At 41.2% G+C, this 576,716-nt stretch overlaps 7 protein-coding genes across 12 annotated transcripts in view; 3 read left to right on the top strand and 4 right to left on the bottom strand.

Annotated features, from left to right (window-relative positions):
- The window catches only part of COG6 (component of oligomeric golgi complex 6), a 54,589-nt gene extending 50,103 nt beyond the window's left edge, over positions 1–4,486 (bottom strand). Inside the window, exons 1-3 of the mRNA XM_065862761.2 lie at positions 4,310–4,486; positions 3,570–3,713; positions 3,143–3,214 (exon numbers count right to left, since the gene is read on the bottom strand). Coding sequence (XP_065718833.1) covers positions 3,143–3,214; positions 3,570–3,713; positions 4,310–4,432 — 339 coding nt within the window. The 5' untranslated portion in view covers positions 4,433–4,486. The remainder of the gene's footprint in view (positions 1–3,142; positions 3,215–3,569; positions 3,714–4,309) is intronic.
- A 17,449-nt stretch (positions 4,487–21,935) lies between these two features.
- On the top strand, positions 21,936–167,444 carry LHFPL6 (LHFPL tetraspan subfamily member 6). Its single transcript, XM_065829267.2, has 4 exons — positions 21,936–22,668; positions 25,116–25,675; positions 151,718–151,816; positions 166,368–167,444. The coding sequence occupies exons 2-4, from the start codon at positions 25,291–25,293 to the stop codon at positions 166,484–166,486; spliced, it is 603 nt and encodes a 200-aa protein (XP_065685339.1). The 5' UTR covers positions 21,936–22,668; positions 25,116–25,290; the 3' UTR covers positions 166,487–167,444.
- Positions 167,445–289,849: 122,405 nt separating this feature from the next.
- Positions 289,850–299,215, bottom strand: NHLRC3 (NHL repeat containing 3). Its single transcript, XM_065829314.2, has 7 exons — positions 298,916–299,215; positions 297,797–297,949; positions 296,896–297,043; positions 296,146–296,346; positions 294,871–294,962; positions 294,110–294,222; positions 289,850–292,540 (listed from the first exon to the last, which is right to left on the bottom strand). Exons 1-7 carry the CDS (start codon positions 299,198–299,200, stop codon positions 292,312–292,314), a joined length of 1,221 nt encoding a protein of 406 aa, XP_065685386.2. The 5' UTR covers positions 299,201–299,215; the 3' UTR covers positions 289,850–292,311.
- A 128-nt stretch (positions 299,216–299,343) lies between these two features.
- PROSER1 (proline and serine rich 1) lies at positions 299,344–321,915 on the top strand. Of its 6 annotated transcripts, none has more exons than XM_065829277.2 (13): positions 299,344–299,977; positions 303,120–303,185; positions 303,977–304,045; positions 304,470–304,564; positions 306,409–306,502; positions 307,012–307,122; positions 307,822–307,905; positions 308,818–308,896; positions 310,920–311,015; positions 311,137–311,181; positions 313,432–315,190; positions 315,857–316,004; positions 320,647–321,914. In XM_065829277.2, the coding sequence occupies exons 1-13, from the start codon at positions 299,933–299,935 to the stop codon at positions 320,776–320,778; spliced, it is 2,823 nt and encodes a 940-aa protein (XP_065685349.1). In that variant the 5' UTR covers positions 299,344–299,932; the 3' UTR covers positions 320,779–321,914. The 6 variants fall into 6 exon arrangements, with proteins under 6 accessions (XP_065685349.1, XP_071661227.1, XP_065685375.1 ...); XM_071805126.1 differs by lacking the exon at positions 320,647–321,914 and adding an exon at positions 320,101–320,399; XM_065829303.2 differs by lacking the exon at positions 320,647–321,914 and adding an exon at positions 320,074–320,399.
- Positions 321,916–323,420: 1,505 nt separating this feature from the next.
- Positions 323,421–333,495, top strand: STOML3 (stomatin like 3). Its single transcript, XM_065854467.2, has 7 exons — positions 323,421–323,679; positions 327,093–327,196; positions 328,013–328,085; positions 329,312–329,394; positions 330,999–331,202; positions 332,211–332,345; positions 332,488–333,495. Exons 1-7 carry the CDS (start codon positions 323,628–323,630, stop codon positions 332,686–332,688), a joined length of 852 nt encoding a protein of 283 aa, XP_065710539.1. The 5' UTR covers positions 323,421–323,627; the 3' UTR covers positions 332,689–333,495.
- Positions 333,496–339,351: 5,856 nt separating this feature from the next.
- LOC136106776 (complement C4-A-like) lies at positions 339,352–398,889 on the bottom strand. Its single transcript, XM_065847386.2, has 42 exons — positions 398,323–398,889; positions 387,853–387,935; positions 384,973–385,165; positions 383,780–383,963; positions 382,958–383,028; positions 382,557–382,642; positions 381,216–381,298; positions 379,989–380,076; positions 375,893–375,998; positions 375,585–375,708; positions 373,162–373,277; positions 372,264–372,431; positions 371,325–371,522; positions 368,807–368,998; positions 367,658–367,807; positions 367,126–367,252; positions 366,686–366,757; positions 365,471–365,671; positions 364,428–364,539; positions 364,130–364,200; positions 363,236–363,375; positions 361,960–362,172; positions 360,802–360,853; positions 360,189–360,269; positions 358,943–359,146; positions 357,397–357,472; positions 356,654–356,810; positions 354,539–354,634; positions 354,051–354,219; positions 352,876–353,042; positions 352,269–352,427; positions 351,647–351,706; positions 351,114–351,207; positions 350,268–350,436; positions 348,534–348,621; positions 347,825–347,899; positions 346,666–346,774; positions 345,674–345,763; positions 345,234–345,326; positions 344,382–344,465; positions 340,846–340,978; positions 339,352–339,685 (listed from the first exon to the last, which is right to left on the bottom strand). Exons 2-42 carry the CDS (start codon positions 387,915–387,917, stop codon positions 339,547–339,549), a joined length of 5,055 nt encoding a protein of 1,684 aa, XP_065703458.2. The 5' UTR covers positions 387,918–387,935; positions 398,323–398,889; the 3' UTR covers positions 339,352–339,546.
- A 4,208-nt stretch (positions 398,890–403,097) lies between these two features.
- Positions 403,098–537,102, bottom strand: FREM2 (FRAS1 related extracellular matrix 2). The gene is made up of 24 exons (XM_065829327.2): positions 531,796–537,102; positions 525,919–526,008; positions 463,997–464,143; positions 461,487–461,717; positions 458,640–458,765; positions 457,464–457,715; positions 442,254–442,403; positions 440,118–440,327; positions 439,673–439,870; positions 437,568–437,732; positions 437,307–437,489; positions 434,709–434,839; positions 433,686–433,844; positions 432,502–432,805; positions 429,768–429,899; positions 428,816–429,147; positions 418,878–419,070; positions 416,524–416,628; positions 415,231–415,358; positions 415,011–415,145; positions 410,134–410,260; positions 408,490–408,677; positions 407,424–407,570; positions 403,098–406,884 (listed from the first exon to the last, which is right to left on the bottom strand). Exons 1-24 carry the CDS (start codon positions 537,056–537,058, stop codon positions 406,378–406,380), a joined length of 9,603 nt encoding a protein of 3,200 aa, XP_065685399.2. The 5' UTR covers positions 537,059–537,102; the 3' UTR covers positions 403,098–406,377.
- Between the last annotated feature and the right edge of the window lie 39,614 nt (positions 537,103–576,716).

Below are 576,716 nucleotides of genomic sequence, written 5' to 3'. Positions count from 1 at the left end.
TACAAGCAGTTTAAAGAGTGTACTCTTTATAACAAAAGACCTTCTTGAAATAAGGATTCACTAACCCTCATTGTTTTCAGGCATGAAAAAATTAATATCCTTATCCACACATAACTTCACCTTCATATGCATTTATATTCACACACAATTTGTATTTAATACAAAAGCATTATTAGAAATATTAGAAATAGTTCTGATCATTTTGTTTGTCCACCAACTGTAAACTGTCAGTTGTTATAAAATTACAAATGAAACAAGTTCCTTTGGATGTTGAACTGCCCAGTACCAGTGTTCATCGAGCCATTTCAGACAACACAAATACAGCTGAGTTGGTCTTGGCAAGTTCAGTTCTACAGTCCAAGCAGCTCAGAGGGTTGTTAAGGACCAAGCTCAATACACTTAAGAAGTACATCACAGCCCTAAATGTTCAGTGATGACAACACAAGGGAACCCATGCAGAAACAACTCCGCTACAGAGAGCAGCTGCATGACTAAAGGGATTCCTGCAAGTGAAATTAAAGAGTTCTGAAACTTTCCCTCAGCAAGAAGATATAAGACATCCGTAACTGTTGGTTTCCCATTTCCCACTGGACACCAGTGATCACTTAGGCAGAAAAAGATTTAACAACAAGAACAAAAAATCCCGAAATCAAAATGCATTCAATATGGAATAATATTGCAAGTGAAGAGGTGGAAACAGCTATAAAGATATCCTGCGTGAATAATATCAAGACTCTAATAGGTCTTACTTGTGGTGTTCGCCAAACTGAAGATGTCAGCCTTGAAACTTGTGAGAGGTTTAATGCAAGTACATGCGCACACTGATTCATGTCAGCCTTTCCACCTGCCACACCACACTGGTCACAATGGAAAAGCAGTCACAGGACAGGAACAAGTCCAGAGGTGAAAGAAGGACTGCAACTGCTCAGGTACTACAGTCAACAGAGAGAGCCAGAGCTGTTCCACAAATATAGACAGCTGGCACCACTGAGGAGCCAACTGCTGAATTTTATAAAGGTAACTATTATAGACTAGCCTGCAAATTTAATAAAAACTCTACAGAATTCACTGAATATCTTGTAATTCCAAAATAGTTTAAAATATCTTTATGCTTTTTATATCTTATAGAAATAATACTATTTAGATTTTGTAATGTATTTGCATTTTAAGCTTCTTTTTATAATATTTTCAATGTTTCAGTCTGACAAAAAAAGACTATTACAACAAAAGACTAGACCTGAAGAATTCAGTATGGAAATCTACCAATTTTTTCCCCTCCCTTTCTTCAGAATTGCAGATTTTAATAAACCAAAAAGACAGAAGAAGTTTTCTTCCTTTCCAGTACTTTCTGGACAGAGGTATTAATTTCCAAGAAGAATGTTGACAGCAGGACAGCAGAAAGGAAGGAAAAGCAGTTTTTCTGGATCTAGCTAGATACATCAGGAAGCCAGTTTTTATTTACATGCATATAAATACATGTCAGATACTGTTATTATTGTATGTATGTCATGTAAGAGTTCACATCTAAGCAAAATACGGTAACTGGCAGAAAAGAATTAGACATGTCAGAAAAATCACAAAGTTGATATCCAATGTTTCCTGCAGATCCAAAAATAGAAACATTTTTCTCTTCCTCCCCACCTCAATATACTAATTAAAACTTTCATTATCCTTCAAGCTCACTTTATTCCATTCCAGCAGTTGCCTTCCCTTCCAGTCATTTCATTTATCAAGTCACTGTCCTGAAATCAGATCTGACAGTATCTGGTTATTTGGATTGGACAATATTTTAAAATTTAAAAAAAAAAAAAGGTAAAAAAGCTTTTTGGCTTATCAATATATAGATATATAGTCCCTTTCATACCTTGTGTTTGTTCTACTCTCTTAATGTACTGCTCTCTTAGCACACTTTTCTGCCTTACATGCTACAGATCCTCCTCTTGACATCTGTTTGCTCTACTTATTTCATTTTTGTCTTTGTATTCAGCTTGAGCACATACTTGCACATTTTCATGTCCTTTCACAGATAAAATACCACGGTATTTGAAAACTGAGTGCTTGTTCATGGGCTTATTAACTTACTTTACATTCATACAGACAAAGAAAACATGAGTTGAATTGATACAAGTTATGAGTCCTACAGTACTCTAGAGGAAACCTCCTGTGGTAGTCAGAACAAAACCACCTCCTGATTTTAATAGAAAAAGAAATCACTGTAGGGTGGCTCTACCCTGAACCAAAAAAAAAAAAAAAAAGACAGATGATAGTTACACTTCAAGATCTAAAGACAGGAAGAGCAAAAATCTGCATGGACACTTTACTCATTTCCACATCTAAGAGTTTAATCAAACAGTTCCTGAACTGACTAGGGAATACATCCACATTATCAGTGTTCAAAGAGATCTGAGACCTCTGATGTACATTCCATTGCCTTCCAAAACTGAAAAGTAAGTACTGCAGTGGGCTGCACTGTACTCTCACACTTTTTGGAACAAGTTCATCAAACTACAAGCATTCTGATGGGAATTACATACAATGACAATGAAACGTCTTCATCTAAGTAGGGGGACATCTAACGTCCCCGCACAAACATTAGGTGGGTAAAAAGCAACTGTTTTCAATGATTTTTTAGTGAGAGATTCTCATTCACATTCTATAACTTATATGTTATATTCAGAACAGATTTAGCCTGACAAAACATCTACACTTCAGCATCCATAAACCTTTTAAACTCATCGCTGTACTGAATACTGAACTCCTCCACTAAAACCAAGCCAGATGTCGTAACACATTATAAAACACAACTTTTTTTTATATAAATGCAATTAACCCTTTAATTTCATACACATCTAATCCAATAAAATATTTTCTCTCCACTCACATACAAACAGAAATCGCATTGCTATTCTCAAAATAAGTATATTACTGCATTCTGAACTGCAATTTGGAAGAAATTAAAATTACTTCCTCAATGTATTTTCTAAAAAAGAAATATATTAATACCCTAAAGTAAAAGAATACACATACTACGAAACATCTTAGTGCCGCTGTTAATCCTCCAAAATATTTATTTATCCTTTTAAAAGAAAGTAGCTGCACCCCAAAAGGAAAAATATACAAAGCACTTTCATTTATATATTACCTTCAAACGACTGGACATATCTTCACAGCAGCTGCTCATCGCTTGCACATCTTCGTTTATACTCTCAAGCTCCTAAATAAGTTCCAATAACAGTAATTGAATTTTCAATCAGAAACACTATGCCTAGGCCCAGTTTCATCCCACCAAAATGAGATGCCCAAGTTAGAAGGAACACAATTGCTCCAGGCTCCCTGTTTATCAATGGAGAGAATGCACCTCTAATGGTCAACATTCATCTGGGATCTTTTTCTGTTTGAAACATCACTTCTCTCTGCGCCAAAGGAAACAAACAACGAAACAACTACACTGTAAAAGTATACTTGTCCTGGAAAGTCAAAATCTCTCTTAATCCTTTTTTCTTCATTTAAACTTCAAATTACATAGCAGTACTCTTGCAAGATAGCTAGTCACGCTGTAAAATTACTACCTCTTTGACTTGCTTGAATATGTGGACAAATTCTTCATTTATGGCTAAGCTTCGTCGTTCTATGTCTCCACGCAAGTTTCTTCGGGTGCGCAAACTGTTTTCGACAAAAAAGGTCGAGAGAGCCTTGAGTGCTTCCAGCATTTCCTAGAAAATAAAAACGAACTTGACACAGATGCAAAGAAGCAGGTCACAGTCTGTAACCACCCCAAGTTCATAGTCTTATAAAACAAACTAGTAGATGGCTTTAGAGAAAAAACTACTTAAACACACTCCAAATCAGTTGGCAAATAAATAATTGCTGAGTCTTTCTTCTTCTCATATAACACACAACTTTGTGTACTATTTTAGAACAGCTTTAATCAGTAGGATTACATTTGGTTAAAGCATGATACATTCACAGCTATAAAACATTTAAATCGGAAAAAGTTTGACAAGCGCCCTCCGAGCTGAGCAATACAAACCTCCCTGCGATGTGAAGGGATAGCACAGGTGCGTGGCATGTCCCCGCAGAGGCAAAATCGAATTTTATTCCTAATAAACGCCGCAAACGTCAGCTTGCGGCTCCGCAGCGGAACTGAGGCTGCGCCTGGGCTCGCTGCCCGACCCCGGAGCCTATCGGGGCTCGCAGTCCCTGACGGCTCATCCGGCTCCGCCGCCGCAGGCCGCTCCCCACCAGGCAGGCCCCGGCCTCAAGCCCCGGCCCGGCCCCCGCCTCCCCCCTCGGCCGCCGCCCGCTCCACCTTGTCGTTGTCCAGGCGAGTCTCCAGGATCTTGTTGAGCTTGCGGGACAGGGGGTTGCTGCCGGGGGCAGCCGGGAGCCCCGGAGCCGGGGCAGCGGCCGGCGGCGCGGCGGTATCGGCCATGACTGCGGCCCTCCCCGGCTTCCCGCTCCCGGCGTGGCATTGGCTGACCGGCCCCGGCGGAAACGCGATCCCGAGGCTTTGGTTCCGGCCCGGCCCGGCCCGGCCTGCAGACCTGGGCGTTTGGTTACTGCTGGAGGTGGAACTCAGGGGAGTATTTGAAAAGAAAGATTTGGGGTTGATGGTGAGAAACACGGTTCACTTCCTTAAACCGGATAGCTGTGTTTAATTCGCGAAATAAATGCTTTGGTTCTGAGCATAATGAAAAAGGAAAAATAAATGGACTCTTCGTTATATAAACTAAATGGCAAAGATGTATCCACTCATTATTTTGCATTAGTAGGTTCTGGCATGCCAGTATTTTCAGTTAAATTCTAGTGGGAGCTGGTAGTATGTGAGTTAAGGCCTTACACGGCCCCTGGCTGTGCGCACCAGCAGTGCCATCTCTGCTGAGAGCAGTGGCCTCTGGAGGTGGCACTGGGCAGAAGGCCACATGTAGTGGCATCTTAGTGGCATCCAATAGCAGCAGACCCTCCAGAACCTGTCAGTCTGAGCCTGGTGTTAGTTGCACCATCAGGAGTGCTGGTGCCATACAGATTGTTCTTTTCTGTCAGCATAGTGTGACTGAGGCAAAGGAACATGGGTTTTGTTTCCCTTTCTTTAAATCAGAGACAGAAGACATAGGCAGTCTCCTTCACTTACCGAGGTAAGTAAGTATCAGCAAAACTGTGTCGAAATGCAGAGGGTATCTTGTTCTGGCTGCAGATTGACTGACATGGAGGTTTTACCCCCGAGGCCTCTCAGAGCAGCAGAGCTGCCTCTGCCGCTGGGCCATGGAGATGCAGCCTGTGGTTCGGGCCATGGTGGAACCCGTGTCCCCACTGCAGGAGCGGTGGCCTTCGCTCCCCTGGACAGCCCAGCTGGCCTGCATAGGGGCCTGCGGCGGTGGCGCTTTGGAGGGATTGGGTCAGACATCCTCAGGAGCCCGTCTGTGCACCCTGCTCTCATACTGCAGCTCTGACACGTCCTGTGTCAAGTGCTGAGGTGCCATAGAGGGATTTCTGTGAGCTTTTCCAGAGGATGAAAGGCAGGTACACAGGTGAAGGTAAGATACCATGGAAAGGAAAAGACTATGATACCAAAAAGACTCCTTAACACTGTTTTGAAAGTGTTAAAAAGCAGGCACTTTTATTGCATTGCGCTGGATGCTCAGAGGATCGTTCCTCTAATCGAGCACGCACGTGATTCACATTTCTTGGTATTTATTACATATACCTATTGGGTATTTATTTGTTTCTACCACTTAGTTAATACATTAAACATAAATTATTTACATAACCCAGCCCTTTGCCGAAAGTCCATCTTTGGTATTTGAGAATCTTCATCAGGGGTCTCTAGTAGTCCCTGGTGGTCTTCGCAGCCTGGTGACCCCCTGGTGTCAGCTTCTTGACCAAATTTCTTGAGCATGCATATTGTCATTTTGTGCTACTGCTCAGCAAAAGTCACGTGGCTCTTTCTTCATTTAGTGAAACATTCTGCTTTCCCAGCTTACAAGCCAAGAACATCCCGCTTTGCCTCATGTCCAGTCTCTATAGAGCTATTGTTTCTCTGTTAGGTTTCTGTTACATTATGCCTGGTCTTGCTACATTAGGCCTAGGGTTTTCTAAAATATTTTTGTTCCTCTTATCACTATATACAACACACAGCTGTTATTTAAGAAGACAAGGGTCCTGCCATGGTGTTAGCTCTGAAAACAGTAGTGCCTTGTGTATGCAACTGTCTGCTTCCATTCGTCTGATGGTGTGTAGATCAAAAAGCAAAGATTCCAGTGGTACCATAACTCCTCAGGGGTCTGAGGACTTCACATTGCTCTTCCTGAAAAGAACTGCAAGCAAATTGAGTAGCCTTTGCCTTTATGCCTAAGGTGGAGCAATAAACTTCTGAATCTTTTCATCCACTTTTGTTTTTTCTTTTAGTTTGAGTCATTTATCTCAAGAAAAAATTATATAATCAGAGTCTCCCTCTTGAAATTATAGCATAAGGACAGTGATAGCATATTTTTCTATTTAATTTTAGTTTTGTTTGCTTCCTCATATGGATCTTCTAGATCAGGGGTGTCAAACTCATTTTCACTGGGCCCACATCAGCCTCTCAGTTGCCTTCAAAGGGCTGAATGTAATTTTAGGACTGTATAAATGTAATTTTAGGACTGTATCTGAACAGCCTGTGTAGGGCCTTGTTTCCACTCTTGGCTAATCAGCGAGCAGGTTTTCAATTATTTTCAGATACCTTGCTTCCCGTCTTAGTTTCTGTTCCTCCACTCTGTTTCACTGATGTTATCTCCTAAATGCCCTTTACTTCTGAGTAAGCTTCCAGGAGCCAGTATCTCCCTGCTCCATGTCAGAAGAGATAAAACAGCATGCAGTCATCACAGGTGTGAGCAATTAGTATCTAAGCATGTCAAGAAGATCCTATTATTGGAAAGATCCCCTCCCAACTATAGTCATATGTTGTTAGCAGTTTGAACAATGTTTCAAATGCTGGTAACCTGTTGGGTGAGTTGAAAGAGTGAAGACACACCCTAAAGTCAGAAAGACTTGAACATCTCAAGCACGCGTGTCAGGTAAGTCAAGATCATTGCCAAGTCTGATCCAGCAAGTTATACCACAAACATACAAGGAGCCACAAAGATTTTCCTCTGTCAGTTGGTACATGCATTTTGTTTTGAACGATCCAGTTCTGCTTTCAGATGCTCCTTGTTGGGTGTGCATTTTTCCAAGAATGTGTTTCATGAGCCAGAATGCTTCTAGCTAACAAAACATATTGGGCTGGCAGGAAATTATAGGATTTTTATCTGTGCATGTGTTCTCCTGAGAAGCTGCAAAGAATTAATCAAGGGGGCACGTTTTATCTCCCACGACTGGAAGATTTGTGTGAGGGCACGAAGGCTTACCTTTTGTTCTTTTATGAATATTAGATGTAGCTACAATAAAAAATCCTCTCTTTTCCAATGTGGATAATATTTGCAGGCCAGATTTTTTCTCAGAACAGATTTTTTTTAAACAAAAATGCAAATGTCATCATGTAATGAGGTCACCATCACTCAGCTGCTGTGCAACAAAGGTGGGTTTGATATGACATTCTTACCAGTTTGCTTGTCCGCCAACAAATGCTCCGTTAAGTCAACTGAATGTACACCACGGGATAGCACAACTGGGAGTTTGTGATCTGTAACTGCCAGAAGAGACTTTGATTTCGGATATCAGTTTCTATGTATCAATGGAGGACAGTTTGTGTAGTGTGTGTAATTTACCCAAGCATAAGTTGCCTTACCAAAGCTAGATAGGGGACCAAACTGCAGGTGTAAGAAAAGAAATGTCTGGTACATGGTGTTTGCTGTTGATTTTCTTACCTCAGTTCCTTATTATGTTGGGGTTTGTTTTATTTTTTTTCTGCAGAAATAGACAACAAAACAACTGTTATCACCATGCAGCTGGTAAAAATGTTCCCAAAACACTCACTTGGTGCACTACAGACAGGACTACAGTTTAGCCTGCAGAGCAAGGAGTGTGGTCTATGGAATGCCACCTGCTGTCTACAAAACCTGAGGTAATAATGACATTGTACTTTCAAATGCTTGGAGGTACATGTTCTTTTTGAAGGCAAAGACAAAAAGCTTTCCAGTATTCATGTGAATCTGTTCCTCAAAAGGCTAGGTAGGGATAAAACTCGAGTGAATTAATAAGTTGACTGGGGTCAAAGAAATGACTGGAGCTAGTATTTCCCTTCTCTGTGACAAACGAGGAGTGATAGAGCAGAACATAATGGGAATGCCTTCTTAAATACAGACAAAATGGAATACCCCTTGCTATGGGTGTCATCACAGGCAAATGAGGGTGAGAAAAGGAATATTTTTGTGATGGAGAATAAGAAAATATAAAAATACGTTGAAAAAAAATAATAATAGAAGGAGAGGGAGGAAGAGAGGAAGGTAGGAAGGAATAACACAGGGCTTACTTCAGTTTGATGCCCAGAGGACACAGGAGCAAGAAAGATTATGAAGTCAGGGAGGTGAAAGATCATATAACAAATGCCCCAAATTAGTTGTATTTTCTTATATTGTAATAGGTTAAAAGAAGTTGACAATGCTACTGTTGCACACAGTTTGTAGGCGCCGATGCTTTCCGATGCAGCGAAGAAGAGCATCTGCAGGGAGCTGGCTACAGTATCTTGCTGCTCAGCTACCCCATCCCTGTGAAAGCGAGAACGGACCTTTTTGTTGTAGCCCCTATAGAAGTTCAAATGGCTGGAACTCAGCTCTACCAGGCTCTCCCCTGCACACACCAGAAATCCATCACTACCTATGTTCTTTGCCATCAAATTATTCATCAGCTTTCTCCAGCATTTTAATGTCATTTTGTGCTGTGGTTGGGCTAGAAAATCCAGCTGGTAAGCAGGAGCACAGGAAAATGTTCTGTGTTTTCAAGTCAGTTAGAACTGGGGTTTTTTGATGGTTGCTTTTCCAATAGGTTAATATTGTATATACTTTTCACCAGACCAAATCAGCCCATTCCTTGAGCTAACAATTTTTTGAAAGCTCAGAGTTGACCCCCTTCTGCAAATTAAGGTATGACTCCATGAGTGATTTGTCCAAAGTCACCCTGACAGCAACCTATAGTCATGTAGTGAAATCTGTCTGTGTCCCTTGAAGCTCCAGAAGAATGTACAGTTCCAAAGTTTTCGCTTAGCTTCTGCTAGCTCACCGGAGGATTTATTGTCATGCCTGACAGTCAGCAGTAGTGGGTATAATATATGTGATGCTGAATCAGCCATCTGTTTGAGGGGCTGTAAAACCCCTGTTTGTTATAACTCACTGAAAAGATAACACTAGCAGTACAGCATGCACCTCAATGCATACCAAACCCATGAAATCTTTCTGTTCATCTCCTGTTATTAAAAAAAAAAAAAAAAAAAAAAAAAAAGCAACCATTGATTCAAGCAACTGTGTCAGCAAAACTAATAGGATTTGGTATGAATATATTTGGCTCTAGAATTCTACAGAATACAGGAGTTCCCTAAAGAAGTGGTCATATAAACTACATGGTCACATCCCCAGCAAGGTCAATAGCATCAGTCATGGTGCTGCCACTCACTACTGTGAGGGCCCAAATTTCACCTAAAAAAGAAGAAACACTTAGGTGGTGGAGCCAGGAGAACTAGTATCTGCTTGTGTCTGAGTAGCTGCATCACCTTAGTAAGCCTGTGTCTCTGTGGCTGAGGTATAAGGCTTGTCTTCCTTTGCATATGCCAGCTGGAGTGCCAATGACATATGTAATAGAGGAGATTATTGTAAGCATGATAACAATATAGCAACAGAGGGGAATATTTTTGCCAAAAGTAGAAGTAGGACATGAATAACACATGATATCATGCTAACGGTGTATGCCAGACCTGCTATCCTTCCTCTTCAAGCAATGACAGCCTATGTCCTGCTGGCAAGAAATCTCTGAAATGTGCTCTGTTTTACAGATGCAATAAAAGTAACTTGGACAACTGAACAAAAATTACAACTATTTGCCATCAGTCAAAGAAACTTTACCCTTCACCATGTCCTGATCTCAGCTGAGATCACTATCGAAGAAAATCTAGATAACGATACCTAAATTACTGGGCACTGCCTTCACATCCATCGATCAACACAAGGCAATCTATGGGACCATGACATGGCCATGACATGGATCATTAAAAGTCAAAGGTACATCTGAAAAATCATGGGAATGATGGCATTAGAAAAAGTGCCTTTTGAGTAAGTACATCAGCAGCACAAGTTTTAACACAGACCGTAACTGCTGCTAACTTGGCCGAGTTCCTTTTTTCAGCAGCTCCTCCAACTGCTGTATTTTAGTCCAGACTTGTGGGTCAAATATCCAAGTCTTACAGATCTCAGTTGAACCTCTTAGTTTTTTCTTCCCTTCACTTTTCTGGTCTGCTCCCTGTGAACAAACTGTTCATTGCAATCCCTTGATGGAAATCCAGATCACAACCTCAGTCCTCCATAGCTAGTGATGAACTGTGGCAGAGTAGTATGACTGACTTCTCTCAGCTCCAGCTCATTTCTTTACCGTAGTCACTATTCAAAGTACAGTCCTTAGTAACCGCTATACTGGATCTGGTACCTATTCCTTGGGATGCAGTTGCATAAGATGATAGATTTCTTACCTTGCTAACCCAGGAAATCCTGCACAAATGTTCATATTGGCAGAGGAGGGACAAGAGTATATGACCAAGGGACAGAGTATATGGGCAGGGACACCTACAGGATAGAACTTCCTTTTTAAATTATGGCTAACAATTTTTTCAGGCAAAAGTCAATCTAGAACCATGAGGGAACAAGGAACTCTTGAGGGGACAAGCAGTGGTGTGGCATGGGGGCAAAAGTTAGGCAACTTCACCACAAAAGCCATCATCTTGTGAAATTGCACCTTAGCGGTAGTACTAGTGCAAGTTACATAAAAATATTGATAAACATGGCAATTTTTATAGTAGCATTACACCATCAACCTAATTTTACAGGTAAGAGTGTCGTAAACAAGTTTTCTTAGTGCTCATAATGATTTTGTTTGGGTGGATTTCATGGAACTTTATTGCTATAACAGGAAAAACAAAAGTTTCCAACATGCCAGGAGAAGTTACACTCTCTGACTTCTGTCAGGAGGGTAAAAAAGTAACTTCTCAGCAACTTCAGTATGGAGCTACCTGGTATATTTGGATTTGATTCCCTCCATAAAGTTGACTCAGAAATGTCCTCCAGGCTTGCCTCAACCATTCATCTTTGTGTGTCAGCTTATTCAGCCCTTCCAAAGCCTTGGCAGGATGCCATCACCCTCAGAGATGCTGGAGAGCTGCAGTGGATAAAAATAACTTATTACTTAACACCTGACACTGGTCGTGGTCACCACAGATGAGTTGCAAACAATTTCTCTGCAGAGATCTGCTCACCTCCATAAGAAAAATGTTAAAGCCTACAGTTTCTTGCTAAAATTCTGGGGACAGACTTTTTAGTAGGGCCTGTTGCAACAGGACAATGAGTAATGGTTTTAAACTACAAGATGGGAGATTCAGGCTAGACACGAGGAAGAAACTTTTTACAATGAGGGTGGTGAAACACTGGCACAGGTTGCCCGGAGAGGTGGTTGGATGCTGCATCCCTGGAGACATTCAAGGCCATACTGGATGGGCCTCTGAGCAACCTGATGTCATGGAAGCTGTCACTGCTCATTGCAAGGGGTTGGACTAGGTGAGCTTCAAAGGTCCCTTCCCACCCAAACTATTCTATGATTCTATGATGATCCTATGATTCTATGAAAATTCTCTGCCATCCCTTTCAGGTGGTCATTACTGCCTTTCTGGCATTCTTACAGCGCTGGCATTCCCATGACTGATGCACTGGGTGCAAACAGCTGTGTCCCTGGGTGTATGGGAATATAGTGGAAGATTTGGCGAGGAGGTTAGTTAAATGTGAATACACTCAAGTGACTTGCACCTGTCTGTAGAAAAACCACATACATCACACCAATTGTTTTACTGACCTTGTGTGCTTGATGAGTAGAACCTCTGTGTTAGATAACATAGGCCTGTGAGCAACTCTAGGCACCTTATCACTATGTCTGAGATTCCTGCTTTGTTGTGAGAAAGAGCGGGAGGCTGCGACTGCCTGAAGCCTTGAAATGCAGGCGAGCTCAGCAGGCCCAGTGATGTTCCAGCAGGGGTGAACTGACCAATGCCTGCATCCCTGCTTGTGTCATCTCTGCCTGGGAGCTTAGGTGTGACTTCAGAGATCCCCAGGTAGAGAGGTAACTAAAATAAAACTTGCTCTTTGCAATGCATTCATGGCCTCTGGCTCTTCTTGCGATGTGCCTGCGTATGTGTACACACTGGGGGATGGCAAAGATTGTAAGAAGCAATGTTGTTTCTAAACTTCAGTGTTCCCGGTGCATATTTATCCCATGGCAATCTGAAATAGTGAGGCTGGAGTGACTCCGGGCTGCCCTGCCAAGAATGGGCAGAGTGGTGTAACTTACCCTGTCCCCGTCCCCACTGGGTGGCTGCAGGACAGCAGGCAGGAGCTCAGTGATGGGCTGTGTGCTTTGAAATACTGAGACAAAACAGCTCAGCCTTGCCACCCTGCCTGGGTGATGCAACTGTCAGATGGCTGGATGGTACCAATGTCACTCTGTGATTACACTGGAAGGAAAAAAGTGTTGTGCATTTTGCTGCTCAGATGAGGGTTTTGCCAACACAGGAGTTCTGTGTCAGCATCTACTGCAGCCGAGTAGGTTGGTTGGGCTGGTGTACAGCAAGGCATCAACAGCTTTGTTAAGCACTCACATTCCCTGGCGGGAACTCAAGGAGCACTTCCAGCAACCTCCAATTACAGTATTAATTACAAGAGACTATCAGGTTCCCCAGAACAGGCCCCAAGCTTCCTTTTGCATGCAAACTAGCAACAACTGTCTTGTCCATGCAGGTAGACCTCTCTTCAGAATATCATCAACCTGTTTATACATCACCCATCACTATCAACTTCCCTTAAACAATGACACCTTAAAACAATGACGCCTTAAAACATTGTTCTACATGCACAGCACATTCCTTTCAAAAAGGAAACGTCATGTTGAGCAAACTGCCAATCTGGAGGTTTTGAAAGGATATTTTAATTTTGATAATTAGTGGCTTATTTCAACTTCTGTCTCATACATGGCCTTTTATGTGACAAAGCCCAGAGTCCTAATAATATAGGCACATTAACACCTTAAAGAGAAGCATCAGGTTCCTTAACCCGATTGCAGATTGCAGTATCAACTGGCAGAAATTAGCAGATTGTCTTCAAGCAATATTTGTGCCTCACTGCAGAAAGCTTATGGCAAGAAATGTCCATGCTGGGATGGAGCTAGGGTTTCCTTTTACTCGTCAAAAAGCAGATTATTTTGTTGCTTTACTGGTGATGTGATTGCTGATCCACTGCTGATTTAGGGAATGCTGAATATTAAGTGGCCCAAATCTCTTCTCACTCTCTTCAACTTGGATGCCTGAAGACTTGAAGACAAAATTAAATACTTATGGTGGGATACATCTCACCGGTCTTCTACCATCCTTAAGTCAGAGGTGAAGTCCATAGATAACCATCCTATAATATCAGGAGTGAAAGAAAGGCACTTTCAGAAGGCAATTCCTGTTAAGATTCCTACCCGGTCTTCTCCACTGGCTGCATAGAACACTTGTGTGATGGACCATTGACTAGACAATTTTTTTTACCCCTGTTCGTCTGACTGTGGCTTTTGACTTCTCTGCAGATAATACTAAGAGAATGCACCACCTTCAGTGCTGCAGAAATGAAATACTCTGTTTGAATGTTGCTATAAGCCCAGGCTCTCCTTATACTTGTAGGTAAGAGGGTAAAAACCCCCAGGATGTTGGGCTTTACAATTAAATACATAAACTGTCTTATTTTCACAGTAAAATGATCCACTTGGTGCCTGTAGGCATGCGACATATCATCCAGAGGCATTTCATTTTGGGTGAATTATCATGGACTTGCCAGTTGCAAAGGCAGAACTGCCCAAGGGCTAGTTCAATTTTTGCACCTGAAACAGAAAAAAACTTTTATATTTTCATTCATAAATCAATGGTGCAGTCTAGTTCATACCTGCTTCTTCTGTTTTGTCTTCTCCTGTGCCTCCTTTCTTTATTCATTCTGTCTACCCCATCTCCATCTTCCCATGCAAATCCATCTCTCAGAGATATGTGTTTCACTCTATGAGAGATATGCCTACTTGGGATGCATTACTCAACTTCTCAGATATCAATATTAATCCAATTTTCTTTCAGCATGATGAGATTTGGACACAATTTCTATTATCAGTAGCGGAGATATTATGCCAGCACACCACCATGGGGATATCTGCTTCTGAATGATTCATTTAAATGAATAGTTGTTTTACTAGAGACTTGAATGTGAGCAGGAATACGTGTGTTGAGCTCCATTCTCCAAAGCACTGGGCACTGGCCTGAAGATGTGCTTAAGTGCTTGGTGACTTGTGGCCAGAGTTTCTGTATTTTATAAGGCTGAGCCAAAGTTCCTTTCTTTTTTTCAGTCACTGAAGTTAACAGAAGCAGCATTCATGGATGGGTATTGCACTGTAAATTAACTTCAGCTGAAGAAACAAGGTGGTTGCAAAGAAAGAGTAAAGACAACTCTCACTGCACCTATCAGAGAGGAAGGAAGTGTTGCCTTCCTGAATTTGGAGAAAGAGAGTAAGAATTAATTCCTTCCTCATCACTGCCTCAGCCCCATTAGGCCTTATTTTCCTCCAGATGGTTAAAGGCCCAAGTGATGGGCAGTTCTTTAATATTCACCACAGAGTCCTCTAATTAGATAAACGTGGAAGTGGCTTAGCAAATATCTGCCTTCTCTAAGGACAGCTTGTGGTGTATATTTGAGTGAAGGATTTTATTTTATTTTATTTTTAGAAAAAAAGAGTCCTCAGTTTAACGGGTAATTTCCCTGGAAAATGGTAAACTACAAATTAAATAGCAAAAAGCAATTAATTATTGAAATTATAATATCCTTGTAAAGGTTAAGAGGTAATATAAATGAAGTTCCCGTGAGCACATTAATGGAATTACTATCTTCCCCCTTATAAGTGGCAGCTGTAACGACCTTGCTAATTAGCTTTTTCATCAGGAAAGGAATATTGAAATATGGAGTTAGATTGCAGAAGAATGATCTATAACTAGGTTATTTTGCTACAACACAATATATAGAGAGAACCCTTTTACATGCAGTTAAGAGCTCTTCTTACACCTTTTGGTGGGAACAGGAAACTATGCATTTGAATGACATGGGAAGAACAACTTGTAACTTGGAAGGATAACATAGGCCAAAGCCAAAGATTAACATAGAAACAGAGACCAAGATAGACCTCTCTTCAGCTTGCTGCAGCTTCCCTGTGAGCACAAGGCATGGCCAGAACATGATGAACCTGCTGTGGCTGAATAGGTGCCTGTCGTCCCTCCCCATGCCCAGTACCAGGCAGGTAACCTGCGCTCTGCAGTGATGCAGAATGAATCTGGATCTCAGGTGCTCCTTGTGCAGTACTTTTAATACGTGGAGGTATAGTTATATATGTATAGCACATAAATGCATACACATACGGGTACATGAATGCTATGTATGTGGCAGATTTTCTATTCAAAAGTATTTTAGAAAGATTTACAAAAACGAGCTTGGTTCTTCCTCTGCTGAGAACATCCCCAATGTTTCAGAAGCTGACACACTGAAAAGAGGGTACTTTTTGGGTTTCAGCTCACAGATTTGGTGATATATTTTTTTTTCTGTGAATGTAGCCATGTGAGATTTCAGAGGTGCCAGCTTCCCAAAGTGCCTGAGATCTGTATGAACCTCAGGGTATGATGGGGAGGAAATGAACTTCCGCTTGTAAAATGAATTGCCCTTTGTCCCCAAGAAGAGGATTTTCAGCTTTCCTTTCTAAAACCCTGAGGAATCATTAGCCTCATCCTCGGGAATGTGATCTAATATGGTGACCTAGATGCAAATGATCACTAGAGCTCAGGGGGAGAGGCAGCTCAGCTCCAGTTCTGCAGCAAAAGGCCTGGGGGGAGGAAGACAACGGTGCCTTGCATCCCATTCACAGACACACAGTTTATGCAACCTGTGCCACTGAAGTCACCGTTGCATGTTCTTCAAATGCACCTCATGAACCTGAAGATAGTGGCACAGCATGGTTACAAGTCACACAGATTTTGTGGAGAACAGAAACACAGGATGACTATGAGTCAGCACTGTGTCCTTGTGGCCAGGAAGGCCAATGGCATCCTGGGGTGTATTAGAAGGGGGTTGGGTAGTAGGTAAAGAGATGTTCTCCTTCCCCTCTACTCTGCCCTGGTGAGACCACATCTGGAATATTGTGTCCAGTTCTGGGCCCCTCAGTTCAAGAAGGACAGGGAACTGCTGGAGAGAGTCCAGCGCAGGGCAACAAAGATGATCAAGGGAGTGGAGCATCTCCCTTATGAGGAAAGGCTGAGGGAGCTGGGTCTCTTTAGTTTGGAGAAGAGAAGATTGAGGGGTGACCTCATTTATATTTACAAATATATAAAGGGTGAGTGTCACGAGGATGGAGCCAGGCTCTTCTCGGTGACAACCAACAATAAGACAAGGGGTAATGGGTACCAACTGGAACACAGGAGTGTTGGAACGATAAAGGACTCAGCACTCCGATTCAATGTGAATCACGCAAAAGCCATTTATTACAGAAACGTGTCTCCTTATATACGCAACTATTCTCTAATCACGAATCCACGCTCCAAGCATGGATTCGCTAAATGAGTATCACGGGCAGTCCACACGCTGGAGCCCCACCGATGATAGGTCCGACGACTCACGCCATGCTGAGGCCCTGTTGATGAAGAAACGCCCCTCTTTCTCACAGCAGATTCTGTTCTCAGCTTCTCGAAGTGGCCTTGAGATTCCTTTGGGCCTGACTAATTCAACAACATATCTCCTTCTAACGAAACCCCTTCACACAGGAGGTTCCACTTAAATATGAGAAGAAACTTCTTCTCAGTGAGGGTGACAGAGCACTGGAACAGGCTGCCCAGGGAGTTTGTGGAGTCTCCTTCTCTGGAGACATTCAAAACCCACCTGGACACCTTCCTGTGTAACCTCATCTGGGTGTTCCTGCTCCGACAGGGGGATTGGACTAGATGATCTTTCAAGGTCCCTTCCAACCCCTAACATTCTGTGATTCTGTGAAATACGCTGTGGTCTCTGCCCTCACTTTCCATGCACACGCTCTTCTCCATCCACAGCCCGCATCCCACGCTGTTCTCCATCCACAGCCCGCATCAAACCCTTCGCGGGGGCAAGGACTAAGCCAGGGCCGTCTCCACAGTACCCTGGGCCGTGTGAAGCCTCCCTGTGCTCGCAGCCCGGCCTGTCCCCGCTCCCGGTCGCCCAGCGAGTGTCACTGTCGAGCAGCGCAGCGCAGGCTCCGCCGCCGGGGCTGCCCCGGCACCAGCGCCGTCCTGGCCGGGCCGTTGCAATGGGACTCGCAGCTGAAAGCAGATGCCGAATTGCGGCTTTACATGGAAAAGAAAAACCTTCTTGCGGTTGCATGCGGCATTAAACATCTCCAAACATGCATGTCACAAAGTGCAGGAGAACACTGTGGCGACACCTGTGCTTTGTACATTCCCTGCATCTTTACCGGGATCTAGGAATGATGGAAAGAATTTCCCCTGGTAAATAAGAAGCTATGATTAAATTATTGGTATTGGGTCTATACGGACAGAAAACAAACTGCTGGGAGCTGAGCATTTCTTACTGGGATATTGCTCCATCATCATCCAGACATTCCTTATTTTTCTAAGTCTGCTTTGGAACCATGGAAATTTAGGATTGAAATAATCTACATGTGTTTCCTAAACTTGTGCGGGACTAAGTAAATTAATTCCCTGTCGAAGGAGGACAATGGGTCTGGGACCTGTCATCCCAGACCTCTGTCACCTTGGCGGTGTTTGCGAGGGCAGAGCAGGCATTCATTCCTTCCTTCAGCCGCGCGGCTGGTGCAGAACAAACCTCTCTGGCCTCTCCCACAGCCACCAGGCTTGTCAGCAACAGGACACAAAAGAGATAATCAGTAGCTTGATTTGCTGTAGCTACTATTTTAGAGCCTTGCAAAATGTGGACCACCTGGTGGCCTTTATGTAATAGATGATAAGTAATAACTTTATAAAGATGAAACAACATAAGGAGGGTTTACGGTAAATAAAAAGGATGCTTCCCTTTTTTTATTTTTCATTGACATGTTATTTGTATGTGCCCAGAAATTAAAAGACAGATGTTAGCAACAATAGCATTATATCCAGAATCCTTCAAAAATATGTTAAGTTCTGCTCATGAAAAATGAGTAATAGCAATGTGTAAAATCTGCCACCGTGAGAACCACCATAAAAATAAATACTAATCATAATACAATATCGGAGTGTGACTGGAGAGAGATTGTTTTGTTTAGAGCTAAGTTTTTAGGCTAGGATTTGGTTCAGATATGATAGTTCAAAATCTGCGGAATCTAGTTCCACCCACATTTGAAAATGTGCAATGTGTTTTACCTGGAAGAGACACCATACAGATATATTAGGTTCTAGTGACTTGAATTTCCTTTCTTACCTTCCTCTGAGGAATCTGCAGGTGTTAGACTTGGGGTTCTCTTTTTTATGCTTGTTCAGTTGATTTTTTTTTCTCGCTGCTTTGGATTGCACACATTTTCAGGCAAATCTATTAATTATCGGATGATTTCCCTAACACTACTTGTCTGTTTGGTTTTTAGCGACTGTATTTGAATAATTGGGTTGACTTTCTGTTGCTCCCAGTACATAGCCTCAAGTCTATTGTTGTGCCTACACCTTTCTTTTTCATTTAAAATCAAGTATAGACATGACCTGAAGATCCAGTTTTGTAAGATGCTCGGAACCATGCTGGCGTGATCACTCTCCTGCAGACCACACAAAAGAAAACCAGATGGTGGCCTGCAAGATAAAAACATCTTGTTTCTTTTTCTTGTCAAAGGCTGAAGAATGAGATGGAGGTTCACTGGCTGCTTCATTTTCCTCAGGGTTCAGGAACATATGTGCTCCCCTATGGCATCTTATATGACAGTGGTTTGTCTCACAGGATATGCTGTAATGGAAGAATCTGTGGCTGAGCCTGTGATGTGTATATCAGCCAGAACTGATTTAGGTACAGCGACAGGATCTTCTCTCTTTATTCTGCTGTGCTGATTAGCTCCATCAAGTCTGTAGGGCCCCAGCTGTAACAGCAACTTAGTTAATGGACCAGGGAGAAGAGAAACAGTAAAATCTATAAGCATATTTTCCCATCTCCCTGCTAAGGTGGTTTTCTGACAGTGTATTTGTGGGCGTTTGATCCAGTCTGACTTCCAGTGGTTCCAGCAGTGGGGAATCCACAGCTCAGGTTCCCTCAACCAACTCTGAAGCTTTCTCAAAAGTGAATTCTCTCAAATTTCAAAACACTAGAACCAATTTTAAAACCAGCTGCTATTTCAGTATAGACAAGGCCCTGAGGACCAGGGCTTTTGTTATCGCTCTGCTCTGAGGAGATCTCTCTGCTTTAGTGGTTACAAGAGAGACTGTGGATCCTGAAGCACCATATAATAACTCCCATTTTCTTTCAGACAAGTTAGACATGGACTGAAATGTTTCAGCTAACTTTCCCAGTAAAAATTCTGTAAGCACAATGTTCCCTGAAAGGGGCAGCAAATGTTGATACAGTTGAAGCATGTTAAGTTGTAAACATTAGAGAAAAATAGAATAAGAATTTGGATGTTAACTTATACAAACAATGTGTTTAATTTGTCTCTAATCAAAATGAAACTCCTTCTCTGACAGAAAATGGATTGTGAAACAAAGCTGATTTCCCTACAAGTGACTAAGTCATGCAACCAGCTTGTGGGGGCATTCAGAGACAGTTGGCAAGATAAGATGCTTCAGGAGAGATGCAGAATTCAGCACACAGTTTCCATGAGGGAATGCAGAATGGCAGCAGCTCAGGGAGTGAATGTAAAGGCCATATAAGGGAAGTAAATGAACTGCTGTAGAGATGCCATTAGTAAGGCAAACACTGACTTGGGGACCTTGGCATATACCATGGAAGATACAAATTACATGAATAAATGCATCCTTGTTTTCTTCTCCCTAGGTTTACAAAGCCAGTTTTAACTGAGGAACTGTTTACATGTGTGAAACAGAAGTTTTTCCACAGTCATTTTAATGCCAAGAACTTTCTACCTGTTTCTAATCCCAGTACTTGCCTAATTTTGACACCTTTATTACTGTTTCATTAAAACTGAGGCCCCTGGCTAAGGAAAGAACATTAGCCTGGGTCTTTAGACAATTGTGGATTTAGCAACAACACTCAATTATTCTCTCTCTTTACACCCAGAGCACAGTTCAAATGTCACAATGTTAGCTTAGTATCCCTGTCATTTCAGGTGTTGGTAAAATGAACAGCAGGAGGTAAAACACCTGACTGAGCCAAGTGAAGTCAGGAGAGCGGTAAAAGAAGCGTGTCTACTCTCATCGAGAAGTGCATAGCACTTGCAGATGTGGAGACTGGAGAGCTGGTGCACTCCCAGGTGCACTCTGCAGGCAGAGGCTTGGCACCAGCAGAAAGCTGGTTTGAGAGGAGGGTGCTGGGATGGCATGCTGCGGGGCAGGCTCCAGCTCTCAGCCTTGGGAAAGTCACACCAGCTCCCTTTGCGTGAGCCACCTCCTGAGCACATCCACATTCATGTTCTGGTGTGGATCAAGCTCATGCCTTTGGACTGAATTTCCAGATCATCCTCACTTACCACGTTTTGGTTTACCCAGCAGTGGTGAGGACACAAAGTGGATGCAGGTGGCACGAAAGCAGAAGACAGGTGCCAGAAGTGCACCTGATGCGTTCTGAGTGTTCATGAGGACCTCAGTCTACAGACCCAGGCTGGAATTGAGCTGAAAAAAACCCTGTGGAAATGTGTGAATGTCATTCAGGTCCTCAGCACCAACTAATCAGACCAGATTGGTCCACATTATTTGCTAATATAGATGTATACTAGTTGGATGTATCCCAGAGGTAGTCAGGGGGCCATGGCTGTTTTGGGGTTATGCCTTCATTGTCTGCCTTGTGAAGCACAGTATTGCATACCTTCTAGCACTCAGCCTATCTTTAACTGCCTTCTTTTATTTAAAACAGTTTTCCTTAAAGAATACACTTGAAATGCTAGGATGGAAAACTTGTTCTTCCAATCCATTTTTATCCCTTGAGAAAACACGCATTTTCAGTAGTGTTCTGATTTTAAGACTTTGCATTATGTGGAAAAAATTGAAAGTGTTATTTTAAAAAATCCAATAAAATGGCTTTGTAATTTAATTCTGAACATGATTGTTGTTACTATTAAATGGTGTAAACATGGGCTGAGTGCAATAAACCTCACTTCCATTTAGCATTAATAATATTAATGATCAGTACTTAAATCACCTGCTATGTTCCAGGACTGTAAAAGAAACACTACCAAAGAGATTTTGCGTGTCCGGTGCTGACATAATTTAAACCTGGCATAAAATCGTCTTCTGTCTGAAGGAATTTATTCAAGCTGCAGGGTGGAGAGGAAAAAGCAGAATAGAAAATTTCTCTCCCAGAGGGTCTGTGTGCACCATCTCTCCTTGCCCACAGAAGGCAACCCCTCCCCAAAACTTTCTCACTTGAGACACTCTGGGAAAGGGCTGGAGCTCCTGTCTCTCCGCTTGACCTAACCCAGCCGGGATGAGCTGCTTGGTACTCCGGTCACATTTACTCTCGCTGTAGACCGGCTCCCTAACTGTTACGATCAAAATGCTGGATCAGCAGCTCGCATACAGACACGCACACACAGACTTCTTATGGCACGCACAACATCAGATTAGCCCATATTTTCCCATGTAAGGGCTCCAGCCTTCCCCCTTTTCTTCTAACACTCCTTCCCCGCCGGCTTTTTCCTCCTTTTCTTTCCTCTCATCTCCTTTCCTGCCCTTTCTTCCCCGGCTCCAACGCCCCACACACCCCGCGGGCAGCCGCAGGGCTCCCCACCGCCCCCCGGACCGACCAGCCGCGGCAAGGCTCAGTGAACCGGCACTCACCGCTCCCGCCCACGGGAACCGAGACCCACTGTCCCAGCCCCGGGAGGGCTCGGGGAATCACGACCCACCCACTGCTCCGACCCCTTGGAACCGGGACCCCCGCCCCGGGAGGGCTCGGGGAGGCGCTCCCCTCCCCCCGTCCGCCGCCTCCCGGCCCCCCGGCCCCGACCGCGGCCCCGCAACTGCGCCGTCCGCGGCGAGTCCCGCCCGGGGAGGCGGCGGCGGGGGAAGGGGGAGGAGAGGCGGCGGAGTGCATTGCCTCCCGAGGAATCAAACGGGGAGAGAGAGGAACGTGCGGAGGAAGGAAGGGAAGGACGAGCCGGGCTGGGGAGGGTCTCTGTCCCGGTCCCGCCCGCCTCGGAGGGCCCGCGTCGCCTCCGCGCCGGGACCACGAGAAGAGTCGCTTGGGGCGGCCGCCACCCGCCGGCTCTGCGCCCATGTGCTCCCTGCAGTCACCGCGGGCATATCCCGCGCCCGGCGTATCCGTAAGTAGCCCTTCGCTTCCCCGGCAGTCTGCCCACACCCATCCCAGCACCTCCGAACCCATCCTGCTCCTCCCGGGCCCCCGCCCTCCTGCACTCCGTGCGCAGCTGTATCCCTTGACCCTCTTGGACCCCCTGCACTCCCTTCCTCTCTGGGACCCCTACCCTCCGGCACTCCCTGTACGCTGCATCCCCTACACGACTCCGGATCCCCCAGCCCTCAGAACCTACTTCCCCTCCCAGACCCTTACCCACCTTGCACGGCCACATACTCTGCCTCGGACGTTCTTCCCTTCCCGGATTCCCTTCCCCGCCTCGACACCCCCTGCCCGGCCGCGTCCCTTGTCCGTTCCACTGGACCCACCAGACTCCCTTCCCCTCGCGGATCCCCAGCCTTCTTATCCCCTTGCCTTCCCGCATCCTTTCCCTCCCGAATCTCTCTGCCACCACGGACCGCTTTTCTTTGCCGGTCTCCTTGTCCTCCCGGCTCTCCGTCCTCCTGGCCCTCCGGATCCCCTGCCCTCCCGGCCTCTGCTTCTCCAGTTCTTCCCTGACCGCATCTCCCTTTCTCTCTCGGACTCCCTACCCCTCTCAGCCTGCTCCTCCCGGACCCCCTGTCCTCCCAACCGCTGCCCCTCCTGGACCCCCTGCACCCCAGCCCGCCCCTCCCCGGTCCCCCTCGCAGTCTCCCGGCCCCGCGGGCGCGGCGCCCTCTCGCCCCGCAGCCTTCCCCTCGCATCACCCCGGCGAGTTTTGGTTCCTGGCCGCCGCCTTCCCTCCGGGGTGTCCGGATCTCTCTGCCGCCCCCTCCTACCCCCGGAGGGCAGGGAGCGGGGTTTCGGGGCCGGAGGGCGAGTTTGCCTCCCCGGTTGTGGGCTGGCAGTCTTCGGGGAGGCAAAGCTGCTGCCCCGTCGGAGTTGGCGGATTTGCAGGGTCTTGCCCCTGGGAACCTCCATGTTGTTCCCTATTTCCAGCCGTACCTCCTTCCCCGAATCTGGGAACGATCTTCCACAAGTGCTGTGACCCACTTTGCCTTAGACGTTTGGTGCCAAGCCAAGACACAGGCAAGATCCTTCTCCAGAAGATGCCTCTGGAGGGATGCGGGCACCCTGTGCCCCTCTCCTAAGTTTTTGTCCCCAGGGGTTTGGTGTTTTGCATGTTGAAAAGCATTTCTTGGATAGGCTACGAGTAGATAGGTATATACTTCTTGAGAAGCAGCATGGGCCTTTTTTAACATTGTGGAAGACACTTATTTTTCTTAGTGTTTTAAAAGTAAACAAAACTTCTGTGTAGTGCACATGCTTAATTTCACTTACAGACTCTTTCTCAACATCCCCTCCTTGTACTGAAGTAGTATTAATTTTACTGCCTGTACATAAATTGAATTCACTGATTAGTGTCTAATCATGCTTAGGGAAAAAAAAAAAAAAAGCCCCTGTAAATAGCTATCAGAATTAATTTGGCAGCAACTGTGAGAAATGATAATAAATTTACAAATGCAGTTGGAGTAATGATCCAACATGGATTTAACAAGAAATATACCCCCCAACCTCTGGAAAACAGCAGGCAGGTTTCTGTGACACTCAAAAGCACTTAGTTGTGCATTTAATGAGCTTAGAGGCTGGGAGTTGTCTGAGAAGGATGCAGAGGGGTTAAGGCTCCTGGATTTGAACAGGGAAGAGGCAAAGACAGAAAGGAGCTGGGCTGAGTGCGAGCAAGGATATTAAGAGAGACCCCTATGTTTTAATAATGTGCTGCTTTTGGTTGATTGGGGGTGAATCTGAAAGAAGTGGCAATGTCTTCACCTAACAGGAGCTCAGCTGGAGCTGGGATTGCTGGTGATTCTGGACATCAAGTGATAAAGGGCTCCTTGTACAAAGGGATGCCAATGACTTAAGGGAGTGCTGGAAAAAATGACACCTTGTAACATTTCTCTTGGGGGTGTGTTAATGAGGCTTACTTCTACCACAGGGGTCTGATCTTGAGAAGCCTGAGGCACTGCAAGCACTTTTACATTGAAACTACAGGGCCATGTATAACGTGAAGTAAATTCCCCAGGTGTAGCAGGGGGAAGACCTGACTAGATACGGATAAACGAGACCTTGCCTTTTTTCTCTATCAGTACGGGAAAGATCAAAATGTACGGTGGAGAAAAGTGCGTAGGCAAGTACACGGGGAACCCCTGAAGGTGGCTGCAGAGTGTTCCTGGATGTGCACAACAGCCTGTGCTGGCCAGGCTGCCTCCCGCTGCCCTCCCGCCATCCCTGGCAGCTGGGGTTGCTGGCAGTGGTTCTAGCGGCTGCTTGCAAGGATGGGACAGAAAAGTGAGATGTCCTCATGAAAAGTGTGGTAGAAAGGAAAAACACTCTGGCAGATAAACATTTTTTTCTAATATAAGCATTACTGAACTTATCATCTTCTCCTTTTTTTATGTGTTCTTATTTAATTAGGGACCTTTGTCTTCATGATGGGAGGAAACATTCCGCTGGCTGTTAGGATTCAAGCTTCTCCCCGCGTGAGGATTTGTCAAGGCTGAGAGACTCCGGATTATCCATAAACCTCCTCTAAAATACACAGCTGCTTTTCTATCTCCTCATCGTGAGGGGTCTTGGAGCAGATACAAAAATGGCCTCCAGCCTCACCTGTGCTGGCGTGGTCTGGGCCTTCCTCTCCTTCCTCTGTGCTGCTGCCTCCTGCGTGGGCTTCTTCATGCCCTACTGGCTTTTGGGGTCTCAGCTGGAGAAGTCGGTTTCGTTTGGCACTTTCCGAAGGTGTTCCTACCCAGTGCGGGATGAGAGTCGCCAGATGACCGTGATGGTGGAGCAGTGTGGCCGCTATGCCTCCTTCCAGGCCATCCCAAGTGCTGAGTGGAGGATCTGCACGGTGGTGACGGGCCTGGGCTGTGGGCTGCTCCTCTTGGTGGCCCTGACGGCACTCATGGGCTGCTGCGTGTCTGAGCTCATCTCCAGGACCGTGGGCAGGGTGGCAGGAGGCATCCAGTTCCTGGGGGGTAAGTGCTTGTGTGGGGAGGGGATGGGGGAATCTTCAGGCTGTAGGTTTACTTGTGTGGAGACACTCCTGGTACTTTGAGAAGTAGAGGGGGTATGTCAAACTTTCTGCTAGTGAGGGAGATCACTTGGCTTTCTTGATGATTGAGCTGGTTTTCTGGATGTCTTAATGTGCAGAGCCACCTGTGATCATTCTCTTGCATTTAGTCCCCGATCGATTGCTGTGCAACCTTTGGGAGCTCCATTCAAAGCTGACATCTGTGGGCCAGCATCTTTGCACCAGTTTTGTGGGCTGTAGTTTCCAGTGGAGCTCAGCTAGGATGGAGATACCTGGAGAAGCATGGGGGCTGCAGAACCCCATGGAGCACTGTGGTTTTGCAGAGGAGAGGCTGTGTTATGCGGAAACAACGTCTCTTCTTTCTCCTTCCTACTCCCATCACTAGCACAGTTCCCTCCACCTCTGCTCTCTGCAGCTGTGTGGATCTGGCAACAAGTCCATGGCCCAAGTTTGAAGTGAGGGTTATTTATCCCTGGTGGAGGTGGCCCACAATCTCCCAGGGGAAGCCCCGCTGCGCTGTCTGACCCGTGCTGTCCGCTGATGGTGCCGTGGGTTTGTTGAGTCTATGGGCTAGACAGCATGTGGGCTAATTACCTCCCATCCTTTTTTTAGCTTGTAATTGTATGGAGTATTTGTAACTGTGGAGTATTTGAAGGGTGTGAGACAATAAACAGGATCCTCAAGCGTGTTTTTTATAGGGCAGTTTTCCCAGTAAATCATCACTCTCTTGTCATCGGTGACATGTGGCTCAGTGGCACTCACTTTCGCCTGGTTCAAGCGCTCCACTGCCTGTGCATGCTTGGCCCTGTAAGGGGACATATTTCCCTGGGCTTTGGGTGCTGGGGCAGCGCAGGCACCAGTGTCTGAGGTCCCCTGCAGTGTCTGGTCCCAGCCAGGCATGCCAGCTCACGCTGCAGAGGAGCAGGCTGCAGTGGGACCCCCACCTCTCTCCCCTCCAAACAGAAACTTGCCTCGCAAGGACAGTCTGGATGCATCCCGAGTCTGCAGCCCTAAGGAAGCACAAGACAAAACCTCAAATGCTGTCCAGCTTGAGGTGGACAACTGAGGCAAGGAAAGGGCCCTGTGCCAACCCCCTAGACAGGCGATGCTGGTGTAGCTCCCTCCTGGCCACGGGGAGCCCTGGCTCCAGCTTTTTGAATAGTTTCTGCACTTCACAGCAAACCAACCCTGTCGTTTCACCCTCCCCTCAGCTTTGTGACCCACAGGCATTCATTCCTGTGTTTAATCTGGCTGACAATTTGAAAGTGCAGCAGCTGCTGGAGAGTTAACTCTGTTGGGAGCTGCTGCTTCTTGAAGCCTGCTCCGTTACACAGTTCCTGCCTGGCAGCCAGGAGGTGAAGGGGATTTTTGGTTCGGTGACACTCTGCAAGCCTGCTCGGTCTGGTTATTTTCACTTAGACCCATCACAGGCTTGTGCTTTAACCAGCCCGCTCTTCCCAACTGCTGGCTCTGCTCATCTGGTTTTAATTTGTGTTTGGCCCCTTTCTCGTGGCTGTGCTCCCCTGCCTGCCTGTGGAGCGGGGCTGCCCGTGCCTGTGTCTGCCTACAGCCACCCCAGCAAACGCAGCTGCTCCAGCAGTGGCAGGCTGGCTGGGGGACGCAGAAGGAACCCCACTTCCCTGTGACACTGGTGTGGGCTCGAGGTGTGCACCCTTCTCCGAGGCAGGATGGTAGCTCCCGTGCAAGGGAGTGAGAGGTCCCTTGAGACCACTCCTGGAGCTTGTCCCAGCTGACCAGGGAGCATCCCATCCCATGTGGAAGGGTGAGAGCAGGTAGTGCTTGTCCTCAGTAGGTGACAATTCAAAGAAATGTGAACTTGTGATATGTAGGTGACAATTCAAAGAAATGTGAACTTGTGATATGAAACGAAAATTGCCAACAACTTTGCTTACAGTTCAGAAATTAGTTACACAGCATGTCTAATTTTCCCCTCTACTGGCTTTTATGGTTGTCTCTCATTTCACTCAGTGCTACTGGAAGTGTGTAAGAAATGAACAAAGTGAAAACCCACCGTTTCTTAACCTGCTTAAAACCCAACCGTGGGGACATGAGGGAGAGACAAAGTGGTGAAAGCCAATAATTTAAATGAACTGAAGGGACATATTAGGGTAAAGATCAGATCCTTACCTCCTTAATCAGATCCTTCACTGCTATAAATCAATACAGTTTAATTGTTTAAATGACATGGCTACAGTTATTCAGATGTCTAACTTACGCACTATAATTATTAGGTTGTTTTATGTCAAGATAGCCACAAGCTGTTCACTTTATTTACTGACTGGGAATGCCAGCTCTTTGTTCCCTGTATTACAGTTGTAGGTTTTGTTATATGCCACAATGCGTGATTTGAATATGACTCAGTGGTAGTTCAGTGATTGCCATTTTAATAGGCCTCCACTTGGAGATCTAACCAAATAAAACCCTCTCAAGTCAGTGGGTTTTTATTTATTTATTTTTTAATAATTAATATTATTGGGTAAAGAACCCCTTCCTATCTTTACATGAAGAAAAAGCCCATTGAGTGATGCTATTAATTAATTCTCCATGTTAGGGTAAGGAGCTGGCTAGGTCATTTCACTGTCTTTTTGTCTGAACCATGTGCACTAACACCCTTCTGTGGCCCCTGCTCCAGTTGTGGAGAATTAGTTGTTGGAATAAACCATATTTCTCTTGAAGTTAGAAACCAGCATAAAGACATGGTCAGTGTAGCTAGTTTATGGCTTTAGTGGTGTTCCATTGGTCTAGGATGCAAGTAATTTTCTCAGCATGATTTAAAAACATGGACTTGATGAGGAACTGAGCCAGTTGACAATGGAGTATTATGGGAGGCTCAGGAGTGGGTGAGACGTACAGGCCCCTGAAGCTGTGGTGAGCCAAAGCACTAAGGTTGCTAAAACTAACTTACTGAAACACTGGAAGTGTTTTTACTGCTCTGAAGAGGTGGCAGAGAGATTTGCTTACTAGAGGTGGTAAGCAAACAGCCTCATCCTCTTCTTCTAGCAGTGCGAAGGAGGAGTAACTCCAAGTAGGTCAGTGGAATAACACCTGTATAAAAGTAGCGCAGCTTGCACTACCTGAACCGTGCCAAGGTTTTACAGCTGGGATTTCCCCAAGTTGTATGTGGCAACTCAGGAGTGAATTATTCATGAGTGCTTACACCATAAATCATCTCTTCTCATAAAAATTGAATGGCAGAACCTGCAAAAAACTGCAGATCCATGCAGTGTCAGAAGGGCTCTTTACATATGGGTTGATCTTATGTACTTAGTCTATATTTGCTGTTTCAGATAATCCTGGCTACAGAGCATACATGCATTTTAAGATGACTCTGAGATGGTACATATTGAGTTTCTGCTACTAGTGGGAAGACTGCAATGTAGACTTTTCCTCCCATTTACAGTTATGGGAACTGCTTCCTTTCCCATGCATGATCATGTGGCAGCTCTGTAGCCTTTTTAGCAATAGCTTACATGAAAAACAATGCTATTTTTAGCCTTTCCTAGGGCAGTTTGGTAGTGGGTGACAAGAAGTAGCCAACAGCCCAAGGCCAGCCATTTCTGCACTGTCTGTCAGTGGTCTGCAGTCCATGGCCAGCAAACTGCTGCTGCAGTGTCTCAGAACATGCTTCATGGATATTTCTGTCGGATGGCTTCGAAGAACTGACAACTGAGGTGAAAGTTATGCTGTCTGTAACCTCTTGAGGGCACAGTTATGTAGATGGATACAGCCTTCACTGATAACAGTAAGGGTAGTGCTTCCAGCTGGTTTTCTTTGACTGTTTGGAAGACTGAGGTATATATAATGTAGCTAGAACAGATTGCCAGAATTTATCTTTGACTGTAACGATTGAGGGCATGACAGCAGGAAGTGAAGTTTAACAAATCTATGGCAAATTTGGATCTGTAATTATTGATTTTCTTTCCATTGTGCCATGGCAAGTCAATTCCACTTAAATGGGGAGACTAGAAATTTGCAGATAGGCAGCTCAGATATGACATACTGATTTAGTGAATAGTTTCATTCTGTGAATGCAGAACAATGATTTTAAGAACATAGCAATAATTTTGAGAACATAATGAACTTAAAGGTTAGCCAGTTTTACGAGAGGCAGCGGATCAAAAGACACAAGTATTGCAAGGATGGTCAATTTAAAGAGCGTTATGCTGGCAAGGTGAAGCTTTTCATTAAAATGGGCAGTGTACAGGAATTATAGATGAAATCTTCACTAACTCAGAGCTCCCTTTGGCTGGGTAGGACCACTAAGCCAAGCTCAGAGGAATATGAGTCCAAGGGAGCACAGCATGAAGCAACCTGCTGACTTAGACATCTCTCTGAATCTGATGCTTTGGTCCTGATTCAAAGTGCTTTGTGAGAAGTCAACCCTCTCCATGGTTATGGGACAGCCATGTGGTTTGTGCTGCCATCTTTAGTTCTGACAGTGCATTGATTGTACTCAATAAATGCACAATATTGCTGCTCCCTTCAGTAAAGGAGCAAAATTTTCATCAATGCCTTCTCTTTCTCTCCTTATTTCTCTGTCTTGTTTTCCTTGTGTCTCATGGGAATGCTAAAACTCCCGAAACTATGGTCCTTGAATGGCTGGTTAGAAAATCTGGAGAACTCTTGAACTGGGGGGAGGCGTGTGTGTGTGATGAAAGGAGCATTTGATTATTTGATAAAAAAATCTCAGATCCTAACAACTTCTGATTTTGTCTCAGAAAAAAACAAAGCAAAGCAAAACAAAAAATTGTCCTTCTGGAAAAAAAAGGTCACAGCACCACACAAAATTTCTGCAGAATCCTTTGCTATGTGTCTGATGCCAATAGTGGCCATAATAGTTTCCATCACCTGTAGACTGGTCAGGACAAGTGTTTTCTGGGTGTGCAGGTCAGAAGTATGAGGAGTGTTCCATCAAGATGAGGAGAACATTGAGTGTAGGGTGATGGCTCTGTGTTGCCTATAAGGAAATCTCAGAGAAGCCTTTGAGATTTTGGGTTGGAGATCCATAAGGGAGACAGGTGCAAAGGAGATCTGCAAGTTGCCAGCATATTAATGGCTGATGCTGACTTTTCAGGTAAGATGATCAATGCCTAAATTGCAGGTGACAGAGAAGGAAAAAGCACTAAAGTCATAGCACTGTGGGACCATGAAGAGCTGTCCTTCAAAGAAAATGCTTGGGGAAACAGCTAAAGAAGTAAGAGGAGCTCTTGGAAGAGCTGTAGTCACTGAACCTAAGGGAAAGTCATGGTTCAGGACACATGGCTGGCAGTCAAAGGCAACCCATGGGTCAAGGACTATGAAGGCAGTCACAGTTCTGAGATTGGCTGAGAAGAAGTCATTAGGGGCTTTGGTGAGGATAGTTCCAGTTGACTACCGGAACTTGAAACTCTTGGGAAAGGTTTGTGTGGAGCTGGAGGAAAAGAACTGCAGATAGTGACCAATAAATGTTATTTTGTCTGACAGCTGAAGTGAGACTCTCTGCTTTCTGCCTGGAAGACTAAGGTCAGGATAATTTTCTGCCTATAGGGAGAAAATGTAGCTGAGAAGAGCCTTGGTGGGGACAGGGAAGATCTGAGATGCTCCAGAGACTTCCAGAGAGGAGATATTTACCCCAGACTGTGGCAGCTCTGAGCCTATGTTGTCCGTTTCCACCATCTATACATATTCTTCCCTCCTCCTCCTGAAATTTACACCTGAAAAAACCCAGGCAGAAAAACATGCAAAAATAACCTTTTAGTTCTCTCATGCTCTTTAGCTAAAATATTTTTCAGAAGTGTAACTTTTGGGGAGAGGCTAGGGAGGGGCATCTCCTTCTGTCCAACACCAAGCTCTCTTCACTGGCAACTTGGCTGCTCAGGGATGTTTTGCTACATCTTCCACTCTGTTTCCTCCTACCAGATGTAAAGCTTCAGTGACTTTGCTGTGCTTATGTGGATACGTGACAGGTCAATCCTCAAACAAAGACAAGCTGTGTGTTAGGTATTAATCCAGTGTATACATGCAGATATAAGGGGCATGAGTGGAACAGATGCCTCACCATGAGGTAACAGAGGAAGAGCAAAGAGGGAACACGGCAGTGTTAAATGTTGCTAGCGAGTGATTACATGCCATGCTGCAGGCTCGTAGAATAAGCAGTAATAAGGTCAGCAGAGAACACTCTGACTATTTAGTCTGAAGTCTGCTGTAGCATGGGTCATAGGACAGCCTCCATATCATTTTGTTTTAAACAAGAGTATATCTCTGAGGAAAACAAAACAAAACAACCCAAAAAACAAACCAGCTTTCAATCTGAATTTAATTACTTCCAGAAAAGCAGGGTCTTCATAAGTTATTCCAGTGGTGAATTACTCTGACTGCTTTTCTTCCAGATCATTAATGCAAATGTTTAAAAGTGTAGCACCAAGAATATATCATTGCAAAATTACATTTTTTGAGGATTTTTTTAAGATCCAGCAGTTAGCTCACTTTTAGTCCATTTCAGCTGTGCTATGTTGTGGTTTCTTTACCAGAACAACCTGTATAGAAGTAGCTTCATAGCTGGTATGCTTTACACCAGTTATATCTCTCCACTTTTCTATAGGCATCCACCAAAATATTAAGTGTGGCATATAGTTTTGCATCTTCATCCCTTTTTGGCCGGACATTGACATGCTGAACTAGACCCTATGACTGCTAGTGATGTCCACTATCTGCTTCCCAGCATTATGAGGTGACTTCTCTTACTGTGGTACAGCACAAAGTGCTTGGATTTGACTTTGGAGTCTGGATGAGTAAGACAGGGAAGGGTTATTGTTTGTGAAGTCATTTAAAACAAGGGAATTTAGACAGTGATATTATCTTAACAGATTTTGTAGCATACGTTTTATTGAAGATTAGCCATGTCTCTCTCTGCTATATTCAGATAGGAGTTAAAATATAAGACAAATTCAGGACTGAAGCCAAACCAATGCAATATTTGTCCCCTGTTGCTCTCAGTTTATAAATAACATTATTTAGCTTCCTATTCTCTTAATCAAATGTAACTTGTATTGCTTGAATCTTACCTTTATGCATGGACCAGCAAGTCAGACTGGAGTGGAATCAAAGTTTGCAGGTACTTACCTGAAATAGGTAAAAAAAAGTGCAGACTTAGATTTTCTGTATTCTTAATATAGGTTCCCATTTCCCATGGTTGCCTTCATCTTGCTCACAGAAGTTCCCACTCCAGCTCTGCTAAAGGCAGCTGCCCTGACAGATATCATAGAATCATAGAGCAGTTTGGGTGTGAAGGCACCTTCAAAGCTCATCTAGTCCACTCCCCCTGCAATAAGCAGGGACATCTTCAACTAGATCGGGTTGCTCAGAGCCCGGTCCAGCCTGACCTTGAATGTCTCCAGGGATGGGGCATCTACCACCCCTCTGGGCAACCTGGGCCAGAGTTTTAACATCCTCATTGTAAAAAAATTCTGTAACAGCACAGCTGTTTGTGCGATTGTTCCCTAAGGAGTCCCACTAAAGGAGACTTGAGTTAGCAAAGGTTTACTATTTAAGCTAACACCAACCATTTTAACAAAGCAGGTCAGCAAGGAAGAATCAGTAATAAATGTTACTGGTCATGCCATGCAGAATCAGTAGCTCTGAGGAGACCTCCCCCTGCCAGCAAGGTCACGAGCGATGCAGAGCAAGCAGAGAGTTGTAACACTGTTGGAACAGTGGAGATGCAACTTGGAGAAGACAAATGATGCTGAGAGGAGCCTTCATACCTAGCTGTCTTTGTTTTTTTCTTTTTGTCTTCAGCCACTTCAGATATCTTGATTCTTTTGGTGTTTCAAAATCTTACTGAAAATCTGGAGCCCTTATGGGCTCCAAATTTTTGTGTATGCTTTGAAGTCAGTGACACTTAGTACAAATGACATCAATATTTCTGTCTAGAGATAAGATTATTTGATTGTGACATTAGCCTAAAATGGGTGTGGTACTGGGGCTGAGTTTCTTCTTGAAGAGCTACCCCAGTGAATTAGCATGTTTATACTGATTTGTGCTTTGAAACACACATTTAGTTGTTTGTTGTGTGTATTGTTTTGTTTTTCCAATTATGTTTACTTATAATTTTTTACTAAAAACAGTGAGAAAAAATCCATGCAGAGTTTCTGCCTGGAGCAAATTCTGCAAGTTAGATTTTAGGTGCTTTGAAAGCACTTTTAAGATAGAAATGCTGATGTATTAGAAAAAATATGCTAAAATATGGGAAGAATCTTTTTACTTCTCTTTGTTTTCCTATCAATGTTGAATATAAAAGTGATGTTTTGAATATTGCTGCTGCTGTGTGGGGTTTAAGCAGAATTTTGCATTAACAGAATTTTTGATCTAAGGAAGTCCTGGAGCGCTGTTTTATTTAGCTGTAGCATGAAGTTCAGACTTCTTGCCTTTTTTCACCCTCTTTTCTTAGAAAGGAACAATGATGATCAGCACTTTTGTAGTGCTTTTCATTTCTAAAGGCTTTGCTTGCATAACCTAATGAAACTTCAGAAAACATGAGGCAGGGGAGCAAATAATCTATTTTGTTGGTGTAGAGTCAAAGTAAATGCAGAGTTACATCACTTAAGATCCTCTGCATTTGTATTGTTTAGAACAGAATCTGGGTTGGAGTTAGCAATTTTGTTTCTGCATTGAAAGATCTGACTTGTTTTGCTTCCTGAGCTCCATGAGATATTTGAATATTGCTGGGAACTTCATTTAGGCATCAAAATGTTTCAAGATTTTCCAGTACGGATGAGATCATATGCCCTACAGACAGGACAGGATTGTTCTCAATGGTGTATTTTCCAGGATTTTGTCCAGTCTGGAATTAAATGTCTATGTGTTTTTTTTTTTCTCTTTCTCCCTCAGGAAACTCAGGTTACTTGGCATTCCAGTTGGAATTTTTTCACAATATTCAACCTGCATTTTCCTTTCCTTGCTCACATCGTTTCACCTCCCCAACACGTTTTTACCTTCCAAGCTCTTCAACTTTAGCTTTATGAAGTACAAGACGCCAGTTTTCAATCTCCTTCATCATTTCAGTGAAGTCAGGTGTAGGTCTTGAAGGCAACCAATGTGTTGTTTCCATGCAGTGAGCAGTTAGGAAGAAGCATGGTGTAATTAAGAAACATGGGAGGTATTGTGCAATCCAGACTCCACCCACAGCCTCATGCCTTGCGGTTGCCATCGTCTTGGCTGCTCAAGGGTTTCCTTTGACTCTTTGCAATACCTTTTTTGACCTCAGCAATGTTAAGCTTTTTATATTGCCCAAGTGCAAGGTGCTAAGTAGCATTCAGACCATATCGAGATGGTCTTAAGTCACAGAGGACCAAGAAGGACATCCTGTCCTTCATCTTAGGATGAATCTGCCACCACAAGACATCACAGGTCAGAGGGGCAATATTGCATTTGACAGATCCCTTCTACTAGCTGTCCTGTATCTTCTCAGGCATGACAAACTGGGCATGGTCAGTGCACACTGACAATTCTGGTGATAAGGCTGATTCACTAGGCTTGATTAGATCTCATTTACATTGTTTGTTCCACTGTCAGTCCCCTGATGTCACAGGTACATCTGAGAACAGAGGCGGAATTTTTTTCCCTTCAGACTGGCTTTTCCTTAGAGCCTGACCTGCTGAAATCAACAGCCATATTCCTCCATGGGGCCCAGGAGAGGGCAGGATCTGCTGCTCAGTGTCATCACCACTCATTGATGCCAGTGGGGTTGGAGGAGGTTGTTGCCGTATACCACTGCAGAGACCTTCATGGAATGCCAGATCCTACCTAATTCCCCAGGTATGGCATATTAATTGCAGCAGGACTAATGCCCTACACCAAAGCTCTTCCTTGAGAGGTTTGCTGTACCATGAGCTGAGTCCGCCTCTTCCTGCGTGGGCCTTATAAAACCCAGTCTTTCATGAGAACTGACTATTTTTTAATTGATTTGCAGGTAAAATTCTGTACTGGCCTAACAGGCTTTTAAGTAAGCTTGGCAGTAGTTTGTAGGAATATAAAGAAAATGTTAATGAAAGAAAATCTAAACAATTACCTATTAGAAATCATTGTTATTTTTATCTTGTAACATGATCCAAAAGGCTCCAGAGAGAATGAAGCAAAAAATGTAGAGTTCTGATAAACACCCTATCTTTTCTGTAGTAATGTAAAGGTTTGACTCTTTCCTTTGCAATCTGACAGTTCAGTTGTTTTGCATTGTCTCCCAATAAAGATGTCTTTCTAATATAGAGCACTGTTGATTTGAGAAGAATGGTTTTCTAATAAATGTGAAGGGATATGGAGTTTGTCCCTTGCATTGAGGAGAAAGAATTCGAGATAAAGCCATGAATGATCAATCTAGAATAACAAAAGCTGCTTCTGATACACCGCGCTCTGTGAAAGGATATGAAACCTGCTAACATAGTGGAGTGTAAGAAATAGCCTTACGGCTTGTGAGGAGTGCGCTGTGCTGCCTGACTTCTTCACAAGTTCAGGCTTTTGTCTGGGTCTGCAGCCAACTGAAAGCCTATTTATTAATATTTTCTTTCTTCTTTCCTTTTTTTTTTCTTGTAAATCAGAATGAACCTGAATTTCAGAGCATCACAAGAAATTCAGGTCAGGCACAATACAGCCAAATGCCAGTTACTGGGAAGGGTTACCTGGAGATACTAAAAAGTACTTAGTTTTGGGAATCCATAGAAACTGGAGTAGAGTGATGTTGAGGGACCTTTGTGAGTATATGTGTGAGAAGAAATTTCTTTGTACTGCTCTGACTCAGCCCAGGTGCTTCTGCATGACTATGAGCTTTAAATATAGTTTGGAGATTAGTACATCTGCCTGGCAAATTCATACAAACATCCTCAGTTGTACAGTGTTGCTTCTGTTATGGTTGCTGTTATAACATAATAAATTCTGGAAATCCATCCTGCAAATTGCTGGAGGAAGAGAGACAGAGACATTTACTTCTGCAGAGAAGTCCCAATAGAAACAAAGTCAGATCAGGAAATTGGGGGTGCTTTGAGTTTACCGCATTTTTGATATGCTAAATACTGATGCTGACTAATTTCTTATGTGCCTTGCAGAGGAATAGGTAAAAGGAGACCCCTAAATGTTGGCTTAGTAACAAATGACAAATGTATTACTTACATGGGTAGAGTTTCTGCTTCAGGTACACTGCACCCCTCCAAAAGCTCTTTTACTTCAGCTGCATCCTCAGGAAAGTACGAGCGGTGGTGGAAGCAGCAGGAGGAGGGGGTTAGGGCCGGCAAAGCTGGCCGAGGAGAGCAGGGCGCTGCATGGGGAAGGAAGCAGGCGGAGGGGGACAGGAGGAGGCTGCAAGGGGAGAGGAGCTTCACCCCTTTTTACAGCTCCTTTTCCCTTACCTGCATACATATGTATCCTCTGCTTTTGCTGGCTCACAGAGGGTCTTTCAGATATCGTATGGGTTACAGGCAGGAAAATACAAAACTTCAGACTTCTGTGCTGTAGTGTAGTTTAGCTTTCAAGGAGTTCTGTTGGTTTTCAAGTCCTTTTTTTTCTGCTACAGCAGTAAAAACATGACAAATGGCACTAAATACTGATATAAAGACAAGCCCCCAAACCATTATAGGCACATTCTGCAAAATCAAGAGATTGTTACAAAAGTCAGGACGTTTTTACAAGTCATTTTACAAGAAACCAAATGGCCAGCTTTGGAGAGCTTTATTCAGTACTGGAAATCTCTCTAACTAGAAACTTTCTCTCTGGAAAGTATTTCAGGGTCACAGGCAGACCAGCAAGAGCAGAATCCAGCTGTTTGGTCCATGCTGCAAGTTGCAGGTTGCAATGATGAAACCCATCAGCAAGTCAAAGATGTAGATCCCAAGCTTCTCTGTGTGGCCTGGGGCCAAGGCACATACCGATGTGCCCCTCCCATCTGTCCCCCAAAGTACTGATAACTGTCGAAGACACTGAAATAATGAATATAGCCAGAGCTATTTCCAACAAAGAAGATGGGCTGTACAGCTTTATTGTCCCTTGCGCTACCAGAATTTGAAGGACTGCTCCCATAAATGGATATAAGCACAGTTCTGTCTGCGAGATCACGCTTTTCTGTTTCGAAATAATGCTGTTATAATAATTAAGCAGCAAAATGATTTCTTAACTGGCTACAGTGGAGTGATGCTTTGGAAACTGTTGCCTTGTAAGCATTGAGCTCTCTGAACAGAGTCTCTCGCTTCCTTCTCCTACATTAGCGCTTTCTTTTATTTCCTCTTCTCCATTGACTTCAATTCATTCCCCAAGCTGTGGAAGGTGACACCATGGCTGAAGATAGTTTATCCTGAGCCATTCAGGACTCTGTTTGGCTTACTCCTCTTTTCCATAACAATTTGCAGTAAAAACTGTGTCAGGAAAGAGCTTGGTGACCTGCGAGGGCTAGGACAAGCCTTATGCTGGAGATGGCAAATTCCATTTCAGACCACTAAGCTGGAGATCCGGTGCTAAGAACACAGGAAGCTGGGTGGATAAATACTGTAACTTTTCATCTCATGCATAAGAATTGCAGTCTATTTTGATCTTGTGATAGAGAAAAGTCATTCTGCTTATCTCATCTGACATAGTGGCTAGTCTGATTACAAGCTTCCCTGCTTGGCACCTTTTTAAATTCAATTTGGCTGCCTGTGCCCTTGGCACACAGTGGGTTTCATTAAATTTCACAGCAGTTAGTTTTCATTCCCTCTGTGACACCTTTTTATCAACATTTGACTCTAGTGTGATTTCAAGCAATTGTGCTTTTTTTTTGCAAAGTGCTTATACCATAATAATTTGGCAGAGCAGGTGGGGGAAGACAATTCAGACACCGTTGCAAATCTCTGTAGAAAACTAATATATGGGAAGCCAGGTCAGCTTGCAAGTGTTTTTCACTTGTGATGACAACAAGAAAGAGCTGCTTCCCTCTTTTTCTGGTGGTATCATTGAAGACTGTCAAAAGTGCAGTTAAAAAGCTTGCTGTGAGAAGCAAATTTTATTCTCTTCAGGCTAATCACAGCTTTATTTTAAAAGCAGAGCTAGTGGACTGCGGCTGGATTGACAACTCAAGGTTGTGAAGCAAGTGTTTTGCAATCCGGGCTGCTTAGCAAGTCCATGTGAGTTTTCTTTTCAAAAACAGGTGAGGAAGCTGGTTTGTTAGGGAAGTGTGTGTGCGCGCGTGAGTGCAGAAATGCAGACAGAAAATGTGGTTGTTTTCCTTTTAGTATCTGATACTCAGCCCCTGGTAGGCGGGGGAGAGGGAACATGAGCACCCCAGCATGAACATGGCACCTCTTGTTCACATCACTGCTACCTCCTCCCTAGAGCCGAGCAGCATTTTCTCAGGTCTGTGTCTAAGGCAGATGCTGGGCAGGTTTGTGCAAGTGTAAGTGGTTTTGTGTAAGAATACGTGGTTTTGAGGTGTACTCTAAAAGGCCTTTATTTGCAGAGTGCCAACCACTCTGAAATGCTCACCCTTCTTCAGTCTGCCAAACTGAACATCCAAAAATAATATGCTATGGTTTCTCAGTAAAATTTTAAAAAGCACCTAATTAAAAATTAATTCAAAGTGAAGCTTAAGAGTTCTTAAAAGTGAGCTCTGCATTTGGGGGTAACTCAGAGACTGACAGACCTGTGTTTCCCTGCAAACCAAGGGCAGCCAGGCTTGGGAGACCATAAATCATTTTCAGAATTGAGACTTCTGATTGGTGAAACTTCTCCTTATGCCCTTTAGAAGGTATTAGTTCAAGTCCTTGCATTTTAACTAATGGAGCATCTTGCTTTCCTCTACCCTAAGGTCTCCGTAGTCCCTTTGTAGACAAAATATTTCCAAATGCACATGGTCTTGAGCAGGGCCCTAAACACCTCAAGAAAGCTTGAGGTTATGAGCAGCTCCCCAACTCCTTCCCAGGAGGGACCTCTGTGCTCTGTAGCTCCTGGTGGGATAAGATCCACTGAGGATTTTCCTCAAGCAGCTCCTCTTCCTTGGAGGTCTTCCATGGGATGGGACCAGTCACCCTGGTGCATACACATACATAATATCTTCTTGGTGGATAGGCTGACTGTAGTTTACATCTCAGGCAGCGACTTGAGTTTACTGGAAATGAGGAAGCTCAGGTGTGCCAAGAAAGCAAAGGTGTCTTGCAGCAGTGTCTCCCAATGTCCCCTGTGTCTCTGGAGGGTGGGGGCTGCTGTGAGCTCCAGGTGACATTTCCGAACAGCGAGCGGGTTCCCAGCCAGTGCAGATGGGCACGGTGACACTGAAATCAGCCCTGGCTCAGATCTGGTTGGAAAAGGTGGCCTCACCCTTTCTTCTGGGGATGGAAAACGTCTTTCCGGAGCACAGTTTCAATGCATGGACCTCTGGCTATGGACTGAAATCTTCCTTGTTTTTCCCAGGTTGGCTGAGTACATTGGTTTACGTATGAAGGCATAACTAATAGTTTCTCTGAGCTTTTTTTCCTACTAAGCTGAATGTAAGAATACAGATTATTCGTTGAGTTAGTATGAGGGCATGAAGTTCAGGATCTGTACTCAGTGTTTCCAGCATAAAATGCTCCAGTTTAAGTAGCAGACCTAGTATAACAGACTGTTCAGCAATAAAATTACTCTGGGGGAAGTTTCTTCCTCTTTCACATAATTAATGATTAGTCTATGTCCTGAAGTCTTGAGATTCCTATAAACTTCATACCTATCGTAACAGCAGAGGTTTAAACTACAGCAATCAGGTTATGATTATAATCTAATTACACAGATATCCAATACACAGGTTTATTTTAGACATCAATATTTACAGAAACGTTTTACCAATATGGTGAGTGGCAGCTCTGAAAGATTAAAGAATAAAAGATTATTTGAGAATGCAAGTAAATGTAAATCCTGGAAGAGTTATATCTTAGAGTTCTTTAATAATATAGTCCTTTTGTTTCAAGATGATGTATTTAATTATCAGTGCTGATGAGCACCTGACTTGGTGAGCCTTCAGCTAGAAAGAAACAAGATCACTAATGCCATGTGGATCCTGACAGGCATCTCTGAGTATTTGTGAGCCTTGATATATATATATATGTAGTCAATGGATATTTCAGAACTTATTAACATTTCTCAACCTGAGTTCAAGTTTATACTTGGCATTTCAATAGCATCAAGGCAAAATTAATCAGAGCTCAAAAGATATGCAGTCTTACTGACATGCTGGTGACAGTGAAAATACAAACCACTGAGAAACAGCCTGCTGAAAGGCAGAATCTAACCTGGATTTTGGAAGAGGATCTGCAAAACTGGCTTACTACCATGGACAGACTCTGAGGTGGTGTGCAATGGTGTAACTGGCATTTACTGACCAAGGTACCAGCTTGAATGACTCAGGGCTCTGCTGAGTTGTATGTCCTGCAATGAATCACTTGGAAACCTCCTTACTTGTGAAACATTAACATATGAAAAATGCAAACTAATCTTTTGAAACAGCTCAGATAAGAAGCATTTTGAATGTACCCAGTCAAAATGTTTTTCAGTCAATGAAACTCAGCAAGCAAATGCTTTCAATAGCCCTCATGAGAATAGTCAAAATTTATACTTGGTTGTGATTTTAGGCTGTATGGCTGTCTGCCTTTGTAGTAAAAGTAAGAAAGAGGAATAAATTTGTCATGGAGAGGTTTTCTTTTTGTTGTTTGTTTGTTTAAAATAGGTCAGCAATATTCTTTACACATTTCAAAACTGTTAATTCAGCCCCAACAAGAGCTGCTAGGATCCCGTTTGAAAAGCATCAGATCAAATACAGTGTGGCTTTTAAGAAACCATGCTTTTTATTTGTTCTGTAAAATAAAACCCTAAATGAGGGATAAGCAGTAGTTCTGTTTTGATAACATCCAGTTTCTGTAGATGGATGATGGACTGTGTGTCTGTAGGTGGGTCTCCATGTTTTGCAACAGAAAGGCAGTGTAGCCCTTCTGGATGGGGGAGGGCTGGTCAGCATTTTTAGGGGGAGAGGGAGCATAAGCTAATTGTGAAATCAGTTGTGAAACTGCAAATCTTTTGCCATAGTCTGGAAGAAACTAGCCAGTGAATAGGGCAAAAGTAAATGAAGAGCTTCTGCATAGAACCAGCTGCCTCTCCAAACACTGAAGCCAAGATAGCCAGAGAAGACCTAAGAGGGGAAGAAGTTTGGGGTGGGAGAGGGATTGGACTGTATTAGTTTCTTTTCCCTAACTTCTTATATTTTTCTGCTTACTCATGGTGAAAACTGTCTTAATTTAGACTTCGACCAGCGTGTAACAGCTCCCTCTATATCCATTTACCTCTGAATTTGGTACATAGTGACCTATGTACTGATCCATTGACACAATGACCTGGATTTGATCTTATGTCTGGAAACCATTCATGTCTCTCTCATGAAATCTCTTTGATTCCTTTTCACATCTTTCCACTTTCCTCCCAGGATGCTCTTTGAACTACTTTATGTGATATCCAGCAAGCATTCCTTAGTCATCATGGTAGTGGCTCCCATTTTCATCCAGATTGCTCAGATTCTCCTTAAAATATTACAGATTTGCCTTAATGTCTAAAGATACAAAGACAGTGGAGAATCTTCTGTCTTGCAAACAGATGGTGAGAGGTGCTGTTGCTTCCAGATTGGGAATACAAATTCACTTTGAAAACAGAGTGGGACTGCTGTAAACCAAAGGGAGAGGTGATGTGGTTTTCAGTGATCTTGAACAGTACATAAACGAGAATGGAAAGCAAATGTTGACACATGCCTACAGTCTCAACATGTTTAAATGCGAATTCACAAGTTACAATCAAATTTTTCATTCCAACATGTCTCCAAATACTCACAAGTAAAACCAAGAAGGCAGGTGCATCTTTAATAAAGCTAATCAGTTGTTGAGATGGATAATGAGGGCAAACCAGGATGCCAAAAAAAGAGTATTTGAGGGAACTTAAACCAGCATAATTGTCTTGTTTTTATTTTTTTTTCCTTCACTATTTGAATAAACACTTTGATGTCATCTCTAGCAAGGCTGATTGACAGAATTCAATATTCAAAATTATAAATGTACCTTTCCATAAAATCTTTATCTTCACAGTGTCTCTTCGCACAGATACAAGGAATATTGTTTCCATTTTACAGATAGGAGGCTCGAAACTTATTGAAGGTTGCATATAAAACTTAAAGAAATATTGAGTAGAGGCCTCCGAACTCTTAGGATCATGAGCCACTGAACCAGCTATCATGTGGAAACACTACTAAAATATACAGATGTAATAACATGCCTCTTCTGTACACTAAGCTATGACTACAGGATTATCTGCCTGGCATTTTTGAGGCAGACAGATATTTACACTGTGTGCAGCCTGAGCTGATGTGTGACTGTGCAAACAGTGCTGGTTACAAGCTAACACACTGTTTCTCAAGGCAATTTACCCTGTTGAGCTCCTTGCTGCCATAATTAAGTGGGTTTTTTTTAGTCTAGTTGTGCAGAAGGCATGTCCTAAGTGAAAGACGCAGATAATTTTCTTTCCTTTGTGAAGCTCTTCTTGTAATAATAAATGGTTCAAAAGAGGTCATAGCTTCTTTTATGTACAAAGATTATATATGCTTGTTTAGACGACTGGTTTTCAACCTTTACTGGCTGGTTGACTCCCTAGACTGCTGAAAGGCATGGCTGAGCTTGCTGTGCTAATTTACCTTTCGTGGACCCCTCACAAATGTCCATGACACCTCCTATGGTCTTGGGTTACAGGCCGAAACCCACTGAAAGATCACTGTAAAAAATGTTGATACATTTGTAGGCTAGAGCTTCTTTGTTGTGTTCGGTGAGTTTTGTTAAGGACGTTCTTTTCTCCCTGCATTCAAAGAGCAATAATCCTGTATGTTTCAGGCCAGAAAAGCAAGCAAACAAATAAACAAACAAACAAAAAAAGCAAGGAGTAGATCTGCCACACAGATCAGAAAGGGGATTTTAGATCAAAGATCTCATGGAGCCATTATGTGGTCATCTCTTGCATATGTAAAATACATAATTCCTTCACTTTTGATCTGTTGTGCAAATATGTATTTAGAAGATTAATGAAATGTGGATTATATATTGTTTCAAAAGGGTTATTAGGGTGTTTCGCCACACTTTCTAACTGCATCTTTCACACGAGCAATTAATAGCTCTGCAGACTACATGGCACTGAACAAACAGTACTTTGAAGCAAGCTCCACAACAACATATTTACAAGAAAGGAGACATATTAGACCAGTGGTGGACTGGACATGCTTTTTGGGTTGGCACTGCACCTACTTCAAATGCTATGTGTTGTTAACTACTCTTGAGATATACCTGTGTTAGGGGAACATAAGTATAAAACATTGCACAAAAGCTCCCTCCTCAGCTCCCCACTGTCTTCCTGCATTTTAACCTTCAAGCTTCAAGAATCTGAGAAGTTTTTCTTTCATATCTTCTGATTTCAGAAGGGATGCTCAGCTGGGTACCTCAGCAGAGGGTGAACGATCTCATTTAAATATGCCCCCATGTCTCCTTGCCAGTGCAAAAAGAATCAAGTTTTCTCCCTCACAGCATTTTGGGGGGCAGCAGGAAAGCGCAGGTCCCCACAGCCAGGCTGACAGCCCCTGCACCACCCAGGAGTTGCCTGTGTGAGGAGCACAGCAGCGTGATGGGTTGCCATGGCCTGGTGTCTGCACCTGGCTCCGCTAGTGGGGAACAGCAGCACTTGGATGTTGATAGAAACTTTACCGCTTTGTAGGGGTGGGACCGCAATACACTGTGCGGCATGGTGACTTGGGTCTATGACAGCCGAAGAAGAACGAAGCGTTGATACACCTCACTGCAAAAATGGCAGGAAATCCTGTATAGCTGAGCCTGTCTGGCAAGATTTAGCACAGCTAAAGTGACCCTCTGACGTGCCCCAGTGATGGAGTCTTTGTGGAGGTGTGCCCATGAAGAACTGCGGCAGCTCCTTTATGTGCTGTGAAATCAGGAAAAGTGCCAAACAACAAGAGTTTTGTGATAATATGATTGCAAGATTAATTGACACATACAGTTACAGAGGACACAGAATTTGCATTTGCATGTGGGAAGAGTGAGTCAGAATGACTTTGTACCTGCGCTTATTATGGGTATGTCATGTATATTTGATATTTTTAGTTTAATACTTCACTTTATTGTTTTCTTGATTATTTTAATTTTTTTAATTACCTCAGCATGAACACATATCACAGAAATGCTGATACTCTCTATTTGTGTAAGATGCTTAAATTATACTTCTGAAGTTACTCACCCAGCATTTTATTTATCTCACAGTCATAATTATTCAGCGCCTCCTCCATCTGCTTTTATTTAGTTATGACTGTATAGACAGCAGCTACAAAGTCAAGTCTCTTCAGGTTGATTGGTGGCACAGAGCACCTTCCATGCACTGTAATAAGTTTGTCTGACACCTAGCAATTAAATGGAATAGAGTTTTTTGTTGATATTCACAAGGGTTGGCATGACATCAAGCATCCAGTGATGTAGCTTGGTTCTCACGTGCGTGGCAGACTCTCCCTGGCAGTATGAAAAGGACAGGTGAAATAAATTATAGAGTTGCCAACTGCTTTATACAATGATGTTCAGCTTCATAACCCAGTCTTGTCAAGTTTTAGGGATTTGATTCATTTTTGTGTGAATGTCTTCTTCAGCCTTTTCAGCTGTTGCCAGCGAGAACCTCCTACTGAAGTTACTGCTGCTTAAAATCCAAGAGTGCCTTCAAATTCCTCTCTAAAGCAGAGTTTTCTACCTAATAAAGGTATTCCTTATCATGCTACTGTATTTAATACATCTTTTTTCATGCTGTAAACAGTGGTGGAGTGATTGGAGTCTGTGTACGCCTGTCAGCTAAAATTAGACTCTTATACACCTGTTTACTGCTGGGACAATGTCATTGATTCCTGTGGGATTTCTCCAGGTTCACTCCTCCTGTAACTAAAATCCAGATATGCACCTGCCTGCTTTCTGAGGTGCACAGGCACAACCCCGATTCACTTTACAAGGAAGAGAATTTGACCCATGTGGAGTTTTTTGCTCAGACTTGTGTGTATCCTAACCCTTCATGGACATGACTTGGATCTATGGTTACTAAGCTCAATGGAAATAAAATATAATATTCAATTAATATCTTATTGACAATTCTATCACTGAAAATATCTGTACTATGTGTCCACAAAGGTAACAGGGTTATTTAAAAATTTCTAATTATTATCCTTTTTCCTGTGAGCGGTATACTTTAAATCAGTGCCATGACTTCGAACCACTAACCATCTCCAAAAGCATGTTTAGTTTGCCATCTAAAGAAGCAAACATTTTCATTAATATAACAATAGGCTAATCTGTTCATTTTGATCAGAACATTGGAAAAACTCCTTAAACTTACCTTAAAACAATCATGAACCAGCCTTATTTCTCAGTGGTTTCCAATATGACTTGAATCTGCTCTGCCTTAATCCTTATCATACCACCCAGTTACCCAGTGGGAAAGAAAGCAAAAATTGCTTTCAAAACTTTATTTTTTTTTTTAATAGCTTATAAGAAATTATAGGGATTTTTTTTAACATTAAATCTCCTTGGTCACCTTCTTCTGGTGCTTTTATTAACAAACCAGTGCTGCCTCACTCACCCCAATAATAACAGTATTTCAGCCCAGATTCACAGGCAGCCATACACAGGGCTCGCTGCACAGAGACCTTGTGCAAGCTGCTTGGTGAAGGCATGGAGTCCTTTGGCAGATTTTTTTTCAAGCTGGCAGGTTTTTTGCTGCTTTTGTGCGTTGCACATTCCTAATAGGAAAGGAGATGAAGGGAACTGTTGGAAGGTAAATGAAGCCTGGATACCCCGATGACGGATCGCAGAGTGGCCGTGTTGGCCAGCAGGCTCTTTGAGTCTGCAGGGGAAAGACAACCACGTGTCTGATGCCGATCACTTCTGTCCATGTTTTGAGAGAAGGGAAAAGAACTTGTTTTCCCTTTGGGTTACTTTATATTCCAGACATGCTCAGAGGCTTAATTACCCATCTCCCCAAGTGAAAAGCTTAATTTTGGTTGTGAGGAGTAATAATTCCAGGAGGAGTAGTGTGGTGAAACGCTTCATGAAATGATACTTTGATACTCCTTTCCGTGTGAGGCAAAGCATTGTTCTGGGAATGATCCCAGTGCTGTTGAAGCACCTATGCTGGAGTTTTTCCTCTTGCTCCTTTGGTTTGGAGTACTTCTGCTATCAAGTTTGTTTCACATTTATACACTACAGACAATTTTTTCACCCAGATACCTACCCCTCCTCGAGCCAATGGGGCCACCTCACAGCACTGTAACATCTTCCTCCTAAAGACAAAAAATTCAGAAGATGTTGATAGATTCTTGGCCATCTTTGAATGTCACTTAGCAGCTGACGGTAAGAATAAGCCCCAAGACTCATAATGGAGAAAGCTGTGCTCTGTTACTGAAGTGTCTGTAGTATCCCTGGCATGCTGCAGATCCATTGGTATCTGAGGAGCTCAGCTTTTTCTTCACTGCCCAAGACCAACCCTGAGGTACTTCCTTTAATACTCACCTATCTCTTCAGGTTTCTATTTCTGTACTATTTGCACTTGGGATCATAGGACAGGGCAAGAGACCACTTGGTACCTCATAATGCTTCAGAAAATGATTGTGGACATCTAGTAGTTCTCCTAATGTTATTTTTTTTGTTTGTTTGTTTGTTTGGTTTGTTTGTTTTTAATTCAAGCCATTTATTGCTTAAAGGACCAGTGCATTAAATAGCAAGCATAAGAATTCAGGCTTGCAAGGAGTGGTTGTGTAAGGATGCCTATGTTCCTGGCAAGGGAGGGAAACCATAGGTATGGCCACATCATGATGGGACATTGCACTACGTAGGAAGGTCCATGCTCCAGGGAAATCTGCAGGAGGGTCTCATCTCACATGGTACCTTGCCGCTGAGCCCCTCTGCTCCCTTGATAAGACTTGGTGCTGGGTGTAGCTTTGTTCTGTGAGGCATTTGAGATACTTGTATCAGGCCTGAGGAGTTCTGCCAGTTTGCTGTCTTTTGCGCGTGTGGTTAATAACTGTGTTTGGCTGAAGAAGGGCGCTGAAGTGCCCCTGGAGATCAGGCTTGAGAACCATACTGGTGTTCTCACAACACTGACAGTCCTGAAAACTTGTACCTTAAACCAGCATAACCAGATGTTGGGGCATCAGGAAGGCATCCTGCTCTCCCAGCCCCATCTCCTGCTGCCCACCAGCTTTCCACTAGCCTGCCACATTGAGGACTACTCTGCCTGAAAACTGACTTGGAAAAAAAAATGAGTTATTTTTAGCTGGATCAGTTCCCCTATCTGATCCCCAGCACGGCTGCATGAATGTTTGTGTTGGCACAACTGAAAGGATGCTGTGGGAGTGGGAATGAGCAGTCACCAGTACGGAGAAGAGGAAGCCAGGAACTGTATTCATCACCAAAAAAAGGTCCATGTACTCTCAGCCTTAAGGCCTGACCATGCCACTGAACTCAATGAATACCTGTGGAGTCCTAAAAGGACTGGTATTTAAGAGTGACAGTAATATAAGTAGAGGTGATGATGAATGTGGAAAGTGAGCATTTTCATGTAAAGCAGTCAGAGCAGTCTGAGAAGCAGTGGCAGGTTGTCTCTTGTAGCCAGATTTTTGTAAGTGCACACTGCAAGTAAGAAGTACATGCAATAAACAAGCTTGGGTGCTTAATTGCTTAGAAAGGAAATAACTTCTATTATAATGCATTTTTGCAATGGCAGCTTCTAGGTTCCCTACCTTGTAGCATCTATGACCAAATCCTTAGTCAGAGCTCAGGGTTCCAGAACATTGTCATTATTCAATGGATAATGCAGAGATTTCAGTAATCCTCAGGGGGTGGGGCAAAAAAAAAAAAAAAAGAAGAAGAAAGAAAGAAGCCTCCTGCCGATGAGATTTCCAAAGCCAGAGTTTATGCACTGTATATTTAATGAGCCCAAGTGAAGCAATTGTATTGTTTCTTTCCAGGATGGTATGAAGCTTGTACTCAGAAGTGCTTGTCAGTGGGATTCCTGTACCTCACATTTAAACAGTACTTTCTGGAGGGAAGAAAACAGATCTGAAATTCAAAGTCATAGATATTTCTAATGCAGTTTTTCAGGTTTAATTTTGCATGTAATCATGATACAGTCTATCTTCCTCAGCAGGGCCTAAAACCATAATACATCACAGCACTTTTCTCTGAGAGCTGATTGTTACTTAATGCCTGCAACCACGTTGTGAAAATTTGAGGCTTTTTCCCTTCAAAGTGTACACTCATAAAAAAGGCGTTTTTTAGAGCTGTGTCAGCTGAAGAGTTTTTGTTATTATGCTTGGTTGCCTTATGAAGCTGTTAGCATCCTCTTTACATACTACACCAAAATGATCCATCATGTCACGTTAGTAGCTTCACTACTGAGTCTGCCTTGCATTCATTTTCTTGCATTTTAGACTTAAGACATGGTCCTCCACATGTAACTATCTTCTCTTTCTGACTAGCAAAACTCACACAGAACAAGTTTACTGAGGATTGCAATATTAAAGATTTTTTTGTTTACAGAAGAGCCAATGCAGAGGGACTTTGATCCTTTGGAAGCTTTTTGTTTCCAGATAATGGAGCAGAAGGTGTCAGAGGCTCCAGAAATCTTACCAAGCTTCAGGCAATTGCATTGGTATCCCAGAGTGAACTGAATCCATGCAGTGTATATTACTAAGCACCATCAATTAGGACCATTGTTCTCCGAGTGTCTGCAAATGGGAGACCCCTTCCATAGACCCAGTGGATTTCAAATCTTTCCTTTAAAGCGCATTGCAATGTTACTTCTTTACACATCTCTTCCTTTGGTTTGCTGTATATTTGCTTGCTTAAAGTCCAGTCTGATGTCTGGCAGTGCCAAGTCACTATGTAATTTTAAGATAAACATAAATATCAAAACCACAATACCAAAATTGTAGCTAAAGTTTGGCATGCTCTATTTTAGCCTTCTCCTCCTATCTCTAATTTGCAATGGGCCACTGAAGTTAGCTTCTAACCACATGGCTGCCCATTGTGAAACCGGTGCCCATGATCACTTGCTTTTTCTATGGAACCAGTGGGGCACGAGAGGAAACTCGTGATCTCTGTGACAGTGACAACAATGCTGAGTTGGATCCTAACATGCAGGGAAGCTGGGGTTGAAACTTGGCAGCCAAACAAAAAAGTCCAGTTTTTAACCTCCGTGCTAAATTATCCTAACACTTAGGATGAAATGTAGAGTTGCTTTTGACACGTGCATGGTCTTTCACATTAGAGTGGGTCATTTCTTGGTTCAGAATGGTTATCTTCTATTTATGTATCCTGTACTTCAACAGGGGTTACGCAAGCAGTTTTAAATCCTTTATGATAATGTCTTAAAGCGTTGCCATAAACATAGAAGAGCAGCTTCTCTACAGGCAATTACATTCTGAAACCAGGAAATCTCACTACTCTGAAAGGCTGTTTCAGACTCTCAGTCCTTTGATGGTTAGAAGTGATCTTCTAATCTCCAGAATGAATTTATATATTGTTTGTATGTACTTATTTGTTCTTGGGCCAGTATTAACCCTTAGCTTAAATAGCAGGTTTTTTTCTCTGCTGTAAGATGCTCTAGTGTATTTATATAGACAGCTATCTTATCTAAAACTTAACTTTCTGTTATGTGGTTTTTTGTTTTTCAATATCCTGAATTGTTTAGCCTCCTTTTGTAAGCAGTTTGTAATTGTCTGTCTCACCTTGTTAGTCCTTCTCACAAATTTGCACAAGTTTGTTGCTCCTGTTTTAATTTTGGCAGCCCTCAGTTTTTCAGGTATGTGGTTTCAGCCAGCTGTCGGGGTTCTCTGTGTTCAGTGACGGGAGATAACACCTCCAGTGGAGCTTGATCCCACCTGTGTTAGATCTCACTTACATTAAGAGAGTATAAATAGTCTGTTGGAGGTGCCTGTGGTCAGTGTGGAGAGAGCCTGGACAATTAGCTCATAAAAGATGCTTAACTGTTTGGTGACTAAAATTTGGTGAGATGAATCCTGCCTCCTCTGAACAATCTTATTTGGTAGCTGTCAGCCTCTTGTAAGACTAGGGGAGGATCTGTGAGTATGCCCGTTGCTGCATATTGATGTGGTACTCCTCATTCAAGCTGGCTTTGTAGGGCATGAAAACACCTCACAATCTTTTTTAGAATCAGTTCAATGACACCATGACATAATCCTTTATCATCTGTTTTGCTCCACTGCACTGAGCACATCCCATAGGACAAGTTTGGAAGGAAGTGCTTGCCTGCCATCCGTGAGGAAGGCTCTTTTTCCTGGTTGATTATCTGGCTGCATTTCACACTTCAGATCATTCCTGCATAAGAAAACTCTGCCTGATGAATGCTAACATTGGTACTACAGGCTATGCCTTACTTAACAACAGGGCCCGCATCATTATTAATTTTCTTACTTTGGTTTCCGGTTCTTCACTGGATGACCCCTTGTCTGTATATTCAAATGATGTGAGACTCTGCTCTCAGGGATAGTGACAGCATCCTTTGTTCACTAATTAAGCTTGGCAATTAAATGTGAAACTTGTGTCTGCACAGCAGACCACTCAGAACACCGTGCAGCATGTAAAGCCCCTGTTCTGGATTCAGTAGACCTTTTTCGGGACCCACTCCATAGGCGTGAAATTGTGCCATGAACAAAAGGATGTGCTTGAACAAAAGGCTTAAGTGTGATGCCCTGCCAATGTAGTTTGTTAATGCCTTGAACAACTGTAGTTGAGTTTCAGTTATTTATGATAATATCTTCTAGCCTGCCGATAAACATATTGTAACACGTTTTTTGTAAGAAATGAATTACAGAAATATGAGATCCTGCTAGTAACATAAATTAAAGCTCTTCTGAGAGGTAGGATGAGTCCCCTTGGGGGTAAAGGGGTTGGTGAGTTCTTTAAATATGTGTGGATTAGCAAAGTGAAAATTAATGAGCTGTTATTATTTATAGAAGCAACATCTGATCAGTGTTTCCTCATAATTTATACTTCCCCAAACCTAGATTTACTTTGTTTTTCTTCAGCTAGAGGCTTTAGACTCAGTAATATTTCTTCTACAGAACCAAGATTCATCAGTATTTTAAATGGGGTCTCCATTTTTTACTAGAATAATTATCCCTGACTTATGTTCTGTCTGTTTTGCATACAACAGGCCAAGTTCCTACTTAAAATTCACGTAGCCCAATTCGTGTGAAAGAGGCTTGTAACAGTTCAGAGGCAGAACAAGGCAGCTGTAGAGGTGCCTGAGACCACAGCTCAGAGCAGAAATTTCCTTTGTGACTCTGACCCAATCACTCAGGGTGGGATTTATCCACCTGCAGACAAGATAGCTGCCTTAAGCTGGTCACTGCTTACAGTCAAAGGAGAGAGAATTTATTCAATCAGAGGTTGTTAATTCTACGTTAAAATGGTTGTCCTACATTTGTCATTTGTCTGTGCTCCAATACATGGTGCTCCTGCTGCATGGTTGTCCTGCACGAATGTCAGAGACTTGCCTGAAAATCACAATACTTTGGTGGCGATTCACCACTGACAAACACTTCTCAAGCCTTAGAACCATTTTAAAATGGATTATTTGTGTAAGTCAATTATATTTATGTTGTGGTAATTCCTACTACAGCTGCAGTTGCATCTTCTCTGTATGGTTCTTCCTATGTAAAGGGACAATGAGCAGTAAATGCCAGTGAGTTTGGCACCAGGAAGAAGTGGAAGGTGGTATGCTGTGATATATGATTTAAGGTATGATGTCTGTCTGTCTGCAGCATCAGTGCTATCCCAGCATGTCTGTCTGTGTTTCATACTGTATGAGCCAGCAGAGTATCCCCATCACCAGGATCCACCACTTGAGAGTCCCTCTTTAATACTGAATGCAAGCTTTAGCCTCTGTGATTTTTTTCAAGTCCATAATCTCATTACGTAAACACTCCTCTATTGAACAGTCTGAATCACTTATCATCCTGTAAACTAATTTATTCCAGTCTCTTCTGAACATATTTGCTTTTGTCTTGTGATGGATAGAAATACCTTTGTACCTTCTGCTTCACACTGCTGGCATCTCTTCGGTTTCTGCTTTTTCCCCAGCCCTCCTGGTGCTCTCACAGATGTAATAGCTGGTGTTTCCTTAGGTGAAAACACCCCTGATTTCTCTGCTGTCTTTGCTATTCCAAGTCCTACTTTTGCTCTCCATTTTATTATCTCTTTAGTCTTGAGCATGTTTTCTTGCTGTCTCCTCAAAATGATATTTAGTGGTTTCCTTGATGGTTTCATTCTCTGTATGGATTCCATATTACAATAACCCTAACTCAGATATATAGGTGTCTTTTCCTATTATTACCGTTATTATGCCTGCCACATTCATTACTAACTGGCAGCCTTAAGCTTTACATATTAAATATTTTCCCCTTGAATAACCTTTATTTCTCCTCTCTCAAGTTTGTTTTCCTCTCAACGTATGGGGCAAATTATATGCACATCTGCCATTAATAGTAATGGGAACTGTGTGTGTAAATCTCCCTTGTGTTGAAAGGAGAATGGGCCTCCATGTTTCTTGTCATCTAATATGTCATCCTGAGGGGCTTTCTTGGTGTTTCTTCTTTGGGGTTTCCCCTGCCCCCAGTCCCTGGCACAGATTATTCAACTTGCAGGGAAATGCAGCAAAAGTCACAGTACATTAAACAGATATCAAAATCCATACTGAAGAATGGGTAAGCTACAGTGGGGAGACACAGAACATAGACAGTCACTAAGGAGGATGAATGTGAGCTGTGCCTTGAATAATTACATGAAACATAAATAAAACGGTGACATGATTTGTTTCCCCACTTACCTCATGAACAGGAAATGCCAGCCCTGACTGTTCCTTACCAAAGGGGAAGCATTGAGTTCAATGATGTTACTCCTGATTCACACTGATGAAAGGAAAGAAAAATTGGCTTTATTTTGAGAGATGATATTGAGGGAGTTGTTGGGGAATAATGAAGCTATTGGGCTGGCTATTTAAAGTCTCCTGTTACAGCCTTGTGTATGTCAGGACAGAACTCACACTTCCCCTGTATGACAAATTAGTGTTTCTCCTGGAGCAGATATATATATTATGGTATCAATGCATCTTATGAGTGAGATGGGAGACTGAACCATGACAGAAAGGATACTGCAAGGGAATTAAGCCATTTGGCTTGGTAAAGGAGGCTAATATTGTGAGAGATAACAGATTTTAATATAAGAAATAGCAGTGCCACATGATGACTTCAGTAGGGTGCTTTAACATATTGAACAAAACTACTTAACTGAAACAACAACTCAAAAACTGGCCACATTAAAGGATATCTTGAAGGGGTTTTCTATGTGTTTTCCTTCAGAGGTCATAAACAAGCCACATACTGAATATTGCTTTTTGCATGTAATAGAAGGCTTTAAGTTGTCCCATTGGTTTCAGTAGAACAAGACCAATTCGTAACAGCTGGCTTTTTATGCAGGCACCACTGTTATTATTCTTTATTAATTTGTACAGCATCCAAACAGGCACTTTGCAGACAGACACAGTAAAGTTTTTTTCCTGAGAAGCATAAGAGTGTAATTAATCCTTGCAGTGATTTAACATTTCAGGCACTTAAAATTAAATACATGTTGCTTCTAGGACCAGATCTAGAGGAGAGGTAGGGACCACTCCTGCAAAGCTGTTGACATCTCCCACACAAAGCCCAATCTCCTTCCTTCCCCCATCAGTGTCTTGTGTACTCTTTGGTGTGTTGACACTTTGTAGGAAGGAAGAAGTGCTGGAGCTGCACAGCTGCAGTTGTGCCCTCCAAAACGCCCCACTGGGGAATATGCAGGAGTTAGAAGCTTGTGGAGCTGTTCCCTCCTGGTGCTTATCTTGACTGAGATGCAGCTGTTGTGTAGGTCATGTACAGGTGATCTCCATCCTCAGCAAAGAACAGGAGAAAGCCATCTCATGCTACATCTGGACAGCAGAACACCACAATTTCATAAGTATTTTGGGTATTTTCCAATGAGACATAGTGGGCTATTATTGTCTTGTGTGAGTTATTTTTAATAGTGCCATGGTTTTGATTTTTATTTATTCAGGACAAATTCAGTTCTGGAATAAGCAAGAGCAGCTCCAAGGCAAACCTTAGGATCCAATATGAAGTAAGGCTCTAAAGATACACATGTGATCTCATTTGGCAATGGGATGGATGCTGGTATGTGAGAAGAGGGCATGATTTGGGTTTTGCACCCTTTTTTGGCTTTGTTATAATTCTCTTGGTGTCTGTGCTTGTAGTTATATGGCCATGTAAGGTTTTACATAATTTTGATCTGACAGAGATTTGAGCCTAGAAAGTACCTTTTACAAGTCAAGGGTTGCTCACAGCTGATGCACCATTTATATTTTACTTGAATGAGCAATTCTGAACACAGAATTAGAGAAAGAAGACTTTGCTCAACCTGAAACTAGTTTAACTGACTTTTTTTTTGAGTCTTTAAATTCTTCTAATTGAAAAAATAACATTACGATCTGTATTAAAATTACAAGTAATAATAGCAATAATGATATCCAGATTTTATGTAGCATTTGTATTTCTTATTAGTGGTAGTTTCAAGCTATGATGATAATGTGTGAAATAATTTCCATGGGCTTATGTTCTTGCTATGAAAATATGAGTTCAACCCCTAGTCTTAAGCGAACACTTTGTTATAAAGAATCTTTATAAAAAAATTGTCACTTGGGAAGCAATTACTAATAATTACAGAATCCTTCATCACTGCTTTTGATCTTTCGCGTGCATGGATCTAAACCCCTAATATTCATGTTGCTGACAGTACAGCATGGTTCAACAATAGCTTTGATGCCAATAAGAACAAAAGGGCTTTTTAAAAATATTCAATTCAGTAATTACTGTCACAGCTCTACTCCCTGAATGCAACTGTGTGTGTTCTTTGCAGTTAATGAATTCGCACTACCTTTTAAAATTTACAATACTTTTTCCAGCCCTAAAAAGGTGCGAATTGTATCAATAGTGATGTCCATCATCACTAGGTGTTTGGTCTGTCAGTTTGTGTTGCTCTGTGTGCAATATGTACAATTACTTTTGAACCATAGGCAAGATAACAGTCAGACCATTTCATGCCTTAGGCAAGGGACATCTGCCAAGAATATATTGTACTCTACCAATAGGTCTTCAATCTTCCACATCCCCATGAAATTAATTTTTCCTGGGGCTCTAGATAATTTGTCTTGTTTAATGAAAGTAGAGTCATTTCACAAGCGACAGACAGAATGATTCTGGAAACTTGTATTACAGAAAACACATGCTTTCTTTTTAAATGTGAAAAGCTGTTTTGTTCAATAGTGTTCAATTTAATTTTCTTGAGAATTATGAAAACATAAGATGAGACGAACACAGATTATTATGCTAAGGCAGAGGTATTTAGAATCGGTCTGGAATGCAAAATGTGTCCATGAAATACACGAAACACATAAATAAAGCATGTAAGGTGAAATATAGCCAACATTGTTCACTCAGTTGTAAGCTACAACCCATCATTGTCACTTTATACTGTGCAGTCTTTGGAACAAGGCACCACCCCACCATTCACCATCTCAGAGCGCTCCCAGCTCTGTTAGAGGTTGTTGCTGCCTAGTGCTCAGTCACTGAAAGGTCTTCCCTCACATGGAGAAGGACCACACTGGGCCATACTGCAGTGACACAGCCTTTGCCTCCTCCATCACAAGACAGGAGATGCTCCAGCAGGGGGATTGGACTAGATGATCTTTTGAGGTCCCTTCCAATCCCAAACATACTGTGATACTGTGATGTGTGGTTCTGTGTCCTGTGACCAGAGATCACCGAGAGCTGGGTCATGGCCATCTAGCAGGGCCTCTCTGAGCCTGGGGCTGGGCTTGATCACTTCTCCCTTGCAGTAGCCCAGTGTTGAGGCCTCTTTCCATCTTTAAGCTCACCTGTACCACCTATATCTACCTGGCAGATGCCAGGGCAAAATAAGTGTAGGGCTGAGGAATAGGAGAGAAGCTGTTAGACTAGGATTCTTTATCTTGGAAAAGTCGACATAAGTAGGATACACTAAAGAACTACAAAATCCTGGATATGGAGATGGTGGATAAGGGCTACACATTCACTGTTTCATCCCAGGCAAGGATGAACATCCATCAGATGGAGATACTTGGGAGACAGGTTCAAAAGTAACAGAAGAATATGGTTCTCTGTGTAACAGGCATAAACCCATGGGTCTCCCTGTCGAAGGATGTTATGAATGCAAAAGTTCAAGGAGAGGCTGGGCAACAACTTGGAAGAGAGACTTACTAAGGTTTATTAAAGAGACAAAGCATGTGAGGTTTAGAAAATCCACTCAGTTGAAATAGTCAAAGGCTGAGATAGTATGCAGGGGAAATACTATAAACATTTGCCCATTTCTTATTTTTTATTGGGCATGGGCTTATGGCGACTGCTGGAGGCTGGTACTGGGCTAGGTAGATCCTTTGTTCGAACCAAAATGTCCACTCATACATCCTCATGTAAATCACAGTGCTGCGGTAGAAGGCAGCAATTGCGTTCATCCCTGCACAAGGGCAGCCGTCTCTTAGTGCTGGTCCTAGAAAGAAGACACAATTGGAAATTAGCTGAAGTTATGCATGTCTGGGGCCTTTAGGAACAGGCCCTGAGATCTGTGTGGTTTGGCTGTCCTTTCTTATCCTTTTAAAGCCTTGAAGTCATTTATTTCCAGAGGATTTTGAACGCTTGCTATGGCAGGTTGGATGTTTGCCACTGTTGTTCTGCATCTGTATCTCTGGGGATTGTCTGAATGTTTTGGTTGAGTCCATTCCACTTAAAATACACTTCAAATTTTAAATGGTGATCCCAGCAGCAGATTGAATCACCAACAACGTAAACAAATAGCTCACCTTCCTCTCTGCCTGGACTCCTGTGCCACAATGCCCGAAATGCTCCTGGAGCATGAAGTGGCTGTGGAGTTTCAATGACCTGGCTTATCTCCTTCTGTCAACTTAAACAAGAAAAAACTCCTTAATAAATCATGTAATTACAAGTTACACAGAGATAGGAGTCTGAAACCTGCTGCATTAGGGAGTTCTACCTATCATTTGCTTCCCTTGAAGCAAAAAATTACCCCTGGGTTTCCCTTTCCTCCCTGCCTAGTCTTTTGTCATTCCCATCCCTGGATGACTTTACAGTGGACTTGTGGGCTTCCTTCCATATTAATCAATGCAATTTTTCACTCTCAAATTAATCAGCTTTTTGTCATGCGACATTTCTACTGCTGGGCTAAACACTTTGCTTCCCTCTGGAAATGTCTTGAAGAAAAGCTGGGATACTCAAAAGCTTTCCTGTTTTCCCAGTTGGTTTAGTAAAAAATGTGTTTTCTTCCTGCATACTTTGCCTTTCTGATATCCTTCAATGGGCTCTGCTGTAGCAGAACTATGTTGAGAAATGACCAGTGCAGCAGGAAGGCTATCAATGGCGTATTAAAAAACACTTCCATAAACTATTTTGATCTTAAAATGAGTTCCTATTTTTATGAACTTTGCTTCATTTGAAAAATAATTTTCAGTGGCCTTTACAGTAAAAGATAGATTTCCACATTTTGCAATTTCCTTCTTGTACAGAATGCTGATAGGTTGTCCTTTCTAACAAAATCATTTGAGATCACAATATACCTCATATATTCTGAGCACGTGTCTAGGAGCAAAGATGATTGCAGATAAGGCAATGCCTACATACTTCTTGCTTTTATTTAACATACATATTTTAGACCTGATGCTCTGTGCTTTGCAGAAGGGAGCTCTAACTTAGCAAGGAGACAGGGCCACATCCTGCCTTGATGATGGAGTGAGTGTGGAACCAGGTGTTGCCACAGGATCTACAAGGTGACGTGGAGTCAGCGCAGCCCTGAATGAGAGCCCCGGTACAGAACAGCCTGGTGAGAGACTGGGCTGTGAGGACGTGAGACCTCCTTTGCCTTCTTCATCTTACTAATATAATAGTGTGTAATATCTGACTGCTTTCACTGTTCTCATCACCATACTGAGGGCCTACAGGAGTTATGCTTGTCTTTTTATTTTTTTTTCCCCACAAACTCAGCAAAGAGCAGATTAATGGCACTTTCTGTTCCTCCTACTTTTCCTCCTACTCATTCATTTGCTTCGGGCAGCAATCAACTCAGCAATTATAATAGCAGCAGCAGCCGCCAGCTTTCAGACAACAAATTTGGCCAAGAAGAAAGGCATTCTTCAAACCTGTGCTGTGCTGCCCAGCCCACAGTCAGAACGAAGTCTGCACTTCCCAACAGCGAGGAAAGCAAATGCGCTAAAACAGAGGTTTGCAAACACTCTTGCCTTCCTCCCTTGCCAAAGGTAAACACCGAACTGGTTTGCAGACCTGGCTGAGTACGAGGAACTCTCTTTCCCCATTTGTTTAAAAAAAGAGCTTACCCATTGCTGGGGATAGCACTTCCAAATGGATAAAGCTCCAACATACTCCACTTTGAAGCAAAAATCCTGGAAAAGGTGCCAAGTGATGTGGACCTGGGGGCACGAAGTGACTTGGGGGGGAAACCTTATTTGCCTGTGCAGGGAGCCTTATAGTTTACATGGCATTGAGGGATATTTCATCCCCGGCCTCAGTCTTTAGACCATCACTCTGGGTAATGTTCTGTTAGCTACAACAGGGGGAATGCTGCAAGAAGTGACACGTTACACTAAGCCAAAGCTTTCTTATTTGTCTGTTGGGGTAAATAAGATTTTTCACCGGCTTACCTTTTATTACAATGTACATACTCTTTGAATGGTTATCACCTTTCTTGGGTGAATCAATGTCAGAAGACATCAAAATGGAGGTCTACAATAAGTGTAGGCAATGATAAGTATGAAGCAAATTCTGCTGGATCTCACTATTAGGGGCAAGAGGATCTGCAATGGCCACTAGCCCTTATTCCTCTTCCAAAGCTAAAGGGAAAATGCAGTTTTCCTTTCACAATGAATTATACGTAACCTTATAATCTGCCAAGATTTATAAGGCTGGATTCTGGCCTCTGTTGACCTCAGTGGCAGCACTTGACATGCGTCTAAGGACAGAGCATGGTCCACCTTTCAGTGAGTTTCCTTCCCTGCCTGTTGACAAGCAGTGCTTTGAATTTAAAGTGAAGCTCCTAAGCCAGATGAACAAAAGCTTAATTAAATTTCTTCTTTTTTTTTTTTTTTTCCCCCTTAATCATGGCCAAACCCAATAAATATCACCCACGCTAGAAATCTATATATTTTTGCCTCCTGGATGGGAACATGTGGAACCCTTTGCTCTGACAGTCATACTTGCATCTGAGTCAGAGTTTGAGTTTCTAAACAAGCAGGTCTGTTCATTTACTGTTGCTTTTTCTGAAGGACTAGTTTGAGGAATCTGTGTTGGGATTAATTAACAGAGATTGCCCTGTGGACTGTAGTTCCTTTGTGTCTGCAAAAATACCTCGGGACAGATGAGAGGTGTGCCTTCCACGGTTAAAAACAATTAAATAAAATAGTATTGCCAATTGAGAAAGCCAGTCAGGCCTTTGACCTTTAGAATAAGCACTGCCAGAAATAAAGTGTCAGGGTGTTTGTAAGAATTAAGTGTATTATTGAGTCTAGTGGGAAGAAAGCCAGCATCTTAAATGGAGGGCACTGGAGTCTCTTGTTGATTGCAAATGACACTGCAGTGAAAATCATGAGCTGATGTTTCAGGCTATTCTGTTCACCTTGCACCACTCCAGGGTTCTCTCTGTGCTCACTTAATCAAGAAAAGGAATCAGATCCCCCAGAGATGCACAGGGGCCCAAAGAGCCAAGGCAGATGCTTACCCACAGACTCCTGAATAGCTGAAATCCACTGAGCAACAAGAACAGAGAAAATCCCAAGGAATCTAATGCTTGACGAGGGTAGGGCGTTGCTTCTTAAGGCAACCCTCTGTAGTCTGGAGTTGAGGGGGAGAGCAGAATAATAATTGGAAAATGAGTGTATCGGGGTGTTTTTTTCTGTCTTAACATTGCCCTCCTTCTGCCTCTCAGAAGACTTTGGAGGTGGTGCAGTGCCTCTGCTTCAGTCCTTGTATAGACAGGATGAAGGATTTGTTATTTTAAGAGCATGGACAAAATTCAGGCTCTGTCTAACTCCACATTATACGTGGTGAGGATCAGCTATCATTCTCTGTGTTTGTACCAGGCCATGAAATGCAATATTAGCTGATGTATGCTCCCTGGCCATCCTAAGGCTGATAGCTGTTATTCCAAGAGTACACGAAGAACAAAATAGGATATAAATCTTCCCCTTCTTCAGAAACAAATGTACAAAGTAGTGTAACTCTTCTATAGGAAAGGAATTTTCATTTCACCAATGTGTGACAGAAGGTCTGTTAAACAGCCAACATGCTTAGAGCTTTAGAAAGGAGTGTACCAAGATCTCTGTGGACAATTATATTACCCTTCAAACAAATGAATTACCAGCAGAATAGGAAGGAGAATATACCTGAGGCCAAATGTCTCCATAAACCATTGTAATAACAAGGAGAGTGATCCTTCCTGTGTCCCAGTTGGGCTCTCTGCAGCTGCCCATTCTGCATTGCAATGCTCATTATAAGCAGAAGAGCGACCCTGAATCTTACTTTTAAACCATCAGCAACTGTTTTGCTATAGTGCTGAGCCATTTATATTTTCTAAGCCTTTCCATACAGACATGAGAACAATACTGTGAAAAATAAAAAGAGCAATTGTCATGATTCGTCTTTGAGGGGCATGAGTATTAACAGCCCATCTGCCCCAGGGGCTCAATCCCAGCTGGAACTAAGGGGCTCGGTAGTTGGGTAGTCCTCTGATTTGCACAAGGTCATATGGCAAAGGCAGAGGCAGGAGCTGAGATGAGGAATTCATGGCTCTGGAGGCAGACCTCCTTCCACTCTGACCTTGAAAATTTAGAATTCAAAATCCCTCTCCTCATATGCATTATTTAATAAAGAATAACCTTTTCTTAAATATTCAAGAAGCCAGACACCTTGCATTTCTTCTGTCTATTCTACTGTCTCTGCGAGTCTCACTCAAGAGCTGAGCCTATTTAAGTTTCCTATAATGATGCATATTGTAAAAGTTTATTACAACAGAATTTAATGGCTGGGAAGCAAAAGTCTGCAGGCTGAATCATTATATCAAAGGTAACCTTTTAAAAGAAAATTTTGCGGACATGGTAAATTTAATCTGACTCAACTGTTTTACTCTTCACGGTGTATTTCTCATATCTCTTTGAGGTGGGGAGAAAACAGGCCTGATTTTCCCTTTGCCTTTCATAATTATTTATACTCCTGCAAATTGGATATAAAGTGTTTCCACATCCCGATGGCAGCATTTTCCAGGCAACTGGCAGTGGAGTGAGAAGTGCAGAAGTGATAGAACAATGGAGAACTAGGGACTATGGCCCAGCCTTGTCCCTCACAGCTTTAGGCACCTATGAAACAGAACTTTTGCATGTGGTTCCCATAGGTGTCCTCTGTAGTCAGTGATGAGAAACAGGCCACCTGCAATGGGAAAGTCTCATCTAAAATGTGCTGAATCCGTATCTGCAGGTAAGTCTGCTTAGCTCCAGCCTAAAAAATCTCCATTCAGTTGCCCTAACACAGGTGTTTAGCATCATTTGAGATGCCCAAAGGCATCTTACCTGACCTCCAGCTGCCACTCCAGAATTGCATGGGTTTCCCATAGATCTTGTGGCATACGTGCCAGGCCTATGCAGACATCTGAGATACCCTAGGGTATCTCAGCACCAAATGCTTATGTTTAGGCAACTGACTCAAGCTCTAATAAACTGGACTCCCAGGTTCTGGATAGATAAACTGAGATGAGGGAAATATGAAGTTTGTAATAGGTAGTCTGAATATAGCCTTTATTTCTTGCAGAGAGGAAGAGCAACTTCCATCACCATTTAGCTAATAACACTTTGGGCATACTGTAGACTTCCTTGCCTTGCCTTTTCTTTCCTTCCCTTTCCCTATCTTCTATATTGCTGGGTGCTTGGGATACAAGTCCAAGGGTTGGATAAAGAATTGCCTGGAAATCAGGATTTCTTGCTTTTCTAATCAACTCCTGGATATTACCGATAAAAATATTTTCACAGTTCTGTACCTCAGCTTCCTTTTCCATAGCTGTGAATCATGACACTGGCATCCCTTCTCGGGATCTTTGACAGGTTATGGAAAAGACTGTGTGATCAGTTGAGTTTGGGGAGGACTTGTAATCTCTCATAACCTGAAGAGGCAATGTGTTAACTATACTGGGATATTTTGTGGAAGAAGTAGATCCTGTAGATACTTTCCCAGCTTCAGGGCAGTGCTATGGGTGTGTGATCTTCTCCCCTAGCAAGAAAATACTGTATTCTGTTATTCTGAGAAACGAATCACAGCATCTGACTGTAAGTAAAAGCAGAAGAGAAACACTGAGATTCTCTAAGATATGATTGTTACTGATCCAAATTGCAGTTGTCATAAAACTTGATCTAGCAAAGTCCTTGCCCATCTTGAATAAGAATTTCATTTTCTCCGTTACTTCTACTGTGCTTCTACTGTACTTCTGTCTCCTCCTGATTACCTAGGAAGCCTATTGTGTTCCTGCCATTACTCAGAAATTCTTCCAACAAGAGCTGTCATGATCTATAGTGCACATCCTGAGCTCAAGGTGACAAATCACCTAGGGAGTGAGCCCAAGATTTACCATGGCCAAGTGAATGCAAATTATCTAGTCCTAGTGCAATCAGTTATTCTATCAAAAAGGAACTGACCCTCACCACCGTCAAAAATACTCACTATATTAATGTAGAGCCAAATTCAGTTTACACATAACATTTGACCTTGCCTTCTTATGGAGATGTGTACAGCTTTCTGTAGGGATGAAGCTAACACTCTCACAGGTTGTCTAATAGAGTTCAACAAAAATTATTCTAAAATTGGCAGACTATCTTAGGGAGTGGAAATACCCTTTTAAAAATCAATTTGAACCATTTTGCATCATGCCATGAAAGTTACATCCATCTCAGTGCAGGGACATTATTGAAAAACCCCCAGGAAAGTGTTGTTGTTTTCTGTTACATTTTCTGGATGTTTCTGGTAATCAGTTTAGGAGGTGAGTTGGAGCAACACTGCATAGGTTTCATTAGTCCAGGTCCCCAGTGGATTTTTTTCCTAAGTGCAAATCCCCTGTTTAGTCCTTTAAAACTTCTCTAAGTGTGATGTTCTCTGCGCTCTTGGTACCCTTGGCATGTTGGTGGTAAATACCTTTCACAGCTCATTCTCCTTTAAGTGGAAAGAAGGCCATTTCCAGCCTAAAGGGCAGCTCCTACATATATGTTTAATTTAGTTTAATGACTTCAATTTCAATGATCAGTTTCAGATACTCGTATTAATGTTCTTAATTGCTTCCTGTGAGTAGAAATCTTGCCCTCATATGGAATTGCCTGCATTTGATTCCAGGCACAAAGCCTTGTTCAGACTTAGTGGCATGTGAAGGTAAAAGAAGAACTGGATCAGGTTAAACTGAAGAGAAAGGAACTCGTAGGAGGCACACAGCAGTAAAGTATACAGCAACATGTGCATAGTGTGCATGCATGCATGTTCTGGGTTTGCGCAGCACCCCCCTTCAAATTCCTAGGTGCTATTAACATAAATAATTGATCTCAACATTGTGATGGAAGGCTGTGAAGGACATCTAATGAAGCTTTCCTGGGGGATAACTCATTTGTCAAAAAAAGATACAAAAAGTATGACTTTGTTATAGGGAACTCATTACACAGGATGCTAGGGAATGGATTGATAGCCAGCTCCTACGATGCAGTAATCTTTTGTCTTTATGATATATAGGCATGCCATTATCCTAGGCTCTTGTAACAGGGGTGGTATTCAGCAAGTGAATGGGGCTCTGCTGAGCTACTGGAAAGCTTCATTTGATGTGCAAATGAAAGGTCCTGTTCAATAGGGTACACATGTCCCAAATCTGTGTACATGAAACTCCACTTAACTTCTGCCAGAGCCTGCGCAGAACATGGTGTATCAGATAAGGACTGGGACCCCTTCAGGGACTGCTTATCTTAATGTCACTAGCAGGGGTAAATTGAGTTTTCAGTCTGGGAAAGCTTTTTATTCAAAGTGAACAGCTTGACATATGCTGCAGCCCTGATTACAGAATGAACTCATGAACGAAAGGTTGAACATTATCATACCTAACAAGAGCGAACAGGAAGAAGCTTTCAGGCATATACTAAATGCCTTTATCCTTGAAAACAAAGCTGTTAGTGAAAAATTCAAACAAAATATTCCTTGATAATATTTTCTTCCCAAGGGTGCATTAGAAATCTCTTTGCACTTGCCCAGCTTTGGGAAGGAAAGAGAAAGAGATCACATCCTACTGAAAAAAAAGACAAATATCCTATCTGTGGCTGTTTCTTGCCAAACTGTGAAACTTGTAGAAGCTTCTACTCTTTTCAAAGATCCACTCAGAAGATCCTAAAACTAAGTCAGGGTGACATATCTTGTTTCCAGCAAAGAGTGTATCACTTAAGATGTGATACATCTTGAACTCCAGTATAACGTAAACTGGTCTAAGTGAAGTGGTTTAGTACAACGGGAAAAACCAGGTTATGCCATTTGAAGTAACAGCTGTGTGTGAAAACAAAGCAATTCACTTTATGCAGCATGCTTCTGTTTAAGCCTTAGAAAAGACAAACAACCCTACTTTGATTTTAACTGAGCTACCTGGAAAATAAAGGACTACTCAGTCTGAATACAAGTGAGGAAATCTGGCCTACAACATGAAACTAAATAAACCCAATCTTTCTCCTCTGAATACAGGATCCAAAAGAATCTGTTATTGAAAACATCTCATTTTCTGTACTCAGAGGTGATGTTAAATAATTTCCTAGTTGTAGGCAGATAAAATTCCAGCTGTGTTAAAGGGTACTTGAAACAGTAGAAACATTTGAAGTGAAATATTTAAAGTTACATCCAGGAGGGTCGGGACTAATTGGTGAATCATCAGATGGCCCAAAGACAACCTGCATATAAATGCTCAATTTTGTGCTTTAGTTTGTCATCATCATAAAAATTGATTCTTCAGTGCCATATGACTAACATTTATAGGCAAGACTTACCAGTGGAACAGAACCTATAATAAAAGCTTTTGTCTGCCCAGGTAAGATAAGGCTCAGGCACAAATTTACAGTGCTGTCTCTACTCTGTTATAACTCTCCACAGGGTCTCTTTACTGGTGGGATGTATTGCACATATAAAAGTACATATCTTACTTAAGCTGACTGGTATACACCCCCTGGACAGCCAACGAGGAGAAATGGGTACCTCCATGATAGGAGAGAGAAGATAATTGTCCTGTGATGTTACACACCTACACAGGGGAGCTGAAAAGGCAAAACTTTTTACTAGGTGGGTGTAGGAGAAATTAATTTCACCTTCTAGACAATGTAGTTACTTCTACACTGTATCTAAGAAAGCTGCTTCATACCAAAGCGTTTTCAGACATGTCTAGTCTAGGGGCCGCATTTTGCTTATTGGTGGATTATTTTAAATTTGTGTGGGAGTAACTGAAAAGAGATTTTTGGCCTATAATGTCCAAAGGTTGCTTCTTATAGAGAAAAAATTTTGGCATCTACACAGTTTTAGAAGATAGCCTGAAAATTAAAGAGTGATATTTATGTAAAAACCTGTAATAAAATAAAAGGCAAAATACAGATTAATTTGCTAGGGTTGTGACAGAGAAAAATATATAAGTAATAAGAGGGAATAAAAGTGTGACATGCAGGAATCCTGGCAAAAGGTGGCTTTTATTTTATGGATGCAGTCTCCTAAAATGAATAAATCTGGCTTCCTAGGCAGGGGTCAGTCTTCATTCATCCCACCATCACAGAGGGGATGAAATAATTTCCCTAGGGAAGGCATTGCGAATGACAGCAGAAAAACATGAAAAATCGTTGTAAAATTTGCAACCAGTGCACTATCTTGCACTGTGATTTAACTCGTTCCTCTGTGCCTGGCTATAAGCCGTGCTGCTTTGAGGTGTTCTTGCTCTCTCTTTTCTCTAAGGATACAGAGCAAGCCAACAGCCAGCAGACGCAGTGGGCCAAATGGCTTTTCTTTGAGCCGTATCTCATGGTTTTGTGGTAAGATGTGAGGACTGTACAGAATCTTGATGCTGAAGGGCTGACTGCAAGTTATTTCAACAGTTTATTCTTCCTGTTTGGTTTTTGTTTTGTGGTTTTTTTTTGGTTGTTTTTTTGTTTGGTTGGTTGGTTGATTGGTTGGTTTTTTCCTTTTGTTGTTTTTTGGTTTGGTTTGGTTTGGTTTGGTTTGGTTTGGTTTGCCTCCACCAGTGCTGTAAGTACTAGCAGACAGGAGGCAAAAAGCAACGCAGTGCAGAAATGCCCTGTTGTACTCATTTTTCTGCAGACATGTGTTAGTTCTCCAGTGAGTATCCGAGCTTGCTCTTTCAAAATCAGGCTACTCCATGGCACGCTGAGTGCTCTTATCCACCACCCAGAATGTGCCCTGAGTCAGCTGGAATGCAAAATATGCTTTTTGGCGGTTGCAAGAAGACTGTGTCAACACGGCAGGGTTTATGATTTAGCTCTCTAGTTAATGTTCTTTGGTCAAAATTCTCTGGTTTTCTTCCACAATAATTTGGTGGTGATTACTGGGATAATAATTGTTTTCCATGTTGAGGGCTGCTGCTCCGCATGAAGCTGATAGTGCATGTCACAAGAGACAGATTCAAAGCCTCTTGAATGTGACTCTTTTTTACTGGACAACCTGGGTCTCTGAAGCATGACAATGCTATGGTTCCATGTTCAATTTTCAAGAGATTTGTCTTCCTCATTACTTCTGTCTGCTACATGTCCTCATAATTACATTTGGCACTCGATAGAGACAGAAGAAGATGAGTGGCATGATGTTGCTTTGCTGGGCTATTTACAACCTCACTCATATTCTAAGCCCTCTGGACACTCAATTTTACACAGCAAAAATTGACCACAGTGCAGACAGCCTGGTGGGAATCTGGCGCCTGAGGTCTGTGTGCTCATGGGGTGATGCAAGAAGGTACAAAGCCCCTGCAGCAACCTTTGCAGATAGTAAGACCTTTGGGTACTTGTTGCATCTCTCAGGGAGTGAAGTTGCCCCTGCCATTGGCCATATCCACTGGAGAGGTCTCTTGGACAAGCATTTCCTAGGCTTGCCCCTCCTCACCTGGCCCCTCCCTCTGGGGACACAACCTGCTGTGTAGCAGTGTGGGACTCAGTGAGAAGATGGTGATGCAGTTTCTAGGGGCACGGTTGGGGAGCAGGTCTGCTGAGCTTCTGCTTTAGGGTTGAGTGCTGGCTGGACAGTTGAAAGCTTCATCTTGAAGGCCTTAAAAGTGCTGCTATTAACTAATGCTGCCTTGCGAGCATCATGGCCCCAGTACCCCAGTTTCCAAAGGTGTTGAGTGTGCTCAGGTTACTGATTCTTTCTCACAAGTCAGTAGGTCATGAGACACATTTTCTCACAGTTTTTCAGCCTGTGTTTGCACCTGTCAGAAGATCTGAATCGCGATACGGCTTTTGGGAAAATGCTATTTGCAGAACAGAAGTTATTTACCCAGCAGTGGAATATTTTGCTTGACTGAGGCAGTCTTTGATCTTTTGTTCTGGCATTTTAAGAGTCGCACAGCCGGTCTCCAGCAGATTGGTAGCCAGAGCCTTTTGTAAGTAATCTCCTTTAAAAGCCAAGTCACTTTGGCTACCTCAAAGTCTGAAGATTCCTCGTTTATAAATTAGATGATTTTCTGGGAAGTGGATTCACATTTTAATCTGCGCCTGAGCATCCACCTTGCAAATCCATTTAAGCAGCTTGAATTATTTGGCATGGCAGCAGAACCCCAGAGTGTGAGTTAACTTTCCCAAGCAAGATCTTCACTCATGCAAATTTGAGTTTTGAATACTGCCAGCGAAAAAGTAGAACAAAGAAGAAACACAACTACCTAGAAAGGGATTCCTCATTACACCTGGTTGGCTTTGTTTTTCAAATTGTGAATGAACAGCTGAATGAATGCACAGAAACACTTCCATACTTGTAGCCACCTATTGTATAATGAATATGCTATAATTCATTTAGAAAAATGAAAATACTGGAGGGCCCCAGGCAGCCAATTAAACATTTTTCCCAAGTTCAGGTAGTGCCTCAAAAAGATCTATTTTTATACCTGCTGACAAATTATGCCAACACTTTTTTCTTCCTGAATATAATTCTTGGACAGTTAAACACAGACTAACTTTTCATGGCTTTGCTGTGATGTTTTACTGTTTAATGAGCTAAGATACTGTAATTCACAAAGAAATGGACCAACGAGAGAGGTAGCCAGCAAGGTGCATTATTCTTCTGTAGTTGGATGCCTCATGAATCACTGCCCTTGTAACAATTTTTAATTAACTTAATATATTTCCTATCAGCAGTTCAAAACAAACAACTTTTTCAGAGGGAGTAACTGACTTTGTGGACCCCTCACAAACAGCAATATACATAAGGGAGAAGAAAGAGTTTAAAGAAACTGCTGTAAGAAGCTTTGTGTTGCTAGAGCTGCCTCTTTCATGGCTCCCTTTCTACCTCCAGCTTCTGCTTATGCGGCATCACTAATTTACCTTGACAATTGACACTCGTCGTGTTTCCAGCAACCAAATCTGTAGTGACACAGTGACTTAGCGTTTCTGTGTTTGCGGGGAGAGCAAAGGGAATTATGTTGTGCATTGCTGTCTGACCCTCATTATGTATTGCATCTGTTCTGGCTGGATGCTGCAAGAAGTGCTAATTCCTATTTTGCCATCTGCCTGAAATTGTCATAGTCTTTCAAAGCCACAGATGCATTTTACATCTTTCCATACAATTTCAGTATTTAAATAGGACTCTGACAAGCTTTTGGATCCCGTGTCCTGGCTGTGGGTAGCAGGTAATGTGGCAGGGTATGCAGCCTCCTGGCTGCCCCGTGGATAGCGGTGTGGCAAGTCGTCCTGATGTCTCTTGGGCGGGAGGGACGCTACAGGGCCATCATGCACATGTGTGGGAGATGTGGTCCTGCTCGTGGAGAAGCACGGACGGGCAGCACATGTGCGAGTTCTGAAGCCTGTGCAACCTGGCAGCTCAGCCATGCCACCAGTCCTGTCCTACTGCCTTTGCACTTTGTTTAATAAACTCAGGGAAGAGAACCTGCCCTTTTATCTCTGCGCTGAGAACATGGTCCTGGGGCTTAGGCTGGAGGGGAGGGTGAGAGGAGGAGGGGGAATCCCTCTGGTTCAAAATCTAGCCTTAATTACTGCCTGTCTCTTGCACGGCTTCCACCCCCGCGGCTGGCACGGGCTTCAAACAAGGGCCACGGGTGAAGCCTCCAAAATTAAATCTGTGTTCATCCCCACCCTTGTGAATGAGAGGCCCTGGTGAGAGCAGCTCGTGTGCTGATGGCGGCAGTGGGGTGTGCAGGGTCTCAGGCCAGCTGGCAGCCATCTTTCCTCACCACCGCCACTGCCTTTGGGAACGAGCTGCTCCTGGGCCGCCTCTTCAGTGGGGGCACCATGGAGAAACAGCTGCTGGCAGACAGAGTATTTTTATTGTAGATCACCTGGGCAAATCTCCCCCGGCACCTGACACCACCGCAGAGGCCAAGCTGTCATCAGCTTGGCAGGGCCTAGGGAGCCCTGATCTGCCTTGGTTTGTCCTGGGAGAAATCACATTTATCTTCTTTCTTGCCTGCTCTGCCAAGCAGGGTCTGATCTTACCTGGCACCTACTGCTCCAGGCAGCTACCGACAGCATGGGGCTGCCCAGAGGCCACAGCGAGGTGTGGGGGAAGGGCCATGTTTACAAAACGTAATCGTAAACCTTCATGTTAACACGCTCTCTGATTCAGGAAATCCCTGAGCTGCAAACTCTTGTTGCAGGATAAGGAGATATTTTCTGCCCAAATGTGTCTATATGTTTTGTCTTAAGTCATAGTATCCTGTCAACATCCTCCTTTCGCCCATCTGATGGAGTCCTAGGCTAGAGGAACCTTCACTTTCCATCCTGGCTTAGCAAGGAATAACAATTTGCTTTTTACCTGGCATTTCCCAGCAGGGCAAATAATAGTTAATGAGCTCACTTCTGACATTAAATATTTCAAAAGGTATTTTTACAAAATTATATAATTATACTTATGTATAATTAGATATGAAAAAATATGTTTTCTTCGAAAGGAAACAAAACCGTGAAAGCAACTGCGTGCATTTTACATAGGAAATTCTGAGAGAGTGAATTTGTAGGCTGAAAATTTGTAGATGGGTTGTCATTGCTTTTATCAAAGAGCTTTGACATGGGCAAATGCAGGCATACACGCATGAAATTAGTGAGAAAATTCTCAGAAGTCCAATAATTAACAAATACTCTAGGTCACACTTGTATAGCTGAATTGCTACAAGATACGTTATAATTTATAATAAGCGTATTGTATCATTACTAAATTAGGAAAAGAACAAAGGATGCACAGGGTCGTCTGGCTTTTTTCTGTTGGGGAATGGGTGGGAAGCATCATCCCCTGTTTCTCTGAAGGATGCAGTTGTGAGGGGTTCCCTCCATCGCGGCCCTGGGACTGCACGGTTTGCTGTCGCAGGGACCACTGGGCATGGAGACATGGACCCATAGCCCTCAGCGGGATGTGCTGGTGTGAGCACCCCTTGCACAGCACAGCACAGCATGGCACGGCTGCTGCCATTGCTTCTGCCCAGCTGTCCTGCTGAACACCAGGAAGCTCTTCCCCCTTGCCTCCAGCAATAATTAAGATTTTTCCTAAAGCAGGCCTGGTGAGGAGGTGGGATTGTGACAGGTCATTTGGAAACATTTGCTAATGACCTCCTCAGTCCCAGTGCTGAATGCTAATTTACATTATGAATGTCACTTCATGGCGGTGCTTGCTGTCAGAGATGCTGACTCAGGATGCCATGAGGTGAAGATGCTGGAACTAGCAGAGATATTTAGTACATCTGTGCAGGCTGCACTGATCAGTAAAGAAAAGGATAACAGTTCTGATTAGAAGTTACATCATTTAGCTTAATGTAATTTTTAAATGCTTTTAAGGACACCATCACACAGAAGGTTCATATACTCCCTGCATCTTAAACATAAACTGTTAGAAAAACTTTACATATAATATCCAGATCTAATCTTCTTCTACCAACCAGAGAGTTTCCAGGAAAAGCAGTGAGGATCTGTGATTTAATAGCATTTAGTATAATGTGCAATTGATGCCAAGAGAAGAAAATGTAGAATTAGCTGTACAAACTTTGAAAGGCCTGAAACAAAGGAGGAATATGCATAAATAGCTGGAGATTCCTCAGATAATAGTAATGTCATAAATTTAGGATATTATACTTTGTAAAGCAAAGTAATTTTGTATTCTAAGTAGAGAGCAAATACAAAGAGCTTTCCTAGAGTGTGCTGTAGATTAATGAATTTCAAATAGGCACATCAAAGTAAATCTCACAATAACACTGCCACAAATAAAAAAATATGAAGGGAAGAAGTTAAAATACAGAGACACTGCCAATTTTTTGCTCTCATTGGCCCGGTGTAAATCCAGTGTAACTTTGTTGATCTCTTCAGTGACTCTGGGTCTGGAGATGGGAGTGACAAAGTGCAGAATTTGACTCACATTTACATAAAAGTATGGAGAGTGTAGAACTCAGAGTGAAAAAAGCTCCTGGGTTTTTAGGAGATGAGAGATCTTGAAAGCAGGGAGAGGAAAGCCCTGGAGGAAATGCTTGGATGGGCAGAGCTGTCTTCTGCTGCAGCGTGGTGTTATCCTGGCTGTAGGATCCCTGTCCCGGCTAGTGCTGATGTGCAAATCACAGGGGGAGTCGCCGCAGAAACCCAGCGGATCACAAAGGACCTGAAGAGAGGGACAACTCGCAGGGGGTGTTTGGATACATATGGGAGTGGGGGAGAATACAAAGCACTCTTTTCAACATGGCTTTGCTCTGAGAGTAAGCAAGAAGGAGGAAGAAGAGGGACACCCAAGGCAACAGGTTCCCTGGGTCCTCTGTGTGTGTGCTGCCCATGCCAGAGTGTAGAGCTGGACGTGGAGGGAACTTGGAGTGGTAGACGTGGTGGGCAGCCTGTGTCAGCCATGGTGGGCAACCTGTCTCAACCATGGTGGGCAGCCTGTCCAGCTGGGACAGCCCCAGGGGGTGACAGAGCTGCAGCCACGTGGTGGATGAGCATGGTGACCTCTAAGCTGGGACTCCCATATGGAAGGAAGCAGAACAAGGAGGTTACCAGACTGGTGACAGTAAAGGATCTGCACATGTCTCCTTCTGTCGGCAGCATCGGTCACTTTGGAGCAGCTGCAGCTTTGCCTCAAAGTGGCTGAGCCTCTGATTTCCCTTGTCACAGGGCTGATTTGAGGGGTTCACTGGGTCATGTGTTGCTGCTGCTGCCGCCTCCGAGGTTCCTACCTCTCCAAGGCAGTGGAAAGGGAATGAAGGAGGTAGCTTTTGCATCCTTAGGGTTATCAGTATTGCTTGAGGCTTCTGAACATTTCAGCTGAAATGAATAAACATGCAGATGCATCCACTTACTGGGGTGACTTTAGCAAAAGTGTGGAGATGGCAAGGTGCTGAAGCCTGCTCACAATGAACGTAACTAAGTATTTTTGCTGGAAGCTGTTCAGTTGTTACAGTCAGTGAAAGTGCGGTTAAGGTTGACACATTCTCTGCCTTCTGTTAGCTTTATTCTCCCTTCTAGTGCCTCTGTCAGAACAAGAGCATACACACATATATAAAAAAGAAGGCTGGGTAATGATGGGACTTGGCATGACATGTTATTTGGGTTCTGCAGCAACCTACTGAAGTGCCACTTGCCAGGTTGCTATTCAACCTGAAGGGATCAGGCAGTCGGTGTATCACATAGCAAAGGATTGCTTAAAAATAGAGAGGACTTGTGTCAAACTTGGAGGAAGTATTGATTGAGGCCAGAAGAGGAGTTAGTGCTTCCTTCAGTGTTTCTAATCCTTCTAAATGACCTGCACAAAGAAACCAGCTGCAGACTTCTTATGTTTGCTCTTACCTGTAAGTGCAGAGCAGGCAGTAAAAAGAAATCAAAGGGATGTCAGATGTACTGTGAAACTAGGTCACTGCACAGCAAATGGAATTTAATGTGAAAATATAAAGAAAATGGTAGGTAAAAACATGAAATAAATGAAGCTAATGAGAACAACTCACAAAGAAAGCCTTTGGAATAGCAGTTGCCTGGTTTACTAAAAGGACTGAACATTTGAGAAATCACTTTCCAGGAAATAAATAAAAACCTGAGAAACTACTAAGATATCTGACCACAGAAGTGGGCTTTTTGGCTCAGGAGCATTGTTTTCATCAGATGGGCTATGGTCAGGGAGCAGACAAGCAGGATGTGGCGCCTGCTCTGATTTCCTCGGATTTCCTCCTTTTCATCTGGTCTTCTGAAGGTGTGAGGAAAACTGAATTTAGCCCTTCTTCTGGGGAGAGCTGCAGAAGCTTGTGTCCATTAGGGCAAGAGTAAAGAGCCCTGGGGTGCCTTGGGAAAAACCCCGTTACAAAGTCTGCGGGAAATTTTAAAGCATCTGTTTTGAAAGTTCTGGTAATACCCAGCATAGTGCTTGATCAAACAAAGAGCTCTTTGTTCAAAGCTGTTGGCTGCTCCAGGGGACCAGGAGGAGGAACCAGGGCAGGTCTCAAGCAGTGGATTTCCCTGGTACACTGGGGGAGAGTCAGGGATGCTGACTGCACACCTTGATATGAGTAGGCAGTGCAGGTCAGGAGGCTCCTTGAGATTTGACAGAGAAAAGTAGGAACGGAAAACCGGGGAAATTAGTTTTAAATGGAAAATTGTGAACTTTCTTCTTATTTCCGGACCATGGTGTTTAAGTTCAAGAGTAACCTTAGGACACTTCTTCCAAGTGGGTGGGATGCTGGATGCCAAGTTTCGGCAGTACTGAGGAGGCTGAGCAGGGAATGCATCTGCACGTTCACCTCATTTAGTCCGATGCCAAAAGATTTCTGGGTTGGGTTGTAGTGTTGGGCCAGAGCGTGGCAAGGGTGGTAAAAGTAAGAATCTTTATCACCTAAATTGGTGATAGCCCCCAATAGGGACAGAAGCAGGTAAAGAATGGAAGGAGAGCTGCTACATACTAGGTGTTTTCACCACAAAACTAAGTATTTATGCTTGTGCAAACAGAACAATGCATATTTTCAGTTAGCTTTCCAATGAAAAGCCATTGAGGTCAAAAGACACTGGTGTTATTTGGTAAATAATAAACTGCCTCCTTGGAGGAAATAGAGCGTTAAATAGAAAAGCTAAGTGAACTTTGATGAACCAAATGGCCTATGCTTGTTCCATCATTTTTTATTAATCGCACCAGATGGGTCACTCTGGGTCTTTGAGTGTGCTGCTGTGTCTCTGAATTGTCACCTGAACTCTGCCTGCTGGAAGCTTACGGTGACAGTGGTAAACTATCATTCCCAGTTGTTCTCCGTCAGAGGAATTTAGAGGGAGAAGGACCACGCAGATACAGAATATGTGGAAGCCCTCAGAGTGATTTACAGATAAGGGCTCTAGGGGACATGGGGTTTGCTGTCCCCCAGGAAGTAAATGAGGCTGTTGGGGTATAAGCCAGCCAGTCTGATAAACCACAATGCCAGAAATTTCTTTTTCCTGCTGGATTTTTCTCTGTTGCTTCCTCCTGAGAGCAGGATGGCTTTTGTGCAGATTCTTACCTGGGCGTGGGGGTAAGTGAAGTGGGGACGTACAGCAGGTGCCCTTCTACAGCAAGCCCAAGCCCAGCACTCCACTGCCTTTATTTGACACTTTTTTGTGGCAATTGTAGATGAACAAGTTTTCCTTTATGCCATCGTGATTTTCGTTGCTGTCACCTCAGATGCCACTGAGCCACCACAGTGGTGACAGTTTGTCCTTCAGACAGAGGATGTCAGTTGCCGATGCAGAGTATTGATTTCTGCTGATTGCTGATGAGTAGGTTGAACTGTAACTCTGCATGGAGAAACTGAGCTGATTCAGGCTATTGGAAGTGCCACTTGGGCTGGTGGAAATTTCTCAGCTAGCATTTATCTGTGTGCTTCTTTGGCAAAGCCAGTTCCCCAGGGAAAACTTCGCACCCTCTTTCCCTTGGTCTCCAAAGCAGGTTTTCATGAGACTGGTGCCTCACCCTAGCCTAGGGTGGGGAATTCACAGGAGGGATCAGCCCTCTCATCAGGAAATGAAACACCATGACATATTCATATTTTAAAAGCAGCTGCTTTTGGACTGCTGAAGTTCATCTGCCTTTGGAGTATTATCTACCATGGATAATGTAGTGCACTTCAAGAGCAGGCAGTCAGCCACCTCCCATCCCTACTGGATATGCAGGTCCCTAACCTTATTTTCATGGACATTTTATCTGCACCGTTACCTTCAAGACCCAGCTGCTGTCCTGTATGGAATAGTTGCTGGTGGGTCTTGAAAAAACCTGTTCACACTTTGTTGCAATAGGACTCAACTGTGCCAAAAAAAAAAAAAAAAGACTGCTTAATGCAAACAGGATGAGAAATCCTTCTAGATGAGTTCTAAGCAATGGATCCTCTGTCATCCCTTGAGATTTATTCAGCTGAATTTTGATATTCTGATGTATCTCCTCTGTGCTTTGATATATTTTTCTCCCTGTCAGCAAGTCACATCTTAAGCAGTAGCAGATTCTTAGCAATTAACCAGCATTTTGAAGAGTCACAGTTCCCTTTACCCCCTCCTTCTCTCCCTCCAGTCTTCATCTGGTATTATTCTTGCAAAGTCAGTGGCAACTGGAGAACTAATCCTGTTAACCTCACTGTAGGATTTCTGAAATTAACTTTCTGAGAAGGAAACTCACCTCTAGCTGCATGTTGAGGTTTCAGAATTACTCACTTCCCTTGAGCTATACTGCTTTGATATCCCCGTGATGGATGCTGTATAAAACTTAAGACAGGTATTCATGTTAACAACATTAGTAAAAAATCAAATTAGGATGTCAGTGTGGTCATATGTGATGAGACTAGTGCTCCAGCTGCTCAGGATCCACCTTCAGCTGCTACAAAGGAACTTTTCAGTTGATTATCTGTGTAGCCATCAAATTTTTCTCCTCTTCAATTTGATAACAGAAACGAAGGGTGATCTAGCACCATATTGATCCTTTATGTCTCTTCTGAAGCTCAAAAGGATGTTCTCTGTTTAGTGTAGGTATTTTTCCACCCAGCTATGTTTTTCTGTGCCTCCTGTCGAAATAATTGTTAAGTTATGCAGGAAAGCTTGTTTGAATTAAATTAGAAATAATGTATTTTTAATTTTATTTTTTTAATAAAGGACTTTCAGCTCATTTTATGGCGTGGTGTACTAAGCTTTAAGGAGGTCAGATGAGTTTGCCAAGAGCATGACAAGGACCTAATGTGTCAGCTTTGGTGAGACCTCTGGTCCCAGTCAGTGTAGGGGCACTATGGATGCTGCTGTCTGTGAAAGTGCACCTGAGCTGCTCTCTGTGCCAAGAAGTCAGGGTCTACTGGAGAAAAACTCTGTCTCAACATGCTGTAGCTTTGTGCTTTGTTTTATCACATGGCTCGTAAAATGGCAGATGTATAGCCAAGGGATGCATAGCCTCGTGCTGGTGAGGTGGAGTCCTTGCATGAATTGTTGGGCTGATACCTCCTTCCTGCAGCCCTATGTCTGTGGCAGGCAAAGAGGAATGCAAGGTGCCTTGTAAATAAATTACATCACCTGAATGGTATGAAAGCTGGCTGGAAATACTTTGTATTCCTTTCCTGGAGGCTGTTCGGGGTCCATGTTGTTGTTGTTGTTGTCGTTGTCGTTGCTGCAGGGCCTTAAGTTTGCTGATAACATATGTTAAGTGTGACTTACAAGAAGATGCACCAAAGGGGTTTGGCAGCATGAAACTGTAATTAAGCCTCCACAGAATTTGAGCTTTTGGGGCATGTAAGTTAACACAGAGAAAACCTGGTGTGACTTTAATGGAAAAATACCTACGGTGAACAAAGAAGAGCTTGTAATTAGTTCCTCAGGAACTTCTGCATTGTGGAACTTCTTAGATTTATTTATTATTTTGTATTTATTTATTATTATGTAGTTTGAAACCAAGGGTTTAACCAGGTGAGGTGGGCTTCTCAGTTAGTGACAGCACTCAACATTCGAGGAGAGTGCTTTGCTCTTGAACCTCTTCCATACCTAAATGCCATTCCTCTATTATATGAAAACAGAAGGGGACCTGGATCATCAAATCCAGCTCTCCAGTATCACAAGCAGCCGCACAGTGTGGTGACACTGGCACCAGGAGAACTGTTCTCTTAATATCCTTGTAGCATTCATTGGCAATATTGGTTCCTCCGCATGGCACAGGAGGGAAAAGGACCCAGGTGCAGAGGGTTTGCTGGGGCAGGACGACTGCTGACTCCGATGCACCCTGGTGCTCCAACCCATTCCAGGTAGTGAAAGAGTGTGGGGCAGAGCCCTGGAGCATGGTGACTTCTCACAGCTGGTGCAAGACAAAGGTTTAAATAGCTGAATCACACCAGCTGCTGCAATTTATGTGCAAGGGGGATGTCAGGAAAGAGCTTGCTGTTGCCATCAGATATGTAATCCCTTATTGAATTTTGCCCTTCCTAACCTGTAATCAACTCATTTTTTTCTTAGCTTCTGTATGTAGCATGGCAATAGGAAACTATCACAGATCTGAAGTTAATTCACAGATAATCAGCAAGCTAGTTAATCACAGCATTCAGATGAGCCTGCCTTGCTGCCTGGCAGAGATAAATTAGGGAATGAGATTGATGTAAAACAATATTTTAACACTATTAAAACCTGCGCCCACGTTTCAGAAGTTATTCTATCAGTTACAGTGCTGTTAGAAGTGGAAAGTCTGTTTTCCATTCTTTGTATAGAATATGCACACTGCTAGCCATTTTTCTATTAATAAAGCTACTGTTTATCAATAAAAGTGATTAATAGCTGCTTTGTCTCCAAATTACATTAGGTCATTCAGTGCAAAGCATATAGCTCCTTCCTTTGTATCTCTGGGGAACCAGAAACCTCCCGGTCTCTTCAAGAAAGAATGCAGCCATTCAGGTATCACAGGAGGATGCAGTTTGTGGGACTGCTGGGCACCTGAATCTGCAGCAGAGTTAGCAGGAAATCTCGTGTCTGCAGCTCTGCTGTTGGTATCTTGGCAAATTGTCATGCAAAGTTTTCCAGGAAAGGGCTTTGACTTTGTGGCCGCCAAATCTTGCATGTATGGTGGCAGAATGAAATGCTGGAACTTCTAGAGAGCTTGATGGAGTCTGAGTTGTGCTTTTCAAAGCAAACCAGCGCTACATGACTGGTTCAATCTCCTTTGATGTCCCTGTACAACCCTTTGTGAACTGCGTAGCACAGAGGGTTTCATGACAAAGGTCACAAAATAAAACCCTTTTAATGACCCCATTATACACTGATGGCATCCACATTAGCAAAAAAATCTTCTAGGAGATGTTTAGTTTCTTTCAAAAGCAGCCATGCTAAATGTTGATATTTAGGCACTCAAGAAGAGTTCCTCACTGAGAGTAATTCAGCATTCAAGCCAGCACAGAACCCATGTGTCCTCAAAGTCCCACACATGCACCTAGCATTTAATTCCCAACAGGTGGCCAAGACCCAAATAGGCATCAGGTAAGAACCATTCAAGGTCTTTAGTTCCTTTAGGCTTCAAGCTGGCCTGCTGCATAACATGGGTTGCTTTGGAGTGTATGGGAATTCAAAGGGTGCAACTGTGTATCTATATTAAATCATTTTCTTATCAGCGTACTTGTACAAAAGCTACCATATCTCAGCATACCAAATTCTTTACTTTCCTGATTAGCAAAGCATTTGCTCTGAAAAGGTTTTATTTCTTTTGTTCCACTGGAGTGGGTGGAAGACATCATGGTCTAATCCCACTGGATGAAGGGACTTTCTTCTTCCTGAGCTAAGAAGCAAAGGGCACCTACAATTAAAAGTGCTTTGATGAGCTTTTGGATGATATCAGGATGAATTAGTATTTTCTCTCACAGCATATGTCTTGTTCTGCAGTTGTGAAGAGAACTGCATATCTGAAAGACCTGTTAGCTTTGAAAGATCAAACTCTTCTGAGCAGGAGCCGGGGACACTTGCAGAATTGCTTTTGCAATGTTACCCTCCTGCCTTCTCATCTCCATGCTTGGTCAGCCAGAAAGAAAAGCTGGTCCCAGTCCCAGACTTGTTCTGGCAGACTTGTGTTTACTTCTGTACCTGACTGTGACATTGAGGTACCTTGGTTTGTTCTCTGATGCACCTCAGGGCACTGCCATAGGGAAGAGAATCTGCAGAGCCAGCTACAGCGGGAGAAGCCACTTGGGACCTACAGTAGCTTGCTCTTTAATCCACACCGCAGGTAACCATTATAAACCCTGAGCTGTGTTCTCAGTTTGGCAACCGTCAGGCCTTTTTTACTGTAGCACTGAATAACAAAGCATTTAAAAATACTTAAGCATAAACTCATGACCCCTGAGAGTTTTTTCAAAGCAGCGCGCTTACTATGTTGCAGTTTTGGGATGTGGCCCAAAAACCTCCCTGAGGAGAGACCAGAATAGCATCCTTACAAATGTGTGTGAGTTGGAAGGGATTATAAGGATTAAAGAATGCTTATAGCTCCTTAGGTAGAGGCCGACTTGCAAACCTGAACCAAACCCTGGTTTTTAAAGTGAGCAATTTTGAAAGCTTAATGTTGCCTTCCAAACAGCGTCCTTCCAGTGCTTTTGTTAATTAGTTGGTAATCTTCTGTAAGTCTTTATTCTTGGGAACACCTCTCCAGGAGAGCCCAAACCACAGTCCTTGCTAGTTATAATAGCACTCATGCTATTGATGTCAGCTGGCTTTTGATCAGGCCCTAAATGCATATAATATCAAATCATGTGGCAACTTTGCAATTTCCACTGAACTCAGCAACAGCAAAGCAGTCTCGCACTGCGCATTACTGAAAAAAGTGGGCTCCACAGAAAAGTGAGGAAAAGCCTCCCAACAGCATTTGTACAATTGTTGGCCACTGCTGCTGCTACTTTCATTACAGGAAATGTTTCCCTAAAATTGCTATGCTGCCAGTGTTGCCTGTTCTCTGGTCACTGACTGCCAGTATTAATAAATCGGTGACAAAGTTGTATCAGAAAGTTCCAGCCCTGACTTTATTTACCCTTGAGGGCAGATACAACAATGTCGGGAGGAGCTTCGAATCCTATTATGGCAAACCGTGGCTGCAGTGGCTGGCTGATGACATCGAGAAACCCACACGTCCTCATCTGTGTTATTAATAATGTTCCTGAGGGTTGTTCAGTTATTTTCTAGTTTATTGTTTTGTTTGTTTGCTTGTTTATTTTGTTGTTGTTGGGTTTTGTTTTGTTTTTATTTTCTAAAATGTAAGGCCACTTGCTATATGTCCTATTTAATACAAATGCTCTGCTTGGGTTGTTCTTCATAGTGCATAAGAAAGATTACCACGAATTATTGAAAGAGATTACTTACAGCTGTCTGTGGACCCAAACAAACACTGCGACTCTCAGGTGCACAGGTCAGAAATGCAGCAGATTTGCCACCTGAGGTCACCCCAAGATGTGGCAGGGACTACTGACTGTGCTTCACTTTGACATGAGTGGAAGCAGCTTAGATCAGACTGCAACGATGGATGCTGGGACCTTGGCAGAGCCACAGCAGGCCATGCTGGACAATGATGCTTTTGACAAACAGGCGGCAATGCAGTCGTTTCCAATGAGGGCAGCCCACACATTACTGGATAATGAGATTTTTCCGTGCAGTCCCCACAAGAGATTTGTTTGCTCAGGAAACAAAGATGCATAACAGGACTGTAAGTCTATAAATGGACCATATCTCTCCTCCTCATATTTACAATATGGCTGGGTCTGTCATCTTTGATAGCAACACCAAAAGGACTGTTTGCTCAGAAAACAAGACCTCATTGTTCATGAAATTACCATTTAAATTTATTTTATTTTATTAAATTTCTACTGTTTGGCTACCTGTGGTGTGGGAGCACTGGAACGTATACAAAGCTGCAGGACTGCTGAAGTCTAAATCAGACTTTAATAAGGGAATGTCATGTTTCATTTAAAAGCTTATCCTCACCTTCCTTTTTTTGTGCCATCAAGTGAAAATAAAACTAGGGTTATAATTACATTGCTGCCTCTGCTCCACATTATCTGTGAGATCTCTCACATTTCTTTCCACACCTTCACCACTCCTCCCTAGCTTTGCCGCTTGCTTAACAGGCTGTCAGGATCCCAGCACTCCCTTGAATAAGATGACTAGCTGTGGTCCTTGTTCATTATGGGGTGACAAGCTCAAAGAATAAATGCCTACAGCATGGGAAGTTTCGTGCCGCAGGGTGTCAGCCTGACTTGGTTGGCTGGAAAATGAGGTGGCCTGAGCTTCCCAACTCTCTCTGGAGCGTGAAATTGGACAGAGACTGACTCTGACAGATGCTCACCCTCTTTGGGATCTCATTGCTGCTCTCAGATCCACCCTGCCACATTGCTGCATTATGCTCTTACAAACTACTGTCAAGTCTTGCTTCTCCTCAGAGTGCTTGACAAACGTTTTGGCCCAAAGCCTTCTTTTTATTCTCCCTAAGCCTTTTCTTTTTCATTCCTGTATCATACACCTTATCTTCCTTCCTTTTCATTTTTAGCTTCTTGGCACTTTCCCGTCTTCCTTTCTCTTCTGCACTTCTTAATTCCTTTTTCCTTCAGATCTTCCCTGTGAACAAGCCTGTTGATCCCCAAAAAGTTATACGCTGTTTGTCTCCCATCCTGCCCTGAGTTCCTAGTTTCCAGTTTTGGTCCAAACCCCACACAGGGCCCCAGGACTTCAGAGATGCTCCCTGCACCCACTGACATGGCTCTCAGGTAACAGGTAGCCCAGACCAGCGCTTTTTCAGGTGGTGATTTTCTGGCTCTGTGCCTGCTAAATCCCTGGCCTTTAGCTTAAATGCTGTTGAGTGGTTGCATCTGTGTATTCTAGAGTAGGCTTATTTTGAAGAAAGCTGTTTTGAGCTAGCAAAAACAGAGCTGGGGGGTGTGTTAACTTTAGTAGTGAAGGGGACAAACAGTGGTCCAAAGCTTAAGCTCAGCCCCTACCCCTCTTTTGTTTAGTGGACTGCAATTGTGTTTGGTCTTTCTATGGCTGTACAGTCATTACTAGAATGAAGCTCTGATCCTCAAGTCAGTCATGGTGTATTATTAATAGGCAATTATAATATTGCAAAATGGAAACGCCTATGTCACTGAGTTTAGTCTTCTCTTACTGCAGATGATCACATCATGCAGCACCCTTACCTAAAAAAGTAGATATTTTCTTTTGAGGTAGTCGATTGCCTCCTTAAATTAGGAAAGTAGAGCGCTGAGAATGCTACATTCATTATGTGATTTTGCCTTTTGAACATTAAGCTCTGATTATACAAGCTCGCTCATCCCAGAGATACCAAGAGTGGTGGGCCCACCTTCTCTGCCTCAGGTTGCTCATTCTTGCCACCTCCCTTGAGCAGTATAAGCTTTCATACCCTTGCACTGGTAGACATACTAAGTAAGTGATGCAGCTGGAAGCTAACTTGGCCAGGAAAAGCAAAAAAATAACATTGTCCAATTCACCGAGATGAGCCCCACCATGCAGCTATATGAACACTGGAGCTAGAACTCTGATGCAGCTAGCAAGAAGAGCCAGAGGAGTGCCAGAAGACCTCTTCTGAGCGGCCTGGATTTAAGCCAGGTTAAAGTGACTCTTTACTGCAGCCTTAAAATTGCCACTTCTGCTAGCCTTCACAAGAGACAAGAATGAACCAGCTGCACTTTCACTATGCTTTATCTGATGAAACCTCTTTCAAGCTTTTCATAAAAGTCGGCAGCATTGTTCTGAGTCAAAGAGAAATGCAGTTTAATGGGAAAAATAGTGGCTGAGCACTTGATGGTTGAAGTGCCAGCCGTTGGCACGGGCAGGCGCACGCTGAATGCTGTGCATTTGTCTTTAGCCCAGGCAGCAGACAGGGACACATAGGTTATGTGACATGACTGGTTGTTCTCCGAGTCTGGGGCTCTGATTATACAGGTCTCTTCATCTGGAATAGCTGCCTGAATATCTCACTGTGACAAGAAGCCATATTCTGCTTAAACTGCTTTAAGCGAGTACACTTAGCAATTTACCATGCTCCAGCTTTTAATAAACACTCATCAGAAATATTTCATGGTAATTTTTGATCAGATACATGCGAACATTCAGTAGCAGCATTTAATGGAAATTTCAGGAGCTTTACCAGTAAAGCCTCTCAGTGAGTCTGAATTTGTAGGCAGACTGATCAAAAGGAAACTGCCGTTGGCGTATAAATATAAAAGATTCAGTTTGTAACTGATCACAGTCCTTTGTAAAGCTCAATGAATGGGAATTATTTTTAAAAGGCTTTAAACACCTTTTTATTTCTTATCGTGTTTATTAGCATTATCTGTGGCAAAATGCTTGAGCAAAGCACAGGATTAATCTGACTGATTTATCATTTACTGCTATGATGTTTATTTATTGGACATGGAAGTCCATGGATGTGCCAAACAATGTATTATTTACTGAATATAAACCCCATTATTAGTCTCCTGGTGTGTACAGCCAATGGGCTGATCTTCTTGAAACAGTATAAGCCTACAAAGCCGTTGCGTGATCCAACATGAAGTATACAGCAGCTGATGCAACTCCATAATAGCAGACCCTAATAATAATCCTTGAAATGGAATGATCCCGATAAGGACTGACATCCATTATGATTCTTATATTTAGACAAAAATAACATATTGGACCTTCCATACGTAAAAGGACGAAATCAATATTCAGCTCGGAAGTTACTTGCCAATCCAAAGGTTCCTGGAATTAGCACAAGTTGTAAAATATGTTTGATCCTGCCTCAGAACAAGGTCTGGATCGTATCTTTGGTCCCTTCCAATCCAGTGCTTTATGATTCTCTGGAGTTAGTGGAAAAATATCATGAAGCAGATGAGAATATCACCTTGCAGATCAGAAAGGGCAGAAAGATAAAGTGACACCAGGAAACAGTATCAACAGAAGAACACCAGATATAGGCAAAAGCACTTACTGTTTTGTTGTTCTTTATCTCCTGGTGTGATTTTTTTCCTGCTTTATAATTCCCTCCTGTTCTTTGTGTCATGTATACTATACTGATTTGCTGATTTGTAGTTGTGGCACTTTTATTACACTTAACATCACCCATGAGCGTGTCTCATACAGGCATCACTTTTCAAACAAACACAATTGTGGAAATGGAAGAATGAAGGGGAAAAGTACTTTCTTCTTACTCTCATCTTTGAAGAAGCGTGGCTGCTGCATGTTGCTTTCAGGGTTTTCAGTTAGTCTTTTTTGCTTCTTAGTTGTGTTCTATGCAAGGCCTTCCGATTTGTTTTCCAGGTCATTTTTTGCTTCTTAATTGCAAATCACCCTGTGTTTGTTGGTTTCTCATGGGCAAACAAATGGAGAGCCAAAACACATTCACCTGGTGGTGCCAAGCACACAACTTCTCACTCCTGAATTTAAATATCATGCACTTTGCAGAAGCAAAATCCTGCTACCAGTGCAGCTGAGGCATGTAAATAAAGAAAATCAGCTTGTAAACAGGCAATCGAAAGAACTCTGATGTATTTTCCTTTTCTCGTTCCTTCTCTCTGAATTTCTATGTTTTGTATTTAATGCCTTTGCCTGTACAATGATCGTGTCATATTGTTTTCTCCCTCATCACATAGTTGAATAATAAATATGATTCGTATTAGCATAAACTCTACTTGCTAGCTTTGTTTGTAAAACAACAGCATTTCTATTACACTGTCCATATGTTGACGGACCTCAGCGCATTAAAATTCTGTTCTTTCATTCCAAACGTTTTTTTCTGCGTGCTTTGTGTTACTGTTACAGTCCCATGCCTGTGACTGTGATAGCTGCTTTTGTTCCTGCTGTGGAGTTGCTAGTGTTGGTGCTTACTCTGCTGTCTCCTGTTTCTGGTGAAATCGATGGTTTCAGGTCCTCTTTGATCTGCGTTAATTACAGAGGGGCATGAAAGCAATGTTAATTGCGTAGCTTCTGACTCCAGTTCTTGTCCTCAGAAATACATTTCTCCCCCCATATATTGACTTTGTGGCTGCAAACACCTAGGTTTTATCCACTGATGGGCCATGCCCTTGCCAGTTGTCTCTGACCAGACTTTGAGCCGCAACTCATTCTGCTCTGTCATGTGCCGACCAGTGCAAAAGCAGGCTCCTTGCTTCAGAATTGCTTCCTGTTGGGTGTGAAACTTGAGCAAATAACTCTCTTTCCAAAGAGAAAGCTTATATTGTTTTCTGGATGTTTATTCTCCACTGTGTAGGTATTAATCTCTCTGTTATGGGCAATATTAATAATTGACAGAGGGCAGGAAATACAAACAGTTTTAATCTGAGCTTCATACATTTATTTAACAACGATGTATTCATTTTTAATGATATTATGGATTTTTAAGTATGGAAAAAAAGTACATTCTCTCACTGGGGCGTGATTGAGGTCTTGCATTCCTACATGGGAGAAAAAGTTCAGACCTGACCTTGAGGCATTTAAACACAATCTTAAATACTCATGATAATATTGAAACCTACTAGTTCTTGTAAGAGTAGCTTCAAAGGAAACTGTGATAAGGTGCAATCACTGGAATGTATTTATTATAGGTCTCTGAATTGCTACCTAAACCCATAACAAGCAAGATAGCACCTCTGACAACCTTTATTAAGTACTCCATTCTTTGAGGGGCATGTCATAGCCTCTACCACCATTTACTAGATTGTGCTGGTTTTGGCTGGGATAGAGTTAATTTTCTTCCTAATAGCTGGTATGGTGCTCTGTTTTGTATTTGTGCTGAGAACAGTGTTGATGTCACGGGGATGATTTTGTTAATGATGAGCAGCACTTTCACTAAGTCAAGACCTTTTCTGCTTCTCTTTCCATCCCACCAGTGAGCGGGCTGGGAGTGCACAAGAAGTTGGGACGGGACACAACTGAGACAACTGACCCAACTGACCATAGGGATATTCCATAACTTATGACATCATGCTCTGTATATAAAGCTGGGGGAAAAAGAAGGAAGTGGAGGACATTTGGAGTTAAGGAATTTTGTCTTCCGAAGTAACCATTACGCATGATGGAGCCCTGCTGTCCTGGACATGGCTGAACATCTGCCTGCCCATGGAAAGTAAAGAATGAATACCTTGTTTTGCTTTTTTGCTTTGCTTGTGTGCGCAGCTTTTTCTTTAGTTATTAAACTGCTTTTATCTGAACCTGTGAGTTTTTTCACTTTTAGTCTTCTGAATCTCTCCCCTATCCCACCAGGCAGCAGTGAGCGAGCGGCTACGTGAAGCTTAGTTGCTGGCTGGGGCTAAACCACAACATTGTTTCAATAGCTTTTATGGGATTGTACTAACAAAAAACTCCAAATTAACTCCCAAAACCAAACATGATGCCAGAGTCTATAGCATTGCAGAGTCTACTGTGGTATTCAGAAATAATCGATCTTTTATTTCTAAGTGCCTCAAACACATTGGAAAATATATGTCCTAGAAAGTTTTTCCTGTCAGACTTGAACGTCCATCCCCTTCTTGTGCTAAGTGCTCTCCAGCCCAAACTGTTTGACAGAAGTCTTCTTCACTGGCATCAAGTGGTCCTCTTCCACAGCTCCTGGTGGCCCCAGCCTTGTGCTGGTGCTGATGTTTGTGAGACTGCATAGTGAACTGAGCCAGGGAACTTCTCTGGCTGAAAAAAGTAAGAGGAGAGGAGAGGAAAAATGAAGGTCATTGGATTCCTTGTGTTTTCTCTCTGGGTGGCAAACACAAGCTGCTGGAAGTGGAGAAGAGGAAATGCCCATTGGCTTAAATGACGTTGCTACAGGTTGTCTAACCCCAGCCTCAGGGTGAAGCCCTTCAATGATGCCACAGTTTTCATTGGCTATGTCAGAACATAAATTCCCAAATCTGGGCTCACTAAAATGGCCTTCAACAGAGCTCCTGCAGTCATGGAGACCTAGTCAAACTGTGCTTGATGGCAGGTCAGCTCGAGGTCACTGTCACACAATGCTCACCAGCAGCAATTGTCTTTAAAAGGGTCACAAAGTCATGTTTTAGCATCTTTTTAGCTGAGAAGACTCTTTACCATTATCTTCCAAGATGACCCTAGAGAAATTAAACCTTGAATCTTGCATCTTGTCTGATTCACTTATAAAGCATATGTAAAAACACTTGCCTGCCTCAATCGTGATGTGAAAGGCATAGTAGGCAGAGGTGGCTGGGGGCTTTCTGAGGAAACACACGTTCATTTTATCAGAAGCAGTCTTGAGAAGCTCTGACTCAGGTCTTTGATCTGAATCAGTTGGTTTGGGGACATCAGCTGCAACCTTCTGACCAAGACAGAAGCTCTAACCAACCTGCCTGCTGCCTACTGGGGGGAAAGAGTGTTTAGGGGTTTGGTGTTGGCATTTGATGATTTATCGGGAAATGATATTGAGGTAATTCTGAAGGAGAACAGGAAGCATTTTTGAAATCCCAGGAATTTTTGAGGATATGAAAACATGTTTATAGATCAGGCTAATACTGAACAGTTAAGAACCTGAGGAGGAGGCATAGGAATTCTGGGTGCTATGAGGGATGTAAGTGATGGTAAGTGGTAACACACACACATTGATTGTATTTTCTCCTCCTTTAATTATCTTTGGCCAAGACATATAACAAAAAAGTCTACTGCATGCTTTGGCATGGAAATATTTCCATGAATGTGGGCAGAAGCTGACACTGGCTGCAGCTGACTATGGGTGGTAGCTTCTGTTTATTTTGTGGTGGTTGTCTTAGACAGAGTCCTTTGGGAATCAGGGGCTTTCCAGCTGGAGGTAAACTGTCAGGGCCAAGGTGGAAATTATTTCACACCAGCATGTGATAGAGATGATGCCATCTCAGCTTCACAAGCTTTACTCCTACAAGTAAGCTTTTATTCAGCTAATTGTCTCTCATTGGACTTCAGTGGATAGGAAGAACATTTTCATGTGAGAGCGGGCTGAGGTGAGATCTTGTGCCTTCACTCTACTTTGGGTGGCTTCAGGATCTGTAAAGCTGCTCGAGTGCTGGATAGTGTTCGAGTTTAACATGCTCTGTTTCATAGCATATTAACTCAAAGGCCTGCAAGAACATTGAGCTTAAGCACTCTATTTCAGTCATGGCTGTAAGGGATTGCAGGTCAGAGCAGATAGTCATCTGCGCAGCTCATAACACAAGTAGTGGGGCTCAGGGGTATGCCTACCTGTCTGTTAGATACATACTAAATAACTCTGTTGCAAGATTGGACAAGACTGCAGCTAATATCATTGCCTTGGAAGATGCACCTTCCTGTAGTGACAAAATGCGCTTACTCAGCTATGTGAGATCCTGCGGGGAATCGCCCCCAAGGCCCAAAAGAAGAAATCCTATCCCCCCTAAAAGTCCACCACTCCCCACCAGGACTGCCTCTACCTAAGCAGGATCATCAGTACAATTTACAAACCAAGATAAAGAACAAACTGAGGCACATTTGAATTAGTGGGGAACTGGTAACAATAGAGAACTATCTCTTACGTCCCATCATTGTTCCCAGAAGAATGATTATGTTCAGTCACAGTTTTGCATAAGGAGAGATCAAAGGAAGGTGTGAATAAAGAAGAGCTATTATAAGCATGAGCACCTTCATCTCCCTTCATCCAGAACACTGAAATCTGTAGGAGTCTTGCGCATGCATCTGGCAGTAGAATTGGGTTTTATAATTTGTGGCTTCTCTGTCATTTTTTCCTTTTCATTTTGAACTCTTCCAGTCATTTCAAGCTTTTGAATGAATGTGGTGACACAATGGCTTTTCCTGCCCCCTGCCAGTGCCATGATCCCTCTGATAATTCTGTGTCCTGAACTCCATCTGTACCCCTAGTCTAAGGTTTAAATAGGGCATTGGCTGAAGCCGTTTCAGCTGCATTTGGTGGGACTTTACTGCTTTGGAGTCATGTTAAAGCTGATATATAGCTCAATCTACACTGCCCACAAAAGGTAATTGTTCAATTTTATTTTTATAGTGCTTCAATTTACAGCAGGTAGTTAGATTTTGTATAGGCTTATGCATTTCAGATGGCAAAGCCCTATCATTTTAGTGCAAAGGTTTCATGTAGCCACCTGCAGACTGTATTTTAAAAAGCCTGGCAATTTTTTGTTCTGGGACAACTTTGTTACACCTGTGCTTTAATATGATGTAGGACTAATTGTACCCCATGGGTAACTTTGCAGCTTTTGTCTTTGCCTCTGAAAGAAATGCTTTAGAGGTGTCCAGCCACATTAAGGAGGGAACACATTCTCTGCGTAATTACTTTGCCATTTTTCAGCAATAGAGTAGCCATTACTATGTAGTGATGATTTTGCAGCTTCAGGAATTGCATGTGAATTTTTCCTTGCGATGGACTATTTCATCTGTAAAAAATGCATTTCTGGGGTCCCAGGCATATTACGAACTTTAAAGACTAGTCCAGTCTATCAACACCACCACACGCCACACTTGTTTATTCCCCACAGAGCAGATAAACCTTCACAGAATCACAGAATGTTAGGGATTGGAAGGGACCTTGGAAGATCATCTAGTCCCATCCCTAAGGAACACCCAGATGAGGCTACACAGGAGTGTGTCCAGGCGGGTTTTGAACGTCTCCAGAGAAGGAGACTCCACAACCTCCCTGGGCAGCCTGTTCCAGTGCTCTGGCACCCTCACTGTGAAGAACTTTATTTTCAAATTTAAGTGGAACCTCCTGTGTTCCAGTTTGCATCCATTACCCCTTGTCCTACCATTGGCTGTCACCAAGAAGAGCCTGGCTCCATCCTGGTGACACTCACCCTTTATATATTTGTAAACATTAATAAGGTCACCCTTCAGCCGCCTCTTCTCCAGACTAAAGAGTCCCATAAACCTTATGAGACACTAAAAGGAAAAGAAGATGCCGGCTGTAGTGGAAGATTTGGATGACAGTCACCTAGGTTAGATCACAAACCAGCAGAAGGCAAAGCGTTTGGCTTTCACATGAGACTTCACAACATTACCTAATTTAATGGTACTCCATTAGACGATAAATACTGGAACGAGAGCCTGTGGGGTGTTTCTCGGTATCTTCCCAATGCCAAAGTCTTCTATCTCTGTCTAGTGGCCCACTTCAGCATTATACAGGAGCAAACAGCTGTGTGTTCTGCTGTCACTGAATTTAATCTATTATCCTCTCACTAGTAATACTCAGTCAATCTGAAAACAGTTCTGGATACTCCATATTGATGCTAATGGGACGGTCACTTTCAAGACTGTATCAGTTGGAAACATGTATGTGATACAGTACCCCTTATGCTTTTCCTTCGCATAGCTTGCTTGCTGCTGAAAGGTTAAGCATAAATAATTTTGTCAATGTAAACTGTTGCTCTGTGTCATTAATAAATGCAATAACCAACAGGTCTAGCGTGGAATTTGTGGGCATCCTGCTGTTAATCTTTTGTCACAGTAAAAGCAAGATGACTGGTTTTGTTCTTTGATCTCAGTCTCTTAACCACTTCCCAATGCATGACGACACGTTACCTCTCATCCTATGACTACTCGTTTTTCATAACAGTCTCTAGTGAGGGACTTGGTCAAAAGCTTTTGCACGTTTTAATAAATGCCCTCTGGTAGTTGCTAAGGGACAGGGTAGTTCAGCTCTCCATGTGAAATGTGTGAAATGCAAGAGTATTTGAAGGCCAAGCTTTCTTACCAGTAAGATATGACCACAGGAAAGGGATTAATCTCAGATGTCTACACACCAGCTGTCTAATCCAAGTTAGTTACCTAGGCTATATCTTTAGTCACTGTAGAGAGAAAGAAGTACCTCCAAAGGGCAATTAATTTCATCCTAAAGAGGGGTGTTTAGAGGTTTCATTTACTGAGATGCCAACTTGAATGGCAAAGCTGGTTTAAGTAGCTTCTGCTCCTGAATTTGCAATTCACCTCCCTTTGGATGTGCTGATACAACTGTTGCTGGGATGGTGCTAGGAGAGGGAGACTGAGTAGAGTTGGCTTATTTTTAACCTGACAAGAGACTCTTATGAAATTAAGGATATGGTTTGACAGGCAGCTGGGCTGACTTAGTGTCTAATGAACACTGAAAGGTGAAGGTCTGGGTCATGTTCCCTTCTCTCTGACAGGATGGTCTAGTCCTCTCTTATATGCCCAGACATGTGCTTCTATCTTCTCTTTGTCATGTCAGCATGATGCTCCTGTACTTGCATGATGAACTTGTCATCAAACAGAAAATGAACACTACCAAGCATAACAATTTTTTTTAGCTATGTCGTCTCCTTGGTTTTCCTGTTGTTGCATCTGCTGGAATGGTAGCACTGTTGGTGGGTGAAGAGAGTGAAGTGAGGAGGAGGTTGGGCCAGACCGCTTGGTCATACTGCGTATTTCCACAGATGCAAAATGACTAATGAAACCAGGCAATACACAGTCACCGGCCAAGAGGTTAGATTATGTCATACTTTAAAGCAGGTTGCCTGGGACAGTGTCCAGATATTCAGAACCTGACCAGGCAACCTGCTCTAGCTGATCCTGACTGAACTGAACATTTGAACTAAATTATCTCAAGAGGTCCATTCCACCCTCAGTTGTGATTCCATGATTGAGGACTGTCCGTCACAAAGGCTCTTTTTATGTTTGTCAGATTAGTGGTAGGTTTTAAAGCCTGGTCCCGTAAACAGCTGTAACAGCACATTCGAGAAATGGCAAACTAGACTGCAGAGCATGAGAACTTGACTGAGGGTGGTAAGAAATGAAAATTCTATAAACGATTTTTAATGCTGCAGTCAACATCTTGTTGAGCAACCTTTATATAGTTTGGAGTAATTTTGTTCACTCCAGGCACCTATTTTTTCTTCACTGATTGTAGGGGGAGCCTTAGATTAAATAGCTAACGTTCAAATGACTGAATTTCAGCAAGTCGACTGTTACATATCAGTGCTACTTGAGGCCCAGAATGCAGCAGTTGTGAAGGATTGGCTAGTGTAGCCGCAGAGGGCTCAGAGAAAGCCTTTCATAATATGGTAAAATCATTTCACTCTTGGGCCTGTTTTCTTGATGTTAATGTTATGTTTGGAAATCTCAGCTGAGCATTGCACTTTCAGGATTTCCTGTCTCCAACTAATTTAAGTGGGGACTCCATTAGGACTGATGGAGTTGGTAGTGTGGTAATTTAGTATGCTCAAAGCCTCTTCCCTTATTTTAAAAAATTGAAGGAAATGGGTGAGTCATCCATTATTTATTGATAGCACTTAAGAAAGCACTGTGGTAGATGCTGTTGCAAACAGACACATCTTGTGATTGAGAAATTAAAGTCTGTGGATGACACTTTCTAAAGATTGTTTCAAAGGTCTTTCAAAAGGAAAAGTTTCAAAGCTTTGAAAGAATTGCTTTGGAAGATTTTTCTAAGTTGCATGAATGGCTATTTTCAGATGGCACCAAAAAGTCATAGAAATTCCTCTACATTCTCAGATGCCCAGATGTTGTACATACTTTGTGAATGAGGAAGGTAGGAAGGTAGCTAACCTACCTTCTACATAACCTACCTTTCGTGATGTCTTTAGGAATGAACTGTATTCCTAGATCAGTGTCTAGGAGAGAACAGGAGCTGGAGCCTAGTTTCTCTGCACCTCCTTCATGATTTGCTGATCTTCAGGATATTTCTAAAAAGCAGAATCTCCTCAGAGAGGCTGCAAATGTGATGAGTAAAGGAGGGATCCAAGAAGAGGTATCCTTCCCTTTGCTATGTGTAGAGGCCTCAGTCACATTTTTTTCTTGCCTTTTTGCAAAACCAGAGACATTAGAATTTGACCCATGCGTTGCTGCCCAATGATTTACAAACTTCATCTCTTACACTCAGTATATCTAATATCAGAGAGAGGTGGAATGTATGTGTATTTATGAGATAGATTCAAACTGATAACCAGTGGCCATAGAAACAGTGTAAATAAGTTACAAAAATATAGGGCTGAAATATTAGAGCTGGGACTCATCATTCCAGCTTTGAATGCTTACAGTCTGAAAGAGTTGACTAGATGCCTTTTATATTCAAGAGGAAGAAGTGGGCACTTCTAGGTGATTTTGATAATCTTTCTTTGGTGCAGAAACTTCTCTTTCGACTGACTACAAAGGAAGACTAGGTGAGCAGGTGAGATGAGGACATCCGAACAGAGGTAAGACGAGTCCTCTCTTAGTGGATACCATCCACAGCACACATAAGTGTGTGTAGTCTTCCCTTCTGTGAGTGTGGGAAAAGTCAACCTCTTCCATAGGAATCAGACTGTGCAACCCAGCAAATGTAATAAAAACTTGAATTCAGCTTGCTTTCAGGAAATGAGAAAATCAGTGTGTGGCTGAGGAAGAACATCAAGAAAGAGACTTTACTGGTTTAAAAGCACCAAGACAAATATAAAACTGCTGGTCTGTTCTTTAGACTCCTGGAAAATAAGTCCAGTCTGTTGTTCCTATGAGCATTTCACTAAAAAATGCAACCCCCTTGCCAGGTGAGATATTTGCTTTTAAGTTTCTGCACAGTGTGGAGCCATTCAGACTCATTTTCCTCTCTGCTATTTGTATATGTTGCAACACTTTCCAGTTTTTCTAAGTATCTTACCAATGTGCAGAAAGGTTAGTAGGTACAGCCTTAAGCCAACCGAATATTCTCTGTCTTACTTGGAAATTGCAAAACTGCTGTGTCCCTGTACAAGCACCATGCCAGACTAATAAGAGCTTCTAGGTTATATCTGACTGGCTTGGAGAGATGGAGACATCAGAAATGCAGGAATCTACTCTGCCGGGCTGAGAAATGTGTTTGTGATATCAAATACCTTTTTTTTTTGTTATTTTTTTTATTTCCCTCTCCAGTATTGTGTAAAAGAATTAAATGAAAACTGTCATTAGTGTGATGTGGTCTACTTGCAATGTAAATTAGTCATGGCCCAGTGCTAAAGTCCTATGCTTCATCTTTAGAAGAGATTTGAACTTTGTTTCTGGGTTCTTTTCTGCTGTAAATATCACTATATCTATTTTGTGCAGACAGTCTTCATTGTTATGCAGCATTGGTATCTGAGTAAAACTGAAATCAGAGGAGATAAACTCAGGGTACATTTTTAGTTTCTGTGGGATTTTGAAGGACCAGCCTTTCTGCACCAGTACAGGAAATGTTGCAGTTTGTCTTAATATATAGCGATATCAAAAACAATCAACCAACTGCAGAAAGTATCAGGTTTCCACTGGCAGAAAAAAATAAGTGTTGTGTTTCTTTGAATACTGGTCTTTTGTGCTTTCACAAAACCTGGATATTTTCAGGCAAAGATTTCTGCCTTCAGCCAGCCATAACAAACAAAATAATAGTTTTAACTACTTTCCATATATTTTTACTGTCGATGCTGGAAGCCCAGAGGCCCTTATCTCCTGACTTTTCCCATGGCAGACAGAGAGGAGCTGGTGACCAAAAAACCCCTTAGTCTCAGACACCTGTGTAGAGTTCCTTGGACCTTTCTGAAGCTTCGCCTATATAAAACATTTTTAAAAAGATAAATCAGCAAATCCTGCAGAAAAGAGTAGTTTAGTGGAATTTTCCTATCACTTTTTTGCTGCTGAAGTCAACGGCAGTGCTCCCATTTAGATGAATGGCATCAAGGTTTCATCTACATCCATGATGGTAATATTGTGCCTATAGTTTTGCTGTGTATAAACTTCCTATGAAAAATGCTATTGTGAGAAATCCAATTCTCCTCTCCCATCATTAGCTTGTGTAGGAAAATAACCCATAAGCACTGTGGACTGTTGTATAGTAGGTTAATAAAATCATTTGCATTTTATCAAAGATTAATGGAGTGTTCTCAAAAGGGTTCCAAGCCTGTCAGTACGATAAAATGTGAGGCCCTGGACACCCTGTTTATGGATATTTTCAGTGACCTCTTATGGAGTGGGAAGACTAATGTATATTGCTAGGCAGCAAAGTAGGTAGACTCCAAGGTGAGGTGGTCAGCCTGCATCAGCATCTTTGGAGCTGAAGGAACTGGGGTTTCTGAGGAGTCACTGAAGGGAAGCTCATGTTTTCACTGATTAATAGCAGCATAACCCAAGTGCTGCAGCTCAGCGCTCAGGTGACGACACTAGAAACCCACCTCTCCAGAACAATCACCCAAATGGCTTGGAAAACCTCAGCTCTCCTTGCTGCCCCAGGAAAAGCTGTACTTTGTACATGCTCTTTTTTTTAACAGGAAAGTTCTCACTGTGAGTGGCAAAGCAATGGTGATATGATCCAAAGTGCCTGGATGAGTGAAGCTCCCTGATAAGAGGGATGGGGTTTGTCTCAGGTGACTTTGGCTCCCTGAAGGTGAAACATCTACTCGAAAACTGTGGTTACCTCAGTATTTTTCTTTGCACCAGTGCTGCTTTAAAGCAGTTCCTGCTGTGGCTGCTCATTCCTGCTCCCATGTTTTTCCTTTTGATGGGTCAATACTGTGTTCACTTGACTATGCATTGAAATGCATTAACCTAAACCAAGGAGGGGGAAATGACCGCACAGAACAACCTTCTCCTTCACCACCCCACCTGGTTTTTCATCTGGACCAGTTCTGTCAGGTGGTTCACAGAATGTCATCTCAAAAAGCTGGGCCAACACGTCTGAGGAGCAGAGAAGTGTGGGGAGAAAAAAGAGGGGATGAGAATACTGTGATGTTGCCTGTGCCAAAACGGTAAAGTGATGTTAAAGACCTGAGTCTCGCAGCATGGGATGATAAATCACCATCTAGAGGTGCCTGTCTCTATCTGTTGACCATACATAGACTAAGCAACTAACTTAAATGAAGGAAGACATTCAGGTGCCAAAACATAGGTGCCTACTACCCATGGTGTGCATTAGCGTATTCTTGGTCTCTTGCTCCAAAGGGTACATTTGGTGTCATAGCTGCCAGGCCTGTGAAAATATTTTTACTCTGCAAAAATGTCTAAAATGGCACTAGCTATGTGTGTTTGGCCACCTGAATTGCTCTAAAAGTTCAACTTTAGACAGTTACAGTTAACTTCAGTTAAGTGTGTGGAGATCTCGTCAGTGTATACATGCAAAGACCACATATATAGACCTCCTCTCTGAACCTTTTTCACCTAGTTTGAAGCCATGTACAGGAGGGCTTATCACATATCTCTCCTAGTGAGTGTTGGGGAGCAGAGTCCAAGAAACAAATGTGAAGCTGGTGTGGCATGGGTTAATTGATAACACACCCGTTTTTTGTTCTAGTGGTTGGAAAAGAAAAAAACATAAAATATCTCACATTATCCTTGAAAGAAGTTATTAATACTTTTCCAGTGGCTATGCGATGAAATAAAGGAACAATATCCAAGGGAGGCTATAGACCTTAAAAGACAGTGCTGAGGGGGTCTCATGGCCTTGCACTCTGTTCTCTGTGCTACCCTTGGTCAGGACACCATCCATGGTGTTGTGAGCATGCATCCATGGCTTCCAGCAGCTTTCCCCAGGAAGAGCAATTATTCTACTTGTGCATCTGGGAAGCAATTTGCTGCTGCCCTGAACTAACAGTTAAGCATCTCATGTTACTGGCCAGTAGGCTTGAAGGCTTCACCTGTTCCCATTCTTGGCTGCCTACCAGCCCTGTAAGGGGAGGGGATATCTTATATTCTGTGCCTACATAAGCCACAGGAGGGAAATAAAGAGTGGAGGAGTTTCTTATTCCCTTGCAAGAGGGTGTGGTTCAAGCTGTAGTCTCAGCCTGTGTGTGTACCTTTTAATTCATTTGTAAAAGATCATTTTTACTAATGAACTTTCTCAGAAATTTCATTCCTGCTTTACAGTGTATCCATGAAAGGTCCATGTGATTAAAATCCTTGGGCATGCCATGGAAGATGGGACCTGCTTTAATTATAATGTGTTGTTCACTGACCATTAAATAAAGATGAAATAAATTGTCCCATTTTCTGTCTCCAGGGCTGGTTATTACTCATCTGGGGAGAGTGCATTGTATTGCCAAGGCTGAGAGCACACACATTTATCATTAGTAACAGCACAGGGATGAGTTGCTTTCCTGTAGCCTTGTCTTTTGTTTGTGAGATTAACTTGTTGTCAACATTGCAAATTCGATGTTACGGAACAATTCCATACTCAGTCATTTGAGAGCTGAATATGGTTTTCCCTCCTGTAGAAATGCAGAGTTTTCCTATCTTGAGCAATATGCTGTTGAGATTTTACAGTTATTATTTACTACTGGAATGGTGTACCAGGGTTTAAATATAGAGGAAGGCAAGGTCTTTTTACTGTGCAAGTGGACACGTGTTCTCTTTGCTCTCTTCCATTGGATCTGTTTTGTTTGCCAGTGAGATTTATGGACTTGGGCACCTTTAATCCAAAATCTGTCATTGTCTCAAACCCCAAATCAAAACCATTTGATATTTAGAGCTATAGAGTCTGCTTAACCCGCTCTGATTCTTGCACCTACTGCAAAGCCAACTCTCTTCATTTGGGTGTCAAATATGGACTTAAATGCATAGTGTTGTTAACCCTTTGGCTTCTAACGATGATAGGTTTGTTGACTTCAGTGACAGAAAGGAGAGATGGGATGAAGGACTGATTGATGCAAGTGAAGGTGATCATTTATTCTTCCCTGTCTGGTATGATGCCATGGTGGAGGCCTTGCTTTGCGTAGTGCTTAAAGAGGTTCCATGGAGACTTCTTAAAAGGGGTGCATGGACAGGTGCGTGCGAAGAAAAGGAGGGAGAGGAGCTTCACTACCATCTTTAGGCATTTGGTTCAGGACTTGGCACCTAACTTCCAGCTGGAGCTCCTCCAGAAGTCAGGCTCCAAAGACATCAGTGGGTTTGATCCCTTACCAGCCATGCTGCTGTGAATCCACAGCAGCAGGAGGTCATTTTTAAGCTCAAATCTCCAAAGAGGCACCTGGAGAGCAAAGTGCCTTTCCTCAGCTGCTGCAAAGAAGAGGTCTTCTACCTCCTAGATGCCTGTGGCCATCCCTGCTACTGCAAATGAATTAATAACAGGACAGCAACTTATTAGTACTCCCACAGTACTTCCCAGTGCCTCCTGGTTTCTCTGTGAAAGAGGAGAGAGAATTCCCTTTGAGTCAGGGACAATTTTATTCCCACAGTGCAAACTGCTGGTGACACAGCCCAGGAAACGCGTCTTCAAAGTGAGGAGGGGAAGCAGCGGCTGCCTTGCGTCTGGCTGGCCTCCCGCCAGTTAGCACGGCATCTGACAATGAATATTACATTTATTCCCCTGGAACAAAGGATCAGGATTCTTAGTGCTTATGGGGAAAAGGTTGGAGGCAGCTCCAGGGCACTGAGTGAAAGGAAATAAAAAAGCAGTTGTAAATCATTACAACCCAGTGGGAGGAAAAAAAAAAAATTAGCCCATTGTCTTTTATTACAGTGCTAAATCAACGAGAAAGGAGGTGGGTGATTTATCAAGGTGGAATCCACATTGCTTACAACACCTGAATGTGCTTTCATTAGAATGTCAGTTTTCTGATCAAATAATTTTGCTTTCATTAGCCTTTATGTAAATGCAGTCCTCAAAAGAGGTAGTTCCTGCACACAGGAAACCCCAGGTGCATGGAAATGGAGTGGTTGCATAAGTCTCCTTCTCAAGGTGAACACAATTAAATGTAAAAACTCTAACAAACTCAGGGCTCACATATCTCTTTATATAGCCACAATGATAACTAATAACACTTAGTTCTCTGACTGGCTTTTTTCTCTGTTGTTGAAAGCCAGCAGTAAGGCAGACACAAGCATAAATAGATAACCACTAAGAGCAAAAAGGAAGTTGACCCTAGCTATCAATGAAATCTTTGTTTGAAATTAGGTGATGGGCAATTCCAAGCACAGAAAGAACCTACTTTATAAATATTTTAACTTCAGCTCTATAATCAATATTCCATTTTCATATGCTGTCTATACTGTTTCATTGTACTTGCTGCTTTCATTAATCCCTGATTCTCCATAATGCTGTGGAACAGCTTCAGCAGACATTCGCACATTACTAAGGCAGGTTGCCTCAGCGCTTCTACCTGGATGGGTTGAAGGCGAGAAAAGGATGATGTGTGGGCAGCAATGGGAATCTCTTTACAGCTGAGTAGATTTTTTGGGCAGAGGAAGGAGAGGTTTCGTGGAAGCTATCATGTTGTTGCTTGGTTATGAAACATCCTGAAATGCAATTATTGGTATAATATGTTATATAATACATATTGATTACATTTTTAAGTGTTTGCAAAATGCGGGGACACAGCTCCTGTAGGTCAGTCCACAGACACTCTGCAGTGCCAGCTGTGTTTCTCAGCTCAGAGGCTCTGGGCGACTTCTGCACTGGCCACGCTCCAGCAGCTTCACCGGGTGATGTTGATGAGAAGTGGTGCACTCGGGACAGCTGTGGTGTTACATTCTGGTGAGAAGAGGTAGGAGATGCTCTTTGGGAGTGATCTTCCCTTTTTACTTTTAATTCTATATTTATCAGGAATTCCATCTTCCTCTTCATGCTCACTGATAAATTGACCTGGAAGTCAAAAGACATGGCTCCTTCTTTCATGCTGTTCACCCCTTAAGCAATGCAAATGTGCCTGGATGGTAGACACGTATGGAGGGGACATGGGCTGGGTGGTTGCTGTCTGGAGGAGTGACAGCTTGACTGCACCATAGAGGTAACCCAGCAGGTGCTGAACTGTGACATGGAGCCTGGAGAAGTATTGAGGCTTCCTGGAGGTCCATTCAGGGCTTTGCTGAAGGAGACCACAACCAGTGGAAGAACCAAATGCCTGTGGAGAATAGGGTACCAAAAAGTTGTTTGGAGCGAAGAGAGAGGTGGATTAAACATCTGCAAGAGTTGAGTATAACATTTTTCATTAAGAACTGTTGAGGTCCTAGGAGCAGTTACCATGCAGTGCCTGGAGTGGCCCTGTCCAGATTTTTCCTAGGAGCAAGACTCCAGGGTGTACCAGACCCTCACTTTCACTGTGATTTCCACAGGTTGCGGAAATACTGGTTCTCTTTCCTTCCCTAAAAAGATGTAAAAGAAGGAGGAAAAAATAGAGTTTAATAAAAATTGTGACATTTAGTAAAAGTTAAGAATAGCTTCTACATAAGGGCTAAGTAGGTAGGACTATTCAGCCTGGAAAAGAGGTTACTGAAGAGGTTATGTGAAAGATTTATAAAATAGTGAGTTATAAGGAAAAGTGAATAGCAGACTCTCCTATTCATTATAAAAACTAAAAGGCATCTCAAAGAATATTAGCAGGCGGTGAGTTCAAAACAAACGAAAGGAAGTGTTTCTTCACACAGGTGGTGAACAACGTCCATAGAAATTGCTGAAAATGCTGAACTGCCTCTTTTGTAAGAGTAATTCGTGGCAGAAAAGTTCCTCAAGGGCTATGGAGTGTAAGGACATTGCCCCTGGCTGGTGAAGTCCTTGAGCTGCAAAGTCTGCAAGCATGAAAGCATGATCTGGAGAAGTGCCTGTACATGCTTGTTCTGTTCTTCTTCAGATGGCCAGATAGGGAACCAGAAGGATCTTTGATCTGCTCCAGTAAATCTGTAATTGTGGTCTTAACGTTCAGGAAGAGTTTCTGTCCCTCTGCATCTGTTTCAAAGACCTGTCTGTAGGAAGGCCAGTTTGAACCATTTTGGAGGATTTTCTTGTTCTTCCGCATCCACATTGCTGCTTGCTGGTTTAACCGTAAGGCTGCATGCCGCTGTTGCTACAGGCTGGGAGACTGGCATGCAGAAAGGAACAAAATCTTGTGGTTATTCCTTTAAAGTGTGCTTGGAGTGCTTTTTAAAGCATGTCCTTCCTTCCTTCCTTCCTTCCTTCCTTCCTTCCTTCCTTCCTTCCTTCCTTCCTTCCTTCCTTCCTTCCTTCCTTCCTTCCTTCCTTCCTCCCTTCCTCCCTTCCTCCCTTCCTCCCTTCCTCCCTTCCTCCCTTCCTCCCTTCCTCCCTTCCTCCCTTCCTTCCTATTTTTGTTCCAAATCATAAGAACACAGCCATACACTGATGAGCTGAGGGCACTGGGCTTGTCTGTATCTGTGCTAGGGAAAGACATGGAAAGGTAAAGATAGCATAAGCTACAGTGGGGAATTCTTGGATCCAGTGTTTTCTAGGATGTATTGCAAGGCCTGCCAGCTCCTGATATGAAGATAGCTACTTCAGAGCTGCTCTAATTTATGCTTATCTTTCTATGGGCTTCGGGAAACAAGTAACAGGAGAGCAGCACACTCCAATTATGCCCTTGATACACTCCTTATCCTGAGGACCATAAGCATGACAGCCTTTATTCTGTCTTCTCCTTCTGCCTGCTCCTTGAGGAGGCACAGCAAAAGGGACAGAGGGAGGAAGGGAGGGGAGTCCCACATAGGTAGCAGGAGGATTGTTTCTCCTGGTTTTAAATACGTTTGGGATTTTTCTTTCTTCTTGGATTTTCCTATTTATGAAAATGCAGCCTATTGCTGGTGAGCTAAGCTCACTTCAGTTTACCAGAGTAGGATGAAATTCCTAGCATAATGGAGAATCAAGCCTGCTAGACTGCTGCAGGCAAATTGAACATCGGTCTAGAGATTTCCAGAGCTCCTTTGTCTCTGTCACTCGGAATTCCCTCATCCTACTCATCATCCATTCACCCTTTGCACCCTGCATCCACTTCCCTAATACACATCAGCAAAATGGACAAGGCAATGCGTCCTTCCAAAAATAAAACATCAACTGAGAACCCACTGATGTGTGATTTCCCTCCTCCTCACCTTCCCTCTCAACTCTCAGATATGTTTATGCTGTTTTGCTCCCCAGCCTGCCAGGAGCAGCCACTAAAGCATTTGACTTTAAATGATGAGTCTGTAGCTGGGGAGGGCATGAGGGTGGTCTCCTAAGCATGGCTGGGAGTTATTACTCCAGGTTAATTACTAGAGGGATTTGTGTGGTGAGCATCAATCAATGTTTAGACACATCAGATTCTGCTGTATAAACTGGCCTGTTCCCAAACTGCATAAGATGACTTTTGTCTTAATATTATTACAGTATTTGTCAGCTGAATATATAGCCCAAACATATTGTGAAAATGGGAAACTTGAAAAAAACCATCACATATTCCAGGACTGCGAATGTCAGTCTGCATATCAAACGAAATAAACTTGGACTGCCTGGGGTGAGTGATAAATTATAACAATTTGGCATTGATGGGAAAAGGGCTAGTAATGGATTATAACATGTTGCCCTTGCTTAGGGTTACTGAATCATGTCAGGGAATTATGGATTGAAGGATAATATGCATGAGCCAGTTTTGCTAGTGGGATTGAGGCAACGTACTAGACAAAAGCAGGCTTGTGGTATTTCCTTGATCAAACCAGAAGCTCTTTAAATGCTTGGGAACAGTGGACTATCACTCCTTTCTGGGATTGACTTCTTGAGAAGGCAGCATTTGCCACATAAAAGTGATCAGATGATCCATGGTAATAAATAGTATTTTTGACTTTTCCATACAGGATACAAAGGAAACAGAGGGGAAGAAAAATAAAATGTTTAAGAAAAAATTGGTCGCCACATTAAAGCTAGAGCCCAGGCCAAAGATACAAACATCCTCCCACATCTTAACATTTTTCTTGTCTCCCAGTTCATCATAAGAGGTGGCTCCCATTTGTTCCCCAGTGTTTCCTCTTGGGCTCTGTGGAAAACGTCTTGTTTGGCCCAAGCTCAGGAGAAGGGTAGGGTGACAGTGGGATGGCTCTCAACCCATCCGGCCTTCATAGGGATGAGTCAGAGAAAGGTGTGTGAGACATGAGCTGGACTTTCTTCCCCATTTCCTTAAGTACCTGTGTTGGGTTTGAATGCCCAACCTCACTGAGGCCGCCACAGAAGAGACACTGAGCCATCTGGTGTTGCAGGTGGGCTTAAGCTCATTGAACTGGCTGCAAACTTTCACTGAGGGAAGGCCTCTGGAATCTGAAATTAAATGAAATTAATTAAATGACAGCTGAAGGCTCTTTATGAAACTCAGTCATGTGGAGGTTAACAGTTAGATGACTGAACATATTTTAAGAAAAAGACGGAAGAAAATCACTAAGGCAACAAAAAGGTATGCAAGCTCAGGTTTTACTTTGTAAAACACTGTTGTTTAAACTTGTTATAGCACTTTTCGTGGCTGCAGGATGCAGAGTGCACAATAATGGGCTGGTAGCGAAGTCCTGGGGTGGGCATGCAACACCTGTGGGCAGCGGTCGGGTGGCAGTGTTTGCTCCCTGCCACGGTGTACTGGGGCAAGAAGATAAAACACCATGTGTAGGCTGCCCGGTGGTCGATGAGCCCCAGTCGACAGCCCATGCTCTGATGGCTCCACATTCAGCCCTGCCAGCAGCACAGAGTGGAAAATCTGCTAAGTGTCTGCCTGGTTCAATCAGGTTTTCCTATTAACATTCCTCCATAATAAACCTTGGGCAAACTCCACATAGCTGGCGGTGGGTGGGGAGGCGGGAGAGGGGAAACCCAGGCGTTATTTCCATGACGGGATAGCAGTGTGTGGTGGCAGGGACATCATCGGCTGCTGGTAGTGGAGGGGAGCAAAGGCAACAGTAGGAAATCTGATGGAGGGGAAAAGCAGAGGAGAGGGAATGCTGGGGAGAGACAGTTCACTGCTGGCTTGTGCAGGCTTTCTATCATTGTATCCCCCCAGCTGTGGATACAGTCACTCATGAGGATGAGACACTACCCCACGTCCTGGCGCTGCAGCCTGAGGAAGGCTTCATCGGGAAAGACCAAAGGCATTTGAAAAGCTCCATGTGGGGCAGGAACTGCAGAGCACTTGGGGAGGAGGCACAGGGACAGCAGTGGCTCCCCGCCTGCAAAGCCAATGCCCCATCTCTGCTCGGTCTTCCTTTCAATGGGAGACAAAAGCCAAGATTTTGACATCTTGTAAAGAGTCTCAAAAGACTCAGAGGCTATTTTGTGGTGGTGTTTTGGTTTGTTTATTTATTTATTTAAGCTGGAGATTGTGAAGTGTTATAGGGAAAAGGAACCGGGGTGTGGAACTTGGAAGAGGATGGGGCATTTAGGGACTCGGCACCCTGGAACTTTTCCATTTGGCACTTCTGTAAAAATTTCAACTCTCGCGGTGAAAAGCCTGGTTATGGCCACAGCTCAGCAGTGAAGTGAGGCTGAGTTTGGGTGGCTGTGCCATGCAGAGTTGGATCAGGGCACTGTCCACCATGCCTCTTCAGAAACAGTCTTCTTCAGGAGGGAAAAGAGATGGATACCTGGGTGGAAATCAGAGAAAACTTAATTCCTTTGGTGGCAGCAGCTCTTCTGAGGTTGGAGGTGGAGGTTTATAGCTTACAAGTACTATGCAGTAAGGCCGAAGGTTGTAGATACACTGATAGCTATGAAGGTTACAGGTGAAACCTGCTCCAGTACCCACTAGTTTTATAATGGAAGGGTGAGTCCTGCTCTTGCAGGAGCAATGCAGAGGGAGTTCTGTGCATCAAGACTAACACTCCCAAGTGGGCCATAATCTGCTCTCACATAAATAAACAGCATGCAACTGTCACAAAAGCTTTCGTGGATCCAGGGCAGAAAAAAGAAAGGATAAAGACACATGGCAATTAAAATATTTAATATTCAAGTGAACTTGATGTCCTGTGGAAATGACCGAGCTTCTTGTCAGGAAAAGTAAAGCCAACCAACTGGATGCTTTCTCTTTAGCAAAGTAAGGGACCACAGCAGCTAAACTGATGCTCTCTGGTGCCCTGTACTTGCCATGCTGGAGGTGAATCGAGCACTGCCTAAGTGTCACTGTAACACAAAGCTTCAAGCGTTGTCCTCAGACCATGACTCTTATCACCTTCCTTAAGCCAAAGAACCGACTGATTCCTTCTCGTCCTGCTTTCCTCTCTGATGCCCAGGCAAAAATGACCTTATGAAGTCTGTTAAATTCCATGGTGGGTAAGAAGCACACACCTCCAATTTATTGATTTGCTTTTAAAATATTTTAAAACCAGTGAACAGCCAAATAAGCTTATAAGGCTAATCTAAAGACAAACAAAGTGCTCAAGAATGCATTTATTTCAGGGTTTTTGCCAGTTTGCAGCTACAGTGGTAATTTTGGTGGCTGTGGTTTTAGGCAGAACAAGTGTGGAAGCTACCCTGGTTAACATACAATACAATACTAATGTAATGCCAATTAGAGATAAACATCTTAATTAAAAGCTGAGGAAAGCATGCTTAGATATTTTCTAGAAAGTAAGACTGGAACGTAATCTGAATCTTTATGAATGCAATAGGGAATAACAGATAATCTTTATGTTCTGAGGCTTTTTCTTTGGAAACAGCCTTTGTTTTGAAACAGCAAAGTCCTTCTGCACAGAAGTGGTCCTGTTTTCAGAACAACTGCCTGCCCTGTTGACAAAAGAAATCACTGTTTGTACTCAAACATAAGACATATGACTATTTTGTATGTCTCAAAATGAAGAGCATGTTTTCCAAAAAAGGCTAATAGGCTGGCCTATACAATTATTGAAATTTGAGGCATTTTTGTCAAATGCTTTACACAATAAGGCTGTTGTGATCACACAGTCCTCTTATCTTTGCGTGTCTCTCACAGACGCCTGTTAATAAAATGCAACAGCTGATTTCGGACCTGAGACAGGCAGAGTTTCTAAGTTCCCTGCTGCTCTCAGGGCTGGGTGGGTAAAAGCAGGAGGAACCTAATGAAGTTCTGCTGAAGACAGTCGAGATCAAACCACAGTTGGGTATCACATTTGGCCAGGTATTTTATCCTCAGGTACTGCAGATTGGTGGGGCTCCGCTGAGCTCCGTGGGCTGGGTTGGTTTGTCCTGGGACGTCCAGCAACTGCTTTTCTGCCACTTTCTGAAGTGGCTTTCTATGCATCAAAAAGTTCTGAATGAAAGCTCTGAGGAGTACGTAGGATGAAAAACACAAAGAATTTAGGAGCAGGAAGCTAACTTAGCAGTAAGAACTTGCTAATGAAGTGCCCGATGAGAAAGGGAACTGATATTTGAGAGTAACAGCCCAACAGTGGAGCTCAAAGGAAACGTTTGAGGCTTTCAGATGTCCCAGCTGATTTTTGATGCTGAAAAGATATCATTTAGTGAGAGCCAGCTGCACACAGGAGACTGGTGCGAAACATGCTGCGAAGTCTGTCTTCCAGCTGAAAAAACAGCCAGGCCATTACAAGGCAATCTGGCTAGCATTATATCTTTTAATATATTTCCAGACTTTAGTTTCTGAAATCTCCAGAGGATCATGAGCCTCCAAGGTCATCAGGGTTTCGACCTTTATTTTATTGCCATAGCAACCAAAGCTGTCTTTAGTGTTTAAATTAGTTAATCAATTGCAGTCCTTGATTTATGCTGGTTGGCAGCAGCCATCCTTGAAAGCTATTTCTTGACTAATATGTGCTTTTATCACAGGAGGGTATTCCCACACCTCAGTTGAATAAGACCCTTTGATAGAGGAATTCACTTCGTCATCTGAATTCAGTACCTCATCTGGGGCCAACTAGCATGAATTACTATTATAGATTTTTTTTCTCCCTTGAATCACTTTAATTCTGGTTTACAACCCCTTGGAAGAAGACGGGGGGTCACTTAATTGGAAAAAAAGCACAGGCTCTAATTGCTTCCATAAAAAAGGAGAATGTTCCACCTTTGAACTGTGTGTAAATGAAATTACAATGCACAAACAAATTAATCACTTCAAAGAACTCTTTTGAATGAGGTCAAAATATGAACCGTTTTCTCTTTAACTGGTGTATTCTGGTAATCTGTGATTCTTCTGAGAAATAGCATGGAAGAAAGGATTAAGGGCAAGGTCACTGACTGAAATGCCCTGAGACCCAGGACTGTCCATTGATTTACTGTGTGGGTTTGGTACATTAGTTCAAGCCTCTGTGCCTCGGTTCCCTCAACTGTAAAGTGCAGCTAATACCCACCTTGCTCGAGTGGAATCCGAAAGGTCAAGTGCTGAATGTTTTCCTGTTTGAAACAGCACCTTCTTCTCTGTTTCTTTTTCTCTGTGAATCAGATGTATCTGCACAAGTACAGGTTTTTGCAGACAGTTCTGCCTGTGCTTCAAGCTGGCTTAAGAGAGTCACAGGCTTATGTGGATGGGAAGGGACCTCTGGGGATCTCTAGTCCAAGCCCCTGCTGAAAGCAGATCCAGCAAGTTGTTCAGGCTATGTCCAGGTGAGTTTTGATTACTTCCAAGAATGGAGATCCCACAGTCTCTCTGGGCAACCCACATATCGAGTTGACAGTGTTTCATCTCTCGAGAGATGTATTTATGAGGACTGCACTCTCCCAGCAATACTTCTTCGTACAGTAACATATTTTAATAACTTTGCACTTCAACCTACTTTGCCTCCTTGGACAATCAGTGAAGTCAGGCTTTGGCTGTCTCGTGCCTGTGTAGGCACAACCTAAGGAATTACCAACCCATACTCTCTACAGCAGCTCTGTATTAAAAGTAATTTCCAAATATTAGTCATGCTCTGATCTGTGAGTACAGTTTTCTTTCTCTTCCAGTCATTGGCAGGAGCTTCAAGTATGACAAGCATGGAGAAAGTTGGGAATTTCTTGGTGAACTGCTAGAAAACAAAGATAATGTCTTCTCTCTTTGGGATGTGTTCTCAGCTAGAGTCCTGAATCTCAAAACCAAACACACTTTGTTGAAAGAGTGTACATGTACTTCTTGTAATGCCTATCAGTATCTATTATTCATTGGTCTTTCGGAAAGGGTACGGACTCTGCAGTGCCAAAGCCCACGTGCCGTTGAATTGTGAGAAGGTGCTCTGTACCTTAGTTTTCGTTAATGCAGAATGAAGCGTGCTGTTTGCAGAGTAAAAAATACTCCCTGCAGTCCAGCATGGTGATTCTTTCTGTTGCCTTAAACTGGTAGCCCTTGGGGATGCGTTCGCCTGGGCTGGTTTCTGACAACACGACCTCATCATTATGCTAAACCGATGTTCTTCCTGTCTTTACACAAATAGTCTTGCAATCCAAATGAGCACACTCTTTGTTATTTTAAAGAGTGGCTGGTACCAAAGCGAATCATTTTTCTTTTGATTAGCATTTTCAAAGGATAACCTTCGTGAATTTTCCACAGAGGCTGCTACTGCTGCACAGTGCATCTGGTTGAGTTTTAATCATTTAGCAATTCTTGGCCTCATAATGCTGTTGTTCCTGGGACTTCTTGCAAGTTGTGACATGACGGCCGGTGCGGACAATGCCTTTTTCCTGATGTGCATTCACTGTGTGATAGGATTCATGTTTTACATCCTCTGTTTACTGCCAAGAAGGCTGTTGTTGAGGGGAAGGTGAAACCAGAGAGGCAACTTTGTAATGTGCAGTGGCAGCGTATCTGTGAAAGACATGGGACTGAGTGCCAACTCGGAGAATCAATAAAACCAAAGGAATTTTCATATGCTTTCTTACAGCCTTGGACATATTTCCCTTGTAGCTCTAAGAGGGCTTTCATTTGGATAAGTGTCGATGCAACTTTGATCATGAAGTGGAGGCTTTCCCACATATATTGAACGTTACGAAATGAACAGACAAGCATCATATTTGCAGTTCCTCTGGAACAACACTATCCATTTGCAGAGGGATTAATTAGTTATGGTGCTCAGAGAAAGGATTTCAGTAGTAACTTAAGGAATTTATTGCTTAATTTAAAATAAATGAAGTGGGAGTGGGGATGGAGATTAGGATGCAGCTTTCTGGTTTATAATATTTAAGCTGATTGCAGGTATTCAGAACAGTTTGAATGTCACTTTGGCACCAGCCCTGGGCCTTTTAATCTGATCTTATTTTCTGATGTGACTCCAGCCAAGAGGTACCCAGGCCCTTTGTGGAATTAACAAAACAAGGCAAATGATGCTGGTGATGTGCCAGATAAACTGCGCGGTCAGCGGCCGTCAGTGGTCCTCACTGCTGTAATCCGCACTGGGGGCAGTGACAGCATGGTTTTGTTGGAGTCTGGATTCCCCAGAGCTGTTGGACACTGTTTAAAAAGTGACTATAAAAAACAGAGACTGTGGCAGTTTCTGCCTCAAGAGGAGGCAAACCAACAAGGCTTGAGAAGATAAGGTCACAGCACCTCAGAGGAAGTTTGTATTTGACTTTTGAACTCCTTCTTGGCTTTTTGGTTGGACATGGATTTCATCTCCTCCTGGGGCAACACCATATCACTGCTACTGTGTGTGAGATAGTATATTCAGGCCTTGGTAGTATAGGAAACTTTTGAAATGATTTGGCAGCAGCACCCCTTGTAGGAGTGAGACTTGTGTGTGAAAACTGTCTAACAAGGAAAGCAGGGTGAGAGGAACCTTTCAAGTAAAAAGCAAGGTTTAGAGGTTTCTCATCTGAGATAACTGGTACTAAAGCCATAGGATGTCACCTAAAGAGTAAAACAGCAGAACAGCCACTGAATGAAGAAACCTGTGCTTACAAACACATGTAAACTGCAAGAAGCAGAGTATGCCTTTGAGGTCTGTGTAATCTGTAGGCAATGTTTTAATTGTGTCCACATCAGGAGCAGTTGTCTACATTGATTTCAGGTTTCATAGCCTTTCGTTCTCCACCAGGCTTTACACTCCTTTTCTTTTTATATTATTTTCCTCCATACTTTGTCTTTTCTTAGTTTTCTCTGCTTTTTCACCAGTTGTTCTTCATTAAAAAACCCTCCAGAAACTTCCTATATCTGTCTTACATCTGGTCTCGCTCCACAGTGGCTTTTCTGCTAGATTGCTGTTCCTGGAACTGCATAGCAGGTATATGCTATTCCAGGCACATAAATTTTCCAGAAGCAGCTGTTGCAACAGTGGTTTTTGCTTGGAAAATGCAATTTCAAAGTCAATTAGGATTATAGTGGTTTGGACCCAGGATATTTAAAAGACAAGGACAATTAAACCAAGATCTCTTTTTTTAAAAGGAGGCAAATCTAATCTTTATAGCTATTATTCCCTCTTCATTTTAAGTACCGTGATTTTATAATATCATTTTCTCCTTTTCTTTTTTACATGGAAACTCCGATTTCCTTTATGGATCATTTTCCCTTCCCAACACAGTATCCATCACTGTAGTACTGAAGTGTCTTCCTCCATGTGACTATTATTGTCATGTTTTTTCTTTTTCACCCTTACCCTGAAAGCAGTGGGATGTTCAGTGACGTGATTTTGTAAGTAGTGGGAGGAGGTTCTGTTTGGGTTATGGTTCTGCTTTTTTTCTTAATCCCGTTTTTTGGCTATTTCTTTCCCCCCCTCTCCTCCCCTTTTAGTTAGTGCATGGGGCTTTCATTTTTCTCTTTCTTTTTCAATTTGCTCTAATAGCCTTTAGCATCTTCAGTCACTCTCAGTGCATCTCCACCTCACAAATATATCTGGATCCAAGATGATTAATCATGGCATAACAGTTTACTTTCTCTAACGTATACATATCTGAGTAAGATTTAATGGGCTTCAAAGGACAAACTCTCAGAGGAGCAGCAGGACATTTAAATTCTCTTTGTGGATAGCTAGAGGAATTATTAGGAAAACAATAACTGTGATATAGATAGATATTACAGTGAGGGCAGTGTGGGGAGAGGATTTAAAATGCATTATCAGGGGACTCCTCTACTGCCTGACACCTGACAATGCAGGTTACTGCTGAAAGCCTGTTTTTAAAACTCTAGCCATTATGATCTCTTCATCCAGGACCATTTCTAGCAAGTGAAAGCTCATAACAGATTAACTTTTCCAAATTAGCCGAGGACGGTGTTTCCTGTTGATTAATGAAACCCCAGCAGCCAGTGAACCAGACGACAAAACCAGGCTCATCAAGTGCTCAGTCTGGTCCGTGCAAGCCTCTGCACCAGGCAGTGTTCCTCCTGCCCCTTCCCCTGTGCTGAGTAGTTGCTGTGTTGAAAAGCACGGCTCTTAGTCATCCTGAAAGTATTTGGGAGCTTGCCCTGAAATTGCTGAGGATGTTTTCAGGATGAGGGTCGCCAAGGGGGATGGTGAGGAGCAGGAGGTCTCTGAAAGGACTTGAGAGCTTGAGCCAGGTTCTGCCCTTGTTGCTGGAGAGGGTGCAAGCCCCTGTCTCCTGTGGAGCCAAACTGATCCCCGGGGGTTGGTTTCAGTCCTACTTGTGGAAGCTGTTTTATTAAATAAGATACTTAAATAGTCATTGCACTTGGATGGAAAAGTAGGAGTTCCCATTCCCAAGCAGACTACAGGCTCTTTCACTCTTTGTCTCACCGAACAGTTATTTCTTCCATGCAAAGGGGAGCATGTCCAAGCCCTGAGACTTGGCTGGGGTGATCCTAATGGGGGGCAGGGGAGGCCAGGAGGGAACAAAATCTGCTGCTGAGGTGCCCTGGGTGGATGTGTGAACCGATGGCTGTTGGCACTGCCCTGGTGCAAATGTGCCAAAAATGAGCTTTTCATGACCTTTACTGTTGTTGAAAATGCCGACACAAAAATGAATCTGTTTAAGATTTTTGTTTTATTGACAAGCGCTAAAAAAAAAAATGAAACTTTTTTTTTTTTTGCTCTATCTGATTTATTATTTTTTTGTCCCAAGACAATGTTGTTTTCATTTTAGATGCAGGGGCCAATTATGACATAACCCTGCTAGAAATAATATAGGGGATTACTCAATAATTACTTTTCTCTGTGTTTTTCATTGCTGAACTGTTTCAGCTTCAACTCTGGTGTTTTGCTCACTTGACAAGCAGCCTTCATTTTATAACTTAATGCTGTTAAACAACGCTATCATCCACTTTCTCATTTTGTAACGCTGTTTATTACTAATGATTCATGCGGATAATGTATACATTGTGTAACAGAAAATAAATACCATGGGGTTTGCTAGAAGAAAGGTAATACAATATATCAGAGCCTTGTTCCCTGGGGAAAGGAAACTGTATGCGTTTCCATAATGCATCTGCCTGATAACTTTTGAGGTTCAGAGTCCGTGGGACTGAGCTCCTTCTCCACACAGCAGGATGAGCTCAGCCCTGAGGAAGCTCTGGAGTTCAAACTCACGTTTCCAGCAGGTGAGTAGCAGCATAGGTCAGTCCTGGAGCTGCTGAGCAGCTGCAGCCACCAGGATGGGCTCTGAGACTACGGCTGGCTGGTGGCAGCTCCCTGGGTCTCTCCTCAGGGCACCAACACTGCCTCAGATTCCTGCGGCTGTTCACGCAGAGCTGTGAATGTCAAGGGGTTGGGTTGTCATATTCATCGCTTTCCTCCAGACTGGGGAAAGTCTCTCCCCACCTCCATAATCCCTTCTCTGCTACTCTGAGTATTAGTAGCTGCCGGAGCTTGGTGGATATGACTTAATATCATACTGTAGTTTCAAGAATACACTTTACCATCAAATAACTTGAGGGTGAATTTCTAAGTTTCTGAGGCATGCTGTTTTAACCTTCATGGCCTGCAGTGGTTTTGGTGAAGGAATCTCAAAACAAATCACAGTCAAAGATGAGGGTTGACTAAGGGACTGGATCTGTTCAGCCTGGAGAAGGCTGAGAGTGGATCTCATCAATGTTTATAAAAATCTCAAGGGTAGATGTCAAGAGGATGGGACCAGATGCTTTTCAGTGGTGCCCAACAACATAGCATGAGAGGCAATGGGCACAGGCTGAAGCATAGGAAGTTCCATCCGAATATGAGGAGAAACTTCTTTAGTTTGAGGCTGACAGAGCACTGGAACAGGCTGCTCAGAGAGGTTGTAGAGTCTCCTTCTCTGGAGACATTCAGGACCTGCCTGGACACATTCCTGTGCAATCTACTCTAGGTGAACCTGCTTTAGCAGGTATGTGGGACTAGATGATCTTCAGAGGTCCCTTCCAACCCCAACCATTCTGTGATTCTGTGATTCTGTGAAAGGTGGTTTATTCTGAAATCTAGAGGGCATGACCCATAGTCAATAATTCCAAAAGTAACCAGTGATTATGTTGCCTCACTGCTGATAGAGATCTTCTTACTTACAGAAGGCTGAATTTCAGAGGCTGTGCGGTTATTGCTGGGGATAGATGGAGCTGAAGCGTGTTAAGCCCCCTCATTTCATTAGTGATGCCCACTGCAGTGTGCGTTTCCGGACACGCTCCAGGGGAACAGCTCGGCTCATCACCAATTAGTTATCAGGACAGAAATCAGGCCATCATTCTGTGTTCATTAATTCTGGATCTTTGCACTGCAAAATCACCTGTCTGTACCAGAGGGATCCAGGACAGGCACCGAGGCGTGGTTGTATTCCTGTTGAATTTGCCAAGGTGCACACTGGGTTTCATGCTGACTGTTGGGTGACAAAAGACATGAAGTTAGAGTACTTTAGGTCCTTTGAAACAAAGTCATGAAGGAAAGTAACGCTTTCAATATTTGTATGAAGTTCGAATAATTGTAGTGAGTTTTTACCAGTTCAGTACTTTTGCTCTGATACAAGGCACCCTCAAACTGGATACAGAGTCTTGTGGACCTGTGCCCACATTTAATCCCACAGAATACTTCAAATTCTGCATGTACATATTGGCCTCTATAACCACAATTTATGCTCTTTGTTGCAAATTCCCTCCTGCTGTCCTCTCTCCCAACTTTGTGTTTTAGTCATTTGCTAAACAGATTGTAGCTTCAGACAAATAGCTTTCCAGTAATAACTAGAGGTGGTAGCAGTCAAGGATATTATAAAATCCTGCTGTCTGTGCTGTTTTGCTTAATCCTGACAACATAGCCAAGAGAACAAAACACTGAACAGAAGGGATGTAAAATCTCCTAATTCAGTATAATGACAGATAGCATGCTTTGCCCTTTTGCAGATCTTTATGAACAGTTAAAGTTATGGCTAGGCTTAGATTAAGCAGTGTTTCAACCAAAATATTACATTTGGGTCCTTCAGATATTGAGTCATTTGAAAGATGGAGGAACATTTAATCTTACGCCCACACAGACATCTTCATTTCCAAAACAGGATCTCTCCTGACATTTAATGACTCTCCAGCCTGTGTTGAAACTGAATGCTGAAAGGAAAATACATCAGTCAGCAAGAGAGTGCTAAAACTCTCTCTGTACTCATTCAAACATCATTGTCAGCATCTCTGGCTTTTGGGGAGGTTTACACATGCTAAGTATTCTGGACAATACTCTTTATAGCCTGGAAAATCTTTATTATTTGTATTTCATGTAGCAACTCCTCTTTTTCATGAATCACACATCAATATTTCACTAGCCAGTTCTTTACTAACCTGAGTAAAATACTCAGATTCTCCAGTAACTGGTTCTCAGCCTTGCCTGGGTTACTTATTTCCTTTATGTCTGATCCCTTTTGACAAGTCATTTGTTCCTCTTGAACTTGACTCAGACCAGCTGGAAAATGGAATGAAAAATGGAAACTCTGGAAACTGCTTATTGTTTCTCATTTGAGCTCCCCTTCATAGCCGCAATTCATTTTTAAAAATATCTGCGTCATAGATGAAATATCAGGTGATTCTAACCTCTTTTCTGTTTTAATGTCAAACTTGTCTCAATTGGATTTTCCATGAATGACGGAAATTTTGTGTGAATGCTGTAGTGTCAGTCACTATTAGTGCAGAGAGTTGTCAGCAAAGTAAAGGGAAGGTTTTAGATGAACTGTGAGTATAGGTGAATTTAAGCCTGATTAATTGTGTCGCTTCTTTCATGGACTTGGCAATGTCTGAAGGTGCCAGTAGCCCTCATGAAGAATATCCTCGCCGACATTCAGCAGCTTCCTGGGGCCAGACTCTTCTGAAACTGCCCCTAAATAATCACTTCACTTTCATGTGGCAGTGGACCAGGAAGCCTAGAGCTACACAGAGTCACAGGGAGCCCTGGTTTAAGCAGTCAGCCATCAGCTGGGAAGTTTACAAGATGTTATTTTACCTTCTGGGATATTTCTTGTCTGTGCCTAAGAGGGTAGGGATATCTGGGGGAAAAAGAGGAGATCCAAAGCTTAGAGGTGGCAACTGTGGGGCAGCAACACATGCTGTGGGCTCAGGTGTCTGCTCTGGAGTCCTGCTTGAACATCCACCAACAGAACGAGCCAGGTTATAAGGTTTTGTAATGTTTTTTTACCCACCCTGGCAAGCCTGCAGTGAAATCAGCCAGGAGGGTCAGCTGGTAACTCTCTCCACTTATGCCATGGAGTTCTGTTGATCTGAGATCCCTTGAGGTGAGTGGAGCTGCAGAGGCTGTAACCCAATCCTGAGGAATTACCACCAAGTCCACCCCCTCTGGAACCCTAAAGAGCCACGCAGGTGGCTGCAGGACGGCTCAGCCCAGGACATTCTTCTGCTGCAAACTTCCCTCCAGGTGTCTGACTGTCACTGGGGAGGGTAACACAACTCTTACTGCCAAATGAAATAACACAGCGGCTCTCCACTTTCCTCTAACCATTATTTGTGTCTCACCGAGTCCTGGCGGAAAGACTTTAACTTTTCCTGTGGGGAGAAATGTCAAAATGAAACCCAGCAGCAGATGTTTTTCTTGAGCAGCTTGATCTCTGCAATTTTTTTGTGAAAAGGGACATTTTTCTCTTTATTTTCTTTATATTAGTTGCCATCATATGTTTTTTATTGTTGTTTTTTTGTTTTGGGGCTTTTTTTCTGCGAAAAAGGAAAGCTGATAGGAATTTAGAGCAGAGAGTGAAATGGTGAATTTGATCTTTTTACTAGCTGCAAGTCACTGTGGAATATGGTTTTTAACATCAATATGTCTGTGTGTATAGAAGACCACTGAATGGTTTTGTCCTCTCCACGCTTTGATACTGACCCACTATAGCTTCGTGGAAAACACATGTTTTAAAATAGAAGGCCTTATTAGGAGAACGGCATTGGTTTGGTGGCATAGACACGGGCACCTGTGTTGTACCTGGATGCGCTGTTTACTTATGACTCTGGTAAGAAAGACACTGAGGCTCTGCAAAGCAGTACTCCAGGTGCATTTGCTGGATCCAGTAGTATAAATAAGCAACATCATAAATAATCTTGTGTGCTGTGAAGTGCTGGGGATGCTGAGTTGTGTGGGACAGAGCGGTCCCCAGTCTGCGCACTGCACTCTGCCCAGACCCCGGCTCTGCAGCGGTTACCCCATTTTGGCCATTCCAGCTCTTTTAGGATTTTATTACAAGAAAACAGCTCTATTCCTCATTTCTGCTGTCAAGCAGAGAGGATATTCACACAAGAACATGTTGCGGCACTGTTTGATAAGGCAAGGCCATGCAGCTGTGCAGTCGCTGGTGCTGAGTGGGAGCTGCCTGTGGGCTCCTCCGCTGGCATTGCCTGGCTGAGCCTGCCCTGGGCCGAGCACGGCATAGATCTGAGCTGCACATGCATGGCTTTGTCAAAGTTCTTATTTGAAAAGCCAAACTAAATGTCCTGCACTGAACTCCCCCAGCACAAGAGAGAAAGCACCCCAGAGCGAGCAAGAGTGAGAAAGGCCCAAAGAGAGAGAAACCTGGAAAGTCCCAACTTTCCTTAAATACGAAGCATGATGCTAATGGGATGGAATACTCTTGTTGATCAGTCTGGATGTCAATCAAGCTCTGCCCTATCCATGTCCCCCTTCCTCGATGCCTCACAGCTGTGGGCAGAGTGCTCAGAATGTCCTTGGCTCTCAGACCAGAGCAATTAAAAACATTAGCTCTGTGCTGGGGTGTTATCTCTTATTCTCAAACTAAATCAAAATGTTGAGCATGCTAGCTGTGAAAAATAAAGGTTTCTAAATGCATGAGGAAAATTAACTCATTTTCAGTCAAATAAGCACAGTGCCTTAGTTTTATTTCAGCAGAAGCAGTGCTTTCGGTGCAATCATGTGTTAGCTCATGCCCCTGTTAAGCTCAGTAGTGGTTTCTTGTGGTGAAGTAGCTGGGAGAAGGGCATATAATTGTCAATGTGTTTAGCCCTCCTATAAAAGTAAATCATTCAGTATGCAAAAGGTAATCATTCTTCTTTTTTGCCTTGAAACAAAATCAGGAAGGGATGAAAAATACTGACGTAAAAGCAATCACCAATTTCAGATTTTTTAATCCTATAAAATTTGTATACGTTGAAATTCAGCGATTTTGAATAGATTCAAATTCTGCTGAATCAATAACAAAAACTATTGATGTTGTTATTGATATGGTTTTGGCTTGGTAGTTCCTTTTATTCAGTTGCTCCTTTTGTACAGTTTCTTAGCAAAAGGGATTTTTGAGAAAGACAGGGAGAGAAAGAAAGAGAGAAGCAGAGAGAGGACAATGGAGGGAAGAAGAGAAAGGAAGAAAGGAAGGGAAAGAAGGAAGCAAGGAAGGAAGAAGAGAAAAGATTTTTTTAATGTGTTTTAGCCATAGATCTAGTGTGGTTCCTTTTGCTGGCATATGGTGCCTACTTGAATTTTCTTCAAATTAAAAAAATGGCAGAATTGCCGTGCCGAAGCCATAGACACTTCTTTGTGACTTCAATCATCTTCAAAACGTTATGTCTGTAACTGCTTGCCCCTGGTGCTCAGTACTTGCATTATTCAAATCTGAACTTTACATCTGACTTTCCTTCTAAAATTTGTCAGAAACTATCACATTCACAATTTCAAGAATAAATCCATTTTTGCTAAAATGTCAGTTTAGAATACTGATCTACTTTCCAAGTCAAAATATGAAGTTTTCAGACCTTTTTATTTATTTATTTATTTATTCTGTATGCAGGGCCAATACAGAAAAAAAACCAAAAACCTCAAAAGGATTTACAAAGTGATAGGTCTTATTTTTGATTGGTTCCACTTGTTTCTTCCCACATCTTTTCCCAACTATCAGGCTTGTTTTCTTGACATCCTTCACCCATGGAAGTTGCAGGCCAGTCCAGAGCTCTTGTCTCCTCCAGTGTGTCCACCGTATTTATTCCTTTCACAGTGCTTACGAGGAGGTTATTCAGCAAGTGACCTAAAAACATTCAGGTGAACATTCTTCCTATCTGAGTAGGAGTAAGACATGTTCTAACTATTTTCTTACCTCTACACTGACTTGTTGTTTATTGATGTACGAGTTTTGATTCAGTTGCTTAAATAGTTCAAGTCAGGATAAATGAAAGTCAATGAAATATAGAGTAATTTTTGTCAGTGTATGGATGCTATTAATATTGGAGCCCAGACTCTGGTCAGTTTAAAGTACAAAAGTTGAATGTTCAAAAATCAAGGATAAGTTCTCCTTTATACATTTTTTATAAGCCCAAATAATCTCTTGACTTCCTTTTTTGATGAGATTAATTTTGATCTCTGAAAGAAGAAATAAGATGATCTGTTATTGGTATTGCTTGTGCCTGGAGCATTGATCATGACACATAAGCAAAAATGGTTTGTCTTTTCTGAAAACAACTGGCTATGATAGAAAGGAGTATGTCAGGTTCATAGCAGGAGCTCCATCAGGCTCTGTATAACCAGTGGGGGGGTTTAAAAAATTAAGTCTAGATGGTATGACGATCTTTGAGATAAGGTTGGCTCTTTCCTAGTGTTGTTCTTGCTCTTCCCTTCATGTTTTGAATTATAGAAATTGTGGAGGTGGGGAAGCGGGAGGGGCAGGACACCTAAATCCTTCTTCACTTTCAAAGGATTAAGGCATCTTCCACCTGCTCTGCTCCTCATGATACCAGTTGAAATTTTATATGTGGTGCAATGATATGCCCAAAGACTGCAGAGTATTAGGACAATACAGGCTCCCTGCTTTCTCATTAAGAGTATTTTTTTCTTATCTACAAATATATGCAGATAAGATGCTAATTATGTGGATCCATCTGTTGTATTTAAAGTGTCATAAATGTAGATCCTAAGTTTAAAGCTGTTCATCGAAGCTTGCTATTTCAAGTCCTTCTTCTTAGAGTATGATTTTTTAGAGTACTATTTGCATCTGGAACATAGTTTAAGAGGGTGGGAAGGCCTGCAGGTTGCCTGTCAGCTATTTGTGAAGCATATTTTCCATTTCCTTTGGGAACTTCCATGACAAAGCATTTTACTCACCCTGGCCACAGCTCCTACCATGTTTGTGGCATCTGCTCCCAGCACATGGACTACACATCTATTAAACAGTGGGTGGGATGGGAGTGGGGGAGATGCTTTCCTTCTTTCTTCATCAAGTAACATGGTAACCTGCTAGGGAGGAACTTTTATGTGAGCATTTGTACAGATTTATTTGCCGTGTATGGTTTGCAGGTGCTTTGTGACAATTCTCTGGCATGAATAAAGCCTTTGAAAGGAGAGACAAAAGGAAAGAAGCTTAGTTTTGAATTACCTGAAGGTGGTAGAATGGAGAGCTCTTTTGATGCAGTTGGATTGTCAGAAATACACCAGAACTTTTCTTTCAGATTTTGCAGTAGAATTAAAATAAAAAGAATCTGGGAAAGATCCAGGTGATGCATTACTACATCAGTGGGAGTGTCCCAGATGTCTAGCATCCTGTTTTTCTCTTCCAGATCAAAGCCAACCCACGTAACACATGGCTTGCTTAAAGAACACAACTAAGTGTTCACATTTGTCTCTTTGAGTGTGCACTTGACATTGGGGATTCCTTGTAGGACAGCTCCAATGAGAAGATTTCTGAGGTAGTACAATGAGGTTTACCCACTCGTTGTCCCACCAACCAGCAGAGGTCCAGACTTCGGCAGGCATCATGCCACCACTCTCCCTCTCAGATGTGTCCTTGGAGAGTAGAGTGACAAGAAGACCAGGATATTTACAGGCTTGTAATTTCCTCTTGTGGTCCAGCAAGGTGTGCTGCTTTATGGGGATGCCCAATATAGTACAGCAGTTGATAAGAACTTCCATTAGATTATATTAGAAAACACTAGGCACCTTTCAAAGAAGGGAAGCAGCCATTTTTCAATGAAAGTGAACCAAGAGTAAATAAAGGCAGGAGAAATAAATCTGTGCATGGGTGGCTTCACTCAGGAAGAGCAGGATGGATGTACTGGAGCATTAATGAAGCATTAATTAAATGGAGTAAAGCAGACCAGTGCCATCCTGTTCAATTGCTGTGGCTTGGGGAGACCTTGGATGAGATTAGGGCAGTGAGCTGGTTTCCCTGTAATCGCTCGGCATGTGAGGAGGCCCTTTGATGTGGGTACTGAAGGGGTCTCTGCATAGCTCTGTCCTCATTTTTACTGGAGATGGATATCTGTGTCAGGTAAGGACACAGATGGAGATCAACATGCATGAGTTGAGATCTACTACGTCAGAGAGATGTTTTCTTAGCAACATGATGGACTCTACCATGCTTTTTGGAGGAAAAAGTGTTAAAAGGCCATTTTGTTGTATCTCATACTTCATTCTCACTTGTACATAATATCTATTGTTATTAGACAGAAAGCTTGCTGAGGGTATCTTAGAACTGTCTGTGTATTAAAAAGTAAAAATCAGTAGGATTTGGTTTGGCAATCAGCCTAACCTTCTAATTTTCTCAGGCCAATGGTGGAAATTACTGTTGGCTTTGATTCTTCATTATCTTTTTCCTGAAAATACCTGAATGCTGAAGCAACTCTCAACTCATCACAGCTCCCACCCTGCCATCAAGGAAAATGTGGCTGAGTTAAAGCTTAGCTCGAATTCAGGATCTGAGGCCTTTGACTGTTCGCGATGCACAAACTTAAAAAAAAAATGCAAGCATCACCCAACAGTGAGTCATCAGTCCTGAGAGAGTTCTAAGGAGCATCCTGGGAATCTTTCATTATTCCCAGCTGTTGACATTACAGTGGGTAACAGATAACTGTTTCATCATATAGAAATGTTTGTTGCTGGATGTTAGCCTGTAACAAGGTAGTGTGCTTCCTCACAAAGGCTCGTGGCTGCTGGGAGTGAAGCTGTGTGAATAGTTTCACAGGCAAGTTAAGAAAGATTTGACAGAAGATAGGAAATGCCTATGGAAAGCAAGTCCTCCTACATCAGCCAAGCACTATCAGGAATGAGTAATCAAGTCTGAACAGCTTCAGTCTGGCAGGCGACAGCTATTAAAGCTACAAAGAAATGTAATTGATTTATATTTTGCATATTGATTGCTACACTTTCCAAGGTCCCCCTTCCCATACTGATGTTTTAACAGTCCCTACACCATCAACAGTAACATCCTCAGCTTCCCTCCTTGTGGATGGACAAATGGGAGGGGAGCTAATACAATTTGACACCCAGCCTGAGACACTCCAGGATCTGCAGCAAAAGCTGGGTCACATATTCTGAAAAAGTTTAGCAGAGGTTCTTCTCCCACTCCCTGACTGGGGAGGGTTATGTAAAAGACTTTTTAATATTAAAATATTTCCTTTTTTCTATGTAGCCTTTAAAATAAAGCCTCTGGCACTGTTAATATCTCTGATGTTATTGCTTTGAAGACTGCATAAAATGATATTAAAGCAGAAAGCTTTTAAAAGACTCGTCCATTTCTAACATTGGCAATCAATCTGACTTTGTAGCTCTAGATATAAGTGGAAACTTTGATTTAACAGAAGTTAAAGGCAAAAGATTTTACATGACAGTTTGAACAGATGCGTATTTCTAAGTGCTGAACTTCCATTTGTTAGAATTTCGTTTAGTGAAGGATGCTCTATAAAACTGCAACTACCTCACTGCATTTGACTGTAGATTGTTAAGTGTAAAAGATCTTCTGCCTTTCATGTAGCTAATTCAATAAAGAGAAAAATGAGCCTTTTCTACCTAATAGCGAGGAATCCACAAGAATTTTGGCGCATTAGGCCCTCTGTCAGCCTGGAAGGAAAAAAACAGGCACATTAAGCAATATCTTATTTAGAAAGCCCCAAAATAAATATCAGATAAAAATGTGAAAGATGTTTAAATTGACTTCAGTCTGTTGGGACTTACTCTTACGTGTTGCTGTGTGGAAGAGTTTAGGGAAAAAAGCTTCCTCTTTTGCAACATGGTTTCCTCATTTCCATTTCTGAGAAATCAAAATATTTACCATACATTGAATTGAGAGGAATCAAACAGGTAAGAGTCCCTCATCTGACTGGTAGGAGATTTATCCCTGAGGAAGAAAATTTAAACTTGTCTTATGAGATCCTGGAGTTCATAGGTCCTATAAATTTACCATTGGGCCTGACCATCTAGAGGAAGGCCCTTCACCCTCACTTTAGGGCAGTAATTCCATCTTCAGTCTAAGAAACATTTACAATGAAAGGGAAAAAAAAGTTTCTTCTTTGACAAATGACACATGCCAGTATAAAACCTTTTCATTCCATCTCTTTTATTCCATCGTCTATAATTGAATTCCATGTCTTGGTTGCTCCAAGGTTATTGTAGCAGCAGGAGTACCATCACCACAGAAGGACTGGACGATGGATTTCTTATTTCCAGATCACAGAATCACAGAATCACAGAATTGGCTAGGTTGGAAAAGACCTCAGAGATCATCAAGTCCAACCCTTGGTCCAACTTCAGCCTATTTACTAGATCATGGCACTAAGAGCCATGTCCAATCTCAGTTTAAAAACCTCCAGGGACGGTGAGTCCACCACCTCCCTAGGCAGGCCATTCCAATGCCTGATCACTCTCTCCGTAAAGAACTTCTTCCTAATATCCAGCCTAAACTTCCCCTGGCAGAGTTTAAGCCCATGTCCCCTTGTCCTATTGCTAACTGCCTGGGAGAAGAGACCAGTTCCCACCTGGCTATAACTTCACTTCAGGTAGTTATAGAGAGCAATGAGGTCACCTCTAAGCCTCCTCCAGACTGAACAACCCCAGCTCCCTCAGCCTCTCCCCATAGGTCATGTGCTCAAGTCCCTTCACCAGTCTTGTTGCTCTTCTCTGGACCCGCTCCAGAACCTCAATATCTTTCCTGGATCTTCTGATATTGTTGAACTAAAGTCAGTCTGTTCTTCTAGCACCTTTTCAATCCTTCCCCATCACTTCAACCTTTTCCTTATTTATTTTTCACCCTGAGATGATAATATTTAAGTACTACTTTTCCTTATAGACCTTTTTTTGGGGAGGAGTTACTTACATTATTCTAAAGAGAGAAATATGACATAAGTTGACTGCATCTTTCCATTATTTTGAGCCATTATTCAATTCTTTGACAATCAAATTTCAAGGAGGAAATATTAATCCAGCTGATACTGTAACCAACCTCTTAGAAAGACAATCAGTCTTTCTCAAAATGCAGTCTGCTGTAATTGTTACATCTGTTTACATTTGATCTATTTGTACTTGATTGATTTCTATTTGTGTAATACAGAATTATTCCCATTCAACTATTACAAAAACTCCCTTTGTAGAACTCTCCAGTCATTCCTGAAGAAGCAGTGTCCAGCAAGCCATATCAGGAGTAGTGAAAAAGGAAAAAAAAGCATGTGTTTCTCAGTTGAAGTTGCAATCCCTTGTCCAAGTTTACATCTGGTCTGACTTTGTGATTCAAAATAGCATCCATTTTGAAGCACAGACTGCATGTAAGACAAAATGCTTACCTTTGATAAGGGAATTGAGTCTCTCCTCCCTCAAACGCATGCCTGTATGTGTTTGTGGCTGTGGTTGGGTAACTCTGAGAAAATAGTAAAGGCAAGACAGAAAATAAACATCTCCCCTTCTTCCACCTCCGCCAGTGCCCCTCTGTTCTTTGGGATTAGCCTCTGGAACGAGGAGAACTGTCATATTTCCAATGCACTGTGGAGTCCTGGTTCCATAGCTCTCCCTTCCCTCTTGTGCCCCAGGGTTAAGCCAGGGAATGTTCATACCCATCTTCGTCCCAGCGTATTGTCAGGGCACAGCGAAAGTCACACACAGAGGAGGGGAAAGCTGGAAGGTCCTTGCAATCCAGTGGTCAAAGTGGGAATCTGCAGACAGATGTGAATGGAGTCACTAGGCTGATTCTGCTGGTGAAAGACACATGTCCCAGGACAAAGGCAGGCGTCCCACTGGGTTTGATTTACCGGAGACACTGAGCACTGCTCTAGTATCTCTCACAGTGTGAAAGACTGAAGAAGAAAGTGGAGACAGATTAGCAAAGATTGCCGTCAGACGTTAGAGACATTGAAATAATGTTTTCGTGATGCTCATTAGCTCAATGGCCTTGTAGCTCTCGGGCTGAACCAGCATGGGGAGGCAAAGAAGGGGCGTTCCTCCTGCGCTGCTCTCCCCATGCCTTCAGGAGCCAGCCGCTGTCTGGTGGCAGTCTTGGAGTGTGGATGTGATTCATGGCATCCAACATATCACCCAGGATTTATGCTACGTCAAGGGGACTGTAATCCTCTGTTTAAAGTGCCTGTGAAGAAAGGTTTCATGAAAGTCAGGCACTGATGCATTAGTGGATGTTTATTGCTATTCTGATAGAGTACTTTCAGGTATCATAACTTTTTCAGACCTGAGCTCTGAGCAGGGAGGCATAAATATCCAGGGGAAGGCTTCTTGTGCCACACACCGACCCCCTCCGGTGGGATTTGGCTGCGTATAAGTGCAGCAGCTGTGATCACCACCCCCCCCGGGACTTCTGGGTGACATAAGGATGCAGAGAGATTTGCCAACACAAGCGTTGGCTCAGCACACAGTTTGGAAGGATGCAGGAGGGAAAAGGAGGAAAATGGGGAAGACCTGCCCAGCTGTAGAGAAAGCCTTAGGATGACAGAGATGTTGATTTAACCTGGTGTTTTCATTCCTCACAGTCACTTCAGCTGCCCCAGATTCTGACCATTCACGTAGAAAAACCCAATTTACAATCAATATTGAGCAAACCATACTTCAGAGATTAAGAAAGGCCTTTTTTTCCTCATCCCTGCATGTACTTAAGTCATGTCAGACCTGGCAGAGAGCAGAAATAGAAAATACGTGTCCCTCAGCACTGAATAATTCACATGATTTATTTAGCATCTTCTTTGCCAAGTAAGAAAATAACACATCATTACCCTTTTTCCTCTGAAATAATGGTGCTTGCCCTGGTATCTTGAAGTAGCTGTTCAGGGTGTACCAAATATAACAAGAACTATTTTACCAGATGTTTTCAGCCTAACATGAAACAGAGACTGGCTCTTTGTTTTCTTATGTGCTGGCATTTGTTCTGCTCTCTGAGGGGAGTGAACTTGGAGCCAGGTTAGTCACTCACCCATAGACAGAGTGGGGTTAATGTTCAGATGAAAATGAAAATAATTATGATTTGAGCAGATCAAATTTCTCAGAGTATGGAATAATATACTGGGCAAAAGCTATAATTCACATGGCATAGTCACCCACTAATGACATTTCTAGGTTGTTTCTGAGTGATTTCAAGACACTATGCCATAAAATCTTAATGTGTTTTATTAGAATAAGCATGTGTTTTATACGTAATGATCAGCAAGCTCCAGGGCATGAATGAAGCAGTAAGGGGCTTTCTCAGAGCATTTTTATTGTATGATTTATTGTGCCTTAGAATTATTTTTCAGAACTGACATTTGTGAATGATAGGTATTTTTTCTGTCTGGTAATACACCAACTGGTCTTCCACAAAGGGAGTCCTGCAATGAAGGTTTTGATTGTTCTTAGATTAACAAAAGGCAGCCTTACAGATTTCATAATGACTCAGAGTGATTCATAGTAACTAAGCTGTTGGGGTCTTTGAAGAAGCTCAGAACCTGAATTTTATATGTGTTAGAAGTATTTTCCTCCATTTTGATGGAGTTAAGAAGCAGTGAGTTAGTCATAAATGGCCTCTATGGTCAGTTAAAAGTACTCCTAAACCAGCAGAGTTGTGAGAAGTTGTTGGTCAGGCTTCTGGATGGATGGTTTTCCACAGGACCATGCAGAGTTAGTGCTGAGGGGAGCAATGTGGCCCAGGTGGAAAGGTCTAAAGCTTCAGAGTGGTGGGTGGTACGGACACTCACCAGGCAGTGCCCCAGCATCTCAGCAGCACAGATAAGTCTGCGAATGCTCCTATGAGACAACTGCATTTTACTTATCCCTCTGAGCAAAAAAAAAGCCCTGCTTTTTACTTTCTTGACTCTTCATTTATTTACTGAATAGACACTTTGTTTGTCCTCATCTCTTGTTCCCACATGCCCACTTCAAGTTCCCATACGAACTCTCCTCCCCATAACTCCATGTCCTCACTAGCTCATGCTAGTTATCTCACATCTCACTGATACTCAGCTCACCAAAGCTGCATTTCCTACTTCACAAGCATTCCTATTTTCAGCCATCCCTTTGGCTTTTATGCCCATCATTCATTCTCAAGCTGTGTCTGTTTTTTCTGACTGTGATACATTTGATTAAGGCCGTTCTGAAGAACAGCTTTCTTCTTAAAATTGTTCAACAAGCCAACCTATCTCGTGGGCTGGCCTGACTGATCATCTCTAGCAGCCTGCAACCCTCAAGAGACAGAAAATTACAGAATCATCATAGAATCACAGAATGGCTTGGGTGGGATTTGACCTTAAAAATCATCTAGTTCCAACCCCCTGCCATGGGCAGGAATACCTTCCACCAGACCAGATTGCTCAAGACCCCATCCAGCCTGGCCAGGGATGGGGCATGCACAGCTTCTCTGGGCAACCTGTTCCAGTGCCTCAGCACCCTCTTAGTGAAGAATTTCTTCCTTATATCTAATCTAAATCTACCCTCTTTTGGTTTAAAGCTATTATCCCTTGTCCTATCACTAGATGCCCTTGTAAAAAGTCCCTCTGCAGCTTTCTCATGGGCCCACTTTAGGTACTGGAAGGCTGCTTTAAAGTCTCTCTGGAACCTTCTCTTCTCCAGGCTGAACAACCCCAACTCTCTGAGCCGGTCTTCATAGAGAGTTGCTCTGGTTCTCCAGAAAGCAAGATTAGGCACATTGTCTATCAGTCAGTGATCATAGCCTCAGCTGGACTTCATGGATAATGATAACTAGGGCCCAGATCCAGTGTAAGCAGATCTGATTTAGGACCAGATGACACTCTGGTGGTGTTCAGGTGTGTGTTTCTCACTCCACTGTCTCAAAACACTAGCTCTTGTTTTGGCTAAATTATTTCTACTCGATGCTTTTGAGTGCTGGAAATCTAAACAGTGGGTGCGGCCCTGCATAAGGTGATCACACTGGGTTTGGGGCATTATTATCATTACTCAGTGAAGTTGATATTACATGGGAATATCATCTCTCTACCGAACTAAGCAGAGTCCAGAGCTTTAATAAAGCTGAATCTTCATAATCCATGTGCTGGTCATTGTGGAATATGATGATCTGATTAAACAGTGCTTTGCACCTTTCTGCTCTCTTGTGTTAATCTCTCACCAAGCTCTGGATTAATTTGACTGTTTACATGCTATAATCCCACAGTGGGTTTTGCCTTTGTGGGACTTTGATATTAATGCAAAGGAGCCAGTGAGTCCTGAAAAGTCAAGGCTGTTTAATTTTATTGAGATACCACAACACCGACGTTTGGGTGGTTAAACCAGTTTATTTTATTGGGAAAACTTAGGAACACTCGCGGCTGAGACACAGTGGCTTAAAGACTCCTGTTTTAATGAGAGGCATGCAGATGTCTGTTATTCAAAGCACGAGATAATCATCATGTCTGAACAAATTCAAAGTGATATCAGCTTCTGCTCATTTTGTTATGCAATTTCCACTTAGTCCATCTGTCACTCATGTTATAGAAAGGAGATGTGTTGATAAAGTAGAGGATTTACATGCTTCCTGGAAATAAAACCTCAATAACCAAATAGTGGCATCTGGTTTCCACAACCATTGATGAGAACCATTGTGATCTCTTTCTTAATACAGTCATGTTCCAAAGCACATTGAAATTTGACAAAAGCTTTTCCATCCTTTTAGTCCAGCTCATTGCTACTGAACCCTTTAAGCTACTCCAGCATAAAAACCAGGCCCCCAGTATGAACCCCTTACAGCTTTAATAAACTGTATTTTGATCATTCTGACTTGTATCTGAAAATGTGCCTGTAAATTAGACCTCCCAGATACATTAGTAGTGTAACTGGGTTTCATAGCAGGTGCCCCTCACAGCATTTTTCACATCTAGAAAAGGAAATTAGGATCTGATGCAATTTTTTATTGTCCTTAAGAAGATCAGAAGCAAAAAATAGACTCAATTAATGAGATACTTCGGTGTCACAGAACCAAGACCTCTGCTTCTTCCCACATTTTTCATTGCCAATGTATCACCTAGACTGGGCCATCTATGATAGAAAGAGACCCTAGAAATGAAGTAACATCCATTCTCCCTTCTAGTAATGCTTTAAATCCTCTGATGATAACCATCTCAGTGGTTGCAAATCCCCAGTTTCTGTACTGAAGAGCCCTAAAAGATATCCAGACATGGGCACAGGCCAGCCCTGGGTTCTGATCCTGCTGGCGGGATGGATATGGGATGTTTTCAGCCATTGCCAGCCAGCAATGTGGTCCACAGGGATGTGTGGGGCTGCTCAAGGGGGTTATAGTTCACCAACTGTCCTGAGTGATAACAAAGACACCATGTCCTGAGTGACAACAAAGACTCGATTCTCTGCTGGAAGTTCAAGGCAGGAAAGGGGGAGGGCAGGGAAGAAAGAGAGATTGGGAGCAATTCATTCACTAACAACTTCTGGGGGAGGACAAGTGGGACCTGGCTGTGCTTGGGTGTTCTGCTTGAGACTAACCCAAAATATTCCTCTTCCGTTACAAAGATCTTAAGCTTATTGTGTAATGCAGTAATAAACATTGCATTAAAATAATTTGCAAAATAATACCAATAAATAATGCATTTCTCCCAAGAGTTTAGGCAAACATCTAACCCAACTCCACACACGTCGCAACATCCCCTAAAATTGGTCTCACAATTATTGCTCCTCATCTACAGCGTTTTTTCTTGCCTGGCTTTGATGCCATGATTTGACCTAATTTATTTCTGTCCATCAAATGGCTGCCCACAGTTTCCCAGGGCAGAGAGCAGCTCACCGAGCCTGTGCCATCCCTTGCGCTGCCTGCAGACCACTGCCTTTTAGGAAAGGTGCCGCTGTGCTCCACATCCATAAGAGGATCACAATAATCTCCTTGACTATAAAGTTGATGTCGAGCAGTAGCATTAACGTTTTCTTTGCTGGTGAGATGAGAAAGGAGACCCACAAATAATCCCTTTAGATTTTTTTTTTCTTTTTCTGACATAAGCATTTGATTTACTCCCTGGAGAAGGCAACCTTCTTCCCAGGAACTGAAATAAGATTCACTGTATATTAATGTCTTACTTTTTCTACTCTTCATCCCTAGCTTCTTCCGTCTGTATTAAGTCAGTCTCACTGACCTGAAATGTGTCAGCTAAGATCTTCCTGCATTGAAACTCAGGAAAAACTAGTCTTATTAAAATAAAAATGACAGGTTAAGGCAAGAAACCTTTTGATGACTTTCTTTTTCTTCTACTCTTGGCAAAATTGGAGCTTTACATGACTCTCTGCTAAGCAAATGTCTTAAGCATTTTATTTCGTGCAGCGTCCAGTGCCCGATACTACCCCCCCTATGCAAGGACTGAGTCAGCCTGTTTGTGAACACCTCCACCTTGGAATTTCATCTGGAAAATGCTGTTAAATAGGTCATCCAATTTCTTATCTCCCCTCTAATAGCTGTGGCAGATGAGTAAACACTGAGCCAGGTACAAGGGGGGATAGAAATTGCTCTTATCAGCCCCTCTCTAATGACCCCAGAGGCTGCGGGATGGACCCATCAAACGCAGGAATCACATTGATGGTTAAATATGCAAGGCTTTAATTGCCCCACCTCAGCTTAGCTGTGGTAGCCCCATAGTGAACACTTCACCTGCCACAAATGCAAAACAATTTGACTTACCTTGACCTTCCATCATTGTCTCTCCCATTGGGATGAAGCAGACTGTTCCTGCAAGCAGCTCACTCCTACCTTCTGATTCAAACTGGTATTTTACTAAAATACCGTGCCACCTTTCTTTCCACTCACATCAAAAAGCATCACTATTACAGCTCTGTCTGTAAAAGCATCATCTGTCTGAAAGAAGAGGTCTGGCTGAGGGATTTACTTTAGGTAGTGAAAACAGGTCATAGGGTGTCCCTGATTTAAAATGCTGGAGAAAAAAAAAAAACAACATTGCATAGCATTCACCAAAGCAAAAGGGCAAGCTGCAAATCGAGGCAATTCCAGCCTGGACAACCCTTCAGAAGGGAATACAAATCCCAGTTTCTCTGTCCTCACTTTTCATCGGCCCTGCTGACAGGAGAATTTTACTGACATTCATCTTCATCATTCATTTTCAGCATTCACTTTCTACGTTCAAGAGGCATTTTGACTGACAGAGAAAAGCAAAAAGAGACAGATGTACTCACTAGGGAAGGCTTATATATAATTGAACATGTAAACATTTGCAAGCCACTGTTATTTTTACAATTATATGAATAACATTGTCTTGACTTGTGCTCATAGACCTGTCAGGAGCTATGTAAACCTGGGTCCAGGCAGCTTCCCCCTAATTTACCTCACCACAGACTCTGGGCATGCAGCGAGTACCAGCATCCTGTGGTGCTTCTCACAGCCCTGCTTCAAGGCACCACGTCATGGTCAGCACCAGAAGGTGGATGTCAAAGACATCTTCTGCCATGGCTCTGCAGAGGAAAGACAAGCTGTACCTACCACAGGGACTTTATTTTGCAAACTGTCCTCCCAACTCATTTTTATGGTGAGAAGAGTCAATAAAGTAAGTTGTTTATGTCTCTACACCACTCTGCCTTTGGGAAATATCCCAAATCAGCTGAATTAGTGTCAGCTGAGTGGCAGGGTAATGACAGGGGAGTCCTCAGAAGGCCCGTCTTGTGATGGTTCGTAAGGGATTACAAAACGATGCCCTTGTACAGCTTTGCAGTGGAATTCTTAAATGCATGATACAGTAAATCTATTTGGTGATAGTCAGCAGCATATTTTTGGTACTGCCACTCGCTGGGAGGAGCATCCACCCAAATGAGAATTGGAGGGGTTGTCACCCCCAGTCAAAGTAATGAGTTCTGAGTTTTGATAATGCTCTTTGTGAGTACAGTGCCTGTGCTCAAAAGGAATATTACAGGGAGACCACCCTTCTTGCCCTGGGAGTTAAGCTCTCTTTGGTGGTATACATCGCTCACCATGGCAATGGGAATTGAATTTTCCGCTCCCTGAGCTCTCCTGGATACTTAAACTGGCCTCATGTAATACTATTGTTGGCCAGTGTCATTGCACCACTGAAAACTAAATGAATGAATAAATTAGAGCTGTGGTTTTGGATTGATTAATTGCACCCAAGTTTTTTGTGGCAGTCATGAACTCCTTTTCTGATGACAGATGGAATGATGCTTGTTAGGTGGTTAGGGAGATCATTGTAATGAACAAACGCAGGAAGTATGGTAGCAAAGCTGTATATCAGAGAACAGAGAAAGGATTATCTCTTAAGAAACCTCTTTCCAACACCAATTGCCTTTTGGCTGAAGGGCTCCTTCGTATTACACAACAGTTTATTTTCCCTTGTTGATGCGAGTAATCTGAGTTTATGGCTCCTATCACAACCTTTTCCTCCTTGGCCTTTTAACTGCCTTTAATATAGAAGCTATTCCCATCTTCTTGAAAGTTTGTGCTCCTTCGTCTTTCATCCTGCTCCTGTTTTGTGTGTCTCTGAATATCCCTCAAGGTCACATGTGCAGTGGTCCGTTCCCTTTTTTGTCTGATTTCTGTGCGGTTGTCTCCAAGGCCTTTTCCTTAGCCCCACTTACTGCATTGTTCCACAGCTGCGCTCAGCCATGGGCAACACTGCAGGTCTCTTTGGCTCTGCCCCCTTCTCCAGAACTTGGTTGGGTGCCAGACCACCGTTTGGATGTCCTGTGTTCCCTTGATGTATCTAGACTGGACTCCTGGCCTGTTTGGGTTGTTGCATGGTAGGCTCAAAGCAAATTGACCTGGACCAGGGTTTGATAATTAGCTCAATCTGATTTACTGGCTACTTGTGAGGATGTGGCTCTTTGCCCTTGGCATGGCACTTCTGTTACCCATCAGTAACACCACTTTGGAGAGCTAATGCCAGCAGAAATATAAAGCAGTGATTTTTTTTGCCAGTATAGCTCCCTGAACTGGTTCATGTTAGCCTGAAATTGCATAAGGAAAGGAGCAAGAAGGGGGCAAGAAGGTATAGCTAGTAATGTAATGTATAGAGTGTCCATATGTTCTTCTAAGTGATGGTACATCGTTAGATCTGCTCAGCTGTGACATGAAACTCACCCCAAAGTCATATTTTGTGGTCCATTAACCAGCATAAGAGCAGACTGCTTTGGGGAGGAGCGGTCCTGTTGGACGCCCCTCATATTGCCACCTCTGCCTGTCAGTGCAGCTGATCATGCACTGTGCATGGTGAGCTGAAACATCTGGACATCAACCCAAGGGAAAGAGAAGCCCCGTTGCTCATCTTTCCACATGACTTTGGCAAGTGACAGTGGACATTTCTCCAAGACAGTGGTGAGGTGGTGTGCTCCAGGAGAGGCTGCTGTGCCTGGGGATGCCATCAGCATTGTTTTGTGCTGCTGGTCCTCACAGCCTGATGTTTGGTGAATGTGAGGATGAGGGCAAGGTGAGTCTTTGTCATCTCAATGGGAATGAAAGGTTAATGGGATAGGACAGAAGATTGTCATGCAGCATTGAGAAACAACATTGTCTTTGCATATATGTATATGTATATATGTGTGTACATATATATATATATATGTATGTATATATGTATATTTAAAGTTTTTCTAGAAGACTTCTGAAGTGCAGACATGTTTTCCTGGTGAGGCATAGACATAAGCCTCCATTTAACTGCCCCCCTTGAAGTCAGACCAGGGTGATCCCTATGGCTGTGGAACAGTTGCCCCAGGAAAGACAATCTTCATTGCTTTGGGATCTTTGAAATTGGGGGCCTTCTCTTTAGTGACCAACAACAGAACCCAAGGGAATGGCAGGAAGATGTGCCAGGGGAGATTCAGGTTGGACATTAGGAAAAGGTTCTTCCCCCAGAGGGTGCTGGACACTGCAACAGGCTCCCCAGGGAGGTGTCACGGCCACAAGCCTGACAGTGTTCGAGAAGAGACTGAAGAACACCCTCAGACACATGGTGTGAACTGTGGGGTTGTCCTGTGCAGGGACAGGAGTTGGACTCAACGGTCCTTGTGGGTCGCTTCCAACTCAGGACATTCTATGATTCTATGACTCTATGAAATGGGACTGGACACACCGTGGTATTCAGCTCAGATGGAAGAAATGTGTTTCAGGGAACAAAGCACAACAGAATACCTCAGGGAACAAACTGCCCCTCATAGGGACGGTACAGGATCCAAGTTGTCCTTTTCCATCTCCATTTTCTGCAGCTCTGCTGGATCTGTTAGACTCGAAGATGTGGAACACAGTGATCTACTGCAGGGTAAAGTGGCACATTTTTAAAATTTTTATTTTATTTTTGACAGCTGAAGCTGGTTTAAGTATTTATCACTTGCCAGCCTCTGATTCCTGACTGTGTTGCCCCTTGTCCTCAGGAGGAAAAAAAAAAAAAGCTTATTTTCTACTGTATGAGTTCCCAAGCAGCCATGTAAATGCTTGTGGCAATGTCCTGCTGGGGTAGTTGAGGAAGAAGTGATGATGGGAGAGTTGTGAGCAGACGGGTTGCAGACAGGGAGAAGGAAGCTGTTCAAACCATCCCTCAGTGGCAGCCAGGTAGGAAGATGGCCTTATCCTGGTTCCTGTTGCTGGCTGTGTTGATGCTACCCTGATACTGCTAACATGGTTTTCGGAGGCAGATTCAAACCCGGACGGTAAACACCAAAAACCTTGTCTTGATAAGTTTTTATGTAAAAGCTGATTTCCAGGGACATTTTAACCAAAAATAGCACTGTTTACACTATCAAGTTTTGTTGTTGCTGCCTGCAAACTGCAAAAAAAAGTATCTCATATTTAATTTACGCATATTTCACTTATTTGAAAGCAAACTAAAGAAGCATTCATAAACACTGAGGTGGAGTATCATATCTTTAACTGACACTTTTGCATTGTTTCCCAGGGATATGTTGCTCCCAGTTGGGGTAGTACCCCCTGAGATATAAGTGAAGGAGTATACAGAATGGAAAAGATACTGTAGATTTTGTTCATTCCTGGAAATGTAGGATTTGTCAGCCTGCAAGAGGAACATGTACTGATATTTCAGCCTCTTCAGGTCACAGCTTGGTCTGCTAGGTTAAATAGCTAATTGAAGGTGAATGCTTCAGTGTATATTAGTCAAACACTGTAGTTAAAGGGGCAGATAATTTCTTTGTCGCTAAACACAAAAGCAAATGTCTCTGTTTCATTGGTTCATTGCCATCCCCACAGCCAGCCACGAAGGGCTGCTTATTTAATTGCATAATCTAGCAGGACTCAATGGCAGGGCTTTAAGTTAACCATATCTAAGGTATTTGGGTTATACTGCCACTCTTCCTTCTGCCTTCCTTCTGTGCACTCATTCCATATCTCCATAAGCCACATGGAGATATTGGAAGATGCTATAAATGCAGATGTCTACTAGAATCTCAGACTGTATCATTAGCTCTGGCTATCTAGACACTAACTGGAGAGATGTGTCATTTGTTGAATAATACTTAGTTTTCGTGCCAGGAGTTGTATGTTCAGGCTTTTGCAGACCATATCACAGGCTGTGAAGGCAGCTGTGCCCACTCCTCATGTAGCAAGGGCTCTGTGCTTGGAAAAGTTGGGCTTTTTTGGTTTGATGATTTCAAGTGTTCTCCTTCCCTGTTAAGTAGAATGATAGAAGGAAAAAAAAGTTGAAATGAGTTTGAGTCCAGCCTAAGTCCACTAATAAAATTACATTATTCAACCTGTTGGTTGTTCTGCTTTTTGTTCCAGGTTGCAATAGTTCAAACTTTGTGTGAGCACATTCCCTCCTCCTACCCTTTGTCCCCCAAGGTCTCCAAGCAGCACATAGCTGTTGTATAGAGGCAAGAAATCCCTATGCCTTGTGGAAATATTAGCACCTCTTTGTCATGTAGGGAAAATAAGGCTTCAAGGGACAATATGAGTAATGTAATGGTTGCACAGAATTCCCTGGTGGAGACAGGAGTAGGCTGTAGACTTTGTGACTCCCCAGGTCTCTGTAGTGATCTTGGTGACATTTCTCAGTGATTATAGTTGCAGGTTTTCTGCTTCCGAAGGAGCATTATGTCAATTAAAAACAAAAACGAAATTCCTTTTAAAAGCAGTCTACCAGGACATTACATGTGTGTATTCAACCCCTTGTCTTTCCTGAGCTGCTCATGCTGCTCTTTGAATCCTCCCAGCTGAGGCACAGTCAGAGCTGTTTGCGTTCCTCCAGAGCCTTGACCCGAGCACTAGTGGTGTCTGGAAGTTGCACCAGAAAGGCAGAGCGAGCAGGGTGAAATGTGCTCTTTGGGCCTTGGCCCTTTCTGCTTCATTACCATGAAAAACCCACAATTGAATACCAATTCATTTGTATTCAACCTGGCCGTTCTGCTTCCAGAGCTCCTTTCTCATCTGCAGCTGAAGGGATGTCACGAGGAAGTGACATGGCAGTGACAGTTTGTGTGTCATGGTCCACTTCTATTTGAACTTTTCTCTAGTAATGAATCAAGCCACGGGAGTCCAGTCTGGTAAAAAAAAGATAAAGTCCCGAGGAAGCAAGTTGTAGCTAGGAAGTTTTTCAGTCCATTTGGAAATAAGAATGCATTACAATGTGCTTTTTCCCTCCATACCAGACCCCTGTATTCTCAAAAGGTAGACTGGGTATAAAAGGGGTTTTGCATTATTTATTAGTGTGCCTCTGTCACACATAATGAGGGCTATAAAGTATGTAAGAGTTTATAATTGGCTATCTGCAAGAAGTAATCCTAAGGGGGCTGTGTAAGGATCAAATAAATTATGCTTCATTATAGTAGTTATGCTAGGGATATTAGAAAATTGTTTTTTAGTTGAAGGAAGAAAAAGAAGGAGAAGCTGAAAAATAAAAAATCCTCATTACTTCCCAGACCCACTTCTGTCAAAACTTTTACAGTTTAAGGCAAGATTTCAATCCTCTTTAAAATTCCTGATGTGTTCAAGATGCTAAAGAAGCAGTTGCCAAGATACTTGTACAAATAATGCATAAATGAAGTTTATCTAAATTGTTTTATTAATAAACTTTACTGAACTCTCCCATGCAGTTAAGAAGAGGTCCCAGTTCCCCACTATACACCCTTGGCACATCAGCTTTCAGAAATGAAACTTTTATCTCTTCTTCTCAAGGGGATATGAATGCCGGCCCCCCCCTTCCCGAATCTAATTATTGTTCCAATAATTCAGAACAAGGATTCAGTGGCAGTAAAATACAAAGGAAAAAAGGCTGAACAGCTGGTCCTGGAAGCTGTGGTGGTATAATTTTAAAATGAACATTTACATTTCAGAAAAGCCAGGACGAAAGAGATCTCCATGTTTCTGACTTACTTATAGGGCTCCTCTGGTGCTTCTGGAAATAATTTGTGCTACAGTGGAGATGCCCCGGTAGTACATGAGTTAGACAAGAAAAAGTCTTGTCAGATCCAAGAGGGAGGGAATATCCCTTCCCTTAAAGCAGTTACCAGGTATTATTCTAGTTTTACAACAGAAAGCCACAGAAGGACAGAGTTTCTTTCATGGTACAATATGCTTGGTTTTGAACAATTTCAAGCAGTGGAAATCACCTGTAGAAACAGCGAGCTGAAGACTGAGAGCCGAGTTCTGGCTTCACTGAATTCAGTGGCAAAACTGATTGAAGTCATCAGGTCCAGTTGTCCCGAATAAATCTCCTTGAATGGGTAAGGTTACAAGACTGGGTCTGCAAGGTTGCATGTGGTTTTGTGTGTTAAATGGTAACACTTTCAGAAGTCCAAATATATGTCACATAGCCCTTCTGGAGCTGTAGCTGTCCCAGCCCCTGTCTGAGCCATGAAGTGAGCTCATGCTTTGGAGTACATTAGTAAAACAGCATTTTGTATGGATAGAGTGAAAACTACAGAAAGCAGGAGCCAACTGTAGGGACCATGAGCAGTGGAAGGATTGTACTTACTCTGTAAGTATCTCAGGACAGCTTGCACACCAGGAACCTCACACCCGCTCCAATCTTGGGGCAATTTGCAGAATGCAAAGCTCCATCGAAGAACTTTGTCTTGGGAACGCTTGAAGGTGGTTTTATTTGCATCAGAGCAAAACCAGGTCACCTGTGTCATATTTGAAGTATAAGTTGAGGGTATTCAAGTAAGGACTAGTGGAACAAGTGGCCAGTGGGGAGCTGGATGTGTCACAGAAGTCAGATGACTCTGAACAAAGAATGCAAATAATGGTTAGGATATGAGGCAAGTTGAAAATAAGGGACTTTTCTTCCTTGAAGACTTTATAAATAGTCTAAGTGCCATCATTAGTCGCATCTGTAGGCATCTAACATTTTTCTGATAGCTCGTTCATTTTCTGTTTCCATTTCTTTTCTTATATTCCCTCTCAGTCCATGTGGGAGGTCCAGCCAATACTGCTGTTGCTCCTTAGCACTCACTACTCCTAGGTCTGAAAAAGAATGTGTTTTTGTATCTAGCAATTGTATGGTCCAGTCACCAAGTATTAATCCATTAAGTCAATGATCTTGTAACCTGGAGCAGAAATAGTAAATGCTGGGGATGGCATCGAGGCACTGATAGATTTTTATCAAGGACAGCCTTTATAGTAAAAATGCACTTTAAGAGTCTTCCGCATAATTTCTGTAAAGTTTTTAGCAGGACAGAACAGGAATGAGCTCCAAGAGTCGCACAGTTCATTTTAGGGTTTTTCTGGTTAGTATTGCCATCACCTTCAAGGTCTTAATTTAACTTGATTTAACTCTCCTTTTGGTTTCTCTGAGTTGAAAGCAACAAGTTTGATTCATTATTCAGCTGCTGTGATAGTATTCTGGCATTGTTTTTTGGTTTTGGAAGGAAAAATTCCAACATATTGTCGAAGCCAACAACCACAGAAATCCTCTGGATAGAGGAGGCTGTATGGAATGCCATTTCTAGCAGGAAGAACTGAATAAATTGGGACTGCTCTCTCTCACTGGAGAGAAAGGTGCTGCCAAGGAGGGAAGAAAATAAACCGCTCTCTCAGAGCCCCAGCAGAAGTTTAGCAAAGTCTGTGGTTTAAGGAGTGAATTTAATTGCCACAAGGAACATATAGGTTAGACAACATGAAAAGCTTCTGTTACAGAGCTACAGGAACAGATTGTCTGAGATGGTGATGAGATCTCCATTATGAGAGGCTTTTTAAGAACAGATTAAACAAATATTTCTCTTGGAAGATACAAGTAGAGCTTATCCTGACTTTGAGGCTGAAGGACGGATTAGATGAGTTGTTGATAACCCTTCCAACCCAAGTTTCCAAGACTTTTTTTAAGTATGTTCTATACATAAAAGAACTTACTAAATAATACAGGAGGAAGATGGGAGGCAAAAGATTCTCAACATAAAGAGCAGAGGCATTACTCTAATGCCTTGGAAGAACTCACAGGTGAGTGGGAAGAAGAGGACTTCAAAGTGAGATCAAAGGTGGGCTCATGAGCTTGTCAATGGAAAAGCACACCCCTCTACTCAGTTCTTCCCTCTCACGCACCCGTCTTCATTATCAGAAAGAGTTAAATATGTTTGAGATGTTGGTAAAGTTGTCCATATGGATTTTCTCTGGAGAGGATAAGCAGCAGCGCCAAATTTTTCTGAGCTGCAGATGTGTGATATATTTGTAACAAACTGCAGCTCCTATCCAAAATCATGATTTATCACATTTTGTGGCTAACTGAAAAGTGGGACCTATTTGAGGCAAATTGACTTGGTAGAGTATTTTTCCCCCAGCAAATTGGGCCAGTTATGGAGTTTGAACACGTTCAGACAGAAAACACAGAAAGTTCCCCCCTCTTTTTTTAATAAATAAAAAATCTTGGGTACATCATATGAAGCAAACTTTAGAGCATGTAAAAATCTTGCAAAATGAAACACAGACAGTCTGATGGTATGGAAATAGTATTTTGAGTGTCACACAGTTCTCATTGGAGCTGTGCTGAACCTTATCATCTCTCTTACTGAAAACAAAGTAGCTGAGGATAGGGTAATAGCTGGTTTTGGTTTAACCAATGAAGCCATGTGAATGATCAGTTTCACATGGAATCTTTTATTTCTTAGATTTGACTCAATTTCTTTTGATTTTACACTGTAGTTCAGCACAAACGCAAGCTGCATTGAGTACACCTTTGCTCATGCATAGATTAATTAATGTGCTTAGCTGCCTGCTCTGCAAGTAGCCTTGTGGAGTCAGGGGGTATTTAAAAAGCTGCTAAAAATGTTGCATCTATGGCAGCAAACAATAAATTAAACTGACATCTCCTTTACCAGTTTCTGTTTATTTCACAACATTTAGCTGTCTATGACCTATCCATCAGAGATAACACAGAGAGAGGTATTTGGTGGCCGCAGGCCCGTGTATCAATTAAGGTGGTCTGTACATTTTTGCCAAGACTGAAACCTGTGATGTGCCAGTGAGAACAGTATAAAGGGAAAAGTGATTCTCAGTTGTGTTTGGTGACAACCACTGACTTTTACAACATTATATCGATTTCTCTTACTATATCTCCTATCCAGAGATGTGGCTTCCAAACTCATTTGATTCGAGGGGTCTTACAGGCTCTCCAGTAGAAATGTGGACCTATTCAATCTTTTTTCTGAGTATAGATTACCTAATAGCATGCATGAACTTACTTGGAAGTATTTATTGGTTTGCAAGAGGGTCTGCAGACCATGTACTGAAAATGCAACATGTGGTCTTGAGTATTGCTGAAGTTTTACTAAAATGTGCCATGATCCTTGGACAGCTCAACTGAGATAAAACAAACTAAAATTAAAATAAATTTTAAAAAACCCCACAGCAACAACAACAAACCACAAACAAAAACAAACAAGCATGAAACCAAAAAACAACAAAACAAAACCAAATAGGCAAAAGCTAAGTAGGCAGTGTTTCCCCACTGAATGCAGGCTTTGCATCACTTCCAGTTCTCTGGTCATTTTGGGGATGTGCCCCCAAAGTGAAGGAAGTGGCTAGACCCCTTTGTTGCTTAATCCAGTATCTACAAACCATTATTTTTCACAGATCAGTGAACTAGTATACAGGGAAAAGCAATTATTTGGTATTTAATCCTTATCTGAATATTTCCAAAGGCTGGGACAATCCAGAGGCAAAATCACTGCTCAGCAGTCAGGCTGCTGCAGAGTTTTCCTTAATGCTTATAGCAACCTTAGTCTGTGCAGTTTGTATTGAAAAGATATGGCAACGCCTGTCCATTAATCCCTTTGTCTCCTTAGGCATCTTCACTGGCACAGGATGTATTTCCTTCATTCCTTCCTGATGGTCCTTCAAGAGGTCAGCTCATGTACTGGGAAATCCTTTGAGAGTGGAGCTTCTATGAAGGCTTGGGCTAGTTTTGTCTGGTTGCTATTGAAATTCATATTAATGAAAAGGAATATGCCTTATCTACTATGACTACATGGAGAATTATGTATTTTGGGAAACTAGTTATTGAAATACTTTTTGTTAATTACAGTAGGCACCCTTGTATTTCTAATGAAGTGATTTCTATTTAAATACACTTTGTCATATGCCATATGCCACTCTAGACTCTTTGAACTGTCAAGCATTTGATTCTGAGCCTCAAAACGATGGGTCAAGCACACAGATGGGTTGTCACATGAAGAAGTCTGATGGCATGTGATAATGCTCAGGCTTTTTTCTTTGTTCCCCCATAAAGCTTATAATGTACAAGCAATGATCATGGCTTGCCAAACTAAAATGAGCTGACAGTCAAACTCCAGAGTATTTTCTGGAGTTCTTCAAGCATTTCAGTTCCACTCTGCAGATTCACTCTGCCTTTAACTGTACCATGTCACATCCTTTGCACCTTTTTTTGGTGTCAATCAGTTTGTTGTGTGACAAACTCTGGGAGGAATGACAGAGACACCCACAAAAGCTAACCCTGAGTGATTCTGTGGTAGCAATTGAGGCAGAGCAAGGCCATTTTGAAGCAGCAACTTGTTTCAATAGAAATAAATTCCTTTTAAGGTAGAGCATACAGGTTTACTCTCAGGAGCAAGATTATTTTTCCTTTAATCTTCTCTTCTTCCCTAACATTCCAGTCATTTTACCATAAAGCAAGCCAGAATTCGTGGCAGGAATTGATGCATTTTCACCTTAAGAGCAGAATGATAGCAGAAGGGTAGAAAATATGGGATCAAATATTGTGACTTTGGGCCAGATTCAGTTACAGATTCATACACTTTTTTTAAAGTGTTTACCATACAGATATTTTCCCTTGAGGTAGGTTTTTAAGCTCACATTAAGATCAATAGATACCTAGAGTGAAACTCATTAGCCTAAATCTAGATGCCTTGCACTGTTAGGGATACCCTGGGGTTTGCAAGACCTGTCTGTGGGCTGGCAGGTAGGGCAGAGGACTTAGGGGAAACTTGTGCAGCTCTGGAGAGGCAGCTGGAGGCCAAGCAAGGCAGTGAACAGCACAGAAGGTGGGGTATTTGGGTGGCCGAATCCCATTTTGAGTCAATCCTGCCAGTGGAGCACGAATCAGTCATTGAGCTACAAGTGTCTAGTGCTATTCCAGATGCCCTTGACTCTCCCACCTCCAGCTGCTAGTCTGGGAGTGTCTTGCTTTCCCTAATGGCTGTGTCATGTCTACGAGTCCCATGTGAATGTCTTTGCTGTCTTAGAGTTAGGTGAACTTAGATGTGTCCTAGTCATAGACCTATGTGTATTTATTCTTTAGGATGAGAAAAATACATTCTAGACTCCATTGATTGTACTGACAAGGGTCTCAATTCAATTGCCACTGCAGAGGCATCTCTGCAGGTTTGATATGCCCTATGCTATTTGAGGTGTCTAGAAAGGAAGATCCATGCTGTTCTGGAGCAGGAGCTGGTCTCCAAGTGGGCCACCCAGTTAAAATGCAAGTAGTCCTATGTGCATGCGCCTGACTTAAGTCCCAGCTGCCTTAAGCTGAGGTGCCTGAATGATGGAAAAACAGATTCCTAGTCTTTCATGTTGGAAGGGATGTCGAGAGGTCATATACACTGACCTTCTGCTTAAAGCAGGACCAACCCCAAATCATGACTATGATAATTCTTTTCATGGCTCCAGGTACTCATTTAGACAAACATAAGCGGCCAAGTCTGGGTTTATCCAGAGTGCTTAGTGCTGTGCCTTGTGTCTAAACACTGGAGGATTCACAATCTCGATACTCCTCCACTTACCTCATCCATGGACACATAACCAGTACATATTGCAGGAAGCCAAAAGGAGAAAACCTGGTCATGCTGCAATCTCTCAGATCCCATTGTCTGCACCCAACACGTGTGGCTGGGAGAAATAGCCATAGTGAAAGCCTTCATTTTTTTTTTTCTTTCCTTTTTTTCTCCTTGATTTGAACCTTGTTCCCTTATCCCTTGGGATCTGTGTAGCTTCTATCTGAAGGATGTCCTACTTGGCACCAAATACTTGTATCATAATTGGCTGAGAAAATGAAAATTTAAAGAGGGACTGTGTGATCTGATGGTGACAGAATCAGCCTAGAGGCTAATTCAGTGAATATTCATTCTTTAATCAATTGGTATGTCCTCCAGATATCGTCCACGTTGACTCTGTCACCAGCCTTGGCCTCACTTAATCTTAACCAATATAAATTAAATAGGCACATACCTGTTTCCTTGGATCTCTCTAAATCCCCCTGCATGTGAATGGTGCTTTATAATAAATGGTAATAGTTTTCAATGAAATGTCCAACTGCGCACTGTAATTCAACTAGTTTTCAAATATTGTGTCATTTGTCCTACTGCATACATAAAATAGGATTAAACTCTCGGATTTCTTAATGTCTAGTGCCAACCTGCACAGATTGTGGAGCCTGTTTACTGCTGCATTATAAAATCTCGTTACAAGGAGTATTTCTAGGGATGATTTTCAAGGGCTGAAACTGTTGGGACCTGCAGCCTTCTGGAATTCCCCTCACCAGCACCTATTTTGTAGGCTTCAAAACTGGTGCTGGATCTTTCTCTTCCACGGCAGCATCTGCCACAGCTCTGTCACTTGTCCTTTTATCAAATGGCTCTTATCAACTCACTTCCATTTAGTGGCAGCTCTGTTTGGTTTCTCCACTCGTCCTACTTCACTGTTCTTTTTGGGTTCCTCCCAGTCACCATCCACATTTTCTGAAGCCTTCAGTATTGCCTTAAAAAACTCCCAGGGCCAAATAGAGCAGGCAAAACCATTAGCTTTTGGGTAGCAATATAGCATCTCTGAGGGGGAAGATATCCCCTTCTGAAGCACCTGTGTAGTTATGAGCACACCACCTTTGATCAAATGAAAATCAAAGTGAAGTGATGCATCATCTCTCAGAAAACTGTACCCTCCGCTGCCCCATGCCCACAGTCAGGGGGAAGGTGAGGGCTGTGACTCTCCCACAACACAGCACCTTGCCATGCTGGATGGTGGCAGGCATTTGTAACACCTTTTTTAGGCTTCCTCCTCCGCTGTCCCTGTGTTCTGAGAGCTCTGGAAAGCAGCAGCAGGCAAGTGACCGCTCTTTGCTGTGGCTGTTCGTGGAGGTTTGGAGCCAAGCAGCTGCCAGCAGCGAGTGCTCATGGTTTGGAGCAAACCAAAATACCAGAGAAAGTCTTATTTGTGGGCTATGGCTTGACAGTCAGAAGGAGAGGAAATAAGCAAAGCCAGATTCATTGAATTAAAACCTGTCAATCAGAACCAGAAGGGAAAGGGCGGTGAGGTTTTGCCCTTGCCTGAAAACCCATAAGTGCTATTTCCACATTGCTCAAGATGGAAGCAGTGTTAGTAGAGGCAGAATCTGCAAAGCTTAAGGTTGTAGCATTTTATTCTCTCTGGTTTTGTTGTTGTTCTTACATTCTATTTTGTTTTGCGTCTAGAGTCCCTTTAACACCCAGCTATAGAAAAGTCTGTGGCAGAAACACCTTGACCTTGAGTGGAGCCCTGAACTGACTCGCTGTCTCCCATGCCATGACCCTCATGAGGAGTAGTGGGAGGATATTTGGCACAGCATAAATGTAATTTCTATCTGTGTGTCCCTGGGGACCCCTGCCTGGACAGTCAGACAAAGGAGTCCTTTACTGCCTTCATTCACATTGTAGGCGATCATACCCTTTCTCAAACAATGTACTTTCAGTGCAGGGTCAGTAAGGAACCAGTCAAATTCCCCATGTTCAGCGACTGCTAACTTGGCAGAGAACTGCTACCCAAAGTGTAGATCTCATTTTTTAGCCTAATAAAAGCCCAGGTCAGGTACATGCCTGTGTTTCCTGAGGAACAGGTAATAACAGTAACAGAAGGGACCGATATGGCAACAGTAACAGAAGAACAACAGAGAAACCAAAGGACAGAGCGATGATGTCAAGAGAAGCAGTAGGAAGGTGACCTCAAAGAGGGGAAGCTTCTGAGTGAAGAGCTGAGAGCCCAGGCTCTGGAGTTTGTCTGAACCTGCCCTGACCCACCTCTTTCACTCTGCAGTTGCTGCTTGGTTGCAGCTTTTGGAGAGTTTCTTGAACAGGGACTTCAGAATCTGTGTCTGCTGAAGTATTTCACATCACGTTTTTAACCAATTCTTCTTTAACCCCATTGTTCATCGGCTAGGGTACGTCTGAAAGCAGCAGACAATCTTCATGTGCCAGCTCAATTTTACTTTCACGCTGCAGGCTCACTTTTATAGCAGGTAAATGCTTTAAAACGATTACAGGGAGAAGAGTTTTTAAATCACAAGAACTGGGGAGTGAAAGTCTGTGCTGCATCTAAAAATTGGTTTTGTTTTGCTTGTAGAGATTACTGTACCTTCAAGTGACAGATGGGAATGTGAAAACTTTCTATCATCCTTGAAGATTCAGATGGGCTAATAGAGAAAAAATGTGAACGGAAAAACCATCATTAAAATGGTCTTGAAAGGGATGACTTCCAAATTATTGTCTGTCAGCTTCTCCAGATGGCCTGAATATCTGTCAGATGAGCAACACTTACTAGAAATGCCCAGCAAAAAAGAATGGCGAGGCTTCTTTTTGGTCAGGTTTGAAAATGAAAGGGGGGAAGATAGAAGATTGGGGGAAAGAAAGGAAGAAGATATTTTGAAGAAGATTTTTCTCACCAAAAAGTGACTGTATAGGCAGCATTCAGTTCTGGATTTATTTTCTGTCTGCAGTGCATGTATCAAGCTTGACCCACTCCTTTTATTTTTCTAGGTGGAAATACAAATTGGGTTTTCACAATGATACTGAGCTCCTTCCTGCTAGAGAGGCTTCCCAAATCCGCCGCTACAGCAGTGCAGACCCCTCTAAACTGCCGGCCAAGGAGGCCCTTGCTGGTGCCCAGGCAGTCTCTTTCACTGGATTCATACGGTGTAACTGTGACTGGAGCTGAGGATATACAAAGAAGGAATACAATTTCCAGTGCCCGTGTAGAAGGCTTTTAAAAAGCCCACAATCAAGGAAAGCCACCACTGGTTTAGTTCCCATCTGAAAATGCATTTTCTAGCAGCAAGACTCTGAGGCTAAGTGCCTCATTTACTGCCATCACTACCTCTCCTTATTGATCAAACTGATGTTTTTTCCCATCGGATTTATCTGAATCATGTGCTTAGGTTTAACCTATTCAAGGAAGAAGGAAGGACACTGGGGAAGGTTTGGCTTTATTTAACAGGCTTTTGAAGATGCAATGATCAAATGGGCTGACAACAAACCAAGAATGAGCCATATAGCAATCGGGGCACGCTGTGACCTCAGCTAGTGAGAGGAAGAGCTGAGTCTGTAAAACAAGACTTGCTCACTAACAACTGTCAGGACAGTTAGAGACAATTAATTTATGGTGTGATGTCTACCTGGGTTATTTGAGGCACATCAGATCTTTGGGTGGAGGCTCCCATTAAAGCCACAGCAGCGGTCTGAGGACTGCCCACCACAGGGATCTGCAAGCTTCCTTTTTTTGTGCATTGACTTTTGCTGTTGGTCTTGGTCTTTCAGAGTGCAGTCGTTTTGCTCGTTGCAAAATCTGGGTAATGTCTCTTGGTTTATTAATCCTTCTGTATTTATTGTTTGATACTTGTCTGTATCCACGCTTTTCATGGAGACATTAACAGTGGTTAATATTTTACCTTTTGGAGTGATTGCTGCATGCCACAAATCATTTCTTTATCACTTCAAAGATGAAACCTAGATCTGTGCCAAGGCACTAATGTAATTACTGTCCCCTCCCTGCCGCTCTGCTGCTCAGCAGCGTTCACCATATGCAGAACCTGTTATATGAAATTATTTTTAATCACAAGCTCCACACCAGACAGACAAGTTCATCTTTCAAGTGCTAAGTGTTACTAAAATATGATCACACATTGTACCCACAGCAAGAGTGACAGGGAAGGCAGTCTGGGATGGACAGGGATTACTCTGAGTAGTTTGCAGTTTTGCCACCTGTAGGTCTGGGCAGCTCCTTGCTTAGCACATAGCTGGGTTTAGGTCACTTTTTGAAGGTATCCAACCCTCTTCATGGACTATGCAAAGACTCTAGTGGCCAAGTAGGACCCTGTTAAATATTGAAGCCAAACAATTCCAGCCTTGCACTGCTGAAGCTGGCTGCATTAATTCAGCCCTGCAGCTCTCTCCCGTGGGCCTCTCTAGCACACTGAGCCAGCCGTGGCACTTGCAACAGCAGCATTTCACAGATCAGGGCAAGGAGCCCATTTAATTTCATTCCTGAATGCCAAACTGCTCCAGAAGAGCTGGTCTCTGACAGTGCCAAGACAGCAGCCAAGTGCCACCAGTGCCTGTGCTGCCGGCTGGCCCCATCCCACAGACTCACTGCTGCACAGCTCAGAGCTGCAGCCTCTTTCATGAAGCTGCTGTTTGTGGACCTGCACATTTCCTGCCTCTTTCTATTTCTTTTAATGACTGTAGTGGATAATGGAAGATGACAGATGATGGTAATTATAGGTTTGTTTTTTTTTTTTTTACTTTCTTAAGAAATGTTCTAGGCATGCTAAACATTTTAAGCAGCTGTAAAGATGGGTGTGGTGTCATGGGTAGCATAGCTGGCTAAAAACAATAACTATAGGGCAGGCCAGGATGTGACTCTTGAGCTAAACTAGTAACTGGTCTCTACTGAAGCTGCAGAATTAGCTTAAGGATTTCTGTTGGGCTTGCACCCCTGGGATTTAATTTATGTCTTTAAATTGGGATTTTAGCAGTTCAACAGGATCTACATTCTCTGTGATTATACAGATTGGCTGTATGTATGAATTATTAGAGGTAATAGTATGCAGTCGTTTTGCTTTTGCAGGGTCTGATCCACACTTTAGTTGCTTACAAACAGAGGTGGATTGATTAGAAGGGAAAGAAGTGGCTGAGGGGCTTTTGTCCCAGTCCTATTAATATGGGCTTTGAGGCACATTGGACACTTTCAGTGCGTAACATAGAGGAACTGAAATACCAGTTCCCAGCTTCACCGCCTGTGGAGACTAAGGCAGTATCAGCCCTGTTGAAATCACACAAAATCCTGCTGAAAGCAATGGGACAGATCCAGCACCGCTACACAAACACACTCATGCATATGTATGTACCTCAGGCCATAAAGCAAAACTTGTGAATTTTTTTTCTTACTGAGTAGCAGGCTCTAAGTCCTTGTGGAAGTCTTACATTGAAGGTATCTGGTGTACCATGGGAGACAGAAAGAGTGAACATGTACACGCTGTTTGGAAGACAATGAGTTGTGTTTGAAGGGTGGCAGTGGAAAGTGCTGTGAGCAGTATTCATGGAAAAGAAGCAAACCCAAACAGCAACCTGTTACTGCAACAAAACCTAAAGGGAGCTGAAAACAAACAGCCCTCTGTGAATGCAATGGGCACTAGACACTTGTCACCTGAGGCGAGTAATTGGCAAGTAAGAGCTTGTTCTGGGTTTGGAGGGGCAGCATTGTTATGCTAATGGTCCTTGCACTTGCCTGCAGTGCTGCTGTTGTGCTCTCCTGGAAGAACTGGGCAGGAGGCTTTCCCAGGACCTGTTTGGGAGGAAGGGCTGCCTTGCCTCCTGCCCCCTGCACACATCTGCCTGCCCCTCCAACGGAGCCCGTTCAGCATTTGTGAGGTTTCCTCAAGAGTCTGTTCAAAGACACACGTTGACTGAAACCAGTCCAGCCAGGGTGGTTCACTTTTGGCCAGCGTAGCTTCTGAGCTGTGATGTGCTTGGGCTGGCACCAGAGAGGTCGTAGCATCACAGCTGGTGTGGGAAGGGGTCAGAACCACAGCAGGACTGGCCAGGGCAGCCACAGTCCACCAGTCTGTGAGGCTATCTCTGACATCTGGGTGCTCTTCTTCCCCTCCCCAGCCATTCTCATTATCAGTGGTGATGTTCTTCCTTGTCCCCTTGGGTCCTGCCCGTTTCTAGCACATCAGCCATGCTGTCAGCGCTTCACAGTGCCCTTCTTGCTCTAACAATTCAAGTGAGAATCAGTCTTTTTTTTTCTTTTTCCCCAGAGATTCTTAAGGTGTCTTTAACAAAAGTAGACCCAGTTTTGGCATAAGTTCTCTTGTCTCTTGTCTGAGAAACATATTTTCTGAGAATTTAATTAGAAGCGACCCTCATTTACATGGATTCTACCAGCTGCCATCATCTCTGCAGCCTTGGGGGAAAAAATCAGATGATACTGTGAAAACCATTAGTGAGGACATTAGAAGCAACCATATCCAGGTCAGGAAGAGTTCTGAAAATATCTAGCATTCATGTGTCCTTAATTGCTTTTCTCCCATTACAGCTGCTGGGTGAATGCATCATCTGAGAGGGGCTGCCTCAGGGATTTCTTTTCTGTTATGTGATGTAGATATGGAGAGAGGACCAGGAATTGATGGCTCAACAAGGAAAAGAAGTAAACTTGAGTAGCAAGAAGAAATTTGAATTTAATAGAGGAAGATCTTACGAGCTAATATTGGGCCCTAAACAGGAGCAGATGTGCTTGGAGGAGAAGCAAAGTAGTTGCTGCCCTACTTTGCTAACAGCTAAGATACTAAGAAAAAGGTGGGATACCACTTCTGGACTTGAGTGCCTTGCTCAGGTGTGTCTTTGAGCAAGTCAGGAACATAATAAGGTTTCTGTGTCTTACAAGAGCATCAGAAATATGAGAAGCTTAAGTATCTTGAGGATAGAGGCAGCAGAAATGCACAGCTAGCTCCAGGCCCCGAGTCAGAATCGCTCTCAGCACTCTTGTTAGTCTGCTGTGACCTCCGCGGTGCCTCTGTCACGGCTCCCAGGGCTTTGCTGCACTAGGAGCATACAGCAGAAGTGCTTTGCCAGGGAGCACGTTGATCTTATTGTCGAGAGAGGAAATGTGAGGTGGAATGAGGTCAGGGGACTTGCCCAAAGTCAGCCAGTGACAACTGTAGGGCTTGAAGCCTTGTCCCAGTCCTGTGCGCTTCCTAACAGTTAAAAGGCACCACCGCAAACCCACACCGCAAACTTTTGAGGGACTTGCTTGCCTTTACAGCCTGTGAAGTGTCAGGCGTCCCCAGCCTTTTATCTCCATAGTGATTTGCTTCCAGTCTTGTAAATAAGATCTGACACAAAGGAGGTAACATTTAAATGCTGTAGCATACATTGAAATGTTCTTTCTAGGCTGTCCAGGTGAGAAGCTTTGCCAGCTACACCCGCTTTTTGGCAGCTGCTGCAGCGACAGCTGAGAACGCAATATGATAAAAATGCCACTTCTGCAAAATAATCATGGCCTGTTGGGTGACCCCCAGCAAGATCTTGTGAAGGGAAAGACTTAGCCAAAACACGTCTGTTTGGGGCAGCATGAGGGCTGGAGACAGCAAAGCATGTTGTGAATATTAAGCCAAGCAGGATAATAAATAAATGGCTCAAGAGCTCTGTTGTTTCAGCTGAAGTGATTTGAAAAAGCTTTGTGGAGTTGTGTACCTGTGGCATGAATTGATCAGGTGACATGAAAAGATTCTTCTTTGGCTTTTGAAAAGGTGAAAAACAAAGGAAAATGACAACAGATTAGCACAACTGTCAGTTTACTTTTCCTGCTAGAACCTTGATAGACCCTGGTTGATTGTTGTTTTAATTAATCAGAAGCAATCAGCTTGTAAATGCTGTAATTAACACAGCTTCTTCTTAACCCCGTGTTGAGTTTTCCAAACAATATATACAGCAGTTCTGCAGAGCAGAAGGGGAGTTTAAAAGCTGACAGGTAGCAGCTCCAGAAGCTGAGGGAGGCTTCTGGTGCTGAACTGCCAAGGCTGCCTCTAGCCCACAGCCCAGCTGTAAAACGGCATGGCAGAATGCAGCACTGGAAGTCCGAATGATTTTCTGCTGGCTTTAGGAAAATAAGAGATTTTTTTTTTATTTCTGAGGTTCCCAAATGGCAGTTTGACACTTTGATTCCCAAGTGGCACCCTGTATTTTTAAGCAAATGGCAATTGCTTGTATAAACTTCTGTGTTCTTTTCTCTCCTTAGGTTTGTTGATTGGCTCTGGTTGTGCCCTCTATCCTCTTGGCTGGGACAGTGAAGAAGTCAGACAAACCTGTGGTAACCTTTCCAACCAGTTTGAGTTGGGTGAGTCATTATTAGAGTGTCTCAGCCACATTAAACTCTGCTATGTGTTGTCCACAAAAGCGAACAAGGACATGACCGCAGGCTTGGAGAAGCAAGCCAGTTGTGTGTGGTTGGGTCTTCATGTTGAGTCATTCTGATATGGTTCTAAGGGAAAGGATTTCAGACCCATTTACTGGAAATATTTTACAGAAGAACATTATAAAAGAAAATTAAGGAATGCGTGTATGTACATATGTATATATTTAAGACATCAGATTTAATAGTCTTGCAAAATGGAGACAACACTCCTGCAGATCTTGACAGGGTAGGCAGAGGCATCACAGCACAGGTGAGGGTAATTCACTATGAGTGCAGTTAGCCATCTTTGAAGTCTGGCATGTTTATGGCTTCCTAACCCAGGCCTAAAGAGTATGGTTTTGGTTATTCACATCCTTGGGAAGCTGGTAAATAACACTTATCCCCTGTGTCAGCCTTTTCCCAAAGAAGCCACTGGTCTTACTGGTGATATCTGCACTAAGTGCTGAACCAAAGCCAAGGATGTGGCCAAGCTGGACTCACACCCACATGGTATGGGGTGAGACACCTCTAGAGAGCTGCTTGGGCTGATAGAAAGCAAGAGCCCAGGAGGAATCTAAGGATTAAGTAGTGTGGATAATCGGGATCTGCTCTTTCCGAGCATATCCAGGTCCTTGTTTAGCCAGACAGATTGATGCAGCTGCTGCTATTCTACTTTATAAGTGCTGTCTGATCCTGTGTCACTTGAGGAAGAGAGAGGTCTGGAGTCCTTCTGAAGGAGCAGAAGAGACTGAGCACTCCAAACATCCACAGGCTTGGGAGCTCCCACTCCCAAGCATGAGCACACACAGCTCCCCATTTCCAGCAACTGCAAGCTAAACTTGATGGTTAGTTTTAGAAACTCTTTCCATAGCTGTGTGTGTAGGGCTTGTGGTAGCCTGGCAGTAATCCCAGTGCAAGGAACAATGGATTAAAATGATCTTCTAGGGTTAAACACAAATCTGTTGCATTATCTTTTAATTTTACACTGATAATTCTGTCAGCCTTCAGGAGTAAGGAATTTTGTTTCCATCTCGGAGACATCTCTTGTGAAGATACACAAATGAACTGAGGCTGAAAAAAAACCCAAAACATTGCGTTGGGAGAGATGCTCTAGGTCACCCTCCCTTACATCTGTGGTGTTTTGGAGTGTGTTTGATCTGGCATGGGACCAGAAATTCATATTACCAATATCAGCACCCATCTCTACCACTGCCACTGATGTTGTTATCAACAGCCACTAATGGTGTTGCTCAGGGGATGTGTAACAGGCTCTAGAAGCTTTATCTTCTTATCCTGAATTCTAATATTCTTTTGTGCTATTGACACCCTCTCTGATGCATGCTTGTGCCTGCTCTTTCACACCAAGTGTGTGAGCAGCTCTGCTCCATGATTCCTGCTTGTGTCTCCTGACAACCTGCTCATTCCCAGGCTTCAGTCGTTGCTCTCACCAGAGCACAAAAACTTGTTAACTTTCCAGGTTGTTTCTCTGCAGCCTGCAAGAATGTGGGTGCCATGCCCATCTGAGCTCCTTGCAGACAGCATGTAGGCAGTTACAAACTGTGACCTTAAGCACCGTCATGCCCACAATCAGCAGAGTCTCTGAGACCACCTTCGCCATCTCTAGTTTTGACTCATGAGTCAGATATTTGCATAAACTGAATCACTGTGCCATTTAAGTCAGTGGAGAAACCCATGTGAAAGACTTCAGCTGACAACTTTACTTCCAGGTGCACATAAGGACCATGAGAAATATTACATGAACTGTGAAGGTGTGTAGTCCTACTGTATTTTCTGAACCTGGAGCATGCAGAGCATGCCTAGACTTGATGGGAGCGGTGGTCTCACCGATCTGCTGCAATCATATGTTCACACATTAATTAACAGATTATAATGAGAGCTGAAATTTGCTGTAGTGATTTCCACCAGGCAGCTCTGCCACTAAACATCTCTTTTCCACATACATTGGCAGTGAATTTAAATGCTTGGCTAGGTTTTTTTACTTAATGTCAGTGCCTGGTTGATGCTGTGTAAGCGAAGTAATCTTTAAAGAAAAGGTATTGTCCAAGGCCTGTTTCATAACTACACCGCTCGTCATCTTTCATAAATAGTTTTTGTTGTTGATAATCCAAACCCTCTAGTCTTTTCTGAATCATTAGAGACTAGTTTACTCATTATAGCCTACAGGCCAAAAATTATGTTTCAAATACTTAATCTCACTAAGTCTCAAGACAAATTTAAGTAATTATTGCTTTAATTTGAATATTTAATTTGATTAAGCCATGGTGATATGCTTTCTATTCCTGAGTCTGTGAAAGGAGTTATCTCAAAAATGACACATATACACGCCGCATTCAGAATCTGCCTTCAGAAAAGCTAAGCTGCCACGAACCCTGCACTGGTCTGCTGATGGGGAAAATGGTGGAAGTGCTGGTCCTGCACCTCCTGATGCTGTGGGTACTGGCAAAGGTGACACTGAAAACCTAATTTAATGTGTGTGGTTACTGACAAAGGAGAGGGTGTTCAAAGAGATGCTGATCAGCAGGCAACATTCAGCCTCCTCTTTGAGGATGGCAGAGCAGCTGGTGCAGCTTAGGCCACAGAAAACATGTCCATGCAGTTAGGAAAGGAGGGTCAAAGCACACCAGGTTTGATCACAGAGCCAGCAAAGGTGGAAGTTCAGCTCTGAGGGAGATTTGTTCTGGAGCTGCAAAAGGTGAAGTGAAAAAAATGTTTGAGGTTGGAGGTAGAAAAGATAAGCCAGCAGCTGCAATCTGCATGGTAGGAGGATGAGAAGGAGAAGACGCAGGTGCAGAGGAGGGACTACAAGAGCTCACTTGAGAAGCAGCTGAATTGTGTATCATGAAATGTAATGTTAACCAGAGATATTACAGAATTAGCAATTAAATGAAAAAATTTGCTTCACCAAAACAAGACAACCCCCCACCCTCCATAACATGCTTATAACTAGATAGAATAAGTAAAAAGCAACGTTAAGAACCCATAAAAAAGCCTACTCCTTAGTGGGTGTGCTAGATAAGAAGTGCTTCTTCATGTCTTCAGGCACTCTGAAGAGGCATTGGACTAATAGGCACTCCAAATAGTGCTGAGATAGTCCATATTGTGAAGAGGCACCCCCTCCCTCCACCCCCGTCAAACGCACACATTTCTGTGTACGTTCCAAAGCACTATTTTAAGAGGCTGCAGGAAAAATAACCATGACTTTATGTGTAAGTGGATTTGGGTATTCTTTTCTAGAAAACCTGTAGCAACATTGTGAAATGCCCAACAGTTCGCTTCTCTCTTTTAAATTGGATATTTATTTGTTTTTTATTGGGTGAACTATGTCCAAAGGGTTCACTTAAACGTTTATGTATTTAATTGGGCTAATTTTTTCAATCAAGTGAATGTGTTTGTACAGGTCGATCTCTACAAAGAGGAGTCATTCTGCAACTGAAGATACCCTGCCAAGGACAACCCCATTTGTTGATTAAAATGCATTCAATAGATTAGCTGTTTTGCTAATAAGGATGGGAAGTAACCTCCATAAATAAGCTGACAGATAGACTGGTAGACCTGTAGTGGGGCCTGCTGTCTGCTCTTCTCTGCCAATCTGTTTTTGCCATCATGAGAAAAAACACAGTGATAGATTAGGGCTTTGACAAATGACCTCTGGCAAATCTTGTTGGGCTATTAAGATCATGGCAGGTCTCTGTCGTGTTCCTCCATTTGTGGTTCCCAGCACCCCAGTAGTCAGCAGGACCTGTATAGGGACCCTGCTCCGTATTGGGGTATCAGATCATGGGTGGAGCAGAGTTGCCACCAAAACACTAGGCTATGAACTTCTACCACTGTTTTTAGGGTGTTGACTCCTAGAAATAGGGCAATATAAATAAATAAGAGAAAGCGAAAAGAAACATTTCTGTTTTAAACCAGCACAGTTGTTTGCTCAGTGACTGTCTAACTTGGTCACAGCCTAATGCCTGAGCTGGAGACTGGTGTTATAAACTAGCGGTACCGGAAAGAACTGCCTTTCTCTTTTACCAAATATCTGAACATGGACCCAAATCATCTTAATCTCTTGTCACCATGCAAGCTGTTATTGTTATACTGCTTTATTTACATTCTGGAATTGCCTTTTGGACCACTCAGGATGGCACTGATGTGGCACAGCAGCACAGAGCAGCTGACTGAAGGGTGTTAAAGTGAGTCAGATTTACAGAATCCTGTGGCCTGCAGAAGGAATGAGCAGGCAATCTCCCCAAAGGAAGCATCTTTGTGGCATATTGTATAGCAGACATTCAGTTGTGCTGAGCTAGAGGCACTAATACTGTTTTGTTTTCATTTCTAAATGTACTACACAAGAATAACAGCTGAAAAATAAGTATTTTAGCAGGAAATTTATTAAAGTGAGGGTATGGATTAAAGTGAAGACTGCATCAGACATTTGCAAAAACTTCCACATTTTGTAAAACTTAAATTTTGTGACGAAATCTTCTGGACTTGCATGCCCTTTTTAAAGAGCAGTGTGAGTGTATACATGTGAATACATTAGGATTGGTTTTGAATGTCTAAAATCAATAAGAGACTTCATTTTAGGCTATTACTTTCCCTAGATTTGCATGCAGAGGCTTCTCATTCATTGCATGCCCTTTTCTGTTGTGATGGGTGCAGAGGCAGCTGAATCCCACAGTAGGTCCTGGAAAGGAGAGGGAATGCTCAGTTTAACTGACAAAATCAAGTCTCAGTTGGCATTTGGTGAAACACCACCACAAGACCAATACCTAAGAGTCCAAACAGCAAAATATTTATCTAGAGGAAAATTCATTTATCTAAATGTAGATGACTCATGCCATTGGAGGTGCCCTAGGAAATTTCATCTGTCCTCCAGCTGCCACTTCCCTGCCACCAGACATATGAAATGATATTATGTACTTACCTGATTAACCTGAAAGAATGAAGACACTACATTTAATATAAACTCCAATTTTTAAGTTGAAATACTTGGGAAAAATTTTGTGTCTTCCTTTGAGGAAATACGCTGTGTTTGGGCAGTCAGGGCTCAGTCTGCATGATCAATGTTCCACAAGTTTTAATGTCCTACCCCTTTCTGTGAGAGATTACTTTTTATGTCATACATTTCCTGCCTAGGACCTACTTTTTTGATCTGCTGGGTGATCGTTTGTGCTAAGAAGCATCCTACAAACACAGCTTGGTTTTTGCCATATGCACCTATCTTCAGGGCTCATCTTTGAGTTTCGTGATGCTTTTCTTTGCTGATAAAAGCAGTGAAAATCACAGGTCTGACAGCAAGGGTTCACATGGTTCAGGTGTGGCCATTGGTGCACCATGCCCTGACTGCCCACCTGGCAGCTGCTGCTGCAGCCTGCCCAAAATGCATTCTGTGCTTGTTTGAGTCCATGCCATCCTTAGGAGGCTGGGAACAGTCTCCTGTGCTGTTTCTTCTGGAAGTCCCCATAGATCCTCTCCAGTTGTTTCGTGTTCTCTGGCTGTCACACTCCATCACAACCTGTCACACACAAAGACATCCTAGATCTGGGGGCCTGGCTGCAGCAGCAACCAAAGCAGATGGCTCCAAACGCACACCCTTGCTTACCCTCTGTGGTGGCCCATCCATCTGTGAACTCCTGTGGACGGGCTTTCCTGGCGAAAGTGGCTGTCTGGAGACCAACTTAAAAGGCTGATTCCCATCCTGAACTAAACAAGCAGCTGAATGGCCCTCAAAAGCCCTCAGAAACTTCGCCACCAAGGGATATTTGTTTCCAAAGATGATTATTATTAAGGTTCCCCTTTGCTGCTTTTAGAGGGCTTGAAACATCTTAAAGAGAACTGTTGACTTGATAATTGCTTTTACTGTGGAAATATTAGAGTAAATGATCTTTAAAGCACTTTAAAAGCAAACAGTGCAGTTACTAAAACAACAGCATAAAAAACCCCACAGAAAGCAGTGAATACAGAAAAAGCTTTGTCATCTAATCAATTGGCCTTAGGTGGCATCATTTCAGCATCTGTCTGAGTGTTGACATATAGTGCCAAAACGATCAAGAAAAAGGATTTAGAGGGTAGGACAATTTATTAGAATCCTATTAAAGGCGAGGATTTCAAAGCTGTGTTTTCCTATGAGCAATCTACCTGACAAAAACCATTTTTTTTGTTCGCAGATCCCCCGCAAACAGCTCAGAGATCCTACCAGTTTGGGTTGTTTTTTTTACTGGAGCTGAGCACAGTTTTTACAAGCATACCTGAGCTCCAGCTGCTGAGTTCTCACATAAATGTATGAGCAGCCTATGTGCTAGTAAAGGAAGTGTTTCATAAAGAAACATTTCCTCTCTAGTGCTGTCCGAATAACTTCCATTCTTAAATGTTAGTAAGCCTCTGGTGAATATATCAGGGTCCACATATATTTTATCTAACATAAGGCACTTACTTTTGTTGCCAGAATTAGAACATGGTCATGCAAGGACCCTCTGCAGTCAATAGAAATACGCAGGAGCATCCAGAAAGGGACTCAGAGCACCTGGGAGCAAGTGCCTGGTGCTCTTTGTTACTTGAAAAGAGCACCTAAACTGGTTATTTGGAATCCCATCATAGTTAAAGGAAGAAAACTAGGTGCTACTAGAGCAGGGTTCACCTACTGTCCTTTAAGTGTCTATCTTAAGATGAAATGCAACACACTTTTATAAGTGACTTTTTCTCCTTGTTGTCTTGTCAGTCCAGTGTGGATCTCTGCACTCTGGATGTCCAAAGAGAGGTGAAATTAATTTCACTTCCTTCAACAGGCGAGCTTTCTGCAGACTTCTTCCAGGAGTCTGGGAAAGCTCTTCATTAGCAGGAGGTAAGCTATCAGCTCTTGGGAATTTCAGCATTGTAATTGACACAAGGTATTGGTTTCTCCTTCATTGTTCCATGATAAATGCATACCTACAGCAAATTTGAGATTTGGTGGAACAAAATGATGAAAGAACGATTTGATCATATGAGTGTCTGTATACAGCAGAAGTAAAGAATTGCAAGCTTCTTGTTCCACTTTTTTACACTTCTGAAATTTGTGAGATTTTATGCATTTAATTACAGATCAAAATGCCCAGGCAATTTCTTTTACCAGTTATAAGTAACCAAAATAGCTTGATCTGTGCATGCATAGATCATATATTTCTTAAAAAGATAAATGCATTTAGAAAGTCATATCAATGCAACAGACAAAGAAACCAGCTTCACCGATTTCATTATTTTGTATTAAGGTATTTGGCAGCAGTTTTACCTTATATAGTGTTCTTTCTTTGTTTAACATAACTACTTTAATCCTTTCTGGATGCATTCCAAGTTTTAACTGATTTTCCTGCTTTTGTAGCTGATTCCACATGACAGTTTTTCATTGTAACTATGTCAAGGAAAAAATCTTCAGCTATTTAATTTATCTTGGCTTTGTTTCAAAATAATTGTACCTTCTTATTAATTAACTGATTATCTTTTACATTCATTTGTGGCTTTCATATATCCAAATCCCTGTATATCCCTTAACACCACACTCCTTACTTTTTTCTCTGATTACTTTTCCAACACCCTGATTGACTACATGAATGCACATTCCCTGTAGTACTGGACTCTCATGTGAAGCTGTTAATTAGTGTTCCTGCATGAGTTTTTGCAAGTAGGAATTGTAGATTTTCTTTTTGAAGGTATATAATGTATATTCTTCCACCCAGCTAATACTGAAACCTTTTTTCCTTCATCTTGGAAAATAGGCCATATTTATAGTTCAACAATTAGATTTTCCCAAATACTCCAGGCGACAAGCCCAGGATAGTCTTAACATTAACAACAAAGAAGATGCAAATATTTAAGATACTAAGTCTTGTAATTAACAGATTTGCATCCAAGACACTTCCATATTCTGGATATTTTTTCATAAGTGTCAGTTATTGGAGTTTTAATATGGAAATCATATGTTATTTCCAGGACCTTGATAACTGTGTGTGATAATTATTTATAAGACATCTTGAGTAAAAATCCTTGTAAAATTCTGTTTCAGCAACTGGATCATAGAGTCAGAGAATGATAGAATGGTTTGTGTTTGAAGGGACATTAAAGACCATCTAAATCCAACCCTGCGTGCCATGGGCATGGACACCTTCCACCAGACTAGTTTGCTAAAAGCCTCATCCAGCGTAGCCTTGAACACTCCCAGGGATGGGGCATCCAGAGCTGATCTGTGCAACCAGTTCTAGTGCCTCACCACCCTCTTAGTGAAGAATTTCTATCCTTATATGTAAATCTAAATCTACCCTCTTTCAGTTTAAAGCCATTACTCCTTGTACAATCACTACATGCCCTTGTAAAAAGTCCCTCTTCAGCTTTCTTGTAGGTCTCCTTTAGGTACTGGGAGGCTGCTATAAGGTCTTCCTGGAGCCTTCTCTTCTCCAGGCTGAACAACCCCAACTCTCTCAGCCTGTCTTCATATGAGAGGCACTCCAGTCCTGTGATCTTCGTGGCCTCCTCTGAACCCTCTCCAGCAGGTCCATGTCCTTCTTACGTTGGGGGCCCCAGAGCTGAATGCAGTGCTCCAGTTGGGGTCTCACCAGAGTAGATTAGAGAGGGAGAATCACCACCCTCAACCTGCTGGTCATGCTTCTTTTCACACAGCCCAGGATATGGTTTGCTTTCTGGGCTACAAGCTCACGTTGCCAGGTCATGTTGAGCTTCTCATCAACCGACACCCTGAAGTCCTCCTCAGAGCTGCTCTGTATCCGTTCTCCACCCAGCCTGTATTTGTGCTTGGGGTTGCCCCCACCCATGTGCAGGACCTTGCATTTGTTTAACTTCATGTGATTCACATGGGCCCGCTTCTCAAGCCTGTTCAGGTCCCTCTGGATGGCAGCCCTTCCTTTCAGTGTGTTGATCACACCACACAGCTCACTGTCATCAGCAAACTTGCTGAGGGTGCTGTCAGTCCCACTGTCCATGTTCTATGATTCTATGTCAAGCAGCACTGGTCCCAATATCGACCCCTGAAGAATGCCACTCATCACTTATCTCCACTTGAACATCGAACTGTTGAGTGCAACCATCCAGCCAATTTCTTATCCACTGAATGTTCCATCCTTCACATCAAGGTCTCCAATTTAGAGACAACCATGTCATGTGGGACAGTACCAAATGCTTTGCACAAGTCTAGGTAGATGACATCAGTTGCTCTTCTGTTATCCACCAATGCAGTAACCCGTCATAGAAGGTCACCAGGTTTGTTGGGTGCGATTTGCCTTTAGTGAAGCCATGTTTGCTGTCACCAATCACCTTCTTATTTTCCATGTGTCTTAGGATAATTTCCAGGAGAATCTGCTCCATGAACTTGCTAGACACAGAGGTGAGAATGACTGCCTTATAGTTCCCAGGTTTTACTTTTTTCCCTTTTAAAAATGGGGATTATGTTTCCCCTTTTCCAGTCAGTGGGAACTTCACCAGACTGCCATGACTTCTCAAGTATCATGGGTAGTGGCTTTGCAACTTCATCCGCCAGTTCCCTCAGGACCTGCAGATGAATCTCATCAGGTCCCATGGACTTGCGTACCTTCAGGTTCTTTGGATGGTCTCTAACCTGATCTTCTACAGAGAGCAGTGCTTCATTCTCCCTGTCCCTGCCTTTGCCTCCTGCAGCTTGGGTGGTGTGGCTAGAGCACTTGCAGGTGAAGACCGAGGCAAAAACGTCAATGAGTACCCCAAGCTTCTCCATATTCTGGGTAACCAGGTCTCCAGTTTCCTTCCTGAGAGGGCCCACATTTTCCGTAGTCTTCCTTTCATCACCAATGTACCTATAGAAGCTTTTCTTGTTGCCCTTGATATCTCTGTCCAGATTTAATTCTATCAGGGCTTTAGCTTTCCTAACCTGATCCCTGTCTACTCAGACAATTTCTCTGTATTCCTCCCAGGATACCTGTCCTTGCTTCCACTCTCTATAGGCTTACTTTTTGTATTTGAGTTTGTCTAGGAGCTCCTTGTTCATCCATGCAGGATCCTGCCACAGCTCCATGGTAGATCAAGTATCTGCAGGTTTTCTGTTGCCAGATTTCAATCCTTCCCAAATTAGTCTTAATCTTGATTTGCCCTATATTTTGAAAAGGATGTGGGGAGCTAGGGGACACATATGACCTTGAAGATCACATTCAAAATCAGGAGAAGGCATGGAAATGTTTGCTTTGCTTTGTTTTGTTTAGTTTTAATAAGCCTGCCCATTACTGCAAAACTACCCTTCCACATTCTTTTATTTCTCTCAATTTAGCAAATATTATATTCTATGGGACTCTTCTGCTGAATTTTCGATAGTGTCCTCACTTACCTTGCTTTTGTCCTTTATCCTTGGGGACTGCAATTTCTTTCAATCTTTTTACAAAAGAAAGGAGTGTAATGTTTCCACTGTTTCCTTCTTTTATTTTCTTGGAAAATGGCCATCCAGGTCTATAGCTACAAGGTCTGTTATTCTGCGATTTCACAGCTGATCCTGACACTGTATTGCTGCCAATCCCAATAAAAAAAAAAAAAGTGAAAACAAAGTTCTTAATGGCTGGCTACAAATCTACCTGAGCTGACTTGGACAGTCCTGCTTCACTGAGCCACTGAGAGCTCAAGAGCTCCAATTATTTATGCTCTCTTTTACAAAAAAAAAAAAAATCCAAAAGTAGCAAAATGATGAAGCCACAGCTTCTCCCTCTGTACTGACCTGTCAGGAAAAGACTGATTTGTTAAAAGCAGCACCAGTTCTGCAGAGAGAAGGAAGCTGCCGTGATGCATGTCATCCATATCAGCCAGCACTTCAGCTGGTGGGGAATTTACTTTGGTATGAAACCAGATCCAGCCCATCTTATGAGCAAGAACATGTGCACATTCTTGCACACATCTCCACATCCCTGATGGACTGGGACACTTCTACCTGTATGTATGCATTCCTGTGCATCCTCAAGGAAAGCAACAGCTTTTCTGTCTGTGCGTGTGTGTGAAAATAGATGTGGTTTCACTAATTGTTTTAATTCCATCAAGTAATTAGATGGTCTTACTTTTTGTTTAAGAGTTTTGATGTAAAAAATAAAAAGGGAAACTTCAATGCAACATTTGTAACATTTAATATGATGGGCTCCATGAAGGCAAACTGATCTGTTTGATGGTCGAATTTGAGTCCTGGTTTCACAAAGCTCTTAACCTTTTGCTTACATCTGAATACAGAATTAGTCCCACTGATGTCAGTGCAATAAAATTTGAACATGAGAAAGGGTCCTTCCATGGTACCCATTATTGTATTACAAAAATACTAATCTAGAAAGTAAAGTCTATCTTCTACAACATATAACATTTCTATAGGTGTATTTCTTTTCATTTGGTGCTACATGTAATTACTTATCAACCATGCTTTTTATAAATCTTCCTGTTCCTTTTAAAACAAGTGTTTAACATCAAAATGCAGTAGAAGTCATTTTACAGTTTAAACTGCAACTAAATTACCCAACTCCTGACAACCAACAATCTTTCTTTAGGGTGCAGTGGATCAAAACAGTTCATACATGTAGTAAAGTGAGAACTCCAGAGCAGGAACATTAACTCCAAAGTATTTTTTTTTCCTTGTGCAATACAAGCATTGCTTCATTTTGACACATGGCTGTGCAGCACAAGCAATCATTCATTGCATCAGGTACCTTTGAGATGGATTATCTCCGACCTTATAGCTATAATTAGCTATGGACCTAGGACTTACGTTTACTTACAATGAGAAGTATAGCTCAGTCCTATACCCTCAGGCACCTTCCCTGCTGCAGGCTCTTCTTCAGCACAATAGCTTGAAACGCTGTTCTGCTCAGCATCATCCAAGTACAAATCAAGCTATTTTTTCCGAGACCTCCTGTTGCTCCTGACACAAACTGGAAATAATGGCCAGGTTTATTGCTGTGTTATTACTGCCCCAAGGTCAGGCTCCCGGCTCTTTCATCCGTTCTACTTCACTCTCTTATTCTTTCATTTGTTCATCTTGACCCAGCTCACACTTGTGAACTACATTGCATTTGTTAGATCAAGAGGCTGCCTGCCATGCCTCAGAGCATTAAGTAGGCCTGTGGTCCTTAGGGCAAATGGAGCATGCCATGGAGAAATAAACGTTACTCTCTTCAGCCAAGACTGAATGTGTGTGTTGTATCCGTTAAGCACATCTCTGACACTGATTTAACAGTTCTTAATAAGTATCAGGTACACTCTCCCCCTTTCTCATTGCCAAGGCACAAAAGTTGAAATCAGACCATGCAAAAGTTCAAATTTACCTAATTCTGTCCCACTTGGGTCACAGCTTTGGGAAGTGCTACCAGGTGAACCTTTAAAACCTTTTTAGAGTGGCATTTCAACATTCATTTTCTCTACTTGGAGACATCATGATGAGAAATATTCATTTTTGCAAGCTGCAGCTACAGTTCTGTAGTAGTTTTAGGAATACTTTGAAATTCCCAGCAGGAGCTACAGACAGTGTGTGTACACAGGCAAAACAACAGATGGTCCAGAGACAGGTCTCTCTGGGGACTGCTGTGCAATTGGGCAAGGATCAGCATCAGTGACATTGCGAGGCACTTGGTGGCTCTCCATGGCTTCTGATGGTCTTCTCTTCAGGAAGTGAGACTCTGTGTGTGGCCCTCTGTAAGGAATCCAAGAACGATGTTGATCTACAGAGCATAATCAGATTACAAACCCAAATAAATCCGTCTGTCTGCTCCAGCACATTAAGGAGAGATGCTAATGAGCTCAAGCTCCTTAAGTCCTCTGGTCAAGTCAGGATCTTTGTTTCACTGGGCATGTTTTAAATAAAAGTTTTTGAGGGTTGTGAAGACAAAATGAAACAAGTACTATGCTTCCTGCTGTGGGGTCCACCTGAGATCCTCAGAGTGGCCAAGAGCATAAGTGTTGCCTCCCACTAACATCTCCATACAAAGCTGGCTTGACAATATCCTGCAGACAGCCCATAGATGTGCTGTCTGCCTTGATGTATGCTAATCCTTTGGACGTGTTGAGATGTACAGACATCTTGTGTCTTGTCCCGGCAGGATTAGCCGGGTTGACAGTTGTCTGAACAGGCAGCCTGGCCCTCAAGGGTGCCATTGGGACAGAGTATGGACATGCCACCTTTTTCAGTTTGGTCTTTCTAGATAGCAACTCAGTTGTTACATTCTGTCTTCTGGAGGGGAGAATGGTTTCTGCTGCATTTTCCAGAGGGTGGGAAGGAAGTGTTGTGTTGCTGCTTGTGCCTTACTGGAAGAACTCACTGTGCTAAGCAGGGCAATACCGCCCAAATGGTGACACAAAGAGAACCTCAGTTGTAGTGAGTCCCAAATTTTCAAGATCAAAATGACCAAGATGATACAGCCCAAGTGAAGATTACTTCTGAGATGAGCTGAAACTCTGAGTAGTAACAGCAGCCATCTCCTTGCTTTCGGAGATGTCTGTGAGGAGGCTTCCTCCCTGCTGCAGCTACTGTTTTCCTGATCTCCTCCGCTACTGCAGGCACAGTGGTGCCTTGAAGGGGAAAATCAATTCAGGGTCCACCGTGGGATTCCACAGCACTGTTTGCTGGTGATGAGTTTGGCTGTATAAAGATACACAGGTCATTAAATGTGTTCAGGGCCATATTGTGACACTATATTAGACAAAACATAAGTGAAGCTTTAAGCAATTAGTTGTGACTTAGAGTAGGGATAAGGAAATTTCTCTATTTTTGTATTTGTGAATGCCATCAGCCCCCATGCAGGTGGACCCCTGACACCATGATTCTTTGCCACCGGGATCCTCCTGGTCAGGATTGATGCCTGTGTGAGAGGAACACGAACGAGTTCCCTGCAGCCATGTCCTGGGTTATAGTCACCCAGTAGCTTGCAGCCAGGTGCAGTTTCGAGCCCTGTCACTGAGATAGCAGAGATGGAGCCACCCAGCTCTTTCTGAAGGGAGCAGACCCTGGCCCATGTTATGTGCAAAGCCCCAAAGTCTCAGTCAAAAAATTATCAGAATGTCCTCAGACACCACCTGGAGGAGGAGAAGAAAGAGAAGGGTGGGGAAACCCCTTTTATGATGGCAGCCACTGTGTGGGGTATTCCATGGGTGCTCCCTGGGTCGGGCAGGTGCAGGGTCGCCTGCCCCATGGCTGGCTTGCTCATGGTGCCAGCAGCCTCTGCTTCGGCTCCTACGTGCTGTTTCCCCCTGTTTGGAAACCAGCAACCAGCCAAGCAAGTGAGCTCGGAGCCCTGCCTGCTGAATCACTATAGAAAATTAAAGGGAGCCATTTAAACAGCTTGGCTTCTCTAATTGCTGGAATTACGCCCCATGTTCCCTGTCTGAGGTGGACGTACATGTGCACAGAAACCTAGAGAAGTGCTTTTTCCTCAGTGGGCAGAAAGGAGGGTGGCAACAGTGCTTCCTTCCCCTGCTGACGCTTTGTCTTATCGCTCTGTTTCCCTTACAGGGACCTGCCACATCGGCTGGGCGTACTACTGCACGGGCGGGGGCGCGGCGGCGGCCATGCTGGTGTGCACCTGGCTGGCCTGCTTCTCGGGCAAGAAGCAGAAGCAGTACCCCTACTGAGCCGGCCCCAGGGTGTGGGTGCTGCCAGACACCCCAGGGGCTTGCCAGCATCTTCTGGATAACAACGATGGACAAGAAATTTTCAAGTGCTTTGTCTCTGGAGTGGGCATGGGGAGGGACAGCGGGTGGCCCCAGGGAGGGCAGCCAGGCTGGGCTGGACAAGGACAGGCTTTCTCACCCAAGCCCGCCCATGGTCTGCTCCACAAAAACGTAAGCAAGGAAATCTCACCTGTGGCAAGTGGTGAAATTCTACATGCACCAATTAACTGGGAGGTTGGTGAGGCAATGGCAGCGCTGGGGGCTGGGGTGGCACCCAGTGTCCCCTCGGTGCAGCACTCCCAAAAGCACACACGCACACACAGATGTTGACCATGGCACAAAACTAATAGAGAGGAAACTTTTTTCCCATGCAATTCTTCTTTCTTTTTTTTTTCTTTTTTTTTTCCTACTTCTCTCTGGTGGTTTAAAATTCAGTGTTGCAACACTTTTTAATCTATACATTAAACTTAATAAAAGGACCAATAAGCCACTTTATCAGTATTTTGTATGTTCTCTACACATTTTTCTTCCCCAAACATTTAGCCACTGCTTATTCAGCCCTATATAACTTTTATTAAGCCTCTGTGTTTTCAGCGTTATTACAAAAATGCAACATAATTACTTGGCATATGTAGCCTTTCCCTATAGTACTTTTATGAAGTGCAGTAAATGGGCATTTTTCTGTCCATTGGAAATTCCACTCACAGTACTGTAGAGCTCTGTTGGTTATGTACAACTAACAGGAAACTTCTTCCAGACATAGATTTTTGTTGCTGTTATGTTTAGCTCATTGATGTTGTATTGTGCTGTACCATGTTTATTATTTCAATATTCATTTTTGTAAAAAATATATATAATATGTGCTATTTTATGTTTGTATTTGAAAAATATCTGTAAATAAATTTTTCCTTGATCAATACTTTCAATGGCTGGTTGTGGCACTGGATGAAAAAGTTCCTTTTGCAGATCCCGTTGGAAAAATCCTCAGAAATACTAATGACTTCTATAACCATGCTGTATCCTTTTTCCCCGTAAAAGACATACATTTAGGGTTCAGTTCCATTGTCTGAGGACAGACATCCCTTCCCATTTGAGGCATTCTAATATATCCCACATTTTTGCCTGATGCTGTCAGGTGTCCTGCAGAACTTCAGGGAGACCTTCCCCATTCTGGTCTGGCTGCTGTGGACTCGGCATCTCACACAGCGCTGCACATCCCTGTTTAGGTGACAGAAATAAGCCCTTAATAAGTCCTTAATAGCATCAACAATGATCACCACACACTATACCCTGCACAAGGCACTGTCACTGGGCACACAAAACTCAAAAACAATCTTTTATTTTCTTTGAAAAAAGCAATGGGAACTTAGAACATGGGATCTTGTAAAGGGTTTTCAGTCATTACATTAACCAATGTTATTCTCTTTCAAATTTGTTTTTCTGCTTTTGTTTTCCCAGTATGATATTTCTGTCATGTATTTCTAAGTTACTGTCTATGTTCTAGTTGCAGTTCTGCTCGTTACTAACACTTATAGCTGTTGCAATTCTGAAATTGTGCAGTTGCTTTGTACATTACATCAGGCAGCTTTTTGGAGGTACATGGAAACAGCAATGTCAATTTGCAGGGATCAGTCCCGATATCAATGAACTGACATTTGTTGCGTTTCATTATAGGCTAAGCACTATTTAATCACTTTATGGTGGTGTGCAGTGAAAACAAAACTGTAGTTTACCCTTCCCAGATTAGCCCATAATAGCCCTATCACACCCGATTGCAATTCTGCAGAGACTCACACCACCCGTGATGTGGGGATTTTCCTCATCGCACGCTCTTCCAGTGCTACCAGCAGCAGCAGTACGTGGAGCTCTTCCCTCCTGCTTCCAGGTTTCAGGGCTCGTCCCTTCTCGTGAGCGCTGAGGACCATACACAAACCTGCTGCGGGAGGTCAGTGGCATGCCATGTACCCTCACAGTAAGTAGGAATATGCCTGTGAGGGTTGTGGATTGCTGCTTTACTAAAAATGAAGGAGACATTAACTTAACTTACGCCGTGGTTCCCCTGGATCCAGTAAGATCTTTGGCAGGTATCTCAATAGAAAAATGCTGCCTTTCTATAGTATGCTACTGTGGAAACATGCCTTTCCTTCCACTGAAACTGCAGTTTGCTGCACAGAGTTTCAGTTACTTGGCTATACAAAAATAATTGTTATTATTCTAAATTTGACCCACTCTAGATGATATCGTGGCCCATGCATCATGAAGAACATTTTTAGTTTTTTTAGATCTTCCTTTTCTCAGGTTCAGACTTGATTTATCATGACAAACTGGAACTGCACAATTACTTCATGAAGAAAATTATTTTTTGTTACAATGCAATACAATTACAGCATTACCGACTTTCTCTGAATTTGTATACAATCTCCTTTTTTAAATTTGGAATTGAATAAAATGTCATTTCTTAATGATCAAGTCAATGATATACGCTGAACCTGCTTTGTAACTGTTTATCATGTAGCCTTCAGCTGCTGTGATATGAATAAACCAATCACAGTTTAATTAGGTTTGTCCATATTTGCGCATTTTAGTTCTGATATCCATTTTGCACTAGAATACAAATACCATTTATTATCATGGTTGTCAAGCCTCATAGCTACAAACTCTATTAACTTTGAACTGGGCAAAATACTGCTCTCAATTTCACAGTCTGAAGTGTCAATGAAATATTTACAATATTTGCTATGTTTAATTTTCCATTTATTTATTCTTGAAGATGAGAAGTTTGGCTTTACATTTGTCAAAACAAAAGACGTAAATTTGCACAGGTTCCTAGATCACTGAATTATGTCCCTGCCACTGCTGGCAATTGTATCACATAATCCTGTTCATAAATTTATTAACCTCTATTTTAAAACTAATGAAGCAGTTTTCCCCCTACAACTACATTGGAAACTCTTTGGGTGATTAGATACTTCTTAACTCCAGATCACCTTGTATTCAGGAGATCACTGTCAACACAGTTAACTTCCAACAAACACTCTGGGAGCAGCAAGTTTCATCCATCACTCCTAACTAATATGAGAGCTATTAATATATAGAAACAAATCATATGGTCACACACTACTGTTCATTTTCAGAAGCTATTTGAGGAACCGCAGGATAATTCAGATGGGAAGAAACCTCAGAAGGTCTGCAGTCCAGCCTCCTGTCCAAGGTAAGGTCAGTCATGAGGTCATAACAGGTTGCTCAGTGTTTTATCTCATCTGGCCTTGAAAACCTCCAAAGATAGAGATGCTCAGCGTCTCTGGGCAGCCTCTGCCACTGCCTGACTGTCCTCATGGGGAAACAGCTTTCCTAACCTGATCACGTTTCAACTAATGACCACTCTCTCTCATCCTCCCACCAAGAATCACCGAGAAGAGCTCATCTCCACCTTCTGTCACCTCCTCATAGGTACTGGGTGGCTGCTATTTGATTCTTGTTCCCCTTTACAAGCCATATTTCCACCAGGCTGAATAAGCCCCAGTCGCTGGCTTCCCTTCACAGAACAAGTGCTCCAGCTCCTGAACAACTTTGTGACTTCATCTAGACCAGCTGCCATTTCTTGATGTATTTCTTGGACCAGGTATCCTGAAACTGGATATAGTATCCACGTGTGTTCTATCAAGTGCTGATTAGAGGAGGACAATCACTTGTTTCCATATTCTGTCAGTGCAGTCCAGGAAGCTGTTGTCCATCATGACTGCCAGGTCATCCTGCTGGTTGCTGTGTCCCTCACTGTCCCCTGGCTTCCAGGTCCTTCCTGCAGAGCTGCTCCGCGACCAGGCAACCTGTGGCCTATGTCAATGTGGGAGCTTCTTCTTTCACGGGTGTAGGACTTGGCATTTGTCTGTGTTGAATTTCATAAGCTTCCTGTAGTCCTATTCCTCCAGCTGGTCTCCTACTCTCTGTATGGCAGCCCTACCCCTCAGTATATTCACTGGTCCTCCCAACTTGGTTTCGTCTATAAACTTGATGAGAGCACATTCCTCCACCCCTTCCTGATCATTAATAAAGCTGTTAACCAGGACAGTTCCCAAGATGGACCTGCACTCCCTACAAGCAATCCAGGTGGGGTCTGACCAGGATCCATGACTCTCTCAGCCTTGTCATCCAACTAGGCTTCTACCCATTTGGTTGCCTACCCATCCAGACCATAATGTCCCCGTCTGGATACAAAAAAACTGTGAAAGTCTGTGACAAAAGCTTTGCTAAAGTCAACGCAAATGACAACCACTGTTCTTCCCTCAATCACAAATCACTTATTCGACCATGGATGGCCACTGGGGGGGTCAGGCACAGTTCATTTTGGATAAATTCCTGTAGACTGCTCCCAGTCACTGAAATGAGGTCATATGGGGATACCAGCAGAAATAAAATGTTGGCATCCTGTTGCCTTTGTGTGCTTAGCTTTTGTTTTGCATGGCTAAATAAGAGAAAAAACAGTCATCAACAAATCTAGAAATATGAAGGGTAAAAAAACCTGAGCTCTGAAGTTGGGAATTTACTTTATATAAAAGTTTGAGTGAAGCAAGTGCAGGTGGAAGAACTTGGTACAATACTTCATTTACATAAGTCTGGTCTTTGGGAATGACTTCAGAAGAACACATTTTGCGTAGGAAATTCTCCCACCCAAACCCAAGAGAGCTGGGGACTTTCTTCATCCATTCAGCATGGTGTGCAGCACCAAGACTCTACTCCTAAGCATTAACGCAGTATTTCCTGAGGGGGTTGTCCTGGTTTTCTTAAAAAATAAGTTTCTCTTTTAGTGAATTTGCCTGTCAGCTAAAGCCTTAATGTTAGCTGCATTTTCCTGGAGAACCAGATCCATGTTTTGGTAAACATAGCAATGGAATGCAAAGTGATTGATAAGCATGGATGGACATCTCGCGAGAGAGGCAACGAGAAAATAGGTGACCAAGAAACTGACCAACTGTGTATAACAGTCCATTCACATGAATACTTCATATAAAAGTGAGAGATCACAAAGATCTTGTCCCTCTTTGCCCTTCTTCATCCCTTTTGCTTATGGTCGACATTAGGAGAGGACCTTGCTAGTCGTCCCTGTGAACTGAGGCCTAGTGACAGATTGAATCCAGCTCCGGTTGGCTGCAGAGTCCAGTCCAGGACTTCTGGTGCCAGCTCTGCAGTTGTTGAGACTTTCAAGATTGGTTTTGTATATTTTGTATTATTTTCTCTATTCTCATTGGTAGCATTAGTAAAACATTTTTAATTTTTCCAACTCTCCTCTCTCTGTCCTTCTTTTCCTCCCGATCGCCTGTCCTTAGTGGGAAGGGGGGCGAAGGAAGGGCAAAAGGGGAAAGGAGGGGGGAGAGGAGGTTAACAATACATCTGCCAGGGTTTTATTGTCACCCCGCAATCGAAACCCTCGACAGGGGTAAATGTAAATTCTGTCATTCGAGCATTAAGTCAGGGAGAAGCTTCAGGGAGAAGCTTCTCTGCATAAATATGAGGTGTATGAAGGCCTTGTCTGGTGTTTGAGAGGGCACTATGCTCCTTCTGTAAAACAAGACTTACATTCAAGACTTAGATTTTAACAGATGACTCAAATTTTCACTACATGCTGTAGAGTTTGCTCCCTCCCCAAAATACAAGTCTTTGGAAAAAAAAAAACCTTTAAAAATGTTTTGAAATGAGAGTTACATAGCTTCTGAGGTGGTTTAACCCCTCTATTTCCCTTTTCTTGATAGAAAATTCAGAAATTAGTTGCAACTGCAATTTATCTGTCATTCTAGAGCTTGAAATAGTCTACAAAAATATGAAATTGAATGACAAGACAGATAATCTGTACATCAACACAAGCATTAATTCTACTCTACATACTTAACCTTTCAGAGAGACAATGGTGAAATTAGATATGTCTTTTTTTAGAAGTTACTTTTTAGTGTAATCCCTTAACCAGGCAGGATTTTAAATATATGCTTTCTAGTAAGTATTGAGTGTTTTTATTATCATTTAAATAATGATGTATCAGAGAAAATAAGGAAAAATTTGAACAGTTCCATTCTCTTAGTAGCAGGAAGGATGGTTATTAGGTTAAACATTAAGTGGTGTTTTTTCATGTTCCTCACAAGAAACAGAATGTTTGTTGAGATTTACATGGATATTTTAGCTGAGTAAAGACAGCCTGATTCCTTTCACAGATGATTTTAAGACCTTTTAGTCTGCTAGGAGTATCTATTAAGAATATCAGTGTGTTAGAGATAGTCTATGTTATGCCAAGCATATTAAATTAAGCCATCACAAGGAAAATAGTAATCTGAAAGGAACATACGGCACAATTTCATTATACATATCTACATCATCAGGGTTCGGCACATTGTTGCCTGCTTTCCTGGCTGCCTAAGAGCAGATAAACTATATGTCACTCTGCTTTAACCATCCTCCATACTGCAGGGATATCTTGTGGCCCTCAAATTTCTCCTCAATGACCACTGTGTGCCATACTGAGCATCATTAAAAGTAACGGCCCAAAGAGTGAGTCTGTGAGTCTGTAATCACTCAGGTATTTTTCCAGACATGTTTCTTATAGGACACGTATGGGAGCCCCTGCTTTAGTTCCCAAGAGAACATATTAGAGACACAGAGCGCTCCCATCCTGCTTCTCCCATTCAGAGTCAGTCCCACCCATGGCAGAGGGCAATGCTCGTGCACGGCTCCTGCAGCATCCCTGGTGTGTGAGACCCTGCGCCAAGCCTCAGCTCCAGGCACAGAGGGTAAAGACAACAGGAGCAGCCAAGGTGCTCCCTGTGTTCCATGTGCTCCAGAAAAACTGCACACAGCCGTGCTCTGCATCTGTTAGTGTCTTCATCCTCGTTTCATTTTCCAGGAGCCATAGGTAACTTTGACTCTCTTTACACCATCCAACAAAACCAATATTTATGTACACTTAATAAATAAATGTTGGGCTCTGTAGACAGATTCATATCACAACACACTCTTTGCTCCAGCTTGTCACCAAAGAACTGAGTGCTTCATCAAGTAACAGACAGCATCTTCCTACACAGGAATCCTGAGTGAGTGGTTTTCTAAAAATTCCTCTGCCCCTCAGCCCAATAATTTTATCCTGTTCTCTAAACATCTGCCAAATGTGACCACTTTTCCAAACCTTGGCCTTTTGAGTATGTGGTAGCTGCTAAAGGGAAAACAAGCAGTTTATGTGAATACTTTGTTTTCTGTTAAGGATTCTAGTTGCTTCAATGGGCTTGGACCAAACTCCATGACACCGATCCAAAAACTAAAGGAGCCAATGGCAAAAAGTCCACAGGCTTAACTCAGACACAGATTCAATAGGCAAAATGCCATATTCTGTATCTGGCTTTGTATTATGTTCTGGTAAATCGTCCATCTTTTTTTTTTCCTGTGGAAAAAATATACATAGGCACATTTTATAAACAAAAAATCCTTATATCTTTCTTAGTTTTGTCATCTGAGACTTAAATAAAACAAGATCCTACAAATGCAAAATCTATGTGGCATGTAATACTGGCAATTAGTATTTATTTAGGGGTTATGTCTTCAAAGACAAGAAACTTTAAAAGAAATAATGTTTTGTATTGACTTTGCAGACAAACAAGCAGCCAGATTTGGATAATAAAGCACCTTTTTTGTGAAGCAAGCCAGCTGTGTGTCCTTATCTTGCCTGTTCCAGAGGAAGAAAATGAAGAGTGGATTAACTAACATAATAAACGTTTCAAAGGACATAAAGTAGAGTCTGTTATGTGATGTAAGGCTGTGGTTCCTAACTGATATTACCAGGCTGAGTAGGTCCAAAGGGACTCTTTCTACTGCCAAATGGAAAGGACAAAGAACAGAAAGTAAAAATGTGGCCATATACTGGGAGGTTTACTGAGGATCCCACTGCAGGGTGGCAGTAGGTGCTCTGCACCTGTCACTCCCTGTGGCTCAGTACCTCTCCATATGAAGCATTTGGGTTATTCTCCTGCATGTTACACTTCCAAAAGTATCAGTAAGATTTCTGTTTGTACAGCACCTAGGACAGATATTTCCCAATCTATCAGTAGGACTCCTGGGTCCTATGCTAAAGAAACTCCTACTCCACAGTAAGAGTAAGAGTTAGTAAAGGACTTATCTTTTACTGAATGGTAGTATCTTTTGGTAGGGAAATAGAGAAAGGAAATCTCAGTTAAAAGGCAAGCTATTATTAGGACAATACATTTGAGATTTTAAAATACTTCTGGCCTCAATCTCAGTGACCATATTAAGAATCACAGTGTGAGATATTTGTTTTCAAGTAGCTGTCAACATATAATTTGTTTTCTACACTTCTGGGATTAATACCTAATTATAGGGCACACAGGAATTAAAAAGACTGAGTACATTACTACACCTACCTCTCTCTCTCTGGCTACAATCAGAACTCCTTGTTCACAGAAACTCTGTCACCCTGCTCCTGGATGTTGTCTTCAGCAGGTCTGAGCACTTACAGCCACCCCGGCAAGTGCCTGACGCTGCATCTGCTCAAAAGCTGCTGTGAGCGGGATTATCTGCTGCCATTCTCCGTGTCAAACTTTCTAGCCTTTTGCGACAACTTGCTGCTGCAGACCATGGCAGTCACTTCTGGGAGGTTTCAAGCTGTTTCTCACTAACTGATCAGAATACCTTGTTTCAGGATAATCCATTAGCAAAAGATGCCACAGTACACCATAGTAAATTAAATGTTTCATTATTAAAGTTGCATCATCCCACTTTTTGGCAGACCTTTCAATGACATTAAGGTAGTAGTACTCATCACTAATATATATATATATGTATATATATATATATATATATATATATATGTATGTCCTGTGGCAACAATACCAGGAGAAGTCTCACCACAGGTGGCAGACCTGTCTTTTGCAAGAGGGAAGAAGTTACCTTTTTAGAAGGCAGCAGCATGTAGAAAATAAAGTCAGACATGCCCAGATGTGCAGTGACATTTCAAAGAGGAAGAACATTAAATGTTTAGATCTATAATTAAATATTAAGCAGTCTTCATTTGTTGTCAATGTGTAAAAGTGCTATTCAACTTGTTCTGAAGAGTTACTCTGGTTGTGTCATGTACTGATGAGTAGTTTCACAGCTCCTCAGTCTGTAGGCCGTTATGCCTGTGCATACTGTCAGCCTCAAGTAATGTGAATTATAGGCCAGCCTTCTGGGCCAGTCTGTCTCTCGAGGGAAATCTGGAAGAGATTTTAGCTAATAGTGTCAGATTACTGAAGCATACCTTCTCAGGAGCTGATTTTATGTGACCTGCAGCCTGCAGTGTAGCTACGCTTAACTCTCAGCTATCAAACGAGCAATCAGAGAGACCCAACAGATGACTAAACAGGAACTGCTGAAAAAAAATAATAGGGGTCTGTAAATAAAATAAACTGAAAACTTTTCTTGAAGCATTATTGATTACACACCTGAATGAAAATAATTGGTAATGAAATTCCCAACACTACATCGGAAGACTCATGTTCACAAGCATAAGATGGTTGCTGCTCATTTTTTCATAGAATCATAGAATAGTTTGGATTGGAAGGCACCTTTTAAGGTCATTTAATCTGACCCACCCACAACAAGCAGGGACATCTTCAACTAGATCAGGTTGCTCAGAGCCCGTCCAGCCTGGCCTTGAATCTCACCAGGGATGGGGCATCACCAACCTCTCTGGGCAACTTGTGCCAGTGTTTTACCACCCTCATTGTAAAAAATATCTCCTTATATCTATTCTAAATCTACCCTCTTTTAGTTTAAAAACATTTGCCCTTGTCCCATCCCAACTGGCCCTATTAAAGTCTGTTCCCATCTTTCTTGTAAGACCTGTTTGAGTACTGAAAGGCCACAACAAGCTCTCCCTGGAGCCTTCTCTTCTCCAGGTTGAACAACCCCAACTCTCTCAGCCTGTCCTTACAGGAGAAGTGTTCTACCCTTCTGATCATTTTTATGGCCCTCCTCTTCACCCTCAAACAGTTCATGTCCTTCTGGTGTTAGGGGCCCCAGATCTGGACACAGCACTCCAGGTCGGGTCTCACCAGTGCAGAGTAGAGGGGCAGAATCACCTCCTTGACCTGCTGGCCATGCTCCTTTTGATGGAGCCCAGGATATGGTTTTCTTTAACTTCTATTCCAGGCAATGTAGTTGTTTTTATCTAGAGCTTATTAGCAATATTGAGGTCTAATTAAATGTTTATTAAGCCTCACACCTCTTCTCCTTTCTTAATTCTCCTTCTACAAGACATTGCTCTTCCTGGTGGGAGCCACTCTATTCACTGGTGAAAATATTCTTACTCCATATGTGGCTATTTCAGTGCTGTATTTTTTAAATAGGCTGGTGCTTTTTGCAGAAGACTCAGCTATCTAGTTCATCTGCAGTTTCCTTTGGGAGCCACAGTAAAGCTCCCATGAATGCAGTACTCAGTGCAGGGTACTTCACTGGCCTTCATAATTAGGAAACATTGCTGCCTGAGCCTCGTTCGAACAGATGATTTCAACAGTCAAGAAGTAAATATACTTAGCAGCAAAGCACGCTGTTCCTTTTTCATTGCTACTGAGACAGCAGGACCATTCAGAGCTGCCTTCAGCACAATTAGAAAATGTTCTGAGCTGCTTGAAGCCATTTCAGTCAATCTGAGCATTTATTTCCTTTCACAGCAATGCAGAGTGAAGGCGCTGACAGTTCTTAAATGCATTTCTCAAGATATAGCAATTCACAACCCAGCTTCTGGGGCAGGTGGTTTTAAGCTGTCTGGTATTTTAGGTAGCACAGGTGTTGCTCCCTCATGCTGACCTTGTAATGATGCTTTAACCAGCTGCAACACCGTGGATGGAGAGAGATCTCAGGACTAGTAATGAAATCTCAGGACTAGTGGTAAATTAAATATCTTTTTCTTCTTTATACTGTGGACTTGAAGAGAGGCCAAGTCCCTGGCATCTGATGACTGAAGACCATTGAACCATGGCATGCAGGAGATGAACAAATAAAAAGAGGTGATTGGGAACTTTTCTGCAAATCTTGGACAGCATTTCTGACAGTGACAGCAGCTAAGCTGCTAAGGCAAAAGACTTGGACCATGGCTGCCACCGTAACTGCCCTGAGTAGCAGCTGATCTCCAGGACACAGCAAAAAGAGGACATCTTCCAAATAAAGAGGTAATGTTTTGCATATTAGCACTACTTTTTTTCTAGTCTACTTACCTTAACACCTATTTACTCCTCACCAATCTCCTTACTAATTCAAATATCTGAATCCATGCCAGTATCTACAGCCACTCATGTTTTCTTAGTGGGTTAAAAAAATAGAAAGAAACACATCTATGTTGTTCAGTATCTTCCATGAAATTAGACTAATTTCTGTAAAAAATATTCCCTAAAATAATGAAGTGAGGGTGAAAAATGTCCTGAAGTTCCTTTTAGTACCTAAGAGCCATGCGTTGTGGAAACTGTTTACTGTCTCCTGAGTAATGGAGTCTGTGATAAGCAATGTGTTTTGTAGGAAAACAATGTCACCTCAAGTGGCTGAAGGATATTGTAATGACTTTCCCACATTGTCAGCATTTAATTGTATCTCTTGGCTTCTATTAGTTACACTGCTGTATCAAAAATTAATAGAAGGGGAACAGAAAATTGCCACAAACATGTTAAACATTCTGTTGCATTTCAAGGATGTGACTGTTGACTTTACCAACATTAAAACTAGAATCTGGTAGAAACCTATGCTTTTTACACAGAGTATGAGAGCTGTCTTTGGTATGATGGGCCCCACTGCATCATTGTTCCTGACGTCTGTTTATTTTCTGGGACCTGACAGAACTTGAAGTTTCTTAAGGAGGGTTTGGATCACAGGCACATCATGGACTCCCTCTTGTGAGCCATGCCTAATAAAAAAAAGTCAAGGAATTCTCAACTGTTGTCTGATCTCAGCTCAGGGCTAAACCTCCAACAATCTCCATAATACTGGGAGACTCCATAGCTTTGTTTGATTTGTGGATCAACTGCCTGTGGAGAAGTGGCATCTAAAAATAGCAGAACATGATGGAGGGGAGCTTTAACAATGGAGGAGCAACCTGAGGGAGGCAAGAGGAAAATTGGACTGCCTTCCGCAGTGTTACTGCTGGTGACAAAGTACCCACTTATTCTTAGCATCCTACAGTTCAGCACAATGACATTTTTGTTCTCAGTGTGAAATGGCTGAACTTAAAGGGAAGCAACCAGATTTCTCACAAGAATATATCTTATACACTCAGCTATGCTAAATTAAAGGCACTAAATGAGCAATACCAAGACATCTCTGACCAGTGACTCATGGCCTTGGGCATGTGCAATATGAGAAGTGAGATAAACTATCCTGGACAAAGCACCATTCAGATATGTATTTCTTACTTGGCATTGCAAGAGGATCAGAGAATGCGAACTGAAAGTGCATCTGTGAGCATGGGCTGATACAACCCACAGTGGTGTCAGGATCTACACACCACTGCAGGCACAGCCAGGGCAGTGAGCACAAATGTGAGATGTGGCATGGCTGGGGCCAGAGGGGCAGGCTGATTTGGGGCAGGTTTTGTTCCCAGGGTAGGCAGGCGTGCCCTGTGGGTGCTGTTCCATGCCTGGTGAGCACAGTGCCAGCCTCTCATGCTTTGAGTAAAGCTTCACTATGGTGTGTGTCATCAGAGCCACCCAGCTCCTGCCCTGCTCCCTTCCAGGGCATGAGACTTCGGTGGGTTTGGTGCACATGGGTGCTGGGGAGTGATGTCCAGCTAACGGATTGCTTTCTGTCTCACTTAGTCCAGCCAGTCCATGCTGAAAGCAGCCCTGCCAGGGCTCTAGAAATGCCTGACACCATTTAACTGAGAACAGAGGACATGCAGCAAGGCAACCTAGTTGCAGTCACTGCTGAGAAGCTCTTAGCATCACTACACTATGGGACTGTGCAAAAGCCACCCTACAATGGAGGCAAAGGAACCTGCTGAATATATGTCTGTGCATAAATATTTTAGAAAACCAGAAATCATAAAGAAAGCTTGAACATCATTCCTGGTGCTCATATCCGCATATACAGTATTTTTCCGTTGGCAAGTCTCAATGAACTTTAAAAAGGCAGTAAATGCTTCTCTGCATTTGAGAAACAAGGAAAAGGAAGTGGACGTTCATATGGTCTTGCTGAAAGCTGGCAGAACCAGGCCTGTGTGTCAGGTTTCCTTCTCAAATCATTACTCTTCCCATGAAGTATCACTGCCTTCTGGTAGGGACTTCATCACCTGCATCTTCCTAGTTTTATGAAGGCACCTTAGCCAACAGCTTCCAAAGTTTTCCTTCTATAATTGTGTTTCTCTGAATGGGGAAATTTCCTTTCAGGTGACATCTGACTTGACACCAGTTCTCTGCCTGGATGTGATTGCTATGACAGCTGCTCCCAGTTTGGTGAATCCTTGTCCTGCCAATTCTCCACAAACACAATTCTTGCATCTCTCATATTCTCTGGGAAATCAAATTATACTTCTCTTTTCAGTCTTTTAATCTTCTCATATCTGTGTCTCCTTTTGTTTGGAATCAGTGACGTTAAAGCAGCTTTGTGCTGCCAATATTTTAACAACAGGTTTTCAGAAAAAATATCCCTATCTTAACTATGGCAGATTTGGGGTGCTGTATTGCTTCAGCTGCAGAGAGACTGGAGAATCTACTTATGTGGCTTGCTTTTGAAATTAAAACTTTTTCACCTAAAAATCGGGAAGTAAGCACTACTTGGCAAATAACTGTAGCTTAAGTGCTCTTAACTGGAAGTAGTTACAATAGACTTTCCTGCTAAAAAGTCTGTTGGGTAATTTTCTGATGATGTGAACGGGAGTGCTGGATCAGCTGGGAGAGTGCATGCATATACAGGAGTGGGCACTTAGAGGTGTCGAGAAAAGTCATTTTAGCAAATGTTGTATCCTACTGGCTTATATATTCTTTCACTGTCCCCTGTTGAAGCACACAAACAGACATAACACTCACACAGGCATTATCTCTCTGTTAAAATTCTTGTCAGATCTGGTCCTCACATCTCCACTCTGTTAAATGAACAAAACTCAGATTCCCCTTGCTCCCTGACTTATCTACATTGATTTGCATGTTAATAACTTTCCTTCCGTCCATCAGTTTGTTCTACCCTCTTCTTCATTTGCTCTTCACAGTAATTTTGACTGAATTTTTCACCCTCAGCTCACAACAAATGAAGGAAACTGGTGCAAGATGGGTGCAGCAGAGCAGGGGGGCCATCCTGGAGACTCTGGACACTCTTTGCTTTCATTACCATTGCCATGTCTCTGGGCAAAGCCACACTGGGCAAAGCTGACTACCTCCTCGGATGCTTTGGATGCCCAGCCAGTGCAATGGACGCTGCTCTGCTCATCTTCCCTTCCCAGGTCCTTGGTTTTGGATATCTCATTCAAGTCCCCTCCATAATCATTTAAGTTTTGCTCATTCCTGAACTCTCCTGACTCCTCCACTTCTCTAGTTCTCCTCAACTCATTCTTAACAGAGGTTGTCTTTCAGGATAGATCTCAGCCTGTCTTTACTGAGTAAGCCAACTGAGGCAATGGCCAGTAGCAGAAATAGCTATTCGTTTACATCTACCCCTTCCAGAAGCCATGAGGCAAAACTGGCCCCTCTAAACCAATGGCTTTGCCCTGCAAGCAACCAGACTCAGCTGTGCAGGGGTCATTCTGCCTAACTGCTGGCAACTCGGGTGGATGGTCCAAGTCTTGGAAAAACAAAAGTTTCTCCCATTACTCTCTTATTTTTGGACTCTGAAATCCCCATTGTATCACAGTGAACAGAACGCCTTGTAGGAAGAAGCTTTGCAGTGCCAAGGTGGAGAGGGATGGCTACCAGCACGGTCTGTAAGCAACATGCAGCTACTGGTCCACTAAGGCTGGTCCCTTGTGTCTCTGCATGTGGCTGCATGGGCTCAGGGCACAACTTCTGTGCCTGCATGTGTGGGGGAAGCTGCTGCTGCTGCTGTTGTTGTACAGTTTCATTTGAGTTTTCTCAACTTCTTGATTGACTGCCAAAGACCATAAGGCTTAATTTCCCACCTTTGAGTTTCTCTTCCCCCTCAGGATCTTCCCATCTGGTGCATTTCATCTTGCCCAGGTAAAGCTATGCTTGCCAGCCTTCCCCTTCCAAAAATACTGCAGTGTTTGTTTTGGTTCCTCCAGATTGTACTGGCTCTGACTCCATGTACTGTGACTACTGACTCATGGTCCTGCTGGTCACCTCTATCCGATTCCAAAGTTTTCATTATCTTCTGCTCTTTGCAGCTCTGCACAGACACTTTTGCCTCACAATACTCAGCAATCTGTTAATGTGGCCACTGTAGAGATCTGCTTTTATATTTAGTAACATCACTCATCATTGCAGGATTTTTTTCAGCAAAGGAAGTCTAAAAAAAAGATCATCAGCTGTTCCTGTGCTTTTTCCTCTGCATAGACTGGAGAGAAAAATATTCTACTGAGGTTTCATAAGCAAGTTAACTGAACTACATTTTGGTTTGTTTTATTTTTTTTTTTTTTTTCATTTTGATTTTGCATAAATTTTCCAGACTCTCAGATCAAAAAATATCTGACACATATTCTGATATGTTATTGGGTGAGTGCTTATAAATGAGGCTAGGATTGTGCATGGTGGAACTGAAAATTTGAACACAGGACAGGGTGGGATTAGCTTTATCCTGAGGCCCCCTTAGGGGGTATAAAAGAAAGCCAAACCTCATTGTAGCTTTACAGCAAAATAATCTGCATTGTCTTCTTGTTTTCCTGGGACTCCTTAGCAGATCAGCTATATCTTGCTAGCTGAAAAATGAGACATTTTGACAAGCCCCATGTCATGGTTACAACCTAGTGATATCCCAGTTTAGGGTAAGCATAGCTCCAGCTCTCACTTCAAAGGCTCTTTGCTCCTTTGGTGGGCAGCAGGGACCAAGCCTGCCAGGCCCAGCAGCTGGGCTAGATGGGCTGACAACCTCTTCCACATGCACAGCACCCATGGGGAAACCTTGCAGTCCCCTTACCCGTTTCCCACCAGAGGATCAAAGCCCTTTGAATAAAACAAAAGCTGCAGATCAAAACGCCTTCCCTTGGAAGGTCACCAGCACCCACTCTGCTCTCCCATTCCTTTTTTACCTTCAGGCTGGCCTTTTTGCATATGGTCATTGTTCAGACCCTCTCTCGCAGCCCTGTATGCAGCTGTTGGGGCTTAGCAGCCACCTGGGCCAAACCTGAGCCCCCACTTCTCCTGCCTCCTCCACAGCCCCTGCACCATGTCCACATCACAGCACTGACTTGGCTCCCCCTGTGTGAGACGGGATGGTCACCAGTGCTCTCACCATCCTGCCCTCATGCCTTTTGCTGGGTACCCCTCGGGTACCTGCCTATCAACTGTATCTAAACACAGATTGAACGCAGCAGGCGCCAGAGCTTTTGGTAATTGCACCCCAAGGCTATGAAATTCTCTGACAGCGTATCACCCTGCCAAATGCAGGCTGCAACGTTTCTCCCTGCTGGAGCATGTCAGGCAGCACAGTTGGCATTTGTGCCCTTTGGATGCAACAGCACCGTGTCAACCCAGGAGAGGGAAAGCTGTTTTATGAAGACGTCTGCTGGCTCTTCAGCTGCCAGAAAATAATAAGGTTTAGGAGTCTTCGCCCTTCCCTCCATCCACTATCAGCTCTTTTTTGGATCGTGTTTTTCTCAGAATTCACTGCAATTCAGGTTTCACTGGCAATTATTTCCCATGTCTGGTCTAGCCAGGTTTCAAACAGAGCAAAACTTTATTGCTCAATCTTATAGTCTTGTTTATCTTCACATGGGAGAAAAAGGGAGAGTAAGAGACAGGTTCATGGAGTTCTGTCTCCTGGTGACAGGCTCCCAAGTGAAGACAAGTCCTTCAGATCAACCCTCAGCTGATATGTTTAATTAACTCAGTTTCATCATTGTTGATCATGTTTCTTTGCCTCTGGGTCCCATAAGGATCAGAGCCAACATACCATCTTTGTAAAGAGTGAATGCTATGCCTGCAGCGTGACCCAGGTTGCCAGCAGTGGATTAGTGGGTATTTTACTGAATATTTTCTGTGCCACAGGTTGAGGTGAGTGCTCCCAGGTTAGAAGAGCTGTGTCATCAGGCTGGATCTCCTGGTGTTTCTTTCTAGTCAGAAACTGTCTGGACATCCCAGAGGGAAAGATACTGGAGGGGGATTGATGAGGAAAAGGGAACACAGAGATGAGCTGAGCACCTGGAAAGACTGTGGGGATGTAGCTGAGAACAGAGAGCTTTCAGAGTCTGCCCTGGGCATGATGTCCAAGAGATTGAAAAATGAAATGCCTTCAGGCATGGCTTGAATAGGCACCGTTATTCTTCAGGGCTTTTTTTTAATTTTGAGGACAGAGGCAGTATTTCAGACAATGGCAACATTGCCAAGGCCTCACAAGGAAACCAGAAGTTTGTGATAGTGACGCCTGTCAAACAATTCCAGCTGGACACTGGACTGTGCTCTAAATATTTTCTCTGCATTTGTCAGGAAACACATCCGTGTCCCTGCCTTCGACATGAATTTGCTGAAGCTGATAGGAGCATGTTGTTAAAAACCTCTTATGAAAAATTCTTCTCATTTATCCTTTTTGTTGTTTTGTTTTCTTTCTGTCCCTGGTCACCCAAGAAAGCAGGAACAGCTCATCTTGCATGGGTTTGTGCTCAAGAGGACCACATGCTCTCCAGCATGCTTTGAAGTAAGGTCAGCCCAGGTTCGCGTGGCCATGGCAGGTCATGTCCTCCTCTGTGCACAGCTCTGCAGCTACAGGTGGGATTCACCTCCAGAGCATGTTGATCGCCAGCCTTGGTAAGTCAACAAGGGTCTTTCTGCTCATCTCAGGGTTTTCTGTCAGCCTTTTGAGGCATACAAAGGGGAGGGAAATCTCGGTGAAGCAAGTAACTATAAAAAGTGCCACGAAGGTCTCTGTGCTGGGTTGGAGATAAAATGGACATAGCATCTCATTCAGAAACATCATACAGGGAGTGGAGATTCATTTGTCACTCTTAGGTGCTCAATGGGAGCTAAACCAACATTGCAAACATTTGCATTTTTGGCAGTAGGTAGCCCAGGGATTCTGAACTTCCAAGAGAAAAGTGGACTGGCCAAGTCCCTGCAGCTGTAATCTTTCCTCACTCAGACAGCAGAGTTAGAGATGAATTTCCATCCTATAGCTTTTCCACCGAGGACCTAGAAATATTATTCACCTGTCTCAGAGAAGTGTTCATGAGGATTAACAGGGATTTGGACCTTTTATATGACCTAGGTGTAAGGGGTTTTATATGACCTACAGCTTAACAATACATGAAATAAATTGCACTTATTATATGCTCCCATTTGAAATATCGGCATCAGAGCCATGATGTTTTGGAACCAAGTTGTTTTTTTCCACTCCTTGTTTTTCTTGCAGTGGAGACTGAAGGGATGTAACGCTGCCATGGCCCTGGCCTCCCATTGAGCGAAAGGAGCTTGGTTGTTCTTTAGCCTTCCACTGGAGAATGTAACATGCTCAATGCAAGGGCACCAAATCTTTGGCAGCAACGCAAGAGTCAAGTGGTTTGCTTTTGTTTGGTGTGATTAGTTTTGTTTTTGGTCTAGAGAAAAATGGATTTGTGAAAGAAGTTCTCTATCATAATGTTTTTGCAGAATAACTAGCAGTGAAGTGGCACTGTGGTATCTGGGAGTGCCCCCCCTTCCATGTAGCTGTCCAAGCTGTGTCCTGAACCCATACTGGAGTTCCTCCCTTTTCTCTGCTCCGATACATTTTAACTACCACAGCAAATGAACTCACACATGTCCTTCAAATGAGAGCCACAGCACACTCTGAGCAGATGCCAGCCTGGACTGAGAAAGCAGGCCTCAGGTGCCTGGGGCAGCAGCCCATGTTAAAAGACATATCTTGATTAAAGGGGATTTCATGGCCAGCGCAGAGAAGAGTGAAGCACTTGAGAAGACCCTGGTTTCACTGAAATCCCAGGCAATAATGTCTTGGCATGTCTTCAGACAGGCAAAGAACGTTTCTATTTTTCCACCTTAGTACAAGTGTACACTAAACCCAGCCTTTTTAACAGCTGAAATACTTGGGAAGAAAGTGGTGCCTGACAAGCTGCCCACATGGCCATTGTACAGCCACAGAGCTGTGCAATGGGAATTGTAGAATCATATAATAGAATCATAGAATGTCCTGAGTTGGAAGGGACCCACAAGGATCACTGAGTCCAAGTCCTGTCTCTACACAGGACAACCCCAAAATTCACACTGTTCCAGTGCTCCACCACCATCTAGGTGAAGAACCTTTTCCTAATGTCCAACCTGAATCTCCCCTGGCACATCTTCCTGCCATTCCCTCGGGTTCTGTCATTGGTCACTAAAGAGAAGAGTTTGGTACCTGCCCCTCCTCCTCCCCTTGTGAGGAAGCTGTAGCCACCACAGGGTGTCCCTTCAGTCTCCTCTTCTCCAGGCTGAACCAACCCAGTCACTTTAGCTGCTTCTCATACAGCTTCCCCTGAAAACTCTTCACCAACTTCATAGCCTCTTCTGGACGCTCTCCAGTAGCTTTATATCTTTTTTATTCTGTGTTGCCCAGAACTTCACACAGTGCTCCAGGTGAGGCCGCACCAGTGCGGAGCAGAGCGGGACAATCACCTCCCTGCCCGGCTGGCAATGCTGTGCTGGATGCATCGAGGACACGGTTGGCCCTCTTGGCTGCCAGGGACACTGTTGTCTCATGTTCAACTTGCCATTGACCAGAACCCCCAGATCCCTCTCTGCAGAGCTGCTTTCCACCATCTCATCCCCCAATCTGTATGTACAGTCAGGGCTGCTGTGTCCCAGGTGCAAAATCCTCGGGGCAGGAGGCTTGCTTACACTTTATTCCTGAGACTTCTTCCATTATACTTTGAGAAAACATTTACTGCAAAAAGCCTTTCCCTTCATGCAAACTCTAATGTATTGCAGTAACAGTAATCTATTGTGTAGATTTTATAGATCACTTATACAAATTACAGTGAAACCTCAGTCTTGACTGTGGCTTAAAATAGACACAGGAATAACAATACAGCAGTAACAGCAATAAAAACAACAACAGCAATAATAATAATGAATTGATAAAAGAATATTTCCATTAAGGTTCCTCCTCTGTTCAAGTACTTGATAATAAAAAGGTATTTTTATCCTGCAAATTATTTAATATAATATTGTCTTTAGTCTTTATGGCTTCAGAAATATAAATGAGGTTTACAGAGTCCTACGGCAATTTAAGACCCAGAAAAATCACATTTTCTTCTGAACCGTCAGATTGCTCTTATATGAAAAGAGGTAGTTAGATTTGTGTTTTTCATTTTGTTGAAGATTCTGTACATTAACACATCATTCTGCAGAGCAAAACAGTTATTTTTAATAATGCAGTCTATTAGGGGTCTCTTAGGAGGAAATTCTTGGCACAGAGGTTTCGCTGGAAATATAAGCAACCTATGGAAGTACGTATCCATATTGTGGTGACTATAGTTAGAACTCTCCTTTTTCTGGACAAGCTGAATCTCCTGGACAGTTGTGCTTAAGTGATCCATGCTCAAAGCAAAACACCAAATCTTGTTTATCCAACTTCTTTAGCCAGTGCTGCTAAAAAATTACAAATTATTTCATGTGCAAAGTGTTCTTCCCGTATCGCCTCTAAACCAGCACCTATCTGTCCATCTTCTGCTTTTTGTCAGTGAAGCCTTTCCAAAAATTTCATTCAGTTTAAATCAGTACCATTTCTTCTCTGCTTTCTGAAAAGACAGGCAAACCCTCACGGGACAAGTGGCAGCATTCTGTGAATAGTCATGAGCAAACGCCCTCTAAATCCAAGCAACTGGACCTTTCAGAAGGCTCAAAAAATGCAAAACCTCTGCCACTCCTCCCAGCTGTTATCACCTTTTTCATGCTTATGGGCAAGTGTGGAAAGAGGCACTCAAGGACGGTTTCCTACCTCTCCCTGAACATAAGTATTCCATAAATTTCACTCAAGAATTATTCACTTCTTTCAGTTCCAGAGATGTTTTAGAATTATTCTTAATTGGACTAAAATAAGGATAAAAAGTACCATTTCTGCCCAAAGATGTACACAATTGGACGGCCTATGTACATTTCCTTTTCCTCTGGTTCTTTTGTAAAATTAGATGGGTATTTATTAGTTCAGCTAATGCTTTGAAATCACTCCTAAATGTTTTAAACATCTTTACTCACATTCAAAGAACTGACATGTTAGAGTTGTCACCAAGCAAAGATGGATGCGTTCATTACAAAGAGGCAACAGGTCCTTGGATGGGGGAGGTCAGGTTAAAAACAGTGGTTGCCTTCACTTAGAGGCAGGAGCCTGAAGCTTGGCAATCCAACATTGGTGACAATGTAAACCTCTAAAACAAGGGCACATATTAGGGGTAGAGGCAGCCACAGTAACACGGTTGCCATGGCATGTAGAGCAAATGTGTACTGGTAGCTGCTGATGGGATGTCTGCAGCTCTCCTACCTTTTGTTCCTTGATGTGTGCTTTCCTACAGTTAAAGCACAATTGAGAGACATGGTTTAAATATCAGACTTGATCAACAACCCCTTTACTCTTAGAAACTATTGTTAGCCACACGCACTAACTAATCTTTATTATGGTTCAACTCTGCAGAAAGAGGTTATCCTTCCTAACTACATCTGCAGGTAAATAAACTGAGGAAGCAATGCATAGTGAGAGGCAAAATCAACACTAGAGACAATTCTGGAAATTGCAAGCTCTTGATTCGTACAGTCAGATTCAGGTGCCTCATAGTAAGATTTACATCACTTAACAGTAAGTCTCTGAGCTATAGATGTTTACTCCTGAGCTAACTTTCTTCTGTGCAAATGGAGAGAACTAGCCTTTTCAAGGGCTTGACCCTGATTTAGGACCTTACCTTAGGCTGAGATGAAATGATCCCTGATCTATGCTCCTTGGGAGCACATATTTCTAAAAAAGATTGACTGCATTTATCAGATTAACTCTGTAGCTGGTCACAGCCTCTCCATCTGCACACACAGAAAAACCTGGGCCAGGCCATGTCTCCATGGGTTGACGTGTGACTGCCTATATCCGTTGTCAGCAGGATCCTTGGTGTGGTTTTGTTTTGCACCAGCCTGCAATTTCCTGGACTTCATTTGGATTAAATATGCACATTTTCAAGGATTTTTGTTGCGCTTGTGTTGCAGCTATAACTCTCATGTGGAAAGCACTTTGAGTCCTCCAGGATGGAAAGTGCTGTACAAAATGAACTGTGGTATGTAAAGATTTCAATTAAATAATCTGTCTAAGGTTTGGTGTTACATGAATATGCTCCTCTCAACATTTTAAAGTGTTTTTTTCTTTGCTTTTGTGCTTGGGTTAATGGTGTGTTCTTAATGACAACAGGAGTCACTAAGGAACAGAAATCTGGCATTCCCTTCTGAAACTATATATACTTTTAACAACTCCCATGATACAGCAAAAGCTTTCTCATTTATTACTTTGCAGCACATGATTTGCACTGCCATGATGTAGCTAATTAGCTGTTGACGTATTCAGAGTTCACATCTGCAGCTTTATTACCAGAATGAAAGCCACATGAATCTTCATTTTTTGGTGTGTGTGTGCTTGGGTTTTGTTTAGTGTTTTGGTTTTTTTTTTTTTCCTAATATAAGACCTTTGGACCTTCCAGATTTTCCTTTTTTATCATATTTTCCGCAGCTTTATGTGAGTGATTATTGCCTGATGTCTGGGAAGTTCAAATGTATACCACCTGCCATAGCATCCATTAGTCATCACTGTTTCTCTGTCACAAGTTCATCGGTGCTAAGAGACTACAGCCAAAGTAAATAGAAAATGTAACTGGAGAGTTGTATTGTATTGGAGATTACTCTGTCAGCAGTCATGCCAAGTAAGGGCTTGGGTTTTTGTGTGGTTTTTGTTTTGGTTTGGTTTGTTTGTTTGTTGTTTTTGTTGTTGGTGGTGGTGGTTTATCAGTCCTGAGGTTGTGAAGGACTTTAACCCAAACATTTATATTTCAGCTAGTGATGGCTCTTTTCAGTTGTTCTCAAGCTAGTGCATACAATGAACTGCTTGGCAGAAAGACTATACAATGAGTTTATTTCAGCTAAGAGGTTTACACCTGTATGTTTTTAAAGAATAGTGCTCCTTGCTCTCTTATCTGTGTCACAATCCACTCCTTGTACGTTCTGTCCTGTGAGGTTATTCGAGATATGAGGCTTGAGCTTATGCTAACTCAAGATAGAAGGAAAATGTGTGCCATCCTGAAGTTGATGGCAAAATTCCTATTGATGTCAAGAGGGCCAGGTTTTCACCCAGAGAGATTTGGCATTGGCTTCACTGGGGAAGCGTCAACTCCGATAACATTCTTATTTTGTCAATGCCAAATCATCCACCCACTCTGTGTCCAAACAGGAGAAAAACCCAGATGGTATCACATCACATTGCCATCCAGATCCATTTCAAAAGAGTTTTGGAGCCAAATCTGATCAATATATTTAAAATGTTTGACTAAATTTTCTGTAACGCTCCAGTAGGCAGTTCCTAGGAGAGATGCCACAGTTAACAGGATATGCATAACAAATATCCTCAACTGGAGCAACTGGCCAAGGGCTCAGCGAGATCCTTCCCTCCAGGTTTGGGTGGCAGACATCACAAATTAGTAGAATAAGAGAGGCTAGTGTTTGATTCTGAGAAGGGAAGTCTTCCTGTCTTTCATCCACCATCCCACACAATCTGAGTGTATCTTGTAAGTGTCCAGTTTTCTAAATAGGAGAAAGTCTTCTTCTAAGGAAGCCAGGGCCTCTCAAAGCCTTTCCTTGGGCAGAAACAGAAGGAAGAGCTTAGGGAAGTCATTGGCTGGCAATAAGCAGCTTTGCATCCTTCAACTCCTTCAAACAAGACCTAAGAGTGGACCTGGAGGATTTTAATGAGAAGCTAAAGCTGAGAAATTCTGGGGCTGCAGACACACAGGTTTGGCTTTCTCTCACTGTCCTTGTTGTCTCTGAAGAAAAATGGATATTGACCTGAGTAGAAGGATAAGTCTGGAGAGCTTTTAGACCATTGTTGGTTCTACTCTGTTGCTTAATGAAATGTAAAAAGCAATTACTATTAAATTAAAATTGATTAGAGTTGAACACGGGATTCTAAAATACACAAATGAACAGTTTTTCTCTTAAAATCTGTAGTCCCTAATGAAAACCTAACTATACATTTTTTTCAATCTGATATAATTTTATAATAAAATAGAAGAAAGTACAGAAATCTTCCTAGAGCTTGATTTTAAACTTGCGTAAATGACCATATTGAACCTCATGGACCAGATCCTGCTTTAACTGAATCTGGGGCAAAACCAAAGAAATTCCATTTATTCTGATAGATTTCTTCAGAAGAAGAGTGGACCCTGGCTTTCCAGCACCAGTGTTGAAACTGTTTGCAGTCAAAGCAAATTCAAACTCCAATGAAAACCATAGAGTTATTGGAAATTTTCCCTGTCTTCTGCTGTCCGTGTACAAAATCAATCACTGTGTTCCCAACAGTTAATAATTTTTTGTTTTGTAAGAATACTCCACACATAATTAAATACTTTAATAATTTTTTGAAACTAAACTGTAACATTTACTGTAAATACATGGTAAGTGTGCTATGGATGTTCATGTTTCTATGTTATATCTATCATAGCCATGCTGCTTTTAATATTCTTAGAATGATCCTCAGCATCTTTCTGTAGCATTCATGGCCAGGGGAGGTGAAGAGTTCCCTATTGACTGAAATAATACATCTTCCATCCTTGGATCCTGGCCAAAGGCCACATAGCTTTGTGATTAATATGTTTGCTGCGTATTTAGAAGGTAGAAAATTCCCCTTTTGCTCAGCTTGTACTCTTGCTGACATTAATATTTTCCATGCTTTGCTGTTGATTATGGTTTTTCATTTATCTATAACAAAAAAGAGACAAAAGAACACTCAGATATATCACCACATATTTAATACAACCAAATTACTGTAAGTGGAAAGATAGGTCTGACATTTTGTCACATTATGAAAACACGGGAGCCCTGTTATACATAAGAGAGGCATTCCACTTGCAGCTTTGAAGATTTTCGGAAAGAAACAACTATTTTTCCATGTTTTGTCTCTCAGGTTTTTGCTAATGAGCAAAACCTCTTTAAAATTCTCACTCCTGTAAAATCAAACATTGGACACTAAAGAAGTGATGGAACCAAAATCATTAATGCAGTTATCTGTCCTGATTTCCTGTCTGCCTGCTTTTACCATCTTCTATTAGCATCACATACTTAGATTTGCATCTGAGCACATAGTACCCTGTAGATTTTACCAGTAGTCCCAGTTACCACGAGACCTTCACCTGACAGCTATCTGCAGATGCTCCATGGATAGAAGTGTGACCCACACAAACTTGTACTCCATATGCAGATTAGGAAATTGTTATCACCTTGTGATACATTTACTCTCAAACTGTTCATGGCTTGCCATGGTTCTCTTTTTGTCAGGCAGGAGGTTCAATATCTTTGGGTGGCTAGGTTATTTATAAATAAATTTGCTTAACATTGTGCGTGGTTTCTTGCTTTGGTGAAATATAGAATAACACTTACTATGGGTTAAAGCTCTGAAGAGACAATTTTTCATAATCCTGATTTTTCCATATTTTGGGAACAAGCTATCAGAAATACCTCTTTCTCATTTTTAAATTTTTGATCTCTGAGGGTTGGAGTCATATCACCTACCTCCAGGTGCAGACATGCACATCTCACTAGTTGTCTGGAGTCCCTGTTTAATCTATAGAGAGAAATAGCTCCATCAAGACCATAATTCATCTGGCGACCTGGCCTCAGCATGTCTGTTCCTCTTTGGAGGGAACGCTGCAGGACCAGCACAGAGATAGACATCTGCATTATACCTCTGCAATCTGATGAGACAGCTCTTACATGCGACTTTCTCTTCACTTTTACCCATCTTTGTCTTTTGCACCCACAGTTTTTACTGGGTAGCAGTGCAGACATTGGTGACCAACTCTGGCCTTGATTATGGCTTCAATATTGACAGGTTGGGAACGCTTGCATTTGACATCTGTGCTGTTAATGGATATCACACTCCTTGACCCGTCTTTGGCCCTATCAGCTCATACTGTCCCAGGCAGTGTTGAGATGTATCTCAGGAACCAGCACAGACCAAGGACTTTTTCTGACAGGTGGGGTGGACAAAACTTTCTGGTTTAGGAGAGGAATAGATTGTAGTCATAAGAATACTAAGGGTATCATCCTCTTTGTCCCCATGACCACATCTTCCTGCCCTATTTTATTTCCTAGCATAGATATAGCCCATGTGTCTCATCCTAAAACTACAAATAAAGCTGTTTGGTTCAACAACAGCTGTTTTCTAACACACTATTTTATCCATTACTGTTCATCTGGTTAAATACTTCTTTTCCTAACTTGGCTTTTTGTTTTCATATGTAAAGTGTTTTGGATTAGGTATATATTTGCTGACATCTCTGTAGGAGGTGTTAAATTGTTGACATTAAATATCATGACAAATATTTTTGCTTATGGAACACTGTCTAATGTCTGTTGCGGCAGAGAAACAATATTTTTCCGTAGGAGTATTGTCACTTTTGATAAGTGGTTTATTTTTCAGTATGACATCTGTCTCTTTTCTTTCTTCCACTGAGTTTAGATAACATGTGCACAAGAATGATTGATCTATATTCTGTGTTTCAAGGAAAGGAAAGTGACTGTTTTTCTTCTTATTTGTTCTTTATCTCTACCTTTCTGAAAATTTTCTCATTCATAAAAGGGAGTACTTTCACATCTCACTTTTTATTGGTTAGTAGTTATCCTTTTTTTCCCCTTGTCTTCTGACATAATTCAGGAATGGAAAAGTAGATTGAAGGACCATAAGTAGATTTACTGTCTATCAGCATTTTAAAGCCCTAGATCTGGACCACTGTATCATTTTCCCAAAAATCTCAGAAGCTCCTTCCAGGGCCTTGAAGATAAACTGAGAGTCTGAAATCCTTGGATTGAATGACACAGGGTCAGAGAAATACTGAGTTGAAGCCAAATCCTTGTCAAACTGTGTGGGTCTATGCTAGATCTGGGTCATATTAACAATGCTTGACAAGATAGACATGCTCTGAATAGTTAATTTCCCAGCTATTTTAGTCCATGAAACTAATCACTGTCTTGGGCACAAGATCCAGTGTTAGTACTTCACATTTGATCTCTCAGCTCCCATAAGGATAGTCTCAAGCTCTCAGTAATGTGTCTCAGTACAAATCCTGTGCTGTAATTGCAGGATCTCATTTCTTGGTGCCCATCTTGACCTGCAGGATAGCTGAGTATCCTCCACATTTCTCTCTCTGACTGTTTGTTAGAGCAATTTAATAAAATGCTGCAAGCACTACCTGGATATACAATTTAAGTAGGTCAACTTCTCTGAAAAAGCTGCTGAGTTCTCTAGTAGTAGGAAGCAATAATCACTATTCATGAGCCTTGCATTATCACTCAAAGGCCTTGTTTAGATCAGACAGATCTATCGTGCCAGCTACTCTACGAAGACATAAAAAGCACCTCTCCCAAAGACTTTACAAACAGAATTTAGAGTAGGTAAAGTAATGGAAGGGAGCAGGGGAAAGACAGGGAAAAAGCAATAGTGAGCAGCTTGAGACACCACTATAGTAGGATATTTTAAATGTATTGCTTTTATTCACTTTTTGTGATGTAATGTGTGAAGCCAGATTGTGCTGATACAACCTGGTTTTTTTGTAGAGCACAGTGCCTGGAAAACAGCCATTATTGTCTGTGATTTCTTGATCTAGATGGGTACTGGTCATTCCTGATGGTGGTTTATGACTCTCTGCCCTTTAGGAATGGCAGATAATCTCCTTCCCAGGTGAGGCAGCAATCCAAACATCTTTTGCTCATGAGGAAAGGGCAGAGTAGCAGGTAATGTGTCACTGACTCATTTCTTCCTATGTGATTGACCTGCTGGAATAGGAAGATGATGGATACCTATGGAAGGATATCCTTGTCCCTCCTAATGCTTCTGGGCCATCCATAAAGTGCACAGTCTCCGAACTACTTTAATTTATGATGTACTCCTTAATACTTAGTGTTATCTTCAATTGCCAACAATGAGGATGGAGAAGATGACAGTGAATGTGAAATATTGCTGGAGTTGCAAACAATGCTTCTCAAAACCAAATAGCTGTATAAGCTGAGAAAACTTGGAAACTATGCAGACGATAGTGACAACAGCTTTTGAGGAATATAGAAATGCCTTATAATGAGAGATGCAAGCACGTCCCTTTGCTTGTTGCATACAACACCAAGAGGAAACCTACATTCTAATATGACAAGAAAATATTCAAGTTATTGTTTTTCTTAATCTGTCAGAGAAAGGCATGATTAAAACCAATGTAAGGCAGTTAATGCCAATCAAATTCAAGTTAGGAGTAAAACATGAATTTTCAGTAGCAAAGATGATTAATTCCTGGAACAAAATAACATGGGAACATCTGCCTTTGACTTCACCAAGGATGTTTTGGTCTAAAGTAAACATCAGTAAGACCGTGTGGGGGACTTCATATGGGGGGGAAAGCTGGGGACAATCCATGCCTTATTCAGAAGGTCTAGCTACATCATTTACTAGGTTCCTTCCAACCTTACAGTCTAATGCTCTGGTAAGGTTTTCTGCCACATAGAAGAGTTGGGTTTGAGAGAAAGGAGTTCAATCTGTACTGAAGGTATTCCCAAGTGCCCATCGTATTCAGGGTGATGTTATGTACAACACGTTCTCTTCATCCTCAGTGGGGCAAAGGGAGCAGGAAGGAACAGGATGGCAAGTTCTTCTGTGTGGGCAATAGCTGTGCTATAGGAGTGGGTATAATTTCAGTGTTTTTATTCTTGATTTACAAGAAGGTGAGAACCTATCCTTAAAGAATGTTTCTCTATGTGTATGAAAACTGTCATATATACAGCAGATATTTTGAGGCGTATCAGATGTTTATATGACACATGTGATCCCATTCTGAGTCATACCAGTCTAAGACTGGAGTACTGAGGAGCAATTCTAGACTTCTGTTTTGAAAAGCATCGTCTTTCTGCATTGAGTCCCAAGCCTATGCAAAGCAACAAGTACAAATCATGTGTGCCTGGTTGCTGACCTACCCCCCAAAAATCCAGAATCATTGCTGAAAGCAATTTTCCAGTATATGTTTGATGCATTGTACAATGGATCCTCTGCCAATAATACCCAGCATACAAGGAAGGTGATATAAATGTCTGATAACAGCTATAAAGATGAAGCACTATGTAATAAAGACCAGAACTGTGCTGAACAAACCATCTGAGAACAGCCCACACAGGAAGCAAGAGAGAGGTCATTGCTTGTCATTCACAAAATTATGCTCTAAATCAGAGAAACAGGGTAGCAGAGGAGTCCAGTACGAGGTGTTCGCAAGTGCACTGAGGGGGAGTTTCTCAAAGTTCTGAGAAATAAAACTGATAAAGAAGTGGTGTTTTGAGGCAAAGGAAAGCATTTAGAGTTTCTGCGAATTCAGCAAATGAACCGAGTTGTGGCTGGTAGGGAGGGGATGAATATTACCTTGATTTAAGAATTTCTTTAAGGTTTGTTTTCTTGCTGGCATTCCCTGAAGTAATGAAACTAAACAGTTCAGCTTTCATAGGAGATGAGAGGTGAATCATGTTCTGTATAGGATTTGTATAGAATCATTAGGACCCATATTGATTTCAAGCACTTACTGCTGAAGTTCTTGTCTTCAAAGCCTCTTGCATTCAGATGACAAAGCCCTGCAGCACAACTGGGAGACACATGAGGAAACAGCATTACCCACAACGGGTGAGACAGACGTAGGCTTTATCATGGCCATGAGGTCATGAGAAAACATGGGACTGGGATAGCAGAACTCTGTTCTCAACCCTAAAAAAAAAACAGCTGGTAAATATGTTCTAGAAGGTCATCCTACATGTTGGGAGCAAAACCATACAATGAACTGCAGGTGGTATTTTAATAGTTTGCATCAAGAAGGATGATCAGGGCTCTGCAGTGAACCGTCTCAGGATCTGTTCAAAGGTTTCGCTGGTGACCTGCATAATGGACTATAAAACAGGAGTGTGACATTTTGTAGATGAGCTGAGAAGGGCTGCAAATTTTTTGGAAGAGAAGATTAACATTCAAAGAATCTTGACAAATGGGTTCAAAGAGATAAAATAAATAAAATGAATGGATTGCAATAAGGACAAGCTTCATGCAAGCAATAAAAGGTGCAAATCCTAGAACAGGAGCATCAGGCAGCTGTCCTTGCAAAGGGATCTGAAAGTCCTAGAGAAATGAAGCTGAAGCTGAATTAACAACAATATGGCTGTTGCAAAGAAACAACTATGACCCCAGGAGCTCCAAAGTTGAGTGGGCCCTGGAAGGCAGATGGAAAGGAAGTACAACTGGAACCTAGTTTGTGTCCATACCTGAATTTAATTCAAAATTATGATTATTCTTAGAATAGGGAAACTACTTACATATCTCAGGTGTTGGGGCTGAAGGCACAGATGGGATCATGTTCAGGAAAGATGAGTTTACTTGGGCCTGTTGTGGGGGAAGCACGGGAGAGGCTTGGATCTACTGGCAAGTGTAAGAGCAGCCCTCAGGGCTGAGATACCCACCTGTGCTACATCCCACTGTGTCATGTTAGCTGCTTAAAAAGGCTCTGTTTGTTTATTTTTCATTCTTGTAGAAAAAGATGTTTTGCTTGGAAGAACCTTCCCTGGAATTTAGTACTGCAAGGAGTTGAATTCAATACACTTTTAATGACTCTTTTAAATCTTTTTTTCTGTATACCAAAAAACAACTCTACAGTTGCTCTACTTTGCAGATTGAGCACAGAACTGCACACTCATTTTAATAGGCTCTCTTCTCTGACATGCTGCCTGAACAAAGGAGACCTTTGAAATATTGTGTAAAACATTCATTCCAAATCACATGGAATCAAGATTTCAGTTCCAGTAAGGCTTCAAACTTTGGGCTGAGCCTCTGTTATTTAAAGAATGACAATTATGTCTTCTCAAAGACTTCATCTGAATCTAGTACAGTGTGGTGTAATTAAAACTGCTGTTTGCAAGAGGGGTGGACTGATTTTTGCTAGCTGACACACAGCTCTGAGCATGGTTCTGTTCCAAAAGCTACTGTAGACCCACTTGAAAACTTGTCTTGTGGTGGCTGAAGTACTCACATTCCTTGTGATTATTTCTGACACTTCTATGGTACAGCCACTGAAAATGTGAGAAGCATGTTGTAGAACTGTCAAAACCTTGATTTTCAAGACATTCACGGGACTTTCTGTGCTCAGTCAAATGAAGAAGAATATGCCATATTAGAATTACCATCAAGGAATTAAAGATTTTTAATGGTTTTTCTCTATACTTAAAACAGGTTGCAGCCTAGGATGGTGTAGGGAAGACACAGGGTCGAGGATTGATAAATATCATATCATAAAAAGTAGGTTTGTTATCCTCCATTTTATCAGAGCTAAAACTTGAGTGAAACCTGTTTATGAGGATGGGATGGTGGCAGGTGGCCCAGTTCTGATATTCAGCTAAGCAAAGCAGACTTCTGCTTGTATCTTGAACACCACATATGTGAATTGTTGAAAACATACTTTAAGGGGAAACAATTCCCCAGCTTTGACACTTCCTGGCTTCTCCGGATGGAGAAAATTGCTGGAGTTGCCAACTCCAGCCTGGCAAAGTTAACCAAACTTTCATCAGAGTGAGAAAGTCTGACAGCATAAATTTTCAAAATCGTGGAGCTATACATAGGAAAGTCTAGGAGAAGTCCTTGTTTTCCAAAAATGAATTTCCGAAGCTTGTTTAGTGGTAACTCTTTTCAACATCATCCTGGATTCTGCCTCCAGGAACTCTGTTCTTTACTTTTAGTATTCATATCAGGCTACTGAAGCATTTGTAAGTGAAAGGAAGTCAGAATATTAGGTTATGAAAGAGCAATACAGAGCTATTGGTTTTCATATTCAGTTGCATATGAGTGGCAAGTAATTTCCAAAATACCCTCAAGTCAAGAGACAAATTTTAGTAGCATCGGATCGCCCTGCAGGTGCTACTATGTTTTGCTGACTACAGCTCCTAAATCATAGCTTAGCATGCAAAGTTAGTTTTAAAAAGCTGGATAGTTCTCTAAAAGGGAGCAACTTCTTTAAGTCATTTCAAATTTGTTGTCAGAAAGCTAAAACTGATACCAAAGGGCTAAAAAAAAAGTAATTTCAAATTTCAGACTGAAAGCAGACTTTGGCTGTCTGGATGGACTTGCAACCGGAATACAACATCTTACAATATAAAGAAAACATCTTGAAGACAACAGATGAAAATTACAGTGAAGTAGCTACATGTATGTCTCTGAACTTGCTGGTTAGTTAATGAAGCTTTGTACTTCTACAACAGCCAGTTTCAGAAATGCAGCAAGTGCACAAGCACAGTTGTTATGCTGTGTAATTGTGTGCAAGACTTCAGTAGAGTTGGAAAAGTTTTCTCAATGGGACTCACAGAATTCTGCAATACAAATCATACCAGGTACAGTCTGACCTCATTTACTTGAAAAGAAAAATGAGCGTGGAATTTCTCATTTATATTGCACCATTCAAAGATGTCTTTTGTGAAGCAGAGAAGATTCTTTCTGATAATTGCTCTTTTTGATAACTAATTCATAATTTTATAAATGTACACATTTTGCTAGCTGCTAAGCTCATAATAAAATATGGAATACTGTCTTAGCAAAAGTTTCCCGCTTCCTGAAGATTAGTAACACATTGAGTATTCTCTAAGGCCTAGTCAGAAACTAATGTTCCTATACACAAAAATCTCTGCACTGATGTTATCTGGAGAACCCTGTTATAACGAAAAACCTGATTTCTCCAATATTGGGAGAAAAAGTATTTCTGTGTCTCTGTCATTGGACAAACTGCCCTTGATAACTTTTTGACTCTGCAAAGGAGCTCTGTACTGCCAGAAGTGTCTGAAGGGAACATGGGCTAATTAACAGTCAGAGTCCAAATCTGCAAGACTTTGGAAGTAAGGCTGTGCTTGACAAACACTTTAAGCCAGAGTAGACAGGTCCAGCCCAAAGCAGCTTTGGTGCTCACTCCCAGCCCTGCAGCTCCTCCACTCCTGAACAGCCTGGGTCTGAGAGGGGTGGGAGGACCTGCTTCGACTTAAAACTAACATCACAAAAAGGAAAGCAAGGAAAGTGAGTTTAATTTGGTACAGGGAACTGCAGGGAGGAGAATGAGAGGCTTTGCAGGTGAGATGAGACTGCAGCTTTTAGTGACAGCACCATCGGAAAGCAAATATGGGCTCTGATTTCAGCTATTGACAATTTACATCACCTGCCATGTCTGTCTCTTTGGCAGCCATTTCTCTTTGATTCTAAATAATATGGGAGATTTAACCTCTACAAAAAATGCCATTACCATTTTTCCTGAGAGAAATGCTTTTTCTTTTATTTTTTCCTTTAACATTTTTTTCCCTGTAACTTATTAGTAAGTCAGACCAAGACAAGAAGCAATGCAGTAACACCGAGCTCTACTTCCTTTCCACTGTTGCACACAACCAGTATTGATTGCTAAGAACAATCTCTATTGCTTTTCTTATTTTGGAGATATTCCTCTCCATGCAGTTTTTATTTCATTTCCTGTGAGCATGTTAGCCAAGGTAAATTCACCCCACACTGCAGTGAACATGAACAAAATAAATATACGAATCTTATAGATTTTTTTTTTTTTGAGTGTTCTTTATCTTGCTGAAACAAACAAATAAACAGAAACCCCTGCTTGGCAAAACACATTTTCAAGCTGAAATATAGTTCTTATTTCTCTAATGTAAAATCTGCAAAGGAGCTGTCGGTATTGTGAAGGAGAATTTCTGTAACAGCTAAGTAGACCTGCAGGGTTTTCATGGCTGACAAGAAGGGCTAAAGTGAAGGAAATTCTTCCCAAATTCATATTTCTCTGTCACATGGATACCTCGACTATCTCCTCATTGCTCAGGAAGGTCTGCCTCCAGGTTGGCTTTTCCCTGGGAGAGCTCTGAGACATGCTGTGCTCCACAGACAGCCCCAGTGTCCTCCCCTGTGTCTGGGTATGGATACAAGGCTTGGGCACAGCTGGTCTCGACAGCAGTCTCAAAGACACCCTTATCAAATGTTCTGGTTTGTATGATGTGCTTTTGGGGTATACAGGGCTTTTCCCCACAGATCAGGAAGAGGATTTCCCAGCTCAACTGACTCGGTGTTTACCTGAAGTTTGAGACATGGCCTTTTCCTCACCAGTGCTTCTCTAAAAACAGGTTTCCATCATAATCCAGTGTCTTACTTCTGTCTGTACCTGGTGAGGAAGGGCTAACATCACAAGCACCCACTAGAAATCCCTGGCAGAGGCAGTTTCACTGTATTGCTGGATGCAGCTCACCAGAAACTTAATTTTTCCACTGCAGATACTCCCCAGCTCCCCCACAGCACAGCAGGCTCAAAAAAAATCTTGAATTTATCAGTAAAACAGCTAGAAACTTCCTCACAGCTAGAGAATCTATCTGCAAATGGAAATAGTTGAATTGAAGCAGCTGCACACCACCTGGAATGTTTTCACTGAAGTAAATTGTAGCAGAGGAGAAAATTGTCTTTTTATATCTTTCTTTAAAATATCGCAATAATGGTTCCACTAGCTGAATTCAGGAATTTGTACCAATACTCTGGAGACCTTATTTTTTTTTATTTTTAGTGTATTTTTATGGTTGGTTGGTTGGTTTGAGGATTTTTTTTTTTTTGGTGTTTGCTTTTTTTTGTTTCTTTTTGCAGTAAGGCAGTGGTAAACTCCAGTGTCCACAGAGAAGAAACTGGGATGGAGAGACCTGGCTATCCAGGTACTCACAAACAACGGGTCTCTGGGGAAGCCCACCCAGCTCTGATTAGGACCATCGGGGAGCAGTCATAGCGTGAATACAGGTTTCTGAGCTTGTCTCTTTCAATGATCTTTATCATTTATATGGTCAAAATATGTTCTTTATCCCAAAGCAGAAAGACCACTCCAATCTCAGACTGCAGTTATTTATATCTTGACTGGTGCAAACAGGAAAAGCAAAGACCGACATTTCTATCTGCTTCACTGCCAGTGGGATTTCCTTCATTATAGACTTCCCATTGGTGACATTTGGATGTCTAGGAATCAAGAGACGTTGACATAGTGAATGTTCCCCTGGAGAGTTATCTGGCATTTTCTTTCCAAATTAGGATGCTTAGTAAGCCTGGGATAGAGAAACAAGAACTGCACCCTTTGGTACTGCAGATGTTATAAATACAAATGGATAGTCAAAGGTTGTTAATTTTTATGTGCATAAAATGCACACACAAGAGAATATAAACCAACTATAAACCAGATGCATGCTTTTCTCTAATGTTGTGCTTGTAATATTATACCAAATGCTGAGAAGTTCTCTTCTCCCCTCCACTTATTTATTTGCTTTCTAAATGTTTGTGTATAAATTCCACTCTTATTAAAGTTATTGGTTGAAAGCACCGTCTGTAACAAGCTCTTGAAGAGGCTGGCTCTGCAAAAGCTTTCCTCTTGACATCTTGTGGAATGCATCTTTATTCCGGTCTGAGATGTTATTTCAATTCCAATGAGACTGAATATATATGCTCCTTTTAAACCAAAACAACAAATCCTGCCAGTTCTCTTGGGAATGAATTAGTATCTCATCTCTTTGTGGAAAGTAAGCATAAAAAAATTCTACCTTGTTCTGAATACTGTGAATTTTCCACTGAAATTCTTTTTCTAGAGATAGTGCTGTTTCAGCAAAATAAAGAATTTCCTGATGAAGTCTGGCTTTCCTTGCTACATGCTTCTACCTTCCTAATTTTCTTCTGGAAAAATAAATAAATAAATAAATTTTTTAGAACATATATATATATATATATATCCCAGATACATTGGGTTTTGCCAAAATTGATTTTGCTCAAAAATAAAACATCGTGATCCACTGAAACATTTTGATGTGAGCAGTCTGAGGTTAAAACACAGCCTAAATAATCTTTTTAAGTGAGTTCTGTGTCTCATCATAGTACCTAGGGCTCTCATAACCTTCTAAGTAGCCCCATCCAAAGAGAGAATGAGGATCTTCGTGGTTGCAATTGCAATTGTAATGTGTACCATGGCTCTTTGGGCAGAGGCACTTCAATGTCACCTTCATTTTAAATAAAACCTTTCAATTTGGGGCAGCAGAACCTTTCATTTCTATCTATCAAAAAAATACCTCAGAGAGCTTTCAGATCTGTTTTCGGAGATTGTTGTGCTCTTTCAGCTTTTAGACCTGATTTAAAAGGGAAGCAATTGTCAGAACTGGTAGAAAAGGAATTCTGATTTTTGTTCAAGCTCTAGTTCACTGTCTGCTGTTGCAGTGCCATTGCTCGCCAACCTCATTATCCTTGTCCTAGGGAAATTTGCACACCCATGTGGGGGAATTTTTGCTGCAACAAGGGCTGTACGATTTTCACCATGTGAGAACAGATAAAATTATAACACAAAAATCTCACTGATATGCTATGCTGGGCTGCAGTTGTTTCATACGTAAGGCAGCATACTCACCCAGGGAGTGGAGAAAGTATTGAAATTTCATATAGGTGGCTTTCTGAAAAACAGTCATTATCTGAAGTGTGAACTCTGGAGCTTAATAATATTCACCTTGTCTTTTTGAGAAGAATAATTCTCGCTACTGACAGAGTAAAGGAGGTCAAACCTGTGCCCTTCAGACCTATGCTGTTGGATAGGCTGCAATGATGGATTTTTTTCTTCCTATATACCTATGTATGAAATTTCAGTAGTTGGCCCACTGAGGTATTAGTTACCTGAACAGAAGTCAGAGATTTTGAAATTAAAGGGCAAGAGGTCTGGTCTGATCTCTAATGTATAGTTTAATTACAGTGTGAGAACCACAGCAGAAGAGCACAGCTGGTAAATTATCCTGTTACTGAATGGAAGAGTGTAATAATGAGGCACAATGTTACTTGTCCTTTGTATTATATAATAGTTAGCTCCATACCCTGGAATAGTAAATTTTTACTTAGGGAAAGTATGTTTAATAATCTAGAGATTAATAATACTTTAAAGTCATTTAAAAGAAAATAAGACTTGCACGATTCTTATCACCTCTGTTTTTATATCTGACTAGGGGCTTCAGGTGTTCTCTTTATGTAAGGAATTTGAATCAAAATGGATAATATATTCCAAATCTATGACTTGTGTATCAGGAGAATGCACATTTCTCATGTGGATTTCAACAGAAATTTTGCCTGAATTGCACTAATAGTATTTGATTAAGTTTGTCATTGCTTGCCTTGCAGTAACACAGGCAAGTTTTGTTTCTTTTATCATATATGGAATTGTATAAACATATGAAGGGAACATGACTTTGGAAAGCAGCACAGAGGAGGGGTACAGCTGATCTGCCAGTACGTGAGGGTGCTTTGGGAGTGGCTCTCAGCACTTGCCATGGTCATAAGCTTTTACATTTTCCTTAGGGTCCCTGTTGTTATAAAGCATGTGAATTATCTTTTCCACAGAGATCCATGCTGATCAGTCCGGTGACTTGCATCAGCAGTTGTCCTATATATAAAAAATTATATTCAAAATGTATAGCTGGAAGGACCTATTTCTCTCCATTGACTACAGATAACGTAGATTGCCCAACCCTTAAGCTGCTAAATGAGGTTTAAAAAGATGAATGAGAATAAACCTGATTGTTAATTCAAAGGTGGGGTATGGTGGATTCATATAACCTACAACAAAGAGTGTAGTAACAGACCGAAGTGCTTCTTGAAATTAACTCTTCTTTCAGTTTAAAAGAAAAAAGAAGTGCAAAACAAACCAAACAACCAAACACACAAACAAAAAACCAACTAGGACTCAATTTAAAGTTGCCAGCAGTAAAGAACTGATCGCTCATCTTGATAAGTCATTCAGTTCCTTAGTTACTCACAATCCAAACCCGTACCTCAGGTTCACCTCCAGCCATTAGATGCTTGCCTGACAGGCTGAAGCAAACATAATCAAAGGTTACATCCCCTAAGAGCCCATATAAACCATGATTATATCAGTGTTTGTCTTCTCTTCAATAGAGTATGCAGACAGAAGTCCTGGACCTTTCCCATACAAGTTTAAACCAAAGTCATTCTTTGAATTCTGGGTGGAATTAATCTCATTTAATTCAAACTATCTATTAACAACTCATCTAAGCTTGACACTGAGATTTCAAAAGTGAATGGAAAATAGGTGTTAGCATGGGTGAAAAGATTTGTCCTCTTAGGGTTTCTATCAGTCACTAGTGATAGAGCTATGTGATGGACTTAAACTAGATGCCCACCCTGCAACTAGGTGAGAATAAAGTTATATGGCATATCAAAACCACAAATCTTTTCTTAATGGATGATTTTATAGTTATGGAGTGACTTCTAAGTCCTTCTTTTTGGCATCAAGCAACTGAGAATCAGCTCATAGACTTTTCACAAATTAACACTCAAAAAAGCGCCTGCAAGTTTAGAGAAAGCCTGGGAAAATTCTGCTTCAGAAAATTACGAACATCAAAATGATCATAAATAGCTTTATAATGCAAGTTTTTGCTCAGCTATAACCAGAGCATCTCTGCTGTGGTACCATAATGTTAAATATTCTGTTTCTAGCTTTGGAGGTATTTGTTTTATTTATTTATTGGATAATATTGGAATGCTGATAACCAAGTTTATAGAGGGATATAAAATCTTTCTACTGCAGTTAACTTTCTTTTAATATTGCAAATAATAATAAAAAAGGATAGACTACTTCATAAATCATCAAGATTCCCCCCTTTCATTTCCATAAAAAAAACCCAATTCAAATGATAACGTCATGCCAGCTAGACTTCCACTGGAAAGGGCATCTTTCATGATGAGATAGAAGTGTCATTTCAGTCACTGATGAAGCTTTTGCTGTGGTCTCTACAAAAAAAACCTCTTATCTTATCACTGAACACAGCTGTAAGCTTTATAAATGAATGCTACGGCTGCCCAGCCCCAGCTCCTGTTGTAAAAGCCAGCAGTAGAAAATTGATATGCAAATGTCTGTACAGTTTCTTGTCCTTGGGCTAAGTGTGGCAGCTTATCAGGAATTTAGTGATACTTAGAGATTACTTGCCAAGCAGTTCTCCATAACATGGATGAGGGGAACTCCCACACCCTGTGACAGTTCTTGAATGTTGAGTATAAGGTTTGTTTAAGCATAGTGATGTGGAAAACTCTGGGGTTAGAAGGAGCATGGAGATAAATATGAAGCCATAGCTTAAGGCAACTATATACAGGTAAACTTGTCTTCTTGTGCTTACTTGCCAGTCCTGAAGTTATGCATTGAAATATTTCATTCATGTTGTTTTCCCTTAGTTTTGGAGATTGATGATGTATACCGTCTATGACCCCAATTCTTCTTCAGAGTCTCTGCTTTCCAGGAGACAGTCCTTTGGAGATACAGCTTGCACCTCTTGTTTGTGCAGCTATGATGAATGCCACCTTTGCAAGAAAACCCAAGCAGCTCATGCCTTTGCTCCGTTCCCTTGTTTACCATTCCTCTCCCAACACCTAAACTTAAACTTACCCCTGTTCCCTTCATGCGGGACCCCAGCATGTCCAAAAAGACACAAATTGTCTTCAGCTTCCCAGGTACAAAGGAACACCTTTTGTGTAATTTCTCTTCAGAAGAGTCAGTGCTCCTCTCCCACTAATGTTTGCATCATATTAAGCCCAAAGCATAGCAGATCTCCTCAATAAATATCCATGATATCCACACTTCAGCAGTGATTTGTAAGAAGATAGGAATTCCCATATGGAAAATGTGCCTTTCATGATCTGAACAGAACACAGTCTTATCCTGAATATTGAGCTGGCTACCGATCCAATTTGAATTGCATGTGTTTTAGCAGGATTAATCTCACTTTAGTTCAGCCATGGAAAAGTTGTGCATCTGATCTGTGGTAGTGACCTGGCTGTTTTCTACATGCAATGTGGAGAAACAGGCATTCTTAGAGGGCTGGGCATCCAGTGTCTCTACTTGGAGACACTTTTCAGGGACAGGATAAGTCTGATTATGTAGTGCTTACATATTCATATGTGTTACTTACAGGGTGCGGTGTCCAATTTCCAGTGGGGAAAATGCTTCCACACCACCTAACTCTAAGTACCTTATTATAATGCCTAGAAGGCTAGACTGAAATTCTCTAGGTGATGCTGCCCTCTGGAGAAACCCATCTCTCCCCCTCAATAACACAGAAAATTTCTTATCTAGGCACCCAACACTATTTATTTTCTGTCTTAGGCATCTTGGTTTATATGGCAACCAGGTCACTGTGCCATTTGCCAGACTACACGGATGAAAACTTCTTTGGGTGACAACTGAAGACACAAGTGCCACCCAGAGTTTAGCTTTATGTTTTGTTCTTTGACTTTATCCTGCTACCAGACACAACTGGTGCGTCAGACACGTAGGAGAGCTCGCTGTAGAGCCTCTGCTATGGGTAATTAGGTACAAGTGGGAACAAATCCAGCCTGACTGTAGCCTTCATGCTGCGTTACAGGGCTAACTGTTTGAAAAATCTCATAGTAACATTACGTGCCTAAATTGAACCTGGCAGCCAGAGATACCGTGACTCCAGACTGCCACAGTCCTCAACAATGTCATTTATCCTACCTTTTTGTAGGTAGGATAGTCTGAGAGGGAATAGTTTTGTTGGGAAGCACAGTGTGTCTTTTCTTCCCATTGAGAGTAAAACTTCCAGCACCAAGTGCCATCAAGATAGCACATATTTCTGCAAGGCAGAAAAATTCACTGGTAGCTTTGTCCTCCCATTCTCAAGACAGCATTTGGGCAGTGCAGTCCTGCAGTCTTCCTGCAAGCTTTGGACTTGCAATCTCAAATTGTGCATTGTTCCCTTGGCACTACATGTTGCAATTCATACATTTAAGGTGAACATAAGATGGCTTCAGTGTACTACCTAGTGATTGCATTCAAGTGGAGATAATAAATATGAAAACTCTGGTAGAGTGGAGAAGCCTGAAGCAAGATGCAGTATTTCAAACTGTTCAAGTGGCCATGTTTACCTTTTATTCAGCTCACAATGTTAGGAGATGGAAATGGAAAACATGCTGTGAAGTACATCTTTTTTTGCATGTGCATAACTTACCACTTCTAAAGCAACCATTATACCCGAAATAAGATCTTTTCAGGTTCCAAGTTTAGAAAGTGGCTATTTTTATAAGCATCTGTGAGCTTCCAAAGCCATTAGAGAACAGCCATATTGCAAGGATTGTAGAAAGCAGATTTCATACCTCATTAATATTTTCCTGTTTTGGATTTTTTCCCATCCTGCAGAGGGACTCCTAATGTGTTTTGGACGTATTTCACTTTGCATAACCAATTAAATATTCACTGACATAGGGGCATTTCCTTCAACACATATGTGTGCCTCAACTTCCAGGATCTAGAGACAGCTGCTTTCTAACCTAGTTAATATTACTTATTTCTTTATTTACAGAAAGTGGAACTACTCCAGGTAGAGAATGAAATGAACATCAGAGATGAATGGCTATTTCTGGAAAGGAACTATTTTACTGAATAATTTCTGCCTATCCTTATACCATTTCAAACTATATGCCCAAAGTTCTGTGTTTAAGAAAAAATATCATCCAAAAAGGACATTTCTCATAAAATGATGAGTTTATGAAAACAAGGATTGCCACCAGATTCTAGTAGACAGAGTATATGTACTGGCTTGGTATAGTATTTATTATGGATTTCATGGTAGGTGGAAAGAGACTGGCTTAAATATAAGAACAGGAAAATGATGAGACAGCAGGAAGCTTTTCCTTGATGACGGAGTTCCCTCTTTAAATGATACCTTTGCCTTCAGATTGAGCTACACCTTCACCTCCAGATTTTGCTTTTAGTTGAAATCTCTGTGTAAGTACACAAACTGACTAAAGAATGTGTCGACCAAACTGCCTGGGTATGTTATTCTCCAGTTATCTCCTATGAAGATTTCTTGCACAATCTGCTGAAACATCACATGCAAACACCATATACCACCCTGAGTCCTGCTGGAGATGTAGGCTGGTTCTGCATAATAATTCTGTGCTACCTACAGGCAGTAAATGAAATTAAACAAACTGTTATATGCTAGTACTACATATCCATATGGTACCAAATGCCATTTAGACTTGGAATGCAAGTTTTACTACATATAATATACTTCCCAGGCCCAGGGTGGAAGCAGGGAGTAATGAAGCAAAGATAGGCATATCAAGACTAAAGAATTTCCAGGCTGGAAATTCCCACATTGGTAATTGTCCTCCCTGCAGTGAGCAGCAATTTGGTATCAGCCTTTGACCAATTATAAATGAGACTATTTGTTGGTACAGTATGTACACACCTTCTGGTGTCCTGTGGAGGGGTAAAGGGCAGTTGTGTGGTCCACAGTCATGAGCAACTTAACCAGAGACTAGTAAGGTCCCATAGCAATTAAACATTTCCTCTGGACCTGACCCAGGAATGACTATACAAGCTAAAAGTGGGAAGCAATCAACTCCCCTCCAATTCCCTCTTTCCTAATTATTTTTAAGAAAACAGTCTTTTCAGACAATAAGGCAGGAAAAACCAGCACAGCCTAATAAGTTCATGCAAAAAAAAAAAAACAAAAAAAAAAACAAAGGAGAACCAGGCTTGGCTACAGACACTGGGCTGCCTTTAGAAGCAGAGAAACCAGTATACAGCAATGATATTAGGGAGACTGGTTGTCATTGTCTGTCTCAACCTTTCATTTCACAGGGGTTTTTCAAGACAGAGAAAAAGGTACATCTTCTCTGATGCGCATTTTATTATCAGTCAAAGCTATGTCTAATCACCTACTACATATATATATATATATATATATATATATATGTACTACCTTAAATAACAAAAGTGTTTTTTAACTTACCAGTCAAACTTCGGTTTCTCTCTATGGTTTTACTTGCACTGCAAATGTAGAACTAGATGTAGCCAAACTCTGTGCAGGATCTCTCCTTTGAATAATTAGGCATGAGAAGAAAGGAAGCCAACTTGACTCCTTCTTTCTCAATTCATTTGCAGGAGTAGTGGTATGTATAGGATCACCTCTGCATTAAAGTGGCCTATCTTAGCCATGTTCTATCTTTAGATGCCAGCTGGGTATGTAATACAGTGGATCATTAAAAGTCACTTGACTGTGTGTACCGCATCATGTTGAGTAAAACCATGACTATCTGCTTTTAAAAAAAATACACACAAGAAACAAGGAGAAACTAGACAGCAGCTATCACTGGCTGCTACTGTTTTACTCCAGTGTCCTGGTATTCCAAGGAGGCAAAGCAATAGCATAGTTAATGCAGAACAAAAGCGACCATAAACATTTTTTTTCTTTTTTCCCCAGGAACAGATATCAATAGATGAAATGGATAAATATGAATTGTCCAAAGACTCCTGTCTTTCTATCTTTCGATCTTTCTGCAGATAATTTTGTGACTGGTGTTGTGGAACAACCCATAGAAGTCATGTAACTGTAAAGCTGATCAACGGTCTGAACAATATTTCACATTTCCCAGGAAGATATTTGGTTCTAAGAAATGCAGTTTTTCAGAGCTGCTGTAATCAGTTATGCTTGGAAGCATATGGATAAATTATAAATTAGGCTAAGGTTATTTCATGCCTGAAACACTATTCTGAAACACTACAGCAGTTCCTACAATACCCTTATGATCTGCCACATCAGTACACCTGCCATACATTTACTTTTTGACTGATTGTTGATTATGAGGCCGGATAAAGTTTCTGTAGAATTGTGTGTTAAACCAAATAACTGCTGTTGCTATTACATGTACTAATGCACTTTTCAGGTCACTTCCATTAATACATATGTGGGTATATACATGTATATAAACATAAATATATAAGTATATGTAACGGAATGTAAAAAAGAAAAAAATCATCTTATAAAAAAATTAATTTCTTCATTATAATTTAGCAGCTGATTATTTTTGAGACAAATTAGAAAAGAATCAGCTAGGTCTGACACCATGGGAAATTCATATGTCCTTGAATGTGTACCCAAGCTCACATACCTGTAGAAAAAAAAAAGAAAAAAGAAAAAATGTTTATTTTCATTTCTCTCATTTATGCACATTTTATTGCACCTCTACCTCTCAGCCAGAGACAGAAACAGAGGTGAGATTGTTGAAACACTTAGGGACTATCTTCTCTTACTTCCACCTAAATGGACCCTACTTTGGCAAATGTCCTCAAGATATATTTCCAAAATATTTTGACAATTGCATGAATCAGATCAACACAAACAAGTGCACTTGAAGGGAAGCATCTGCTTCAAAGAAGCCCATCTAAACATTTATTTTTTCAAAGCTTAAGCATTTGCTGTTTGAAGTTGCGCTATAGGTGCTGTCTTTAAGTTTATAGAAGGCTTTGAACATGGGCCACCCATGTCATGCAGAGAAGGAAACACCACACAGAGATGAGGAAAAGGGAATGCAGGCTCCAGGATGCTGCTAGGATTTCTTCTTCCTTTTGAATTTAGTCCTTTGCTTTTATTTTTAAAAGTTAAAAATGAATAAAAGCTAACTTCCAATAAGTAGTTATAGTTTTCAAATTTATCCCCCCAAATTGGTTTGGCCCCGTATTTCAGTATTGAGTTTTGTATACAAACACATACTCTCTTTTTTTGTTTAGCTGTCAAACTCCATAAATAAATAAATACAAGGACTCACTAATTTACACAGTCCTTTCCTTTAATGACCTTTCCTTCAAGAACTTGTGGCAGTCTGTTTGTGAAAAAAACCCACATTATTTATTTTTTGCACAAAGCATTTAAAGTGAAGTTTAAATCAATAGTGGGGTTTGCTTACATGTGCACTGCTCCAGGCCTCTCTAAGCTCACCTCTGACAAGTGGAAGTGGCTCATAGAGCCTGTAGTGTCTGTGCTCTGCAGACTGCGATGCCCTGCAAGGCCCTGAGCTGACACCACACTAGTTATCTTTGTTATCTTTGATACAGATAGCTATTTTCATAGCTAGACCGCCTGTCTTAAGTGTCCACTAAGCCCTTTAAAGCTAATTCTGGTATCTCTGCATCACACTGAAACCGCCTCCAACCCCTTGCTGTCCTGTGTTTCAGGCTCTCCAACATCTACCCTGGATTGTCCCTCCTGACCCACCTCAAAAGTCTCCCTTGTCATGGTAATTTCAATTTTAGCTGGCTATATCTAGCCTGGGAAGGAATAATGCCTTCTAGGGTGACTGAGGCTGGGCGGGTGGGTGGGTGGGTGGACAGCTTCTCCTGTGATGAAGAGATGGGAAAACGATGACAAAAGCTTCTTCAAAACTATGCAATTAATGCTGCCTTATCTATATAATAAATCATTCGTCCTTAGCTGTTTAGTTCTTTAAAAATCCACTTATAGCCTCCTTTTATTTAACTCTTTGCATTCAGACAGGCAATTCAAAGCTGAGCAGAGAAACAAAGCCATCTCTACTATAATTCCTGTTCAATAATGTAAACATTTTCCTCGCTGATCATAACAAACCCTGCCATATCATGTATGATAGCAATCAATCTGCCCATCTCTTTTTTTGATTACCCAGCCTTCTAGTGTAGTGCTGCTGCAAATGCCTAATCAGCTCAGATCTGGTCTCGTTTTTCATGAGCTTGAAATTGTTCATGAAAGAGAGACTCCTTCCCATCTCTTTCAAGTCAAGGCTAGGACTTGAAATCAGTGCTAATGGCTTCCAAAGGAAACTGCATGCAGCTCTGAAACTGGGAAACGTCCCAGTGGGGAACTGGAAAGAAGAAGAGACGAGAAAATAAGGGAGAAGATGAAACACTCTTTAATGATATCCTGAAAAAAAAAAAAAAAGGAAACATTCTGTCTCCTTAGGGGTACGGTCCTTTGGGAAAAATGTAAGCACAGCTATTACTCTTCCAGCAATCATCTTCTTTATTATTACATTCTCTGAGATTGCTTTCAAGTCAGCTGCTTCCCAGGATCTAAGCCCTGAGCTGAGCCCCCTTGATGTGTGGGGATGTTTTGACAGGCGTGGGCGCTCCCAGGGGAACTCAGTCTGGACCCTCCAGGCAGCCAGGGCTGCGCTCCCCAACCACTGGCTGCGGAGAGCGGGAGCTGGTTGTGCAAGGGGTCCCAAACCAGGCTGTGGGCCACACAGTGGACACGAGCACCCTGAGATACTCACCTCAGCACCCCACATACACTGAAACTGAGAGAGTGCTGGGGAGCCCTTTATTTATTGACTCCATTTCTGGACAAAGGATGATGGGCTGATTCAGCATGTCAGTTGGTATGTTTTTCTGATCGCAGGGGGTGTTAGATGAAATACAGAGTGGAGTGCAGAGCCATGGTGCTTTGGCGGGTGAGTTAATATGCAGTAACGACGTTTTTGTGAATCTTGGGCACTCAAAGGAAAAGAAGATCTATGCAACAGTGCATCTTTCAGAGGCTCCTTATGAAAACAGGCCATCTGGCTTCACTGCAGTGCATTTGTTAACTCTCCAGCCTACTACTGTTTCCCTGCTGGGTGACACATGCTGAATCTGTCACACATCTAGAACAAAATTATAAATAAACAATGGTCTATTCAAATAAAACAGAAGTTTCCCGCAGTAAGCTTACAGGAAGCAAAAAAGAAGCAGAGTCAAATCTTTGTTCTTTTGTGTGCAGGAAAGTAGGTCCCTTGCTCAGCACTGGAAAGGGAACCTGGATCTGCTTGGAGGAAGATGCCTTTTTCTGAGTGATGCTGCTCGTAAGTGTTGCAGATGCAGACCTAAAGGCATCATTGATAGCAACCACTTGGACTAGTTGGTATCTCAACCACAGTCATGGCCCTGTTTTGCTGTTCACTGGCATGTGGTGAGAAAAAGTTTGGGGTACGCCAGGTTTCAAGAGAAACAAGGGCAATGGGGAGGCAAAGTGCAATGAGTAGGAAGAACAAGAAAGAGACCCCGAGTTTCCAGTCAAGCGGGTGGAGAATGGAATTGTGCTTGCCTCACTGCTTGTGGGGATTTTGGTGCTGTCTCAGGCACCGAGCAGTCCTCTCCTTTTCTCTAAGTAATCAGCGTTCTTCTGTAGCTTACAGTGGCTGTTGGATCTGAGAAACCTAGCTGAACTACTAAGGCCTGTAAGCCAAGATGCAAAATAAATATTCAAGGCTTTACGTCTCTCAGCCTTGCCCTGGTTCTTTAAGAATCAGAAAGAAAGCTGGAGAAAAATTACATGCCAGATCCCTGGCAGCCAGTTTCATCCATAAGCCAGGCCTTGGATGCCTGTGAACTGTATGGCAGTAAAGTGATGCTTTATAGTGGCACCTCCTGGGAAAGACAGAAGAAGCTTTCCATAGGCTTGTGAGTCAAAAGGTCATGTTAACACTGGCTGCAAGCCACCACTCTCTGTAGGCAACAGCTTTCTTTAGACTGAGAAGGCAACAGGCCGTGCTAACTGAGATGCTATGCTTTTTTTTTCTCCAGTCCTTGAGTCTATAGCATTAAAATACTGAACAAATAATATTGCAAAACAATGCAAAAGTGATGCAAGTCAAATTTCCCAGTGGAGGTGGTGCATTTGCACAGGCTGCAGTGCTCAAAGGCCAAAATCTGGGTTGTTAAAAGATTAAAGAGTTATTCTATTTCAGACAATCTTCAAAAAACAAACAGCCGCTGGGTCTGGTTTTACCCTGTTCAACTTTCTGCAGCATATTTGAAGCCACAATATATGAGTGGTATTGCTTTGGATGCGTGTTCATGGGAGTGAGAGATAAGCTGGGCTCACGAGGGTGAATAGATGCATCCTGAGGCATAATTAGGATCAGGTGTGTGTGTGTGTGTTTGTGCATTCACAAACAATACAGCTAGAAGCCCCCTCCTCCAAACACACACCACCCCCTCTCGACAGGTACTCACACAAAATGTTATATCCTTGATTTTAAAACAGAAAATTGACAAGAAGAAAGTCGCAGGAGCTGTTGAGAGTTCTGTATCATCCTATGGAAAATTTAAGCTACTTTGGAGCAGTCTGCTGTTGAAAGGAGTGGCCCCCCCACTCCCCCCAGCTGCTGGCTGCAGGTTTCTGCTCAGCCTCCCTGGTGCTGGGAGCTGCAGCAGCTCACTGGAAGCTCATCACAAGGTTGCAGTGACCACAGAAGAACCACGAGTGTACAGCCAGCCTTGGGAAAGCTGCAAGAGAAAGGCAGGACTGGTGCTATTGGCAGCAGGAGGGTCTTTACTTGACGCAAGGCTCCTGTAGGATATCACCCTCATTTTGATCCCCTGTACACCTGTTTATTTAAGGAGAAACTCCCCCAGGGTCACTAGAATTCCAGCACTGACATGCATCCAAGCTTCCCAGCAAAGCCGGGCTGAGTTAAGCACACGACACCTGTGCGCAAGTGTGGCAGGATGCAAACCTCCTCCTCTCTCCCCCTCCCTCCTTCATCATGGAAGGAGTAGGCACATCTCCCTCTCTCTCTGCTGTTTGAGGCTAACAGCTTCTTTTGTTTGGCCCCAGAGCACCCTGTCCAGAGCCGTTAGGAGAAGGGAGTGCCGAGGCGCCAGTGAGCTGCTGGGTGCCCATGGCCAGTGTGGGGGATGTTTGGAGGCTTCAGGGGCACCCCACAGCCAGTGTGGGGGTGCAGAGAAGCTTCTGGAATGCCTACAGTCAGATCTGATCAGCCTATAGAATGGGATTCTCGTCGGGACTCCGCCCATTGTCGCGGGTCTCTCGGAGCACGAGCGAGATGCTGCCGCCGAGACCCCACCCCGGGATGGAGACCCCGCTTGCCTGGCCACCACGGGTGTGAGTAAAACATCTCCTCGCAGGATTGCCAGTGTATTTATACTTTCCGTGCACATATGCACGTGTAACTTGCCATGCTCAATGTGAGCATGTGTAAAATTAATCCTCGCATAATCGTGGGTGTTTTTTCCTCCTGTGCTTCCACATAAGCACGTGTAACTTTTTGTGCACATTTGCACGCGTACTTTCCGTGCTCAATACGAGCACGGGTATAAATTATTTCCTCACGCAATCACAAGTGTATTTTCCTCCCGTGTTTCCACATAAGCACGTGTAATATTCCGTGCACACTTGCACGTGTAAGTAAATTAACCCTCGCATGATTGCGAGTGTACACTTTCCGTACTCACTACGAGTACGTGTATCTCTTTAAGAATAATCCTGCACCATGTTCAGGCAAGTGTGTACTCCTCCTGGACTCAGAGACATCTCCGACATTGTTTTGGTGAAGCCACGTGCATGCACTCTGTGGACCGCCTGTTGTATTAGTTGCTGCCCCTTAATAATTTTCCTCAACTGATATCCGAACCTGTATTTAAGTCACTTTTGGAGTGCTAAAACCCTGTTCCTCACTGGTTTAATAAAAGTTGTTTTGGACCCTGTTGTCCCTTAAACTAACCTCGGGGTGCCTCTGTGACAGCAAGTTTCAGATGAGCGTTTTTTAGTATTAGCCACCATTTTCAATGTTAATTTCAAACTTGGAAACATCGCAGACGCCCTCCACATATGCCCCTGAAAATACTTCTAAAACCATAATAAAGAAGCTGGTGAGAAGCATACATCCCCCCACTGACTACATAATTAGTCAAATACCTCTTTAAACACAATGCCATGCACTCACATATTGAGGGTGAAGCAAGCTAGAGCCAGGAAATTAAAATCAAATAAGTGGGCAGAGGAACAGTCTGGACCCAAGGCATCTCCATTGACGTGACGGTGTGGTGCCACCCACGTTTTCACTGCTTGTGCACTCACTGCGGATGTGGGAGGTTTGGGTCTCGGGTCATTCACAGACTGTGGAGATTTCCCGACTTTCACAGGCCAGGAAAACATTCAGGCCTGAAGGCAATGAAGCACATTGATGTGAGGAAAACATTCAGGCCTGCAGGCAACCAGGCACACTGATGGGGAGTGAGCTGCTTATCTCCTAGGATCAGAGCAGAGGGGGCAAAGGGAGTCCAGGCAGGAGCAGAACTGGAATACTGGGCCCTATAGTATGGGACAATAAATACATTTTTTCTTTTGACCAGATAATGACCGAAACCTCTCCATTCTGCTTCACTTTAAGCAAACAGTATAGTCTTGCAAAAGCAGGGAGTGACCATGCTCTTCCAAAATGTGGGTGTCAAATGACTCCTGCTGCACATGTGTGGCACCACAACCACCATCAGGCAATGGAGAAATGGCAGTGTGACCTAGTCTTTATAGACCTATGTGCTCATGTCCCAGAAAGGTCCTTTTAACACAGATCTTTGAACTAGGCTTTACTTGTTGCTTCAGCCAACAAGAGGATTTACCCCACTGAGCCCTGAGACTGTCCTCGTTGACTGGAGTATCATTTGAGTGCAATACTGGGCAGAGGCCCAGATCCAGCAAAGCCTGTTTGGAGATGTACATACAGACACAACCCCACACTCTGACCAAGACTCCCTACATGCTCCTCCTGATGCTTCCAGGGGGGAGTCCCTGGCAGGAATTAATTTGGTCTTCACATGAGGAGCCAGGACATGAACTTCCCCTGAAGTGTCATGAGCACGGCCACACTGATCTCCCTCTCGCATACCAGACAAGCCAGGCAGCAGCTCCTGTCAGGGCTGAAGTTTTATATCTTTACCACACCAGAGGTTCCTCACATGCAGCACGGCTGCTGAAAGCAGAGGCTGCTTTCTATTATTCAGGTCAGAGTTCGGTCTCTAGTCTGTGGGGAATCAGACTCTAGGATCAAATGCTTGCCTCGGTTCGACGTTACTCCTACAGACGTGCAAGCAAGTTTTGCTTGTGTAGAGACAGATTTGTCCCGAGGTTCTCTCAGGGAGAGCTGCACAGCATGCTCTGGAAACCATGAGCAACGGGTATTCTTGTTGGAGTGAATTACATTTGCCAGATTTAATTTATTCAAATAAGAAACATATTCATCCATTTCCTACTATATATTGTTTATAAAATCAGTGGTGCAGCATCTCCAGAGTGTCATGAGCCAACCGCTGCACGTGACCTGCTCTGGGATTCAGGCTGTAACAGGAAACTCTGCTTGGAACAAGAATTGTCTCTTAAATGAACTTTTGAAACTGGAGCTACATTGTGAAATATTTGGATATTGAGCAATGGAAGAATGTGGAACATAAACACTAGCAACTGCTTTATTTGAGCATTAGCAAGCTTCAGCAAGCAGGCTGGGTGCTGTTGTGATATAGGACACATGAGGAGGCTGGTCAAAAAGCACGTCTTGTAGACATGTGCTCACAATACACTAATTAAATTGCATTACTTTCCTTCAAATAGCCATTCCTCCTCCTAGTTACTAGAGTGGGTGAACCATTTGTAAGTAAAAATTTATAATAATGATTTTTATCTCTCAAATGCCTATGACAGTCCTTTGTTTACTGCCTGCAGTTTGGCTTGGAAGTAGCATTTGACTGTTCAGCGAGTGGGTTTGTGTCATCAGCTACATCCTGAATGTTCTGCTCAGAGAAATCTAATTTAATCAGGGATTACTTGGATGTCCTACTGAGCCACACTAGCATATGACTTGAAGGCCAAGAAAAGAGGGCATGCGCTTTATTTGCTCTAATTCAGTAATGGTCCAAAACAGTAGGGAGTCAGTTCAGACCTCAACAAAATATATTGCTGCTTCAGTTAAGCAAGCAGAAGAACACTCTGCCCTTCTGGAAGCAATTCTGAGCCAGCAGGGCAACAATAAAGAAAATACTTTTTTTTTTTTTAAAGTAGTGTTCCAAAACTTTTATCTGACTAATGATGCAGATTTCTAAATTATACAAATTATACCTGTCAGCAGTAGCCTTGATCTGTTCAAGGGTGGCTTGACAAGCAAAGCCTCAAGCAAGAGTAGGACCCTGCACTGCTTGGAAGAAGGGACTGAATTAGAAGTTGTTTCTTCAGCCAGGCTCAGTGCCAGAGCTTGAAGCCAGCTGTGAGCTTTAGAGTCATCACAGCACTGCAGTAAAATCTTTAAATAGCACGGTGACCTTCAGGGTGCCTTCCCAAGGACCCCACAAACCCCTGTCTGCATGGCTGCTCCAGCACACAAGCCTGCTTCCTACATCGACATCAGCCCTAAGGAGTAATATACCAGCAATGATGAAGAGGCAAAAACTAGGAGATGTATAGTGCATGGGTCAAACACTCAGCCCTAATGCCTTTCTCTTGTGGGGGTGCAGTGTCATCCATATTTGTTGAATGCATGAAAATTTGAGTCAGGCTGCACTTATAATTTTATTATTGAAAATTCACAAAAAACACATAGAAAATGCCACGTAGAGTGATGATTTCTCCCAGGCTGTAGGAACAGGGTTTGAACGCTTCCTCGTTTTTCTTTTTACTTCCTCACATTACTTCCCCAGTCTTACTCAAAATGTTGTCAACAAAGGAAATACACTGGGGGATGTTCTGGTCCTGGTCAAGACAATGGCAAATCTTCCACGGACTTCAGGGAGGCCACAGTTTTGCCTACAGCCTGCTTTGAAACACAGAAGCAGTGGGGAGTGGTAACGAAAAAAGATGTTTTGCAAAATTCTTTCCAGTCGTTGTGAAATCCAATTTCCTTGCTCCAGTCTCCTCCCTTTTAGAGGAAAATGTCCTACTGCTTTCCAACACCTGCGAAAGGTATTTCAGTGAAAGGTGTGTTGGAATAATTCAGCAAGCCAAGGTGTTGCAGGGGTGGATCTGTGACTCTGTGGTTGTAATTCAATGAGCACTGGTGACACTGGCATATAAACTGGGCAGCACAGATCAGACTAGAGACAAGCCACTCCCAGAGATGGCCAAGGTCCCATAAAGGTGATGGCTATGCTGAAGCCCCTTCACAATTAATCTGTTGGTTTTGCCATTAAAAGTCAAGTGAAAGCGGGTATGTGCATACCACTGAGGCAGTGTCTCAGGCTAGATATCCAAGATATATTTCTGTGAGAAGTATGCATATATCTAAGACAAGGATAGCAGAAATTCTTCCCCCTCCCTTCTCTAGGAAGTCATTCATCTCAGCTATCCTGCTGACTCCTGATTTGTTCTTAAGAAAGCACTTAGATATTTGTCTAAGTTTAAAGCATCATCTTAAACAGGTCCAGGAACAAATTGACCATGATTCTTCACTGATTCACTTCATACAGTCACCTAGGCTCAAGCTTAACAAGGCACTCAATCCATTGTTTTTCTTGCATTTGAGTCTCAAAGAGGTTTACTAGGCTCGGGGTGTTGCTCTCCAGCAGTCCTTTCCCTGAGGGCTTGGATCTCAGCGTGAAAGGAATGAACCCTACAGATGAATCCAACAAGCAGTGTCCTCAGCACCTTCACAGTCTGAGACACCACAGTGCACAGTCTAAAGGAGGTAATAAGTGGAAGTCTGCAGATATGTAGGGAGAAATCCTTATCAGATGAGAGGCAGCATGGAAACACGTGGCCTTGCATTTCATGGAAGCAGGCATAGATGAGAAAACAGAGATGCTGATAGTTAAGCTTGAAGTTGATGTCTAAAGTTAAGCAGTGGCTGAAGAGCTTTGGCAAGGCAATTGCCCACCACTGTACAAACTAGAGTAAAAACTGCTGTTGAGATCTCAAAACATTTTAGCTTTCAGCTTCTAAGCACAGTTATTCACATCTCTATTTTTATATGAAGTTGAGAAGTCTCACTGACTTGGGTTCTCCCATCTCCATTGACCATGGGTTTGACTCTGCCAGGTCTAAACACTCTGCCCTGACCCAGCAAAGCATGCTTATTTTTAAGCAGGTGAGCAGTCCCATTACCTTTATAATTCTTGCGTGATACATTCTTTAATGGTCTACTGCTACCACAATTATCACTGTTATTTTTCACCCTGTTTATTTTGGCTTTACTTCCTGGCCTTTTCCCTCTAACCCTCTCAGTTTCCTGATAACATATGTACTTTTAAGTATTACATCTCTTTGCTTGGCCAAGTTTGAGTTTGCATAGACCTTCAATTCACAGCGAAAGGGTATCCAATAATTAACCAATATTACAGTATTTGTTTCCTTCTTTCTTATTAAGGGTAGATCTATTTCAAGAACTACACCATCATTATGGTACTCTAGAATGTACTCATTAAGAATAATTACACAGACAATTAAAGATTGTCATTTAATTTCTCTCTTTTATTCATGGTTAAGAATGTGAATGAACTAAATGCATAAGTTACTGCCATGGTTCTGTATGGATGTTTTGTCTTGCATATTTTGCCAGACAGCTTCTCTGTTGCAAGAAAATGCTGAAATTAATTATCTTATTTTCCTCATTAGTTATCACAGACGAATAATTTCTAGGAATTTAACATATCTGGTATGGATACAGCAGCTGAATTTCATACCCAGCATGGCAATATTCAGCAGAGATACTGTTTGGTGAGAGGAAGTTTATGTTCATGCATTCACTCTTGCCTTCACTGATCTAAAATTAGATCTCCTCTGGACTTAGTGCCACTGCTGTATAAAACCTGGGCTGAAAACAGGAGCTATTATCTCTTTGGTGTCCAGTGGCTGCCCTTGGGCTGGGCTTTCTGACAGCATGTTGGAGCTCCCTCCTTATCACAGACTCAGCTGCCCCCGTTCATCTTTCCCTTCCATCTTTATTTCTAACCCTGAGTTGTGCCAGATGTTTCATAGGTCCCTGAATGCATCATAGCAACATAAGAACAGCCCTGCTTTGTCACTCAGTGAGTTCACCTGGCATAACATCTGGCCTCCGACAGCTACTGGCAGCAGTGGCCCAGGAAAAATGAGAACAATCCACTTCATCAGCATACATGAGCAAAACTGTGGCTGAGAAACTTCCTTTGGTGACAAAGTCACCACAACCAATGACTTTGCACGTAGTTACTCCAGTATTTTCTTCTTCCATGTAGTAGTTCGGTCAGCTTTTTGAACCCTTGCAGTCTTTTAGCAACAGCAACACTGAAGTTTTAAAATTCTTCTAGTGTACTATAGCATGCGAAGAAATCTCTTTTTCCCCTCTCATTTATCAGGTGCTCACACTTGTCCATTAAACAGAACTGAAAGAATGGGTTTGCTTATAATGGCAAATAATCAGACCTGCTACATATGGAAAAAATGATGAGATGGTTTGTATCCATGCATGGAGATCATCAGCTTGGCTGATGATAGGACATAAGTAGACAAAAAAAGTGGTTGCTGGGGTCCAAATTGTTGAAAAGCTCTGTAGTTTGGCCAGATATCAAACAAGCAGACTTTGTAGATCAGGAATAGAGGTGACAGTAATAAATTCTCCAGAAACACTGTGAGTCAAATCTGGTGGCTCTTCTGTTGTGTGGTGGTTTTTTTTTTATTTTTAATTTTTTATTATTATTTTAAATTAAATCTTCATTTCCTTGCCAGAGCAATGCCAAATTTTTATTCTAGAAAAGTTCTATTTCTTTTAGGTAGCACTGTGCAGATGAAGGATGGGAACCCTAGAGCATGGATTTTCTGGCATTATATTTTACAGTAAAGTACTAATGACCAGGTCATTTTCTAGACTGATATAACTATTTACTTTGATCCATACATCATTTCTGCACTGAGATATTTTTCTACCCACACGCTTCCATGAATATTCTGTCAGTGTAAGTGCCAGTAACCCAGAGCTGAACTTGGGCCTTTGTAAGTGCCTCCACAGCACAGCATGTCAGGAGAGTCACGCAGACAAGCATCCCTCAGTCTTGACCATAGTCACCACCAGAATAGTAAAATTTAATATAGTCAGTCTTTGAAGGTGATGTAAGGGTAGTCAAAAGCTATTCTGAAACTATGAATTATTGCAGCCCTCAAGCCAGGAGGTGACAAAGACAGAGTTGAAGTTTCTGTCTGGAAATGACTCCATTAGTGTGGACAGTAACAAGCCAGGGCTAGACACAGACACAACAGGGGTTAGCGAGAAATTCCTCCCTAGCCATACTGTATCAAGTGGGCACACAGCAATGAGAAGTGTTGGCTGGGGGAGAAATATGTGCCTTTCTCAGCCCACTCATTAAATCTACCCTTCTCAAGGAGCAGCCAGTGAGAGGTCTGGAATAGACGGTTTTAAGCACTGTGTTTCCTCGGTCAGTGCTTCCTGCCTGACACTCACTTGGCTGCATTGAGAGGCAGTATAGGTGACTCAAGAGGTTTGGACATGGCTTGTGGTTTCACTTCATGCAATCCACAGACACACGCCTTTATTCCCACATTATTACTGAGTTATGCTACAGTGAATGTTAATGAACCACAATGAAATTATTCCCTACACTATGCAAGGCAGACTACTATCCACAAATTCCGCATTTTCTTTCTCTTGCCTCTGTTAAAACAATTACTCACACTGGGGGAAAACACACACAGCCTTTCTGTGAGGTCATGGCAAAATGATACATCACAAAGGCTATAAAAAAATAATAAACAACAAAATTACCACCAGCATTTAAATAAACAAACAACAATACCAAAAATACTTGAGAAGATAAATGACAGAAGTGAGAAGCTTGTTGTCCAGCTTTAAAATCAGGAGGACCCCCACTGACACACAGTATTAATATTTGCCAAATGAGGGACCTCAGCAGAGAACACAAATGCCATGCAGAAGGTTTTTTGATGGCTAGGAAGCAAGCAGCAGGTGATGCTGGAGAGAGGCTGTGTCCCAACGCATGTTGAGAGAAGGCATGTTGCAGCCTCAGTGTGGCTGGCATGGGTACTGATCTCCTCCAGCAAATTGTGGGTCACAGTGTGACTGCTGTCCATGTCTCATGTGTGAGCCAGGATGGTCCCCAAGGGCATATCCAGGAAAGCGAATACCTAATGCTCGCATTATTTCTGAGCTTAAAAACACCATGCACTAGTAAGCAAACTTTTCTGCTAGGCTAGCATAGAGTTATAGCACCCAGGCTTCATGAATACGAGCGCCTGTTGTTGATGTAGTAGGTCAGCGAAGAGCAAGCAGCCAGGTTGGATGTGCTGTGCCAGCGCGGGTGAAATCTGTTTCACTCCCTCCTCCCGCTGTTCCCAGGTAAGGCACAGAGGACACTCACAAGTGAGCTTTTGGTGGTGCTGTGCTGCTGCCAAATGATCTCCCTCCACAAGCACAGACAAGCAACAAATCCCTTCCCAGGGGTCGGAGAAGGTGGTGGTGGTGTTTGCCTGGAGCAGAGCCTGTGGCATCACGGCTCTTTCGGGAGAGCAGGGACTGCAGAGTGAGACTGGAGGGGCTGGCTGGGGTGGTTGTTGGAGGTGCCCACAGACACTGCTCCAGAGGGCTCCTAAAAGAAGATGCTGAGCCTGGGGGATTGACTCTGCACTACGCAGTGGGGGAAGGAGCTTTGCCCATTTGTCTGCAGTCATTTCCATGGTCACCTTCCAGCGATACCTGCTGTCCCTTTCCCTGTCTGCATACTGAGGTCTGGTGTGGGAACTGCCTGCTGAAACTGGACTGGAGAGTCTCATCACTGCAGTGAGAACACATTCAAATATCCACACCCAGAGTGGAAAACATTTTGTTCGCTGATGGAAATACCTTTTTCTTCCATACACTAGCGCTGTCTCACGTAATACAGGGGTTAAGATGGGAATAATCCAGGAGACTGGCATAGTCTAATACCACCAGACCCAGAGATAGGTTTTCATGCATGGAAAAGGAAATTGATTTTATCTAAAAGTATTTCTCCAAATAAACCTGATTCTTCTTTAGTGGGCCTTGAGGAAAACAGGAATAATACTGCAGCAAATCTATCTGTTGGAAGTGTTAACTCAGGGTGCCAGGTCAGAAATATTTACTAAGATAATCTTTAAAGCATGAAAGTGCACAGCAACTTAAAATCTATAGTAAGCAACAGGACACCGTGTTTGCAATAATTTCTTTATAACATCATGTTTCATCATTTGCTCTAATTGAGTTCTGCTGAGAAACAACACTTTTGATCATGTCTGCTTTCTAATTTCCCCCTCTAGTCAGTCAAGAAAAAAGGATGATATGGTATCAAGAATAAAATTAAGATTCTGTGGTTATGCAAATATCTGGAAATTAGCATGAACTAAGTTCCAAATAAATACATGCATATATGACTTACAGGAAGGAGAAAATGTGCTCAGAAAGCAAAATGTGGCATAATTTCTGTTCATAATATAACCCTGGAGTGTTATCAAAGTAAGTGTGGTACTCTTTAACATGAAAAGGCAACAAAGTTCACTCTGTAGTCAGAGTTTTAATTGAAGAAATACAGAAATAGAAGAGAAACTGCTGGTGAAATGATGGCACATCCCCGAAAGAACCTCTACTAGGGATAAACTAAAAGGAGTTAATTGTTTGGATAGAATCCAAATAAACTTTATGTTTCATATTACTTGTTTCTTTTTGCACCAGACACAAAAAAAAGGCAACTCAACCTACATTTGCACATTATTAATGAAAATCCATTAGAAACAGTCCAAAAATCAAATAGAAGCCAAGTGAAATGCAGAGCTGACTAGAGGCTCTGAAGGAAGTGTGTTTCGTATTAACTAGCCTACTACAGAAAGCAAAATATAAAAGCAGTAAGAGCTTCAAAGAAATGCAATGGAGCAGGTCCAAATTCCCAGCAACACACTGGGTTGGAAAAGATTCACTGGACCATCTAATTTATTTAACACTTTCAATTCCTAAAAGTGCATCAGTTATTAAAAGTACAGCATATATTAAAAACCACATTACATTTCTTTGAAATTAATGAATGGCTGCTGGATTTGAGCTCCGATTTTCCACTTAAAAACCACTTAGTATAACCAGAAGCTAAATAGGTGGGGATACTCAAAGCAGAGGAATGCAAACAAAAGAAATGTTGGGCACTGAAAGATTACCAGTAATAAAGTCTGATGAAAAAAAAAAAAAAGACTCATACAATTTTGTATTTTAATTCTACTAGAGATTTGTTTCCTGAGAATGTAAGCTTTGCCCTAGTTTTAAAGGCATGATGCTGAAAGTACGGTCCCTCCACATGACAGTGCTTTGGTCACTCTGTGTCCCACAGTGAATTAGAGCCAGCTTCACTCAGTGAGATACCAGTGTCAGTCCTGAGATGAGAGGGTGAAAAGGAAGGAAGAAATACGTCCAAAGGCAATAGAGAAATGTTTTCTCCTCTCCCATCCCTCACTGACTTTTCCTGCCTCCCTCCTGTTGCATCCTCTGCACCCACAGGCAGGTGGCTTCTGGAATCTTGAGGTTCAAAGCCACATCAAGGAGCAAATTCTCCACCAGTGAAAACTGGCTTGGGTGCACTGGCTTGACTGGGGTTACACTAACAAACCCACAAACCACAGGGTATTCAGAGCATTTAAAATCCTATAAAAATATTTTGAGAAGGTAGTAAATGGATAGGCATGCGTGCCACCCAGCAACCTGGAAATGAGTGATGGGGTCTCACAGCCCCCATCTGAGGCCAGCGGGACGGAGGGAAGAGAGGACTTGTGCTCTCTGCAGATGAACAGGAGACTTTCTTATCTATTGCTGCCAAGCCACCACTTTTCATTGGTATCCAATCAGTGCCAGAAATGCCTTAAAAGAAAGAAAGAAGCTCTTTGGAGCAGAGTCCTTTTGTGTACCATCTCAGAGCACAAAGGGGGCCCCAGCCCTAAGGAGGGCCTCTTAGGTACTGACTCAGTATAACAAATTATAATAATAAAAATAATTTACACTATTATTTTTGTAGGTAGGGATTTTCCCCATCTTTCTCTCCCTCTGAAGCTTGCCAAGCTAGAGATGAAGACAATGGCTTCCTTGTTACTGCTGGAAAAGCAGGGAAAAATAGAAGATATTTTGTTGTTATTGGAGGAGATACTAAAGAAATTAAAAAGAATGTTTATATTCCCATAGGTCTTTGTGTTGCCGTAAGCATCTCAAAGGCAGGACAAGAGCTTGGAGAATACACAAAGATGTAAAATCCAGGCTCAGCTTTAGCCTTTCTGCTGTGCACACACAGAGGCACCAGTCAAAATATATCTGTCAGCAAGTGTTTGCATGTACAGGTGAAAGCAAGAGAGATAACAAGATGTAGGGAAACAGGAAAAGAGAGAGGGAGAAAATGGATTGCTGTTTATGGACTAGAAAAGGGAAAAAAAAAATAGATCTATTTAGTCACCCTAAATATTAACAAATTTTGTTAAAACTGGTGCAAATATTTCACTTAAAGTACTTTGGTTGAAAAATTATATTAAAAGAAATGTTTAGAAAAATGGATTTTCAGTATTTTCCCTCTTTTTAATTAAGCCTAAACCCCAAAATCTATCTTGAAATTTGAATTTTACCCCTTTCATGGGCTAGAGTAGAAAGCAGGAAAAAAATCTAACAGAGACAGAATTAAATGAAGGAGAAAAGAAACAACTAAATAAATGAAAGGGGGAAATTGCAAACCTGAACATCTTGAGAATTGTTATTTCTGACAAAATGTATATATTATTGAGAAAAAAAAATGTGTTCCTATTAAAAACTAACATTATTCTCAATTATTCTGCACAGTACCAAGCTCATTTTTCAATGACATCTTGTTATTATTATATATTACATTCATTACAGGAGAGCCCAAAGGTTCTCAAGCTTCTGTCATGCTGAGTAAGTACAATATTTAGGAAAGATTATCCTCATCTCAAAGAATTGACAAGTTAACTGGGGACAAGATACAAGAAGTGGACAAAGAACATGAGAGGATGGAGGGGGGAAAAAAGATGAGAGACCACGGTGAGAACAGGAGGAACACAGCTGGAGGGATTCACCATGGATTTCACAAGCACCTTCTCCTTTGACTTGTACATAAACAAGCCACAGGCTCTAATGCCTGCCCCAGAAGTCACTTTCTCCATGATCAGTGAGTACAGAGGGACTGGAAAGGGAGCTGATGGGCTGCGTGGTGGGCTCTCAGTTGATGCAAGAAGTGTGGTGGAGGCATACCAAAGAGCACAGAAGCCACCGGCAGGAAACGAGTCCACACTGAAGGGATCACAAACTGGAGAAAGGCAGGAGCATGGTTTAAGCAGAAGTACTGCATAATTTCTTCTTGCACATGAGTACATTTCTAAAGCATCCAATCAATCAGGGAGTGTAACAACCTGTAGGCGCAACAGTGACACCTCTAAGGCCACAGGAGGTTCAGGATTGTCATCTATTAGCCACAGCCTCCTGCTTCCCTGCTCAGGCATGTATGTTGCTTCCATTATAAATACAGATATCATGGACAGAAGGGCTCTAAAGTCTGTCACCATGGTTGTGCCAAACTCTCAGCTGGTCTGTGGTAGGTGGTCCAGTGGCCCCATCACCAGGTGGTAGGAGACTTTTACTCCAATTTCTCTACACGACTTTGTATGGTAGGAGGAAGAGAGACTCAGTTTCCCCATTTACACCAGGTTTTTTTTTAATCCAAATGGTCAAAAACTGAGACCCTCCATTTGTGTCCATTTTCCTTGTATTAATCTTTGAAGTATCACCTCTTGAGTACAAAACTGCTACTTGTTGCTCCCCACCGCTGGGGTCATGCTTCACTCTTTTGGAGAAAACCATGCCTGGTCCTCATCACAAGTGCCATGAAAGGCTGAGGACTCTTCTTTCTGCAGCCTCAGACCAATGGTGCCCCTGCACCACCAGGCACTACCATGCATCGTGCACATCAGGGACCATCGTCTCATGCACTGGAAAGAACAGTGAGAGGTGTCATCACCGTTTACTAGGATTGACCCTTCATTATCTCCCTATGGGTAAAGGACAACCACTGCCAGCTGCTTTGGATGCAATATTATATTTCTTGTCTGCTAACAGTGAAGAACTACAGCTGCATACAGCAGCTGCTCCATTATCCTCTATTTGGAGACAGCTTTTACAGAAGGCAAATCCTATTACTTACTGCTCTGGAGTATCTGCAGGAAAATATCTGCTGAGGAATTTTCCACCATGAGTAAAAGGTCTCAAAAATGTCTTCCTAACCTCATTTATTTGTATTAAATTATGCTAACATATGCTCTTGTGACTTTCCCAAGAGCTAAGAAAGACAAAATTAGAAAAAAAAAATACATAGGGATTCAAGTTTTTTCTTAAAATCATGACTCAGAGTACACATGAAACAAAAAGTTCTATGGCATTTGTTTGAGATTTCCTATGGTTGGAGAAACACCCCCAGTAACAACTGCTTAGAGTATCATTGGCCAGAAACTTCAGCATTAGCAGATTTATGCCTTTTCTATTACCTTTAGCCATAAACTGCCTCGAAAAAATCCTCTTGTTCCCTAACTACAAATTGAATTTCAATAAATGTATGTAATACAGCCACTAGAAAGAACAAGGCAGAGCTGTGTGCAGCCTTAAACTTTTACACACAGTTTTCATTGCCTCAGAAGTTTGGATCAGATATTGTCCAACCTTAATCTATCTGCACTCCCTGGGCTAGACAAAGCAAAATACACCTGAGTCAAAACCTTCTGCTGCAGTCAAATCAAAGGCATAAAATATAGAGTCCCGTTGTAGACAAGGGGAAGAACTACAGTGGGCTTGTGGACATTCAAATTCCCTGGCTGGCTAGTTATAGGAGAACCTTAAACTGAAGCATTTTCAGAATTGTCATAAATTGGCAGAAGGATCTCTGGGAGCCTTCTGCTACACTGGCATAGCTGGCACATTAATAATTTCTTCAGCCTTGTATCATGAGGTTCTACAAGCTTGTCTCATGACAAGCGATATCTCTTGTATCTGGAGAACTTGCTGCTCCAAAGAAAAGATGATTTAGTGGCTTTCTGCTCCCTTTACACCTGCAGTGTACTATAAAGCAACCCAAGGGAATAAGAGTTTTAATGGCCAGTGCTTGAATGCCATTAGATTAACTACATTGCGGCTGTGCCCATTAAACTCGCCACCTTACTTTTGGCAATTGCTCACCTTTGGAAGGTTACTATTATTCTCATTATTATCCGTATCCTGGTAGTGCCTGAATAACCACATAGCTTGAGCATTTTTTTAAGCACAGATCAGTCTTTGGTGTGTAATAGAAAGCTCTGACAAAATTTCTCCGAAGGGTCAGTGAAGGCCCACTTGCAGGTGTGGTCCTACTGATGTCCGTGAGTCTATGCCGGTTAGTGAGAGAAGGATTTGTGTATCCAGCATCAAGACCTGTCTCTAGATAAAGCTGTAGCCTAGTACTTCAGAGGTGTGGGCTCAGTGCTGTCCCACCAACTTCTCATTTTGCTCTTTTTCCCACACTGGGATGTCACTACAGAGCATGTTCTCCAAAAAGCTTAGGCAAGAGGTTCCCAACATGTGGTTTGTGCTGAGGGATTATCAGCTGGGCTGTGAAATGATAATACACAGTAAAATGTTTTAAACTTACGAATGGCTTCATGGGTGGTCTGTGAAAGAGAAGGCTGAGACTATTTGAGACATTCGGGAACCGGTCGTTTGGGCACTGAACTCCCACTGACATCAGAACAGCCAGCGGTTAGGAACCAAGCACAAGTACAGCCATGCACAAAGGTGCCTTGAATGCACTCAGCTTTTGTTTTGTCAGGACTCAGTATCCTGCTGCTAAAATGGAGATTACAGTTCTGCCATGCATCATGCAAAAAACATACAAGCAGTGTCAGCAGACAGAATGGTTTTCTGCAGTTCTGCCCATTTCTAGTCACAGCTCTTCTGGGGATTTGGCTGTGCCAGACCAGCACTGAAGTCCATCAGACAAGCAAACTAACCACTTCTTATGCTGAATACAGTGAGAAACCATAGTGGTTATGATTGCTTTTCCTGCCAAAAGTGAGCAAACAGATGTTGCCTGTGCCTGCAGCTGTGTTTGTGGACAATGCTTGTTCGATTCACTCTCTGCAACATCATGTCTATCCTGGAAACAGTAAGGTGGCAGCAGCTGGCAGCAGAAGGTGCTTATGGTGCTTATGGCAGCCCCAGCTCCTTCACCAAACAGCATTTCACTGGCTCCCAGGGAGAAGGAATAGCAATGACACCATTGTCATCACGGGTTGACATAAAGAGAATCAATACTGAAGGTAACATTTAGCACTGCAGTACTAGCTTTTTACTGGTGGCCATGAAATCATCGATGTCAGCCTGTAGTACTGTAGTGTGGTATCTCAGACTTCACAACTGTAGGTAAATACTGACTTTTAATGGCTGCTATCACATATAGCACTTTCAAACTTATTTATAGACAATAACCCATTAAGTTCCCCGTTGAATTTTCAAAGGATATTATAACAACTTTTCCCCTTGATTCACACCCACTTCTGGTATTTCTTTGGCCAAAAAATATAAATTTGCCTCAGTTGTGACTAACCAACTTGAATTTCTCAACTAATAGGAGCTCATCCATTAAACCCCAAAGGTCACAGGTTCGGTCCACACTGGCTGAATCTCACTTGATATATGGTCTTTAATTTCCTATATGTACAAGGCAAGGATATTAAGTAACTTGTCAAGCTAGAGAAGGTGCTCATAACTCAGGAGCTTATAGGTGGCAGGTTGTCTTAATGAAATAACTGAGAACAAAAGAGACAGATGTACTAATGTGAAATAAATGAGATGTGCCTAGTTACATTATCACACAAAGCAGTCAATAATGACTAGAAACATAAATGGAGATTCACCTTGTGGAAATATATAGTTTAATACAATAAAGGCATTTTGAGTGGAAAATATAATGCTGAAAAAAACTCAGAGTGGAGAGGGTATAATAAATCAGGCAAGTCCATAGCACGATAAAGCTAAATATGATAGAAAAATCTCAGTATCACGCATGAAAATAGTTCTAATATCATGCAGTGGTGGATTAGGAAAACCCTGCAGACAAAAGAAAGTTCTGGCAGGCCAGGTTTGGCCAGGAGACTTGATTTTAGAGCAGAGAAGGAGGGCAAAGCAGAACACACTGTGTGACTGTACTCAATAAAACCCAACAGCACTTCCATAGTGTGAAGTACAGTAGAGGGCAGGTTTCCCCAGGTGAGGCGTCACGTGGTGGCAGCTGCACTGCTCTGAAGCCTGAAGAAGGCACCTCAAGTAGGTACATAGTGCAGCGCAGATGTAAACTCAATAGAAGAGGAGGACTAGAGAAAAGATGCACATTAACCCATCGTATGTTTCCCTCAATGCCCAGCTCACTCGTGCCATACCTGCTCAGGTGCTCATCCACCCCAAAACCTAAACTCAGCCCCAGGGTTTCAGGCTGGTATGTCTCTTGGCTGAGAGCTGGTAACTCAATGGTGGTGATACCTGGTGTAGCTTTCGATAGCCTTCCTCAGCTGCGGCTGAAACAAAAATGTTTCAGGTCCCTTCCATGGCAGCCACCTGTCAGCCCCCACCACCTCCAGTGATGCCACAGGCTCACGCAGTTGGGGTTGCCTTGTGACAGACTGGAAGCACCTGCCAGTCACTTACAGAGGCAGCAATGCTCCCTGGGAACCACATCTCTGTATTCTTTGGCATGAGGGGTGAGCGCAGGTGCAATGGGAGATCTGGGGTTGTTCTTCTGCCCCTGGCAAGGTGGGAGCAGGAAGGACCCTCAGCCACAGCAACAGCTCTTGGAACAAGTTCTCAAATCCATCCTTCAGGTGCAGCAGCAGCCCGCTCTGATGTAGGCAAAGCTGCCAATATGGCCATGGGTTTTTCCTGCCTCCAAGAGCCTATTGCTCCAAGGAACTTCTGTCTGCAGTTGTACTTCACAGTTGTCCTTGCCATCACAGCAAACAGAAAATCAAATGAGACTATTTAAAATCTTTTCAGCTAGGGCTAAACTTTTGTATATTGCAATTTAAAACTGAATCATCTGGGTCTGTAAGTGACAGTTTGGTCTGATTCTTAAGAGGGGCAAATTAAGATTTGCAAACCCTTGGTTGTTTTCAGATAGTTTTCACAAGCAGTTATATGTCCAGAAAGGCAAATAACATCCCAACCAAGTCAGAGTAAGCTTTGTAGTAAAATAAACTACAGTTTGATTGTTACTGCTGCTGAAAATGCAACTTGGTTCGGTTTTAGTGAGTTGGAATCTTTAATACATTTTTACAGTCTTTTGCAATTATTACCGCTTCTGCCAGGGACAGGCAATTCAATCTGCATCCCAGTCTTTGCCTTACTAAGCACTGTCACATTTTCTAGAAGCTCTAGGGAAAGGAGCTTGCAAAGAGGAATTCCAGACTTCTGCCAGTCAGTCCTGTGTGGAATTGCTCTACCCAGGGTCCTCCTCATTCTATAAAATTAAAAACATTTATCCCATCCTTGATTTGTTGCCTGCAGGCAGATGAGACCCCTGGTCCCAGCATGTTTCTGAGCTGCAGCCACATACTACATGAAAGTATGAAATCATTAAAGAAGAGCTGATAGATATGAGCCCCATCAGCTGCATTGTTTACTTGGTTCTCCTGAAGTCACTGTGGATTTGTAGTTGAGATTTACACTTATCTTCCCTTTATTATCTATAGCAGCCTTAACTATCTGTCAACAGAAATTTCATTACAATGGTGGGGAAAAAAAAAACATAGCCTAGGACAGTAATATATCAGATACTTAGTAGGAGCAATCAACAGTAGCTGTTGTGGAGTAACTAATGACTAATCAACTTGGCTATGTTGTGCATTCCTTAATACATTGCCACAGCCCCCACTTTCTGAGATGGACTATAAAACACCTCTTTAGGATCATACTCAAGGAGGTTGTGTTTGTACCTTTTCTTGTTCTCATTATTGCTAGAGTCATTAGATGAGATTCATTTGATGCCATTACTTGTGCTCGTTACAATCATTGTGACTAGAATATGGTACAGTATCAGAATTTTAATGTCTCATATATTCTCTGAGAGATGATGGCAATAAATGCTACTGTTTTGACCTACTCTGTGTTTTACCATTTGAGTCACTGGTCATTTCCATTTGTTCATCTCTGTTTGTGTCCAAATATAGACTGAAAAGTCAGAGAAGAAAAACTATAGTTACCAACATATAAGAATATTTAAAGAATTGAATGTCTCCTATTTGTAAGCGTATTAAGAGTTTACAGTTTTCATAATTTGCATTAAGCATTAGTGTTCTGCCTTTTCCTTGAGACAGGGATTGCTGTGAGCAGGCGGAATGACAATGCGTGGATCCTTTAGCATTACACTACAAGTGAGCCTACTATGTACTCTTGTGACAGTATTTGGGGTAGGGAACAGAGAAAAGAGCTTCTTGTTTGGTGCTATTTCCAAGAGTGATCTTAAAAGAATTTCTAGGGACCTTTATTTTGAGTAATGTGAATAATAGGTGTAGCAGTGACAATTTAATCCCTTCGCTGCCAAGCTCTCCTCAAGCTTTCTTTATGACTGGCACCCTATTACTGTACCTAGTCAACAGGATATAAACAGGTCCTCAGAGTAGGGATATCCAGGTGAAGAAGAGGAGTTATACATACAGGATCCTATCTCAGAAGCCTAGAGTGGATTCATCTCCCCACAGCTCCCTGGACAGTCAAGAAGAGAAACAGAAACTTCTAGGACTCATCTGGCCTATTTTACACACCACCCTATGTTTTTCCTATAGGAAGTGGGCAGAAATAACTATTTCAGAGGATGATCTATAGTACCTTAATTAGACATCTACTTTGGATAGCTGGAAGAACCTCTCTCCTTTGGCTGTTGAGGGAAAGCAACCCTTCAATTTAAGCTCCTAAATTGGGTGCTTAAAAATAGTCAGCATAATTGCCTCCTCTCCTCAAAACACTTGACCTGGATGCTCCTGGGTGGTTAAAATTGAGTGTTCTCTGGTGTACACTCCTTGCAACAGCAGCTTATGATTTGAGAGGGTGTTTCTTTCACAGGCTCACTGACTTGAGGGAGCTCACCTGATTTAAAGCACAGACTGGGGTGTGATGCCTTGAAACTGAATTACTTGATCTTGTCCATAAAGAACAAGAACATTTTAGTGGAAAGTGTGACAGAACCATTAATTTTTTACCTATTTCCTTTCACAAACATCTACTTTTCCACGGGTGGATTATGAAATAAGGCCACATTTGTGCCTGCACTGTGCTGTGCCTTGGTACAGTGGAAGGACTATACGAGGGTGTTCATTTCTCCATGAAGCTCCAATGATTTCCAGCACTATATATAAAGTTGCCATGAAAGACCAACCTTTTTTTCACCTGTCACAAGAATTTACTCATCTAGCTTTGGGCAGGAATTTTTACAGGTCTCCAGTACCTCAAAAATATACCAACAGTAAAACATGATCCAGTTTAGCTTCATCAGCCCAAAGCTCTTCTGGGAACAGGCAAAGCAGGTACCTGCCCAGAAGAGCAGCCTGCTGGGGAGACAAAATACCCGTGACTGTTGGTGGTTTTGACAGGGTATGGTAGAGCCAGACTGGCTGCTGCTCTTCCTCCAGGGTCACTGTGAAGGACTGTGGGTGGTCACTACTGCTGTCAGGCAATGCAAAGGTCACCACCCCACCCTCCCAGCTCGGTGGCTGGAGGAGCAGAGGCCCCAGCTCCTCTGTGCACCCCCCTGCCCCACTCCCCTTCCTCCTGCCTTCCTCTTCAGGCAGGGGATGTGCTCCAACCAGTCTCCAGCCCCTGAGATGTGGAGTGGCAACAATCACTTCTGAGAAGCCTCTGTAAGCTCTGGCCACAGCATTTAGAGACGATCTATAAATGGCATTTAGCAGCCCTCATATTATACTCAGCAGGGGACCTGGTAAAGAGGCAGTCGGAGCATCCCAGACACATACATCACCACGGCACATTAGGCAACACGGTATCTCAAAAGCAGATCACAGGTTTTGCTTGTCTGGTTTTCAACTCTGCAGCCAGGCGATTCAGGCTGTGGACATGGTTAACTGATGGCACGTGGAAGCAACGTGCACCACAGAACCATTGCTATGGTCTCCAACACCCCCAAATCTCCCCAGAGCACAAGGGATCTCACCTGCAACAGATTGGCAAGGATGTGGGCTGGCCAGCACCAAAAGGGTTAAACTGCTGGGTCTGTGTGGCAGAATGCAAACCCCCCTCTCTCCCCCCCCTCCTTCAGTATGGAGGGAGTAGGCACATCTCCCTCTCTCTGCTACTTGAAGCTTCTCTCTGCTACTTGAAGCTAACAGCTTCTTTTGTTTGGCCCAGAGCACCCTGGCCAGGGCCATTAGGAGAAGGGATTGCGGAGGCACCAGTGAGCCGCTGGGCACCTGTGACCAGTGTGGGGGATGTTTGGAGGCTTCAGGGGCACCCCACACACGGTGTGGGGGTGCAGAGAAGCTTCTAGATTGCCTACAGTCAGGTCTGATCAGCCAGTATAAAAACGGGACTCTCGTCGAGACTGGGCCCATTGTCGCCGGTCTCTCGGAGCACGAGGAAGATGCTGCTGCTGAGAACACCCCTCCCGGGGATGGAGACCCCGCTTGCCTTGCCGCCACGGGTGTGAGTAAAACCCCTCGCAAGATTGCGAGTATATTTATCCTTTCCGTGCACATATGCACGTGTAACTTCCCGTGCTTAATACAAGCACGTATAAAATTATTTCCTCGCACAATCGCGAGTGTAACTTTATTCCGTGCACATTTGCACGCGTACTTTAAATTATTTCCTCGCACAACCGCGAGTGTAACTTTATTTCCTCGCACAATTGCGAGTGTATTATAAATTTATCCTCGCACGATCGCGAGTGTATTTTCCTCCCGTGCTTCCACATAAGCACGTGCAGTATTCCGTGCACGTTCGCACGTGTAAGTAAATTAACCCTCGCAGAATTGCGAGTGTATTATAAATTTACCCTCGCGGAATCGCGGGCGTACGCTTTACCTGTATCTCTTTAAGAATAATCCCGCACCGTGTTCAGGCAAGTGTGTACTCCTCTGGGACTCGGGGGTGGTTCCGGCATTGTTTTGGGTGAAGCCACGTGCATGCACTCTGTGGACCGCCTGTTGTATTAGTTGCTGCCCCTTAATAATTTTCCTCAACTGATACCCGAACCTATATTTAAGTCACTTTTGGAGTGCTAAAACCCTGTTTCTCACCGGTTTAATAAAAGTTGTTTTGGACCCTGTTGTCCCTTAAATTAGCCTCGGGGTGCCTCCGTGACAGTCTGAAACAAAGGAAATCGGGGAGAGGATGTAGAGAACACATATAATAAAAATCGGTTGCTAATAAGGGACAATGATAGCTGCTTCTCTCTAGAAAAGCAGACATGAAACCCATGATTCCATGGAATTTTCCTTGCATCCTCTGCAGATGTTTGATCCATGTGAGACAGATCCACAGACAGTTTGGGAAGGACCAGGCAGTGGGAACTGTGCGAGGAACTGCCGGTTGTGGCAGCAGCAGATCAGTCCCTTAACAATTTCAGGGTGATATGACGGGTCAAAGCACCAATGTGGAGATAAACACGATTTCACACTTAAAATATATTTACCAGCTGTTGTCCAGAAAAATATCTAATTTTACATCCTTGTCAAGTAGCAAGAGCACAGCTATCATTTGGTTTCCATGAGGACATAGCTACATCCTAAGTGGGCTGAACCTAGGCTAAGCATGGTTGAGAGAAATTTAAAACGTAACAGGAAAAGAAGTGAGGGGTACTCTGCCCATTCAGAGATGCAAAATATACTGTATCCAAGCCAGATATATGAGATCAGGCATTTTTCCACTTTTAAAATTTATTTTATTTTCTTTAATTTAATTCTGCATGTGCACAAGCAATTATAAGAACAGGTGTTGCCTTATTTTACTGCAATATCCCAAAGTTACAATCCTTACAAGTTTACCCAAGTATCCCCTTGTGTAGAAGGAAAGAGCTGAGATTCTCTTTCTCCCTCCTGTTGGAAAGGAAATACTAAATGAGAGGGCATTTCAGTAAACTGGTTACTCTGATTGTGTTTCGTAAGTGCACATTCATATGTTAATGGCAATACTGAATTTCCTGTATATCTTAGACTATATATATATAGCATATTTCAGACATTATTCCACTTTTTAGCAGTAAGTGGGGAGCTCTGAAGTCAGATGCTTTTTTGACTGGGGGAAAACAATTACATGAGAGGTCCCCAAGCAAGCCTTCCTGCTTCATCTTGAGGTATGAGGCTGGAGGACCTGACAAAAAGTGAAAACATCTCAGCTTTAATTCTGGGCAATAGATGAAGTTAAATAAGAGGAGAGAATTTTGACCTTTCTTGCCTGGGAGGTGTTGAGTTGTGTTGACTTGGCTGGCAGTGAGTGATCACTCAGCATGGAAGAAGTAACCTTGAATAGCCTGCAGAAAGATTATTTGAGAACGACGATCTGTAAAAGCCTGAAAATCAAGGTCAAGCTCTCTTCAGACATACACTGGTGTGAATCCAGAGCAGCTCTACTTGAAGCAAACTGAGTTATGTACTGATGTAAATGAGATCAGACATAACTTACTGTCAACACAGTCAAATTTTGAGGTGATCAAAGAACAAAATCTTCCCTTGTGTATACTAAGAATTCATCCCATGACTGTAGACAGATTTAGATGGAAATATTTTCTCCAAAGAACTCAGTAAGTCCCAGTAATTCGCAGTGTGAGAAGGAACAAGTCAGGTTTCTATAAAGGGAACACTAAACCAGAAAATATGTGGGCTTTTAAAAAATCATATAACAGCACTTTTGCAGCCTGTTGAGTTGCATATCATCTCCAGTGACTACCTTTTCAGTGACCGGTGACATATAGACTGTACCATGCCTACATCATAGCTTGTTTTAAAAGATGTGAAACGCTGGACAGGACAGAAGATAATTTTGTGCCAACACTGGCTAGAATGGAAACTGTCAAAAACTGTCTTTGCATTCTCTCTTGATCTCATTCAAATATATCAACTTCATTTATTTCAGATTAAAGGCTGCCATATTCTCATTAAACTTTGGCATTAATACTGGAAATCCAATCTGGTGCCATGGCTGGCAGTGCCAACACAAGCTAATCATCCAATGTCTCTGTGGTCCTTTACTTCCAGCTTTTCATTTTGAACTCTAGTGAACTGCTTTCAGATCCTGGCATTCCAGAAGTCTTGCTCAAACTCAGGTGAAAACACAGCACAGGCACCTCCTGCCTGTCACAAGAGAACTGAAATGCTGTATGGTGTTCCTGGTTCTTCCCCACACTGTTTTGTCATTGTACCCCAATTCTGATGAGGGGACTTCATCTGTGGAGGCGAGAAGGTTGTCTGATTTTCAAATCCAAATGATGCTGTTTGCTAGGCGGGAATATGAGTGATTACCACAGTTACCAGCTGTCTTGACAGCTAATGCTGCTGGTGATCATTGTCTCAACTTTACCCAATTTTCCTATTGAATCATAGAATAGTTTGGGTTGGAAGAGACTTTCAAGGCCGTCTAGTCCAACCCCCTGCAATGAGCAGGGACATCTTCAACTAGATCAGGTCGCTCAGAGTCCCATCCAACCTGGCCTTGAATGTCTCCATGAATGGGGCATCTACCACCTCTCTGGACAACCTGTGCCAGTGTTTCACCACCCTCATTGTAAAACATTTCTTCCTCACGATTGAAGGACACCATTCTATAATGGGGGAACTCAATTGTTGCCTAAGTAAGATCTCAATGAAGAATTGCTATTGGAGACCCTATACATTGTGGCTGGTATTCAAATAACACAGGATAAAATAAAATCTGTAAGGTAGGAAGATCTCTCCCTGTTCTGGAAAGAAAGCTGTTGACTATCATGTCTATTTATATCCATAGTTTATTTAGCAAGGGAGGCTGGTCTAAGTAGCTCATCAGAACTAATTGAAGACACACCATATGCAGTTAGGTCACTGCAGCTGTTAGTCTTCCTATAGCCCCCAGGCCCTAGGCTGAGGGGCAATATACAGCCCTTGCAGAAAATACAGATTTCTACAGGAGATATTGTATTTGCATTTTTCCATTCATTAGCCTGTGCCTCCTTCAGTGCCTGAAATGCTGCGATACCAGAATCACACATTCATGATTGATTTGGATTATCATGAAATGTGTTGGCAAGGAGACTGAGTGCCCATCATGGCAGGTCTAATAGATTTCATAGCAATTGGGATGGTTTTTGCAATAGGGGCTGAAAGCGTCTTGCAGCTGCTGTGGGCTGTGCCTTCAAGGTATGATTAGGTGTGTTAGGGTGTGTGAGTGTGACTGTAATTGTTCACAGCTGCATGCATAACAAAGACCAGCCTTGGGCAGCCTTCATTTCTTGCTCATCCCTTTCTGCCAGATTTTGTTTTCACTTCTGGCAACTTTTCCTGCTTTTGACAACAAGAAAAGGGGCTCTAGGTGCTTCTCAGCTGCTCTCAGGAGGAGAAGGCTCTGCACCCCAGGGAAAGGCACTGAGGTCTACTGAATACCTCCTTGACTGCAGGAAAGCCCTATCATGAGATGGGACAGGATCTGAGTGAGGTCTGTTTCTCCTGTCCTGGGTCAGCAGAGAAACAGAAAACCCTGGCTATGGCTACTCCGGAACCCAGGAAGACTACACCCTTCTGGCTTAACAGTCAGTGTCCTGAAATGATTTCATGGATGCGTATGATCCCTCATTTGGAAAGATGACATGAAGCATAAAGGCTAGAGCTGAACTTTCCCCAGCTGCTCAGGCTTCAGCCTCTCTGAGGAGATCATGTAGCATATTGCCAGCTTATGCTAAACCTTATCAGCATTAGTACATGATATGGAAACCTTCCCTTTTAGAACTGATCTGGCAGGCACACCCACAGAGCACCAAATGGTCCTCATCTCATAAAAATTGCCAGCTTTCTCTACTAATTTTTCAAGAAATGAACAATTCCCTATCTCATTACAAAGTCCACCAACAATCTGTTCCCTTCAGTCCACCCAGTCCCCATGTCACATCCCTTCCCATCTTCACCTGCTCCTCTGTGAGCCGTCTGTCTAGGTGAGGAGGAGGATCTCTGTACGAAGGCCACCAGAAGATGTCTTTGAAAACTTATGCTATGTATTGGTATTTTTCAGCACAGAAAAATCTGAGAATGGTAGCATGTCCTCACCTGACACTTGAAGAATTCAAAGACTCTCAGAAGTTTTGGTGAAAAGGGACATCTGGAGGCCATCCATCCCTAAGCCTTGTTTGCAGCAGGACTGTTGTTAACACTGAATCAAGTCAGCTCTGACTGTTTATCTGCCTCTTCATCTCCCTATAGTCTGCAGTAAGCTCAAGTTAAAGATTTTTTTTTTTCTCCTCCATACCTTCAATTTTTCTAATACTACCATTGCCACTCTATATTCTACAGGCTTCTGCGCTCCTTCTGCACTTTCCTTTTATGTTGTTCTGCTGCTATCAGCTTTTTCCCCATTAGTGTGGTTGGTGTTTGAACTGATGCACATCTTTGTTCCTTGAAAAACAAAGCATAGTGTTTCCTGCCCTCTTTGAGACCACAGGACACTGTAAGCGTGTACCCTGAGAGTATTCGCTGAATCTCTGGTGAAGTTTTTTTGGAGAGACACATATGACTTAATGGAACACTTTGTCCTCTTGTTCTGCTTTATTTAGTGAACAGGGTTAAGCAAAGAAAAAAACAGTTGATTGTAACTTGCCCAGAACCTTAGAGACTATTTACAAAGATTCCTCCACAACACCTCTTAAATAGTTTATAGAGGACATAAAGACATGCATAACATATTAACCACTAACGAGACTGATTCTGCTTGAGGGAAATCACTGGGAACACAAGCAGCAGAAGACCCACCCATATGATCTCTGAAACTAAATTTAGACAGAGCTGCATCTCTGCCTAATTGTTCAACCCATTTCCCCTTCTTGCAGTGGAACAATGTTTACTCCTGGATCAGATAGATGCTGCTCAGTGTTCTCTCCTATGATATTCAGCTTTTATAACCACAAGCCTTCTGGCTGAGTACAGCTATAGATAGAACTGTCAGAACCAGCTCCCTTTACAGCAGAGAGTTTTGCTGTGTTGTACTTCAGCCCATGACACATTGGAGGGATCCCAAGAACGACCAGTTCCTCTGTACCATCTCAAACCAAGCCTGGCTTTTTAACATGCCTTCAAATGGGACACAAGAGATTCCTTCTTAGATGAAATAGGATGCAAAACATTGGAAGATTTCAAGGGCAACATCCTAGCTGGACAGCCTGTGAGTTCTTTTGGGATGATTTTTCACATAAAATCTTACACTATCCAGCATTTCTGACCAAGATCCTTGTTCCTACCATCAGCATACTGATAGGAGAAGTAAAAATGAACTTCTGATGGATGAGAGGCAGGCCTTTGAACATGAAAATCATCCAACTTAAATAACTAATCAAAGTTTGCAATTTGGATTGAAATAGTGCTGCTGATATGGTAACTATTTAACACCATTTACAGGAATGGGGTTAGACCACACCACTGAGCTGAGTATTGACCTGACGGCTGCTTGTCCATGAAAGGAGCAGTCCAGCTCTCTCATTTCTCTTCTTCTGTCTTCCTTTTCCCCCTCACCATGACGGCTTAACCTGCTCCCTTCCTTATATTGGCCATAGTGCTTCTCTGGCTGTGTGCTGAGCAAGTTCAGCTCACTGAACTAGTTGAAAACTAATTCAAGGGGGAAAACAAACAACCAAAACAAAAAAAAACCACAAACAAACAAACAAAAAACCCCACAAGTGCAGTTTTCTGACCCTTGTGAAGTTGAATGGACTCTGTCACATCAACAGAAAGGAAGTATAGCAAAGATGGAAAAAGATATGTGGGGAGAGATACCAGAGGAAGGGAAAAGAGGAGCAAACCAATCCCTTTAGCCCACAATGAGGTGTTAGATTGGTTCAGCTGCTTTGTCTAATTATATCATCAATGTGCAGCTCAGTTACAGTTTTTAACCCCCTGGGATTTGTGCAATGTTATCATATACAGTTATCAAATTGCTTAATCCTCATTGTAACTTCAAACAAATTTGTTAAGCTGAGTTAGTGAACCTATATTGAATACACATTTTCTTCCACCTTTCCTGCTGTTATTGCCATGTGGCTCTATCCTCAAAACTTCTCCATAGCTCTGTTAGGAAGAAGACATAACTAACTCTGGAGACACCTGTGAAGATCCAACAGAGGTATTCAGGAATATTCTGGATCCCAGCTCACAGATCTGCCAAGGAAGGCAGAGCTGAAGATCCAGACAAAGTGAAAGGTTGATTTAAGTTTTTACTTTAATCTGCACATTAAATCTAGAAACATTTTTCACCAGCCTTTCTCAATAAATACTAACAGGCTTGGGGTCTTCTTTTGGTAATTACTCTCCCTGGTACCATAAGAGACAGCATTAGGCCATTGACTGCATACACAGAGCATAAGCTGTGGGTTAGTTGTGTGACCACACTGATATTAGCTATCCAAGCTAATTTTGAACTAGTACAGCTGCTTAGTTTAACATAATCTAGTAGCAACAAAGCTATACTGCTTCCAGTACTCTGGTGTATTTATTTAAATATACACAACGTTGCTGATGTTTTATTCTGAATAGTGAGTACTGCTATCTAATTTTGATAAGTAAGTACTCATTCTGATAAATAAGAATGACAAGAAACACTTTTCTCTCTTGAGACTGGAAGCATTTTCATTGCAATTTCCCAGCATTCTGGCTGTAGAAAGCTAGTATTAACTGCTGGCAAAGATTTCTGAGAGAAAAAAACAAAACAAAAACAACAAAAACCAACAACTATGTGCAAAATTCTCATCTAATACTCTCACAGGGCACATACAAAAGAATGACAGAAAAACAGGGTGGAAGATGATCACTTAGTCTTTTATGGCACCACACACATTTCCAGAAATTCTTCAGTGCCTCCTGTGACTATTGAAGTAGTAAGGGGACTTGAAACATCATTAAATGACACTTCTGTAGAAGTGCGAAAATTATTTCTTCTTATCTTCTTGTCTGATCCCAAAACATGTATCTGCATAAAACCTTTAAGGTAAAAGGAAATGGCAAAAACAACAATGTTTTTTTCTTTTGAAGTTTTTATTTATTTTGTCTATTGTATGATAGCCTGAATCTGGATATAAACAACTATGTGCCACTTCCCATACGCAGCTGTGTTTATATTAGCAGACAACCCAATCTCTGTTCTCTTACTGAGTTTCTTGCATACAACATGTATACGAATTTGGCTCCCAGGGGAGCTGAGCCACAAATCTCAAAAACTGAAAGCTGCAAGTGAGATGAAAAGCCAGGAGCAGAATGGCCACCTCACAGGACAGAAGACTAATCCTCTTTGATTGATTTTGGATTTGCTTTCAGGCAGTGTACTAGTAAATGGCTTTAGAAGCCAGAATATTCACTGTGGTGACTGTCCATGTAAGAAAATACTGCAAGAAAGTGAATTTTCCAGTACTGAAATTATGTCTTGAACACTTGATACTTGCTGAGATGCTCTTTTAAGCCAGGGAACAGAAACAATACTGTTGGATCTACATAAGCAACTGTGGTGAACATGCCTCACGTTTCAAAGATTAAGTCCTTTCAGCAAAATCATCCTAAAGAATCCCAAGACCAATAATTAGAAACATTTGCACCAGATAATTTTAACTTTAAACTGCTAAAATTAAACCAGAGAAAACTCTTTTTATAGATATCTCCCAAAGTATAAAATGTAGGTATATGTTGCTGTGTTTACTTAAAGTATAGCTGTGTGTGTATAGATGAGGTAAAAATGTAGGTTGGATACCCATGAAAAAAAAAACTGAATGAGCAGACATAGCTGATCACATGTTCAGAAATTATTTGTACAGAATGTGTCCCTGGAGAGAGCTGTGATTATCAGACAATGGAGAAATGCATCATTTTCTATGAGCAAAGCACCGAAGCATTTTTTGGCAAAAGAAATCCAGAAGTGTTTCCTGCACAAACACTGAGCAAAAATCTTCACTGTTTCCCGTTCTCTCCATAGTGAATGGCCCTGAATGGCTCTTAAAACAGGGTATTTGACCCAGGCATGTAAAAGAGATATCTCAGAAGGTAGGATGAATCTCCTTAAGGTACCTTTCTGTCTCAGTTAACTGCAAGGGAAGCTTGCACAACCGGTTTAGTCTAAGCATCTTAACTGTCAGTTAGTAAATCAAGGCCAGGAAAAGTCTCAATGATTTTTAAGAATCATTAAATCCTTGCACTTTTCATCAAGAAATATGATTGATTTGATTTGGTCTACAAATATTTCCCACTCTCATGACTCTGAAGACAGATCTTGAAGCCTTTGTTTAGTATTTACCATATCCCTGTTTCAGCGAGTTCCTTCTAAAATATATTCAACAATCTGCACACAACCAAAAAACATTGAAGGAGACATGGATTTTGTTGATGGGTGTCATTCACATTTTCCAAGGCTAGCTGAAAAATTTCTGTCAAAACTAAAAATTAAAAGCCTTATTTTTTTTTTTTTTCTGAAAGGGTAGGCTTTCCCACACATAATATATACTTTTCTTTGGAAAAGTGTGAGCCTAAGAATGGAAAAAAAGAGGTGGCCAAGAACCCAGTGTTTCAGGGTACGTGTAACTAGTGTGCTGCAGTGGTGCTGCAGAACAGATGTCCCATGTCCTTATAACGTTCCATTTCCAGAGTATCCAGGTACACTTGACATTTCCTGAAATGCGCTTGTGGCCATACAATCCTTCACAAGTTTCTTGAGTCTTTTTCCTCTCCAAAATGAGACACTGTGGGAATTATGACCCAAAACAAAGAAATAAAATCGAGTGTCTATGGCCACTGAACCACAGCTTATATAAATCATTATTATAACATTTTAAATGTGGTGGTTTTTTTCTCTCAGTTGAAATATTTGAGACATGCTTTTGTTTGAAAATTAAAGATTTCTCAAGTGACACAGAAAGCCATTTTCCCACCACTAGTAACTTCTATCCTGTTCCACATACTGCACTTTTATTCCAACTTAGTCATTTCTAAGTGCCACCTTTACTATTTTACTCATGCTATAAATGACTTCTCAGGCACCTGCCTCCTGGAACCATGTAAATATCCCAGCATTTTAGCTTTTATGTATGAAAAAGGAAGTTTCTGAATCACATATTATTGGAGGAAAATTTGAAATCAAGATCTGATTGCATCCTAACAGCCTGAAAGGTGGAAAATAAAGAGGGAGTTTCATAAAAGCCAGAAAGTGATAGAAGAATGCTGGCTCATTATGTATTTCTGCAGTTCCTTCAGTGGGACTTGTGACCAAGGACAAAATTTCAGCATTAGCCTAAAGTAACTAAGAATTAATTTTATCAGTGCATTACCTACATGAGTAATGACCCACTGCTGGAGCTATTGGACAAGGGAAGTCAAATACTGTGGTGGGTACTTTACTAATGGGTATAACATTGCCTTCTTAAAAGAGACAGTTCTTAGATTGTTGGGTGATTAATGACATCTGTGAAACATGTTTTTCTAATTAGTAACTAAATTTAGAACACGGTGCCTCTGATGCTTTGCAGCATGCTTGCTGCATAAAAATATCCCCTTAAATTATGGCTTTGTCCCATGTCTATTTGTGCTGTGATTATCAAGTAAGAATAAAACTCTTCTGGCAGGTGTTTTTGTTTCATGACAAAGAGTTGATAGCATTGTGAATTGAAGTATTTTTTTCTAGTCCCATAACTCATTCTAACCTACACTGCAGGACGCTTTTGTGATTGGGCACATATGGAAGAACACAGATGAATTCTTTCAATGCCCTTGCTTCACAAACTTTGCAATTAAACCACATGCTGTTGAGAGGCAGGAACACCTACTGAAACTAACAGACCCACCTGCAAGGGTCTCAGCGCTGTGCTACGCAGTCAGCACCTCAGACAGTATCAGGGATCTGAAAGAACTCACATTAAATATGACATTTGAAAGTAATACAATCCATTACAGCAGACAGTGCTGGCTTTGGAGGGAACTTGACAGACAATGAAGTGATCAAAGGTGCTTTGATATGTCTAATTTTGCCTTACACAGCTGAACTCTTCTGTGGCCAACAGAGGTGATGAGAATAGTGGTCTCTTTTGTATCTTCCTAAGGGAGGGATCAACAAATAGCAATAGCTTCTCCAAGTGACACAGTGATGCAGCATTTCTTTCTTTCTCTATTCCTAACTCAAATTAAATGAAAGAACAAATAGATGCAGATTGAGAAATAAATTGAGCTGTGTTTTTCTAAGAATTGTGAGAGAATTAGTTTACCTCGCAAATGTTAACCCTTCAGCAGACTAATCAGCAGCATGTCTTTCAGTAGACTATGCAGTTTTTCTTTTTGCTATCAGGGAAATGTGTGTCATTCTGTATTCTCATAGCAGAGGTGTGCTTAACTGGAAAGGGATTTTTACATCAATAACAAATAATTTATGAATGTATTATATTTACAGTGTTTCTGTGAAACATCATAACAGAGTTATATTGCCTCTGCCAACTAGACAGGGTAGTAATAAATCAAATCTATTATATGAATGTTTCTTACAAAATATGTAATAGAATTACGACTTAAATTGGGCTGAGACACAGATGTTTAAAAGCAACAATTGGAATTTAAAATCTCAATGAAAAAACAAGCCATTTTCTACTACACAGGGATTTAATGCCTAATGTTCTATCAATGCTTAATAACTTAAATGTCTATAGTAACTTCCATCACTCAGCACTAGACATTTGCAAATTAAACAGCACATTTGAAACTTTATCACCCACCCATGGGAATGATCAGTGTAAGGCAATGGAGTATGTCAGGCACATCAGCCCAGATTTCCTGAGAGTGTTTTGAAAATCTTTGAAATCATTTGAGATATCCCAAATGCTAACCATTTTTTTTCCCCTTAATTTTGAATGTGCTCTTCAGAGTGATGCAGGAGATAACAAATGATGCTATTAATAACTTACTGTTAAGATGAATAGCACTATGTGTGTGCAGGCTAGTAGGTTACCCCTGGATCTACCAACAGGATCCTGAAGCCTTACAGGGGCAGGGTCAGGAGAGATAAAACAAGGCAATACTTAGGGAGCTACATGGAGGGGCTCTTGGCTGCAGCCAACACAGTTCACATCCCAGGCTCTGTGAGCATTCCCTCTGCCAAAATACTTCCCGGAGGAAACTGGGCTTGTGAGACAGCCCAGGAAGGGCAGAAAGCCAGAAATAAAAATTTTACAGCTGTTTCTTGGCTCTGTTGCTGTGTCCTAGCTCCTTCCCTGAGCTAACTTAAGACGTGCCTGCTTTTAGCAGATGAATAGCTGGTTTACTGGGCCTGAGCTGGTGGAAAGCTAGACCTCTGACTGTTAGTGGCACAACTTATTCTGTGAAAGTATATTCAACCAGCCAACTATTTTCCACAACGTTTTTCTTTTTTTTTTTCTTTCTTCATGAAGAGCCAAAGAGAAAAATTATTTGGTTCATGTAATTTTCATCTCTTCCTTCTCTCTGTATCTTTTCTCTATGGAAAGACTAGGCATGGGAGATGATCAGATGTTGCCTTTCACATACTTCTTGGTCTTCTTCCTTAAGACATGGCTGAATCAAGGTGTCGGTTTCCAGCTGAATATCTCCTGGAAAGGGTTTCAGGGTCAGAAACAGCCTTCTGAACAACTGTACCACCATCTTACACAATGCTATTGCCCAGCTTACTTCAGAACCTTTAATGTGCTCTTACTGTTTGACTCAGTTTCTCACTCAACCCTCTTTCACGCCTGCAAGTTTGCTAGCACAATTTGGGTGAAAGATTGCTTCCATTCAGCCTGTACACTACTCTGCCCTTGTTCTACCTCTGCAGAAAATCCTTACCTCCTCTTTTGTCCTTGTCTCCTCCCTCAGTATCATCAGCATTGCAGTTTCTCCCCGGGATGTTGCCAGTCTTAAGCTCTTCGGATCCTATATACTGCTGCTGTTCACAGTATGCACCTCAGCCCTCTCCCACCCTTGAACAATAAGGAGCTTTCTGAGGCTGTAGCTGTTCTGTCAGGAGTGTAACATGTACAGTTTTCTGTGACTGAAAGCAATGTGACAGGTTTCTGTGGGTCTCTGGTTAGAGGGCCAGGGATTGTTGACTGCTGAGGTGCAACTTCAGTTTCTAATGGTGTAACTCATATGACTTCAGCAATGAACATGAAAGACCATGCATAGAAAATTGCAAGTCATCACACCCATTAACTTAGGAAATACCTGATTTGTATTCAGAATGAAAGACTGATTGCAAAAATGTATGGAGATATGGCTGAAGACACTCAGACCTCACGCACACAGATCTTTCCTTGTTAGATACACCCTTCCCTGTCTCCACATATCCAAAAGAAAGTTCATATAGGTTTCTTCCCTGCTGTGGTTGGAAAGGTGGGGGCAGATTTAGACTCCTGTTTAGGACGTCTTCATGACAGGAGGGTGTTATTATTGATTTAAAGTTCAGCCAGCAGAGGACTCCAATGTACAGGGTGCCAACTGCAGCATCCCAGAAGGGGGCTGCTTCTCAGTGGAAAAGGACAAACAGCAGCCTGAAATCCAGGACAAATGTGGCAGGTTGACCTTGACTGGCCATCAGGTGCCCACCGAGCCATTCTATGACTTCATCTTCTGAACTGGACAGCAGGGAGAAAAAAAAATCAAAAGCTCATGGGTTGAGATAGATCACTTACCAATTACTATCATGGGCAAAACAGGCTCAATTTGGGGAAATTAATTCAATTTATTGCAAATAAAACAGAGTAAGATAATAAGAAAAAAGAACAAAACTAAACCCACTTTCCCCCGCACCTCTTCCTTCTTCCCAGGTTCAACTTCACTCCCAACTCTTCTACCTCCTCCTCCTCACGAGCAGTGCAAGAGTATTGGGTAATCAGAGTTCTGCTCAGCTCATAACGCTCTGTCTCTGATGCTCCTTCCTCCTCATACTCTTCCCCTGCTCCAGTGTGAGGCCCCACCCACAGGAGGCTGTCCTTCATGAACTTCTCCAACATGAGTCTTCCCTACAGGCTGTGGTTCTTCATGAACTGCTCCAGCATGAGTCCTTTCCATTGGGTGCAGTCCTTCAGGAACAGACTGCTCCAGCATGGGTCCTCCATAGGGTCACAGGTCCTGCCAGAACACCTGTTCCAGAGTAAGGTCTCCATGGGCTGCACCTTCCTTCAGGGCACATCCACCTGCTCAGCCATGGGATCCTCCACAGGCTGCGGGAGGACAAGTCTGCCTCACCATGATCTTCACCATGGGCTGCAGGGAAATGTCTGCTCTAGCGTCTGAAGCACCTCCTCCCCCTCCTTATTCACTGACTTTTGTGTCTGCAGAGTTATTTCTCTCACATTTTCTCACTCCTTTCTCCCAGCATTTTTTAACCTTTCTTAAATATGTTATCACATACAAGGTGCTATCAACATGGCTGATTGGCTCAACTTTGCCCAGCAACAGGTCCATCCTGGAGACAACTGGAACTGGCTCTGTTCAACATACAGCTTCTGGAACCTTCTCACAGAAGCCACCCCTACAGCCCCCTGCTACCTTGCCAAATACAAGTGGACAGCCATGCTGGGATACTCTCTGACAATGCTAATGTGCAGGAATTCCTTCGTATTAGTCCTTATACATTACAAGAAGTGGCTGTTCAAAAATGGACAGAAAAGCAGCTGAGGAAAAATTTGTGAGTATGGTGACTACCAGCTTTTTAGCCCCTACCAAGAGATGAGATAGAGTTGTTCCCATCTTTAGTTAAAAAAATAGTTGGTACTCAAAATAATTAAGAGGCCATAAGTAGGGGACAATAGATCCCAGCCTCTTAACTGCAAACTGCAGGGATGAATGTTAAACTGCTGAATCATCTCATGAACGAGTGGAATTATGTGAAACTGTATTGTACCAGTAGCTGGTGATCTGTTTTGATTCCAGCAACAAAGTCACAAAGACTGCAAAACACCATTTAAATGCTGTTTATTAGACCTTATAGTTTAAAGATGTAACTGCCAGCACCAAGTGGGAGCTGCCTGCAGACTCCTCCATTACCATCACCCAGATGAGTGTGTCCTGCACCGAGGGAGATGTGGGGCACGGCACAGACCTGGGTCTACACAGGTCCACTGTTTTGTGGATCACTGACTCCTCGATGTACAATGGTCTTCCGGTCAGCACCCCTAAATCCTCCCCCTTGATCCACATACAGTTGAACTTCCTCAAAGATATTAAAAATTACCAATTATAACTCTAACTGGGGCTGTTTAGTAAGGACACAAGGAGTCTCAGGGGAGACCTTACTGCTCTCTACAACTACCTGAAAGGAGGTTGTAGCATGGAGGGTGTTCGCCTCTTCTCCCAGGTAGAAAGAGATAGGATGAGAGGAAGTGGCCTCAAGTTGTGCCAGGGAAGGTTCAGATTAGATATTAGGAAAAATTTATTTACAGAAAGGATTGTGAAACACTGGAACAGGCTATCAAGGGAAGTGGTTGAGTCACCATCCCTGGAGGTGTTTAGAAGATGTGTAGATGTGGTTCTTAGGGACATGATTTAGTGACAGAGTTAGGTTATGGTTGGACTTGATAATATTGAGGATCTCTTCCAACCATAATGATTCTATGATTCCATATTAGTAAGCTGTTTGGCTGCTAGAGAAGTTCTTGTATACAAAGCAATTCTGTGAAGAATAATAATACAAGCATAATGACAAGTAAAACAAATGTTAGTCAACAGAATAAGGGCAGAACAGCAACAATACTAGGGCTAGGACCACCAAAGATGTCCCACCATTGGATTCCACTCCTCATTCCATCTGCTGTAAGACGTCGGTGGTGCAAATTCCACTACAAAGTCCAATTGCTTGTGTGATGCAGTCAACAAGGAACTTCAGTGCAGCTGGAGAGCAGGGGCATCTGGCACTTCATGTCTGTTGATATACAGCAAGTGAAAGCAGTAGTGTGGGGCTTCACATAGAGGTTCTGTATGAGATAAAACAAAGGCATTATTTTCAGCCACAGGTCAGGAGTTTGGGTCTCCTCTAGTAGCAGTAGTACAGCCATTAGTTCTACATACTGACCACTATCCTCCCTCCATCCTGCTTAGATGGATTACAGGAGGCATCCCTCTATCATCTATCCCCCTTAATGTATTTGACTGACTCATCTGTGAACAAGATGTGCTGTCTCTGCTCAGAGGTGAAATGCTCATCTCTTGGGGTTTCCTGAGCCCAAGCAGTGTTTAATGGCTCCAGGTGAAGCTGAGTTGCATTTGAAAGTCCTGTTTGGGCTATCTTGCCCTGTGAGACATTGATTTTGTGGAGACCTGGCTTTGCCTGCATGCAAATACATCATTCCCATTCTACAGTGTGGGATTGTTGTGCTCTTCATGGATTAGTGTTGCAGCCATGCTCTCTCATACCGCTGATGACACTCCCTCATGCCTCTCCAACATCCCACTCAGTAGGTGCAGTCACCAGTGTATTTCCAGCATAATGGGACATCCCACAATTTGGGGACTAGGCTGCCCTCCTCTAAGGGCTGTGCCATGATCCCCTAACAAGATGTGAGGCTGTGTCCACCTCCCTGAGGCACATCGGTGGCCTTCCAAGAAGGTAGACTGGACCTGGGACTCCCCAGCACTAGCAATGCTGGCAGAGGCATTTGTCAAGTTAGTGACAGCAAGCCAGCTGCTCACTCCAGCCTCTGACCACTTTGGCAGGGCGACATTATTGGGAGTGACTGCAGCCTCAGGGGCGGCCGTGCTACAAAGCCAGTAACCCAAGTTTCCACACCAGGACTCAGACCTTCTTTATAGGCCAAATAGGACTGCTAAAGGCAAATGACTCCACACAGGACCCCCTGTTTCAGAAAGCTTCTGACAGCTGTTTAATATTCGGAGAAGAGCAGGGCTAACACGCAGCCAACAGGTGCAGCAGTTTGTGTAGCACTGTGTGGGCTCTGCTTCTTTGAGACCTTTTTGAATGGTCATACAATGTCCTCAGTTGGAAGGGACCCACAAGGATCATCGAGTCCAGTTCCTGTTCCTGCACAGGACAACCCCACAGTTCACACAATGTGTCTGAGTGCATTGTCCGGTCTCTGATTGAACACCGTCAGTCTGGGAGACGTGACACCTCCCTGGGGAGCCTGTTCCAGTGCTCCACCACCCTCTGGGGGAAGAACCTTTTCCTAATGTCCAAATTAAACCTTCCCTGGCACATGTTCCTGCCATTCCATCGGGTCCTGTCATTGGTCACTAAAGAGAAGAGTTTGGTGCCTACCCTTCCTACTCCCCTTGCGAGGAAGCTGTAGCTGCCAAGAGGTCTCCTCTCAGTCTTCTCTTTTCCACATTGAACAAAACAAGTGACTTTAGCTGCTCCTCATATGGCTTCCTCTCTAAATCCTTTCACCAACTTCATAGCCTCTTCTGGACGCTCTCCAGTAGCTTTATATCTTTTTTATTCTGTGTTGCCCAGAACTGCGCACAGTGCTCCAGGTGAGGCCGCACCAGTGCAGAGCAGAGCAGGACAATCACCTGCCTGCCCGGCTGGCAATGCTGTGCTGGATGCACCCAGGACACAGTGCCCTCTTGGCTGCCCGGGACACTGTTCGCTCACGTTCAACTTGCTGCCAACTGGAACCCTCAGATCCTTCTCTACAGAGCTGCTTTCCAGCATCTTGTCCCCCAGCCTGTATGTATAGCAGGGTTGCTGTGTCCCAGGTGCAAAATCTAGAATTTGCTCTTCTTGAACTTCATGTGGTTTGAGATTATGTTGATCATGTTGAACTTCATGTATTTTGAGATCTTCTTGAACTTTTGGGCACTTGGCCTGGGGCCTGGAAACTCCTGGGACTCCACAGAGGAACCAGAGAGTGCCTGCTGCTGCAGGTGAGGGTAAGATCAAGGTAAGGCTGGCTTGAGCAGTTTCTAGCAAGCTCTGCCAGAGCTCCTTGGTGAAAGGGTGCCTCCAGCCTACGTTCTGGCTGACCCCTGACTAGGGATGGTCATGCACACTTTTAGCTTGTGTTAGACAGAGGCCTATGTAAAAGTCAGGCCTAGAGTGCAGTTAGCAGAGTGTGAGAATATAATGGAAGACTGGCAAGAATCATTGTAAATATGCTCAAGTGACTTGCAGCTGGGGTGTAGAAAAACACATATACCAATTGTTTCTTCTTGTGCACTTGAAAATTAGAACCTCTGTGTTTCGATAACATGAGCCTGTGATAGACTCAGAGGCACCTTATCAAACACGCTTGAGAGTCCTGCCCTGCTGTTGGAAAGATCAAAGCACAATGGTAAACTACACCTGCGTGAATCCCTGAAACACAGGTGAAAACAGCAGGTTTAAAATCTCTCTAGCAAGGACTGAGCTCCTCAGTGCCTGTATCCCCACTTGTGTGCCTCTGGCCCGATGCTGTTTCAGACATCCTCTGGTCTGTGAGGTAATGGAAATAAATTTACTCTTTGCATTTCATCCGTGGTTTTGTGGTTGTTCCTATGTCCTGCCCATGTTGGCTGTCACTCAAAGACTGCAGTTTGTGCAAAAGGGTGCAAAGAATGGGGCCTCATCTGAGTTCAAACCACTGTAAATAGTCTCAGGTATGGGGGTGGCACACCTCATGGCACTTTCCCCAGCAAGTGTTGAAGCAGCTGCCCTTACCAGGATAGAGGTTTCAGCTCAGGTGGAGCTTCAGGTGGCGGATGCAACCCTTCAAGTCTCGGGCTGTAAGGAGTGCCTGGGGCCTCTCCTCAAGAGAGGGACAAATTTGACGGCCTTCTATGACAGGTTACAGTGTTGATGGATAAGGGAAGAGCAAGTGATGCCATCTGGACTTGTGTCACATCCCACCCTCAGGTATGAGTAGGGGGGAGAAGTGACTCAGGTTTGTGGATCCCCCCTGGTTGGAAAACAGTACACACAGTACTTAAGGTCCACAAACAAAAGGCTTCTATTTTGCACCTTGGTCCAAATGGTATATGATTAGGTGGCAGAAGGATTTACATTATTGTAGGTTCAATTGGAAAACATAAAATGATTGCATCATATGCAGGGTGGTAAATCTTATGTTACTATATTACTTATAAAAGGGAAAGCAAAAAAGGTAGAAGTATGGGAAAGAAAGAAAAGAGGGAGAAAGATTTCACCATCCTTATGGCTTCACTTTATGTATGACGGAGTTTGCAGCCTCAGATCCAGCGATGTGTGGCGTTCTCTGGTGTCTTGTTCAGTTCATGTGGTGAGACTGGTGGGCAGAGTGGTCCTCAGGATGGTGGGTGGGCGCCACCAGTGCTTGCACAAAGTGGGCCTTTATAGCCCTCTGGGTTCTCTGCTTGAGTAACTTTTGGTCTTTTGTGGAGGCGTTATTGTGAAAAAGTCTGGAGGGGAAGGGGTGACTGCGAAAGACTGACAAGTCTTGGGCCACGTTGAAGGGTCTCAGATTTTCCCTTTGTGCCATGCTGGGCATATCAGAAGGTGGAGCTATGTGCCCTCCAGCACATCCCCCACCTCCTGTATTGGCCAGCTGGCCTGGTCTGTGGCTCGTTAGCTTGTCATTGATATGTAAATCGCAATTCACCTTATACTGGATGTATCATCTCCTGTGGCTGGATGGACTGGTTTTGCCACAATGTTTCAGCCATTATCCTTATCAGTACATGACACCACCCCGTGGCTGAAACATTGTACATGCCCCCACCCCCCAGGGCAGAGATTTTGATGTGACAGATAAAGGATAGAAAAGGTAAGAAGAAAAGCGAAGAGGCAGATAGATTTCAAACATTGTCTATGTAGTCTTCATCTAGAGTAGTAGAGATAGGAGCTGCACAATCACACATTTCACAATGCCAAGCATCAAAAGCAAGAAACCACAAATTAACATCATAGTAATATCTAAATGTCATTTTCACCAATCTGTGAGTCCCAATGATTCTAGGAGAGAGCTGAACCAAGGTCCAGGTCTCAAGCTGTTAAACCAGTCCTACAGTTGCATTGCCTGAAAAAGTTCTCCAGTTTTGTACTATAATACGAAGAACAGGAACAGAGATAACATTATAGTACTAATAACAAGTTTGATTCCACAATTTTCCCCAAGTAGTATTGCTCAGGAGTTGATGCAAAGTTTTGAATTATTCAAACAAGGTCCCATTATTTTTCCAAAGCTATCCCTCTTTCTGTTCAAGAAAAGGGGACTTGATTATTCTTCACATTGTGTTTCCCACTGATTTAGGTGTGGGGTTTGTTTTTTGGTTGGTTGGTTGTTTTTTGTGGGGTTTTTTGTTTGTTTGTTTGTTTTTGTTTTAACTAATTTTCTAATATTTCCTAAGATTCAAACCAATCATTGCAAATTTAGTTCCAAATAGATATGAAATCTTGTCTCAATTCCCGAGCTAAGTTGGGTATATTCTGGTTACACACTAGCAAAAAGATTGTTAACCCTATACAACATATGAATATACATTTGCCCCACATAATTTCTGTCTTGTAAGATAAAAGAAAGCTAATATACTGATACAGGGAATTGACAATTAATTAATTAACACTTAAAAACTAACACTTGACACTTAAGGAACTAACCCTACCCCACATCACTAAAGACACTTAAAGAGCTGACCCTTTAACCCACATCACTATTGCCTAGCCTTGCTTAACTCTGTGTAACTTATTGTACGAAAAACAGGACTTCAATGACGCCTTGCAAAAATAATAATCCTTGGGTGCATCCTTCATGCATCCTTGGCTGAACTAGATTACAGAAACTTGGGCACAGGACAGGAGATACGCCAGTTTTAACCAACTCAGCAGTATGAGACCTAACCAACTCATCACACTGGACCAAAGGTGACCGTGTACAGAGAAAGAGGACCCGGGTTCACGATCACTGCGCAGCTGCAACCAGGAGGAGCCAGAGGTGGAGACTATGGAAATGGTCTCCCGGAACTCATTGTAATAAGAACCGCCTTCTCGGGACAGGTTATGAATATGTATATGTGTTCCTAAAACTTTCATGAATATGTAACACTTTACTGCATTTAACCAAGTTCACAGCTACTGTCATTTTACACATGTATTAGGTGAAATGATTCCCCGTGTGTCCGGCATCATAAATGAATACATACCTTCTTTATAACCTCAAGGGTTGTAAGGTCATTCCACACCTCAATACAAAATAAAATCCCCAAACATATTAAAATAACAATATTACTAAAAGGCAAGTTTTACTTCACCCCCTTTTTTCTTTTTTAAAAAATGAAGAGATGATCCACCAGGTGCTCTTTCCCATGGGTGTCAGTAGCTTTCCATGCATAAATCTTCATTGTTGTCTTTAAAACAAGGGGTACAGTGCCAGTGGTGGGTAGTTTCATTAGGACAGGTCATCTGGTTTCATGGAGCGGGGTTGCTGGTTCCTTGTTTTACCTTTTCCCTGGAAGAATAGAGGAGGCTTGGGGACAGAAAGCAGTAAGTCAGAGGCAACCCAATGAATGCATATTTGGCTGAGTCTCGGGCCACCCTGGCAGTGGTGGATTGATTTTAAAGAAGTCAAGGGGGAAGGCGATCAGCAAACCTCCGTAAGAGTTTCTGTGAACGTCTTTAAATGAACACACTAGCTGCCCCCCAGCTCACTGACTTGGGCGGCAGGTCTGTTATCCGCCCTCAGGAGCAGTGAGTGCAAAGCATTTGACACTGTCCTGCATGGCATTCTTGTCTCTAAACTGGAGAGGCATGGATTTGATGGATGGGCCACCTGGTGGATAAGGAATTGGCTGGATCGTCATACTGAAAGAGTTGCAGTCAATGGCTCGATGTCCGAGTGGAGACCAGTGACAAGTGGCATTCCTCAGGGGTCGGTATTGGGACCAACCCTGTTTAACATCTTTGTTGGTGACATGGACAGCTGGATTAGTTTTTTACATACTTCCATGACACTTTTAATTAGCACAGTGAGCAAGGTTGTACCAATGGAGGAATTATTACCCAGGCGTACCTGTAACTCTTCTATGCCCCTCCCCTGTACACAATAGGTGGAAGAGAGGTGGTTCAATTCTGAAGGTGTAACCACGTGTTTGGGAGATGCTGATGAGACCTTGGCAATGCCAGAGCAATGGTGACCACCCACCACACCTATAAAAAGCAGCCACGGGAGAGTGAGTGTCCAGGAGCACTGAGAACTGGGTGGGAAAACAGGGCATGGTGCGGCAGTTTGTGTGGCAGTTTGCACAGAAGAACACACAGGGAGAATGGAGAAGATGTGCCAGCTCAACCAGTGAGCAATGGTATCCACCCGGCAGAAAGCATGGCCTATGTAGGGTCGACACCCACCGCAAGTGATGCAGATGTCCAGACTGAGGTCTGGTGGGAAGATGCTGGCACTCAGGTGTCAGGCTGCAGGGTGTGCCCAGCTCTTTACACCCGTACCAGACAGCAGCAGTGAGCACACCTGTGGCAGGTATGCCCAGGTGGAGGAACTCCTTTGCTTAGTGACGGGTTTGGGAGGAGGTAAGTAGGTTGAGGAGTATCAGGAAGTGTGAGAGGGAGGTAGACTACTGGTGTTGCATGCTATCTTCCCTGGGACAGGCCCATCAGATAGACAGGGTGCATGACATGAAGGACTCGCTATCCCTTCTCAAGGGTCAGTACTGGAACCGGTATTATTCAATATATTCATCAATTACTTGGATGAGGGAATAGCGTGTACTATCAGCAAGTTTGCTGATGACACCAAGCTGGGAGGAGTGGCTGACACACCAGAAGGCTGTGCTGCCATCCAGCATGACCTGGACAGGCTGGAGAGTTGGTGGGGAAAATTTAATGAAATATAACACAGGAAAGTGTAAAGTCTTGCATCTGGGTAGGAACAACCCCAGGTTCCAGCATAAGTTGGGGAATGACCTATTAGAGAGCAGTGCAGGGGAAAGGGACCTGGGGGTCCTGGTGGACAGCAGGATGACCATGAGCCAGCACTGTGCCCTTGTGGCCAGGAAGACCAGTGGCATCCTGGGGTGTATTAGAAGGGGGGTGGTTAGTAGGTCGAGAGAGGTTCTTCTTCCCCTCTACTCTGCCCTGGTGACACCACATCTGGAATATTGTGCCCAATTCTGGGCCCCTCAGTTCAAGAAGGACAGGGAACTGCTGGAGAGAGTCCAGCGTAGGGCAACCAAGATGATTAAGGGAGTGGAGCAACTCCCTTATGAGGAAAGGCTGAGGGAGCTGGGTCTCTTGTGCTTGGAGAAGAGGAGACTGAGGGGTAACCTCATTAATGTTTACAGATATATAAAGGGTGAGTGTCACGAGGATGGAGCCAGGCTCTTCTCGGTGACAACCAATGATAGGACATGGGGTAATGGGTTTAAGCTGGAACATAAGAGGTTCCACTTAAACTTGAGAAGAAACTTCTTCTCAGTGAGGTTAACAGAGCACTGGAACAGGCTGTCCAGGGAGGTTGTGGAGTCCTACTCTGGAGACATTCAAAACCTGCCTGGACACGTTTCTGTGTAGCCTCATCCGGGTGTCCCTGCTCCGGCAGGGGGATTGGACTAGAAGATCTTTCGAGGTCACTTCCAATCCCTAACATTCTATGATTCTATGATTCTATGAAACCAGGGTCCTGGGGAACCCTATATGAAGTTCGTGGACCGTTTAAAAGAAGCTGTAGATGCTTCCTGTAACCTGACTCCAGAGGCAAAAGCCACTGTGGGGAAAGATTTGGCCATGATTAGACCTCAGAAGCTTGCTATGAAAGCAAAGGTAGCAACCGTTCACAATGCAATGAAATTGGTAGGGGATTTGCAGTGGATAAGAAATGTTGTGGGAATTACAAATACAGATTTGCAACTGTTGTTTAGTCTTCTTTGTGGGGGACTAGACCCCCAAGAACCACGGTGCCTTACACCAGAAGCACAAAAAGCACTTGAGCAAATTGCAAGAAAAAAATCACAGAATAACGCTCAGCAGATGAGATCAGAATTGCCTGTTACCCTTTATGTCTGTAATACCAATAAGGAGGTGGCAGGACTTTTGGCCCAGTGGAGTACGTAAGAAAAGGATCTGTTGTTAGTATATCAGAATGGATATTTCTAAACAATCAAAACCAAAAAAACATCATTCAGGGGTGGAAAGCCATTGCCCAAGTGGTAGTGAAAGGACTAAGCCGATGTCTGACCTTGTCTGGGTTGTATGTTGCTAAAATTGTGATCCCAGTTTCTCTCAATCTGTTTGAACAGATCCTTCTCAAACATGATGATCTTGCCTTAGCTCTTACCTGGATTTCAGTGCAGGTGGTCAATCATTATCCACCACATCCCATATTTAAAACCAACCTCCCCTTGTAGCCTATGTCAATTTTTAGTGAGCGCCCATTAGATGAGATAACCATTTTCGGGGATGCGAGTAGTTGCTCACGCAAAGGTTTTGTATGGTTTGAGAACGGTCTGTGGCATTCACAGATTATTGTAGCTAAAGGATCAGTTCAAATTTTAGATTGCAAGCGGTGACAGCGACATTACAAAAATGGCATAACTGCCCGATTAATCTGGTAGTAGATTCCCTTTATGTTGTGGGAGTTGTACGAAGAATACACAGAGCGCTTTTTCAGCAAGTTTCCAACCCCTTATTGTTTGAGGCATCATCAGATTTGTGGAACATGTTAGATTATAGGACAGTGCCAGTATTTATAATGCATATAAAAAGCCACTCTAATCAACCATGTGGCTTAGTTGAGGGAAACAATATTATAGACAAACTTGTGGCAGTGACAGATGTATCTCCTTTTGAACAAACCAGACAAGCTCATGAGTTCTTCCATCTATCCTCAGCAGTGCTCTGAAAACAGTTTGCCCTTACCAAGGAACAAGCTCAATCCATTATTGCAGCTTGTCCTGATTGTGCCTGCATAGTGCCTCTGCAACAAAAGGGAGTTAATCCTCAGGGCTTGCAGCCAGGCCAGACTGATATTACTGAATTTGCACCGTTTGGTCGACAAAAATACATTCATGTGTCTATGGATACCTGTTCAGGACTGTTGTGGGCTACAGCTTTGATCTCAGCAAATGCAAAAGCAGCAAAGTGTCATTTATTACAAGCTTTTGCCATCATGTGAGTTCCTATACAGATCAAAACAGATAATGGCCCCGCATACTGTTCTGACACAATTGCAACCTTCCTCGTCCAGTGGAAGGTACAACACCTGTTCTGAGTCCCTTATAATTCTGCTGGCCAGACAATTATTGAGTGCGCACACCACACCTTGAAAAACCTTTTGTCCATTCTGAAAAAACAAGGGGGAATTGGTGTGGGTCCAGAAGAGGTTTTGATGGAGGCATTGTATGTGCTGAACTGGCTTAATCCTAGAAGTGAGACTGAAATGGAACCTGTTGTTCCTCCATTCTCTCTTGGACTTTGAGGGAAATATAGTTAACAACAATGAGGAGAAGCTGAGGTACTTAATACTTACTTTGCCTCAGTTTTTACCAGTAAGACAGGTGGCCCTCAGGACAACTGGCCTCTGGAGGTGGTTGACAGAGATAGGGAGCCAAATAGCCCCCTTGTATTCCAGGAGGAAACAGTCGGTGATTTACTGAGCCATCTGGATTCTCACAAGTCTATGGGACCAGACGGGATCCATCCTCGGGTGATGAGGGGGCTAGCAGAAGAGCTCGTCAAGCCGCTCTCCATCATCTTCCAACAGTCCTGGCTCACTGGGGAGGTCTCATATGACTGGAAATTGGTGAATATTACCCCAATCCACAAAAACAGCTGGAAAGCTGACCCTGGCAACTACAGGCCTGTCAGCCTGACCTCGGTGCCTGGCAGGGTTATGGAGCAGATCATCCTGAATGCAATCACACAGCACCTTCAGGATGGACAAGGGATCAGACCCAGCCAGCACGGATTTAGGAGGGGCAGGTCCTGTCTGACCAACATGATCTCCTTTTATGATCAGGTGACCCACCTGGTGGATGAGGGGAAAGCTGTAGATGTGGTCTATCTAGACTCAGCAAAGCCTTTGACACTGTCTCCCACAATATACTCCTGCATAAACTGGTAGCCCATGGCATGGACAAGTGTACTTTCTGCTGGGTTAAGAACTGGCTGGAGGCCGGGCCCAGAGAGTGCCGGTGAATGGGGCTGCATGTAGCTGGCGGCCAGTCACTAGTGGTGTCCCCCAGGGGTCAGTGTTGGGTCCAGTCCTGTTTAACATCTTTATTGATGATTTAGATGAGGGGATTGAGACCATCATCAGCAAATTTGCTGATGAAACCAAGTTGGGAGGGAGTGTCGACCTGCTGGAAGGTAGGAAGCTCAATATGAGCCAACAGTGTGCCCAGGCGGCCAAGAAGGCCAATGGTATCCTGTCCTGTATCAAAAATAGCATGGTCAGCACGACAAGGGAAGTGATCCTTCCCCTGTACTCTGCATTGGTGAGGCCACACCTGGAATATTGTGTTCAGTTCTGGGCCCCTCAGTTCAGGAAAGACATTGAAGTGCTGGAGCGGGTCCAGAGAAGAGCAACACGACTGGTGAAGGGACTTGAACATAAGACCTATGGGGAGATGCTGAGGGAGCTGGGGTTGTTTAGTCTGGAGAAGAGGAGGCTTAGAGGTGACCTCATCACTCTCTATAACTACCTGAAGGGAAGTTCTAGCCAGGTGGGGATTGGTGTCTTCTCCCAGGCAGTCAGCAATAGAACAAGGGGGCCTACTATCTGCCAGATCATGGCGGATTGGGCGCTGGCGCCAGTTCGGCGCGGTGACCCGACCGCGACTATCATTCAATACACGGACGATATCCTGATCGCCGCGCCATCAGGAAGTCAAGTGGACAAGCTAGTGTCAACAGTCTCGGAAACTCTAAAAACAAACGGGTTCGAAATCGCGAGCGCAAAAATTAAAAAGGGACCATGTGTAAGTTTTTTGGGAGTGGGGATCACAAGTTCTTACATAACCCCCCCCTCAGATAAAAATCCGTCGGGACATCAAGACGCTCCATGATATGCAACAATTAGTGGGATCCTTACAATGGCTCCGCAATATCGCCCTGATTCCTCCCAAGACCATGGCTCCCCTGTACAATCTTTTAAAAGGAAAAAACCCATGGGAGCAAAAGACTGACGACAGAAGCAATGAACTCTCTCAATTTTATCGAGCGACAAGTATCACCAAGCATGCTCGCCAGGTGGAACCCAAATGAACCACTTGATCTGTATGTATACTTCACAGAAGGAGGGGGAGTAGGGGCACTAGCTCAGGGGCCCCCTCAAAAAGCTGAACCAATACAGTGGACAGTCCTGGGAAAACCATCACGTGCATTCTCTCCAGGAGTCAAGTGCCTTGGTAACCTCATCATGAAAGGCCGAAAACTCGCCCTAAGACACCTAGGCATCGAACCCGCCACGATATATCTACCCTTTCGCAAACAGCTGCTAACGCAATCAGTAGCAATGTCAGAATCTCTGGCCGTAGCCCTTGCCAGATTTCGCAGAGAAGTCCAGTATGCTATTAAGCCCCCTTGGGCTCAAATGCTGAAAATCGTCAACATCAACCTCCCACAGAAGATCATGGACCGACCCCAGCGGGGACCAACAGTCTTCACAGATGCATCCTCAGTGACCTCAGCCGCAGCAGCGGTATGGCAATTGGGAGGAGAATGGCACTGCATTAAAATGACTGATTGTGCGCTTTCAGTCCAGCAGTTAGAAGCAACGGCCGTAGTACTAGCGTGTGGACTGTTCCAAATGGAACACCTCAATATAGTGACCAATTCGATGTTTGTAGCCAAACTTTGCTTGGCCATGTCGGGGCCCGGTGTGTCAGCATCCACAGCTGCTCTAATGCTAGAAGAAGCACTTTTCTCCCGAAAAGGCACCATATCGGTCATCCACGTCAACAGCCACAACCCAATCAAAGGGTTTTACCAAATCGGTAATGACAAAGCAGATGCCGCTGCAAAAGGATTACGAACACTAAGAGATGCCCGTCAGCTACACGAGTCCCTCCACATTGGAGCTAAAGCACTAGCAAAGAGATGTGGGATTTCAACCACCGACGCGAAACACATAGTAGCTACGTGTCCCCACTGTCAAAAAGCACCACTGTGGTCCAGTGGAGTCAACCCCAGAGGTCGCAAAGCTTCTGAGGTGTGGCAGACCTCGAGCGTGGCTAGCGGTAACCGTAAACACATATAGCGGGGTAATTGTAGCCACACAACACCGTAAGGCCGACTCCAAAGCAACCATCCAACATTGGCTGACAGCCATGGCGTGGCTTGGCGTCCCTAATCAGATCAAAATGGACAATGGTTCGAATTTTGTGTCCAAATCAGCCCAGGCATTCGCTCAGAAATGGGGTATTACTCTAATACACGGTATCCCGTATAATAGTACAGGACAAGCTATAGTCGAACGAGCAAATGAAACTCTGAAATCTAAATTAGAAGTATTAGCAAAACCAGAAGGTTTTATCACCACTGTTCCCTCAGGAGACCAGGCACACTTGCTAGCGACTGCTTTGTTAGCACTAAATCAATTCCCCAGGGGAGAGGAGGTGAATAGCCCTGTCCAAAAACATTGGGCCACTCGAGCACTAGAAGAGGGCCCGTCAGTTATAGTTAGAAACGAGCTGGGAGAATGGGAACAAGGGTGGAAATTAGTTCTGACAGGGTGAGGGTATGCTGCTATCAGAAAAGATGGCAGAGTCAAATGGTGTCTGCTTAAGTCCATTAAACCAGATCTTCAGCATAAAACTAATGAAAACTGAGTTTCTTTTCACAGGACCGGATCATCAGACGCCCCCATAATCCGTGTACCCCGGTGACAAAAGAAGTCAACAAGTGTCCTGTCTAAGCCTGAGAGTTCCGCACTGGTAGAATCCAGGCAACAGCAAAGCGGCCTCCGTGGAGGGAAGCTGCGATACCTTTGTGTGATCTTGATTCTGGGGCTTGTTACTACAGGTAAAACAGAATCAGATTATAATCACCATCAGCCATTCAAGTGGCTCCTACGGGACGCTGCAAGCGATCGAGTGATAAAGGAAAACACAACAGCGGGTGCTCCAACTTTTACAATTACAATCGGTGACTTATTTCCCACAGTTGGAGGATCTAAATCTAAATCATTATGGGGAACATATTGGTGCCCTAGTTCAAACCCAGGAAAGGGTTATTGTAACTATCCGGGATATTGGTTTTGTGGATATTGGGGGTGTGAGACCATTGTAACAAGTGATAGATGGAAACGAGAAAAAGAGGATGAATTTTTGTGAGTAAGATGGGGACCAAAGGGGTGTACCCTTCCAAAATTCGCATTCAATGGAATGATAGATCAAAGAGGTAATTGTGCCAGTCTAAACTTAGAGATCCGAAACCCGACCAATATGGGTTGGGCTGTGGGGAAAATGTGGTCAGTATTTATTCACACCACCTTCAAAGATCCAGGAACACTAATACAAATCATCAAGGTCAGGCCACAAACACCCTAGGCACTTGGGCCTAACCTGGTTCTTAGCCCACAGACATCCAGGTCCTTAGTAGACAATACCAAGAATAATACCGAGGATGTAGCTCCCAGTAACAGCAAGACACTTAATACTATAAAATTTGAAATGCCTCCCCTATGGAATTTGTTGAACTCAACATACCAGCTATTGAATTCTACAAATCCAAATATGACAGTAAACTGCTGGCTTTGCTATGACGTAAGGCCCTCCTTTTATGAAGCGGTAGGTATACCCTCTAAACCAGAATTAGTAGATGGGCCTAATCCACCACAGTGTCTATGAAACACCACGAACAACCCAGGAATGACAATGCAATATGTATCAGGGCAAGGCACATGTATTGGTAAAGTACCCGCTGAGAAAAAAGCGTTATGCACAAATGAGATCACGCCAGAAAATGAATCGAAAGCTGAATGGTTAGTTCCTGCTAGCAGTACCAAATGGATATGTTCAAAAATTGGAGTTACGCCATGTGTATCTCTTAATGTGTTTGATCAAAACAATGAATTTTGTATACAAGTAATGATTATTCCAAGAATCATATACCATCCTGAGGAATACATATATAATCATCAAAAGCGAGAACCCATTAGCATTCTGACCATAGCTACCCTACTAGCCATAGGAGCTGTGGGGGCAGGAATGGGAATAGCCTCGCTAGTTGAACAAAACCAAAAGTTTCATTCCCTCAGAACAGCAGTAGATGAAGATTTAGTTCGAATTGAACAATCGATCACCACTTTAGAAAAGTCATTGAGATCCTTGTCTGAAGTTGTTTTACAAAATCGTAGACGACTAGATCTCTTGTTTTCACAACGAGGCGGACTTTGTGCAGCACTAGGAGAAGAATGTTGTGTATATGCAGATAACACAGGGGTTGTCAGAGACACAATGGCCAGACTTTGGAGGGTCTAGAAAAAAGAAAAAGAGATAGACAAGCCCAACAAGGATGGTTTGAATTGTGGTTTAATCATTCACCATGGTTAACCACCCTGATATCTACCTTAGTAGGGCCGATCGCAATGATCACATTAACACTGATCTTCGGACCCTGTATACTAAATAAGCTTGTGTCGTTTGTTAAAAGCCGGCTAGAGAAAGTTAACATCATGATGATAGAACGCCAGCAACTGCTTTAAGAGAGTATTTGCCCAGTGTTATCCTCAGTTATCCCTAGTTATCCCTAGTTACACCCCATTGTTAGCAGTCACCCCTAGTTTTCACCTGTTTATTGTGCCTTATTGTTCAAGTTCTGAAGTCTACCTCTAGAGATTGTTACAAAGTATTGCACCAAGACAGAAGCAAAATTTTTTTAAGACTGTTATATTTTAGCTAATTTAGTTGTGCACAGGGAGGGGGGAAATGTAGGTAGTTAGGGTCTGGCGGCCGGAAGATATCGCGCTGTACGGAAAGGTAGTAGCCCCTCCCTTGATAGGCAGTAGTGTGTAGTGTATGATGTAAGCAGACGGAAGTGACTTTGTAAACCCAAGGTATATAATGCTGTGTCACCTATCAATAAACGCCATTTGCGGTCCACCACATTGGTGTCTGTGAGCTGATGGCCCTAGCGGCCTGGGGTTGGTCGCCGTGCCGTTCCTGAACCAGGTCGCCACTGCCACCTTGAGGCAGCAGGTGGGGATTGGTCTCCTCCCAGGCAGTTAGCAACAGGACAAGGGGGCATGGGCTTAAACTCTGCCAGGGGAAATTTAGGCTGGATATTAGAAAGAAATTCTTTACAGAGAGAGTGGTCAGGCGTTGGAATGGCCTGCCCAGGGAGGTGCTGGACTCGTCGTCCCTGGAGGTTTTTAAACTGAGATTGGACATGGCACTTAGTGCCATGATCTAGTAAATGGACTAGAGTTGGACCAAGGGTTGGACTCGATGATCTCTGAGGTCTTTTCCAACCCAGTTGATTCTGTGATTCTGTGTGATTTGGAGAGCTTTAAACAGGGTTCGAAGGGGGATGGGGTTGAAGCTGGGCTTGTCCTAGTGGGGCAGCATTCTAGAACTGATGAGGACCAGGTGGTCTCCTGTACCCCTAGGGAGAAATCTGTGTGCTCAGCACGCTCCTTGAATGCACGCAGCATGGGGAATAAGCAGGAGGAGTTAGAATCCTGTGTTCGATCGTAAGGTTACGATCTAGTGGCAATTACAGAAACATGGTGGGACAGCACACATGACTGGAATGTGGTCATGGATGGCGATGTCCTTTTCAGGAAAGACGGGCCAGCCAGGCGGGGTGGTGGAGTAGCAGCTACAATGTACTAAATTCTGCCCAGGAGCGGGTGAGGAGCAAGTTGAGAGTATATGGGTCAGGATCAAGGGGCAGGCTGGCAGGGGTGATGCTGTTGTAGGTGTCTATTGCAGGTCACCGGATCAGGCTGAGGAAGTTGATGAGACCTTCTATGGGCAGCTGAGAGTGGCCTCACAGTCTCAGGCCCTGGTTGTTCTGGGGGATTTTAACTTCCCTGATGTTTGTTGGAAGGACCATTCAGCCAGCCAGCCACAGTCCAGGAGGTTCCTCCAGTGCATTGATGATAACTTTCTCATGCAAATGGTGGATGAGCTGATCAGGAGAGGAGTGCTGCTCGATCTCATCCTCACTAACAAGGAGGGTCTGGTCGAAGCGGTAAAGGTTGAGGGCTGCCTGGGTTGCAGTGACCATGAGATGGTGGAGTTCAGCATCTTGTGTGGCAGGACCAGGGCAATAAGTAGAATTGCAACCCTGGACTTTAGCAGGGCTAACTTTGGCCTTTTCAAGCAATTGTTGGGGGAAATCCCAAGGGCAAGGCTGCTTGAAGGTAAAGGGGCCCAAGATAGCTGGGTGGCATTCAGAAATTGCTTCTTCCAAGCTCAGGATCAGAGCATTCCCACACATAGGAAGTCAAGGAAGGGAGCCAGGAGACCTGCGTGGTTAAATAGAGATCTGTTGGGTATGCTCAAGCAGAAGAGGAGAGTTTACAGGTCATGGAAGCAGGGGCTGGCCACTTGGGAGGAATATAAGGCTGCTGTTAGAGGATGTAGGAAGGCAGCTAGGATAGCCAAGGCCTCCTTAGAATTAAACCTGGTGAAAGGGGTCAAGGACAGCAAAAAGAGCTTTTTCATACATAGCAGATAAAACTAACACCAGAGGCAATGTAGGTCCACTGATGAATGGGGTGGGTGCCCTGGTGACAGAAGACACAGAGAAGGCAGAATTACTGAATGCCTTCTCTGTCTCTGTCTACTCTGCCGGAGGCTGTCCTGGGGAGCCCTGTACCCCTGAGACTCCAGATGAAGCCAGGTCAATGGAGGAGTTTGCTTTAGTCAATGAGGACTGGGTTAGGGAGCAATCAAGTAGTCTGGACATCCATAAATCCATGGGTCCAGATGAGATGAACCCACAGGTGCTGAGGGAGCTGGCTGAAGTCATTGCTAGACCGCTATCCATCATCCTTGCCAAGTCTTGGGAAACGGGAGAGGTGCCCAAGGATTGGAGGAAAGCAAATGTCACTCCAGTCTTCAAAAAGGGCAAGAAGGAGGACCCGGGTAATTATAGACCCGTCAGCCTCACCTCTGTCCCTGGGAAAGTAATGGAACAGCTTGTCCTTGGTGCCCTCTCAAGGCATAGCAAGGACATTTGGAGAACTTTCATTTGGAGAGCTTTAAACTGGGTTCAAAGGGGGATGGGGTTGTAGCTGGGCTTGTCCCAGTGGGGCAGCATTCTAGAACTGATGAGGCTGGGAGGCCTCCCATACACACAGGGTGAAATTGGTGTGCTCATCTCACTCTCTGAAATGCCTGTACACCAATGCATGCAGCCTGGGGAATAAGCAGGAGGAGTTAGAAACCTGTGGTCAGGCAGGAGATTATGACCTAGTGGCAATTACAGAAACATGGTGGGACAGTTCACATGACTGGAATGTGGTCATGGATAGCTATGTCCTCTTCAGGAAAGACAGGCCAGCCAGGTGTGGTGGTGGAGTTGCTCTTTATATGAGAGAGCAACTGCAATGTATTTAGTACTGTCCGGGCACAGATGAGGAGCGAGTTGAGAGTCTGTGGGTGAGAATTAAGGGGCAGGCTGGCAGGGGAGACACTGTTGTGGGTGTCTATTATAGGCCACTAGATCAGGGTGAGGAAGTTGATGAGGCCTTCTACAGACAGCTGAGAGCAGCCTCACAATCACAGGCCCTGGTTGTGGTGGGGGATTTTAACTTCCCTGATGTCTGCTGGAAGGACTACTCAGCCAGCCAGCCACAGTCCAGGAGGTTCCTCCAGTGCCTTGATGATAACTTTCTGTTGCAAATGGTGGAGGAGCTGACCAGGAGAGGTGCACCGCTGGACCTCATCCTCACTAACAAGAAGGGTCTGGTTGAAGCGGTAAAGGTTGAGGGCTGCCTGGGTTGCAGCGACCATGAGATGGTGGAGTTCAGGATCTCATGTGGCAGGAACAGGACAGGAAGCAGAATTGCAACCCTTGACTTCAGCAGGACAAACTCGGCCTTTTCAGGCAATTGCTAGGGGAAATCCCATGGGCAAGGGTACTCGAAAGTAAAGGGGTCCAAGATAGTTGGTTAGTGTTCAGGGACTGTTTCTACTGGGCACAAGATCAGAGTATCCCAGCATGTAGGAAGTCAAGGAAGGGAGCCGGGAGACCTGCGTGGTTAAACAGGGAACTGCTGGGTATGCTCAAGTGAACAGGAGAGTTTACAGATCATGGAAGGAGGTGCTGGCCACTTGGGGAGAATATAAGGCTGTTGTCAGAGGGTGTAGGGAGGCAACTAGGAAAGCTAAGGCCTCCTTAGGATTAAACCTGGTGAGAGGGGTCAAGGACAACAGAAGGAGCTTTTTCAAATACTTGTCAGATAAAACTAACACTAGAGGCAATGTACGTCCACTGATGAATGAGGTGGGTGCCCTGGTGAGAGCAGATACAGAGAAGAGAGTTACTGAACGTCTTCTTTGTCTCTTTGTCCGGAGGCTGTGCTGAGGAGCCCCATACCCTTGAGGCCCCAGAGGAAGTCAGGACAATGGAGGAGTTTGCCTCATTTGATGAGGACTGGGTTAGGGAGCAGTTAGGCAATCTGGACATGCATAAATCCATGGACCCAGATGGGATGCACCCATGGGTGCTGAGGGAGCTGGCTCAGGTCATTGCTGGACCACTCTCCATCATCTTTGCCAGGTCTTGGGAAATGAGAGAGGTGCCTGAGAACTGGAGGAAAGCAAATGTCACTCCAGTCTTCAAAAAGGGCAAGAAGGGGGACTTGGGTAACTATAGACCGGTCAGTCTCACCTCCATCCCTGGGAAACTGATGGAACAACTTATCCTTTATGCCATCTCAAGGCATATCAAGGATAAGAGGGTCATTAGGGGCAGTCAGCATGGCTTCAGCAAGGGGAAGTCGTGCTTGACCAACCTCATTGACTTTTATGAGGACCTAACAAGATGGATGGATGATGGCAGAGCGATGGATGTGGTCTACCTTGGCTTGAGTAAGGCATTTGACACAGTCTCCCACAGCATCCTAACAGCTAAATTGAGGGAGTGCAGTCTGGATGATCAGGTAGTGAGGTGGACTGCGAACTGGCTGAAGGGAAGAAGCCAGAGTGTCGTGGTCAATGAGGCGGAGTCTAGTTGGAGGCCTGTATCTATGGAGTGCCTCAAGGGTCAGTGCTGGGGTCAGTACTGTTCAATATATTCATCAATGACTTGGAGGAGGGACTAGAGTGTACTATCAGCAAGTTTGCTGATGACACCAAGCTGGAAGGAGTGGCTGACACGCCAGAAGGCTGTGCTGCCATCCAGCAATACCTGGACAGGCTAGAGAGTTGGATGGGGAAAAATTTAATGAAATATAACACGGGAAAGTGTAGAGTCTTGTATCTGGGTAGGAACCACCCCCCAGGTTCCAGCATAAGTTGGGGAATGACCTATTAGAGAGCAGTGTAGGGGAAAGGGACCTGGGGGTCCTGGTGGACAGCAGGATGACCATGAGCCAGCACTGTGCCCTTGGAGAAGAGGAGATTGAGGGGTGACCTCATTAATGTTTATAAATATGTAAAGGGTGAGTGTCATGAGGATGGAGCCAGGCTCTTCTTGGTGACAACCAATGATAAGACAAGAGGCAATGGGTGCAAACTGGAACACAGGAGGTTCCACTTAAATATGAGAAGAAATTTCTTCACGGTGGGACTGATGGAGCACTGAAACAGGCTGCCCAGGGGGGTTGTGGAGTCTCCTTCTCTGGAGACATTCAAAACCTGCCTGGATGCCTTCCTGTGTAACCTCATCTGGGTGTTCCTGCTCTGGCAGGGGGATCGGACTAGATGATCTTTCGAGGTCCCTTCCAATCCCTGACAGTCTGTGATTCAGTGATTTATTACAGGTTTAATAAAATGTTTGGTTGGCAGGCAATCAATATTCATTCTGATCATATTCTCAGAAATCTGAGAAAATCTGGAGAAGTTAGTTACAAAATACCAAGAGTGTTTATCTGAGTTCAGCCATACAGAGAGTATCTGATGCTATTGAAGAAAAACAGGGATGGTGACGCAACTCACAACTGCCTATTTGGCTGGCACTCATAGCCAGTAAATTCCAACCATTTGCAGCACAGTTTCAATGAGACAAATCATTAAGTGATTCTGTAAGAGTGTTGGACTGTTTTTTTTCTAGCTCACACACCAACAAAAACAGCTTGGACAATTAATGAAATGTATGCAAAACTAATCATCAAAGGCAGAGAACGTTTATATGCTATGGATGGCACCTTAAAGAGAGTCCGTGCCTCATTTGCTACACCTAGCACCTGACCCTGGTCGGGGGAAGGACTGAGAGTTATCAGACTATGAATCCTTAACGTAAAACAAAGTCTCTTTGAACTTATCCCGGAATACATACTGATACGTGTATTTGAAAAGGTCCATCTAGGGGGAAGATTAGCCAAAGAGCCAGGAATCCATATTCTAAATAGATCAATAAGGGGAAGGAGGTTGTAAGAATTAGATGAATAAAATATGTAAACTGAGGCAGGCATCAGGTAGTCTGTAAACCTTGAAGTACCCAACCAATGGGCAACAGGGGAGGGAAACTGCAGCTGGGATTTAGGGGGATATAAGCAGGAGCTTTTTGCCTTATTACCTTTAGGTAGGACACTCGATCTTGCAAAATTGTTAATAAAATATATTTGCTGAGAGATCCTGCCTGGGCATATTAAATTGCCAAGGTAATTGTTTCATACAATTCTGCCCTTCTCTCCGCTCTGGTGAGACCACACTCGGAGTCCTGCATCAGGCTCTGGGGTCTTCAGTACAGGAAAGGACCTGTTGGAGAGGGTCCAGAGGAGGCCACAAAAATGATCAGAGGGCTGGAACAGCTCTGCCGTGAGGACAGGCTGAAAGAGTTGGGGTTGTTCAGCCTGGAGAAGGCTCTGGAGAGACCTTATTGCAGCACTAACGGCCCCTTCCACCACAAACCACCCTGTGATTCTACCACCCTCCCACCCTGCCAGCCCCCAATGCGTTCACATTCGTCCGTTCCTTCTTGGGGTGACGGGGCGGCTTTCCGTGAATTAAGGGTTACCCTTGCCCCGCTGCGCGGCTGACCCACCACCCGTGGCTGCTTCTGCCAACCGCACTGTACTGCGAGCGGCGCAGACCCTGTGAGCGCCCGTTCCCCGTGCCCCGTGTGCGCCGTGCGGAAGGGCTGGAGGGAGGCGGGAGGAGCGCAGGCCCCTTCCCCTCGCCTCGGCAGCGACTCCCGGACGGACTCTCCGCTCCGTCCGTCTCCCTCTTGGTCTCCGGAGCCCCGGAGGCTTCCGTCCCAGCGCCATCCCCGCCGCGGCACACGTCCCGTCCCTGCGCGCTGCCCTTCCCGGGCCGCCTCCGCCCCGCCGCTCGCTGCCCGCGCCGGCTGCGGGGCTGCCCGGGGCAGCTCCGTTTCAAGCACAAGCGGACGCAGCGCACGCTTCCCCAGGCCGTTCCTTTCCCTGCCCTATGCTTTCAAGACACACCAGTGCTTCAGCCGAGGTGAGGCGTCCAGGCGCCCCCTCGTCGCCCTCCCAAGCCACGGCAGAAGCAACCGGGGCTAGCGGCCTTGCAGTTCCCCCCGCCACTGCGTGCGGGGCCGGACAGGCACCCGATCCCCCCCCCCCCCTCAGGATCCTTTCTCCAGAAAAGCGTTTCTCGCTGGGACCTGGTGACGGCAACAAAGGTTTTGCAAAAGGAGGTTATGATCCCAGTGAGAAAGGCACCTGGATTCTGAAAAGTATCATCTAAAATGCTACTTGGTGAGAGCTAAGAGTATAAAGAAAGGTAAAAGTGTAGTTAATCTTACGTCCCTTTAGATGCTGGGAACGCTGAGTTGTGCAGCGCTGGAGAGGCTTCCCATTTGCGTGCAGCATGCCGTGCAGACACCATGGGTTGGAAGATTAGCTCATTCTGGTCACTCTGGCTTTTATATGATTTCTTACAAGAAAACAGTACTATTTATAATTTCTGCTGTCAAACAGAGAGGATGTTCACACGAGAACATGTTGCTGCACTGTTTGATAAGGCAAGGCCACGCAGCTGTGCAATCGCTGGTGCCGAGTGGGAGCTGCCCGTGGGCTCCTCGTTGGCATCACGCTGCTGAGCCTGCCCTGTGTCGAGGGAGGGGTGCAGCATGGCATGGGGGCGATGCTGTATGTGCAGCACAGCACAGACCTGGGTCTGCACAGATTCACTGTTACATGGATCACTGATCCTTGATGCGCAGTGGTCTTCTGGTCAGGCTCACTGCAGAAGCCCATAAAAGTAGTTTGAGATCTCCATCAGTGTGGATACATTTCAAAAAAGCCTCACATTAAAAGCAGTTGTTCTCTGTAGAGGGATTTAGGATATTAGCATGGAGTGTGTTGCTCATACTGATAAGCTACAGTCTGAAAGGAGTCCCTACACTGACATTTTGACAGTATAGATAGATGGATCAATCACAGTTTTATTATTTAAGACAAAGGCATTGTACAGAGACAGGCTGAATGAAAACCAGTCAGCAAGTTTTAATGTTCAAAATGTTAGTTGGAGCTCAGCTGGGACATTGATACCTGTCATGAAAGACTCTTTGGCCTACCAGACTGCATCCAGCTTCAAAATTAAAGAATCACTAAGATTTATCTGTCACACATGGTATCTTCTCCCAGAGGTCCTTAGTTACAAGACATCCTTTGATAACAAGATTGCTATAGTCTAATTCCACTAATGTCTATTATAAACTCCAGAACTATACTGAAGTTTATTGAAATTCTCCACTGTCTACATAATAATTATCTTCATATATCAACAACAAAAATGTCTCTGTCTTTTAATTTTCTCCTCCGTGGATATTCCTCATTTAAGTGTCCTTGTCATTTCACTAGGTGCTTTGTAAAAGTTAATTTCTCTAATGAATGAAGCTGTAGCAAAGAGTCACTTGTGTAGTGTGTGGGCTAATTTAAAGTTCCACTGAGATAGCCAGGGGTCAACTGCCAGGCCTCACTGCAGAGCAGAGCCCTCTCAGCACTAGTCTTACATCCTCACCTTCTCCTGTCCCACAGGACCTTGGGATGCTAGCGTTGACTTATACAAAGCTGTTCTGCCAACATAGTAAGCAAGCTAATGTCTTTACAAAACACTACAATAAAATGGACAACCAAACAAAACTTTTAATGGGAAGTTCATGAATCCTGATTTCTCCATATAGCAACATTCAAAGCCACTGCTTTCCAAGGACAGCAAACGTAACCTCTTTATCAGAATTTTACTCAAAGAAGGATTTTTTTTACTGTTCTGCTTCTCTTGAAGTAAACATGACAGAAATTGTCATTCCCCTTGTCAGTTAGAAGGACCATCTGGCACTACATTAGAACAGTCTTCTATTAAATTCACCAGCATGCTAATTATAGGATGACTAGTGAATGGTTAAACTACCAGATGCTATGAAGATATATCACTGTCTTTTTATGTGGTTAGGCAAGTGTTTAATCAAACCTGCAGCTGCTGTGTCTGCTTTACCTATGAACATATCTAAATTGCATTCACCTGTGGGAAAGATGGAGCTGTTGTCGTTCAAGAAGAAAAGCAGCTTACTTGGAACTTTGCTGAAACATACAGCATGTATACATGTGATTGAATTACACATGCTGGCAGTTTCATCAAAACCAGTTACAGACTTTTCCACTTCAGTTCTCTGGATTGTGCTCCCTGATCCTTGAGTAATCTTGTAGCACTCGTGCAAGCTTTGAAAGTTGAGTTGTTTTGGAGGCTTCAACAAAGCCACTTTAGAAATGGCAATATACAGCCACGGTTCATAGGACATCTAACAGATGATCCCGCTACTGCTTCTGATTTTGAAAACCCTGAATACATGGAAACAATCTACAGCCTTTTACTTTTCCCCATTCTAAGGAGTCTTCAATTCAGAAAATACTGAAGAGGGTAAGTGACCTTCCAGCATGACACAATAACCAGTACTGGTCCCAGGGTGTTTAGCATTCCCGTGAGGCTGCTTCTTTACCAAAACACTGAAAGACAGAACCTCACAGTTCTCACCATTTGGGATGTGGCCTTGGCTGAAACCTGCAGAAGATGAATTTCACAGAGAGTATTACTCCTTTATATTTGAAAGTGCTTGTACTTGGCTCTACTTGGTATTGTAAGATCTAGAGATCAGATGTGGAAAAACAGGATTTAGGGATCTAGCTAAAGTCAAGCCTCTGGTCAGACAAGTTTCCATTGCGCTTCCCTTTTCAGTGTTTGGTAACCAGATTTCAGAAGGGTACTTTATTCCCATTTAGTACTGGGCTCATTGTCTGCTTGGGCTCTTTTTGGAGTCCATCTGAGGGCACAGCCATTGAAGTGACCAAAGGTGCAGTGGGCAGCAAGGTTAGGTTCAGCCTTGGGACTTGAGATTCCAACTCAGGAACTTTGCTGAATGGCTGGGTATGGCCTGTTGCTTTCTGTTGACTGCAGAAAGTGCTTCATGCAACTGAAAGTGCCAAAATTGTGCAGAATTTTTGCAAAGAGTCCTAGGCATGGTTTTGGCTCAGGCTCACAAGCAATTTTCCAAATAATCCATGAGCACAGGAGTACCTACAGGTCGAAGAGCTGTGGCATTAGGCAGGCTGGATGTGACCATGCCTTTTGGAGGATAAAGGAATTCAATAGTATAAGCATAGGTCATTTTATGCCAGTTGACCACTGTGCCACAGCACTGACAAGAGTAGAAAGAAATAATATACTGGGAGGCTGGGAGGTTATCTAGAAAATCCTAGGGACATGGGCTTTAGGAGACAAAGTGGGAGTTTAGAATTTCTGCAGAGGAAGTCCTAGTTAACATTATTGCACTGGTTTTTTAAGCCTGCTTTATTTATAACTTTCTTCTTCCTTCGCTAGCATCTTCTTCAGCCAGTTTTCGTCATGTGTGTCTCATTAAGTGCATACATCCTTCTCTCTTGGGTACAAACACTGATAATGTGATCCATATGATGGTTACCTCAGGGTTAGATGCTGGTAACACACTTCATGCAGCACAACAGCTGAAATCCATGCAGGATATTTGTCAGTGTAAGATATTGGTGTCCCATGAGCTGCGTTCATTGCCTCAGAGTCTGCTTGGAGTTTATGGTGCTTGCCTGAGAAAGCAGAGACAAAACATCTGCGGTCTTCCCTTGCAGTTTTACTTATTACTTCAGTAATTCGGATGAGGGGTGTCATGTCCTCTCACACACTCAGTGAAGTCCCCTGTGGACTGGGCCTGAAGCACCGAGGAATGGTGGGAAAAGCACAGCATTTACAAAGTGTTATATTTGATGGCACTGGTAATTGTTCCTCTTTTTCTTTTGAAGACATCAAATCTGCTGACTTTTCAGGCACACTGCATAAGATATTTATGTGAGAAACTTTTCAGAAGAGGTAGAGGACATCCTTTCCAGCTGACAACGCAGGCAGATCACTGTCTGCCTGAATTGCCGAAGTTTAACTTAATGGTATGTTTGCATAATTTATTATGGTAGGTCCATAGAGCCCTGGGAACCTATCTTGATTATTTTAAATTTAAATAAATAAATAAAAGATGGATCATTGAAGAAACTGGTGATCGATTTCAGGAAATGAACCTGAAGCACATCAAAGGCAGGTTCTCAGTGCCAGAGTCAACTGCAGTTTTACAACTACGCTAAGCTATGCAATTATCTTAAACCACAATGATCCTGTTGGATTTGCAGGGGAAAATTTATCATCAATCTCCTTACACAAAACAAACAAACAAAATCAGTGCAGCATTTTCATATTAACACAGCACAAGACAGTGCCAGAGTGAATTATCATCTGTGCTCAGAAGCACTGCTGCAGTGCTGGTTGCCACACAGATAAATAAAAATGTGCATTTGTTGATCTGAGGAACTTGTTTTTACACAGCACAACAATGTTCTGTAGAGATTGTAACAGTAAGGTAACACAGAATAAACTTTGACTGTCCAAAGCAGTGCTAGTTAAGTCAGTATTTTACCCTGCTGGGGTATGTAGCCCTCCTGCTTTTTATCTGTTCATCTGCCCCTATGGAAAAAGGACTGGAAGAGTGAACCCTAAGACAAGAGGAAGGATGATGATGGCAGAAAACTGTCCCCAGGGCTAGAAGACAGGAGGCAACAACAACAACAAAAGAGTTGGGTGGCAAAAGCACTGGGAGGTAAAAAAACAACCCAAAATCTAATGTTCCTTTTAAACCAATGGGGAGAGACAGCAGGTAGCAATGCAACAGAGATTAATGATGGCAAATCAATCAATAAATGAATAATAATATTGCCATTACATGTCACTCAACAGCATTGATCATTGTCAGAGGGAGCTGAAGTTCTCTGGAGTTTCCTTCTCTCTGAACTGGGCTGGAATCCAGTGGGAGAAGAGAGTCAGAGGCAGCTTTAATTTGAAAGACAATTTATTTATTATCCAGGCAGAAAATCCTATTAAAAAGAGAGCAATTTCCTTGATTGTGCTGCAGTATTCATTTTCAAGTATTCTGCAAAAAAAATAAGGTGTTTTGCATAAGATGAAACCATAATTTTGGATGGGATATTGAGCAGGAGGTGGGGCATGTGCTGAGTTCCCTGGGAGAAGTCCCAGGAGGCGCTTTGGCTTGAGAGACATAAGATTCCTTCCCTGACATAGATAGATAGATAGATAGATAGATAGATAGATAGATAGATAGATAGATAGATAGATAGATAATTTTTTAATTTTTTTTTTTTTTCTGGATGAAACTAACAACATCTGATAGAAATGTCTACTTCCTGGCAGGGAGTGAGTGTGCACAGTCTTGGATATGATTCGTGTCACTCCCTTTCTGCTCATTTGGTGACACTGTTCTGTCTAAAATAAGATGCTGACTCCTGGTATGCCAGTAGAGCTGAACAGATGTGGGGCAGGGAGTGGGGCTGAGTGCTGGTCCCCAACTCTTCTCTGATGAATTTTTTGTTTGCTCATGGACTGGCCTGAACATTCCAATTAGCTCATTCCAATACAAACCCCAGCCATGCTTCTGGGGAGAGTTTTTTCCAGCAGCTCCTCCCAGAAGGCACCATGGGTGAACCTGACCATCCAACACCGATGTATGTCCTTGTGCCACACCGCGGTGTGAATGAAACACGAACTCATGGGTTCATGCCATTCAGAGCAGCAGGAAAAACCTTGGATTATTTCATATAAAGAGAAGAAAGCAGAGTTCCCCACCCCTTCCACCTCCCCCCCACCAATCATGATTCTGTTACCTGAAGGTCACCGGCAAGGTCCCAAAGGTCCTCAAGGAGAGGATGGGGTGGGAGTGCTACAGAGGGGACATGCCCTGAGGAGTGTGGATGTGAGACACTCAAGTCTGTGTCACTCGATGGTAGGGACCAAACCCTCTGGACATAGCCTTTGCTGTCTAGCATTTCAATCTGAGATACTGGGATTCAGACTCTCCTCCAGATGCCCAAAGAGAACAGCAAACAATGTTTTCCCATGGAGAGCATCAGGTGGGTGTAAATGAGGGCAGCTGCCAGGAGCTGCCCATCCAGGTGAGCAGCTCACATGCTGCCCTTCCTGCCCCAATCCACCTCCAGCAGGAGGGTTCTGCAAAAACAAACAGCTGACATCTATTAGACCCTTTTGCCTGCACAACATGGTAGATGAGAGATCTCACCAGGAAGCTCTTGCCGCCAAGAGGCTTTCTGCATTGCGATATGCAACATTCAGCTGAGCCGGATGGCTCAGTTTTGCAATGTGAACTGACCAAACATTTTCACCTTGAGCACCTTACAGGCCCGCAGCATGGCGGAACCCCTAAAAATACATACCTACATGATCTGTTAGCCTCTCCTCATTTGATTTGTACCTTGCTTTGCACCAGACAGCTGCAGGGCAGAAAATTCCAGCCAAAGGTGATGTATTTTCTCTAAATTGCTTCATTCAATCATGAAGCACTCATATGACCATCTCACAAGATATTTTAACTGGAATGAACCCAGCAAGAATAGTCATGTAGAGATGATGAGGTTTTAACTCTGCAGTGCCATGACCTTTTAGCTGATGGGAAAGTGCCCAGAAAGATTTTCTTGGGAATTGATTTTCCTCTTTAATGTTGCTAATAGAAGATGTTGATAATAAAGATTAACCTGGATATCTCTAAATAAAAATGGCATGCCCCTACTGTGGTTCACTTGCAGGAAAACTGGTCCAAATACCTTTCTAGATCTAAGGACTAAATGAGCAATACAATATGCAAAATAATTATTATAATCCATCAATTTCACAGAAACAAAGCAGAACAACAAACAATTATGATAGTAAATTGAATCATAAAATGGCAATATGCCAAGATGCATATTAGCTGGGTCTTTTTACTTGTCTGTTGGCAAAATAAAGAGGATTAGGGGAATGACTCATCTGTTGATTGAAAAATCTACTTAAAAGTTGCAAGGAAATTGGAACAACAACATTTAATAAGCAGTAACTCGCTGTGCAAAAGCTTCTGATCACTCACAGCTCCACTCCCCAGCTTTTAAACTGTGGATGCTCTGGAGCAGCAGAACCAATCCAGCTTTGATGTCAATCCCTCATCATCAGGTTGTGTCATTATGTTTGCTATGGTCTTCGGGAGCAGGGTCATATCAGCAACAACAAAAGGTGGTGTATTTGCATAGGAGGAAATCCTGTTTCTGCTGTAGCTGTCAGTGACAATTTAGTTCCTGGCTGCAGTGCAGTCAGGGTTTTAATCTTTCCTGCAAGTTTTGCCTCCTCTTGTATGAAGTCTGGAAACCTCTTATACTGAGTTTGGATTATAACACATCAAAAGTAGTGGTTTTAAAACTATCTGTGGCCACCGAAGTGATGCCTGAGCTGTAGTAAAGGCAGTGGGAAGGATCACACTGTTCAATTTCAGATTTCAACCCCCCCGTTATCGCAGGAGCCAGCAGCCCCCTGCCCCGCAGGCACTGGTGGAGGCTCCAAACCCTGCAGCAGTTCTGGGCAAAGCCCTGAGTGCCGGGGAGCTCCTGGCAAACTGCCCTTTCCATCATCACCTCATCTCTACCCGGGGCTCGTTCAGCCCAAGCTGCTGCTTCGTTTTCATCTTGCGAAACCCCAGTGTCACCAGACACCTTAGCAGAATGCAAACTTCGCTCCACTCAGCAGTCTGGTGAGGATCTAGGTAACAGGTTTGTGTACGTGCCATGTGGTGATGCCTCCACGGAGCATAATTGCACTGTGTTGGTGTTTGGCAAGAGCCATCTGGTTTTCATTTTCTTTCACAGTGTAATTCATCACCTCTACCCCCACAGATTTGCAGTGCAACTGCCTTTCTGCTTTCAAGACAATTTCAGCTACACTGAGTGTGTTTTGATTTATTTTAACGGAACCCAGCAGACACCACCATCAAATCATTCTCCTTTAAATTAAAATGAATTTGATTTGCAAATTTTAGCGAGATAGGACTACTCATAAAATCTTAACTGATAAAGCAATAAGATGCTGAGGAGATGAAAGGACCAACCATAAAATAAATCTCCTCACCAGAATCTAGGAAAATACTGTGGAGAATCATCTTAAGCACATTTAAACCCATCAAAGCTATATAAGCAATAATAATAATAATAGTAATTAGAGGAAGTATAAAGAGGAAAACACCTATTCTAGCTCAGCACAGAAAATGATCTGTTTAATACTTCTTCTTGTGACTCAAATTACTATTTCTGTTTGCAGAAGACTGGAAGCATCGTTCATTAAATGCTATTTTTTGCATCTGACACTGTGAGAGGGGACACTGGCCTGTTCTGTATGTGTATCTGTGTGCAGGTGGGGTGAGAAAAACAAATTTAAAGCTAAGAATGAGGAGACGATAGAGCTGGTTAAAGTAGTAACCAAAATGAGTAACTGACAAACCAGGAAGAATGTGTTCATTGTAGGTTCTTGTGACTTGCAGTGAATGGTTTAACCCCCCCACTTAAGCACAAACACTAGAAACACCTTTGGATGTAGCTATAAGGTAAACTGTAAAGAGAATAAGATCCAAAGGTGACACAGGTTGTTTTCTTTCTCAGTAACACCAAAAGCCCACTGTGCATTCTAATTTTATGTGCTCCTCAGCTCTGTCTTAGGGTTCACTTTGCACAACTGTTATTTCCATTGTGTGCCGAGGTACTATGAATTGTGAACAGGATTACCAAGTTAAAGGAACACTGTCAAAAAACGTTACTTTACATGCACATACACATATTAAAAACCTTATTAAGTCTACTAGCTCAAGCAGGCAAAAACCTAGGAGGTGTCAGATTTAATGCTATCTGTGTTACCCTAAATCTGTCCTTTCCTCACATGCATCATGGCTACAGTCTTTAATAACATGATGGCCAATTTATTTTCTCCCCGGGGGCTCCCTGTCTTATTCAGTGTTCTCTGCTGGATGCTCCTCCCTCAGCTCTCCACTCTGGACATCTCCAGGCTCACTGCACTGCCAAACATCCGCTTATTTTCCACAGGAATAGCAAGTGGAAATTGTCTCATGCAGAGGATACGTGCCCTTTGCTGAATTTAAAGCCATATTTAGTAGGAAGGTATTGGAGCTTCTCCATGTTTTATAAGTCTTTTACATAAGAGGTGTCCTGGTTTTGTTAAAAAACAAGTTTCTCTTTTAGTGAATTTGCCTGTCAGCTAAAGCCTTCATATTAGCTGCATTTTCCTGAAAGCCAGATACATGTTTTGGTAGACATAGCAATGGAATACGAGATGACTGATAAGGATGGATGCACCTCGCGAGAGGAGCAACGAGAAAGAGGTGACCAAAAACTGACCAACTGAGTATAACATCCCATTCACATGATACTTCACATAAAAGTGGGAGATCATGAGGATCTCGTCCCTCTTCCTTATGGCCGACATTAGGGGAGGACCTCACGAGTTGTCCCAGCGAACTGAGGCCTAGTGACAGATTGAATCCAGCTCCGGTTGGCTGCAGAGTCCAGTCCAGGACTTCTGGTGCCAGCTCTGCAGTTGTTGAGACTTTCAAGATTGGTTTTGTATATTTTGTATTATTTTCTCTATTTTTATTGGCAGCATTAGTAAAAGATTTTTAATTTTTCCAACTCTCTTCTCTCTGTCCTTTCCCTCCCAATTGCCTGTCCTTAGTGGGAAAGGGAGAGAGGGAGGGGCTAAAGGGGAGAAGGGAGGAGAGGGGGCTAACAATACATCTGCCACAGTCTTATTGTCACCCCGCAATCAAAACCTCGACAAGAGGAAAACAATGTAATTTCTTAGAAGTCACTGATTTCAGCAGAAGATAAAGCAAATCAATTGCATGGATGATTTTGACCTGACTGTTTCAACTTTAGAGGTCAAAAGCAGACAAACCCAGCATCTAGTAAAGGCAAATTTTGGAAACTTTCAGCTTGGTGACGATTGGCTCTACCTATCATGCAGCTTGTATTTTGATAAGCCCACCATAGTCCCTGAGACTTTCATCATCAGCCTTGTTGAAGAAGAGGAATGGATCACAAGAGGCTATGATGTAAACCTTGTCCCCAGGTAAGACACTTGCATAAATATGGGAGAAGCTGTCCAGGGTCGGTGCTGTTCCCTCTCCATCTGTCCCCATAGAGTGGTCCGTGGGTGAGTGGGGTGGCTGCAAAGCAAAAGCTGCCCATGTTGGGCACCTGGAGAAGCCCTCCAGGCTGTGAGGGTCACCTGTGCTCCTGGCAGGTACAGGAGCAGCTGCCACCCTCCCCTTTTGTTTCATTCCCTTCCTTCGTGGAGTGAGTGGGAAAACAGAAAGTAAAGGACCAACACAAGGCTCCAACTGCAGCAGCTAAAATAGTCCTACCCTAACAAGAACAAAGCAACCCAATCCCATTTATCCCACAGTTTCTGAGTTGCCAGTGTTTTACCCTTCATCCCTCCCCCACTGCAACTGATCATCTATATAAAAGGCTAATAAATTATCTGGTGAATTTAAAAAAGCAGCAACATTTGCATTTTGAACACATGTGCATTCAGGATTCAGCCTGTTTAATCATTACGCTTCAGAGGATGTACCAGTTTTGCCATTCGCCTTTGCCAAGGAAACACAGGCTAGCGAGGGACAAGTGACGGGATTACCAGCCAGGCGGCTGCTGGTGCTTATTTAGATATCACCATTTGCCATTCCTGCTTTGGAGCCTAATCTATACTTCAGATTTGAAACTGCTATCCCAGGGATAGCTCTAACCCAGCTCTAGCTTTTTCAGTGTATGCACTGGTAATCACATGTAATTTGACTAGGCATGCATAAAGCTTTGTCTAGGAAAAAGGATACATTTCCAGCCTGCCTCATGGACTCATACTTTCAGTAAAGGCCACTGTGGTCTACTCAAATTTTGAATGCTTTATTTACTTGGATTCTCCTCTAACCACATTAAAGTGAAAAATAAATAATTGCACAGGCTAACAAGTATGTTTATAATAGAACTTTTTAATAGGTGCTCAGCATTTCCTCTCAGTTTTTCCACTGTTTCCATTATCTGTGATGTGCACATGTTAAGCTCTCTTGGCAAGGTGCAGGCGTTTATGTCATGTATTGTGTAGTGCCAAGGATTTTTTTTTTCTTTTGAAATAATTAAGGAGTTTGAGATTTTTAGATCAAGCTGCAAACGTTTCTTCTCTGATAAAGATTTTGGGTCCAGCAGCTCTTATTCCTTTCTTATCCCAGATTAAATTTCCCCCAAGCAGAACAGTGAGAACTGAGGATGTCATACAATCCATTAAAATTCATACACTGGAATTATCACAGTGAGTTAGATGGGTGCAATAGCACTTCTTGGGACACCTGAGCTGATCCCTCACACCTAAGTGAACGTCCTTTTGAAAGCATGGAAGATTCAGGTTGGCTCATTTGTCTTACTGAATCACGTATTGCTTTTCTTTTACACTGGCCCATTTCCTTGGCATTGGCCTCCAGGGCAAGGGCTGTCTTTGTTCCATGTGTGTGCAGTGCAAACACAGCAGGGAACTACAGCTGATACTGGGTGGTTTAGGCAGTTTCATTATGGAGGCATTTGTTACCACTCTTCTCTCCCAGCATGCCTGCGACCCAGACAACATCAATAAAAAGTAAATAAAAATAACATACATATATACCAATTTTAGATTTTATATACTGCATTTGCTACATGCACCTCTCCTGATGTATTTATCTATATACGTGTGTATGTGTTCATGTTTAGGGGATGCAATACATACAATCTAAAATTTGTTATGCCACTTGTGTTTTTTGAGCAAGTCAAGATTTCCTGGGGGAAGTGATATCCTTTATTATACCTAGCGAGATAGTTGTTTTTTTAAAAAAAATCCTTAAACAAGGCCTCATGTACCCAGAAGCTCATCTCCCATTTTAAACTGCCACAACTGCGCTAACAAGAGATACAATTTTTCCCTTGCAAGCGCTGCCATGCTTGAGTCTGCAAACCATTACGGGTTTTACAACAGCAGCATGATTGCTTCCTCTGTTGGAGAAGGAAGGTGCTCAGGGAGCAGCCATCAGCACTGAAGGACCCTTGGGTTCGGTGCAGAACAGGAAGGGCAGAGGGAGAAGCAGACATGATGCATGAGACCTGAGCTCCATGGGGCTGCACAGTGTTCACAGCACCTGGCAGCCTTCCTAGGGCAGCCTGGTGGCCAGCTCTACTTTACTTTCTCCTGTTTTTGTCTGTAGCACTATCCATCACAAAGCCCTTTTAAGCCAAGACCCTGGAGGCACATCATGGTGAGCCTCAGTTATTGGAAGACCTCCCACTCTTACAACAATTTCCTAGAGTTTTCATTCCTAAAAGCTCTGAAATTAGACTAGGCATAAAGTAATATGCTGCAAGCCTTATTGCAGAACTAGTGTGGAATATGCTAGGTAGAATCACGCCCCACTCCTCCCCCAACCTCCAGGTCTCCTCCTTAATTGATTTCCACTGTCAGATTTATATGCATGTTGGAGCACACACCCCTAATATGATCGTAACTTCCTTCTTCTCTCTTTTACAGCATCCCTGTAGAGATAAATATGGGTATTTGCTTGCAGACCAGTCACCCATACCTATGAGCATGGCAGCTGGGATACATAAGGAGACCCCATTTGGGAGCCATCAGTCATTTTCTGTCTGCTGGCTCCAGCTACACCCACACACACGAGAACGAATCAGCACAACCATCAGCATTGTTTCTTGACTGGAAATTATTAAACTGTTTGAAAGAGCACCTTCATTGTAATTCCAAGATTATTCAAGTATTTTGATCTTTGAACAAAAATTAGCCTACACTTGTGCTACCTCACATTTGTGTCAGACCATGGGTTATGATGTGTTACAGAAAAATGTAATTTTTTTTGCAATTTTGTTATCTGATGCAATGAGTGTAGTGCTTTTCATCTTTGGGACAGTGAACAGGCACCACAGCCAGCCAGGGCATGCACCCTGGGGAGAACATCAAAGCTGACCAAACTGAAGCACGGGCAGCTTCAGCCTCCTTTGCTGAAACTTTTGACTTTCAGTAAGACCAATGCACTGTCTTTGTGACTATATGTTCTATTAAAAAGTAGCTTTAACACTAAAACCTTATGATATTCGCAAACTCTTCCTTTCAAGCTAACTTCTCCTGCATAATAGACATCACATATCTCAGTCCATCTTTATTCTCCACCCAACCTCTGCACGCCAGCAGACTCTACGTGCTCGCTGAGTTCAGAGCAGCAGCTATGGGGAAAAAGGCGTGTTCACGCAGGTGCCTTAAATGATGAAAGATGATACCAAACACAGCAGCTGGATATAGACAAGGATTTTTAGCAGACTTTTCTTTGCTTTCTCTCTCCTATTTGTAGTTCCACTGTAGCCTTTCCAAGGTTAGAAGGGGAAAGAAGAGCCAGAATTGCCTGCAGTATGCAAAATGAGCTTGCACAGGGAATTCACAGTATTACATTGCAATGCTTTCTGTTTGATCTTCTGGTACTTTCCTAGTACCTCCTAGTACTCTCCTCATTTTCTGACTACTGCTGAGTTTGGAAGCTGATGTTTTCATAGAACCATCTTTTAGGAGATTGGGATCATTTCCTAAATGGCAATATATATATATATATCAATGTTATCACAGTATATATAAACTTGTACCTGCTTTTATATTCATCAAAGTTATATTCCATTTGCCATTTTATTACCTGTCACTCAATCTCATGATATCCTCTGTAACTCTTTGCAGCTTTTGTCTCTTCTCTGGTACTAAGACAGTTCTAAGCAAAAGCTACTATTTCAGAAGTCTTCTCAAAATACAGAATGACCTTAATGAGATGAACACCTGCTACCAATTTATCAGTTTGTTTTAATAAGCCATTTACTGACACTTCAATTTCAGCCAGATCTTCCAATTAAGACCCTGTCAAAAAATGTTAACAGCATAGAGAGTTTGCTGAGGAGCTCAACAGCAACCACAGATAAAAACTCAGTGTCTATTCTGGTCTATTCTTCCAGAAGGGTTCCTTTACACCTTGACTACTTAGTCACTCAAATCCTGTGACAACTGTCAGAGACTGTACTGTACTGAGAGTGAGGAGCAGAAGCAAATTCAGCCACATCAAACCACAGGGAGACAGTACTACCCCTGTACAGCACACAGGCAGGTTTAGTGCTGACAGTTCTAATATCCAGACTTCCTGTCATGCGGTGAACATTCTTTTGGATTTCTCTGTTTTTAATAAAAAATGCTATGAAAATGTTTTGAAATGAAAGCCTTAGCATTTTGCCACTGCAAGGCAAGTTTTCTGATCTATACAGTTTAGACAAGGGGTAGAGCAAGAGATGACTCAGTTATCATCTGTAAATGACTCCATGGGGAATAAGGAAAAAAAAATTCCATATTAGGTCTCTAAGCTAGCTGAAAACTGAAAACGTGAAGTTGAATACCAACAAATCCAGACTAAACCTAAAGCCTTTCCTTTATAATAATGTTTATTGACTACTAGGAAGGATTAAAATATATAGACCTTAGTTATTCAAGAGATTTCTCAAGTCTTAATTTGTTTGTAAGAGATCCCGTCATAGCTTACACAGAATTAATAAGCTTATTCCTGATGTAACTGGGCAAAGTTTTTTACCTCTGTTGTGCAGGTCCAGTTACATAATCATATTTGGTTTCCTCAGCCTCAAAACATGTGATCTTATAATAAAGTATGTCTATTCAATATCCCATTTGTATGAGTGTTACTTTGGCTTTAATGCAGTAACAAATCATCCCGTGTGCATAAATTAATATGCTCCAACTTTCAAATTTCATGTAAGCAACCTGACCTTGATGCTTTACACACAGTGAAAGACTCAAATATTTTGAATCCCTTAGCTGAAGAAAGGAAGCTGCCTGTGCTCAAACTTTTTTATGGCAACTGCTGGCAGATACATTTTTTGCAGATGCAATCCCCCCAAAAAAGTAGTATAAAATAATAATATAAAATTGGAGCAAGGTGTTTAGACGAGGGCTGAGGAAGGAAGGGTAGAATGAAACTGGTCAGTGAGATCCAGTAAGCTTAGCTCTAATCTCACTCAGGGTCACCTCTGTAGGGAAATACAGTGGCATTGCTTTCTTAGTATAATTATGCTGCTACAATTATACTATTATAAATTATTGTGTTTCCAAAGCAACATGTCAGGAGTAATTCCACTGAAATCAATGACATAAGGAGTAGAAGAATCAATTCACCTTACCCAGTTGTCTCAGGACACTAAATTACTGATTTTTTTTTCCTATTAAATACAGTAAAAAATTAAAAATGGATAGAAATCCAGTAGTATTAACCCAAAATGATTATAATATAATTATCTGCTTATGTTTAAAGAAATCTATTTTGAAAAGAGAAAGGCAGTCTGCAGCTATTCATTATCTTTGTTGACTTAATCTAAATGTTGAGAAATTACCAGCTGTTTACAATTGCCAGTGTAAAGCTACACCGAGTATGCCAAGCATCAGCAGGCATTTGGTGCCCTCTTATGTTTTACACGAGCAATTTAGTGATTGCAGCCCTTTCTGGTGATAGATCACTTGTGAAGGTTTCTCAGGTTACAGATTGTTAAGAAAGTAAGCGCAAACTAAGATAACTAACTACTTTATGCTTCAGAAAGGTTAATAACCACTTGAAGGTGGTGAACTTACGGTAACGAGCAGACCCACACATGCTGGTGCGCCTTCCCCCGCAGCTTTTCTTGAGACAGCTCAGCCTTGCTGAACGGATCCTGCACAGGACAACCTGGTTCAGGCTTCTTTTATTTTGGCTAGACAGATATTGTTAATCAGTTGCTGAGTACAATAACACAAAAAAAGGTGGGTTAGCATCACAGAAAAATCAAGATTAACTTCTTGGAATTGGAAGAGAGGACCACATGACAAGGTCTTACGTCCTAGGAATGTCACTCAGTTAACACGAAAAACATAGAATTTTCCTATTTCCTTTACTTATATACTCCAGTGATTAATTATTACACTTAAAGTTGACAGTTATTAATTAAATTAGATTTCTGGGGGATCTACCTTAGGTTTTCTTTCTTGTCTAGTTAACACGGTAGTATGTACTTCTTGTGCAGATATTGTCTACTACTAAACAAATATTGTGTAGTACTTCTTGTGAAATTATTTCTAACCCATAGACAAGTCCCTTCTCGATCTTTTAAAAATGAAGCAGATTGCTTGGTAAATGTTTTCTGGAAATAAAGCCTGATTCTACATTAAGAAGTGTTTTGTTAGTTAATTTCCCTATTAGCATCAAAAGGGTATACAGTTTAAATATTTTTCTTCTACTTGGCACTTACATGACAACTCATCCCATTTTACTAATTACTCAGAGGAAAACGTCTGGGAGAGATTTATGTGCCTTTTTGGATATATAAATTAGAATGCAAAAGAGATGGACCACAGAAATAGTAATGTATAAAGATAACATAGAATTTTAATTACATTTGAATGTTGGTACCAGAAATTATTGAATACCTCATTAAAGTGTTGAGGATCCCATATTTAGAAAAGTAATCCATTGCAATGGAATGTATTGGTATTAGTACAGAAATAAACCACCCAAATCTTTCATAATGGGAAATTCTCAATTTATTTTATCAAATTATTCTACTATGCAATTTTTCAGAAATCAGTTTCAAGATGATACATAAGAAAACCTTCAGAGAATTATCAAGTTAGTGCACAAATCAATCATTTTCTCAGCCTGGTCATAGATGCAGAGATAAAAAGGAGTCTAAGTATCTCGTACTAGTTAATAATGAGCATCCCTTCTTATCGCAGATACCCAAATGCCTAAAGGCAAGGCACATTTTGGCACTGTGGCCTACTTCAGTAAAGCCAGACAAAACTGGATGAATTCTCCGTGCTTCTAGGGGCTGCAAAAGCCCATGTAAAAGGAGAGTTGAAAGTAGATCCATACAGCAAACGTGAAACTTGTAGAAATAACTTGTTCATCATCATCCAAAAGTGCACTATTCCTTTCATGAACACTGAAGCATGTTCCCAAAGAGCTTCAAGTTCTGTTTCAAATGGATGTGACAGAAGAAAAATAAATAAGGAGAGGGTGTGGTGAGGGAGGATGATTTGCTTGGACCCCTTACACTATCAAGATATACTCAAATATAGTTAATGATCTCACAGGAATATTTTTTAAAAGAAATTCATGTTGTGTAGGTGAGAAATAGCTAAATTGCACATAGAGCAGAGATCCCTGAGCTAGTGGCGACCTAGTTGGAAAATCCACACAACACACCGCAAAGCAATGTGGACATATCCACCCAGGTCTAGAGGAAGTACTGCTTTTTCAGCTAATATTGCTTACTAGCTCACATTCAAGACCATGTGAATGATAGGTCATATTTACTAGTGTATAACTCTGAAGTTCTGGTTCTAAGGCTTGAATGAGGGCAGCTAGATTAGATCTACTTTTGTTATTGTGGATGCAGCCAACATTAAAGCATTCATATTTAGTGCACTAATCTCAAATTGTACTGAAATCAGGCCATCAGGCTCCACAGATGAGTTGCTTTCCACAGAAAATCTGAATGTGACTTTTCTGGACAGTATTCCCATCTGCTGACCTAGAAATTTGCGATCATATGTTGAAACCTGCCAAATTCGGATGCATTTGCTTTTGATTAAGTTCACTGAAGTGGGTATTTCCCATCAGAATAATTCCATTTTCCAAATTCCCTTTCTAAGGAAATTAAAAAAAACCAGACTGCTTCTCTTAGCTGGTAATTAGCATAAAAATAGTCCACACAGTAGAATAAGTGTGTGGAAACTGCAAAAATCCTCTGAAATGTTTTGAAGAGCTAGCAGATAAACATGGAATGTGGATCCTTTACAGAGGTAATCAGTTATTCACTGTCTGATTTCTGCTGTGCCATTTTCCTATACCCAGTTCCCTCTGTGCTATAAAGTGAACTAACTTAAAACCTTGAAGCAACACATAAAGAAAACTGAACCACTCTGGACTGGTAGTGGAAAGAGATACCATTTTTTAGGACAGAGCTTGGAGGCATCTGCTAGGATGTAGTGTAAGAAACTTAACTCTAGACATTAATGGGAGCTGATGAAGTCTAAGTGCCGGATATCAAACAGTTAACAATCCCTGAATCAAAACAGATGTGCTATTAACTGACAATTCCAATAAAATTGAGAGAAAAAATTGAGTCTCCCAGTCCCCAGTGCTGATTAAGACTTCCCTAGAAAATTGCAATTTGTTTACCTCAAGTAACTTAAATGAGTTGAACTTCAATATGTTCCACTATGAAATCTTATGTAACAGAAAACTCAAATTGGTATAAATCAAATCGAGAACTGATTTAGTTAGGAATCAGTAATTAGCTGCTGTGCACATACTTCCAATTTAGTTTGAAGAGCGTGATACCAATTTAACTTAAGCTTATTACAGAATTTACTACTTTAGCTAGAGCTGAAAACTTAGATTTCAATGCTTATGGTATTAACCACTTAAGGCAGATGCCAGCATCAGCGCTGTACCAGGATCCAGCAGCACCTTATTCAACATGATAATGCATCCCTGTATTCAGTGTTCGGCAGTATCAGCACAATGATTCCATAAATCTCGCGAAGAAACATTAAAACGAGGTGCTTGCTTCCCAGGAAATCACTTATATACTACTTCCAGACAGTTTTGACCTTCATTTAACAACACCCACAGACTAAGTAGAGTAGCCCCAAGATGACCTTATACATTTAAGAACAGCAGCTGTGTTTGTAAACTTTTATATAATAAAATTAAGATGCTTAATTTTACAATGTCATTGTACAATTCTCAGCAACAAAAGCCAAAGCCACCATAGCATCACTAAAATGAGTAATGGCTCAAGACCAAGTACTCCAGGACTGCAGAACAGCTAGGACAGATTCTTAGCCCTGGAGTTCTGGGAGCACAACGATCTGTGCTTGTCAAAGGAAACACGAGCTACAGAAAACTCAAGGAAATATGGTCATAGATCTTGTATGTCACACAGCTTGTGCCATGGTAGTTGTGGGAAACCATCAGCTTAAGGGTATGTACTTTTGTACTTGCTGGGCTCCAATCTCTGCAATGTAGACTGCTCCACTCTTCATGTCTACATCCACAAGGTGTGGTTTGGTTTCGTCTGCCAGCTGGACAGTGTTGACCATAACACAGTCCCCAATAGCGCCAACTGGTGGTGCTGCCAGGATTGCTAACCGGTTGATATTCAGCTGAGCGACAATCAGGTATTTGTAATCAGCAGTAAATCTGTGAAAGACAGACATATAACTTTGAATTATGAATTCCAAATGACATCTCATTTTAACATAACCACGCACTTTTAAACAAACAAAACCTCCTTAATAGTCAAGCTTTTGAAGGTTATGACAGGCTAAATACAGTTAAACATGGGGAATTAACTTGTAAGCCTTGCTCTGCATGTTGCTGCTCCTTGAGACACATTATGCAGCAGAAAACTCCTTCAAGACAATCTCCCTTTAAAAGCTCCAACAGTAAGGTCAACATCACACGAAAACTTTAACAATCCTGCACTCAAATCCATGGGGCTTGTTCTAAAGCCAGGATTTCCCTATCACGATACAACTATGCAGATTTTGCATGTGATGAGGGCTCAGCACTCTATTAGTTAAACTGGTTAACTACTTTGTCAGACATTAAATATGAATATTTTAATTCACCAGTAAGAGTACACCTTATTCATGTAACTGCATGCTTTTAGAAGAACTGTTCAACAATACAATAAGCTCAGGAAGTGCGAGTTGGATGAGTACATGGTGAGATGGATCAAGAACTGGATGGATGGCAGAGTTCAGAGGGTTGTGTTCAACGGTGCAGGAGGCCTGTAGTTAGTGGGGTTCCCCAGGGGTCAGTGTTAGGCTCAGTCCTGTTCAATCTGTTCATCAATGACCTGAATGAAGAGACTGAGTGCACCCTCAGCAAGTTTGCTGATGATAACAAACTGGGAGGAAGGGCTGACACACTAGAAGGCTGTGCTGCCATTCAGTGAGACCTGGACAGCCTGGAGGACTGGGCAGAGAAGAACCTGATGAAGTTCAACAAGACCAAATGTAGGGTCCTGCACATAGGGAGGCACCAGTACAGGTCAGGGGTGGACCTGCTAGAAAGCAGCACTGCAGAGAAGGACTTGGGAGTTCTGGTTGACAGCAAGTTGACCATGAGTCAACAATGTGCCCTGGTGGCCAAGAAAGCCAATAGTACCCTGGGGGCATGAAAAAAGTATGAGCAGCAGGTCAAGGGAGGTTCTCTTCCCCCTCTACTCTGCCCTGGTGAGGCCGCATATGGAGTAATGCGTCCAGTTCTGGGCTCCCCAGTTTAAGAATAATAAGAAACTCCTGGAGGGAGTCCAGCAGAGAGCTACAAAGATCATTAGGGGTCTGGAGCATCTTTCTTATGAGGAGAGGCTGAAGAGAGCTATGTTTGTTCAGCCTGGAGAAGAAAAGCCTGAGAGGGGATCTTATCAATGCTTATAAATATCTCAAGGGTGGATGTCAAGAGGATGGGACCTGACTCTCTTCAGTGGTGCCCAATGATAAGATGAGGGACAACAGGCACAGACTGAAACATAGGAGGTTCCATCTGAATATGAGGAGAAACTTGTTTACTTTGAGGGTGCCAGAGCATTGCAACAGGTTGCCCAGAGAGGTTGTGGCATCTCCTTCTCTGGAGACATTAAAGACCTGCCTGGACACATTCCTGTGTGATTGGCTCTGGGTGAACCTGCTTTAGCAGGTGCATTGGACTAGATCATCTCCAGAGGTCCCTTCCAACCCCAACCATTCTGTGATTCTGTAATACCTGACAGAATAGGGTCCATCTTCTGAAAAACAGTTGTTCCAAGATCCGAGCCATTCCCCTGTGACTTTATCAAAAACTTGGATTCTTTTGTTGTCTCTGTCTGCAACCCATACCTGTTAAGAACAAAAATCATGACTGTTGACAAACAGAAAAAATCAAATGCATTCATTTCTTACACGGGCAAAGTATCCTGTAGTAAAAAAGTACATCTTAAGAGAATGTAGCTCCACATTCAAAATGACTTAAGTAGGTATGACTTCCAGATATAAAACAAAACTGCCACGTAGTGAATACAAACGAATTATTTTATATTACTTTAACAAAGAAATCAGTGCCTTCTCTTCATTTTTGTGGCTACATTGAAGACATATTCCCACCTATTTAATTCTAAACATACTGGTCTGACACCCACTAACAATTAGTTTTTCAACAGCAGTGTCATTTCATGATCCAGTCCTAGGATGGCTGCATCTGCAAACCCTAGTACTACTATAAATATTGTGCAACTTTAAGAACATTTTCAGCATGTTTTGTCGAGCTTGTCTCTGTTCCACCCTGTGCTAACTGGGTTCACAAACACTGCAAGCTACTGAAGTAGGATCTGTAGATGAAACTTCAGCTCATGACCATTATCACACTGAAAACTGCAACTCACATAAAATGACCCAAATCACAACACCTCAATTAAAAAAGGAAATAGCATTTGTTTTGTTTAAACAAGTGTGTCAAAAGATGAAAGAAGTTCTGCCTTTATTCTTTACCCGTCCAACAGGATCCACTGTTACACTGTGAGGAATCTTGAACTGACCAATGCCGGTCCCATTTGTCCCAGTCAGCCATATCTCTTTGTAGTCTAAACAGTGAGCAACATGAAAAAGTTAAAAAAATTAAAAAAAAAAAAAAAAATCACAGTAAGAAAACAACAAACAAAATAGCTTCAAGCCCTTCCCTTGCAAACTTACTTCGATTAAATTTTAAAAGGTGGAATTTCTAAACACAGGCTTTTTAAAACACAGTACTTCCGATACATTAACCCAAGAAATACTGGAACTACTACAGGGACTACTGGATTGTTATTAGTGGCTTCAGGCTTATGGTTATAGCAACGTAGCCACTAGTACACAAAAGCCACAGTCCAAGGCTCTGTATTTGAAAACGACAACAACAACAAAAACCCACCAAAAGAGAAAACAGAAAAACAGTTGGCTGGCTATGATATTCGTTGACTAAATTGATTTTTTTACATTTGTTACTTGGCAGTTTTGAACCAGTTTTGAGTTTAAACAATTACCATTTTGCAAACTAGATACTAGCAAACCGACTGGTTTATGACAGTGGAAAGGAGAAATGGTAGCTCCTTCACCTTTCCCCAACTGTAGACATGTGCAGACTCCTAACTCACAGCTCTAACCAATATGGATTATCTAACTGGGGAATATGAGCAAGCTAATTAGAATCATGGAATAATTTAAGAGATCTCCACACACCATCAGGTCCAACCTGCTTCTTAAAGCAGGACTAGCTTCGATAACAAAGCCAACTCTGAAGTTAGGTCAGGTTATTCATTACTCATGAAGTTTTAAGCATCTCCAAGAATGGAAACTGCACACCCTCTCTGGGCAACTATTCACTGTCTGATCACCCTCACTGTGAATCTTTCACTACAAAACTAGAACTGGAATTCCCTCCTCTTGCATCTTTTGCTCAGTGTTCCTCATTCTTCACTGTGAATCTCCAAGAAATGTGTGCCTCTGTCTTCTCTATACCTTCCCATTACTGACTTGAAGACAGTGATAAGAATCATCCTTAGCTTTATCTCCTGAAGGCTGAATAAACTCATTCTGTGTCTTGTCATAAATGATTAGGGAGATTTCTCCTGAAGTGACAAGCAGTAAAACAGGACCTGATCCAACAAAGTCTTCAAACTAATGTTAAATGACAGCTCTACCTACTCCATGCTTAAAAGTATTCTCAAGTTGTGTTATTTAAAATCAATTTTCCACGGTCAACTACTGCAGAAGTTCCTTTTTCCATACCGTTGGATAGTTTGAGCAATCTGTTATTCATTCCTCCGTCTCCATCCACAACATAGAGATCTCCACTTTCCTCTACAAAGATTTCTGCTGGTTGATCAAATTGTAGGGGAATCAAACTTGAACCAGCATTACCTGGTGTGCCCAAGACCTGCAGGAGTTTACCTGAAGGGCTATACTGTTTCACGGTGTGCCCATATTTCCCTGAATTAAGGAAAAAAAAGTGCAAAAACATCTTAACAAAATAAAATGGAAGTATTACAACTGGTTACTAAGATTAAAAAAGAAAGTCTCCTAATACTCACAAATGATATTAATAAATCAGACAAAATTTTATAGTAAGAACATGACAGTGGGTTAGTAAATCCACAGGCTACAACAATATTAATCCATTGTATTAGGGCCACCCAACCTAGGACAGGGACAGAAGATAAGTCTAGCCAGAAGATTATTTTATTTCCATGATAGTTCTCCTGGGAAGAAAACAAAAAAACAAAAAGAAAAACAGACAACCAAACAAAAACACACAAAACCCCCTTGCTTGCTAAGTTTAGAAGCTACAAGAAGACACACAGCACAACTCATGAACCTTTAGAGTATTTCGTGCAGCACCTGAGAAGTTTGTTCCAGGGCAAGTAAAGCATAAATCTATCTCAGAGTTGTTTGAGAGACTTAAATAAATTAGTCGTTTGAACCGATACCTGCAATATTTTCTTACCCACTCAATATTTCTAATATCACCACCACACATACCTGTTCCAACATCTGTGATCCATACTGAACTATCTGTTGCAGTGTTCAATACAAAGATACCATGAGGCATTTCAACTGTTTCATTCCAGGAGTAAAGAAAATAGCCTTCCACTGAGAATACAAGTACCTTTGGAACATTGTCTCCTCTCTATAAAGGCAAAAAAGACCTATTAAGAAAACATATCATGCAAGCAATCATATTTCTGAAAATTCTTCTTTGTAAAGTTTTTGTAATGCTTCATGAATCATAAGAATCTCCTGAGATTGTCTGCTAGATCTCATTTTCTCCGCTAAAAAAAGAGTGCCTAACCTCAGCATGCAAAACTTTCCAGTCTTCTAGAATTTAAACTTAAGTTACGTATAGTCCAATTTTCAGAGCAGTCAAGCTGCTGCAGCTATCTTGGTTTTAATTTTGAACCAGGTTTTTATGTTCTTGCTGAAAAATACACTAAGCATAACACAGGCATAAAAACCAGTCACTGTACTTGTTAGCTGTATGGTACTCAAGTACTGATGCTGTGCTTTATAACTGATTCCCACCACTTTCTGTGACCTGGAGATACCAATGCATTGAACTGGGTAGGGCAAATAATTGAACTCCAACCACAGTAACCTTTTACCTTTTAGTTAGAGAAGAGGCTACTGTCACTCAATTTGGATCATGCATTCATACCACAGAAATGTAATGCTTTTAAAAGCACAAACAAGCATGGTGCCAAAACTGCTTTAAAATGGACATAGCAGAGACATACATACTTATATTTTCACCAATTTTGATACAGTAATTATTCTCATATATATATAGACACACATACACAGATGCATATATATAATCTAAACCAAACACTTTAAAGGAAAAACACTAGATCAACAAGGAGAGATATCTAGTACTCTCACTCACTTGTCCCACATAGACCAAACCATGGAGAGAGTCGACAGCAACACAAAATGTTTGGCCAGTGAAGTATTCTGGAAGTTTAGGCCAGCCTATGTCCAGCTTGTACATCTGTTGCTGTCCATTCCAAGGAGGGAAGTAATCAAATGCTTTTAAAAACTGGAAACACAAAAATAAATACCCATTAGTAGTTAAATTCTTTGATGGTGCGATCAGAAGAACTAGCAGTAGAAAGTGACTTGGTACTGAAGCATCATAAATGGATTTATTCAAATTAAATTTAGAAGACAAACAGAAATAGGATTGTAGCTACGGTTTTGGACTGCAAATGGGAAAGCTCCAATAAATTAGCTAATAAAATCCTTTAGACTGGGGAGCTCTGAAGGTAGAAGGCAAAAAAACCACACCTGGAAATATCATACATCATAGTTGCTAGTATACTCTGAAATGAGGAAAATAGCATAGAAGGCTCCGAATCAAACAGAAGCCGACCTTTCACCTTTGTGTTCTAGTTTTCCAGCAAAATAAGGGAAGCCAAGCACAGCTATGCTGCAGCGAGCTAAGCACTAGAACTGAAAGATCAGGCCAGAACTAAAAGTAACAAGTGGTGACCCTGAAGGACCAGGGCCATTTAACATTTCTGTTAATTGCCTTGGTAGAAGCAGAGGCAAGTTTATGACAAGGAACTACAAACAGCTTGAGAAAGACTAGACCATCACGAAGGAAACCCGAGAGCAATTAAGCAAGGAGAAAACCCGACAGGAAGAAGTTATTCACCCGAGATTATTAAAGTTTTTCTTCATTTAAGCAGCGCACACTGCTTGGAAACCCCTGCACAAGAACCACCCAGTGCTTGCATTTATCTCAGAGGACCTGCAAGGCCACATAACGAAGCCTCAAAGCCAGAACAGGCCCGGGAAGGCACCAGGACGGCACGAGCTCCGGGGCCCTGCCGGCACCGCTGCGGGTCCCCGCGCAGGCCGGGGACAGGCGGCCCTACCACAGGCCCGGACCCGAGAGCCCTCCCCCCGGGCGCCCACCAGCCCCCTCCGGAAGCCATAACCAGAGGGCTAACATGAAGCTCCCGCACTACACCCCGTCCCTCAGGCCGCGGCCGCCGCCCACCTGCGAGCCCCAGAGCAGAGCCAGCAGCGCCAGCAGCGCCCCGGCCATCAGCAGCCACAGCCCCCCCGGCAGCCTCCGCCGCATGAGGGCCTGGACGGGGCGCGGCTGCCTCGCGGGCGGGCCGTGTTGCCATGGCAGCCACGTGACCGACGCCCCTCCCGCCAGCAGGTGGCTCAGGGAAAACGGGGGGGACGCTCGCTCCCATTCGCCCGGCCCTGGGCTGTCCAGCTCTGTGCCGGTTCCGAGCCGAGCGGCGCCAGCGCAGAGGCATGCCAGAGAGGGCATGTAGACGCCCCGCGGAAGGACTTAGCGCTTCGGCGCGACGCCCGGGAGCTAAAAAACGGGCGAGACGATCTCGAGTTTCCGCCGCTGCTGCGTAGGCATTATTGTTGTTGACCAGCACGGAAAGGGGCCTTCGGGTCCATGCTGTGACGTCATAGCCGCGCGCCGGCGGGGAGGCAGGCTTGCAGAGCGGGTTGTCCTGTTGGTAGCTGCGCCTTCGCTTCCCAGCCACTCTTCGGACACTGCCCCGTGGCCGCTCCCAACTGCCTTGGCCTCTGGCCGCCGGGATCACAGGGTAGCGGCGGAGCGAGCCATGGGGTGTGGGGGTGCCCCGCAGGCGGGCGCGGGCCGGACGGGCCTCGGTGCCGCGTGCTGAGGGGAGCGGCGCGGCGAGGCCGCCCGAGGGGTTGCGGCTGCCGCCTCGCTCCTGCCGCTGGCCTGGCCTCTGCCCCCGGCCTTTCCTCTTCCTTCACCGGCGAGAACAGCCTCGGAACGTGCGCGGGTCGCAGCAGCGGCCGTGTCCGCCTTTGTCTCTTGCGCTGTGTCCAGTGCTGCGGCGGCGTCAGCGCTGAAGTGCCAGGGGCTGAGAAGGTCCCAAGCTGCCTTTCTTGCACTGCTTTATGTATTTTTTTAAACTATTTTTTTCCTCTGTGCTTAAAATCTCTCAGTAAACAGTTTGGCCTGGATTTTTTTTTCTTCCATGTTTAAGTATCTGCATTGAATGAACTAATAAAGATGGATAAGAAATCATTTGAAACCGTGCTGGATGAAATTAGAAAGGTAACTTTGTGTTTTGTATGTTTGTTTAACCATTTGATGGTAGAATGTTCCTTTTAATGAACATATCAGGTTAGGTGTTTGTGTTCTTTGAAAATAACTTCAGGATTCAATAAAGACTAAATTTCATCTCAGTGTGATGAGCTATAATCCTGCATTGCTGGTGTGTGCTAATTCTTGCATGTCAGGTATAACAGTGTGAAGCTGCTGTGACATGCTTGCTCTTTGAGATATTTTTATTTTCCCAGGAAGTAATCAGTTCAGACAGCTATCACTGAGCTAACAACTTGTGCTTGAAGAGTGCTCATTTGAAAAAAGCGTTTTAATAAGTTGAGCACAGCATTGTCATTGACAAGGAGAATGACAAAGAAAAACCGAAATAACCAAGTGTCTCTTTTTGGGGGGGGAGGGGCTGTGTGTTTGTTTGGCCTGACCGGATATGGGAACTTAAAATATGAGGTATCCACCTTTTACATGACAGTTTGGGAGATACGACATGCAAATATGACATGAGAGGGCTGGTTTCAAAGCCACATCTCCTGCAGTTCAGGAGCGTGTGCACACCTTCCTACAGGATGTGAAATCCTGGGGTTCGTTGTGTGTTCTGAACTGTGCTTGTGCATCTCCTGGTAAAAACTCACAGAGCAAAACACCTACTAGTTGTGGGTAGCAGAGATACGAACTTGGGCTTCCTGATGTCTGTCGAGCTTCTGGTTTCTTACTAAACAGGGACTGGCTTTTAACAGGAAAGTGAGTGATTGGGACAGTTGAAAGTGGAAAAGGACATAGAAAAAATCAGAACCTCTAAGATTAATGATTTCTGTCTTACGTGGGAAGTACAAACCTGAATGATGTATTTTGCAGTAGTTAGGCAGAGGTGGTATGTCACAGCAGAACAGCTGATTATCCTGCGAAAGCTGCCTTGGTGTGAAAATGTTTTATATGAGATCACCTTATGGCAGAGAAGGAATCCTTAGCAGTTTTGTAATAGGTGTTTTTGTGATGATGGATGGTTTAGGAGAGGTCATTTCCTTTCTTGAGAGTTGGGTGCTACAGAGTTGAGTTTCAGTTCAGCTTCTCTTCAGCATGAGATGCAGTGGTGGCTGCAGCTGTAGCAGGATTATTTTGGAATATATTGATGTATAAACTGCTGTGCTCAAAAGCCCCGGTGATGAGTCTCTGCTGTCAAAACTGCACGTACTAGCATTTTTACATAAGGTCATGGTCATAAATTCTTTATAAAACAGGTATGTTCTGTGCTGTGTAACCAGCTAAAAACATCACAGCCTAAGATGCTTCGGGGTGTGGATTTCTTTCCCAACCTAAAAATTTTTATGGAAAATCTGGGGAAAAAAATCAAGGAACAAATTGCACATGAATATTTTCTCTCAGAATTGATGGTGGGAGGGAATTATGTTTCAAATATTACTACTGCAGTGCGGCCCTTCAGCATATGCTCTGTGATTACTAAAGACTTCAAACAAAAGAGGTTTTGACGTGATTTTAGACAGTTATGTTGGCTGTGTGCTAGCTGCCTGGATTCCCGTGAACCTAACTTACTGTTGATCTGAGGATCGGTGCAGTGCTGTGTTAATAATACCTGTGCTCTTCCAGTGTAACGTTCATTTTCCAAATACTTGTTTTGTATCTTTGTTGCGAGGTTTTTGTTTAAACTTTATTTCTAGCTCTGTGGTAGAACCTTCTTTATTATGTGATTTACAAGTCTTTTATGTTGGTGTGTTCCATTTTCAGTCCTACAGTTAGCAGGGACAATTATTTAAGTGCTTTAATCTGTAGCTTAGTTCTGTCTTTCCCCGTATATATTTATGATTGTTAACAAAATAAACTTTGAGGGTTTTTCATAAATATACATAGCAGCGCTTTCTGTTTGTGTGCTTATTATGAAATCGTTCAGTTGTTGATTTAAGGAGAAAAAGTGATTTTTTTTTTCCTGTAAAGTTGCTATGTGAAATACCAGGCTTTTTTCTTTTTTTTTCTTTTTTTTCTTTTTTTTTTTTTTCCCCCAAAATATGTGAAGAGAAAAGGAAGGGAGAGAAGGAAAAATGAGCATGAAGAGAAAAGGAGAGGGTTTTTTTATCCCTGTGATTTCAGTGTGTCTGGTGTTGTTGATCTCTTGAGGAGGTACAGAAAGGAAGGGGTTGCCTGGAACAGTGGGCGGGTGAGTGTGTGTGCACCTGGGCTGCTCACAGCTGGGTTGCAGTGATGGAGAACTTCACATCTGTCTGTGCGGGGGCACAAGGGCAAAACCAGAAGGAACAGGGGTAGATTTTAGGGCTATGGGGAAGAGACAGAAGTGAGTGTGTGGGTAAAGCTGGAGATGATTTGAGAGTAGTTAGCATGGAAACTGGCAACGGATGGGGGCCTTGGAAACTAGGGAAGAAAGGTGCATGCGTGGATTTGGAGCAGGAATTCAGCTGTTACCTGTCATGTTTACATCTTACATATCCATCAGTGCGCTGAGGAGAAGGAGGAAGCTCTGGCTATTGGTAGCTCAGGTGCTTATCAACAAAATAGTCTTGCCACTAAGTCATAGGTGGTGGCCTTTAAACTACTGCATGAAACTACTTTGCTTCCTTTGTTTTGTATGATTTTGTATTAAAGTTTGAACATTGAGAAGGTTATGATAAGACATCAACCTCTGGAGCAAGCTTTCTTGTGTACTTAATTCCATCTGTATGGACTTGTTACCCAGTTTCTTCATAAATTCACTGCAGTAAGATGCTTCTTAAATTATTTTTCAGGGAATACAAAAAGAGATCGATATGGATAATCAACTCTAATATATTGTTTAATGTAAAGTTGATGTAAACCTTTGAGGCAAAAGGAAGAGTGATGATGTGCTCTCAGTACAATCTTAAACAACAACAACAAAAAGCAAACTTAAATAAACCAAAAAATGACCCTTTTTATAAGAAGAATTAAATTACAACTCTCTGTTTTCCATTGTTGTCTCAATTATTTAAGGAATATGCTGTTACTTAGAAGTATAGCAATGTAGTTGATGGAAATGTCACTTTGTAAGGTCAGATTTTTTAGATTAATAGGTTAGTCTAGCAGATGGTTGTGCCATAATTATAATGTTTGAGGGACTAATTATGCATCTTTTTTTTCTTTTACCTTCTAGGCTGTATTGACTGAGTACAAATTAAAAGCTATTGAATATGTTCACGGATACTTTTCTAGTGAACAGGTAAAAGTCAACACTGTCATGGGTTTAATGGGAACTATTAGTTTTGTGTATTCAGTAATACAGAAAGATAGTGTCTCCAGTCATACTGAGGCTGATCACATCAGTTTTTTTGTTTATTAACTGAGGAGATTTAATTCCTCATTATTAAATCAGCAATAAACTGTTAAAAATAGTTCCAAGTTGTTTTGTTATCAAGATCATTACATTTTCATTATTGTTGTTTGGGGAAAATTGGATAAGTTTATCATCATGGAATTAAGGATTCTTTTGCAACTGTTTATAAACTGGCATGTAGTAATAAGTATCCAACTTATTTTGGTACTATGCATATTTTTTCCTGGTTCTTTTTCTTCTGTATATCGGTTTCTATTTTTTTATGTTTTGTGTTTTTTGTTTTTTTTTTTTTTTTTGTATATGTGTGTGTGTGTTTGTGCATGCTTAGTGAATACACTGTTTGAGATACTGAAAGTTTATAAACTTTTTCAGAAAGACTTATTTTTTTTCATAATGCTGTGGCAATTGTTTTGCATATATGCAAATACAGAGAGGAGTAAGTATCTATTTTAAATATTTCCATAGAAAAACATCTCATAAGACAGAATTTTTAAGTGCCTACTTAGAAATAAAAAGAATGTTATATGTTGGTAGGCACTGACAATCAAACATAATGGACAGACACATGTATTTTTTAGCAGTATACCACTGTACTCCAAAAATTGAAAGATCATATTGATGCTGTTAGCATAGTTTTTAATACATATAAAAGATTAACTGAAGGCCTTTCTTGGCAGGTTGTTGAGTTATTGAGATATTTTTCCTGGGCTGAACCACAGCTTAAGGCGATAAAGGCTTTACAACATGTAAGTTCTTGTGACATAATCTTGTGGAGTAAGTTTGCCCTCTTAATCTCATTCTAGTTTTGTGATGTCTACTTTTGCAAGTGATGGGTCAGTCCGCCCCTTAATCTTCCAAGTTCCTTCTTCATTTCTTTCCATGGTATCGAAATACAAAACTTAATACTTCTAACTAGGGTATCTTTTCTGACTAAAGTATTTCTGCTTTCCTGTGTATCACAAGAATGCATGTAGTCCTAACTTTTCTAATTTCTTTGCTTTTGGCAAGTGCTTTTTGGAGTTGCTTGTTCAGAATTTAGCATATAGAGAGATTATTAAATGTTTACTGAAACACATTATATGAAGCTGTTACTGAGTTGCATTCTGAGTTTAAAATAATTGTACTGCCTTTCTTTATAGACACTTTTTTTCTTTCTTGTTTACTTGTCAGAAAATAGTGGCAGTTCCGGCATCGAAAATGGTTAATATTCTCAACTGCTTCACATTCAGTAAAGATAAACTTATTGCCCTTGAAATCTTAGCGTCGTAAGTATCTCTCATGTTGTATTTACTTAACTCGTATTGTTTTTACTAGTATTTGGGTATATAAAATTTAAGATACTTGTAGAAGCAAGCACTGTGGCCAGTTAAGGTAAAGCACAAATCCATTATTGATGTGGCTGTAAAAAAGAAGAATTGGAAGCAAACATTGTGCAGAGTTCCATAGTTCATCTGAGTCTTGAGTGTGCTGCCGTATGGGCTTCTGTTTGCTGGAAAGCTGTCACTTTGCCAGTGTTTTTACAGTGGTTTCCAAATCTTATAGAAGCTTATTTCTGCTCACTGAAATGTAAAACGCTCGAGACCAGAGTATTCTGGGCATTGACCCTTTTGCATTTGAAAAGCCCTGCTTTTACATGTGTAAAAATGAAGTAAGTAAATAGTTCTCTTAAATTGACACGTTTGATTTACAGATCTAATGTCTATTAAAAATGTATAGATATTCTAAATTAATATGTACAGAGAAAGTTGGTTTTTATTTTGTTTTACTAAACACAGCTGCTTCAAAGGATCTACCATCTACATAAGTTTGTACTGGAACTCTTCTGTCTGGTTTAGGGGATTTATTACATGAAATGTTGTTCTTGCTTGGTTTGGGATGTTTTTTTTGCATTTAGTATGTCTGCCTTGCATATGAATGCTATATATTACAGCCAGCTTAAACATTTTGGGGCATGTAAATTAATGATATAAATAACCATAAAACAAAAAAGACTGAGGATGTAGGCGTGGTCTTGCTTTCAGAACTGAGCTTTAAGAAGCTGTATGAATGCTCCCAGTCTCCTTCAGACCAAAGCAAAGCATGGCAGCCTAAAGGAAGTTCAGTGGCACTTTAACCTGTTTTGCTTGAAATGAGATTGGAGCTCATTGACTCTTCAGCTGCTACACTTCAGCTGGTGTGGGGGGAAAGCATAGTGACTTCTTTAGCTGTAGAATTTCCACAATGCAAGAGCATAATTAGGGAGTCATGATATAGAAATCCTAACCCAAATCTATGTACTACTTTGCTAATCAAAACTAGAGAACAAAGCTGAAAGTCCATTAGCATTTTAATAGCATTCTTTGAAGTGTTTCTCATGTCTTCGTTCAACATTCTGCTGATTCCATTTCTTCTAATACCCTTTCTTGAGAAGGCCTCCTTTTTGCAGATGTATTGTATTTCCAGTAGTTTTGATGGGGCAGGTGGTGTTTAAGAGCAGTGAAGGTGCTGTGGTCAGGGTTTTGAAAAAGACAGGTAGAATCAGGCATTAGGCTCCTTGTACTTGCATGTTGTTTTGTTTTCTTTGACGTGTCTAGTGTTATTTTTGGGAGAGGAGCAAAGAGAAAGGAAGGGTACTTTTTGGAACTCTGTGAGGGGTTTCACTATTTCTGCAGAACACGGAGAGAATTTCCAGGAGTTTCATCTTTTTCATTCTCGAGTAAATAAGATGAAAATTTGTTTCTCTACCAGTCTGGCAAGAAGCAGTTGCAAGCCAAGTAGCTGCTGATTTTCTGTCATGCTGGGAATTGTGTGCTAGTAGCAATTAAAGCTTTCTCATTAACTGTTGTGATGCAAAATCCATTTTAGTTATTTTTGCCACAAGGTTTAGCCATTGTTGTCCATTGTTCTCTATTGGTATTTAATACTAATACTATGTTTCACTTACAGGTATGAAGTTCATATTTAAGCCTGGGTTTTGTACTTTAATTATAACAATAATTTTATGATTTGAACTAATTATGCTTTTTAATGTACTGTTGGGTATTGTCTGAAAAGTTGTTGATTACTTTTCAGTAGTATGTTGTTTCTGATAAGTATATGGAATGAGAGTAATCAATGTATTTATTTATAGCAACATTGTTGATGCTCAGAATTATCGGCTTATTGAAGATCTGTTCAGAATTAATATGTCAGAGAAGAAAAGATGCAGAAGAATTCTTGAACAGGTAGTCAAGATACTCTAGTATCCCTGATTCTGTCAAATACAGTATTGTCTCCATTGTTGTGGTCATTGTGGGGGGTCAAGACTAACCATAAGGATTGCTGGGAACTAGTGGTGGAAGATGAGTGGAAAGAAGTGGCTGCAAAAAGATAGGAGCTGTGTATATCTGTGGAAAAAAGGAGAAGTTTCTGTCAGGCATTAGGATCCTATGGAAAAAGGGCACAGAATTGCAACCAGTGCTGAAGGAAACAGTCTGCATTTGTTTTAGGAAACACCAAGTGCTTAACCCCAAGTTCAGTAGAAGCAGAGGGGGTCAAGTAGAGTTATTCAAAACAGGAGGCACTTGGCAGAACCTAACACTATTTGGACTATTTGGGAAGACGATTTGAGACAAAACTTTGAATTGTTCCATGTAGGCTGATTCATGCCATCTAAATGTAATGAAAAAGTAATTCATTTATGTAAAGCATTGAATTTGATAGAAAATAATGCCCTTTCTTGTTTATTTTTCAGGCTTCAAAAACGGGTTGTAAGGCTCCTCATGCTATGATATCATCCTGTGGCATGATTCCTGGCAACCCTTATCCCAAGGGCAAACCAAGCCGCATAAACGGAATTTTTCCAGTAAGCACGATCCTGTGTTTTTGCTTTTCACAACATCCTTGATTTAGGATTTGTTATAGCATGATCAAAACCAGGATTCATATATGTGGAAGGAAGCATGAAATTAAGAGCGAAGTTTTGGGTTTTTTTATTACTTCATTACACATCCATAGGGAACTTGCATTGTTTTTGTTTGCCTATTCTTTCTATGCTGCTTCAAGTAAAGGCTACTGCATAATAAGACATTGTTAATATAAGGAAAGCATTGTAAACTCTGGTGATATTTGGCAGAATTGGGAGAGGTGTAAAGAGCCTTACTGGTAGGTTGATAAGATGACCTAATATCATCACTACAGTACTAGTGCTAGTCTTAGTGTAGTTCTTGAGCAACCGTGTTAAGTTTTTCCTGTGAAAACTTAAGGGACTGCAAATTATAAGTTATCAAGTTCACCAGTCAAAATGCAGAATTCTGATTATGTCAGAAGCATGGGCTGTTTAATATGCATCTCTTTACAAAAGCTCTGTTTTATAAACCAAGCTATTGGAATGCTCTTATTTTACAAACCTAAAACACAGTTTCTTTTTCCTAATAAACTTGGTTGAGTATCACTTTCAGAATATTCAAAAACTTGAATGTAGTTCAGGAAAAAAATCAAATATGTATAGAGCAAGATTTACTTCTAAGTTAGTGCTTAATAGTTTCATTTTCTTTTGTTTCAGGGAACCCCTATCAAAAAGGACACAGAAGAATGTACTAATGAAGGAAAGGGAATAGCAGCCCGTATACTTGGACCATCCAAACCTGTATGTTTAATAAATGAATAAATAAATTAAACTTGTAAAAAAAAACCACCAGCCAATTCAATGAGGCTTTTGTATGAAATGCTGTTATGTTGCAAGAAGACTGTAGAGCATCAGGTTAAACAAAGCTACCTTCTATAATAACGATAACATGACCTAATATATTTTTATTTAACTTGAAAACAAGCTCTAGTTTATATCTATGTGGGATAGGATTATCTAGGGGATATAATGTGTGCATTTGAAGGCAGAATTAACTAGCAGAAGAGAAAGCTAAAAGCATTTTTAGTAGTCTATCCTGAGCTAGTGTAAGTTTTAGATACGAATTTTTTAGTACAGTCTCTGAGGGTTTCCTACATGAACATAAAAAAACCTGCATCTTGGAAATCTAAATTAGAAGAAGTTTCTTGTTTTCTAACAACACAGCTGATTTGTATTTCAAAATTTTTAAGCATGTGGGGCGAACTCCCAATGAACCTGCTGCTAATTTGGAGTATTGTCCAAATATTTTATTTTCACTTTTATTATGAGATGTTTCCCACTAAGTATATTATTTTAAAGGGACAGGTAACGTCATAACTATTTGCTAGTTTTAAATGTGCTAAATCTTTAAAATGAGAAGTCAGTCTAAGACTGCAGAATGTGAAGACTACAAGGCAGGAAGGAGTTCCCTTTCCCACCTGTGTTCAGTGTTATATTAAAATCTAAACATATACTAGTGTTGTTTGTTTCATTCTTTTCAGAAACAGTGAAATATTTGCAGTCACTATGAGTATTATGAAGAAATATGATATCAAATGTTTTTCCAGTGAAGAACAGCTGTCTGTAGTAGTATCTGAACATTAGCTTTTTGCCTGAGAAACATTAGGTAATGCTTTCACTGTTGCTTCTTCTGTTTGTTTTTTGTTTACGTAGGCTCCATCAACCTACAACCCACACAAACCAGTTCCATACCCCATCCCACCATGTCGGCCACATGCAACTATTGCACCAAGTAAGGCTTCTCTGTGTTTTAGCTTGATGGTGTTGTTTCCTTCATTGCCTTTTAAGTAATAAGTGTTGAGTGTCAGTTTCTCTGACCATGATCATATCTGAAATGGGCTTGCACTTCCTGAACATGCTCTGGGTATTAGTTTCCACCTCTTCCTGTCATGACTCAGAGTTGATGAAAACAGGAGTATGTTGACTTCTTTTCCCAATGATCACATCATAAGGAAAATTCACAATCCTGTTCTGTTGACAAAATATTTCATTTATGGGAAGCACTGTGCGTGTTAGACAAGAATATAGGTCTGTGTCTTTGTTATAATGTTTGATTAAGGTTTGGGCTTTGGCTTGACAAGTCTGTTGACTTGTTGCTGTTGTACCAAACTTAGGATATGGTCAGGCACAGCCCTGGATTGGGTGGAAATACGTAGGAACTTGCTGAAGGACGGTAATCGGTTTCTCTGTTGCCTTCAGCTGTACTTTAAAACAGTTACCTAAAATAAAAAATCAGGTATGTAGATTTCAGTCTCAGAAGGGACATAGTGATTTCTTTTTCATGTGTCTGGTCTGACTATTCCTAGCCTTGTGCCTCAGGGAAGATTGAGTCTTTCTTCATAAACTCTTCTCTCTTTACTCTGCTTTATCTGTTTGATTCCAGATATTTTTGGATGGGAGCAAGGCAATTGCCATTTCTTTGGAGGAAGAAGTTGGAGTACTTATGTAGTCAGACTCTGGTCTTTTTGAGCAGCTGCTGAAAGCTTTTCTTAATCTTGCCATTCTGTGCTGCAAAACAAGGAGTGCTCTGTTTAGGAAGCTTGCTTTTCACCAGTGTTAGGTATTTCAGGGAGGTCTTAACATATTTGATAAGAAAGTGTGGTAGAGCTCTTAGCATGCGTGTTGAAGGGTGAGTCATCTAACCAATGTGATGTCTGCAAGTCTCTTTATAGTCAGTTTGGAAAAATTTGCACTACTAGTGGCTAAAGCTTGATGATTTGTGCCCTAGAAATTACTTACTCCACAAAAAGTGTACAGGAAACTTGCAGACTGGCTCAAATTTATATTGAACAAATCCTATCCAAAGTAAGTTAAGGCACAAAATTTGGCCTGTGACTGGATGTAAATGCTAGTACATTTTAGGATTTGAAACAGCTTTTGAGGTTTCAGGGCCTTATTAGGGTGCAACACGTTTTTTTTTAAAAAAAACTTGTAACAAACAAACTTACAACTGATGATCTATTTATATATATATATATAATGTTTAATGAGATTGCAGATGCTGACCTGAAAGTATTGAATGTGTTTCTTTTCGAGCAATGATCAGAATGATGTTTTGTTTTCTGCCTCTTACATATATTGGTTTAACATTTCCTTCCCAGGTGGTGCTATGATTGTTAGTTACTTTTCTGAATTTCAGCCAAGAGTTGTCATGCAAAAATCTTAACATTAGGTAAAACGATCATGTCAGAAAGGAATTGCGTATGACAAATTACTGCACTTTGAGAAATGTTCAAGTGCTACTTTTTCCCATGATTTGTAAGCTCTAATGCTTTTAAAATACCCTTTTAGGACCACTGTGAGGTGTATTTATATTCCTGTGATTTGAATTCTGAGAGACTAAGTATTTGAGATGGGACATTTTTCTCTGGATTTTCTGACAGGTGTTGGAGGGCTGGTCATGGTTGATGGTGTATGTTTGTCTCTTGTTTGTCAAGGCTTTTATGTTAAAGGAAGAGTTGCAAAGAAATGATGCTTCAGACATTCTGAATCACTCCTCCCCTTTGAGTTTTTCAGGCAAAATGGAACTGAAAGCAATTGAAACCTGACCTTTTCAGGCTCTTTCAAGAGAACTGCCTTTCCTAAAATTTGGATCATAATGCATGTCACTTAGGCAGACATTGGCAAAAAGCCAGCATCCAGCCTGGATGATTAACTGGTCTGGCTTTTTTGTTCTTTTAAAGGAAAAGGCACTTACTGGTTCACTTAGATATGGATTCTTCCAACTGAGATGTGTATTGTGTTGGTTCTTTTAGGTGCTTACAACAATGCCGGCTTAGTTCCAATGGCTAATGTCATAGCTCCAGGCTTACCAGCTCCTCCGCCATACACTGCTAACCCAGTGGTATCAGGTAAAGCATGCATACCTTTAAAAATGTTGATCGTATTTTTTCTAATTCATCGTTGTGAATGGGTTATTCGCTGCTGGAGTTTCATTTACTTTTAAATAACAAGCTGTTATTCTCTGTTTAGAAAATGAGGACCTTTCCAGCCAGGCAAAACCTTCCCAAAATCAAGGTAAATTGCAAATCCACAGGGGGATTTTTGTGTTGATTGTGTCTTTGTTATTTGTTCAGAAAATGTAAACAATGTATTTGTTTAGGGGGATTTTTGTAAGCCTCCAAATATTTGACTGCTGTTGGAACAGGATCGTCTGAGAGTTAAGAAAAAAATAATATCAGGCATTTGGCACTTAGAAGCATTGAAACATTAAAATTCTGCCTTTTACGTTAGTTCATTGAAGTTCTATATTCTTCAGCATATAAGTGTGTGAGAAATCATGTAAAGAAAATGAAATCAAAACATGCTGTGCAATCTCGTACACTGAAACACTTCATTAATATCTTTCCAGTTGTTAAAACTTCGGACAGCTACCTGAAATCTCATTCACATTTTAATGTTGTATATTAGCTGCCGTGGGAAGATAGGAGTACAAGAGAGACAAATTCTTTGTTTGTAGTTTGTTGAAATCCATGTATAGAATGTCTTATCCCAGACTGTTACATCTGACTGTGTACCTGCACTTTTGTCTTATGCTTTAAATTCCAGTTCTTTTTGCAGAAGAAAGAGTTTTCTTTTTTTTTTTTGATCTTTATTCATGTGGTACTTCGTACGCTTTGTACATTGAGTACAAATGATAATAATAATTCCCATTATGAACTACTTATACAAAGGCTTCCATAATACTTTGTTAGGTTTGACAAACAGAAACTGAGACTCTACTGACTATTGACTCAGGCATATTAACACATACCCCAAATAGATAAAATGGCCATGATAAGTTTAGCCCCTGTAAATATTTATAGAAAAAAAAAAAACAGAAGTTATGTCTTTTCTCCTCTGTGCATATGGATAGTTCTACAGAATTGTTGCTGTTCCAAAGAATCACTTTATTCATATATACCCCTTTAATTGTGCATGTATTTACAAGGTAGTTTATACAGATAAATGAATACAATGTAAGGAATAAAGTCTTCTCTTGGGAGGAGAAATGCAGTGACAGCTCTGGGTTCTATTGCAGCTGTATTTCTCTAGTTGTCAGGGTTAACAACTGTGATCATGGAGATTCTTCAGCTCAGAATCAGGATAAGGAAAGGGTAGAATCCAGAGCCGAGCAATTTGGGTCTAGGTTTTTGGAAAAGAATGTGTAAAAGGAAATATTCTGTTTGCAAACTTGCTAGTTTTAAAGTTTCAAGATACATAACACAGGAGTTTGTCATACCAATTTAGGTTGAAGATTTTAAAGATTCTGTGTTTGTGTGTGTATATGTAGAATTTGGGCAAGAGAAAAATCTAAGCTGCTACAGAGTTATGGGTGATGAGTTTGACAGGTTGGATCAGTGATTTGCTTACAGTTGAACAGATTATTTTAAAAGTCAAATAAAGCACGAGGGTTGTTTGGGAGGAATGATTCATGAACACATTCATATTCCACAGGAATTGGACAGGGGCATAGCAAGGCTTGTGACATGCCAGTATTCATAAATGCAACTTCTTTCCATTAACCCCAACGTGCCCGTTTGCAGATTTTCCTCCAGCTTGACTGATGTCTCTATTCCTAGTGGCAGGTGCTTGCCTCAATTATAGACACCTGACTTCAGACTTACAGAAATCTTTGTTGAAAAGGTCAAGTGCCAATGTTAGTTTAATACTGTAGTGTGATACATGAATTTAAAAGTGTACCTTCTTAGAACCAAAATCTGAAGGAGACACAGTGAAGAGAATGGCCTGATTTTGAAGGAAAGAAAAATACCAGCACCTGAAATCATCTTTCTTCAGTTGTTGACTAAACTTCTCTGAGATCATGATACATTGAATTAACTGGTTCTGAAGGAAATTCTGACCTTCAGTGACAGTGGATGCAGAGGAGCCCAGGTGATCTGATGCCGATGGGATATTAGATCTGTTTCGGGTACTGCCAGGTGGTAGAGACCAGAGGGAGGGTGTTTACCTGTGTCACTTAGACATTCTTGTGGAGTATGTTTGAGTATCTAACTGTCTTGCATGAGATCATGAAGAGGTAGCAGATGTCACAAAGTGTTTTAAACAGGAGTGGTTGCCTACGTCATGTACAACTTGTGTGATGTGTTTGTACATACCTTTTTGTTTTGTTTTCATAGGATCCAGTGTTCACTGTTCATATACAGACATTGTATGTCAGCTATTGCCTGTGTATCATATTTTGAAATACTGTATAAAATGTGTTTGTGTTGATTTCAAACATTTCTGATAGTTTCAAGTATTCTTACGACTTTTGTTTCTTTGCAGCTTTTTCTGCACAAACGAATCAGCTCTTTACTCCTCATGGTTCTAATCCTTCAACACCTGCTGCTACTCCAGTCCCTACCCCATCACCTGTCAAGGCAATAAGCCATCCATTAGCACCTGCAACTCCACTCATCCCTGGGATGAACATGTCTACCCCTGTCCTTCCTGTTTTCCCAGGACAGGTCTCCTCTTCCATCCATACATCTCAGCCACCCACCCCAACCCCTACTGTCATCAAATCCCTTTCCTTACCTGGTGTTCCTGTCACATCTGCTCACAGTGCAACCTCTACCCCTATCCCTGCTGTTTTTTCTGGGCTGGCTTCCATAACCACTGCTACGCCAGCTCCACAAGGTTCTTCCACACCATGCGCCACACCTGCACCTGGTGAAGCTTTCGCATCTGCTACTGCACCATTTGCTGGTCTCCCGTTCTCTGCAACCTCTTCAATTGTTTCTGCTAATAATCCCACTCCATTGTCATCAGTTTTTGCTGGCCTCCCTTTGTCCTTGCCTCCCAGCACCCAAGGGATTTCTAGTCCTGTTCCATCTACAATTGCTAATTCTTCTGCCACTACCATTCCTGGTTCTCTTAGCTTGCCTAACCCAATTTTGTCTGTCTTAAAAGGATTTCTGACATCAAATGACACTTCATTAATCAATTCATCTGCTTTACCTTCTGCTATGACAAGTGAGCTTGCTTCTTTGTCTGCTCTTGCTAATCAAAGCTCTGACCCTCCCACTTCCTCTGTCAACAAATGTTATACTCCATCAGCCACCCCCACCCCACAGCGTCCCTCCACACCCGGGCTGGCCATTTTTCCAGGTCTTCCATCCCCATCTGTGGCCAATTCTAGTTCCACTCCTCCAACATTGCCTACACAGTCACCTTTAACCACTTCTCCATCAATTATGCCAGTCAACTGTGGCTCATCAGCCTCTCTCTTGCATGGCACAAGCCCTACTAATCCGGATCAGCAGCTCTCATCAGCCCCAGCTGCCACAAATATCCCAGTTCTGGTCAAAACAGAACCCATGAGTCCTACCCTGTCGGCCTTCAAAGGTCCTTCTCATTCAGCTGGCCCTTCTCATGGCACTATAGGACTGTCAGCGCTTGGGCGTGCATACACCTCAGCAGCTTCAGTGCCAGTCAGTTTACCCAGTTCCCTGAATCCAGCGCTATCAGGTCTCTCCTCTTTGAGTGTTCCTCTAAACAACTCCAGTTCTCTGGCTTCCATCTCCCTCCCTCATGGCTCCTCTGCTCCCATTGCCCCTGTGTTCAATGGACTCCCACCTTTTACGTCTCTAACCAGTAACTTTGCTTTTACTGGTAATCCAGCACTTACGCCACCCGTCACTCTCCCAGGGTCTTTGTTAGCTACTCCGTCTACAAGCGCTTCAGCCATGTCTGCCCCTCATGTGAGTTCCACCGCCGCCGTACTCTCAGGACTCGCCGCCTCAGCAACAGTATCTGCTCCACCCTTCTCGCTTAACTTGTCCAGTGCCGTCCCTTCCCTTTTTTCTGTTGCCCAGGGACCTCTGGGATCATCAAACCCATCCTTCCCTGGTTTTCCTGTCTCTAACACGCCCTCTGTCACTCCTGCTCTCCCTTCTTTCCCTGGCCTCCAGGCATCTTCTGCAGTAGCAGCAGTTGCACCGTTGCCAGCAGCTGCCACAGCCCCATCTCCAGCTCCGGTCCTGCCAGGGTTTGCCTCGGCCTTTAGCTCAAACTTCAACTCTGCACTTGTTGCACAGGCTGGGTATGTTTCTGTTTCTGAAGGAGGTCAGAACCTTTTCTTTTTCCCTTGAGCAAAACACTGATTTTACTTTAGGCATAGACATTATTTTCACTCTTAGTGAGTAATTACAGTTAATTTTTAAAGTTAGTTCACCAGTAGATTTCCACCTGTCTTTAGAAAACAATAGAGTAATTATTAAGTAGGTTGTCCCCAGTAGTCACCGTTAGGACAGTCTAATCCAGTGAGGTGCTGAGTGATCTCATTTCTCAGATGAGGATACTCAGCACCTCCTAGGCTTTTACAAGAATGAATTCCACGTGGGCATCCATTGACATATCCAGGTAATGGCAGACAATATCTTAGATATTCCTATGTTTTAAGGAGAAGTACTCAGCATTAACTTTAATCTGTAAAGCTTTTTGTGTGCAAATTGTAGGCACAGCTGAGGTACAGAAATTTCTGAGTTCCTTTCTTAGGTATGCTCCAGACAGTCTTGGTTTGTATATGCATTAATAATTTGTAGGTGGACAGAGACCAGGCTTCTGTTTGTAAATACTGGTTTTTATGAGGTTTAGAAAACAGAGGTGCTTTTCTAATTTATGTAGATGCAAGCTTATAGAGGGAAAAACATGGGATAAAGCATGATCAGATTTTCCTAATAATAGTTGCATCTTGACATTCTTTCAGCCTGACTTCTGGACTACAGACACCAGGAAATGCAGTTTTTCCTGGTCTTTTATCTCTCCCTGGTATCCCTGGCTTTCCCCAAAGTGCCGCACAATCTTCCTTGCAGGAATTGCAGCATAGTGCGGCCGCACAGTCAGCATTACTACAGGTAATGTGCATATTTCTTAATAGTATTTTGCTTCCAGTAATCGTTTGAACGTGTTCTTTTGTGTTAAGTTTAAGTCAGTAAATGATTAAAACCTCTAACCTGTTTGGGAACTGATTACAAGAACAACTCATATTAACTTCTTACTCAAGGCCAATGAGCAGTGCTTCTGGGTGTTATGAATGTGATTAAACCTATTTTGAAAACTCATTGTGAAATGAATGAAGGAAAAGAGAAGACATGCAAGTGAAATCTATTAAATCTAATGAACTGACCATGCAATTGCAAAATCTGTGCTCAGTTCCAGTCTGACATTTTAATTATTAAACATTTCTGTGGAAGACCGCTTTTTTATGAGTTATGTGCCTCTCTACACATGCAATCAGATTGTCTTGAATTTGTGTCTGCTGTGGTTGTGCCTTTCGATAACTTCCACAAATACAATTGTAATATCAGCTTGAGGTGGCTTTAGGTAATGTATAGTTTTATCATCTCTCTTGTCTGTGAAACAACTTGTTTCATTCATCAACCTACATGAGGTAACTGAAACTATCCTCAGAGTTTGTATTTAAGTATTTAATTTGTCTTTTATTGGAAATACTAAAAGAGGCAGCTGAGTGTCTTGAATTAATATTGTCTCTCTTCTGTGACACATCAGGTTTTGAAATGGAGCATGTGTCTAATTACTGTTCAATATGCAGAACATTGTGAGATACCTTTCGACTATCAGGGGAAATAGTTTGGAAAAAGCAAATTACTTCATCTAGGCCATGCTGCTTTTGCAGCTCAGGAATTTATTTATTCTGTAGAAATCCATGTACGCAGATTGCATTGAGGAAACAGCTTTGTTGTTTACAAGTTCCAGTCACTAAAATTAACACTTAGCTACTTGAGCGATGAAGACAGAGCTCAAAGTCTGTGAAATAGTACAACTCCTGTTTAAGCTATGCAGTCCAAATCAGCTGTGACTTAATCCACTGGAAAGTAAATGCCATTAACGCTTCTTCGTTTTTCTTCTTAATCCAACCGCTTTCCTCATTCTCTGGTATTTCAGAGCAATTGTTGCGCTACAGTTTAACATCTGCGTGTGGGTGCATTGCTCACCTCTGTTCTTTGCACACTTCAGATTATATTAATACTTTCTTTGGTTTGGCTTGAGTAGGACTGGTATCGTGCCTGAAATTTTGCTTGATTTAGATTTTTGTTTGTTTCTTTGTTTTTATCAGTGCTGTTTCCTAACAACTTCTCTTCCTTGAAGGCGCATTCTGCTTCTGCTCTGGAGAACTATACAGCTCAGACTGAAGGTTTTGCTAACTATCCGTCAACACCAGGAACACCATTTTCATTGCAGACCAGTCTGCCCCAGAGTGGATGGCAATAAATACCAAACATTTTAAAGACTGCAGTGGTTGCTTGACAGAGCCCGATTGTATTCACTTTGAAAGCTGTCTCCGTGTTAATTGGGAGCATGGTCTGAACTGGGGGAAGAGGGGGAAAACATGAGAGTAAAATGATTCCAGGAGGCTGTGTCAGATGTCAAACCTAATTCTTGATTGCATTTAGTTGATTCAGGGTCTGATCCTGTGAAATGCTGGGCATCCTTGACTCTCCTTTTAGCTTATGAGTTGAATGTTTGGTGTCTTACAGGATCAGGAACATTCAAACAGGTGTTTATGTAAATAGAGCAATTGGCTATCAAATGGAATGGGAAGAACAAATATACTGAATAGTGTGTATAAGCACCTATCCCTCTGTTATGTTTTGTATGGTATATGTGGTTCACATAGAATGAGATCTAGACTGAAACTAGATACTTAAAGCTGTAGACGATCTAGATGCACATTTCTTGTGTGTGCATGGGTCAAGGTCAGTTTATGGTTCTTCAGATCTTGGTATGTGTGAGGATCTCCTCATAGCATCAGCAGTATGTTAAGGGGAGGCTGGATCAGAGGGGTGTGGGGGTCTTACGCTTTGAAAATATTGTCATGGGCTTGCTGCTGAATTGTGTACTTCTTTGTTGGAATCTGAACAGGAGAGCTAGGAAATGATGCTGTACTGTATTTGGCTAGAAGTGGATCATGTTTTCCTGGAGTATGGTTTAACTAGCTGAGAATATGTCTTTCGAAAGTACATAAAAGCATTTTAATCTGCCTCTAAAATAATGTTCCACAACATTCCCCCTGCCCTGGCACCTCTCTGTGAATGAAATAATTGTATTGCGGGTAGGCTGCCTATCCGGCACTTTTGACTGCAGACTTTTGTGAATGTTTACAGACATGGGTCAAGTTCTTCTCTCCCTTATACTCATAAACTCATTGGTTCTCTCTATGCTTTTTGGTGATAAACCACAACTTGATGGTGCTTATGTTATCCTGTGAATATAAGTGGGAGCAGAATTTGGACCATGGATTTTTTTAGTATTTTTCCTTGGAAAACATACATGATTTTAAAGGCATATAGCTAAATTAACTGCTAAATTAACTGTATTGGTTAGGAAGGGTTATGACGCACCATATAGAAAGGTCTTGCTTTGTTAGTGAAATTCAGTTGTGCACTCTTCTAATAATGTTAGTACCTGTGGCAGTGTGTAACACACCATTGAATATCATCTATTTAAGGAAAACTCTTGATCATGTTCTAGAGACAATAGAGATGAATGATATTCAATCCTGTGACTAAATTAAAATGTAGAGGATACTATACTGTAGAAAAGCTCTGTACCTAGAGTTTTACTTTTTTAAAGATGAATTCTGCTGGGAGATGTTGCTAATGTATTTTCTTTTAAGATGTGAACAAACTTTTTTAGAACATTAACGGAAACCCCTGTATTGGTTTTTAACACAATTTTTTTAAATAAAAAGTTTACAGTCATGGCAAAAAGGTTTGCGGACTATTTACATACTTGCCTAAAATATAGATTAATAAACTTGTTTTTACTAAGACACTTCCTAATGTTTGATCTTGCTTATGCTGGTTTTTTGTGATGCAGAATTATATATACTGAGGAATAAAACTGGTTTCATAAAGAGTGGCAATAGAAATATCCTGTGAAGTGTTTAGATAAAAAAATTAAATAGGATCCTCAGTACTTTGTCAGCAGTTGGGTAGTCTTGCATTTTAATAATCAAATTTACATATTACTTTGAATCTAAAAACATTTATTTTTTTTCCAGTTGTTTTGGTTTTTAATTTTGTGAAACCTGTTGAATTCTAATGATTTTCCACTTTGAACTGCTTTTAAAATCTGTGCCTTATGTCTTGACTCAAGAAATCTTTGAAAAAAATCTCCGCCATCTTTCATTATCCTTTCCTTCTCATTCTTGTCATGACTTGTAGGTTTGTAAATCAATTGGAGAAGGAGAAAATAAAAATATAACTATTTTCTCAAGACCAAATTGGCTTCTGTCCCATAGATGTGAATGTAAAGTAGTTCGGAGTGTTTTGTAACCTTACTGAGGTGCCGAGTTTGATCTCCGATTTATCGTAGTTTCCCCATCAAGCAGTCAAAGTTTAAACTCATCCACATTACCTTTCAGTCAAAAACAAGTACCAGACATCAGCTGTTATACGGTGTTTTATCAAAATGTAAGCACTTTGTATTGTCTGTTTCTGAAAAAAATCTATTGAATGGTCATGGGGTGTGGATTGTTGGTTTTTTTCTGTCTGAACATTAGACAGTTCAAAGATACCTAAGAGACCATGGAGCCCTGTTTCTCCAAATGAAACCAGGTGAGAAGCAGTGAATATCCACTGTATTAAACGCTATTCTGAAACAATGTATTTTCTAAGTGCTGTCTCTGTGCTCTTCTTTACCCATAAAAGAGTATTTCATGAACAGCTAGTGTAGTTTTACATAGAACTTCGTAATGAGTGTTAGATAACTGAACAAATAGGTTAAGAAGCATTAAATTGTCAAGATTTTGTCTAGAATGGGCTCTCTGGTTCTTACTGTTCACATTGAGCAACATTTTGTAAACTGAACTTTGCAGTGGTTAGGATTAAGGTAAGTTTCAATTTCTTAAATATTTCTGCTGATGTAAGACTGTTTTTTTATTAATTTTTTTCTCTTCAGGAATAAAGTCTGTGTTCTGCATTGCAGCAAACTCCTGTGACCCAGCCTTGGAATTTCTGAAGGGGGTGATTTGTCCTGAGCTCTTTCATGCTTATATGAGCATCATTTTTAAACAGCCAATGAAAAGTTTGTTCCTCAGACAAACCATGCTGGATCTTACACTGAGCCTGTGCTGGGAAAAGGCTCTTGCTGTATTACTTCGTTCTGGACTATGACTTTTTCATTGTTCAAATTGCCTATTACTGCTATATTTAAGCTGTGTTGACAGACTGCAAAGATAAGGTGTAATGGAATGTTCTTTGAAATAAAATCCTTATTCAGAACAACTAAGAGCATGCTGGGATTGTGTTTTCCAATATAACTTTCAGTATTTCTTTTCAAGTGCTTTAATTGCAGCGATTTTCTGTCCCTTTCTTCCTCTGATTTGCAAGTGGGTGTTTGTGATGTTGGCTGAGCCTGGAAGGAAACTTGCCGTGTTGTGAATGTTCTTGTACTTTCTTGCAAATTGCCTTCCTTTCTGGATTGAGATGTGAGCAATCCCTTTGATTGACTGTCTCTCCTATTTACTCATAGTCTAACGAAGTGTGGCCAAAGGAATTCCTCCTGTCATCTCCCCATCCTCAGCTGTTGAAAACTGATTCCACTTTCACAAGAAGGAGCAGCAATACGGGGATGTTCCTGCAAGCAGTAGGATGGTACTGTTAATCTCTATGTCCTGTCTCTTGAATTTTGATCTGGAAGAAAGGAACGACAAGCCTGTGAAGTGAACAGGCTGGTGTCTGTTCTGGGTGCAGAATTCAGGGCCAGGAAAGGACTAGGCTGAGAAATCTTTAGGCAGTGGCCAAAGCCCAGTGCGTGAAAAGGAAAGTGGTAAGAGCCTATAAAGGTCAGAAAAAGACAAACCGAAACCTGCAACTTTCTTTTATGCAAATCTCATGTGAGGATTGCCTGATGACTCTTTTGATACCATTTGGATTGGCACTGTGTAGAAATGGCTGTGTCTAAGGATTCGCATTCTGGTTTAAACAAACCCTGAAGTGGGTGTGTGGTGTGTAGGATTAAGTCTCTGCAGCTGGCTGATGAGTTCAGTGGGGGATACTGGACACCAGAGAAATTGTAAAGGACTGGTGCCAGTTGCAAATATAGCAGTTGGTGCAGAGAAATGTTGGGAGAATGGCCTGATTACAGGTAAGAACCACATCATCTCCTGACCTGAGCCTTTGTGCTGCTTTCCCAATAGAAGTGTGAAGGCTTTTGATACATGAGCACACTGCAGAAATAGCTGAACTGCCACTGGCCTGAACAATGTTCTTCTAATGTTGCTTCTAAACCAGTAAGTCCTGCTAAAGTGGCTTTGGACCCAAACTGGTTTTCTTTGTGTTACTGCTCCATGACACAGGCTCTTCAGCACCAGTGAACTTGCAGCTTGTGAACTGCTTAGGCTCAGAGTGTTCGTGTATTTTCTTTGAGTGTTTTATAGCACTTTTAAGACATGAGTTATCCACATGCCCCAGGATAGCCTCATGGAGACAGGATTAAGATTACCCTGCCTTTGACTTTTTGACTTCAAATTTTTGAAACAGGGAATAAGAGTGCAGCTGAATTTAACATGGAAAAATGAGTACAGCGATGTTCCTGTAAAAGAAAAACACCATCTGCTTTAGTCACCTTTCAAGGGATGTATTTACACTTCAGGGAATTGTCGATGAACAGCAGGGTACAATTCTTTCTGTTAGATTTTAATGTGTTTTGCTCATCTATCTGATGGTATAAGCAGCTGTGTAGATTGTGGCATTCAAATGGCTTGGAATAAAGTTATTTCCAACAAAACTGAGTTGCTCTAAAACAACAAGAAGAAATATTGAAGTAGTTTTGCATATTATGTTTTTGCTTCTGAAATAAAATCACATTTTTTCTTCTAACTGTTCAGCCTTGCTGCCCTCCTATAATAGTAAGCATCTGTCCCGAACAGGTTTGATTTTACAGGTCAGCGTGAGGAGCCAAATAATGAGGAAAATGCTACAAATGACGTCAAATGGATATTGTCACCTATTTGGGAGATTATTACAATAAGCGTGTCAATCCCAGTTTTGCAGGCTGTTTGTGCCTATGGTTTTCACTGTGTTTTAAAACATCCAGTCAATGGTGTAGTTTCCTCTCTGTGAAGCTGAGAAAGGATTATCTGGGGGGCAATCAGCTTTGAATGACACATCTGGGGCCAGTGTGGTCTCTGGCAAGGATGAAAACCAGTGAGGTGATGCTGGAGCCAGATCTCTGAAGATATTCCAGTTGATGGGTGCCCACAGAAAACAGCCATGTAATTAATGCAGCTATATGTCAAACTCATAAATTACGTATGAAAAGCCACCTCTCATTTTTTTCTTGAATAACAAGCAACAGATTTGTGTCCTTTGAGAAGGCTGCTCTCTGCTGCTGCAACCCTTGGAAATGGCTTAGTCTGAAAAGTTATGCTTGGTTTGATTGTCAATATTAAAAAGCGTTTTGTGAAAAGTATTCTTAGTTATGGGAAAATTTTGAGACTTCGGAGCTGAAATGCTTCTGCTGTGGTTTTTAGCACAACACAGTTCAACCTATGGTGACAGACAGTATAAAGAAGAGTGTGATGAGCATGGGGGGCTCACCTGGAGGATTAATTATGTTGCCAGTGTTCGAGATCTGAACAGTAGCTCAGTCCTATAATATTAAGAGGTGTACAGCAGAGGAGCAGTACTCAATCTGTAGCCTCTGGCTTTGCAGAATCACAGAATCCTTTAGGTTGGAAAAGACCTTTAAGATCGAGTCCAACCATAAACATAAGACTGTCAAGTCCACTTCTAAACCATTTCCCTAAGTGCCACATCTACACGTCTTTTAAACACCTCCAGGGATGGGGACTCCACCACTTCCCTGGGCAGCCTGTTCCAGTGCCCAACAACCCTTTCCATGAAGAATTTTTTCCTAATATCCAATCTAAACCTCCCCTGGTGCAACTTGAGGCCATTTCCTCTCATCCCATCACTTGTTACTCAGGAGAAGAGACCAACACCCTCCATGCTACAACCTCCTTTCAGGTAGTTGTAGACAGTGATCAGGTCTCCCCTCAGCCTCCTTTTCTGCAGACAAAATTAACCCATTTCCCTTAGCTGCTCCTCACAGTACTTTTCTCTGTATCTTCTCTTTCTGTCTTGTCTTCTCTTTTTTTTTTTTTCTTTCTCTCTCTGGTGACAAATGTTACTGATTCGTAGAAATAATAGAAAAATTTCCAGCTTGGATTTTGTAAGGTGTAAAGCCAGCCGGGCCAAGTGCATCCCCAGCTACAAGACTGCCATAGAAGACCATGGGGTTACATCAGAGATAACCATGATCAACAAGACTTTGTTTTTGTAAACATCCCCTCCTTACCAGGGTAACTAACTCCCAGGGGGCTCTCGTACAAGTGGGGATTTCTCCATCTCTCTCCCTGCCTCTCTCTTAGCACTTTGCATGAGCACTGAGCAGTTTCAAGGTACGCTGCTGCCTCGTCTGTGAGGGGATCAGAGCTTCCCTTGAATGGGATGGATCCCCAGAGAGAGACGCCCGAGAAAAACAACACGGAGCATCTAATTGGTAAGCCTTACTTGATGTGTGTTTTTTCCTAATGATTATAAAAAAGAGCAAAGCTAACCAAACAAAAATGGTACATTTGATCCCAGGCATTCATCGTGTCTCCCACTTAGGCTGGAGTTGAAAATTCAGAATCTGCCACTGTGAGTGACAAAGCAAATCGCCTCAAACTGCCCTGCCAGCGTGTGTCAGTGTCTGCCTTCCTGCAAAATGACCCCAGGGACTAAAATGGCTGATTCAGCTATTGATACGCTTCTGTATGTAGGCATGGAGTGGAAAGGGAAAACAGTTAGGGAAGGTAGAATAATTTTTTAGCCCCCAAAGGACACTTGCTGGGTTTGGAATTGTGTAATCAACACCTTGTTCTCTCTTCAAGCAAGGGAACTGATGGCAAACCAAGTTGTTACTGGCAATGTGTGTTGTTTTCACTCACTGTGTCTGGCCATAAGTATGGATAGTGCAGTGGAACAAGCATGAGTCTCGGCAGGACTGATTTGAGTACTTGTAGAAAGCAGGAGGGTACATGGTGGTTACAAGAGTCTGAGTCTACTCCATCTCTTTGTTACTGTAGGAGACTTGAGAGATTTTTGCCTGCAGTTCTTTATATTCTTCACAAAACAACTTGGACATGAGCTTTTCATTTGCTTTTCAAGTTTGACACATCATGATTTTGTGCATCGAGTGTGTTCATGATGTACCACGATGAGTGTATCAAGAAAAAACAAAGTGAAACTTGCAAGTGTCCTGGACCTTTCCCACAACTGCTGATTGATAAGCTCTCACATTTTGCAATGCATTTGCAGCTCTTGGTTTGCCCTGGACTGTAGACCCAAGTGAGGTTTTTTGTTGGTAACAACTATTGTAATTCATACACAGGCATGGCAAAACCAGTTCACTGATAATGTTGGGTTGTAACTGTTTCTTACTCTTCACTACTATGGTTTTCCATTTGTCTTGTCGTTAAATGGTTTGAAACTTCAGGGTAACCAGAACGTTTGTGGTGGTTTTCGGAGAGCTAGGTCTGGATTTACTATTAGGAAGGCATACTTTCACATCCTGCTTTTCTCATTGGCATCTACGTTTTTAGCTGGCGTTGGGATCTCTAGGACAGTTCTCATGGAGAAGGATTCAGCTGTACTTTGTCAAGATTTTGTTGTGTGCTTTTTGCCCATAGTGGTGGTAGATGATGTCTTGACCCCGTACCTCTTCTCAGCTGCTCAAATATCAGTCTGCAGAGGGAGGGAAATTGTTCCCAGCCATCCCCCCATCTGTGGATTGTGTTTTTCCCACCAAATATCTTCACAGTGGTCTCAGGTGGATGATGGCAGATGATGCTACAATCCAAAATTGCTTTTGAGGAAGTTCTTCATAAACAAGTTTGGCACTGGAGAAAAAGATCTGAAGATATTTTTCTGTAAGCTAATCATTTAGGTGAAATAAAGAGAGTGCAAAATGTTGAGTTCTGCTGAAAAAAAGGTCCCTTCATGATGATTTGCCAAAGTTTCAGATTAAGAATGATGAAGAATGCCCATTCCATGACTTTCCTTGATCTCTTTCCATCGATTAAAAGACACCTGCCTGCTGGTACTTCATGTACCTATTGTAGCCTTACACACCACTGGTGTAATGTGAAGTACACTGTGTGGCAAACAAGCAGCAGTAAAACAATTAGAGATTTTTACACTGAATCTTCAAAGTCCTGTCCTCATACACATGGCCTTAAGGTTTGTGTGGTAATTTGCTTAGGGGAGCTCCTCAAATCATTCCTACCACTGATTGCAGTATGGCTGATGATACCTCATGAAGCAACCAGGGATTTCAAATCACTTTTTGCTGGAAAGGGTCAGGAGGAAAGCTGGGCTCCCAGGGCAGCAATTCTGCACCCAGCTCTCAGGGGAGCCTGAAACTTGGCTTTCTTGGATGCAAATGTATTTACGTGTGAGCGATTAAATCTGCAGCAGAGACATCAGAAGCAGGATGGACAAAACTGCAGCAGCAAAGGGCTTGGTGGTAACACCCAGGTTTGCAGTTCCCATTGGCAGCAGGTGCAGACCAGCTTACGTGAGAGAGGAAGGAGCTGCAGGAGGGCTGGGTTGTGTCTCCTCCTCCCTCTGAGGTTACTGGGGGTTTTCTGACAAACCTGTCAGTCCTGCTCTACTGGTCTGTTGGCTTGTGCCTTACATATCAGGTAGCTTCATGCTGTTTCATTGTGGTGATGAGTTTTTTCTCACAAGGTATAAAATGGATTGTTTTATTTTCTATTTATCAGTTTCTATCTCCATATGAGTTTTATTTGATGTCAGAAATTCCCAGTGCTACCCTATACCTTTGAAGTATAACAACATATCAAAATCACGCTGCATCTTTCCATCAGCATGGGAGAAGTTCTCTGAAGAGACTGCTGAGCCTTTGTCCCTCTCTCCCGCCTCCTCCCTTGCATTGGGAAACACAAGCTATGGTGTTCAGATTCCCATCTGCTAATGCTCATGCCTGTAAAAATCCTCTTCCGGCCCAAATCTGGCAGCCAGGCAGCCTTTGGGGCTAGACCCACCTGCATCCCTGCTGCTTTTGCTTTTCTCTTGACTTTCTCGATCCGAGGCATTTCTGCATTTAACAAAATTCAGCTGACCTTGCAGCACTCTGTTCTGGTGGCAGGACTGTCCCGTTCCACTCCTCGCCCTCTGCCACTGTCTGTTTTTCAGGGACCTCAGCAGCTCCAGCTGCTCTTCTCTTCAAAGCACAGCTGCTCCTTGATCACCTGTTCCTTACAAAGAGCCTTGTGATCTTTTACTACTTGAAAAATAGTGCCTTACCTTCAGGCACTAAAATAATGGAATTATTTTGATATATTTTGATTTCATTATAATGAAACAGTGAAATTTCATTATAATGAAATTTTGGGATGAGACAAGCTGAATGCAGTGAGAGAACTGCTCAGGCTGCATGGGCATGCATTCTGGCAAGCAGCGACGTTGAAGCTTATGGTCCAGTGGTTGAATTGATCCACCGATATTTCTCAAAATGTTCATCTGAAGACTGCAGGAGTTCCCCTCATTTTCTTTATTACCTGTTTAACACAAACTAAACCTTTTGCCCCAGCCACATCACAGTAACGGAGATTCATATCCATGGACACTCCACCCAGTGATTTATTTCTCCTTCACAGCCCCCACATTTGACAATGCCTTTCATTTTTTCTCTTCGCTGTTGCAAAATGTACTTTCTGAACCTTTTAACCTCTTAGGAAGAAGGTCCGTAGGGCTGGATGTTTCGTTAGGCCTTTTATGGTTTTCTGTGAGTGATGAGTGGGAGGAACAGGGAATGAGTCTCTGTGGACTCTGCAGTCCCTCAAGGGTTTATGTTCCTTGGATAATCTTCAAAAATTGCATTCCTTGCTCTTTTTTTTTTTTTTATAGCTGACAGGCGGGAAGGAATTGGTGTCTGTGGCTGGATTCTGGTTTCCCTTTCATTCCTCCTGGTGCTTATTACTTTTCCCATTTCCATCTGGGCATGTATCAAGGTAAGCTTGTGGGATTTGAGGCATGTAAAGAACACTCTATTATCATCACTGTTACTTAAGTTTATTGATTTATTAAGACACGGCACTTCACATTCATTTTCTGGAAATCATAAGGGCTTGTAGTGAAGATGTGGCCTGGGACTGAGATCCATGTTCTTCCACTGACTTGCTATATCACCACAGTTTACTAACTTAATTTATTCCAATCTCAACTTCCATCATTAGTTAAACTCCCCTGCTTTACAACACTGTGAGAACTTCTGAAGAATTCATATTTGATGCTGCCAGCAACAGTGATTAACATGAGTACATAGGAACACGGGTCCCTTCATTAAACAACTATATAACCTAAACCCACAAAAAGTCCCTTCAAGACATGGGCATAATATGATTAATTTAAAACAATTTTTAGGGGTGAGTTACTAGGGTGATTGCTCAAAACACCAGGCCTTGAGTAGTCCTGATACACTAACCAAAGTAATCTGGATTATCTGAGGTGAGACATACATTACCTGCAGCTCCTCTGAGTGTGGTACTGACATTGAGAGAGTTGTGGGTAACCTTGTTAGATCAGTAGCAATTACTTCATATTTGTTCTGATTTTTAACCTGTTTGTAGAGCCAGGGTCTGAGTTTTTCTAGCAAAGCGTGAGGTGAGGAGAAGACGTAAAATGCCTAGTGATTTGCACCTTTGTTGGTTCCTATATTATTTGCACTTCTTCCACATTTAATATAGATGCCAAAGACTAAAAAAAAATGGACCAGAGAGCCAGAATAGAATTAGTTATAAAATTCTAAATCTAAAATATTTTCTTAGATTATCAGAGAATATGAACGTGCTGTCGTATTTCGACTGGGACGTATAGTGTCTAAGAAAGCAAAGGGGCCAGGTGAGTGCATGCAGTTTTATTCTGTTCAGATACACTGGTTTTGTTTTATTATGATGCACTTTGTTCACATAGAGAATTACAGAGGTTCATGAAATCCTTCTTCATAGCATAGCGGGGGGATGAGATGGTCCTCTCTGCTGCAGGTCCTTTAAGGCCACCCCCCTGTCCCAGCACAACATCGAAGGCTGAAGACGTTGATATCAGGTATGGCTTTGCTGTTGAGTAGGGTGGACAACAGAAGGTTGAACTCATGCTGCAGACACTGGCATGAGACCAGGGAAGTTTATATGCAGTTTTCAGGTCTGCCACAGACTCTGAGTGGCCATGGCCACCCTCCCTGTACCTTTCTTCCAATGCTGCTTGTTGCTGCCAGCTCTTTAGCTGTCTTCTGCTCTGAAAATTGTAAATGTGTCAGGGCCGGAACACTGTGCATCTCTACAGAGTTTGTTACAGTCACCTAGGATCTGGTTGCAAATCACAAATACAAACCAAACCAAACCAAATGACACAAGGTATTTGTATTGGTGCAGTTACCATCTCTGTGCAATGAAACTGGGCAAACTGGAACTTGAAATAAGAGGAAAAGTCCTTTTCAGGTGCTGTCCTACCATAGCCTTCAATAGCCATGTGGTCCAAAGAGCAGTTAGGGCAGGTGCAGAGCTCTTCTGTGTGGCTCTGGGCACCTTAGCAAGGTACTGAAATTAGAAGAGTATCTATGTTAAGTTTCCTTCTCTAGTGAAGTGAAGGGAGAGTGGGGACTCCTTCACAGGATGTGTCAGATCTTGGGATGGTGTTCTGTTTGCAGGGGCCTCTAGGTGTTGTAGGAATCTGGACCTGGGGGATGTCTATCCTGGGGACACACATGCTGTACCATAAATAGCCAAAAAAATATTTAAAAAGAGGAAACTAAACAAAGGCATGGAAGGACTTTTTTTGCCAAAAGTCTCATGGCGGATTTGAGAGCAGAACTGCAATCTGTCCATTCCTAGTCAAGAGCCCTAGGTCATTAAGCTCTAATAAATTCACATTATTTGCAGATATCTGCATTTCCCTCAGTTATTTGAAATAAAATGCCTCACTGCTGTCACCTCCTGCAACAGAAAGGACAGATGTAGTAATGAGATGGGCCCATTCCCCACCCTGTGGATATTTCCATCTGTTTGCTTTGTACTTGTTTCTAGACTTAGATTCCAGAAGCTTTTAATCTAATTATTTTTATTTTTCAGGTCTGGTCCTCATACTTCCATGTACAGATACGTTTGTCAAGGTTGATCTTAGAACAGTTACCTGTAACATTCCTCCACAAGAGGTAACTATTCCCTAGCAGCCATCTAAGACAGATAAAAGACAGAGCTGATTCATGGCACAATAAAAAATAATGCAGGGGTCTTATAGTCTTGCAGCTGTGAGCTATCATACAGAACTTAGCTTATTTGCTGTATCTTCTGACTTCTGAACTGCTTACAAAACCTCTTCTACTTATGAAAACTTGCAGTCACATCATTGCAGGTCAAGCAAACTCCTCTTGCTGATGTTCAGAACTGTGAGATAAAAGGGACTGGGGAGGTAGAACTGCAAACAGGAGATGGAGAGGATAAGAGAGGAGAGGCTAAAAAATTCCCAATTTTATTGTTATTATTCCACACCTGGAAAAGAAGCAATAGACTAGTGTAAGATATCCAGAAATCCAGTAAAACTGGATCTGACATGAAGCTCGTCATTCAAAAAACCCTTCACAGATGTTGTAGTCACTGCTTGAAGGTGTGCACACTCTACATGTTTCTGAAAAGGCAAATTACATATGTGGAACAAATTAACAAGAACTAGCACAGCATCATCTACAAAACTCAGATCCAAGCAGGAATGGGGGGTGTACCTTTAGGCATTTTATTGACAAACATTGACTGAAGAATTTAACCTGAAGAATCAGCTGATGAGAAATTCCTGTCCTGATAAAGCTTTGGCTCTGCATGGGCCCAGGCTCATTGCAGTGCGACGCTTCTGCTCGTGGAGCTGGAATTGCTGTCCCCTTCCTTATACGAGGAGCAGACAGGGAAGAGATGTCCCTAGGACTCCTTTGGCCCCCAGGATTGCCTGTTGTGTTCCCCAGGAGCTGCTTCTCAGACCATTATCTTTGTGTAAACACAAAGAGCCTATCCTCAGAGTGCAGGTTGCAGGGTTGCATGTGGTGGAATGCAAAATGGTTCCCCCAAAATGGGAGGCTGGAAGGAAGATGGTGGCAGCACTTGTGCTGTATAAGGCTTAGCAGCTTTTGGCAAGGCTTCTGCAGTGGTTGGCAAGGCTTCTGTGAAGCATTTACTTGCAGACAAAAGATGCTGAGGAGAGAAGAGAGAGTGGAGAATCATCAGTGCTCCACTGAGGCCAACTGGTTGCTGAGGCACAAGGGATTTGTCTGGCAAAAGATTACATGACTCCTCTATGAATACTTAAACATTTTTCAGAGTTTCTTCTCATAATTTCTTGCACTTTGCTTTTCATTTTTCTTTTAATTTGCTGGTGTTTCTTACAAATACATTGTTTAAGGGAAGTAGCACAATCTTCCAAACTGCATGCAATGTCTGAAATCATTAATGGCCCTTTCTACAGGAAATGAAGAGCATAACTATAATTTATTATTGCAGAAGAAATTAATCTAAGTTATGAGATTCATTTACTATTGAAGCAGTTGTTTAAAGGCCATGTACAACACTTTGCCTGAGTTTAAACTTTGGTGATGGTGGATAGCTTCCCTGAAGTAATTTCTGAAAGGAAATTACAAACGGAAAGAAATTCTTAGTTTCCTTGCATTATCAGAGCCTTTTCCTCACTAAGGGGAAAACAATTTATCCTCCTTCCTTGGCAAAGGATGTCTTATTGGATCCTTCTCTAATTCTGTACACTTCTCGAATGCAGATTCTCACGAAAGATGCCGTTACCACCCAAGTCGATGGGGTGGTGTACTACAGGATCCACAGTGCTGTCAGTGCCGTTGCTAACGTCACCGATGTCCACTCAGCCACCTTCCTCTTGGCACAGACAACCCTGAGAAACGTACTGGGTACACAGAGCTTGGCTCAGCTCCTGGCAGGTCGTGAGGAGATTGCACACAGTATCCAGGTAAATTTGGCTCTCAAAATTCATTGACAAGCATGGAGATGTGTTCTGGGGAGTACCAAATGAGAAATAATCTCTATTTCTTTTTTCAACATTGTTTACAAAATTTTCCTTTTGTTCAATTATGTATCTCATTCCCTAGAGTCAGAAAAAGTTATCCTAAACGTATTTCCATAGGTTCTTGTAGAAGAATTATTTCCTATCACAAAGCAAGGAAGATTTTGAAATTATCCAGTAATGAATAAGTCAGGTTAGTCTTTGCACAGAGGCTGGTATAACTGGTGAGAACGAAGTCTGCTGCTTGTGGGAAGATCTATCTTGAGCAGACCTCTGACTGAGGTTTAATCAAGGCAAGGCTTGTATCATCTTCTGTCATAACAACCAAGAGTCATCTGTTATGGTTTGTTTGTTTGTTTGTTTGTTTCTTTTATTTGGCAGCTAAGGAGGGAGCAGAGAAGAAATCCAACACCCAATTTACTGTTTTCAGTCAGAGACGGGGTATAGTCAAATCAAAGAGAGGTTGAACCATCTCCAGCCAGGAGAGCAGCTGTGAGCGGAGTAGGGACATAACAGTGACATGGCTTGCAGTAGTGCCCAAGACCACAGAAGAGTTTACCAGTGCTGCAGGGCTGTGCTGTGTCTTTCACCCATAATGTGCTTTTGTGTGAGCTTTTACAGCATTGTGCTCTTTTAGGAAGTTGCTGTAGTATTACTTTGTACAAAGGAAAAGTTTGATAAGTGCCCACCTAAAGAAAGGATGTGGATCATAATTTAGGAGGCAGTAGAAAAGTCACACAGGAGACACTGGTGTTGACTGGTGAGAGTTCCATGAGGTTGTTGTACCCACTGCACAGACACCACGTTGGATGTTATTGCCCTGTAGGGCTCTGTCTTCTGCTGTGCAGGTTGTCACGCTGCCTTTCCTTCTGTCCCAGCAGCAGAGTTCATCACCTGGCTTTCTCTCTGCCAGCACTGTGCTCTTGATTGGTGGGTTTTGTCTTTCTCCCCAAGGCTATCCTTGACAGTGCCACGGAGCAGTGGGGAATCAAAGTGGCCCGAGTGGAGATCAAAGATGTCAGGATTCCTGTGGCCATGCAGAGGGCAATGGCAGCTGAAGCAGAGGCTGCTCGAGAGGCAAGAGCTAAGGTGAGACCCATGGCAATGTCTACTCCCACAGTCTTGTGTCCTTATCTCAGGCATCCAAGCGCCTGTGTCTTCTCATTGTAAAGGTGCATTTTCCCGCTATGAGCAGCCACACAGTGCCATTTCCATTTCTCTTACTTTGCAGGTTGTGGCAGCAGAGGGAGAAATGAATGCTTCTAAAGCCCTCAAGCAGGCCTCCATGGTGCTGGCTGAGTCTCCAGCAGGTCTTCAGCTGCGCTACCTACAAACATTAACAACCTTGGCAACAGAGAATAATTCCACCATTGTATTTCCTCTCCCTATAGATATGCTCGAGAGTTTGGGGCAGAAAAATAGAGGGGGATAGAGATTGTTCAGTTCTAGGTCCTTGGGCAGAGATATTCAAAGGAACCAAGAAGTTCCACGATACCAGCATTAAGACTGAAGCGTGTTTGTGTCCTCTGTACCAAAAATAAGAGTAATAATAGTTTAGTAATCACACATAGCTCCCACATTAGGAGATTGCATTTGCAAAGTTCAAGCACTAAGCAGCTTTAGCTTAGACTTCCAGCAAAATGGAAGAAAATATGTAAAATGGAAGAAAATATGTAAAATGCATTTTAGACCTAACATGAAACGTTAGTGATGCTTTTGCCACATTTTACAGGGTCTTGAGTGTATAAATTATTTGGTGATTTGTCTCTTAAGCAAGAACCTCAGCTCTTGATGTACTCCACATAGCAAAGGGGTCACATACTTGTATTTAACTCAAGTCTTGTGGAGTGGGAAGAAGGATTTGGCCTCTAACCTTAGACGCATTCTTTCATAACTATTAGCAGAATTACTGGATAATTGGTATGTCAGTGGAACAGCCTACTATTTATCATATATGAGTAGAAATTAGCACTTGCTTTACTGACTTCAGCTGGATTCTGCCAGGTCACTGACATTTCTATAAGCTCTGTAATAAAAGAAAGATAACATATGTCCAGGCATTATAGTCACATTTCCTACATCTGAAAGCTGGGGCAAACTCCGAGGAAAACATCTTGTCCTATGAAAATGTAATTGTCTGTCTTGCACCTTCAGAGGGTTTCTTATCCTCCTTTGCAGACGTCATGGAGCAGTGGTGCAGGTTTTCATAAAACAAGCCTTCCCCACCCTCCATCCATGCAGTGCCTGCCAGCTGAGTGGGGGACATTACTGAAATCTGAGTTCAGCTGTTGTTATACTTGAGTTTACAGCCTTCAAAAATAGCTGGGCAGTTCACAGTGCTGGCACACAGTGATGTGCTGTCTGCCATGAATCTCAAGGCTGTTGCAGTGTACCTGGTCTGGCATGTGCTGCTGCAGTCTGGGGTCTTGTCCACACAATGCTCGCTGCTGCCCCTCCTACTCAGTTAGGGTCATTTGACTCCAAATTAACCACATCAGCAGAGACCTATTACTTATCCTGTTGCTGATTCAGGCCCTTCTTGTTTTTACTGCAGTGTAAGACAAGCAGTCCAGGTGGCAAATTTTGGCACCTGTAAGTTCCAAATGTTTATCCTTAGGAGAAGCAGAAGTTGTTTGCATGGAAAGACTTAAGTCATGGTAGAAAATTACCATGCAAGGCTCTTGAAGCAAATGTAAAGTAGAAGAGCAGTATCACAGCATGAACACAGGTCAAAAAAAGCTTTGGCCGGTTCTTAAGGTTCATATTTTGGTGTTTGTTGTTTTGCTTGTTTGTTTGGTTGGTTTGGGTTTTGTTTTTTGTTTGTTTGTTTTATTATTATTTTCATTTTGGGGTTTTTGTTTGTTTTGTATTGTTATGGGTTTTGTTTGTTCGTTTTGGTTTGTTTCTTTTTCCCCAACAGTGTTACATCAACTGTGCAACTGGTTTTGAAGGTGAAAGCCTTACTAGTGATTGACAAAGAACATTCTTTTCAATATAAGATCACTACAAAGGTATCTGCATTTTCAATGAATTTTGGAAGATGCATATTTTCATATCCTAGATGCATGGACAGTGTAACAATTTCGTGTTTCTGGACACTTACAGAGGATGGGTAGGCTCATATATGCAACTGGAAATTCAGATTAGGCATTCAGATTTTTTTTTTTCACTGTGTGGGTGGTTAAATACTGAAACAGGTTACACAAAGATACTGTGGGATCCCCATCCTTGGAGGTACTCAAGACTCAGCTGGACATGGCCCTCCACAACCTGATCTAACTAGACCTCTTCTAAACAGCGGTTGGACTAGACCACCTCTGGAGGTCCCTTCAAAACTAAATTATGATTCTATGGCTCTATTGTCTTTGCCAACAAAAGGCATAGATCTTTACCAAGCTGTGGCAGATGCACTCTGCCCCCCCGCTCCCTGAGAGCAACAGAAACTTCCAGGCTGATGGACCATTATGGTGATGCATACGCCCCTTGGTTGACAGACAGGGCCTTTGACCAATGAGACACCTTGGTGTGGCCACAGCTCAGATTCAATTGGAGTATAAATGGAGCCCACTAGAAAAATTTTTTGAGTTGGTGTTCCTCAGAGTAGCAGTATGGAGTGGAAGATTTAGCCTGGCCATTTAAGGACTATTCCTCAGGGGCTTAGACACCTTATCGACCTGGTGAATGATCTGGGTACCCTTGAGAGTCCTCACTTTGACATGGAAATGCACATTTTTGAACTCTACAGTTTTGGGATCTGATCCCCTTGAGTCGGTTGTGTAGTAACTGAAGTCCCAACCAGTATTTGGATCTGTGTTGTATAATGTTACTGGAGTGCTGAACTATTTTTAATTAACCCTATTTGTAGTTGATTCCTGTTAAACAGCTCCAGTTAGAATAACATCTGTTTGGAGCTTGTTGCCTGCCCAAATTGACTTTTGGGTTGCCCCTGTGACACAAGCACAGAGAGCTCAGAATTAATTTTCTAAGTGCTTTAGAAGCATAGATCAGCTGCAAAATTATCTAAGACAGGGGTCATTGCACTTGCAGGCTCTTGTCCTGCTGGGGGGACTTGAACCACCCCAACACCTGCTGGAAAAGTAGCATGGCGAGGCTGGAGAGGGCTCTGAGCAACCTGATCTAGTTGAAGATGTCACTCCTGATAGCAGAGGAGTTGGAATAGATGACTCCGAAGGTTCGTTGCAACCCAAATCATTCTGTGAGTCTGTGATTCTATGATTTTTGCAGCGTTCTCAGTCCCAAATCTAGAAACAGCAGCATAGTCACAGGCCTAGAGCTGGGCAAAGTATGCTTTGGGGGCAGCAAAGGGAATACCGACATGGGATCTGGTGTCTGCAGAAGATCCCTGCATCAGGAAAAGGGAGAGAAAGCCACACGGGTGGGGAGAATACCACTAGCTGCATTGTTAGTAATCCTGACACTTTTTCTGCAGTTTTCAAGCTATTGTTTACTTTTATTGTATAATAACGAGATCTAGGGGGCTGGGATGTCTTGGAGACCTGCATGAAGACCCAGTTACCAGCCGGGCCATGCTGTGGTAGCCCCTGAGGGACCCTCCCGGTGTCACTGATGGTGGTGTGTCTTCTTGCAGGGCTGGGAAGGCTCCTCAGGGCTGCCAGCCCTTCTCTTCTGGGCTTGCTGGGGCCTCCCAGGGGAGCGCTGGCTGCCCTGGCTAGAAGTGGAGGGCCTGGGAACAGCCTCCTCGGGGTCCTCCTGGAGCTCTTCTTGCTCCCTGTGGGTGGGATGGGGAGTGTTGGGAGGGCTGCTGACACCTTCCAGAAGAGCTGGGCTCGGGGCAGGAGGGTCCCCATGGGAGGCAGCAGGGCCTGGAGCAGGATCAGGGCTGCTCTCCCACTCCCTGGCAGCACAGGTGTCCTCAAGGCCCATCTGACAACAGGCGCACAATGGTGTCAATGAGCTGGTGGACAAAGCTCCTCATGCACCTGCCCAGGGACGCCTGCAGCACCCAGACCAGAGACTCTTCAATCAGGCCGAAGTGGTGCAGGCTGGAGATGATGAGTCTCTGCACTGCTGCCATTCTCTGGGCATCCTCTAAGAGCTGCCCCAGCTCCTGGTGCAGCCAGGGCAGCAGGGGTTGGAGGACAGTGGGGTGGACATGGAAGATGGACACCCAGATGTAGGCATGGAAACCACCCACTGGAGCCATGGGCCATGGCACCACGGCTGGTGGCCGGGCTGCTGCAGGCTGATGGAGGCCATAGGTGTCTGGGTGTCCGGGAGCCTCTCCTATTAGGCAGACAACAACTGATGGTACAAGTGGTAGGGTGACCCGCTCCTCAAAGTCATCATCCGCCTGTACCTAGTGCAAGATGGAAGTCACCCTCCTCTTGCAGAGGGGGCTTGGTCTCAGCCCATCGCACGATCCAGGTGTAGCAGAACTGGTGGAAGCACGGCAGGATGTAGCTGGCCTCCTCCCAGCTGTCCAGGCAGACTGGACAGCACGTATCCAGCTCCGCAGCCATGCTTTCCACGTGGGGTGGTGGGCTGTGGGGAGCTGGGGATGTCACGCTGCTCCCTCTCACTGGCACTGCAGCAGTGAGTGTCATGCTGGGAGAGGAAGAGAGGCCACAGTCCATCACTGGTCCAGGCAGGGGTGGAAGCAATGCCCAGGCCCATCAAGAGGGAAAAGCTCCCAGCTCCCCAGGGTGAGGTTTCCTCTCTCAGCTCACCTCTGCTGCTGCAAGCGCTCCAACTGGGTGCCTCGGCTGCATGAACCGGGCAGGGCTGGGCAAAAATGTTGAATGTCTCTGGGATCAGGCACTGAGAGTTGCAGTGAAGAACTCCCTGAGCATGACCTCAGCACCAGGAACCGCCTTGCAGAACACTCCAACCTCGCGTCCTCGCTCAGCTGGTGTGCAGGCAAAAACCGACTGGGTGAGACTCGGCGCCCGGATACAAGGAGCAAGGGATGCATCCTCACAATCCATTGCTCCATGATGCCACCCTCCATCACTGAGGGACATCACTGTCCTTCTCTTGGTGAAGTCACCATGGGGTGTCCTGTCCTGCAATGCTCAAACAGATGTTACTGCAATGCCACTGGCCACTCCATCTCCCCATCTCTTGTCTTCAGCTCAGCAATGGTGTTTCACTCCAGTCACTGACCCCTTGACTGTGTCTCCCCAGTGCCCCATCAGGTCTCTGTGGCCTTGGCTGATGTCTCCAAGCACATGTGACAAGAGGGTTCACTCAATAAGGCCTCTTGCCTCCCTTGGAGGTTTCAGCACAAAGTCCTGTGGGCTCCCTCCACACCTCAGCACTTCTCGCCATCCCTCTGGGCTCCCAATCTTCTTCCCACAATGGGTCACAGGCAGCACCTGGGGCTGGCTCTCGGGGATCCTGTTCTAGCCAGGTGGGTTGAAGCCTATGGCTGCCTGTAGCCCTGAGCCCTCCGTGTCCATTTGCCAAATGTGGCTGCACCAAAGGTGGCTCCCTGTGGAGACTTCAGAAGACATGCTGCCTTCTCCAGAAGGGTCTTTGTGTTCAGTTCCTGATGTCCCTTGGACTGGGCTGGGTCTGAAGTCTGCATGGTGATGTGGGACACAGCACCAGACTCCCCAATTTTTCTGCCTGCCATGAGCCATTGGAGCAGCTTTGGGAAGAATGCGGAGCCTGTTCTGAGTCAAACCTCAGCTTGGTGTGGGAACTCATGGGTGGGAACTGCTGGCAGTGCTGTTCTGGGACAAGAAAGAAGATGGGCACGTGCTGTGCTGGCACAATCCCGCCTCCTTATCCATGGCCAGTGTGCTTGCTGGGCTGGGCCAGGTGTTTCCCCGGGAGTTCTCAGGACAGGCAGAAGCCCCACTGGATCTGCCATCCAGTGACACATCTCCAAGACCATCTCTCTGCCCAGCACCATCAGCAGCACCTAGAGATGTCATGTTTCTCGAGTCCCTGCCATGCCTGGCCAGGACCCACCTGGGGCAGTGCCCTGAGATGGTGTGTCTGATCCCCCGCAGAGGCTGCATCAGGTTCTGTCCTGAGCAGGACGTGGTGGGGGAAAGGGCTGTGCCATCCTCATGAACGCTTCTTTGGGGCACTTTGGAGAGCACTTGATCAAACACTGGGCTTGGTGTCCCCACAGCCCCTACCAGGTGCCATTCCAGTCACGGGACCCCATGGGCCTGCAATAGCAGATGGCTTAGTCAGGCCTTTGGTTCTCATCTCTTTTTACCACTAGACCTTGTGTTCGCAGGTTGTTGTACCCACTGTACAGGAGCCAGGAGTGTGGCTGTTGGCAAAGTGGGGACACGGTGGTGACGTGGGTTGCAGTAGTGCCCATGAGCACAGAAGAGTTTGCCAGTGCTTCAGGGCTGTGCTGTGTCTTTCACCCATAGTGTGCTTTTACATGTGTTTTACAGCATTGTGCCATTTTAGGAAGTTGCTGTAGTATGACTTTGTCAAACCAAGAAGTTTAGTAAAGTACCCACCTAAAAAAGGGATGGGGATCATAATTTAGAAGGCAGTAGAAAAGACACACAGGAGACACTGGCGTTGATTGGCAAGAGTTCCATAAAGTTGTTGTAGCCTCTGAACAGACATCATGTTGGATATTATTGACCTGGAGGGCTCCATGTTCTGCTGTGCAGAATTACTGGATAATTGGTACGTCAGTGGAAAAGTCTATTATTTATCTTATTTGAGTAGAAATTACCACTTGCTTTACTGACTTCAGCTGGATTTTGCCCGGTCACTGACATTTCTATAAGCTCTGTAATAAAAGGAAGATAACATGTGTCCAGGATTACAGTCACATTTCCTAAATCATTAAAATCAGAAATTATGTGCTGAAGCTTGAGTGTTCAGCAGCAATGTAACAGAGGTTGTACTTAGTAAACCCACAAATGCCCACTCTTCTTTCTGACTCATGCATATTTCTTGGCCACCTTAATGGCCAGTGACAATGACTGCAAGAGTTAATCAGCTCTGCAAGCACAATGATTTTTCATTTGATCCTCTGCAGGATAATTGAGATGTTGCATGATGCATCAGGGACATAGAAATTCCTACTCTCACTTCACCAGTGTCAGAGACAATAAACACAATAACTAGTAGAGTAACTGCAATTTTTGTTATATTATGCCCATATTCATACATCTATAAGAAGACACCCCAATCAGCAAAACATATAGCAACAGAAGAAGCTCTGCAATGTTTCAGTGCCACTCTGATGTACAGACTTTGCAAGAAAAACTCAGGAAGGAGCTGAGTCACAGTCACATGGATATGACGTGGAGAACAGAGGAATTATTCACAAGAAGCACAGGCTGTCATGTGTGTTCAAGAAGTCCTGCAGATGAACACAGGCTTGTCGGTGCCGGGTGGTGCGGCATTCGCTGTCTTCTGGCATTTTCTCTACCCAGGCTTGTGCATCGAGGAAGTATTGCATCCTGCGTGCAAGAGGGAAAGGAGGAGTGTCATTGCTGCTGACGTGGAGCAACAGGAATGCGTAAACCCCGTGGGGTTTCATCCCTCCACCAAGGCATCTCTGAGACCAGGAGGAGATGTACTAGCCAAGATACTTGCCTGAAACTTAGTTTCACCAGCAGGTTAATTAAGCTTTGAAGTTTAGGAAGAATCAGTTCCAAGCTGGGACAAACCTGGCTGTACTCACATTTTCAGTGGCACCAGGTAAACTTGGGGTAAGTTTCTATTAGAGTTTTCTGGAGTGGCAACAAAACCCCCAGAGCTCACTAATGGGACACTGTGAGGGGAATTTAGTTTCAACAGAGTATCCCAAAATGGTTAATATTTTTTCTGTGGTGAGGAGCTGTGTAGCTTCTGGCATTTTACTACTGGACTGGAGAAGATTTCAGATGTTACACCTCTGCTGGGAGACTTCAGACTTTAGCAGACTGCTATTGAAGCAGGCTGCTGACTTAAGTGCTCACCCATACAGAGATGGAGAGAGAAGACTTTAAGGTTTTACGAACTGGTGCTCAGAATTTGATTGGGAAGATCTCCCTCCTAGAAGCTTTCAGAGGCAATACCTTTCTCTGTTTTCTGTGCAGGGAAATGAAACATTTAAGATGTCTTCCTCATTGAATATTTGATAGTGTCAGACTAAAGTGCCTCTCAGATAAATTCCCTTTTTCATTAAAGTGTGACAATGAAAATGAAAAGAATATCCTATTTGCTTACTTATACTTTAAAAGCTGCTCTTAGCCATGCTCCCTCCATTTCTTTTGCAAACACAGTGTTTTATAAGGCATCTACAGAAGACGGAACCATATAGTGTTTCCCATTCTCCGTTTCTAGCTGCAAGTTTTTAACCTACTGAAGGCAGGGCCAGATTTTGATTCTGAGAAGTGTGGGAACCAGGCTCTGTACAGATACATGAGCCAATAGATTTGGGTGGCTCAGCTGTTCCCCACAGCCACCCTTTTGCCTACGGAGTGGTCCTCTTTGCATTTTAGTAAAGCCAGCAGAATCAGTCCCTAAGAAATTTGACCATCTCTCTGGTTTCTGGAGGTATTCGAACAGCTTGAGTATCCTCTGGATTCCCGGTCTGTGATAGCAGCTGCTGCTGGTCAGAAACTAATGTACTTACTTGTTGTGGCAATCAACCGTTTGCCCATCTTTCCCCATGAGCAGGTACCGTTTGCCAGCAACCAGGTCTAACTTGCATGTGGAGCGTGTTATGAACTGTCGGTGGGCGCCCACTTGGATGCTTTCATCATTAGCTATGGCATGAGAAGAGAAAACACCATGGACATTTCTAATAAATAGTAGAACTGTAGCCCACAGGACACAACCCTTGTGATCATTTACTTCACTGCAAAGCCAAGGTAAAATTTCACTTGGGAGTTGTGGCTTGACATGGGAAAAAATGGCCATGCTATGGTAGGATGTATTTCCCTTAACATTACCTGACAAGAAGTAAGCCATTTCTGTCTTAGCTGCTTGTCTTTGCCTCCTCAGTGTTTACTGAAGGAGCTGTTTTGATATAGAGGACTTTAAGACCTTATGGAGTTTGTTTAAATCTCAATGACTGAAGGAAAAGTCAAAGGAAAAAGAAAACATGTTATATTTTAGATTGCTCAAGCTCATAGTTTTAGAAGCTGGCAAACTTAATTCAAATGTCTTGAGGCTCAACAATGCATCAGGCAGAATTAACTCACTCTCCTTATTGCACCTAACATGAACTTCACTGATGTAGCCTTTATGCCATGCTGTCTGAAGTTGATATGTAGGACATACACTTAGTGACCTCCACACTAAAATAACTTGGAAGATTCTGGTCTGTATTCTGGCCCGGAGGATTATTTGTTTAAGAGCTGCATTGCCTGTTATAGAAGTGGGCATCCAAGGCAGGAGAGAAGGGTACTCAGGTACTGCACCGACATGAGAGCTGGAAACGTGCTTTTTCATCAGACCAACCACAGGTCATGAGAATACTGTGGTGTTTGGCTAGAACAACTGATCTCAAAGTCCATTTGAAAAATGCAAATAACAGCAATATTCTAATTTCTTACTCTCTTTCTAACTATAATGTGAAATGTCATGCACAACTGTGGTCACAAATTCAACATCAAACCAGCTTATTAAATTACAAGTAAGGCACCACAGTCTTCCTATCAGTTAACAGACCCTTGTGGACCTTCTGTTCTTTAAAATATTGTATTACAAATATGGAAAGTCTAGTATTCAAAATAAAACCCTAAGAGTAGAATAAAAAACTGAAGTAAAATATTTTAACACTAATAAAATTTCAGAGAATTTGATGTAGAGTGCTAGTCTGTGAAACCTGACGCTGAGGACCTTATCTATTTCTTAGTTAAAGCTTGCATTAATTTTGCACATGGTACTTATAGGCCACTGAAAACTCAGTCTTCAGTCTTATATGCTGGTTTACATCTATACTTTCCCAAAGAATAATAGAGTACTGTACGTTTTCTCATATAACTTAAGACCTTTCTATTGTTCCTATGCTATATGGTGCATCGTATATTCATTTTGTTCAAAGAATGCAAAAATGGATGAGAACTACTTGAAAAAATGATGCTGTTGTGCCTCAGCTTAATTGTGCTTAAATTACCATGGTGTTTCTCAGTTCATATGCTTCACAAATGACCTAATACAGTTCAGACTGCAGAGAACATATTCATTCAAGTTATTGCTTTAAGAAGTTATTATGTAATTTCCAATTCTAAATCTCCAATTAAAAATACAATAAAAGTGTAATGTTCCAAAGTGTTTAAACAGAATTTCAGGGAAATAATTACTTCAATTTTTAGATTATATAATGGGAAATAAAAAAAACTGTGGGGAAAAAAAAAGGATTCTGTGCTATTTTGCATGGGCCATACTTTGCCCTAAAGGACTCATAGAGCAGTATAAATATTAGCCATCCAAGACTAATTCTATTAATAATCACAACATTCTGAGGAATACATATCTGCAAAATTCTCTTTTACTGACTGCCAAAGACAAATAAGTGTTTCTATCTGTCTTCCGAATCAACCCTTTATGTGCAAGGATTGATACTGAAATAATGCCAGGAGTCCAGAAAATGATAATTTACCATACTAATTTTCACCTGCCCTGGGTGATAGCAACATTGATGAACCTCACTAAAATCAACCACGGAAAATACAAAAGATAACAACTGTAGTTCAGTCATGAACTGTTTTGGATGCAACATTTTGCTTTTTCTTCATCGTCATGGCTTCATGCCTCTTCCCAGCCTTTCCCAAGCTGCTCAAACAGTCTTCATAGCCTACTGATGCTCATCAGCTGCCTCATAGAGCACAAACCAAAGGGGATTTTAAAGGGATCAAAAGGGAGGGGGTGGGAATGGGAAAAGTCATCTCTTCCTTTCAACTTCAGAATCAAAGGATGTTTCTCTCAGCTGCCAATAAAATAATTCTAGTGCTTGCCTGCAAGTTGCAAGTAAAAATGCATTTAGGGCCAGAGATCTAAATCCTTTAGACCCTGTAGGTTTTCTGAAGGGATTAATGTAATTTCCATCATGGTGCTGTAATCTCCCACAGCCAGTGTTTTGATCACTAGGTACACTGTAATTTTGCTGTATATGGAAAGCCCTGGGTGTGACAGATGCTCTCTCTGGATTCACAAAGTGTGGACCCAGTTTTCTGACAGGAACTGAGCATTGGGCACAGAACACAAGTGGCGTGCCATAAAGTACTGAGTGATATTCTCAGACCCCTGGGCAAAGATCAAGGGACTTAATTATTTTGTTCCAGACAGGGAAGATTTTGAAATCTTTGAAGTTGCTTTTTAAAGCCAAACTCTGGCTGCCAAACTCAAAACTGACAACCGTGTGACACCACAGCAGCTGAAGTCTGAGATGTCATGTGACAGTCTCTCCAGAAATTTCTTTGGAGAGTATCAGTGTTCACCGATGCTGCTGATACAGTTCATGTGAGGACAGCTGCAAAAGGACATTGTCTGAGAGCTGTGCAAATCTTTACACTGCACCTACAGAAACAGAAATGCTTCTTTGTTCTGATCACATTTATTAAAATGAGGTTGTAGAAGTTTTCCTGTGTTCACTGACTTCGGGAAAGTCATTGTGGATAATGCTTAGTCAGTTCTGCAAGGGTTCCAAGTGCTTAATAACTGAGTAATGAGCACTTACAATCTTCATCTAGTATCAAAACAGAGGTCAGTGGATATGTCTATAGTAGAAAAAAACCCCATGAATCAATAACAGCAGTCTATAAAGTAAATTAGTTGATGCAGAAGACCTAATATCCCCACTATGCATGTTTTTGGAGGGTTGATCTTAGACTAGCTTCAGTTTGGCACCGTGGACTGAATGCAGCTGGAATGTGTCTTCTAGTTTAGTTTCATCTGAAAGGACTGAAGCTCATGTGCTCTGGGATTGTTGCACAGTGTGAACCAAAGCAACCTACCCCAGAGCTGAACTGAACAGTGAGGTAGTTGCAGCAAATGAGCCTTGCAAGAAATCAGTCTTCTTGTAAGCCTAGTGTAGAAGTGTAATATATCTGACCCTACTTTCTGCAGCAAGAGGAGGCATCTGCGTGGCTCATACTGGCTAATGTTTCATCAACTCAGTTTTCCTACAGGTGAATGAAAGGAGCCAAACATCTTGATACTTACTGAATTTAAGGATTCTGTGGATTTTGGCGTCATAGTAATCAAAAACATTCTTCTGTGTACTGCTAAGGACCTCCACCTCATACACTGCAACAGACAAAAACTGTATGAGGCCAGAGAGAAACATGAAACTGCATCCAGAAACTGGAAAATAGGTTTGCTTTTACCAGATATCTACATAGAGACCAGTGGCTAACTATTCAAAAATCATGGGGGTATGAAAGACAACAGGATAGTAATCCTGTATAACTAATATACTTTTAGAAAGTCAGGTATGAATCAACAACCTCTGGATTTATATCCCTTCTGTGTATTTTTTAAAGAAACTCATACATAATTAGGTTTTCACTTTTTTTCTTTTTCTATCCTTATGTTAACATCTAACTTACCAAAGCTGATGAACCGGTTTTCCTTCAGTAGCTCTTCCAACTTTCCATCCAGAAAAGAGGCCAGAAAGGCAAGTTAACAAAGAAGAAAATATTTGTCCATCTCCACAGAAGGAGATGCTGAGCTCTGGGATGCCATGCAAAGCCTACTCTTTATCTCCATCCCATCACATTAGGGATGTAGGGGATGGGGGTGCTCACACCATGGGTCTTTTCTAAACCATGTAACATAATGTTTTCCGTGCTTCCTTTCCCAGGCATCCCACTGCATCTTTCTGAGGCCTTTATTTGTCCTTTTCACCCATCTGATGACTGATCTAGCACATGGCTTTGTTTCATCCCCTCAGCCTCTAGGCCAGATACAGAAATCCTGCTCATTTTAAGGAGGGATCTGGGCATATAAACCCACAAATCTGAGAAAAAAACAACTGTGTTTAAACTAAATTGATAGTTGTCTTTCATGCCTTACCGTAATCCGCAACAGGTTGGTAGCAAACAAAACTAAAGCGTGTGGTTTTTGTTATGGCTTTACTGAAGGTTGATTTTTGTCTTGGACAGGGACCTAGAGTGAAGAAAATAAAAGATACATCTGTCTCTGTGAGCATGGATATTTGGAGGGATATGGTTTACAAATACTCATTCACTCAACATTATAACAGAGAATACAATAAAGGTGTGGTGGTGGGTTTTTACATACAGAAACATATATATATTACACACAACTATCAAATCAATCCTGGATATCTAAAAAAAATCAGTTTGGTTCTGAACATCCTAGAGGGTGCTTTGTGTTATGTATTATGCATTAGGATAATTGTAATGGTCTTTTCTGTACTTAGTAATTCCCATGTTAATGGTTTGTAGAAGTAACTATCTTCTTTTAGACCAGCCTATTTAGTCATTCCTTACCTTCTGCACACTGGCAGACATTGGCCTGGCACATCTTCGAAAGCATGGGGCTGTGTGTGGAAGCGCTGTAGAATATGCTATGCTTTCTGTCTGTGGAGAAGAAACAAAACTGTTTGTCTCAGAGGGCTCAGGTGGAAAACCCTGTGCAGCAGAAGCTACATTTGCAGCCCAGCTTTCCTGTGGTCCAGAGAAATCAGAGCACCAACAGGTTAGGTGCGTATCAGCAGTCCACAAAGACCTTTAGCCCAGGAACCTGGAGTACAGGGATCACCTTGCCTTTCGGCCGAGCAATAACACCTGGGTTGTTGCTTCTGGGTTGTTTTTGGAAGAGTGGTTTTTGTTTGTTTGTTTTTCTGTTCAGTGATTTTTGCAGCCATTTTAAAAACATCCTTAGACCACAGAACTACAGTGAACACTGCACTGTTTCAGAAGGAGACAGGATCACCAATAGTTATTAGTTTAAACCTGGTCTAAACTGTCCTGGATCTCTCAGCTTCAGGCAAAGTAGATATATAACTTAATTTTCAAACACTGTTTACATAACTCTGGCAACTGGGCATGATTGGCATTTGACCTTCTTTGAATGTGGAGTGAGACTGGTTCCCCAAGCAAGCACAGTGCATATGCCAAACCTCTAAGGTTGCGTATCTTAGATGCGTAGAAAGACAGCCTGACCAAAAAGAAAATGAGAGTGGAACATTCTTAAAAGCACCACAAGAAACAGGAACTCAGGAAACCTGATTTAAAAACACGTGAGCATAAAAGTTTGTCTTTTTGGTCAAGTTACAGTAACGGATCCTTCCTGAGAAGATCTCTATTGAGGTGGTCTTAAGCCATGGTAGTAGAAGACAATATTCAAGGCAGGTTATTTTAACACGTGACAAAATCACATGGTTCCACAAACAACATCAAAACCACCTTTCCATAGACTGGAGGATGCTCTTGAGGGTTTCTCTTTCAGTCAGTTATGTATAATTTTTCTGTGCCCTTACCAGGGTTGTAAAAGTCATAAAGGACGGCATTTGCTGGCTGAACCAAGCCCATGGGGTTGATTTGCTTTGCCCCAAATGATATACAGTCTGGATCTGGTCCACTTGTGATCTGGAGGAAAAAGGAACAACAGTTACAATGAGTAAAGTAACTCTTTCTCCCCAGTCAGTGCCTTACTCCTTTGTGCCTGCACCAGCTGTTGAATGCTTGATTCTGATGGAACAGGTGAGTTAATCCAGATAGCTGTAGCCTCAACTTGAAGAAAGCATTTCCCTCCCTCATTTTATTGGAACGTTTTGTGGGTCAACTAAGCCTGGTAAAGGTAGTTTTGTGAGATGTGTGCAGGTCTTCTCTGTCTGAAAATGTCTGATCTGAACTCACGTCATCACTACTTCAGGGTTTACTTCTCAGCTTTTGCCTAAAGCCACCTTGCACAGCAGTAATGGGTGTCATATATGTTCACAGCCTGTCCTGTACTGGTGGCCACCAGTATATACAACTTTCCTTAGTAAAAATCTAAGGTTAAGGTTTATCTAGGATATTCATAGCAGCAATAACATTCATGATTTTTCATTTGTCTATTGTCTTATGTTTTAAAAAATCATTGCATTGTGTGTGCTTTCTCCAGGGACCTCACTGCTTTTGCTGTGGAGATGGAGCAACTCAAGTGGGTGTAGAGTGGAGTCATTATCCAAAATATGGGGAAATATACACGGAAACTAGGGGGTTTGATGTTTACATTTATTTGTCACTATGTGACTCTTGATTCAGAAATACTGAACTTTCACATGCAAGGTGTCAGTGTTGAATTTACAGGACCACCAGTTAACACTTTGTTAATCTTGGACAAAAAGCCTATTTTCTGACTAGGAAGGATTTATCTTTTTTTTTTTTTTTTTTTTTTTTCTGGGGGTGGTGACCAAAGCCCAAATCTCAAACCTTGACTACATCTCCTGAAACACAGAAAGGCAGAGGATGAAAGTCCATGTTTCCTTTCTTCCCCTCCTCCTCCCTCTTTCAACAGAGCTGTTCAGTAACAGTTTATGATAAAAATCACAGGAAGGTAATGTAGTGTGAAAAATATTAATGATTAGGTTTAAAAAGAAGTCTATATATGCTATCTGAAACAACAGAGATTGGAAAATAATTGGATTTGCTTACCTCACCAAAGTAGAGTAAAACCTTTCCTCCCTTGTACTCATAGTGCTGAATGTACTGGTCTGAAGATGTCACCAACTGCAGGAAAACAAACAAACAAATCAGAGCAAAAACGTAGCATAATAGGAAAACTGTTGCTACCACCCTCTATATTCTGGTTGGCTTTGTTCAGCTGTTTTCTTTATTCTGTTATCTTTCTTCCTTCCTAAAGGAGACAGTTCCTGAGAGCATGAACTTGGACAAACCTTCCCCAGCTGAGCAGGCTCCAGAACCCAAAAGTCTGTAGCCACCTTTGCAGAGTGCTGTGGCCCTTCTCTCTGTCACTGTGTCCTGCTGGCAACCACCTCTTAAAGCTGTGCTTGCCTTCCCCCCTGCAAGCAGAGGACACACTGTCCTGGCATGTCATGGGACAACAGTGACAGTGGGGACAACAATATATGTTAACGACAGGCATGTATTTAAGTGCCTCGCTGAGCCTTGCCTTAATTTTTCTTACAAGGGACTAAGAGGACTGAACCCTTTTCACCACAAACTTTTCATTTTTTTGTATTTTGTATTCAATGCACATTTTATGAGAACCAGAACAATGAAAATATAGCTATTCAAAAAACTGTTTTTCCTTCTTTATTCTCTGGACTTTGGAAAGATTTCAAAAGACAAACTTTCTACAGGAAAAGCTATAAAAGGTTGCACAGAAAAGTGTATTTCTAACCTGGTCAAGATCTTTTGTGTCAGGCTCCAAGCCACTCAGCAGAGAGAGATCAACCAGGGACATCTTTGGTGCATTGGAACCTGTGGACCTTTAAAAGGGAGACTGTCACCTGCGAACATCTGCATTGAACAGCCAGCTTGCTTTGAAGTGTTTGGCTCTTCAGGTTTGCTAACGGTGAAACAAAATTTCCACTCCATTTAACTTTCCTAAATGAAAATTAGCTGCCCATCTCATTAAGAGTCATGAGGCAAAATTAGTCATCTAAACTAGTCAAATGACCATCCAAAACCCAGTTGTCTTGCCTGAGCATGTCATCTAGGCTTTCTGTATAGCTGATAGGCAGAAACAATCTCCTTCAAAGGACATTTCATCCTGCCATAAAAGCACTGTTGAAGATAGGGAAGATAAGCAACACTGACAAAGTATTTATTCTCTATTACTTGGAGTGAAGATAGGAAATTAGTTTATCCAAGTTCTTCATGGACAAAGTCAAATTTATATCACCTTTGCTGTCCAAGATGAAAATCCTCATTGCTCCAACTTTCCATTAGGTAAATATATTGGACTTCCAATCTTTTCTGAGTTCACCGTCTCAAAAATCAGGTAGATGTGTCATTGCTGGAAAGTTAATTTGTTCTGCACTTACATAGGGTGCCTCCCCATAAGATATTCTAAATACACTTATTGATATTTCAGAAACTTTTATTTTGTCACCTTCCTTTCCTCATAAGGGATGTACCAAGGGTTCAGAGGAGAATTATGGTGATGTAGTCGGTGCCTTCAGTTTTTCTCCTGTGTCTTAACTGCAATAAGGGGAGTTTCACATTATTGTTTAAGCCTCACCCTAACACTTAGCAGTGTCCCACAGAACAGTGGCTCTAATAGTTGATAAACGTTACATAGCAACTCACGGAGAAAATTATGCTTCAGCCAGCACACAATTCACTGAATAAATGTTTAACTAGGGAGAACGAAATCTGGGAATTAGGGTGACTCCAGTCCTCCTCTGCCATTGTTCATGTTGCTGTCTGGGAGGAGGGATAAAAACCACTGCCTCTGAAGCTTTGTCAAAAGTCAGTGGAAAATATAAATTCTACTGGGGAGCAAAACCTGCTTCTGCCACGCTGCACCTCCCTACAAGGGGAACTCAGGACAGCCACTGCATTGGCTTCTGTGACCCTTGCCAGGCTGTGAAATGGAGCAAAAGCAGTTTTATTCTGCACGGGAGGATTTATTTATCACTAGCTCCGGCTTTGCCTACTTCTTGATTGCCACAACAGGATATCCCTTCTGCCTCCTTTCTTTCCCCAGGTATTAGTAAACAACTTTTCATTTTTATGAGGCCGGAGTGTGACCACAATGGAAGCAACAGCATCTCTTCAGAAAGCAATGAAACTCTGTAAATGTGTTATTACTATATTCCAATTGTATCATCTTAAATTAAAAAAGGACTTTTTTCAAACTGTTAGCCAGCCAGGTGCTTTAGATTTTCCCCAGAGTTTTGGGGCAGAACATGCAATGGACATTTGAGGTCTATGTGAGCTGTCTAAACATACTACATTGTGTGGAAACCTTTTTTCCTGCCATGGGAGCGAGGATGCAGACTCACCAGGTATACATACTTACAGGAGATCAACAGGTTGGATGCCGAGCTTGCACATATGAAGAGGGTGACTGAGAAGAATTACAAAAAAACCCACATTTTCTAATGAAGAGCTGATGTTGCAGACCTACCTGACACAGACTTTGTACTGCAGCAATTCTGCTTTACTGGGAGAGATCACATCCCTTTTCCTTCTGCTATGCTTATCAAACCACTGTATTTCAGGCAGGTGCTCAAACGCACCATTTTCTGCAGCAATCGACTCCTCATAATCATAGTTTTCATCATAGTATGCAGCTTCTGGAGGTGACAGAAATGATCAATCATTCACAAATTTGACTGAGGACCTGGTAATTTGGCTCCTTTTTGTATAGTAGTAAATATCAGTGGGCCATCTCTATGGGTTTTCTAAAAGTTTGCTCACTATTTCTAATTCATTCAGTGTTAAAATTTTAAGGATAATTATAGTAAGGAAAACCAACAGATCTAGATAAGAATGGTGTTCAGGCTATGCATAGATACATAAAGGACTATCTCTTCTTCCAGAGGGCAGAGAGGATGATGACGACACACTTCAGGGGATGGAAAACACTGTCTTGCTCATGTGAAACACCTATGACAGGTCTACTGCAAATAATTTTAAGGCCACATGGTAAGTGCTGTATTAGCCAGGGAACTGAACTGGGCTTTCCCCTCATGGCAGCCACCAACACCATGAAAGGAGTTTGCCTCACTTTCCTCTTAATTAAAAAGTTACTAATAGTACTTGTGTATCTGTTAGGCATTTGCTGCACCTACAGTCATTCAGTTACTTAACTATTTAAAAATACTAATAACCTGAACAAACCAGTATCTAGGCAGAGTTCAGAGGCATCTCTCTTTCCTTATTTTATTCACTTATTCCCACTTCCCAAGGCTGGAAATCCATTAAGTGTTATTAGTCACCTTTGAGACCCAGTCACTTCCCTTTCACTCACCAGAGTACTTAGTGTTCCCTTCCACTTCCACCGTCAAAACCAAATCGCTAAACGAGTTGTTCTTCAGCTCAGTAGACCAGTACACTTTTAGTATCTAAGATGAACAGACAAACAGCAAAGCACTAAAAATATCACTTAAATGATGAGGGATCTGCTCATTCCGGACTTCAGCAAGTGTTGATGGGACATGGGAGTGTGGAGAGAAACATCCATCTCCCAAAGATACAGACTAGTCACAGAGAACTGTCATAGGTATAAGCAGGAGAGATACCATGTGCAAATCACAAATGGTGTAGGACCTTTGAGATAACTCTCCATTCCCAATCACAGAGGGGTCTTTCAAACTCCACCCACCTCTATTAGCATTGACATTTCATGGACTTAAAAACAGGAAAGACTGTAGTCTCCGAACTTTAGAAATTTGGAGGTAGGAGCACAAAGAATGAAGCCATGGAGAGTAATTTCTCACTGTGTTTTCAAAAAGGGATTAGAAGAAATCCAGTTGGACTCTGAATTTCTCATTTACAGCTTACACTCATTGTCCCATTTCCTCTGCCGTGTACAGACACTTGAAGTTTTCTGCCAAGTTCGAACTGCAAACCAAGGGGAAAAAAAAATAAATTAATCTCTGCTCATCTTTTGATGTATTGTGTTCCTGCAGTCTTGACGATCTTCTATAGCTTTACCCCTGAGAACTGGAACAAGGGAAAACCTTTAGCTATGGAAGGAGTTATGGCACCTCAGGTCTCCCAAGATTGTTAATGTCCTGGGCTGGTGCATCTTACTCTGCCAGTCTGGGGCTCAGGAGACATATTTTCCCAACTTCACTCTCTTACTGCACCCTGGATTTGACACTTTCACAGGCTGCAACACGCTGAATATCAGAATATTCCCCTTCTTCCTCATTCCCTAGCAAGACTTGGGCTCCTGGCTGTTCTTCACTATTGGAAGAGATTCCTGTCACCAAAATCCTCAAAGAGGCAGGAAAGTGCCTCTAAAGTGTACTGCTAAGCATCTGTTGATTTTTTTTTTTTACAGTTAAATCATTAAAAATTATTATAAACCAGCTACATCATGATTGCTTAACGTGAGAAAACCTAGGCCATATGACCCAGTTTGAGGTAAAAAAGCTTGAAGCAATGGATGGCTGTGCACCTCTAGCTCTTTCTGAATCGCTCCATCAGTGTCAGTCAGAGTAATACTGTAGTCATTTTGTCTTCCAGGTGTTCCCAGTTTAACAGTCAGGTTGGTGGAAGCAGTGTTCATTGTCTGTATGCTGTATGCTGACAGTGCTTCTAGGGCCACCACTGTGTCCTAGGTGAGAAAGAAATGCAAAAAAACCTTAAAAATTATGCCAGGTTATTACAACCACATGTAAGATGACATGATCAGTCACCTGCAGCTATTCCTCAGTTTAATTCTTTTTGCTGCTTTTGCTGCTCCTCTGTCTGCCTATTCCTTCCTGCACAGACTGTTAGTTTCCTTTCCCAGCTTCTTCTTTTAGCATTAAAATCCTAAAACCACTGGAGCTCCAACCTTTGATTATCATAAATCTTCAAAAAGACAAAGGATCTTTACTGGTTTATAACCATTTTATTTTGGCCCATTTTTTATTAATGAACCAAAATCTTTAGTGCTTCATACACCAAAGTAGTCCAGGATTAACTGTTATGATGCTTTCAAATATAAATGAAAAAATCTTAATGGGGTTTCCACTTTCTTCCCTCCCCTTGAAACTCCACCCGGACTGGTGGTCAGACACCTGTGTAGAGCAATATCCTCCACCGTAGTTTCTTCTTTCTGTCAGCCACGTAGCAATAGGCCTTGCGTACTCCATGTCTTTCAGGAGCAAGGTTTGAAGCAATGCATAGGCAGTGGTTTCCACTGAGACTGCGTCATTGCCGTTTCCCCAGTAGCGCTGCTGCTTTGCTGCAAGAGTAATTCAGTCTTGAATCCCCTTGGTCAAGACATTTGACAAAAATTATTTCTACACAGTAGATATTTCATGTCATAGCACCAAGGAACCACAAAACACAGATGCTGTCATGAGAGCAACATATCAGTTGGGAAGCAGAGATAATGGAAAAGGAAAACCACAATTTTCAATTTCGACTTATCCAGGCATCACAGTCTAATGATCCCATTGTACAGCAAGGTCCATCTGATGGAGCAGTAGGATTGTGTCTGGTGGGCCTCAAGATACAATAGTATTAATTATGCCCATAAGTCCAGTCTTGATTAAGGAGAAGCATCTTCCCTTTGTTTAAACTATGGCTTTTTTAATCATAATGTATTTACTGAACAAATTGGGAGAAATTAATATGGTGCCACTGCAGCCACACAACCAACTCAGCATTGACCACAGCCGCACACCAGGGCAGGGGGGAAGAGGTGATGTCCACCTGGAGCTGGAACAAAGCCCTCAGAACTGGTGGGGGGCTTTGAAAGCAGGTAGGCTGGAAAATACATCTTCTCTCTTGATCACAGATCGAGTCTGGACTAGTGCTGTATGTAGCTGCTCATTCCTATTTACCCATCAGAAGTTTCTTTATTCTCAGCTGGCTTGAACCTTTTTTGTTTGGTTGGGTTTTTTTTTAATGCACTGCAGGGGTGTGGAAACTTTGGTAGGCAGCAAAGGAAGCAAAAAAAGTAAATGGCTGTTTACCATGGTATCAGATAAGATTATGATCCAAACTTCACCCTGCTAAGTTATTACTTTGTAGTAATATTAAATATAAAAGTTACATAGTACAATTTCAACATGGAAATATTTGATTAGGTAATTTAAATAATTAAGTCTATTACATGTATACATACACACTTCTATAAAATTAAGTGGTCTTCATTTGAATTTGTTTCATTCATATAGGACTGCCCAAAGTGTGTTAATTAGAAAAAGTGCTTTCTAGCTGAATGTTTAAGAATGGTTACCAGTACCTGCATCAAGAACAGAGCAGCCCCTTAATTTTTCATTTGCAAACTTGGCTTCTTCACTATCAGAATTCACAAGTGTCAGAGCATAAGCAGTGATAGCTGTAGAATAGCAGTCAGTATTTTTTGACAGTTGATTTTTCATATAAGCCACTGCTCTTCTAATCACTTGTGCCTGTGAAAACAGAATGGATCCATTTGAAAAGGTCATTCAGACCTCTTAACTGTTACTGCTGGTAAGAGTATTAGAAAATTAGAATACTTCACTTTAGTAATTTTGAGACAATTCTAATAATTTTTGCTTAGTGATTAATGGCAATGTGATTAATTTGCAATGGAGTGCGTAGCTCGAAACATCTTATTGTACATTCGGCCACAGCATCTTTTCCTGTACACCAGACTTTTACTTCATTTGCAGTACTTTAAGACATTAGGGTGCACATACCATTGTGCAATAACCTTCAGAATTAAAGATAAACAGCCAGGCTTCCTACCACATCAGGTGACTCGTAGACCTGTAGAGTATGTTGCAGTGCTATAGTGACAAAGGCTGTCAAAGCCAAATCCTCTTCTGCTGAACCAATGCCACCCTGAAAATGAAAAATGAAAAGGAAAATTTAAATGCACATGTAAATGCTTATGATCAAATTTAGAAAATCACTTTTCATGAACTCAGGAACCTTCTTGTCAAACCATCTGACCACAGACCGCATAGTTTTTCCCTTTAATTATGCTCAATAACTTGTGCCCACTTAAAGTCTATCCTCTCCAATAACAGACAGTTTGCATTAAACAATGTTAAGAGATTAGGACTCCACTATGCCACTCATCTGGTAATCAAGTATTTAATTATTTAACATAATTAAAAATCTGTAGTTTCTCATTAGAATATTCATGGCTTCAATTTCCAAGCATTTGCTATAGACCAAAGAGCCCTCTATCACCCAGAACTTCTCTTCTGTAAAGGTGTTAGTACACCATTACTAGATCATTTCTGATTCCACTTGTTGATAAACTGAACACAGTGCCCTCATTAGCTTTATTTCCTGATGATCTGCATTTCCATTCTTGATCTTCTTTGAATTCTTTTCCTCATGCTTTCCTTTGACAACAACCTTAGGATATTCAACAACCTTCGACAACAACCTTCTCCTTCACTGAGTCACAAATGTTTATTCTTAGGTGAAGGACAGGTTATTTGCTTGAAAAGAGTGAAGTTGCAGTAGAAAATTACCATGCAAAGCTCCCGAAGCAAATGTAGAATAGAAGGCAAGAATCTTAGCATGACCATAGATAAAAAAAAAAAGCTTTGGCCAGTTTTAGAGGTTTGTGGGGCTTTTGTTTTGTTTTGTTTTGGTTTGTTTGATTGTTTTTCCCCAACAGTGTTACATCAACTGTGGACCTGACTTTAAAGGTGAAAGCCTCACTAGTGATTTGACAAAGATCATTAACAAAATTAATATTCTTTTCCATATAAGATCACTACAAAGGTAGTGGAAATTCAGATAAGGCATTAAGATTTTTTTTTTCACTGTGGCAGTGGTTAAGTACTGAAACAGGTTACACAGAGATACTGTGGGATCCCCATCCTTGGAGGTACTCAAGACTCAGCTGGACATGGCCCTGTGCAACCTGATCTAACTAGACCTCTTCTAAACAGCGGTTGGACTAGACCACCTCTGGAGGTCCCTTCAAAACTAAATTATGATTCTATGGCTCTATTGTCTTTGCCAACAAAAGGCATAAATCTTTACCAAGCTGTAGCAGATGCACTCTGCACCCCGCTCCCTGAGAGCAACAGAAACTTCCAGGCTGATGGACCATTATGATCCCCTTGGTTGGCAGACAGGGCCTTTGACCAATGAAACACCTTGGTTGAGAGAAGTTTCTGGGTAACTACCATAAGTGGCTACAGCTCAGATTCAACTGGAGTATAAATGGAGCCCACTAGAAACCCCTTTTGAGTTGGTCTTCCTTGGAGCAGTGGGTATGCAGTAGAAGACTCACCTCCTTGGACTGGCCATCTGAGGAGCATTCCTCAGGGGCTGAGACACTTTATTGACCTGGTAAATGATCTGTATACCCTTGAGAGTCCTCACTTTGACATGGAACATGCACATTTTTGAACTCTGGTGTTTTGGGATGTGACCCCCTTGAGTTTGAGTCGGTTGTGTAGTAACTGAAGTCCCAACCAGTATCTGGATCTGTGTTGTATACTGTTACTGGAGTGCTGAACAATTTTTGATAAACCCTATTTGTAGTTGTTTCCTGTTAAACAGCTCTGGTTAGAATAACATCTGTTATTGGAGCTTGTTGCCTGCCTAAATTGACTTTTGGGTTGCCTCTGTGACACAAGCGCGAAGATCTCAGAACTAATTTTCTAAGCGCTCTGGAGGCATAGGTCAGCTGTAAAATTTTTTAAGGGTCGAATGATAAAGGAGATGGAGTGTTAGTTATGCATCTCTGACATAACAGATGTTTTAACAAATTCATTTTACATTACAGGTTTCTTTAGTTACTTTTCTTGTTATTCCACAGCTCACAATATTCTTTTCAATCCCTATCAGCCCTAACTGTGCAACAGATTATTGTAAATACAGATGACCCACCTGCATAGTCCTGTCATATACTGGGTGATGGTCATGGAATGAATCATCTGGCTGCTGTTGATTAGTCAAGTAGGAAATTGAGTTGCGTATGTGACTGTCTTGGACACTAATGTAGTATTTGCACCTTGTGAGTACTTTAACAATAAAGGCTGTTAACCTGCACAAAAGAAAATGTTCCAAACTTGTGCTGACATGTACTTATAGAAGATAATATTGACAGAAAAAGAAGCATACTAATTTTGTACATAGACTCATCTCCAATATAGTGCACTGACTGGAACCTAGTGAGTTACCACTCGACATCAGTGTGAACATCTCTGCTCTGTGGCAAATGCAAAATAATCAGTGGATCAGTATAAGTCTTCTTCAGCAAGGACTAAACTTGCTCAGATACTTACATGGTTGCCTATCCATGGCAAAAGTATATAGGCCACAACATGGCCACCAGATTTTGAAAATCCCCCCCACCCTCACCCCCCTAGAACACTTCCAATGCATTAAATGATAATAGAGGTATTTTGGAAAAAAAAAAGAAAAAAAAAAGAAAAAAAAGAAACCAGAACAAAAAAGCCACAACCCCAAAACACACATATACACATACAAACACTCCCCCACCCCCCAACGAAAAAACAAACAACACTGCATCAAAACAAAAAAACAAACAAAACCAAAACAACAAAACAACAAAAAAACCCAAAACCAAAACAAAACAAAAAAAACCCCAAACTGAAAAATACACGTACCATATACTACTGGGTGTTTTTTTAAATGCTCCGTAGGAACCATCCACCTTCTGAAACTCAAGCAGTCTAGTATAACCTGCATGAACAAGACAGCACATAATTCTTCAGAGAATACACATATTTATTGGGCATTTTCATATAACATACTAACATGGACATGTTCAGTACTGAGTCATGGAAGAGTACATGGAGGTGTTCACTGGTACATGAAGGAGAAGGTGACTGGATCAGCAGGCCTTTGATGCAGAAAAAGCACTAGGTGCAGAAGGTATTCTGTCTTGTTTGACTTAATTCAGGAGAATAAACTGAAAACTGCAGATGTCTGTAGTTACAAAGCATTTTCTGTGTAGTGAATCTTGGGAAACTTATTTCCCATCATTGACAACTTTTCAAACCATTGACTATATAGTACATGGAATAAACACATAACTTCATCTCTTGGGTTAGACATAGACTTAGAAGTCGTGACTTACGGCCTCTGATCTTGACTGCTGTAACCTTGACACAGTCAGTATCACAGCCACGTAACTCATTTTCTACCCTGGTGAACTTCGATAACAATCAATAAAAGCATAAATTGGGACTAAATGCTGCAGATAATACCAAATACTAATCAGCAGGGTATCATGTCACTTCAGGCAATGTTAGATAAAAAGGCAAAGACCTCCATTCAGCAACTGCTACTATGTTTTTAATCTCTATTTATACTCCTATTTTTCACTGACGAAATGTGTGTCCCTTGTTGCCTGGTGCATTATTTTGCCTTATGCCATGTGCACAGCACTACAGTTAGAAAGATCAGCGGTGTCTGCTACAATACTGCTAATTCTTGGGCTCTGTGTTGGTGCCTGTGAGCTGGAACGCCTCCACTTCCACATGCTGTGGTCCTGGCTCTGCTGTGCATTTAACACCAACCTTGAATCACGTCTTGGAGTGGATTCTTCAAGAAGCATCCTTGCAGCTATCCTTTCCCTAAGTAAACTCCCTCCCTGGGTTGGTCCAAGGCTGTTGGAATCATTCTAGCTCATGGCATGAATCCAGGAGTATGGAAGAGAAAGTGTCAAAATATTGATTATCGTTGGGAGTTTCTTTAGTGATAGTCCTCTTGCAAACTACAGACATCTCCAGCAGAGATGTCTACATCCCAGCTGGGCATCCTAAGCACATTTTTAGGGCATGATTCATCTTGATCTGTTTTGCTTATGTACATTAGGAGGAAATGATAAACCAGCCTTTGCTGTCCCTTTACTCTGGGAAGAGTTGGCATTGATCAGCTCAGGTTTTGCTTTCTGCTTCTAAATTAGGTAACAGAGAGGGTGGAGTGTGAATGCTAATACTGTACAATGTCAGGTGTAAGCAATTAGTCATCTAAATCCTCCACAACAGTTCTGTTTTCTCTTGTCTGTCTGCAGATTGTCAGAGGCATTTCTGTGTGGCTGTGTTAAGGCAATGTTCACTCCTTGGGCAAGCAGCAATAGTTGGTGTGCAATGCAAAAGGGTAACAGTCCTGTTTGGCTGATTGGTTGGTTGGTTTGGTTCTGCATACCTTTTTCAATCATGCTAATGGCTTCCTCCTTCTTTTCAGGATCAAAGTTCACCCATTGCTCACTGGCATCCAAGTACTCAATAGCGTAGACTGCAGGGGCCATTTTCACCATTGTTTGCTCTGCACAGCCTGTGGGCACTTGAATGAGTTTCTCAACCCCAGTGAGACTAAGACAATTTTCAATAGGCTGGTCCATAATATTTCCTGTTGTATAAAACAGAAGCCATAACGTATTTAAAGCTGTCTGATATAACATGAAGAAAGGTGTTAGTAGCTGTAGGTTGACACTCCAGCATGGCCTGAGAGTTTTTATTATTAAATGCTGTTTTCTGCTACTTTGTAAGGTTGGAGAAGGACAAGGATGAGTTACCAGCCCCCGGGGAACACTGGAGAAAGGAGGCTGGGGCAGAGAAGGAGCATGAAGGAGAGTCCTGAGGCTCCTGGGGGAAGGGAAACAAGGAGAGGAGGAAAGACTTGTTCTTCAGGTTTGGGCTGAAAAATTCTTGTCACACCAGACTTGATCTGCCCACAGAGGGCAAAAAGATCGTTCCTTAATCACACCAAACATTTTGTGTACATTTCAGCGCCCTGCCCCTCTGCCATGCAGTTTTCTCATTTGATGAATTCAAGCATCTTCATACTTTAGAACAGGGATTTGAAATGGAAGCCAACAATTTTTGTGTCAAGAATATATTCTTTTACATTTTCTGGGAAAAAATGTTTTTATCATTTATAAGAGTACTTGTTAGTAGATATTTTTAAAATATATATGTGTATCTATATGTATATGATCATTTGATTTAATGGATATATGATTGGATGTATCTTCTCTAGAAAAACAGAACTTTTCAGAACTTACACATCAGAGTCTGATATCCTTACTTCTGAAGAATAAAGCAGATTTCTACAAAACTTCATGCAGTGTGGGGTTACTAGAAAAGGAGAACTCTTCTTTTCTCCTCCATGCTTCCCATAAGTTAGCCTGGACACAGTGAGGCAGGATGGACTGCATAAAGCAATTATATCCAATATAAGTGAGAAGAAGTAATTAGGAAAGCTACTGGACCAGCCTGATGCTGTTTTGTTTTATGACCTGTGCATGCAGCCCAGACCATTTGAGCCAAGACAGAAAAACTAGGAGGGAATGGAGACTCTGTGTTCAGGAATGAGCAGAAAAAGGTGCAAGTCTCTTGTCACCTGTGGAAAAAATATTGTGGAAAAATTATTGCAAAAAAATTATGTTTACCTTTCAGGCTAACAAACACGTGACTATCAGAACCCGGTACCATATCAGATGGTCTGTTCAGGTCAAGTGTCTGGGAATTCACTGTAAATAAATAATAAACAGAGATCTACATTCAAACTCTTTAAACATAAAAAACATAACATGTCATTTTAGAACATGCTTATTAAACATCTCACAGTTGGTTGCAATTGTGACAGAGATGTCATCAGACGTGTTAAAAGGCAATTTATGAAAAGAAATACATTCATCTTTCTTAAATGGATTTGATTTTCCATCATTCATAGTATTTTTTGGCTTGAAATAAGGCTGATTTTTAATGCCTTATAAGATACATTATTCAATGAAATGGACATCTCCTTAATATTTAAAGAATGCTACCTTGAAACACAGACATAATACAAATCAATTATAAACATAGAGAATGAAAGGATTTTTATTTTCTGAGTCTTTTGCTATGTATTTGATGAAGAGATTTATAACAAGCTTTGGTCAATTAAAGCAAAGTTTGTACTTTGATAAGTATTTCACTGAACTCATCAGATGTTGACACTAGGCTTTACAACCTGTCTCTACCCCAAACCTCATCTGTATCTAACGCTTTTGGGTAACTTACAGTCAGTATTGATGCAAATGGTCTTTTCTTCTCTCTGTAAAACACCTTCGGCCTGTACAATTGAGGAAAGAGAAGTCAAAACTTTCGCAAGCATTTGCACCTGAAATTAAGCTGTGTGAAAACTGTGATCTCTGCCCTTGCACTAGACCAGCAGATGGCAGAAACAGGTTATTGTGGAGTGAGATTCCTCTCCAGGTGAAAATAAAGCTTGAAATCAGAATTTCAGTCTTCCAGTTTAAATGCTAGTGAATTCTAATGACTTTTTTTTTTTTTTTGGTTATTATTGACACATTCCCTGGGTGAAATTTCTTTAACCAAAAATAACCCAGGAAAATTAAACTTCAAAGTTTATTCTCAGTGTTGTAAGCCATGCAAGTTGAGTTCACAGGTGGACTCACTTTTATAAACCTCTCATTTATGAAATCCATCAAGTTCTGAGTTCATCTTCTTGGTAAAACTGAAACATTTCTTTCCTTCTTATTTCCATTTATTCCTCTCCCAACAGTCTATATTTTAATAAAGCTATTTTTATGGACACTTCTAGTATTTTAGTGTAGCACTGAACTCTGAGACTGTGTCTATCCCTAGAAAAGTTATGGCATGTGACAAAAGTAATTTTTATTAAAAAGCTCTTCTTTTTCATCATTTTGAAAGAGAATTAACATATTAAATAATCAGTAAAACATCTTTGTTTTCCTGTATTTGTTTTACTTATGCAGTTGTTAAGCTTTGAATAAGGAATAAGTTTAAAGTTTATGTCTAGCAGAGACTATTTCAGAATATTCCTAGACAAACATCAATCTTCTCTTCACAAGGGAAAAAGACTTTTTATAAATACTGATGAAGCAGATGGTAATTTAAGATTAAGAGTTGAACACTGACTGTATAAAGGAAGTTGTCGCTATGTAATGAGTAAAATGTTGCCTTTTTGCTTTGCAGAACAATTCTTTCCATGTGCACTACTCACAAATTAATCAGTGGGTTTAATTTCTTCCCCATGCTATAGCTCAGTCCTTGCTGAGAAACAGGTTTCCTGAAATTGCTTCCAGCCTTATGTTTTTAGGGTTTCACTCCCTCCATGAGAGCTCCACATACAGTGAATATTTGAGGAGAAACACAGTATTCATGATATGCCTGTTCTCAACTAGTTACACCTACCACAACATTGAGGTTCTTCCTAATGCTGTCACTTTGCCTAGTAACTGTGTCAAGAGCAGTAATAGTAATTGGAATTTCCCCCACAGTCAGAGGGACAACTGAGAAGTAGGCTGGTGTTGCAGAGTTCCCCTTGGCCACCAGTGTCAACTTCACAGGCTTCTCCTTCGCCTCTGCGGTGCACAGCCCCTTCACTGCCTCCATCGTCACTGTAACCTGCGGGGACAAGGCAATGCCTGACATCAGACTTCATGCGTCACTGCGCCGGAAAAATTCTCCACCTCCACCAAGTCTACATGAGAAAGGGAAATGAGAAATATGTATAACAGGAGACTAGCTTTGCTTAAAATGGAAATAGCAGCACAGACATTTTGCAAGGCAGAAAGTGTTTTTTCAGTTCGCTCCCCTGAATTTACTATTCTCCATTTATAAAATGGAAATACTTTTTCACCAAGAGGTGATCAAATGCTGACACAGCTTGTTCAAAGAGTTTGTGGAGTCTCTGTCCTTCCAGGTACTCCATCTCTGACTGGACAAGGCCCTGAACAACCTGCTGTAACTGGACATGCTCGAGCAGCAGGTTGGACTGGAGATCACTGAAAGTCCCTGCCAACCTAAGTTATTCTATGACCCCATTAACATTCATCTACATTGACTAGGGCTGTGAAAGTAAATCAGGTAGTATTTCTTTGTTACACTGAATTTGCCATATAGTTTTGGCCTGTCCCTGACCCATAGGATCGTACATTGTTACATATTCCAGCTCTACACCATTCAACACAGCTCAGAAGATGCTGGTGAAGCAGAGCTGAGAAATGCCAAGGGATGAAAAAAGAGCATCAGTCTGAGAATAATGGAGGCCCTAAGCCCAGTGACAACTGTGGCCATATGCAGAGCTGGATGGGTCTCACATGCAGACAAAAAGTGGCTTTGCATTGTATGCACAATGAATTTTCTGGCTAATATATCAGATTGTATGCTAATGATTTAGCTCTGTATCTCGCGTATCTGCTTGCTCAGCAGCTGAGTGTAGCCTGGATTGTCAAACAGCAAAAGAGTACGTGGCTGTGTAATATGGTAAAATAAATGTTTTATTTGCCAAGCTTGATTAGCAAGTAGAATTGGGGAGAATTCTTGGGGAGACTTTAAAAATGGGAGTGTAATGTCTGAGTTATAGGAGGGCACTGAAAGGTGGCTGGGTCATTTACATTAAATTACTACATAGCTATATGTCTATCTAGCTTGATGTGTATAGCACAGTAGTTCATGGTAATACTACCTGGAGATCATTGGGCAGATAGTTGTACACCACTGCTTTTATTTCTAGTTGTTCATGTCGTCTGACTGAGTATGGTAATCTCAGGGATACAAAAAAGTCTTTGAAAACTGCGAAGGTGTGGGGGTTAGCTATGCAGAAACCTGAGATAAGAAAAACAAAATGAAACAAAACAGAGCTGAGAATTAACACTTATCATCAGCTGATAAACAGTTAGGTGTCTAGTCAAAACTTTTCCTGCAAAAGACGTGTAAAACATAATGATCGTTCCTTGCTTTCTATAAATGAACCCCATGCCCATCACTGCAGCCCTTGGATGAGCCTCCCTTTCTGAAGGGGAGTGAGCAGTACCAGGTGGACCTTTTGTCCCCTCTGTGTGCTCCTGGCCAATGCCCAGAAGCCCCTATGGAGCAGCACCTGGGAAACTGGGCTGTCTGGTATCCAGCACTTGCTGATCCTCTGCTGGTCCCTTGGAGCTCTTCTCTTCCCTGGTTTTCTAGGGGTCAAGGACTTCTCTGCTTCTATGAGATGGCGAGAACTCGTTCCCAGAAATACTCAAATAAAAGTGATGTTATTACCACTAACTTTCTTGTGGCTTCCTGGCCATGTGGAAGCCAAAGTGAGATGGTTTCTTGATTTGAAAGGAGACAGTTTTGATTGTATAATCCATCTTCCTTCAGAAGCTACTTCATGGTGTTTTTTCTAAATACATATCTATCCATTAAATTCTAGCTGGGCTTTAACGTGGCATAAAAGAAAGGAGTAAATATCATGATCAAAACACTTCACATTTTTCTGTATAGACTGTCTCTGTCAACCTAAAATTATATCTCTGTTTTAAAAAATGTATATTGTCATCCATACAAAGAAACCAAATAAAATACCCTATACTTATACCTTTTTGGGGAGATATGCTTATTGCTTGAACTTCCCAGGTAGTTATAGAGTCAGGAGCAAAGTTTTGTACACTAAGAAATACAAAACAAAATGTATTAGGAAGGACGTATAAAATGTAAACAGTGTCATTTGCTGAATTTTGAGTATTGTAAGGGGAAAAATAATTCCCTCAGTTGTGGACACAAAGCACTTGCTAGTATTCTGAAGTCCTCTGTATCACATAACACATAATGTTGATATTTGTATACATTTTACAGTACAAATTCAGACATATTCACCTAGTGAGGTAATACAGTACCTATGGTTTCCAGGGTTTTTCACTTCTTCAAAATTCCACCACCAGCTTTCAGGAAAATAAGTGCGCAAGTTGACAGAGAATTCATCAAACACTTCTTCATAATCATCATAGTCTGAAAAACAAGAGTGGGGTTTCTGTTCTGAAGTCTTTGGCTGCTGGCCTTACACTGTCTTGCAGGGAGTCAGTTTGTCAGAGAGAAAGCAGCATGAAAAATACTCTGAATGTAAAGACTTCGTCTGTGTTTCATCTTGTGCTTTAGAAAAAAAAAAAAAAGCTGAAAAAAGAGGAGGAGTGATCAAAGATTATAACTGAACAAAAGGATAATTCTTTTTTCCAAGTTCAATAATTATAAGTTGCCAAGCAAGAAAATATTTCCTTTTAACAATGTGTGGCAAAGATGTTCCCACCCTCCCATTTTCATGACAGAGTGTGAAAAGGGAGCTCTGAGAAAAATGGTAGCAGAGATTACACTTTGAATATGGTCATTTTCAACATGAAATACTTCCCCTCCCCCTGCCCCCTGTGTGTGACATGAGCTCCTGTGTGATCAGAGAAAGACTTTGGGGAGAAGAAAGGAAGAAAGCGATAAAATTGACTGCGGCTGAAGTGACCTCTTCTCATCAGGTGGTGTTTTGGAGATATTCAGGTGTTAAACAGTAGTACACCTAATAAAATCATCATGAATAGTCATGAATCCGACATCACTTGGACCCCTGAATAGACACAACCACCCTTCTCTCTGCTCTGCCTCCTGGGGTGCAGGTAGGGGCCAACAACCCCTCCATAAACCTGTCCTGGGTTCAAAGGTGGTTAACGAAATCCTTTTCTCTCCCCAAAGAGTTATCCCACCCCACTCCCACTTTCACAGTGCGCAGATGTGAAGATGCAACGATGTGTGGATGCTGCAGTACACCAGGGCTCACTGAAATGGTGATGTGAAATCTTCCCTCCCCGGCCCCACAGCATTAAATGCCCGTTAACCCTCCCTTGCCACCGTGTGAAGGGTATTTTTTTTCAGACAGTTCCATGCCCCCGTTCTTTACATCGTGCCAAGCCCACTCTGATTGTCTTCTTCCCCGCCTTCCTGAGGGCTGTGGCATTCTCGCAGCACTCCTGGAAGGCTTTTCTGCATTCAGGGGAGCCATTCACCCTTGTTAGCCTTTTCTCACAAGAAAACTTCATGAGAATTAGTTTCATGCCATCTTCACAGCATTTTTGTAGATCAGTGTTTTGATATTTGCTGGCTGCAATATAATTGAAATCCAGAATTAATGCTGTGGAAGTAGCAATAAGCATAAAGGTGTTCATCATGCTAATACCTGTTAGTCCTTGCAGTTAATTGTTATTGCAACAGTCTACCTTCAGCTGTGGACCTGTTCTCCATCCAAAAAACAGTCCACAAACACAGGAGGAAAGCATGGGCATTCTAATTCCTTTCCTTTCCTTTCCTTTCCTTTCCTTTCCTTTCCTTTCCTTTCCTTTCCTTTCCTTTCCTTTCCTTTCCTTTCCTTTCCTTTCCTTTCCTTTCCTTTCCTTTCCTTTCCTTTCCTTTCCTTTCCTTTCCTTTCCTTTCCTTTCCTTTCCTTTCCTTTCCTTTCCTTTCCTTCTCTTCAAATTCAGACCGAATTAAAAACACCTCCTTGGCAGACTGGAATTCGATATCTTGATAGAAATAGCCATGACAGTGTGGCAGTGTTCTTATTCTTGAATAAATAAAAAATAAGGAAGATCCCAGCTTCAGGCCTTCACGTCTTCTGGCAAGGAAATACCAATTTGTGTAATCTTCTTTTTTTTTTTTTTTTAATTTATTCCAAATACTGCACTAGCTCTTCTCTTAATTGAACCACAAAGTACCAAAGCTGGCACAGTTTCGAAGCATACTGTCAAGAGAAAAATACGATCTATAAAATATTTTTTGTCCGTATAAATCATTTTGAAAAACTTAAAAGTTTTGACTGATTCCATGACATCTAGTAGAAGTGCTTCACATTTGGGATTACAAAACGGTGAATTAGTTTCCATTTGCAGATGGGCCACTCTTTGGTTTTGTAGTTTGGGTAGTTTTGACAGATGGTGCATCAGGTCACATGGCATAGTATACACATTTGTGATAGGCTCTGGCACTTAATGCAAGACTTGGGATTGTGAATATGTTGGTATCCTTTACTATGCTATCAGCTCTTGCCCCCTATATCTAAGCCAGTTCCCTTTGCCTCCCCCAGCTAAGCCTTTCAGGCCACCCAGATGAGTAGACATACCAATTCCTGACATTTTCTTCTGAAAATCCAAAGATCGCTTCTGCCTTCTGGTAACCTGGAGGCAGCTATAGCCTGGGAAAGCAGAAGAGAAGAGCTTGGTCATGATACTAAGACAGTAACAGCCTGATCATTCAGGTCATTCATGGGAGATCCATCTTAGGACCCGTTTCATTCACAGAAGATCCACATTTGCTAAGTCAGCTTCCAGCCCTGGCCAACTGCTGTCCACCCAGCTGAGCTGGGCACCAAGGGACCAGCAGCCACAATCCGGACAATTTGAGCGGCCAGCACTCATTGGAAGAATAGAAGAAGAAAAATCCACAGGCAAGGGAGATCTTACAACATCAGGATACAATATTGCTGATTTTTAAATAACCAACCTCCCCAGATCTATAGTGGTCTTGCAGAAACACCTGAACTAAAGGGCAGATTGTACTTACCTTCCCGAACATTTGATTTAATCGTATTTGATAAAAAGGCCAGACCAACATCAGTAAAAACTTGAACGCTATCTGCACCACCACCTGCAGAACATCCAAGATCATATGATTTCATAGCGTTAAATACCTGCCAAATAAAAGAGCATGGATGGACTGTACACACTTGCAAAAGGTTTTTTTTTAATACATATTAAAAAAATTCTTGTAGCCTTTGACTCACAGAAACAAGACAAGTTAGTGGTACAAGCTGCATTTGGGAATTGAGATTAAAGCTGAGGGATGCTTTAGTTAGGGAATGCTTTCAAGTAATGGTTTTCTAATTAACAAATTTGTCTGCTGTAGCATGGAAATCCCTATCTTAAATATATCATTCATTTTAAACAGATCCTAAATTGCAAAGCAAAAACATTTTCAAGTGTAGCAAAGCTGTGATTAAGCAATTAATAGTAATTAATTAAATTTTGATCCTCTCATTAGTAACGGAAAATTTTGTTTAACTAGTAGATGTGCTATCTTCTTAGATATATCTTACGTTTTTGGCTGTAAGCTTGTTTTTCTTGTTCAGGATAAAAACTGCTTTATCAACTGCAGCCAAGGCAACTGCTCCTGCGTGGTCCGTTTCAATCAGCAAATTGATGCTTTCTGTTGGTTTGTACATCTCTTTTTCTGTTGTCACTTTAATCTAAATAGAAAAGATATTGAAACAAAAATGTCACATTTGTTAATAAGAGACCCTGTGGACAGGGAATACTGTCAGCGCTGACTGTCAGCAGTCAGAGGCTGAGGGATGTTCCTGTTTTGTGGTGTTTCTGCCTGGGATCCTTCCTTTTGGAAGATACAGCAGCAGATATCTCCCACTGGAGGACAACGTGGGGGTTGAAAGGTGTGTCTGTGCAGGACATTGGATGCTGCCTTTCAATGACACTTAAGCACCAATGGAAATTAAAGGAGTGTGTAAAGGCTTTGCTGAACCAGAGCCTTCAATATCACTTCGTTATTTTCTAGCGGAAAATGAAATACAGTGAAAGACAAATTAACATAGAAAGCTGACTGACTTAAAACAGTCTGTGGTAGTACTACCTCCTTGCCATCTCACACTTGGAGTTTTCAACATGACAGATTTCAGATCTGGTGCATATCTGATGAAGACACTTCTACGGTTTAAGAAGAAATATCCATGCTGATTATGAGATTAATAGGAAATTATTAATAGAAATGCCAACTTGAATGTTCCTGGGTTTTGTCATTTTATGAATAAAGAATTGGCTTGTGTGTTAAGCTAGATATTTTTTTTTCCTGAGTCTTTTTCCCAATGGAGTTTTAGCTTCTTTTTCCAAAACATTTTCAGGAGTGAAAAGATCATTTAATATAATGTTTCCCTGTGGATTTGTAATATAGAGACACTTCCAGAGGGGGATTTATCTGTATGAAGCCCTATTTTTCATCTCTTTGAGGCACAACATGTCCTATGGAAGAAGGCTGTCTCTGCCATCACTCCTGGGAGCCTTTCCTAGCTATAACTTACAGCAAGAATCCTGCTGACTCCCTTTTTCAATAAAAATTAAAATTTCCATCATGTCTTTCACTTTTTAATCCCAGGCTTGCACTCGCTCTGCTGATATCCCATGTTTTTATTTTTATTTCAGAATACAATAACATAAGCTGCTTGCTTTGAAAGTACCTTTCCTTCACAGACATCCATAACATCCACCCAGACAGAATCAGCGACAATCTCTTGACGGCCTTCATTAGCAATGAAGTAGTAAGCTAAAAAGCGAAAGGCGGGCACCATCTTCTCGGTGATTTTAAGGTTTATTATTTTGTTTGAGGAGGGGACCCTTCCCAGAAGCTCCGTTTGTCCTTTTGCCACAACCTGCAAGGCAAAAACAAACAGAAAACTAATATTTTGAATACACACCATGCTGGGCATTATGTTGCACAACTTTGTATACATACATAGAATTTTCTGAGGCCATTTATATTTAAAATTAATTCTCCTCTAATGGCACTTAATAGTTTCAATTCCCAACCTGCAAACTAGTAGCCTGGATGAGACTAGCACACAGTGCCTCTAACACAGGAGCATGGTGGTAAGCCTCCACTGCACCCGTCCTGCGGCCCAGGTTTGAACACGAATCTGCCTCCCTCCACCAAGTCTTACAGCTTCATAAGGGGATCCCTGATGATATTCTTGTTTTTGTCTTCTACAATAACAGGTCATCACCCCCAGGATGGTATCAGCTCTATTTGATCTGTCAGCAGTACTGAATCTTTGAGATGGTGTGGAGGGGTTGGAGCAGGAGGTTTCACTCGAAGAGTATTATTCAGGATGAAGTATCACAGGCTGGCCTTTAATTGATTTCAGCCCATATTGCACTATTTAATTCCTTTCTTCCAATTTTATGCTAATAATAATTCACAGCTTGTCAGAGGAGTGGAGAACAGACACAGGGAAGGGACTGATAGTGCTCTTCCCTGAACAAAACACATGCAACTTTCCTAAACAGACAGTGAATGTGCTTCAGAAAGAAACAAATCCATGGTCTGAAACAATTCTTGGTCTGAAATTGTCACTGCCCTCATTTGGGTGACCAAAGTCTGGGAGAGAGCCTCACTGCTGAGCTCCAGCACTGTCTTCCCCATCATCCCACCCACCCTGCCTGCCCAGCACTGCGCCTTCCCAGAGCCCGACAGCAGCAATTCCAACCCTCTGCTATGTCATCCAACTAAAATAAAACCCAAACATTAAATTTAACTCCCAGGGATACTATTATTCCAATATAACAGAGTCCAGTTAAAAATAAATGGGAAGGGGTGCCCATGGTGCTTATCATCCTGGGAAATTTAAGCTGCCAAGGGAAATTATGACGAAGAAAGGGGAAGGACATTTAAACGCATTTGACATTCAAAAGATTCACTCCTGGAATGTATTCATGAACACATTTTACTCCTTCAACAAAATAAATGCTTTGCATTCTTGGGCTGAGACTGAGCAGGATTCTTTCCTGCCTTTCAGACCAAATTTCAGGATGCTATTTAGGACCATCATAGCCAATGCCTTCAGTGATCACTGATGACATTATTTGTTGGAGATAACTATGACCTACCTGTTAACTAATACCAGGTACAGGTAATATGAAGCCACGGTAACATAAAAATTACATGATATTTATTAAATAAGTAATAGTTAACTACAAAATGTGTTTTCTGAGATATTCAAGGTCCCCTATAAGATGATTAGGTTTTCTAGTTGCAGGGACAGAATCTTACGTATATGTATGATCTGCCCATAATAAAGCGGGAAGTTCTGTAATAGCTGAAACAGGGATATTTATGGGAATAAGACCAATAAAAATAATATTTAATATTGGCTTATTACAAGGAAAGAATACAGATTAGAAGGAGTGGGAAGGAACGACATCTGGATTAAGAGAAATCAAATTGCCACAGCCATAATAGAAATTATCTGTCGAGGATTTCAGCTTTCAAGGCTGTCAGTTTAGCATTTTTCAAAAATATCCACATAATTATGCAGACAAACATTACCTTGTATAGACCTATTTGCTATAGATTATATTAGAAACTACAGACTAGTGTTTGTATTTACGTGTCCTTCTTCAGAAGGAAAAAATTACAAAGATTTATATACTACATACACAATCAGATATGTAAATATATGAATATAACAGAATCATAGAAATAGTTTCTGGAGGGACCTATGGACATCTCTAGTCCAACTGCCTGCTCACCAGCATAAGATTTGATGAGATGTGCTTTTCTCTAGTTGAATGCTTCTGAGGATGGTGATTCCCTGAAGTCTCTGGGGAACCTCTTCCAGTGTTGCATTCATCACTAGTGAAAAGTTTTTTTTTTCCAAAATGAACCTTCCTGGCCATAATTTGTAGCCTTCATCCCTTCTTATATTGCATGACACTACCTAGGTTAACTTGCCTCCATTATGTCTGTAATTCCTCTTCAAGTAATTTTAATTTGCTGTTAACTCACTCTTAGCCTCTTCCCCGAACTGAACAAGTCCAGTTCCCTCAGCCTCTCATGGTAAGCCGGGTATGCCAGGACACTAACCATATTGGCTGCCCTTTATTGCACTCCTATGGTTAACCATGTATTAGTAACTAGACAGATGTTCGTGGTTGTATAATTTCTAAAAGAAAGTACTGATACACTACTATTCTATTTACCATATAATAGAAATAGTCAATCTTTCCACTGTCAGACTGATGAATATCATTCAAGGTGATGCGTAAGGTGTCTCCAGGTGCCATAACAGTATGCGGGATGCTGATGCTGAGGTAGTCTAGGGAGGTAGACTGGTATCTTTCAGCTCTGATACTGGTTTCAGGTGACTCCAATTTTTCTTTTCCCTCTTCAGCCTTTACCTGTCAGGAAAGACAAGGACAGAGTGGGTAAAGTGTCTGTCAGGAGACAATATAGAGTGTCACCCTTAATTCATATCTTGCCAGGTTATTCAGAAAATGCTAGGAAATCAGATAAGTAACTACTGAGACCTCATTAGCAAAACCTGGCACCAATAGGATTTTAATGACTTTATTCTCGCACACTCTTTGGTCTTTTGCTGTATTTACACTTGATATTTTTTCAGGCTTGGCTCATTCCAAATCTGACACAATGCCTTAAAATCTTGAAGTTATTTCATACTTAGCTTTTTTTCCCTTTTTATATAGGGCACATAATTGAACCCTTTGAGTGTCCAGAGGTAGCCTACTGTCTGTATTGCCCAGGACATTTTCCTTTACTGTCTTCTCATTGTTTTCTGTCACTTCCCATGGTGATATTCCTTACAGTCCCATTCCCATCCTTCATGCCAGGAAAATGCACATCCAAACCACAAAAAAGGCATCACTAGCAGCAATGTATTTACTCCCAAAACTCCAATGTATGAGAGTTTCCTTCACTCCAGTGAGACATCTCTCATGCCCCTGGCCTCTCTAATGTATCTTACACCATCTGGACAATGGTATGCAGATGGTGTAAGAAATCACCTTACACCTTCTGCACTAATTTAATGAAAACTGATCATCTTCACAGTAATTTGCATTTGTCTTATGAGCTGTTCTCAGTGATATATTTTTAAACATGGATGTTTAGGTTTTCTTTACCATTATTTGAAGGACCTCAGCATCGCTAGGGATGTCGAATGCAAAGGCAATTAGACCCTCTTTATTAGAAACTGCAGTCTTCTTCATTGGGGGCTTTCCAGGTAAGGTAACAGTAGCAGTGACAGGTAGAGAGGCAGCAGGAGAGCCATCAATCAAAGTGACAGATGCCTGTTGGAAAAAAATGTTTTTCTGTTACTTCGAGGAAATTACTGGGTTTAAAAAATGCCCACAAATAAGAATAAATTATTTTTTATAAACTGAGAAGAGATACAAAACTGTACACATTAGTGTTTGAAAACTTGAGCTTTGAGAGAAGAAGATAGCAATTGACTCAATCTGGACTCCAGCTAAGGTAAAATTCTGTGAACACAGATTAACAGCTGCCCCAGATTTTCACTTAGTATCTACTAGATCTCAGCTGATGCCAGGGATATTTGTCTTTAACTATTATAAGGCAAATTTATAACTTTTACTTTTTGTAGAAAAATTTGAAGGTGTGAAGTTTAAAACTTAAAAAACTTAAATGCATTACCTCCCCCAATACCTGTTTTAGAATAATTTTGATACTGGATTAACTTGATACAGTATTATTATTGTTTTAATATTTTGATATGGAAGTGAGGAAAAGACTGCTACATGTTTTATAAAACCTTGTAGTGCAACAGTGCACAAATGACGTCCAAAACAGAAATACAGCTTTTCTGGCTTCAGTCTCCCTGCGCAGGCTCTGTGTGTACAGAAATGAGACAACCAGACACACAAACAGTAGCTCCATATTGGACTTATTCTTGAAGGTCTCTGTCCTACAGAACTCCCACTGGATCAGATAAGGATTTTATAAACAGGGCATTCCCTTGTCATGGAGGGAAACATACACAGTCGGCTAAATGCTACATACCACAACAGAGAAGGGGGCTCCAGGCACAAAATACTTTTTGGTGTTAGACAGATCAACAACATAAGGAGATTTCACAAACTTCACATTGCTGAGTTCTTCTTCCCTCATCTCACCACCTGTTAATATCAAACAGTATGTGTTGCTGCGGGAGAAATAACTATGTGCCTGCATGTTACCATAGCATCCATCACTTCTCTTTTCAAGATTAATTGCATCTTTAGCAGTGCATATAAAGAAAACCGAAATGCAATCCTCCCCCAAAGAGCTTCAGTCCTGGGAAGAGCAAGAGGTGGGGGCAGGCAGTAGGTAACAGAACCTGGGACAGGCCAGTGCTGGGGCAGTGCGACGTGTGTGGTGCTCCAGAGAGCTGGCACAGGCAGATGTGTACTCTCAACAGCTCAGACGTGGAGACCTGCAAAGTGGTTTGTTACTCACGACACAAAAATGCCCCCTTAATACATGGATCAGAACAAGGTGCCTGTAAACACAGGGCACACTATCACAGGAGCCACTGTGGCTGTGCATCTCCCTTTCCCAGCTGCTGGGGATTCTGTCCTGGGGAAGCTTACATCAATTTCCAACAGAAAACTGTAGAGAGTTTGGATTTTTTGTTGCTGTTTTTGTTTGTTTCATTTTTGTCTAGTGGTGAGAGTTAATATTGCCAAATATCGTCTTCTGCAACTTTGCACCTATAAGAAAGCTTGAGTGTCTGCTTCCCATTTAGGATTCTTCTAGTTAAACCACTCATTCTTCTAGTTAACTGCTGGTTAAACCATTACCCATAAGTGCTTCTAAAACCAAAACCGGTTACATGGCTTGCTTTAAACGAAGTGCATTTAGAGACATACTTTCAATGATGTCCTTATTTTCCACTTCAACACTCCAGGGTTGAGAGGTGTCAGTAAAGCACACCCACCATGCCCTGTCATGCATCTAATTAATACCAAACCCCAAAAGTACACAAGTGGGGAGGCAGTCTGCATGCAGGGGCGAGAGGAATGTGCACAACATGGTAGAGACTTCCCCACCATGAGATTTTATGTCTATCATATTGGTGTGGTAGTGGGAGGTCTTTCAGTCTCTTTTGCTTTTGCAATAAATGTTTGGGCAATAGTGCATGTGAGTACCTATGGTAGATTATAGCAAAGAATTGCACAATTGCAATGCATTTGACTTCATTTTAGGATTCTAAGAAATCCTAATTAATATTTAGTGATTTTGAGTATCCTAGTATTTCTAAACTAACTACACTCCTTCTATAGCCAAGGGAATAGACATATATAGAGTGCAGTTCATCCCATCCATTCTCTGTACTGTCTATATAAAATGCCTGAGCATCAAGTTCTGACAAAATACTTTACTTTCAGATATCCAAAATAAAAGGGATCAGTCTCCATAGAAACAACATGAAAAATCTTGCCCATGTTGGAAAAGTCAGCTTCATCGCTGATTCAACTCAACACTGAAGTTGCACCTCTCACCTTGCCTCATATTACTAACAATAACACTTGCTACAACCCAAATAACCCATCGATTACTACGTCTAATCCAACTCAGTGCTCACTTGTGTGTAGCTCTAAGATATCTGGGGGCCTACCCAATGTGCTTAGCACTGCTGTGAACAAATATGCAAACAAATCCCTTGTAATGATTTTGTGGAAATATTTACCTGTCCCTTAGGAAGACATGCAAACAGCCACCGAAAAACTTCTGGATAGGCATGCTCCAGGCCCATGTCCCAGATGAAGACCAAGACCAAGCTATTTGGACTGTATTGCACTTGTGCATATGCCAAGTATCAGAGCCTGATAAAACTGTGGGGAGGCATAAGACGACATGCAGGACTTACAAGAACTAGATCTTCCTCTGCATTTCACTGCAGCTGTAGTATGTGTTCCTTACCTTTAGACTAACAGTTTAGCCAGCTACGGTACAAAGCAAGTTAAGATACCAAGCTCAAGTAATAACTCCGTCTATACAGAAGGAGTAGACATGGCTGAGGCAAGTGCTCCAACAAGATCTCAAGGATGGCAATTTTTTTTGGTTCATACAGGTGTCTGGAGCCACTTTGGATGGACTAGGTTATCTTAGATTCCTCACAGGGCTGTTTAATGTGGGACAGACCCTACAGGAGAGTACTAACAGGAGACCTGAGCACTGCTGAAGCAGGAATAGAAGATCCCACAGAACTGAACAGGACATTTAAAGTGGTACTGGACATTTGTGTTCAGATAAGTGAATCCCACCCAAGATAAGTTTGTGCAAAGAAAGGGGTCAGATGAGACTATCATGTGCTACAGCCTGAGCAAGCTTTGCAGTGAAGGTTGGTCCAGTGGGACAAGGTTTCCCATATGAAGGGTCTCACTAGAGAAAGATCAATGTAAATATTACAGATGGTGTCAGCCAAGGCACAATGTACTCACTTGCAGTTTCTACAGTGGTAACAGCAACATATAAATGAAACCCTTCCAGAGTGGAAATACTCTTTCTCGATTTCTCTTCCAGAAGTGTTGTATTTAAAGTAACTCTTCCTTTTCCATTTTTAATCTAAAACAAAAGTAGAAAAAAAAAAAAAAAGACAGCCCTTGCTCGTTTCTTGACATTAAAATAAAAATAAAAGTTGCGTATAGTATGACTAGGGTATTACAAGGATCTATATCTCAATGTTTTCTGGCAATATTGAGCTCATCTGGGATAAATCAGAATAGTTCCACTGAACTCCAGTACTTACTGATAGCTGTTGTTCCAGGCCTGGAACAAAGACTTTTTTCTCATTTTCATCAATTATGCCAAATCGCACATATGCAGCACCTTGAATCCCTTTCCCGTAAGAGTGTCTTTGGAAGGAAGAAAGGTGAGGAGGTGAATCATTACATTAATAAAAAGCAAGCATAAATCAAACTAATAATTTTATGCTGAAATAAAATAGGGATATCTGTAGGCATGCCATGTCTAACTAATAGCTTGAAATCGGAAAAATAGTCTTGCTTCACTGATAACACAAACACAAAGACTTCTCCTGGTCCATGTACAAAGTGGTGATTTCAAGTGCAGACATGGAGTAAATCACATTGGCAGAATCACATGTGGATACATCACACCCTTCAAAGGGACCTTGGATGAACAGCTAATTCCTTTGTATGAGGCACCTCGTGAGCAGAGCATTTAAAATAAGGGGCCAGAGAATTGTCTTAGGGAAGATATAAATTATTTGGTACCTCTGAAGACCCCCAGAGACAGATCCTGCCTGTTGAAATTTTGAAAGCTGCATTAGCCAGAATAGACACCCTTAAGCCCATGTCTTTCCTGCGGATTTAGGCAGTGTCACACAGGGACCTCTTGAAAGTGAAGTATTTTCTGGATAGGTATCTGGCCAGAACACCTCTCCATATAGATCACGGAGAGAGAGGGCAGGGCATGTTGCTGCACCTGGCAGGCTTCTTACTCAAAGAAACCCTGGCAGATGACAGCCCCCAGCAGCAAAGCATGTGATATGCTACATGAGACCTGCCATGGCCGTGGTGGTGTCTGTTACTTGTGGACATCCTGCTTCACCTCAGTTCTGTAAAGGCTTATTTTTGTTTAAACAAAGCCTCTTTCAAATTGATCTGATGAGCAGCACTGATCCATGCCAGTGAAAATAACTGAGAGGCAGTTCTTATAAAAACTGCTTAAAATGCCAGAACTAATAACTGTGGGAAGCAACAGTCAATATACCAAATAGCTGTTCATTACATGCATGGGCAGTTCAGAGTAATAAGTTCAATTATCAGGAATTCCATATGTTGATTTTAATGAAAGTCAGGCAGGCCTGTGTAGCACCACTGGGCCCTTTTCCAATAGATAGGGGGATCTAGTCATTCACCCCCATTTTTCCTCTTAAATTATTATGTTAATGAGTAGTGAAGTATATATGAAGGAGTTGCACAGTCCATAAACTCAAAATTGAGTGCTACAATAAAATGAAGAGAAAATTTTAGAAAAGATTAAAATATTAAAGCCACTTATCTGATATCACTTCATATCACGACATCAAGTAATCATCATTAAAGCTAATAATTATTCAATAGAACCAAATAAACAAGTGAAAGTGAGCAAGAGGGGATTAGAAGAGTTGAGTTTGTTCAGCCAAGCAAAAGGAGGTGGATCCAGGGTTCTGTCTACTCTCTCAGGGTGTGCCGGGGAAAGGAAGGAGCAGCACAGCCAAGGTGAAGAGCTCAAGGATAGCAGGTAGAAGACCAACATGGTATAAGCTGGCCAATAAATGCTGAAATAAAACCTGCTAGAACTGCAGGGGTGAAGGCCCAATGTTCCACTTGAATACAGTGCCAGGATACATGCAACAAATATAGTGACTGCACCTTGTTGGACCAGGTTAATTAAATTACATTAAATTAAATGACTGCAGTGCTGTCTGGGAGGCTGTGGCCAGCTGGCACAGCACAGCCCGTGTCTGCTCTACTAAACATCCTATGTTTCACAGAGGGGTGGCCACATGCAGACCTGGCGTGGACCTTGGTCTGTGCTTCCTCACAAAAAGTTTCCAGGAATTGTTTGGGGAGCGCTCTGCAGCTGAGGCCGAGCCCGTGCCATGCACCAGCTGAACTATCAGCAGCCCAGCTCTGCGGCACAGGAACCTTTCCTGGAACTGTTTAATTTACTACCCAGGTTGGCCAAATGTATTTTTTTGTATCACATCCAAATGCAGATAAGTGTCCTACTGTATGAGAGTAATTCCTCATGTAAGGAAAGCACCTAAGAAATAATATCCCAACAAATGTTGAATAATGTTTAAGTATGATAATAATTTGTTTGCTGCTCTCGGTCTGGAGGCCTTTCCAGCATCAAAAAGAAATGACAGCAGTAGTGATGGCACTTCAGTCACATATGCTCACATAGTTCAATGCTAATATTTAGTGCGTATTTAGTTGAAGGCTACTGAAAGCCTATTTACTTACAATGTTAGTTAGTGCCAGTGCTTAACAAAGTCACAAACTAGTTGTATAGACCAGCCTTTTTTATTCTTATCTAGATATTAGCAATTTCTATACCTAGATCTTTCCTCCCTTCTGTGCTGGTTGCCTCCTCTCTGCCATCCCCATTAGCTACTGAGGCAGACACAACCTATCCAATGGAGACTTATCAATAAGATATTCTTATACTACTCAATTATATTTATGGTTGTAAAAGCTAACTCTCAAAGGGGTTTTGTCTGGGAAATTTAATGAAATACCCTGATAAAATTATACAAGTTATTCTGTAGATTTAGTAGGTTTTTGTTATAGAATCTAGCGTCACTGTTAAAACATCTCCCAACAGTGTAATCTGTGTAAATATTAATGTTACTAAAAACCAATTGCAAGCCATTAATACTCAAAATACTAACAGTGATGGATAAATACTGATTATTTAATAAAATGTACACAGTTCGTTTTCCACTATCTTGAGTATCATTGTATCATTACTGTACAGAAAATTTGCCCACTGTTTGACACTGAATACATTAACTGTACTAGCTACAATAACTCTGTGTGATCCTGTTTGTGATTCACACACTCTTTAATCAATATGACCATTTTCATACCATGATTTTTTTTTTCACTGAGTCATCTTTAGAACAGGTTTAAAATCTAACCGTAAATTAAGTTTATAACATCTGAACTAATGCCACACTGAACCACTTCACTTAAATGATTGGCATGAAGATCCTGGACTTACAGATCTCATGTAAACATATCCTATCAAAGTCATTGACTCCAGTTGCGGAAGTGATGACTTCAGTGAAAAGGAGATACAAAGCTAAGTCTCCAGAGAACTTCTTGATTTCTCTCTCTATCTTCCCAATGTGCAAGTGGCCAAGATAGTTCTAGTCATTTTGTATTCCAGCTGAGTGGTAAACAAAGGAAGAACATTCTCCTAACAGGCAGTCATTCAGTATTTCCACTCCTAAGAAACTGCAAGGTTCAGCAGCCAAGAAGGCTGGATATATGTTGGTGAGCCACTGTTAGATCATGTAGCAAATTTAGATCTGTCAGTGTGGGATCAAAAAACTGGAGCAACACAGCACAAAATACTTATTCAGTGTAGGCTCAGTCTGATTCTTCCAAAGTATTAAAAATATTTTGATGGGTTGAATTTTAATTGCCCAGCTTTCTATTCTAAATTGATATGGGATCAAGTGTAATTTATTCTCCTTCAAACCCTGCCTTATGGTCTGTCCAGTCTGAGAGCTTTGTAGCCACAACTCATCCAGATCAGTGTCACCCTGCTCTGCAGTAACGCATGTGTCTGTAGTCGTGGTCATGGAAACTCCTCTGATTAACTGTATTTATTCACCTGGAGGTAGTTCTGCATAAAATCATTATTCTCAGATAAGCACTAGCTTATTACTTCTCAACTTCACTGGGCTTTGAGAAAATGTCTTAACTAAACTTGGAATACCTCTCTACCCTAATTACATTAAATAGCAACATCTGAGACTTTAGAGTGTTTCTAAATTTTTAAACCAAAAAGTGAAGAAAAGCAGGTTATCAGTTTGCATGGGACCTTACCTGGCACCACAGAGGAAAATCCTAAATAGTCACCCTTTTAGTAGAAAACTAAAATATTCAGAAAATCTTGTTCCATTTTGATCACCACCACTTGGACCCAGGTAGCATTTTACACTATTATCTGGAGTTAGTAGTGAAAACAGAGAGTATATAAAATTGAAGTCAGATTCAAGCCAGAAGCTGGTTAACTGTTAATGACAAGAAAAAGGAGGAAACTGTAAAGTTTATTGTCTACTTATCTGCCTCCTAAAACAGCTTTGCCGTGAGCACACCTACTTTGCCTCAATGTCAAACACAAAGTTTTCATCCAAGATGTGGTAGTAAGGCTGAAGTGGAATGAGTTTGACTTCAAAAGATGGAAGTTCTGCATCAAAAAAAAAGAACACAAAAGGTCATGACACATGAGTTTCAAACATACCTTAAACTCCTGGCTTGTGGCAACACCCACTGAGAGAATGTTTTTGTTTGAATCAGCAGTGCACTTCTGAAGCAAGTCCCCTTATCATCTTCCCTTATTCTGCTTTTCTTCACATAGTGGAGCAGACTTCGAGCACAGAAAATTGACTTGTTTACAAGGAAAATAAACCAGAAGATAAGCTCTAATTGCTAATGGTCATTAAGTGTCCTGGACAAGAATCAGTCTGAAGTAAACCCACCCTGAAATGGGTTGAGTGTGGACATGAGGCCCTCAGCATCAGCTGTGTCACTCCGCAGTTTGCTCCTATAGAGCCCAACTATTTGCTACTGTAGATCTATCCAGAGCAATTTGTTCCTGGATGTAGGTGTTGGCAGAAGATTCGGTAATCTCCATTATTCTGCTATACCCACTAGCTAAGCTAAAACCCATTTTACTAAAACGAGATTTTTCATATAATCATGAGGTTTTCTTTTGTCTTTAAGAAAACAAAAAAACCCCAACCAAATAAAACACACTAAATTTTACATGAAAGCACAATTCCAGTGCAAATAAGTCAAGCCATTTCTTACCCCAAATTGTTAAATTTCTACATTTTTTCTTTTTACACAATGCCCTTTCTTTAAAAAAATCTTCCCTGAGTACAGGAATAATTCTAATCAACTTCCAGACTGAATTCTACTGAGAGAAAAAGGTAGCTTTTTATTATTACTATTATTATTATTATTATTATTATTATTATTATTATTATTATTATTATTATTATTATTATTTCATCCTAGCGTTTACTGAAAACTTTAGCCAGAATTGCAACGGTTTTAAAATGGAGCTAATCTCCATGTTTTTTCCTGCACTAGGAGAGCCCTTCCAAACCAGGATATTTTGTGAAAAACATTAAAGCTACTAAGTCTGTATAAGAACTAAGTGTTTTTTCAAATACAAGTGGCAGGCATACAAAACGAGGGACTGAAACACTGTGAATCTCATCCTTAGTGTCTAACTACATTCAGGTTTAATCATTGTGGAATATCTTTTAACACACGGTGATGAAGTATTACATTTATAATGCAAATTAAATATTCTCTTACCATAATTTTTAACTTCAAATTCAGCAGAAACATTAGACATTTCATACTGGTGAAACCAGGCTTTGATTTTCCAAGTTCCAGGCCTAAAGTTCAAATTCAGCAGAAAATAGTTAATTAGGATTCCTCAGATACTTCATGATGCTAATATATTTAAATTATCACTAAATGCTACTCTTTTCACTGCTTTGATCTCATTCCAAACTAATTTATTGATGGATTTCTCTTTGCTGGGAGTATCCAGCAACATACTTCCACATGTCCTAGGAAACAATCAAAAAGACTTTATGCAGAACTGCAAGATAACATATTTGCAAACCACGTTACATGCACTGCCTTTGAAAACCCTCAGAAATAGAGAACTATATTTCCTGTAGTTTATGTTCACTGTGATGTGAAAATCAATCTACATCAAATGCATGCAAAACACACTGAATATTAAGTAAAAGCCTGAGGGTTTGAAATCAGAGGTAATTAATTAAAATTTGCAAACTCAGCCCTTATAGAAGTGCTTTCCTGAATGTAGTCATAGAATTGAGCAGATATTTAGCAAGTTTGCTAAATTTTTCCTTACCAGGACAAAAATTACTTATTGTAGAATTTTAAAATTAAATTCTGGGCTCATCTTTCCAAGATGCTTAAAGGTAAAAAGATATTAACCATAGGCTCAATCTCTGCCCCATGATGAAAGACAACTTTGATAGGTGATTCAAGCAGTTCAGCAGTTAAAAATCTTCAGTACTTCAACAGGTAAGGGAGATGAATCTGGATGGTTTGATCCTGCTAATAGCAAGTGAGATTAGTCCTCCTCACTTCAGAGGAGGTATTTCTGTGAGGTATTTCATCTGCCCAGGTCCCCTCGGGATCTTCTATGCCCAACGGAGAAAAACAGACAGTGCTGAGACGTGGTACATCTCATCCTGACATAGGCACCTAAAACACATCAAATGAGTTGCAGCCTAAATGTGTGACTTTCTCTACAGTATCGGGAAGGGCATGTGGGGTGACCAGCTCAGGTTTAGACCCCTGCATGGCTGGAGGCTCCAGGGTTGGATCCAGAGAAACCACTTCCCTGCCCTCACACTCTGGCAGTGCACCCTGGGGCTTCTCAAGTGACATCAGAGCAAAACTGTCTGCTTTAGTGCACCTCCAGTTCTAAAAAACAGTAAATCAGACAATTCACAATAAGAAAAAAAAAAAGAGAAGAGAGGAGAACAGGAGAGCAGAGCAGAAAGAAGAGAAAAGAAAGACAAGACTCCTGTTTTCAGCTTGAATATAGTTCTGCTGCAAGAGACATTTTGATATGAAGACTTTTTTAGTGCACAAGGCACTGCAGTAACGTACTCGGCAATGTCAGGTATTTCAAGGCTTTCACTGAACACTGATTTTATTTTCCGATCTGACTTTTTAACCACCATCCCTTTTGAATTCTGTTGAGAGACAACAAACAGAAAATTATGCAAAAGGTGTCAAATGTCTACATCCAAAAGCTCAAATTCACATACTAGTCCTAAGGAAGATAAAATGCTCTGCTTACTTTCCTACTTTAATATTAACATGTTACGTTTTCCTCCATGCTCCTGCAGTTGGCTAAAAATGACAATACATATCTAACAATGTGTAAATACTGATTTCTGGAGAGGAGACACAGCTATAGTTTTACTCTCGGGTATTTTGTCAAAGTTTTTCATAGTTTCTGTGCTGAAGAAGCACTCATAAACGGTGTGGGTTTTTTGTATACTTACTAGCACAGCAACTGTAACCGTATCATCTGTTGGCCTCATAGCATTGTCCAGAATGAAGATTCTGTATTTTACTGTTTAACGGAAGAATAAATGTGTTCACGTATTTATTTCTGGCTATTCTAGATAGTAATTATTACAAGCTTTAAACTAGATTACTGAATTTAGGATAAAACATTTTATTTTAATGAAAAGAAGTCTAAGAAATTTGAAAAAAAACCCCAAACAAATAAAAAACCCCACATTCTTCCATAGGCTTTGTGTGTTACATGACCGACCATATATCTTTTGAAACAAATTCAGAAAAATACTGAGGGCACTTCACTCACTTTTATATTCCTTCTGTAGTCAAGACCTGCAACCAAACTCAAGAACCTTTTTAAGTTCCATCTCTTGTTACTTAATTAAATTGTTAATTAACAAAACAGATGTGGTCTTAAAGTGCAAAGAATACTTATTGCTGGTGTTGCAAGCAGAAGCAATAGGAGTTTTTTTGCAGGTTTCTCACCATTTTTGTTTTCCAAAGGAACGTCATTATCAAGCTTTTTGAACAAAAAGGAGCAGATTTTTTTAATGGCTCCTGTTAGGAGAAAAGCTTTTTGACTGTGGTGGCATTTCCACATGGATTGCTGCAAAGTGCAGACCCTGCAGAGCCCTGGCTGCAGAAAGTGGGTTCAAAATCTGGCCTGGATGGTAAGCACAGAGATAGCTGGGGTTAAATAAGAAGGATTTAGATGAGGAAGGATCAAGTCATTGTTACTTTTTCTGATAGTGCCCTTGTAACATCTATATTCAGTATCTGAAATGCAAAATTTGTATTTTAACCTGTGGACTTCGGTGTGTATATAGGCTTATCTGTCTGAATAAAAATGTAGCCTTTTCTGGAAGACAAGAGGATGCGAGTGCTGTGAGTGGTGTCCTTAAAAAGCTCCCTGCTTTCGGTAACTAGCAGAATATAGGGCCGATTCCTCTTCTTGAACAGATCCTGTTGCAGAGTCTTTGGTTTGACCTGAGAAGGAGAAAAGGAAAAACCCCACGAGTCAGATATGAACATGGTAACTTTGGAGCCACACAACTGAGGGCCAAAACCAGATGGAGTGCTTAAATGATTTTATGAGCACAATTAAACAGAATACATTCGATTTTATCTTTCTTACTGAGTGAATATTTATTTATAAGTAGAAATACTATCTACTTCCCTCATTTTCCACCACAGAAAAGCACATTCTTCTGTCCAATGGCAATAACTCAAGCCCAGTGACTTCAGTCTATGTGTATGTTAAATTCTGCTTACTATGTCATTTGGTAGCTGTATCAGCATCTTGCAATCCTTCATTTGCCACAATCTTGGCCCTGAAATTAGAGCTTTACCTCCTGCAGGTTATGATGTTTCTAAACATCCTGCTCAAGAGGAATCTGATCTGAAAGCTCAGAGTTTAGCTGTGCTCTGTTTTCCAACCAAACAGCCCAAACCAGTACTTCTGAACTAAATGCTGCCAGACTTCAATGAATTGTATCAGAAAAAAATGATGAAAAGCAGGGCGTAATGTAGAATCAATCAACCTAGAGGTCTGCAGAAACGTCACGATTTTTTGACCAAGAGATCGTGCATTTGTTAAGGTTTCCCTTAGTTTGTAATATCGTTGGTGTGCCAAAGGCAGGAATACAGTCTTAGTTTAAGTGATGCAGAACAACAAACAGTGATAAAACAATTAAATGGTTTTAAATTTAATTTCATCGCTGATCTACAGTGATGAGAGGATCTTTCATCACCATGTGACAAAATCTTGAGCTTGCTTGTTGGGTACAAAAGAGCACTCACAATCACCACTGAAATTACATTAAGCATTGTTTTGTTAGCTGTTTGGGTGAATAAGGTGTTGCTGTCACTGGAACTGGTGTTTTGTCATCTGCCTCTAGGGATTAGCGTTGTTTCTCTTCCAACATATTCCTAGTAGAGATTACAGGATTTTTATTACCAGATTAAAACATCTACATCACTATGATGATAGACTCACCATTAGCTTTTTCATTTCTTGGTAGTTGTTATTTTGGTTAAGGTTAAAGACGATCCTCTCTGATAGGAGCTGATTTCTTGCCTCATCTTTGAAGTATGCAGTAACTTGCACAGGGCGCTGTGTTCCATGGACTTGAACTGTTATTGTCTGGTGCGTGCCCAAATGAACCACATTTGGGGCAGTAATAAGAAATCTAAAACAAGATAGAAACAGATTTTCCAGTATGTAGGCTGATTTTTGCATAATACAAGAATGTCCAGCCAACAAAAAATTTAAAGAAAAAAAGAGTCTTGCAGAATAGTTGAGCTTGGGACTTGTGGAGATCACCTAGTTGATCCCCCTTGTTATTCAGAGTAGATGTTTAAAGACAGTTTCTCTCCAACTGATCCCCAAATTCTGAACCATCATATTTAGGTCCTACAAAAGATAAGTCCCTATACATAGGAGGGAAAAATAATTGCAGTATGCCCCAGGGACTGTCAATGCCATTGATCACCTGAGTTTAACCTAGAGAAAATTCTATAAACTCAACTTTCTGGAAACAAAGCAAGGCCATGCGTTAGGAGACAATGAACAGATATTTGTAAATGCATATTTGATACTATGAAGTCATGTATCTTCACGTACTGGCACTTACATTATGCCAGCTTATGCTTTAATATGTCAGAAGGTACCAATTTCATATATAACCAAACCTATGGGGTTTTAAGTAGCTGATCTTCATTCAGATGTCACTGTTTGTGAAATGCAGTAATGAGAGACCACAAAATGTGAGAACACAGCCGTGGGAAAGGCTGAGTTGCAGGTTAAAGTTGTTGGGATTTATTTTTGTCTCTTTATTGCTTTCGTTTATTCTTAACTCTGCTCTGGTGCTTCTTGCTAATTATTTTAATGACCTTTAAAATGTAAAGCATCATTCTTGCCCCCCTTTTTTCAAATATCTATCTTTCACACAGAAAAATCAGAGCACTGTGTGAAAAGCTATGTCTTAATAGTATAATGGCACATACACAAAGAACAGTCCTGAGGTCAAGAAAGCCGTTTTTCAAAAATGACTATACTGCAAATTTCTAAAATGAAAAGTAAATTATTTTACCACTAACAGAATGGGTTGGCTGAACTTTCTCTTTATTTTTTTGTAAAAGTTTTTTTTCTTTCTGAAATGTATAAAATTAAAGATGGGGTATAGAAATAAGGGAATAAAACTGATACTTTGTTTTCAAAAGAAACTTAAATTTACTTCCTTTTTTTTTTTTTTTTTTCTGATAATAATCATGGTGCACTGAAAACAGAATAGAAATAATTTCTCTCCTTCCATATGATTAGTGAACTATATCATAGGTAGTCTGAGTCTTCACACAAATATAGGAATCTCGGGAAAGGAAAACACAACAACCTTCAATAAACATTAAATGTTTTAACATTTTTACCTATACATTTGTGAAAATACTTTGTAATGTTTCACATTTACAATGAATGATGAAACTTGTCTTCCAATTATATCTACTCTCATGAAATAATTGTTTCTGGTTTTTATTTTTTTCATTTGTTTAGTTGCCCTCTCTGATTCATTAGCCAGGCAGGTCTGGTGTCCATATTCGTTCAAATGCCTGAATGTTGAGAAGAAAGTTTTCATTTTCAGCTGTGCTCACTGTTTTCTCAATGGATTGAAGGGGTTTTACTTTAAAGCTGTCAATGCACCACCCACTCAGAGTCTGTTGGCTCTAGCAAGAAGTGAGTGAACTTATATACAAGACCTGTCTTAGTTGTTTAGAAGTTTACCTGTGGAATAGCTCAGACAGACGTGGTCGCTAACCTACACTGCCCATAGTCTCAGCTGGATGGACACAAGCCAGATCTGCTCCCAAAGTGTCATGATGATATTGTCCTGACATAATGTTCAGTTTTCGTATATCTAATACATTCAGCACCTTGTGTTTCCCACATCCAATTACCTTAGAATAAAAGCAATGTCAGTTGCCATTTCCGCTAAGATTTTATCACTGGTGACAAAGCCTGTGCTTTACTGAAGATGTCGTGTGCCTCAAGAGGCACCAGATGTACCCCAGTATCAAGTTTCTATGGGGCTGTAGTTTTCATGCTGATGTGGACACTGGAGGTGAACACCAGAGTCTGCAGGAGTCTGCACCTGAACTAAAACCTCCTAAGAAGATAAGTAAGTATGTAGGGCTGGACATAACCCCAAAGGTGGGCTCACATGGAAGGAGAGGAGGGTTTGAACTGACTACCCAAATATCTCATCAAAGCTTTCCTCTGGCTATAGCAAGTACCTGAATACACTTGATCCTGCTGGGAACAAAGCAAAAGCCTCTTCTCCTGTACATCTGCCCTACAGATAAAGGTCAATTTGAAGGAACTTGAACATGCTCCATAGATTTTCTCAGAGTTACATCTATCTCCCAAACCCAGAAATTTGTCCAACTAGAAGAACCAGTATCAACAAATGTAGATCTCCACTAAAACAAAGGATAAGTACAGAAAAGCCTGAAGCTCTCCCAAATGTGAAACCTTTGCTTTCTGCAATGTATAAATCAATTACAGAAAGGAGAGTTATTCTTTCCCAAGATTTTCCAATCCAGTAAATATTATAAAGTAAAAACGAATAAGCAGCAATAAAAGCATGAACATCATGCTTTAGTAGCACATTTTAAATTATTTCTAAATGGAGACCTCTTCCCTTAAAAGTGCCTTAAAAAGGCAGTTTTAAGGTTTTTAAGTTTTGCGTATTTAAGGTTACACAAATTTTGAGTGGTCCAAGAAACAGGCTTTGTTGATTCTCTATCAAGATCATTAGCATTTCCTACTTTCTCATTCAAGGGATTTGTTAGGAGTGAAGAATTAATAATAAATCGTACTTACGATGGTGCTTGCTGTGTACTGGACAAGAGCGAACAAAAGCTCATCAAAAATACCAGCCTTTCCATTGGAAAACTCTACAGCATCTGCAGAACAGAAATACCAAACAGCCACTGTCAATCTACCCTTGAGGTGCAGGTTGTAAGAAATGGTCTGATGGCACATTGCAGCAAAGAACATTACCTATCTTGGTTATTTATTAATAACTTTCAAAACTGTGTAACCACTAATGATAGCCAAGCTGGTGATACACAGATTAATAGCCTGGGGAGAGACATTCTGGACTAAGCCACAATTTCACATTTGATTATTCATTAATTCTCTTCCCAGCTTCACTATTTTCACATGACAGCAACTAAAAGTGATGTGCAGAGCGAAGTTTTCACAAGTACTGCAAAGGAAATTCCAAAAGGCAATTCCAAAATCAAACAAGGCACCATGGCTAAAAGAGTTGCTGCAAAGAACTTATAAATGGGGGCAAAATGAAAGGTCCCTTCCCATTACATAACTTCAGTCTTCTCTGTGGTCCAGCACACATGAGAAGAAGCTCCTTCTGGTTTAGAGACCACCAAAGGAACTGCGCTGGAAACCAGTCTGCACAAGTCTGTCCCAATCTGTAGAGCCTGAAGGGACCCAACTGCCTTAAGTAGAAATAAAATTGATGTCTCTGTCTGAGCTGCTTGCTCGGCCCAGTTTTCCTTCATAGTCGAGACAGCGGGCTTTTCCAGAGGGTAATTAATCTCAGCATAAGTACATAAGATGACTCACCAACTGAAGGCATTCCAGACTGCAGGACAGACTCTCAATGTCTTAAAAGGCAGGATATTCAAAAACAGGGGAAAAAAATATATATATTTGAGGAGTAACTGTTTTTGCAAGAACCGATTTTCATCAAAGGCAAATGAAAGAACAAACTGAAACTCTCCTTGTGCCTCATTTTTGCCAACTTTTACTGGATTGTTTTCTCCCAAGTATAATGTTGTTGACTCATGAGAATGGAAAAATGCCCATCTGATTTAAAGGCAGGTCACATCCCAGAGATGATCACATGGCGGCCCACAAGTTCTGGGGTTAAACTACCCTTTAATACACCACATTTAAGTCTCTGTCTCTAATTAGTAGCAACAGAATTCTTAAACCAGCACTCCATTATTTGTGAGGTGAATTCATGCTCACAGCCCACAGTCATGTTACACTGTGAGGGTGAAGGGGCCTCCACTTCATCCCACCCCTTGCCTAAGAGACTTCCCTTGCTTTATTCCTCAGACAGAAGCACCTCCAGGAAGAGCTGCTTCAAGACAAGCAGGTAGGGGAAGAGAAGAAGGTGTAAGGTATCAAGAAACCAGTTTACTACTTTACACTGTCCCACAAGTGTGGTGGGTGGCTCCCTCTGAGAAAAAGAGATATGGATGGTAAGTACTATCTGTCCATTGGTGGTCACAGAAAGATGTAGCCAGATGTACCAGAAGATGTAGCAACAAGAATATTTCTGGCTTCAAACTCACATCAGCAAAAACTAAGTTTTGCCTGCTCTAGGCAGAGGTTTTTTCCAAGAGACAGTCAGTTGCCTTCACCCTGCCTCTTCTGGCTTCCACTCTCACTTCAGCTGTCAGTTAGGAGGGTGAAGGTGAGGAAAAGTACCTGTGGATCCTCAGGGTCCAAATTCATGCTCTTTGGGAGATGTTTACAGGAGATCAGAAATGGGAACTGTTAAGACCAAGGTTATTTTCACTCTGTCATCACTTCCCACCATCTCACTCCTTCTGCAGTTATACAGTGACAAAATTGATTTATTGCCATTCCAAAATCACATCATTTTCATCAGGAACTCTGGCTCCCAAACCCATGCTGGGTGGTGAGGAAGAGCAGAAGTTTCCACCATGAAGCTGGTTTGTGCTCAAGATAAAGTTTTGGTGGAAGAAGTTCTCTTGGGAGCAGGGCTCATGCTCTCCCTGGGGAGCAGAAAAGGCTTGTTAAACTTGCAGCTGGTGAAATAAGGACTTTCCACTCTTGCATGAACAAAGAGAAGATAATGAGTGGAGTTCATTAAGAGCAGCAGTAGCTGTGGAGCATGCTAAGGCTCCTGCCATTTTGAGAGATAGTTCCACTGCTAGGTCTAACATAGCTGCCGTCAATCACTGAGCAATCTCAGTCGCTAAAACAGAAAAAGGAGTGTGAGTGGGTCTTTTTTTTTCCCTCCAGACAAACAAAAAATAAGAAAAAAAGTCAGCATTGTCACTCTCAATGCCCTTTCCTTGAGAAAAAACATGACTTCTCCCAGCTGAAAAGTCAACAATTTGCAGAAGTCTGCAACACAACCAGCGTTGATTTGCTACTCCTGCAGTCACAGGAAAGGCAGCTCTGTGCTGCGAGGTCACACCAAAATTTTGCTGTTGTGTCAGGCTTTATCAGAGGGGAGGAGAGCGGTTTCTATTGCCTGGGCTGGGTTGTTTGCCAGGGTACCGAGGTCTGTTGGTACAGCTACACAAACAGCCATGGACAAACTCATGGGAAGACATTTCCGTGGATCACTTTTTTAGAGACCTTGAAAAAGCCATTTTTTGCTTTCACTTGTTTTTAATTAGATTTGCACGCTTTTGGTTCCTCGTGAAGTGCGTGCATGTGTGTTCATAATGCCTATCCGTAGTGATGTGATCCATAACCATTACATACTTGAATTTAAGAAGGTGTTCTAACTCTTAATAAAGACATTTTTGTCTCAAAAATATAAACTAGTAACTAATTAAATAGGGATCTTTCTCACTGTCTCTCACAAACACAAAAGAGCAAGTGCACACATAACCATTCATATAACTAGACTTAAGATTCTTTATGCTTTATTTGTCTTTGTCTGGGTTTATCTAAAATGATCTTGCCAATGGTTTTTCTAGTTCTTCAGAATGGCTGGGACTGTAATTTGTAACATAATGCAAAATATTCCAGTCCAAAGCCACATTAAAATAAAATTTTTAAAAAAAGGAATCTCAGCTGAAATTTTGCAGCACATACATGAAGGAGAGAAAACAGAAAACTCACCCTAAAATGACTTATGTGCCTGTCATTTTTCTAAAGGCAAAGTCCTTTAGTATTTACTCATCAGCTACTTTTCACCAGACATGATATTGATCTCTCAGTTGACCCACAGTCCAGTACTAGTGAACCCTGATCTCAGGGAGGCAGACTTGCTTTATTTTGGATATATGCTATGTCTTAGTTCAGTAACTTCATTTGAACTTTGTAAGTTTTCACAGTGTTTCGAGCACCAGCAGTAGTTTTTGTTCTTTGGCTTGAAGTACTTCCAAAAGGCTTTATTTTCCTTAATCTGTGCAAATACTAAAACCACCAAACTCTTCTTTCGTTTCCCTCCTGCCCCCTTTCACCTCTGCCTGCCAGAAGGGTACAAAGAACAGCTTCACAAAGCACATTTTACAAATAAGCACTGCGGTGATATCTGCTTTGCTGAGTTACAGGGAATTGTGACAAACACAAAAGGCAATATTTCACTTCTGACATTTCAGAAAATTAGATTTTAAAATCCTTTTTCAACAGCGGACCATGAAGTGTGGGTCTAATTTGAAAAGTTCCTCTTAACAGCAGGACCTCTTTAGAGTCGATGTAAATTGAGAGTGTAAATTGAAACTATACTTTTTTTCTTTACCACAATCTAGGTCATAAATTAAAACGTTAATTTAGGTTCTAGTTGCTTTTGCCATGAAAAATTGGCCTTTTTGTCTATATGTTCTTTAAATGTTCTGCATTTAGTGCTCCTAAGTGTATCTGCTGAAAAAAATAACAAAAGAATTTTATTTAAAAGAGGAAAACCAAGATATCCGTGGCCTTTTCTGGGCTCACTGAGGAGCCTGGATTTTTAGGGGATTAAGCAACCAGCCTTAGTTTTCCCTCATGGGTTCCTCCATCATTTTCCCAATGAGTAGGCTCAATTCTGTGATTTTCTTTACATACTGTCAAAAAAAAAAAGAAGAAAAAAGAATAAAAAAAACCCCAAATTTGTGAAATATGTACAAACCCAGCACTGCTTCTGGGAGTTTAACACATTGCAGAGGTGACCTATATAAGACACTACGGAGGGAGAGGGTGGGGTGGTTAGGTCAAACAATAATTATATTATGCTACTATGGTAATAGTTCCCCTACTGTAATAATGGATCCTGGTTTTTAGCTCAGCTATGCTTTTCAAGATCTCAGAGCTTTTAACACCTTTAAGAAATGCAGGTCGAATTTTCAAATATACCAGCCAGAGTCTTGCTGAGAGAAAAAGCCATTGGACAGGTCATGGCCAGGAGAGGAGGAGATGCCTGAGCATGCAGGGGACTCTCTCGCCCCAGGAGAAAGCAAAGAACTGCTGGAAATGAGGAAAAAAACAACTTGGCCTACATCACACAGGGCCTTTGTGGTATTGCCATTGCACTCAAACAGCCTGACACTCTGTCTGGACTCTTAGCCTCAAATCCATCCTTTGTGTGTGGTGGGTTTTTGTGTGTGGTTTTTTTTTTGTTTGTTTGGTTTTTTTATTTTTTTTTAAATTTTTTTTTTAATTTTTGTTTTGTTTCGGTTGGTTGGTTGTTTTTGTTTTTTGTTTTTCCTTCTTTCATTTTTATTTATTTTTCTTTCTTTTTTCTTTCTTTTCCTTTCAATTTAATTATAAAACCCAAAGACAACCCATATTTTTTTCCAGGCTACCAACTATAACAAATACACATATACCTACAAAATTAAACGTATTTTAAATATTTCTATCTTTCCCAACTTCTCCATTCTTCTGGACTGTAATGAATATAATTATCTCTTTAGGTGTTTATTTTCTTCTCCCTCTCATGAGAGAAAAGCAAAAGGCATCTTGAATATATCAGTGGCAAAAGCTAAATTTTAACCAGTGAGAAGAATAAAAATAAAGGTCACACATCCAGTTCTGTGGATTTGGGAGCATATAATCCACCCTTTCATGGGGGCAAAATTTAGAAAAGTAATTTATAACTATTACTGACCATCATGCCTTGCATTTTCTCACTTATTAAACTGAGATATTCTAATGTTTTAGACGATCACTCAGTTATACTAAAAAAGTGTTTCACAAACAAAAGGCATAAAAAATCACATACGATGTACAACACAGTGAGACGTGTGCCTGTGTGCTGTTGGCAGCTTTCTTTTTTTTTGTTCTGATCTGCAAATTAAATCTAAAACATTCACTTCACCCAGTAGCTCGGAGAAACATGAGACACAAGAAAGCTTCTCCTCTCCCAAGCCTGGGACAAGGCTCTGCTCCGGCCCCCATCGCGCTTGGGCGAGTTGAGGTTGGCTCCACTGGCAGACCAGAAGCTGTCCTACTTTTCTTGATCCCTTGGTTTTGATGTTCAAGGATGAAATTCAAAGAGAAAGGGGCAAAGGAGACAGGATATGACCGTGAGGAGAGTTTTGTTTTTATTGCAGAGGAGAAGCTGCTCAGTCACAGCCTGTTTCAGTGTCAGGAGGTGCAGAACGTCCCCAGGGGGCAGGCAGAGCATCTGCTGTCCTGTTCTAGAAGGGTAACATCTGGGAGACTTTTGTAACCGCTCAGCGGGACACTTATTCAGGTAACATGTGCTGATCTCTTATTTCTGCAGAAATTCCACCATGGAGCTCTGACCCTTTGCAGCCATCTGCTTTTTAGGCAGCTATTTGGATGAACGTTGTTCCTCTTTGTACTGTCAGGGATAGGTGCCGTACCCAGCCTGGACACGGTGATCATAGCAGGAATCTTCCCTCTTGCCAGCTCAATTTTGCAGCAAATGGCCTCCAGCAAAATGATATGAACCACAACTCAGCTGCCCTTTCAGTGTCTTGTGTACAGAGGGCAATACTGATGCCTTCAGAAGGAGACTGGCTGGATGTCCCCAAAGAGGGGTCAGGCATACACTGCTCAGATTATATGGTTTATACATTGTACCTGCAGAAATAATGTGAACACAAAGAATGTTTTCCTGTATTTAGCCAACACATCTTAGAAGCAGAAGGTATCTGCCCTCACTAATATGTGAGCACACGTCCTGCTGTGTATTTTTATGTGTGAGTCATATTTCCAGGCCACTCATGTTCGATTTTGACTTTACTCCTGAATGAGGAAGATTAATGTTTAGGTATATTGGGACATGGTTTTAAACCACCTCTGCACTGTTCTGGTTCAGCCTGTGGTCCCAGCAGTGACCCTGCTGCCATCCCTGACAGCAGCCCAGCCTGCAGCCCTGCTGTGGAAGCCAAGGTTGGGGCTGTACCCAGAGAGCCTTGGCAGCCAGTGCCACCCATGTCTGGGCATCTCTCTTAGCTTTCCTTCTTCTACGTGAACTGAAGGTGCTTGTTCTATGTGTTGCTGGCTTGGTGGGGGTAGAAGAAATAAATAACAGGTTTGAAAGGGCTGATGCCCATGGCACTCTAAGCCTCAGAGACATGCGCAGATATGAGACCTAATTCCATGCCTGCTCGTGCTGTTCGTGGGCTTGGACACTATCTAGTTCTGCACCCAGAGCCCGCTGGCCTGTGCCATCCAAAGGGTGAGGCTTCTCCTCCTCAATGTTATATAAAGCATGGGGGTGCGAAAAAAGGCCCCTACCAGGCGTTCTACTCTTGGGGCAGTTCTACTCTGCCTTGCAAGTTTTCCTCGTTCTTTCCTGCCACCAGCAGCAGTTTCTTAGGTAAATTTGGAGCTGGCTTCCATGTCACAGGCATTTACATTTCTGCCTGAGCAATGACAAATAAATGAATAAAAAGCCATGAGAGATCATTAAGAATTACAATGTAATGCAATGGAACACTAAATTTCCAAACACCTCCCCTTTCTGTGGTGAAGTGAGTAAAGCTTTTTGGCTTCAGTTAGTACACTGCAGGTGTACATTTAGGCAGCAAGCCCAGCTTCAGCTTTTGTGGAGAAGAGTATTAACAGCATTTACTTGTACATTCTATAAACACCTGCCATAGGTTTGCTGCATGCACTCTCCACTGAGATACCAAAAAGCGTTCACTCACTGTGGCAGCACCAATGCTCTTGATCTGGTCACATGTGGGATGTTAATATACTTTAAGACAGAGAATCCTGCAGCTAAATTCAGCTAAACCTCCCAGCATCTACATGTCGCTGTTGCTACGACCCTTTGCTTCCAGGGTCTTGCTGTGTCTATTTGTCAAACACCATTTAGCCCAGTGATGGGGCAGTGAGGGATGCTGGAGAGAAGCTTGCATGCCTCCAGCAGCGGTGTACGTGCGGAGTCCTGGTGCCATCCAGTGGGCAGCTATGTGCTCTGCCATGGAAGCAAACTTTCATGAAGAACCACGAAACTGCCAGTCCTGCTTTCTGAGATGCTTTTCTACTTCCCACGACAGGTACCAGGGCCAATGGGGAGTCAGCTCTGGGTTCACACGCACATGGGTGGTTCTCCACAGCACAGGCTGCTCGTACATGAGCTGTGTCTCAGCTCCATGACGATCAGTGCAGCCAGTGGGTTCCAAAAAATTGACTTGTATTATCCTAGTGGAGGTCTGCTCTAAGGAGTCCTTAACAACTTGCATATACAAAATAAGAGGAAAGAATAATACCTCCCACACCGAAGATGTCTTGGGTGGCCCACTGGGATTTCAGAATGAAACATGCATTATCTTCTGAGACACCTCTGGTGGGATTCACTGTGGGATACTGAGAGCTGCTCACCTCTTGACATCACAGCCTTTACTCAGCTGTCTCCAAAAGCAACTTGCCCGGATACAAGTCCAGTTTTCTACACAGCTTTTTAACCGACTGCCCAGCAAAAGCAGTGCTGTTCAACCCACATTTTAAGGGTAATTTTTAATGAAGTCACTGCCTTCTCAGTTGGCAGAACAGTTCAGAGCTAGCTGTGAACACCTTGCTCTACCCAGCTACATCAGCATCATGGCATTAGACCCTGGAAGGCAAGATGAAATGTTTTGTGCTGACCACCACAGTTTATTCCCATAGAACAAGGCTTATCTCATTTGCGTCCTTTCAGAGGTGGTTATTGCAGTCAGAAGTCTGACCCCACTCCATGCCTTACAGACTTTCTGATTTACTGCAATACACTCCTTCCACTCCCTGCAAGTCAAGAGTTTATCTGGGGCCCCTATTCTCTGTTCCAGCTAAATTCCACTTACGACTAGAAGGGAGGGGGAAAGATTACTTTAAATCATCTTTAAGCTCTGCATATTTCACAGTAGGTAGAGGCCTAGCTTCATTTCTAATAGGAATTATAGTGCCTTGAGGTATTGTGATATAAGGTCAGCTATTTAGGAATGCTAACACCTTTCTGGCACACAAGATTAGGCAGAAAGGGCCTTTGTCTCCTCTGTCATAACACATATCGCTGAAGTTAAAAGAACACAGAGAGAAAAAATACACCTTTTATGGATATTTATTTCACTCATTATTTATTCCACTTTACAGTCTGCAGATAGCCCTTCTGCCATGGGGGTTGCAGTAGAAATAAAGGCTGGCTTAATTGTATTTACAGTGTTCTTAAGGAATAAATAACCCTATCTACAACTCAGATATTTGGAAGTGCCCTCTCTAAGGAGTCAGACAGGCTGGATCCCCTACACAGAGCTGTCCAAGGCCATATACAAGCAAGATAATGCATATAAGGTACGGAAGAATGCAGCTGTGAACTCAGAAAAACCCTCCTCATGCAAATACAGATAAAGAGTATGACATTCCTTTTCTGCCGCCCTGAGAGATATACCTTGACCATGTCCTTATCTGCCTGCAAAAGTAACCCATAAACATAATTTCTGTGGTTATGTACATCCTCTCATATGTACTATTCTTCTTCCCTGCTGCCTAACACAGAAATATCTCCTGCCTACGTGGTCTTCCATTGCAGAGTCCTCAGTGAAAAGCAGCTAAGATCCCTGAACACAGCCTTACCTACTTAGATAGAAGCTCACTACTTGTTAGTGGTTGGAGAAAAGAAAATAAAGCATTTCCCATACCTTGGAGTTTGGAGAACCAGCCAGGTCTTGCCAAAGTCCAAGTTTATCTGTAGTTAGAGTGAATCCTTCAATGGGAAGAAGAAACACGGGTAGGAAAAGCTATGCAGAGGAATTTCCTCATACACATAACATTGTGCTTTATTTGGGACAACAGAAGACTAAGATACTGGGATAAACTTGTAGAGAGGTAGTGGTGTAAGAAATGTCCCTTGGGATTTTTGGGAAAAGGAAACACTAGCAATACAAAGACTGAGGTCAAAAGTCAGGAAACACAAAAGCAAGACTTTGGGCCTGAAGCTCTGTTTTGACCTCCCCATCCCACTGTTTTTTGTGGTAGTGTGCAAGCGAGGATGCTCTGGGTGCCCTGGCAGAAGCTCTGCGGCATCCCTGCATCAGTGAAAGGAGAGGAGGGTGATTTTCCCAGAGCAGCTCTGAAGCGAAGTGTATACGTGTGGGTGTACCTGTGGAGGTGAGGGAGCTGGGGGCAAGGCAAAAAAGAGCAGATACAGATCTGTGTCCAGTGCAGTCATCCCGTCCCAAAGATGGGACGAATTATCGCATTCCTTGTCTCCCTTTACTTTCCAGAAACAGCTGTCTGAGTTGGACTAATTTCTGGTTTCCTTGGAAACCCCTTAGTGAGTGGAAGTTTCCTTGGAACTGTGCAATAGCTGGAAAGAACAGAAGGTGGCACGTTTTCAACATTTTCACGCAGCAAAAAATAAAGGAAATACAGGAAGGAACTACAGTAAAGGGAAAACAGGAATGAAATAAAGGGATACAGGTTGAGACGGCTAAGCCCAGACCATATCCAATTTGATATATCTCTGCTGTTAATGATTGCATTAAAATTGAAGATTATTTATTTTCCCCATTTTGTATGTAATTCACTGATGCCTTCAGGGCTGATTTTACTGGAGTCTGAAAAATGCCTGGTCAGTTGTGATGTATTTCATTTTCAGTACTTTAACATTTCTGAAAATAGTAAAATGCAGTTGTATATATTTTTCTTTTTGTTTTGTTTTTGCTTTGGTTTGTTTTTTTAATTCCCAAAGATAAAATTCTCATTGTGTGTCCAGTTCATCAAGATCTATATTAGGAAGATAAACATGGCCCTGGCATTTTCCCTTTGAAGTCCAGGTATATGAGGGATGGCACCAGGCAGAAAGGAGATTGAATTTACATTTTCCAGAAAATTATGAAGCAAAAGCCCAAAATAAAGAAATTAGAGATGATGTCAGAACTGTTTGTTCTCAAGTCATTAAATTAAGATCTTTCTGAATACTCAACCTGGCTTTCTGTAACTGTTACCACAGAAAAGCAACTTTTAATCTGCAGGGACCCTCTTGGCCTGCTTACTTTTCTTTACAGTACACATTTATCTCCCTTTTCCTCCCTCCCAATCTATTTTAAGCAATAGCTTCACTTCACACTGTGTGACAGCAGCATGAAAAAGCCCCGTTTGCAGCCAGTGTTGGTGACTTACCAGTTCAGATGCTCCCTGTGTCTTGAGCTCTCCTTTTTGCTTTGTTTTATGAGTAACTGCCCCAGCACGGTTAATGAGAAGCAGACTGAAGATTAGGTTTGAGTGCTCCAGTGGGATGGCAAGGGCTGGTCTGAGCTGGACCCAAGCGACCTCTCCTGCCCTGGCCAGGGGTGCCAGGAGCCACTGAGGAGTTAAAGCCCATGTCCATGGGCACTCACATGGGAATAAAGCAGCATCTTTGTTGTCCCTTTGAGAAATTTTGGACGACGTCCGACAGCAGACGGCTCTTCTTTGTTTAACAGCCAAACTTCCTCATTCCCTGGGCAGCTGATTAGCTTTTAATTTCATACCTTCACCAAATGAAAAATATTCTCTTGAAATGTCTGGGGACCAGGGAGAGAGGACTCATGTGGTGCTTTGAGCATCCCCTGGCCCTGATCCTGGGGGACACATTCTCACTGACTGAGCTGCTGCCTTCCCCCTGTTTGAGGCATTTTGAGGCCACTCTGCTAATGAATGACCCAACCCAGCTCTCAGTGGTCACTGGAGAGGACCCAAGAGACCAGCAGCCCAGGAGAGGGGCACAAGGAGAAGCTGCTGCCATGGCTGTTGTTTTCCAGCCCCTCGGCTGCAGGCACTCAGGAGGGGAAAATCCTGCTGCTGCAGGTTCTTGACATGAAATAAATAGAAGAGGCACTGAAACATGGACTTTTGGAGACCATCTCTCATCTCACTTCTCTTTTTCTCAATGCATTTACTTGCTGCTCTCTAAACAGAAGGATATTTTGAAGGACTGGTTGTACCGCTCCCTGGCATCCTGCAGCTGACCAGTGCTGGAAAGCTGGAAGTAGAGACTGCAGCTGATCATCCCAGGAGCTGCAAACTCTGAAATCACCATATGGGAGACAGTCTTGAATGGCACCAGTTTGTTTAATCTGGATTCCAGCAGCGTGTATCAAATCAGTCTTCCTGACCCCAAGCGCTGGGAGGTGTGTTGTCAGGTTTTGGCTGAGGGTTTGGCTGCTGTGATTCCTTCCAGGCGAATACACCTTAAATTCTGCTTCCCAGCTTGTAAAAGTTCACCCTTGTGATCTTCTCTGAGGAATTACTTATAAATAAAAGATTGTGTTATATAATACAAAAATATAAACACACACGCACACGTGAAATATATACAATTTCAATATATTGATATCTGTTACATACTATATAAAACGCACAAACATATACCTAAGTATATGTAAAGTTTAAAATATATTACATATTGAAATCTTTACAAAATTTACGTAAGAATAAAACCAAATTCTGTGTGTGTGTTTGTGTGTATACACAAGCACTTGTTGCAGTCATACTTTGTAACCAATCATTTTGCTGGACAATAAAACTTCATGAGGAGACTGGATTAATGTATATTACCACAGCTGACATTTCCAGATGGAAACTACAGGCAATACCTAAATGTGGCAAGATTTTTTTTTGTTGACATCACTCTCACCATTCATAATGATGCTATGGATGTCAACTGCACAGTTCCTGAGGAAACTGAAATTTCATGGGGGAGAAATATCTTGTTGACACCTTCATCTTGAGAGCCAAATTGGGAAGGAAAATCCAAGCTGCAGTGCACAAATCCAAAAGAGCTCAGACTTACACTGCTATTTGTGGTCGTGGTCTGAGTGCAGCATTGGAAACTCACTGCAGCTGGGGAAATGGTAATAAATGAGTGCAGCAACTGTTGCAGGAGTTGTGCACCCAAACCTCTTTGTGCCGGTGTTTGATAACAGAGTCTGAATTTCCTGAACAAGCTGTTTACAACTAGTTCAGAAAAAATCTGCCAGCAACAGAAAGCAGTTATTGAAATGCTCACATTTGCCCTTGCTACATAAAAGCAAGAAGTGGGTTCTGCTTCTGAAACTCATCTTTTTGAGATGCCAGTCCAGTTAAAAACATTTATGTTAGCAATGAAACATTTGCAGCCACTCATTACTCTGGGTGCTTCGTGCAGGCGGATTTGTGTCCCAGAGCACAGGCTGCTGTGCTGGGAATCACCACTGATGAACCAACCTTTTCCCATAACTGAACATGGCATGTAGACCTTCAATCAGCAGTGACTGCTGCACTCTCCTGTTTCACCTCTGTTCAGCAACTTTTAGGTGTCTGTGCCCATCATGATACAGTCCATTAATGACTTTTTTTTGGACTTTGTTGTTAAAGTTCACTGGGGCGCAGTGTAGCTTGCTGGACTGAAAGCCAAGTCTCTTGCCAGTAAATGGAAGAGAAGCCCAGACACATCCCCATGAGCTACTTCTTGTAAATAATTTGGTATTTGTGTTTCTTTCTTGCCAGGATCATTTTGGTGCCATTAGGAACATGAGAAAAAAATATACATCAGTGAAAGAGACAACTATTAGCCCAATAAATATTCTTTTAACCTTTTGCTATGAACAGCAGAGAATAAGTGGAGCATGTCTATAAGGTAAATAATATCATCCACAGTACCTTTTATGTATGCCCCCAGTTTCCTCTCTCCAGATGCTTTACCTCATTCTGTTCAGATCATAAGCCTTCTTAGGATATGCGCCAGGAAAAGGCTATGGGCTCATGCCACCATTTCAAGCAGTTCTCAGCAGGAGGTCTCAGCAGATGTGACGTGCAGGTAAGGCAGCTGTTAGACCTGAAAAACAGAAACTTTCATTCTCTCTTACCTTAAGAAAAAACAAAAACAAACACACCACACATTATGGTTTTTGTACAGTATATTATCAATCCCAAGCCTGGGACTGGTGGCTCTTTGTACAACTGTTCGGGCATGAGAGTGGCTGTGCTGGGTTGGGTGATCTGCCTCTGTGCCCAGTGGTGGAGTTGTAGGGAAGAGAAAGGAAAGAGAAGATAAACAGCTTGATCCTTCTCCTGAATCCTTCCAGCTTTTTCTAGTTCAGGCTTTCTGAACCAGCTGTTGAAACAAATTGATTATTTTGATGGACTTTTCTTCCATGAATTGTACTTCTTTTCCAGTTTGGCATACAGATCATCCTTCACTTAAGAGTCTTGTAATTTTAATTTTGAGTCAGATGACTAGGTATTGCCTACTTTGTTCTTCATCCTCGAAGCATGCAAATTTTGTTGAGTGGAACCTCTCTAAAATATTACAAGAAACAGTGAATCGTTGCTCTCTACTCACTGTCTCTGTAACATTCAGGATTTACTGCACCTCTATAATACTCTCCCTTGGGTACTACTTTCTGAGAATTGAAGAGTGGAATAGAATCTTATCTATTTAATCTCTCCTCATGGGGAAGACATTACCTTTTATCATTCTTTTTGTCATTTGCTGTCTCATTTAGTTCCATTATATGCTTCTTTTGGAAGGGAATGTAAGAGGGAGAAAAGCAGAAATTAATGTATTATTAAAGAGGTGGATACAGCATGCACTTATCCAGAATGCCTCCTCTTGTGTTCCATGGTAACTGAGCTAGAACTTTTGCTACAAAAATGGTGAAAAAGGCACTACAGATGATAATCGTTACACCTGGTCATCCAGTTGCACTGAAGCACTTCACTTTGTGTGGATGAAGATTCATGCTTTACATGTAAACTTACACACAAAACCCCATGTATCATGAAAATGCAAGTGAGAGGAGACAGCAGAAATCCACTGCATGCCTGAAGATTGCCCATGACATGAAACAAGATGCATCCTTTAAAAATCTTCCAGCTGTTCCCTTCATTTTTACTGTAAGTCAGTGGTTACTCGCCAAAGCAACAGTAGGGCAAGGTAAATTCTGAATGGATCATCTCTACATATAAATAATAAGAAAACCAAAACTTGAACTGTTACTTGAGAATACTTTACTGACCAGCTTTCAGAGATGAAGCATTCAGTGGTAGGAGCAGAACTCTATGGGGTAGGAGCTGAGTCATTCTTTCAAAAGACAATGAGGATGCATTAAGAAAACCCTGACTCCTATAAATGCTGGAATGTAGCCATGCTTGGGCTGTGAAGAGAGTCAGCCTGGACCTGATGGAACACACTTGGACACCCTAAGGAGCATCAGAATCCCACTAAGAGTCGAAAAAAACATGGACGTAAATTGCCCACTGTGGGCTATCCTTGAGATTAATGCCTTTTGATTTATTGATAGTGCTATAGGCCAGTGACCAGATTCTTTATTCATTTACATCATATATAACTATTTCTGTTGGACATAAACTCTTCTAATCTGATTTGCCCTGGCAGAAATCACAACACAGAGCTCATAGGTAGGACACTGGATGACCCAGCTCAGTCTGAGGAACCGCTGAGAGTATAATCCACATGAGCAAGTTTAGATAGTAGCAGGAATCACTGCCTGCTAGTTTATCCTTTCTTACAGCAGCTGGTAAATATACTGTGAGCGTTACTCATGTAACTAGCCATGAAGTGGGAGACTCAGCTTCACTTGTCAATGAGTGCGGTACAAGACAGCCTGCCAGCACACAGGAATGCAGCAATCCAACCCACAGGGCAGCGGCAGATATCTAGAGATTTTTGATGTTCTGGAGTTGAAAGAAAAATCCCTCTCTAAGCCAAGAGAGCAACCACAATGATTAAAAAACAGCCCCCGCACTGACCACTTCATGACCAGAAAACAATTACTTCGGGAACAAAGCAGTGAGGTTTATTGCAAGCACAGCAGTAAGTTTATGTTCTTCTATCAATGGGACAAATTAGTTTTTAACACTTCATTACTGACCCCTCTTCACAGTGTGATACTTATACACAAATTTTAGACCAGTAACCAAACCAGAAGTAATTTTATTATTTTTTTTCCTGATACAAATGCCAAATATCACAGCCAGAGACATAAGCAAAAAAAAAAATTATTCCAAATAAATATGTATGGAAAGATTTTTGACAGCTTGATAACAAATTTAAACACAGTAATTATTGTATAAAGGGTTCAACAAATGGTATTACCACTAGCAGAATATACATCTCCAGGGAAAAGAGAACTGAATACATAATCTGGAAATAGATTAAATATATATATATATAAAATATACTCAGTTTATTGCATGGATAGATAAATATTAACATATTTGTGCACATAACTGGGAATGAGGCACTTATTCAGGTTAGTATAAACAAGGCCACTTGTTAAGTAGAAGGGAAAATGTTAATAAGCCTCCAAAACATCTTGCTGAAATCTAAAACCTTGAAGCCATAACAAAAAAGGCATGCTGTTACTGAGGTATTTGTAGTTCACTGAATTGTAAGAAATCCATTTTCTTAAGAATGGGACAAATCTGGCAGGCCTTACTGAAAACATTGGGATTTTTTTTTCCCAGACTTTGATATCAAACTCATGAATCTTACTCATGCCTGCCCAGCTTTTCAGTGCTTGCTTTGTGTTTTTTATCACTAGTTTGCCCTATTGTTTTATATATTGTTAGAAAAACATTAGTCTGATAATCCCCATCAACCTAAGCATTTTACAGAGTTGTAATCAGATGCTATTCAAAGCAGTTTCAAAGTTGTTTACCAGGCTAGATATTTGGCTTGTAGAGCACATGGTTTTTACGTGGTTTTATAAAAAGAAATAATATTAATAAAAAAAGATTTTGCCTGCAAGTAACGTAAACGGTATTTCAGTTTGTTAAAATTCAAAAGCAGGAAAATAGCTCTACTGATAAACACCTAATTTCTGTATTTTATATATATATTTTTAAAAAGATCTTCTCTGCTTATACAAAACAGGCATTTTATAAATATTAAAATGTTCTATTATTTACATGTGTCCCATTTTCCTGTAGAAACATTGACTGCTATTATCCAAACATGCAGGGTCTAGGAAACAAATTCTGCATTTCTCATTATCATAGTGATTTCACATATAGGCACAAAGGCAAATTTGATTTTGGGCTACATCTGCAACTTAGTTGTGAACTTAAACTAAATATATAAAATTATCTGTGAGTTAAGTCTTTGATCAATCTTGCACACACAATACATGGATCACAAAACCAGGAACTTAATTAAAAGAGTGAATTAGTGTCAGGTGACTAGGAAAAAGGTCTAATGCACTGGGCACATCTTGCGGATAATGGTTTCAGGGTAGAACTCAGATTAATTAAAATAAAAGATGACTACATGATTTTAGTCATGGTGTTTGACCCTTAGGTTTCTGCAAACATCGTTCAATTAAGAAGACTGAGTCACAGTCTTCAGAAAACCTAGAAAAAGTAGGATAGATTCTGACCTGATTAATTTGATGAAAAATCTTATTAAATGAGTGAAGTCGTAACAATATAAATCCAGAGCAAGAGATAGCAGCGTGAGTCCCTCTGTGGCATATTCACACTGTATGATGAATCAAAGCACAGACATTCCCAGGCTAGCAGACCTCAACACTTCTGAGTCTTTATGGCTCAGAGGACGATTGTGCAGAATTACGGGGTCAGGTCTGTCTGTGTTGACAGAACACCATGGCCAGGTCAGGAAGCCTTTTGGGTAGATTTTTCAGTTGAGAGGCAGCATTGTGTGCTTGCAGCCAGGCTGCTTTCCAGTTAGATTCTGTTCAGCTAACTCAGATCTCTGTGGCATGGCCACCAGAATACCAAATGCCAAGTGAAGTGGAGCTGAATATAGCTCGGGGGATGCACGCACCCACCACCACAAGATGGTGGAAGGGAACAGGTATTTTAGCAACAGTTTCAACAGTCTGATTCAGATTTTATAGTTTGTATAGTTTAACTCAATTGACTTGAGATTATTTATTGGTATATAACACTAGTGTGACAAATGGAACAAACTGTCCTGAAGGTTATGTATCTTTCATGGCCAAGTATTTGGCAGGTTATTTCTGGGACAAAACAAGTCCTGTCTGGATAAAAACTGACATGGGACACGGCTGATCCAAAATTCCCTGGAATATCATGCTCTCATGTTACCTAAATCAAGAACAATGACAGAAAATTAGAATTACTCTTGCAAAAGTAATCAGTTATTAAAAAATGCTCAACAATGATCCATCATGTTTGTCAAGATGTGCTATGACTGTACAGTAATAAATGCTACTTGATTTAATAAAATATTGATTTTTTTCATCACTTTGTTGCCATTTAATACGGCAACTGACAATCGCATGCTGGATTCAGTATCATGATTCCTCGGCTCAGTTCAGGCAGAACCTTGTCCTCTGCATTTTTAATCTAATTCTATAATCTTCTCTAGGTACTGAAATGCTAATGTTTACATTTCCCAGCAGCGGATATGCACTAACAAACATAATTTACCTTACAATACTTCCATGATCCATTATGAACTCGAGAGAACATAAGCATCCAGTTTCTGTGAAACAACAAAATTCTTTCTGGATTTGTTGTATACTTTGGCTTTATATAAACATAAGGAAAAAAATTCTCAGATTAAATAGCTGAATAAAATGTATCGCATCCTGTGACATGCAACTGATTATAATGTTATCCTGCCTAGTCTAGCTGTCTTTTGAAAAAATTTGGTTACATACAAGTAAAAATAAAAGAAAAATCACTGGTATAGCTTAAGTGAAGTCAAAAGCTTATAGGAGGGAGGATTCATGCCTGAGGCATTTCAGCACCTTTCCGACTATTTGTAGACATTGATTTCTTTGTGAGAAACAGTACAAAATTTAACTGAAGTGTGTAAAGATTCCTCCTCTCAAGTATTCTGTGTTTCCAAAGAAACAGATTTCCTCTCTTATTGCAGACAGGATATATAGCACCTTTGGATAGTTTCTTCTACATTTTTAAATGTCAGAAAATACAAAAACAAAACAAAAATCTCTCCCTTACAATGCAGTTCCTTGAATTGCTGCTTAGTATTAGTGCATGATATAGGGACGTCAGGATTCGGTATGGAATCTTCTAACATTGACAATGGCAGCAAAAGTTCAAGATAAAAAAATTCAAGTACACCAAGAAGCATATGAACTTTTTATTCCTCATGAGTCACCATGATCTGCTGCTAACAAAGTGCAGTTCAAGTTTTTTTTGAGGCACTCTGGAGACTCTGGTTTGAATCCTGATGTATTGGAATCAAACCTCCGAGCTGTCGCTGGTGTAATTATATGGTGGCATCATTGGTTCACTGCTGCCCGACTCCTTTGTGGCTCCCTTCTCAGAATTTTGTTTCCGTTTTAGCAGCAAAATGATGATTGCAATTAAGCAGATGGCAAGCAAAATGGCAGCAGCTCCGCCAATGATTGTGACTACGCTGACCCCTGCACTTTGGTTATTCAGTTCCCTGGGGAGAACGCCATTGACCGCAACCCCCCTTTGAGGAACCTGTTTCTTGGTGCGATCTAGTGCTATGTGTTGTATGTTTGTTCCTCGGTTGTTTTCTGCTCCAATGCCTTTTGCAAGTTCTGGGGCCTGCTCAACTCCCCTCTTCTGACGTCTCTGTGCGGATGCTCCGGGGCTCCCACCACTAAAGAGCGAGTGGTACTGGTGCTCCACACTTCTTTTGCCAATTCCACGGTTAGCATTCTCTTTTGAACGTACAGTGTAGATTGTATGGACATACCACTCCCTACCCAAAGATACCTAGAAAGATACAAGTTTTTGTATTTAATCACACATGTACACACTCTGGACAGCACTATACACAGAGAAAATCAACCACTGTTCTGAAATGATTGCCTGAACTTGCAAAATTATGCACGGATAACCCCTACTATGCGCCAATGTGCCCCAGAGAAATCATGTTTTCTGTCAAAATTTTAAGAGGGGGCCTCTCCATGGGTAGACTCTATGGCTATCAGCAGATGAAGAAGCATAACCATGTCATTTTTTTATGCTGCTAGTACAAATGGCCATTACAAAGAAATTCAGCTGTAGACAGCCTGCAGAAGAGGACCTTCAAGCCTGGCTGCAACTCTATTTCTATTTTAACATCGTAAAACAATTTTTTACTGTGAGGATGGTTAAACATTGGAAAAGTGCTCCATATTTTATATCTGGAAATTTTTAGGCATTTATAATCCTGTTTGAGTCTCACTGGAATCAGAATAAATCTTTCTATTGGCTTGTAATTGTTTCTTTCTTGTTTCAGTATTCTTGCTAACAAGCTACAGAAATCATACCTGAAATAGAGGAGTTGAGTCTACTTTAAATCCATCAGAACCTGGCTGTTTAACTAACGCAATTGCTTCAGGATCATCTATTGCAAGTTTTGCATTAAAAAGCACATTTCCAAAGCTTGTGGCTTGTGTCTCTGGCTGAGCTTTGTCCTACAAGGTCAAGGAGGAAAAGAAAAAAAAAAGCTTTGTAAAACATAGATTAATTTCTTCTAGGAAAAAGAGTTCTAATATTTGCATGCAATGTATATATTGTGTTATTTACACATGCTATTATATACAATTCAGTGTAATATGAAGAGAAAATACATGAAAGCAATTGTGATCACATTTGACTTGTACTAACTTCCATTTGATCACTTGCCTACAGACTTTTTTGCTGAAACACAAAGGGGAAACACTAGAGAACAACTATAGCTACATTTCTAAAGTAAAAAGATATGGAAATGTGGTCTAAAGTAAAAGTAAGAAGTCTTTTTGCCAGTTTAAAGAAGCTACCTTTCATTTCTATTTACAGACATTAAAATAAATTAGTTTAGATAATTAGATAATCATCTTACTTGAAGTTAACTCTAAAAGCTGGGTATCAAGTCTGTAGTTGTCTAGGCTTACTGTATAATTATTTTCAGAAGGGAAATAATCTCAGATATTATAAGCCAGCTTTACAGGTATCTATCCCTGTTGACTACAGAGGCAATCTGGATGACTAACTTTACATTATACACTAAATTTTGGATGACTAAAGATGAAGCAAATTCCAGTCCTTAATTTGCTTGTCTCCTAACACTCCCTGTATGGTTAATGGATATAGACAATACAGAGAAGAAGCCTATCTTGGGATTCTAACTTAGGCCAAATTCTAAATTATGAGAGTCCGCAGCAAGAATAAGAATAGAACCAAAAGGAAGAAAGGTAAGATATTCACTTTATCAGTTCACGTTAGTCTGGAGATCAAGCTAAAAAATTGGTGCCATTGAGATAATTTTAAAAAACAGTTGGTTTTGGATAAAAAAGAAGTTAGAAAAAAAAATTAAAATATATATGTGCATCCTCCCAGAATTAGAACACTTACCACAATCTTAAACCTGTACAGAAGGGATGGAGAATCAGCAAGGCACCCATATTCAGTGTTGGATGGGTTATATTTGGGTACATATCCATCAGCTCCTGTGCACAGGAAAACCTTCTCGATGCTACAGTAGAATGAATCACCCAAATTCTGCACTGGATCCACCATCACCCGACCATATATGATATCACCTGTAAAAAGGGCACACAGTTCACATCCAATTACACTGGAACATTCAGGCCAGTATGAGGCTACGTTAATAGGCCTAGAGAAGAAGCTCAGTGCAATGTGACTGCAGTTTCTGGTCATGTCAAAGGTCTGAGCTGAAGATCCTAGATCTGGCTACAGCTATATCCAAAGTCTACCTGACGAACACTTGCTACTCAGCTTCCACCATGGGGGGTTGCTGCAGGTCATGATCAGAGGGCACACTCTTCCATGCACTCCAGGCCACACAATAGCAGTAGGAGGCCATTTGCTGTTGTTATAACCTGAACTGGTGCAGAGGCTTCTGTAATGTCTGGGCTATACTGGGATCCTTATTCAAAAAGTGAGCTAAAGAGACATTATATACTCCTGTGCACCAGACCAGGGTGTAGGTTTTGGCCTCCTGACAATGCATGTTGTTGAAGAGATGTTCTTTTTTATGACAGTAGAATCCTGTTCAGGCTGCATAAGAGTTTACTTACACTTGGTCAGTCTGGCATACTGTACAAGTGAATGAACATTATGAAAAGTCACAGAGACATTTTCTGAGACTTGGCTCCCTACTGTGTAATTGCATTTCAGCTGCCTGATAATGTTTAAGATAGGACATGCTTGCCAGGCCTGTACAAATAACCTGGGCCATTGCTGTGCAGGGAAGAAAAGTGTACTATGGGTAGCGGTCAGATACATATGACAGAAAGTGATTGGGAAGGTTGAGAATCTGGTAAAGGAAAGGAGAAATGATGTGTTGCTTTTACAACAATTTGGAGCAACTGTAGACTTTGAGAGAGAGAGACCAGGCACCTGCTGTTCAAGAGACTGTGCAAATACATCACAAAAGACAGTTACATATGTATTCAAGGTGCTGGCACTCCAATAAATAGGCAAAACAGGCATGCAAGGAAAGCAGAGGAATTATATGATTGCTTAAGTGCATTGACAGGTGTCTCAATTGAATCAATCTCCCCACTCCCAGCCTGGGCAGTGGAGGGTGTGGGGAAGGGAGAAAGCCTTGATGCTGTCAGCAACAGCCAAAACACTGGCATGGTATCAAGGCTGTTTTAGCCACAGATGCAAAGCACAGCACTATAGTGGCAGCTGTTAGGAAAGTTCACTCCATCTGACAGACCCAGTACACTCACTCACAAAAAAACCTGTATGATATTCACTTACTTATCAACTAGAAATGTTCTTAATATCAGCCCATATTTATAAAGTGCTCAGCTTTTGAGAAATGGCCCCAGTACTGTAACCCTCAGACATAACAGTTTCAGTGCAGATTGGTGAACAGCTCTGATGGAAACTGCCAGGTAGGAAAGGCAAGTGCAAAAGAACACAAGCAGCAAACTCAAACCCTTACTCCTATCTTGTTTTGTCTCAAACAGGATCCTGAGAGTGTGGAATACATATTAGTTGTGCTTAATCTGTACACAAGTATACCTTCTGAGAAAGCAACATCACTTTCTTGCCCAAAGCCCATCGACCCATCAGACAGCCAAAGTGCCTTTTTGGAGAGGAGGAACATCTGGGTGTTCAAGCTGAATTCAGCAGCCACTGGGTCACTGACCTGAAACACAACAGCATAAGACTCTTCAACAAGTATTCTTTAATGACTCCTAAAACACACAGCATGACCTTCTCCCAATGTACATTATTTATCAGCTCTGCACATCTACATGTAATAATACAGTTTGACCAAAAAGATTTATTTGTGCTAGACATATCTTGCTATATATTTTACACACATACAACCTTTGGGTTATCTGCCTCTGTGATATTTGATAGGATTCTAGGTTAGTTTCTTCCCACCACATTTTTCCAAATCCCAGCCAAGGAGGTACCCAAGGCAAATTATGTGTGGGGGTAACATGAGGAAAATATTTCCCTCAATAACTTGTCTCCCTCTGACTCATTACAGCATGTTTTGTCTATCCCATTTTCATTCTTACACCCAAGTCTCATCTCTGCTTCTGATCCTCTGTCAATTATTTGAAAGTACATTTATTTATTTGCAAGTATCAGTTCTTCTGATGTGCTGCAGGATATCAGATCATGCACGGGAAAATGGACCAAACAATTTGAGTATCTTTTTATGCTAATATTTATATAGTTGACATAGTTATCTATGGTTCTTCCTAGATTACACTAAAATAAAATAAATCAATACTATCAGCAGCAGGTTGTTATTGGGCCATATAGCATAAGTGAGAATGCAAACTATACAGGGAGATGGCAAAACAAAAGGTTAAAAACGTAGTGAATGAAAGAACTGGGAAGAGCTCAAAGTTCAAAAAGATGCAGTGTACCGGATGAAACAATCTGGAAGATGCACACATTAAAAAAAAAATATAAAAGAACAAGAGACCATTAAACAAATAAAAAAATGCTAATGTATATATGTATATTTATGTATATGTATGTGTATATGTGTGGAGAAGAAGGAAGGAAAGCAGAAAAGAAAACATTCTTGCTGGCTCACAGACAAGGGGCTCATGGAATGAGATGTAACAATATCAATAGAAACTATTGCTCCAAGTTATACAGCTGACACATTAACTCTTCTTTAAATTCCTTTTTTCACAATAGAGTCCCAAAACTATCAAAGCAATAGGATTTGGCAAGAAGAATGTATAGCTGAAACACTCCTACTCTTCAGAAAGAGGAACTGTAATGCCAGAGCCTTTTCACAGAAATAATAATTAAAAAAACCAATTTCCATTCTCTTTGGAATGCTTTTTTCTAAATGTCTGGGATCCAGGCTATTGCATCGCAGTCCCACAGCTTCAAGCACCTGACTGACATGACAGTTTTCCAGCTGTGCTTCTGAAAGGGAATCAAGCATGGCCTCATCAGGCTCTTCCTGGGCAGAGTACGTGTCCACTGAATAGGAAACAAGAAGTGTGTATTCAGTTAATGGCACTGGACTTTAGCCACACAGTTTACAACACTGGTCACGGCAATGGCCTGGATAAATACTGTGCATATAGCAGTGAATACATCTTTTAGGTATCCTATTTTGAGTTACTGTTTTTATTTCAGTTTTATGTGTAAGTCTTGGTGCTGCCAGTGGCTGACCCATAGCTGTAATACATTACAATAGTTTAAATGTAATTATTTTCATGTGCATTTGAGGCATTTTAAACCAGAGTTCTTAGAAAAATAATCTGTGAGGATCTGCTGGGTGAGAACAGTAGCGTCAATTTATTCTGGCTGTTTGCCATGCCCATCAACTCTACATATGGATGGTTTGGGCACAATGCAGATCACTCATGGTAGACTTCTCCACTTTCAAAGGACCAAAGCCCATGAGATGCTTGGTACCTCAAGAAGCAGAGAGCTCCTGAGACTCGTCCACCCCAGGGCAGCAAGTAACCTGATTATGGAAGTGTTTCTGTCAGGAAATAGTCACACATTTTAAGAAAGGAGATACTGAAAGGACTGGGATAAAAGCAGAGCTTAGAGGTTGAATGCTGTTCATGTACAGGAAATCCCAGAGTGAGATAGTGGTAATACAATATTCACTAGTGTTCCAGGTTACCTGCTTCTCTCTTCAGGGGCCACAGAGAGAGGAAAAAGGAGACGAGCATACACATGTTAAAGAAGGAAATGTGGAACCAAAATCTCCAGAGGGGAGACACCAAACATATTGTCTTCTGGATGTTTGATTCTTAAAATGGCCCTTTGTTCATGAGCAGTGAAAACAATTGTGAAGGAAATTAGAACAGTTTCCAAGAAAATGAAAAGCTTCATATTAAAAAAACCCAAGAAGATAATTCAGTACAGTAGCTAGGGCTCTGGGCTAAGAATTGGGAGAGACAATTCCTGTCCCATCATTTTGTCATTAGACTTTACTGGTCAAGTCATTTTAGTCCAGTTGTGACACCTGTACTCATTGACTTCATAGTATCATAGAAAGGTTTGGGTTGGAAGGGACCTTTAAAGATCAGCTAGCCCAACCCTCCTGCCACAGGCAGGGACATTTTCCACTAGACCAGGCTGCTCAAAGGCCCATCCAACATGAGCCTGAACACTTTAAGGGATGGGGTATCCACAGCTTCTCTGAGCAACTTGTTCTACTGTCTCACCACTTTCATCCTGAAAAATGTCTTCTTATGTCCTTAATCTAAACCTACCCTCTTTCAGCTTACACACCTTCATAAAAAGTCTCTCTCTGTATTTCCTATAAGCCCCCTTTATATATTGAGAGGCTGCAATAAAGTCTTCCCAGAGCCTTCTCTTCTCCAGGCTGAAAAACCCCAACTCTCTCAGCCTTTCTTCACAGGAGAGGTGCTCCAGTCCTCTGACCATTTTCACAGCCCTACTCTGGACCTGTCTAACACGTTCATGTCCTTCATGGGACCCCAGAACTGGATGCAGTGGGCCTGTGCAAGGTATCAGGTATTTCCTGGACTAAGGACCAGCATCACAGTCTGACCTTTTATACTGACTTCTCTGTCTTTTGTTTCTTACACTTAAAATATGGATACCGATGTTCATTCAATTTTGCAGAATGCCTAGAAATCTTAGCGGTAAAGTGCTAGATACACCCTAGTGAATTTGTGCTGCTTTACTGCCACTAACTGCTGCTTTTTTGGGACCTGCTTTAAGTCCACATAGTCTTTCAATCTATGATCAGAAGGAATAATATCATGGACCACAGAATTCCCTGAATTCCTTTTACTATGAGTATCTCAAGAAAAAGAGCTGGTCTTGGTTTGAAAATTGCTGGAGATGGGGGACTAACTGGCCTCAGTCCTCGGTAATTACAACACTTGCGATTTTGCACCTGATCTCTATTTTGAATTGATGTACCTGAAATTTCCATATACTGTATTATTAAAGCTTTATCTGATACAATGATCCCTATAGTATCCATTTACTTGTTTCCAAGTATGCATTTTATTTTTTTCCAGTTCTTAGTCTTAGTCATAGTTCTCAGTTTTTAGTCATAGGCTTCTGCCAGGTAGGAGTGAGATCTCTCCTGAGGATACTTTGCCCATTTTGCAATGATTTTTGAGGGTCTTTTGGATTTTCTTTGAATTATCAACATCTTGTCCATATGAAGACCAGACACAAGCTGTGGTTCAGCATTGCTCTGAATTGCTCTAGAGATCCTAGAAGCTTACAAATGTCAGAAAAAAGCCAAAGTGCTGAACTAGTATAAACTCCCCCTACCTCCCTCCATTCAAACTTTTTTAAAAATGCTTTGCTGGGTTAAGTCTGAGAATGCAGGTTTCATGTCAGTTTATGTATCATCTTTTACTTTGCCAGGACTTAATGCCATATCAGGAATCATCTGTTCTCCCATAGCTGGCATAACACCAAAGGAAAGCATAAAGGCTGCATACATTCCCTTGTGTATTCTGGCTACTTCAACAGAAAAGTGATTGTGTATCCCTGACTGATCCGGATTGGATTTATACCATAAGGTGATTTAATAGCATATATCTATACTACTAATAAGCATGAAACCACAGCCACACTCTTCCAGTACTAGTTGTATTGGCTCCAAATAACAGAAATGATAAAACTTCCTATTTACACATGACCTTACCAAGGTTATGCTATCCCTTTTGATAATACTATAAATGGCAGTTTATATTCTGTTAACTATACAACATGACCCTCAGATATTTTTCAAGCAATGCTTTCTACAGCAGAGTCCATTTCTCCATATTTTGTTTCCAGCTACAGAGCTTCACATCTGGGATTTGTGAAAGGTATGCTGTTTGCCTGCTCCCACATTACCATATGATCCATATTGCCACGGGTGGGATTTGTCTTACTCTAATGAGTCCTAAAGCTCAGCATTTTACCAGTGTTGGCTATCTACACTTCCTTTACAGTCAGTGAAGGAAGTCCTACATTAGGACTGACTGAATATTCCTCTGGAGGTCCCACTTTTCATACCAGAGACCTAGCTCTGATCTTTGTGTCAGCTGAAAATCTTTTGATAACAGTTTTACATTTTCCTAATTATCTGGTAACACTATTTCATACCAAAGCCAACAGATAAGTAAAGAATTCCCAAAGGTTAGCTCATATCACAGGAACTATCATCAAAACCAATTTCAAGTAGCTTCCTACTGGCTATCGAAGAATGGCCAGGTATTGAGGACAAAAAAAACATTTGTGCTCCTAGTTGGGTAAAACTGGTTAAATAGCAGGAGGAGTATATGTTGTCCCACCAATTCAGGAATTGGTTTGTTGATAAGCAAGTAAATTCAGTTTCTAGCACTATCAAAACACGACCAAGAAAGGCAATTTGAGAATCAGAGTAAAAAGGAAACATGATGAAGGTATCACTGGAGTGGTACCTGCTGGAATCGGATATCCAGATCAAATGTGATCGGCTCTCTAGGATTGCAGATCACTGGCAGGCTGTACTCCTGATGTGGAGCAGTGGTACAAGCTATCAGCTTCACGGTGTATGTTCCAGAATAGTCTCGAACCTATAGAGGGAGAGAAAGCTGTTCCACCAACAACCTAACTAGCAGGCTGGGGCAAGAGAAGACACAGTAAAGGCTGAGGTTTTACCGCAAAATCTGAAACAAAGCTCCACTGCTGCACTGGCTGGTTGTACGTTGGCTCACTTCGGATGAGACTGAGGCTAAATGTCAGGCCCGGGTGATCGACTGACATAACCATGGAAGCTAGAGATGAAGCTAGAAACATGCCAAGAAACAGATTTGTCACCTTTAGTATTTCACTGCAAACTCTCAGAGCCTGAAAAACATGCCCAGTAATTCATAAACCATGATGCAATGGTTGATGTTTGCACTTTTACAAGGCACTGGGTTTTATTAACTGAAACTAACAAAACCAATTACAGTCAACCCAGTTGGGCCCCCTTGATTCTTGTTCAAGTCGCTCTTAAACAGTTGCTTTTGGGCTACACAACCAGAACTGCATGAAGATTAAATTTAACAGAGAGGCAAAAGAGTGAGTGTGGAATGGCAAAGACCTATAATCCCTCCTGTTTTAACCTTGGAATGTCAGCCCAGGGAACACAAAATAATTTCTCTTAGTGATGTAACTCTTTCAGCTCTGCCTGATAGGCAAAACTTAACACACCAGAGGACAGCTGAGAAAAAGCAGAAGCACTACGAAGGAGTTTTACATGTTAATAAAACTGAGTTAAAGTAAAAGAGATTTCTTAAAATGATTATTTTTCCTTCTCATTATTATTCAGCAGATTTAATTTAGTTAATCTTTTCCATGGCTGGCATTCATGCTCAGATTTATGTCTGTAGACACAGTCTTGCACCTGTGATTGTTCTGAATAAAGGCAGGGGGGTTTAAACAGATTAAATAGCAGGATCAGGTCCTTAGCAATGACTAATTGAATAGCAGTGAGAATGCTTTATTAACAGAGTGATGCAATGCTCATACAAGACTTTTTCTTAATCTCTAAAAAAGGTCTAAATAACCTAGAAAGGCTTCAAGTTAGAAAAGAAATAGCAATGCTGTCTAAGTTCCTAGGGTAACATAAGTAAATAGCTAAACATAGCTTTTGGATTAAAAACATCTACTTATAGATCCCTAATGGACAGAATGGCCTAGATCTTCATCTTTCATAAATCAGGCTCTTTATCAAGTGGAAGTATCTTGCTTTCCATCAGATTAATGCATATTTCATTGTTTGACAATCCAAATACAGTCATCAATGATGAGTAAAAAAACCCAAGTAGAGGAAAAGTCCTTATCTGAAGAACATAGTACATAAAAAAATTCAGATACCAGTAGCAGAGATAAGAAAAATTAATAGTATAAAATTTGGGAGGAAGGTCTTTGTTTTAATAGTACTGCTAAAGTGTACATTAAGCTTACCAGGATGGGACATCACAAAGAGACCATGAAACCGGGCTTCAGTCTTGAAGTTGACAACCAAGCGCCCCTCTTCACTAATTCGCATGCTGGTTGGGTACAGGGAACCTGGCAGCAGAAGCCAATTCATAAGTTTTATTCCACTTGCAGATGACAAATAAGTCACATTTCTACAAAACACCAGTCCCACTCTTTTATTTACCCTTGTCATGCCAGCTTTTTGGGAGGGAGCCTGCTGGTACCTTTTGGGCTGACTCAAGATTCTTCTCAACCAAGAATTTACACAGTGGAGCTAGAGCTTTCACAGTGCTTCAGCTTTCCAAAGTGCACACAGAATTTCCCTGCAAATTCATGGTTTTACATGTTATCATGGATGCACACAGCCATGATAGTAGATGGAGGAAAGTCCACAGCATAGTCTGTGCTTGTGTTCAGGCAACAGCGTGGTCAGCTGCCAGGGGCTCTGTAGATGACTTGTGTTTTCACCAGGTATTCAAGCTGACTCCTACCAATGAAAGCTGCTTCAGGGATACCAGTGCCTCCCTATCCATTGTCCCAAGGCAGCACCCACCAGCATTCAGTTGTAGCAGCTGGTTGTGCCTTCCACAGCAATCTGTTGTGGGTGCTTTAATCTGTGAAATTCATTCTGACAGGCTTTGCAATGCTGTCAATTTCTGGCAGGAATCTGGCCCAAAACACAGGTCTAATATTTCCTAATTTAAGGTTACAAGGTCTCGTGTATATGTTAGAAGTGGTTTATTGTTGTAGCTTGCAGCCAAGTCCCTTTTCCTCTAGAGTTCTGTAAAGCTTCAAAATTCAAGTGCTTCCTTCAGTGCTCCCTTACAGAGGCAGTGAGGTGCCACCACTCTGTCTGCCAGGGGCAAAAAGGAAACAGCAATGTTCCTCTGTGAGTGTGCTGGAAACCTAACACACTCACCAGTGTGACTGTATACCACCTGTACAACAATCACCTGTACCAAGCACATGCATTGGTACATTAGAAATATATATGTAGACTTTAGAAGACCTTGACTGCTTCAAATTTTGATGCGGAATTTATGTAGAATAATTATATGTATCCAGAGGTATGGAAATCAACTTGAAGCTAGTTAACTCCTCCCTGACCATAAAACAGCTGCTCATTTTGCAAAGCTGTGCAGTGAGAAGATACTGCCCAAATCAGATTGGGATACGCTGAAGATCTACGTGTTTTGTGCTGCCTGTTTTCAAAGACCCGGCCATCAGCTTCTTAAACAGAGAAAAAAAAAATTAAAGCATCAACAATGGGAAAATGTTCATACAGATGCACCACATAACTGCTGAGACTGAGGATTAGACCTGGCTGTTATTTGGTGACTAGTACATCATATGATTTGTGGCATGTGGCTTATTCTTTAGGCATGGCATGACATGTGCTTCATTTGTCATGCACCGTAGATTCCCCTTGCTGCTTCTCATTTCCTGCTCTTAACATAAGGACAGAAATTGCATAGCAATGATTTCTGTAGTCCATATACATAGTTTGTAGAAACAAAAAAAAGGTTTTATGTTCACTGCAGTTTTGAAATTATGTAATTGTATATACACAATTCTAGCTCATGCCTGTATTCACCTTAGGTTGAGATACATATGGAACAGCTGAAGCTTAATGCTAGGACATACTAAGTAAATTTGCATAAATAGAACAAAGCAGCATATAGGTATAACTATACATTCTAATCTTTCACAGACATCTGTATGTCACTATTAAAAATAATTTAACATTTTGCAAAGATAAATTCTGTAATGGTAGAGATTGATTTATTGACTAGTTATAGCTGTAAAAATTTATTGACCATATCTGTCACATTTAAAGAATATTTTATAGTTTACTACTCTAACACATAGGACAGGCTGTTACACCCATTAAATATTTCTGTATCTTTTGAATGTTTCACAATTAATGTTTTTCAAATATCAAACATTTCTGAAGCTGTACATTCACAGCCAGAAAAAAATATCACAGAGAAGTTTCATTTTTTTTTCACTATAGTGCAAACAGCTTGTGTGGTAAGAGAATACGAATACATAGTGAACCTTGAGTTTCTGAGTAGAAATAAATGTGCTAATTTTTCACATGTACTTCAAACATAATGAGACAGTTATCTTTCGTTGCAATAAAATAACTGATGTCATGGATTTCATAAACACATCAGCAGAGAACTGAGAGTGCTAGGAAACGACAGATTGTTTGAAACTGGCAATTTTTTTTTTTTTTTTTTTTTTGTATTAGAATGGCTGAAAAATCATCCTAGTGTGTGCAAATTATACTCTTATTAACAGAGCATGAGTTCGATGCAAAGAAATCCAACACCCACCTTGGAGCTCTGCTTCAGGTGGGCTACCGATGCCGTCCCTCCACAGGATGGCAGTGTCATACACAAAAGTCAGCCGGAGCTCTGACTGCAGGTCAAAATGTTGCCAACCTCCTGCACCCACCGGAGAGTGGAAAACGTAAGAGACGTATAAAGGGACTCTCAGTGTGACATAGGACTGCACTAAGTTGAGAACCTATAAAAAAGAAAATTATGTATTTAGGCTATAAGCCATGAAAGGCAGCACTTTACAGGTAATCGTAATGCAAGAGAAAGAGAAGACAGAACTTGAAATAAATATATATTGTGACCACATCAAGTTATCTCATTTTGCAAATTACAGATGAAGGCCAAAACATGACATTTCGATGGATTTCACCTGAGCTTACATTCTTCAACTTCCATTTTTGTATTTCAAGGCGAATACTCATTCTGACAAAACATGTACTCTTCAATTTTGACTCTTCATTTCTGTTTAGGCTTCTTAAGCACATAAACAATATGGCTACAAATGAAGACTTTAGAAATCTTTCAAATACAATTTTGCATTTGCTCTGTCTTTGTGCCATAACCAACTCTTTTGCTTAAATTCTTATGTTACTATCCTGTAAGAAGTCCTTCTGGAAGACCCTGAATTTGCTCAGACGTTACTGCAAGACTGAGTCCTCGAACTGCACTTACTCACCTCTGGAAGTATCTCATCCTTTATGCACGGGTAGTAGCTAACATACTGCATGCAAACATGCAAGTCATACTGTTCATCACTGAAAGAACTACGAACAGTATGCAAGCTGATACAGATTTAAAGGTAGACCCTTTATGCACGTATTGTACAAAACAATAGTACTGTATTATTATCAGTCAGGGAATTACGTATTCTCAGTATCTATTTTTAAGAAAAAGACAAGAAAAACACTGTCAGTAAACTGTCAGCTCTTAAGACAGATCTTACATGATAATACAAACCTTTTTGAAGAAACTTTGCATTTATGCTTTGCTACAAATACATTTTCATTCACATCTCCATGACTAGAAATGCGCAATTCAGATCCTTTTAGAACATTCTGGATTTTCTTAGAAAGATGTAGAAGGAAAGGCATTGAAATAATCTTCCAGTGTGAAAGTTTTCAAAGGCATAAATGGTGTTGAACTCCCATTTACTTCCAACAGAAATTGCATAGGTGAATTTGTACATCTGAACATTTCCCTGGAGTGATTACTTTACAAGCTTTTAAAGAGTGTTTTGCACTATTAAGACCCCAACATTCAAAGAACTTTAGAAACTAAGTAAAACCCACACTGTTTCTGGTTTCACCCAGTGGCATAGCAGGGGTCTGAATGTCCATTACCTTACAGCTGCTTTGCATTTCCAAATGCCAGACAAAACTTTCAGTAATACTATGAAAACACAAATTTACTGCCTGCATTGACTAAATACTCTGAACTTATTAAGGAGTTCATTATGGCAAATGTTCGTAGTTGCCACAACTCACTTTCACGTGTGACATTCCTTGATCTATACACTATGCTACAAAAAGCCTTTCCACTTAAACCGTTTGCGTCATTCCACAAAATGAGCTAGCATTTAGTCAGTAGACAGTCTGGAAACACAGAGGATCACACAATAAAGCAGCCTGGTAGATAATATGAGATGCTACAGTTACAGATTATTTTATATTAATGCTGCTTTGTTGGTTTTACATAAACGCAATCAAGAACAACTTTTTGGAACAAAAAAGGGGTTTTCTTCTTTACATGTATTGGATGACAAATTGAAGTTAGACAAAAATATTAATCTTTAGTCCTATTTAATTTGGAAGTTTATCTTTGGGATACCTGCACAGATTTTATTTCAGACATGAGTTTGCTAAATTGTTCCAAATAACAACACAGAATTCTCACTTCTATAAAAAACTACAGGTACAATGCAACTCTATAGTGCATCATGGTTTGCCTTTGATTCAGGAGAAGCCTTGAACACTTGCCGTTTCCTGGAACAGTATCAAGAACTGAATACATTTGGTAGCATAACAAACGTGTCACTGTTGAAAAGTCATCCCAGACAAACTATGCTGTTTTTATTCTGTGTTTTTGTTCTACATCTGCATGTTGTACAGTAAGAATTACACAGCGAAGTCAATGATGTGAAATTCCGTTTGCTTATGAGGAAGAGACAATGGTACATGGAAGAAGATTTAATGTATGCCCATTATCCTCTTGAAAAGAAGCATGCATAATGCTTAATGATAGAGGAGGACTGGAATATCACACAGGGAGAATTTAATGACCTTGAGGACTAGAATAAAAGAAGTGAGATGAAAATTTATAGCATACAGTATAAGGTAATGGAAACTAGTGACAGGCATTTCTGGTAGAAATGAAAGACATTGGTTAGAAACAACAAAGGGGAAAAAATATTTTGGTATGTGAGTTGATCACATCATAACTATGACCTTCCTACCCTCTCCATGTGATATGATCCTAAGATAAACTGAGGAATGGGGTGGAAATTAGAAGCAGGCACGCCGTTATTCAGAGCACTAGTGAGAGCTTATCTGGAACAGCTTTGATCATCCATGCTTGAAAAAGTCTAATTTGCATAGTAGACTGTAGAAAAAGAAATCAACATAATCACAGGAATTGCAAAGCTATCTGATGAGAAGAGACTAAAATAGGTGAGTTTTTTAGCCTAGTACAACAAAGGCTGAGAGGCAAAAAGAATCCTGTCTATATATGTCAGGAGATGAACAACAGAGAAGGGCCACTGATGATGAAAGATGGTGCTGACAGAGGAACTAACAGGCATAAGATGGCCATGACAACTACAGCCTAGAAATCAGAAGAATTTCTAGCCCTCAGTGTGGTGGCATTCAACAAAAACACAGAGGTCATGAAATCCTATTAGTTCTTAGATTAGATTTGCTAGTGTTGGAACCATATTTTACAGAGAGTTATGGCAGTGGCCTGGACTGAGTGATCCACAAAACCTTTTCTAGTTCAGTATCCTATATCACTTCAAATTCTGTCAAAGATTTTCTTGGTTTTCAAGTACAAGATATCATTGGTTGTTCATGTATGCTGTATGTAAAGTAATCCATTAATGAGGTTTGTAAACGACATTTTAGGGTTTCCTTGCCTCCATTGAATGGGATCATAGTGTTAGTGAGCTCAACTCATTTGTACTGGTGGAAATTTAGTGGTAGAATCCCTTCTGGGGAAAGTCTGCCTGAAACACTGCTCCTTTGCCATACATTACCAATGCTCTGCGGGACAATCTGAAACCATGGTGCCAGACAATCATCTCCACTTCTAAGATCCTAGAATTTAGAAGGTTGTTCTCTTTTGGCAAAACCCGTAAGAGATGTCTGGGCAGCAGGGCTGCTTGCCCCTGCCTGAGAATCTATTAATCGTAGAATCATAGAATGTCCTGAGTTGGCAGGGACCCACAAGGATCATCGAGTCCAACTCCTGTCCCTGCACAGGACAACCCCACAGCTCACACCATGTGTCTCAGGGCATTGTCCAGTCTCTTCTTGGACACTGTCAGGCTTGGGACTGTGACACCTCCCTGGGGAGCCTATTCCAGTGCTCCACTATCCTTTAGGTGAGGAACCATTTCCTAATGTCCAAACTGAACCTCCCCTGGCACATCTTCCTGCCATTCCCTCAAGTTCTATCACTGATTGCCAGAGAGAAGAGATCAGCACCTGCCCCTTCTCCTCCTCATTAATGTACACATTAATGGTTTTATAAATTTGTTTATATAAGTACACATTGAAGTTTTTATGCACACAAGCCCTTCCTTGGGCAGTCATGGATTTGTAGTTCTGAAGGAAACCTTCAAAACTAATAGCCAAAAAATTATTGAATAAATAGTTCTCTCTCTCTCTCTCTCTCCTAACAATAAATTAAAACTTCCAAGGCCCTCTCGTTTCTTGCTGTAAGGGAAACTTCCACAAGGGGCAAACTACTCTTCAGTAGGCAAAAAAGAAAAATCTCAGGACATGCTATATGAAATACAGAGGATCTTTTTGATACAATAAAAATTAAAAAAAAAAAAAAAAAGGAAGAGGACATCAACTGTAGAGGAAAACTGTGTCAGAGTAAAGCGAGCAGAACAACCCAACAAATGAATCGATGGCATGTGCTACACAGATGGAGGAGTCTTACGTCTCTGTCCCTCTTAATGCCATTTAGGCAAACATGAGAAAACATTCTTTCCATTGAGTTATCTTTATTTCCCAGTGCTGCCTGAAAAGCCTATTGAAAGTAGCCAGCTGTTCATATTTTATCTCAATGTGACACTGATGAAACCAAACCGGTAACTTGGAGCTCTGTAAGGGCAGGATCAGCTTAACTGCTGTGGAGAGACAGAACAGGTGCATTATGTATCTATGTATCCTATGCACAGGAAATGTTAGCAGTTGTACTGACAAATTATATTAATTTATATCAGTTTTAAACAATAATAAGTGAGTGTGACTTTTAGCCTTGTGATAGCAGGAGAGAAATACAGACTACAGCCACACTTGAGCTGAACTGGCGAAATTGTGTCTAATACTCTGTGACAATGCCAGGTCTGGAGAACCTGAGAAGGCAGAAGACCAAAGTCATTCCAAGCAGGGAATAGACTCCTGAATCTACTATCTGAAAAAATGTACATCACCAATCATTCAAATAGCACATTTCAAAATTCATGTGTGTGAAGAAAGAATATGATTTATACTGGGCATTGATATAAGAAGTAGAGTTTGCTATATTTTCTTTGTGAGATAAATTATCACAGAGCATAATGTCTATTCTCAAACACTGACAATTTCCATTTAAGACTTGGTAAATATTAATGGGAGTTTCTATAGGTGTTTTCCTTTTGTTCTCCTTTCTGATGCGAACTGTCAAACTTCATTAAGTAAAAAACATAATTAGTTTGAGAATCTGTCATGTAACAAGTGAGAATATTTACAACAAAATATATTTTCAGTTAAGGCTTCGGGGCATGCACTCTATTCTACATTTATATTGCATTTTATTTATCTGGCTTACATTTCCAGAGGGCAGAACTTGGCAGTGTGTGTGTGTGCACTGCTAGTACTGATAAAATCAGAATTAGAGAAAAACAGAAATTCATGCTTTTTATTGTATCTCCCAATGAAACAATCTTTTAATGAAAACTGTATTTTTGTCCTCCAAACTACTGTAAGCCTCGTTTTCTGTTTCTGTTCCATTTACTTGCTATGACTGTACATTTGAGTCACACAAGCTTAACAATGTTATCAATTAACTGTTTACACAATAACAATACGGTAACGCTAAGATTTGGCCCCAAGAAGGCACACAGCCAGGTAGGTCACAGGTGAAATGCAGAGCAGGTTTGTTTAAAGAAATCTGAATGGGGAGGAGAATGCAATACAGCCCTGAAGTGCCAGCTCCTCGAAATGTTTAACCTTGGACTTTGTTATGCAGCTGGTGCATTAACTTTATAACAGAGTTTTTTCTTCACAGTACTTAGTAAATGCATGTGTTTGCAGCTGGAGAAAAAAAATACTGTTAGTGAGCTTCTATGTCAAGGGAATACAAGCTGCAGTGTTTTCTTAAACTCGACTGTGGTGGTTGAAGTGAACATAAAAATCTGAAAATAGACATTTATGCCTACTTGCTTTTTACAGTTTCTAGCGGGGTTTTTAGAACTGCTGACTTTTCCCCTATAAGTACGATTTTGGTGAAACTAGAACTAGTAAACCTGCAAATATACTTTTTCTGTGTAATAAAAACCCTCTGCAAGCTGCCTTGTGTAAGATGAGGCAATACATTAATGATCTTAAAATCTGCTGTCACATGGGATTTCCAAACACCTCAGTGCTATAATGTGAAGCATAAATGTGAACTGAACATATTGGAAGGGACACATTTTCAGTTTTGGCCAGGAGCAATTGTTTTTGTTAGAGAACAAAACAAACTGCTCAGCTGTTTTCCATTACAGTAGCTTCAAGGTATCAATCTGTATGTTCAAATATTTTAATATATGTTCCTCATCTTCATGTTTCTGTCAAAAACTTGCTTAACTAGTTGTTAATACCATTTTTTTTAATGGTAATTTCCTTATTTCCCTATGCCAAGTCTGGCAATGGACTGGAACTAGTGAAAGCAACATCCATACATAAACACTTGGCCAGAACCACACAGAAACCTTCAGATGCCAAAGTGTCTGGCTACAGCAAACTGTTGTAACAGTAGGAAATAAGATCAAATTATACTTCACACTCTATCAAATAAGTCTAGGCCAACACTTCAATATATACTTTATTAAAGGATAGCCACTTGCATGGTTTTCACTATTTCACTTCTGAAGTTTCTTTCAAGAATATCTGTCATTCTTCTAGCACCTGCCTCTTGAGAATGTGAGATGTCTGTAGTACTTGACTCTCATAATGTACCCAAGAAGTAAAGTCCAACTTTTATTATTACCTGAAAACACAGGAAGACAGCCCTCAAGTAGGTGAGTTCCACCTTTTAAGGCCTGCATATATGCAAAGACAGACATTTAATTTTAGGTTGTGACTGCAGGTTGTCCAAAAGAAAACTGTTTCTGTTAATCATCAAAGCTAAAATGCAAATGCATTAGCTTAATTTAAAGAGGAGTAGGTCTTTATTTTTAAATGTAAGTTCCTTAAGCTGCACATCTAAATCCTTATTTAGATACATAAATGCCTGATTTTTCAGATGTGATGAATATGGGCAGACCCCAGGAGCAAAGCGTCAAGCTGTATACTGAAAGGAGTGCTGCATTTAACTCACGCAGGGTTTGCTCATGCACAGAGTAATTGAGAAAGAGAATGGGTCACAAGCAAAAGGCCTCAAAGGAAAAAAAAAAGAAAAGAAAACTAAGACCTTCTCTGTACGTATTATGACAGTTCATGAGTTCATGGGAACTGGCTAAGACAGCTGCAGCCTGCAGCAAACACCAGGAGCGCTGTCAGAAGAACTACACCAGCTGCAGGTCTCCCACCTCACTGCTTGCCGACTGAAGCTCATCTTCTTCCCCTACCCTAGGAGGAGCTCCCATAAAGTGAAGGCCCACAACACGCAAGATGTTGCCAATTGTGTTTGTGAAATCTCTCTGAATCAACAGTGCTATCTTTGTTTGACCATACAGGTACTGGAGAACTAGAATCAAGAAATAGAATTTTGAGCTTAAAGAACTAGCCAAAATATCTGGTAAATTCAAGGTATTAAAAGTCCAGTGATAGCAGGATGTGGTCAGAGTGTTTTTGATATTTATCTGTTCTGTTTGTATAATAGAACTTAAGCTTCCTTTGTGTGCTAAAAAAACATGGTGAAAACCATAGCTGCCAGCTTTCCTCTCACGGAGGAGGGTTATTAATTGTTCACTGAAGGAGAAAAAAACAACAATGGTGACAACCACAGAGATAGGGCACTGACTGCCTCCCCTCTCAGCTGGAGGGGGTCATGTGAAGATAAAGACTAAACTTGGAGAAGAATTAAATGGAGGTGGGGGAAACAGGGAGGGCAGTGAAGCGCACACTGGCTGTGGGGCAATGCTTCACTGCTAGAAGTAATTCAGCTTGATATTTCACTTAACGCACTGTAACCTTTTAGCCACAACGTACAAGGCACTAAAGGATGACTTCACCTCTAGTTTCATGGCTCTCATAGCTCATGTTCATCCCCTTCCACTTTTAAATGAAGGATCTTACCTAAAGAACATAAGGCTTCTGGTGCTTAAAGTCAGTACAGCTCTCTTCTTTGACCACATTAGCATTTATGCATGTCCTCCACAAATTAATATATCGGCTCTTTTCATTTACTAAAACATAGGAATGCTGCTTATTTATGTCCGTATAGACATGTTTAGGTTTTATTTAGTCACACATTTGTCTAAACCAGATATTCAGTCATTTCTCTAAAGGACACAAAAGTAGCTAAAATGGAAAGGATTCAAACCAGCTCTTTCTTCATCTTCAGTGTGGGAGAAGTGGCTCGCACAGGCCACAGACTGGAGGACAGCTGCTTGGCAGCTGTGTGCACTTGTGCACTAATGATGGCATTGTGTGGGAAATAATATATGGTTGCATATACATGGGCATAAGGAGATAGTCAGAGGAATGATGAGTTGAAGAAATGAAATCATTCTAAGAAAAGTGAAGAGTGCTGTCATTTTTATCTTGTGGGAATGTGTAAGGTTTACATCCCACACTTGCATGCCTTCCCCTCCCCTCTGGCAGGTTCATGATTCCAGTGGAATGTACCTGTAGGAGGATCTGCTTGTAGCAGGGGGACAGCCTTAAGCACATGCACTGACAATGAGCTGACAACATCAAGGTAGAGACCTTGAACTGGTCTCTGTGACAGACAAGGAACCAGGACAGATGACAGAGCACTGAGATGACATATCCATGAAGGTCTTTGTATTTAAGAAATGTAGAAGCTCCATTTTATTCTGGCCTTATACTTTACAGAGTATATAATCTCTAGTTATTATAAAACGCCCAGAATGTTAGGAAGTTTAACCAAAAGCTAAAGAGAACCTGGTGCAGTTTCTTATCCAGTAAATTGGCTGCATGATCACCTAGAAACATCCACAGAGTAAAGTGGACTTTAGACATGTAAGTATTAAAAAAAAAAAGAAATCAGCTTATCTGATTAGGTGCCTATAGGTCAGTCCATTGATACCCATGCTTTTAGTAGTAAAATAGCTTTGTCTTTGCACATGCCCATAGGTTTTTTTGGGTAATGACATATATTTTATCATCTGTTAAGGCCTCATGTTTACTGGGACTGACAAAATAAGAAATCGTGAAGACTACTGAGGTCTGATAAGCATATGGGTCCATGGCAAAATAAACACTTGTTAAAAAGCAGAGCAATCATGGCCATTTCAAACAGTGGCGTCATCCTTTCCATAGTGGCTCAATAGATAAGGCTGGTGAGCCAGGAAGGTGAATCAGCTTTACCACACAGTTATCATGCCACGGATGGACTTCTCTGAAATGAGGTACTGCATTCACAGCCTTTCTTCCAGCCTATAGGATTTTTCCTCAAAGGGACTTTTCTGTGTCATATAGGATTGATCTTCACAGCTACAGCTTTTGAACTCCAGAGCCTGAGTGGGATCAGACAGGCTTATGCAGTAATTACATGAGGAAGACCTAGAGATTAACTTCACTGTCACTGCATCAGAAGAAATGCTGCACCCTTTTTCTTCCACATTATTATGGATTTCTAGAAATAATTTTCCAAAGGACACATGAAGATTTCTTCAATCGCTTTGTTTTAACTCCCTCAACCACTTTCATGGCTCTGTTCTTCAGCCATCCCATATTGGCAGCTTCTCTTTACTTTCTGACCAAGGAATTTTCTGCTCGGTAAGGCAAGATCACTACGCTGTCTGCACTGGTGGGTCTTGTTACATAGTGAGCAAGAGATCAGCAGAGCCAAGCAGCTGGCAGGACAGTGAAGTCCATTGTTATCAGCAGGAAGGCTCTCGCAATTTTTTTTAATTCTATTTTAAGATACACCATGATTAATACTCAATAACCCTGTGCTACCAGTGTGCTAAAAGTAATCTTTTAGAAGGCTTTAATTCTAAGAAAATACTGAAGTGGCTCACTATACAGCAAAAGTGTGACTGTTTTTTCCTAAAATACTTCAAAAACTGTATTAGGAGAAAATTGTAGCAATTTTAATTCAAAATAAATTATTTCCTTAATTTCAACCTGATAAGGATTTACCATACAGCCTTATAGTACATAATGGACATTGACAGCTTTAAGGCCTTAGGAGACGTCTGTTTTTTGTCAAGAAAAAAATGTATACTTTTCAACTAAATTAATTCTAAACCTATGTATTTCTAGCATAAGTCCATTATAAGGGAAATCTTACATTTTAAGAACACAGTACAAAATCAAATTACAGTTTCATACCTGTCCATCTGTCCCAATGGTGCCTCCACAATCTGTGAGGAGCTCAGACATGTCATAATAGCTAACAAACTCCCACAGACAGGCTTCCAGATTCAGATTGCGATAGAAGCGTAAGGTATTGAAGCCTCTAATTGTTGGGCTGTATTGATAGGGAATGGTCTCTCCAATCACATCTGGATTTTTGGTAGCATCAGTCAAGAAACCATGGTGGGTCTTCACTTCTGTGTAATCCAACAGGTTGGAGCATTTATGGTTTCCAACTCTAGTTCCATCAGGGCTAAGTGTCAGCTCAAAGTTGGAGAGCTCTCTTGTAGAAATAACAGGCAGCATGCCTAAAAAACATTAATTTCTATCACTATCACTAAATTTTAGTGATCAGAGTTGCTTAATTTAGCAAGAGTTTGTTAAACACCACACATTACACAGTGCTTCTGCATATGCACTTACAGTAATTAATGTAATTAATGTACCTTAGAATTCAAAGAAAAATTATACACTAAGTGTATATGAGAATGTTTCCACAAGAATTATGCCTTTGTACTATGAAATGCCAAACAAAATGCTTCTAAATCTCCAACATATTTTTCAATCAGGATTTTGTGTGAATTTTTCAGAACCAGAGAGCAATTAAATGGCTTTCTATTTTCTTAATAAATAAATCTTTCCTTGGTATATCTATATGTGTTTCAAAGGAGTTTTACAAAGTGCAGATCTAGCCCAATTTATGTAAACTATGCAATTAATTTGGAAACACTTAATCTTTATGTCAATACAGTATCTTATGCACCTTGTTGCAAACTGCACTTGTGCATTCATCACATTTTTCACTGGTCCCACACGTTAAAAGACTATATTATAATTTTTTATATTTAAAATAACACGACCAATAAAATATCTCAAATAATAGATTGCTGTATGAGCTCTCTGAACTCCACAACTGATTTAATCGTACCATCAATATGTGGCATAGTGACTGTCAATTTGATGAGATTGGCATAATCAGGATCTTCTGAGCCAGTATAGCGCAATTTGGCAGAGAATGGTTCTGCTCCTACTACTCCTGACATACGAGGTTGACAAAGACCTAATGAAAGAAAGAGAAAGCAATTTTACTTTATGTCCAGCGTACATAATCTATACTTTCACTTGCATTATTTTTAGATAAAATTTTTTCCACTATGTAAGTTTCCATAACAAGGAGAATTTTCTGAACAACAGGTAATGCTTTGGGCAGCATCTACCGCAAGTTTGAAGAGGGATTTATGCAAAAAAGCATTCAAATAGAAATAATTACTTGACCAACTGGATCACATTTTCAAAATCGGGTGATGATACTGCACCTGTATATTTTCAGTTGCATATGTCAACCATACTTGCAGAGTTAAGTGTGAAGTAATATAGCAACTTATAGACATCCTCAAGAGGTATATACTTCAATCCCTCTCACCCCATTAAACACACATGTAACTTTACAGATGATATCTCATCAGTGTTCAGTTGGTTTTGGCACTGGATTGGTGTGTGGACCTATAAATGCCTTCACAGGACTCTGTGAGCTTCCTGTTCCATTAGTGACCAAAATGTAACTAGAATAATTGTGTCATAAACTAATTTTAGCTGGAAAGGATCTCTAGAAATACCGTGTTCAAAGCAGAGCCAGCTTCAAAGTAAGATCAGGTTGCTCAGGGCCTTGTTCAGTTGAGTTTTGAATTTCTCAAGAGTTAGAGAATCTATAACTTCTTTCAGAAACCCATTCCAGGGTTCATTCCACCTGTTCCAGCATTAGTCCTGGTTTGTAAAATCAGAAGGTTAGATTTGCAATCATATAATCTGAGAGTGCAGAAGTGTCTGCATTCTGACCACAGGAATCATAGCACATTGTCATGTGAAGGCCAAAGGATCGCAAGACCCTCTAAGAAAGAAGCCAGCAGAAGTGGAAAATCAGAGCAGTTGCCTTTGCTCGTGTTTTGCTCTTTGATCATTTCTGAGAGAATACAAGAAAAGAGGAGGCAGGGCTCTACTCCTGGAGAACTTATTGGTTCTGGTGGACCACATCTGGCTCAGCAGCTCCAGGTTGGAATATTCTGGCATGAGGAACGAAATTTCTCTTCTGCACATATCATAGTTGTGTCATTTTTTTCTCAAATGCAAGTAAGATGTACTAAAGAGGCTACATACAACTTTTTGCACAATCTGAATTTCTTTTGAAAATTTGGTATATGCACTGAAGCATCCTCAGAGTTGAAAATATTAAGGATTTTGGCACGTTACTTGGATCACTGCACTTCTTTCAAAATAGCATTGAACAATTCCCTTCATGTTGTTCACGATCTTCAGGATAACTGGCTTCCACATCACAAGTTAGCTCAGGTACTGGAAATGATCTATGCATGACAATTCAGTCCTGAGCCTGAGCTAATTAGCCCTGCCAATTTGTGAAGTGTAATCCAAATAATGCATTGTAACATAGCCAGTCTGTTTCACACAACCAAACTACCTCACCCAGCACAAGATTGACTGACTTTAACAAGCATTACAATGCACCTTGTAGCCAATACCCTAAGACTCCTCTTTAGGGTGCAGGATTCCTGATAGTGCAAACAAAGGTGATGTGAGCCTACAGTCAGAATGCGGAATAAAGGACAGGGGTACATAGAAATTCCATTTATTGAGCTCCTTAAAGCCCTAACCTAGTCAAAAAGAAAATGTTTTAACTAAATTGTTTAGTTGGAAAGGTCAAGAAAATTAAAATGATATTGCAAATGACATTCATGTAATGGATTATCTACTGTAAGATCTCACAAAAACCAGAAGAGTTAATGTAGCTACAAAAGCAGCACAGATGACACAAAGAATGTAAAATGGCTGCAGAAGGGTAATAAAATACATTTTGTAATCTACCGTGATTGCTGATAATTATTCATTCTCTGTATTATACAACAAAAAAAAGTATCTGGGATTTCTACAACAAAGCAGCATATGCTACCAGACTGTACTTGTGAGAATGTCAGTTCTCCACCTCTGCTTCATAATGCTATTCAGTATGATTTTCATGAAAATAGTTGGCTGGGAAAAGGAGGTAGACTACAGGAACTGCTGCATCAGTTCAGTATTGATTAGGTATCAGAGAATCAAAGAGAGTATCAGAGAAAGAAGAAGGATGAATATTATGAAAATCTCAACTATGAAAAAAATTTTTTCTGTGCCCTGTTATTGGACAGAAATTGCTTTAGTCTTCAGTCAAGGAAGAAACTGATTCTCAGGTGTCCAGTGAGGCCTGAATGCCAAATGAAGCTTTTCTTCTGGTTAGGTGTTCATAACAGCACTCCTATGTTTACCAGGAGATGAGATTGTACTGCAACATTACTACAGCTGAATTCAAAAGATAACAGAAACAACCTTTCATTAATTTCAATGCACATCATATACTGTTCTCCTGAAAACATGAGTTTGCTATGTGGATAACTATCTAGAGATCTGGAGAATTAGCAAAGATGAACAACAATTTTCTTTATACAATTCTCTTCCGTGTTAAGAAGAAAGTTTTTGCACCACCTCTGTGAACACCAGAAGAAAAGCTGAGACTGTAATGTTAAAACACCTGATAATGTCATCAGATTTTGTTAGGGTGGAATTTTGGAGCCAACAGAGGTCTGGGAGTTTTGCAATAGGTGATGATGTCTTACCTTCTGATGTGCTTATAGTTACAATAGGGCTCATAAGCTCAAGACCCTCATTTCCATCTGAATTCACAGCACGAGCTGCACACTGGACTCGAGAACCAGCCTGAAAGTAAATGGAGTCAAGCGTAATCATCTTGGAGGAAGTGAAGAAGGTATCAAAGTCAATCTCCTTCATGGGGCTAGTCACACCGTCAGGACCAGTGGGTGCACTCACAAGCCACCGGTATTGTGTCAGAGTATTATTGATGTTCTCACTGGCACATATTGAACCAGTCTTTTCATAGTCTTCATATTTAGGATTGCAAGCCTGCAAAACAAGGCAATTGTGTTAAAAATGTATTTGGTTCACGGCAAAGGGATTTTAATTTATCAAGAGTCACAAAACTCAACAACATAGAATTGGTACCACACATAAATCTCTTATGAAATTACCTTATTTTGACAGTAATGCTTTTAACATTGCTATGGTAGATTTAAAAGGTAAGTCTAATTATGTTTAGTGAAATAAATATTATTTTAAGTTATGTTTTACGGGTGAAAACCTAACATAGTTACGAAGGCACAAACTACACTTCCACATGTTACTTTAAGTTGAATTTCACCCTTTGATCTAATTTTGCAAGTATAGTTTCAAGATTTCCTTTGTTTTTGTACTTAGGAGAACCATTCAAGACATGATCCATTCCTGTGCATAATGAATGGTGTGAGAAATAAACTGAAGATGCAGGTGGACCAAAACCTTTCTCAATGCATATGAATATTCAAGCAAACCTTTCAGTTGCAAAATTACAATGAAAGAAGCCTGTAGTACTTCAACAAATAGGACTAATTTTTCAGTCTGTGACACTCATTGAAAACAATGTCTCCTCTGTTGTCTCTAATGATTTCAACTCTGTAAATTAAGGCAAGACAACACAAGAAATAGTAAGGTCATGCAATCATAGATATTGTGCAAGTATTGAACTGTTCATAGTGATGAACAAACAAAATATCTTTCCATGTTTTTTGTCCTCCTGAAAACTGATTTGCTAACCAGAAAAATTAGACTGGCTCTTAGGATAGTTCTAGCTTGAATGCATGTGTGAGTCGAAACAATATGGACTGATATTGAGAGTTTAAAATCCAATTGCTCCTTTGGACACCATTCTTATAGTGATTTTGTTCCATTTTTCCATAGATATACTCACAGTAATACAGATGACAGGATAGCCAGCTATGGGACTGGTTTTATCTTTGGCTCTAGAAGTATCATCATATATCAAAAGAGATGCAACTTGAGGAACAGAGGGAAAGGTGACATCTGCCATGCTGTTCATTTCCTCAATGTAAACAATGGCCTTGGCCGTCTGACAATGAAAAGGTAAAAAAGTTCTCTGTGAGCATTTAAATAAACAAGGGAATTCAAGCTGAACCTATGTCTAGTCTTTGAAACATTGTCCACAAGTAAGTCCTAAACCTCAGCAGGGTGAACTATTGAGGAAAGGTTGAGGCACTGGAATATATATTGCAGAATAGAAAAGCAAGAGCTAAAATGATTTTTTTTCTTTTCAGAACACTGAAGATACCAGACCTTTTAACCTCTTGTATTCCAGCTTTCTTGAATCGCTTCAGTATTATGGCAGAACTCTACACACTTTAACACCCAAGGAAAATGGGGTGTTTGTCATCTGCAAAGGCTGTGCCTCTGCTGTCTGGCTACCTGGAGTCAGACTATATTTGGTGTGATACCAATGAAGGGGTCAAAGAGTTTGAAGAACATTTTACACAGAATCTGAGGATGATCTAATTCTAAGTAAAAAGAATGGGTAGCTACTGCAGTTACCACAAGAATAATATTAACATGGTTTTGACAGCAGAAGTTATATTTCACCTGATCACTCTTTCTACAGCACAAAGGTTATATTGTATTGCCAGCCAATGTTTCTAAGAGGACATCAGTTTTGAGGGTTGATTTTATAAAGAGAATGTGTCTGGAATGCTATTTTGAAGATTTCGGTTCTACATAAGCTCTCATGGACTCTATGACACTATGAACCTTATTGCCTTGGCAACAAACTGTTTTGAGTAGGTGCTACTGTGTCAGATGGGATGATCCTCTTTGTCCAAAATGGTGTGTATAAAGCTTGAAAGAAGAGTAAAGTTATGAATCAGAAAGCAAGAAGGCCTGTTTACCAGTCTTCATTGTTGAGGACTTTGCATGTGTTTGTTACCTGTATTTCTGCAACCATGTTTTCATCAGGCCTCAGGTGAACAGTGAAGGCCTCTCTCATCTCCCTTACTCCATCAAAGAGAACTTCTATCTCCACAAAGTGCTGTGTTTCACCTTCCTTAAACTCAATTTCTAAAAAAAATAATGAGACATGTAAAAATAAATTTGTTCAGAACAAGTTGTAGTTCTAAGCCCACACATGCAAGATGGCAGTTAGTACTTTTCCAATTACAATGTTCATATATTTAGTTTAACCTATTTGATGCTAAAAATAATCATGAATAGGAGTGGACACATGCAGAAATCACTGAAAATGAGGCATTATCATTATCAAAAGAGATTTGCAAAGACCAGGATTTAGTCTAATACAATTAATATTTTGAAAATTATCTAGGACTGATTATTACATTTTTACTATTATTATATTGTGAATTGCTAAAAGACTGAATAATTCTAAATAAAAAGTATTGTCATTGATTACTCACACAAAATGCATTTTAATACAATGGTATCTTCCAAAAATAAGGCACCAAACCAGTGTTATGCAAAATTGTATTCTATTTTGAAAAACATTTTCTCTGAGAAAGCTTCTGAGGTCATTGTCATAAGTTCAGTCTTAGCTGACAGAGTTAGAAGAGAACTGTGATTCTTGGAGGTGTTAACTACTAAAGGAAGCAGAAGTATAGAAACTATTTAACATTTGTGTATGGAATGGCTGAGAGTAATACTAAAACAGTAGGTGCATTTCTACTATCTTTCTTTTTTAAAGGATGTCAAATTAACTGAAGATAGCACAAACAAGGAACAGAAACTGAGGAACCAGAAGAAAAAAAAAACAACAGAAAGACTTGCAGAAAATGATGTTCTGATTAGTATACTGAAACACTGCCACTGACAAAAAATACCAAGTGCTTAAGAGCTCTGCACTCCAAAGGGACAGGCACAACAAGCAGTAGTGGATGAAAGCTGAAGTACACATGGGAAATAAGGCATAAATTGTAAGAAGTGACAGGGACTGATCAGTGAAGCAAAACACTCAGAAACAATGGGTCCCTCTGGTGCCTTCAAACCAAGACTGGATGCCCCTTCTGAAGCACATACTTTCTCTAACCAAAAGTTATTGGGCTCAATAGAGAAGTAACTGTAGGTAACTGAGAGAATCTTGCAACCCACAGTGAGTCTGATTAAGTGATCTAATAATCCTTCCAGCCTTAATTGTTATTAAGCCATGAAAATACTCTTAGTGGTAATAAACATGCTGTGTGAGAGCTAAGAATTTTACTGGATTTCAGTTTGCTACACTTCCTTCAGATGACACGGTTAAGGACGTGGGGTTTGTGCCACTGGCTGAAAAGGCAGGCTCCCTAAATCCACCAATGTTTGGAAACCTCTGAGGAAATCCTGCAGATCACAAACATTTGTCAAAGGCTTCTGAGCCCAGAGCTGCTTGTTCTGCAGTAGCACTTTCCCCTTGAAAACTTTGCTCCCATGTGCTGTTGGTGCACAGCAGGGAGACCATAAGCAAGGCAAAGCATATAGGTAATGTGTATAGGATAAGTATGAGCTGACACTAGAAATTCCTGTGGTTTTCAGGAGGAAAGAATAAAACTGTAAAATGCAGGATGCAAAGTGACTGGAATTAGCAAGCTCTTGGCTGATAATTTTCTTATTACTAACAACTTTTCAACTATCACTACTGGGAAATGCCTCTTCTTCTATGGAATTTGGAGATAGCCCAATGATGTTGCTGTATGTTCAAAAATAAATCATATCTTTCAGCTGGACTGAACACCAATGTAGTTTATCCACAACTGTGAAAACACTCCAGCAATGAATGTTTAATCTTAAAACACAGATTGTATTATCATAAGCTTCAGAAGAAAAAAAAAATCACAGTGCTACGAACTCTTATTAGTCATTTACTAAGTCATGTGGGTGGGCTATTAATGGGAAGAAGTTTATAATCTAAGAAATTTCTCATTCTCTTGCGCAACCTCTTTCCTCATTCATTACTAGTGAGAAGCAGCAGATATTGAATTGCAGAGATATAGAAAGCAAGCTTAATTACTTTGAAAGTAGAAAAGTAAACAGAAATAGACATTAATTATTACATAGAGCAAAATCCATTAGCTTAATGAATTCCTTAGCAAACAACTACAAATTCATATTCTGTGAGTAGATGCTTCTGCAGAGTAATGGTATTACACTTTGCAAATGTTACTAAGGCAGTAGTCACACATTTGTTCCATAGTTACTTGAGCTACAGTTGTTTTCAAAGGAATCACAATTCTTTTGTAAATATTTTCACTGATATCTAGTAATTCCAGAGCAATTTGGTTGTTGCATACCACGAGGGATCATGTCCACTACAGAATCACAGAATGGCTGGGATTGGAAGTGACCTCTGGAGATCATCTAGTCCAACTTACCTGCTGAGGCAGGTTCACCTAGGTCCATATTGAATCTGAATAGCAAAACATATTAATGGATGTGGTTGCAAAGTATTCTATTCATAAAGCTACTTCATGTTTCAAACATCATGTTACAGTCATGAATAAAAACAAATAGCAGGATATGACAATCGTCTGAATGATCCTACCTTCTGATATAGGGTGATAGTCTTCTCCAGAAGTAGCAGATCCATCCTTTGTATGAACCCTCACGACAGAAACCTTGGAAGTGTCTCCCAGACGAAGCACTGGGATTTTTACAACTGCTATTTGCCTTGTGTCCTCTGGTTCACTCACACTAAATTTGGTCTCACCAAACTTAATAATAGCCTCTGTAATTAGATGAAAAAATGTTTTTAGTGCACACAAATGGGCTTCCAAAAGCCAATAACAACAAAATAATTTCTTACTGTCTTCATCATCCCGAATCTTTATCAGGGTCTCGTTTTGTTCACCAATAGAGGCACCAAAGGAAGAATCACTCCTTGCAGTGCCAAGAACCAGACGTAGTTCTTCCTCTTCTTCATGGAAAGTGTCATCCATAAGCACCAGTGTGCAAGGCTTCTCAGTTTCACCTGCAATCATTCTGAAGGTAATATCATGCAGAACATAGGTGTCCTTTGCTTTATTATAGCACTTCTCTCTAAGCTCAAGGAATGACAGGCTGCTTCTGCTGGCCAAGTCATTCACCTTGACACCATATAAGTTAACGAGTAATGACAATAGTGAGAGCAGAATGTATTGCTACCTTTACTACCTTTGTATGGAAGCTCACTACTTTAGTGAAATCTCCCATTTTGGGACTTCTCTAAGACAAGTTTCTATTTGGTGTAGTCAATTTGTATATATTGTTCCTTTTCTTTTATCTTAGAATAAAAAAAACACCTTTTCAGTGATGTCCCCCACAGCACATATTTTGAAAAAAAAACAGTAATAGAACCTTTCACTAATACTAGTTTGATCTGGAGTTTTTTATTTCAAGCATTTCAGGTCTTTTTAAGATACTGTCCATCTGTGTGGACCTTCACTTATATTATTCCATTTGATTTTAATGTCTTTTAAACTTCCATTGGTTCCAGTTTGAGCCCTCACAAATCAATGTGCCTAGACTTACTGGATGTTCTGAGACTTTGGGAAAAAGGCCATGTCTTTAGCCTTCTACAAGAACAGCAAGAGTTATCAGCGGTGTGCAGAGTGTCGGGCTCCCAGTGTCAGACTTAGTGGGATTGTCATCACAAGAATGACTCCTTCATCCCTCACAAAAGAAAGAGCTTAGGACGTGGGAGAGATGAGGTCAACTTACAGTATTTTTTCATCATTATATATGCAAAACCAAACAAGGCTCTTCAAGATGAAGAACCAGATCAGGATTCTGACAGCATTAATTTTCTGTGGTGTTTTTTTCCCCTTATAGAAAATAAATTATCCAGTAGGAGGAGAAAAAACAATCCAAATATTCATTCTACTCATTGTTACATGGGAAATGTGAAAACTGTACTGAAACTGCTGCATCTTAAACAGGCCGAGGAAGCTTATAAAACCAAGATATGATCCAAGTAGAACTCTTTGCTGCTTCTCTTCAGGGAGAAATGATAGAGTGACATTCAAATATAGAGGAAAGTCACTTCCTAAGGGACCCAGATCCATTAATCCAAACAAGCTGGACTCTCTTTCCTAGTTGCACAGAAGCAATGCCAAGGGCATGGAGTCCATGACAGCAGTAAAAGTTGAGGCAAGCTCTAAATAAAGATAGACTGAACAACTAACTTTACAAGAGAACTGCGATACATGTCTATAGAAAGACGAAGCCTGTCATTGTTGTGATAAGGGCATACCAAGGATTTCATACTCATGACAGAACTTGTTTAAGGCCTGTCAAAAATATGATGTGCATGTAAAATGAAAAGACTAAAAGATTAAACTGTCTTCTGCACAAATAAAGGGAATCAGGCAATATTATTTTAAGGCAGTTAACACCGATTTATTTGTGTTTCATCTCTGATGTGAGATATTAAGTACATGATACTAGTGAATTACGTTAGGAAAGCATCCCTGGGAAAGAAATTCAAACAGAAATCAGAGTTATGCACTGCTGAAAGGCCTATTACTTAGTTCAGTTCAAGTCAAACATATTTATCAGAAATCTGCCTAACAAAGAGCAGAGCTTCTGAAGTTTCCTTTCTGACAACAGGTCTGTGCTTCTGTTATTGTGCTACTCTGAACCTGCTTCTGCTACCAGGGAGCAAAAAGACTCTGGCACTCAGGCTGGATCTACGTGAAGACATATCGCATTAGTTGCTATTGATTATTCCTCTGGATCAGAAGTGGAGCAAAAATTGACATCACCTGTGTGCCCTCTACCTACTGTGTATGGAAAAAACCTTGATTTTCCAGAGCAGACTTTTTGGCATGACTTTAAGAGAAGGCACAATTAAAACAAAACAACTAAAGCAAAGCAAGGCAAACCAAACTAAACAAAACCAAAACCTAGTAGACCTCTAAAATAAGAACTTACCAGGAAGGAATGTGATGATGGAACTGTCAGTATTAGGACGCTCTTCAAAGTCCATCATTACCTGAGCTGAACCTTGCCTTGTGTAGCATCTCACAGTGGATGTGTATCGGATATCTCCACTCCTGTATATCATGGCAGAAATCTGTCCATCATTTTCATTGCCTACATGTACAGATTCTTTAAACTGCATCTTAGGCACTGGGCAGAAAAACATAAAAAGCATGTGTAAAGTATAATTGCAAAACTTACCATATCTTCCCTCCGCTATTTCAAATTTGGTTATGTTCCTTTGTACCTGATATATACCGTAAACATCTAGGCAGCAAATGAGTTAATATATTGCCTACAGCTAAAACGTGTGATTGAAAAGGAGAAGTGCTGTCTGTGTATTGCAGTCATCCACCTCCTGCATAAATCTGAAAAACTACAAAAAATCATTACTCACAGTCAGAGACTGAGTCATTAATGAAGATGGTGGCCTTGCTGGGTTCTCCAAGGGCAGCATTCATCGGCATCCTTAGCACAAGCTCAAACTTTTCTGTCCCTTCCAACACCGGCTGTCCAAGGTCATCCAGAATTACCACGCGAAACGTCTGCATATTGACTCCAGGGGAAAAATCCAAATTACGACTGATACCTACATAGTCTATGCCAGCTATCAATGAAAAGGTGATAAAAAATGTCAATGAATAAACAGCACTACATGCAATTGAAAATATCTACCATTAGACAATTAATTTTAGGTAATTATTTTTGAACATAGTTTTTAAATTTGCTAAATTTGGCAGTCATGTAAAACAAAAATATCTTTTGACCATCTAAGTTGAACTATACAATAGAAAATGTCGATATTAAGTCAGTTTTTGCTTAGTGATACAAGCCACAAAACGGGGCTGATTTTGTTCTGTTGTAAACCAATAGTTATTCCACTAAAGCTAATAAAGCTTGTTTTAAGTGAGAAACGAAACTAAGCACAAAGCTTTGAGAGAGTCTGGAGATGAAGCAAAGTCTTTTGGCAAGACAGTTCATATTATTCTGTAACAAAGTTGGAAGTTTTGAGACCATAATGTAAAAAGGGAAGGAGAAAAGGCCAGTGAACTGGCTGTAAGGAAGAACTGCAGTTCAGAGGAGTTGTGTAAAATAGAAAGCATTTAATTTGATACAGACAATGCCAGGTGGCATCTGGCACCTCACTGTTAAAGACAGACTGCTCTGAGTCTGGCTTCCTTTTATGTTTTGTTTTATTTTGTGTTACGCAAAACAAGCCAAGCCATAACAAACCAATGAGAAGGAACAAAAAAAATTATACTGACTGAAATATTACACTGTATTCTGGATCCAAAGCATTAGAGGAACCTATGACTTTAGTGTAGGACAGAGTTCAAATGTTTGTTTTTGGGAGGATGATCAGCAGAGCTGTTGAACCAAAGCTTTGGGGGAAATTGTTTCACTGAAATACAGCTTGGAATTCTGTGATTTTGATAAAATTTGGCAAGATTAAAGGCCATTATCAGATGGGCATGGGCTGGAGTCCCTGCTGCTCTGCTCCAGAGCTCAGCCTCTCAGGCAGGATATCAGGACTGGCAGCTCAGTGCAGCAGATCCACTGCTGTGCTCTGTAAGACCAAGAACCGGGTTCATGGCTTCACAGGCAGCCAAACCATGTCAGAGCTTTCAGACTGTGATCAACAGACTGGAGAGCCCAAGAGCTGTGTCATTCCCAGTCCTGAATCCTAGAGGTGCTGGCATAATGAATTAACATTCTTATTGTAAGGAAATATTTATTTTCCCCCCAGAAAAACTTCAATATTCAAGATGAGATAAAGACATCAGTATCATACAAAGCAAGTTCAGAAATATAGTAATCATATATTTTTTTCAGACTTCATAGTGTTCTTTTTAATGAGAAATATGGTGTTTATCTTATATGTTATGTATGATACATACATATATGATGTTTAGATATTCCTGAAATAACACTAAAGTTTTGAAGAACTTTGCCTCACTGAAAATTAGTTGAGAAGATAAACTCTAGTGTCCAGTTACACTCTGGATAGGCAACTAAGGGAGATAATTTTTGTGCTGTGTATATATGATTGTCTTAGTTTTAAACATTGTGGTTTGTGAGAAAAAAAAAAAAATTGAGTCCACTAACGATTTTGCAGAGAAAGGTTCTGTAAAAACATCACAGAACCTCAGAGCTGTCACAATCCTCTTGCTGAACAAGATACTAGATAATAATATCTTACTGTCTACAGTAAAAATGAGAGGAGCAGACTCTGCACGCTGCCAGTGATTATAACTCTGTGCCCAGTGTGCTGTTGAGGGAGCTGCCTTTGTGGGAGAGAGTTCTATATGAATATCTGAAGGCATTTCTCTTAGTGCTGGACTTCACAGTTGCTCCTCCTCTGGTTTCTTTGAGAGAAATTCTGTGCCTACTTAATTTGTTCTAAGAAGAAAGATCTGCTAAGAGCAAAAGACATATAAATTTCATCTTATGTAGTCGACTCTATATCAAGACCAAAAGTACTAGCATTTGTTGTTGAGATGTGTTATGAAAATAGAGCAAAACAATAACTTACCCTCCGCAGTTATTGGTTCAGACTTGCGAGACCTCACTGTGACAGATGCCGCTTTAGACAGATCGGTTCCAGCCCTCCAGACATGCACCTCAACATAGCCAGCACTCTCATCAACGTAGTATTCATCATTTCCAAAGTAGAATGCTGGTTCTGATGAAAGAAGAATAATTTCTGTAAATGTCTCTTTACCTTGCATTAAAGGCAACAAGAGAGAATAAAATCCACATTATACAATGGAGAGCACTTTGCTATTCTTAGTAAGTGAAATAAAGCTTTTTTTTTAAGGTTTAGAATTTTTCTAGGTTTTTTTTTTTTGGCTTCCTTTCAAGTATTGGTTTGTCTATTTGGGGACAGCAATTATAAACCAAATGTGTTATCTCATTAAACTTATTTGAACTGGGTCCTGTTCACAGACCAGAAAATTCCTTGCATTTTTTACTTTGGTGCAAACAGACAAAGGTGAATATAGATAACAAAACCTTAACTTGAATGTTCTCACAGATTCCTGTTGCTAAAACCAGACTGGCACATGATATATAACTAGAGTTGCTGTTGGGAATGTTTTCCAGCTAACTGAAGGGGCAATTATTTAATTTTAATTCCCTTGCATCTAGCATTTAAAACAAAATCAATCTTATTTCATGTAAACTGGAATGTGAATAGTCTTTTATCTTAATATTTAAGTTCCACAGTTTATAAGAAATAAGAGAAAAAAAGCAAAGGAGGTTGTGTTATTCCACTCAACAGACATTTTTTTTAATCCTCCTTTTTTCCTCCCTTCTTCAGTTTTTCTAACCACAGCAATTTCACAAAATAAACAGGCTTAAGAACATAGCCCAGCTTCATCCTGGTTGTCTATCATCTCCTCTTTGCTATCCCTTCCATTCCTTTTTCAAACATAGAAGAGTAAGCACACACAGCCAGTGTCTCCGTTTCCCCACTGTGCAGCCGCAATCATACCTCCCTTCCCCAATGGTTGGGATGTAATTTGAAGACCTACACAAATTCTCTTTATATTTCATCACAATTTTCTTTTGTTGCCTAGGGAGAATATTATAATCACAAGGTTACAATAATCAGAAATGCATTTCAAAATCCCATATAGCATATGGCAAACTCGACAAAGAACATAGCAATTAACCAGTGCTCTATCAGTGGCACTAAGAACACTTCCTATTCATCAAGCATAATAAAAAAAGAAAAAAATCAAAGGAAATGACTGGCAAAGTTTATGGTTCTACAGAGCTCTGCCTACCGTATAGAACAGGTACAATTTACTCAAAGGAACAGACATAAATCCTTTTTAATGGTAAGACCATCATTTCCATGATTCAGCCAAATTTTCTTAACAGTATATGTATGTTGCAAAATCTATGACTTCTATTACAGTGGAACAAATGTTTTGGAATTGAAGAACCTGCTTTCGACTACAAATGAGCTCAATAAAGCCAAATGTTGCGAAGACATTGTGCTATGAAGGTTTAGTAGAGGTTTGTAGGATAACCAGACAAAATATCTACGGTTTTCTGAAGTACTTGAAGACAATCTGACTGACTACACAATTTATGGCAACAATCTCTTCTGTGGTAGACTGCTCATTTCTTTTTATAGAAAGCTCAACAATGTAAAATAGGATTTTAATTAAAACTAACCAGAAGTAATATAAAGTAGTTACTCAGTTATTACTAAGCCAAAATTTTATCTGACAAGGCAGCAGTTCCAAAGCATTCTGAATTGCATACATAAATTGCACAAATTGGCAGTTTTGGATGAAAGCATTTTCTCTTCTGTTTTCAAAGTTCTTCCTATATTTCACAACTGACAAAATAAATTATTAAAAGACAAGTAAACAAACAAAACCCATTAATATTCCACATCACTGAAAACAAATGCAGCTGCCTCTCTACTTATCTGCTAAAACTAAAATCATGGGCTGTGAAAAACTGATGGAATTGAATGTATTTACTGAATACTAGAGAAGATTCATCAACCTGCTTGAGCATTATCAAGGTCATCAACCTTTCCAGAACGAAAGACCTTTCCAGAATGAAAGACAAACTTGGCAAATGCCTAGGTTTGGTAGATGACAAGGCTTTCAGTTCCAATTTAATTTCTTTCATTTGACATTATCTGTATTTAAATGTGTGTTTGTTTGTGTGCACAGACAGACACACACCAGTCTTACTTGCCTACAGGGACTGGCTTATCAGCAGGTGCATTTATTTTGGGGGCTGCGAAGCTCTTATCTGAAACATTTTTAATAGGTGAATAGGACACACTCTCTGGACCTTCTTGTATAACTGCTATTAAGTTTGCTCTGAGTTCTACTTGCAAGGATACTGCAGAATTGGATATTAGATCTGCAAAGTGTGCCATTTCAGACAGACAATGATCTTCTAACATTCTTAAGATGGACAAAGACTTATACAGCCTCTAGAGGCTAAAAATACAGAATGTCTACTAAGACCAAATGGTTACAAGTGTGCCAATAGTCAGATAAAGGTAGTTAAAATATTATCAAATCTAATACATGTAATTTCTTGAATAAGCATTTTTAAAGTTTGGCACACTTTCCCAAGTCTGATCTTGATTTTAGAACCCTGATCTCTCTATACTGAAGTCCTGGTAGTTCTGGAATTAAGAACTGGACTTCGCCCCACCTCATTTTAAGCACTTAAGTGAGAGGTACTCACATTCACAGCCCACTTGCTCTCAGTTTTCAAGGACAAGGACAGGCAGCTCCAGGAGGTTTCCCAGCACAAGGAGCACACAGAGAGATGGAATGGGTCATGCACTGCAGTGAGTAAAATCTGAGGAGATCTGGAAGCACTCCCTTCTACTCACTGACTACACAGGGAACTTAGATGACCTGCCCTAAACTAAATGGAAGATGTAAAACAAAATGTTCTTGGTTTCTTGTAGTTTCATCCTAATGCTTATTTTCTTGCTGCTGAAGAAGTACCCTCAGGTGCTGCTTGTTCCTGTAGTCACAGCCAAACATAAAAATGCCTAAACCCTCAGTTGGCTTCCCTTGTACTCTGGAGTAAGTTTTTCACACTTTTTTAGTCATGTATCTTCAATGAAAGACACATCCTGCATGGTTACCCATCCTAGGAAACAAATCCTTACAAATGTTTTGTAAGTTCATTTCCTGTAAGCTGCGTTAGCAGCTCCCCAGGGAAAGCAGCACAGCCAAGCCACTAACAGGGAACGCATTGTCTCTCTCAGGTCATGGCTGGCAAACACTCTGCTCAATGACTGCAGGCTCACTTACAGCAGGTCTTTAATCTAGTAAATCACTCTGGAGAGAGACCACTGCAAATTTAATGCTTCCTCTTACAGAAATAAGAAGGGTTTTTTAGAGGTTTTTTTTGTTGTTGTTCAGACGAACAGATTTCCCTGGCATGAAGTTACAATAATCAGAGGAGAAAGGTTAGGAGCTTTAGCCCCAGGTTTCTTGGCACAAAATGAAATCTTTGTCTTGCCTTTGCACTTACACAGTCAGGAGTCTATATCTGCTACAGCACTAGTCAGTCATCAAACAGGAAAACTAACACGCTTCTCATGCCGCTAGGAATAGGTCTATCTTTGAATGTGTATCAGGAAATCAATGAGAAAGCATGAAAATACTTATTTCCAAGGAGGCTGTTGTTTTCACAATGATATCTTTACAATCTGCTTTAGAGGGACATGGCAAAAGAGCAGGTTGGTTGGAAGATATGCAAGGTGCCACAATCAGTTTGGGCTGCCAGTGCAAATAATACCTAAGGAAGGATAGTTAGGACAAATACAAAAAAATCAGACTCTTCTGTTCTGACGATGCAATAAGTCTTAATACTAAAGGGATTTTCAGTGATATATTCTTCCAGTGAGAGATACATATATATATTTATGTATTCGCAGGAGGAGAAAAATAATAGAAGAAAACATGACCTGCCACTCTGACATATTTAGATATTGTAACTAGGAGATTCATTAATTACAACTGAACTCATGCTTCTCATGCTTAATCTTTTCTAGTGGTGTTAAACAATTTATTCTTAAAAGCTTTTGCCTTCCTTCTTTCCATGCACAGTACAAAGAAAGGCTATGATATGAACATCATATGTTACCAGAGCTAGCAGAAATCTGTTGTGGTAATGCAGAAGGTGCAAACCAGTGCTTTGTAAGCTTATCATCCTGTTTTGGTACAGTCATGACATGCTAGCGCAATGCTGAGTCTGAAGTAATGAGTCCTGATGGTCGACACAGTTAATTACCTTGGACATAACAACAACTAAACATGGCCAGATTTCCTCTGGACCTGATCTGGCTCATACCCAGACAATGTATATGTCCCTACACAATGCTTACTTGCATTTCAGTATCACAGCTAGCATTAAATGGCTCAGCTGCTGAGTCTGTATTTAACAGAAGAGACTCCGTCCTTCTGAACATGGAGTGAGTTGTAGATAGACCAGTTAAGACCAAGAGTTCCATTAGATTTGGGAAGGAATGGGCATTTACTGTTTAATAGCAGTAAAAGTTAACTTATTTAATCTCTCTCATACATGCATGTTAATAAGAGCAAAAGAAAAGCTTGGAAAAATTGTCCATTACAAAAAAAAAAAAAAAAATATTATGATATTACCAAAGAGGACTTTAACATCTCAAAAATATGTAGCGCCATTCTACAACTATTTACACATACTTGAAGCTATGCAGGCGACTGAGCTTGCATTTAGCACAATGAATTTAATTTACCAAGTCATTTATTTTTGCTGAATGCTATAGAAGCAGGGGTCAGGACTACAGTCAGAGCTGAGTTCTGCAGCAGGTACCTATTGTGCAAATGCCAGTAGAATTTTATTTGATGTGGTCAAAACAGATTACATTTCAAATTAATATGTTTTAATCTTAGCACTTTTCATCTTTTTAGCACTGTTGTCATAACTTCTGCAATCAAAAAATAAATTCGCCTCAGGATCAAAATTACTAGTTGCAGACCAATTGCCACACATTATCTCAAGCAAATAAATGCCCACATTTCCATTTGTCTCAACAGCACATTTCTGTCTAGCAACTTGAAATGATTTTTTAAAGGATCCTACAAACATTATAATAGATAAAAGGACAGACTCAAATTAATGCAAACTTTAGTAAATCCAGTTCTATTTCGGAAGAAAAACACATAATTTTTTTTTCTATAAAGGCAATGCCATACATTGAGTGGACTGATTCATCACTGAATTACTCTAATTTTATGCAACTTGACCCAGTAATTTCAGTAACACAGTATGAACAGAGATCAGTAACTGCTGTGAACAACATTACATGTGAATCACTTTTAATATATTTATGATACATACTAATTTGGTATAGACCTTTACATTGTAACTAACCCTCTATGTTAAAGTGCACCCATTCTTCAGTTTCTCTGCACACAGTACCATCACAAGCAGCAGCTGCCTGGCAGGCCTGGAATGCACATCTAACCTCTCTGCTACATGAGGAAGTAAAACTCAAATGTGAGCCAAGTAGCACAGTAAAGGAAGCAGACTACAGCCCTAGCTGCAAGGCTGGGGGTCGCATTAAGATGGCTACAGTGATATCCCCACCTCTGATCACCTACTCTTCCCTTTTTTTGTCAGTCTCATCCCTCCTGCAAGCACAGCCTGCAGTGTACTTTGCAGGATGAAGAACTGAGCTAATTCTGATTTTGTGTAATCACAGAATCATTTAGGTTGGAAAAGATCTTTAAGATTACAAAGTACGTCAAGCAACAATCACTTGCTGAAACTGTTCCATAATGCAGATAATTGCCTTATTTACCCATGTAAATAAAAATATAAAAACTAATAGCTGAAGAAACAAGTGCTTTGGAAATACATCATCCAAATGTGATGGTATTCCCTGCAGCAACCATCTGACTTTCAGATACCATTTTCCTGCTGGCTAGACCTCCCACAGAGCATGGAACCAACTCAGAATCTTCTACATGTTCTATTTTTAAAAATGATGATTTTTTTTTTTTTTTTTTTAATAAGAGGCCCAGGAAATGGTATCAGTAATAAATTCTCAATGAACAGATGAAGAATCAGGCAGATAAATGGGAAGGCTTGGCAGCAGTTTTTCAATTTACCACATAGAAGGCACCTTACAAGAAGACCAAGTACGAAGGAGCTCACAGTCAGTGATACATGAAATAACAAATGAGGACTCCTAAAACCAGAAATGATAGAAGTTCAGCAGCATTTTAGAAATCAAGCTACATAAAGATAGAGCATATAGCCATTTCTAAGTATGTTTTTCACATTTAAATTGAGTAATTAGTTTACTAGTGGACCTTGCAGAAAAAGCAGTCTGTAGAAAAGGTCTGAGTGTAATAAGAATATTTGCAAAAAACCAGAGGTTTTCTGAGAAGAATATTTTCAAATTTTCTCTTCCAAAGTACGCTTCTCACACCTACACTCATATCAAAAACATAATAAAAAATCACAATAGCTCATTCTATGAACGTTTCTTTATAATACCTCGTAACACCATCCACTTAAATAGTAACTTTGATCTCTAAGATTTTAAAGCCCAAAGTCATACTGATGACAATTATGTTTTCTCCCGAACTGAGATTTCCAATGGTTGGCAAGTAGTAAGACTTTTGAGTAACAAGCATTTTGTTGTTTGGTAATGAAAGCTGACAGGAAGATGGTGAGGAAATTGTGGAGATTAAATAGCAAAGACAGAATTCCTGGACCTTCATAAAAGTAAATGCATGCTGAAAATGGATGAGCTCCTTATACAATGAAAGCCATTAGAGTTTGAGAGAAAGGATATAACAATATTCTAAAGATCAAAATAAAATACAAATTGTGCAATTTCTGAGAGTAATTTTTTTGTGGAATCACAGAATGGTTTGGGTTGGATGGGACTTTTAAAGATCATCTATTTCAACCCCCTGCCACAGGCAGAGACATCTTTCCCTAGGTCAGGTTGCACAAAGGCCAGCCCAACCTGACCTTGAACGCTTCCATTGATGTGGCATCCAAAACTTCTCTGAGCAAGCTGTTCCACTGACTCACCACTCTCCTAATTAAAAAAAAAAAAAAAAGAAAAAAATTCCTTATGTCCAAACTAAATCTACCCTCTTTCAATTTAAAACCATTGCCTCTTGCACTGTCACTACACACCCAGGTAAAAAGTCTCCATCCTTCTTATAAGCCACTTTAATACATTAAAAGGCTGCCGTAAGGTCTCCCTGGAGCCTTCTTGTTTCTAGGCTGAACAATCCCAACTCTCTCAGCCTTTCTTCATATGAGAAGTGTTCCGTTCGTCTGATCATTTTTGTGTCACTCTTCTGGACCCTCTCCAACAGGTGCATGTCTTTCTTGTGCTGAGAAACCCAGAGCTGAACACAGTACTCCAGGTGGGGTCTCACAAGAGCAGAGAAGTGAGGGAGAATCATCTCCCTCAACCTGATGACCACATTTCTTTTCATGCAGCCCAGGAAACAATGGGCTTTGTGGGCTGCAAACTGCACATTGCTGGCTCATCCCTCAGTTTGTACCGATATTAAAGATTGTCCCAACTCAGGTGCAGGACATATCTGTTCTTGTAGGTAGTTATTAAATCTGTTCTTCTGCCTATATGAATATACAGACTTTTCTTGATTGGAGACATCTTGACCATATCACAAGAGAGGCTTAGAAAGACACTGCCCCAAATCTGACTTTAAATTTCTGTACTTTTACTATTCAATCACAATGCCAGCTCTGTTGAGTTTCCTTAACTGAGAGAAAAAAAGTTCTTACAGGTTTTTCTGCTCGGATACAATGAGAATACTGTGAACAATGATCCCACTAAGGTCCGAGAAGAATAGGCAAGAGATCTTCCATGCTCCCATTGCAAGAGCTGATGTTGAGGATTGGAATCAGCAAAGACAACAGAACAGAAGTGATAACAGTCAGACTTATCAGACCTCTAATGACAAAAAATGTGCTCTGCTGTTTGTTAGAAGTTCTTGAATTCTCTCTTTTGGACTTCTGACCCTATTCATGTGGTAGGGAAAAGAGTTGCCTGACAGGCAATAATGTAAGATAATAACTAAGTTAATCCTTTGATGATCTACACATTCAAAAGGAAAATCAATGACATTAAAGCCCAATGGGAGTTAATCCTTTGATGATCTACACATTCAAAAGGAAAATCAATGACATTAAAGCCCAGTGGGGTACACTGGTTACTCTGTTGTTCCTTTGGGTCTTCAAAGACTGATGAGAAAAATGGCAAAGTGTCAGTAGGAGCTTCACAGGAAGCAAGATGATCTGAAGAAACATTATGGAAACTGAATGTGCCAAGATGTCCTACACAACTTGGTTATCCAAATCTTAAACACATAAAGCACTCACTAGGTCATTAAATTTACTCTCTCCAATCACAAGCAACCAAGAACAAATGATTAATTTAGAATGGTTTTCTAGGCATTCATTACATTTTCAGTCTATAATAAATATAAGATCTGTACTACAAAGAACAAAGCCATAAAAAATATAACATCCTACAGGAAGATGGGAGAGAGAAAGATTTTCAATGTACGCTTGAATGAACTGTCATAAAACAGTGGTCTATTAGGCTCTGGAAAACAACATCAGTACATGTAAGCACATAACCTCATTTAACTAATTCTAGATTGAACTGAAAGTATCCATTTCCTACAGTTCATATTATTTTGTACCTTCTGCTTATCAACTTTTTATGTGTTTTGAGTACAAAACTCAAAAGCTGTTTTCACATCAAACTGTAATAATGCACATGTAAGTTAACATTCAAGAACCTGCAGCAGTGACGGCTTAGAGGATATGCTGCTCCACCAGCTGAGTCCTCCCAAAGGACCCATCTGAAATAAATGTAACAAAGGTCTGTCTGGAGGTCATGGTCTGTCCTCCTTACCTATTAAAGGAACCTAGATCATAAGGTTAGACTATACAGCTAAGTGAAGATGGGATTAATCCAGCATCTGTAGTTCATGTGTTTATAATGTGTGAGTGTGCACTTACACACACACACATACAATAAACTGTCAGTAACAGACAATGCTAGAAAAGCAAATCATAAATGCACCTGGTTGCCTTTATAGAACATCCTGCTGTAGAGATATGACATTAATTTATTTCAGTGATAGCAAACAGGGACTTTGCAAAATCTTTAAGGCTATCATCACAAATTAAACATTTTTCACTCTTTTGAACTGGTGATAATAAGAAACTGTAAGTAAAGAAAACCGGGAGTATTACATGTGTCATAAATTGGCTGTCTTCCATTTTTTCTCTTGCCAATCTGGCCACCTGCCACAGCCTAGGGAAAGAGGAGGGGCCACATAGAGATTTTACCTAATGAGAGCACAAAAGAAGTTAAAATCTGCACAGAAGTGCCAAAGGCATCAAGGCCTCAAGCACTGTAAAAATAGAAAAGGGAGAAAGCAGTCAAAGATGGCTATACAAAAGAAAAAATAAAAACTAGTCTGTTATTTTAGTCATCTCCAGAGAATGGTGAGGGCTACTTGGCCAAATCATGACTCCAGTCTGTAACAGAACACTGGATATGCTCTACCTACACTATTCAGGTTGTAACTAAAACTGGACAAATAGACTGGCAGATATTATCTACCAAGATCAACCAACCACTCATTCAGTTTAAGGTTATGAAACACCTATTGTTGAAAAGAAAAAGACATACTGGGTTGCCTGCCTCAGAAGCCAATGGAAATAAGGAAATTCCATATAGCCTTGTGAGATAAGGATGTGCCCCTGACAAATCACATTACTAATAGCATTATTAATTAATCTCTGCTGGAATTTGGCTCAGTATACACACTGAAAGTTAGTTGATACTGTATGCCTACTGGGAGGCTGAATGCAAAGCATATATTTATTTGTAGCATTGCAGAGTCAACTTTCTGCTTCTTTTCAGGTTATTAATAAACATCAATATGGACTTAATTACTCCAAGCAATCTGGACAAGTGCTAGTGACTGCTGATTTCCAGAACATTGTCTAAGGATTTCCAAAGTTTAATTAACTGTAGGGGTAGTGAGAGCAAGTGTTTTAAAGAAACCCTCAGAAGACTGAAAAATGAATCTGTTCTGTTTGACCTCTAACGGTGGCTTTCTGCATTATCATACCATGATCATACCATCATCCAATTTACTCAGCTGTAAAATATTCCCAAATAGTGCTATCCTCTATCATGTGGATGATATGAGTGATTGATTCTGTTGAGTAATCATAAAGAAAATGGTAAGCAAACCTCTGACATAAATCTGAGTCCTTTGCTTTCCCAGCCTTGATGTAGAAATGCCAAGGAGAAGTCTGAACGGCTGCTTGCCCATCTAATGTGAATGAAGTGCAACAAATTTATTTAATGTACTTCCTGCTGTAAACAGCATGAAGCTTCAACAATTCCACCACAGCAAGATGACTGTTTGTCAGCCTGGCTGTAAGGCTGTGTGCTCTCATGGCAACACTAAATACAGTAGCATGGAATTAAAATCACAAGGAAAGACAGTCACTCAAAAAAAATTGAAGAATACAAAATAATTGTAAGCATTCTCCTGTTAGCTGTAAACTTCCAGCTCTGCATTCATCACTCCCCTTCTCTGCTGGTTTCCAAATGTGATTACAAACCATGATTAAACTAGGTGACTAAAATTTGCTCACAATACAGAACAGAATAAGTAAGAAAGAGTCTAAATCAGCAGCCTGACAATCAAAACATTTGACTATGGAGAGCAGAGCTTTGACTGCATGCTGTGTTGCAAGGACTAAAGCATTTTGTATCAGACTTGTTGCACAAGCAAGGCTGTTAGTGTTGGAACCAAATTACAGGCTCCTCGTTACCAGAAGGATACTAACAAATTGTTTGATAGCATTTTTTCTCTATATATGTGAAATTATTTCAGAGTCACAGCTTCACTTGGAAAACCAGAGAGTGCTTCCAGGCTGATCTTGCTTAGTTGCCAAGTGCCTGGGGATTAAGGCTTTTCCATGGAAAACTGGGTTGTGAGACTAAACTCCAGGACTCCTCTCTCCAAGAGGAATGACAAGTTCAAAGCAACCTTATCTTCCTTTTCCTAGATGCATAATATTGATGTATTATGTAAAGTGCCTCCAGCTTTATGCTGAACTCTGTGCTCCCCATGCAGGATAGGTATGTCCTGAGCCCATCAAGTGGCCTCAGTTTTTTCATTGATTTCTGTTCATCTCCTAAATCCTTCAGAGGCATGAAGAAAAAGTAGTTCAGCCTATCAGTTCTGGCTAGATTTAGTCACACAAGTTCACATTTGTACAAAAAATAGCTGAACTTTTTGTTGGATTTTGGATTTTATCTCAAACTCTAAATACCTATTGAAATGCACTCCTATTGAAACGCTCTTCAGCATTCTTTTTTTTTTTTTTAATTTTTATTTAGGTTTCCACTAGATTAATTTAGATTTGTCTTTAGAAATTATAATTGTTTTATGAAGCAGGAACTGCTATGTATCTCTTTGTTGTTTAATGGTATTTCATAGTTTTAATACAGAATTAGAAAGAATTCCTTCTTTCATGCCCAGTAGCAGTTATGACCTTGGGATGAACGGCAGATTAAATTCTAAGGGTACGCTTTATACATATTGTCAGAAATCCAGGCATTCAGATGCACAAGATACACATGATAACTGATTCTAACAGTTTAGATACTTCTCCTAGAATGGGATAGTTCCTGGGAGTCCATGTCTCTCTTCATTAGCTATAGAATGATCCTGGTATAACCTGTTTGAATGAGATGTCTACAAGTATAGATGGCTAGTATCAAGTAAGATGACTGCCACCTCAAAAGTGGATCATTTGCATAGTTCTTTCCATTGCATGCTTTTCTTCCAGTGGTTCATGGTTAGTAATTAAGACCTCTGACTCAAACTGATCCATGTTTTTATTTTGTACTGCTTAAGCTGTAGTGAATCCAAGGTTACCACGCACATCTTACTTTGTTGTGTATTCCATTAGCTCAGTCTTTTTTGCGTCCATCTCCAACTTCAGGACCTATCAGGAAAAGTCCCTTCTAAGGCAAGAAACATTCCAACAGCAGCACCATTTTTATAATCACCTTTCTCAGTATATAAATATCCATGCATGTTCTACATACTATAATTTTTTTCAGGTTTTGCTTTGGCAGCACTGCACAACTGTATAATCCCCAATTAAAATATCCAGTTGCCAGGAATTCCTTTAATATACTCTGGTTCACTAAAAAATTGAGTACACCTCTTTTACTTTTTGTTTATTGTCATGACTGAATAGCAACTCAGCTATTTTAGTTAGACCCTAGGGGCCTTCTCTAGAAATAAAAGAAGAAAAGACTTTGATGATAGGTACTGAAGGTAAATGTTTCCTAATTAACTCTCATTGAATGCCAGAGGAGATAAGGTAGTATTGCTAGTGCTGACTTGACTTCCATAGGAAAGATCTCATGTAGTATTATTAAACTTTGACCTTTGCTGTTTGCATCTTTTGACCTGAAGAAGTCAATGCATAATGTTAATTCAGTCACAGTATTTGGCGAAATAGCAACTCTGACATTTGTCCAAAGAAACTTTGTCAAGTTTGTTTAAACAAACAATGACAAAAAAAGTATCAGCAGATGTGAAGTAAACAGACTGAAGTAGACTACAGAATTTATGAATTTATTACTATAGCTCATAGACTATTATACATGTACTAAAGCTTTTACCCACCTTTTTCTTAGAAATTTTCTAAAATTAAGTTTGCTTGTTAAAAGCTAGAAGAAAATGCTTTTTAAGTTCACATAGCATACTGGTTTAACTTATTAAAATTAATTTTGTGCACTGCAAATAATAATAACCAATACTGCTTAAAATCCCTTGCTTATTTATGTAGAATTTCAATTGTGGTGGCCAGGGTGTTAAATTGGTCACATATTACATAAATATGTGCATATATAGACAGTCAGAAACAAGCATATATATATGCATGGATGAATGAATACATAAATACATATATAAGGTATAATTTATAATTTACTGACTACATAGTTTGTACTCTGCTTTGTATAAAATAGGCAGCACAACAGATCACAGGTGAAACAAAATGCATGTAGACTTTTCTGTTGCCATGCATTATGTTTTGTGCAAACTGAAAACATAAGGCTGTGGTAGAAAACTTTACTGGTAAGTAAATTGTCAGTAACGTTTTGAATGCTCTGGATTTTTTTGTGGTAGCACATTCACTGATACAGAAAGAAAAAAAAAAGGAACTCTGTTACAAATATGTCATATGCAACATTTTGGGAACAATAAGACAAGTGAATGTCCATAAAAAATGATGGAAATCTGCCTTTCAAAGCCCCTTTATTTGTTAATATCTGAAATATTGTTTACGCTTACCAGGAAATGTTGATGTTTCAATTGCCACATAATGAAAACGTTCTACTTGAATTTTCCAAACATTTCTCCATACCACCTTTTAATAAACCCCATTATTCATATTTGCTAAATAATGCTAAATAAACCCTGTTTAAAAATTTGTAGCATTAAGGTAAGTTGTGTTCATAAATGCAGGAAATGTATAAGCCTATGAATGACAATATCTTCTTTTAAATGATAAAAAAATCTATAAAAACGCATCCTCCCAGGTAGTGAGGTTCCCACTGAAGCTAGATGCTCTAATATGAGCTCATCTCTATTTTTTGTAATCTCTTGCAGAAACATTGTCTCCACCCCAAACTTTCCACACACATTTTAAGTGGTCAGAACATCTCCAAAGCTGGGTAATCAGATTTTTCATGGATATATTTTTTAAAGCTAGTCTCTCAATATTCTATGCCCTGCTATCTACAAATTGTAAAGTTCATGAAGTCATCAAAATGGTTCAATAAATCAAACTGTACTGTTGTAAAAAACCTATTGAATTAAATCTGTATTTGCTATCACAGCAGAGTCAGATAAATATAATTCTATTTCATCTCGCATTCGATATACGATCTGTTACTTTACAAGAAGTGTAATTTCAAAACTGTTGTATTCATTAATGTTATACGATTACTCAAATGCTTCACAGAGAAAACAAAGTCATCTCTGTCATAGGATTACACATGAGAAATTTCAGGCAGACTGAGTATTTGCAATGAAATCAGATGGGTGTCAACTTCCTGCCTTTAAGAGCTGCCCTTTATATCAGTAACTAGGGAGAAATCACTGTGCTGATAATAAAAATCTAACTTGGCATCAGATTTTCAGAGAGTACTGCACTATATAATTTCTCACATTAGGAAATATGACAGTTTCACAATAGATGGTTTATGGCCTCATAGAGAGGACTAAAATAGCTTATCAGTATTCTTTCCACAGAATTTACAGTTGAGGTGTCGGCCTCCAAACTTCATGCATAAATGAGGGCAATTGTGCCAGGAAAATTTTTTGCTACCACGCCTAGCAAGAGTTGCCACACCAATGCTAGGGACACTGAAATAGAGGCCTGAGGTTGTATTAATATTTGCATGTATTTTACAAAGCAGTTGGTAATACAGTGTGCTGATTCTACTCTTCCTTAGTCACGGACCTCTCTCTAATCACCAGCAGAAATGTCCCTTTCAACATGATATATCAAGGCTACGGGCCATCTGGACAAAGGACATTATTCTGTTAGCACTTTACTGGTGGGACTTCTAAAGCAACATGACTGTCTTTTGATCATCTGCTTTACTAAAAAGACACAGGATGCATACACAGAAACCTCTAGGCAGAAATTTGAATGCCGCATCTAATCAGAAAGAATCTAATTGCCTTTTAGCAGATGCTAATGGAGGCCATCAGGGCCTCCAACATGGTCTTTTGGAGCATAATGCAATGGGCCTGAAGGTTTTGTGGCCACAACCTCGGAATCGCACATGTAGGGTGACATTTTGGATTTCATTTGTTACTGTGATAGAATGGAAAGGTGCATCTTGTCCGTTCCAATTGGCTCATGTGATTTTCTCAAACGGTAAAATATGAATACTAAACTCTTTAGAAAACCCACATAGCTTTCCAAAAGTATTTTCATATCTCAAGATGGAAGCGGCATGTGTTTTAACCACCAGGAGAAAGTGAAAAATCCAGCTTCTACGTGCTGATTTCAGTGTGATGCTACTTGTAGTTTCTGTCCTGGACTGGGAATATCGCTTTATTAAATGATGTCTTACCATCATCCCTGTCAGGTACAATGGTAATTCGAGTGCTTGGGAATTCTGCACCAATTCTTCCACCCATTGGCATGCTCAGCAAAACATCAAAGGTCTCAGCCTCTTCATATAAGGAATCGTCTATGATGACTATCCGACACATTTTTTCTCGTTCGTCTTTGTCAAAACGTAGAATACTGTTGTGATCCTCAGGTCTGGATATGTAGTCAGAGTAAGAAAGCACAGAGGTTGGGGCAGTGCCAGATGCTGTTCCTGTGGCATGAAAGCAAAACAGTCACTATACATATAATGGTTATAATGATCCCCTCACAGAGGCTGAATTTTAGTTTCATTACCTTTTAATTTCTATTTACTTTTAGGTGATAAGATGGGCTGAAACCTCTGACCAGGCTACATTTTTGAGGTCCCTGGATAAACTGCTTCTTCTACATAATGCAATGCAAGCATATTGCTCCTCAAATTAATTTGCAGTTTTTCAGTCAGAGTGAATATTGTACTCTATCACAGGAAACACAGATTGACAAAGGAGACCCTGTGAGAACTACAGTTTAACTCCTTTAATAAAGTTTATCAGTTGAAGATATCAGTGTACCATAAATTACCTATAAACTGATAGAATTTGATGAAAAAAAAAAATTTATTCCAGATCACCTCACCAAAAATGCTGCTTCATTTCTCCAGATGAAAATTAACAATAAAAGCACAGGTGTGGAGACCACATGCTCTGTGCAGACATAATCAATAGGAGATTGACAGATAGAGGAAGGAGAAAGATGACAATTAAGCAATATTATTTTATACCAGTTTTTTCAAGATACAAACAAGTAAAGGATATCCTGGGCAATCACTGCAGTACTTTTGTTCTGATCACTTTCAGATATAAGGGGCTGCATATAAAAATCTTGCATAAAGACAAACAACACAGATCCTCTTCAACTCCTAACAAATAGCAGAAATTTGGAACATGATAATTTTTCTGTTGAATTCAACAATACTCTAAGATAGATTGCAAAGATGAATATATTTCCAGTTGAGACTGAAGATCTTTAGATGAAAAACTAATTAACAGAGTTATAAGCAATTTTATTGTACAGTAGATGGAACAATTATTTTTGTTCTTCTGTCTCTTTTCTAGTTTTGCCTTTTTTTTTTTTTTTCCGTAGCGGATTCTGTTACCTTGTTGTGTGTAGCAGATAACCATCAGTTCCTGGCTCACATCTCCACTTCTTCTGACTGGAATAAATAATTCACCTACATCTTCTTCAATAGTATAGGTTGACTGAGGAATAAAGACAGTTGATTCTGCGAAGAACAGACATATTTGTTTATGTAGATTTATGGCCTCATAAAGTGACCTGTAAAATAGCTAGGAGCATTTTAGCATATTCTAAAGTGCAATGAATAACTCACATTTATCAGTAATGACACTAAATTTTAAGAAAAAACTTGGAGGGTGAGAGAAGTAGGGTTTCTTAGTCTTTCAGAAAGAGAAAATAAGATTAGATCATTAGGTTTCAATTGATAAGTCCTTACTAAGTAGTCTCTAATGTGACCAGTTTACTTATTTAGTGTTAATGGTGCAATAGAGGGTTTGGAGAATTTGACCACAAAGTCTATATTTTTATTATTTCCATAGTATTTCATTATTAACTATAAATCACAGAAGTATCGATAGCATAGCTCACAAACAGGCAGTGGTTCTGAAAGGCCATTCTTCTACTTTCTGCATCAAGATAACCATGAAAATCATTTGGCATTGAGGATGTAAGGCTGAGTTCTTGCTATCTCACTCTGACTTGGAGACCTGATGTGAGTTGGCTACATGTCTGCACTCCTGTTTTACCCTAAGGAGACCTACCCAATACAGGCAGTGGAGTCTGGAGAGCAACCTCATCCTAAAATACATCAGACCAAATAATGTCAGATCCGTTTTTCAGGGAAACAAACAAACAAACAAAACCCACACTAAAAAGCATTTAAAACCCCTTCATTATTTTATACTAATACAAACAGATTGCTGAGTTTTATATTCTTACTGGGATTCAAGATCAATTTTATTCTTGTTCCCTCAAACACTTCAGAACAAAACGTGGTTATGCATATAATTATAAAGCAACTTTACAGTTGCATTAATATGACTGTAATCCAAACACAATATAATTCTGTATCATATCAAATCAAGTGGTATCAGCCGACTGCACAAAGCAATTTTTTTCATTATTTCAGAGTACTTTGGCAAACAATGTTCTGAAAATTTTCATGTGACCTCTTTGATAACATGTTCCATGTTTCATTTCTCCAACAGGAAAATACTACTAGCATGACTTAAGGTCAAAAACCTGCCTTAAAAATGCTGTAATTCAGGTTTGATAAGATCTTAGACACTTCCATTATTCCAGCAAGTCAAAAATTCAATGTGAAAAACACTAAATCCCTATTTTTATTTTTTTTTTAAGTAAAACAGAAGGTAACACTAGAAAAAATCCTTTTATTTCCCCCTTTAGAATTAACTTGACAAAATGAAAAACTCTATCCTTAAAAAAGAAAAAAAAAAAAGAAAAAAAAAAGAGGAAGTCTGTTCTGTTTCGTGTCTCTCTCATAATTATCCAACTAGGAGTAAAATGACACTATAAAAGCTTAAAAAACCTTAGGAACAACATAAATGCCCAGAGGAGAATAATCTACATCATCTCAGCTAGTATAAGAAAACACATCTTTATGCAATCTCTTTTTGGAATAAAACATTAATTGATGACCCATACATCAAGGGGCTGGTACAGCTTTCCAAACAAGCACACTATTTTGGTTCTAAGACTATGCCATTGAAATAAATGAATTATAAAATCATTTTAATTGGAAGCAGAGTAAAGCTCCTATTCAGTTATAATCTGAGCTTTAAAAGATAGTTAGGAAACTCAGTCCTACCCTTCAAAGGTTTTTCTATATTTTTTCATGTACATATTCCTTGATTGTGCATTTGATTTTCTCCTATGCAAGTTCACTTCATGCATAACTACTACAAATTCTCTGAGACTGTAAAAATTTTTATGTTAATATCAGAAACAGAAAAAAACATGGTTGGCAATAAGAATACTAAAATGATTATCTTGAGTTGTGCTATCTCACTAAGCATAGAAAAGACAGAGATTTAACACCTTTTCAGGTAATTTCTCTGTCTCATACATACTACTTTTTAAGTTAAGTACTATTTTTCTCACTGTCTAAATCAGATAACCTCTGATTTAACTTGCATTTGCAACTAGGAACTAAGAAATCTCTGACAGTTTTCCTGCACAATATTCTTCAAATGTTAATTAGGAAAGACTATACTAAACAAGCTGTTACAGTCACCAAGTGACTGAAAGATTTCTAAACAGTTTTGTGTGACTGTGGCCCATGGGTTCAAGCATTTGGAGGTAGCTGAAAAGCAAAGCAACAAGAGGACATTCTACTTTTTTTTTTTACAGCTTCTTTCTTCATTTACATTTGATGGTAATTTTATTTGTTCTTGACACAGCTTGTGCTGTACTTGGTCTAGTGAACTTTACCCTTACTGAGCTTCTCAGCTTGATATTAGAGACTAACTGATGCAACCGGCCTGTGCCAAGAGCCAAACTTGTTGGGATCAACAAACCTGGACTTTCCTTTCCCACATGAATTATCATGGCAGAGTAAATCAAGTCAGTCTCCAGCCACCTGTGCAGATACTCTCTGTTTGCAAAACACATTGAACCAAAAACCTATTATATCTAAAATAAAAACAAAACGAAACTAATAAAAAACCCTAGAAATAATGTCATAGGAAAAATGCAGCTATTTCATCAAAGAATGCTACCTTAGTTATGTATTCTTGAATCACCTAAAGTGATAGAGGACAAATGGCTACCCAGTACCCAAGTCTGCCTTCAGAAATATTCTGAGTAAAAGCAAGCTTTACTACCACTGTTACTCCTAGCATTTGCCCTCCAGTTTATCTTTTGGTATAAGAACATATTGGCAGTACAGTTCTGGAAAAGTTCTTACCATCTCCTGGGTCTACAATTTCCACCGTGGATACATCAGGAAATTCCAGAACTGCCATGACGGGCTCAGAAAGAACAATTTGAAAGGACTCAGACTGTTCATGTTCACCATCACTCAAAATCCGTACTCGCCAGGTAGCTAAAGTTTGGCCGGGATTAAACTGCACCTGCTTCTGGGCTTTTCCTTTGAAATCTTTGTCTTTCTTGGCAGTACCATCTTTGGTGCTAATACCTGCCAGAATCAGAAATTTAGATCATTAGAAACATCACTGGTAACTTTTCTCTTATTATGCCATCTTTAAAAAAAAAAAAAAGTTTTAGAAAAATAGACTTTTCACAACTTGAGAGACTTCAAGCCAACTCTGTTACTTGTGATCAGTTTTATATTGGTGTCTCATACCAAGGTGGAAGCACATCAATTAACATTATGAAAGGCAGTTTAGAAAGAATTAGTCAAAGAAAACCCAACTACTAGAAGAAGAGTACATTCTTGGAGGTTACAGTCAAGTTTCCATTTCTCCATATTTCAACTGTGGATGCCCAAAAGGACCAACAGATTTTCCACTCCCCCCTTAAACATTCTTGGTTTTCTTCTGTTCCAGAACATCTAAATAACATGCTTCCTGAAACACTCAAAAATATTAATTTCTCTTAGAAAAGGCAAGAACACACCTGGAAAGTTCAGCCTTCAAGCGGAAAGTGAAGGAAAACACAAAGACACAAAGGGGTAAAACTTACAGAATAAAGATGAAAGAAGATGTAAAATTGGAAACACTGTGGTCATTCCCACTACAATAAGCATTTTAAAAAATTATCATTCTCCTATTTCAGTGTTTGTATACTGACAATCATTAAACTCAAATTGAAACTGCAAAGCCAAGGGATAAAATCCAACACAGCTAACTCCACTGAGACAGCACAGACGTTACAGCCTCAGCCCCAGGCTGCTCTAAAAGGGCTTTTCATTGGCATTTCCTTTGCAGTTTAAGACTGTCTGGCAGGCCCTCATGGAAATCAGACAGTCCTCCAGAACTACCTCCAACTCATGCATTTGGCCTCTGAACCCCATAGTATCATGCAAATCTTAGAGGTCTTTCTCAAATTTTCAGAAAAAACTTACAACTTCTCTATTCTTTGCCTGTTTCTTTCAACTGTTTCATTTAATGTATTAAAACACATCACCTTTTCCTACCAACCTTGCCTTTTTTGCTTCCTGCTTGTGCCTCCTCTGAAGTCATAGCCAATATTTTACATAACTTCCATAATTCTTCAGCCCCTTTGGCATTGCACATGGACCAGAAAGGCCAGTAAGCATCTTAATCAATATCTTTTATGTTCTTTCTTACTCTACAATTCCATTTTGCAGGATTAAGGTAGTCAGAAGCAAGTTATTAAACTGCTTTGCTGAATTTTGAGCAAGCTCAATTCAGAAACAACTTATATCCATAGGTAGAAAATTTTGTAAACACTCTATCTAAAGGATCAGAAGTCAAATAAGCATCTGTTATTCAGTACCAGTAATTAATTTAAACCACACATCCTTAACTTCGTATTTCATTTTTTTGTTTCTTTACTTTCTTTGAAAGAAATATATTAGCAAAGTTACTTCAATGTTCAAACCAGAGTCTTTGAAGATAGATCCAATTAGTTATTGCCTATATCTCTTAAATTTCATACAAAAATAGTTGTCCTAACTACATTTCGATACCTAAAATTCAGATTTTTATTGAGAAAGAGACTGAAACAGAAATGGGATTTCTAAGCGTGCCCTTGAACTCCATGCCAAGTAAATGCTTACGTATCTCTGCAAAATTAGCTTTAAATTGAGTGCCTTTCCTAAGCAGTGTAAGTGCACCATAGCTTTCCACATAAAACTGTACAATGATAATGCTCCCGGGTCCAAATGCATCACTAAGAAGAGAATGGGAATTGATCCAGAAGACAGACATAGGTGTGAGGTTGCAGAATGTGATAAAACAATCTTTTTTTACCTTTTCACTCCCCAGACACTGCAAACAGCTTTCAACACCTCTAGCATCAGTCTCAGTTGACTGCCAACATTGACTGAAGAAAACGAGCCTAATGCTTGTAGCTGCTAATCAGACAAGCTCTCAAGAGCCTTCCTGGAAAATGATGCATGTTTATAGTTGTCTTTCCAATTGCTACAACTGTGTTTTCTGATTAAAGGAGAAATAACATCTGGACAGGAACTGTATTCTGTGGAACAAATACATCAGCGGTATCAACCAAATCAGAGAAAGAATGATTTGGTTCTGGGTTAAGTCAAAAATTAATTGTGGAAGAAAAAAAAGTGAAAATTTCATCATATAACTAAAGAAATCATATACTTAGCATAACAAAAGACACTTGATTTAATAAATAAACATATCCTTTGAATCTTTATGGCTTAGTATCAAACACAGTAAAAAGATACAGCTGCATTGATACATTTTATCAACTAGTTGGCAAATGATTTATAGAAGAAACTGACAAGCCTAAAATTGAACTTACTTATAAAAGAGGTTTCTCCCAGGTAACCTCTCCGCTTAAGAACAACATCAAGATATTTGGAGTCTTCATTTACTAAATAATACTCCTTTTCTAAGGAGATCCATGCCCAGTTTAGGCGAAAATGTTGATTCTTCAGCTTATTGCCTCCTGCAAAACAAAATGATACAGATATATTTATTATTTTTTCTTTTTTGTTAAAGACTGCTTTGACTTTTGAGGTTAATGCAACCTGTGTCCTGGGTAAGATATTTATCTTAGCTGGACATTAAAATTCAAAGGTTTTAAAGATTTAAACAAAGAAATAACAAGTAAAGAACTCAACTATGATACATTTGGTACATATAGGAATACATTTTATCTTAGATACACATAAACTAGCTACATTCATTACGGGGTACGCTAATTTTCTTATTTTTGAGGGAAGAAGAACAAGTATAATCAAAATATATTTGGGATGCCTTTTTAGAAAGTACAAAAATTGTGGATGATCCAATTTTCTGCAGAACCATATTGTTATTTCCAAATAACACACAATGTAGGACATCACACAGAACTTCCTCAATAGGATCAGTCTGCCAGAAGCACTGGAAGACCCTTATTATCCTAAGAGACTGGAGAAGAATACCTACCACCTTTTAGATGGCATTAACCCATGCAGCCTGCTTCTAAAATGAAATATTTTATCCACTAAATCTAACAACTTCTGCTTTTGCTGGTTTAGATTTTATGCATCAGCACTGTGATTTTAGGAATAGCTTTCACATCTTACTAGGAAGCGGTTTCAACCAGATTAAGTGTCCCTGACACATGCCACCGTTTATGGGCATGCTGATGCCCTCCTAGACTTACATGCTTGTAACTTTTGGGTTATGTATGATTGCCTGTGTCACCTAGGGAGATTTAGAGTTATACAAGCACTTACTGGAATTGTCTTAAACCATTTTGCAATGACCTATGTTCATGATACAACAAATGCCCTCAACTGAGAAAGCTGCTCAGATGTCTTCTAAGAATCAACTTTCAGTAGACCAAAAGATGTCCTCACTGTTGCTTTTACACAGGCACAACTGTAGCAATGTGCTCCTGGTGAAGAAAGCAGACTCCAGGGATCCTTTCCAAGGTCTCTACTGCAGTGTCAGCACAATACGTTCCTGCAGTCTCACTGAACATGGGTGGTTTCTGTGCGAACACTGGGACCTGAGAGCTCAGGACAGCGAGCAGTACACTCGGCTACAGAAACTGAGCAGTTAACACGGAGCAACTCGGCATCTGTGGCTGGCAACTGTTGATGTTGTCAGCGTTCTCCTTAAGCTGAAGACTCTATTTCCTCTAAAAATAATTGGAAGAACCTTCACAGTCCTTCTCAAATAAAAATGTCTTTATCTTTATCAGCAGAAATAGGCTCCTTTTTTTTGAAGGCAAAGCAATGTAGGAATACAAGAAGCACCTCAGAGTTTTGGAGGGGATGATATGGAAGCATTTGATTCCAGCTGCAAAACATTAAGCACCAGCCTAAAATCTGAGCATGTCTCAGTCTAATCTCTCATTCCTAGCAGAAATGAAGCTGTTGTGTCTACAATTAATGGGATTTGTACAACAGTAAAACAGCAGGGAGTGTTTATTTAAATGGCAGGCTTTGTGGAGTTTTTCTCAGTCTAAAAAAGCAATGCAGGAACAATTGCAAATGGATGGTACTCTAAGGTCCAGTTAAAAGTGCAGCTTTTTATTTTCAGTTGCAAAGGTGATAGCAGAAAAGAGCTGGCACCCATTTCACTGACCATAAACTAAGTATTTGTACAACAGACTGAATATCTCAAATTAGATTAACACATTTCTGATAAAATATACCATAGCTTTACTTCCTCATGTACAGTTTACCTCCATCTGTTCACTGATCTGCCACAGTAAAAAGGCATTTCTTGTCAGTGTAGAGATTCCGGATGTCACAGATAAAAGAGCATGAGAAATCAAACTCTGTATATCATCCTATTGGATGTTTACTTTATTTCTCAGGAGAAAACTATAATTTCCATAGCAAGAGTAAAATAACCTATTCATCTCACTGAAGGCAGATGCTCACTCAGCAACTGAGCGAACGCAGGCTTGTGTGAGGGGCTGTAGTCTGATTTCCTTCCCACAAGGTGTTGCTACAGAACAAGGTTTACTCAGGTAATTATTGTCTGAAATGTGCAAGGAATTTCTTTTAGAAATTAACAGTTTTGCACACAAGCCAGTTAATAAAGTAATTTCTCTGTACAGCAGAGAAACATTTCTTTCAGTTCACTCATGGCTTAACTACTGGAGGAAGAGCCAAATGAAGTTCAGTTTTCCCAAACCAGTTTCTTCCATGTGTGTGCCAGCTCTGAATACACTGTTTAATTTAAACATAATCTGAGAGATCGAGAAAAGTTTCTAAGATATAAAATGAATGAAAATTTACTGCCTATTAGAGGAGAGAGAACCTCTTCTTATCGCTACTGAGAAAAAAAACCTGCTGCATGAGCTTACTAGAATTGAGAATGTCAGGCACTGGAAACCCCACAGCTGAAGGAAAAGTCTCTAGCAGGGTTGGTATCCTTTTAGACAGAACAGATTCCAGCCAGGGTATGAAAAGCAATAGGAAATCCAGGATAGTTTGTTCTACTGTCCAAAGAACTAATGGTTTAAATGTGTTGTGGACACAGGCACACAATCTACAGCTCACACAGAGGTCTCTTATGTTTCATCTCTAGTGTCTTAAATAGTTCAACCTTGTATCTAATTTATATTGGCACATTTTAACCCAACATATCAAAACTCCTATATAAGAGAAAAAATCCCAGTTGTTAAAAAGTAACAGTCATATTGAGGAATTTCAGTAGGCAACTACCAAATCAGTTCATTCCTGTCACTGATGCTACCGAAGATGTTGAAATACACTGAGTTAGAAATCTAATGAGAGGATGAAATTTAAGAAGCAAAAAACACAAGAAAGGCAACATGAAACATTTAATATTGTCTTAATTTTACCTATTTCTTGCTTTTAGCTATTTCTACCTTTCTTCGAGTAAAAGAAACAAAACAACAAAAGAAAACAAAACAAAACCACAGAAAAACAAAAACAAAACAAAAAAAAAAACCACAGAAATAAAATTGCAAATGCCATCTTAATTTGGTTTCTTACTAAATTAATTATCTCTCCTATAATAATATTTCTATAGGCAAATGAATTTTGCATTGCTCATCGGCACTTCCCTTAGGCTTAGTCAAACATTTAGCTGCTGTGCAAATAATTAAGGTAATATACCTCAATGACACTTTGCTTTTGTTCCTCTCCCAGACAAGTGATTGTAATGCAAATACATCAAAAGTTTGGAGGGGGAAGCCATTACCAGAGTGCTTTTAAAACTAAACAAAAGGAAGTAGGACCATGTTATTACGAGGTAAATCCAGAGTAACTTTTCTTATATATCAATGAGACGTGACTGGCCAGACATTGCTATAGTGATGCAGGAAAACCTGTTCCTTGAATTTTGCTAGAGACCAGAGTGCAGTAGTGCCAAATCAGAAGATGCCAGATGGGACGTAGTGCAGTGAGACATTTACAAGAAATGAGCTGCAAAGAGCTGTGAGACACAGTCAAAAACTTTGTAAGGAGCTAAAGCTAAGGATCTAGAGTAAGGTGGGTCACTAACTGACTTTGTGACTGTGGCTTCATGACTGAGGCTGCTGAGGACAATACCCTCTGAAAAGGTTTGCCTGAATATGATGAGTCACTTAGAATTGGTCTGCAAGAGAGATGCAGTCTTTCTTAGTTGGTTCAAAATACTTAACCCTACTAGGTGCCATATTCATGATTCTTTGATTCTATGATCATTGCTATTCCCTCTGCTATACGATCATCATAAAAGCCATATCCTGTAAAACTGCCTTAAATTCATATAGAAAAACTATTAGCAGAAGTTAAATGCATAAGTAAACCCAGCACATAAAATATGCCATTAGAATGTTTTGAATTGATTTCAACAATATATAAGCTAACCTCATAATTTTATCCAAACAGAAATCCATTAAATTGCTTCATCTTTATACATATTTTTCAAATGTACTATAATGGCCTTCAGCCACTAAAATAACTTGCTGAACTCTGCACCCTTCTGCACTCTCTCCACCACTGTAACTCAATATATTTGCAGAACAACCATAACCAACCCCCTAAACTAGCCCCTAATGATTAGGGACTGAAACAATGCTTTCTCTGACTTCTCATGAGAAAACACACACTTCCCAGAGTTATGGGCTTGGCTTGCCTGGAGTGTAATTGCTGGTATCCAATGAACTGCAGACAGTTTCCATCTTTCAGTAGTTTCTGTAACTCTTTTTTGCTCCTGTTTTATGTCTATCCCCGAGAAACAAGTTGGAATGCCCACATTTGCTAGGGCTCAGACTAAGCAAATGTCTGAAGTCACATAGCAGAAAAAAATATTTGAAGAATACTGTATAGTTGCTTTGTTACAAAAACAGAAGAGGAAGTGAGAGAGGAGACATGAGTGTAAAGGTTGGCTAGTGCATATTAAGTTTTAATCCCAGTAAAATTCAACTAACCATAACTAAGGATGTCTCCAAGCACAGTCTGGAGATTCACGCTGGGTTAATTTAAGGAATTCCCAATTCAAGGCTATGTTCAGTTCTTCTGCAGGAGATTAACCAGATTTTGATTAAGAGATTAACCGGATTTTCATTTACATAAATGGTGGAAGCAAATATACACTGGCTCCTCTGCCGCTGCATTTCATAGCTTTAAATTAGTTTCAGTTTAAAACACATTAGTTCACTGAGAGCCAGGATGCATTCACTCTGTTGGCTGCACTAAACGGCTGTGAGCTTTCAAATAAAATAGAAAAGCAAATAAAAAGAAAAGCAGTTTGAATCACCAAAAGAAAAAAAAAAAGATGCTGGAGCACTGTGTGTGTTTGAAAGCCTTTATAAATATTAAGGGGTTAGCTTTGTAACAGATTTCAAGGGAATCCAAAAGATCTACTTGCTGATTTGGGATTCTGTGCAGTAAGCAAGGGACTAGCTCTGCAGGAGCTGAATGCTTCCCATGTCTACAGTTCCAATGGTGAATATTTAAATAATTTCATGGATTCAGGGTACTACTGAAGAGCACCAATTGAAATCTTTAAGCACATACCTACGTATGCTGCTGAATCATTGTCTGTAACAGAGGAGAAACACACTGAGCTACCTAAAGAGTTCTCAGCAAGACCGAAGAAAGTACAACTGAGCAAATTTATATTATTCTTCTTTTCCTTCAAAACACCAATCCATGAAAATCAAAGTGTTTCACAAAAAGACTGACTTTGATTAATCTCTTTACTGAAGTATTGGTAGAGAATAAATGTTGACTTTTTCATCTTTTTTTACAGTCTGCCTTAAGTATTTTAGGTATATAAAACCTCTCATATGAATACTGTAACAAATTTAAACTAATTTTTAAGATAAAACCCCAAAATACTAAACTAAATTAAAACCACTAAACTAAACTAAATACTTCTTTTCAAACTGAAAAACCTATGCTCAATTATTCTACAATATTTATAAGAATTTTGACATTTTGTCCTATTTCAAAATAAAGTACCTCAAAACATTTTCACAGGATAAGAAAATTTCTTATTGCTCTGTTCAAAGACTCAGCAACTGTTGAGTATTTATTGGTACAGAACACACATAGAATAGGATTCACAGAATCACTTTACCTAATACTTTATCCTGACAATCACACTCTAGAATTTGATTTACCTTATTTTACAACAGACAACTCAAATATGTCAGATGCAGCCTAAATTTTCCTCTAAGAGAGCAAGGAGTTTAAATGAAATTAAAGGTACACTAAAAGAAAAATAATGACAGTTCATTAGACACAAAAAAATAGATATTATTTATACTAATTATACATATTTCTATATTATTATATACACAAAAGAATTTATATATAATACTTGCTCTATGTACATAAAAACAATAAAACAGTACAGCACTTTAAAGTCTTGCAACACTCACAGTGCAGCCAGACAGGTTACCGTGACAACAATGGCCAAAAGATCTGATCTAAATCCCATTGATACACTGGATCATCATACAGTTTCTATTGAAAGATTTCCTTGGAATTTGAAGCGCAACAAGTATCAGTTCCATAGAAAGCATATGTTCTCATTAATACAGGACTGTTCTCATTACAAATCAGACCTGCTAATGTTTTCTTCCCAGAAATACTTAGTCTCAGCAAATGTCACAGGAGCAAGGCATTCACCACAGAATCTGCTCAGAAAAATTCCTAATCAGAATCTACCTCTCAGCCTGTGTGCAACATTGAAAATACAGTTGGAATCTATAATCTTAAGGGTCTTTTCCAATCTAAATGATTCTATGATACTATATTGAAGGATCAGGATACACTACAAATAATAACCTGAAGCTATGATGAATGTACCTGATTTTGGCCAGTATTTGAGGCCAAGCAGTCACCAACAGACTGGTGTTTGGAAGGCAGACCTCTTTGAAACTCCTGTGCAGCAAGTACATGCAAAAGTAGGTGTTATACTGAATTTATGAGATGACAGAGAACGAAGCAGAAGAAAGATTTTATTTTGCCTTGTCATGGTTTCTAAGGTGATGACGAAGGAAAAGTTAAAAAAAAAAGCGTACCACCCATCTCTTGGTTGGTATTGCCTTATTTGCTAGGCATTCATCAGGGATTATTTTAAAGTAATCAGCAGGCAGGAATCATTGCTGATAGCCTTTACTTGAAAGCAGTAAAGGACAAGACAGAAAGTAAAATGTTTGGAAGCTTACCCTCCCTTTTGGAGAACTAACTGAAACAGATTCAAGAGAAGCAGGACAAAACCAAAATCAAGGAGATGGACAGGAGAGGAAGCTTTTGAAAGGCAACAGTTGACACTGAGAGCTGTCTAGGTACAATAAATGGAAAGAATTGCATCTTCAGGAACTGCAGGTACATCTGATATGAACAGCTGAAATACCCTCTGGAAAGACTGAGCCCACTTCATTGAACATAAAGGGAGAGTGTCCAACCCACCAGTTTACATGGCTAATCAAAGTCCAATTTTGTGATTTCCATGTGTGCACAAAGGAGAGCCCTGAGAAAACCTGAAGACATGATTAACTCTGAACTGTAATAGGGTAAACTTCAAATTCACACACTTTAAAAGTAATCTTTGGAATATTTAAAAATAACAACAAGAAAATCTGTTCGGTTTAGAAGAACTGTTCTCTTATCATGAAGTTACTTCTGTGCTATTGTTAAACTAATTAGCACTTTCACTAGTCACAAACTAACTTTGCATCAGAAAAAAAATTTAAACTTCCTTGTGAGTAGCAACAGAGAAAACCCAAACAAACCGCTCAAGCTGTCATCTCTATCATGAAACAATGCCCATATTACCTAAAGCAGGATACCGATTTCCTAAGGATCCACACCCTGCACCTCCCTCTGAAGGAAAAAAAAACCACCTGGATTAGTAAGGCTTCATGCATGCATGGCCTGCAGCAGTTAAGTAAATTTATTAGATCTCTGGCAACACATTCTTAAAATAAACTTAACAGTCTTCAGGTCTCTGCTTACTAATTTGTTTTGCGGCGCCAGACAACTTCTCACAAAAAAAAGTCTCCAGCTGAATTGAAGCAAAGTTCATTTTCTTGCCTCACAGAATAACGGGTTTAGCTCCGCTTGCTTAGCTACTGTCCCATGCGGGGCTTGCTTCTGGTTTATACCTTTAAAACAGTGCTACTTGCATATTAGCTTGTAGAAAAACTACTGTCATTTAAAGTCTAACCAGACAAAGTGTTAAATTTGAGGATCGTGGAGTATCCTCAGCCTCAGTCTTGAAACTAATGAGTAATAACAGAAAAGTGTACTGTGATCTCACAAATGAAAGATATTCCAGTAGAATAGGAGCCAGAAGAAATATACTGGCAATCAAAACATTATCTCACTTAATATTGTACTATGATAAGAAAATAATATACCAGTTTCCTTTTCTTTAAATCACATTTGAACTCAGACATCACTGTTACAAACTCTTCCATTTGTGCCCAATATTTCAATGCTTGCAACATCATTCTCAGGCTTAAAACCAGGGCACATGAGCAGGTGCCATCTGAAACTGAGTTATCTACTTTGTTCTAATGAATTTGAAATTGCTATCTGTCAAAATGGCAAATTTTCCATTCAAGAAGTAGTTGAACCTTTTAACTCTGTTGAATACTGTCTTTGCAGAAAATTCCCCTCTATTTCCGATGACAATCCAGACTCATAAATCTCAAATTTTACAGCCTTAAGAGGATAATATATGCAAAAAGCATTAAAGAGGTTGTTGTTATTTGCAAAACCTACTCTAAACAAAATGGAACAGCGTTTCCGTTTTATCAGCTGGACTTGCTATAACTCACTGAGCACTGCCAGGAAAACTACTCTTTTAACTCCATGTCAAAGTGATTGAATTGTTCTTCTTTATTAAGAATTCACTTCCACAGACTTGAATTTTGGTTTCTTTTCTCTTCTGGCAATGCAACAAATAAAAAGACCGACTGACTGAAGGAGAACAAATGTCAGGTAGGTTCATTTAACATTTACTTTTAATTCACTTCTGAGTAATTGTACCAGGTAATCCCGAATACTTAACTAACTTTTAACATTATTTGACCAGAGAAACTCCTTTGTGGTGCCTTTGATCCTTTTTATGCTATGCCAAACCTATAACCTTTTGCAGATGTTTTAGTCCTGCTCAGGAAGGGCAGAGTAAAAAACTGAAAACATACAAAATTGTTGATATAGACAAGAACAAAAAAGGGTTCCTTTTAAAATTACTGTAACTTTGCTTAAAGACCATCCTTGCAAATAAGTATTCAAAGACATTACTTCTGCTAGGGAAATAAATATTTTTTGCATTAACACCTTGTTTTTGTATTTCATGACAAGATTTTTATTCTTATTCTATCTCCAATTCCTATGCTGCAGTCGCAATGTATATTGCAAGATAAAAAACATAAATAAATTCAGAGAAGCCAAAAATTCTTTGAAATATTCAAGTCAAGATGCGAGAAATCTGTTTAAATATCAAAATTAAGTACAGGAAAGTACTTCTGAAATGAAGAGCAGAATTGACACTCCAGAATACTATGACCACTGCGAGTTTCCCAAAGGAGAAGCTCCACAGGCATAAAGCAGAGGGACAGGGGACAGAAGTGACTGTGAAATTATGACAACTCAGTCTTGATGGTACATTCCTTCCAACACATTATTTCTCCTTCCTTCTCTCTGCATATGCATGTAATCTTTACTTATCCTTTAAGCAGTTAAATTTAATTAAAATCGTCAGTACAAAAATTGCATCTTTAAAATTAAATATATGTTTTTAGCACACAGCAAATTTTAGCAACTTATTTTTTATGTACAGGCCACATTTTACTCAACTTGAAAAAGAGATTACTGTTTTAGATATTATGCCCTGTCTCAATGTACTAGCACAGTACTGCAATGTCTTGATAAGTGAAAAGGCATATTTACATAAATATCCTTTTATTTATAATAGCTTTGGCAAGATTCTTTTAAAAAATTACATATTGACCTTTGAATACCAATGTGTGTTTTGACCTGCCAAGTTGAAGTTTATTTGGCATCACTCACACTTTTGAAAAACCTTTGATCAAGATTTCCATAACCATTCTCCCACATGTATTCAGAAATTAAAATCTTTTTGCTTTTTCCCGAAGGCCAGGGAGGAAATGTTTTCATCAAATCAAGTCCAGTTCCCATCAAATCTGCTGACTGTTGCGTACATGCAGGTGAAGACCTGAGTATCTGTGGTCTCAAGTTTATATTTTTTGCCTTGGAGTTCATTCAGAAATGTGTGGAGGGGCAACCGCAGCAGTTTTAACATGCCAGCTAGCGCAAATGTTTCTCAATTTTAAAGGAAGGTGTTCCCCACCCTTTCTCACCTGTTGGGACATGACCTCAGCCTCCCACGTGTCGCCTGCTGCAGCTGATAACATCACTGACACACAAACCAGAGCGGCTCCCCAGGCTGCAGCACAACTGGGGGCACTGAGGAAGTCACTGGGAAAACTCCTCTGGCCTCAGCCTGCAGCAATCCAAACGATGCTGATGACATTGTGTTGAGCTGTCATCACCCACCTCCTCCTTTTGGCTGGGCGTGTTAAACTTGTTATTTTTAACTGATTTCACAGTTGTTCAAAATATTTCTTTCTTTCCCCCACTAAATCTGACAGTTCCCCTGCTACCTGTTAGGATCCCTACTCCTTGTATTATGCACCGACATGCTGGAGACTGAGGCCCATGGGCCTGGGGAGGCTGATTCTGCCGGGAACACCAGAGAAACCCCAGGGAGCACAAGGCCAAGAAGAGCAGTGGATATGGCAAAGGTAGGAGCACTAGTCAGAGTAACAAAAAGGTAAAGCTCATGAGTTGTTCAGTGAGATTAAAAGGAGATCCCAGACTGAATTAGCCTGGGCAGCCCTCCTGCCAGATAAGTATAGATAAGTACAGATAAGTATAGATGGCTACTGAAATCCTTCTAGCTCATGACTGCCATTGAGCTACCTGTGACAGACTCATTGTTTAGGAAGATGAGCTCGTGTCTGGATGTCTTATGCCTAGACTAGTCATTTACTGTAAAAGCCCTCTTTCAGAAAAAGCCTAGAATATTTAGAGAACAGTATTGTGCAGACATAACATGTGAGGCCAGACTTGGTTTGTGCAAGTCCATGAGCAAGCAGATTGGAATATATCAGCAGTGAAGATCTTATATCTTGGGTGACTCTGCCATCTATGCAGTCATTTATGCTAATGCAATGCTGAAAAGAAGCAATGGTGAAATCAGGGATCACTGACAAAATAATTAAGGAATTTCATTAATAATACTGTATTATGTGGCATATCAAATATTTTTCAGGAGTTCTGAGATATACTTGTTTGTTCGTTTTAACTAGGTAGCTATTTAATATTCATCATCCTGCAGGTAGAAAGGTTCCTTTAGCAAAGGAAAATCACTGTACATTTTAGATCTAACCAAATCCTCCAAAACACATTTTATCTGTTCTGAGTTTCCCTAAGATGGCATAGTTTGATATTACACTGAAAATAAATTCATTTCACTGATGGTCCTACCTGCCACTTTTCAATATAAAACAACTGCTCTGCTAGGAATTACTGAGACCATTCACCTGTTTTGTGCACATTCTGTACCACACTTACAGTTTTAATATCCACTTTCTTTAGAATTTTTTAATGTCTCACATATTTGACTGACTCTAAATTTTACTTTCCTCCATAATTCTGTCTTAGTGTTAATCTGATAGAACTGATTTAGACTTGATTTAAAATGCAGCTTCCTCAGTACCTTTCAACAATATGCCAGAAGATCATTTTTTCAGAGCAGTAAATCACAAAATGAGACACAAGAAATTGGTGTTAGGGGTGATGAGAAAATCATTTGAAAAAACAGGGTAAGTTTGAACACAAATTAAGATAGTGGTTCCCTATATCAGTTTTGGTACCAGAAGAAGAAGGAATAACTAATACATTTTTGCCAAATCTAAATTTCTGCTTATACCATATCCATCACTACATATTCTAGCAAACCCACTGTTTGCAAAATTAAAAAAAAAATAGTACAAATAATGCAAAAGTTACTGTGAATTATTACTTTGAATTCCAGAATGCTCTCTGCAAGCTAATATTTAATATTTTTCATATTTTTGTCTATAGTTTGCACACAAGTGAACCCTTATAATTACCTATAAAGTCAGCAGTACGATGGAAAAAGAACTAATACTGAAATGATGGTTAGATAAAAGGAAATACATTTAAACAATGTTTTGAGTGCTATGTAATTAATATAAAGATATTTTATAAGGTATGTAAACAAACCTAAAGTATTTCTGAAAAATAATATCAATTTTTTTTAATGAGCTTTCCCAAAACAGTATAAGAACTCTGAAACAAAAACTAAATAACATCGTATATTTAAGTAAGCATCACATATCAATGAAAAAATGTTATCAATAAGCATAATGTTCACAAGATTATTTTACTCAGTTTTATAGCTTCGAATACCCGTAAGATTTTTTATCACCTTCTCTGATCTTTCAGCTAAGTATTTTACATGAAATTTGAAGTCTAGATAGCAGGTTTTACGTGTTGTATATAATGAATTCAGCACAGCAAAAGTATAATTTTCTCATAATGGTAAAAGAATTTTACATCCTTTTATATCTCTTTGGAGCTATGCTCAAATATTCAGTCCCTCTCTCCACCATAAAGACAGCCAGCAGGAGGCATAATGTCAGGGGATCTGCTTGAGTATTTTTCCACTTGTTACAGAATTTGATCTCAGAAATGTTTATGAAAGTTATATTTGAGTGAATACAGAAAAAGTTTTGATGCTTAACAGTCAAGAAATTTAGAGTGTTCAGGTCAATAAGAGTATGTGAAAAGTATTTCCCTACAAAATCTAAATGGTTTGTCAAGAAAACAGCTTACAGTACTAAGAGCTCTTTCAGAGACATATTCAACAAGGTATAAATCTTTTGGCTGTAGTAAGTATAATATTTACATGTTTTAACCTTTCCCAGAATATTATTATTAACAGGAGATGAACAATTATAAACATTTATGTTTTATATAATATAATTTCTACAATTCTGTCAATTCCTAGCATTTTTGGACAATATTTCAAACACCAACAGTGACTTCAAGTTCAGCATTCATTTAGAATCATAGAACGTCTTGAGTTGGAAGGGACCCACAAGGATCATCAAGTCCAACTCCTGTCCCTGCACAGGACACATGTGTCTGAGGGCGTTGTCCATTCTCTTCTTGAACACTGTCAGGCTTGGGGCTGTGACACCTCTCTGGGGAGCCTGTTCCAGTGCTCCACTACCCTCTGGGGGAAGAACCTTTTCCTAATGTCCAACCTGAACCTCCCCTGGCACATCTTCCTGCCATTCCCTCAGGTTCTGTCATTGGTCACCAGAGAGAAGAGTTTGGTACCTGCCCCTCCTCCTCCCTTCATGAGGAAGCTTTAGCCATGTGGTCTCCTCTTAGTCTCTTTTTCTCCAGGCTGAAAAAAACAAGTGACTTTAGCAGCTCCTCACACGGCTTCCTCTCCAAACCCTTCGCCAACTTCATAGCCCTCTTCTGGACACTCTCCAGTAGCCTTATATCTTTTTTATCCTGTGTTGCCCAGACCTGCACACAGTGCTCCAGGTGAGGCTGCACCAGTGCAGAGCAGAGTGGGACAATCACCTCCCTGCCTGGCTGGCAACGCTGTGCTTGATGTACCCAGGACATCGTTGGCCCTCTGGGCTGCCAAGGACACTGCTGGCTCATGTTCAACTTGTTGTCGACCAGAACCCCCAGATCCCTCTCTGCAGAGCTGCTTTCCACCATCTCGTCCCACAGTCTGTATGTACAATCAGTGTTCCCATGTTCCACATGCAAAATCTAGCACTTGCCCTTGTTGAAATTCATGTGGTTGGTGGTTGCCCAGTTCTCCAATTTGTCCAGATTCCTCTGCAGGGCCTCTCTGCCCCCGAGAGTGTCAACAGCTCCCCCCAGTTTTGTGTCATCAGCAAACTTAGTAAGCTATCCCTCAAGTCCTGAGTCTGTCATTTATGAAGACATTGAAGAGTTCTGGCCCTAAGAGGGATCCCTGTGGAGCCCCGCTAGTGACTGGTCGCCAGCTCGACGTAAGCCCATTTACTAGAACCCTTTGAGCCCAGAGCATCCGCCAATTGCTCACCCACTGCATTGTGTGTTTATCCAGCTGTGTGCTGGACATCTTGTCCAGGAGGATACTGTGAGAGACAGTACCAAAGGCTTTCTATGGTTTGATCCTGCCCTACAGACAGTGTGAAGTGCAATTATCAGTAAACACACAGAATGACTACTGCTGTTAACACTGATGTACTAATGATGATTTGTGTGGAGCATGTTATTAATGCTAAAGAATTTTACAGCTGATGTGTACAAAAGATTGACATGAAATTTTTCGACCATGCAGATTTCCATTTTTCATGTGAGTTTTGGGAAGAATCTAAATTTTTTTTCAACAGTTATGTATCCTATATTTTTAAGGAGCCACATCCATTTCACCTTATCAACTTAAGCCAGTTTTCTATATACATTGTTAGATTTACAAAGAAAATTGAGATGCACTAGTTTCACAGAATACTCTTTAATGTGAGGTCCAACTGACGTGGGATATAAATATGTTCCTAGACAGCAAGTCTCTTTCTCTCTGTATATATCTTAAGCAAGAGAATTACACAGTTATGTGTAAGTCTCTATAGATATACACATACAGACACATATACCACAAAGACTTATGTGTGAATGCACAAGGCCTGAATGCTTAGTTAAACAGTTCATAGAGGACATTGCATTCACTCTGTATTCAAAACCAGTCTCATTCTCCAGTTTATGAAGCAAATGGAGCAATGACAGTTCAATAAGATGAAGACCTCGTCTATATTTTTTGTGCTGCTCTGCAACCACAGAACACCACTAACAACTATACCACATGCTCACCAGTGAGATGCACTTCATATCTACAACATAAATGTGAATAGATATGCTCAAACACACCCACACAAATTTACCCTTTTTTTAATGTTCACATTATGCACTGGGATTTATTTTTCATCTTACAGAAAATTCAAGTCTTTATTCAGAGTTGGAAGAACAGGCTGAGGATTTTCTTATCTGTTTAAAATAAATTGCTAATATGGATTACAATAATACTGTTATGGATAATAAAAATATTTCACTATATGGAGTAAAGTGAAATATATTGCAGATCTCCAGAGTCATGTTTTACATATTAATGGTTCCATTCTACCTGCCTCCCACTACAATCCCTATAGGGAGAGATTTGCCATGAATCTTATCCAGGACTGCAGCAGTCTCCCACAGCCCACACAACAGAAATCAGTTCATACAGTTTCCCAAGACACACAATTGAAACTTTCAATTTTTCCAGGAAATCAAGACTGATCACACTGTTCTTGAGTGAAAAGAGGTGTAACTGTTCCCTTCCCAACGCAGTAGTGTCAAGCAATCTCTCCTACCTTCAATAACGCAGTTTAAGTTGGTATAACATACTGAGCTGTCATCTCCCATTACTCAGACTTTCACCCGGAGAACGTCAAGGCTTTGGGGTATTGGACACTATTAAGCCCCTGCTGGTTCCACACAGCTTGACTCACTAGAAACACCCTGATAAGTATAGAGATTGTGAAGAGCAATGTTCTGGTAAAAAAAAAGTGGTGGTTATCCCAAGCAGAAAACTCTTTTCCTTGTGTATGGAATTTCTTTATCTGTTCTCTCCACTGAACATACATACTCAGACAATCCTTTACTGAAATGACAGGACTTATGCCTCACTGCAAGAGGGCTTTGTTGGGTGAATTTCTATAGCTCATACTTGTAACCACAGCCAAAATCCTTGCCATTTTACAAATGATCTAAGCTGTAGACCTGCTGGTTCTAGTAACTGCAGTTCCTATAGTGTTCACGCCAGCAGCAGCTGGAAGCTTTCTTCCGCTTTCTCTCCAGAACTCTCTATGTAGGGAAACATTACTGCATTGAATCACACTCATCCTACATTAGACAGGTTTTTTTGAAAAGCATTTATTGGGATTTGTTTCACCTAACTTTGGACACTGTAAATGTCTACATCCTAAGATAGTTATCCTAAGCACCTATTATAGCCAGTGAAAGTCTAGCCAGTAGATATGTATTCTGTTGCCTAAAGATAGCTATTCAGGACCATTTGAGATGCTTTAAGGTATCTGGGACATCTGCTCAGGGCTGGCAAATATAACACAGGATTGATAGTAAATCCATGCCCTTCTGCAGGGTTGGAGAAAGGTCAGGCAGGTTGGCTGGAGCCCGTCACACTGCATTCAGTCCTGTGCTGAGGGAACCGAATCCTGCCTAGTGGTGTCTTCAAAGCTATTCAGCTAATCCTAAAGAAGACACATGCATCAGCTGAATAGTTTTGTAAGTCCCAACTGTACCATCTAGATCTTCATGGGCCCCAATGGGACCTTAGATAGCTAGACACATTCAGAAACCTACATTTAGACATCTAAATGCCAGGTGTGGTTTAGATTTGATATTAGGAAAAAGAATCATGGAGAGTGTTGTCAGGCATTGGAACAGGTTGCCCAGGAAAGTGGTTGAGTCACCATCTCTGGAGGTGTTTAAAAGATGCGTAGATGTGGCATTTAGGAACGTGGTTTAGTGGTGGACTTGACAGTGCTACATTAACGGTTGGACTCAATGATCTTAAAGGTCTTTTCCAACCTTAATGATTCTGTGATCTAATTTTGTGTGTCTTCAATCTGGCACAAACTCCTACACATTACATATAAACCTTTTTTTTCAGGGAGGGAAGTATGCAAACTGAAAAACGAATCTCATGTTACATGGCAGCTGACTCTACTGCTAAAAAGAGAGATTTTCAAGCCCTGCCTCTTGGCACTGTATCTTTCAGATGAATGCGTGGATGTTTGCCCGCATCAAACAGGCAGCCTGAAGCAATATGGAAACTGGGTAGGACAGGAACATATCACAGAACAGAGAACTGACGGAGGTAATATCGATTTTAGTGTTGGTCTCAGATTGTCTTAAACTGACTGAAACTGCATCCCTGAGCCATGGCTTCATATATGCATTGAGCAAGCATAGACTAAGCACCACCTAAAAAATCAGGAACTCCCTGTTCTCCCATGGACTCAGTCCAGCCTCTGCTGTCCCCTCCCAGGAGCTGGCACATGTGGTTGTGTGGCCATTTATGGAGCCGCTCTAGGGAACTGATCTGTAGCAGAACTAAATGTGGAAAGAAACTTTCTAATTTTAATTTGGGTGATTTCCCTGATCCGGTGTTCATGGCACAGAGGTAAGAATGCTTGTGCCAGCGTAAGGGAGGCAGCAGCACAGTGGCAAATACCCAGGGTGGAGAGAGCAGGACTGCAGCAACGCTGTCTCTTGGTGCTGAAAGGAAGCCCTTGTGCTGTCATTCCTTGCTGGTATAAATCAGTGTGTTACAGTGTAGATCTGGCTATTAAACTGGAAACTGGGTTTTCCATGTTATTATATTTCCACTAAGACATAAATTCATGCCCAAACCTTATACATAATGTAGTGTGTACCTGAGGATGCTGACATAAATCACATCACTTTTAACAATGTGAAAATGACTTCTGACAGTTGTGGCAACTAAAGAGATCATAAAAGTTCCAGCCTTACAATGGTTCCCAAGAAATATAAAAGCCAACAGACACCCAAGCTTTCTGTTAAGGTGTGGAGAGTCTCTGGCTGTGTGCTGTGAACAAGCCAGGGCTTGATGCGGCTGTGCTACACGGAAGGATTTCCCTGAGACACCAGAGACAAAAGGAAAGTAAACAGAAGCCGCTCTGCCCTCGACCCAGGCTGCAGGAGGGGCGTTGCCGCTGCGCATGAACAGTCTGTGAACAGTGCCCTGCAGCCAATCACCATAGTGGGGGGGGATGAGTGACTGTGAGTGTAACCAATTGTAGCCTGCACTTGCCGCATGGCCTTTTGGTATAGAGTATATAAGGCTTGGAAAAACGTGGTCTCGGGGACATTGATATTCAGTGTTGTTTAAGAGTTCATTAAAGAGTACGGATGGTAAATTCACATTGAATTAGACTCCTTACTCTCGCCCGGCCCGCCCGTTCGATCAAAGAGCTTATGCCGGCGTCTGGATTCGTCGAATTTGCTACCGCCACATTTGGTAGCAGAGGATGGTTCATTAGCAGAGCATAACGCTTCGGATCTACATATGGTAGCAGAAGGATGGATCGTTAGCAAAGCATATCGCTCCGGATCGAAATTACTGCGGTGAGCAGCGTTCATAAAAACGGAGCCAAGCCGGGGTGTGGGATAGTGTGCTTAGTCCGGTATCAAAAGACGGGCACCAGTCGAGCTGGCCACTCGCATCCTACGTTAAGACCGCGCTGATAAGATAATGGATATTGAAACAGCCGCGGCACTGCTGACGACTATTCTCTCTAAGAGAGGTATTGAATCGTCACAGGAAAAGCTAATCACATTGATTTTTTTAGCTCAGAAGTGGGGACACTTTGGGGAAGTTCCACTTTTGTTTTCCCCAACGGAATGGAGATCAGTGGGGGACACTATGTGGGACAAAACTATCAGAGGGGAAGAAGAGAAAGAAATTAAATCTGTGAGAGAATTGTGGAAAACCGTATTAGAATCATTAGAAGTTTTGAAATCGGAACAACGTGCCGCCCTAAGAGCCGCGGAGGCGCTTGTCCCAGAACAAACCTGGACTGATAAAACTTGTCGTCCAAAAGAAAAGAGGGGCCTGTGGGCTACTCTGTGGGGTCTGCCTGCCGTTCGGGGTGGTCGCGGGGTCCCGGCTCAGCCAATACTTTCACAATCCGATCTGCAACGCGGATTAGAAACTGCGCGGCTCGTAAACAAAGAACCGGAAGTTTCCCCCTCCGGGTCTCTGGGGCAATGTGCCAAGAAGGCGGAAGTGCAACTGGTCGACTGTCCGGATGTGGGAGGCCCTGAGTGCCGCCCTCCTCCTACCGCTCCGCCTCTGCCCTGCCCCGAGCCGGACGCCCCCCCTCCCTCCGAGAAAAGCGTGGAGGCCGGGCCGGGGCCGGGGCCGCCTCAAACTTTGCCTCCGCAAGCACCCGCGGAAGTTTTTTGTGAGCCTCCTCCTACATCATTGGGCTCACCCCAAGCAGTAGAGCAGTTACTGCAAGTCATTACCAACAAGCTTGAACAACTTAACTTAAGAGTGTCAAATGTAGAGAAAAATAAGGAACAAATTGAGTTTCAAAAACCAGCTTGCCCTTCACAAACAATGCAATCAAAGGTGCCTATAGATTCTACTGACCAGCCACAGCCCCGACGTGGCAGATGGTCAGGGGTCATCAAAGATGCCATCCTAGAAGGTGATTGGTCTCCAGCAAAATTAGCCCTACCGGTAATTCAAAATATGAACACTCAGACAGCGGTATGGGAACCACACGATTGGAAAATTTCGCAACAAGCAAAACAAACAACCACAAACTATGGTATACGTTCAGCAGCTACCAGACACAAAGAACATCTCCGAACCTGTATCACAATCAGCGACACAACCGTGAACCAGGCTTCTTTCACCTCAACAAGCCAAGCACCGCAGGAAGCCTCGGAGTTGATGTGGAGACAGCAGTAGATATAACATTGACCAATACTGCAATTCACAGAATACCAACGAATGCTAAAGGACCTTTATTTAGACAAGATAGTCTCATTGGAGGCCTATTGATTGGCCGTTCTTCTGCTAGTATCAAAGGTCTTATAGTAATACCAGGTATAACTGATGCAGATTTCACAGGAACTGTTCAAATCCTGGCCTACACTCTGCATCCGCCAATTTTTATTCCTTCTGGGAGTAGAATAGCTCAGGTAGTAGCACTGGAAAACTGCCTACCAATGCTTCCAGGAGTTCCTCCAGCATCCTCAACACAAAGGCATGATAAAGGATTTGGATCGACAGGTCCTGCAGTTTGCTTCACCTCATCAATGACTCAGCGTCCCATGTTACGTGTGCAACTGTTTCAATCTGATTCTACTGTTGTTGTAGAGGTAAATGCAATGCTTGATACTGGAGCTGATGTCTCCATCATTAGTCAGTTCAAATGGCCACGAAATTGGAAACTTCAAAAATCAATCTCTTCCACTGTAGCTGGAGTAGGGGGTCAAACTACTCCAAATATAAGTGTTGATCCCATTTCGATTAGTTTCCCTGAAGGTCAATGTGTTACCCTTAGGGTGTATGTAATGGAATTGCCAAGCAGCCTTGAGGCGCTTATTGGCCGTGATGTCTTGGGGCAACTTGGTGCCGTGTTAACTACTTCACCTTTTCCTTAGTGGTCACTGGAAAGCAGTTTCCCAACCCTCCATTGACCTGGTTAACAGATAGCCCAGTTTGGGTTGACCAGTGGCCATTAACAGAAGAGCGACTGCAAAAGGCACGTGAATTAGTAGAAGAGCAATTAGTTGCAGGTCATATCAAGCCTTCTACTAGTCCATGGAATACCCCAATTTTTGTAATACCAAAAAAGAGTGGAAAGTGGCGATTATTACATGACTTGCGAAAGGTAAATGATCAAATGCAAGCCATGGGTGCTTTACAGCCTGGATTACCATCACCTGTAATGTTACCAGAAAATTGGCATATTCTAATTATAGATTTAAAGGATTGTTTCTTTACCATTCCTTTACATGAGCAAGATACACAGCGTTTTGCATTTACACTGCCTTCAGTAAACAAAGCGGAACCAGCTAAAAGGTATGAGTGGGTAGTGCTACCGCAAGGTATGAAAAATTCTCCTACACTGTGCCAAATGTATGTTGCATGGGCACTTCAACCTATTCATGCATCATGGAAACAAACAATTATTTATCATTATATGGATGATATTCTGTTCTGTCAACAAGCTGAGTTCACAGAAAGTTCCATAGTCCAAATTACGATCAAACTCAAAGAAAAGGGGTTGGTTATAGCTCCAGAGAAAGTTCAAAAGTCTGCACCTTGGAAATACCTTGGTTGGTCCATTTGTGATGCACAGATTCGTCCACAAAAAATTGAATTACATACTGATTTACAAACATTAAATGATGTCCAAAAATTGTTAGGGGACATACAATGGATTAGAAATTGCGCAGGCATTGCTAACAATGATATAGCACCTCTTACTTCACTTCTAAAAGGAGGTGATCCAGCTAAGAAAATAAGCTTAGAGTCCGTGCATCTCAAATGTCTTTCTGATATTATACAAAAAGTACAGACAAATTGGTCTAGCCGAAGACTTTCTGATCGACCAATTTCCCTCCTTATTAGCAATCTAGAACATCCGTGTGCAATCATCTGCCAGTGGCAAAACAAAAACGGGGAATTCCCCATAGATGTTGCTACAGATTCTTCCTTTTGTGCCACTGTCAGATCAAAACCAGAAAATGATTTACGATTATTAGAGTGGATTTTTCTCAGTGTCCAACCAAAATTCAGTATTCAAACGAGACCAGAAGCAATTGGAGAATTGATTCGAAAAGGAAGATCTCGAATATTAGAAATCAGCGGTCAGGAACCAGATGACATCAGTATTCCGATAAATGGAGCCGATTTAGAATGGTGGCTGAGACATTCAGTGCCTATTCAGAATGCATTATTAGGATTTATAGGCAAGGTACATTCACGACAACCAAAAGGTAAACTATGGCAATTCCTTAGAACAAATCAGTGGTTAGAGAGAAGCAAAGTAAAAGCAAAACCTGTTGAAGGCCTTACAGTATATACAGATGCAGGAAAACGAAGACACCAGGCAGCATGTGTCTGGCAAGAGAATAGTCAATGGAAACAGCATTTAATTGAAGGTTCAAAAGAGGATTCATTGCAGACTTTAGAGCTCATGGCAGTAATATGGGCCTTAAATAATTGGCTGAAATCTGCTTTAAATGTTGTCACAGATTCTTTGTATGTAGCAGGTGTAATACCCAGAATGGAAAATGCCCTGTTAAGACAATCGAATAATCCTCGATTAGGAAAATTGTTTGTACAATTGAGAGCTATTTTAAATCAAAGAAAAGAACCCTGTTGTGTGATTCACATCCGCAGTCATCAATGGAATCTTGGTCTAGGTGAAGGAAATCAAATTGCAGATAGTTTAGTAAGTTCAGTACAGCACATGCCTCCAACAGATAAATTCCAACAAGCGAGACAAAGTCATGAGAGCTTTCATCAGAATGCCAGAGGTCTCCAAAGACAATTCGATTTGACTTTAAATGAAGCAAGAAGTATTGTACAGGCATGTCCTCAGTGTGGAAGCCAGATGTTAGGTATAGGAATCGGTGTCAATCCTCGAGGTTTAAAAGCCTTAGAAGTATGGCAAATGGATGTGACACATGTGCCAGAATTTGGAAGACTTAAATATGTGCATGTTACAATTGATACTTTTTCAAAAATGATATGGGCTACTGCTTTACCAGGAGAAAAAGCACTACATGTATGTAAACATCTTACAGCTTGTTTTGCTGTAATGGGTGTCCCAGAAAAGATTAAGACAGACAATGGCCCTGCCTATGTTAGCCAGAAAGTTAGAACTTTTCTAATGAAATGGGGAGTGAAACACGTTACAGGTATACCTCATTCCCCAACAGGCCAAGGAATCATCGAGAGAGCACATCAAATGATTAAAGGGTATTTGAGCAAACAGAAGCAGGAAGAGTTAGATTGTCAACAGCGTTTAGCAAAGGTGTTGTTTACCTTGAATTATTTATGTCTAACTGGAGATCATGAGGAGCCTCCTGTGATCATTCATCATTATCAGATCAGACTAGGAAGGAAAAACACTTTACCGGAATTCATGGTGAGGTATCGTGATCCCACCACTGGATTGTGGAAGGGACCAGTACCTGTTATTTTTAATGGTAGAGGGTATATGTGTCTCTCCACAGATCAAGGTCCATTGTGGGTTCCAAGCCGAGCAGTAAAGCCGGAGTTGAACCAAACTCAACCAAGTCAACTCCCTGCAGCAGAACCTTCAGAGGTCACAGAGTGAGGTGTAACCTTTGCATTGATTTAGCTGTGACATGTATGCGTACTATAGTTATATAAGTAGATCTTTAAACACCACTACCTCTTGAGTAAGTTTATCAACACCCAGCACATCGTTTGTTATAAGTTGAGTATCTTTAAACCAAAGTTCTTGGAATTTGTTTAATCAATCCATTGCGATATTTAAATGGCAATGGAATACCTCAGGTTTATTGCAAAGTGCACTGTTTACGTTGATTGTTGTTGTTATTTATATGTTATGTATAAGTTGTTTTTTATCACATATCAAAAAAGGATTAGAACACACAGCTGATCAATCCTGGCTTGTCCAAAAAGAAAAAAAAAAAAGGAGGAATTGTGGAGAGTCTCTGGCTGTGTGCTGTGAACAAGCCAGGGCTTGATGCGGCTGTGCTACACGGAAGGATTTCCCTGAGACACCAGAGACAAAAGGAAAGTAAACAGAAGCCGCTCTGCCCTCGACCCAGGCTGCAGGAGGGGCGTTGCCGCTGCGCATGAACAGTCTGTGAACAGTGCCCTGCAGCCAATCACCATAGTGGGGGGGGATGAGTGACTGTGAGTGTAACCAATTGTAGCCTGCACTTGCCGCATGGCCTTTTGGTATAGAGTATATAAGGCTTGGAAAAACGTGGTCTCGGGGACATTGATATTCAGTGTTGTTTAAGAGTTCATTAAAGAGTACGGATGGTAAATTCACATTGAATTAGACTCCTTACTCTCGCCCGGCCCGCCCGTTCGATCAAAGAGCTTATGCCGGCGTCTGGATTCGTCGAATTTGCTACCGCCACATTAAGGCTCCTTTCTGCCAGACCCACTGGTCACTAATGTGACCGAAGGATGGCGCTTTCTGAAATATTGCACCTTGTGCCTTTTGATTGTTAGTGAGGCACTACCTTGAATGTAATTGCCTTAGCCCACCAGCCACCCATTTTAAAGGTAAGACATCACTCCGCAAAACAGAGATTTGATGTCCTAATAGGAAAAGCACACAAAAAAAAAATCTAAAACTTTAAAAATTAATTTCCTTAAATTAATGCTTTGCATGCACACCCACAGATACCTACCTACACCACACAAGCATGTAGTATGTATAGCACCCATGAGAATGAATTCTAAAGTGAATATATGATTTAAAAAAGAAATTAAATGAACAGAAGCCTGGTTTGTTTGCTTTGCAGAGAACAAAACAAAACAATAATAATTTCTCTGATTAATAGTGTATTCACTTGTAACAATGTGCTAAATACGAAAACCTAGATAAGTACTGGGAAATAAAGAATATGCCTTTTTTTTGTAGACCTCATTAGCTTGAGAAATGTGTTAAGGGAGTCAGATCTGAATGTATCCATAATTGTACTCTGTTTACTAAACCAGTCAACATCTTGAGCTCACAAAAGAGTAAAAGATGAAGAATATGGGTCTCATCTGACAATCAAGATCTGTGCATTAGCTGCTCCTTTCTGCAATGCTTCAAGTGAGTGACCCTTACATATGCACTAACCCTGCAAACACTTACAGGAGTGACTTTTTTCAGCCTAGTACTCTTATGGATATTAAAGCTATTTGTATAGATAAGTATGTGAATGACTGAGCCAGTAACAGATATTTGCTGGAAAATCTTTTTTTTTTTTTTTTTCTATTGTTTCCTTAAACTTTGGAGAACAAATGGATCTGTCTGACTCTGACAGACATCAAGGCAAAAGCCATATAGAAAATGCACTCTGAGTAAGATGAAGAACGTGTTCTTTAGTTTTTGTTGTTCCTCCTGGTCATGTTACGGTAAATGTAACACACACACACACAGAGAAAATAAACTTCGCATTAACCTCTGGCACCAATTAAACTGTCTCAGTATTTCATGTTCGTTCAAATTCTTTTTAAATGTAGTGATGTTTTAACAGTACATGACAGTGCACGCAAGAGAATCACCATATTCTCTTGCATGAAGGTCACAGAGGGTATGGAAAGAACCTCAGATCTGACACAATTCCATTGTTTTTCAGATTAATCTGAGCCTACAATAAAGCAAGGCTTTCTTTCTGCATACACACTAATGGCAGGACCACATAAAAATCCATCTTTAAAACATGTACATTCTGCACACAAAAGGTGATGGTAATCATGCCAGACATAAAGAAAAATAGGTCTGTGAATTAAAAAAAACAGCAAGAAAAACTGAATGAGATTTATTCATGCACTACATAAGGTGCCTCAGTATGACATTTCAGTGCTTCACTATAAGGAACATAAGAACCAACACCAAGACCACAGACTTTATTGTTTTATCATCTCACTGGTTGTTTTAGTTGCAAGAACTTTATCAGATATTTATCAATTTCTCTATCCACTATTTATGAAACCCAGCATAGTAGCTTCCAGTGCCAATTTTAGCCTTTGGTTTCTTTCATACATAATAATAAAAAAAAAAAACAGTTGCAAAATTATTTCTGGTTTATATTAAAAAATCCAAATATTAATCACAAAATGCAATTAGCTAACAAGGCTAACCATTCTAAAAAAGACTTCTTTTTGTTCCCCCTCTATTTTGAATGGGAAATTTTTACTTGATTTTGGCAAATGTCAGACCACACAAATGGGCCTTGTCTTATACAACAGCCTTATACTCTTGCAAGAACACCTGTAGGAATCTCAGATACCCACCAAACGAAGATATAGAGAGAATGAAATATCCTTGCTTCCAGCAGTCCTAGTGCTGTAGGCTCATGTAATTAATATCACATCTGTCAAGTGGGTGGGATCTCAATATAAAACGGTATGCAAAGTACAGCTTTCAAAATCAGTATCAATAACATGGGTGTTAACCTAAAGGTACAAAGAAGTTGTGAGTTTTTTGCCGTAGTGACATTATGTGCTTTCAGGGATTAGTCGTATTGACTAACTTGGCTTCAGTTTGCTTTCTTATCATCATTTTCTAATTTGTTTAATGTATTTTCAAGTAGAGCTTCACAGACTACATTATAAAGCCATGCCTGTCTTCAAGAAGGGTAAGAAGGAGGATGCAGTGAACTAAAGGCAGGTCAACCTCTTTGATCAGTAGGAAGGTGACGAAACAAATAATCCTAGAAAGCATTTCCAAACACATGAAGGACAAGAAGGTGACAGGTGACATGCAAAAGTATATGTTGGGGGCTGACTGGTTAAGAAGCAGTTTTTGGAAAAAGATCTGGAAATACTTGTGGGCAACAGGCTGCCCTTGCAGCAAAAAAGGCCAACAACATCATAGGCTGCACTAGGATGAGCATTGTCAGCAGATAAAGGGAGAAGATCTTTCCCCTCTGCTCAGCATTGGTGAGACACATATGGAGTGCTGGTATTAGCTCTGGATTCCCCAGTGCAAAACAGACATGTCAGATTATACCAAACACTCCCATTCATCTGACGAGCACATACTTTCAAGGGTCCATACAGTCATTATGTTAAACACTGCTTTGATGACTTCCCATTGAACTTCGACTTAAGTTTAAACCAAAAAAACCCATTACTTCAAGGTGCTTATTATTCTGGACTGGGCATATTTAAAACACTGCTTAAAGCTCCAGTTCAACTGGCTAGTCAATACTCCTCAGGCATAAGAGATTATTTTCTTCCTAAAGGTAAAGCCTTTCTGTGCAGGAAACACAGCTTGCTTGGGAGCTGGTCTGAGTTGGCAAAATGAACCCCCCAGGAATGAAGAACTGTCACAAATGTTCCAATTTGAGTCACAGTATACACCTTTGATTCCTGTTTAACAAACATGTAACATATGCATTTAAAAAAAAAAAAAAAAAGTAGGTTACACTGCACACACAATTCTGCCGCAAGGAGAGGATGAAAGAAAACATTCTGTGACAGATGCTAATCGTGTTTGTTCATGTACTACTGAAAGGTGTTTGGATACTATAGGAAGAAGGTGCGGAAAGTGCAGTAAGAACCAGCACAGAGAACGGCCTCACCATCATTCGTGCCCTGACATGTTCTGTAGGGCTGCTTCCCTGTCCCACTGCACTGCTCTCTGCTTTATCAGGAACACATTCTCTTTGTCATTTCCACAGGCTCACATCTCAGGTAAACGAAGTTGACAATTTATCCATCAAGCCAGCTTCCTTAAACCTAACAATGTTACAATAAACTCTGTAAACGCTGATCCTCAATTAGAAAAATCTGAATATAAAATAATACTGACAGTACAGAGTGCTATCAATAAACTCAGTTTTAAACACGAAGTTCCACAAATTCCTGCATGTTCGTTCTATTAGGTATCTGTGCTTTTCAAGCTCTGTTTCCTACTACAGAATACATTTCTGTAGGTTTATCAATTCTTCCATTCTTATTTCAAGCCAGCTGAATAACATATTGTTCAGATGTAAATCCTTTTAATGCTCTTGATGGGTTTTCAAGACCATGTAATCTGTAAAACTTTCAGATACCCATCCCTATTTAATAGTAGATTATTGCATTAATCCTCAGCCAGAAAACTGATCCTAAAATGCAGTCTCAATTCTCCACTCTAACTTGCCTCTGACAGTTGTACGATTTTACCACAAGCAACATCTGTGTACTCCTTGTCCAACTGCAGGAATAAAATAAGGGAAGGAAAGAGACCAGTTGACTTGATCTGATTGATGAGTGAAACTAAATACAGTGTGCAAATCCTGTGTGTCTTGCAAAATGGTCATGAAGCAGTTTTACACACTGAACAAACTGACAATAAAACTTTATGCTAGATGCTTTATTGTATCACATGTGTTTTCATTTAACAAAGCATCTGTCATGACTGACCTTGTAATCTTACCACACTTCTCAAAGTGACAGTTTCAATAGCAATACCCTGCCCTTTAAAGAGATTTGTTGGTGATATATGTACATTTAGGAATAAAGTCTTTACCAAAAGTCAAGTCAGGCACTGAAATCAATGTGGACTTTGCAAAACTTCAGTAATGATGTCAAAATTGGTTTCTAGTAATAAAAATGAAGACCCTGAAAAAAATTACAGAGGGATTACGACACAAAATATTTCTTTTTATACATGAGAAAGATTTATCACCAGTAGGTTATTATCAAGCAGCCTAAAAGATCTGGAAGAAAGAGCACCATGAAAACAATTTATGGTAGGTAACCTGTAAGTTTGTGTTTTATTGCTTCATTTATACAAGCAGTACCCTACTACTATAATGAGTTCCCCTTCACAGCTGATACTTTCCTCCTACCAGGATACTTCCCTTCCTCTTGCTGAGCTGTCCTCAGTGCAACTCTAGTCTTAGCCCATTCTCAGACTGCCTCAGATAACAAAAGCAGTACACAAGCTGTCATCTCACTACAGTGGAGTGGATGGCCTTTAAGTCCTTGCCCTCTTGTGAACAGAATGACTGGCACTACAGAGCAGAAGAGTATAAAACAAACATGGAGAGAAGGTGGCTCCTGCCTGCCCTCCCCACAGCTGGCAAAGCTGGCCAGATAAGCATTCATGCCAGAAAGCTGTCGGAGAAGTTTCTCTCTTTCTCTGAGCCAGGATCTCTCTGGCAGCTCTCCATGGGCACTGCTGCTTTCCATGAGACTTGTCATGGACAAATGCCAGTGAGCAAAATGCTGGACACTCCAAGGGAAACTGAACTCAGATGCTGTAGGCAAGTCCTGAACTACTACAGACAGGTGGAAATTCCACAGCAGTTGCAGCTACAAGTCAGAAGTCGGAAGGGTTTTTTGAGTTCAGGTAAATTCTACTGAAAATCAATACAATTCCAGTTTTATAAAACTGTGATGCAAAATACAGAGTATTTAATATTGCCTCTGTATTTTTGGTTTCAGGGCACTAAAGTAACACTCCAGGATACACATATTTATCAGACAGAGGCAGCTAGGAATGCTGATAGATGAGCAAATGGCGAGCCAGAGATTTTGGTGTCCAGTTAGATCGAAACAATAGTGTAAAGTACTGGAGTGAGCACATGAAGGAGATTAGCTATATCACTGCAGCTATTTCTTATATTTAGTTTTAGGCTGCAGCCAGACATTCAATAAAGAAATGAATGAGATGATATTAGAAGCCCATATACCCTGGCTGCTTGTTTCTGCTCCTTTGCTGGAGGCTGTCATCTCTCTACCAACATAAATGAAAGATCTCATGAGCCTCTCTCATCCAGTCCAGCACAAATTAACCAGCTTAGTTTAAAACCACTTCATCAGCAAGCTAAGCTAATTCCGGTGGTTATTATGCTGAAGCACAGAGAGAGAGTGAGTTCTGTTTTCTCTTCTATGAGGTTGCAGGCTTTAGCAGAGGTTTAGTAATGACAGCTGAAGGACAATAATATCTTAAACCACCACAGCTGCTTCTGTGATGATTGTCCGAGTGAGCCTGTGTTAGCTTATTGAGATGCACACATGGGAAAGTTCATACATATGCTACAGCATGCTTACAGATTCCAGAGGAAAAAACACTGTATTGATGTGATTCAGATGCCTAAGCACTGGCATATAGTGCAATTTAAGATGGTTATGGAAACCAGACATTGGTGCAGGCTGGTAGGTATGATTTGGGACCTATGGGAAAGTTGCAATGTTGTGAAGGGGCAGCTATAGGCCAGAAGGGTACCTCATGGTTTTGTCCTACTTGCCCTATTGCAAGACATATACGTTTAGGTAACTCATTCTTAAAACATTTTTCTTGATTATAAGGACTGGGAACCTGTTCTGAAAATTAAAAATTCAGGAAACACATATATATATCTATAGAGAGAGTTTTTTGTGTTTGTTTGTGTTTGTTTTTTAATTCTTCCTCTGATAAGATCAATGGTAAATTTCCTGTTGCTATTCAGCAAAGACAGAGTTAGGTTAACATGGATGCTTCAGCAGATCATACCCTTCTACTCTGGAACACAATATACAGGCTGAATTCCGCAGCTGCAGGTATATGGAATATCTGGAGCCTTGCCTGTATGACACTAGTGAGCCCTTACGTTACTGAGCACTTTGTCATTACTATTTCCTAATTCCCACAAGCATCGTTGTTACCTTCCTTTGTTGAAAACAGTCTTTCAAACACTTCTTGTGAGCTGCTGACAGAGCTCAAGGAGAAGCAGTTCTTAATCGGAAAGGTGTCTCAGCAAGTGGCATTTCCTCTGTATGATGACTTATACTTTGAACCACTTTGTTAGCCTACATGTGATGCCAGCCAAAGAAGTACACACTCAAGTGCTGCCATGTAGTTTCTGCCAGTCATGAGCTGGCAAGGGTGTGAAGGACGAGGGAAGGGTGCTGCACAACTCCTGGACAAAGAGGTTCAGTCTTCTGATGACATCTGCTGGCTAACCAGAAAGGCACTAACCCACCTGTAGGGAAGCTCATTCCAACATTTTCCATTCCCAAACTTTTTAAGTACATGATGCACCGACCCTCAGAATGAGGAGGTTAAAACAGCAAGGAAAATAAGGGCCTATTCAGAAACTCTACCTCTGCTGCTGATGTTTATTCTAACTATTTATCTTGCCTTCTTCCACAGAAGAGAAATGCTGAGCCTTATTTGGGATAAATTGCATGTAAAGATTTCCCTACTGTAGCAGTTGGCTAACTTTCCTTTTTTTCAGCCCTAACTTCTCTTCTGTAAGCATGAACCCTTTCTGAAGTGTCTGTGGTTGCTCCCCCCATTAATACTTTGATTAACTTCCATCTCTAACCTGCCAAATGAGTACAAGCCAAACTGTCCTCTTATCTGATAGTTTTAGAAAAGTACACTTACATGTTTCTTTTTCTTCTATGGTCCTCGTCTGTTAAACTATTTAGATATCCCTTTCACAGTCTAGACAGTCCTCCCCCAACTCCCTTCCGAACTTTTCGTCTTTGTTCCCAGCAGGTGTTTCACAGCACCCACTTCCTACTAGCACTGTGAGCTTAAGGCACAATAAACCTGACACATTCAAAACGTCTCCAGAACACCTGGTCCTTGTATGACTCCAGCATGAAGATGGAAATCTGCTTCTTGCCACCACAACCCAGTTCCTTGCAGCATTGCCCCTTGCAGCAAACTTGTTCTCTCCTCCCTTGCCAGTCCAACACTGGAAGAGCACAGCCTTGGTACGCAATCTTGGTACAAACGCGGTGCAACCCCAGCTCAGTTCAGTCTCCGTGGTACAATGATACAGAATGATAGTCACCCCACCTCTGACCAGCTGACCACCCTCAAAGGGTAGGCTGGAGCAGGATATATCAGCCCCTCTTGGTTCCTGCTCTCTGTTAATTCATCAGGAATGATGCACTGCAGAGGAGGCAGAATGTAAATCCTCAATACTTTTTCTTAAATTCACTACCTATAGCATGAGCTAAAGAGGTTGTTCGTAGCTTTCACCCCAGCATTTTCACTACAGCAGGAAGAATTTAGAAGTAATAACAAGGAGAATAAGGAAGTGAAAAAGGTTATATAGATAGGATGTGGAAAACAAAACAAAACACAACAAGCCTGGTTTTGCCAATCAAGTTATGCAAAGTGTAAATTACAAAAAGAAAAAAAATAAGATTTTCAAATGCTTCCATTTCTACTTATCTTGGAGTTTACTAACTTCAGAGGAGCAACGTAAGAACGTCATTCAAAGGCTCAACCAAACATCCCTTTTAAAGTATAAGTTGTAAGGTTATTTTCTCCCTTGGCATAGTATTCATATTTGAGTTCACTCTGTTCAAGACAATTTAGGCTAAGTGAAAATGAACAAAACCACTGGTGCTCTAGAACGACTCTCCAGGACAAAGGCTTTGGGTTAGCAGCTGATGAGCTGCACTAAATGGAGTTGGAATGGACTCCCCTGCCAGGCAGTCAGCTCAAGTTAAATGCACTAACCTGCTGGATTTAGCAGATTGTGTTTATACGCAAGACACAAACTAAAAACAACTCTAGAGTTGTAACTTGCAGGAAAAGTATTTAAGTAATGTAACTAGAGGGCAAAATTTGCCATTAGCAGTCTGGTATACCTGTGGATGATAAAGTACAGAAAATTAAATCTCTCCCACACACACATTTTCATTTACTGACAGTCCTTTAACATTTTTTGACCACAACATGAACACTAAGATTAAAGATTCAGCCTACTAACTGACCAATATTCCTACTTTTCAACGATGACCTTTTAGAGGCTTAAGGTAGGAGACATCCCTGGGTAACATAAAAGGTATTTCAAACTATGTCACATGAACAGAAGCATTGCTAGAAGCCAGCTGTTACGCTGGAATCACCCTTCAGTGGTCACTCAGTCAGTTTGTGTGGTTTCATTCTTTTCTTCCCTCTAGGTAGAACCAATTATTGGACACAGATCTGAAAGCACACAGGCAGTTCTTTCTGAGGTCAGGAAACAACTACTTAATGTATTTTGCTTTCAACTTCTTTGCTAATGAATGGGTAACTCCTAGGTTAAAAATTATCTTTCAAGGTTTATTTACTTTATGCTAGAAAGGGCATGGAAAAAAAGAAAAAAAAAGAGAGTGAAATTAAAATCACTGTCTACATTCACCCCAATAAATGTGTGACCTGGTAGTAATCAAGAAATATTTGTCAGTTTGCTAACAAGTATTTTTGATGCTTATGCTAATGCCATCACCAAGAAAAAGTAGTATTAACGTTAACATACCTTCTACGAGGATTTTTAAATATAATTTTTATTACAAAGCCCAAAAGCTTTCATGTAATTTCTGTTTCAGTGCTTTCCAAGATTCATTTCACATTTCTAACTTTGAGAAAAAAAAGGTGTCACTGCTCAGGTTTTTAAAACTCAGGTAATTACCTCCTTCATTTTACCTAAATGCCTAAAAATCTGCCCCAAATATAGTAAACATCCCATGCTAGATTCTGAACAAAGCACAGTGCTGTGAGTTTAAAGTTACCTTTTCCAGTGGCCACAGAAGTATAGATCAAATAAAGCAAAATACGAGGAGGAGGAGAGACAGTACAAATATATGTTGTTAATGTGCCGGATATGATGCAAAACTAACACAATCTCTTATGCTGCATCCTCAGCTTAGCAGGGTGTTAGGAGCTTCCTAGCTAATAAAGAGGTGTCGGTTTACTGTGAGCACAGACTTCGTCAAGCGAGCAGAAAATAAATACATGTAAATCCTGTTCCACAATCCCCATAGCTGAGCCTGTACCTTGAACACCTGCAGTACCATGGCCTGGCTCTTTCTGCTTCACAGCACCATGTCCCAGGGCCGAGCTACAGTCAAGGGCTGAATTCAGCTGGTTTTGTCAGAGCAAGAGGGTGGTTGTTATGTTACACAGCCACAAAGATACAACCTACAAACGAGCCATGATCAACAGGGCCTTGCTAAAACATATGTTCTCCAGCAAGAGCTCAGTGTCACAGCCCAGCTTTTATCATAAGAATTGGCACGTCCCATCAAGTGACACGACACAACCTACTGGCAAACAGGGTATTAGGCTGTGAGGAGGCACCATGAGCGCTTCACATACCTTGGAGCTTTGCAGGTATTAACCCTCTGCCAGTTGCACAAACCACTCCTGGATTCCAAATAAAATGAGAATTCCTTTGTGAGGCCTGCCAGTAATGAGCAGCACAAACGTGTTCATCACAGCCCTTAGGAGTTCCACTCTGCAAATGAAACACGTACTCCTGAGGCAATTCCTCAGGACAGTTTCATGCAGGAGTACAAAGGTGAGCTTTCCCTGGCTCCATGCCACGTGTGCTCCCCTCTGAATTCAGTCAAGCACTCTTCTGCAGATCTCCTGCACACAACTCACCCCATTTTGGTCATTTTTCTGAACACCTATGTGTAGCTCACCTGTTTGCCACGGCCACCTCTGTTTTCCCTGCTAGCAAAAAATTTGCATCTTTCCAGCCTGCAGCCCATGATATCAGATCTCATCCATTTTTCTTTCTGTAGCCCATATCAGTATTGGCAACTCCATGATTATTATGCATACGAATTTACACCACAAGCCCAAGCACTGAAGATATGGTAGTCTAGTCAGAATTTAAGGCATGGCAGTGCAAGAAGCCTGAGGCATATTATGCTAAATTTTACAATAATTACGTTACGTGGGCTTTTGTTCCCCATTAGATTACATTGGATTAAATAATCAGTTCCACACACCCAGCAAGTCCAAAAAAATCTCAAAAGGCAAATCTTTTATCCATGTAAATATGGTTTGCGTACATGCTATCAGTCTCTATTTGTGATGTATTTACATACATATTCTAAAACCCAAGTAATTTTATTCTCGGATACACCAGGATATTCTATATTAAGGGTGCGAACAAAGGCAGAAATCTGCAGCATAAACATCATGTTTTAGTTCCTTAAAGGTCTGTCTTGAGTGAACAGAGAGAAAGAGTAGGATTCATCTCATCTCAAAATAGATATCTAAAATAAATCCAAGTTTTAAGTTTGATGAAATAAATCCCCTCCTTCAAAGACAATTTACAGATGTTGTATGCTAAATAAGGACAATGAAAAGGAGACTGAGGGTTTTTTCCTACCAGCGTGACCTACAACAAAGAGACTAAGGGTTATACCCAAGATTACCAGCCAGCTGAGACATGACTGAAAAACTGAATAGAGATTTCAATCTCAGCCTGGTCTAGTGCCTTACTCCAACCCCTTATTTTCTCCTCAAGCATGCTAGATAAAGATCTTCGCAAGAGAAGACAGACAGAGATAAGAAGAGAGGTTTACTACAGAATATTTTTATGTTTGTCTCTGTGACCACATTTAAGAGACTTGAGAAGAAATTAATTTATCAAAGAAGTTATTTTGATTTTAATTTTTTAAAGTGGGATCAGTTTTCTATTAAAATGAAAAGCATGTTTTTTAAATACCTCCTTAATCAAATCACTGAAAAAAATCCTATCCTACAAAGGACACATGTAACTGTACGCACTCTTGTGACAAAAGACCAGTCTGCTGACATTGCTCTCACCAGGAGAAAAATCAGACGGTGTAAAGTTTTAGGACTTAGGACTGGGTATAACCAGCATTGTATTCTCTCCTGTAAATTCTGAAGTGCAGTTTGAGCAGTACAGAATCACACTTAACTCTGTATTATCCAGGGTTAAGGTTAAGGGGCCTGGGAAAACCCAGAAAATGGAAAAATAATAACAAGGGAACTATGAGACATGCTGGGGAGGATGATGTGCAGATAGGCAAGCAGCTCTGTAGGGCGTCAGGTCAAGTTTAGCACAGGGTGGAAGTAATTAGTTCAGCCCTCAAATAACTGTGAGTTTGCTTATATAATTAATCCTGAATTCCTCTCTGAAGTTCTCCCTTACCAGATAAAATTCTCAAAAACATCAGAATGACTCAAGAGCCGCTGCTTTTTGGTGAAACTTCACATGTATCTCCAGTACAAAGAGATTAGGAGAACAGTACTGAGATCTCCAGTTATACAGCAAGGTGTCAGTTCCACTTTGTGAGGCACGGAGGTGACAAGCCCAGCAGAGATGACTGCTTCGCTGGCAGAACTCACGTGGCATGAACACAAAGAAATAATTTATCTTTCTAGGACAATGAAGAATTTTACCTGTCTTGCAAGAGGGTGCACTATTCTCAGGTTTCATGTCTACTTTCATATTTTACTTCCTCCCAGCTTGATTTTATAATTTCAGTGCAGCCTTTTTAATTTCAACGTATTATTTGCTAGCAAAACTCACTGAGCTTTTTTTGTTTTTCTTTCCTTCTTGTATTGTGCATTATATGGATGTGAGATGGGAAAATAAACAAGATTATTTTATTCTAAATTTTCAGGAATTATCATCATTTATTCTAATCCAACAAAAACAAAAGCACCTAAATGGCCAAGTGTATAACAGCATCACATGTCCCCATTGTAGCAACTTCTCTTCCTCCCGTTATGCAGACATGTGGAAGCACAAAGCACTCCTTATTTTCCTTGCTTGCTTGGAAGTAGCCTAAGTGAGGACAACAGTACTTTCCTAACCCTCTGTAAGGGCTATAGAAATCAGCACTGCCCTTGTAATTGCATGACGAGCTCTAGGCCTCAGGCTCAGTGACTGCAGCAAATGCCAAAGAATACAGCACCCAAAAGAGCAAACACCTCCCAAACCCCCAACTCCATACAGAACACCTATGCTTTACTTGATGATACCTTTCTGATCTACTACAGCTCTTGGCAGACTAGTGCAAACTGGCATTCATGGCAGATGCTCAAAAAGCTTCAGTTAGATCTACTTATGGACAATATCTAACTTTCATGGCTTATTTGTTCAAGGGATGCCTAATACTGTAATCACTTGGTAGAAGACAAACAAAAGGATAGTCTCTGGAATTTATCTGGTTAAGCAGTCATCCATCTGAATGTATACAAAGCTTAAATCTCTTCAGAAAGAGGCATGTGGCTGAACAGAAGCAGTCAAGAACAACGGCAATAAGAGACTGGTCAGAATATCAGTATTGCAATCTGCGTTGGAAGCGCAGCTCTCCCTTCATGCAATATCTGTCTCCAGCTTGCTGCATCTGCACCCAAACTATATGATCATCCTGCTAAAACTTACTCCATCTTCTGAGGCTCCTGTACTACTATGCTACTGTGTCTTTCTGGCTGCTCTAAGAGGATGGCCAGAAGCACAAAGCAGTCATTGGACTGTGTTGGGTGCTGGCACAGCTGGAATAGAAAAATAGAGTAGTACACTTGTATACGCCAAGAACTCCACTTCAACACCAGTTTGTTCAGAGATTCTCACAACTTGGAAGAAGAACCATCTCAAGTCTTCCTAGATTCTTACAATGTGTGGCATATTTCTGATGAAAGTAGAAGGCAAACGACATTCTCGGTTACACATTAGATAGATTTGCTTCAAAGACCCCACAGAAAGACATTTTTCCTTTTGAAGTAAAACTGTCAAGAACATATTTCTGCCTGAGCCCAGAGATGTCTCATTAAAACACATAAGGTAAACTTCCTTAACATAAGGAGAAACAAAAGGCATATATAAAAAGTAATCAAATTGTAAAGAGTGATACCACACCCTGATATTATAAACTAAGCTCCTATTTTCAAAGAAAAGAGCATGCCCAGTTTAGCACACAATGCAAGTTATGAAAGAGATATGTGTATATATAACTTAAAGCTCCAGCTGGCAAAGAGCGAGCAGCACAAAAAGACAAATCACATAGAAATCCTCACATCAGAGTCACTTCCCATTTTGATTACTGTAATTCTGTAGACTTCCTAAATCATTACCTTTTTTCTGCAGTGCCATATAAAACACTGCAATTTCATGTTGCTCCAGGGAAAATTCCTTCTATTAATTTCATAACAATTTAAAACTCCCATTTTTTCTAAATGGTTTCTAGATGTATGGAACCTTCCTTTCAGTCTCTCTTAATTTCTCTATTAATTTCCTTCGTTTTTGTTCTTTCTGTACAACTGTTCAAAACTGCAAGTCATGCTTTTTCACACATATAGGTACATCTACACCAATACAACTTCCCATTTTCTCCAAAGCACTGGCTCAGTTTTCTTATTTTGCGCTGCATGTTACTCCCTCTTGTACTCCCCATTCATCTTCACAATTTTACCTGGCAATCACTACATCTACATTTAAATTCTCCCTCAACAGAGCATTCCATAATGGCTTACATGTTAGCATGTGAGGTATAAATACATTTTAACGTATTCTTTATTTGATATGACACGTATAGGTAATAGAAATATTTCAGTAATAAAAATAATTTCTAGCACTGTAATGCTCATGATATTATCCTTTAAAGCAATGTTTCTTTTAAGTACGGAAGTCTGACTGCATTTACATCAAGCCCAGAGACCAAAGAAGGCAGACTTGAGAACAACTCATTCACAGATGAACTCGAACTCATTTTCTTTGTTACAACTATATATTTTTAAAATCCCTTTAAAAAATTGATTTTTTTTCTGTGTATGCTTATTAAAACATAGGATTTTTTTTCATACCATATTATTCATTATCTGTATTGTACTAACACGCAAATGTCCATAATTGCAATGAAAAATACAGAAACAGTACAATTAAGAGGGTGGAGGATTCAGTGATAATTAGCCTGTCAACATGGTCTTTTAAATCCCTGTTCAATGAAGATAGCTTTCTAAGCAGCAGGTACTAACTTGGATATGCCAGACACACCAACAGGTACTTCAAATGAGCAGTAAATAAGGGTTATTAAAGAAGTACATTCTGATGCAAATCTTGATCTCCTAACCATATCTCACAGGCAAGCCCTGGCAAATCTTGCCACAGCAGATTTAAGACACTGCCTTCTCACAGCTGTCCACCCCTTTCCTACTTTACTGACTGGCAGATCTCTACCAGCGTTAATGAAGCAAACTAAGTGTCCCTGCCCCTAAAACACCTGGTTCATAGTTCAGCTTCACAGCTTGCACTGCAACAGAGCTGGGCTAACGCTGGAGTTACTCACATATGCATGCCACTCTGTTGACTGGGTAAAAAAGGCAGCTACCTCTGGCAGAGAGGGATTTAGTAACATATTAAACGACCACACCTGTTTCCTCAGTAAATGACAGTCAAAACTTGTTTTTTCAAATGTAGTCATTACTTTAGCAATTCTCCCACTATCTTCAAAAAGAGCTTAGGGACAAAAGACAAAACTTGTGACAAGTAGCATTAGCAAGCTTAGATACATTTGATTACAGGCAAAAACGTTAGCTTTTAACCCCAAAAGAGGCTAACCTAACAAAATAATGTCCAGATCCTTGTCCACACAAATGTTCTTGTGCCTTGCTCATGGCCCAGGTGGTCCAGTGGAACAGAACACTCTCAGGCTGCAGAGGAACAGCAATTTCTCCATCACAGCCCACCTCTTTTCCCTGAGGACAACAGAAGTGAGGACGGCTCTGTCGATCAACAGTTCCCAATTTTTAGTACCATGCTTTGGCATTGTGCACTGCAACCCAAATAAGCAATTGAAGCACATACAGATACACAGCACCTAGCTTTAAAATACTTAGTTTAAAAATGCGTGGCAGTGGCAATGTAAAACTCAGCATGAACTAAGTTCCTGTGACTCCAGATTGCTTCTGCAGATCAAGCTCAATTCCTATCTGCTGTGGCTACAGTGTTACTAGTACTTGGTCCAGATGGTAAGGTTGGTTCCAGTATCTCTCTACAGTCATTATTCTGCCTTACTATTAGCCTGCTGTGATTTACACACAGCATCCATCATGAGCAGAGGTTTTAGTTATCCTTTGATGTAGCCCAGAGTCATCACGTATGTTCAAAAGAGCTTTAAAAGTCAGCTTACCATATGACCTTATCTAGAAGTGCAAAAAGATTGCACTGTATTTCTGTGCAAAAATAACCTGGTTAAATGTAACACTAATGTGATGTTTTCAGACACACTCTTCATCAAAATAATCTCTATTAAGCCATAAGATAGCTCATTACTACATTATTTAGGAAATTAGAAACACCTCATCACTTTTGCATATGAAAATGTAAAGCACAGTGATTTGCTTTACAGTTAGAGATTATGTTAGATTAAAAAAATTGCAACACCAAGTCCAAACACAAGCAGGAAAATCCTCATGCACCTGCATGTGCCGTCTGTAAACAGAGACGTCTTCAGAAAGAAATTTCTGGAGGCAACATTTTCTTTGTTAAGCAAAAGCGATAGTAAAATATCAGAGTAAGCTGGCATCTCCATAGACTCTGCATGTCTGAACAGACATGCTGCAATTTCTTGTTTTATTATATCCCCATCTCTGGATTTTTTCCAGTAGTGTCAGAGACACCAATGCACTGTTTCCGACTAAAAAGTAGGTCACATGGGAACATCAGTTTGTGCAAAATGAGACTGCTCCTAGTTTCTGTGTCAACTATTTTTCCTGCTCGTTGAATTCTTCTCTTTAAGATAAAAATCATCTTTTGATAAACATAAGTAACATTGATTCCTTTAATTCGGTTTACCTGGATCTCTGTTACAGAGGTAAACCCCCACACCCCACCCTGGGGACCTGCTTGTACAGCCCACCTTGGGCACCAAAGTTAAGATGCCTTGGTTGGGAGACCCCTCTCTCTACCTTTCCTTGAAGTCCTTGCAAGGAGAGGAAAAGCCTCCTTGGGGCAAAATCAGGGCAGAAGCTGGGTGCTCTCAGCTGCTTTCTGAAGAAGCCCTTCTTTCCTGGGAACAGACCTACAAGCATGGGCTCCTGACTTCATCCCCAGCACTAGAAAGCTACCAACTCAGTGCGAGGTGGGAAACTACTTTGTCTTGACGTATAGAATTGGTAAGTAATTGGTAAATAATACCAATAATTACTTACAGACTGTTTTCAAAGCAATAGAGAATATGTATGTACTCTGGAATTCACAAGACCTTTTCTCTTAAAATGAAGAAGATGCACCATTTCATTTTCATTTTAAAAGAAGAAACAAATGCAAAGAACCAACTTTAAAAAAATTCTGTGACATTGTAGTTCTCTATTAGCCTTTGCTCAATCAAACACTGGAGCATCTGCCTCATGACTTGATTCATCACTTCTTTTATGTTTTGACATCTCAAAAGAGATACTGTTTCAATGATCTGTTAATTGCATGAGTGCCACATTCAACCTGTTAATCAAACAGCTGAGGTAAGGGATGCCATCTATTATGGTAGAACACAAGATATAGCCAGCTAGATACTTCTATTGCACAAGTTTTATAGGATTATAATGCCAAAACATAGGTGAACAACCCATCACTTCAATAATCAAACTGCATGTCTCCTGAACACATAAACCACCATCTTGTGTAATGTACTTAAGATATTTAATCCACTTTTGGTCTAGTGATAATCAATTTGCAGCACAATGTTCCTTCCACAAGAGCAATTAAGTTATATTTTCATCACTTGTTACCTCGATTCCAAGCTAAATCCATCACCAAGACTGATGCAACATTCTAAAGAAAATCAGTATTCTCCTTTATTGAACAATTAAAATGACTTAAACATTTAATAAAAATTATTAGAATGTTAGGCATTAGAAGATATAAAATTTATTTTATTGTGTGTAATTCTATGCTTAACATGTATTTTTTCCTTATGTACAGATGAAGATTTTTTTTTCTCATAAATGTCACAGGTATCTGTGTAATTTTCCACCTTATTTTTTTAATGTTTTATTCATTATTTTATTTTTTTTATATTTTTTATATTGTTATTCAAAAACATACAATCTTTTATGGCATATTCAAAACTATAAGAAAAAATTGCCTAGGTGCTAATGGAGGTGTCATTCTGGACTGCCATTCTACAAACTAAATGGACTCAAAACATCTTATAAACTGTTTTTTCTCTGCTGTTAAGCCACCAGTCAGTAAAATCTGTAATAAAACTTTCATGACAGTGGCTAGAGAGCTATTTATCCATTGAATTATTAAATCTTCTTAGCCTGAGGAGCCCAAGAGTGTGGTTGCAAGCTGGTCTTAAACTGATTACTTTTGCCAGGGATGTCAAACTCATTTTCACCAGGAGCCACATTTGACCCTCTGAAGGCAATCATGAGGCTCATGTGGCTCTTGGTGAAAATGAATTTGACACCCCTGACTTATGGGATGTTGTGGATAGGAAGAATCCATGCCTTTGTGTGGGACTGCATCACTACTGCCAGCCCCAAGAGAACACATCCAGTCAGACACAAAGAGGAGGTGGGATGTCCCCTTTGGTAGGCAGCGTGGTTCCAGGAAGAAATTTTTTACAATGAGGATGTTAAAACACTGGCCCAGGTTGCCCAGAGAGGTGGTAGATGCCACATCCCTGGAGACATTCAAGACCAGGTTGAACAGGGCTCTGAGTAACCTGATCTAGTTGAATATGTCCCTGCTCACTTCAAGAGGGTTGGACCTTTGAAGGTCTCTTCTAACCCAAACTATTCTATGATTCTATGGTTCTATGATCTGAACTGAGTGTGAAGCAGCATAGCTGGACAACCAAGCTGAACCAATCCAACAGATGAAAGCCCTCAACTGGGAAAATTCCACTTCTCTCTCACGTCCTCTGGTCCACCCCATTCCTAGCTATGTGGCCTCCCTGCTGCTCATCGTTGCCTGCCTTGTAAACCAATTCAATGTCCTGCCAAGCTTTCTGCCAGGACAGTTAGTTGAATCAACTTAGCATGCTATCAAGACAAGATAGGAAAGGAAGAGGGAGGGAGAGGGGCTCTCTTTTGGCAGCAGCAAGTCATCAAGTCAGTTTGACTGTATCATCAAACCACATTTTAAGGGAGGAACCCAACTGTTCTAAACTCTGTAAATAGATGATGGAGAGAATCAAGTAATTCCAGGGGGCTACTTGGCCTGCAAAGGTTCTGAAATGCCCTCTAGAGGTACCAAAATTTGCTAAATAAAGTTCTGGAGGCATCATTTCTAAGTGATAGGAGCTAGGTGTCATGGATTATGGATTACCTCTCCCCCTCCCTCTCCCTTCAGCCAGGTAGCATCTGATTCATTGATCTAAATTAAAAATTAGGGATGGAATTCATTCCATTTGTAAAGCAGTACAGTTGTAACAAACTTCAGACTCTTCCAGAATATCCTTTCATACTCCTTACATGATTATTTTGATGTCCTTTAATTTCGGGTAGTCAAATTGAAAGGAAAAACTAACACTTTCAAGTTTAGCTCCCAACTCTGTGATTCTTCTAATTCCACCAGCCACTCTGGATAGGAATGTCTCTGCTCCAGCATATAATATTCATTTCATACAAAGAGGGAAGAGAGAAAATGACAGCCTGCAGCTGTTTCACCATGACCCAAGGTATTAAACTGTAATAAATTCTGTGAGTTGTTGAGGCAGCCTTGGTGATGGTGGATGGTGATTTGCCCACCATCCCACTAGAAGATGTACTTTCTTATAGTTGATGGTTACTACTCATGCTCCATTTTCATGTTGAATATGGAAACCAGTTGCTAACCCTAACTCATCTGTCAGTGATTTGTACTAATTTAGAAATGCTTCTTTCAGATAAAATTTGTAAACCACTCACATTCATGACAGTTTGTACGCCTGAAACATTAGTCTTTCTCCATCACAGCTGAATGAAGTAACAGGGAACTGAGTTGTTCTCACTGCCACAATACAAGTCTTGGTTTTCTCTAGATTGAAATGTGATTGTATGTATGTCAACAGCATCCTGGGCTGCACTGGACAAACTGCTGCCAGTAGGCTGAGGAAGGTGATCCTCCCCTTCTACTCAGCCCTGGAGTGCTGGGCACAGTTCTGAGTTTCCCAGTACAAGAGAGACAAGGACATACTGGAGCAAGTCCAACAAAGGGTCACAATGATGCTCAAGGAACTGGAGCATCTGATGTCTAAGGAGAGGCTGGGAGAGATGGGTTTTTCAGCCCAGAGAAGAGAAGGCCCAGGTGGGAAACTTCTCAATGTGTATAATCTACTTTAACAATTTCATCTCAAAGCCATCCTTTCTCCACTTAGAGATATAAAATACTAGGAAAGTACTTGATTATTTTCTAATCCTGTTATTTATTTGTACCTAAAATCTGAGAATATTCATAATATTCAATATAAACATCATGTCTTTGTTTCTTTAACTTCACAGTTAATAGTTTCATTGAATTTCTTGTATGGACATGCACACACATGATTGGGACACTTTATACTTAACACAAGTATTTAGAAAAATGTAACAAAATATTTATAAAGAAGTCTTGGCAATATTTTGGTTTCAATTTTGTAATCTTTAGTGCTCAACTCCCTCTTTTCTCTAATCACTGAGTGTATTAAAGGATTATATATAATAGATACAAATTTTACTTGCATCTCTAAGCATTTTATTTTATCTGAATCACAACTTCTTGGTATTTCACCCCACCAAAAATTATCTCCCTACTCTTCTCAACTATTTGGATAAAAGGAATAGCCACTGCAAATGAAAGTGTTTTGCTCGGTTTACAGTGAAGTAAAAGATAACACAATCTTACTTCTATTCATTCCATCAACTCATTAAAACTGTTCTCTGTGTCTACTGCATATGTTGCAGTAATTAACTTTACAGAGAAATAAACGGAACCCTGCCTATCTCCAAGCACCAGGAAAGGTGAAATACAGAACTTGAGTTTTGGTTTTATAAATAACACATGTTTAAAGTGTAAACAAATGCACTGAAGTTACTGTGTAAACAGATTAGGTAGGACTAATCTAGGAGATACATTAGACTAACTGTACAGTCCTTGGCCTCTGATAAACTTTGATAAACAGACACTTCTGATATGCTCTGAAAGGCAGAACACACCATGATAAGAATATTATGAAGGTGAAAAGAACTGCTGAGGTTTCTTAGCTAGAGAAACATTATAAATTTTTACAGAAGCCTTCAACGCCTGCAGGCTCCTCCTCATGATGATCAATGAGGTCTCACACTCACATGGTGTAAGAACATGGGCAGGAGGCACCCAGTACACTGTAAATGCTGAATTCAACAACTCCAGCTATCATGGGGGTTCACTGTGGGTTTTTTTTTTGGGCCCCCTGAAGTTCTCTGTTTTCCTCTGGGCTTAACAACTCTGGGTTTTGTAATTTGTAAAGATGCCTCCTTGCTGCTCACCCACACTTACAGATTACCACAAATTCCTCATAAAAGAAGCTGCAGCATCTGCATTACTAAAAATTTGTTAACAATTGTTAATTAAAAGTTAATCTCTATTAACCTTTGCTGTTGCCTAACCCACATCTAAAGCACAACATCTGATCTCACTGATGTACAATGACTGTTTAGTTACCATAGCAACTATTTGGGAAGGATTTTGATGAAGACTGATTTTGATATAGCTGATTTGGATGTCTAAAAATTCAGTTTTTGTTAATATTAGGAGTATCCTAGTGGATTAAGGAATTTCTGCTGATTTGTACTAACACAATATGAAAACATTCAATCTTTTAAATACTCTATTTTTAACTACTGATTCAGCCATAAGATGTATTACAGTAAGCTTTACTGCTTATTGCCTCCGGAGAACAGTAATACACTTTCCTGCAATGAAAGGACTTTCAGCAAACTCTAGGTTGTATTCTGCTTATTTAAGAAAGTACCTACACTTGGGGGAAGCTCATCCACTTCTTTTTTTTTGTTGTTGTTGTTAATTTTTACTTCTGTTCTACTTTAGCATTAATTTAGCAGTTCAATTCATGGGATTTGCTTCTTCAGTGAAGTCTTTGTTTCAGCACTTTCCTTGTAATTGGTTGATTTTTGGTAGTATGACATTTCCTTTACATAGTCCCAGTCAAGATCACCCAGACTGTCCTTCCCTTTCACCTTTGCCTTCTGCATCTTTGGTTTTTTAACATTTCTGATTTCCTCACTCCACGTGAGAATTAAACTGAAGGTTAGCATTTACATCCCCAAACATCTAAAGCAGGGGACTGTGCATGCAAACCTTGTAGTTGTGTCAGCAGGAATGTCTACTTGAGTGGGAGAAAAAAACATTCAAATGAGCTGTTTAATTACAAACGTGCATACTTTCAAGAACTACACAATGTTGCGACAGTAAAAACTTCGGCGGGGAAAAAGGATCTGAAACATTTAGTCACATTTTTGATAAATACAAGTGCCTGGAACTAGACCCTAAATCAATACAAGTTAAAGATGATGAGTTAATTCCTGAGAGGTTCAATTAAATGGTACAAACTAGAACACACACACACACACGTTTATATGCCCAGACTGCAGAATTACAAAGTTAGCTTTCCACAATGTCCATGACCAAGAACACTGGGCGATTGATCATTAATGTATGAGCAGGCAAGTTGACAAATACTGTTATGCCAGCAAGGACATTATTGAAAGTTATAAGGTCACACTGATATCAGTGTAACCAGACACTTAACAATTAAATGCACAGATACAAATATTTGGTAAAGGAAAATTATTAAAGGGATTCTATCACATTGCAAGAGAGGTTACACTGGTTTGAGCAAATAGTTAAAATATTTAAAAATAGATGCTTCCAACTTTATTTATATTACAGTTAAAAACAATTAAATGCTTATCCTTCGATGATATTTCTATCCAAATTCAGGTGATACTTTAGAAATTGCTTTTAAATGTTATTTTTTACAACCTTCACTCACGAAAAAAAATGGATGAGGAATGCGATTCAACTTTTTCATCTTTAGATGTCTAAATTTTTTCTAGCTGTACCAGACTCTCCTTATGGTAAATGGAGAAACGAGTACCCGAGGAGAGAAATCCAACTAATCTATTAGCTCTTCTCTTAGACTGAGATGAATCACCCTTAATCAGATGAACAACTCCATCAACTATAAAATGATGCAAAAAATTACCATTAGATTTGGAACCATATATTTAGGACATCTATGTTAAAACAAATTACTCCCATCCTTTTAATCTTCCATTTGAATTAGAAAGTGCAAAATTTGGCTGTACATCAAGAAGAATAATTTTTTGTTATGATGTAATAAATAAGTAGATTACCAAAATATATTGCTTCTTTAAACCTTCCAGTTATAAAAACCTGTCCAGGGAAGTATGCTACAAACTCCCTCCAAACTTGGCCAAATCTTATTAAAAGGAAGACATGTCTGCAAAGCAAAATTAAAATAGTAGTACAAGTACCTGACAGAGTACCCCTGCTAGGGCAATCTAGTTAGCACCCAAACATTAGCAATTGAGGGATTGTAATGTGGGTTTTAGCAATGCTTATTATTTAATTAGCATGTATATCCAGAACATATAGAGAGTGTGCTTGGATTAACATAGGCTAGAATTCACACTGTGGCTTCTGCTTCTACTCCAAACTATGCAGCTGGCTTGAAGTAAAACAAATATGTTAGCACACACAATTAATCAAACCTTAGTTCCTCCTGTGTATTCTATTCAATGTCATTTAGCACACAGCCTTGTATTTTGAAATGGAGCTGAACAACACTGCCCAAAGGGGAATTCTCAGAGGGAATGTATTTACGGAGGTGAAAAAAAGTTATTTTCTTTACCTTAACAAGGAATAAGACAAGGACTACTATATTCCATAATAAGTAATTAGAGGATTTTAAAAGAAGGCCAGAGAAACAGCTACTTAAAAAGAAAAAACAACACACACAAAAATAAATTCTGAATTTATTCATGGGGACCGCTTTGCCCTGAAAGCCAACATGAAATATTTCCTTTTACGCTTAACCCTTAAGCTTGTGTTTATCAGTTTCTTGACGATCTCTTATCAGTTCTAAAGTGTAAAGGTGGGTTTGGCCTGAGAGCTGTAGTTTCAGATACTGTGAAAGGTAAGAGCTAAACATTGACCTAAAAAGTATTCTGTATAAGTGTGAAAGTATCTCTTCACCATCTTTCCCCCACCCCCCACCCCCCAGAAATAATTATCTTTCATCAAAATCGGAGTCTTTCTTATGCAGAATAAATGTGTATTTTTTATAAATTTTAAAACTGACTGCTGCTTGAAACAGTATGTTCTGTCTCCTTCCAGCACAGCTAACTGACTGGATAGCAATATCCATATGCAAAGGTCAGGGTAAAGACCTGTTTATGCAAAGCTAAGCACTGAAGGAGAAATACTTGCTTCTCTTCAGGTAGAAAGCCAGTTCAGGCATGTCAAGAATTCAAAGTTCAAGACTTAACTGTGAACCATGCTACTCACCAAAGCAGCCTCACCTAATACGGGAGAAAATAGGAGTGAAGCAGGAAAGAAAGATATCCCATTAGAATATGTACTTGCTATATAAACTCAAGGAGGCTAGCTGGCTTAAGAACTATATACACTCCTTTATATACATATATATATGGTCCTTTCATAGTAGACTATTAAACATCTAGCTTACAGACCATCAGTTCAAGTCAGCATAGTTAAGCGAAAGTAAAGTAACTATGCACGGCCACCAGCGAGCTACACGAGTGGGTGTTTGAGCGATCTAATCAAAGCAGAAAGTCATCCATATCACCACATCTGGCATCATGGGACAGCACATTCATAGAGAAGCCAGCAGTGTGACAGACATGAAATCTCATTCTGATCCGTTGAACTCTTCCAAGCAACACACTAACCAGGCAGGGCAGATGTTGGGTAACCTCTATAGGAATCATTTTGGAGGGCAGGGGTGGGAAAGCTGGCTACCCTTGTCCTACTTTCATTTACATAACGATGGAGTTATTGCACTTGATTATGTCAGAATAACCCTGATCTAGCTAAGAAGAACAACATAAACAATGGAATTTAGAAAATATTGTACCTACATTTATATATAATATTAAGAGAAGCTGGCACATTATATGACTTGAACATAAAAATAAAATAAAATTTAGCAAAATTCAGCTTTTTAATTGTTAAATGCAAAAGTTTATTTTAAAATTCAGCAACACTGGTAAAAATATTTAGGTTTGGGTGTTCTCTTTGCTTAGTTTTTTTTTATAGTGCTGCTTACTTTTAGAATTTTTTGTAAAAACTTACCTGAGGGGAAAATGTTAAGATAACATTAAGATTAACAAGATATACTTCACAAGAATGTGTGTGGGTGGGAGAAGGAAACGTTTGTATGTTGAAATAGTAAGCAAATAGTGTTACTAATGACTATATGAAAAGACATCACAATCCACAGATTTTGAGGGCTCTAACATTCAGCTTTCATTTTATCTTTAAATTCTTGACTTCTCAGCTATGTGATTAAAGGACCTCTATAAGTTTCACAATAGCACTTCTTAATTTCCTTAAGGATCTCAGAGGGGGGGCGTTGAGGATGAGTAATGCTTGTTTCTTAAATATAAAGTTTAGAAGAATGGTGCTGACAAGAATTTTCTGAAAATGAAATATTTTCTTTCCATTTTTTCCTCACTGTGATCCAAATGACCTTTGCTGCTGAATCTAGTTGCATGCAAATCAGTAAAAGTTTCTGCAAATTCTGGATCCACAGATTTCAAGGCCAAAAGAAGCATTCATTATGATTAGCTTGATCTTCCGTATTGATAGAACATAAAAATCCATCCAGTAACTTTGTGCTGGATGTAGTTTGACAGGTGGGTTGTTTTTTCCCAGTAAGATATCTGTTCTTGAAGACATGAGGAGAATCCACCGCTTGCCTTGAAAATCTGCTACCAGTGAAGAGCATTCACTCTTCAAAACCACATTCCCATCTCTAATCTGAATTGTTATGCATTCAACTTTCAACCACTGACCCTTGTTATTTCACTTCCTGCCATGGGTGAAATATAAAAATCAAGCATCAAAAACTGCCAGCAGACCAGAAGCAGCTTAGACTCTTTGTTCAGCAAAATCACCATTATTGTTAAGTTTTGTGAAACAAGGCCTCTCTGAAAACTATACTTCCCAGCTTTTGTGAAAGTTGACAAGACCCATGATCTTTCAAACAAACATTTCAAGCTGTCCAAACTGTCATTTTATGAAACTCGGTGTTGGCTAAGTGTTTAAGGTAACTTTGTCAGGTGTTGCTCTGTCAAATGCTGTGAAAGAAAGCCTATATTAACTCTTCATATCTAATATTCAATCTCACCATAGCTATACTCATTCTGGCGTCATCAAACAGGACAAAAAAGAAATAGCAGAAGTGGACTTAAGCTGGAAGTATTTGCAACGCAGTTCAGTAAATGAATCTGAAGAACTAAGCTACATGGACAGAATCGTGTAGAAACCTCACAAGTCAAAATTAATACTGTGAAGGAAAATCTACACTAAAATTACTGTTTTTCAAAAGTACTCAAAAGGTATGAAAACATGAGATTTAACCAAAGAACCTGTAGGTGTCTTACAATATATTTTTGCACCAATGTGCATCTATTCCATGCAAAGAAGTACTGCAGAAGAAAAAACAGCATAGAAACTATTTTTATTACCAAAATAATACATTGCCTATCGATGAAACGATAATTAAGTGAAAACGTGTGTGGCCAAATGAAGATACATCTGGATTTGCAAAAGCATTTCTCAACTGCACATTCTGTTGAGGTTTCTTTCAATTTGCAAGCACTCTAAAAGCAGCAAAGAACATTTTCTGAGAAACAGCTCGCTTAGATGACAAAAAAGTGGGATTAGTTAAATCTAGGCTGTTTCAGGGGATGCAGTGAGGAGACTCAATAAAGAGGAAAAAAAAGAGACTGATCTCATTAAAAAATATTTCCCTTCCCTTTCTCATCACACAGCAATCGCTGCAGGATCACTACCTTGATGTAGAGATGTAGGTTGGTTAGTGGGGAACACATACACACACAAAAAGATATTTTAGAGGTAGGTATTTTTTCTGAAAATAGTTATTTTCCCTTAAATAAATTAATGATTAAAACTTTTTCTTTCCTGTTGTGATCCATTTATCTGTTCTTCATAAGCTGAAATCCAAGAATTATGCATTATATGATTTAGGGCAGAACCACTGCTGGTACAATTTGTCCCGCTTATTTGAGTCTAGCTCAGTTGTGCCCCTTCTATGATCTGAAGGAGTATATTTGAAAATAAGCACAAAGCATATAGTAATTGTGCATCTTAAAATGACACACAGGACTCCGCTATGCTATTGCTACAATACCTGTCTGACATACTATTAAATGATCTTATGGCCATCTTAAAGTCGGGGAAAATATGAGAGCTATATGATAATTTATAGGCTCCATAGCTGGTTGATATGTTCCAATGCCAAGATTATAATCCCTCATTTTTAGGCCCCTTTAACTACTGCAGTCCACATAGCTTCAATTCAATGCCTAAGGACTGTCTATTCCAGCTGCTCTGAAGGATGAAAATTCAGTCCCCTCAGAATATATTCAAGAGGGTCAAGCATAGCTCGTTCTTTTTTTTCCCCTCTTCCTGCCCTGAGCTTTTTCATTTGCAGCAACACAGTGCCGAAAGCAATGCTTTGCTTTGTCTCATTCAGCTTGCCACTGGTGTACAAACAACAGGACCCTGCAGATGCACAGGCTACCTCAACTTTTTCCAGCCCATGCTAGGAAAAGGCATCCCTTTGTCATCAGCAGATCTGGTCACCTGCCAACCATGTGATTAGCTCTCAATGGTTCTTGGTACTAGCAGGCTGTGGCAGCAAGCAGAAGAAAAAGGACAGAAGAAGGAAAAAAAAAAAATGATTGGATGAAGATAGACTGAAGAAAGATGAAAACTTAACTGGACAATTCCTGTCACAGGTATAAATGGAAACTCCCAGGGGCCAGGGAAAATAGGGAGCTAGGCTTTCACATAAGATTATAAAGGAAATAAGACACTTTTCCACCATGCTGGATGGAGCTGAGAATTCATGAGAGTTAAGCAGCAGCCCAAAATGGTCTGATTTTGATGAGCTGGGGTACAGAACCTGACCTATGCTCAAAACTGAAGAGTTACTCATTCCACACAAAATGAGAGGGATTCACATCACATTTCCTATAGCCCAAAGGCTACAGCAGTTGTGTAGGAAATACCTATTTAAGCTCCCTCAGGCAATGGAGAAAATGGAGCACAGGTTTCAAGTATCAGCAATGAATACAGTAAGCATTAACTTACTAAGTAAAAGCGAGACACTGGCAATCTTGCGTCCATTTGCATGTTTACCATAATGCCCAAATCAGTCAACAAGCTTGAAAATGCCCACTTCAGTCAACAAGCTTGAAAATGCCCACTTCACCAACTAACCTGTAAATCCTTCCAGTGCTGAAAGGTGCCCTGTTTAATACCTCACATGATTTATGCAATTCCAACTACACACGGAAAAGGAAATATGGGCAAAATTTAATTATGATTCAGAGCAATTGCTTCTGTGCCGCATCTAAGTCTAATTACACTCAAGGTGTCCCTCATTTTCTCACTGGTTATGAAGGGAACCTAAATTTATTATGGTTATAAATTCAGCAGTTTAAGGACCTCCACTTGATTAGGATGAATGCAAGACAAAATCCCACTCAAAGCGTCCACTGGAAAAGTTCTATCATTTGGATCTTACATGTACAATACTGCATCACCTATCCATGAAGAAGAAGCCATGAGTGACGCACTCATGCCTCTGCCAGAAAAAAACCAATAGGTAATGACTAGTTTCCTCTTCCTTAGGATCTTCTATCTCTATCCAACAGGTTCTCAGCACAGTTCTCTCAGACGGGATTTACTTGAGCACACGGTAGGTACTACAAGTCCTCTCCTGTAATGAGAGCCAGCCTAGAGAGCACTTCTGAGATTCAGCAGTGCAGACCGTGAATGAATTCAGCACAAAGCCCAGGCAATTCTTAAAATAACACACAGAGTACTCCAGTGTTGGTTGGTTGTTTTTTGTTTGTTTTTTTTTTTTAACTGGTTACAGTGTTTCTCGCTCTCAAGTTCACAAGCTTTGCCTAAAGAGGAGACATTGGGATAAGAAATCCAATACTTCGAGGGTCACAAAATAAAAAACTTTTAGGTGTAAAATAGTTTTAGTGACAGTGAATAACAGCATGCTGTTAGTCACAAGAATCTTGCCTTCTGTGACCTGCTTTTGAAAATCACAGCAGTAAGTGAAAAAAATATTCTCACCAATTTCCCTAATGCAGGATCAAACCACCACAAACCTCCAGGCACAAAGAGCCTCACTGGAGGCACCACACTTTGAATTAGGCTTTGAAGGTATCCTTACAATTCCCTCTCTAATTATTACATCTCAGCCGAACTACAAAGCTTTAAAGAGGCAGCAAGGTGTGTGGTAACAGCATTCCTACAGACTTGAAGAAAATACACAGTATACAGCAGAGAGCTACAACAGAAGTGCAAGGCTGGTACTTAAGTTAAAAGTTACTGAGATTGGAATCCTGGCAAACATTCAGGGCACTGCTGTATCAAGCTGAATGAATTAATGTTTTACTAATGACTTGAACTTAAACAAACCAAAATCCTTCTTCAGAAAAGGGAAATTAAAAAACAAAAAATCTGTCTTTTGAAGGAGCTTCCTAAGGGCCTACTGCTAAATGAATTTCTTTTTTCTACTAAAATCAAAAACTAATTAGTTAAATCTGTAAAAGAAAGATTAACTGAACAAAACCCCAGGGAAAACAAACCACAATATACTCACTTAACAAAATTCTCATCTAGGCCAAACCCAAACAAAAATCAACACAGGTCAAACTAACTCAGGATTTTCACTCTGTATTACTCCTGGCTCTTAACTTCCTTTTCTTAAATTCTTCAATGCCAATTATAAAGAACAGGTCATATAACTTCAGGGAAAATTTGAACATCATCCAAACACAGTCTGGGCTTATGGAATAAAACTGATGTCTTCCTTTTCCCAGAAAGTATACAGATGTTGATAAGGCAAGAATGGTCCTTGTACTGCAAGACTTACCAAGGCAAACAGAATAAATTAATATACCAATTATTATAACTCTGTTTTCCAGCAGCCTTGCTTTTCAGACTGTACAATCTTATACATGTTATGCTTTGCCAGATTAGGTCAGAAAATACATCTTCAAGTATGCTGCACTTCTTATGAGTGAGAGAATTCTAACTTCCATAGGAAAACTCCAAAGAAAATTCATTGCTTTGAACAACCTCCCCTGTGCTGGTGAAGAGATGCTCAACCAGTACAGATATAAACTCTTTCCTGGGGCTGCTGTTCTTCATAGCTGTTTGGTACTAGAAAGGCTACAGATCGATACTGAATCCCTTTTCTTCAAACAGGCTTCTAATTGCCCATCACTCGATGGTTATATAAAGTTTCAGTTTCAGCCCATGCCCAATGTCTATCAGCCCACAGCAACAATTTGGCAAATGTAAGTTAATGACATAATGTAATACAAATAAGCTTTTTACTTAAGATCCTGAACAGGTAATGAAATCCACCATGTGTTTGCTGATATGAAGAGTGTTTCTTACAATAGCAAGAATGCTGTGAATTAAGATGCACAAATTACAAAACTTTGATGACAACATATGTCTTCATTACTTTTTCTCCATTTTTAATTTAACTTGATTCTTGGTGCATTTTCGCTGGTTACAACCCACTAACTTTTCTTGGTGGAAAACTGTCACATATCCACAGTTTGCTTCAGACGTGGTTATCCCTCTTGTATAAATAGTAATCTAATTTTTAAAGAAATCAAGAAACTTCCTAGAAACATTTCGTCTACTGATCAAATGAACTGTTACGGGAACTCTAGGGACTCTATACTGTTAACTGGCAAGTGGAATGAAAAATGATAAACTCATCCTGAAGGCTATTTAGGATCTCTCAGTGAAAACAGCTTGGGAAATCAAAGCAGCTGAGCAGCTGTAAGCAGGGTTCCTCAATAGCAGCCACTGTCCCTTCTCTCTTTTCATTCTTCTCTAGACCTCTTTAGTCTGTCTGAATCAAAAATATTTGCAACCAACACCCAATATCATTTCACAGGCTTATTATAGCTCACTTCAGGAATTAGTGTCTTTCTGCAGGTTCTCATGTCACTGGCAATCAGTGTTACTCCTGAGAGTTCTCAATTTTTCCACTTAAGCCTAGTGTGTCTCCTTAATCCCTTTAAATCTTGCATTTTGACCCAATTTTACTGTCCATTGTCATACTTTTTTTGCTGCTAGCTAGGCCTTATTATGTATCATAAGAATATAAAAGCTAAATTGTGGATTATTTTTAAGTAAAAAGCCTGCTAAGAATTCATAGTGCTATCTTGAGCATTATATTCCTTGCCTCTCACCAGACCAGGTCAAATGAAATCAATGGGACTATTCAGCTCAGCAAAGCAAGCAGGATTCAGCTCCACAAGGTCAATTTTATTGTGAATACATTGTTCTTTAAAAGTGTGATTATTCAGCAGGTGACCTCACCCTAAAACTAGAAAAATATCTATCAAAAAGTAATGCTGCAGAGAGATTGCCCCTCTATCCAATCAAGCCAACAGCTGCAATGTTCATTCTACATGGAAGACTATTGTCCCTGACTTCAAAGAGAACTGGAACCAAAACCTCCTCACCTCAAACCCCGATCTAAACCACCAGCTTAAAGGTTATTCTGGAATGCACTGCTCATAATTAGTCTGTTCAAGCCATTTTATTCTGTGGAACATAGACAATATTAGCAGAAAATAAGAAACATAAAGGGGGGAAAAAGAAGCAAGGAAGGACCACATAAAAAATGAGAATTTGTTGGGTCGCTGGTAGCAGTACTTAGTTGGAGAGTGGAACATCAGAGTCCAGGTCGTGTTCAGAAAAGTATTTAAGCATTCATATACACAGGAAGCAAACAGCAAATTAATAAAAATCTGGTCAGAATATAAGTGAGGGCACATTATGGGAAATATGGTTTCAAAGCCTCTGAAAAAAGGAAGGAATTGCATCTGAGTCTTCCATGTTTGGACAAAGCACCCTAACTTCTGTATAAAAGGCAATTCAAACCACAATTGCCTCTTCTTTCCTAATCCAGAAGAGTACCTAAACCCATCTCTTCAACTACACTGCTTTGCTTCTTATAAAAATGATTAATAATCCAGTATGGGGAGCAGAGGAAAGCTTTGCTTTTGGCTAAAACCACAAATCACACCAATCAATCACAAATCATTAAAAACAAACAAAAACTCTCTTGTTGAACTAAGCAACTACCTTTTTTCCTCACCAAAACCCATTTATTTTTATCTGCATAAAGCTGACTTCCTTTCCTATGAAAATATTTGGAGGATAAGGTGATGTTCAAGTATGAAATGGAAAATTCAATCATTTCTAGCAGTCAGTCTAAAACACCAGTACAAAAAAACCAACATAACTGATACAGAAGACAATGAAAATCTTTCCACTTGGATTAGTAAGGGCTGTACTAGACTTTCTATATGTCCCATATAATCATCTCTACACAAAACACATAGCTACTCCTTTATACTTTAATAAATATTAATTTTCCAGTGATCTTGCATCCATGTTCACAAAAATGCCCCCATGAACTAATTTTTTTATTTGCAGAAAGGTTTATTTTGAGGTTTTTGGTTTGGATTGGATTTTTTTAATAAACTGTTGTGTCAAACTACTATCTAAATCCCTTGGTAATACTTACAGTAAGAAGCATGACATGTGGAAAATTGTTTGGGCATCAACCTAGAGCATATCAAAACAGCAGCAACAAGCCTGGCCACAGACCAGAATCCAATACAGTTCCTGACAAATGATGCCAAACGTGCTGCCAACATGCAATGGCCTCATTTTTAAGCCAAAGATAAATGTAGTTGAGGTTTCTTCCCAAGACTAGTGTACCGAAATGCCACATGTGAAATCAAGCAAGGGTGCTTCAAATAATTCCCAATGATACTTTACCAGTCTGCTTCTTCAAGAACTGTCAGATACTGAGTTCAAATGTGTGTTCCCACACTAGTATATAGCTCACCCAGGAAAACAGATCAGTGTTACGGCTTTCAAAAGCAGCACTGACAACTGTTTTAGTTTAATTATTATACTCAGGAATGTAATATTATTTTCCCACAAATGAATAAAGCATACCACAACAGTGAAATTCCTAAAAATGTATTTTTTCTTTAATAAAAGGAAGGATGATGATTTAATAATTATATTTCACAAATAATAATATTTTCTTATTTCAAATTTAATTTCAAATAAACATTTCATATTTAATTTCAAATAAACATAATTTCATAATTTCTTACATAAACATGTTTGGGAAAAGTTTATGAAGTTTTCCCAGAAAGCAGGTTTAAAGGTGAATTTCAGGGAATTGTTTTTGAAAGATTCTTGCTTCAATGAGGATTTAACCAAATGTTAGTACAGGAAAATGCAGTGCTGTTTTAAGGCATTTAGGGATTTGTAATGAAAAGTTGAAATGAGATGTAGCTAATTATGTAAATCGCCAGTTTCAGTGAGCCTTGGCTTTGCAGTGCTTTTTGGCTTTAAGTCAGAAAAGCTGCCCAAAGAGTATAAAAAAAAACAACAAAAAAAACACCTTGCTTCTTTCTACCCCCAGTGACTCTTGCATTCCTAAAACAGCTATGAGAATCTGTCATTACTTCCCCTTTGAAATCATTGTACCCTTGAGGCACAGTACTGCAAGATACCACTTAGCAGTCCTAAAGAAACAGTTTGGAAGACTCCGCTTAAGTAAGGGAAGGCCACATTATAGCTCGAATGAAGGCTGAACAGGAAATGGGTTTCCTCCTTGCACAACCTTTTTTTTTTAGAATGCTCCGGGCCTAAATCAGCATTATCTAATTTTTTTTTTTTCCCCTCAAAAAAATTTAATGGAACTGACTGTAATGCAAAATATTGCTAGTATGACACCAGACTCTTGCAAGAAAAAATACTGACGCACATAACATGAATTTCTTCCTGGTTGATGGCTCCCTAAGCTTCAGAAGACATACAGGGTAAGAGGAGAAGCAAGCAAAGCAGACCACTAGGAGGATGGCACTAGCCAAGCAATAACCAGCTAAAGAACAAGGTAATTTTTAAATATTTGGGAGCTATTTAGAAGAGATGAACATTCTTTCACTGACTTTACATGGTCTGAACTTGAACATTTCAGAGTTATCCACAAGACCCAAATAGCATAAAGAATTTTTTCTTATGTGAAGCAAAAATGAAGACAAGAGCAGTCCTTTACAGAGAAGCTCTGCTCTTTAACTCAGTGCTCATTCAGAGCACTGCCATAGTAGTGCTACCCCAGTCCCAACAGCCATTGCTGGGCAAGGGAAGGTATTTGACTCTGATACTGCTTCTGGATGTACGGGGCATGAGCTGGGACTTGAGTTTAGTGCCAGCTTTGGGGTACACTTGTTTGATTCTACACAATCAGCAAAATCTGTTCAACCACTTCCATACTATTTGAAACAGCACATTTCACTAGAAAATATCTTCTACAGATTGGATAGGTGGGCATTTAGATCCATATTCTCATTCAATTATTAAGACTTACTGCAGTCATATTGAAAAAATGGACAAGCAGGGCATAAAGGAAAGACAAATGTTGGGCTTCAATTTTAACTGCATTCTTAGCGCTAGTTTCTCCTGTAAGGAGAAAAATGCCTCAGACAACTCATAAAGGATACAGCACAAAATTGTACCATGCAGTTTTCTGAAACAGGCACAAGAGCTCAACACACTGGAGTTAATTTCTGTGTCAATTTTCATTCCATACGGATTAGTGCCATTGTGCATAGCTGAAGCACCAACTTTATGCATGTATTTGGCAGTGTCATATATATCCAGTTTCCCTGAGCTTCCAGTAATATGAAGTTGCTGCAGACACTGCAGTTTCTCATTAAGTTTATCAGATTTAAGTTACTCTGTGGGTTTGGTTTTCCCTAACTAAAAGGTTCAAGTATTTTCAGCTGCATCTTTTTCTTCAGCTTAGTGAGTATCTCAATAGTGTGCAAATCTTCGTACCACAAATACATCCAGGAGTTCAACTATCAGTCTGGGTTTCCATTCCTTTTACCTCCCATGGGAAAGAAAAGTCCTGCTTTCCCTGCCTTCTAGTAGCATTGGTGAATTAAGAATTTCACAATTCAGCATCGGGATTTATCACTGTAACATGCTTGCATTTGCTAAGAAAAGTTTTTCCTCCACCTTATTAATGTAATGCAGAAGCTATTTCTGAGGAAAGAGATTCAACTGAGACTATTTCTCAACCTTGGTGAAAAACAAAAGATAGATTCATAAAACTTTCAGTATCAACAGGTCTCTACACAATCATTTTAAGATTAAAATTCAGAACAAAACACGAAGCAAATTACTAATATGAATGACAGAAGTTTCTTCCAAAATGTCACAAAGCTAACTCAGCCGCATCCACTATACTACAGTGTCTTCTTGTTCTAAGTAGAAGAGAAATGCAGGGGCTCACCCACCTTATAGCAGATCATCTTGAGGCTAAATCCCTAAACATGAAGAACTAAAACCTTTTCTGCCTTTAAAAAATATTAGTGCTGATAAATAACTGAATTGTATTTAATTTATTTCCCTTTTTAATGACTCTTACGAAACATGCTATTTAAATCCCCAAAAGCACTACAGCCATACATATGTGGGTAATTGATGCTGACAATGAGACTCTTTGAGAGGTTAAAACTTCAAACAGTTCCTTCTGATGAAACCTCTAATTTTGATTTGATTACAGCAGGCCCTACGGTCTCTGTTGTGAATTACAGTCCTAAGGGCTTTCTTTCATTTTATTCTTACATGGCCTACCTTTCTCTTCATATTGAGCCCACTTCTGTTCTCTTTAGTTGTACTCAGAATGCTATCTCGAGACAGCCACAATCTCTGACCTATTCTGCATTTATGTAGACTGCAGGTTTCTCCTGTGGACAGTAACTAAACAAGTTGGCCCCAGTACCATATTTCACGCTCTCAGACCCTAGCTCACGATGCGGTACGCAGCATGGCACTCACCTCACTCCTGCTTTGAGAAACAGGGCAGGCAAGGGGCCAGGAGCTGGCAGAGCGCTGACTTGGCACTTTTTCCCTCCCTTACCCACCTAGTCTGCTGTTGTCCTAATTTGCTTACCACAAATGCTAGCTACATCTAAGAGGATAAGAAAAATTCCAGATCCACAATGAAATTCACACTGGAGGAGTTTGACGACTCCTTGTATTTGGCCTCCAGGCGATTGCCTGAGATAAGACTCAGGTCCCCATCAGACGATCATCATTTAAGAGGCTGACAAAAGAACTATATTTTTTATGTATGTCATGGTATAATGAGCGGGGCAGATCAACCATCAAAATACAGAGCTGGAGAAAGTCACGCTCTTCTCCTATGTGCTGTTTATAGACCGTGAACAAATATTCCAAGACACGTAGGTATTTTACAAGCAAGACTAGACGTATGGTGTAAAATCAACTTTCTAATTCATGTTATTGGAAGAGAGCAGAGACTGGTGTTGTAGGTTCCCCTTGCTGAGGCATGAGAATACTGGAATATACTAAATACTTGGGTCGCAAGATGTGCCTTATGGTTTTTTTTTCACTTATTTGAAATAACATTAGATGAATAATATGAACAAGTATTCAGTAACTGAATCTTACTTTGAACCCACTCTTGATTTCAACTGGATCACTTATGGACTACAGCAAAATTCAGTTTAACTGAAGTCTCACTTATTTAATTTACAGCATTAGGCGCTGTGTGGTGGCCATCACAAACTTGTTACTACTGCAAAATTCCGGATATAGGAGACAGAGGTCTGAAGTGTGCTATTCTACTGTGGATGTTAGTAGTCTTTGCTGCATCTTTCACTCAGATCTTGTCTGTAGTCTCTTAGAATGATCTGGCTTAAACTCGAAGCCACTAAAACAATAGTATTGTACCACTGAAATTCTGCCAAAAGGTACCTGAGCTGCAAAATACTGTCTTTGATGTCTTTCTGAAGAGGGTAGAAAAATAGCTAGATTAAATTGATGGGGTTTTCACCCTTTTTACAAATTCTAAAGACACTGCTAATAAATTTGAGTTATTTCAGACAAAATGTTTTGATCACAACTTCATCACTTTTAAATTTCATTTTACCATCTTCAATCACCAGAAAATCATAAATACTACGAAATGCAACACAGCTCATTTTTCACTGTGTCAACAAATAGCCTCAGGAAAGCAAAGGCCATCTTACCATCTAGCTAAGTCACCTGCAAGAAGATAACATTGTCACAAGTTCCAAAGGTTCTAAAAAATCAGCAAGCACCTTGTTTTCATGAGGATTCTTTGTATTATGAAAAATAGCATGCTGTTACAATTGATAACTCTGCCAAGTAGAAGCAGATGTGGCAGGTCAGTTTTCCAATGAAAGAAGAATTCTTGGTATAGACTTGGAATATATTAAGTACAATTTGCTTTAACTACACATTTGCCACTAACAAGTGTTCAAATAGCATGGAGAGAAGTCTTACAAATGTTGGGTTCTCAAGGAACATCTCAGTTTTAAGAACACCACATGAAACCTTGAAACATCTCCAGACTGAGTATTTTTTCACCTACTAGAAGAACAGCTTGAAAATCACGAAAAATGTCCTCATGTGGTGACACCTATCATGTATTACTAAGAACAGACAGCATCCCATGCTCCATTATCTTTACTTAGCTTTAAATTTCTCTAACCTAGATCTCAGTTAAAAGAAAACATCTAAGGAAAATAAATCAAGGGTTACAAACGCTTATCTCACTACTCGTTCTCAGATGTAGCAAAGATTTGCAAAGACATTTTCAAAAGTCTCTAGAGGTACTGTCTCTTCTGTGCTTGTCCAGCAAAATGAACAGGAGAACGTGCTTTAATATCCCATTCCCAGCAATGGTAGATAGTGACAAAACTGTTCAATCTGTGACAGACAGGACAAACCCCTGGTCACTGATCTTGATACCATTAATTGGCTGTGCTTCTTGTGAATCAGTAACTCAAGCTGAGTACATACGAGCTGAAAATTAGCTAATTTGAAGCATTTTTTTCTAAGTAGCATATTATTAAATCAATAACATTAATAGCCAATTACTCAGAGAGCTATATATCACACAATAAAAAAGTATTAAGGTAACATGGTCTAGCCACCTGTTACCACACACAGGAGTATCTACATGTAAGAATATCCACATTAAGTACAGACTTTGCATGGAATGAAAAAGCCTGTTAATGTGTTTTGTTTATCCCTTAAACTGTTTGTTCTTTAAAAACAAAGAAAAAACAAACATTTCTTTTTTTTTCCTCAAACATGCATGTATTCCCATTTTGTTTTTATTCTTTCCTTTTGCATCCTCTATAATCCTACAAAATAATATTAGTCAGGAGAATTCACACTAGTCACCTGACAAAGATCTTTGACAAGCCATAGAGGATTCTGTTAAGCGGGTAGAATCTGAATTAGAACTCTGTGCAACATGCACATCAGAGACAAGGCATCCATATTAACAGTGTTATAGATGGAGCCTTCAAGGGAGGAGGTATCCGTAACTATAAAGCAAAATGCAGGAAGTTTCTCAAAATAAAAGTCTTATGAGAATTTGTGTGTAAAGAGCCTGGACAGGGAATACAAATATGAAACTACAGAAAGAACAGGTATCTGAGTAGAATTAGAAAAATTTCACTTTCTTGCTAGAGCAGGTTGGGTGTTTTTTCTTTAGATGCAATTACCATTTTATCAACATCTCTTCATAATCACCAGAAATAGTCTACAATTTGGGGAAGTCAAAACAAAAAAAATATTCCAGGAGGTAGCATGGTCTTCCCTTAATTTAATTCAATGTTCTTAAACTCCCAAAGTATACTTAAACTCTTTCCCTTTCAAGAACAACAAAAGCACAGATTTTATGAGTACTCACCACTGTCTTCAACCATGAAATGAAAAATGTCACTGGTGGCATTGTCACCCCCTCGTAAAACATAGCATATCTTCATATCATCAATATCAGCTGGAAAGAGTCAGGAAAAAAATACATTTGTTTTAAATGCTGAAGGTAGGAAATTGTTTTTATAGCAAAACTTGACATGTAACAAATAGTTTATCTTCAACAGAGAAAGGTCAAGGTTCTCCAGCAGAGCTCAGGAATTTCAGTATTAACAGTGTTGAAGTTTTACAGTTACCATTCGCTCTCTCTCCCTTCCTCCTCCCCAGTGCCCTCATTCTTTCAAAATGTATTTACAAAGAGAACTGAAAGGAAAAGTAAAAATATGGGTTCAAAAGTCTGAACTATTTCATATTTTTTAGTGGTGCATTTTCTTAAAGAGAGGTATATCTACACTAAAATATTGATTCTATCATTCTTCATCCTGAAATGTACTTGTAGAGGTCACAGATAATTTGTGGCTGACATGGGTGTAAAATCCAGGACATTTTTTAGGTTAAATTCTACCCTCCATTCCAGATGCAAGACAAATTAGTCCACATGGCCCCTCCACCCCACCTTTACAAACAGGCTACTTCTGGCATGTGGTCTGCTTCTAGGTTAGGATATGTCTACACCTTCTGCAGTAGAGAGATCTCAGTATCTTTAGTCCCCCACAAAAATGCCCTCTCCACCAGACCATCCTTCCTAACAGTATGATTTCAAAGAAGGTGGCATTTAATCTACATGAACTGTCATAAACATGAATGTTGCTCAAACACTTACAGTTATTGACTGTTTTAAGAACCTGAACAGATGCAATTAAATTATACAGACAGGACTTCAGTAAGAAAAAATTAAACGCACGACTTTGAATCATCAATTGCAATAAAGTATGTAAAAGGTACACAAATATTTATTAATATTGTGTTCCTGATCTCCTTGAGCAGTGATGAGAAATATGTAACACAAAAAAACTTTTTTGTCACTTTATTTGAAAGACTGCTGTTGGTAAAAACCCTTATCTGATACTTTTTCTATGAAAAAGTGTTTGAAATTAATAGCATTAAAGTGAAGATCAAGTATCACTCAAGTTCTCCTCCCATGTTAGGGCATACGCATTAGTAAAAAGAAGCAAAAAGCACTTTTGTTAGAGCTCCCCAAAACCTGTAATTCCAAAAGTAGCCAGATATCTTCTATGGCAAACAAGTTAAAAACATTATCAGCAAATATATGGCACTGAAGAATCTCTTCCATAAATGTTTGAAAGATAAAGATCAAAAATTCATGGGGCTGTAAAGAGGTCACAAACAAATACCCCTTCATGCCAGTGGAGCAAATAAATCTTTCATCCTTCAAACAATTACACAGGTACTCAGCTCTGCCCATGTGGGCCTTATCAAAATCCATGGGTCCAACATATACAGATAAGCACTTGAGCTAACATTTGCAGGATCAGGATCACCTCATCTAAAAAAAAAGTCACTTGTCATCCAAATGTCTTAATTTTGTCAAAAAGAACTGCAAAGGAATGACCTCTTTTCTGTTCATTAAGAACATGCTCAGAGTTACTTCAGCAATTCTACACTTTTCTTCCATGGTTGATTAAGTTATGCTAGCTTTACTAAAATTTGTCTAGTTATAAGCACAAATAATTACTGTATAATGACAGTGCCTGCTAAATATTAATATAATATCGGAATTCTCCAACATATTTTTGAAGTCTGTCCAACAGAATTTTCTATTAAAAATAAATATAATTCTCTCCAATAGATCAAGATACTGATTTTGCATTTAGAATTCTGCAAAACTGATGTGCTTATTAAAGGTTACATATAGTAATATATGTACTTCACAAAATAACTCAGTCATCTCTGCGAAAACACTTGCCTGAAGAAGATGAAAATCATTATCGGGGTGAATGCTGAACCAATTCACTGCTTGCAAAGTGCAGTGTATTTGGCTGGAATAGCCATGTAAATGTCTTTGACCTCAGGAGGCTACATGGAGTGCTGAGACATCAGCCGAGCTGCATTACTGACAAGGCAGATCCTTGGCCTCCACTATTGCTACCCATTCTCCCTGACTCCTCAGCACACCTGCAGCGCTGTGGGATGTGACCTGGCCCTTACTCACAAACTGACATGGGACTGCGGACTATCAAATCAGCACTCAGCAGCCTGTCACACTTTGTACATTCAAAACATTATCCAAACATCACCTACGTGCTTGTTATATACCACTAAACTTATTTAAATGTGAAAGACTTGGCAGATCCTTGACAGACTTTCACCACTTTTAAACATCTAATCTTAATGAATATCTGCTATGAACAAACACCAGCCCTAAACTTGCAGAAATGAGTGCAATACAGTTATGCATAAACAATATTCTTTGTATGTATTTTTGTCCTAGGACAGCACTAGACTAGAAATTACCATATAGCAAGTGTTTTTCTTTAAGCTTTGGTGTAAAGCACAAAGAAATAACAATTAATCTAAAGTGTTGCTTTCAGGTGTAACAGTAAGTATCAGACAGTACTTGAATAAACTGAGGAACTGCTTAATGTCTTTTAAGAATATTTTACTTGTTACTGTCACTTGCCTGTCTCTCTCTCTCTTTTGTTTGGATTGTTTTAACAATTAAATAGAAAAGAACATAAAGCAGAATTTGGGGACCTTTTATCAAGAAGTTAATTCTTCCACACTTTAATACTCCCGTTAAGCAATTCCAGTTAACTCTGTGAGCCTCACTAGCAGAAGATTACCTACTGTACTTGTGTCAGAAGTATTAGAAAGCCCCACGCTGATTGTTCCTGAACAAATACACAACAAATCTCCTGGACATAGTATATTCTACACAACTGCATTTTGTCTGGAGGTTTTTAGCTCACCTTGCAAGATAGGCTAATTTCCTTTCTAGCACTTGAAAAAGTTTTGTGGGCAGATATTGAAGAGCAACTCCAAGCATAAAGCAGAAAGTTGTTGGCTAAACAGCTGCTTTTCCCTCGCAGTTACAGGTGATCTGGAAAACCAGACTGCTCAAGCTGCTTTCACACAATGAACCTTGTTTCATCAGTGTTACCTCACCCAAAGCAATCAGGCTGCCTGCTCATAAAACCACAGACCCAAATCCAAGGAATGGGAGAGTGAGGTGGTAGAGTATTAGGACGGACTTTACAAACTATTGAGCAGCTTTCAAAACTCATCTGCATGTGACCCTGAACAGACCCATCTGACATCAAAGCTGACCCAGTTTTGAGTAGGGTTGGAACAAATGACCTCCAGAAGTTCCTTCCAACATAAACTGGAAGACTGTAATGATGTTTTACAAGCTCCATCAGGACCCACCCACATGTTAATGAAACTGGAACTATACAGCATTTTGTAAGAGGTTACCCCACATGGCATGATAGGACCTCTAAAAGGAGGGGAGATCAGAACACGAAAGGCAAGTGTATAATAGCAGGTCCAACAGTCAATAAAGAAGCATTCCAAAGTCAAAACTATTACTCATGGCTGGTTGCAAAATCTGCACTTATATTAAGATAAATGAAGGATACGACAAAAGAGAGTCTTCTTTACACTTGCCTTGAAGATTAGATAATTATTTGTCTTAGGATAGCATAAACATGAAATATGCATAAATCCACTACTCTGGATTTGACAGTGCTTTGCAAATTAATGTTAGTAGGTCACAATGTGAGGGACAACAGTGAACTACACACCGAGTTTTGAGTACGCAGCTTGGTCCACATAAGACCTCTGTGTCTCACATGACTTCTCAAAACCATAGCTTTCTAGACTCAGCCAACTCTTTTTATCTTCCTGCCACTCACAGCCTCTCCCATGCCCAAAGCAGACACAGGTAAGAGGGCATCTGAGCAAAAAGGGAAGCAAAAGACAATGCCCTTTCATACACAACTTCAACTCCGACATTATTCTCTGACCTCCAGCAAGTTCTCCTTCCCTGTCCTCAGCAGATGTATTATCCCTGTGCGAGCTTGGTGCTTTCTGCCTTTCAGAAGCCTTTCATGCAGCCTTTCCAGACACCTCTTCTCCCCCAAGTGCTTGGCCTTGCATTCATAAGACATGTTAATGTGCTTGCTTCATAAAATACAAACCATTATAAAAAAACATTTAGTAAGCTGAGAAGAGAGATACCACAGATATAACACAGATTCTCCAGAGGTATTTGCTTATAGAGGCTAAAGGATAAAATTATTAAAGAAATGTGTATTTCTTAGAAGCACTCTTCAACTCAACACAAATTAGAGTGTTTGTGCCAGTACTGTCAGGGAACCTGTGAAGTTATATTGCTGTCTGGGAATCCTCACCAGCTTTAAAACCAATTTTTCCCAAGGGTTGTATGCTTCTCACCCAGCTCAGGTAGCCTCAGGATACGAAGAAAGCCCACATGAAGACCAGTGAGCATGCCATGTGTTTGAACTGCCAACTGAAAGACAGATAGCAACTCCATTTTGGTCATCTGACAAACGTGTACCTGGCCACGTGGCATGAAAGAGAATGGTATAGGTATCTATGCTCACTGCCCCTCCCTTGAAAAAATGAGGTATCCCTGTGCTTTGCTGTGCGGTGGTCGGTTTTCAAGGAACCTCCACTCAGTAATTCTACATTCTCCAATGTAGAAGAAAACACACTAAAAAAGTGATAATCTGTTTATTTGCTAACCCACATTCTCTTCTCTTTCTCACTTATTCTCACAATACTTTTAATACTACTCACAGTTCTACTGAAGCCTTACATTTAACCTTGTATGTGGTGGTTCCCAAAGTTTAGACATGGTCTGGTCCTCCTTCATCCTGTTTTTTGGACTAACACTGCAAAACTTAGAGCAATCCAACCATTCAAAAATTCATCAGGCCTGTTTGCAAGATTTGGTGTATGTGACAAGAATACCTCCACAGCCAAGACTGTAACATGGGACACATACCAGTATGGGCTCTGTGAAACTACAAGCATTCCCCTCTAGCCTTGCCACCTCCACAGCCCAGCCTGTTTGTGCCCCTTTACTTTTGAGTCTCCATGCAGTTGTGCTGTCTGCTCACTCCCCAGATCCAGGGTGCTCCAAGAAACCTAATTCCATTTTTAATTAACCAGCTATTAACTCATTGCAAAGTAACATGGAAAATTCTCTGGAGAATAACTAATGCACTCCTTTCAATTAAAGTTATCGCATAGCCTGCGTTGAGGCTTTATTTCAGAACATAAGGCACATGTGGTTTTCATACTATTTATACCACCTAGTATATTAATTCCATGTAAAAAGTAAGTACCACTGACATAATTTTAAAGCATTTACATTACCTTTTCATTTACCGCAAACACTTTGTGGTTAAGATTTGTGTAATTAAGGCAACAAATGCAGTCATAATATATTACTTCCCCATGTTTGGGAAATGATTTTGCTTTTACAGTTCACTGTGCTCAGACTGTACAGCAACTGATACCCTAGCCATGGTATGACCATTAGTTAATAATAGCTTGGCCACTCCTATATCTTTTTCTAAATAAAACTGTTTAAAGAAGGCACTCAGTTTCTAAAGATCTGGAGCCACGTGCAGCCCAATTCTCTTATCTAAATTTCTATCACTGATAGAAAGTCCAAATACTAGTTATTTGGATGGTAAGGTCTGCAAAGCAAAGATATTTCCTTATTCAGTGTTTATCCAGTAGACCATTTCTCCTGTTTAAAGCTGTCACAGATGCAATAAATAATAAAAAGAACTAAAAAATAATAAAGCCATTATATATAATTTCATTGTTGTGAAGTTTCTCCTATCAATTACTATAGAGTTTAGCATGAAAAAGAATGTTTTCAGTGATTTAAAGAAAGCACAGAGTATTGTAATACCTTGGGTGAACTGACTGATGCTATGGTTGCCTTTCCCCAGGTGGATCAGGAAGCCATGGTGCGGACCCTCTGTGATTCTGATCTTAAGACTAACATGTGAGCTGTCCCTGTCTTCCACTTTCAGCACCTTGTTGGTAATTAGAAATCCAATGTGACCTGTGGCCAAAATACGGAGAGTCTGAGCACCCTTATTTATTACAACTTGAGGTACACTGTTGTCCACAGCCATTATTCGAATCTTCATAGTTTGAGGTTTCCTCGTTTCAAACACAGTGTTGGGGAAGACATAGAAATCAGTATGAGTGCCATCTGTAACAGTGAAAGAGAAGCTGTCCTCAACTGAGTCTGTGCCATCATGTTTGTAGCTGATTAGATTTTCATTTAGATCTTGTTTAGTGAAGGTGGTGACTGGCCTGGAATTATTGAACATTATCTGACCATGAACTGGTATTTGAGTGATAATAAATTTCAGCAATGCATCAGGTGTATCTCTGTCCTCTGCAGTCAGTTCAAATGGGGTTATCAGTTTGTGTTCATTTTCGCTCACCACCAGGCTATGGATTGTGACAATGGGCTTCTTATTGTCCACATCACTGATAGAAATTCTGAAAGTACGAAATACAGGGTTATAGCCATCAGTCACCTCGAACTCAAAGCTGTCCATTTTCACCTCATCTTCCGAAGTGTGAATGTAATAGACTTTATTGCCTGCTAATAGGAGTTGAGTAAAAGTGGAGATGGGTACCCCAGGCTGATCTGTGCATTCAAGATGGCCACGAACAGGTGCTCTGGTAATAGTGAAAACTAAGTTCTCATCTGGACTATTCAGGTCACTGGTGCTAAGCAAATCAGTAGTAAGGGTTACCTTCCCTCCTTCCTTCAAAGAAACTCCTTTGCTGATTACGTCTGGGAAGACAATATCAATGCTACCAATTGTCACATAAAAGTAGCGGTCAATGAGAGGATTTATTCCATCTGTCACATCAAACTTGATAAGATCACGAACTCCTTCTTGGCCAAAATGCATATATCGAATTAAGTTTCTATCCACTTCATCTTGGGTGAAGTTCATCCCCAAAGTGATATTCTCAACTCCACCTGAAGGCTTTTTTCTCTGCAAGAGGCCTTGTCCTGGCCCATATCTTATAATATATGTCAAGGTTTTGTCTTCAGAATCCAGGTCAGTAGCCTTCAATATTCTGTTATGAATAGTTCTAGTTTCCCCTATTTCTATTTCCAAACCATCGTTGATGGCCATTCTGGGTGTCTCATCATCTACAGGAATAACCATGATGAATACCGTTTTCCTAACAATATGTTTACCATCTGTGAGTTTCACCTCAAAACTGTCCTCCTTTGTCTCAGAGTCATCGTGTTGATAGAGTATGTTGGAGCTCTCTGTTATCTGATCCAACATGAAGCTCTCCACTAGAACACTTCCATTGACCAGCTGGTTCACAATGTGGCCATGCCTGGGAAGCCTGGTGATTGTGAAGGTTAACTCATCAGCAGGGATGTCCGCATCAGCTGCGTTGAGGATAGGGGTATCAATAACCAGGCTCATGCCTTCCATCACAACAAACTCTCGCGTAAAGATTTCAGGCTCTTCATCGTTGATCGGCATAATGACAATGGGGAAAAAGTGCCGTTGGGAAAAGTTAATGCCATCGGAACAGCGGAAAGCAAATCTGTCTTCAACGGGTTCTACACCCTTGTGTATACTTTGGACATAAAAAATGTGCCTTTGACGGAGGTCTTTCAGCGTAAAAGCACTTATAGCAATACCTGCTCTGGATTTTTCAGATCCTGGAGCTGGAGAGATATTCTCTACATACCCAGACGTTGGCTGAGCAACAATGGTGCAGAGTATATCATCATTAGGAGTATCCACATCTTTAGCCCTGAGATGAGCAGGAGTAATGACCCGTTTGTCACCTTCCATTACCATGAACTGCTCCTCCATAAAAATCTCTGGGGCTTGACTGTCAACAGGAAGAATGGTCACCAAGACTGAAACACCTTGAACAACATTGCCTCTAACACTCCACTTCTCAGACAGGTCAGACAAGGTAAGGTTGAAGGTATCTTCTTTGGGCAGAAGGCCTATTTCACCACCAGTGTGAGCATATACCACAGCACCATCCAGCAAATCTCTCTGGGAAAATGTCTCTGCAGGCACCCCTTGGACCAAGATCTTCCCATGCTGAGGAGGACCCTCCACAATGAAAGTCAGCATTAAGTCATCTGTATCCTCATCCGTGCCTTGAATGACATTAGCAGTGATTTCAGAAGCACCATTCTCCAGTACATCCAGGTAGGAACCAAGAGTGCCTGGGGGCAACCGTAGCGTAGGAACCTCATCATCAACTGGGTGCACGTTCATTTTCAGTGTGATGGGCACAAAATGAACCCCATCACTCACATCAAGCCTGCAGGTATCACTGTTGGTCTCAGCTCCACTGTGCACATACACCACCCTCCCTTGTCTGATATCCTCCAGGCCAAAGACACCTCCTGGAATCAAACTGTACCCAGAAAGTCGCAACTGGCCATACCGAGGAGCCTGGGTCAGGATAAATCTGAGACGGGCAAGCTCAGTGTCTGTGTCACTGGCATCCAGCTCAGTTGGACTAAGGACATAGCTGCCTCCCTCAGGCAAAGTGAAGCCAGTATTAGTGATTTCAGGAGGCTGGTTATCCACAGGTTGCAGGTAGATGGTGAAAGTCCCTTCGGCTGTATTGCCAGCTGCATCTTGCACTTGATACTGAAACTGAATTAAATGAGGAGCCACCCCCAGCTCTTCCTGTGGGGGTCGGTACGATATCTTGTGATGATTGATCTGGGCTTGGGTGAAGTGGGTAACTTCGACAGAGTGATCCTCAGTAAGCACAAGGGATCCAAGGCGGGCTCCATATACATCTGGAGGGTGGTTAGGATCTGTGTCAGTGGGCGGCTGGGTTATTGTGTAGCGGAGTTCACGGTCCCCTGAATCCTGATCTACGTAACATAAGTGCTTCCTCCGAAGTGGGGTCACCTGCTGTTCCGCAACTATTAAGTGCAGGCTACTGCTACTATGCAGCTCTGGGGCTAATCTGTCAACAGGATGTACCCGGATCACAAAAGTCTGTGGTCCAGAGCGGTTGGGTGGGTCATTGTCATCCTGGACTCTAAAGACAAACTGGTCCAACACAACCCCAGGACCTGGGCTGTGAGGCCCAAAGTGGTGGTAATAGAGACGCCCTTCCACAATGTCCTGCTGTAGCCACTCTCTCACTGGCTTTTCATAGATTAGGGAGCTCCCTGCTAAACTCGGCACCCTCCTCCAAGAAAAGCCCTCATCTTCTTCCTCCTCTTCCCAGCCAGGAGGTGGCTGTGCTTGACGGAGGAGGAGCTGCCCAGCAGTGGGGCCAGACTCCACTGTGAAGAGCAGGATGGCATCCTGCGAGTCAATGTCAGTGGCACTAAGAGCACGGGTGGTAATGGGCACTGTTTCACCCTCAGCCATGGCCAGCCCTGTGTTAGCATTGAGTAGGGGTGGCTGGTCATCAGTGGGCACCAGAGTAATGGGGAAAAGAAATTCAACATGGTGGCGAGAGCCACCATCTTCCAGCCGCAGCACCAAGTTGTCACTGAGTGGAGACTCGCTGCCATCATGCTGGTAAATGACCCGGCCAGCTGCCAGCTCAGCCACTGTGAAGTGTTTACGAGGGGCAGCAGGTACTGGGGTGTCCTCCAGCAGAGTGAGGTAGCCATGTCTCAGCCCTGCCACCACACTCACCCGCACCTGCTCAAGGTCATCCTCATCACTGATCACCAGGTTGGGGCTGGGACCAGGGCCTGAGAGAGGCCGTGACTGCCCCTCATAAAGCACAAGGCCAGTGTTGCGGGTCACCACAGGTGCCAGGGTGTTCATGGGTTTCACCACAATCACAAAGGCGAAGGGCTCTGAGGCAGCACCCTCTGGGTCCAACACCTCCAGCTCGAGCTCAAAGAGTCGTTCCCGATCCGAGTCCTCCGTGGGTGGCTGGTAGGCAATGCGCAGCTCCCTCACATCCTGCTGGCTGAAGGAGGAGACAGGTAAACTCCGGTCGTCTGTGCTGACCATGTAGCCCTGGCCAGGGCCAAAGGGAGAGGTGATGTTGAAGAGCAGCAGGTCTGGTGGTGACTCGGCATCCTCAGCTGCCAGCATATCAGGTGTGAGGGCGGTGAGGACAAACTGGTCCACCTCCATCATGAGCATGGCCAGGAAGCTAGGTTTGGGGGCCACATTCTCAGTCCCGGCCCGGATTCGCACAAGCACCTGGAAGTACTCGCGCTTCAGCAGTGCCCCACCTCCCGCCGCCTCCCACAGCTCTGCCACCAGCGGCACCAGGTCACGGTTGGGGGAGCCGCCGGCTGCTGTGTGTCGGTAGCGCAGCCCCAGGCGCAGGAACTCCTCGCAGTCCCACATCACGGCGGGTACCGGGCCGCCCCCCGCCGCCGCCTCCCCACCCGCGGCCGCCGGTGCCGCCGCCGGGGGAAAGTTGAGGATCTCTCCGTAGCGGGGCAGCCCGGCCAGCGGCGGCAGCAGGCCCACCCGGCAGCGCTGCCGGCCCGGCTCGAAGGCGAACTCCAGGCTGCGGGCGTCCAGAGGGTTACTGGTGCCTCGCAGGCGTTCCACGGTAAGGGGCAGGTTGCGGGTGACGATCTCCAGCTGGGTGAACAACACCTCCACCTCCAGCACCAGGGGCAGCACCAGGGCGCGGCTTGGGGAGTCGTAGCGCAGCTGCAGGCGGACGCGGTCCCGCGCGGGGCTGCGGCCACCCAGGTGCCAGTACCGCACCTCGTGGGCCCCGAAGTCGCAGGGGAAGCGCCTGGGACTCAGGTGGCCCGGGCGCTGCCACAGAGGATCCTCGTCCAGCACGGTGAGGTGGCACCGGTCACCCGGCTGCACCTGTAGCACCAGGTCCCGCGCGGGGTCCAGCCAGGCGGAGCGGCCCAGGGGCACCCGCAGCCCGCGGTTGGCCACCACGACAGAGGCCGCCTCCGGCGTCCACGATGAGGAGACGGCGACGCTGCCTGGCGGTGGCTGCGACGCCCCCACACAGACGAAGCCGGCCAGCAGCAGCAAACCGGCCAACAGCCGCCGCGGCGCGGCGGGGAGAGCCTGCATCATCCTTGCCGGCGGAGCGAAGCGCCGGGAACTGCCGGCAGCGGCGTCTGCGCTCCGCAGGGCCGAGTCGCGGCCGCGCTCCTGCCGCCGGTGCGGCCCGTCCGCAAACATTCGCCCCACACACAAACTGCACTCTGAGGGGAGCGCGCGCCCGGCTCTGGAGGGGAGCCCCAGGAGCTACGAAGCCCCACCCTGCGCCTCTGAGCGGCCAATAGATTCCCGCGGGGGGCGAAGCCCTCTGGCCCGATTGGACAGAGCAGTTTGCCAATCTTGCAAGGTAGAGGGGGCACAGCCTCCTCCTCCCTCCCCCGGCCCTTCAACAGGTTGTTCTGTGGAAGGGGCCAAGAAAGTGGCGCGCCGGGTCCTGGCCGTGCGGGAACCGGGTGGGGAAGCGGGAACAACGGATCTCCCTGCTAGTGCTGATCGCCTTACTGGCAGCCACCGCGGGAAAGGCGCCGCGGACCTCCCGGAGCCCGGTTGGGGGGTGCTGCTTGCCCGCGGCGGAGGAGCACACCTCTGCCAGCCCCGGGAGGCACCAGGAGCGCCCCACCGCTCCGCGCCTCCCCGCTCTCGCCTTAAATCCTGGCTTCCTGGTGCAGAATTAGAGAGGGGCTGCTCATGAGTCACCACGGGGCAGGGCTCGGGGTTTCCCTTCTCCTTAGGGTACGGGGCGACAGGTGAGCGCGGGGCGGCAATGACCACGGGTAACGGCCGCCCCCGCGTTCCCTCGGCGGCAGGAACGGGGTTGCCCGGGAGCCGGTTACCGGGGGACGGGGAGGAGAAAGGTGCCCGAGAGAAACCGGGGCGGGTCAGGCCGGGAGAAGCGCCCCGGAGCTGCCGGCAGAGCGGCGGGGGGGTGGTGGTGTGGTGTGGAGACCCGCCCGCCAGCACCGCCTGTCTTTGTGCAGAAAGAAAACGGATAAATATCCTCGGGCAAAACACGTTCGTTAATATCCAGTTTCATTCCTCGGAGGTGACTAGCGACAGCACTGAGTGAATAAAAGCTGCACAGTATTTCTGCCATCTTGTGTATGCACTTATAAAACGTATTAATAAGAGCCTGAGCTAGCAGGAGTTATTTGCCTTTTAAAATTCCTAATGGCAGGCTGGCTTTTTATTCACCGTCGCTCACAGCTGCTAAAATTCTTTCTTGTTAATGAAATGTGATACACAGTCGTTTTGTGTGCTTTGATTTGGATTTTGTTGTTTTAAAAAAGGTTTCTAACAATAGAAAGTGAAAAATACTAAGGAGGAGCAGATTCAAAAAGGACCTAAGGCTGTTTGGAAATTACTTAGTGTAAATTTGTGATGCCTTCTTTTAAAATAATCTTTGAAGATATCTTTCAAAGGTGGAGCAACATTATGGCATGTGATCTTGTTTTCTGTATGAAAAACTAGAATTTGGGATTTCAGATGTGGGCACAGTCAGCCACATATATATGAATATATATAAATATAAATAAATATATTACATATAAATATTCATTCCAACAAATAATTCAGCTTGGTTTGGTTTAGGGGGACATCAGCAGACATCTGTTGTACAACACTGGATTACTGTAGTATGTGAGGTACATTTATATTGTATTATTGACATACCCGTGGAAAACTGCAGAAAGTTATTTTGTTTATCAGGTCTATACTGAACTATGGACTTTGATACTGCTGCAGGAAATAGTAATTCTAGTAGTTAGATATCTAATAAGCAACACTAATACAATTTCTTTACCCTTATGAGGCATTCACCCTGGATTTCCACAAATTCATTTATTTTTTCTGAATCTCAAAGGAAGGTAATTCAATAGAAAAAGTTGAATCCCAGGACCAAGGATCTCCCATAGTTTCACAAACATGGTGTTAGTATCTCTTCTTGTCAAAGATTATTATATTCAGGATTGAGTGATCAGAATTGCCTAGATATAATTGTCTAGTGTCAAGTCCTGGGTTCTGTTTTAAAACAAATAAATATTTAACAAACAAACCACAAACAAACTACTGACCCAGCACAGTGATCTGAGGTAGCATCAGAGTGATTTGAGGGCATAACTGCCTACATGGGCATAAATAGCTTAACTATGTATAGTATCTGATTCCAAATTTAACCTGTAGTAAAATCAAGTTTTACAGAAGCAATGTTGAGTAGAAATCTTCACATTTATTCACTTAAAGGGAGAAATATTTTCCTTGTTTTCAAAACTAACTCCATTTTGCAGAGTTTGCCACTCAAACCATGTGTGTATGTGCATATATATGTGTTTGTAGAGAGACTTAGTGGAAAAGGGTAATAAACCTCTTACAAATATCATCTAGCTTTTTTATTTGTTGTTATAACAGAAGAAAAATATGAGGTATGAAATAAAAAGCACACTTGTTTTTTTTTCAGTTTGTAATATTGTTAGACTGTTAGGGATAGCAGGTAAACATGTACCTTTAAAATGTTTTTGTCTTTAATGTTGATGTGTTTTGAACCAAGTTTGTAACAGAGAAATCTCTTCTCTGTTAAAGTCAGGCCAATGTTTGTTGTGATGTTTATCAAGAGATCTCATCTGGGACATCTCTTTTCAGTTGGTAAAGAGAGTTAGATAAATTTGGTAGAAGAGGGAAAAGCTTTTGCAATACTTGTGTTGAAAGTAAATGCAGAAAGGCATTCTAACAAATAAATATGTGAGAGATTTAGCTTCTTAACTGAAAAACAAACCCAAAACCTCAAGAGAAAAGCAGTGAAGAGATGGGATTGACCCATATCTCATAGAGGAATTTCTTATTTTCAGTGGTCATAGGGTCAGATATTTTGACATCTGTTATCTCCATGACCAAATAGTAAATCTCCATGGACAAACAGGAGAAGTCCTCTTAATTTTTAGCAGTTGCTGTCTTGTCAAACAAGTCAATGAGCTCTTGTGCCACAGACCAAGTACAAAGTGCAAGATGTGATTTTTTTTTTTTCCTTTTCAGAACACAACATAAAGTAAAAAGTGCTCCAGGTTATGAAGTTGATAAGAATTTTGAAAGGATTTTCCTTGACTTGCTGACTGATTGGCTTCTGCCAACACTTGTGCTCAAATCATACTTGAAGAAAATTAATCTTGGCTAAATTCTGATCTCATGACTTGGCTGTAAATCCAAAGCGTTTTCCTACCAATTGTCTCTGAAGTCCATGTAATAAATCAGAATTGGGGCCAATAGCAAGTCCATTGGTCTTTTAAAACACATTTTTGGTGAATAAAGTAACTGGGGGAAAAAAAAAAAAGAGTGTACGTGTCCCTTTGTGAAAGCTTGCAGCTCTGCTACACTACTACACTATATTTCTGAATCTAAACAGAAAGACAAAGAAGACCTGGTCATTTATCAGAATATTAATAAATGAAAGTGTGCTCTTGGAAATTTAGCGATGAATCTTCTGAAATAAATTACCTGTGAGGTTCGGCAGGATAAATCTATATTTTAAGACATTTATTTATTTAAAAATGAATGCAAATCTATTATTTTCTTAAATAGAACCCTTTCTGAGAGCATCTGGCTTCTGATTTTGATGTTGCATCACAGATTTATATTCCTTATTGAAACCTATAAAACTCTCAGTTCCTGTGTAAGGCAAACAGAAGTTTACTGTTCACCAAGTCTACATATGAATTTACAGTTATCAAAGACTGCCCTCTGTTGATATAGTATAATCTTAACATCTTAATGGTAACAAAACCCAATTTTTATTATTACATTGCTTTTTGCAAGAGTTTTGTACTTAATGATGAAATTAATTCCAGAGATGGTCCTCTAATAAATTAGTAAAAATGGAACAATTTTGATGATTAAATGCTGGGAAAGGAGATTAAATACAACATAAAAATGTTAGGGGTTTTTAACATTTTCCAAATAGATAGCATGAATATTTCATAACTTAAAAGTACAAAAAGATGTGCCATCTTCTGCCAAGATATATTAACTGTCTTGCCAAGGAAATAAGGAGAGCACGGAGAGAGGATGGAAACAGCAAATGAGATTCATGGGAGCATATGGACATACTTATCAGTTGTATAAGTAATTTTGCTATTACAATTCAACCCTGAAGGCCATGTAAATGCAAGGTGAAGTACCTACTGTGGCACAAAAAATATTTTCTTCACTAACAATATGACAGGTGATTTGGTGTGCGAAGACCAAATAACACTCCTGTATAAATAACCTGCTGAAACAAAGTAAAAATTGAAAATATTGAATCAGCCAGGTGAGAGTGTCTCAGTTCCTGTATGTAGCTGTACTTAACCAACAACTGTTCTGTTGCTTCCATACTCGCTTTTTCTTCTCTAATTTCATTAATGAATCATAGAATCACAAAATCATAGAATTGTTTTGGTTGGAAGAGACCCTCAAGATCATGAAGTCTAACCATAACCTAAATCTGGCACTAAACCTTGTCACTCATCTGTACATCTTTTAAACACCTCCAGGGATGGTGACTCCACCACTTCCTTGAGCAGCCTGTTCAACTGCTTCAGAACCCTTCCCACAAAGAAATTTTTCCTAATACCCAATCTAAACCTCCCCTGATGCTCACTTGCTACTTGGGAGAAGAGACCAACACCCTCCGTGCTACAACCTCCTTTCAGGTAGTTGGAGACAGTGATCAGGTCTCCCCTCAGCCTCCTTTTCTCCAGGCTGAACAACCCCAGTTCCCTCAGCTGCTCCTCATCAGACTTGTGCTCCCGGGCCCTCACCAGCCTCATTGCCCTTCTCTGAATTCACTCCAGCACCTCAATGTCTTTCTTATGATGAAGAGCCCAAAACAGAACACAGGATTCAAGGTGCAGCCTCACCAGTGCCAAGTACAGTGGAACAATCACTTTGTTAGTCCTGCTGGCCACACTGTTCCTGATGCACCACAGGATGCTGTTGGCATTTTTGGCCACCTGGGCACACTGATGGCTTATGTTCAGCTAACTGTTGACCAATTATTATGCAAATGGATATTTTTAAATTATAAGGCGTAGTTTTTTGCCTGAGTATATGGAAGTGTACTGCTGAACTGTAACTTTCAGTCATCCTTTTTCTGCCAAGTATCTCAAGAGGCACAGTAGCTAACTCTGGAATCCTCTTCTTCCCAAGATGTCTTCTTTACCATCACACTCTGTAAATGTAGCATTGTCTTGTACTGTTCTCTGCTTTTTTCATGACTTCTGTTTCAGTCCAAATATCCGTTGCCCTGAAGGCAGAGATGTTCCTGAAAAGTCCAACATAACTAAATCTTGCATCCACAGTTTGATTTCCCTTTGTCTCAGGTAAATCTTTTCCTTGTAGTGTGAAGAAGCTTCACTGGCTTCTGTCAGGGTAAGGTTTCATTCCTTGACTAGTAAAACTGTTATATTCTGTTTTCAAAGTTGTTTTCTGTTTATTCTAGGATGAGTGTAATGCTGGTTTCTACATTTCATGTACCTACAGTAAATGTAACTACATAACCCAGCCAACATTAACTCCAAAGTCCAGTCCAAAATCACCCTCCATGTTTCTAAAGCTCTTCTTAGACTTTTGTCTTACTACCTTATGTTCCTGCTGCTGCTGCCCCAGTAATCGTTTTCACCTGCCTAACACTGGCATCCTGCCCACTCTCCATGTCTCTAGTGCTATTTTTGTGTCAACCTTGGCTCTTTGAAAACCTACTTTTCAAGTCAACCTTCAAGCTCCTTCTCACTTTAGATGTCATCAATAGCAATGTATTTTCTTTGACTTTTTTTTCTTCTCTGCCTTTTGATCACTCTTACTCTTTTTGTTTCAAAGCCAAAATACAACTTCTTGATCTCCTCTTAACAATTAGAAAAGACTTGGTAATTTACTAGAATAAATAAGTAGCTCTATCAAGCTTCCTTACCTATGGTTTATGTCTTGTGTTTGGACTCTTTGAAGTTTTTTTACTGTGATTGTGGAATTTATAAAGTTACTTTAAAATGTATGCTGACACACAGACACTTTTTTGATGTCTAATGAAAGCTACAATTAATACACTACAAGCAACATAGCTGATTTCAAAAAATATTTAAAGACCTAGACTTTTTGAGTCCTTTCTTTTATTTCTCCAGGATGAAATTGGTAAGTGATTGGAACTGTTCTTGACAGGAACTGGCCAAATGCTGTCACTGATGACAACGACAAGTTCATCTTAACATCCAATCCAGAATAGGAATGTGTTGGTATGAGTATGTATTGTGTTAGACTATATTTATCTAAATTATAACTGAAATAATGTTTCAACAGGGAATTATTAGTAAGACATTTATTGCTTATAGATAAATAATTAATAGCTGGTGGAGGTCAACATGGTGAAATCTTCCATGTTTATACATTTATCTGAAATCACAATTCTTATTTTTTGTTTTCTTTTTTTAAACTTTAAACTGTGTCTATACTGGTTATCTACTCTAATTTATACTGCCATGTTTTATTTACAGGTCACTGAAATTCCAGTACAGTCAAGTGCTTATATATTTCATTAATGAAATAAGTCAGGAAACATCCTTGACACCGTTTTTTTGGGGAAAAAAAAAAAAAAAAAGAAAAAAGAATAAAACCAGAATGGAGACTACTTAGTAGATAAGGGATCAAATCCAGCCTAGGTTATTTAACTCCTCCTGTCCCACAAATGCCATACAACCACATATTTTCTTGTTAGGACACATGGAACTTCATTGTTGTTGTTGTTTGTTTTGTTTTGTCTTTTGTTTTTGTTTGTTTGGTTTGGATAACACATACCTATTATAAAAATTGTAACAGGGATTTATTTCCCTTCCTCTTTCTTTCTGTTCTTCTACTTTCAGAAAGGATGAATAATGGCTTCTCAGTAAAGCTTTTTTTTCTGTGCCTTGTGTGCATTTTGACATTTGCAATATCAGCATTTTATTAGTGTAGCCTGTGGAAAACATTAATGGCTGAAAGAGCAGAGATCACTTGGTTGGTGCTGGAGTTAAGGTTATCCAGCTGATGGTGGAATGTTCTCAAATGGACAGAAAGTGAGAGAGAATCAAATTCCAATTTTCATGACAGAATTGTTTATGAGTCCACATTTGATCTCCGTATTGAAACTATGAGTTTATAAAGTAGGAGTTTAGATTCATTTCATTCTAGCACAGATGTTTAAGATGACTGAGGTGAAACTTTTTGGAGTAGCCCATTCATCTCTATTGACTACAGTTTAGTATCTTTGGTAGTGACGGTGTTCTGGCTATTATGATTAAGTGTTACCTATTTAAATAAGCAGAGGAAGATTTGTACATAAAGGTAATCTAATTTAATAGACTTAACAGAAATTACTGGCAAAAAATAGAAAAGCCTCTGACCATGTGAGCCAATCTTATCTCCTGGCCTGCCATAGAAACAGATAATTAAGAATATTTGCCCACAATTAACTTTCTTATGATAAGTCTATGAAGGAGCTTGTGCATGCTGAAATTTCATTCAGAGGATGATCTTCCTCCTTGATGGGTCACAACGGTTAATCATATGTTTTGTGTTTAGCTGAATGATCAGTGGTGGGGAGAGACTGTATTGTGCCAAGTACTTACATGAAATTAAGGTAGCACATTCAAAAAGCCAATCAATTTTCCTCTGAAGAAGTGATGTCAGTGGTTGAGAGGCTTTTATAACATGAGCATGACGTTGTTCTTCTCAAAACAATTGCAGCAATATCTAGATGTGTGTTACTATCTTCTTGTGTGTTTTGGATGGCTGCTAGTCTTATGGAAGGAGGGAGGTATGCTTATCTGTGGGTAAGTTGAATTGTTGATAACAGTGCAGTAATTCTGCAGCTGACAGAATTATATTTAGTAATAATATTTAGAATCATTTGAATGTACCTGAGCCAAGATGTTGATTTTTGCCTACTAACAGTACTCTTTTTTATCAACTAAATATTTTTATACACACCTTTACTATAAACATGGCAGACTGCACATTTTATACAGTATACAGTCATGTTCCATGACAAAGATTGTTAAACTAGATCTGGAACATTAGGCAAACAAGCTGTCAGGTATCCCCAAATTGAATGCTTTTACTGATTCAGGACATTATGGTATGTGTCATAAAATGAAACAAATTCTTTTGAAGGATGATCCTGCCATTTCTGTGTTGACCTTGGATAACTATTAAAATTGCATATCAAAGGCTGAAGAAACTGTTGTTTAAAGCACTTAAGATAGCCTTCACTGTAATTTTCTCTCTCCTGCTTTACAAGAGAAATTTTACCTAATCTTTGTAGCTTCAGTTGTCATAACAAAACCACCCCACACAGGCAGTTTCATCATGTTAGAATTCAAACAGTATCACTGTCAAATACACATTTTCCCATGACTGTAAACTACTGGCCTTCATGTTAGGAGAGCCACAGGCTGGAAAGTAAATGAGAACTAAGCCTTGAGATTGTGAAGAGGACAAGAACCTGCATCCCCCCTCCCTTTTCATATCCAGCTAGTGATGTCAGCCTTTTACTATGTTTCCTTTCTCCATAGAGATTTCCCTCAATTAGCCAATGTTAACTTCACTCCTGTCCTGCTCACAACTGGGATGAATACATAGACATCTTAACCTTTTGGGTCTGATATTGGGACTTCCACTCAAACAAATCTCATATTGTCTTCAAAGAGTTTTGCCAATGTAAGAATCAGAAGCAGCTTAAAATATAACAGATGAGGATTTTGTTAACGTACAAGTCATATGGATGAAGGTGTCTGTTTCACCTGTATAACTATTAAAATTCGGCATTTGTAACATTGCAAGTTGAAGTCCAGCACTTCTGTAAATTTGTTTCAAACCAGGTCTCCAAACTTTAATTTACATTCAAATGAACCATTAATTAATGTCAACATACACTATGCAGTAGGAGCTGTTCTACAGCAACAACTATAAAACCTCTGGATCAAACTGATTTTACCTTACCAGCAATGCAGAAGGTGTTCATCACAGACAAACCCCAGCAATTAACAAGTAAGAATCCCAATTTCAAGTTACAGCTCATTTTAGAGGGAAGGTTTTTGAAGGCAAGAATAAGCACTTGATGCCTAACTTCATCTTTCAAGCGACATAGGCATTGACTGGCAGACAGAGAACAGCTAGGATTTGTGTTTGGAGAAAGATATTTGCAGCACCACCAGAGTACAAGTCTCTGGGGCAAAGGGGGCATCATGTACTCACCACGGAGTTGGGATGTGGCAGCTGGCTGCCCTTAAACAAATCCAAAACTTGGGCATGGCAGTTTCAGATTTCCCATCTCAAAATGCATGTGGAAGAGGCAGAATATGACTGCCTAAGCTGAAAGATCCTTTGGTCCTTTCCCCTTTTTAACTTAAATTTTGGAGTAAAATGAGTTTATGGCATTTCAGTAAGGAGAAAATCTTTCAAATATGTGTTCAACAGCCTTATATGGCAGCAGTGTTCTGTGTCATTAATTACCCCTTTGGACATAAAAAGACTGTATTCAGGCCTTTTACTTTAGGTGTCTGACTTTGACCTTGCACCTTACTTCCCCCATTGTCCCAGTAGGAGAAGATCTGAATCACTTGTGACTGTCTTAATATTAGAAATTAAGAAATTTTGACAACCATCAGAACAACATCATGCCATAGAGAGACTCTTCCTATAATCAGTGAAGAGAGATGAGGTTAGAGGCATTGCATCCTATGAAAGATGTTTGGGAAGTGCTCATGTCCTTCCATCCCTGCTGTTGGGAAGCTTAAATTTCTGGTTTAGACAAGGTGCTTAACTTCTAGACTTGCAAAATTAGGTGTGATAAATGCCACTCCAGGTTATCAGAGATTCAAAAGCTCTAAGCCTATTTGCTCCAGGGCTTCAATTTTTAATCATTTAAAAAAAAAAAAAAAAAAAAAAGAAGTTTCAATGCACTTCTACAAGTTCTGCTGCTTCATTTATACTCATATTCCTGAAGAAGCCAAATATTTTCTTGAGCATCCTCAGGCTTACATGTAATGCAGCTCTCTGTAGTGCTCTGATACAGAACGAAATCCGAAGCGCAGGTGTTGCAATATGTTCAAAGGCTGCTGCTGTGACCTTCGAGAATTCTGAGTGTCTTGTTTACAAGAAAGTAAAAATAGTTAATTATCAGTTTCAAAACATTGCCCACCATTGTGATGGTCTTGTATTATGTGACTTGGAAAGCCAAATTAATCCCTGACAATTCCACTGAAATCAAAGGTGCTCCAATAGGAATATAGTTGGCCAAATGGAAATAAAATAGAGAAAACAAATAATATTTTGCAGTAAGATCTTCTGGACCTGCTTAATGACAGAACACACAATATGTGCAGCTAACTTCCTCACTCTTTGCAGTTACGTATAAGATTTATTTTCCTTAAAAAAACTATTTGTCGTTAACAGCCCAATTAGCAAACGTACACTCACCAAATAATGAGGGATCGAGTCAGGGGCCACCAGTATCTGAACCTCCATATAGATTACTCTTGCTACAGCATGTGAATCTGCAGCTAAGCAGGTAAATAAAGATCTCCACTGGGAGAGAGATCCTACCAATTGCCTTATATAGCTAAACAAATATTTGCAGTCAGATAATCTTAATATTTGCAGTATTTATGGTATTTGCAGTTATACTCAGGGAAGTAAAATTGGCAGCTTTGTTTGAAAGACTCTCAGCTGGAAGGTGAGGTATACGTGCTTGAAATACATGCTTGATCCACAGTACACAGAGGTTTTTGAGCTGGGTCACCATCAGGCATTCTATGCTCACTGTATTCCTATAAACAATACTGGAATCCTTACGGGTGCTGGCTGCTTGAAAAACTACCTGTGATTGCCCTGTACCCAAACAAGCACCTTTATATCTCTCTATCATTTCCAGACATGGCAGATTTCCCTGTTACTGTTTAAACCCTTGGTCATTTGTATGTACTCATATGCCTTAAGAAACTACATAACTTTTGTAAAAAGTCTGTTCAGTGCTCATTATGGATTAAATCTCACACCGAAGGTCCAAATGAACAGTAAACACATCACATATATCCATAGGAGAATTGTCCCTCCTTAGAGTCTCTTATTGATGAAATAATTTGAATTACACAAAATCCTCACAAACCAAGTAATGATTTCTGCTTGCAGTATTCCAGGCCATTCATTTATATAACAACCTTAATCTCTGTAGTGTGTTACTCTCCATTATGTGTCTAGGTTTAAATTTACTTTTCTGCTCCTTACTATAGTCTGATAAGATGTCAGTAATGAACACAACACAATCATGCCCTGAGCAGTCACTCGTAGTTCGGAATGGATTTAAATGCCCAGAAAATTTACATTATTTCATCTAATGGAATATTTTGGATTTGTGGAAGTTAAATTTCTTCTGTCACTTTAGCTTACCATATTTCTTAAGTCTGTAACTGAGAATTTTCTTATTTATCTGTTTTTCTGTGAATACACCAGGGCTTTTCAGCCTCAGCAATCAAGTTTTCATCTAAGAAGCAAAGATATTTCTTTCTCAGATCTGTAACTAGCCAGTCTAGAATATTGTAAAACAATGGAAGCAGTAACATAAATAAACAGTCCAAAAAACACAGAAAGAAAAAGCATATACATGATATCTAGTGAAAAAACTCCCAAAGGGTATACACAGATAACTAAATCCATACAGATCTCTAAAAAATAAAATGTCACAAATCATAGGTCCTCCAGCATGACTTCATTGTTGTTACTATTTCTATATGAAGGTGTGAGGAACAGACAATGAGTAATATGCCATAAAGATTGTGATTTTTTTTGTCTGTTTTAAGGAAGGGGTAAACCAGTTGATATGTGCAAATAAACTAGTGGACAGAGCACCTTCTCAGGAAGGACTGGAGGTGGATTTTAGGCTTTTGATGGTAAATTAGGATTTAAAATGTTTCTCCCTCTTACCTGAACTGTCAGGCTACAGAAAAGTTTTGAGACACCTTCTGTCTTTCCCAGTAAGGTTGGACTAGCAAAGGGCCCAATGAGCTCAATGAGAGAAAGAACCTGTTACTGTCCAACCTAATGGCTGAAGACTCGGCTCCCTTGAACTCATCCCAGGAAATGAGACAAGTCACAGGAAGGAAAAGAAGAAATACTTCTGTCAGCTTCTCTTACTGTTCGCTTCACAAAAATATCAATTCTCTTCAAATGAGTACACTCCCACAGGGTACCCCTGAACTTGAAGTAAATGAAAGCATCTCGTTACACCTAATTTCAGGTGCCTTCAGTGAGGGTACTTCTGTGGTCATCACTTCAGGCTCATTTTGTTATCAGTGGAAAGAAAAGGTGCTTAAATTTGCAATTCATCTGGCCTACCCTAGATACCTACTTTAGAATAAGATGAATAATGCTCTGAAAGCCTCTCTATCTCTATTTACTACAAGAAAAGCCTGTGTGAGTAGGTCAGATGCAGCACAGGGATGAAAATAGACAGAGACCTCTAAAAAGCATCCTTTCCATCCTAAAGATGGGATCATTGAAGACATGAGGATTGAATTGCCCTTTGTCAGTGCCTCGCTGTGTACTATGAGCAACCTCGAGAGATCACTTATATCAGATGCCTAATATTTACACGTCTATGGTTATTGATCTTTTCTCCTTTCTGCTATAAAGTGGCAACAACAGCAATCTTTGAAGAGGGATAATATGCTAGAATTTCTGAAGTGCCCCAAAATTATGGTAATAAAAGTAAATATTTCGTACAAAAAGTAAAAATGAGGTTGGAGGGTAAATGGTGAAATACAGTGAAACATTGTGAATTTCATATTGTTGTTATTAATTTGTTTTTCTACGGTACTCGTTATTAGATCACAGTATCACAGTATGTTTGGGATTGGAAGGGACCTCAAAAGATCATCTAGTCCAATCCCCCTGCTGGAGCAGGAACGCCTAGGTGAGGTCGCACAGGAATGTGTCCAGGCGAGCTTTGAATGTCTCCAGGGAAGGAGACTCCACAACCTCCCTGGGTAGCCTGTTCCAGTGCTCTGTTACCCTCACTGAGAAGAAGTTCTTTCTCAAATTTAAGTGGAACCTCTTGTGTTCCAGCTTGATCCCATTGCCCCTTGTCCTATCATTGTTTGCCACTGAGAAGAGCCTGACTCCATCCTCGTGGCACTCACCCTTTATATATTTATAAACATTAATAAGGTCACCCCTCAGTCTCCTCTTCTCCAAACTAAAGAGCCCCAGCTCCCTCAGCCTTTCTTCATAAGGGAGATGCTCCACTCCCTTAATCATCTTTGTTGCCCTACGCTGGACTCTCTCCAGCAGTTCCCCGTCCTTCTTGAACTGAGGGGCCCAGAACTGGACACAATATTCCAGATGGGGTCTCACCAGCGCGGAGTAGAGGGGAAGGAGGACCTCTCTCAATCTACTGACCACTCCCCTTGTAATACACCCAAGGATGCCATTAGCCTTCCTGGCCACAAGGGCACAGTGCTGGCTCATGGTCATCCTGCTGTCCACCAGGACCCCCAGGTCCCTTTCCCCTACACTGCTCTCTAATAGGTCATTCCCCAACCTATACTGGAACCTGGGGTTGTTCCTGCCCAGATGCAGGACTCTACACTTTCCCTTGTTAAATTCCATCAGGTTATCCCCCGCCCAACTCTCCAGCCTGTCCAGGTCCCGCTGGATGGCAGCACAGCCTTCTGGCGTGTCAGCCACTCCTCCCAGCTTAGTGTCATCAGCAAACTTGCTGATAGTACACTCAATTCCCTCGTCTAAATCGTTAATGAATATATTGAATAATATTGGCCCCAGTACTGACCCCTGAGGCACTCCACTAGATACTGGCCTCCAACTGGACTCCGCACCATTGACCACCACTCTCTGGCTTCTCTCTTTAAGCCAGTTTGCAACCCACCTCACTACTCTATTGTCGAGACCACACCTCCTCAATTTAGCTGTGAGGGACTGTGTCAAAGGCTTTACTGAAGTCAAGGTAGACCACATCCACCGCTCTGCCATCATCCATCCACCTTGTTACATTCTCATAAAAGGCTATGAGGTTGGTCAAGCATGACTTACCCTTGGTAAAGCCATGCTGACTGCCCCTAATGACCCTCTTATCCCTGATATGCCTTGAGATGACACCAAGGATAAGCTGTTCCATTACTTTCCCAGGGACAGAGGTGAGGCTGACCGGTCTATAATTACCCGGCTCCTCCTTCTTGCCCTTTTTGAAGACTGGAGTGACATTTGCTTTCCTCCAATCCTCAGGCACCTCTCCCGTTTCCCAAGACTTGGCAAAAATGATGGAGAGCGGTCTAGCAATGACTTCAGCCAGGTCCCTCAGTACCCGCGGATGCATCCCATCTGGACCCATGGATTTATGGATGTCCAGGCTATTTAATTGCTCCCTAACCCAGTCCTCATTGACTAAAGCAAACTCCTCCATTAACCTGGCTTCATCCGGGGTCTCAGGGGTACAGGGTTCCCCAGGACAGCCTCCAGCGGAGTAGACAGAGACAAAGGAGGCATTCAGCAATTCTGCCTTCTCTGTGTCTTCTGCCACCAGGGCACCCACCTCATTCATCAGTGGGCCTACATTGCCTCTGGTATACAGAGCTGAAGCCTGTCTATCTACTTTAACCGGGACACATACAGAATATTGGTTTGACATTCTTAAAAGTACAACTGCCCCAGTTAATCTTTGTCTACGTTATTACTGAATTTACTTCAAGACTGCATCCTGACATTTGTTAGAAGTTTGAGTTTTCTTTATAATTGGGAGTATTCCAGTATTCCTCCATTGTAATCTGTGTTGTACCATAGTGGAACTATTTTATGTACTGGAAAATGCAGCAGTATGGTTCTCAACAGAAAATAATTTATCCTGCTTCTTGAATAATTGAGACAATAATCTCTTCCTAGTGCTACAGCTGTTATGCTATGGGACCCACATAATATTTGGCAATCTCTGCAATATCTCATTGACTGTAACATGAAACAGAGACAAAAACACAGACTGAGCGTCATGGTTAAAGGGAGCAGAAACTGTAGAAAAAGCATCCCACCAAGGCTCAGAAGCCTGAGTGTGTTCTCTGCAGCTAGAACTGAGTGACCCATGAGGGAAAATGGAGGAGGAAAAAGGAGGCGTCAGAGGGAGTTATCCTCATTGTGAGATGGAGGGAAGAAGAACCACTTGCCTAGGCATTTGGGAACTAGTGTTTCACTCACAGTGAGCTGGTTTTGTCTGATTTCAGTTTAGCTCTCTTGTTCTCTTCTGCCCCTACTCTTTCCTCATTCCTGCCCCAGCATCACCTCAGCCCTCAGAGGCCTCTTTCCAAAAATGAATGATACTCGAATGGACATTACAACTACTTCGTACAATCTTTATGTTTACTATTGAAATCTGTGTCCTTTTCTTCATACTCTAGTATATTTTGTCAATAGAAATATAAAATAAGCAAAAGTTGCCGTAAGAAGTACTACGTCCTAGACTAACTTACAAATACCTCCTGAAGGGGCAAATGCAATAAAACAGATGAGCCCCAGTCACTTTTTTTTTTTTTTTTGGTATTATTGGGCAAATCTCAGCCAGTGCTTGGGCATGTGAAGATGCTAATTCAGAAAGGAACATCTTAAATTCCATTTAATAGCCTAACTGCAATGTAGTCAAAAAAAAGATGAAGTAGCTCAGTTATTGCAAGGTTGTACATCCAGATCATGACCAACTAACTCCATAGGTTTATATAATAAACAGATAAGTTTAAAAAGCACCTTCCAAAGAGCTAGCCAAATCTCAAGATTTCCACTTGAAATAAATATGTTTCTTAGTATCAGAATGCTGTAGAAAGAGTGCTGTTCTATGAGAATATAAGCAAGGTGAATTTGGAAATAACACTTTATTAAAATACTTTGGTTCATCAGCAACATTGGCCTGATAAAATATGATGGCAGTTTTTAAAAGTGATACACACCAGGTAAGTTTTTCATTCGGTCAAGTCAACATTCTTCAACTCGGGCAGACTCTCAACCATGGTGTCGTCGTCTTCTTCTAAGAAAAAAAGATATATGATTTTAATCTGTTTACAGCAACCTACAAGACAAAGGGGTAAGGCTCTGAGATAAACAGTCAGAATAACATATCATGATATATGATAACATACCACACTTGTTATGTCATGTTAAAGAAAGCTTCTTCCTCCTTAGTTAATCAGTTCCTGAATCCAGGCTTAGGAGCTGTGCTGCATACGCACATATTCTTTACCGGTAAGATGCAAATACGCTGAGTGTGCTGTAACCTCTCTGTTACTGAGTTCAGGAGTCTCCTTTTTCTGATCCTCTACACTTTATTCATCTTCCTGTATCTAGCGGCCTGATAATTTACTCTAATTGTGAATGTGAACTAAGGAACAGAATTAATCTGAATGTAGGTGTCTGCATTAGAGAGTCACTCTGAGTTCTCTTTAGAGACTATGCAATAAATGTTCCTAGAATTCACTTAATTTAACCCTGATGTTAAATCTAAAACAGGTCAAATGACCCTTGAATTTAAAATACACACTTTTCTTCACTAATTGCAGTGAGAACTTAGAACTTAGACAACTTTAAGCCCACCCAAAGCACTCACCTCTTATTGTACTAAAAATGATCTTTAAAGTATTTTAAGATTCCTTCCAATACCGCTATTGTGTTAGAAATATGTCTACTTTGTACTCCTACACATAAGATCAAATTTGAGCCCTAAATAAGCACTTGAAATAAAGACATGGAAGCCTTGTTATAAATTTATTTTGTGTGAATATTTATCAGGAAAAATGCTCAGAAATAGATCTCAAAGATCTCAGCATGAGATAGCCCTGGACCCTGTTAAATTATTTAAGAATTATTTGTAAATATACAGGAAATCTGCACTGTAACTTTTCTGAATAGTCGAAATACAGTTTATGACTTACAGATTTTCATTAGTTTAAATAATACGTAGAACATTTACTTGAAACCCTCTAAATGGTCTGATCTTCATATTAAAAACATTTCATTTTTAATATTATAGCTTTTTTGGTAAGTATTTTATTTACAGAGCATTGAAGCTTAGAATATGTGATGTAGGTCTCTTCGCATGCTCGGTGACTGGATTTGAAGGGATCGTGGGAGGGCTCAGATTCAAGGACTGGCAGCAGCTCAAAGTCTGCTAATTCATTGATACAATGGTGTTCAGTCTGGAATCAGTCCTTCAGGATACTTTCCCTATTTCTGAATCAACAGCTCAGGAAACTCAGTGGCTTGTATTCTGTAGAAATATGCTCATTCAGGTAGCTTGCTGCCAGATGTAACTTTCTTAGTTGACTATAATGTACACTTTAAACTGCAGCTGTAATAATCAGAGGTAGAAGCCTCCAAGTACTATTTGGGAAGGATTGCCTACCTCTGCACAATTTGTGGTCCAAGCTTACCTCAGATAATTGAGTTTTCTTCATCCTTTTGCAAGTTATGGCATCATTATATCAAAAAGACAAGGACAAAATAAAGGGCATTCTAATAGTGACAAGTAGAGTTATAGGATATATGAAATTATTTATAGGAAAGTGCTGAAAGACCAAATCATGTGTCTCTTGACAAACTTTGGGAGCATGGGTTAAAACACAGGATATAGTATCATTGAGGAGTACAAATGGTTTAGCAGGGAAAAGGAAGGATTAATAAAAATAAATATAATTTGAAAACATGGAGGAAAAGGTCCTAAATATGACATGTTTCCTGTGAAATAATCTACCAATAGGTAGACTGAAGGGATTATTGAAAGGATTAGATTCTAAACCTGCAGAAAGGAAAAAACATTAAATAGTAGGGATTAATTAAGAGCTTAAATAGAAAAGATACAGATGTTTAATGCAAGCATTTATGACACTTAAGCTTAAAGGAGTATTATGTCACTCAGTCTGCCCACTGCTCAGGGCCACCTAGACATGAGATGTGGCAGCAAAAGCTAATGCAGCCACCTAAAACAGGTAATTTTTGTAACTTCGGTAGCATCAATACTTCAGTAGTAACTACAATTTTTATTTCACTAAAAAGTGAATCGATCATGACATAGAGACTATGTACTGATGGATCTGGTAGGATATTAAGCAGTAAATAAAATGGGCAAAGGATGGACACCTTTAGGAAAAGGATCTTGCACAAGTCTTAGGTGAGTTAGGGGATCATAGCATTATTTTTTTCTCTTTATAAGTCTCTTTTATTTTACCCAGAATAAAGTCGTAGTTTTGGGTTCAGTCTGTGGTCTACAGAAATATTTAGGATCTCAGCTTCCACAGAAATAAATTAAGTTTAAGCTTCTAAGTACATTCACAGATTCAGTTTTTTGGTCCTCATCTGTTTCCAGTGCTTAACCTTGTGAGGAGCTCAGCAGCCTACTTATCGGGAAAGAATCAGAAAATTGTAGGAAAAAATAAGACTAAAAAGGATGTCAGGTGGTCAAGTAGTCCACCTTCCTGCCCCAGGGTAGGATTAACTCAACCTAGACCAAATACCTATTTGTCTGATCCAACAAAGGAAATTGCCTGGGGATGCCATACAATCTCTGCTAGTCAATCATAAATAGAGACAGTGCAGATCAAAACCTCTTACTCTGCCTCCGAGCAACCATGCACACATGGTGCACTCAAGGAAGGACAAGTTAAATCCCAGAAGATCTTTAATGATACAGTCTAAAGGCTGAGATGTCAGTTAAACTCTCTTTGATGGGAACAGATCCAGCTGACATGGCACAGGAGAGACTGCAGTCATTCAGAAGACTGCTTGTACTAAAACGTGTATTTTGACCGTAAACTCTTAATGAACATTTCTTTACATAAGAAACAAAGCCAAGGTAAAATGAATGTTCTTTTCCATCATTCAGTTTTAAAATAATCAATCCATCTGAAAATAAAGGAGTTAAAGGAACACGCTGCTTTAGGAATGGCTCCTTCTATTACATTCTGCCTTTGTATGTGTGCATGAACATTACATTTGTAAGATTAGATATACAGGACACACTACACACATTAGCAAGCAGAGTTTTGTTTTTTTTTTCCTTCAAATTCCACATACATTTCTCCATATCAGTGTTTTTCATTACAAAAACAACACTAGAGACAGAAGAGTAAACAAAGGTTTCCTAATCTTGCTGAGCTTCCGTGCAAGTAAGTGGTTCAAGCTGTATTCCAGAAGTGCCGTTTAAAGTTCTTAGATGCATATCTCAGCAATCCTTGCTAAACTCTTGCATTACATGCCAACTAAACAATGACATCCTGCTTTTTGGCTGGAGGAGTCATAGGTTATCCTGCAGTCATTCCAGAGCTGTACTGCCTGATTTTCCTGTAAAGCATCCAAAATGTGCCCAATATATGGCCAAAAGGCATAAATTAGTGGTTTTGGCTAGTTTCATACTAGCCCAAACATGCACATGGCCACGTCACATGAGTGATTATTTTAATGCCCTTGGAAAAGAGAATTTCTAATGTAGTTCATCTTGTCTTTACAGCTGAAGAAAAGAGTGTGTCCAGGACAGAGGAGATAGCCAAAATAGAATATTTTCATTGCTAAAGCTTAACTTGGTAATCTTTTTCTCCTTTTGCCTTGATTTTGAGCAAAATGACATATATGTTGCTAGAAGAAATGCATAAGCTAGAGCCAGCATGACCAGTATACTACAGGGCTCAGGAAATAACTGATTAATCTCTTTTCCTCTTTTCCCTTTTACCCAAAGGCACACACATAGAAACATCCCCCTCTCTGCCAATTTGATCTACTTTTACTTCAAGCAATATATTCTGCCCAAACAAGCAGTCGGACAGAGATGATGGTGATATCTGAGGCTGATCAGACCACCCTCAGATATCTCTCAGGAGTGTGTCTATCTGTTAGATGTTGGTAGTACTTGTGTAGCATGTCATGCTGGTACTATATCACCTCTTGGTAAATGTAGATTTAAAATCTAGTTTAATTTAAACAATAAATAAAGAAAAAATACTGGAAAATCAGCTATGTAGTACTTCATGTCTTGACTCCATGTCCACTCTCCCCTAGACTTTTTAGTTAGGCACCTTGAGAGTGATTCAAGTGCCTAAGCATATGTGTCTATTGCCATCTTAGGTGCTGCGTGGTATCTGGTATTACACTGGGCTAGTAGATATGACACAGGACCTATGGAAGAGCAGCTACAGCCTTATGGAGCAGCAAAAGCAAGACCAAATACACAAAGGCATCTAAAAAAATGCGTCTGGGCATGTTTAGGCACCCAAATCCCACTCTTCATTTTGTCTTGGATCTTCGTTTCCTGTGTCAAGTATAAGTCAACTATTAGCAGTTCCCTCCTACCTACACAGATGCCAGTCTTCTCAGGTGGTGAACATTCATTGGCAAAGTTCAGGCCAGAGACTAAACTCCTTTTCTTTACTACTGCCAGATTCAGGAGTAAGCAACATCAGCTACTATCACCTGATCCCTCCTGCCTCAGTTTATTTTTTTTAAAAAAAAAAAAGCACTCTAAGGACTCCCCCCCTTCACTGTTAAAGCAAATAAACAGCTGAGCTGCCACCTTGCCCAGCAGCTCCTTCTCCTTTCCCTGGAGTTTTTCTTGCTGCAAGTACTTGTTGCTTTCACAGTTGTACCCTTCTTTCTGTCCTTCGCTCTTGGGCTTCAGCTGCTCTGCTATGCCTCTAGCACAGCGAAGAGCTGAAAGCATTACCAACTATTACCAGCTATAAACAGCAGGCTAGGTGGATGGGTGGGAGGGAAGGCAGGGTTTGGAACCCCAAATGTTAACAGCTCACGTTTCTCTTAGTCTTGTCTACGACATGTTGAAGGTTCTGTAAATTAGGAGGGAAAAAGGAGAGAGAGGGGAAAAAACAACCAAACAAAAGCACACAAAAACAACCAAACACACACCTCACCACCCCCCAAACAAAGAAATAAAACCAAACCACAAACAATGTTGGCCAAGAATGTCCAAGGAAACTAATAGAAGGTAGCTGTCTTCCTGGAAAATAAGTTGCAGCATAGGCAGTATGAGATTATAATTTTATTCATAAGTGACCATTTGTATACCCAGGTTGTTTCTACCGCACTTTTGTGTTAAAAATGTATATTTTAGAAAAACTCTTGCCAGCAGAGGGCTCAAAATTTGTAGTTACAGTGAAAAGTAAGTCACTGTGCTTGTTTTTTGTGGTGTGGGCTTTTTTTATTTATTTATTTGAGGTATTTTTTGTTTGGTTGGTTGGTTTTTGTTTGTCTGTGGGTTTTTTGCTTGTGTTTTTTGTGTTTTGGTTTTTTTTGTGTGTGTGTGTGTGTATTTTATTTTCATTTGGGTCTTTTTGTTTTTTCTTTTTGTGTTTTTTTTTTTAATGCAAGATTGACTACAGCTACTATAGTTGGTCACTGAAGCTGAGGGCTTGCATTTTTTTTTACATTTGCTTGCCAAGCAAAGATAATGGAGATTCAGTTTTCCAAGCAATTTGACAGAATAAGCACTAGTAACCTAGTGTTTTAGTGCTTTAAACCAATTTGGCAAAATGGTTTTGCTGTTCCTGCCCACGCTATTACTCCCAACGATCCTCTTCAGAAATTTTTTAATAGTTGAGATTATACAGTAACTAAAAGTTATGCTCTATTTATAGGTATAAGAAGAAGTGGAAGGGCTGATAACCTTAGCAGTGCCTTTACACTAGAGGGAAGCTCTGTTCTTACTCATATGCACACACATGTTGGCTAGCAGCCACACCTAAATATGTTGATGTTTTCACATGCACACACACAAATGTCCAGTGACAATGACAACAGTGAACTGAGAAAGGCTTTCAGAGTTTTTCGTTCCAGTTAGAGAGGGAACAGAAAAGTCATCTAATTGTTATCATATAGGTATTAAAAAAGCATTACAAGCCTTTTTATCATCTCTAAAATACTTCATTTATTATTTTAAAGAAATATAACTTCAGCACTTGAGAAGCTTGTTATTTTAGACAAATATATTAATTTTTGAAGTTTGCCAAGTCTTTTCATTTTAGTTAGAGTGTTTGTAACTTATTTGCATGTTGATTACATTTCAAAATTCAGAAGTTTTAACCCTGAAGCAATCCGATTTACATGCATTTCATTGAACATCAGACAGATTTAATCTGTAGTGGACCAGCACGACAAAGGAAGTTAAGAGATCTAACTCACCCTGTGCTGCCTGGTGGAGCTGCTCCATAGGGAGCTTCCTAGGGATGCTGAGAAGGCAGAGAAATAGCAGGTGCTTTCTAATGTGTGGCACCATTACTCACTCATGGAATGTACTGTCAAGAACAGCACCAGTTTGATTTATCCCATTCCTGGCACCACAGAGGCACAGTTCTCAATGTATATTTAAAGCACACAGCAGCGACAGTTTCTTGTGCCATTGCAACAAAGCAACCCGAAGAGCTGGCACAGCAAGGTTGTGTCCTCATGGTCACTGTCCTGTCTGTTATTAGGCAGAGTTAATTTTCTCAGCTGGACAGTGAATTTTATTTTGCTTTGCCCCAGTAAAACACTAATGGTGTTTGTAGATCTGAGCTAGGCAGTTCACAGTACTCTGGTCAGGATTTATTCCACTGAAATTTAGCCATTTGCTTGAGGTGATTAAATGAAGAATGTAATAATCCTGAACACTTTCTACTTAATGAAAGAGGATTGATACCTCCAGAGGGCAACTAGTTTCACTTGTTTTAAATACTTATCTTAGGATGGGATTAACTGCTTATCGAAAGTATCTGTTTTTCTCTATTAGATTTGCAGGAACCTGTGAGCCTAGCTTAGATAGGAAATCTAAGTTTTTATAATACTAAAGCTTGATGAAAGTGAATCCAAATTATTTTCAGACAAGTTCCTACAGCAAGATGAGACTGGTTCCTGTCTTCACCACTGCAGTCATTTCTCTCCATGCCTATTCATGGACTCAATGTCTTTTTGAGGTGGAGAGTGACCATTGTGTACAGAAAGCAATTCAGATCTTACCTGCATCAATTTGGTCTTTGGAAATGCCTCCCTCTCTTAAATGATAATAAGAGACCAAATTAAGGTTATTATCTTAGTTAACCTGTGTTAAGTCCCTCAAATTAAGAAGCATTAAGAATCTATACAAACCACAGCACTAAACCAAGGACCTCTGTCCCGTGCAGTTGTGTGTGCCGTACACACCCCAGATACCGCCAACCTTATCATCTCTATCAACCCCATTCTGCTATTTCACCAGTGCTGTGGGCTGTAAATCCTACTGCTAAAAGGGAAAAAAGCAGTTTTGCTAATGTAAAATATGTGGCTTGTTTGTTGGCATGTGCAGCTGACTCCTGGGGAATCCTGCAGGGCCAGCGCTGGTGCCTTCTGCCTCCCCAGGTGTGTCTGTCCAGCTCTCTGATTTGTACATAGATACACTTTATAGATGTATATTTAAATATGCATATATTCTGCATTTACACACACACTCATATACAGATATATAAATTAAAGGTAATAAGGAAATAAGTACAGTAAGGAAAAGAAAAAAAAAAAAGACAGTACAAACAAGAATAAGCAGTCAATGGATTCATGAATCAGAAGAATTTTATTTATAAACTTTTATCATTCTCTGATAAGTTTCCCAAAAAGAAGGTCAGTGCTGCAGAGCTCCTTTTGTCTACAGCTCTGGAGACCTTCCAGCTGCATTTAGGACCATGATACTGTCTATTGCAGGATACAAGATGAAGTGTAGAGGTACAGGATAAGGTGCTTCTTTATCCTTAGGTCAGTATCCTTGTAGAAAGTTACAACACTCTTTGAGTGGCAGAGGCAGAAGGGGACAGAAGTATCAGGAATAATGTAGTCAGCAGGACTAGGGAAGTGATCGTCCCCCTGTACTCAGCACTGGTGAGGCCCCACCTTGAATCCTGTGTTCTGTTTTGGGCCTCTCACTACAAGAAAGACATTGAGGTGCTGGAGAGAGTTCAGAGAAGGGCAATGAAGCTGGTGAAGGGGCTGGAGCACAAGTCTGATGAGGAGCGGCTGAGGGAACTGGGGCTGTTTAGCCTGGAGAAAAGGAGGCTGAAGGGAGACCTGATCGCTGTCTGCAACTACCTGAAAGGAGGTTGTAGCATGGAGGGTGTTGGTCTCTTCTCCCAGGTAGCAAGTGACAGGATGAGAGGAAATGGCCTCAGGTTGCACCAGGGGAGGTGTAGGTCAGATATCAGGAAAAAAGTCTTAATGGAAAGAGTTATCAAGCAGTGGAACAGTCTGCCCAGGGAAGCGGTAGAGTCACCATCCCTGGAGATATTTAAAAGACGTGTAGATGTGGTGCTCAAAGACATGGTTTAGTGGTGGACTTCGCAGTGTTAGGTTTATGTTTGGACTTGATGATCTTAAGGATCTTTTTCAACCTAACGGTTCTATGTTTCTAATATGTGCAAGTTGTTCTACCTGCAAGTATGAAGTAAGTGATGCACTGGGAGCAGATCATATCTAGGGACCCCGGTCTGAAGCAACAGGAGTCAGACCCAGAGACAAACTGCAACGTAAGTGTGATGGCTTTATCCAGGAGATAAGCTATGTATAGCATAGGTGCAACGTTCATCCATGAGACAAGACCAGAGACAGGCACACCTACAACATGACTCAGGCAAGGCCTGAGTCTCAGTGAAGCTTCTGGGGTAGTGGGCGGAGGGTGCCCACAGGCATGAAGGTCCCACAGAATGCTGGACAGGGCAAGACAGAGCTGTTGGTGCCCTCAGGCCCCTGCCAGAAACTGATAGATCACTTTTCTGAAGATTACTTGTAGAAGTATTGGACTTGCACTGGACTACATGAGACAGGATGGCAAAGAATGGGGGAATTTGTCTTCTAAAAGACAATGAACAGAGCAAGACTGGCTAGCTGCTAGAGGCCCTTGTGGCACTAAAGCCATGAAAAGACTGTCTCTGTTTGCTCTTTGGTGAAAAGAAGCAGCAAAGTGACTGAAGTAGAAAGCAGTGAAGACTGATAGGAGAGCAAGTATTGCCTGCAAGTGATAGAATAAAACCATAGTGTTGAAAGTACAAAGCTTTCCATCCTATCTGGACAAGAGAGGAAATGGGGCAAAATGTTGATGTGGTCAGAAGGGTCTCTAGCAAATGGAGCCTGGAACTGATTCAGGATTCCTCAACCTCCTCTATTGTCAGCTCTAAACACTGCTGGCAAAAGGTGTCTCTCCTCCTTCCTCTTGATTTATGCAGAAGTTGACAAATGTGCTGCTGTTAACTCAAAAGGATCCAAAGAGCTATACTCTGATTATGAACCATATGGGTCACTGTAGTTCTACATAATGGATTTCCTGAAGGGGGTCAGGATCCTTTTTATAATACCAAAGATTTTTCCATTAACATTCCCCTTCTTCTCCCTTTACTCCTCCTGCTAGACTAATAGATGAATAAATCTGCAAAGTCAAACATCCACAAGTATGTAAATGCCAAGATGAAGGCTACTTTAGCAGGGGAGGAGAAGAAACCTCTGCTGATCTTGCCCCCTGCCCACATACTCAAAGGCAGATAGCTTACTTTTTCCCCTAACCAGTGAGAAACAGCTGCAGCCAGGCCCTATGTGGTCCATATGGAAGGCTGCCCTTACTCCAACAGAATATCCTTGCATAGAAGCCAATCACAGATTCATCCAAGATAACAAAGAGGAATAAATACAATATTTACAACCCAGATGATATAGCTTTTTCAGCTCTTTTTCTTCTTTCCTTCCATTTTCATCAGGATTATCCTTGGATGAATAACTCCATGCTCTTTGATATATGTGTTTCAATAGTTCCCAAAGTCACATTCTGTAAGTGATGGCAAACCAAACCTCTTCTTTTTTTACTTTATGCTTGGTTTACTAGTGGATTGTATTAAGCATGTTTTGGCATCAGGTTATATATTTCTGAAAACGGCAGAGTTAAAAAGTGTCATAAGATGGATTGGGTGCATCTCTGTATGCGAGGGGGAGTCTTTTTCTATCCTTGTGAATATACCAACTGGCTTTATAAGTGTATGCTACAATTCTTGTCCAGCAGGACTGCACGCTCAAATATACTTTCTGGTGTCTGAGTACAAATGGAATGTTTTAGTGTGGCATTATGTATTGTTAATTCATGACTACATATTTAACTAAGTCATAAATTGGGAGGCCAAATTTCCCAGGCAAAAGGATGTTACTCCTATCCAAAGTTTCCAAGTCGTCGAAGCAAATTTGATTTAGTAATTTGGTATAACTGACCTGTGGGTAGCTTGATGCTTTTAGTCTAGACTACAAGCAATTATGTTAAACGTTTTCTGGGAAGGATTCAGCATGTACCATTCTCACTGAAGAGACAGTGGAAAGTGCTGAGCCTCTCAGAAGTGGGAATTAACACTTTGAGGGATTAGATCTTATCGTTCAATAAGACTAGAAATTATTTTTACTGGCTACTTTTGTGGACTTCTTTATTTTAGTCCCCAAATGAAATAATCTGTTCCCAGAAGTTTTTTCCCTGTTCTCATCAACAAATTACAAAATTACCTGGGAATCAGAAAACAGTCAATTGGTACTCAGAAATGAAGTAGTTTTATGGTATAGTAAATGTTCCTCTTCATTGAGGTTGTTCTTATAAATAACAAAAATAAATGCATTAGCACATAAAGGGTTTGATCTGCCCTGTTCAAACATGGATTTCTGCAGCACAGATAGCTGCATCCAAGCCAGCTGTGCAAGTTCCTTTGATGGTCAGAAGAAATGAAGCCTCAAATGAAGCCCCAGATGAAGGTGAGGGTGAGATTCATCTCCTCTTAAAGCAGAAACCTACCTACATTTGGGTAGATGAACCTCATTTGAGTGGTTAGATCTCCACTGACTGCATTAGGAATTTAAATGTATCAGATATAGAGACCCATATCAGTTAGATGGATCCCATGCATGCTGTCTTTAAAACATGGCCCTATATAAGTAGTGGTATCTCAGGGCTCTTTCTCAGAAGACATTGCTGAATGGAGGCTTTATGGATATGCAAGTGTATTGATGGAAGAGAAAGACAGAAGCTTCCCATTATGTTTAGGTGCATCTACAGACAGAAGGCAGGATACATCTGGTCCTTTTTTAGCATTCTAAAAATAGCACCTAGACAATTTTAAACATCTTTCCTCTCCAGTGGAAAGAGACACTCACAGATGGTAATTATCCTTCCTCCTTTAACACTTGTCCTAGGATAAGGTGAATCTAGACAACCTGCATAGATTGCACATACAACTCCTAGATGATCAACATTACGTGAGACATGTCCTATCTATAAATCCTATTTGCATGTGGTGGTATTTTAAATCCACCACCTGTGCACATCCTGTAGATGTTTTGCAACTATTCTGGTTCCCACTGCAGTCTTCACAGTTTTCATTCCTGGCATATTGTCTCTCAAATCCCTGCTTAAGACTTCTTTGTTCAGTTGCTTTTTGTTTGCAAGCACACTCTCAAATCTATGATTCTAGGTATGCAAATCTGTCTGAATTTTGCTGTAGACTTTCAGAACATTTTTTTTGCTATCTACAGGGATTCAGCTTTATAAAAAATATCCATTGATGTTTAGTTGTAACATGACTCTGTAGTTAAAATGAGTATGTGCACTGCAACAAATGCTGAGGAATATCATGCAACGGAAGTATAAATGAGAGAAAGTGAACTGAGTGGTGGGAGGGAACCTCTTCCAGTAAATGGGTGCATGAGAACAGAAGACTCCTAAGTGGGAAAAAAATCTTGTATTCCCAAGATATAGAGATAGGGAAATGTAAAATGCAATGTTCTGAAACTTGGCGCTCTTATTTTGATCTTTATAATTGCTTTCTGTAGAGTGGAGGGGCAGATAATATTGCTTCCCAACCTTAACGCAGCCCTTGCATACTTTAGAACTCTTCAGAAGTTCATAACTTGATACGATTAGCAAACATTTTCTCAGCTGCCTTTCTGCATGTACCACACACACAGAGCCTGTTCTCAGGCCCACAGGGTGATGCCAGAAATCAAACAAACTCCAGCACAATCTTTCAAAAGATATTTGAGTGATAAAATAAGATTAATCTCTTGCAAAACATTATAAAAGGCATTTTATGTGACCAGAAAAAAGAGGTGAAAAAATGTCAGCTCTAGAGACCAAACCTCTCTCTCCTCATGAGTATTATCAGGAACAGGCCAGTCTACCTGATCCCCTATTGCCACCCCTCTTTCATGCTGATGTGGAAGATGTAGAAGACACCTTTAGGAAAAATGAAGTTAATCCTGAATGGTCTGTAAGTCCTTGATCTCTTAGCTGAAGTATGTGGCAAGGATATCAGTGAACTCCAGCATTGCTAATTAATGTAGAGGAGGCTCCTGCTAGCCATTGGCCAGCCAGTCAAATGTGACTGGAGGTAAATCAATACCTAAAGCTGAAAGAAAGGTAGCAACCATATTAGTCACTGCAAGATGGTATGAAGGACTTGAGGTGGTTTGAGACTAACTGGTCTGGTTTAAGTTTATGCTTCTAAGTAAAATAAAAGGGTCCACAAACTTGCACATTGTTGTGTTTGTGTCTCCTACATAGCTACTGGCACTCTCTGGCTCTTTTGTACTACTCAGGGTAGATGTCTCTGAGGTGCAGTTTGGGCTTCATTTTAGAGGAAGTTCAGTGCCAGAAACCCTCCCAGTGAACACCTTTGCATGCCCTTCAGCCACACTGCAGGCAGCATAGCACTGTTACTGCAGATATTTTGAACAGGAAAAATAATAATGACCTTGTTCATTTGAGTTTGGATTTCTTAGGACCACAGAGAAAACTGATGATGTAGCATATCCCAGGATAACCTGTTATAGGGCCCTAAGTGGTGCAGACTTGAGACATTTGAACCACTCAGTCTGCATCCGCAATTAGTCCCCAAAACTGGTGTCAAATACTCAGCTTTGCGTGAGCAATGCTGGTTAGAGGGAAATGAAAACAAAGGATGGATTCAGTCACCTGAACTCTATGCAGCAGTGACAACTGTGTTTCCAGTACATGAGGTGCTCAGCCAGAAGTGCAGATGTACTGCCGATATCACAGCCAGTCCCTTGAAAAACCAGCCGTGTTTCCTGGGCCAGAGCAATGTTCTAGGCAAATTCTTCAAGCAGTACAGTGTAGCTACTGATCCTACTAATTCTCAGCAAATAAGTTAACATTTCAAACATAACAGGTAAAAATCATGAACTTAAAGCTTATCAGGTAAAACTTTGATGTGATTTTGCCACTTTTTTAGAAAGGGTGCTGCCTCATTCTGCAAGATAGTATCCTTTACTAAAATAAGAAAATAAATGTAAAAGTTAGCATTCCATTTTGATGAAATTGCTATAAGTGACATTGTGAGATCAAAAACAATGACAGCTCTTCTCATTTCAGTGTGGCATTTACAGTTATTAGCTGATCTTATGGCTACAAATTCTTAAATGGGCAAAGATTAGATGCAGCTACTTCACATTAATATGCCTCAGGTGTACTATCAACTCTATTTGGCATCTTACTCATGTGTCCATTCTTCTTTGTAACACTTAAACCTGAACTGAAATGGTGATGCCAAGAACAAAATGAATAAAGTAACTCTGCAATCCTACAGAAAGAATTTAGACAACAAAGATTTTCTTTCTGTTTATGTGGTATGGACTTGTAGCATTACATTACTGCCTTTATTTCCTGTCTCTTAAATGCTCAGTCATTGGCCATCAAAGCTGGAAAGGTCTTTTCACTTGACTGCACATTTCCAAAACAATGACACTATTTCATGAAAGTCTTAGAGAGAAAAGGAGAATCCTAATTTCAGTAAAGAAATTAAACTAAACCAAACAAACAGAACAAAACAAAACCAACCAAACAGAAAAACCCCTTACCATATCTTCAGCTTCTATTTTGTTTAACTATTTTTGTGTTCCATTTTCTCCCTGAGGCTAGCTGCTTTTGTTGATATTTTTTAAAAATAGGATTGTCTCTTTCTTGGTTTTCTGAATCTTGTATTTGGAGTACAAAATGAAAATTAAACATTTTGTCAAAGTATTTTTTTTTCCATCATCTACAGCTCATTCATTCAGTTAATGATCTTTCTTAACTCTGTGAGTAGTATTAAACATTGTGACTTTATTGTTCTCATAGCTGAAAATAACAAAGCTATGCTCACTTTCACTGGCTGTTAGCTCAGTGCCTACTTATCTGCCATGAAGAGCTCCCATTCAGGATTTGCTCTTCTCAGATCTAGGTCTTTGCAATTAGTAGACTGCCATCTCTACAGCTTCAAAATTCCAAGGATAGTTTAATATTAACAGCATAAGGACCTTCAGATATTTCCTTTCAGCTTGAAGTTCCTCAGAGTCCCATGGCAGATTGACACTAAAAAAAAATAAATAAAGAAACAAACAAAAAAACATGATAGCAGAAAATCAGTTGGAATTTTCTTCAGACTTGCACGCAGCTGACAGGACTACAGACATCTGTGCATTTGTTAGAACTGTGGCCTGTAAAGATTTGGGGTAACCTGGTCCTCAGTTATCTTTACCTCAGGAAAGGTATTATTTCTACTTTTGGCATGATGTTCTATCTTTGGTCCCACTTTTTAATCACTGTATCTTTTCCGTAACAGATCTCAGGCACTAACATTCTAATCAACATAAAACATTCTATAATCTAGTGTTAGTGACAAGACTAATTTTTTTTTTCAAAACTTAGCTGCTCCAGTTCTTTATCACCTGCATTCCTCAGCAAGCAGGAAAAGGGATTTAAAAAAAAAATAAATTAATTTCTATTTCTATTTCTATTTCTATTTCTATTTCTATTTCTATTTCTATTTCTATTTCTATTTCTATTTCTATTTCTATTTCTATTTCTATTTCTATTTCTATTTCTATTTCTATTTCTATTTTATATCTATTTTCTTATTTTTATTTTTAAAGGATGTTTGTAATAGTTTTTCCAGTATTAGAATCTCTTATTATTTCTTCTGAAAAAAAAAAAAAAAAAGTGGTTTTCTGCATCTTGGGTAGATTCTGTGATCTCTGTTGTCAGAACAGGGTGATGACGGCTGCCCATCCCATTCCTTCCCCAGTGGAGACCTGCAAGCACACTCTATCACCTTTTTGCTTGTATACCATTAGTAAAAGAATGTGATTTTCTATGTAAGTACAGCACTTTGAAACACCTGAATATAGTTAGTTTTAAGGTATTTGCTTGCTTAGGGCAAGAATAGTTTGGTCTATATTTAAATTCTTCATCTGAATGCCAACTCATACATGGATATGTTTTCACATTATACCCCCACTGAACTCTGCAGAAGAGTAAGGATGCTATCTGGGAATGAAAAAGTGAGCCAGCTGCCCAAATGCTTTAAGCTAAATTGAGAACCTGATGAATGTTTTTGTCATATTCTATTTTGAGAATAAATGAAAAGATGAATAGAAAGGACATGGCAGTACTGCCAGGAATGTCAGTCCTGATAAGACCTGGATCTAAGGTGTGTTGTTATCATCCTCTATGAAATTCTGTAGCAGTAAACTATAATTTATTTTCTTCAAAAGAAATTCCTTTCAGGGAAACTAAAATATTCAGATGTTTGCCAGTACAACAACATTACTTTTGTTTTAGTGTGATACAGTACCAGAAACCCTAACTCCAGTTTGGTAGTGCCATGATTTCTCTGGGTAGCCTGGATCCAGTTACCATCTCTCTCAGTTCTCCCTGTTAGTTTACTTATGCATGAAAAAGTAATAATTTCACCTTTTTCTTAAGCTGGCTGAAACATTAGTGACACACTCTGGTGAACTATGCTTTGAAAGCATAAAATAGCTTTTTGTCTTTTTTATTTTTTTAGAAGGAGGCAACTAGTTTTCATCAACTCATGACTAGCAGAGGAAAACACCGTCTGACTCAGTGATTTCATGGGGTGCCTGTGGCCCACAAAGCCACAGTAAGACGTCTGTAGCTGTTCCATGAGCCATAGCACACTTTAATTAAGAGTTTGATGATAAGATTGTCAATGTCTGAGATTCAAAATTCTGTACGACAGGAAGGTTTCTGGAGACAGGAGAGCACAGAGGCCATACTGACATTTGGTATAACTTTGGAATTTGCCCAATATTTGACTGTCTGTTAGTAACACAAGGATTATGACACATACTCAATTTCTGAAGTGGAAATTAAGAAAAAAAATAACAAAGCGAACGACAAGAGAATATCTTGTATTTATAAACATTGAGGTCTATGGATAAAAGAGATGTGCACATGCAAGTTACTTGTGGAAGTGAGTCATCCCCTGAATCCCACATCTTAACATGTCTTTCAGAACATTTGATAGTCACACAGTAAAATCATAGACATGCTTCATGTTTTCTGGCATTTTTTTACAGACTTCTGAAAATTCACAAAGGGAGGTGTAGTTTTCTAAAGAAAATAGCTACCACATGATTTGAGAAACCACATGGGTTCCCTGAAATATGAATAAACTGAATAACACATTTGAAATAATCTCTGCACCACAGTCAGAGGAAAAAAATCCAAATTCTGACTGAGGCCAACTGTGAACTTCCATGGTTCCAGTCTCAGATATTGCTGACACAGAATAAACTAAAAGAGTGCTTTGAAGATGTTAAAATACTTCATTTTAATCTTCAGCAATGTGGCTATCTCAAACAATGCCTTTGATATATCCCATGCTTTGATAGAAGTTTTTCTCTAGCATAAATTCACACAAAAAAATGGACTGAATAGGTAGACTGAATACTCACACCTAATTTTGTAAGCACCAAGAAAGCCTGATAATGAAAAACAGTGTTATATTTAATGAAAGGAAAGACACATGTTCTATCACATGTAGTCTGTGCCTCATTCTCAAAGAAAAATACTCGTCTTTAGTGTGTTAAAAAAGATCAAAGGCAAAACCATGCAGAAACTGAAATTTCATAGAAGGCATTCTACTTTTTCTGCCCTCCCCTTCCATTCCCTGCCTTCTGATTCTTTCCCCCTGACCCATAAAATTCAGATTTAGCCATAACAGGTCTATCTGAGGTCTTGTTTTCCAGAATGTAACTGGAGAAGAAATTCTCACAGCTCATCTTTAAGGTGAAACATGACACAATTCATCCAATTTCTTATTTCAGGACTGACTTGTATGGTGCGTCCCTTATGGAAGAAAGATTCTGATTCCACCTCCAGTTGGTCCTTCAGTGTGGGTGGGCATTAAAAGGGTCACTGCCTGCATAGTTCTCCCCATTAATGCATCTTGTTTAAGAGTGTGCGAACTGATGTATTGTTTCTACAAGGGACTCTGCCTTCCCACACCCCTCAGGATGCCTAGAGCCATAATGAAATTAGGAGGAAAAAGCAGTGTGGTTTCTCCACAAACTGTCAGCAAAATCAGCTGGCCAGGCAGTTGCCTGTTCAGACCCGCTATAGGTTTTAGCAGACATTCCACACTTGTGCAGAGGAGCAGCTCCTGCTTCCCATAAATGACAGGGCCTTCACATTAACTTAAGTGATCTGGTGCAGCCCAAGCTCTGCTCCACTGAGATCCTACAAATTCATTCACCACACTGCCAGGGTAGATAGAAACAAAGATGACTTTGAGAAGTTTGTTTAGTCTAAGAAGGGAAGAATACAGAAAGCCATGATAACCATTTTCAAACACATACAAAGATATAACGAAAAAAAGAAAGGAATAAATCATTCTCCCTATCCAAGGAGAAGATAACAGTTAATGGGCCTATATTGCAGCTGTGGAGACATGGACATAAGGAGGGAAAAATCTAACTGTTAGCACAGAGAAACACAGAAATAGATTGCTAAAGGAGAAGAGGATTTCTATCATGGTTTAAAAAGTAGTGTAGATAAATATACATCAGAAATGACACAGGAATATTCCCTGGGTCTGAGGCTGGGACTCCATCACCTTTAAGTGTCCCTTCCAGATCATCTGTTTACAAGTCTACAAATAATTTAAAAAGCAGCAATAAATATTCTGAAAAATAAACTGTCTTACAAAGTCTCACACATGTATCATGCAAAGACAAGGAAACATTTTCAAAGACAGTAAAAGATTTTTGCTCTTAGCTTGTCATGCACACAGTGCTTGCACAGGACGAGATTCAGTCTTTCTTATGTCCATTGAGTAAACAATGCTACTATGAAATGAAGATTAGAGGTAAACTTCTGGGCCAGATTTGCTGCTTGTACAGATTGACCTAGCTCCAGTTACACTCCACAGACTCCTGCTGGGTTTTGTTTACTGTGCTAGGGTCTGGCCATTTGACCTAAAGCCTCCCCTTGACTTCCTCAGCCTTTGAATCGAGTCCTTGAGCAAGTTTGACTCTCTACTGAGAGGGTGCGGGATCCACACAAACAAGCCGAAGTGCTTCAAGCTGGCTTGAACTGTGGGAGCATTCATAGCTGTGTCTAATTAAGCAAGCACAGGGAGCCAGAAAAAAATGGGTAAGAGCAGTTAAATCCAGGAAGAGGTCAACCCCGTTGGTAATTAGCAGGATAATGGATCAAAGAACTCCACTTAGCACAGGAAATATTGAGCACCTTGTCTTTATAGCTGAATCTGATAAAACTTGGGTTATATATTTTCTACTAAATGAACCGGAGGCAGCTACAAACAGGAGGCTATTGTTTAACCTCTGTGGGAATTTCGTTTGGGTTATTGCATGCTTGATGTGCTACAGAAGAGCAGCCCTTATACCACATACTGATGCAGGTCTAATGATCTCTTATCTTCACATCCATAGTGGTTACTCCAAAAGCAAAGAAAAATGGAAGCCTTTCAAATGGCTTTGCCTCTAAAAAAACCTACTTTCAGGATTTTGTTAGTTTAGTGATTGTGTTTGTGTTGTTTTTTTTTTTTTCTTATAATGTTGTCTACTTCTTTTCGGTTTACAAATAAATATGTCCAGTGTTTTATTTTAACAGATTTCTTGCTCAAAAGGAATAATGTACTGGTTTTGTGTTACAACCTTCAAAAACTTAATCAGAAAATTCTGTTCAGGCAGAAAAGGTCAGAAGTAAAAGTGAAAAGACAAAAGGTCTTCAGTACCACTGTTACACTAATCCCTAAAAATTACCTTTTTGTAAATACTGCACTACTTCAAGCCTGTCCCTACTGACAATGCAATTTCAGTTCTTTGTAACAGCTTAATTAAGGGAATAACACGTCATAAGTGCTGGAGTCAGTCTGAACTGTGTCACCCTTTGGGTTTATGCATTGCAGTAACAAAGAAAAAATGGCAACCAGATATTCGGTGCTCAAAAAAAGATAAATCCTTTTGTTTGTAGAAAATTGCTGTTCACTAGATAAGCCACTACATATTTTTCACTGCTGACTGCAGCTGAAAAAAAATTCTGCTTTTACAGTTCTCCATGGAGACACTGCTTGGTGTGTCCATACTGCAACACAAAATCCCTGAACTAGTTTCAGTCAATGGAAAGGGATGGTTCTTCCCCTGGTGAGTATGAACACCTAAAGTTAGGCTTCTCGTTTGACCTTTTCCAGTAAGAAACTGTCTCTATCTGTATATTATGTGGAATAATGTTTTCCTTTTTCTTTCAGACACAAGCAGCCTTTCATTATTGTCTCCAGCATGTGACTGTGATCAGGAGCCATCTGAAGTGGTTCAGCCACATTCAGAACAGAAATTATCTCCATGAGTTACAAATTCACTGTAGAAGAAAATATATTGTCTTGCTGCTCCCTCCTGTTTATGGGACATCAACCACCACTGAAAGGTCCCTTCCTGAGTTTATTATCTATTGTATTTTAGATACAGGGTATCAGGATCCAGCCTCAGTTTCACATAATTTCATGGAATGTTTCCATTGCCTAATGAAGCTGGACCTGCCTTGGCAGAATCAGAGCAAAGGTAGTGCTGCAGCAGTGCTCTAACCATACACAGCATATTCACAAGCCCTTGTACTGCCTTAAAGCTCTGAATTTTCACTGTGAAATAAAGGCTTCCTATGTTTTGTGGGCTTTAAAGTGGCGTGGAGCACAGTTTCTCATCAACAATTACAAAAAAAGAGAAGGGAGGGGAAGGAGGGATCGCGAAAGTGAATTACCACCAAAAGCTTCCATAGCAACTAAACTGACTACTTCTTTTCTTTTAAGCCTCCTTATAAATGCCATAAGCACAAAGCATCCAGGCCTCCCTACAGCTCATTGGTGCCAAATGGATTAGGCTGGCAGAGACTATGCTGGTTTAATCCCCTTTAATTCTGTGCACCTTCAGTCTGATGAGCAGCCAGGCCCTTTTTCTCCAGTTCCACACTGAGCTCATCAGCGATAATGGCCTATCGTGACCATCGCCAAAAGGAAAATGCTTTTCCTTGTGTTTCAGGCCTTCATCCCGTTTTAAAGAGCTGAAGAAAACTATAAGCTTTCACTGAAATTTTCCTGTTCCTAATAGTTCAACTTCAATTTGCCTATTGAAAGTGTGCTGGTTTGTCTGAAAGTGAGTTAATCTTCTTTGTGCAGTTAGAAACCTTTATTTTTCATAGCTAGCATGGTCATTCTTTGGATTTACTTTGAGAAAAATAGAATAACACCCTGGGCCAGAGTTAATGTTTTTAATTGCTGTTGTCTGGGAGCCAAGGCCTCTGAGCACTCTGCCCACAGGTGTGAGGCAGCTGGGAAGGAGGGCACGGATGGGGCAGACCTTGACTGACATCCAGACTCATCAATAACAGTATTCCATACCATTAGTGTCATGGTGCATATCTAAGGACAGTTGGGATCTTCCAGCCAGGTTTGAGTTGGGACAGAGTTGGGATGGGCAGGGATGGAGACCTGTTCTAGTTCAGGCTTTTGCTGTCCTGCTGTTTTCCAGAGCCCTCTAGGCCTTTCTGCCTTTTTCCTCTTTTCTTTTTGGGATCGGCTGTTTGGGACCAGGTGCTTCTGCCTGGGACTGGCTGCTTGGTGTTACCAGAGTTGGTGAGGAACTGCATAAAGTATGTTTTATTTTATATTACATTTTCCATTTTATATATATTTTAGTAGTAGTAGTATATTCAAGTTATTTTGTTATTTTATTAAACTGTGTTTATCTCAGTCCATGAGTTTCTCCCTTCCCTTTTAGTTCTCTCCCCTATTCAAGGTGGGGTTGAGGGGAGTGAGTGAGCAGGTATCATGGTTGTGTTTCTAGCTTGGATTAAACCACGACAGAAGGGTGGCAGCATTAATGTGCATTGCCCCTGAAAAGCATACATGAAAACTTGGCAATAAAAGGCCAATTCCTGGCAAGTCTTTGAAGAGTACTTTTCACACAGCAGTGAGATAGCATTCGTTCACATCTGAAGTGTATTCCACTGGAATTCAACACCAAGTAGTATTTTGCAGGCTTTTCTGTACTCAGGGTAGGACAGGTTGGATCATACTTATGCTTTTGGAAGTACCAAGAGAGAAGGGGTGCTACCAGGCTAGGAAGGGTGAAGGGTCCCTGGGCTTACCTGCTCAGCATGGCCTGGCTACACACCATGAAAGCCAGTTCCATGGACTTTTTATTTGTATTACTGGGGCAGAAGCAACAAATGACAAATCACAGGGAGAGCAGAAGAATTACTGGTACATCTGGACATCTGTCCTCTACCCAGAGAGTTCGAGAATGCAGAAAGGTAGAACTAAGACCAATCTGGGAAAAGGGACAAAGTGTTTACCACTCATGTGGACTCCTACAAACCGTCATTTTTAAAGCAGTTCAGTTCACAGTTTGTTAGTACTTTTGTATGCCATGGTATGTAGTGGTGTGTAGAATTATGACATCCACTGTAACATCTGGTAACTGCCGTCACTCCTGCTAATTGCAAGCTCTTCAACACTTGGCTAATTCTGTGTTTTGATATAAGAACTGATTACCCAAGAGGACAGTTCAGGCTCCATAGATGACAGCAGCTTGTTATCCCAAGCTCTGTCTCATAGGACTTCTCTGAGGGAGCCCAGCCTACAGTTGTCCTCCTACTCTCACTATCAGCTATGGAAGAGAAGGTGTGAAAACAAAAGTGTGAAACAGGCAGAAGTATCCAAGTGAAATCTGGCTGAACAGAGTGGGAACGAGATGAATTTGGCATCTTATTTTCAATTGTCCTATTATTAACATTCGACAAAGACGTTTCTTACAAGATCTGTAAAAAAGAGCTATGCAAAAGTTATGAATGACTCAGAAGACAAAAAGAAAGGCTCCCATTGAATGAGAATAGAATAGCTTTTAAACAGATGAAGCATTCCTTAAGTAATTTTAAAAGACATTTGAATGTCTTAATTCCTTAGCTTTTATTTTTCATTGTCACTTGTGCAACATCAGCCTTTCCACACACAGCTATGGAAACTCATGTCCCACCATGCTATGAAAAGGAAAGCTTTTTCTTTGATATTTGTTATCAAAGGAAATGAGTAAATCTTTGTTATCATAAGAGAGACTGAAAACCTCTCCAAGACTTGTAAAGTTTAGCAAGCCAACATCCTGTTCTTTCCTACAACAGTAGCTTCACCATTCTGACGGAGAATGTTCAAGCACTATGGTTTTGAAGTGTTGGCATGACAGGGATATCTAGCAGACGGGTATCAGGACTGGCTTTGGTACTTGCTCTCAAAGTCATTTACTTTTTTTTAACAGTACTCAAAATTACTTTAAGAGCATGCATAACGCTCATTCCTAACATTCACCTGCTGGATATTTTTGTATTGCTGGCAGTGCTTAAAATCTCAGGCAATTCTTTGCTATCAGAAATATTACCATGTTGTTCCCATAAAATCTTCAATACATTATTTAGTGATGAAGTAAAATATAAAACAGAAATTATTTCTTGCCTTTATTGCTTGTGGCTTACATGTAATTTTGTCCAAACTTAGCCTAGAGTGCCAGAAATAGCACAGCATAGCAGTGTTGTGAATCAGACACATTATTTTATAGAATGCAGCCCAAGAGAGGAATTATGATACATGGAAATACTTTTTTTTCTGTTTTACATCATGAAGTCCAGATAAATACTACAGACTCTGAGAGAGAGAAAGCAGATTGGTAAATCAGTAGTGAAAAACATATGCCAGTAACTGGGCTTCTGGATGCCAACAGCTGCTGGCTCTGCCTGGGTGACCTCTGCTTGTGTGTGCTGCATTTGGCTGACTGCACAACGCTATTCACAGCTGCTGCTAAAAGCAGCATGGAAGATGATGGCTGGCAGGGTATGTGTGGGATGCAGTGGAGACCGGGCTCTTTCAAAGCGAGAAAATCTTAGCAGTGCCTTATCAGGCTCTGAGGTGGGGCGGTGCAGCAGCTGTCCTGCATACCGGCCTGATCCATGCCACAGCATTTTGTGCTGCCCTGAGGTTTTGCTGACAGCAGAGGACAGACCCATAGTAAACTTGGCTTCAAGCGAGCAGACAAGTTGACAGCGATAGTGGAAATTATGCTGGTAAGAGAGCAGCCCTATGGAGTTACTCATCTGTTGTCATTAGGACATAATTTTCATAGTTCTACATGCTCCCAAGCATCTAGTTTTCCAAACTTCCACAAATACTTGGGGTTAGGAATCAGTTCACTTAACTATAGCTGTTCAAAATCAGCTGTCTAGGCTAAGCCATGACAGTGTTGCCTTTACAACTGGTAGTGGTACATCTGGTTTGGTTTGGTTTGGTTTTAAAGTCTCTGGTTTTAAGAAAAAATGAGTTAACCTCAAAAGGAACTTTACTAGATAAAAAGACAATAAGACTACCTAAGACTATGAGACCAGCTCATGGGCCAAAATGCCTGTAGTTTGTTTATAAATCATTGACCG

Source organism: Patagioenas fasciata, chromosome 1, assembly GCF_037038585.1.
Source record: "Patagioenas fasciata isolate bPatFas1 chromosome 1, bPatFas1.hap1, whole genome shotgun sequence".
In the NCBI taxonomy this organism is placed as follows: Eukaryota; Metazoa; Chordata; class Aves; order Columbiformes; family Columbidae; genus Patagioenas; species Patagioenas fasciata.
This window is presented reverse-complemented; position numbering and strand designations above follow the sequence as displayed.

Bases quoted from the DNA above. Each gene is read 5' to 3' on its own strand.
- LHFPL6 (XM_065829267.2), top strand. From the start codon at position 25,291: ATGGCCTCCAGCCTCACCTGTGCTGGCGTGGTCTGGGCCTTCCTCTCC. The intron at 25,676-151,717 runs GTAAGTGCTTGT...TTCTCTCCTTAG, and splicing joins AGGCATCCAGTTCCTGGGGG to GTTTGTTGATTGGCTCTGGT. The intron at 151,817-166,367 runs GTGAGTCATTAT...TTTCCCTTACAG, and splicing joins TTCCAACCAGTTTGAGTTGG to GGACCTGCCACATCGGCTGG.
- STOML3 (XM_065854467.2), top strand. From the start codon at position 323,628: ATGGATCCCCAGAGAGAGACGCCCGAGAAAAACAACACGGAGCATCTA. The intron at 329,395-330,998 runs GTAACTATTCCC...TCTCGAATGCAG, and splicing joins GTAACATTCCTCCACAAGAG to ATTCTCACGAAAGATGCCGT. The intron at 331,203-332,210 runs GTAAATTTGGCT...TTTCTCCCCAAG, and splicing joins AGATTGCACACAGTATCCAG to GCTATCCTTGACAGTGCCAC.
- PROSER1 (XM_065829277.2), top strand. From the start codon at position 299,933: ATGGATAAGAAATCATTTGAAACCGTGCTGGATGAAATTAGAAAG. The intron at 304,046-304,469 runs GTAAGTTCTTGT...TTTACTTGTCAG, and splicing joins CGATAAAGGCTTTACAACAT to AAAATAGTGGCAGTTCCGGC. The intron at 307,123-307,821 runs GTAAGCACGATC...CTTTTGTTTCAG, and splicing joins GCATAAACGGAATTTTTCCA to GGAACCCCTATCAAAAAGGA.
- LOC136106776 (XM_065847386.2), bottom strand. From the start codon at position 387,917: ATGGAAAGGCTGGTATTTTTGATGAGCTTTTGTTCGCTCTTGTCCAGT. The intron at 371,523-372,263 runs GTAAAGAAAACC...CTTTCCTGACAG, and splicing joins CTGAGGTCCTTCAAATAATG to GTAAAGGCTGAAGAGGGAAA. The intron at 362,173-363,235 runs GTAGTATTACCA...TTGTCCCCGCAG, and splicing joins ATCTGCCCAATGATCTCCAG to GTTACAGTGACGATGGAGGC.
- NHLRC3 (XM_065829314.2), bottom strand. From the start codon at position 299,200: ATGCCCTCTCTGGCATGCCTCTGCGCTGGCGCCGCTCGGCTCGGAACC. The intron at 297,044-297,796 runs GTGAGTGAGAGT...TTGCCTTTATAG, and splicing joins GTTTGGTCTATGTGGGACAA to AGAGGAGACAATGTTCCAAA. The intron at 296,347-296,895 runs GTATGTGTGGTG...TCCTTAATTCAG, and splicing joins GATCACAGATGTTGGAACAG to GGAAATATGGGCACACCGTG.
- FREM2 (XM_065829327.2), bottom strand. From the start codon at position 537,058: ATGTTTGCGGACGGGCCGCACCGGCGGCAGGAGCGCGGCCGCGACTCG. The intron at 433,845-434,708 runs GTAACAAACACA...TTTCATTGTCAG, and splicing joins ACATGGTTGCAGAAATACAG to ACGGCCAAGGCCATTGTTTA. The intron at 410,261-415,010 runs GTACCACTCCAG...GTTGTGTTTCAG, and splicing joins TGGATATCCGATTCCAGCAG to GTCAGTGACCCAGTGGCTGC.